The sequence below is a fragment of the Eublepharis macularius genome, chromosome 7 (genome assembly GCF_028583425.1).
Source record: "Eublepharis macularius isolate TG4126 chromosome 7, MPM_Emac_v1.0, whole genome shotgun sequence".
Classification (NCBI taxonomy): Eukaryota; Metazoa; Chordata; class Lepidosauria; order Squamata; family Eublepharidae; genus Eublepharis; species Eublepharis macularius.
Window position 1 is genome coordinate 87,535,607 of NC_072796.1, and position 576,716 is coordinate 88,112,322.

Here is a 576,716-nt window from a genome sequence, read left to right on the forward strand (position 1 = left end):
TTAATTGTAGCACATAATTATAATCAGGGCTTTTTTTCAGGGGGAATGCGGGGGAACAGAGTTCCAGAACCTCTTGAAAATGGTCACATGGCTGGTGGCCCCTCTCCCTGATCTCCAGACAGAGGGGAGTTTAGATTGCTCTCCGCGCGGCAATCTAAACTCCCCTCTGTCTGGAGATCAGGGGGCAGGGCCACCAGCCATGTGACCATTTTCTCCGAGGGCAACCACCTCTTTTCCCAGAAAAAAGCCCTGATTATAATATAAACATAATTAAACTATCCATATCAGATATTTATTTATTAAGGTATTTATTTTCTAGAAAGATCATTACCAGACTTGTCAGTGGATAAATAAGTCACTGCTGGGGCTCCTTCTTTCAATTACATCTGGCTCATAAACTTGTCCACTCATTTAGATTCTGCTAACTTAACTACCCTGATCTATGCTACCACAATCTCCAGATTTGACATCTGCAGCATGCTTTATGTGGGGCTGCACTTGAAGACATCTCAGAAACTTCAGTTGGTGCAAAAGGTGGCAACAGTCTCCTGTCTGGGGACAGCCACTTAGAAGACATAACTCCAGTAGTGCTACAACTATACTTCATATCCATCTGCTTCCAGGTCCAATTTAAAGTGCTGGTTATTACACTTAAAGCCATTCACAGCTTTGGGCCTCATACTTATTGGAAAACCTCTCCAGTATACTACCATAAGCTAACTACATTCTTCAGACTACCCTCTTATGCCCTCACCTCAGCTCATAGAGTAACATATAGATCGTGGGCTTTCCCTTGACCTACCAGAGTGGGTGCTGCAGATGTTACATTTAGGAAGCCATATAAGCTAGTTTTATTCCAGATAGCATTTGGAGGAAGGTAAATTGTTTCAGCAGACTTGGTTGTATGTGTTTTAATTTTGCATGCCTTTTTCTAATTTCTGCCTTTTAATCAGTGTTTTAATTTTGCTAATTGGACTGGTATATTTGTATCTTTGCAACATAGGTGTTGCATTTGTAGCTGCTTTGTGCCTGAGAAAATAAGGCAGGCTAGAATTGTTTTGAATAAATAAATAAATAAATAAATAAATAAATAAATAAATAAATAAATAAGCATAGTGAAAAAGTAATAACAACAACAGACACCCATTGTGATTATTCATTAGACAACACTGACAACAAAAATCACCAACAACCTAGTCAGCTCTATGTTTCCCTTGAAAACATTAAAGTGAAAGGTTGTAGTTCATAGTGTTGCTGGCAAATCCGAGATATGTAGGGGGGGAAATACATAGTATCACTTTCTGGAATTGAATATATGAACTGCTTTGTCTTGCACATGTCATCCTTTGACTGCTTTCCTGGAAGAATCGTATAATTTATTAGACACGGACGGGGCAAAATGAGGAGAAAAGTCCCGAATAAGCAAAGTCATACCTTATTGAAAAGTACAGTTTTCTAAGAACAGCCTCTTGTTGCGCACCATCACTAATCCCTTCTGTTCCAAATAAAAGCATTGAAAGCAATCCAGCTATAGCTAACCCAAACGTTTTTTCATTGTATACATCATTGTTAGTGGTTTTGGATAGGCATAGCTCTTTCATTTGTTAGAGTCTATCACATTTTAATTTTACAATCTGAGTGTAAAATTGGCCTTTAAAACCCATACTTCAATGATAAAATCTTTTTTATAATTTAGACTTATTAAAGAAGTGATTGCATGAAATGTCACAATATTTGAATGCAGACATTTTTCCCTCACTGTGACTAGCAGATGCTTGTAAAAAGAGCAAGAAGAACACTTTTGAAATAAATCATGTGCACCCCTTTCCCCATTATCTATACACATGAGAATAACAAGAAGTGACTAATTTAACTTGCATTTCCTAGGCGTTTTCCAGACACAGTATTACTGTGTGATCCTAAGCAGGTTTTGTAATCCATGAATGGAAGGAGTTTATGGAATGTATCTCTCTCTGTACCCCCGTACCCTCCTTCGCCCCTCTCAATCTGAGTCAGATGGTTGGGAGGGCCTTTGAAACTGGGATGGAAAATTGAGAGTTTCATCAAGAAGCTGAGAACCCTTCCTCCCCATATACAGAACAAGTGCTTTTTCTTTTCTTTTTTTCTTTTTTTAATTACTAGTACTACAAAAGGGAAAAAATAGGGACAGGGAGAAGGGGAAGAAACAACACATAACAACACAAACACTACATCTACAAGTAATGCATTCCTTTCATACTGCAATTATTTAACATTTAGAACTTTGTAAAATGCTGTTAGATTGGTAGATCTTATAAAATACAAACTACAATCAGTATTAGGTCTTCTTGCCCCCTCTGGGTCTCGGTCGCAATTCTCTCTGAAAAGCTACAGTCACTGTGCTAGTTCCCTCCTCCCCTCCCCCTTCAGGCTTAAAGTCCTCTTCTTCTTGCTGGAAATCTTGATGTTTACACACAAAGTCCCTTAGCTGATCTTCTGATGTTATCTTGTAAGGTTGATCTTTGTAGCTAAACCAAATACCTTCCGGAAATAACCATTTGTACTTTATTTCACGTTTCCTCAGAAGAGCTGCAAACCTTTTATATTTAAATCTTCTTTTCCGAGCTAAAAATGGAACATCCTTCAATATCTTAACCTTATTGCCCAGAAAGTCCAAGTCCGCATTGTATGAATTATATAGGATGGTGTCCCGGATCTTCTTAGATGAAAAGTCTATAATAATCTCGCGCGGCAGCTGACGCTTCGTTGCATATTTTGAATTTGCCCAACAGACTTCCAAAATGGCGCTTTTTAACTCTTCTTTAGTTGCCTTCGCGGGTATCGCCAAAAGTTCCGACACCAAATCCTTTAAATTCCCATTTTCCTCCTCCTTCACATTCTGGAGCCGCAATATTGTCTGCGCACGGTCCACTTGCAACCCGATCAGTTGGTTCTCCAACAGCTTTAAGTCTTTATTTGTTGCCCTCATGAGTGCTGCGTTTTCCCGAGCAGACTTTTCCGCCCCACCCCCTGCTGCTTCCTTAATGGTTTTCACTTCACTCTCAATTAAGCCAGCCCTTTGATCAGTTTCATTTAACTTGTCAACAAAGGGCTTTATTGCTTCAATGACAGACCGCTTTACTAGCTCTTCCAAAGACTCTCCTTTCCCCTGCAAAGCAGCCGAGATAGATTTGCCCATAGCGGGGCTCTGCTTTTTCGTCGCCATCTTGGGGGGGGGGGGGAATCCGCCAGCCAAGTTTCAAAACTCAGTGAGGGGGAAGAAATCCGAGCCTTCTTAGCTTCAAATCCCACCAATCCTTCGCATACGCTTGTAGTAACAGAAGGGATTTGCTACTTACAGGTTTTCACCTTAGATCTGCTTTTTGCCGTTCTCCGTGGCCCGGCAGCACATGAAGTGCTGCGCAAGTCTGCCGGCCTCCATGGGAGCAAATGGGCAATTTACCCCCCCCCATCGATTTCAGGGGGGGTTCTTCCCGTCGCACTCCGGACCCTGACACCCTCACTGGGAGTCTTGGGGGCTAACCTTTGCAGGTCAGCTGCCCGGTCAGGCTGCTCGGGCGCTTCCTCCCGGACCTGCGGAGAGGAGCATCCGACATGGCCGAGAAAACGAAACCAAATCAGAACAAGTGCTTTTTCTGTTTACAGAAGTGCTTAGGAACCTTCAAACTGGAGGGCCCCATGCTGTATCCTTCTCTACTTTTGAGGGTCCCTAGGGTAGCTAGATAGACCCAAGGGAGTGGGGGCATGAGGGGGTGCCCTTGGCAATGGTGGGACATCTCTTCGTAGAAATCCAGAAGCAATGACATGTCTCTCTAGGAACCACCAGTTTCATAGTTTCTGGAGATTCCTAGAGATAACTGACATCACTTTTGGAAGAAAGTGGCATCACACCATCAGTCCAACAACCATTTTTTTAAATGGCAGCAGTGAGAAATAAGTGCCAGGGCTGGCAAGCCTAGAGTCCCTTGACCCTCAGGAATAGCTTTTCAGGGGATTGTGGAGGTTGTGGGTGCAAGAGAAAGAGGAATGTGATCTGTTTTGGAACCAACCCATTGAGTTCTGTATGACTTTCTCCCTAGGAAGTGCTTTTAGAATTGCAATCTTCAACTACATTACCATTTGGTAATAGACCTTTTACATGCCCATATTCCCAGCTGGTTCAGTTTTGAATTGCTTTACCATGAATATATTTTAATATACTGCTTCCTTTAAATGAAGTACGCTGTGGGGAGAAACAGTGTGTTATATAATGTGAAATACTAATATTTCTCTAATGCACTGGAATTAGATTTGCCAGTAAGTGGTTGGGTCGTGAATAGGGATGTGCGTTTCGGCATTCAGAATGCCGAAAGAATGCCGAAACAAAAGTGTTTCGGCTTCTTTCCTGGAATGCCGAAACGTTTCGGGGAATGCCGAAACGTTTCGGGTAGCCGAAAGAAAAAAGCCGAAACGTTTCGGGATTCTTTCGGCTTTCTTTCGGCTTTTCAATGGGAAAATGCCTCCGTCTTCCCGGACGTCTGGGGGAGGCATTTTCCCACCGAATAAGCCAAAATTGGTGGGGACCTTCCTCTAACCCTTCTCTGACAACCACCCAAGTTTCAGATAGATTGGACTTTGGGGGGCCATGTTATGGCCCCCCAAAGAAGGTCCCCCCATCCTCCCATAAGAAAGCGAAGGAGCAGCATATTGTTAGCATGCGGCTGCTCATCTTCTTCATTATTTCCGATGGGGAAAAAATGAAGAAGCAGGCTTCCTTTGCCAGGGGTGGCATTTTGCATGCAAAATGCCCCCTCACCCTCAGGGGCCCTTCTCCCACCCCTCCTCCCACCCCCCACCAAGGCTCAGCCTGCTCCCACTTGGGGGGGCCATTTCATGGCCTCCCCAAGTAGGTGCTCTAATCTCTACCACTGACAGCTGGGGGAGGCTTGTGTTGCCAGGGGTGGCATTTTGCATGCAAAATGCCCCCCAGCCCTCAGGGGCCCTTCTCCCACCCTTCCCCCCACCCTGCACCCAGGCTCAGACTGCTCCCACTTGGGGGGGCCATTTCATGGCCTCCCCAAGTAGGTGCTCTTTTCTCTACCACTGACAGCTGGGGAAGGCTTGTCTTGCCAGGGGTGGCATTTTGCATGCAAAATGCCCCCCAGCCCTCTGGGGCCCTTCTCCCACCCTTCCTCCCACCCCCCACCAAGGCTCAGACTGCTCCCACTTGGGGGGGCATTTCATGGCCTCCCCAAGTAGGTCCTCTCAGCCCCTAAAGTCCACCCCTTACAGCCCCACACAAACCCAATTCCCCCCCAGCTGCCACACACAGACCCAAATTCCCACATTAGCCCCTCACAGACCCAAATCCACCCCCACCTGCCCCACACCCATAACCCCAGGAACAGGCTGGCAAAGGCCAGCCCTCTCCCTTTGTTCCCTATGCTGGGAACTTCTAAACTCTCTTTCCCTGGGCAATTCTGCACAGCCCAGGGGTGCCACAATGGTGGGCACACTTCTGAGTGCCAGCTGGTCCCTGTGAAAGAGCACCTGAACCACAGACACCCTCCCTCAAATTCCCCCACCACCTACAGAGATGGCTGGCCAGCCAGCCCCATTGTTCCCTATGATGGGAACCAACTGCACAACAAAGAATAAAACAAGAACAACACAAAATAAAGTTTTAAATTTTTTTTTCTCCCTTCCAAAGTACAAGTAGGCAAAGCATTACGACACATTACACCAGCAGTCCCCCACACAGAAAAATAACACAACTCACTTAACATCAGAGAATCACAAAGCACGATTCCTGTCAAAAACACTTTATTTCTTGAACAGCTTTAGGTTACACAGCAGGGGGGAACACCAAAGGGCATGGCAGCACTATCTTACACAAAAAATAATACAACCCACTTCACCGTTTTTGACAGCAATTGTGTTTGTGCGATTCTCTGATGTGAAGTGAGTTGTGTTATTTTTGTGTAGTACACTGCTTTCCTGTTCTGTGGTGCCTTCCTACTGTGTAACCTAAAGCAGTTACAGAAATAAAGTGCTTTTGACAGCAATTTTTTGGGGTGATTCTTTAATGTGAAGTGAGTTGTGTTATTTTTGTGTAAGATACTGCTTCCATGCCCTTTGGTGTTCCCCCCTGCTGTGTAGCCTAAAGCTGTTCAAGAAATAAAGTGTTTTTGACAGGAATTGTGCTTTTGTGATTCTCTGATGTTAAGTGAGTTGTGTTATTTTTGTGTAAGATAGTGCTGCCATGCCCTTTGGTGTTCCCCCCTGCTGTGTAACCTAAAGCTGTTCAAGAAATAAAGTGTTTTTGACAGGAATCGTGCTTTGTGATTCTCTGATGTTAAGTGAGTTGTGTTATTTTTCTGTGTGGGGGACTGCTGGTGTAATGTGTCGTAATGCTTTGCCTACTTGTACTTTGGAAGGGAGAAAAAGAAATTTAAAACTTTATTTTGTGTTGTTCTTGTTTTATTCTTTGTTGTGCAGTTGGTTCCCATCATAGGGAACAATGGGGCTGGCTGGCCAGCCATCTCTGTAGGTGGTGGGGGAATTTGAGGGAGGGTGTCTGTGGTTCAGGTGCTCTTTCACAGGGACCAGCTGGCACTCAGAAGTGTGCCCACCATTGTGGCACCCCTGGGCTGTGCAGAATTGCCCAGGGAAAGAGAGTTTAGAAGTTCCCAGCATAGGGAACAAAGGGAGAGGGCTGGCCTTTGCCAGCCTGTTCCTGGGGTTATGGGTGTGGGGCAGGTGGGGGTGGATTTGGGTCTGTGAGGGGCTAATGTGGGAATTTGGGTCTGTGTGTGGCAGCTGGGGGGGATTGGGTTTGTGTGGGGCTGTAAGGGGTGGACTTTAGGGGCTGAGAGGACCTACTTGGGGAGGCCATGAAATGCCCCCCCCCAAGTGGGAGCAGTCTGAGCCTTGGTGGGGGGTGGGAGGAAGGGTGGGAGAAGGGCCCCAGAGGGCTGGGGGGCATTTTGCATGCAAAATGCCACCCCTGGCAAGACAAGCCTCCCCCAGCTGTCAGTGGTAGAGATGAGAGCAGAGCACCTACTTGGGGAGGCCATGAAATGGCCCCCCCAAGTGGGAGCAGGCTGAGCCTTGGTGGGGGGTGGGAGGAGGGGTGGGAGAAGGGCCCCAGAGGGTTGGGGGGCATTTTGCATGCAAAATGCCACCCCTGGCAACACAAGCCTCCCCCAGCTGTCAGTGGTAGAGATTAGAGCACCTACTTGGGGAGGCCATGAAATGCCCCCCCAAGTGGGAGCAGGCTGAGCCTTGGTGGGGGGTGGGAGGAGGGGTGGGAGAAGGGCCCCTGAGGGTGAGGGGGCATTTTGCATGCAAAATGCCACCCCTGGCAAAGGAAGCCTGCTTCTTCATTTTTTCCCCATCGGAAATAATGAAGAAGATGAGCAGCCGCATGCTAACAATATGCTGCTCCTTCGCTTTCTTATGGGAGGATGGGGGGACCTGCTTTGGGGGGCCATAACATGGCCCCCCAAAGTCCAATCTGTCTGAAAGTTGGGTGGTTGTCAGAGAAGGGTTAGAGGAAGGTCCCCACCAATTGTGGGCTTATTCGGTGGGAAAATGCCTCCTCCAGGCGTCCTGGAAGACGGAGGCATTTTCCCATAGAAAAAAGCCGAAAGAATGCCGAAATAATGCCGAAAGAATCCCGAAAGCCGAAAGCCGAAAGAGATTCTTGTTTCGGCTTTCGGCTTTAACGATAGAGAATCTTCTTTCGGCTTTCTACTTTCGGCTATAGCCGAAAATTTTTGGCTTGCACACCCCTAGTCGTGAATCAGCACTCTGCTGGTTTGAATCCTGCTACTGCCATGAGCTCAGTAGCTCACATGCTGTTTTGAATCCTGCTACTGCCATGAGCTCACTTTTCTCAGCCCGAGCTGTATTGTGAGGATAACAGTGCTCTGACTGGGGCACTAATCTGTCTAGAAGAGCGGGATATAAGTGCAGTTGTTTCTGTTGTTTTTGTTGTTATAATCAAGTTCTCCAAATACACAACTTGTTTGATAAGTATATAAATCACACACATTAATTGATGTGTTATCTATCAGTTCATATTTACTACAAAAATAGTTGGGGAAGAATAATAAAAAAAATCTCTTTATCTGGCGTTCGCATATAGTTGAATAAATAAATAAAAAATAATATACCTTTATACTGTAATAATCAGAGGTACACATTTGCTTGAGAGTAAGCACATTAAAGCAGTGGGGTTTACTTCTGAGTAAACAGGGATAGGATTGAGTTAGCAACCTTGAACAGTTAACGTTCACTTGCATATACAGCAGTATGTATCATAATCTGTCCTTTTCTCATGGGAAATCCTTCATGTAATATATTCTTTGGAGGATGTAATCTGAGACTTTGACAAGTGTGTGTCAGTCTCACCCTTTTAGAGTTGTTAAGTAGAATTCTATTAATTCTTCTTTGCCAAAGTTCTCCCTGGAATCCAGCAATCTGTTTCTATTTCTCTTTTCAGGAACTTTAGTCTGTTTTGAATCAATTTCTCTTTTGTGAAGAGGAAGATTCAATTAGAGATCAAAGCCATGTATATGATGATAAAGCTTTATCTGCCTCGATTGCCTTTGAAACACTGAAGAATGCTTAGCAATTTTTTTTGGCTGGGTTGGTTCCAAAATATGACAGTAACGAATTATATGATCCCCAGTGTGGACTCAGGACAGATTACAGCATTCTCTTCTCCTCTACTTAATCCTCACAACAGTCCTGTGAGGTAGGTTAGGCTGAAAGTGTGTTACTGGTCCATTGTTACCCAGCAAGTTTCCCCTGGCAGTGTGGGGATTCAAACCTGATTCTTACAGATCCTGATCTTGCACTCTAACTATTGCACAATGCTACCTGGGAAGAGTAAGGTAACATAGGGCAAGTTAGATTGCAATTCTGCCTCCCCCACAAAACCATGATCCATGTAATACCATTTAGTTGAACCAAAGGGCTGAAGTTACAAAAGGGTACATAGAACACCATCATGCAGTATAAACAGAAACTATACTAACACGTAGCAAAAACCCAAAAAAATCTCAAAGATAAATTAATGAGAAAAAGAATAAGAGGAACCAAATGCTATATCTAAAATCTAAAAAAGAAAATTTCAGAAAAAGAAATTCCACTCCCTGTAACAACTCTACATCCTTTATACTTTGCTATATATAACAATAACTAAGTTATTAAACTCAGCATTTTATAGCTAGTGTAATATAATAGTTAGGATGTTCAGCTGGGACTGAGGAGAACTGGTTCTCACACAGCCTTCCCTGTGCATCATTTTTCCAATTTAAATTCCTCCCCATAGAAGCTGTTTACGTCAGAGGGTAGTAATCTAACATTATTTACTGGAAGCCATATAACAGCTCAGGGGAAGAGGGTTCAGAAACAGCATAAGGGAAAAGGTTAAATTCCCATTCCACCGTGATCTGCTATTAACTTTACATAAAATCTGTGGGATATTCTGGTCACTGATTCTGGTCACAAACTTCTTGTACTAAAATACATTGACCGTTTACTTACAGTAAGGACAAATGTAAGATGCCTCAGTTTCAGAGATTTTTCATCAGTGTAGTTTATAGTAAAGCAACAACAACAATAAAACATAACCCTCAGTGTCTCTAACATTTTATATCAGTTTTCACACTTGCTCTTTAAAATCCTATCATTTCCCAGTTGGAACAAGGGAGAAACCATTCTAATTTCCTAATGATCTCTTTATTTTTTTATTTTTATAATTGTGAAAAAATATCTTTCTGCATCTACTCTGTTCATATCAATAATGATACTCTTTCATCATGGTCTGTAGCACAACCATTTCTTTAAACTTTCTGAAATTTCTTTGCTAAACTTATTCTTTCCCCTGCAGGCACCCTTGTGATTCTTATGTTTGCACTTGTAGCAAATCTGGCTGATACACCACCATGCATTTGGTGGAATTTGTGGGCTCAGCTACAGTTTAGAGATTCCCATGCATCTAATCAAGGGAAGTTTGTATTTTGTTTTTCAATGCAATCAACTAATGTATGAATCAGCTTCATTTTTTTCCATAGTCCCAAAGAGTGGGATAGCAAGCAACCCCCTCCCCAACCAGGGCCACCTGAAGAGAGGCAAAAATATACAGGAAGGGATAGAATACTGAGGCAGATAGAACTTCCTTCCTCTGTCTACTAAACACTGCCTGGGTTGATAAAATGTCTCTTAACAGGAGTCATGGAGAAAAGGCTGTTGTGTTATTGGTGGGACAGCCTTACTTTATGAAGCTGAGCCCACATACGTATCCTTAGCATTGCAGAATCATAAAGTAAGCCTGTAGTAAGAATCCTACAGTTGAAATGAGAGAGAACATAAGAAGAAAACTGTGGCTGCTAACACTATCTCCTGCTTTCCAGCATCTGTGCAGAGATGCACAGCCATATTGTTATGGGTTTCCAATTTCCAAAGCCATTTTCCTAAATCAAATATCATTAAAACTACCATAAGTCTCCAGTACTCTCCTCCAGTGTAACTAAACTAAACTAAGCGGTGCCTCCAAGGGACAGCATACAGATTCCTCCTTATCACAAAACTGTTTTCTAACAAATCAATGAACATCACTGTAATCTGAACTATTTATCAGTAGTCTAACAAAAGTCTGGTTGGTTACTAGCCTTAAAATAGTATTTTAAGGGGTTCCCAGTTGGACAGTTGTTGTAGCAGAACTCTCAGTTGTTACTATAGGAAACTGCTATATCTCATGGCTAGACCCATTACAAATTAATTCCTAGATGATTATTACAGCTGGACTGGGAAAGTGCAGAGTTCATTCTATTTGCTCTGTTCTCCTCTGGCTGTCACTGTAGGGTTTAAAGAAATCATGACTGATCAGGCTAGTTTTTATTACCCCCAAAGAAAGATTTTTATGGATGCATCTCACATACCTACATTTTGCAGCAAAAAAGTGTTTTCTTAAAAAATACCCCCCCCCATTACACACACACAAAAGCAATAATAATTGTGCATGGTGTGTGTATATCCTACTTCTATTTTGATCATAGACTCTGTGTCACATTACATGGCCCCATGAAGCTGCTTTATCAAGATCAGTATTGTCTACACTGACTACAGCAACTCTTCACAGTCTCAGGTAGAGGTCTTACCTATCACTTACTACTTGGGGGGGGGGAGGTTAGGGGAGGTGCCAAGGATTGAACCTGGGACCTTCTGAAAGCAAAATATGTTCCACCATTGAGCTACAGCCCCTCTTCTGTCAATTTAGGGGATTCTGCAATTTGGACTATAATTCCAATTTATTTGGCTAAAGTTTCTCAAGCTTTTGCAGAGAATTTTTGGTAGTAGCTACTGCATGAATGGGCATTTTGAGAGGGATAGAGTATGGAAGGACTGTACATCTCCCCTAGCAACTACCCTCTTTTGTTTGAGCAAAAAAAAATTCCTCCTTGATTTTAGGGAAGCTTTATATGAGAAAGTTAATCACAGATTTTATGCAAATTTAATTAGGCTTATTTTAGTACAGTGGCTAATTAGCAAAAAAAAAAAAGCTCCAGGGTGACATCAGTCTGTAAATACACCAGTAAAGGTTTGTGCAGAGAGAAAAAATGTGTGGAGAACAATGCAGCAGATAAGATCTAACTGGGACAAACCGTTGTTAAATAAATAATCACTGAGGAAGTTTCATTTATTCTGCTAACAGGCTGGAGAAATGTTAAGTTGGTTTAAGACATCCAAACTGTTTCAGATATGAAATAAAAGTGTTACGTTACTATTTAGCTTCAAGCAATCACGCTTCTTACTATTTTATTAATGGATGTCTCTAACCAGGTATATAACAGAATGAGATGACAAAGTTCTGAGATGGCTGAATGGACTGTTTCACTTCAGATTGCTGGTGAGGTTCACATCTTTAATGGCCCTGATATAAAAAGGTCCTTGCAAGTAGAAACCAGCAAGAGAGGGATTAGCTTGGGCCAAAATCTTTATCCTTTTAATTGCAAGTAGATTTTTTATATGAAAGAAGCACTCAATATTTGATACATGTCCCTGTAGGCTAAAGTAGTACAGTCCACTCAACCACCTCAGGATTCTATTATCTCATTCTGCTTCATGTGCAGATTGGGTATGTATATGGTGTTCAAACTTTTGGTTCTAGTGAATGTTGGACCATATTGTGCAAACGGACAGATCTTTCATCGAATGAATTGTACAGCTATATAATGGCTTGCCTTTCTGAATTTGCAAATTGGTATGATATGAGATTAACAAAACTGTCACATACACACACTCATTTCCCCCCTTGATCTGTTCTATGTTAGAGAATTTGGGAATGAATATGTTTTTACTGTAGTCTGTAGTTTTATAACAAACAGAATTAAGGTGTCTTAATCTGAACTGAATGTGAAATGAGTGTATTGAAATAGAATTGAATGAAGAATAGTAATAAAAAGGTTTCTCATGCAGAGGTTGGAAATACCACATACTTACAATATATGCTAGCAGATCTTTTAATGTAAATGGTCCTTCCCTAGTTAAGAATGCATGTCTATGTGTAAAGGCTGAACAGCTGAACAACCACTGAACAGCTGGTAAGTAACATTTCTCTAATCATAGTGATAAATGGTCCCAGGATTCCTCTTATATGACTAACACACACATACATATTTTTTTATTTACTCAGTTGTGGAATATTCCATTCATATGCACACTGGAGACAGAAAGAAAGCTGATGCCAGTGGAAATGTTTATCTTTGCATTCAAGGAGAGAAGGGTGACTCTGGGAAACGATGGCTTAACAACTCAAGAAGCCCAATCATGTTTGCTAGAGGGCAGGTAAAAAAAATACTGAAGACATCTAGCTCAGGAACTGAACACCATGTTTGGAATTAAGGCAATGGTTCCATCATTAATTAGTGAGTCTTTTTTCCAGGGCAACAATTGGTGAGTTGTGATCTCTCCACATCATAAGCAAGAAATCTCTTCTTTCCAAAAGCATAGCTTTGCTACTGTCCCACTTAAACAGTTGTTTTGTTATTTGCATGCTATATTGTTCTGGAATTGATGTGTAAAGAGCTTTGAGAGCCCATCTAGAGGAGAGTCAGGTTGGGGAGGGGCTGTGGCTCAGTGGTAGATCTTCTTTGCATGTGGATGGTCCCAGGTGCAATCCCTAGCATTTCTACTTAAACAAGAAACAAGTAGCACATGATATGAAAGACCTGACCAACAGTAAAGTTGGTTAGTCTTAAAGGTGCTACTGGACTCTTTTCTATTATGTTATCTAGCCATTATTAAGTACTTATCAATTCCACTTATTTTAGTGAGAAACATTTAAGCCCTTGTGTGATACTTCCATTTGAAATCATTGTGATTCTAAGCATCACTTTGGCTGAAGTGTTCCTTGTGTCCCATTCTTCTGCCCAGTGAATGGATAGTGAAATGTTAAAAACCTTTATGAAGGCCAGTGTACTTTTCTTGAGCCAGTTAAGGCTTGATCTCTAATATATGAAAAACAACCACCCAGGACCATCTACAGCTGATGCTGCTCAGTTGAAGGCTAAGATCCGACTTTCATATTTTGTCAGGTGCCTTGGATATCTGAGGCCGATTGTTTAGCCATTCCAGTTCTGCTATCTCTCAGTATCTTGATATGTGTTCACTATGTGCTTATTTGGAACAAAACTGATCAGAAACAAAAACTGTTCTGTGCAAATGGCAAAAGATTTTTTTCTAAGGCTGCAATCCTTTGAAATGATAAAAAGAAATAAAAAGAAAGCAGTTCTGTGAATATGTATTCCAAAAAAAAATTCTCATAGGAAAAAAAGGAGCAGCACAAAAGGTTTAAGTTATTCTATCATGCAAAAACCAATGTAATGGATACATTCAGTATTATGGAGAAGATTTGTAAATGAAACAGTGTCAGATAAGTAAATGATAGAAACAGTTTGCTCTCTTGGGTCAGAGCAATCTATCCCAGCATCCAAGATATGTCTGTGGCCAATTTGTGATGCTTCAGAAGAAAGGCAAGGTCACACCGTGTAATAACTATCATTCATCTGATTTCATTTATTTCTCTCTAGAAGTTCTATTACAAATGAGCAGCTTACTGGAACTTTAAGCCATTTCTGGAAATACTGCACTTCTAAATAATGTGATACTTTAATATCTGCAATAAAAGTCACTGACACTAGAAGCATCAGCTATACAGCACTTTTTACTCAGATCTTGCATGAAGTGATATATCTTTTCTTACAGAGCTAGGTTCATCCATGAAGAAACTAATTCACATTTTGCGTGTTTATAGTTCTAAGATATTCATGGCAGATGCATCTTGCAATATACAAACCAACAATATTGCCTTTTCTCAAATTATAGGTGGACATTTTCAAAATCCAAGCAGTATATCTTGGGAAGCTGAATCAAGTCCTTTTAGGGTTTAAGAGTCTGAAAAAAGGTAAAGTGAATATATCTGTGTTGCACATATTGCAGCACATACTGGAAATCCTTTATACTAGTTTTTAGTGACAAAAACACAAAGACTTGTATCAAAAAAAGTTATTTAGGCAGGTTAGAAAAGGAACTCTATGCTTTGACGTTTTCCCTAGAGCAGGTTTGACATTATTTCATTTACACTCTGCCTTTCTCCATAATGGGGACCCAAAGTGGCGTGCATTGTTCTCTCCACTATTTCATCCTCACAACAACCCTGTGAGGTAGGTTAGGCTAAGAGACTGGCTAAAGTTAGGCTGAGAGTCTGGCCCAAGGTTATCCAGCAAGCTTCCATGCCAGAGTGGGGAATCGAACCTGGGTTTCCCAAATCCTAGTTCTTAGAATTTGGGACATTCTAACCACTACCACACACTGGAATAGTGGCTTCCACGTTCTGTTGTTGGAAATGCTGCAGCAGATGAATCAAGGGAAGCTTCACTGTTATGCAGAGGCTCTAGTTGCACCTAAATAGTTTCTTTTGATTAAGATGGTTTGTTTCAGTATAAGCATTCTTTATAAAGTCTTCTTCATCAAATGCAAGAAGTGGGATGAGAAGATGTTTCTAAATGACATGAGAGGGACCTGACATGAGAGAGATGCAAAAATTGTAGACAATAGTACAGAATGTTTTTATAAGAACAGGTGATAGATTGAGGAAGCCAAATAATTGGTGGTCTCATCATTCTGGGCCAGGGTAGAAGACTGAAGTCCAGCTCTCTATTTCCTTCTTGTAAATGTCATTGATCTGTCTTTTATCTTTGTAAATGAGAACAGAGCTTTTCCTTCTCCTCTTCATTTTATTTAACATCTTCAGTGAGCAAAGTGTTTACAATTTTTATTATTTAGATTGATTATGAAGAACAGTTTTCTAAAAACAAATAGTCATACTCCTGTTTCTTTTTTGTTCTAGATGATTGGTTCCTAGAAAAGATTGTCATAAAAGATGGAAGCTATCCTTTTACCACATATACCTTTATTCAGAATGATTGGATCAATAAACATTCAAAGAAAGATTTTATAGAACTTGCCATTCCACTGCAAGGCAAGTACCTCTTTTATTTTTTATATTATTTGCACAACTCCATGTTATAGGTCTGGCACCATTAACCTTAAAGATACTTATGTAGAAGTAAATCCTTCAGAAACTATCAGTAATGGTAGAGTTCCAGGGCTATTTTTCTGATTTTTAAAAAAAATCTAGCACATGTAAAAGCAGTTTGGAAGTAGCAGAAGGTTGGTGTGAAAATTGAGCAATAGGTAAGCATTGAATAGCTCCTTTCTCCCTGTGCAAATCTTCCCCTTTAAATCATAACCCCAGAGCTGCATTCTGTTTTTAAACAATCAGGACAATGTGTTGTGTTACTCCTTGTATGCATAAGATGGTAGTCAGTAGAAGAGTCATTTGTATAATGGAGATAATCAGGACTGAATTTTCTACAGCAGGCAGATATTATTTGGAAGTTAATAATCTTGTTCTCATGCTTTCTTATATTCAGAGTAATTGAGTGACTGATTTTCTGATCCTGAGCTCCATTGTCAGAGCAACTTTGAACAGGCACAGATGGTACCTTACCTAATTGCCAGGATCCAACAACAATATTCTTAGAACTAGGATTTCAAGGACCAATTCAGGATACAGATTGTATATTCTGCAAATATTCTTCTACCATTGCATTGGACATGGCAGCAGCAAAATGTAGGGTGTTAATCTGATGCATAGCTGAGTAATAAATAATTTTAGGCATTTACATTAGTCTTTTCCTGAAATGTTTGTTTTAATGCAGAAACAATTACACCATCTTGTCTAGTGAAAGATTTTGATGCTAAAAGCCAAGGTCAATGGAGAATGTGGATGGACTGTACTCACATTCCACAAAAAGTGCCTGATATACATGTTTTTGTGTATGGAACTGATGGGAAATCCATTGCGCAGAAAGTCAAGAATTTAACAAATGAACCATTTTTGGTAAGTTTTAATTCATAATTAAAAAAATGTTGCCAATGGAATGGCAACATTCCTGACAATTCATTAAAATACTTTTTTTTTTGCAATCAAGTCATAGCTATGATAACTCCATATGGCTTTCAAGGCAAGAGATGTTCCCGTTTCTGCACAGCAAACCTGGACTTCCTTGGTGGTTTCCAAGTGTCAACCAAGGGCTGACCCTGCTTAGCTTCAGAGATTTGAAGTGATGGGGCTAGCCTGGCTATTCAGGTCAAGGCTATTAAAAGACTACAATTTGCATGTGGTAGCTAATTTATTAATTGCATTAATATTCTACATCAAAATAAATAAATTAGCTATCATGTGTAATTTCATACCCATCTAAACTGACATCTAAAACCTTCAGAATTTCATCTCTCTACTTATGTCATTCCTGATCCTGACAACCATAATGACCTTTTTGCTCATTTCTAATGACATAACAAGTGTTTAATGATAAAGATGAAGATACATATTCTGGGAATAAGAACTTTTTGATTTTAGTACATTTTGCCACAACCTTTCTCCAAAAAGCATGGATACATGTTTCTCCCCTCTTCCAGTTTATCTTTCCAACAACCCTGTGATGTAGGCTAGGTTGACAGAAAGTAACTGGCCCAAAGTCACCCACTGAGCTTCATGGCAGCATGGGGACTTGAACCTGGATTTTCCAGATCTTAGGCCATCACACAACACAGAGGACTTATACTGAGAAGGGGAATTCCTAAGCAGAATTTTGCAGAGAAGGTGACTGTCATAAACCCATTACTCCTATTTTTCACGGTTGTATTATTGAGCTTTACTTGTTCTATCACCCCTGGTTCATATTTAGCAACCTTTGTATGAAATATATGAAGCACCTCAGCATTTTAAAAATCCTATTTTAGCAATCTTATTTAGGGTTGTTTAAATTTCCAGCAAAGCTGAGGCACATTTTTTTTTTTTTAAAGGATGTATGATGTATATTGTTCAGCTAATATATTTTTTTCTTTAACAGTTGAGTGTTGGGGATGTTGGCTGCATAACAAAGATTTCCTTTATGCTATTGAACCCAAGTTTGAATAAAGGAATTAAACTTCTGAAGGTACATTGCATATTGTCCACATGAACTTATGTTACCTTATATATCATCATACTACAATTCTTGGTACTTCAGTAGATCTTAGAAAACTGCTTTCTATTTATATCATACTGTGCAAATTTGCAGTTTATTTATTAAAGCGTTTCGAGTCAGAGAACTGAAGGAAAGGTAACAAATAAACCCCTTCAACAAAACCTAAAATAAACCTATATTATAATACATTAACCCAATCACAACAATTTAAAATATTATTCTTACCAATTCTTACTAATTATTCTTACTAATCTCTGGCCATTAACCATTCTCTCTGTAAGAAAGACTGATAAATGAAGTGTGTAAATAAATAAATTGTCTGAAGACTCCATGCCTCCAGAAAATACTTAGGCTTGTCAGTTCTGGAAAAAAGCACATATGTGATCAGTGAATGAAAACATTAACTAGTTATGCTATGGGTGTATTGAAGAGGATGTTTCATGACTGAATTAACAGATCATGGTAGAAGTTAGGGAAAGAAATTATTTCTGTCTGGTTCAATACTAGAGTGAGATTAACTCTTAAAGGAGAAACCATGTGTCATCTCTGAAGAGTCAGAAGAAATCCCTAAGCTCTACCCAGGAGGATTCTTTATGGAGTGAACAAATAGAAGTGGAGAACTGGTAGCCTCCCAACTAAAAACCTCCAACTTCAGGACTTCCACAATCACCCTGGGACTGCAAGAGTGCAGAGAGTTCAAGAAAAAACCCACAGAATCACATCACAGGAGGAGAGATTTAAGCGTTTGGAGCTTAACCTCTTCAGACAGTCCTGGTAGTGGAGAGTGCTGTCAAATCATAGCTGACTTATGGTGACCCCTGGTGGGGTTTTCATTGTTATTGCCTGCCTCTGCAACCCTAGTCTTCATTGGAGGTCTCCCATTCAATTACTAACCAAGGCCAACCTGGCTTAGTTTCTGAGATATGAGGAGATTGGACTTGCCTGGGCTATCCAGGTTAGGTCAGACAGCCCTATGCAGAGTATAAGTAAGTACTAATATTGCAGGATTTGAATCAGATGAGAAACACAGAGATAGTAACCAACCAATATTTTCTTCTAATAGCTTCAGATATATTGCATAGAATGACAAATCAGGTAGAATCCTGACACACACCCCCCACCAATAACTGGAGAGTCTTGACTAGCAATAGTTATCATTATTTGCCACTAAGAATAAATGAAAATACTCATGAGCAGTTCCTGATTCACTTGCAAGATTCACAAAACCAAGAGGGTGGGGGTAATATTTTCAACCCAGCAAAAACCAAGTCAGTTGAAAAAAGAAAACTTGTGTGAGAGGTCTGTGCTCAAAAAGGCTAAAAAAATATATTAAATTAAAAAATGTTTAACTTTTTAATTTAATAACATTTAATAAAATAATATTAAATTAAATATAAATATTAAAAACCATGCAATAAAAATCCATCCATTCTGGATATGTATTTAAGTAATTCCTCCTGCTATATTTTTTTAAAAAATTTTTTACTTATACACCTAGGGATATCACACTTAAAAAGGAATCTTTCCCATGACCAGGTAGAGTAATTCAAAACGAAATACATTTTGGGCATGAGACCTTCCTCAGTGGTTAAAATTTGTACTCTACACACCACACAAATTATTTATTGAAATTACAACATGCCTGATCAAAACGTTAAACAACACCAACAGAATACAATAAAAATTATTCATCAAATGGGTAAATCCTGCTTTGTTGCTCTAATTCATTGGGACCATCAGAAGTCTATTTTTATAATAGTAATTGTTAGTGGTCCACATTTCTTTATAAGTCAGATCAAGAGATAAATGTTAGTCAAATTACGTGTACCACTTTCAGTAATCCAAATTAGACATGGGCATGAACAGAAAAAAAACGAACCACATGATTCATAGTTCGTCGCATTTCCACGAACCAGGAACCAAGAACTTCCATGAACTCTTCCCAGTTCACGAATCAGTTTGTGGAATTTCAAATGCCCAGCACCGGCTGCTGAAGCTGCCACAGGGGTGTCACTATTACACACCCCAAGCTGGCTTCATCCCATAGGCTGAAGCCGGTGCAGAGTGTATGAAGCTGACAGCCCCGTCAGCAGGAGAACGGGGCTGTCAGCTTCACTCACCCCACGCCAGCTTCAGCCCATTGGCTGAATCCAGTGCAGAGTGAGTGAAGCTGTCAGCCCCCATTCTCCTGCCGCCCAGGATGAAAGGAGGACAGGGGCTGTCAGTTTGACAGACTCTGCGCTGGGTTTAGCCCATGGGCTGAGGCCGGCATGGGGGCTGTCAAACTGACAGCCCCTGTTCTCCTGCCCATGTCACACTGACAGCCCATGCCCCTCAAGTGGCAGGAAAAAGGGGCTGTCAGTTTGACAGACCCTGCACTGGGTTCAGCCCATGGGCTGAAGCCGGTGTGGGGTGAGTGAAGCTGTCAGCCCCCATTCTCCTGCCACCCAGGGCAGAAGGAGAAAAGGGCAGAGAGCTTCACTCACCTCATGCCGGGTTTAGCCCATGGGCTAAGGCCAGTGCATGGTCTGTCAAACTGACAGCCCCCATTCTCCTGCCAATGTCACACTTGATAGCCCATGCCACTTGGGCAACAGGAGAAAGGGGCTGTCAGTTTGACAGACCCCGTGCCGAGTTCAACCCATGGGCTGAACCTGGCGCAGGATCTGTGAAACTGACAACCCCATTCTCCTGCCACCTGAGCAGCAAAATGGGGCTATTAATTTCACACACAATCAGCAGTGCCAGCCTGTCTGGTTTTACAAACCACTGACGACTCTCACGAACCAGGCCCCAAAAGTCGTGGAGTTTGTGGAAAACGTGGTCCCACAAACTGTGTTTTCCTGAACCACAAATCGGCCTGGTTCATGCTTTTTTTGCTTCGTATTGCGATTCATGCCCACCTCTGAATTCAAATGCATCCTTATACCTTATGGGCATTCAAAGACAGAGAATGGAAGTAGAGAATACAACTAAAAAAGTGCAAACAATGATGGACTTGCCTAGAGGGCAACATGAATGGTGGGATGTGCTGTTCCAGAAGTACTAATGAAAAAGAAATTTTTGAATATAAGCTCAAGATTGGTGATCGGTCAAACAGATATATTAGAAATGTGCATCATAGTGGCTTCAGTACAAATCTGCCCCATTGACTAAATATTGTCTTTTCATCTCAGTTTGGAAAGAAATAAGGTAGTGTAAAGACACATCTGCATTGCTAATATGTATGCTGGGTTTTCCCTCTTAGTAGCTGCATGTGAGGAGAATCTGCTCTCTAGAACTGTTAATCCAGAGCTCCACATAAGCCCTGAATATACAATGTAAAAATAGTCTTTTTCTGTGTAGAATGGGTAGGATTTTTTCTGCAGTGGTTCTTTTTTCATTATAGCACAATCTTTCCAAATAAACCAGATATTAAAGTAGTATTAAAAAGATGACAGAAAGATTATATTCTTTCTGGAACATAAGTAAAATCATGTTCTTATGGATTTGTCTTTATATAAAAGGGGGAAAATCTCTTCCTGTTTGTTCTTTTTAAATAATCATCAGGGAAGTAATTAATTGTTTCTCGAAGTGGAGGTAGCCATATGAATATATTTCAATAAATATACAGCTTATTCTGAAACTTCCCCCTCTACATTGATGATTTATCTGCAAAATTAGGTGTAAAAACTTTTTCTTTCTCAAGTGTCCCATTAAGGAAATTACTAACGATGTGTCAAGCACTGCAAATCCAGATCTTATTGGTTCAATGTGAAAAACTCATGTAGCACTAGTTTTCCTTAGGTGAACCAATGTCTGTCTTTCCTACATGTATGTTGTATATATGTTAACAGACTGCCAAAATTAGATTTATTTATTTTAATGTCAATGGCAAACTCAAAATTCTGCTTATTTTCTACCGGCTTCTTAAATGTGACTATGAATCCAAAATCTTTCTGTTGATCTTGATTCTAGTATTGTGGGAACTGGTTTCCTGTGGCATTGCCAGTAAGGGTTTAAATAAGAACCATATGAGTGGGACCAGTCTTGTGATTCCTCCTCTGTCTTCCAATTCCCCATCCTCCAGGAACTGTCCTAACCAATGAGCAACTATGGCAGCTGCCATGGGACCCATGCTGATGGTGGCCCTGACCATCCCTAGCCCCACACCACTTCTGACCAAGGGGAGGGAAAAGAGAAGTCTTCCACTGCTAGTTGTACCAACTCTTTTTGGGGTTTGAGCATTTAGCTCGTTGGTGACTGCTACTGCTGCTTGCACCCATCTGGTCCAGGGTTTGGGCAGTTGGCTTCCAGTGCTAGCAGTGGCTGCTGCCCCTTGCTTGAGCCTGGGGTAGCCCCAGTGGGGGTGGGGATGGTTATCCTGATGTAAGGAGTGGCAGGGGATGGCCTGGCAGAGAGGTGCCAGGGATGGTGACAGTGATTATGAGACTTCATCCTGCACTTTCCAAAAGCCCCAGAATCACCAAGTCCACTGCTATCATCCTCTTGCAGTCAGCATGCATGCCTTGCCATGTACTATTTAAAGAGAAGGTATGCTGACTCCTACCTTAGTGGCTAAAGCTGTACTAGAGAGGAAGAGGACTACGGCACCACCACATCACCGCAGCCTGGTGCTCCTGTTGACCTCCTTCAGAGCAGAGGCAAGGGAGGGAAAGGGGCTGGCATAGGTCCCAAGGCTTTGACAAGAGCTTAGAGGAGTTTTTATCTCAAAGTCCAACACTTTGCGTTGGCCTTTTGTTGCTTTCTTTTTATCCATTCTCCCAGAGATCACTGTGCAACAACAGGAAAGAATACAATGTACAACAAACCATCATGTCATGCAGCCTTCAGATTTTCCATAAATCATTGTGTATAGCCAGTTGTAGTTTTTCCAGAGAGAGCGAACACCTTGTATACTACACGTGATATGGAGTACACCCAGGGAAGCTGGAGTCATTGGCCAGTCTTTATAATAATAATCTTTGCGTATTATTCTCCATCCCCAGTCTGAAATATGAGGAAAAAAACACTACTGAGGAAAGGGAGAAGTGGAGATTCATAATGAATTGGCCAGACACTCTTTCTTTTCTTTCCTGCTTTTATGACTATAATCTCCTCCAGCTTCCTCTGCCCATCTGGCAGGGGAGTCTTCCGACTGATGATCCCGGCTGTTCTCACATGATGAAATAACATGTAGCCTGGCTTTTGAGATTCTATTTATGACACCAAATACGGCTGGTAGAAATTCTTGGGTTTAACCAGTAAAATATCATGGCAGTGCAGCATCTTTCAAAGCAAAAAGAAAAGAAAACAACAACAACATATGGCTCTTTCCTTCCTTGTGCAGCTTCGTATGAAAGACTTGGACACTAAAGAAGAGCTGGGCTTTCACCCTGTAAACCGATGGCTCTTTGAAGAAGATGGGTCAGAGACTGTGACAGAGCTAGCAGCAGTCAGACCAGATGAAGCACCTCTTAAGGGTATGCTGCCAGACCACAAAAAAGTGAAATGTTCTCTTCTATGCTCTGTTAGGAATTACCACAGACAACAGGAAGGAATATGCATTATTCTAGAGGAATCATCCATGATTGTTTTTGACATGTCAGGTTTAAAAAACTTATGTGAGATACTAGACTTTCAGCTGGGGCTTAAATTATAATTAACAGGATTTTATTTTAGACATGTTATACATATTAGGGATACTATATATATATATATATATATATATATATATATATATATATATATATATATATATATATATATATATATAAATTAATAAATTGGATCAATTCAATTTTAATTTCAATTATATTCAGAGGTAAACACAGTTTTGGCTGTGAATCTCTCCCCCTTCATCTGAGATAAAATATCCAGGAATTATACTTTTTACTGAAGGTATCCTTACTGCCAAATTTCAGCAAGATAGAAGGCTTACCCATTTTCTAGGCAGTTAAAATTAAAAGCAGCCTGTTATAATCTTCACTTTCTTTAGGGTGGATTTTGCTTTAAATCTCCCCCTTACACCCTCTGGGTAGTTTGCTGCCACCAGGAATATTAAATTCCAATATTTTTATTTAAGTTTTCCCTTTTGTAACGTGTTTGAGCGTCAGGCTCCTTCGTGGTTCTATGTGGCCCTGAGGATAGGAATGGGAGATAACTCTGGGATATAACAAAACAAAGTTAATTTTTTTAAGAAGCGTATTGGTTACATAAAAGTCGTTCTTAGTTCTTCTAGTTGCTTCATCCAAACTCATTCACACAGATCTCTTGTAAGGCTTCACACACAGTTAGCCTCTTTCTCTAGGCTCGATATTTCTCTCACAGAGAACTCCTCAGGCAGCACACAGCTAGCCTGCTTTCTTCTCTCTCTCAATTCTTTCTCTCTCAGGCGCACACACAGTTTGCCTGCTTCAAATAGCGTGAATATATAGTCTCACAGACACACTCAGTTCAGGCTTCCACTCAGGTTGCCTTTCCCTCACAAATACATGAACACACTCAGGCTGCACACAGCTCGCCTCTCTTGCCCTAACTGAAGCAACGGCTCCCAGACTCACCTGGGGGACTGGATTGCGGGCGTTGCGGGGGAGGCTAGTGGGGAGAGGGCATGGTGGTCGCCATGTTGTGGAAGGGCGGGGAAAGACCAGGGGCCAGGGGTCATGCCCAGGTTCATCCGGTGCAGCCCCAGGCCTGGGAAGCTGGCCCCCGCCCTTCAGCACTTGGCCCATGGCGGCATCCCGCCCAACCCTCCCTTTCGTCACAACTTTGAAGTGAGTAGGCTGCATATTGGGCATTGGGCACCGATCCGTTTGGGGGGAAACAGGGCCCTCAGGCTCAGTTTCCCTATTATGGGGATCCCCATAAGGGGTCTGGGGAGTGAGGAATGGCCGGTGCATGCCCAGTCGGGGGCTGTCAGTCCACCTCACTCCCAGGTGGCAGGGGATGGTTCACAGAGGGGTGTACACCCACGTGGCATCCCACTGACTGTCATCCCATGGTTCCCCCCCTCAGCACGGGTCTGAGGGGGCGTGTGGGTCATCGGCTTGGCAGACGGGTCAGCCGATGCTCGGTTCTGTGCCCTATGCGCGCCTTTGCTCCGTGAGCTGTAATCTCAATAAAGTTGTGGCCTCTTTACCTCCAGAACTGTGTCTGTGTGTTTTGTCGCCGTGCCTCCTCTCCACTCTCCTCCCCCACTCAGCACTCGCCTGCAATCTTTTTCTCTCCCTCAGTAACTGAAAACTGCCTTCACTTCGCCCACTCTCTGTCATCAACCAATCATATCACTCACTCATCTCTCTCTTTCACCCCCACTCTTCACCTATCTCACCAAACATTTCAAGATGCATGCACCCATTTCTTGAAGTCATTACACAGCCTTTGACAGTCTAAGAAAGCAGGTAGTGGCCGTTAATAGTTATGTGAGTCTACCATTCATGAGTACGAAAAATCAAGGGACAGAGACCTATTTTTACAAGAATACTGAGCATGTGGTTGAAGGAAATTTACTTACATCCTCTCCTAGCTTTACATCATTGCACTGCAGTACTTGAAGCATTTTCCTTTCAGATCAGCTCCAGTACAAGAAGTGAGACTGGCTAGGAGAAAAGCCATGTTTGAGTCATTAAAGTGCACTGAAGAGGGAGAAGGGTGTATATCTGTGTGCTCTGTTTAAATACAGAGCCTACTAGCCCTGCTTTCTTTCTATCTGAGAGGGCAATAGAAGATCTCCACATCATATCTTGTTTGGTCCTATCTAATAGCACTAGGAGAGATTTTGTTGGAGAAATAGTGTATTGCAAATGGCTTAGCTCCTACAGATGTCCCCACATTGCATTTGTTTGGAAGGAAAATTGGATTTGTGCACAATCAAGAGAAAAGCCCTTTTCAATTTGATTGATGTCAGGAAAAGCACACAGGGTTGGATCCAGTGCAAAAGCTCCACTCTCTAAAATTCTTACACAAATGCAAGAAAAAGTCCACGGTAGCCACTTACACCAAGGAATACTTATTGTATCCCCAGTTGCATTTCCACTTGTACAAAACCTTGTGCAACCAATTTCTAGGCACTATAATATATAGAAAGGAAAGCACTGCATATTGCAAAAGATCTATGTTTCTGCTTGCATATTGCTGGATTCAAGTTACAGTTAAGTAATTAAGGTTGCAATCATAAGGTCATTTTCCTGGAAGTCCCATTGCCTAAAATGGGACTTACTTCTGAGCAGACCTGCTCCTTAACTGTGCAATTCTTAAACAGTTATACCTTTCTAATTCCATTAAATCACAACTGCACTGTAAATCCAATTGATTTCACCTTCACTAACTTCTTCTAGATCACAAGCGGAGGTTAGTTCAAACCTGGTTTTCTTCCTTTCCAACTCAAAACTGGGATAAATCAGGAACATTTGGTTGCTCAAGGTTTAATTCTATATAAAGTTAACACAGCTGGCATTCTGCAAAAGAAAGATTGTTCTGTCATGCTGCCTAAGGTAGTATGTATTATAGAACTATATGTTGTCATCCAGACATCCAGATGAGGATTACTGTGTGTAGTGAATAGTATTAATACATAGTGATGTGAAGAGCTGAGCCACTTCCTCATACCACTTTAATTGGTAGTGGCAGCAATTATCTCTCTGGCAGGCTCACAGGGAAAACAGCTGATCTGGAACAAACAGCAGAACATCCAGATTCTTAAATTTGCAGATTTTTTTGTACATGAAAACTGACTGCAAAGAATAGCTGTTAACTGGAGTTAAGCTCTACAATTAATAAATAGAAAAGAGGGTTGGTTTCTACAAGAATCAGATCAAGCTTCTTTTAATTGTACTCATGACTCATGCTAACATGGTTTAAAGAAGGATGTTTTGAGTATGGATGCTATCATAGAAAAGATGCTATTTCTATTAGGAATAAAAGCATATTTCTATAAACTGGAAACACTGGTCTAAACAGTGTTTATGCTTGCTGGAACTGTGGTCAGTATGTCTGAAGAGAGAATCCTGAGAACTGAACAATGTTTTTTTTTTAAATTTATTTTTTAATTTCTAACATAAAAACTACAAAAAACTACAAAAATATAAAGGGAAAAAAGGGGACTGGGGAAAAGGGAAGAGCAACATATAAACAGAAAACACACACTACGTCTACATGTCTTGCATTCCCTTCATGCTGCAATTTTTCTTTAAAGTTAACTTTCTAATATGCTATCAGATTGGTAGATCTTATAAAATACAGGCTACATTCAGGATCAGGTCTTCTCCCCCCCCCCCCACGTCTCGGTCTCAGTTCTCTCTGCGCAGCTACAATAGCTGCTCTCGTTCCCTCCTCCCCCCCCCCCACTCTCCCCTTCAGACTTTGGACTTTCTTCTTGCTGAAACTCCTGATGGTTAAACAAAAAGTCTCTCAGCTGTACTTCCGATATTATCTTGTAGGTTTGATCCTTGTATCTAAACCAGATGCCTTCCGGAAACAACCATTTGTATTTTACATCACATTTCCTCAGGAAAGCCGCAAGCCTTTTATACTTAAATCTTCTTTTATGAGCCAAAAATGGAACATCCTTCAATATCTTAACCTTATTGCCCAGATAGTCCAAGTCGCCATTATACGAATTATATAAGATGGTGTCCCGAGTCTTCTTAGATGAAAAGTCAATAATAATCTCGCAAGGCAGCTGACGCTTCATTGCATATTTTGAAGATGTCCGACGGACTTCCAAGATATCGCTTTTTAACTCTTCTTTAGCTGCCTTTGCGAATGACGCCAAAAATTCCGACACCAAATCTTTTAGATTTTCACTTTGCTCCTCTTTTACATTCTGAAGATGCAATACCGTTTGGGCACGGTCCACTTGTAATCCTATTATTTGATTCTCCAAGAGCTTCACTTCTTTACTTGTTGCTTTCATGAGTACTACGTTTTCGCGTGCAGACTGCTCTGCTCCAGACACTGTTTCTTTAATGGTTTTCACTTCGCTTTCCACTGAATCAACCTTTTGCCCCATTTCATTTAACTTCGCTACAAAGGGCTGCATAGCTTCAAAGACCGCTCGTCTGACCATCTCTTCCAGGGTTTCCCCCTTCCCCTGTAACATCGCCATCACCGATTTACTCGTCGCAGGGCTCTGCTTTTCGTCGCCATCTTAGGGGGGGCGCCAGCTAAGTTCCGAAACTCCGTGAAGGGGAAGAAATCCGCGCCTTCTTAGCTTCAGCTCCCACCAATCCTTCGCATACGCTTAGAAATCAGAAGGGATTTGCTTACTTACAGGTTTTCACCTTAAATCTGCTTATTGCCGTTCTCCATGGCCCAGCAGCACGCGAAGTGCTGCGCAAGTCTGCCGGCCTCCATTGGAGCAAACGGCAATTTACCCCCTGCATTGCTTTCAGGGGGTTCTTCCCGCCGCGCTCCGGACCCTGCCTCCCTCACTGGGAGTCCTGGGGGTTAACCCTCTCAGGTCAACCGCCCGGTCAGGCTGCTCGGACGTTTCCTCCCGGACCTGTGGAGAGGAGCGTCCGACATGGCCGGGAAAACGAAACCGAATCCTGAGAACTGAACAATGTGATTGCTGGGAGATGGGGTATTGATCAGTCAACAGTCCAGCAAGAGAAGTTGAAAGAGAAGGCAGGTGCCAGAGATACATTATCTAATACATGTTTATCTGGCCTTTTACTGAAGAGCGGAGGGTTTCAGACTCCGTTCACCTTTCATCTCATATATACCTTGTGAGGGAGGTTATTCTGAGTGAAAGTAACTAGTCCAAGGTCACCTGTAAGCTTCATGGCAGAGTGGGAATTTGGACAGATCTTACTTTAACAGTTCTTGATTTAGTTTTTGATTTAGCAATGTCATTAAATTGCATTATGCAGCTTTACCCTGGTGTGAGAAATGAGCTGCTTTTCAAGCTTTCAATGAAGAATGATCAGCGTACAGATGAAGTTCATTGTAATGTCCCAATGCTCAAGGCACCTGTTGTGTGATCTGGTGCAACATGATGATTATGAGATTGAGCTGTTGTTCAGGAGTTTGCTGGTTCAAATTTTACCTCAACCACAAATTTACAATGGGTCAGTTCAAAAGCAATGTAGATCAATATATTAACTGTGATTATTTTGTGGAAACAGGAATGGGTCCATAGACAATAACTGAAATACTCTTCTTTTGCTAATTTCTGGATTCAGCACTATTGCTCTTTCCTCCAACAGGAAACTTGCTGGTGTCTCAGCCTACTTCATGAAGACAAAGTCAGGGAAAAGCCTTACCAGATTCTCCTACCATTAGCTGTTGGCAACATGAAAGTGGAAAAGCTCAGGAAAATAGAGAAGTTTGGCCACTATCATTTATTCCATTTTCTGTCCCTTCAACCATAGGTTGGTTGGATTATGAATAAAACAAAAACAAAATATTCTCATAAACCAAAAAATACTAATCCCCCCCCTCGCGCAGGAATGAAGAAACAGACGCAAATGCTGGGTAATAAGGGCCGTTTATTTGGCAACAACATAACATTAAACATAATACGGCAAGAGCCTAACTAGTGGTACAGGTCAGGCCCTGAGGTCCCCATGGACCGCCGCCCTGACCTGTCTGGGTGAGCTCCTCTGCCCCAGTCATGAGCCATCCAAAGTATGGCTGGGTCCCAGCTGGCCAGGCATATGGAATATCCACCACACCAACCCCCCACCACCGTCAAATATGAGGGGCCGTACTTGTACAGGAGGTCCCATACAGCAGTCTGCCCTCTCAGCTGGCAGCCATCAAACAATACTAGTGATCCTGACAGACCCTGATTCCCCCTCAAATGGGGACATGCCAAGGGTGCTCACTGGCCTGCTGATTTCTCCCAAACCCTATCCTGCCAGGGAGAACCTATATACAGCTCCACCACAAAGCCAATTACTGCAACCTGTATAAGCAGTGCAAGTAGGTGAAAAACTCTCCCTCCATCAGCCAATTAGAGTGGGAGAAAAAATTCCTACCTGGCCCTGGTAACCAGCAACTGGCTAAGCTGCACTACTATAGGATGGTTGGGTGGGCCAATCTCAAGGCAACTGCTGGAGAGTGCAGGGTGTACCTGGCTTATATACCATTGGCTCCACCCCCTCCAGATCCCCATATGTATGAAGAAGAGCGCACTGTGTCTCTTCCTCTTGCGGGGAGGCAAAGGAAGGCCCCAGCTTAAAAGAGCTCTGCTGCTAGCTGGGAGGACCACAAATCATTTAAAAACATATGCAAGAAATCCAGCAACAGCTTCCAGCCAGCTTGCATAATTTGAAAACAACAATTTCAGATTAATATAATTAGTAGAGCACTGAACATCAGAGTTGACAAGAGTTGGTCTCTATTGTTGGTCTCTATTGGTCCTGATGCACGAGAACAATTTCTTTCAGTCCAGGGAATACCTTTAAGCCTTCTTGTGTATTCAGCTGTTGGAAGTGAATTATATCTTGCCAAAAAAATCAAATAGCTGTGTTTGGGATTTTTTTTTATAGTAACCAGATAATTAGCAACTGTAAAGGAAGTTGTAGGAATATAACCATAATACAAAAGATAACACTTCCTATATAAATCAGTGACTAAACCAGACCAATCATGTGACAAAATTACGTTTGTTGTAGTTTTCAATAGATTATCTGAATAGTAATTAAATAGGTTATTGTGTAGCGAAAATCCCAGTTCACACAATTTGTCAAACAAGACATTTGCACTTGATGATAAAAATAAGTCTTGCCTCATTAGATGTATTGGTTGACTTGGGGGTTCTAATAAGAATTTTTTTAACCACATCTTAATGGCATATTTCCATGTGATTGATTTAAGGAGCACAGTCCAATTTCTAATCTAATTACTGAGTTGGAGACACAGTTGGAAATTCCCAAGATGATTCGAAAGAATCTAGCTTGCAGCGTCTAAAGACCTTTAGCAATTGCATGCTGTCATAATGGTGCCCCATATAAGGTTCAGAGCAGATCACAACATAGATAAGTAAGTTTACAATAAAAACAGCATTAATTTTTTTTTTAAAAAAATTGGCAGCTATCTATGTTGCTCAACCCTGGCCCCTTAGATGGGAGCAGGCAGACAACATTGATTTATTGGTGGAGGAACTGGGGGTAAGGGGAGAGTTCTAGCCCCCGCAACAGTAGACCAGCAGAGGAGCTTGTCCTGCCTTAGCCTCAACAATCCAACGGGAGGCTGCTGAATTGGAATTCATATGCAAATTTGACTCTGTCAAGCGGGGACTGAATAGAGACTATGAATGGTTATCACATTATCACAGGTAACAGATTCTCTTTACAGAGGCGTGATCTGGGGGAGCCCAGTGACGCCTGGTGTGGGCTTTCGGGGACCACAGTTCTCTTTGTCAGATGCAACTGGCAGGGAGAGCTGTGGTTACCGAAAGCTTATACTACATAGGAATTGGACACCTTCACTGCTACAAACTGACTGCACACCAAAAGGAGATGTTTACATTTCCAAGCAAAGGAATGTTTTGATTGCCTCCACGCTAATTGCATTCTGCCTTCTTGTGATTTATGACCCCTCCCTTTTCTCTCTCTTGCCCCCTCCTCTTCTGTATCTGCCCAGTTTTGATCAGGCATCTGATGAAGAGAACTTGATTCTCGAAAGCTTATGCTATAATAAAATTGGTTAGTCTTAAAGGTGCTACTGGACTCTTTTTGATTTAACCATATGACTAGTGTAACATCTCTCTCTTGCTAGCCTGGTGGAAGGATAGTAAATCTCGATAGGCCCTTGATCCAACAGACAGAGAGTTCTACCAGGTTGGTGCCAGAACCAAGAAGACTCTGACCCTGGTTGAGCCCAAGTGAGCATCCTTGGGGCCAGGGACCACCAGCAGTTTTTTTTCAGCCGAGCAGAGCACCCTCAGGGGAACATATGGTAAGAGGGGATTCCACAGATATGCTGGTTCCAGTCCGCTAAGGGCTTTATAGGTTAAAACCAAAACCTTGAACCTGATCCAGAACTCCACCAGGAGCCAGTGCAGCTGATACAAAACTGGTGTTATATATGTCCATAAGGACACACGCATCTGCATTCTGGACCAGTTGTAGTTTCTGGATTAGGCCCAAGGGAAGTCCTGCATAGAACAAGTTACAGTAATTTAATGTGGAGATGACCATCGCCTGGATCGCTGTCATTAGGGTCGATAGGTAAGGGGAAGTTTCCTGGAAGTTCCACAGATGGAAAAAGGCTCAGCAACCGCTGTGACCTGGGCCTCCATTGACAGGGAGGCATCCAGGCTCACCCCCTGGACTTCTAACCATCAGAACAGGTGCAAGTGATGCCCTGTAGAGGGTTGGAAGCTGAATCTCTGAACCCAACAGCCCACAACCCAAGTGCAGGACCATAGGGTTCTTTTTCAACCATCCGGTCACAGCCTCAAAAGCTCTAGTCAAGGTTGCAGGTAGGAACTTAGAATTTTATCATTTGAGCAATGCTGGAAAAGACTGTCCACCCTTTGTAAAGTAAAATTTCTTCAAAGATATGGACAGAAGCTGAAAGCTACTTAGGATATGTTTTAAATGACTTTTCCATGTCATTAAAGCATCAAAATAGTTGCCCATATATTTGTAAGGATGAACTTGTTCAAACTCCATTCCTTGCAACATCCAAGGATGCCCTGTCTTCCTAGGGTCTCCAAACAGCAATATTTTAGATTTATTCTGACTTATACTGTGTTGCTCCATTTCACAAGAATTTATAAATTGATTGATTTGGTTTCTTAAAACCTACCTAGCCTATGATAGTAGTAAGACATCATCAGCATAAAGCATTATATTAGTTTGATGGCCCCCTAATGGAGCTGTTATGTTCACTTTTTACAAAAAGGGACTCAGATCATTTAAGCAGAGTGCAAAAAGTATTAGAGCCAAAATGCAACCCTGCCACACTCCTTTTACCACCGTTAAAAGACCGTTCCTTGACTGCCTAATCTGTAGAGTTGTGCTAGTATACAGTAATTGAATCAAATACAATAAATGTTTTATAATTGCATACTTGGTCCACAACTTTTCTCTACTTACTGTATCAAATGCTGATTTTAAGTCAGAAAAGGAAGCATATAGTCCATTCAGCTTTAAATATTTCTCAGCCAAATGTGAAAAGATTATGCCATTATACATTATAGAATAGCCCTTCCTGAAGCCAAATTGTTCAGGTCCCAACATATTACAGCTGACCATCCAAGACTTCAATTTAAGTTCCAAATGCCTAGCATACAGTTTTCCTCGCAAACTAATGGGCCTGCAATTTGCGGGATCTAAATGAGTACCCTTATTTTTATATACAGGTACTACAATTGATGAGTGATTTGGGTACTATCAAAATGGTAAGCAGCTTCCAAGGGGCATCCAAATCCCTCATGACAGCACATATGCCTAGAGGGGATTCCTTCACAGATCTGCATGTTTGTTTAGAAATATACCACATCACCCACATGCTTGTGTTTCTGAGTAAACTAACTACTATAGAAGTTGGCAGCTTTCTGCAGTCAAATCTTTGGGTAGTTCAGATTGGGAAAATTGGAGGGAGCCGCCATCTGATATGATGTTTTAGGTATTTACGAATTTGTTTTTAGTATTTTAAATCTTATTTATATTTGTTTATACTTTAAATGTTCATTGAACATTTTATTGTACCCCACCCTGAGCCTATTCGCGGGGAGGGTGGTCTAAAAATTGAATACATAATTAAATAAATCAAATAAAAATAAATAGTGGTAGCCACAGTCAACCTTCTTTCTATTGTGTAGCTGCATGCTGGGTATTAGTGAACGGCCTCCATGTATTCCCCCATACAGACTTGTTTGCTTTTTTCCACCTTAGTGGAGCTCCCACTAATGCATGGCCTCCTTGAGTGCAGCTGACTGAAATTGTACTCAGGCATTGCCCACTTCACTTTCAGGGTGCTCAACCTTCACAAGAATGTGCCCTCTGCTTTCCAACTTTGCACCTTCCAGGAGATACAGGGGAAGTGTAAAATCGGGGTAAGGGCAGGGGGGGCAGGGAGGATTTACCTACTCCTATTTGATTGATGGATGGATTAATTGATGTTATTTATAGTCCACCTTTCTCACAGATACTCAAGGCAGAATACAAAGTGTAAGTCAATAATATAATCAATGACTCGGACATTCAATAAGCAATACAATAGAGTATAGATTGCAGAGATTTGAAAGCAAGCATAAATCCAAATGCTGCATCATCATCATCATCATCATCATCATCATCATCATCATCATCATCATCATCATCATCATCATACTGCGCTTATATACCACACTTCTAGACAGATTAGTGCCCCACCCAGAGCGGTGAACAAGTTAGCGTTATTATTATCCCCACGATAGAGCTGGGGAGCTGGGGCTGAGAGGAGTGGCTTAACCAAGGCCACCTACTGAGCTCGTGACAGTAGTAGGATTCAAACCAGTAGAGTTATTATTTGCAGCCAAACCACTTAACCACTGTGCTACAGCAGCTGAAAACAATGCTGAAAAAGAACATAAGCAATTTGATATGACGTATGAAACGACATGGAAACTATCCAGAAAGAATAGGCAATACACAGTACTAAAATGTACAATGCCTATCTCTTTACTGAAATATCTGAGCTATTTCCTTACAGCACAGCCTATTACCTATGTAAAAAGCCCTTGTAAATAATTCAGTTTAGCATAGTTTGTGGAAAGCCAGGAGAAGAGGTGCTTTACTGACCTCTTCAGGCAGGCCATTCCATAAAGTGGAGCCACCACAAATAATCTGCGTGTACAGCCAGTTATTGGTTTTGCCCAGCAGAAGGGTGATGAGTTTAGATGAGTTAAGCTGCCATGGTAGAGCATAGGCGGAGAGACCAAGGCCATGAGGACTTTGTATGTGATAGCCAAAACCTCAAAATGAGCCAGGTAACTGATGTGACATCCCCCCATGGGTCAGTAATGACTCGGTGCTTGCACAGGGGGACTACCTTTACCTACCTTTAACTGATGAGGAGCCAATTGAGTGACTGCAGAATACGAGTAATATGCATGCTCCACCTAGCTCCTGATAATAATTGACATGTGGTGTTCTGCACCAACTGGAGTCTCTGAGTTGACTTCGATGGGAGGCCTAAATAGTCCAGTCTCAATGTTGCCATGCTGTGGATACAGGTGGTCAGATTGGCTGTGTCAAGGTAGGGGCTGTGTTCTGGGCTAGAGTGATTTGCAAGGAGGCTTTTTTGCAGCTGCTGTAAGTCTCATAGTTACTCATGTTTTGCGTCTTTCCTGGGCTCCTTAAAATTGGCTTGAGCTTGCCTTTATTCTTTAACTGGAAAGTATTTGAATCTGCTGCCAGCTTGCATGCAAACAATTCAGTCATTGTGACAGATACCACAATAGAGTATATCTTGTTTTTCCCTTTCTCCCTCTGTTACAAAAGTGTGAGGGGTTGAGCTGATATTTAAACTTGAAATGTAGAACTGTGTTCTGAAAATGCATACGAAATTTCATTCTGGTATCTTAAGTCTCAAGGGAAATATTTTACTACCGACACATAAAAAGAGAATACCAAACAGATAAGTTAAATCAAAGGCTCTATTTGATCAAAAATATTTCTATACTAAAAAACACATGTAGCATTTCTAATCTAAACATGTTTAGGCTGTCAACCAAAAATGTATTAGACTGCCTTGATATCATATTAATATTAGCCCAACTTTTCCTTTCTCTCCATTCCCCCTTGATTAACTCCCAAACTGCTTTGTCCTTTCTTGTCAGCATTACAGACTGGGGTTTATGAGGTATACATGAGTCTGGAACCTTTAGCAAGTTTTTCTTGGACAATAGGCTTTGGAGCTCAAGTTGCATAATCCTGGAACGTAATATGTAGTTTGGCTCTAAGGCAGCACAGCATTGGGTGCTATTTAGCAACATCTATCAGGTCATGAAGGACAAAGCATATACTGTTCTCTATTATATTTTTTTCATTATTCTTTCCTCACAGAAGTTACTTACTCAATCAGGGTTCACACAGGAACATTACCGGCCTCAGAAACAGATGCGGACATCTTCTTGACAATATTTGGAGAAAATGGAGACTCTTCCAAAAGGAGACTGGCAAATTCAAAGTCATGTGCATATTTTGGAAAGGGTCAGGTAAGAATGGAATCTGGAGGCTTTTCAGTCCTCCTGTCCCCCCTTGGAAATATAAAATGAATAGGAGACACAATTCAGCAGTTTGGTTAAAATAGAACACATTAACAGCCTCCAGTTTTCCTTTTTCTGGAATTATTTTGCAAAAGCACGAGGAACACAGAAGTGTGATGTTGCACTTCAGAGGTGTGCATGTTTTGCAGAAGGAAAAACAGCAGGTGCCATATCCAAAGCACACATAGAAAGCTATCCTTAAATGTTGTTGGCAAATTAACATAATACTTAGAATCAAGGAATCATAGAGCTGGAAGGGATAAGTCATCTAGTACAGCCTTCTGCACAATACAGGAAATTTGCAGCTACCACCTTACTCTCCCAGTGACCCCTGCTCAATGCCCAGAGGGAGGATTCCTGGGCAATATGGGCTGGAGGAAAATTCCTTCCTGACTCCAAAGTGGCTCTAAATAGGCATTACCCTGAGCACTTAAGAAAGGGGCATGAGAGCCAAGCACTGGCTTTAGCAACATCTATCCCTTTCTGCCCTCTCTCTCAAGATCTGCCTAAATTCATACTGAGTCACAGAAACAGAATTGCTGACAGATGGCTACCTAGGCTACTTAAAAACCTCCAAAGACAGAGAGCCCACCACCTCCTGAGGAAGCATGTTCCAAGGAGGAACCGTGGCAAAAATATTTTGTTGGTTTAACTAGTTGTAAATGTAATAGGGAGATCCATGAGTGTTACCCTGTGGAGCTTTTGGGACAAGGCCACTAGCATTGGGGCATTGGGGAAACAGCACAGGAGCACCCTTGCGCCAAACTTCAAAGCACATGGCTGCTGATTAGCTTTTTAAAAACCCAAATGAACTGATGGAGATCATGATGATCACAAACCTCCTGTGAAATCTTCTGTGTCACATCTAGTTTTACTTTCATTCAATAATCAAAGAACTGAAATTCAGGCAAAAACAGAATAAAGAGATGTCAGGAGAGTGGTCTGTGGCTGTTTATACCTCGCTGCTTTCTAGGGGGTAATGGAATAATCCTGGAGTTACAAAATTGCAAACTCAGGGTCTTTCCCAGATGTGTTTACTGTCTCCCTTAAGTGACGATCTGGCTGCTTGCAGTGATATTCCACACAGGGTGCATACAAATTGCAAGGATTCCTGTGGTTCAAATTCCACAACTGTGAAGTTTCTATATCACAATCTCTGAAAAATTCAAACTCATTAAAAAGACCTTATGGTCAAAGAAGAATTCTAATTGTTCATCAATAAAATATCCTGGTATGTTTAATAATCTCTTAGAAACAGTTGGATTTTGTGTAAAAGAATGTAGCAATGTCATTGGGGGAATATTGCTTGAGCCACAGGCCCTGGGTGAAATAATTCTGTTTTCTACTAATTGTTTCCTATGCACATCACTGCTTTTAAGGACTGGGTATAGGAAATAAATATCAAACATATGAAAGGCACAGTTACATTGAGGTCAGTCCTTGAGGTACTTCTACAGTGCATCTTCCGTTAATTTAATGAGGCTTGTCCTCAGACCGCTTGCAAGGCCTGCTAAAATAAATTAATGTTACATAAGAGCAGTGCCTGGTGAATTCTGCCTATAATTACAAAATATGTGCATAGAAGTCTGGCTTTAGTTTACAATGATGATGCAAATCAGTCGAGCACTTAATTTTAAGTTTTTTAAAAGAAGAATTACAAATCCCTATGGAAAATGGGATCAGATATCATTTTACCTTGCATTAGCCCTACTGTTGAGTGTAAGACAAGGAGAGATGGGCAGTCACTAGTCAACTCTAAGATGGGCCTAATTATACGTGCACTAAACCTGTGTTTAATGGGGGAAACCCCAAATGAACTCACATATTACATGTGATCACACTCACCTGTTCATCTTTCTGCTGGAGGTGCATGTCTCCTGGGCAGACATGTGAAAAAGGCAGTCAGAAAAACTCCTCACTCCCATGGCTCTTTTCTGTCTGCAGAAGCTCACTGGGTAGAAAGCAGGGACTGGTGAAGCTTCTCCTTCTTCCCACAAACCATTAGGAAAATGAGTACAGTCACACATAAAATGTTAGTCCATTTGGGTTTGCCCCCCATTAAGCATGTGCTTAGAGCATATCTACTTTTGTCACCATAGTTTAAGAAGAGCAACAGCAGAGAAAGAGAAATGATTCAGAAGAGATTATTCTAGGGATCCCATTCCCCTGCTGGGGATCTCCCACTTTCGCTCTCTGCTCCCCACCACCACTTACCTGGCTGGCAGGGGAGGGAAAGGTGTGGGAACGGGCCTCCCAGGTATGCTCCGGGGTTGATGCATCATCATCACTCCCTGGGAGTGACGTTATTGCGCCACCCTGAGAGTGCTTCCACTTTGTGGTGGGCCAGTTAGGGCCCCAAACAGGTCTGATTTGGCCCATTTGGGGCCTAAATCACCCCACTGCAAAGTGTGCACCCCTGTGCCTGTGCGATGATGTCGACATCATCCCGCAGGTGCAGGGTCAGAATGGAGAAAAGATAAGCGCCAGGTCCCCCACCTCCTGCTGGGAGGGTAAGGGAACTTGGCAACCCTAGATTACTCCCCATATAATTCTAGCAGAGCCACACCCTTGTAAATGATGAAGAAACAGAAATGGTTCTCTTAGATAAAAGATTAAATTGTATCCATTTTCAAATACTGAGAGAATGGTGAAAAAAACTATTTATTGGGCACTTAAGAATGGATAAGAAATCATGTATTCAAGTTGAAGAGCAGATTCAAAGTAGAATCCCTTTGAATTCTAGGTACCTGTACCTAGGTGGCACAAATAGGCCTGAATTGGATTCAGTGCAGGTTGCTGTATGCTGTCAATTGTATGATAAAGGAAGATGAAGCAATTCAATTCTACCACAGTGAATAAAGCCAGTTAACATTGCTTCAGTAATTATCTTTCTAGCTAACTGTTCTCACTGGTATAATGGGTTAAATGAGTGGGAAATTGTCATTTTGCCTAGCTAAAACAGAATCTAAATCAGGCAAACCAATTTAAATGGAACAATTTTGGTTTTCATCAGTTATGTTTCCAATGAAGGGTATGCACGTTTATACAAAAGGAGAAATAACATAGGACAAAAATAAATTTAGGCTAACCATGAAGGACTGTGTAATTTAATGTGCCTTGAAGAGAATTCATTGACAACAATAGAGTGATTTTGTCCACTGTTTTCTGAGAACTATGATTTATCGTCATACAGAATGGGATTAATGATAGAGCTCACACTGAAAAGTGCTAACAGGAAAAAAGAGGAATATTTTTGGTAGAGGTTATTGTTAAGGATTGCATGCACCATTGTGCTACAATGATATTTGAAATTTTGAATAACCATCAAAATGATACAATGTTTCAAAAGTTATTTGCAGTACATTGTTCTGGAATATTTCCTATTTGGAGCCTTTTATACCATTATGCACTGTATTTTGCCATGGTAACAGTTTTGTAAAATCATAAATATATGAAAATAAAAATGTCAAGAATTATATTTTTCCAGTAGAAATGATATGCTTGATGTTATTTTTCCTTAACGTGTTGAAGACCACAATCCTATCTTCACAAAAAGCCAAGTGTAATAACCTGATTTTTTTAAAAAAAAGTTTAGACACACATACTTTTTAATTTCTTTTTTTGTGTATGTCTTTTAATCTGATGGTATATTAGCTGTCAACAAGTGAAATTATAGCTTCTCTTTCTGCCATCCATCTGGTTGTCTTATTGCTACCCACATGTGCCCACACTTCTACCCACCCGTTCATATTTTTCTCAAATGGGCATACGTTCATTCCCTACCATAATTTATTCATCCAAACATGAAACTTTGCAGCTGCTAACACGTTGTTTACTGGAAGCTGTAGTAGTATTTTAAAATGTATTCATCTGCACCCAATGGAATTCATCTCCTCTTAGTAGTGTGCACCTTATGTGATCTTATGAAGAGAAGACTGACATTGTTGACCACTGTTTCTGTTGTTATCAGTACTCTTAGATTTGGAAACAGTTTGTGAAGGATAGAAAGTGAAGTGAAATGAAAGAAAAGCTGGTACATTATCATATTGCCCTTTAGTTTACATTCAGAGAATTGCAGTTGGGCAGATAGCAGAGCAGCATATTTCATATTAGTATTGACCAGAAGTTTCAAATACTTTACATATATTCTTTTGGGCCAACGTGTTAAGATTGAAGCTGATGATGCACATTTGGAGGTCCTGGCCACTGTGGGCATGTGTGAACTGTGCTGCGCTCTAGAGCATACCACAAACTCCCCTGCCACATTGTACATTGCAAAGCAAGTTGTCTAATGGATTGCAAGTTGTGTTACTGTTCCACCAGTTGGAACAGTATTGCATTTGGCTTGCAATAATAAGACATAAATAGGATATCTAATAGAGCAATCTTAAACAGGATTATACCTGTCTAAATCCATTGAAGTCAATGGGCTTAGAAGGGTGTAACTGCATAAAACTGCTGTAAGAATAATTTAGCCTTTTCTTCATTTAACTAACAGCAAACAGAAGAACTGCACAGGAAAAGTTATTTGTCTAACTGAAGAATGTTAATATGTTTATAATACCTTGGACGTTGACTCTTATTTATTTTCCTCCACAGATGTGTATATTCAGTGTTCAGGCAATTGATTTAGGGATGTTAAGCAAACTTCTTGTTGAACACAATCAATTTGGTTATGGAGCCGGCTGGTACCTCAACAAGATCTCTGTTCAAGAAACAGAGAAAAATGATGGCACCTATGTGTTCTCATGCCAACAATGGCTGGACAGTGGAATTGGCAATGGAAAGATGAAGCAAGAACTGCAACTTCTTGGGAAAATCAGAAAAGAGGGGCTGGCGGGAAATGTTCATGGTGAGATGCAAAATCAACAAAGCACATTCAAGCTCTATTTTTGATATATTTTATCATTATCTTTCCTGGGTGGGTCTATTGAGACTTTTAAAAAATCCAAATATAATACTGCTTTATCCTGAATAACATCTGTCATGCCAACTCTATCCCCCTGATGTTTTACAAAGCTCAATAATTTCTTTAAATAAAAATATGTTAGCACACATAGCGATACAGAGATTAAGAAGCATAAGCAAAGTTTTAAAATGAGATTTGGAGATTGAATGTGGCAGAAGGGGAAAAAAAGGAAAAGAAAATAGTGATTTTTCTAAGCATCAAGAACTGCAGAGCAGAAGGCTCTTGCATTTGAAGCTATTTCTGAAATATATCATCTGTTCTTGTAGTGTTTTTGTTACCCCTACTCCATCACTCATATTTAAATTGAGATGGACTGAAATTGCATATTTACTTTCACAAATTAAGGGCAGAAAGCATTTACAAAAAAGGTGATATATTCAATTGATGGTTTAACTAGTTTTGCTCATAATAACAAAATGCAAAGTTCTCTGCAATTTTTCTCCATCAGTAGAATAGAACATCTTTCCTTGTCATTTTAAGATATACTCCTTAAGGATCGTATCATTGTATGTTTTCATTGTAGCATTTCTCTTATTATCGTCAACTAATACATTATTTCTGATCATTTTAAAATAATGAATGTTATTCATTCAGTATTCAAGTCTTTTTGACAACGTGTTTTTACTGAAAACTATAGCATGTATGCTGCAGCTGTAGCAAAAAGGGGGGCGGGTAGCAGGAACCACCACTTGGGTGAGCTGAGCAAATTTTCCAAACTTCACCCACACAAGATGGAAGATGAGTGATTATTCTTTAACAAGAAGTTCAATTTGTATGGCAACCCATAGTTTGACATAAAATCATAACCACCAATATTGAGCCATGAAATATCTTAGACATCATTTAGTTCAGTGGATACAGAATAAAATTAGGATCTCACATTTTTCCCCCACCCTTCATCCAAGAAGTTCAGAAGGTACATGTTTCTCCAATCCTCTATTTTTTCTTCAAAAGAATCCTGAATGGTAGGTAAAGCTGAGAGAGACTCTTTCATGGTGCAGTCCTATGTAACCCTTTTGAATTTCACTGTCAGTTATCTAGTGACCTTTATGGCTTTGTGAACCCAGACCTCCCCGTTATCTAGTCTGGTCCTCTCTCCACAGTGCTCTCTGGGAATTTAGAAGTCAACCCCATGCTAACACAGAACTACTCATGGGCAGCAAATTCCTACCTCTGAATCATGTCTCTGTCTGAAAAACAGGAACCATAAATGCCATGCTCCACAGGATTTTTTTGAGATTATATAAATTAAATATTGTAAAATAATTTACTAAATTCTATATAAAGGATCAGGGCATAGTAGTACACTTGCCAGCCTCAAGATAAATAGCAAATATTTGTTTGTCACTTATTTTCTGAATTCTGTAGCTAGCATAATTACAAATTGTATGGCAAACCCTATGAATGATTAATCATACACTCTATGTATTCTAAGTTTCTCTAATATTGAAGTCCATTTAAGCTTTTTAAAACATTGATTTACTTTTCTAGGAACCTGGGATGTTAGTATTATAACCAGGGACACTTCAAGCAATACCATAAACCCAAGGCTGACTCTGTCAGCCTGTGATGACAAAGGTGCGTGTGCTTCAGTCTGCATTCCCAAAGGATTATTGAAGAGGACTGACGCATATCAGGCATCACTAGACTGGGATAAGAAGGCTGGCGTGATATGCAAAGTTCGCTTGGAAGTAGAAGAAATAGGTGGGGAGACCTGGCATTGCCGTGAGGTAAAAAGCAATATGTATTTGCACTTCCTTTTGAACAATGATTTTTACACAACAATCTTAGAGTTCACATAGCAGATCTGTTAATAATGTGATGTTAGGATCTCTCTAGACTTGCAGGTTTTTAAAGATCAAGATGGTTTTTAAAGAATTCAGGTTCCCATAGCCACACAGCAATTAAAAATGAATAGCTGTTAAAAAGCCCAAACAGCCTCAGACCACCATGTAGGGGAGGAAGAGTTCCTCGCTCAATCTATTTTCCAAAATAGTGAGTGGGGTGTGTGTGTGCATGAGTTTTTGCTGCTCCATATGAACTTCTGTGCATGAGGAGCTGTAAAAACAGTGAAATCTCATCCCCCATGCTATTTTGACACAGAGAAATGGCTTAAGGGGGGGAGACAGGAGCCCTTCCTCTCCCCGCTATATCATTCTGAGGTCATGTGAGCTCTCCTGTAACAGCAGTTCCCTACAGTTGCTGTGTGGGTGCAGGAACCTCAATTGGGTCGGAGGAACCTGGACCCTGCTCTTTAAATACCTGGACATCTAGGTACCTTTAGTACATCTTAAACATATATTTGGTAAATTAGTGATACAACATTAAGATGCTGTGGGGGAAGACCCGCCCCCAGTGTCAACAAATGAAGATGGTGGCAGGGAAGTTCAGAACACTCCAAAGAAAATAGCTTAGATTTTTTAAAAATATGGGTTACACAAAACCACAGGTGTTACTTCTGTTAGACATGATATCTGTTAGAAGCTCATGTTCAGACTTCTGACTCTCATATGCTCGGGGCAAGCAACAGGACATGGTCTTGTTTGCATCCTTTGCAATGATAACTGGATGGCTACTGTTGGAATTAGAATGCTGGATTTGCTGCATTTGGGTCTGATCCAGTAAACCCACTCTTATATGTTTCAGTACCAATGATCTTATACATTTCCTGTTTAAGATCATTGGGCAGCTGCTCCACAATTGCACTATAAATAACATTTTCAATATTAACTTCACATAAGAATTGTAGCTGGCAAATAGGCCATTCCATCCAAACAGGCTATTGCATTCTGGATCTGTGTCTCCCCAGTGCTGCTGTCCAATGGAGATACTGCAAAGGTCTTTTTTGTGGGGTGGGGGAGAATCTGCTACATAAACTGATATCCCAGGAACAGAAATGGAGAGCCAAAGTGACATTCTTTCCTCTGATGTCTAAAACTCTGTAGTTAAAATTACAGATTGCACTAGATTAGCAGAGTTCTTGTATTTCATGGAAGAAATCCTTGTGTACATCCTTGGTGTCAAAATGCCCCATTTGACTTCATAAATGGTAGTTGTACTTAAATGTAAAGGTTTTGCATTGTTTCCTGAACAAATTTGGGCTTAGGCTTTGTCATCAGTCTTGGAAGGAGGGAATTCAAAAGCATGAACTGATCCACCAAGCAACCTAACTGATAAGGGTTCTAGATGCAAAGGAAGATATGGATTTCCTTAGCCCATTAGACCCTATAGCACAATTATCTTTCTCTACCCTGCCACCTGAGATCAGTTTAACAGGAGATTCCAGGGACTTTAGCTGGGACTTGTGCATGTGCTCTGTCATACAGCAATGGGTTTGCCTTTTATACAAAAGACAAAATTTTGACAGATGCAGCTTGTTGGTGAGGATAAAAAAAGCTGAATGACCGTTAAAGGCACAGAGAACAGTCCCGCTGCACACTATTCAGTCTGGTCACCCTGCTCTTGGCACTGAAGCCTTCCTTCATACTCGCTCTTTGTTGCAAAACATAGTCACCCCAAGAACCAAATTACTACTTATTCATATCAAGCAAGCATTTAAATTTTCTTTTTTTAAAAGGGGGAAAGAATCCTTCCTTCAAATAGGATGGATCCTACTACCCACGAGCATAAGGGGGTCACAAAGGTAGATTCTTCCCTACCATCGCTTCCCCCAGCAGCTCCTTGAGAAGCTCATTTTGAAGGCTGAGAAAGCCTGCTGGTACAAATGTTTTGCAGCTTAATGGAGACTGTGGTAAGGAAGAGAAATTGGGTGAAATTCTCCTGCTGTCTTCTTGCATTAGCAACAAACTTGCTATGCCACACTTGCTACAGTAGTGCTTGAGGAAGAAGGGGAAAATTTACCTAATTTCCATTCCTTACTGCAGTCCCCGGTGTTGTGTGGCATTTCACTTAAGAGTGTCCTCCAACTCTCTGCAGCAGAGTTTCAGGGGCTGCTGAATGGAGAGGGGCACCATCTCCCTGTATCCCTTAGACTTTCTGACAGAAGGATCCAACTTAATGGTTCACACCTGGATAACATCACTCACATTTTGTATTTGTGACATGCTTTATCTATTATCATTACGTTCTTGTGAAAGAATATGCAGTAAGTCTTTGAAACCCATAATAGTTCTGCTACATACTCACTGGCGCAGTAGCTAAGGGAAGAACATGTAGCTTATTGGGTAAAATCTCATTGTATGGAGTAAACAGTTTTTGTAAAAAAAGAACAGAAACAATTCCCTCTAACGTAATTTTTGAGGAAAATTTTAAATGATACAATCAGTGAAACATCACTGTAAGTGACACACCTAAGCTGGGCACAGCCTTGCCAGCATGGAGCACTGCATAGCCTCTAGACTGAGAGAGGAGAGGGTTTCATTCATCCTTGTCCTCTGCCTCCCTCTTGACCTTATTTCCTTTAGCCTCTGTCCCAGCACATACCAGTATGGCCATTTGTAATAGGTTACAAAAATTACTGAAGTCACTTCCTATGTTCAGAGAAGTTCAACCCACAACAACAAAGAGTGGCCATTATCTTCATGACCAGCTTGTGAGTTTACGTGAGACATTTGGAAGCTTCCTAGAGAAATCTGCTGGCCAACGCAGGGAAAAAACTGCTGCATAAACCCTGGACTGATCCACCTATATGTATATTCCCACCCCCATATATAGGTGAAGCTCCAGCACAGAAAAAGTAAAGAAAGTCTTGATTTCCCATGTCTCCGACAGTTTTCAGATCAGTACACAATGGCTGAATTTCCAGTTCTAACAGCTGACTACAATTGTTTAACAGGTTTGATTGTTGCCTCAAAGATTTATTAGAACTCTCAAAATCAGTTACATTAATTTTAGTAGGAATTATTATTATTGATTCTCTAATCAGTGAATTATTATGATTGATTGATGATTGATATTATCTTGCAGTATCAGTGTATGCAACACTACACAGAGTTGCTAAGCCACATCGGTAGACCCCCCTACTCCACACTGCTCATAATGGCAGAGGGAAATAGGGAAGAATGTGGGCAAACACTGGTGGTAGAGAGTGTCCTCAAGTCAGAGTTGACTTATGGTGACCCCGGTGGGATTTTCACAGCAAGAGACTAACAGAGGTGATTTGCCATTGCCTGCCTCTGCAACCCTGGTCTCCGTTGGAGGTTTCCCATTCAATTACTAACCAAGGCTGACCTTGCTTAACTTTTGAGATTGGACAAGATCAGCGTCACCTGGGCTATCTAGGTCAGGGCCTGGGTAAACACTATTTGGCTAAAATTATCATTTCTGATCTATTTGGCTAAAATTATCATTGAATATTGAAAGTCTAGTCAATATTCAATGGGCTGTTAATTGCAAATCCATTCTAGTATTTCCTCTGGTCTGACACTAACCTGGGGAAAACTTTCTGAAAGGATTACCACTCACAACAAGTGGTCATTTTGAAAAAAAAAGGAGACTGAAGGGGCAGCAAGCAGATATGGTTATATATAATCCCCAATGCTCTGGAAGAAGCTGGTGTGCTAGCTAGTATTGTTTGTACTATAGATCCTTCCAATATGCTCCATCATTTGCTGCCAGTAGCCTCTTTTACCTGTATGCACAGGGAGGGAGAGAGAGAAGCATCCATGATGCTGACTTTGATGCTAGCCTTTGGGGGGGGGCTGTGAACGATAAGGGCCATATGAGGGCTGTATTGCAGACCTAGATTGGAACAGTAAAAAAGATGGATTTGAATGCTCAGTGATCAGATGAACTTATTCCTACAGTATGAGAATCAAACCCTGAGGGTCTATCAGTGTCTGCTCAAGCAGAGCCCAGGAACCATCTTAAAGGGTGCATTGGCAAATTATAGTCTAGAAATAAAAGTAATATCCTCAATAAATATGTGTGTTTAATTGATTGAAATTTAGTCGCTCTTTCTTCAGTGAAACAGTTTGTTCTGCACATTTGGACAAACTCATCCCCAGATTCGGGAACAGATGCAGATGTATATGTCACTTTGAGAGGATCAATGGGAGACACAGGCAAGAGAAAATTGCCTAGAAATGGAGCAGATGTTTTCACTAAGGGGAAGGTAAGCTATCCAGAGCTCTAGCTTAGAACTTCTGTTGTCATCTAGTAATAATGTTGCAATGCACTTTGTTGCTTAATTACTGGCTATTTTGAAGAACAATACAAAATTGTGTTCCCTTGAGCCTTTTAAAATTTTAAAAAGGCACCCATTGTCGCATCTGCCAAGACTTAAATATCCTGGCTGGACTGACTCAAAGTCAGGATGTTATTGGAGCGCAATCTGGTCCTAGTTGTTTGGATGACTTTCAGTTGTAGAGGTCTGATGAAGTTGACAAAGTGCTTTGAAGTATGTGGCCCACCACATTCAATTCTGCTCTTTGAACCTCATGGCTAATACTATCATGCCAAACTGGGTTGTTAACTGGCCTAGGAGATAAACGTGTTTCTGTGGTAGGTTGTAGTCCTCACCACTTGGGGAAAAAGTGGTTGGCCGACCCCTCTTAAGGCATTCCTGGACCCAAATGACCTAAATAACTGTTGCCTGGTGGCTAATATTCCATTCTTGGGCTTGGTGGTCAACTAGGTGGTGGCTCCAAGCTTCAGGCAATCTCATAGAGATGTATTATTTAGGTATATTTCAATCTAGATTCAGGCTTGGCTTTGGGATGAAAACAGCCTTGGTTGCCCTGACAAATGACCTTTGCTGAAAGACTATCTCCTCCTATACTATCCAGATCACCATTTAAGATCTGCCTTTCAAGCTCTGCCATGCCTTCAAAGGAGAGGCAGGTGACAACTAGAAACAGGGCATTTTCTGTGCTGGCTCCTCGCCTTTGGAACACACTCCCTCTTGAAGCTTCTCTGGCATTTACTTTACTTTAGAACAAAACACATATTTTTACCTAGGCTTTTAATTAGGGGTTTTATCTTACTAGATTTTTAATGATCTGTGTGAGTCCTCAAGCAGGGCAACATCCACCTCCTGCCTGTCAGTTGTCTTGACGGGGGCTACAACAGGCCTCAGATAGAGGGGCCAAGGGCTAGTTACCTCATCTGTGTCCTTAGGCTCCCTCAGAGATAGCCCATCTGGTGCTTGCTGGCTCACTCTTGCACTCACCACCACCAGCATCTCCTCTACTCCTTCCCCAATTTCCAACTCCACCCCCCAAGCCCACCCCCAAGGTGAGAGCCCGTTTCAGGGCCAGGGGTTGGAGAAGGGCCAATGAGCCCCTTCCTTCCCTGTCCCCACAGGAGCCTCCCAGCCCTTCCCTCACCACTACAACATCACATGGCTTCCCAGCTGGATGTATGGTCAGAACACTGCTCCCAAGAGGTGTGGGTTCTGCTCCTCCCACTGTTTTGCTACTGATTGGATTGTCACTGGATAAACAATGAAGTTTGCATTTTTGCAAGCATCCCCTTTGGTAGAATTTTAATCCATAGCTCTTGTTTGCCATATGTGTGCTTTCCTCCAGTGAGCTACTATGGAGATGTCAGCAACACTTTTTTAAAAAATGTGTGGTTCTGTGTTCCCTTGTTACTGCTCTAATGTTGTATCTCCTTTAAATGTTTGATGAATGGCATTCCTGAGCACTTCCCTTCCCTCAGGACCTCAACCATCATGTGGGAGAGGTCTTGGACATTATACTATTGCCTCTTCAAAGTGAGCTGTGGGGACATGTGGATGATGTGTTTTAAGTGGCCATGGTTCCTTCTTTGTGGTTTGCTGGAAGGAAACATGTTTGTAGGACTGTTCTTCCACCTATTTCTGCTAAGCTCCCCAGAGAGTTTTGTCTCAGGGTTCCTGCTGTTCACACCATGGTCCATCCTATAATGGGAGGGGGTGTTTCCTTTGTTGTCTTCCTTGTTTTCTTCATGTGGACAGTGATAAGTTGACATCAAGGAGGTGTGTCAACATCTGCATGCACCTATTGACTGTCATGAGGCATCATTAGCATGCTGTTCCATGTGTGGTGGGGTTGCTATGGACTTGGTTGCAATGGCTATGCTCTTTACACATCAGAGAATGTCTTTGTTATACACATTTCTCCTGTGCTGAGTGAGCATAAGATATCAACTAGAAGTGCTAGCATCACAAAATCATTGGTGATGCTGGTGTCCAGAGCATAGCAGTGGGCTGTAAATGAAAATACTGCATTCTGCTTATGCAGTTATATTATTACTGAAAATACTGAAGATAAATGTGAAGGGAAATGGATTCTTGCCTTAGCAGTGATGTCTCCAGTTCTTATTTCTGAGAAATGTATAAACATTATGTATGTTTTCCCCTTTATAAATAAGCTCCAAAAAGAACCGCAATACAATATAGTGCTTATTAGACAAATAAACACACACCTTGAAATATTTCCTTTCCCTCTTTGCAACTAACAGTCGTGGAAACAGTGAAGGATTTTAGAATATTTCAGGCTTAGAATTTGCATGCTTCACCTTAACAGTTGTTGTGACATTTTAAAATGTGCTTTGCCTAGCAATAATTTTTCCCCTGACTTTACAGTAACTGCCACTCAACGGAACTGAGTTTCTGTTTAATATCATGTCAAAATATGGCATGAACCTCATATAAATGCCAGGACTATTATAAACAGTCGATTAATGATGCAGAAATATATCAGGAAGTTAGATATTCAAATGTACTTGCAAGAGGTACAGAAAACGGTACCCTTTGATCTGAATCCCACATGGCCCAGCTGGTTATCATCTGGGGATGACTTGACAATTAAGGATTTGATTACTTAATCGAATGTTGTTGTTGTTGTTATCCTGTAACACACTATGCAAAAAATAATAATAATCTTGATACAATCATGCATAAAACCAAATCAGAACTGCTTTTTGGCCAGTGTCTTATTAATTTATATATATACAAAAAGGGGAGAAATACAAATGAAGTTTACAAACTGCAGAAAGTTGCACATGCATAGCATTCTGACCAAAATTCAGAAATAAAAAACTGAGCATTGCAGTATTCCTAGTGTATCAGTTCTACTTTAGATATGTGATCATGTAGTTTGAAACTCTAAAATAAGGAGTAAAATTCAAATAAGGAAAAATTTGGAAGCATCCCTTCTTTAGACAAATATATGCATCTCCTAAAATATCTGTCCTTCTCTATATTCTGGGCATTTTTGCTTATTAGATTTTTAGCATTATAAAAATAGCCCTGTTGTTCTGTTATTTCAAAGGAGGGGGGAAAACCCAGTTTCATTTTAAAAGTTGGTGTTCCTGAGTTAACGAACCTTGCACACAGTTAAGTACATAAATACCTGAACTCCATGGGAATTGGCAGCCTGATTGACAAGAAATATCCATTTATCAGTCACATCATCCTTTATAGTTATTTCTATTCATAGGTGTCCCAGATTTGAATTTGAGGATATTCTCCATGCCTCTTCCACCAGGTTTCATTTCTATAATTCTATTTTCAGATATGAAATAACTCCAAAAGAGAGAGGAGAATAATCAGGCCACAATCTGAGATTTGTGAATCTTCATCTTGTTTAACATTCCAACCTAGTTAAAATAGATTCCTCTAGTAAAAAGGCTGTTTAAAATTAGGATTGAGGACTTTGGGAAGTAAGGACTGTATAAAAGCAATTGACATTCAGGACTTCAAGTTGAGCAATAGTATTCACCATGTCTGCTGGGAATGTTTTTGCTAACCAACTGTCATGTTGGACCACTGAAGAGATATGACTGAAGTTTATGCAGAGACTGTTTATTCAAAATCTTCTGCTCCTACTACAGCTATCGCTGCCACAGAAGGAAACAAAGTTTTTAGATCCGGCATTGATGAGTGCAGGATAATGCCAATTCAGGTTTAAAAATTCAGTAGGGATTTTCAGAATATGTGACCTAGGGAAATATTGCATTGTGCAATGAGAACCTATCAAAGTTTTCACTGCAATACTAAAGTTGTAATTTTTTTATTGATATATAGTAGATGAAGGAAACAATTATTGAAGTTTCAAATGGAGTTTGCTTCCTGCTTATGATAGAGACTTCAGAACCATTAGCTTGAGACTGCTAACATTTTTGGTTGCCAGTAATATAACTTTTCCAACTTTAGATTCTATATTGAAGTGCAATAGTGCAATTGTTGAGAAAACAATTTCCCGCCTCGCTCCTCCCCCCACCCCCGAGCATAAGGACTCTAATCTGGAGATCCAGGTTTGATTCACCAGTCCTCTGCTTGAAGCTAGCTGGATGACCTTGGGTCAGTAACAGTTCTCTCAGAGCTCTGTCAGCCCCATTTATCTCACAGGGTGATTGTTATGAGGATAATAATAACACACTTTGTAAACTGCTGTGAGTGTGGCACTAAGTTGTCCTGAAGTGTGGTATATAAATCGAATGTTGTTATTGTTATTGTTTGTTATTGTTAAAATACTGAAGTTGGGGTGGATTTTTTATTCTTAACTCTGTCTCTCAGCATTTTAAAAATGGGATGACTGTGCTTCACCAATAAAGTTGCTTTGTATTATGTTTCTGTGCAGATCACCCTAAATAGGAGATACACACGCATTAGTCAGCAAACCTACTTATTTCAGTAGTCCAATTGACCTTAGTAGGATGATCCATAAAAGAATGGATTGTTTCTTAATTCCAATGCTAGGAGCAGTTTTCATATTCCTCAGAATCACAGAAGCCAACATGCTTTTGCAAGTCTGCCTCCTTATAACCATAGTTCAGTTTTAACTGTAAGATTTGTAGTTCTACATATGTATACTTAAATGAGGTGGTAACATGCAGCTCAGTGCGGGCAGGCGCTTCTTCTTTTCTATGTGCCACGCACAGGCATGTACTTTCTATTCCAATGATATTTTGGTTTGTTTGAAAACCATCATAATGTAATTTGTTTCCACTGTAAGCAAGTTTGGGATTTCCTGGTCCTCCTTGTTAATGCTTGCCTGTATTTGATGGGTAAAACGCTAAGCTTCATTGTCCTTTCCTTTCATGATATTTCTGTGCACCTATTTTGAATATGAAGCTCTCTGCATGTTAATTGGGATTTTTCCAGGTGGATATTTTTCAAGTGGAAGCAGTAGATATTGGGACAGTGCATGAGCTTGTTGTGGAAAAAGGGAAAGGTTCTGATTGGCACCTTGAGAAGATTGTTGTGACAGAGTCCACATTAGAAGGAAAGGAACTACTGTTTATGGCTCAAACATGGCTAAGAGACAGAACAGATAAGAAAAAGCTTGCCTCAGTAACCCTGAATGTAACAGGTCAGTATTATTTCAGACACTATGTATTTGCTGAGAATCTCCTTCAGAACTGCATAATATGCCCCTTTTTCTTTGCAATTGCCTTCGTCTGCATAGCAGCCCTGGGATTCTTTGATGGTCTCCCATCCAAGTACTAACCATGGCCAACCTCGACCCTGCTTAGCTTTCAAGCTCTGACAAGCTCAAGCTACTCAGACTGCTTACTAGCCAGCTTAGTAGTTGGCATAAATAATATCGCAACATATTATTGCAACAAAGTATAATATTGTTAGAGTTTTCTGTTGCTTGTTGTCATCTATTTGTGTGCCACATCATCCCAGGTCATTGGTGGTTATTGTAATGTCATTGAATGCTTACAAAAATTCAAATTCGGAGGGAAAGAGCCTGTGCTTATTAATGATAGGCAAACTGCTCCCTGGTTGCGTTCATATATACTCAAGATTTTCCATACTTGGAAAGCAACTGATTTCTCAGAGAATAATGGCATACTTGAGGGAGTTCTTTACTAGCCCTCCTTTTCCAAACCTTTATCATTGCAGAGGAGTGAAAATCAGTGGCAGGAGGTACTGCAGGCCTTACTCTGAAGGCCTGAGGGCTCACTAATGTCTATAGTCACTGGTGTAAGGGAAGTGTACTTACAAGTGCTTTCTAGTTAAATTAATTGAAACCTAGCATTTATATCAACACTGTGGCATGGTAGATAATGCTGGATACGGACTGGGAGGGTGTGTGAGCAAATCCCCACTTAATGCAGTTGTAGAACCACAGACGAAACCAAGACCAGATCACATTTTTAATGGCCATTCCTGTGTGATGCTGGAATACTGGGGGGCGGGGGGGGGGGGACAGGAACTGCATGCCAAGTCAGCCATAGGATTGAAATTTTGGACCATTTTCACTGTTGAAAATGCTGACATCCATATCCATACTTTTTTTAAAAAACACACACACACATTTTTAGTAAGGAAAATGTACAATATGAACAGGTCCTTGATGTTACCGTCTTTCTGCTTTGAAACTACAAACACATTCATTTGCAAATCTGTGTACTGAAGAACTCAATATGCAGATGTATCTTTGTTACAGGCTTGACTTGTAAAATAAACCAATAATTATCACTATGTGAAGAATGAGATGATTGCAACATTTGGTGATTCATAGTATGCACAGCATTAATCCTGTACAGTTGTTTCCTTGGGTTTATCTAAGTAATCTCTGTCTCCTGGAGAATCCTTTTGTTCTTAGTACACTTCCTCTGTCATTACTAGTCACTATACTGATCGCTCAGTAGTGACCCATATCGTATCACTCCCTGCAGTGAAATTTGCACTGTTTCTTAAGCATAAGAAGCATTCTTCCAGCTTAAGTGGTTCTTCTGCCAGGGAAAGAGCCACTTAAATTAGAGGGAGGCTGTCACTGACAGAGCCAAGTCCATTCTTTTTTCCAGTATCTGCCAATCCCATTTGGTGGAATAGAGAGAAAGCCAAAAATGACCAATCAAGACCCTTAATAGGGCTTCCAGATTAGGGTTGTCAGGTCCTCTTCTCCTCTCAGTGGGGGGGGGGGGAGCAGCATTTACCTTTAAGACATTCTTGCATGTGCACTCTTGGTAGGGGCAATGACATCACTTCCCAGAAGTGATATCACTGTGCCGGTCATGGTGTGCTCTCACACTTTGGTTCAGCAATCGGTGGTCAATGGGGTAAACCCCTTGGAGATTGCCTACCCATTCCCACTCCTTTTCCCCCACTGGCCAGATGAGTGGTGATGGGAGGTGGAGGCTGAGAGTTGGATATCCCCCACCACCACTGGGGGACCAGCAACCATATGCAAGATCTCCTGCCATGGTGGGGCATGCCCCAATCCCAACCTCTGCTCCCTGTTGCCACTTGTCTGGCTGGCTGTGAGGGAGGTGAGCAGAGGCTGGCTGAAGCATGCTGCACACAGGCTCCACAGGCCAGGTGATGTCACTTCCAGTTTAAATCAGAAGCTATGGTGTCTCAGCAGGATCAATTTTTTAAAGATTCAGCTGAAATCTTGGCGAAAATGCTATGTTTTGGTCCTGCTGAACCAAAAGTAACACCATTGGGCCTACAGATCCTGTACACACCACACTGCCCCTCCTCACCAGGAGGATCAGCATCACCACACCCTTCACCCCTGCTTTTCAGAGGGGAGGATCTGGAAACCCTAGCCTTAAAAGACTTGGAGGGAGGAAGGAGAGGGAGGAGCAGAGGGGGAAATAGAGCTGTTTAATGGTGGTTTGAGTCAGATAGGGTTTAGAGCTTCCTTACGCAAGGTAGGGATCTTGCTCTGTCTCCTGCCATTTCAGGTAACACCAGGCTGTGTGTGGTATTTTCCACCTGATTGTTATAGTACCTGCTCCTGCCTCCACAAGCCATCACAGAGGCAGAGTAGTAGGATACAGTAGGATACAGGCCACCGTATCCTTGGTGCTGCTTGTAATATGCCCTGTTTGAACTAAGGCTGGTTGGCTCCCTACTAAGCTCATGGCAATAGCAGGATTTCAACTAACAGAGTGCTAATTCATAGCCAAGCTGCTTAACCACTATGCTATAGCAGCTCTCTGGCATTGACACTTGCCTTTCATCAATAACTGCAGTGTTTCAGTCTGTCTTAGCACATTTTTGAGTCTCATTATAGGAGGATGATACAAACGTAATGAAATTCATTATGGGAGAGATAGGGACAAAATTTCTGACCCACAACAAATTCCAGTGAGTCTCTCCCCAAAATCTGCAGTGGGAAAAATGCAATTGCATGAAAAAAACCACAAGTATGCCACTTTTCCACATGTTAATTTGTGGTTATCTAATGTTTTACCAAAATATTAATTTTTAAATTCTAATTTAACTAGAAATACAAGAAAAGAAAAGCAAGACTTCCTCGCTGTTACGAAATCAACAAATGAAATCAGGTAATTTTATACCACAACAACCAAAGCTGTGTCATTAATTTTTATTCCAATGTTACTTTGTACCCAGTTGATAATTTATACCAGATGAAAACCTGTGCCCCTTTCTCACAATTCTGTTCTGTTTTACTTGCTCAGAAGGTTCATGGAAGATTTACTTCACCAAATGTCACGAAGAATCATCAGATGAATTTGAAAAATCTTGGGAAAATATTTCTAAACTGGTCATGATATTTTATGGAACGAATGGCAAATCTGAACAAATTTTCTTGGACAGTGAAAGAGGAGATCAAGCTAAGAATCAAATAACATATAATGTAAATTAATATATACCCTATATCATCTTTTTAATCACAATTAAATGCTTTTCTCAGAGAAAACTGAGTCTTCTAGTAATGGCTGCCTACTCTGGCTACTTATTCTTCACTCTTTCATCAAAATAGGATACACTTAACTGATTTTTTTACATTATTTATTCTTATATAATATCTGTAGTGGTGATATTTTTCAGAGATAATACACTGGGTGGAGGCATTCCAACAAATAATCATATTTAATAATGTGTGTCCTCATATTTATGTTAGCAAAGAAATGTTATATTGAACAGTCACTATTGCATTTGGGTACTTGGAGCCAAACTGGCATTAATAACAGTGGACTCTTCATAGTGCTTTGGCCAACTAGGCTTCCTCAGAGATCAGCAGAAATGTAGAGTGTTTAGAAAATACTATCTCAAGGTGTCCTTTAAAGCCAACTGAATCACTGCAGAAATCAACCATTTGTCTTTTAGGTACATTTCCCATCGGACCTTGGGATACTCTATAAAGTGAGACTTGGGCTTCATCACTTGGGAGAAAGCATATCCCATTTGTCTCTTCATCACTGTAAAATACAACACACAGTAACCCTGGATACCTTTACCATCTCTATAAATAAAACACTTCCTCTTCTTAATGGAGACCGATGGATTGAGCTCCCTGTAGAGTGGCCATTAAGGGAAGCACTTTCTGGTAGGTATAAATTGAAGTACCTCTGAACTTTATCAGGCAGATCACTATAATTGTCTTTAAGTATTACATTAAAAGATTATAAGGCTTCAGTACACATTTATTAATGAAATATTATTTATTACAATTATGGTAATTTAAGATATAACCTTCATTTGCTGCATGCATACATATATGTGTATTTGTATAATATAGCCTGTGTACACTCAGCTATATATTTCTGAGGCAGGCTACAGCAATAATAATAAATTAAAATATCACAAAATAGTGAATAGCTAGCAATGAAAACAATTCCAGATTAGGCATCAGCAGGAAAAAAGTGCAGCCAAAAGCCTGGGATAACAAAGAAGTCTTTGTCTGTAACCTAACACTAGTGAAATTAGGAACCAGGTAAGAAGGTGTGGGAAGGGGACAGACAAGACGCCACTTCTAAACTGCCATGCTGTTGGTGGTTATTAACATAACTTCTGAAGTTATGAATTATGTTAATTCAGTATTAATGGATGGGCATATATATGACAGAAGCACCTTCATTCCAGACATTTAAGTGGTGGTGGAAAGTCCTATCAAGTTGTAGCAGGGCAAGTCCTGCTGAGGTTTCAAGGGAAGAGACTGACAGAGATAGTTTGCCATTGCCTGCCTCTGCATAGTGCTCATCGTGTTCTTTCGAGGTCTCCCATCCAATTACTAAGCAAGGCCAACTCTGTTTAGCTTCCGAGATCTGACAAGATCTGGCTAGCTTGGGCTGTCGAGGTAAGGGCAAAATGTTTGGTCATAATAACCAGCAGTATAAATTGTGCCTGAAAGTGAAAAGGCAGCCAGTATAGCCCTTTTATAACTAGCAAGATGCATTCCCAATATTTTGTGCCAGTATTCTTGCTGCTACATTTTGCAGCTCCTAACAGAGAGCATTATAATAATCCAATCTGGATGTGATTGAAGCATGTATAACCATGGCCAAATCACATTTATTAAGGAAAGACCACAGCTGGTAGGCCCACTGAAGTTGGCTGAAGACACTATGCCACAAAGGAGAACTTGAGCTTCCATATGTTGACATATATTATCCCAAGAGCTGCAAATTTGCTTCCACAATGGTATTGCAACCCCATCCAATATACGCAGAATCCACAGTTCCTGATAGGCTACATCATTGACTAATACCGCTTGCATCTTATCTGGATTAAGCTTCAATAGCTGACCACCACCAGCATTTCCAGCAGGAGGCCTGCATCCAGTAGCACCCCAAGCTATGAATCTGCTTTTTTATGCAACCATATCCAGAACAGACCCAGAATCCCTGAGTCAATCCTTTCCCCCACCAGTAGCACCTCCATTGTGTTGGGATTAAGTTTCAGTGTATTAACCCTTGTCCATCCTAAAACTGCTTCCAGGCATCTGCCTATGATTGCTATGGCCTCCCTGGGATCTCTTGGAAGCATGAGATAGAGGTTAGTGCCATCCACATATTGGTGGCAACTCACCTCAAATAATGGTTGTTGGGGGTTTTCCGGGCTGTATTGCCGTGGTCTTGGCATTGTAGTTCCTGACGTTTCGCCAGCAGCTGTGGCTTCCCTGTGCAGTCTGACAAAGTAGTTGGAAGTGTTGTCCAGTATTTTGGTGTCCAGTATTTTGGTGTACTGGACAACACTTCCAACTACTTTGTCAGACTGCACAGGGAAGCCATTGAAATTCACAAGCATAAGCAAAACTTCAACAGGAAAGAAGAAACCTTAAGAATGAACAGAGCATGGGCTCCAGTTCTGAAAAACACCAGGCCAACAAAACACTCCACACCCGACAATAGCCCTGCAGAGAAGATTAGCACATCAAGCCCCAATCCATATGCAAAAGAACCTCCTCAGGATACAATGAAGCCTCCCGCCATTAGCATTCCACACCCTGGGAAACTCTTACAGAATGACTCAGCTCAACCCCACCCCTCCTGAGTAGATACAAATGACCTACATCTTTTCCACACTGTGACACTGAGAGATCTCTGTCTTTTGGTGCTACACCTCTGAAGATGCCAGCCACAGCTGCTGGCGAAACGTCAGGAACTACAATGCCAAGACCACGGCAATACAGCCCGGAAAACCCCCAACAACCATCGTTCTCCGGCCGTGAAAGCCTTCGACAATACATCACCTCAAATATCTGGCTGACCTCTCCCAGCAGCTTCCCATAGATGTTAAAAAGCATGGGGAACAATATGGAACCTTATGGGATCCTGTAGGCCAGAGGTCAAGGGGACAAGCAGCAATTCTTCTCATGTTAAATGCTCTCTTGTAGAGATGGGCATGAACCGTAAAAAAACTGAACAGTGCAGTTCATAGTTTGTTGCATTACATGAACCATGAACTTTCACGAACCTGTCCTGGTTCATGAACCAGTTCATTTGGTTCGTGAAAATGTCACATCCCAGTCAGCAAATAGTCACTTCTGGGTCAGCAGAAGTTCACTTCCAGGCCAGCAGAAGGCCACTTCTAAGTCAGCAGAAGGTCTGCAGGAAGTCCATCCCCTGTTGCCTAGGCAACTGATTGACTGGCACCAGGCTGTCTGCAGTGACAAACCAAAAAAACGAAGCAAATAAACCAGCCTAAAGTTTGTGGCGGTTTGTCAGAAATGGGCTCTGACAAACCACCAGTTCACAAAGTACGAACTGTCCCAGTTCGACACAAACTTTGGTTCGTATTTCGGTTCATGCCCATCTGTACTCTCTTGTGCTGAATTGACATGTGCATGTTTCATCAGTCAGTGCCTACACCTCTCATCTACCAGATGGCAAGATGCAAAATTTAAATGAAGTGTTCTGGAATAGTTATTCAAGACTTTATAATAACACTGGATTGACTTTTTATCTTACAGTGGTTACATATCATGTTAAAATAGTCTTTGATGACTTTTTGAGCAAAATAAACTTGGTATCTCTTGCTCTGTGTGTATATGGAGACAATGGAGATACTGGAGACAGACCTCTTTTGTTGTCATTACCACCTGCGGTCCAGCAAGGAAAAGCAAATGAGGTATTTAATTTTATCCTAATTATCTGAAACAAACCCTTGAAACTGTTATTGAATTCAAAATGTAATGTACATATAAATAAATATAAAAACAACTCCTACCACAAGCTCAATACTAATTCAAATGACTACAGAGTTATTTTTTTTTTAGTTATTTACAGGTCAGATAGATGCTGTGGACCTTGGAGAACTGCACAAAATTGCTCTTCTTATCAGAAGCAAATCATGTAAGTTTTTTTCACTGTGAAGATTTGGCTAAATTAACCAATTGATATCTGTGTTTACTTCAGGTATTTATGTCCGAAGTTCTGCAGAATCAGACTCTCTTAGCTTTCATTCAGTAACTGCTATGTCGATATTTGAATATTGCTATTAAATATATTTAACTGAAGGCAAGTACTGGTGATCCCCAAAGCATTTTGTTTCTGCATTGATGTGATTAGGATTAGAATGATAGTTGGACAAGATAGAAACTTGCTTACTGCAAAGCTGAGGACTTCAGAAATCAATCTGGGGAACCAATTTATTTAGATATTGAGCTACTTTACTGAGTTCTTAATATTATGTTGTATGTAACCTCATGAAAGATTCCCCGTCTTATATACTAATAGTCAAGTGGCCCTGATCCGTAGATACTTAAATCCAGAGACTAGAGCCATAAACACACCTGAAAAAGCACTCAGGATTGCAGAAAAATCTGAAATCTAAAAAAGTTCACTCAAGCAAGCAAGCCTTTATTGGCATATATAAAAATATAAGATTTTAAATACAGAAATGAGTCCATACAGAATGAGATTAAAATTACAGATAGAAACAGGGCAGCAGTATAGCAAAATATTACTTGTCAGGGCGTATAGCCATGGCACTGTAGAGAAACTTTGCTACTATTTCAGTTATTTCCCCATCTGGGTTGTCAAGCAGAAACTGAACCTTAAAATCATCAGAAAACTCTGAAAGTTGGGCTAATATAGGAGGTAGAAGATCCCAGCATGGCGCCAGATAAAAAGAGCACTGGAGAAGAACATAGGAAACAGTTTCAACACAGTCCATCAAACAAGGACAACACCTGCTATAATAAGGAATCCCATGAAATCTACCAGATAAAATGCCTGAAGGAAGAACATTAAATCTGGCCAGAGAAAAGGCTCTACGTAAATTGGGAGCCAGGAGCTGGTAAAGGTATACTGCTGGGAGACTTACATTAGGGACAATCCCCAAGTTTAAGGGAGAACACTGGGTGACTTGATCCAGTCACACACACACACAACCTACTTCTCAGGGTTTTTGTGAGGGTAATATGGAGGCAAGGAGAACAATATAAGCTGCTTTGGGTCCCCATTGAGGAGAAAAGTGGTATGAAAATGGAAACAAAAATTAAGAAATATAGTTGAAGATGGGGGGAAGATAAAAGGTAAGTTGTTCAATGGGTTTGAAGGAGAGAAGGAGTTAGGGAAAGGTGAGCCTATGGAGACTGCCAGGAGGAGGGAATGAGAAAATAGTTCACACATACATTTTAAACTGAGCACAACTCCTTCAAGGAAGAAACTTCAACTGTCCTCACAGTTAGGGGGGTGCACCTTTGAAATCCAAGGCCGTTTCAAATTGCTCTGTAACACCCCTATTCATGGAAATAATCTGCACACAATATCATTGTGTGCATTGGGAGAGAATCAGATTAAGCTATAGCTATAGCTAAGACTTTTTTTTCCATATGTAATTGTAAAGATCAGACTAGACCATCAGGAGACTACTGACTGGATCCCCTGCATTTTATTTAAAAGTTCAAAGCAGCTGTGGGAGAATTTGGGCTGAGGAAGCAGCGCAAAGGAGTCAAGTAACCCTTTGTCCTGTGGCTTCTTCATATCTAAATCCCCCCCCCCCCAGACACACACCTAGACACACTGCAATTAACCCTGTGAGAGAATGCAGGACAGCATCTATTGGTATATGTACGTAAGCTTTCCTCTGCAGGATAGATAGCATCTTTGGGAGAGAATATTTTAGACCAGGAAAATAGTATGGGGGGGGGAGCATTAAACACCTTTTTTCCCAGTGCTACTTCCCAACCCAATTCAGATTTTTCTGTGGCTGCTTTGTACTTTGAAAAAGCAATGAGAGAGAACATCAGATCTTGGATCTCTTGCATCTGGCTTAGTTTGGCCCTTGAATCATATTATTACTCGGTTGTATAAAAGTGCTCTTCAGTTAGGTTCTGGAAAATCAAAGCACTTTTCTGTATCTCAAACTGAAGAGTGTGCTGCTTCCTTGGACATGTCACTAGTCTTGATATTACAAGTGCAGATTATAATTGGATAATGAGATGAAATCATTCTGTGGTTCCCTACCTTATCTACCTTGAGTACTAATCTCCTAAAATCTGTGGGTTGAATCGAACCTGCTTTTCTGCTAGTGAAAAAGAGAGCAAGGAGTCTCCTATGACCATCAAAAAGGCTGTGCTGCGGATCATGGGTTCTGCATAGACAACAGTTGTTAGAGACAGGTGCCACAGTAAGGAGGGGAATTAGTGAAAAGGCTGGCTGGATCTAACCCTCTGCTCCAGTAGGATATGAGATATTTTCATACCACATTTCCTATCACTCAAAGCAGTTTCCATCAAAAACGCCAAGCATGTGGTGGCTGAGACTCAAGGGCTAAAGCCTGTGGTGTGGAGGGTGGAGCCTGTATCCTACTCCATCCTAATGAGGCAGTTCCTTCAAACTTGCAACTCCAGCATTGTTCCTAACAAGTGTAGATCCCAGTCTGCCAACTAAGAGGACAAAATCCCTGCATTTATATCAAACTTTCCCCCTTTGAAATCAATAGGATGTAATATCCCCACCCTAAAATCATAATATGTTCCAGTTGATCATATAAGATCTTCTTAGTGCTTTAAATTTACAAATATGGAATGAGACTGTTTTCTAGTATGTCTGAGATCTTAAATGGTGAAAGAGATTGATTACAATGGATAATCATGTAATGCTGAAATATCCTATGGCTAAATACAATAAAAGTGACTTGCCAGTGACAATTTGTTGATATAATTAATGATAGTACCACATTTTGATTAAATGTTGACTTAAAGCTAAACATTTCCATTCCATCTTGTTTTATTTATAGCCTGTAAACTGGGTATTAGAGCATTACACTTGAAGGAAGCTCCAAAGCAAGATCCTGTCTATATATTTGAAGTGAATGAGTGAGTATGATATAAAAAATGAATCTCCCAGTGTCTTTAATGTGTTGCATAGCATATTACCCAATAAGCATGCCATGATCTAGAATCTTTCTGTAGCATTCAACTGGATTTATTGTTTCTTACATCATTGTTCTGAATATCATTATATGGCTTGGTTTTAGAACATTCCTTTTGGATGCCAATGAACCTGAAATAAAGAGAGAAATCCCTCTCTCTTTGATTACCAAGGATGAAGGTGAACAGGAAAATCTGGAAGAATACATTGTTAAAGTATACACAGGTGATAAGAGAGGAGCAGGAACCGATGCCAATGTGCATATAATCTTGTTTGGAGACAAGGATTCATCTCAGTTAATTGAGCTCAGTAAATCACTTGATCATCGAGATCCCTTTGAAAGAGGAAAGGTAAACTATACAATGTCCACTTGCACTTCTATTATGTAGTGTTTTCTATCTCTAAGGACACAAAGCTTGCTAAATACTATAAGTACCCTCCCCTTTACTCCCCCTGATGGTTCTGATGGACAAATTTTGAGGTCCTGGGTCATGAACTCTTCAAGGTATCACCATCTGTTGGATCATGAAAGCAGATGAATAGAAACTTTTAAAGAAACTATCCTAAACATAGTTCATTGTAGTATTGGGGGGGTTCTTTACTAAACAGTAACAATAATACACATACTATGCTTTTGGAATACTGGAATATCATGAATAAAATTGTGGCATACACAAGCAATATGACAGCAGTTAATCTGATCATTTATTCAAAGGCAGATTTGTGTATTATAAATAAAAAGTAAATTAAAAAATAAAAGCAAGAGATGCTTTTACTTCAACTGGGAGGCAATTCATAATACACTGGTGTGGGGGGGGCGTGCCATCAAGTCGCTTAGCAGAGGAAAAAACACTTGAATATTGAATCCAATACAATTGCCAGAATCCTTTAAGCATAATTTGGAAAGTACATCCTCCAGGTTTTAAGGAAAGAACCATTCTAGTAACAACAACAATAATTATGCATTTCTCTTGCTGCCATTTTTCCACATACCTAGATTTAAATCAGTCCCAAAAGTAAGCCAAGCAAGCTAATTTCAGGCTTTGGCTTACTGTATTTTGATAGCTGTTTTTTGTTTTTGTTTTTACAGACTGACACTTTCAAAATTAAGACAAAGAATGTTGGGAGGTTGCAGAAAATTGAAATTGGACATGATGGGAAAGGATTTGGTAAGTACAACAGTGTGTGTGTGTGTGTGTGTGCGCGCGCGCGTGTGCGTGCGTGCGTTTCTGTGTGTTCTAACTCTGCTTTGTATGCATAAAAATCTCCAAAGTAATTACAAAATGTCCTGAAGAGCATGCAGATTTACAGTCCATCATTCAGAAAGTAAATCAAGATTATAACATAGATTATAACACTCTCAAATATTATAGCTCTCAAAATAACGTGAGAATCAACACATAGATTTTAAATGTAGGAAGCTGCTTGCCTACCAAGAACATGATTCCTCACATAAAATCTAATGTACAGTGTTCTCCCACCTCCTGCCCTAAGAATAGCATCTTGGGGGCATTTTGAGTTGCTGCAGAAAGAGAGAGGTGAGGAAATAACATTGCAACCCCAGCCGGAATGAAGAGACAGACACAGGCTTTAAACGAAAGGGCCGTTTATTAACATGACCATAAACATAAACCACGGCAAGGGCCAACTAAGCGGTACAGATCAAGCCACGGGATCATCCCTGGACCTCCATCTTGACTTGTCTGGGTGAGCCCCACAGCCCCGGGTGTAGGTCATGCCTGGAAATGGTTGCAACCCGGCCAGCCAGGCAAATGGATCCCCCCATCAAGCACCTAACGGCCCCAGCCATACAGCATGAGGGAAGGCCTTGACCCTGGGGATCTCCACTGTCAGGCTATGGATGACAGGATACAGCAATCTAATCTCTGGCCCATTTGCAGTAAGACACATGTACTTAGTCAAACGGAGTTTATTCAGAAATCAGATCATTTCTATATGCAGGTCCATAGGACTACTTAGAAACAAGGCAGACTTCTAAGCAGCATGAGTAAAAATTGACAGTAATGGCATCACGTGGAAGACACTTCTCTTTTACCATTCTGGTTTACTCTTTTTTTTCCCCTCCCAACAGTCAACAATCCGTTGGCACTCTTTTTGTGTGAGAACATTTTACATATTTGTGTTATCACGTTGAGTTATTAGGAAGCCAGACACAGCATTGTCTGGGACTAAGCGCAAAGTTATAAACACTGGAAGCTGCTGCAGTTCAACAGATAACCACCTGCAAAAGCCTGAGAAAGAATAGTTAGGACATTAGCAAAGTTACACTGGCCAATGCTAGATACGCTGTGTTCAGCAGAACAGAATCAAAATTGGCATGGATGGGGCTCAGACATGACACCCACAGGCGTCTGCCCATGTTATGGTAGCTGTCACAAGCATACCGCACTGTTGGCAGACCCTGTTTCCCACCCATGGGGAAGCACCACTGAGTGCTCACCGGCCCGCACTCTATTCCCTAAACTCTCCTGCCAGTAACATAACTAAAACAACAACACCAAGGCCAATACCTCAAACCTCTGCCAGCAGTACAAGGTAGGTGAAAAAAACCCCTTCCCAACAGCCAATCGGTGAAAAGGGTAAAAATTCCTACCTGGCTCTGGAAACAGCAGTCGGCTAATCCTGCACTATAACAGGGTGAGGTGGGTGGGCTGACGAGTGAAGCAACTGCGGCCAGGGGAAAGTGGAGCCGCAGGCAAAAGGCTCTTGGCTCCACCCCAGGCCAAAGCCCCATATGCCCAGGAAGGGAGCCTGCCTCTTCCTCTGGGCGGGGCTGCAAAGGACGGCTCCCAGCTAAAGCAGCGAAGCTGCTGCTGGACAAGCTGAATTCCATGGACAGAAATGTACTCTCACAATAAACTTAGAATTTGGATTGTGAGTGAATTTCAAGTTGGTGCTAGCTTCTGAAATGTGTTGCCTGTTATGTTGATTTTCTTTAAAAAAAAAAATTATTGGTGAGTACATAAATTTTACATAAATTCCCCATATTACCTAAATTATAACAACCCCCACCCTTTCCCCCCCTCCTTATTGACTTCCAACAGCTTTCCAACCCTTAACCCATCTTATCATTTAAATTATTTTTAACTATATTCTTCTAAATTTTATATATATTGTATCCCTTATTCTAAGCATATTCAAATTATTCTATATCTCAGATTCTCTAATAAGTCCATTCTATTCCTAGCTGTTTAACCTATCTATTTTTAATACAATCTTCTTAATTAGCTTAGATTAATTAATAACCAAATTTCCCCATTAATGGTAAAGTTACTTCTCTCTCCCCTTTATAAAATCACAAATTAATAATTCTCAAACTGCCACAGTCCTCCTTTTACATCCCTTTTTTTTTCTAAATATTGTTTCAGTTTCCCCCAGTCTGCAAAATATACTCCTGGGTCCAGATCTTTCAGTTTTCTTGTCATTTTGTCCATTTCTGCCATGTACAACAATTTGTAAATCCAGTCTTCTATAGTTGGTATTTCTTGCACTTTCCATTTCTGCGCATACAAAAGTCTTGCTGCTGTAGTCACGTAAAATAGCAATGTTCTGTACTGCATTGGAACATCTTCCATTCCCAAGTTCAGTAGCAGCAATTCTGGGTTCTTATTTATTTGGGTTTGCAAAACCTCATTAATTATTTCTATTATATCTCCCCAGTATTGCTTAGCTACCTCACAAGTCCACCACATATGATACAATGATCCTTCATGCTTTTTACATTTCCAGCATTTATCTGACATATTTGCATTTCCAAGCGCAATCTTCTTAGGCATTAAATACCACCTATACATCATTTTATATACATTCTCTTTAATATTGGTACGTTGAAATCTTCAAAGTGTTTTTCCACAAGTGTTCCCATGATTCCATTGTTATTTCTTTATGAAAGTTTATTGCCCATTTCACCATCTGGACTTTGACTGTCTCGTCTTCCGTATACCATTTTAAAAGTATTTTGTATATTTTCAAAATGTCTTTTTTACCTTCTTGTAAAATCACTTCTTCTAACTCCGAGTTTTTCAGTCTTATTCCTCCCTTTAAACAGTCCGAGTTGTAAAGATCCCTGATTTGCCTGTATTGAAACCATCCATAGTGAGGAGATAACTCTTCTTGTGTCTTTATTTTTGGTATCCTATGTTCCATCGACATTATCTCTTTATAAGTTAAACATTGTTGTTCATTATAGACAGCTCTCGGATCTATTACTTCGTATGGTACCACCCATGAGGGGATGCCACTTTCCATGTAGTTCTTATATTTCTTCCAGATTATGAAAAGGCTTCTTCTAATGTAGTGATGCAAAAACATAGAGTCCACTTTTACTTTATCATACCACAGATATGCATACCATCCAAACAATTTTTTGTATCCCTCCAAGGCCAGCAGTTTACGGTCTTTTAACATTATCCAGTCTTTTAACCAAGCCAGACAAATTGCTTCATAATATAATCTTATGTTTGGCAGTTGCAGTCCTCCTCTTTCTTTTGAATCTTGTAATACTTTCATTTTCACCCGGGGTTTCCTGCCTGCCCACACAAAGTCTGAAATTTTTCTTTGCCATTTGTCAAATTGTTTGAAGTCTCGGATAATTGGAATAGTTTGCAGCAAAAACATCACACGTGGTAACACATTCATCTTCACTGCTGCTATTCTTCCCAACCATGACAAATTTAATTTATTCCATTTTATCAAATCTCTTTCTGTTTGTTGCCACAGTTTCTTGTGATTATTTTTGAATAAATCTATGTTTTTCGCAGTCAGCTCAATCCCTAAATATTTCACTTTGTTAGTTACCTCGCAGTCTGTTATCTCCATTAATTCTTGCTGTTTTTGCTTCGTCATATTCTTACACAATATCTTCGACTTCTTTTTGTTCACATAAAATCCAGCCAAGTCTCCAAATTCCTTTATTTTATCTATTATTTTTGGCATGTTATATATTGGATCTTCCACTATCAACATTACATCATCCGCAAATGCTCTCACTTTGTAGGAAAATTCCTTTATTTTTATGCCACGAATTGTATCGTCCTCTCGTATTTGAGTCAACAAAATTTCCAAAATCAAAATAAACAACAATGGAGACAATGGGCAACCTTGTCTTGTATGATGGCTGTTGTGGGTTTTCCGGGCTGTATTGCCGTGGTCTTGGCATTGTAGTTCCTGACGTTTCGCCAGCAGCTGTGGCTGGCATCTTCAGAGGTGTAGCACCAAAAGACAGAGATCTCTCAGTGTCTTGTCTTGTACCTTTGCTTATTTTCAATTTTTTAGTCAAATCATCATTAACTACAATCGCTGCACACTGGTCTTTATATATTCCTTTAACTGCTTGTATGAACTTTTCTCCCATTTGCAGCTTTTCCATAGTGGCAAACATAAAGTCCCAGTTCAAATTGTCAAATGCTTTTTCCGCGTCCACAAAAAAGAAACCAACTTCCCTATCACAGTGCTTGTCGTAGTATTCAATAGTGTTTATTACTGTCCTTAAATTATCCTTAATTTGTCTATTAGGTAGGAATCCAGCCTGTTCTTCTACAATAAATTCTGACATCCATCCCTTTAACCTTTCCGCCAAATATTTTATAATCATTATTCAGCAGTGAAATTGGCCGATAATTCTTAACATTAGTCAAATCTTGTCCATCTATCGAAATCAGTGATATATTAGCTTCATTTCATGAGTCAGACTCAGGAAGCCTGTTATGTTGATTTTCATGAAACATAAATCATTGTCAAAAGTTAAAGACCTGAGTAAAAACACATTATTTAATCAGTGTATAAATCTGATACTGAGAAACATCTAAGTTATGTATTTTAGCTTATATAGGTTTAAAGACATACACTCAAGGACAAATTTATTTTCTTGGGTTTACTAAGAGAATTGATTTTCCTTAAGAAAATTGCCTGTTTTTACTTACACAGTTCAGAAGTTTCTGTACTGCGTTAGTATCCACTGAAAAAGAACATTCATTTACACTGCAGTCCTGGGGTTCTTAGGGTTGCACTGCTAGTGACATACTATTGTGCTATTAGATAACTTTTTAAATTGAATGAAAAGAACAAATGAAATTTTCCAGCATTTCTATATTGCTTTATTCTTTGCTTCATTTAACTTACTAACTGTTAAAACGAGTTTTGGCAAAAACAGATATAATCACAAGTTTGCATTTTATTTAAATTCCCTACCCTACATAAATGTGAAGAACTCTAAAGCATATTTTAGGACAGAATCATTTTTGACATGTACCAGTTTATCCACTAATTGGCTTCAACAGAACTGATTTCATCCAGATTCAGTTAACAAAGTACCAGTGTGCAGGGCCGGCATACCCATTGAGACCAGATAGGCGGTGGCCTCAGAGTGCAGGGTGCCAGAGGGGGCGCCGGAGGAGGCGCGAGGGGGCGGGAGCACATGCCATGGAGCTGCAGCCTCCTAGCGCTCCCTCCCTGCGCCGCCACCGCCACCAGCACACACACCCAGCCGGGCGCAGCAGCCTCAGGCAGCCATCTGCAGTGGTGCAGGGCAACCAAGCGGGAGAGCTCGGAGGCCACCCGCGCGCCGTCCCAGCCACCAGCTGCAGCAATTGGGCTGGCAGTGTGCGTGCACCCGTGATGATGTCACACGTGATGTCATCACGCTGGCCAGTGCATGTGTGTGTGCGTGCACACACAGGTGCTCAGCCCACCAGCTGGCCGCGGGTGCCAAAAACCCTGGCGCCACTGCTGCCATTGTGTGAAGAGAAGAGGCTTCAAGTACTAGAAAGTGGCTACCAGCTAACTTCAGAAGAGAAAGAGAATGCTAAAAGAAGCTATACTAGGGGAAAGTATACTGGGGGGAAACAGGGGAACCAAAGATTCCGAACAGAAGCCTTTAAGTATCTGTGAAAAGCATAAGAACTGAAGTCTGTGCATGTTCTGTACATGTTGAATGACCTCAGAAATTTTCAACCCCTGATTTTACCTGATTTCCCCCCTCTTAAGTAAATAAACTTGTTAGTTATTGTGGGAATTTTAAAATTGCCTCTGGTGCCATTGCTGTTGTTTAAGAACAAGGGAACATCATAGCATGCTTATCTGCAAGCAGATCCACTGACTATTAAGTAAAAACAACCCAGCTTGCCAGTGTTTCTCATTACTAGCGCAACCTCAAGTAGCATCACATCCTTCCAAATCCATTGGGGGCTTAGAAGGCTATAACTCTGCTTAGGGTTGTACAGTGAGTAGCATTGCTTTTTAATGATAAATTGTGAAAATTGGTGAAACTGGATCTTTTCTCTGATGAGTACATCGAAGGTATACTTCTAATTATTTACCAGTTTGAGATGGTAAATGTCACCCTTTCTTCTTAAATAATGAATATAAGAACAAAATACCGTTATTTATTAAAAACATTAGATAGGCTTTGAGATTTATCAATAAGTTTCAAAATGTTCAGCATTACAAGTTCCTTGCAAAAATTTTAATATTGTTCAATATTGTTAACAATTGCTAACTGTTTAAGACTTGCTACAGAGTACTATGACTCATTTGCTTATATGCACACATGCTCACCCATATTTCTATATTTTCTCTCTTATTTAAATACTTCCCTATGATACTTGTACATACTAATTCCTAGAAAATATTAGAATGATTTCCATTGTTTCCATATTGTTTCTATACTTAAAGGTACACATCTTTATTCACATTTGCTCTTTCTTAACAGGAAGTGGTTGGTTTCTGGAAAAATTAGAAATCACAGATGTGGCTACAAGTGAACAGTACTGCTTCAGTTGCAATAGGTTTGTTTCTCAGGTTTTAAATTAGATATTTTCAATGAATTTTATTACATGCCATTCACTTATATTGTTAAACTTCTAAAGAAGCTAATATTGATACACTGAGATTATCCAGTTAACTAAACAGATTCTGCACACATTGGATAATGCACTTTTAATGCACTTTAGCAATCGTTTTGAAGTGGATTTTTTGTTTCACACACGAAAAATTCAGTTCCAAATGACCTCTAAAGAGGATTGGAAGTGCATTATCCAATGTGTGCAGAATCAAAGTCTACAAGAGGCACTGGGGTATCTTCAGATACATAATTTGACCAAAGAAGTGGTCCCACAGATCCCAATAGGGATCAGAGTGATGGTACTTAAAAAGGAAGGGTGTCAAATTCTTTCCCCAAAATGAAAATGTCTCTCTAATGATCAAACTAGACATACAGGTTTTTGATGAGTGGGGTCCAAGTTCTCCAGACCCAACTTGGGTTCCCCATAGTAGCTGTGGGTAATGGCTGTTAAAAAATAAAAGAGCCCAAGGCCTCAGAATGCCAAAACAGCTAACAGTGGCATCTCTCTGTTTTATCTGCTCCATGTATTCTGTGCATGTGGAGCAGTAAAAACAGGGAGGTACCCACCCCTTGTGCTATTTTGACATGGGGAAATGGCTTGTAGGGGAAGGCAGGAGTTTTCCTTTCCCCTTCGTAGGTATTCTAAGGTAGACATGGGCACGAACAGCATTATGAATGCAAAAAAGCCACGAACAGCCCGTTCATCGGTTTGCGAACAAGCTGTTCATGAGACCTCATTCTAGACGAACAAGTAGTCGTCGCAAGCCTTGTTCGTTGCATTCGTCTGCTGTTCGTGAAACCAGACAGTCAGGTGCCTTCAATCAATTCCCTTGGCAATGGAGGCAGGGGCTGCCTGAACTCTGTCTATACTCCTTCTGTCATCCTAGAAACCCCAGTCTAAGCCCAATTAACCTTGATGGGCAGGTCTTCCTTCCAAGTGTGGAGCTCCAAATTGGTTACAATTGGTTACATGGGAGCAGACACCAGGGGGGAGGGAGGGGGGAGGGGGTGTTCTGTGGCCATGGGAACTCCAATCTCATCCTTGCAAACCCTGTTAGGCAGTTCCGACTGCTAACCACAGAACTCCTATGTTGCTCTATGAGACCTCTTGTTATAAAAGGAAGCGTGCTCCAAGCTCTGTTTTTTCAGTTTCAGCAGGCAGTGGAGTGGGAGAGAGCTGTTGCTAGCCTTTTGGGAGAGAGACAGGGAGAGTGCATTGAAGCTGCAATGTTTTGTGTGTGTGCCTTTCCGTGAAGGCAGGAAGGTCGGTGCTGTCTGCTGCTGCTACTTTGGGGCACGAGGGGCAGTTCAGGAGCTGTTGCAAATATGGTTGTGCAGCGTGGTGCCCCCCTTTCCATGGCACCTACTGTCCCCTCTGAGTGTATGTGGGGGAATGGGTCCCTCCCACCCTTTCCGTGAAGGCAGGAAGGTGGGTGCTGTCTGCTGCTGCTGCTTTTGGGCACGAGGAGCAGCTCAGGGGCTGTTGCATATATGGTTGTACAGCACAGGGCCCCCTATTCGTGGGCACCTGCTGTCCCCTCTGAGAAGGGGAGAATGGGTCCCAGCCGCAACACCCGTCCTTTCCGCGAAGGCAGGAAGATGGGTGATGCTGACATCAGCCTGCCTGTACTGCCTGCACAGGTAAGCTGTCTGAGTGGTGCAGATTCTGGGGAACTGCCATCTTCTGTAGGGTGCGCTGAATAGGCTGCCACATCCATGATGGCAGGCTGGTGAGTGATGCAGGGGGCAGCCCACAGCTTGCCACGTGGGCACCTACCTGTCTGCCCACAATCCCCTTTCCTAGGGGAACCGATGCCTCCCCCATGATGGGGGGGGGCGCTGTCTATCCTATGTACCTAAATGTCCAATGCTCCATGTCCAGCTGGTGTGTTTGGCCAGCAACAGCCTCTGCACCGCCTCTGGGAGGCCTGGCGTGTGGGCACATGGGGGGTGCCACTGGTGAGTGGCCAACCCCCCCACCCCCTAGAGGGGAGGTGGCCTGCCACCACCTCCCCCAGCCCATCAGGCCCAGTGGCTGCCAATATCACCCTCCATTGTACCTTGGCGGAAAGTAGCCTCTGGGAGACCTGGCAGGCAGGCATATGGGGGGTGCCACCGGTGAGTGGCCACACACCCCACCCCCTAGAAGGGAGGCAGCCCACCACCGAATCCCAGCATATGAACAAATTTAGGTGCCAAATGGCTGTTACTACTTAATCAGTGAACTCAAGTGGAGACATGGTCATCAACACTTCACAGATAGGGATAGGTAACTCAGTTGCCTGACCTACCTTAGTATACAGTGTAACTGGACATAGTGATGTAAGAACAAATTGTATAGATGTAAGCATAAATATATTTAACATATGAATATAAGCACAGATCTGAGGTATTTAGAAGCCATGTTGTTTACACATAACTATCATATGTATAATTGCTTTTTGGTCATTTGGCAAATACACACATGGACCCATACCACCCATGGCAACTGTCATCAATTCCTGTGGAAGGCCCTCTCACACATATTTGGAACTCATAGCTTTAAGGACTATAAATGTTGCACAACATAGTAACATATTTTACAAAGGGTGGAAGAACAGTGTTTCTTTTGCAGAGGCATTATGTAATAATAATAATAAATAACATCCAATTTATATATTGCCCTTCTGGACAACTTAACACCCACTCAGAGCGATTTACTAAGTATGTTATTATTATCCCCCCAACAATCAACCTGTGAGGTGGGTGGGGTTAAGAGAGCTCTGGAAGAGCTGTGACTGACCCAAGGTGAAGTGAAGGAGTGGGGAATCAAACCCAGTTCTCCAGATTAGAGTCCCACCACCCTTAACCACTACACCGAACTGGCTCTATATGTAAGTATTAAAAGGCAAACATGATGTTTCGATCCATGACACTAATAATTTTACTAAAGTGAAGTTATATTAAAAAAATATTTTAATTATTCTGAGATTGGATTTTGGATTTTGGTGGGCTTTCATGAAATTCTTCTTGAACACAACTGGGGTCAGCAGTGCTTAGTGGGAAACCTGGAATGAATCTACTTCCACTTTCCTTTCCCTGCCTGTACTTTCAAATAATAGCTATCAGAGGTAGAAATGGCCACGAATCGAAATACGAATCAAATTTTGTGATGAATTGGGCCAATTCGTATATCATGAAAACGCATTTCGTGGGGCTGCGTTTTTCATGAAATCCATGACTTTTTGGGTTGATTAGTTCAATTTGTGAATGCTTTGTGATGCCAGACAAGCTGGCACTGATCCATTGATTCCATAGGCAAAATAGGCCCGGAATGTCTGCAGACCTTTTGTTGCCATGGAAACCCCAATCCTAGCCCACATAACCTTGACAGGCTGTTCTGTTCTACGTGAGCATTTCCTATATAAGGCACAGCTCTCTGCCTTATGCTTTCAGTCCCAGTAGAAAGAGGCAGAGGGAGGAGCTATTGCTGAGACTTGGAGTGTGAGAGAGAGTAGATTTGGAAGCTTTTGGCTGGATTTGCTGCTGCTTCAAAAGAGACTGAAAAGACTATTTCTTATTTTCTGCTCTTGTCCTTGGCTAGGAAGGTTGTTGGATGAGGGTGCCTTTGAAGTCTCCCTGTGAGTTTGGCATCTTTGGGTATGAAGGGGGCCATTGTAGGGCCCTGGGATCTGACGAATCACAAACCTAAAAAATTGTTTTGTGAAATGGGACAATTTCGTGAAAGTTCGTGGTTCATGGTTCATGGAACTCGACGAACCACGAAACTCAAGAGTTCATTTTTTTCTCATTCTGTGCCCATCTCAAATCAGAGGTTTCTGAATATTCTAAGTTGTTGCCTAGATGAATTCATAATCAGTGCTCTGGCTTCCTAATATAAATAGATCTAGTAACAGGTATATATTTGTAGTGGTTTAGGTATTTGGTATATGCTGTACTTTCTCTTCTAACATTTTTTTTGAAACTGTTTTCTTCACAAGGTGGCTGGCTGAAGATGAAGGTGATGGACACACGGTAGTGCACCTGTATGTGTAATATTTTTTCTGGGAATCCTGCTTAAGATGCTTCCCCCTCAACTTCGAACTCAAGTGGTTTTATAAAAGAACTGTAATTATCTCAAGAATAAATATCAAAACAATGTATCACATTTAAAAACTCAAGTGAATATTTAAAAATCTTGAATACCTTTGCATAAATACAGAATAAAACAAAGATTTAATATTGCAACTTGTCTTTGTGAGTTTGTCTGCCTTTTCACAATATTTTAGATTACAGGCAACTTCTTTTAAAAAGAAAGGAAATTTGTGACTGTGGAACTGATACAAGCACCTTTGCAGTACTAGTCTATGCTTTTTGACAGTCATGTAACTGCTGCATTGGGAATGTATCTTCGTAGTAGCTGTAAAAACTTTCGTGACCACATGCCACATGCATTTTACTACTTTAGATGTAGCTATATTGCCCCCACCTCATTTTTCCAGCCAAAACATGAAAAAGAAATCAAGTACTAGAGAGATTACATCAACATTCCAATATGATGATGTAGCCAATGTTCATAATTTCCTGATTCAGAATAAACATATTGGTACTTGTAATGTGAACTTCCCTTAGGGTTGGATTATAGATACCCAACCCCACCTATCTCTTGCTACTAGTAAGCTTCTTGAAAAATTATATTTCTCAGAATATACCAAGCCTGCAGCAAAAGCAGCATTTGAGGTGCTAACAAGAAAGGAGGGATTGAAAGGCAAAGAGAAAGAAACCAGGAAAACTGCTGGCTATGGGAAGGGAGCTCTAAAAGTGAAATGCCACAACAAAAAGGGTCTTGTCTCCAGTGGCCACCAACTTTACTATGAAGGTAGCAACACATGGAGTATGATATCTAACAAGGCTGTTAACTAATGAGCAAACTCATATGGGAAAATAATAATAATAACAATGACGACAACAACAACAATCGATTTATATACCACCCTTCAGGGAAACTTAACACCCACTCAGAATGGTTTACAAAGTATGTTATTATTAATATCCCCACAATAAACACACTGTGAGGTGGGTGGAGCTGAGAGAGCTCTGGGAAGCTGTGACTGACCCAAGGTCACCCAGCAGGCTTCAAGCAAAGGGATAGGGAATCAAACCCGGTTGTCCAGATTAGAGTCCCGCCGCTCTTTCCCACTATACCAAACTGGCTCTCCATTAGATGATCCTTTAGATGCTCTGGTCCCAGACCATTTTGGAATTAAAAGATAAGAACCAATACTTGTGCTCAGGCCCAAACTGGCAGTCCATGTAGTTATTTTTAATTACTGTTGAAATGTGTTCCTTATAACCTGTGCTGGCTATAGTGTTTTCAATCAAGTAAAATTTCCAAACAGTTTGCAAAGCCATCCTCACATAAAACACATTTCTGTAATCACAGTGTGGATAAAACAGGGTTAACATACCTGTAACTTATGTTCATCGAGTTCTTCTGTGCTGACACACATGGGGACTGCGCAGGCGCAGGCCAGCCGCCGGAGAATTTTCTATAGCTTCTATGGCTCCGAAGGGGCCGTTTGTCGCGCGCCTCAGCGACCGTTTTCCCGCCCAAACGGTCACATGCTCCTCCAGCGACCAACGGCCCCTTCCCTCAGTTCTCCTTTGCCGCCGCTTGACCAATACACTTAGCCATAACACCTTAAAAACACCAATTCCCGTTACAGCCATCACATTGTCGTGCATTGGAATTCACAGCGGGGTAGGAGGGAGGGTTGTGTGTCAGCACAGAAGAACTCGATGAACATAAGTTACAGGTATGTTAACCCTGTTTTCATCTTCGTTCTTCTGTGCCTCCACACATGGGAGTGTACCAAGCTTCACACAATAAGGAAGGTGGGGTGAAATCCAACACAATTTTATTAAAAAACAACAACAACAACAATGCATACATACATATATACATTTCTACAAGCTGTGCAGCAATATATACGCATCCAGTATTTACATATACACACACATAAATATATATATATATATATATATATATATATATATATATTCATATATACAGCATATCACCCAAGGGTACCCAGCAGGTACGCAAGGAACCCCATCCAAGACTCCCCTAGGAAAAAAGGGAGTGCAGGACAGCCTTGGCCACAGCTACATCCTGCTCCGCATTGACATCTATGGCATAATGCCTTACAAAGGTGTCTGCAGAGGACCATGTGGCCGCTTTGCAAATGTTAACTAGAGGCACACCCCTGAGGAGTGCCGAGGAGGATGCTTGGGACTGCGTGGAGTGGGCCCTGACATGAAGTGGGCAAGGCACCCCAGCTAGGGAATAGGCCTTGCTAATGGCCGTCACAATCCACCTAGACAGGGTCTGTGAAGAAGCCCTGTTACCCTTGTCCTTGGCCCCAAAGCACACAAACAGGTGAGGACTCGACCGGAATCCTCTTGTCCTATCTAGATAATAGGCTATGGCCCTCTTCAGGTCTAGGGAATGGAGAGCCTTCTCCCCTTTCGAGGAAGGGTGAGGAAAAAATGCAGGTAACGCAATATCCTGCGAGAGGTGGAAAGCGGACACCACCTTAGGCAGGAAACCCAGGCAGGGACGCTGGACCACCTTGTTGGGATGAAACACCAGGAAGGGAGGGTCAGATCGCAACGCAGACAGCTCACTGACCCTTCTGGCCGAAGTGACGGCCACCAAGAATGCCACCTTGTACGATAACATGTCCAAGGGGCAGGTAGCCAGAGGTTCGAATGGAGGCAACATAAGACGTGAAAGAACCAGGGACAGTGACCATTGAGGCACCGGTGCCGACACAGGCGGGTAAAGGTTGAACATGCCCTTAAGGAATTGGCGGGATTGTGGGTGAGAAAAAACTGTACCCCCATCAACCCGGGTGTGAGCAGCAGATAGAGCTGCCAGGTGGACCTTGAGAGAGGAAACCTTCAAGCCCAGGTCCCGCAGGTGGCACAAGTACTCGAACACAACCCCTAGGGGGCTGCTGGCAGGCACCACTCCTTTAGCAAGTGCCCAAATTTCAAACCTGCGCCACTTGGCCGCATAAGAGCGCCTAGTGGATGGTCGACGAGCATTCAGGATGACCCTCTGTACCTCGTCCGTAAAGACTACAGGGGAGGAACAATCCGCCAAGTCGTTAAGTGCAGCTTCCTGGGGTCGTGGTGGACTAGGCTCCCGTTCAGGAGAAGGTCCTGATGAGGGGGCAGACTGACATATGTCCGTTGGGACATCCGTAGGAGCTTTGGGAACCAAACCTGCCGGGGCCAAAACGGGGCCACCAGGATGCAGTCTGTCCCGTCCTCCTCCAGTTTGCACAGGACCCTGGGAATCAAAGGGAACGGAGGAAACATATAATGCAAGCCCTGCGTCCACGTATACTGGAAGGCATCCCCAATAGAGAGGGGGTCGCTCCCTGCCCTTGAACAGAAAGTCTGGGCCTTGGTATTCGCCGCAGTTGCGAACACGTCTATCACCGGATGTCCCCACATCCAAAAGATCGGCCCAACGTACTCTACATTCAGTCCCCACTCGTGGTCCAGCAGAAGGACCCTGCTGAGGGCATCCGTGCGGGCATTGTCCGACCCTGCCACGTGTATAGCACGAATTGTCACGCCATTCCTGATTGCCCACTGCCAAGTGAGCGTGGCTTCCCGGCACAGGGCCATGGACACTGTGCCCCCCTGCCGATTTACGTAGTACATGGCAGTCGTGTTGTCCGTCTGCACCAACACCTGGCGATTTTTCAGCAGTGCTGTAAGGGACACAAGTGCGAAACGAATGGCTCTTAGTTCAAGCACATTAATATGGAGGATCCTTTCCCTCTCAGACCAGATATCTTGCACACATACATCACCACAATAAGCCCCCCATCCCAAGAGAGAGGCATCAGTGGTAACCGTGACGTCAGGATGCTGATAACCAAAAGGGGTCCCTCTAAATAAGTGGTCATCAGACAGCCACCAGTCCAAGGAGGATAGGATGACCCTCGGGACAGAGAACTTAAGGGACGGAGGATGCTGCTGAGCATCGTACCTCCGCACAAACCAGTTCTGTAGAGGGCGCATACGCAGCCTTGCGTAGGGCACTACCGAGGTGGCCGCTGCCATATGACCTAATAAGCACTGGATAGTGCGCACGGACTGGAAACGGTTCCTCTTAAACATGGACACAAGACCCCTTAGGGACCTAGCTCTTTCCAGGGGGAGCAGAGCCTTACCCTCCACAGAGTCCAACAGTGCACCAATGTAGGAAACCTTGCAGCAGGGCACCAGTTTGGATTTTTCAAAGTTTACCAAGAGACCCAGGCGTTGACAAGTGCTAAGTACCAAGCCAATGTCCTGCACCAGCCTAGACTCTGAGTCAGCCACGATGAGCCAGTCATCGAGGTACGGAAAGATGGTACAGCCTTCTTCCCGAAGGAAGGAGACCACAGGAGCCACACATTTCGTGAACACTCGTGGGGCAGTGGATAGGCCAAAGGGGAGCACCTTATACCGGAAAACCCTTTGCTGGTAAACGAAGCTCAGGTATTTCCTGTGCTCTTCTCGTATTCCCACGTGAAAATATGCGTCCTTCAAATCAAGGCCCGCAAACCAATCCCCCTGTTTCAGCAAGGCGACCATAGCCGCCAATGTAACCATCCTAAATTTGGTCACCTTGAGGAAGGCATTAAGGCCCCTCAGATCTAAAATGGGACGTAAGCCCCCATCCTTCTTGGGGACCAGGAAGAACCTAGAGAAGAACCCCCTTACAGAATTCTCATAGGGCAATTCTTCCACAGCACCCTTGGCCAAGAGCGACACGATCTCCGCATCCAGCTCAGCCATAGTATTATTGACAGCTGTCAGGGGTGAACTGCATCTAGGCAGCTCAACGAACTCCAGCCCGTATCCCTTATCAACAACAGTTAAGACCCATGAGTCAGATGTTATTGACTCCCACTCAACGAGGAGTGGACTCAGTCTGTCTGAGAAATTCGGGGATACGGCTGGCGTGACCCGTCAGTACTGCCTCCCGGCGCCCTGCTGATCTCTCTGCTGGGCCGGCGGCTGCGACGGGCGAGGCTTGAAGGGTCTACGCCTCCTCTGTTGCTGCGCAGGACGGTAGGTCCGCTGCGGGTAGGCAGGATGGTGCTGGTAGCCCGGCCGCTGCTGCTGGTATCTGCCCTGGTAGTGGTAAGGGCCGTACCGGGGAGCGTACCGTGGCTTAGAGGTGGGCTTGTCCGCAGGAGCCAGCCCCAAGGACTGCGCCATCTGCCTGTCCTCTTTCTTCTTTTTAAGGGTCTCGTCGGTGGACTTCGAGAACAGCGAGTCCCCTTCAAAGGGCATGCTCTCCACCCTGGAACGCACCTCCTGGGAAAGGGCAGTAGACCGCAACCAGGAGTGGCGCCTGAGGACCACCGCCGAGGCCATTCCCCGAGCCGCAGTGTCGGCAGCGTGGCTCCCTGCATTCATCTGCTGCTTAGACAGCCTGACAGCCTCAGTCTGCAGCAGGGATACCACCGCCTTCTGCTCAGGTGGGAGGTCTCGAACATAGGATGCCAACTTCTCCCAGAGGTAGAGCTGATAGCCAGCCATGATGGTCTGGTAGTTGGCGATCCTGAGGCCCAGTGAAGCAACTGTGTACTGGCGCCTGCCAAGCGCGTCAAGCTTCCTGCTCTCTTTATCGGCCGGCACAGATGTATGGCCCGACCGCCGGGGGTTGAACTCCTCCGTGACCAAAGAGGAAGGTGGAGGGTGCTTCACCAACGCCTGCCAGGTGCCCTGCTTAATTTTATAAAGCTGCTCGATCCGTTTGGACGTTGGAGGCTGGTCACAGGGCACCTTCCACACCCTTTCCACTATCTCCTCTATACCCTCGAGCATGGGGAAGCCAATGGACGCCGGATTGTCCCCGTAGATCCTCTTCAGGAGCTTGTCCTTGGTCTGGGGGGCTGCTGAAGAGATGTCCATCTCCAGCGCCTGAGCCATCCTTGCCATCTGGTCCGAGAATATCCGTAGGTCCTCGTACGGCGACCCGGCAGTTGGCACCACATCGTCAGCTGGCGATGGCTCGGACCAGGACTCTGACTGGTAGTCCCCTAGGCTCTCCACGTCTCCCTCGTCGGAACCGAGCTGGGATTCCTCACCCTGGACCGGTGGGGGGAACCACGCTTGCCTCGATGTCGAAGGCCTCAGTTCCGATCCGGAGAAACCGGTGGGTGCCCCTTCCCACTGGCAGTGGTACGGCGGGGGAAGGTAGGAGGCCCGGCGATGTCGGGACGCAGCGGAACGGATGGAGCCGACACTCTCCCCGGACCGACGCCGTTCACGGCCGATACCAGAGGGGGAACGACAGGCAGGCGATGGACGACTCCGACTCGGCGGGCTCGGTTCCGGCCCCGGGGAACGACGGGCAGGTGATGGTCGGCTCAGACGTGGTCGCGGGCTCGGCTCCAGCCCCGAGGAAAACTCAGCCTGTACCATCTCAAAGGCCATCGGATCCGGCACCGGTTCCGAGACCCCCTCCGGTTCCGGGGAACCCAGATGAGGGGAAGGCGTGTGAGGAAGCACGATAACATCCTCCTGTGGAGCGGGACGCGGCGACCGGTGATGCTTGGTCTTCTTCTTCTTCTTGGCTGGTTCCGAAGAAGACCTCGGAACCGATGCACTCCTCGACTTCGAAGGGGACCTCTGCTTCGACCACTTCACCTTGATCGGAATCGAGCCGGTCGTCGGTTCCGACCGGGGACTCGGCACCAGGATCCTCGGTTCCGAAGCTGGTCTCGGATCCGACCTGGTGGAAGACGCGCTCCAGGGCGGCCGTGCCGAGCCCTGCGCTGGTGTGGCCATTCTCGACGCCGAGGCACTCGGGGGACGCGATTTCGACCCTGACCTCGCGGAAGCCACTGAGCCAGCTCTAGATTGCCGTCCGGCAGAGGGGCTAGGGCCAGCCTTGGGGGGAGGTAACGGGGTGCCCTCGGACATGACCGTCTGCCACAGAGAGGAATTTAATCAGGCCTTGCGATCCTGCCGGGCCTTGTTGGTGAAGCCCTGGCAAATCTTACAGGCCGACACATTGTGGGTCTCCCCCAAACAAAAGAGGCACAGTTCATGGCCATCGGTCTTGGCCATTTTCGTGTGGCATTGGAGGCAATGCTTAAAGAGAGCCTTTGAGGCCATCTTCAGGGGCATGCGAAAGAGAGGTCAAACAGTCCGGGTCGTAATTACCGAGTCCAAGTCAAAGTCCAAATCAGTAAGCCGAAGAATAGTCGAGGTCCGAAGTCCGAAGTCAAAAAGCCAAAGATCAATCAGAAGTCAGAAAAGGCACAAAAGCACAGAGCAACGAAGCTCACGTTCTCTCCAAGCGGCGGCAAGAAGAGAACTGAGGGAAGGGGCCGTTGGTCGCTGGAGGAGCATGTGACCATTTGGGCGGGAAAACGGTCGCTGAGGCGCGCGACAAACGGCCCCTTCGGAGCCATAGAAGCTATAGAAAATTCTCCAGTGGCTGGCCTGCGCCTGCGCAGTCCCCATGTGTGGAGGCACAGAAGAACGAAGATGAACTGTGGTTAGATCACACTTGTTTGTTTGCTTATTTGTTTAAAATGTTTTTATGATGGCTTTTCACCCAAAAAGAGTCCCCTGAGCAGCAAACATCAAAGTATTAAAACATTTAAAACATTAAAACTGCATTTAAAAGGTATATGTAAAATATCAAAAAATGCAAATGTGTGTGTGCATGTCTATACACACACGCACACACATATATACACTCATGTACACATATACAAATATACACACACATGTATGCACTCATGCATGTGTGAGGAGGACCAGTTAGAGTTTCCTGGGGGGTACATCAATGAAAGAAAAAAGTCTTCACCCACTGGTGGAAGAAAATGACAGATGGAGACAGACAAATCTCTCTTGGGAGGGAGGTCCAAAGTTTTGGAACCACAACTGAGAAGGCCCTTTCTCAAGTTGTTGCCCATCTAATCTCAGATGGTGGGGGCACCCAAAGCAAAGCCTCTGAAGGGTCAGAGTGGATGGGTAGGTTCATATGGGAGAAGACAATTCTTCAGGTATGCTGGTCACAAGCCATGGAGGGCTTTAAAAGTCAATACCAGGGCCTAAAATTGGGCCCAGAAGCAAATTGGAAGCCATTATAGATAAAACAAGAGTTGTGTAATATGGTCTCTGAGACCCAAACCAGTCAACATTCTGGCTGCAGCATTCTGTACGAACTGTAGTTTCTGGACAGTCTTCAAGGACAGCCCCACACAGAGCATGTTGCACTAATTTAATTGATATGTTACCAAGGCATGCATCACAGTGGCAAGATGTTTCCTCCCAGGGCTTTTTTTCTGGGAAAAGAGGTGATGGAACTCTCAAGAGGAAAATGAGGGAGAAACACATGGGCCCCCTTACAAAATGGCCCCCTTACCCCCTTATACCTTGCCAGACTGGGAAATGTATTACAACGCTTGCGTGCTGATATAGATAAAAGAATGGATTCTAATACAAAAGACAAGACTTTTAAGTTAGAAGGGCATGATCTTAAGTTGGGATGGCACACTTTCCTTTGGTACCAAAAACCAGATATACACAAATACTTTAAGGACCATGTAATAAGAAAATCCTTAATGGCAGTCTGGGAAAAAATAAAATCTCAAATATATACAAAAACTCAAAAATGAGTATTGCCAGTGGAAGCACTTACTCAGCCAAATCTATTAAAATGGGAGAAAGTATATACCTATGAACAACTTTTAGAAGATGATGGAAAGCTAGAATCAATAGAATAATTAAAAGAACAGGATATGAATATAAGCTGGTGGTTAAGAGCGCAAATTGAATCCAGATTTGCCAAAGACAAATCACAAGGATTCTACATGGAACGATGTCCCTTTGACAAATTGTTATTGGAAACAAATGAAAAATTAATTAAGAAACTTTATTCTTATATAAAACAATGGAAAATAGAAGATGAAATAGTAAAAGACTACATGGTAAAGTGGGAGCAAAACCTGGGGTATAGTATAGATCTAGAACAATGGCTACAGATATGGAAGACAAATATTAAAATAACAAAATCAGCCACATTTAAAGAAAACCTATACAAAAAGTTCAACAGGTGGTATGTGACACTTGAAAAATTAGCAAAAATGTATCCGGAAATGTCCAACAAATGTTGGAAATGCAAAGATAAAACAGGTACATTCTTTCATACTGGGTCGTTGTGTAAAAAGGCAATGAAATATTGGAAAATGATACATGAACTATTGCAAGAGGCACTAGGCAAGACTATACCCTTTAAACCTGAAATGCTTCTACTAAATATTATACCAGAAGGGATGCATAGGGAAACTAGATATTTGATACTTCATATAATTAGGGCAGCAAGAATAGTATGCATCAGGCATTGGAAGCACACAGATATATCAACAAAAGAACTGAAAGAAATTTTTTTGGAGATTGCAGAATTGGATACACTAACAATTAATAAAAGAAAAAAATAGACACGATTGAAAACAAAGATGGATTCCCCTTTTACAGGTGGATGGAATTAAAATACAAAATAAGAATTTAATTATAGTCTAGAAAGATAGGACCCAAAATAGCGAGAAAAGAAAATGATTATCAACATTAAACAAAGTAGACTTATAGAAATAATAAACTAGCAGTAATGAAAAGACTACACAAATACAATTGAACTGTAGAGATGGAGTGTAATATATTGTATAAATATGTATCAATTCTGTAAGATTTGGTTTGATCTGTTTGTAGATTGATTTGGAATTAAAACTAATAAAACGTTATAAAAAACAAAACAAAACAGACCCCTTACAAATCTCTCTGTCTGGAGATCAGGGGACAGGGCCACCAATCATAAGAGGTGCCGGAACTCCATTCCACTGCGTTCCTGCTGAAAAAAAGCCCTGTTTCCTCTATAGGAAGGGCTGCAGCTGGTTTACCAGCCAGAGCTGATGAAAGGCATCCTTGGCCACATGAGGCCAAGGTCCAGCAGCACCTGCAACCTATGGACCTGTTCCTTTAGGGAGAGTGAAACCCTGTCCAGAACAAGAAATATCCCTATTTCTGGGTCAAACTTTTTCCCAACTAGTAGCTCCTCCATTTTGTTGGGATTAAGTTTCAGTTTGTTAACCCTCATCCATCCCAAGTCTGCCTCCAGGCACCTGGTCACAGTTTCCACAGCCTCTCTGGGATCTGCTAGAAGCATGTGATAGTGCTTAAAGGAAAGATTACATCTTAAAATGATTAGTTTTGACATTATTCTGTACAAGTACCCAAAGTACCAAGCTGCTCCTTTCAGGGGACTGCATCCCCATTTAGAACTCCATAAACTTCAGCTACATTGTCAGCCAACAGTACATCTACCATGTGTGAAATAAGTTATAGTTTATTGGTCCTTTCCATCTCATTACTGCCTCTGCTCAGGATATCCATTGTTTGGCCTGACATTGCTGAAAAGGAGAAATAGCATTGTGAGTTGCCATTGTACTAATGGCACTTAACTCCAAATTGCTGGACAACCTGCCAGTTGTTTTATATGTATTTTATTGTTTTTCATATTAACTGTTGTAAGCTGTCTCCAAAATTTAAAAAGGCATAAAATATTTTAATTAAGAATGAAATAATATAATATAAACAGCTAATAAGACCTACTGCATGATTTCTTTTGACCGAGTGAAGGAAGAGAGCTTTAATTTAGTTCTCCTAAAGGTTCTCTCTTTGCTTGCACTGATACGGCACATGCCAAAATGAATTTAAAATTGTATCCCCAGAGTACATAGATGAGTTCAGTTGGTATCACTATTCATTACACAGAATCACTTTGCTGTGATCTATTATGTGATTTGTTTCATTTAGTGTATCTTTCATTAATAGTTTGTAATATTAACTCACCCTGATGCCGTTTCGAGTTTATCAAGTGTAAATAAAGCCTTCTTAATTTGTTTGCCTCAACTAACATTGCATACCTTCTTTTAACAGCTTCCTTGCTTATTTTGTTCCACTCATATTATTTAAAATAAAGAACCAGGTTCATTTCTAAGCAGTGCAAAGGGAGTAAGCATTTGCAAAGCCCACAGGGGGAATTTTTTACAGGGAGGTTCATTAGCAGAGTGCATGCTTTGCATGCAGAAGGTCTCAGAACCAGTCCCAACATCACTGGCTAAAGTATCTCAGGGACCAGGGAAGACCCATCTTTCTCTGTGAAACCCTGGAGAGCTGCTTCCTTTCAGATTATGCAGTGCTAAACTAGGTGCATGAAATATCTTACTTGGTATTACAGCAGACAGCTTTATCCATTTTTGTAGCCTCACAACAGATTTTCATTGAAACCCTATTAGCTTTGAATCTGTCCCCTTTTTGCTCATACTCCCATATTTATTTATTTTCTCAGTTGTTTTGTTTAATCTAGAGGCTGTTTACATACATCGATTTATGGCTGTTTTAAAATGATCCACAGACAACTGTTGTCATGAATAGCAATCGCCTCTCCTCCTGTTTTCCCCCATGGCAGCTTTGCTCATCTGAACAGGGCCTTCTGCAGATACCACCCTCCAACTGGGCTAAGTCAACAGCTGCCCATATATGCACTTTCTCTGTAGTAGCCCCCACCTTATAGAATGGCCTGCTTGCAGAGGTCAGGAGAGCTCCCACTTCCCTGGCTTTCCACAAACTACGCAAAACTGAATTATTCAAGAGGCTTTCTACTCAGATTATAGAGCTGTGTGATAAGAAATAGCACAAAGAGATGCCTTGATAAGGGACAGGGACTAATGAGTGACTAGGCTATTGAATACTGTCTGCTGATATAGATACACCCCTACTGGATAGTTCCACATCACTAATGATGTCATGTTAATTAATTACACTTTAATTCAAAAAGGTTTCATCTCTGTGTTCTCAGTGAAAAAAGAGGAGTATTCATAACAATAACAGCTCATGCTGGCATGAGCCAATATTTTGTACATGTATACTGGGTACTGTGTAGCTAAAATTGACCCAACTGTGTGACCCACTCCACATGAAGAGTCACAAAATCATATTATACCAAAATGCTTTCATGTGACAGTTATAAACACATCCTGCTTGTGATTTTGTGCACATTTGTGTCATGGCTTATATAGTTAAAGCTGCAAAAACAATCATTCTTGCGCATGCATAATTTGTTCTGGAAAACACGGCATCAAAGCAAAGTATTTTTGAAGCCAGTTCTGGAACTGTTCAAACCACAGTAATATCCCCGGTCCCCTTTTTTTAAAATTAGGTTACAGATATAAGATCAAGTTGATCTTCCAGTTAAAGTATATGCACCTACACAAGCTCATGGATCTGTATATTTTTCATTTAAAATATATTGTTGCGCCATTTGTTATTGCATCCACTAATTTTTGTTTGTATTTGTTTTAATGGGAAACAATAGTGTGTGTTACTACTTTGTTTTCCATTCAATTGAGCTGACAGTTTCAGGTACTGTATTCACCCAAGATATCCTGCCTGCCAGACCTCAGGCAGATAGTAGAAAGGGTACCAGTTTTATAAGCAATTAAAATTTTCAGTTGCAGACCAGACAGAGCAGACATTTGGCAACCCCAGAAGGCAAATAGCATTACAGAACAGGTCAGTTGGAGTTTGCTATCCCAAGAAACATAGGCCTTGTTACAGAGAGGGCACAGAAGGTTCCCTATGTGTTAAAATATTTCAAAAAGGGGAAAAAAAGATTTTTAGTTTTTAAAATAATTCCAGCACCCTATGCAGGTATTGCTGTGTAATTTCACAATAGTGTTATCTTTTATGAGAACTCTCTTCTTCAATGAATGCATTAAAATTAACCCACACTATACAAATTTATTAAAAGAAGGTGGAGAATGTCTATTGGGCACATGTGTGTAATGTGAATAATTTTTAAATCTCAAACAATTTACTTGAAAATAAAGTCCTTTGACATCTTTGAGACATCTCAATAATTGTGTTTAACACTGGAGTTAGCTATTAATAATGGAGAGAAATGAAAAGGCATTTCCTTGCTAAAATTCCAACTAGTCAGTCATGATAAAATGTGGGACTCTTTTTAAAAAAATCTCCAAGTATGAGAAGGAAGAACAGCAAAATTTCTGAGGTCTAGTCTTCAGCCAGTTTCTATAGAGACCGTATTTTTTTTTAAAAAAAGTTTATTTCCAGCCATAAATAACTTAGACAATGTTGTGCAGAAATGGTACTTAGCTACAGCTTCCGCTTCATTTAAAGTGGACAGTATGCTTGAGTTGCTGATCAGGTGAAACGGAATTCATTCGGCATTTTATGAAATCATATTAGAAAAGTGATACACTACTGAAGCAGTACTTGCCCACTGTAATGCTGTTATAGCACTAGTTCTCCCCAGGCAGTTTGTATCTATCTCTGACATAGAACTGAGTGTTATGTTATCCTTTGGCAAATGTTTGCATAGCTCTTCTATCACAAAAATATTAAAATGTATTGAACTGTACATAGGTGGTTTGGTAGGGAATAATGTGTATGTATTTCAGGGTAGCAAGAGCCTTTGGAATTATATGATCAGTTCAGAAATGAAGTCCAGGGATATGTAAGTTGTTGCAGGAGGACAGAATCTTATTCTGAAACTGTGGTTTGGGACATTTATTATACTGCCAGAGTCCTTCGTATGCATATGATTGAATGTATGAACAAAATATGCAGATAGTATCTGCAGTAGGTAGTTGGTATTGGATTAAGAAAGTTAACATACTTTGTAATACTTATTTAAAGAGTCAAATAGTGAAAGAGCTTGAAAATAATAAAATGGTTGGTATTCCCTGTTGTCTCAGAGTATCTGACGTTTCATCATCAGGGCTTCTGTGCAGTCTCATATTGGGTAATATGCTTTCTCAGGTAGCTTCAAAGTGACACATCTAGGGTGAACAAATGTGCTCCTCTACATGACTTCACTTATCCTTGCTATCTGAGAAGTTTGAATATTTTCTGTGGCAAACCTAGAGTACACATATACTATCTGTTTACGGGTGTTTATGAAGAGAGAGTAGACTCCATTATTGCAATCACTTGCCGTATTTAACCTTTGTGCATTATCTATTGCTTTCTCTGAGGGGGAACATTATTTTAAAAAGTAGAAGCTTCATAATCTCATAATAAATCCTTCCACTTTGAGCAAAGGTGGCTAAACTATTCTGGCTCAGCCAATTATCAGCCCATTCAGAACTTTCACCCCTTGATTCCCTCCCTCCAAAACCATCACATGACCAGGACAAAGGCACTACTATCTGAGTTCTTTTTGCCACAGAGATGAGAGGGTCTACATTGCTGCTCCAGATTTTTAACTCATCTCATTGTTTGTCTTAAAATGTTTTTTTAATCATCAATAGTCCAGCCTAACTCCCCCCTCCCCGCTCTGTGGCTGCCTCAATTCCAAGGGGAGAAACCAGAAGATGTGATCTGGTAGAACCTTGGATTCAGAATGGCTCTTTCAAAAGCTTTGATTGTGTACCAGCCTGACTGAACAGCAGGATTTGAGTCCAGAGCCCCCTTAGATACCAAAAAGATTTTCAGGGTATGAGCTTTCAAGAGTCAAAGCTCCCTTCTTCAGATAACCCAACAGAAGGCAACCAAGGAGGGGGAGGGTTAGAGTGAGGGTGTGTCAGCTCTGAAAGGAGAAACCTTGATGGAGCCTTGGATTCAGAATGGCTCTTTCAAAAAATCTGGCTGCATGCCAGCCTGATTAAAGGCACTCCTCCCTCTCTCTGGCTGCCTAAAGGTATATGGTTTGATAAAGCCTTGAATTCAGAAGGCTGTTTTTCAAAGACTTTGGCTGTGAGCCAGTCTGAATAAAGGCACTCCTTCACCTCCTTCCACTGTCTTGGCTGAGATCCCTGGTGGAGTGGTTTTATAGTTTTACAATTCACAGTGGTTCTTTGAGAAAAATGCAAGCCATACTAAAGGCACTCCTCAAGCTATTGGGGCTGCCTCAGTTCCAAGGTGAGAACTGTTTCTCTGTTGATCTCAGATCCAAGTCTTCTTGGTAATGCCTAGGTCTAAAGCCTAACACAGTGACATAACAGCCTTGGTTCCACCACTTTCCTGCAGCCTCTCTGCACTAATGCACAGAGGCTTTTGGCATCAAACTTGCTCTTTTGAATGGAGGTGTGGCTTACTATTGCCATCTTCATGGAGAACTTGAAACTAATCTCCTTATATGTTGGAGGAGGGGAGTCTGAGCAGTATGCCTTTCCTCTTGGTTCCATGGTAGCCTTTGGCACCATCGGGATGTAATAGTTTGGGGAAACTCCTGTTTTCAATAGAGATGATAAACCTTTACCTTTAAGCCTCTAGGCCCAATCCTTTTGAAAGCAGTTTTTCTGGTTGATTCCATGTATGTTCACACTCCCTTCTTGCTACTGTAGAATGGCACTATCGCTCCCCTGGGTTTTCAATTTCATTGCTGCTTCTTGAAGAGAGTTCTTGTTTGGATTGGGTTCAGCCAGTCTCTAAAGTCATTTCTATATGACACCATTTGTAATGAGAATCAGTGTGGTATAATGATTAGAGCATTGGGCTAGGATCTTGGAGACAAAAGAGTAAATGCCATTCTGTCTGAATGTCTTGGTCCCACACATTTTCTCAAACTGACCTGCCTTCTTGGGTTGTTGTGAGGATTAAATGGAAATGAATAAAATGTTATAAGTTACTTTGAGTCCTTACTGGGGAGAAAGGTGGGGTATAGATAAATAAAACTCCACACCCATCTTTTAAAATCTTTAACCCAGGATGAAAAATCCTTGATGCACAAACTTTCATTAAATTGGCTGTTGTCAGGGCTCCAACTACAATCCAATAGCAAATATATACTTTATTCCAGTGGTCATCTTTATTACTGTTGATGGCCTGCGATTAAATACCACTTCATCTCTAATTCAATCACTGCGGCACTAAGCAACTGTTGGAAAGGTGGTCCTCCAGGGTCTCTTACTTTTCAAGCTTCACACCTGTAAATAAGCTTACATCAGTAAGTGAGCTCACTAGTCTCCCAATCTGACATTGCTCAGAAGCCATGACAAGGAAAACAGGGTTGAATTTACCTGCAACTATATATTGTCGAAGGCTTTCACGGCCGGAGAACGATGGTTGTTGTGGATTTTCCGGGCTGTATAGCCGTGGTCTTGGCATTGTAGTTCCTGACATTTCACCAGCAGCTGTGACTGGCATCTTCAGAGGTGTAGCACCAAAAGACAGAGATCTCTCAGTGTCACAGTGTGGAAAAGATGTTGGCAGGTAATTTATATCTACTCAGGAAGGTGGGTTTGGGCTGAGTCATCCTGTAAGAGTTTCCCAGGGTGTGGAATGCTAATGGCGGGAGGCTTCACTGTATCCCGAGGAGGTTCTTTTGCATATGGATTGGTACTTGATATGCTAATCTTCTCTGCAGGGCTATTGTAGGGTGTAGAGTATTTTCTTAGCCTGATATTATTCAGGACTGGAAACCATGCTCTATTCATTCTTAAAGTCTCTTCTTTCCTGTTGAAATTGTGCTTATGCTTAGGAATTTCAATGGCTTCCCTGTGCAATCAGCAAAAGGGGGTCTCTACTGCCTTTTGCTGATCATAGCATCTGTTGTACTTTTCCGGTGGGTCTGAATACTGTTTGTAAGTTGTGCTTTTTCATAAGCTTTCCCATCTGATCAGTGATTCCTTTGATCAGCAAAAGACAGTAGAGACTCCCTCACCTCTGCAGGAGTATACCACATATCCTGCAGCTGTGGACAAGTTTACATCGGGACCACACAGCGTAGCATCTGTACAAGAATAAAAGAACATGAAAGACACTGCAGACTTGGCCATCTGGAAAAATCAGCAGTGGCTGAACATAGCCTAACTCAAACAGGACACAGTATCCTATTCCAGGACACTAAAATACTGGACAACACTTCCAACTACTTTGTCAGATTGCACAGGGAAGCCATTGAAATTCATTTTTTATGCACTTTGGGATACATTGCATGTACCAGAAAAGCCTTGTTGTATCACATGAAGCATTCCTTCAGTCAGGTACCCTGTTTTCACCAACATCCAGGTGCTTTCAGAAAACCTACAAGCAGGCATGGAGATGACAGTCTCCACCTCTATTTTTTTTAGTATTTAGAAGTATATTGCCTCTGAACACATTTCAAAGTTCCATTTATCTATCTTGGCTAATAGAGATTAATAAGCCTATTTTCCATGGACTTGTCCAAAAAAATGTTGCAAGATATTTAGACAAGGATCATCCCAATGTCTTTTGAAAATAAATTACACAACTTAATTATACAATATGTAAAGGTAGGACTATTTAAATCCATCGTAAATCCTTGTCTAATCAATTTCATTCGATGAGTTGACCAGAATTATATGTATTCATCTTGTGGCTTCTGTGCAGTCCCACAATGAGACATTGAGAGGCATGAACAGGCCAGCCACAGAGAAGATTTCCAGAGCATTCTAGAAGACTAGAAGTGCACCTCCTCCCTTTGGGACTTCCCTGCCAAAAACATCACATGACCAGTAGAAGGGTCACTATTCCCTTTTTGCCACCACAGAGTAGATCTCCATTGTTGTTCTCTGCTTTTCCCTCACCTCAACCTTGAGGCTGAGGAGAAAGATTTATTTTAAATGTTTTTAACCCTCATTAGACGTTCTAGTGAAGAAAATAACTACATTTAAAGAAGGAGGCTGCTTCAAGATGCTGGAAAACGGCAACCTGGTTAAAGGCACCTGCTCCTTCCCTGGCCCCCTTGAGTACCAAGGGCTATGTCCAGAGGTGTGGCCTATAAGAGCCTCCCCACAACAGCTCTTCTTCAAGGCTGTGGCTTCATGCCAGCCTGATTGCTTCCTTGGTACCCTTTTGTTCCAAGGGCTAAGTCCAGTGGTGTGGCCTGTGAAAGCCTCCTCACAATGGCTCCTTCTCCAGGGATGTGACTTTGTGCCAGCCTGATAAAAGGTAAATCCAAATTAAAAGTAAAGGTAAGTTCATTATTCCCCTCCAAGGCTGCAATAACACACCAACCTGATTAAAGACACCTGCCTCCTCCCCCCAGTTCTCATGAAAGAAGCCTGGGAATGTGGCCTGACAGAGCCTTCAGTTCCAAGACTCCCAAATGCTGTACCTGCATGTCTACCTGGATAAAAGCCCTTCCACTCCTAGGCTGTGTCAGCTCTGAGGGGAGACACCTGAAGGGGTAGCATAACAGAGCTTTCCATTAGGAGGCTGAGAGCCCTTTTTCTAATGACTTGGGCTGCCTGTGAGCCTGAATATACCCCTCCACTTCCTTGGTTCTGTCAGCTTCGAGGGGAGACATCTAGAGGTATAACTTAACAGAGGCCTGGGATCCGAAACTGAGAGGCTTTTCTCCAAGGCCTTTGGAGATGTGCCTGCCAGACTCAAGAAATCCCTGTTCCTCCCAGGCTGTCCTTGGTTTCCAGGTAGGGTTGCCAGGCTTCCTCAACCTCCCGGCAGGGGATTGGGGCCTGACATTTACCTGCGGAGGTGGGGGCTCCCACAAGCGTGATGGTGTCACTTCTGGGGAGTGATGTCATCACATGGCCCCTGGTAGTGCGCCCATGCTCCGCAGGAGCCCGGATTGGGGACACTGTGTAGTGCAGAAATGCTCCTGCCCTCCACAGTGACCCCAAACACACCTGTTTCGGCCCAGATTGGGCTTGTTTGGGGCCATTTTGGCATGTATCGGGCCCGTTTTGAGCCGCTGTGAAGCACTCCACAGCGGCTCAAAACGGGCCCAATACATGCCAAAATGGCCCAAAATGAGCCCGATCTGGGCTGAAACAGGTGCGTTTGGGGCCACTGTGGACAGAAGCACTTCTGCGCTCTGCAGCAGCCCCAATCTGGGCCTGATCCAGGCCAAAACAGGCCCAATCCAGGTGGCTGCAGTGCACGGGGTGTGCAGCTCTACAGGGGAGCGTGCACAGAAGGTAAGCAGGGGAGCGTGCACGGAAGATAAGCAGGCTGGCCAGGTAAGCAGGGACGGGGCGGGGAATTCCCTGTCCCTGGCTGGGGTCTGGCATCCCTATTTCCAGGAGCAGTTCCTGGAAGCAGGGTTAATACAGATAACACAGCAATATAGCAGCCTGGAACCATCAATGTATGATTGGGGCTCCTCACCTGCTTCTTTTTTACCAGAGATAGTAAACCTGAACCTCTGAGCCTAATGCTTTTTGAAGGCTGTTTTTTTCCTGTCCGTTCCATGCATGCGCACACTCCCTCTTTCCTACCAGGGAATAGTGCTGGCTCTTCCCATGGTTCTCAATCTCATGCTGTAAGAGTCAACAGCAGTCATTTAGAAATGTGCAGAAGGTCTTTTTTTTACTCAACACAGAGTCATTTTATTCTGCAGAAATAAATAAATGAACACAAGGCTTAGCTCAGGCCTTCCATAGCAGTCCTGCAGCCGGTTTACACAGACATGAGTAAAACCTGGACTGGAACTGTTCCAGATTTAGTATCCTGGGAGTAACATAAAACATGATACAGACTCCACAGCGTTATAATGCCACTGCTAAGAGAAAATTGTTGTTGTACATCAACTTTCTCTCTGGGGTCATGCCTGTAACACCTCTTTTTAACAAGAGCCACTTTGGTATAGTGATTAGAGCATTGCACTAGGATCTGGGAAATCCAGATTCAAATGCCATTTTTACCTGAAAGATACACTTCCCAAGTATCTGCCAGTGCTGGGCAATCTCCTGGGATTTGCCCCATTGCCTGCCGATTGCTGGTGATTTGCAGGAGAAGGCAACCCCTTTGGCAATTGCCCACTTTATGACCCCTCCTTTCTCTTGGGTAGACTTTGCCTTTTATCTTTCTCTTAACACCCTCTGAGTAGTTTGCTGCCACCAGGAATATTATATTCCAAGATATTTTATTTAAGTTTTCCCTTTTGTAGCGTGCCTAAGCGTCAGGCTCCTTCGTGGTTCTATGTGGCCCTGAGGATAGGAATGGAATATAGCAACGACAGCTACTCTGGGATATAACAAAACAAAATAAACTTTTATTTTGTCAAGAAGCGTATCGGTTTCATAAAAGTAGTTCTCGGTTCTTAAAGTTACTTCATTTAAACTCAGTCACACAGATCTCTTCTAAGGCTTCACACACAGTTAGTTTCTTTCTCTAACTCAATATTTCTCACAGATGTGCTTAAAGTTACTCAGGCTGCACACAGCTTGCCTGCTTTCTCTAGACTAGGGATGTGCGTTTCGGCATTCAGAATGCCGAAAGAATGCCGAAACAAAAGTGTTTCGGCTTCTTTCAGGGAATGCCGAAACGTTTCGGGGAATGCCGAAACGTTTCGGGTAGCCGAAAGAAAAAAGCCGAAACGTTTCGGGATTCTTTCGGCTTTCTTTCGGCTTTTCAATGGGAAAATGCCTCCGTCTTCCCGGACATCTGGGGGAGGCATTTTCCCACCGAATAAGCCCAAAATTGTGGGGACCTTCCTCTAACCCTTCTCTAACAACCACCCAAGTTTCAGACAGATTGGACTTTGGGGGGCCATGTTATGGCCCCCCAAAGCAGGTCCCCCCATCCTCCCATAAGAAAGCGAAGGAGCAGCATATTGTTAGCATGCTGCTGCTAATCTTCTTCATTATTTCCTATGGGGAAAAAATGAAGAAGCAGGCTTCCTTTGCCAGGGGTGGCATTTTGCATACAAAATGCCCCCTCACCCTCAGGGGCCCTTCTCCCACCCCTCCTCCCACCCCCCACCAAGGCTCAGCCTGCTCCCACTTGGGGGGGCCATTTCATGGCCTCCCCAAGTAGGTGCTCTAATCTCTACCACTGACAGCTGGGGGAGGCTTGTGTTGCCAGGGGTGGCATTTTGCATGCAAAATGCCCCCAAGCCCTCAGGGGCCCTTCTCCCACCCTTCCCCCCACCCCCCACCCAGGCTCAGACTGCTCCCACTTGGGGGGGCCATTTCATGGCCTCCCCAAGTAGGTCCTCTCAGCCCCTAAAGTCCACCCCTTACAGCCCCACACAAACCCAATTCCCCCCCAGCTGCCACACACAGACCCAAATCCCCACATTAGCCCCTCACAGACCCAAATCCACCCCCACCTGCCCCACACCCATAACCCCAGGAACAGGCTGGCAAAGGCCAGCCCTCTCCCTTTGTTCCCTATGCTGGGAACTTCTAAACTCTCTTTCCCTGGGCAATGGTGGGCACACTGGTGGGCACACAATGGTGGGCACACTTCTGAGTGCCAGCTGGTCCCTGTGAAAGAGCACCTGAACCACAGACACCCTCCCTCAAATTCCCCCACCACCTACAGAGATGGCTGGCCAGCCAGCCCCATTGTTCCCTATGATGGGAACCAACTGCACAACAAAGAATAAAACAAGAACACCACAAAATAAAGTTTTAATTTTTTTTCTCCCTTCCAAAGTACAAGTAGGCAAAGCATTATGACACATTACACCAGCAGTCCCCCCACACAGAAAAATAACACAACTCACTTAACATCAGAGAATCACAAAGCATGATTCCTGTCAAAAACACTTTATTTCTTGAACAGCTTTAGGTTACGCAGCAGGGGGGAACACCAAAGGGCATGGCAGCACTATCTTACACAAAAATAACACAACTCACTTAACATCAGAGAATCACAAAAACACAATTCCTGGCAAAAACACTATTTCTTGAACAGCTTTAGGTTACACAGCAGGGGGGAACACCAAAGGGCATGGCAGCACTATCTTACACAAAAATAACACAACTCACTTAACATCAGAGAATCACAAAAACACAATTCCTGGCAAAAACACTTTATTTCTTGAACAGCTTTAGGTTACACAGCAGGGGGGCACAACAGGGCATGATAGCAATGTACTACAAAAAATGATACAACCCACTTCACCGTTTTTGACAGCAATTCTGTTTGTGTGATTCTCTGATGTGAAGTGGGTTGTGTTATTTTTGTGTAGTACACTGCTTTCCTGCTCTGTGGTGCCTTCCTACTGTGTAACCTAAAGCAGTTACAGAAATAAAGTGCTTTTGACAGCAATTTTTTGGGGTGATTCTTTAATGTGAAGTGAGTTGTGTTATTTTTGTGTAAGATACTGCTTCCATGCCCTTTGGTGTTCCCCCCCTGCTGTGTAGCCTAACATGGCCCCCCAAAGTCCAATCTGTCTGAAACTTGGGTGGTTGTTAGAGAAGGGTTAGAGGAAGGTCCCCACCAATTTTGGGCTTATTCGGTGGGACAATGCCTCCTCCAGGCGTCCTGGAAGACGGAGGCATTTTCCCTTAGAAAAAAGCCGAAAGAATGCCGAAATAATGCCGAAAGAATCCCGAAAGCTGAAAGCCGAAAGAGATTCTTGTTTCGGCTTTCGGCTTTAACGATAGAGAATCTTCTTTCGGCTTTCTACTTTCGGCTATAGCCGAAAATTTTTGGCTTGCACACCCCTACCTAGACTCTTATTCACAGAAATATTAAACCTGCTCAGGCAGCACACAGCTGAGTGTCCTTTCACAAACATGCTCAGTTCAGGTTCCATACAGGTTATATTTCTCTCATAAATACTTCAACATACTCAGGCAGCACACAGCTAGCCTGCTTTCTTCTGACTGAACTTTGCTTTTTCACTCTCAGTCTCAAACTGCATTCACTCCGCCCACATTCTCAGTCATGAGCCAGTCATATCACTTACTCATCCCTCTCTTTCACCCCCACTCTTCACCTATCTCACACTAAGCATTTAATTTTTTTTTAATTACTAACATCAAAGCTACAAAACTACAAACTACAAACAGAAAAAGGAAAAAAGAAACAAGGGGGGAGGGAAAAAACAACATAAGAACACAGACTACAACTACAAGTATTAAATTCCCTTCATAATATAATTATTTAAAGTTAAACTTTCTAATATGCTATTGGATTGGTAGATCTTATAAGATACAAACTACATTCAGGATCAGGTCTTCTACCCCCCCCCCCATCTCGGTCTTAGTTCTCTTTGAACAGCTACAATGCGGCACTTACCCGGCTCGCTGCGTGCAGCGTCAGCCGGGTGCCGTTAATTGCCGCACTGGAAGGAGGGAGGCTGCACCAACGCCTCTCCCTTCCTTATTTGGGCTGGCTGGGCAGGGCGGGGCAAGAGCCTTAGAGACTGCGCTGCCCGTGCCCAGCCTCAGTTGCATCAGTTGCTCGGAGGGACGGGTCGCGTTCTTCGAGCAGCTGTGGGCGTGCGGGCCTCGAGCGGCGGCGGCTGCGGCTGCGGATCCGCGGCATCGAGGAGTGTCGGCGGCGGCGGAGCACCTCGGTGTTGGGGCCCTTCGGGCGTGTGCGGTGCCCTTCGTGCCGCAGGACAGCGCGGCGGGGGCTCGGACGGCTGCGTTGCTTCGCAGCTCATCCTGGGGAACCCCCTCCCTCCCATTTTTCTGCCGCTTGTGCGGCGTGTACGACCGGGTGGGGGAAGGCTTGCTAGGGGGCTGCCGCTGCGGCGCTGCTGTTTGGCGCGGCCTTCCCACTCCTATTATTGGCCACAGTACCGGGTAGGCTGCTGGCCGGGGAAGTTGCTGGTGGGCGGCTAGCCGGGCGGCGCAGTTTGTCCCGGGGCCCTACTTCCCCCACCCCGCCTTTGCTTCTATCCTGCGGGAGCGGCTTGATTGTGCGGGGCAGTTTTGGTTCGGCCTGGGAGGCAGCCGCGTTGTATCGCGGCCTGTTGCCCCCCCCCTTGGGGGCAGGTGGCATAGAATTGCCCAGCGGCTCCGGGTGCACGGCCTTAACCCCCCCCCTCCCTTCCCCAGCGGGTAGTTGTGGGATAAGGGACGTCTGCCGGGCGTTAGACAGCCTCCCCACCATTATCCTCAGCAGTGGGGAGTGGGGCTTCTGGGCTTATAGTCCGGGGCCTTTTCGAGTCAATTGGCTGCTTGTGGGGGTGCTGGTGACTGCTGTAAATCGACTTAAGAGTACGAGGAAGAGTGGGTGAGAGTGCATTGTGGCTGGCGGCCATTTTGTGGCCATCCCTAACTGCGGCGGCCATTTTGGTGCAGGGCTTCCAGCTGGTTAAGTTCATTTGCAGGCTTGCTGGGTCTTTCCTTTAATCATGGCTCCTAGGAAGGGCAAAGGTGCTAATAAGGGGAAGCAGCCTGCTAAGAAGGCTGCTGCCAAGCGGCCTCATGTTGCTTTATCCTCATCAGATGAGGATATACCTGTTGATCAGGGGGACATCATGCGGCGCTTGGTGGCCCTTGAGCAATCAAAAGGGGTCTCTGGGCCGGCAGCTCCGGGGGTGGGCACGAGTCGACCCATTAGGCGTGCTTCCAGAAATGCGACCAATAAGGAAATTTTACGTCGTTTGGCTCTTTTGGAAGGTACTGCAGGAGCATCGGCCGGTGAAAGCAGCAGTAGGAATGTGGCGGCCAGCGTGGAGCAGCATGAAGCACCAGTCGACCTAGAGCAGGAGTGGCCCGGGGACACCTCGCCTGTGGCTGTTGCAGTGGAACCTGGGGATGTTGGTAAGGACACCACACCACATCTTAGCGGTTCATGGCCTTGGGGACCCTGGGGGCACTTTTCAGCTGGTGCAGCTCCTGGGCCTGCCCTGGGTAACTTGCAGTTCCCTCCTGGTGCTGCTACTGGGCCTCCTTCGAGCAATTCGACACCTTTGGCTGGGAGCGGGGCTGGAGTGAACCAGGCTGCCTGGTCTAGTCAGGGTTCAGGAGCAGTGGTGCAGCCTCAGGGTATGACCCCTACATTGTGGGGCAGTAGCGGGTTGTCGCCTTTCCCTGGTTTTCCCATGGGTTGGCCGGGTTACCCTGGGAACCCTTGGGGGTATCCTTATTCAGCTTTGGCCTATGGTCAGGTCCCCTTTAATGCCATGCCATTTGGGGACACAGCACTGCCATTAGGAGACCATCTGACTCAGGCGACTAAAGACAAAATCCTGAAGGGAGAGTATGTTGATCTGTTCTCTTTGCTATTTTGTGAGCTGGGAAAAAAAGCAAGGATGAGATGGATGATAGGGATAAAGAGCGCCTTAAGCGGAGGCGCGTCGATCGGACTTGGAACAACTGGCTTCCTGGATTTTTAATATACGCAGGGGTTATAGCCAGGGCCCAGCCCAGTCGGGCTATCCAGCTGTTCCAATACCTGGATATTATTTTTAAAGGGTATACAGGTTTTTAGGGGGGGGGGCATGGATGCAATATGACAAAGAGTTTCGGATGAGGGCAGCCATGAACCCCAGTTTGCCGTGGGACCGCGTTCACCAGGAGTTGTGGCTTCATGTCATGTCTCCTGCTAAACCCAATACGGGTGATAGGTCCGATAGTGGGCACGTTGTGCACCGCTCTGCGCAGTCTTCCAGCTCCCGCACGGTTGCGGGTCAGTCGGTTCAACCCCGGCTGTTATGTTGGGAGTTCGCGTATAAAGGCTCGTGCACACGGAAGCCTTGCCGATTTAGGCACGAGTGTCCCTCTTGTGCCGGCCCTCACCCCTATAACGCTTGCTCTAGGTTTAAGCAAGGTTGGGGGGGTAGGAAGTCGGGGGGGGCAACGCAGGTGGTCAACACCCCCGTCAAAGGGCCCCAGCCCGGTAAAACTGAGGGTCCTTAGGCGTTTGTTGCTAGAGTACCCTCTCCGGGATGACGCTGTTTATTTGTTGCAAGGTTTTAGTGAGGGTTTTCGGATTCCGGTGCAGGGCAACCGGGCTCCATTTATGGCTGACAACTTACGTTCAGTATTAGGAAAGGAGGATATAGTTCGTTTTAAAATTAGGAAGGAATGCACAGAAGGCCGAGTGCTGGGGCCGTTCGTGGCCCCTCCAACGCCTAATTTTAGGGTTTCTCCTCTGGGCGTGGTGCCTAAGAAGGCAGCGGGTGAGTTTCGTCTCATCCACCACCTGTCATACCCCAAAGGGGAATCTGTGAATGATGCAATACCTGGGCATTTATGCTCAGTGCGGTACACTTCGTTTGACCAGGCGGTCAAGGTGGTGCGCCGGAACGGTGTGGGGGCTGAGATGGCGAAATGCGACATCAAGTCTGCCTTTCGGCTTCTCCCTGTCCATCCTGATGATTTTGAACTCTTAGGGTTCGCTTTTGAGGGAGCTTATTATATGGATAGGGCTTTGCCAATGGGGTGTTCAATCTCCTGTTCCGCCTTCGAGCGCATTAGCTCGTTTCTTGAATGGGAAGTGCAACGTCGGGCGGCTTCCCGCAACACGGCGCATTATTTAGATGACTTCCTGTTCGTTGGGCCAGTGGGGTCTGGACAATGCGCCAGGCTCATGGCTACGTTTATGGAGGTGGCGGATGAGCTGGGCGTCCCATTGGCACATGAAAAAACGGAAGGCCCTTCCTCTGTTTTGACTTTCCTGGGGATTGAGTTGGACTCTGTCCAGCAGTCCCTGCGCTTGCCGATGGAAAAGGTCGTTGAGATTAGGGCCCGGGTGCGGGAGTTCAGGAGCCTGCGTAAGGCCTCCCTGATTGAGCTTCAGCAGCTAACAGGTTATCTGAATTTCGCCTGTAAAGCAGTTGCCCCGGGGCGGGCCTTTTTGCGTCGCCTTTGTGATGCTATGTCTCACTTACGGGCCCCCCATCACCGGTTGAAGGTGTCCAATGGTATGAAAGAAGACTTGGCTGTGTGGGAAAAATTTCTCACTGATTTCAATGGAGTCACCTTGTGGCGTGACGTGTTGTTACTTGAAGCTGAGCTTCAAGTCACGTCGGACGCTTCTGGATCCACAGGTTTTGGGGTGTATTTTCGTAGGCACTGGTGTGCTGAGCAGTGGCCCCCCAATTGGAGGCTCTCTGCGGTGGTGCGTGATCTCACGTTCTTAGAATTTTTTCCCATTTTAGTTGCAGTTCACTTGTGGGGTCAGGAGTTAGCAAACCATACTGTCCACTTCTGGTGTGACAACCAGGCAGTGGTGCAGGTGGTGAACTCCTTGACTTCTAGGTCCCCTAGGGTAATGGTGCTGGTTAGGGAGTTTACTCTGCTTTGCCTCAAGCTGAATATTTTGTTCAGAGCTAAACACGTTCCAGGGATCGATAATGAGGTGGCAGACGCTTTGTCTCGCCTACAGATGGAGCGTTTTTGGTGGCTTGCTCCGGAGGCCGATCGGCAACTGGCCCGGATGCCGACGGAGCTGTGGCAGCTTGGGAGGTTGAAGCGTCACGGGCCATTCAACTGGCAATTGCACCCAGCACACGGAGAGCATACCGGAGAGTGGTAGGCCAGTTAGGGGAATTCAGGAAGGCCGCTGGGCTGGCGGGCAGTTGGCCAGTGCCGGTCGAGCACATAATTCAATTTTGTATTTATCAGAGGGGCAAGGGAATGGCGGTTAGGTCCATTCGGGGGCAATTAGCGGCCCTGGCCTTTGCCAGCAGGGCCCGGGGATTGCCTGAGGCCACGGGCGATTTTCGGGTTCGGAAAATGTTGGAAGGATGGGCCAGGGAAAGTGCCACTCGTGTGGACACTCGGGAGCCCATTTCCCCGGCAGTGCTTCGGGGCCTTCGGTCCTCATGGAAAGAGGTGTGTAGTTCGCGTTATGAAGCCATACTTTTCCATGCAGCCGCTTTGACGGCCTTTTTGGGGGCTTTACGGGTGAGTGAACTCGTTGTGCAGTCAAGAAGGGATGCCTCGGGTCGGGCTTTGATGGTTAAGGATCTGAGGTTTGTCGATGGCTCAGTGGAGCTTACAATCCGTTGGTCTAAGACGGACCAGAGGCGGAGGGGCATTGTGGTTCTGTTGGGTCCTTGCCAGGAGGTGGACTTGTGCCCGGTCAAGGCCTTGCGGGCCTACCAGAGGGCACGTGGTGATGCTGAGGGATTGTTGTTTTTACACCAGGATAGAACGCCGTTGACCCGCTTTCAGTTCTGGGCGGTGACCAAGCGTGCTTTGTCTAAATTGGGCTTAACGGGCGTTAATTTTGGGACCCATTCCTTTCGGATTGGAGCTGCATCCACGGCGGCGGCTATGGGATACTCAGCAAAGGCCATTCAGAGGATGGGCAGGTGGAAATCTTCTGCCTATCGTTCTTATGTGCGTCCTCTACCTCATTTTTGAACGCTACTAATTGATTGTTTCCTAGGTTCTGTGCGCGGTTGCAAGCAGCGGATCCTGATATGTGGACACAGTTTTGTTTTCTGGGCTGCCCATCAAGCGAGACGGACGTCTGTGGGGTCACAGCTCGGGTTAAGTGAAAAGGCTGTTGTTGAATGGCAGGGTCGTCACGGCCTCAGGTGGTCGGGCCTGTTGCCTTTGTTGTTTGGGGGGGGGACGGAGAGAGCCTCCCCATATCCTCGTTTTACATTTAGGAGGCAATGATCTCGGGATGATGCAGGGAAAGGCTCTGTCTGCGCAGGTGCATTCGGATTTGCACCTCATCAGGGCGCGCTGGCCAGGGGTGCTGATCATGTGGTCAGCAATGGTTCCCCGCCTCGTATGGAGGGAGGCGGAGAGCCGCCAGGCCATAGAGCGGGCTAGAATGAAGGCTAATCGAGCCATTCAGAGGGCATTGGAGGAGGGGTTGGGCGTCTATTTGCCCCATCCCTGGATCAGGGCCGAATGTCCCGACCTCTACAGAGGTGATGGGGTGCACCTTTCCGAGGCGGGCAACCAAATTTTTTTGGATGATTTGCGGCAGGGGCTTAAGTTGGCCTTAGGCTATCAGTGGGGCGCCAGGGTCTAAGCAGAGGCTTGGCCCTGGCGTTGGCAGGTTTGGGGTCAGTTAGGTGCGGGACGGTGAGCACCCTTGGTGCTTCCCCATAGTGGGAAGAGGGGCCTGCCTGAGGGCCTGGTACTGCTTTGACGGCTGCCAGGGGTAGGGCAGGCTGCCTTTGGAAACCCCTGCTTGTGAGTCCTTCCCTCACTGCTATACGGCTGAGGTGTTAGGAGCTTATTAGGGGGGTGACCACGTTGCCTGGCCGGCCGGGTCCACGCCATCCATTGGATGGGTCGCACCCGGGGCTTCGGGGCTTGCCCAGACAGGTCAAGGCGGTGGTCTGTGGGACCCCGTGGCTTGACTTGTACCGCTGTAGGCCCTTGCCGCTTTTATTAGTATTGTATGTATATAGTTAATAAAGTGGCCCTTAGATCCAACTTGGTGTCTGCCTCTTCATTCCGACTAGGGTGGCAATAGCTGCGCTCACTCCCTCCTCCCCACTCCCCCCTTCAGATTCTGGATCTTCTTCTTGCTCGAACTCTTGATGATTAAGCACAAAATCCCTCAGCTGTACTTCCGATATTATCTTGTAGGCTTGGTCTTTATATCTAAACCAGATACCTTCCGGAAATAACCATTTGTATTTTATATCAGGCTTTCTCAGAAGAGCTGCAAACCTTTTGTATTTGAATCTTCTTTTCCGAGCTAGAAATGGAACGTCCTTCAATATCTTAACCTTGTTGCCAAGAAAGTCCAACTCCACGTTAGTCGAATTATATAAAATGGTGTCCCGAGTCTTCTTAGATGAAAAGTCAATAATAATCTCGCGAGGCAGCTGACGTTTCATTGCATATTTTGTGGATATCCGACGGACTTCCAGAATATCGCTTTTTAACTCTTCTTTAGTTGCCTTTGAGAATGTCGCCAAAAGTTCCGACACCAGATCCTTTAAATTTTCACTTTCCTCCTCCTTCACATTCTGTAAACGCAATACCATCTGAGCACGATCCACTTGTAGTCCTATCAGTTGATTCTCCAAAAGCTTTACGTCTTTGTTTGTAGCTCTCATGAGTGTTGCATTTTCACAAGTAGATTTCTCTGCCTCGAGCGCTACATCTTTAGTGGTTTTCACTTCATTTTCAACTGAACCAACCCTTTGTCCGATTTCATTTAGCCTGTCAACAAAGGGCTTCATAGCTTCAACGACCGACCGTTTAACCACCTCTTCAAGAGTCTCTCCCTTCCCCTGCAACGCAGCCGAAACCGATTTGCCCACAGCAGGGCTCTGCTTTTTCGTCGCCATCTTAGGGGGGGGGGAGTCCGCCAACTAAGTTCCAAAACTCAATGAAGGGGAAGATATCGAAACCTTCTTAAGCTTCAACTCCCACCAATCCTTCGCATACGTTTAAAATAACAGAAGGGATCCGCTTACTTACAGGTTTTCACCTTAAATCTGCTTGTTGCCGTTCTCCATGGCCCGGCAGCACGTGATGTGCTTCGCAAGTCTGCCGGCCTCCATAGGAGCAGACGGGCTATTTACCCCCTGGATCGACTTCAGGGGGCTCTTCCCGCAGCGCTCCGGACCCTGAACCCCTACCTGGGAGTCCTGGGGGTTAACCCTCGCAGGTCAACCACCTGGTCAGGCTGCTCGGCCGCTTCCTCCCGGACCTGTGGAGAGGAGCGTCCGACATGGCTGGGAAAACAAAAACGAATCTCACACCAAGCATTTAAAGATGCATGCACACATTTACTTGAAATCATTACACCCACCATTGGCAAGCAACCTGGGGAAGCATGCACAAGGCACACTTCTGGTGGGGCACAGCAACGTCGCTTCCTGAAGTGACATCATCACACAGCTGCGGGCATGCTCCCATAATTTGCTGGGGCCAATTTTGGCCACACACAGGCTGAATTTGCCCCATGCAAAGTGCAGGAGCACCCCCATTCCTGGCAAGATGACATCACTTCCTAGAAAAGAATACCAGGAGAGGCATGGTAAGTGCTGGGTCCACTTCTCCCACCAGAAGGGTATGTGGACCTGTAATTGTACTGAAAGGCTTGCCTGACCATGGGCCCATCACATTCTCTCAGCCTGGTTCACTTTGCAGGGGTGGTTTTGGACCACCTGAAATTTATAAGTTTACTTCAAGTGAAGATCTGTGCAAAGTATATTATAGTAGTCAAGCCCTGAGATAACCATGGCATGGATACTCATGGTCAGCTTGGGCGAGTCAAGACAGGGGTGCCAACTGCTGAGCTAGATGTTGATATAATTTGGGGGCGGGGAGGGGTTGTTAGCAGTTGAATTATCTTGCTTCTCCAGCAGAAATGCTTGGTCTAACTCCTAATCTCTTAACTGAATCAGAGTGTCAGCTGGACCCCATTGAAAGTAGAGAGCACAGTGTCCTTCAAGACCTCAGCCTTCCTGACTAACACTATCTCTTATCAGGATTCAGTTGTAACTTCTTCATCTTTAGCCATTTAACCACAGCAGTAAGGCACCAATTCAAGATCTCTATAGAATCATCAGGCAATTTTGACAGAGAGATATAGAGCTGGTGTCATCAGCATATTGATGAAAATCTGCTCCAAAACTGCAAATGATTTCTTTTAAGGTCTTTATGCTGAGATTGAATAACGTAAGACTGATCCATGTGGAATGCAGCATGACAACTCCCACACTGGTGATAGTTGGTCTTTAACAGCAACTCTTTGGGTCCTGCCTGTAAGGAACCATTTAAGCCTGTTCAAGATGCATTCTTTTTTCAAGCACTTCAATAAAATGGCATGAGCCATTGTATAAAAGGTTGCTGATCTCACATTCTGTTGAAATGAATGGAGAATCACCCAGAGAGATGAACCATAAACATTTGCTACAGTTGCTATATTCCGAAGATCGTCTATATGAGAGGACAATTTGTGACAGTCATTTTTCTATTGTCTTATATGTCTCATCAAACTAGATCCGTCTGGTTCAGTATTATCTATTCTGTCTGCAAGAGGCAGCAGTCCTTTCAAACCTTTGGCCTTCTGCAAGCAAAGCATGTACTCTACTGCTGTGCAGGACCGAAAAGGTGTCTCAAGGTATCTTCAACCTTTAAAGAACAAAGCCTTTTTATTTTTTAAAAAAAGTCTCAGAAAGATACTCCTCTGAACTACTTGGTACTCAGCCTGCTTTACCTTTGTAAACTTCCACTTATGTCCAAGCCAGAATTAGTTCTTTTGATCTTGTTATTTACCTGTATGTGGTTTTTAGAAAAGAAACAACATTCCTGTACTTGCTGTTCTTTAATCTGAAAATATTTCCATTATTTCGTCAGTCTAATGTCCATGGGAAATATTCACATGAAACTTATTCTTGACAAAATGAAGGTGCTACCGTTGCAGGCAAGGGTCCCAACCAGGAATTGGGACGTCTCCCATTCTGGATGGGATTGCACTTACCCTAAATAAGCAGGTTCATAGCTTAGTGTGCTCCAGGACCCAACCTTCTGTGGTAAACAGGAGTCAGTGGTGCCTTTCACCAGCTTGGGCAGATGAACCAGCTGTGCCCATTCCTGGGCAGGAAAGACCTTGCCACTGTGGTGAGGTGAGATTGCTACAATGCAGTTCTATGTGGGGCTGCCTTTGAGGACCGTCCAGAAGCTACAGTTGGTAGAGAATGCTGCAACCACAATGTTGCCTGGATTGAGTCATAGGTCACTCCAGTCTTGTTCCATCTACACAGGCTTCCAATGTGCTTTCAGGCTCAATTCAAGTTGCTGGTATTGACCTGTTCATTCAGGTCATCTTTAGAAGCCCTGCTTCTGGTGCCCTGCCAGCTGAGGCTTGATAGGTGGCTACCTGAAAAAGTCTTGATAGGTGGCTACCTACTTGGTCATGGTGCCAAAACTGTGGACCTCCCTCCTCAGGGAGATGAGTCTGCGTTCCTCTATCATTGTCTTTAGTAAGAAAGTGAAGACTTTCTTTGTTTTGTTTGACAACTCCCTTCCAGGTTGTGTTATGTGTGTTGTGTGTTTATATGTTTTTACTGAATTATTCAATTTTTATATATACACTCTATTTTAAATGTTGTCTTGTTTTAAAAGTTTTGATGCTTGCCTCTTGAAGACACTATTTGGATGGAAAGGCACATAGAAATCTTTTAAATGACTAAATAATAAATAAATATGAAAGTCATAAGGGAAGTCACAGTTTGAGATGTAATTGCAGGTAGCTATTAATGAAAGAGGAATTATTCTTAAAAGATGAAGTCCATCTCAATCCCTTGTTAATGATGGAATTGACTGACTACAGAAACTGAAAATCAAGAAGAAGGGTAGACATGAAATTCAGAAATGAATCCAAGCAGATAAACACCACAGCAGGAATCTGAGGATGCCAGGAAAAAAAAAACACTTTAAAGAGGGCAGGGAACCTAAAAACAGATACACCTTGATAAATAAATTGTATATAGGCCCCAGAAACCTAATTAAAGGATTTCATGTTTGGGCTGTTAGCAGAGTCTATCGTTTAGCAAAGGAAACATGGTTATAGGTGATTGTGAGCTGTTTCTGCGGGCTGGTGTCTGTGCAGAAGAGAAAATAACAAAGCATACACTTGCTTTATATTTAGAAAAGAAATAAGAGTTCTTTATTGTAGGAATTCCATACTCTGACAGGAAAGGAGGACAGATCCTAACTACCTATCTAGTATAAGGATGGACATGGATGCTAGAACAAGTCCTGCATCCATGCTTCCAACATGGAGAGAGGATAAGGAGACAGGTGTTGCCTGGAACAATGCCAGGAAGAGATGAGGTGAGAGGGAGGAAGACAGGAGGAGAAAATCCTGAGAAAAGCAATCTACATATCAAAGAACAGTCAGAGCAGTAAACAGAGTGTCCTGACCCCCTATCTTTCTAACTCTTTGGTTTGCCCCCCTCTGAAACCTGAGGAAAGGGACAGTGCTGAATCCTCCTCTTCCAACACACCTGTTGTTAGAAAATTAGATAAAAATGGAGCTGCTGCACTTGAATTGGTTAAGAGCAACAAAAGCAGAAAAAGCATAGGAATTAAACAGTTGCTTTGCAAAGATAATTGGGAAAGCAGATGAAGCAAAGAGAACTGCTAAAACAGAACAAAGCAAAAAGCTCAAAACAAAAACATGGGAATGCACCTGTGAAAATAAAGTGCTAGAAGAAAAACGTTCTCACATTCATCTGGGTTTGCTGTTTCACCTCTGATGTTAAGTCAACTGTGTCTGAAGGTTAAACGAAGCACAATTTGTATAGATTTTGCCAACCAAACTCTTTGCTAATGCCAATGACTCTCAAACATCTGCTAAAGAGGCAGATGGAGCTGTGTAGAACTCCTGACATTCTTTATGGTGAAGCAGAGATTCACAAGTAAAGTCACTTCATAGTAGCAACAGGTAAAACTTGAGCTAAAGATCAAAAATTATCATGAAATGAATGTAACTTTGTAAACATCAACATGAAATGTAATCAGGGTTCTAATATGTAATCAGTGGTCTCAGAACAAACATAGTATGTTCAGTATAAATTTTGGACATTATCTACTAGAGTGTTCCATCCAACATTTGCAGTGAACAAACTAAAGCTGTCTTCCAGCTTAGTCCAGGGAAGTTTGTAATGTAAATAGTACAGATCCAGAGTATATAGGTCAGGGCTGGTTCCAGGTTTTTATGGACCATACAAGACAGAGAATAACTGTGCCCACATTCCCCTTTGGTATAGCCTCTTTCTCATCTAATCATGCCCCCTTCCATTAGGGCCCTCCTCTTTGGCTCTACTTTTTCTTCTTTAACCACACCCTTTTCCATTTTAATTTGCTTCTTAAACTGGTAAAGAGAAATCATACACAATTTTGCATGGAAGTAACCCAAAAAATTATCCCCTTTGGACCTAGCCATAGTGTAACTACTTGACCTTCAGAGGAAATATGGTTTAGTATATTACTACAATGTACAGTTAATGTGGAAAACACACTCATGTTGATGTATTGTCGAAGGCTTTCACAGCCGGAGAACGATGGTTGTTGTGGGTTTTCCGGGCTGTATTGCCGTGGTCTTGGCATTGTAGTTCCTGACGTTTCGCCAGCAGCTGTGGCTGGCATCTTCACACCTCTGAAGATGCCAGCCACAGCTGCTGGCGAAACGTCAGGAACTACAATGCCAAGACCACGGCAATACAGCCCGGAAAACCCACAACAACCAACACTCATGTTGTTTTGTAAGTCAGGTGGATCCCACAGTTTGGCAAGTGCAGCAAAAATTCTACAGGAACTATCCAAGACAACCTTTTGCTCCATCATCAGTCCCATTCTGATTCATAACAAATTCATAAAACATTTATAAATTCTACCATTCTATACCATAAAGGTAGCTATTACTTTTAGTTTTCATTGTAAACACTTCCGCCATTCTAACTCATTAGTCTTTACATTCCTGGTTGTACCACTTACACTCTAAGCTATGGACCAACAGCAGAGCTTTGCATCACAATAGGTATCTGAAGGAAAATCATACTGGAAAATCTTATGAAGGAGTATATATCAATGGTTGGTATAGAGTTTAATTGTTGTATTATCTCTTGCTTTTATGCCTTCTGAAACCTGGATCTCACCCTTTACCGAAGAGCCTTTGCAGACTTCACAGCAAAGGCATTACGTTTATGCCTATAAATGGGTCCCTAGGAAGCCCTCTGACTTTGGCATCTGCCCTACCTCACTGACTATTGATGACAGCTCAGGAAATGGGAGGCCTGGAACTCTTCTTTCAATTTTGTTTTAAATACCCGATTATCTGCAAGGCCTGTGTCTTAATCTCATGCTCCATCCCTAATGACAACCTAAATGCATGATATTATATTTGCTAAGATTCATCACTTACAACCTATTCTTTTTCTTTTCTTCCCTAAAGTCATTCTGTTGTCCGCCACTGTAATTTTTAGGTTGTGTTCCTAAAAGGCTATGTCCTTTCCCACTTATATTACTCTTGCAAGTAACAGGGTACTGAAACCTACAGTTCAGTACAGAATGAAAAATGCCTTAAAAAAGAAAATCAAATCTTTCTTTAAGTTATTGGATGGGGTAAGTGGGATGCTAAAATAACTAGTATGTAAAGATAATGGCCAAAAAGGATTTTTATGGGACTAGAGGGATTCTTAGAGATGCTTTACAGAAAGGAAAGTGATGGAGGTGAACAGTTGCCAGTAATTTAAGTACGAACCATGTACAGATTTATATCTGTGTTCTAAAGCAATTGCACAAGGTGATCCTGTGCAAACGTATTTAACATATGTACACTATTTCCTAATAAAGGACTCACAAGAAATCAGTACCTGGGCTGGAAACTATGGATTATTGACCTGTCAGTTATCAGTAATGTAAAGTTTTAGTTTCATTTATGCAAATATGATTTCTTGTACTGGATCTTATGCTTTGCAATGAAGTGATACGGAATTTCTTTAATTGTAAAAGATTGCAGAGCCCCTGCTCTATAGGCTTTGAGGTCTAAAACTGCAATTTGTGAATGTAATAGTTGTGTCTGCATCATGTTCAAGAAGAGGTAATTTATGCTAGCATTCACACTACCCTAACCTTGCCATGACATCTACTTAACAAATCCAACTCAGATCTTAACACTACAATGTTAGTTCATTAAAAATACGCATTATTATATGAATGATCTTTCTTTTTATTTAAATTTAAAGAAAACAAACTCAGCTGCATACATATACTGAAGATGTCCATTCTGGAGAGCTAAAAAAGAGTAATAAACCATACTTATGGATTTCAGTAGCTGGAGGTATGGTAAAAGCTCTCCTTCCTGGAATGGAGGGCCGTTTTTCCAAGCTTGCTTGTTTTATACTTAATTGTTTTTTGTTTAAGACAATACTACACTTTCCTTTGAATTGTTTCACATCTTTATAAGGCTGAACTGTTTTTCTTTTGTCCAAGTAAAATATTATTAATAGTATGTAACCAAATAGAGCAACTGTGCATATGCTAACACATCTGAGTGTGAAAAGCAATTAAAACAATAGAACAGGCAGAATGTTTGAAGATCAGAGATGTAGTGTTAACAGTCATATATTTTCAGAGGAGTTAGCCGTGTTTGTAGTAGCAAAATCAAAAAGAGTCCAGTAGCACCTTTAAGACTAACCAATTTTATTGTAGCATAAGCTTTCAAGAATCACGTTCTCTTCGTCGGATGCATGGAGGGCAGAAGGAAACTGGCCAAATATAGAGGAGGAGAGGGGGGGAAGGGGGGAAGGAGGAGAGGGGGGATGTAAACAACTCCTTTGAAATGGAGATGCAGACAGCTCCTTTTGGTGTGGGGATCAGTTTGCTTGTGTAAAGATTCAAAGGAGTTTGCTGTGTTAGTCATATTTTTTGTTCCACAAATGCCCAGATCAGGAGAGGTGAGCACTTCCTAGCAAAGCAAGTGTTATGAGGGGTGGAACTGAGATGGAGGGAGGAAAGAGTACATTTCAAGATATGTGAAACCTAGGCATGTGGCTCCTCAGAAAAGACTTGGGTTACTGGTTTATAAAATAGCTAACTCTGTTAAGTAAAAAAAGCCAGGTTGTATATGTTGATGAAGTTTATCAGGTGAAAAGAACTGTGAGCTTCTCAGAACAGGTGACTTTTAGTCAAATGGTTTGAGAACATTGGATAAGGATCCAGGGGATCCAAGTTTGATGCACACTGCCAGGGAAAAGTGACCTTAGGCCACTCCCTCTTGCTCTAACCTGCTTCACAGGGTTGTTGTAAGGAAAAAATTGAGGTGAGGACTAAATATCTTTAAAAATAAGTAGTTGACGCAGATTTCCCTTCCATCTCACAAGTGACTGCAAGAATTTCCTTCAGTCATGAAAATGGAGTTACTCCCAACTAAGTGTGAATTGGATTACAGGATCATAAAAGCTCGAAGTGCAAATGCATATTTAAGCATCACTTGTAAAAACAGCCTATGCTGCTTCAAACTTGCCTCCAGTGGCAGATTCTGCATTCACACCAGAAGGCTCCAATTCCAGACTGTGGTACTTTTTAGTTTCATACAACTAATGACACACTTGGTTCCGATTCTTGCAATGGGAAATATACAAGGGCTTGTTTTTCAATAAAAGAGACAATGGGCTCAGTCCTGTTGTTTATGGGGGGGGGCTACACCCTGGAGTGGGAATCCTGCTACCAAATCCCATAGGTATGTCAGTAACCTGTGGTCCCTTAACAAAGAAAGAAATGTACTATCCGTATGGTCCATAGGTTCCCTGACACCTTCTAAACTGAACCTATAGTGTCCAAAACAGGCTCCAGGACATCTCGTAGCACCCTGCGCAGGGAAGCAAGCCTTGAATTTGAGCCTAGTTGGACAACGAACTCCGTCACTTCCATTGGACCAGTGTAATATATCTAAAGCAAAGACCATCTAAAGCGCTGAGCGGAGGATTCGCTTATTTGCACTTCGCCCGCCCGCAACGGAGGCGCCCGGGGAGGAGGAAATCCTCTCCCGTCTCAGTTGTCAAGCGCTCTGTTGGTCTGGCTTGTCCAAACCGGCACCATCATGCTCATGAGTCTGTTTCCAATCTCTAGGAAATGGCTTCAGGCAGGGCTTGCTCAATTGGCATGAGAGGGGATGAGGGGTGCCTACTTGCTCAATTGGCAGAGAGGGGATGAGGGTGCCTACTGTACGAAGGCGCCTCCAGCAACCGCAACGCCCGGGACTTTCTCCTCGTGCCGCTCCGGTAGCCGTTTGATTGCAGCTCGCCCGCGCGACGCTCCGTACCGCTCATCCTTCGGATCTCCCTCAGCGCCGAGCTCGCGCAGAGGCAAGCTAGGCTTTCCGGCACCAGCCGCCGCCGCCGCCTCCTCCTCCCTCGTGGCACACATACATAATGCAGCCGAGTAATTGAAGCAGGTCTCTTCTGGCATCCACGTGCCACGCGAACCGCCTCCCTTCGCTGCACCACCTGCTGCCAAGACGGCCCCCTCCCCGCGCCCTGAGGTGACAAAACGGAGCTAATAAGGCAGCCTCTACCCTCCACGCCCCCCACCCCCAGTGGCATCAAGAAGGAGGGAAATCAGCGACAATTCCCGTCCTTCGGAGAGGTCTCCCCAGCCCAGACACCTGCGCCTCCTTTGACACAGGAGCCTGGAAGAACAAAAGCTCCGCGCCGCGGCTGGAGCACACTTGGCGCCTGTGGGGGACCGCGACTTTTCACTCCTGCATTTTGCTAATGGAAAGCAGGCGCTGCCTGCCCACTATAGCTGCTCCGCCGCTACTCCCCCACGCCCACCCAGCTTGCAGTCTAGACTCCTCGGGGCGTCACAGCAGCTCCACCTCAGCCCTTAGGCTGAGTTTGCGGCGGCCGCAAAGAGGCTTAAAGCCGCGGGGGCCAGGCTGTGGCACTCGAAGCCCTACTGGTACAAGAGGGGCGCAGATTTTGCACAGGCGACACAGTCCTCCCATAAGCACTCCATAGGCTCTCTTCCCGCCAACCCCCCAACAAATAAAATCTCCCCCTCGCTAAGCTTCCCTTGAAAGGCACGGTGGGCAACCAGCCGCAGCCCCGAGAAGCATGTTTTCCTACCCACCCCACAAAGGAAGCCCTTGGCTGTCTTCCGCAGACCATCTCCTCTTCCCGGCGCAAAGCCCCTTCTCTCCCTCCTCCCCGCAGCCCCCTCCTGTTGCATCCCCCACCGCGCAGGGCCCCTCCCCAGTGCCATCGCCTCCCTCCCTCCCTTCTGGGCGCCACGGCGGTTCTGGGTGTGTGTGTGTGTGTGTAAAGGGGGGGGGAGGGATGAGGTCATCCTCTTTCCCGGCGTCAGTCAGCTGGGTGGCGGCGGTAGCAGCAGAGCTGCGGGGCGGGCCAGGCCGAGAAAAGGACGCGCTGGTTCGGGGAGCGCTCCCCAGGCTGCTCCCGCCCGGGGCCGGGCGGCTGAGCGGGTCTCCCCGCAGGCAGGCGGCGCTCCAGCAGCGCCTGTAGCGGCGCTGGCCCAGCCCCGCCAGCGCCCCGAGAAACCGAGCCGAGCGTCCGCGGCGGCGGTGGAAGAGAAAAGGGGCGGGCTCAGGGGTGCTCCCGGACTGGGTCCCTCTCCCTGCCGCCGCCGCCGCCTTCCCCGCCTCCTCCTCCCAGCCGCATCATGGCCGCGAAGTCGGACGGGGGGCGGCTGAAGATGAAGAAGGGCAGCGAGGTGGCGTTCACGCCGCTGCAGAACTCGGAACACTCGGGCTCGGTGCAGGCGCTGGCCTCGGGCTCGCCCGCGGCAGGGCCAGGCGGCGTGGAAGACGACGAGGCGCCCGGCAGGGGCTGCTGCGGCTCGGGCAGCGGGAGCCGAAGGGACGGCGGCGGCGGCGGCTGCCGCTGCTGCTGCGGCGGCCGGGCGGCGGGGGGCTCGCGGGGCTCGGGCGGGGGCTCGTCGTCGCTGTGCCTGCGGCTGAGCAGGGAGCAGCGGCGCTACTCGCTGTGGGACGGGCTGTGGATCCTGGCGGCCGTGGCCGTGTACTTCGCGGACGTAGGCACGGACCTCTGGCTGGCGGCCGACTACTACCTGCGGGGCCAGCGCTGGTGGTTCGGGCTGACGCTCTTCTTCGTGCTGCTCGGCTCGCTGTCAGTGCAAGTGTTCAGCTTCCGCTGGTTCGTCCACGACTTCAGCGCCGAGGACAGCGCCGAGGCGGCTCCCGCCTCCTCTTCCTCCTCGGCCGGCGGCTGCCACGCCGAGAGCAAACTGCTGGTCAGCAGCGGCTCGACCGCGGGGGACATGGATGCCGCCGCCGCCGCCGGGGCTCGGCCGGGCACACCGCAGAGGCAGGCGTCCAACGCCAGCAAGGGCAACGCCACCAACAGCACCAACAGCAGCACCACCAACGCCACCACCACCACCACGAGTGGCGGCGGCGGCGGCGTCAGGGCTCCCAAGAACCGGTCCGCTTCCTGCGCCTTTTGCATCTGGCTCCTGCAGAGCCTCATCCACCTCCTGCAGCTCGGGCAGATCTGGAGGTAAGCGGCAACGGCTTCTTCCGCGCCTCGAGGGGGACGAGGGCTCCCGGCATGTCGCTCAGGCCGCGTTTCCTTAAGGCCACGGGAGCGGGGGGGGGGAGGCGCGGGCTTGCTCCAAGGGCGACGGGGCGGGTGTGACGGTTTCAGCCCGGTGTCCCTGGGTGTGTGACTGCACACGCTGGAATTCGCTCCCCTGCCAAGCCAGCGTATTGCTTGCATGGCATTGTAACGGTGGCCAAATCGACCGCAATGCCATTGCTGCCACTTCCAGAGGCTTTCAGGAGTGGCTGGATGGAGAGCACAATGGCGAGATGGCATCCACGCCCCCTTCGAGGCCCGTGTGTTTTTACGTGGCATGATCTGGAATCCTAGCCTGTTTTCTGTCTTGCCCTTTAGAGGCCGGAAAAGGTGGTGGTATTGAAGTCACCCAGTTCCCTAACTGGAAATAACATGACACTTGGAATTGTTTTATGTTTGTTTCAAAGTGAAGAGGTACCAACTCCAGATTCTCTTTTGGAGGGAAATCAAACCTGCATCTTCTTTTCGAAACAGGCATTTATATTTTCATTTTTGCTAGGGGTGCAGGTGTGCCTCCTCTTGAAACATTGTTTTATATGTGCTTAAAAGTAATATGGAAAGTAGGTACACGAATACTGACAGTTTTGTGTGGTCTTATAGAAAAGTACAAGGTACTATCCCAGAAAAGAATAGTTAGAAGATCATGAAGATTAACAAACACAAACAATGGAAGTTTAAGTTGGTTGTTCAACTCTTTTTGGTTCTCTTTACAGGATTTACATATTTAAATATATGACAACATCAAGATTAAAGAGGAATATACCAAGATGTATATTAAGTTGAATTTTGTAATAAAATACCCATACACTATTGAATTACAATGACACGTGATGTAATGACATATATATGATATAATATGTCTGAATGACTAGTCAACACAGCAAGTTACGTTTCTGAACATACTTTGAGTAAGGGTGAAATTCTAACACCACTGAAATAATTGAGAGTGGCACTGAGTGAACCTTAAAACTGAGAATTCTAATGGAGACCAGAGGTTCTGAGGAGCTATGAAGAATACTTGCTAGTGACTGTATAGTTGCCTAAGAAAAATGCCAATGTACCTAACCCTAGTGGGTCCTCATCCCTTGTTTCTGGAGACTTTGCCTATCATTTTATTTAATTCTCAAACAGTATTTTAGAAATTTATTCTAAGCTGCTTCAGTGAACATTTGACTTCTGGTTGACATTTATTTTAAAGTCTTTTTGAACTGGATGAAAGGTAACAAATTACAGTCACTTTCCCTAACAATAACGTTATTGGGGTATAGGGACTAATGTTTGAAAGAACTTTTTATGTTCAGGAAGATATTTTGTAATGAAAAGAATACTTTTACAATTTGTTATTTTGTTGAATATGATATCAAACTTTCTTATTCTAAAATGACATTTAGTTTTATTTGTATTATTCTTCCCCACTCATTTTATAAAAAATATTCTAATCAGCCTTTCCATGTCCCAATGTGGTCTGCTTGCAACCCAATATGACTGTAATCCATAGAATTAATTTTAAAATGTTTCATCTTACCTTAAGGGAGCTGTGTGAATTTGGTGTGCACTGAGTACATGCTACACCTCTTGATTGGTGTGGACAATGCAGTGTATTCATCTAAATTGTTTTGATCCTTCCCTTTTCTCTGTGGGTGATAGGAAGCATACATGGTTCTCTCTTACTCATTTTAGCCTCATAACAAACTTTGTGAGTTAAGTTAATCTGGGAGAGCGTGATTAGCCTAAAGTCTGTCAATGAGCATTATGGCTGAACGGGTGTTTGAATCCACGTTCAAGTTTTCCAGGTAAGATACAGGTTGCTCAGGAGCTGTGTTATCTGTACTGTAAAGTACTGAGAGCATAGGTGTATCTGGTTGCCTTGTAAGAAATGAAGGGAACCTCTTTGCTAGTAAGCAGCATGCAGCCTTTGCAAGACTATGACATTGCATGCTTAGTTTCGATAAAACATCTTTTGTTTTAGTAGCAACAAGTGCCTCACTTTGCCGATTACTATATCTAATAGTGACCACTGGGTAGATGATGAAAAGCATCAAAATCAGGACACCCACATATAACATAGGATTTCTACATACTTGGGGGTTACCCAGGTATGCAGACACATGTGACATTGTAAATTAATTGAAGGGGGGCTTCCTGAGAGGAAGTTTGGGGATAGTAATTTGTACGAAAGCGCTTACCCCAATTCCAGAAAGGTAAGCTTCTGACCTGGACGGGGAGAAAGTTGTTAAGGCAGGGTATGAGCATTTGAGTGTGCATGCGCATATGCACATGTTTTGTAAGTGTTCCTATTGAATACACACAATGCCCATGGAAAGATTTTGGACTGAGCATAGGAATGTTAATCAATCACTAGTTGTTATAGTTTATTATCAGATGTGAAAGCAAACTAGTTGAACATATACTGCATATACTTGTTTCTATTTTCATCAGTTCAATTTTTTTAGTTGTGGTCTTTGTTTTTCTTAGGATGTCAAAAGTTTTCCAACAGTTTGCCATACCTCAGTTATGGTTTTAGCAGTAGCAAGTTGGAGTTTTTCCTGAGTTAACAAGCCTCTAGTGCTGGAATGCAAGTTGAGATGGTTTTTACAGAATGGTTTTATTGCTTCTGAGAACTGAAAAGCTGGACCATCAATTTGAGTAGGGAAAGAGAACAGATATTTCTCAGCTTTATGGTCAGGCTTGGTTGTCTTTTCAAAAGTATAATTCTGAAGTTTGACGGTTATGGTGGAACTTGGATCTTTGTTGCTATGATGACATCGGGAGAATATCAGTGGCTGATGATGTGGTGGGAATCAGCCATTGCTGTGCGGTTAGTTATCTGGAGTGGTGGCAAAAGGCTATCCTTATCAGAAATTAACAGGTATTACATCAGGCTAAGGGGCATCTCAGCCAGCGTTGTTGCTGACTGACTAGAATTGCTAAACTGCTTGCATGGTGCTGACTGATACCCTTGGCTGCATCTCAACAGTTATTGGAAAGAATAGGCTTTCCCCTCTTCTCCTTGTTTACCCAACAGTGGCAGCAGACTATTGCCCCCCGCCCCCCAGTTGAAATAAAGAGGCAGACACAAGGCTTGGGAAATAAAGGGCCACTTTTTATTTATGGCAACAACATGAACTGCAACAACTAAAAACCTGGCAAGGGGCTAACCAGCGGTACAGGTCAAGCCTTGGGGTCACTCCCCTGGACCCCGCCTTGACCTGTCTGGGCGAGACCCACTGCCCCGGATGTGAGCCATCCAACTGCATGGCTGGGATCTGGCCGGCCTGGGGGATGGTTTCCCCCTTAAAGCTCCAAGCACCCCTGCCACGGAGCATGAGGGCAGGACTTTTCCAGAGTCTCCCACCAGGCAACCTGCCCTCTCAACTGGCCACCGCCAAGCATGCCAGCCGATCCTGACAGGCCCCCAATATCCCCACCAATGAGGATGTGCCAAGGGTACTCACTGTCCTGCTAACATCCCCCCAACTAAATCCTGCCAATGCTAAGGCCGAGCCTTTGCTCAGGCCTTCGCGCCCCACAGGTGGCTTGATGCAAGTCGCAGCCCTTGGCTCAGGTCATCTAAAAATATGTTGTTGGCTGCCACCGATAGGTGGACCCCATCACCTCTGTAGAGGTCGGCCATACGTGCCTTAATCCTGGGGCGGGGAAGATAAATACCCAGCCCCTTCCCCAAAGCTACCTGAAGGGCCCTATTGGCCCTGTGCCTAGCCGCTTCTATCCCCTTGGGGTTCAAAGCTCTAGAATTGCTGAACTGCTTGCATGGTGCTGACTGATACCCTTGGCTGTATCTCAACAGTTATTGGTAAGAATAGGCTTTCCCCTCTTCTCCTTGTTTACCCAACAGTGGCAGCAGACTATTCCCACCAACAAAGCTGCTCATTAGCTGCTGAGGCCAAAGGTTAATGTTGAAATTCTTGCAACAAGAAAATAAAGGAGCTAGGATGTATTTATCTCTCTGTGTGTGTGTGTGTGTGTGTGTGCGCGCGCGCGCGCGCTCTTCTTTCCCGCTTTTTCATCACTAGAGTCTTACCTTACTGAAACTTTGGTACATTTGACCTCCCACAGTCTTCTCATAAAAGATGCAATTGTTACATTTCTTAAGCTATTGAATTGCTGGGACTCATTTATTTTTGGTTAATAGAGCTAAATTCAATTTTCCTTTACAAATTTAAATGCTATTGTTGAAAACAGTTATGTATTATTTTTAATTAAAGCATGCTAATTAGAAATTAATGGGGGTTTAAATGTTGCATGCATGGGGTGATGTTGTGAAAAAGCTATTTAAAATGATTTAAACCATTTTTTACAAGAAAGCATGGAAAGTGATGCTTGGCACGGGTGAGACATGATTTATTGATAATAATTAGGTTTGTATCCTTTATGTTCTGTCTTTCATTTTTACAAACTTCTGAACTGTGACACAGAATGCACTAATAGTTGAACAGTTTTTTTGGAGGGTATCAGGAAAATTATTTCTCTACTTTAGCCTCAGTGCTCTATATAGTGGGACTGGTTGCTTCACTTTTATGGGCAGTGATTTTATTGATTATTTGCCATCCAGGAATCTCTATGCATAAAGGTACATCTGTGAATATTTTTAATATATGTATATTGAGATGTATAACTGAATGTTTCTTGCATCTTGTGTATACTGCCAGATAGATTTGAAAGGCGCTTACTGGAAATGACAATCTGGCCTATAAATGTGTCTGCAGTAAGCATTGCAGAGGAAGCAGTTATTTTAATGAAGGTTCTGGGAAGCACAGTGTGAAAGATAATGTAATTTGGGAGTATAACAAAGAATAGGGTAAGGTGGAACATCGCCATGTTCACGATAAGGTGAGGCGGTGGAGATTCTAAGCTGGTACTTTCACTGGTTCCAATTGCTGAAGTGTCTTAGTTCCCCAGTTTATAGTCTTGGAATAGAAAGCTACTATTACGAGGGGGAGGGGGACAAGGAGGGTATTCTTTGTATGGATGGGGATAGATAAATTTGCTTCAACATAGATGTGAAAAAGCTGAAGTGGAAATGAGTCAGCTACCGTGTGTGTGTGTGTGTGTAAAGTGTCATCAAGTCACAGCTAACTTATGGCAACCCCAGCAAGGGGCTTTCAAGGCAAGTGAGAAGCAGACATACTTTGCCATTGCCTTCCTCTGCATAGTCTTCCTTGGAGGTCTCCCATCTAAGTACCAATCCTCCTTAGCTTCTGAGATCTGATGAGATCAGGCTATGTCAGGCTGCCTTCCCTCCCATGTTACCGTATAGCTCTGAGAAAAGTGGTGGAGCACATCCTGCATAGGGAAGAGAGCCTTTAAAAGTCCACTTGGGTCTGGCATATGAACTTAAGATAGAAAGGGGCTTTCATAGCCCCTTCATTCAATATTATCTGCTATATCACTAAAGCAATTTCAGCTGCTAATCATGTCAAGGTCAAAATGTAGTTTTTAAGTTGGGGGAAAACTGTCTTTTAGAGAACTGTAAAATGAGCTAGAAAACAGACTATTGCTTTGCTGTCAGACAGACTGTACGCTATGGACCACTGCTTAGCAATAAGAGCGACAGGGCTTTTATTGAGCTGGAATGCCCCAGAACGGCATTCCAGCAGCTCTTTAAAATACGCACGTGACTGGTGTCATGAGGTATTTCTAAATTGAACTATCGGGCCCAAAATGTTTTGGCGCCAATCAGGGCGATTTTGGGCCCTAAATAGGCCCCAAATGGCCAAAATGGCACTGAAATGGCCGGATCAGGGCCAAAGTGGCCAGGATCAGGCTGGTGCTGGGAGGGAAAGGTTCCCTTACCCAGCAGCTGCCCATTCCAGGCCATTTTGGCCCCAATCCGGGCCATGTTGGCCATTTTAGGCCCATTTAGGTCCCAAAATGGCCCAGATCCGGGTCAAAATGGCCAGGATCGGGATGGTGCTGGGAGGGGGAAGGCTTCCCCATCTGGCAACGGCCCATTCCAGGCCACTTCAGCCCCAATCCGCACTGTTTCGGGGCCATTCTGGCCATTTTGGACCCATTTTGGGCCCATTTAGGGCCTGAATTGGGGCCAAAATGGCCCAGATCGATTCTGAAATAGCGAGGATTGGGCTGGTGCCGGGCGAGAGAACCTTATCTCGCCTGGCAGAGGCCTTATCCTGGCCGTTTTGGGCCCGAACCTGGCCCTTTGGGGCCTGAATTGGGCCCAAAATTGCCGAAAGGGGCCCAAAACGGCCAGGATTGGACCACCAAATGGCCAGGACCAGGCCTCTGCCAGGCAGGGGAACACTCCCCCACCCAGCAGTGGTCCGATCCTGGTCATTTTGGGCCTGAAACGGCCAGGATCGGGCTGCTGCCGGGAGAGGAAGGATTCCCCCACCTGGCAGCGGCCCATTCCAGGCCATTTTGGCCCCGATCTGGGCCTTTTTGGCCATTTTAGGTCCATTTAGGGCCCAAAATGACCCAAATCGGGGCTGAAATGGCCAGGATCAGGCTGGTGCCAGGCGGAGGACAGTTCCGCAATCTGGCACCAGCCTGTTCCAGGCCAGTTCATCCCTGATCCACACTGTTTGGGGGCTGTTCTGGCTCATTTAGGGCCCAAAATGGCCTGGATCAGGGCCAAAATAGCCAGTATGAGGCCAGTGCCAGGTGGGGGAACCCTCCCTTGCCTGGCTGAGGCCTGATCCTGGCAATTTTGGGCCTAATCCTGGCCCTTTGCGGCCTGAACTGGGCCCAAAATGACCAAAAAGGGCCCAAAACAACCAGGATCAGGCCTCTGCCAGGCAAGGGAACACTCTCCCACCCAGCAGTGGTCTGATCCTGGTCGTTTTGGGCCCCTTTTGACCATTTTGAGCCCAATTTGGGTCCAAAATGGTCAGGATTGGGCCCAAAATGGCCAGGATTGGGCCAGAAACGGCCAGGATCAGGTCTCTGCCAGGTAGGGGAAAACTCCCCCACTGGGCAGTGGCTCAATCTTGGCCATTTTGGGCCCCTTTCAGCCAATTTGGGCACAATTCCATCCCCAAATGGCCAGGATCAGGCCCGAAACAGCCAGGATCGGGCCACTGCCTGGCAGGGGAGTGCTCTCCCATGTGGCAGCAGCCATTTCCAGGCCGATCCAGGCCATTTCTGGCCCATTTTGGCCCAATTTGGGCCCAGAACAGTCCAGATCGGACCCTAAACGGCCAGGTTTGGGCTGCTGCCCTGTGGGACCATTCTCTCCCATGTGGCAGGAGCCTGTTCCAGGCTGATCCGGGCTGTTTTGGGCCCCTTTGGGCCCAATTTGGGCCCAAAATGGTCCAGATCTGGCTACTGCTGGGCGGGGGAGCGGCCCATTCCGGGCCGAATCAGACTCCCCTTCTGGAGCATAGGATCGCTCCCAGGGCTGCCACGCCTGCATGATAACGTCACTTCCCAGAAGTGACATCATCATGCAGTCCTGGGAGCACACGCTTGCGCGCTGTACGCACACGCATGTATTGAGAGGCACACCTCCTCCTCCAAGGAGTTGCCCCAGGTGAGAGTTCCCCCACTTCTTTCCCCAGAAAAAAGCCCTGAAGAGAGACATGTCACTGTTCCCCCACTTCTCAATGTGTTTTTATACTAACTGTTTAAAAGAGGAATCAAGATTATACTATGGCCAACTTGTTGAATTACAATGTTTTCCCTGTTGTCTTCCTGTTTCTTTCCCAAGATGTGATTTGCAACAGGGGCTCCCATGTAACTGTAGTGATATCCTGTCTGTTCTGGATGGGAAAGGGATATTGAAGTATCTCAAGGCTACTGCTCCTTTAAATTTCACTTCTCTGTCTTATCTGCTTTGTTATTTGCTGTTCACTATTTATAACACTCCTGAGCTGATCCATATTGTCAGTTCCTGTTCCCTGTGTGCACTCTTTCTTTTCTTTCTTTTTTTTGTTGCAGTAAAATAAATTGGTCATTATTTTTCTACTTTTGTAATTGTGTTAGCACAATTACAAAATTTGATCATTTAAAAAACAACAACAAGCAATTGCTTTGATCAAAAAGGGAGGGAGTAATTAATACGCTCTTTCATTGAGGATTGATTCAGGAATGCTGAAGCCTCTAAATAAGAAGTTACTAATCATGAATGAACCAGCATGAGTTGAAACATCCCAAGTGCAGGTTTGAGCCTTAAAATGATTTATGCTGCCTTTTCAGCTTGCAAATAAAAACACCATAAATTCGGAAATATATAGATCAGGCCTTGACAAATTCTCTTCGGCTGTAGGAGCCAGCTTCCAGATTTAAGCATCAGACTAATTTTTCATCCTTCCGGTTTTGTATTTTAATGACCCTATTTTTTCATTAATGCCATCACAAAACCAAAACTCTACAGTTTCTCATAATTTTAGTGTAGTATGACTATTGTTGTATAGAAATAAATATGGGGATAACCGTGGTAGTCATTAAAACAAAAACCTACCCATAACCCTAAACTAACTTATCCCTAGTTCTCATAAGTTTATTATTACTTTAAAGAGTTCAGTTTAATTGAATATTTGAGACAATATCAAAAGCAACTGGTTAAGAAATGAATTCATCTAGCCCTACTGAATACATGCTTATATGCACAATGACATAAACTTCATAAGTGTGCACTTTTATGTAATTCAACAAAACATATTATGATGTAAAATGATGAATAAGCCTCATACTTCCACTTGGTGAGAGACACTGCAATAAAATCATTGCTGAAACTTCTAGGAACTGCAGTGGAATTTCTAGGTGACATGAAATTTATAGAGCTCCAATATAAATATGTTTTGTGTACTGATAGATACGTTTTAAAAAAACCATATGACACAGCATTTGGAATTTTGAAAATCTTGCATTTTATTTTTAACTAAGCAAGCTGATAGTCCTGATCCTGATAGTGGAGAAAATTGTGAAAATGTGAATGTTTGCTCCAGACAGTAACTGCTTAAAGCATATAAGTTTCAGTAGACACACAGAGCACTCCCAGATACACAATCTTCCTTATTTATTTCAGCACCTACAGTACATAATTAAAAACATTAAATAATACCCCGTACAATAAAATGCCTGCATCTTGCACATTATTAAAAGCTCTGGTGAATAAAATAGCCTTACAGTGCCTCGTAAATGTGTCTGAGGGCAGTTCCCTCCCACCTTGTTAGGGAGCCCATGGCACAAAATGGGATCAACCACAGAGTAAACATAGGTGCTCATCAATGCCAGGTTAGTTACATTTAGTTAGGAAACATTCAGAAGGCAAGCTGATACTGCAGCTGACACATGGGGAGAAACAGACCTTAAGATATGTTGGTCTGAGGCTTTAAAGGCTTTAAATGTCACAACTAGCCCTTTGAACTGAGCTCAGAAATAAACTGGCAGCCAGTAAAGCTGTTTTAAAATAGAAAGGATGTGTACCCTACAGCCAGTCCTATACAATAATTAGGCTGCTGCATTCTATGCCTGCAGCAATTTTGGGATTGACTTTAAGGACCACCCAACAAAGAATGCATTACAGTAATCTGGCTGTGAGGTTAGAAAAGCATGGATTAGCATGAGGAGATTGATTGAGTCTAGGAAAGGAGAAAGCTGGTGAACCAGATGCAGCGGGTAGAAACACTCTTGACTGCCCCGCCAAACTGCTTTTCAAATAGCAGAGTTCGGCCCTTGAGTAACTTTCAGGCTTTTAACCTGCTCTGTAAATGCCAGTTCCACTCTATGCCCCACCAGTGGATCTAAAACTTCAGCTTTACTGCCCAACTTTACTTCTGTCTTGTATGGATTCAGATTCAGCTTTTTCTGTCTTAACTATACCCTAACACTAATTCAGGGATATGACAGATGCGTCTAGAGTAGAGGTAGGCCCAACCCGAAAAATGAACCAAAGTTGGTGATGAACCGGGCCGGTTCGTGGTTCGTGAACCAGCGGTTCGTCAGAGCCCATTTCTGATGAACCGCCACGAACTTTAGGCTGGTTCGTTTGGTTCATTTTTTGGTTTGTCACTGCAGACAGCCTGGCGCTGATCAATCAGTTTCCTAGGCAACAGGGATGGACTTCCTGCAGACCTTCTGCTGACCCGGAAGTAGCTTTCTGCTGGCCCAGAAGTAGCCTTCTGCTGACCCGGAAGTGACAATTTGTTGACCTGGATGTGACGTTTTCACAAATCAAACAGACCAGTTCGTGAACCAGGGCAGGTTCATGAAAGTTCATGGTTTGTGAAATGCGACGAACCATGAACCGCACGGTTCAGTTTTTTTCCGGTTCATGACCATCTCTAGTCTAGAGGTTTAGATGATGGAATATGGAGTTGGGTTTCATGTCCATATTGATGGCACCCAAACACAAAGTTTAGGATGTGGATTCCTGCTGTGAATCAAATGACAAGAATTGTGTAAGCATTTTGCATTCACACAGGTATTTTGGGTGAGAGAAAATGTCAAACAGACTAAAGTTGTGCGAGCAAAATGTGCAACAATTGATATTTTATAATTGATATTTTATACCATACAGACTTCATTCCTATTCTAGTTCTCACAATACCTCATCATTCACCTCTCTACATTACTTTGCACAATACTTGGAAAACAAAAGCACATTTCCCTTTATTCCATTAACAGTGAAATCTAGCAGTTAAAATATATTAAGTTACAGTGGTATAGTGGTTAGAGTGTTGCACTAGCAGTCAGGGACTGAGTTTGAATCCACACTATGCCATGGAAGAGTGACCTTGGGTCACTCTCTTTCAGCCCAATTTACCTCACATGGTTGTTGTGAGAAAAAAATAGAGGTGAGGAGAACGATGTAAGCCTCATTGGATCCCCACTGAGGAAATTAGTGAGGTATAAATGAAGTAAACAAAATAAATAATTTAACATACTACATTTAACTTGTTCTGAATTTATCCTATAATTAGTAATTATTCTATAGAATTTAGATTTTTGGCAGTGTCAAATCATACGCAGCCTTATTTTGAATAGGCATTATAAACAATGTAGCAATATGATATACAGAATTTCACTGTCCTTAGAGGCTGGGGAAATTTTTTGAAAAAGCAAGGTACTAAAGTAGCAAGTGTTAATGTCTGGAGAAGCCCTTCAAATAAGGTATTATAAATTGAAATGCACAGCTGGAAATCAGTAAATGGCATGGTATAATTGGTAAATGAAACTAATAAAAATAATAAATAAGGTATTCAACTACCTTATACATTATGGAACATATTTATTAATTTGTTTCTTAAATATAACAAATAAAAGAAAATATTTATATAGAGTTTTCAAGTTAATGGTGGTATCTAAATTACTTGCACTGTGTAACCTGCCTTGGGTCTCAGTGAGAAAGGCAAACTGTAAATAAAATAAATCATGATTATTTCAGTGTTGTGAGCTTTGCATGCAGGGGCGTCCGGACAGCACCTGGCTCCCTCTGTCTCCTTGCCCAGACAGCTCTCCCTGAGCCTTTTCTCCGACAACTCTCCCTGTGACTCTCCCTTTCATGCTGTCGCTCTGTTGCTCTCTCTCCCCCTCTCTTTCTCTCCCTCAACTACTCCATCCCACACCCTTTGCCTTGCCTGCTTTTATGGGGCAGCCCTCAAGCTTCTCCCCACCTTCCCCCTGGCTCCCCCATGCCCATTCTCTCCACCCCTCCCTCCGTGATGGGAAGCCCTCTCCACCTGTTGGGGGGTTTCCCAGCCAGTCCCGGCATTCAGGGCTCCACCCTGCTTTGGCACAGTGTGGGACTGGCTGGCCCCACCCAAGGCCAGTGTTCTCAGTAGCAGTGTCTTGTAGCAGTGTTCTCAGTGGCAGGCATGGGCCTCACCGCTCGGCCTGGGTGGGGTGCTGTCCCACGGCTTGCCAGTGTGCACCGGGCTTCCTCATTGATGCGTCCCAGCCCCAGCAACCAGTGTCGGCCCTGTCACTCAGTCAGAGGTGGCGGTGGCCTTCTTTGGGATGCCCTCTGTGGCCGCCACCCACTTTGCTACCCTGGTCATGTGGAGACGTCTGTTGGTCCTGGCCCTGCTGCCACCCATCACCGCGGAGGCGTCGGGAGTCTTTTCTGGCCCGGCCTTGGCTGCCTTTGACTCATCCCTTGGAGTGGGCCCGCCAGGTAGGTCGGGGCGGGGGGGGGGAGGCCTCCATGCCCTGACAAGTGCATAAGGTTAAAAAGTCCTGAGCCTGTTTGGAATCCTCAGCAAAGGTCTGAAGGTTCACACTGGTGAACTCTCAGGATCCAATATGAAAGGCAGCCCTTCTATATATGTGGCTCTTTGACTGATTCTACATGAGATGTTTTTTTTCTGAGCAGGTCATGTTGCTGGTCTTATTACTGCTCAGTTTGCACTCTTGAGATTAATCATGGCAAAAGGTAATGCAGTTTTTCACACGTTAGCCACGGTCGCCTTTCACACCGGATATAGATCGCATCCCCCTCCCAATATGTCATGCTGCTATATGATTCTTCATCTACCTTTAAAAAAGAAAATAGTGTATGTATAGCACTGTTCAAGAATAGTACGATACTACATTTTTTGGAGGGAAAACCCCCGACCCTGCATATTTGCAATACTAATTGGCCTCCTACTGCTTGGGGACAGGAGAGAGAGAGAGAGAGAACTTCAGGAATTTTTCAAATACTAATCAAGAGAGCATAGAAAAACACTTGTCAGTTTTATTCTTGTAATGTAGCTATAGCATTAGATGTTACCCTGACACACATACCACGCATCTCACTTTTGTTAGTGTCAGCGATAGCATCAAGACAGCTCACTGTGAAAATGCAGTGGAAGTAGGCAAATGGGACATTTCGTTTCATTCAGACACAAAAGACATACATTCCCTTCCAGGCACATGATAAAGATCATCCAAACGTTGACATGTCAGAAAAGAGAGGTTTTTTTCTTTTTAAAAAATTTAGTGTAATATACAGTAATAAACAGTCTGTCCGTGATTCATGTGGGAATGGATGGCAATGTCATCTGGAAAAAAAAGCATAAGAAGTTGCATCACGAAAGTTTCTGGAATGGAGAAAAAGTTCTTTGTGGAATTAATCTTGTCAGCAGGGGTGTGAACAAAGGTCAGGTGGTTAATTGTAGGGGTTTTCCTTGTATATAACAGAGAAGGATGTTGTGGGGGATTGGATAGTATCCTCATTGATAATCTTGAATTTTTAAATAAATTATTGAAATTTCTGGAATATGGTCAGGTGGTATTTACTACCAGTGTTTAAAAACAAGGAATGCGTCAAAGAGTGTGGAAATTATAAAGGTGTTAAGTTAATGAACCATATAATGAAGTTGTGGGAAAGGATCATAGTACAATGTCTTAGAGAAGCAGATAAGGTCAGTGAGGATCAATTCTTTTTCCAGACAAGGCAGAAATACAATCAATGCCATTTTGTGTCTAGATTTCTACAAATGAAATGCTGAGGAAATGAACTGTTGGTGATAGCTGATTATTTGGACAGGGCTTGGTGTTACATATCAAATTGATCCAAAATAAGATGTAATCTCTGTTATATGATTTTAAATGTGTGATGCTCTCCCCTCTGGGTTGGCAGAGCCTCTGGGTTTAGGGTCAGCCAGTGCCCCTTTAACTGCTGTTCTTGCCTTCTCAAGATACTCCTGTCTCTTCCTTGTCTCTCCACACCTCATCTAACTCCTTACTCTCCACCCTGCTTGTGGGGGGGGGACTCCCCTTTTATCCCTTCACCAATCCCAGCCTTCACCTCCTAGCCCCACCCCTAACAACCTAGCTGCTGTCTTAGGCAGCCACACCTGTGGCTGCTCTGCAGTTGGCTCTTCCAGGCTACTCTCCACCCTTTCTAGCCTGCCTGTTGGTTTGCTGTACTGCTGCACCTCTCCTGCTGGCCTCTGGGTGGTAGTGTTGCCTAGTGCTTCCTTTACTGCCTTTGGCCTGCTGCTTGAGTTGGTGCTGGCTGGTTGTCTCTGCCCTCTGCCTCTTCTCCCCCTGGCTGGGCTGGTGTTCTTCCCCTGGGCTGAGGAAAGAGGCTGCCCTGGAGCCCTGACTGGGTAACTGGCAGTTGTTAGGACCCAGGAGATGTTGCCTAGCCTGCCTCCTGTTGTTGAGGCTTTGCCTGAGGTTCCTGCACCTGGGGCTTTGCCTGAACTTTCTGCTCCTGGGGCTTCTTTGGCATTCTTGGCACTTGTTGGTGTCTCTGACGTCTGTCCTCTCCTGGCAGGGTGAGTGTTAAGGGTGGTAGGGCTGGACTGAGGGGCTGCAAGCCTTGTTTCTGGGGTGGGTGTCCCTGGGGTGTTCCCTAAGTCCAGCCCCAGCACTGGACAAAATGTATCACATAAAGTTGTTTTGAACCTCTTTGCTTACCAAGGATATTAGTGTTTAATAGTGGGATCTACAAAACTGGGTAGCAAAGCATGCTCTGATTTTGGACGTTTCCACATGTTCTTAAAGGGACAGCCCACTCATTGAACACTGGCAGCTTTCCCTCAGGAACCCAGACGGCTCCATTTGCAAAAGGGCTGTGGGACTTTGGACTGTGTGCACTTTTCTTGGAACACGAAAAGTTTGTTACCAGAAAAGCATGCCAAAAAAATGGAAGCCAAACAGCCCACAGTCCTTTTGCAAATGGAGTCATCTGGATTCCTGAGGAAAAGCCACCAGCGTTTGATGAGTGGGCCATCCCTTTAAGAGCACGTGGAAATGGCCTTTATCAGAGATAATGTGCCTAATGGTTGGTAATCCATCTTTGAGTGGGATGTTGTTATATAGAGCTTCAACATCAATTTAATAGTAAAGTTCCTTTTCCAAAAATAGTTCTGGCACTATATCCAGAACTAGGCTACGCTATGTAAGTGCTGTTGTTTTAAACAATAAGACCACTATTTCATTCAGCCTACATATTGTTGGTTCTCTTCTCAAGACTATTTTTATTTATTTATTTTTTTAAAAAATTACCCCACCTTTTCTTATGGTTTAAGATGGCATACAATAATAGATTTAAAATATTAACAGTTAAAAAGAATCAAAATAATCCTCAAATCCCTCCCCCCCTTAAAAGTTGCCTGTGAAAACTCTCAATTGATGACTAGAAAAATAGGATGCCTAGTCATGTGGAGAGACCTTTACAAATATACTGCAGGTATTAACAAATTAATGGAGATCATGAATGGGAATTTCACACGTAATCTCACATATTCTCCTCTAAAAGTTCAAATATGTACAGTAATTCATAAGAATAATTATACAGAGATTATAGGCAAGTTTCACGAGCTCTTTGTACATGTGTAATGTAGTTAGGAAAGTGCTTGTTTCTTCCAGAGTTTAACACTCTGAAGAGTCAAAGGAATCCTTTGTGGAAAGCCTTTGTAAAACAGCAAAAATAAAGAAGAAAGAAGAAAAAAGAAAAAGAATCAATCAGTTTGGGATCCATATTGGCAAAGCATGGGAGCACTCCTATGGCCTGCGCAATGACATCACATTCCCCTGCCTTTTGCCATCGCTGGCCAGGTGAGTGGTGGCAAGGGCAGAGGGTGGGAGTGGGGGATCCCCCACCCCCACCAGGGGACTGGCAACCGTACTTAAAGCCACTACTATAACACTGGAAATACCTACTCATAACTGAGAAATGCATTTATTGGAGATGGTAAAATTGTTTAGCGGCTACTGGCTAATTTTTGTACAGTATTAAATTATTGATGAATTACTGAAGGGAGATACTGCCTAGTTCTAGGAGCCAGATACAAGAAATTAATTTTAAGAATGAAAGAAATTATCTCAACAACTCCAGTCTTGACATTTTATATGGCAAACAAGCTACATTGGTGAGCACAGACAGCTTCCAGTAGGTACAGTAAAAAAAAGATGCCCAAATGCATGAGAAAACCAGTTGCGGTTTGTTGGTGTATACTTAAAAATGCAAAAGTAAAACACACACATCAGGAAGGAATGGCTGTAGGGTTGCCAGGCCCCCTGGAGCCCAAACTGGGGGTTTGCCAGGTCCCTTTACTCCTCAGGTGGGAGATTATGAGCCTGGCACTCACCTTGCTGCTCACAAGGTCTTACGCGATGACTGCACTTCTGGACATGATGTTATTGCAAGGGGGTCAAAGGCCGGACAGGAGTGCTCCCACACTCACCAAGGGCCAGATCAGGTCCGTTGTCGGTGCAGGGGTGCATAGTGTGGCTCGGGGCACACAGTGTGGCTTGGGGGCATGCCCTGCCACTTGAGGGGCTCACCCCCGGGGTAGCGTGACCCCCTGCCAGCCAAGTAAGTGGGTGCAGGAGGTGTAAGTGTAGGAGCAGGGGATCCCCTGCCCCCCGCACAGGAATGGTAACCCTAAATGTCTGGCAAGTTTATAAAAGGACATATGAAAACTTCTATAGATAATTGTGTGAACTGAATTCTTGGGGTCTACTCTGACCACAAGTTCTCTTGGTGCTCAAATTAATGAGAATGGCTTAGAATCAAGAGGGTAAGCATGGGGTAACCCATTTTATCAGATGTAAGAAGTGTATCATCAGTTGTCAGAATTAAATGATCACCACATTTTGCTGTGGTGAATGTTTGTGGGCAGTTAAGTAAATTCAGCAAATTAACAGAGAAAGAGGATTCCATTGTTATCCCAAATACTTAAGAGTCCTGTGAGCAGATCAGAAATGATTGGGACATTGTAAGATATAAGCCATGCAGTGATAATGTGATTTCAGGTGAATTTTGTTGGACCAACAAAACAACACAATACAAAGACACTCTGGTAAAGGCTGTCAACTGATACTAGTTTGTGGGACAGCACCTTAGGGTGGATGACTGTCTTTCAAAGTAGTTTGAAATATTACATTTACACCATACAAAATATGAAAGCATTGAAGTTCACATTTGCTCACTTCAGGATTTGTGATATACCATTTGCAACAGTTCACTGCTGTATAATTTAAGCAGTTGTAGATGAAATATGATTTTGAACACAATACTAATAACCTGCATTATTCACAAGGGGACAGCAAAGCAGAAAAGATGTTCAGATAGCCATGGAAATCACAAAACTCTTGTGTTACAATTACAAAACTGCTAGTAGACCATTTAGGGCTGTTCTAGTCTTGACAGAGAATTTAATTCTGAATGGTAATATGTTGCTTTGTTGTTATTGTTGTTAAAAAAGTGCTGGTACTAATATATAAAATGTACCAATTTCCATTGGTTCATCTACGGTCTTCAGTGCAGTCCCACATTGGGAACTGCGCTTGCACAGGCCAGCTGCTTGGATCAAGAATTTCTTTAGCTTACAGCCATTAAGGGGGGGTGACCTCCCCAATAGACTGCTCTGAAATGTTTTTTTCCTGCTGAAACAGTCATGTGCTCGGGGAGGATGCCACTCCTCTTCTGCAGTTACCTTTTCACCACCATGAGAAGCAGACGTTGTTCTTTCTTATAGCCATTTATCTCTTTATTCTTTAGTGTTTTCCTGTGTTTAGGAAAAATAATTGAATATAGTTCTACATAGTTGTTCATAGTAGTTAGTAGTTGGTGTTTAGTTAAGAGGATCTACGCCATTGCGGATCCCCTACAGGGGTAGAGGTGGTAAGTCGGAAATGTTTTTCCATGCTCCCCCTCACCAGTTTGAACTTTGAGAACCATCGGGATGGCGGATAAATCGTTATTTAAGAAGCGTGCTGAATGCAATACTAAAATGGCCAAGACCGACAGCCACTCATTATGCTTGGCGTGTTTGGGTGAGGGTCACATTGTTGAGAAATTAAAGCACTGCCAGTTGTTCATGCTGAAGGCAAGAGGAGATCAAGCATCACATTTGAAGGCCATGCTTTGGGAGAAGACCATGTCCAGTGCCAGTAGCCTGGCAGTGAAAATATCTGCTCCAGCAGAGCACATGGCCCGATTGGCTTCTGAACATGCACCCAATCCTATAACATAATTGGATACGGGAACTTTGTCGGATCCAAAGGCTCACCCTTGAAACTGACCTCGGCACCGGTCACAGTCCTGAGAGACTTTGGCATTGATGCGATCAGCAGCAAGCATTATTCATTTGAAAAGCAGCCCTCCTAGACCCTGAGATGGGGCTTCAGGGTCACTGGTGCCAACAGGAACTGAGGATACACCATCAGATCCTTCACCTAAAAAACGTAAAGAATGTGGGAAAACTGTGGTGCAAGTCACGAGCCCACGACAAATCCCTGGTTCCAATGATGGTTCTGAGCTTGGGGGAAGAGGCTCCAAGAGCAGTAGCAACCCAGAGAAGATTGGACTCCAGGTCCTCATTGATGAATGATGAGAGCAGGATGGAGACAGGTCACCATCAGAGGGACACCTAGCTCCGAAGCGAACACGTCACATATCAGCAATCAGTGTGGTATCCTCCACAACCGCCAGCAGGTTACCCCCTGAGATTTCTATCTGACTTACCCAGATTCAGCTTCAACATCAGGATGTTCAGTTCTGAGACAGTCGTCACGCCTTTTGGATCTAGCTTGGTACCCTCAAGCACAAACAGTTGTTTCTGATCCAAGGTCAGACTCAGAGTCAGAGCCAAGGTTGTGGATGTAGAGCAGAGCCCAAGCCTTACATTAGACCCATCACCGGAGGAGATAGTAGGTGATCCAGAAAGACATTCTCCTAACATTGACTTTAAGGTATATGCTGAGCAGATGCTCCACGTGGTGAAGTCACTTAACATTGACATGTCCACAGTACAACAAAAACCAAGGGATAGTATCCTGAAATATATTTATTCAGATACTCCTGACACAGTGACATTTCCCACGATTGAGGGATTCGTGGAGATCATAAAGAACTTGTGTCAGAAACCAGCATTGATATCTGCTACAACAAAGAAGGTTGAAACCCTTTATAATGTTAAACAAGATAAGTGCACTTATCTTTCCACACATCCCTCTTCATCAATGATCACGGTAGAACTGCAGGCGAAGCATAGACAAGACAGTCTGGCAACACCAGCAGACAAGGAAAGAAAGAAACTTGATGCGTTGAGTAGAAAGTTTTATTCAGGCTCTGCCCTAGTGAAGATGGCTACCTACCTAGCCATAGTGAGCAGGTATCGGATATTCCTATGGCAGAAGATGGCTGCCTTTATGGAAGCTTTACCCGAAGATAAGAAGCCCCTTGTAAAGCTCATTTATGAGGAGGCAGTGATCCTGTCAAAACAGTGAATCAGCACAAGCTGACATGTTCTTGATGTGTCTGCTAGAGCTCTCAATACAGCTGTTGTGCTACACAGACATGCATGGCTGAGATCTTCGGCTCTGCATGTTGAAACACGCAACAAAATAGAGGCCATGCCTTTTGAAGGTACTTCGTTATTTTCAAAAAAAATTGATGAATATCTCTCCAAGAAGAAAAAAGACCAACAGACAGCTAAATCATATGGCATCTTACCACAGACAGATGTAACTACTTCCTATAGGCGTCCTGGGCAACGTGACTGTCAACAAAGGCGTGATTACCAGTCCTACAGGTTCCAGTCTTACTGTCCCCAGTATCCATACAAAGCGCCTTACTCAGGCCAATCTCAATCCAGAAAGAAGCAATCTGGCCACGCCAAATCATCTCATCAGGGACAGGCAAATAAAGATGTTTCGCAGCCCCAAAAGGGCCAATTCTGACTAGAGGCCCAGGGGGCAGCGAGCCCATCATTTTGAGGATAGGTTATCCAAGTTCTTGGACAGTTGGCAACACATTTCTTTGGATGTTTGGGTTTTATCTATCATTAAAGTAGGTTACAGGTTGGAATTCTACACCTTGCCTCCTCCTCATTTACCTTCTTGAGCTCCCAAACACATTGCCCGAGTTACAAAAAGAAATTCAGACATTACTAAGTAAAGGTACCTAGCAGGAATACACCGTTTGACTTTTTCTCCCTTTTTAGTGGATAAGAAGGATGAGGGGGAAAGGCCTATTTTGGATCTGAGAGGCCTGAATAACCATCTAAGAATCTCAAAGTTCAGAATGGTTACACTCCCTTGGGTCATACACATGATCTCTCATGATGCCTGGTTTGCAGTCCTGGATTTTCAGGATGCTTATTTTCACATTTCAGTACATAAAGAACATAGAAAGTATATCAGATTTGTTTTTAATGGTGAGGCATTCCAGTACACAGCATTGACCTTTGGTTTGGCTACAGCACCTAGAGCATTTATGAAATTCATGGCTGCAGTAATTGCCTACCTTCAGAGATTGGGGTGCTCCATCTACTCATATTTGGAAGACTGGCTTATTACAGCACAGTCGTAAAAAGGCCTAGAGGATCATGTAAACCTGACGCTTTCTACATGTGAGTCATTGGGGTTGATAATAAATAAGAAAAAGTCAGATTTGGTCCCCAAACAAACTGTAAAGTTCATTGGGGCAATGTTGGATGCGAGAACTATCATAGCATATTTATCCACAGATAGAACTGAACTGTTGGTTAATTTGGCTAGACATTTTCAATCAAATAGGTTTCAGTCAGCACAAACTATACAGGTGCTATTGGGATTAATGGCCTCGACCACAGCTGTGGTTCCATTTGCACATTAAAGGATGAGAACCTTGCAGCTGTGGTTCACTAGGGATTTTCATCCTGGGTTTCGTTCCCCCCACACAAAGTTTTCAGTCCCTAGGAAGGTCCTACGCTCCTTGGCCTGATGAACAAACAGTGATAACTTAGATAAAGGGATACCTTTTGATATGTTGGGTCATGAGGCTACGCTCATGACAGATGCCTCCCTAGAAGGATGGGGAGGCCATTATAGAGATGTGTTTGCCAATGATGTTTGGTCCGAGTCAGAAAAACAGAACCATATTAACTTTCTGGAGTGCAGTGTACTATGCTATTAACTCACTTGCAGATATATTCTTGCACAAGCAAGTTCAGGTCCTGTCGGACAACACAACTACAGTATTCTATGTAAACAAGCAGGGTGGGACTGCCTCAAGGAAGCTTTGCGAAGAGACTATCCAATTATGGGATTGGGCTATTGCCCGTGGTATTACTCTCAGCCCTGCATATGGCAAGCATTCACAACTCAAAGGCAGATCAACTGAGCAGACTGGACAGATCACACCACAAGTGGGTCCTGACACACAGATGTTCCGGCAATGGGGTTTCCATCAGGTCGATCTATTTGCCACAGAGATTAACACAAAAGCCCCCATGTTTTGCTCCAGAGAACGGAGAGGCAGTCATTCCTTAGGAGCTGCCTTCCAGATTCAATAGACAGGGAAGTTATTTTATGTGTTCCCCCCCATACTGTTTGTTCGGAAAGTAGTCTGCAAGATATAAGCAGAATGAACCCTGTTCTGAACAGCTGGCCTGTGCAAGCGCAGTTCCCAATGTGTGCCTGCACGGAAACCTAGATGAACAGCAGTTACAGGTAAGTGCAGCCCTGTTTTCTTCCCTCAGGAAGGTTCCCTGTCAAGAAGGCCCCCCAGAAGGTTCTGGTACTCAATACCACCACACACAAAAAAGTTCAGGTCAGATATAAAGAATCAAATAAAAGAGCAAGAAATACTTCTGAGTACTTTAACAATTGTCATTATTCTGTTAGAGATCTTGACTCAAACTTGAAAGTAACTAGGTAGTCAGAAAGGGTAGAGAACCTCAGGTGTGAAGCAGAACTTGTCATCCAGATTCTACAATGGAGAGGATCAACTGAAAGAATTTACTAGAAAATATGGACATCATGTTCCTCTAGACTCAGTACCAGAAGATAGCCTAGTAAGAACGAAAAATTGAAAGAGAGCTCAATGACCAAACTGTTACTATTTATGAGAAGGTTGTCAGAGCATCTGTTCATTTTGAGGATTAATAATTCTCAGGTGTATATGCATTTTCTGAAGTAGTATGTATATAGTTAAGAACGCACATTGTTAAGAGCACATTTGTGCACTGGAATTCCCAAACAGCTCATGTCAAACAATACACCACAGTTCACTGCTGCATAATTCACAGTAGTTCCAGATGAAGTATGATTTCAGATCACATTACCAACAGCCCACATGATCCCCAAGGGAATAGCAAAACTGAATGTGCTTTGCAGACATCCAAGAGAATCATAAAACAGGAAGATTCTTACCTTGCATTCTGGAGTTACAGATTCAAACCACGGTTCTCGACCAGCCTAGGATCATTGTGGCTGAGTGGATAGAAAGTCATGCTAGGATCTGGGAGACTCAGGTACAAGCCCCAATCTTCCATAAAGCTCAGAGCATGACCTTGGGTCATTTTCCTACAGCCTAACCTACCTCACTTGGTTGTTGTGAGGATAAAATGGATCTGGGAAGAAATACACTGCCTTGAACTTCTTGGAGGAAACATAGAATAAAAATGATAGTGGCAGTGTATGATAGGCTAATAGCTTACAACACATATTTCAGTGTTGGAAGAGAATTTAACTTTATAATGCCCATGTTTGAGGAAAGATCCATAATCAAAATATAATCACAGGCAATCACCACTATTCTGTTAAAGTACTTTAAGAGTTTACACATTTATTTAATGTAATTCCATTGAACACTCTTGAGATGTGCACAACAAATACAAAAAACCAAAAAAGTAACATAAAAATCAAAAACTAAAGGTAAAGCACCAGCTCCAATTAAATATTAAAGATCATCAGAATAAAATAGCATTAAAAATTACAATTAGTCTCAACCACTATCTAAATTCAGGAAGCAACAATTAAGCAAATGGTATGATCTTAGCCAAAAGGTAGGAAAAAATATGCACACATTCAACAGAATAACTATGAAACTCCAATTTGACCTGGAGTCTAAAATCTAACTAGCCTGGTACCAAGTGAACAACTCTGTAGAGGAATCAGATCTCAAAAAAATCTCTTCTGCACTCTATTAATGGTGGCATTGCTTATAGAGAACAGGGTAACCTGGTTTGATGCAGCAGCACTGTCCGTATCCAAAAGTTTAGCTTATTTGATTAGAAAAAAATATATGCCCTTTCTCCAGGGACCTGGCTGAGGTAGCTTACAAAATTTTAAAAAGCAATAAAAAAGAAAGCATTAAATGACATTTAACGACAAGCTTTTAAAAAAAAACAGTCCAGCATAAAAACATAGCCCATATAAGCATAAGCACAGCATAAAAAAGCACTTTCCAGAGTAGAATAGTATTAAAAAATCAACTCCTTAATTAAAAGCCATAGTAATCACAAATGTAATACAAAGCCATAGTAAATACCTAAAAGAAAGCAATGAGCATATACAGAGTTCTAGAATATGACCAGGCATAGGCATGTAGATGAGGATTGACACAACTTTTTTTAACCAAGAAAGGTCCTTATTGAACTATAGCAGACTACAGAATATAAAGAGCACACAAGTTAGGGAAAATAGATGTTGCACAAGGTACACAGCTACAAAAGGAAAGGAAAGAAGTTGCTTCTATCTGTCACAGTAAGGGTTACCACAGAGTCTCTTATTTGTCTCCTATTTGATGGGTGCCTGATACCAGGGGAGGAAGCAAGCCCGGCCCATCAGACCCTCTGTCCTGTGACTCCAAGATACTGGCAGCACAGCTAAATGGCTGTGGCTTTTTCCCAAGGGTGGGGGGATAGCTCTGTTCCCTAAATCCAGCCTCCTTCCTAGCTGGCCATAGCTAGCTGGTTCTTCTGGCATGTATCTTTCATCTAACATGTCCCTAGTTCTATAATGGTACCAAAAGGCTATAACAACAGACAATTATTTATCCCGTGTTGTCAGTTTCCCCAAACATCTGAAGAAGAGGTGTCAAGTAGAGCAAATGGCATTTCAGTTGCTCTGCTTTTCCTGGCTCTCCAAGCTAATTCAGAACTAGATTATGAAAAGGTGAATCAGAGGCCAGTTTGATATTTAAAAGCCCTGAGACCAATCACAACAGGTCCCTTTAACAAAGTCCCCTAGGCTTACCTCCAGCATGGGCGGCAACATACCGTTGGAGGTGGTCCTTTGGGGACTTTAACATTTTAAAGTTCAAAGCCAGCATTTGAATGGAGTCTGGAAACACTGTGAGTCACTGTAGCTTATAATAAAGTTTATTAACACACTATATAAAAACTGCAGAATGCAGAGAACAATGTAATCAATAACTTGAAATAGGCATTGTTTATTGTTTGTTGGAATAGCAAGACATGTTTCATCATCCATGGGTTTAATTTATCATCAGCAATGTGAATCTGTTCTGTAAATCATTAATTGTATAAATATGTAACTTTTTAATAAATAAGAAAAGAGAATCAGCCTTATCTTGCATTTTATATAAACACCAACAAAAAGAAGTAGCAGAAATGTTATCTACAAGGGACGAGGATAAAAGATTTCCCATTAAAGTTGCCATGTTCATCTTACTTTCAGTCCCAACCCCAGCTACTGCTCAGTAGGACAGTGGGGGTTGTTGGGTAAGGAAAAAAAAACACTATTGGCGCAATGGCGTTATGTCACTTCTAGGGAAAACTCAGCCACACTGCTCTAGGAATCAGTGGACATACTAGAGTTTCTGCTGACATCACTTCTTGGTTTTCCGTGGTGTGACATCACTTCTTGGTTTTCCGTGGAAGTGATGTAACACCACTGCACTGATGGTACCTCCCATGGTGTCCTTCCTTCAGTGTCCTGCTACTATCTGGCTTACAAAGAATATGGCATGTTATGGCTTTGATTTCTTCAACCAATGTTGCCTTTATTTCTTCCTTCGAACCATGTTGTGATCCAACTTTGGTTAGTGACTGGTATGACAACATTACCATTGTATGACTTGCTTTGACTCCTTGGACATTTAAAAAATTCTCTTGCATGTCAAATGCTCCTTATATAGTTTCTAGCAAGGGTTTTGTATAGGAGAGGTGATTTAGTTAATCATAGTCGAATACCTTATATGACAGATATGATCAAAATTGGGGAGAAGCATTTAAAAGTTGTATTTTTTATTTAGCACAAATATTTAATAATAATAATGGTTACAACTGTATTGTACAACTTTTGAAGAAAAATATACCACCCCCCCAGATGCAGCATATTAAGCAAAAACACACTGTAAACAAAGACTAAGCAATTAACAAAGATTTGCCTGAGTGAAGGCAAATATAGTAGAGGATAATTAATGGGCCTAATATGACTCAATAATAACCACTTTGAACTCTAAACAATAGTGCATGAACGCATGTATCAGAAGGACATATTATAATTACTGTCAGCCACAATTTGCTATGGGTTAATTAGGAACTTGTGATAATTGATTATGCTGATGACTGAAATAAGGGTTATGCTAGGATTTTTAAGTATGACATTTTCTGCTTTGTATTTCATTCCAGTGCTATTAGAAATATCTGTTCTTTCTTTCATGACTTTTTTGCTCATGTGAATGTGGTTCATATGTAAAGGAAGGCATTGTATTTTTTAGGCAATTATGTAACATTCTTTATATATCAAGTATCAGGATTCTGCACATATACCAACAGCATCTACCTGCTGGATAATAGCTAGTGATTGTGGTAAATGCTGGTGCCTTATGCAGAGGGAAAAGTAGAAAATAAACTTGAAATACAATTAATTTCAAATTACAAACATGTCAACAGTTCTAGTCTATCACTAAGTGATTTAAGAGAACAGATATTACAAGTGGAATAAATTGAAGGTTCAGTCTGGACCATGTTCTTAGGACAAGATGTTACCAGGATATGCACCACAGTGGCTGCAGCTGGCTTACTAGTAGACATGGGCATGAACTAAAAAAACCCCAAACCACCTGATTTGTGGTTCATCGCTATTCCACGAACTACAAACCACGAAACCCATGAACTTGTACCAGTTCTTGAATCGGTTCGTGGTTTGTAGTTTGCAGAATTCAAATGCCCCGCGCCAGCTTATGAAGGTGGTGCGGGGTGTTGGAAATTGACAGCCCCCTTCTCCTGTTGCCCTGAAGCAGCAGGAGAAGTCTATCAGTTTCAAAACACCCCTGCAGGCTTCATCCGATGGGGTGAAACCAGTGCGGGGCATGTGAAACTGACAGCCCTGTTCTCCTGTCCCCCAAGTGGGCTGAACCTGGCATGGGGTGTATGAAACTGATAGCTCCCTTCTCCTGCTGCTCTCTGGAGGCAGGAAAATGGGGCTGTCAATTTCACATACCCCTCAGTGGCGCCGGCCTGTCCAACGCTCACGACCTACATGAAACGGGCCTGAAAAGTCATGGGGGTTCATTAACACACGGCTCCACGAACCACGTGTTAAACCATGAACCAGCACAGTTCGTGCGTTTTTTTGGATCATAATTTGATTTGTGCCCACCTTTGCTTACTAGCTGAAGCTGGTGAAAGGCAGCCCTGGCCACAGGGTCAGACTCTTTCTTTTCATTTCCCAGTGCAGGTCATCCAGCATGGTGATCCTAGGTTGTTTCAGTCCCATAACAAGGCCTGAAACCTGTTTTTTTTAGTATGGATGCTGGTTCTATCTATCTGATCGATAATGCTCTGATCTCTACCTAGTGGGAATGTTCCCCTGGGAATATTTTTTTTAAACCAGCTCTCCTAATGGGGGTCATTCATTTCAGTGGTGCTTGAACAGGTGGAGTCCCAGTAGTCTGTGTTAATCATTTGTTGATTTAGACTCTGCAGGTAGATTAATCAATCTACCGTGTACTGAACTTCATTTCAATTTTTATTTGCACTTATAGCCTTCCTACAGCATCTTCATGTTCAAATTGTAGTTTGTACAGAGAAATAAATAGTGTTCTCTTCTAAAACCACTTCCTTCTTTAATAATTAATTCAACTGTAGATTGTCAATAAAGAAATATGAGTAAAGTAATAGTAAGTTAATATGTGAAGCAGCCAAAGTAGCTTTTTTTCAATGTGTATGATTTAAATAAGGTCTGACAGTTTAGGGTCTGTCTTTGCCCAGTGGCACATTAGAATAAGACTTGGCAAGTGGCTGTAGTCTTAGATCTTATGGAAGAGTGAATGAAAGATGCATTATTCAAAGACAGTATCAATCTGCATGTTTTTCAGATGATAACTCTGTATTTCCTATTTCCATCATGTAAATTGTTTAATGGGCTAACATGATTGTTTTGCCTTCCCCTCATAAAATAGATGTTCAGTACAACAATTAAACATGTCAGATATTCAAACTAGAAGGATTTTTTTAAGGATGGCAGTTTGTCTCAAGCTGTCATGTGTTACATGGCTCAAGTGGTAGCTCCATTAAGTGATGTTTGTTTGCAGTCTACTCAGACGTATGTCAGCACCTGTAATTCAATAGTGTCCATAGAAGGAATACATTGAAATAAAAATAAAGCTAGACACAAACAGCTTGGCTCATTAAGAGTGCAGCGTTTTCTTAAGAATGCTGAATTATAAATGCTAATCTATTGCTGGTATTCAGCTGCGTTACTTTTTCAAGGAAGAAAGCAAACCATTATTTGAAAAAAAACCCATTATTTTAGGCTATCATCCGTGGTGTTTAGATCTTAATTGCAGTATATGTGCACCTGTAATATCATGTTATTGGATTACCAAAAGCCAGAGAACAATCCTAGGGTTCCCTCATGGTTCCCCATGCCATTCGTTCTATGAGAATGATTATGGAGACTTCCATCACCATCTTCATTATTCAGATTATGAATATCATCCTTTATTGCCTACCACATTCTGAATCAAGGGCACCAAGTCACTGTACTCCTTCTTATTCACGGAGCAAATGTGATGATGCCCTGGATGGACAAGGTACAGCTTTGGAACCAGCCATTCATAATGCCCATGGTTTCAATTCAGAGTTGGAGTTTTCCTTGGAACTGTTGCCATTGGAGGACATGGCTGAAGACTCAGTTCCCTCTCCAAGTGAGGATCTTCACTTGTAGTCCAAAATGTTAGATTGTGTAGTAAAATCCTTTTAAATAGAGGACATCTGCTCTGCTCCCCTGATCACTGACCCAGTTTTCAGCATCCTCCCTTCGGAGACTCTTGGCTCCGTGGCCTTTCCTGTCATGCAAGGACTGTTGGATGTCACCAAGCACATTTGGGCTATGCCAGCTTCCTCGCTGGCCACCTTGACAAAAGTGGCAAATGTGTACAAAACGAAGCAGGAGGATTCAGCCTTACTGTCTACCCATCCCTTCACTATGGTGGTAGGGGCTGGAATGCATGTGATCAGTTCCCATGTGGGACTGCAAAGAAGAACACTTGATGAACATCACTTAAGAAAAACTGCAGCTATGTTTTAGTCTGTGAAGTGTGAAGAATATAGTTGGGAGATGTAGAACCACAAACTTCCCCCCTTTTCCCAGCTACAGTAATAGTTTGAACATCAAAATATAATTAATTTCATTAATTTGTAATATAGTCATCATTAGGTTAAAAAAACCTAGAGATGCCCCTTCTTTCTATGCAAAAGAAAAAGATTTGAAACAGGCAGAAAAAAATATGAAACAGATAGCTTGCCCAAGTATGCTGCATTTTTGTTTATTCTTGAGGCATGATCTGTAGAGCTAGGAAATGTGCTGGTACAAATACAGTCACAACAAATCCAGGTCTTCTATAATTTGATTTTGTCTCACAGAGATATATTGTCACATGCTATAAAGTCAAGAAGCTTTAAACTTCAGAGTGTTGGGTTTAAGGTTATTCTAAGTATCTTTTCAAATAGAACTCAAGTTTCTAAGGAAAGGCTTCTTAGGCTGGGGTATATTGTTAGAGCTGCTGAGTAAACATGTTCAATGTATTTGTATTTTATTTATTTATTTATTTATATCTCATTTGTATTCTGCCCTCCCTGCAAGTGGGCTTAGGGCGGATAACAACCTTAAAATGATTTTAAAATGTTCCATATTAAAACATTAAAACATCATATAAAAATAGCAGCACTCTTTTGCCTGGCAGAAGCAATACAATTAGTAACCAACGATACATCAGTACAACTGGATATAGCAGCACAGTAACAGCAGCTGAAAAACAAACAGTGGTGGGCAACTTTCACAGGGAGGACATAGATGTTACATCCTCTAGCCAGTGGAGGCCCAACTTCAGCCATGAGCCTGGCGGAAAAACTCTGTCTTACAGGCCCAGCGGAAAGATAGTAAATCCTGCCAAGCCCTTGTCTCAGTAGACAGAGCGTTCCACCAGGAAGGAGCCAGGACTGAGAAAGCTCTGGCTCTAGTCGAGGTGAGGCGGGCCTCCTTGGGGCCAGGGGCCAATAACAGTTGTTTTTCTCCCCATCGGAGGGTCCTCCGTGGCATATACAGGGAGAGACGGTCCCTCAAGTACACTGGCCCCAGTCTGCACAAGGCCTTATAGGTCAATACCAGAACCTTGAACCTGATCCAGTACTCCACTGGCAACTAATGCCGCTCGCGCGGTATTGGTGTAATATGCACCCTATTTGGTGCTTTCATAATGACGTGCGCTGCTGCATTTTGCACCAGCTGCAATCTCCAGGTCAGGCTCAAGGGTAGGCTCGCATAGAGTGAGTTACAGTAATCTAACCTAGAAATGACCATTGCCTGGATCACTGTAGTTAAGTCACAGGTAGACAGGTAGGGGACAAGTTGCCTGGTCTGCCGCAGGTGGAAAAAAGAAGACCCGACAACTGCTGCGACCTGTGCCTCCATTTTCATGGATGCATCCAGGATAACCCCCAGACTCCTGACCCTCGGAACTGGCACAAGCTGTGCCCCATCGAGGGCCGGGAGCCAGAGTCCCAAACCCAGTCCCTCGTGGCTCAAGTACAGGACTTCTCTCTTTGTTGAGTTCAGTTTCAGTTGACTCTGTTTCAACTAATCAGTCACAGCTGCAAACGCATGTTCCAGGACATCTGGTGCTGAGTCGGGCCGTCCGTCCATCATCAGATGCAGCTGGGTGTCATCTGCATATTGATGACACCCAAGCCCGAAACTTCGCACCCACTGGGCAAGAGGGCACATGTAGCATGTAAAGCATTATAATGATAGTAAACATGAAACCAAGTTTTTGAACTACAGATGAATAAAACTTGTCACTAAACTGGCTTACTACCACATGTTAAGCACTTCTTAAAAATAAACTCTTCAAAGAAAAACCTCAATATTAAACAAATGATGCTAGGTGGGAATATTTACAAATTCATGTGTACAGAGAACCTCATGATGAGGTTGGTGTGCACAGGATTTCTGAGTCCCTTATTTCCAGAAGCAGTCACCTAGATCTTTTGACCACATACTCCAACTTTGGAAGTGAGATGTAAACTAGTGGTCACAAAAGGGACTTTAATCATTATCATAAAATTGAACAATTGCAGAACTGTATATTTGAGACATGAGGTTCTTATAATGCATGAAATGTGTTTCTCTGTTGCTGGTTAGCCCAACTTATGAAAAAGTCCATTTACAAAGTGTACATTTTCTAAAAATTGCTTTACTGATAAATAACTGGTACAAGTGAGAAGTGCTGGGTTGTGTATAACATAGGAATCACAATATTATCTTTCCTAAATTATGTACAGTGCCTAGCACACACAACTTCTTTTGATTAAATATTCTATCTTCAATCCATGTGCTTCTGCTAAACTTTAATAATAGTTGATTTGAAGATTATTCTTCTAGGGTTTTTAACTTATGGGCCCTTATCGCACTTATGGTTTAAATTGACATTTATGAGCATTTGCTGTGATTGCAGTGAATTCATCATGCCCCCCTTTCCACACTGTCTGAGGCAGTTTCAATTTGGCATCTTGTTTTTCATTTTAGATGGGCTTTGAAGGCTCAGTGAAGTTTCGGGCTTTTGGGGCTTTGCAATTCGTGTCACACTTTTTAAAACTTTGAGCAGGTGTAATAACTGTTACGGCTTTTTTAAAAAAATGTGCTCTGTTTTAATTTTATTTTCCCCAACAGCTGTCACCCTTCATTAATTAAGAAACCAAACTATGATCAATGAAGAAATATGAGCTTTATTTCATAAATAAAACCCAGATGCTATGCCTTGTTAGGACATATGCATAAAGATCAACCATAGCAGAGAATCTTATATACTTTCAAAGCTAATTGTTTACAGAATAAAAGATAAAATTGTTATACAAAGATAAATACAAAGAATCCTTCAGAATCAAATTCTTCAGGAGTAGAGATGAGCATGGAACAAAAAAAACCCGTACCACATGATTCGTGGTTCGTAGCATTCCACGGAACATGGAACCATGAACTTCTGACCTTTTCCCAGTTCATAGTTCGTTGTTCCGTGGCATTTCAATTGCCCTGCACCAGCTGCTGAAGCCGGTGCAGGGCATTTGAAATAGACAGCCCCTTTCTTCTGCTGCCTGGCAGCCAAAGAAAGAAGCTGTCATTTCACATCCCTCGCACTGGAACTGGTGTGGGGTCTGTGAAAAATCTTCTTTCTCCTGCTGCCAGGGCTGTCACTTTTACAGTCCCCACACTGTTCCAGCAGTGAAACTGACAACCTGACAGCCCAGGCAGCAGGAGAGAGAGGCTGCCAGTTTCAAAGACCCCACTCCAGGTCACAGCCCATCGTCTGAATCCCATGCAGGGTCTGTGAAACTGACAGCCCCTTTCTCCTGTGCAGTGGCTGTCAGTTTCACAGACCCGCGTTGGATACAGCCGATGGGCTGAAACTGGTGCGGGGTCTGTGAAACTCTGAACCCGGCCATGGAACGGCTGGAAAAATTCATTTGTTCTGTAAACACACGTTCCCACAGAATGCGGGTTTTGGTGCAAACGAAACAGCCATTCCGTATGGAATTTTGTGCCCGTCTCTATTCAGGAGACATGTCACCAAAACAGGCCTGATTGACAGGACAATAAAATATCTCTGTAATATAAACATGTTAAATATCTGGTGCCACACAGTAGTTTTGGGTATCTCCCTAAGAGACTGCTTATCCAAAGTTAATTCTTGAGTACAAAGTGAAAACAAGAAAGAAATTGTTAACATTCTCTCCTTACTATAGGGTTTCCTGACCTGCAGTTTTTAGTGTTTTAAACTGTGTCAGAAGGAATCTGCTTACAAAGAAAAGCTTTTGCCTTCTGTGTGAGAGGGCAGCTCCAGTAATGCTCATACATAGGTCTTTAGACTAGGGGGTATAAAAAAATTCCTTTACAGTAACATTGCAATGTTGGGAAGCTATTCCCCCCATTTGCTGATCCTGCTGTCCCCTGCCCACTGGAGAGGCAATTGGTGGCGGAGTTCTGGGGGAAGCATGTGCTTTTCATTCTTGTTCTACTCTCATTTTTTTAAAAGCCAAGCCTGGAAAGGGTTAAAATGCTGTTGCTTCATCCCCTCAAAGCAGCTTCTCTGCAACTTTGTTTCCAAAGGGCTGTGCAAATCCCTTGGTTTTTTTCCCTCTTTGGCAAAGCCTGAAACATGCCTGGGAGGGAGAGAAAAGCAGCCATTTAATCCTTTCCTGGCTTTTAAAGCCAGAATGAATGTGCAATAATGTTACAGTATTACAAGCTGTCACAAACCTTCGTCTAACTCAGGCTTGGGCTGACCTTCCTCTACCCTGAGGTAAAACTTCTCCTCTCTAAGCCTATGAAGCTGAATACTGGGCTGGGAAGCCTTTAGTAGCGTGGTTGGGATTTAGGTCCAACTTTCTTTCTTGTACCACCCTTCAGCAACATACAAGTGGTATGGTTACCCAGCCAAGTCCAAGTTGGGGAAAGATCAGGGGGTTGCGATTCCCTTAAACAGAAACTGGCTCACGAGGCTTGTGGAGGTTCAAAATGAAACAGAAGGTTTATTTACAAGTAGATAAAATAAGAAGGCATATAGGCAGGTGTTTAAAACTGAAGTAACTTAAATTTAATTTATTACATTTATATTCCGCCCTCCCCTTATCAGCGGGGAAGGTTTATGAACTTAATACTTCACTGGTATGAGGCACAAAACACTTGGTATGGTTCTTAAGTTGCTAGCTTGTATGAGAGATGTTGGTGTTATCAGACTTAAAAGTAAGCTCGCTCACACACACACACACACACACACACACACACACACACAGAGCATGACTTCCCCTTTTCTGCAGACCTTAGGGTACTTCATTGAGTCAATCCCTTCCAAGATACTGGGCAGGCATTATGTCCCAGCTACAACCCTGTTCCTGTGGCTGAAGGGGAGATTCCTTTCTACCCAGACTCCAACTCCCTTCACTCATCAGTTTACTCCAACTCTCCATCCCTCCCTCTGGTAGCACCAACTGTCATCTCAACATTCCAACACCAACTTCCATTTCAGGCTAGCTACAAAGGGGGGGGGGCATGTCAATCATCCTCCCCTCTTTGCTGCCCGGCAATCCCAGCATTTGATTATAAATTTTTTTTTATTGGATGGGTTTACAATCATAAACATAAAAATCGTTATCATTTTCCACCCCATTGCATTTTCCCCATCCTTCCCCCCCCCTTTTCTGGTGACTTCCAGCAGTTTTCCATACCCAACTTAAACTAAAGAATATATCATATAAATTCTTAAAGTCTATAATATATATCTATGTTATACATACTAATCTAATCTATTTACTTATCTTAACTATCTACGCTTAATATACTACTTCTCTTAATTAAAAGTATAAAACTTATATAAGTATATAGTAAGTACATATACTAACTAAAAAAAAGATACATATATATGTGTAATATACTATTCCTTAAATACATATTATCTATATTTTAGATCTGATCTTTCTATTACATCACTAAAATATCATATATACTCCCTATAAGCTATTCAACCTTATTATTCAATCTCATACTTTCCCCTATGAATATACTATCTTACTCTTACCCCTTTAATACTATAATACTATAACTCTATACTAATCCATTAGAATACAGTAAAATATACCCCCTTTTGACCTTAAGTAAGTTTCTATCTCCCCTTTAATTTTCCAAAGACCACAATTTCCCCTTCATGTCCCACTTTTTCTCCACATATTTCTTAAATTTTTCCCAACTTGATGTATAGTCCAATTCTTCTTGTTCTTTCAATTTCCTTGTTAATTTGTCCATTTCTGCCATATTCAGAACTTTCAAAATTCAGTCTTCCATAGATGGTATCTCCTGAGTCTTCCACAACTGTGCATAACACATTCTGGCCGCCGTGATCATATAAAACACCATAACTCTGTCCATTTTATCAAAATCTTCTAGGTTCATGCATAATAACAGCAATTCTGGGGTTTTATTTATATTCCTTTGTAAAATATCTGACATAACTTTTACTATATCCCCCCAGAACTGCCTTGCCTTATCACAAGTCCATCACATATGATAGAATGAACCTTCATGCTGTTTACATTTCCAACATTTATCAGACATCTGACTATTACCATTGGCCAACTTCTTCGGTGTTAAATACCATCTATACATCATTTTATAAACATTTTCTCGCACTGTGGTACATGCTGAAATTTTAACTGTATTTTTCCATACCTTTCCCCAAGCTTCCATTGGAATTTCCCTATTACAGTTTATTGCCCATTTAACCATCTGAACTTTAACGACCTCCTCCTCTGTAAACCATTTCAATAATATCTTATATATTTTAGAAATTATTTTCTTCCCCCCCTGAAGCAAACAATTCTCAATCTCAGAGTTTTGTAATCTAAAACCATTTCTCCTTTTGTCTTTCTCATACAAGTCTTTTATCTGCATATATTGAAACCATCCATATTGAAATGGCAATTCATCATTGCCTTTGAGCAAATAGTTGTTCTGCTTTATCTCAAGAATCTCTTTATATGTCAACTAATCTTCCCCTGCATATTCTGTTCTTGGGTTTACTACTTCCGCAGGGATAATCCACATTGGTATAGTCTCTTCCATATATTTCTTGTATTTAGCCCATACGACAAACAAACTTCTTCTTATATAATGATGTAGAAACATAGAATCTGCTTTTACTTTATCATACCATAGATATGCATGCCATCCAAATAATTTATTGTATCCTTCCAATGCTAATAACTTAAAATGCTTCAGTGACAACCATTCCCTTAACCAGTCCAAACATACCGCATCATGGTATAGTTTAAAATTTGGCAATTGTAAACCTCCTCTTTCTTTTGCATCATAAAGTACTTTCATTTTAACTCTGGGTTTCTTTCCAGCCCAAACAAAGTTTAACATCATTCTCTGCCACTTTTCAAATTGTTTACTATCCTTAACAACAGGTATTGTCTGTAGTAGAAACATCATTCTTGGAAGTACATTCATCTTAATTAACCATGACCATGACCTAACCTAACCATGACAAGTTCATTTTGTTCCATCTAATCATATCTTTATCTATTTGTTGCCATAACTTGTCATAGTTATTCTTATATAAGTCAATATTTTTTGATGTCACTTCCACTCCCAAGTATTTAACTTTGTTCACTACTTCACATTCCACCTTTTCCATCAACTCCTTTTGTTGTTGTTTAGTCATATTTTTGCACAGTATTTTGGACTTCACCTTATTTATTACAAATCCCGCTAAATCTCCAAAATCTTTCATTTTCTTCATCAATTTTGGCATGCACTTTATTGGATCCTCCACTATCACCATTATATCATCGGCAAAAGCTCTCACTTTATATTCAAATCCTTTTGTCCTCAGTCCTCTTATTGAATTATCTTCTCTTATTTGCCTAAGTAAAATCTCCAATACCATTACAAACAGAAGTGGGGAAAGCGGACACCCTTGTCTTGTTCCTTTTCTTATGTCCAACTTTTTTGTCACATCCGAATTAACAATTATATTTGCAGATTGATTTTTATATATTGCCTTTATTGCTTGTATAAATTTCTCTCCCAACTGCATCTTCTCCATTGTTGCAAACATAAAATCCCAGTTCAAATTGTCGAACGCTTTCTCCGCATCCACAAAGAAAAAGCCAACCTGCTTCCCTGGATTTTTATCATAATACTCAATGGCATTCAGCAACACTCGTAAATTATTTTTTATTTGCCTTTCCGGTAAAAAGCCAGCTTGGTCTTCATCTATAAATTCCACTAACCAGACCTTAAGTCTTTCCGCTAATATCTTAGCAAATATTTTATAGTCATTATTAGTTAAAGATATTGGTCTATAATTCTTAACATTACTTAGGTCTAATGTCTCCTTCAGTATCAGTGTAATATTAGCCTCATTCCATGTATCTGGCATCTCTGCCCCCTCCAATATCTCATTCATCAATTTTTGCATCAGTTGTTTCAATTCCTCCATCATCACTTTATAGAATTTTGCTGTAATTCCATCCGGTCCCAGAGCTTTACCAACTGTAGTAGCTTGTATTGCTAGTACCACTTCCATTGTTGTTATCTCAGCACTAAGCTTCTCTTTCAACTTCTCCGGCACCTTAGGTAAATCAATCATGTCAAAATAGTCTCTTTTCATAGTCCACTGTTTTTTTCTGATATAGTTTGGCATAATACTTATAGAATGCTCTCTCAATCAGTCCTTGATCATATAATTCCTTCCCCTCTTCCATTATTTTACTTATTGTTCTTATTGTCGAGGTGCTTAGAAAAGAAACGAAGTTCTTTATTCAGTGTAATGTGGATAAAGGGGTGTCAACGCATATGGTTTGGGACACATATAAAGCAGTAATTAGAGGTGTGTTGATGGACTTAAATGGTAGAGATGAGAAGAGAAAAGAAGTAAAACTAAAAGAGATTCAGGAAAAATTATCCAAGTAGAACAGCAATTGAAAAAGAGGCCAGGTAAAAAGAAATTGTTGTATGAAATAAAGTTATTGCAAGAACAAATCAGGGTTATGGAAAATAAAGAAGTGGAGTGGGAGTTGAAGAAAATGAAGCAAAAATCATTTGAAGGAGCTAATAAACCAGGGAGATATTTGGCGTGGCAATTGAAGAAAAAGAGAGAGAGAGAAAAAGAGCAATCCCAGCATTTGAAGCTGAGTCCGTCACACAACCCATTCTTGTCTTTTGGGGAGGGGGGGAAGAGTGTGCATACTCCAAGGGAGGAAGAGAGCCATTTAACCCTTTTCCTGGCTTTTAAAGCCAGCAGGGAATAAGCAGCAACATGTTCCTGGCTTTGAAAAAAAATAAAAGACTGCTTGCATACTTGGAAGGAAGCCAATGGAGAAGAGCCAGTTTGGTGTAGTGGTTAAGCATCTGGAACTCTAATCTAGAGTACTGGGTTTGATTCCCCGCTCCTCCACTTGAAGCCAGCTGGGTGACCTTGGGTCAGTCACAGCTTCTAGGAGCTCTCTCAGCACCACCCACCTCACAGGGTGTTTGTTGTGAGGATAATAACATTATTTGTAAACCGCTCCATTGTCCTGAAGGGTGGTATATAAATTGAATGTTATTATTACTATTATTATGACCCTTACCTTGCTTTACTGATAAAAATGGCAGAAAAGGTGTTCAAAATGCTGAGGAGGGTGGGAGTTATTAATTCTGCACAGACTAATTGGCTCCCGGGGAAAAGGAGAGAGGGGAGAAGAGAAGCATAAGGGGAGTATAGAGTTCACACTGACATTAATCGGGCCAGATGTGACTTGGCAGCAGCTTCAAAATAACATTGCAGTATGTCTGCAGGGGAAAAATTGGGGATACTGAGGACAAACATCTGTACTGCATCCCATGACTACCTTGCAAGTGTGAAACTCCTGCAAACATGGGAAGCAGAACAGTTACTGAAACACTTTAAAGTCCCAGTGTGAAAAGGATCGTGGTCATTTTATGGAGAGTAAATACAATATTGTTCATTCGTTGTTGCATAGGATCTAAGAATTTTCCCTCTACATAGAACTTCCCTTCATATGTGACATTGATGCTTTTTTTGGCATTCAAAACAAAATACGTTATTCTTGGCAAAGTGTAGTTTTTCTTCCACCAACTAGTGCTACCTTTGCTGTTATGACTACTTTGTGAAAGATGGTTTCATAAGTACCACAGGCATTGAGTGGTGGTGAACTAATGCAGATTTCTCACCTGATTTGACAATTCTACTTTCCTTGTCCCAGAGAGGATTTTAGCCTCAGATTGTAATTTTAGACTAGAGATTTTCTGGGAGGATAAACTTGGATCATATTCATCAGAGAAATCTGGAGACTGGGAGCCAAGCTACAAGTGACGCCTTACACAGGTTGGCCACTTGTCAGCTTACGTCAAGTTTTGATGGGAAATGTAGGTGTCCTGGTTTTACAGCTTGTCTCTCCATTACAGCTGCAAGACCAGGATGCCTACATTTCCCATCAAAACTTGAGGGAAGCTGACAAGTGTCCAACCTGTGTCAGGCATCACTTGTAGCTTGGCTCTGGGTCTCAACATCTGTTATATGTTACATGAGAGGTGAGTTGGGATATTTTTTTCTTATGCTCACCAATGGCATTTTGTCATTTGATTTTGGTCTTTTAAATTGGTGGGTGAGTGAGTACTCCTCTGTCAGTCTCCCTCTCAATTTTATCTGAGGCTATGTACCCTTTGCACCAATTTTAATAAAGTGAAAGAGCAACATGACACAACTAATAGGAAAAGATAAGACTTGGTATAGAATGGAAGGGTTGGTGGTAGGAGATAATGCAGAAAAGTTGAGGCGGGGAAATCTTTCCTGTTTCAGAGTCATCGATACAATTATCTACCATCTACCATTCACAATTGCTCAGGGCATATTATCATAGTAGTTAAATCTCCATGAGTGAACCCTTAAGCTTCTTCAGACTCTCTGGGGAAATGCTTGAGAAAAATAAGACTCTAGAAAGAGAGTTAAATGTATCTTTCCCTCTCAGATAAAATAATATGTAACAGCTGCCAATGATATGGTTATAAAAAGCAAATTTAGAATATTGATAGCTGGACCAGTATGTCAGATATAAACTTATCCATAGTGCAGAAAATTTTACAGAAGAACTAGTGGTGAGTTAATTCCTCTTGGATCCTTTGGAGATGGGATTTTGTAAATAAATTAATGTAAAATTGGAAAATGGGTATTTTTTTGCATTCAAAAATTTGGAAACCTCAGTTGGAACCAGCTAACCATAGAATAATTATAGAAAGCTCTACTACATTCTATTTTTGGTTGTAAAAACAATTTGTGATAAAAACCTCCTGTCCGGAGTCAGCAGCCCAGCTCTCAGACTTGCCGGGAGGCAGCGGTGGGGGGCAGCCGGGAGACAGCAGTTCAACCTCCCTGGCTGGCAAACAGAGCCAGAACCTGCCTGTGCTAGGGGGAAGGGATGAAGTTCCAAAGCCTCAGAAGGCTAGAGGGGGCAAGGGGAGGCCAGCTAGTCCCACCCTCCAGGGAGAGGACAGGGGGCTAGGCAAAGCAGAGGAAGGGGGCAAGGACAGCAGGATTAGGGACCCAACAGTCGCCCAAACAGAGCTCTTACCTGAAGAGAAGGAGCAGCAGCCCCAACAGCTCAGGACCACACCCAAGCCTATGCCCCAGCTAGAGAACAGTAACCTGGCTCAGGAGGTGCTAAGAGCCAAGCCCCTCCAGGTGGAGCCACTGAAGGCACTCTACTGGAAATGCTGGGCAACCAGCCAAGAGGCCACAGCTGGACCCACCTTCAGCAATCAGCTCAGCCAAAGAGGCCTGGCAGCCAGCCAACAAGATGCAGCTGTTGCTGACCTACACAGCCAAGCCAGTTACCCCAGCTGTGGCAGTTTAACACAGCCCAGGCCAGTGCTGGGAGGCCAAGGAGGGCAGGGCGGGGAGAGAAGGCCCTATAAAGGATGGCTCAGCAGAGCACTGGGGTGGTGGGTGTGAGTAAGGAGTGATGGTGTGGAGGTGGAGCAGAGCAATGTGAGAACAGAGGCTTGGAGGAGAGTTCTTGGAGGAGGAGATGGCAGAGGTTGCAGAGGGTGAGCAGACCAGGTTGAGCAGGCCAGCGAGTGGACTGAGTGGAAGTCTGGGTGAGGTATACTGCCCCTCCTTCCATAGAGGAGGGTCCTGCAGCATCCCTGGCACCCCTCTGATGTCAGGACCAGCCCAGCTGGCACCCCGCCCAGCGGCAGCAATGGCTAGTGCTGACACCTCCTACTGGGAGTGATATAAACTAAGGAGACTTTCCCTAAGTACCAGGTGATAAATATCAACAATAAAATCAATTATACATGATGTGCATAGCCAAGGGTATCCGGGGTTTCTCCAGGTTCTGTGATCCACCTTTTTGGAATGAATGATTGATGAATGACAGTATCGGGGTCCTCTAAGGTTTATTTGAAATTTGATTCGCCAAGGAACTGAAATAATACCATACAGCAGAAGAATACACTCATCCTTTTGGACTTGAATATCTTTGACAGGAGGACCTAGTCCTGCTCAAGTTTGATATGCTTGTGTTGTACCAATGGAGTATAGAATCATAGAGTTGGAAGGAGCCATACAGACCTTAGAGTCCAACCCCCTGCCCAGTGCAGGATCAGCCTAAAGCATCTCTGACAAGTATTCATCCAGCCTCTTCTTGAATACTGCCAGTGAGGAGGAGCTCACCACCTCCCTAGGCAGCTGATTCCACTTTTGAACTACTCTGACTGTGAAAAAGTTTTTCCTAATATCCAGCTGGTACCTTTGTGCATGTAATTTAAGCCCATTGCTTCGGGTCCTACCCTCTGCTGCCAACTGGAACAGCTCCTTGCCCTCCTCCAAATGACAACCTTTCAAATATTTAAAGAGAGCAATCATGTCCCCCCTCAACCTCCTCTTCTCCAAACTAAACATTCTCAAGGCCCTCAGCCTTTCCTCGTAGAGCTCAGTCTCCAGACTCCTGATCATCCTCATTGCTCTCCTCTGCACCCTCTCGATTTTGTCCACATCCTTTTTGAAGTGAGGCCTCCAGAACTGCACACAATACTCCAGGTGCGGCCTGACCAAGGCAGTATAGAGAGGGGCTATGACCTCCTGCGATTTCGATGCTATGGCCCCTTTGATACAACCCAAGATTGAATTAGCCTTTTTTGCCACCGCATCACACTGACTGCTCATATTTAGTTTACAGTCCATTCTTACCCCAAGATCCCTTTCACATATACTACTGCCCAGAAGTGTATCCCCCATCCAGTATTTGTGCTTCCTATTTTTGTGGCCTAGATGTAATACTGTGCACTTGTCTTTGTTGAATTGCATCCTATTCACAGCTGCCCACTTCTACAGAGTATTCAGGTCTTGTTCAATTTTAATTCTATCTTCTTGGGTGTATGCTACTCCTCCCAATTTGGTATCATCAGCAAATTTAATGAGCAGCCCTTCCACTCCTTCATCCAGATCATTGATAAAAATATTGAAAAGTATTGGGCCCAAAACCGAGTAAGTTACTTACTTATTATTTCAAATTGATTCAAATATGACTAACTTTCGTTGAATTAGGAGCCAGGCACTGTTAACAACCACCAATGATGACTGTTTGTCTTTTGCATAGATTTGGCTCGAATGAAACTAAATAAAAGGCCAAATATTGATATCAGTGAACATTATTATATTAGTTTCTATTTATTTTCTGTTACAGTTAAAAATATTTATAGCAAAACTAATAGCACCATGCTTCATGTTGTCTGAAAAGGCTAATATTTGGTGTCAGTAATTAATACAGGTGTCTTATCTCTTCTTCCACCTCACTGCCATCAATTAAGAAAGAGCTGATAGATCCATAGAATCTTGTTGTACTTAATGTCATAGGCACACAAATGATTAAGAGTAAGATTTATAACACAGGAAAATCAGTAATATTTTCAAGTAACAGAATGAAGACCTACAAAAATTCCCTTTCACCTCCATATTTTTAGAAAATGCCTAGGACATACAGTATAGGAAAGTCAACAAGAGATAAATCATGCAAAAATGCTGTAATTTTACATAAAGAATTTTATAACATTATATTGGATATTATATGCAATAGAATTCTAAAAGATAGGCAATTTAAAAAGAAAGACTCATGTTTGTTTTTATACACTCTTACAAATACCCATCATAGTTCTTTTGTAGGTGAGTACTTAGTGGCGGAGGAGAGTGGGGAGGGGGCACAGCAACAAAAACACACAGACACAGCAGCGGACACAGTTCTTTCCTTAAATTTCTCTTTCTCCTTCTCACTCTTACATAAATTACTCTCAGTGGTACAATGTGAGGATAACAATAGTAGAACTTACTGTGCTACCTACCTGTGTCTGTAGTATGGAGGAATGACATACTGTCAGCAAGCATAGCAATGTATGATTAGAGAGCTAATAATATGATAAAGTGTTGATTTGGGGATGACACCACAAAGAATCTTTCTTATTTTGTGGGTAGAAATTTTTATTTTATTAAGAGAGTAAAAAGCTTTAAAACCACAGAGAATCTTTATAAACTGGGTGAATGGGCATCAATATAAAATGAGGGTCAACATAAAGTGATGTCCATTGGAACAAAAGTACCCCTAATTTTATATAAGCATGGATGGGTTCTGAACTGCTGGTGACAGACCAGCAAAGAGATCCTGGGGGTTATGGCAGGTAGCTATGTGGAAACTTCAACACAGCATGTGGCAGTGGTGAAAAGAGCAAATTGTGTCCAAAGGATTGCTAAGTCCAGCCAGTATCATAGAAACATGTTTCATGGAACTTGTATTGATCTATGAGGAAGCCACATTTGTAATACTGTGTGCAATTACGGTACAATTAAAGATATTATAGAGCTGGAAAAAGTACAGAACAGGGCAATCAAAATGATCAAGGGGCTGAAGTGCCCCTCCCCCCCAGTCTTACTTTACTTTACTTTACTTTAATTGAATTTTTATACCGCCCATCTCCCGAAGGACTCAGGGCGGTGTACAGCAAAGATAAAACATACAAATATAAAACAATAAGAATATAAAATATAAACATATTAAATAATTTAACTCAGAAACAGGACAACTCAATTAAAACACATTTAGGCCAGCCCCGCTTGTTGGAATAATAGCGTCTTAAGGGCACGGCGAAAGGTGTGTAGGTCAGGGACCATACGTATCTCCGGGGGCAATTCATTCCAGAGGGCAGGCGCCCTGACAGAGAAGGCTCTCCCCCTGGGGGTCACCAGCCGACATTGTCTGACCGACGACACCCTGAGGAGGCCCTCTCTGTGGGAGCGTACCGGCCTGTGGGAGGCTATCGGTAGCAGCAGGCGATCTCGCAAATACCTAGGCCCTAAGCCATGGAATGCTCTAAAGATGGTAACCAGCACCTTGAAGCGCACCCGGAAGACCACCGGAAGCCAATGTAGCTCGCGCAGGAGAGGTGTTACATGGGCGCGCCGTGTTGCTCCCATAATCCGGGAGGTCCTCAAGGGGAGCCCCATATAGAGAGCGTTACAGTAGTTCAGACGGGAGGAAACAAGGGCATGGGTGACTGTGCGCAAGGCGTCCCAATCCAGAAAGGGACGCAACTGGTGAACCAGGCGAACCTGATAAAAAGCCCCCCTAGCCACGGCCGACACATGATCTTCTAACGACAGCCGCGCATCCAGGAGGACACCCAAGTTGCGAACCCTCTCTGTGGGGGCCAAAATCTCGCCCCCGATAGTCAGCGATGGAACCAACTGGCTATAACGGGGCGCTGGAAACCACAGCCACTCAGTCTTGGAAGGGTTGAGTCTGAGCCTGTTTTTCCCCATCCAGATCCGCACGGCCTCCGGGCACCGAGACATCACGTTAAGGGCATCATTGGGGTGATCCAGGGTAGAGATGTACAACTGAGTATCATCAGCATACTGATGGTACTTTACCCCCAAACCATGGATGATCTCACCCAGCGGCTTCACATAGATGTTAAACAGAAGGGGCGAGAGGACCGACCCCTGCGGCACCCCACAAGTGAGGTGCCTCCGGGTCGACCTCTGCCCCCCTGTCAGCACAAACTGTGAGCGGTCGGAGAGGAAGGAGGAGAACCATCGCAACACAGTGCCCCCCACTCCCAATCCCTCCAACCGCCACAGCATGATACCATGGTCAATGGTGTCAAAAGCCGCTGAGAGGTCTAATAGGACCAGGACAGAGGAGCAACCCCTGTCCCGAGCCCTCCAGAGATCATCAACCAATGTGACCAATGCCGTTTCCGTACTGTGCCCAGGCCTGAAGCCCGACTGATACGGATCCAGGTAGACATCTTCCTCCAGGTGCTGGGGAAGTTGTTGCGCCACCACACTCTCAACAACCTTCACCACAAAACAAAGGTTGGAGACTGGACGATAGTTTGCTAATACAGCTGGATCCAGGGAAGGCTTCTTGAGGAGGGGCCTCACCAACGCCTCTTTTAGGGCCATTGGGAAAAAACCCTCTCGCAAAGAAGCGTTAATAATTCCCTGGAGCCAGCCTCGTGTGACCTCCCGGGAGGCCACCACCAGCCAGGAGGGACACGGGTCCAATAAACAAGTAGCAGCGCTAAGCCTACCCAGTATCCTATCCATGTCCTCGGGAGTCACAGGGTCAAACTCTTCCCAGATGACATTCACAAGACCCACCTCTGTCCCCCCATCTATACCCACCATAATAGTGTATGGTATATTTCCATAAATAGAAATAGAAATAGAAATACCAGAAATAGAAATACCACTCTCTGTTTGCTTCCTCACATAGAAATAATTTCTGCCAAAAATTTAGCCACAACCAAAGTAATATCAACATCAGTATCAGCTAGCGGGGAAGATTCAAAAGCAAGGGCAACATTGGAAACTATCACTATCTGTATCCAAAGGTCTCTCAAAGGGATGACCAACACACAAAGAGAATGTGAGATAAAGTTTCAACCGCACCAGATTCACATGCACATAATCTGTCTGAGTAGGGCACTCCTGCTAAAGCAGTAGAGGGGAAACCATTTAGCCTGCCCAAGAGAAAAGCCCTCCAATATTTGGGGACAGTCAATCAAAGAAAAGATACAAGGGTAAGAGGGGGTGTGAAACCAAAAAACAGCATAGAACATACTCTACGAGCCCTGCCAAGAGGTGACTGATGGTCTAATGTCTCCAGTGCTCTAAGGATAGGCTACCAGCCCATGGGCCAATAAACACGAGAAATGTAGGGGACAACCTAAAAAAGGAAATTTTTTATTCAAGATTGGACCACTAATGTAAAACATAAAGATCTGAATATATTAAAAAAAACTGGTATCTTCAGAAAACAAGACCTTCAAATAAAAGTGAAAAAACAGCTTCCAAGTTTGGCATTCCACTGATCCTCCTAAGCACAGTTCCAGTGAAAGAATGACAGATGCAACACAGTGCAGAACCCCATTGATCTTCCAAATAGAAATTCCCAAAGGTTGATCAATAGAACTGTCTATGCCAGTAATCCAAAGAGCTACCCTATATAAAAGCTGGGGTGGCTGGGGAATGGCTAACACTGAGCAAATGGGTTTAAATGCTTTAGGATTACCAGAACAAAAATTCCTTTATACTTTGTGCTTGGCTATAGAATCCAGCTGCCAAGAAATTCTAAGGATCTGGTAATCAAATGCATTTGGTTTGTCAATATTTGAAGATATCTGAGGACCACCACAACTCCTCATGAACTGTCCACCCCAGGAGCTTAGCAGCCAAATGAACTCCCCGTCCTCAGATTAGGGATGGTTTCCAACTTAGTGTGCCTAGCATTTATGGAACAAACCCATTGAAGTCCAAGGAAAGAGTCCATCTTGGTCTGTTTTGGGCTAGGACACACTCCAGCCTGGCTAACTCTAGCATGCTTATGGCCCATTATTTTTTGAAGAATAATATCCTCTAATACAAAACATTGTACAGTCCCCTCAGTATTTTCAAAGTAAGTATCAGATCAAGTCAGTTACGTTCTTTTGGTTCACTCAAACCTAAGTCACAGTATCCCAGATCAAAGAACCACTTCTCATCCCTTTCTCCTTTCCCATTTACCATCTTCTTCCAACAATCTACTAGATATCACTTTCCACAATAGCTCACAGTCTCCAGACACTAAAAGGCACGGCAATCATCATGCTAGAACTGGCTGAGTAGGAACCCCACCCAAAACAATAATAAATCAAAGTTCAAGGTTTTAAACGTACTTGGCCATTGTCCTTAAAACACGTATTCTAGGGAGCCTGTTTCATCCTTCTCACTTGGGTCCTTACCAAATACTGATTCGTGCCAGTTCAGTGCCTCAAAAAATCAGTATAGATAAGCTGCAGCTGGTGGTACCTTGAGCTACTGCAACTATTATCAGCTCCAGTCCTGAGCAAGGCCAGAATAGCTTCTAACAAAAATATCTTGAAAGAAAACTAAGATTAAAAACTGTATCTCACCATGAGCAATGAAACAAATAGATAAAAACAGTTTAGTCAGGCATAAACATGCTTTTCTAATAGAAACAAAGCTGAAAAAATAATCCAGGGAAGGGGGAGGGGAACAATACAAAACTAAACTAATTCTCAAAATAGTCCAATTAATAGTTTAATTTGTAATAATTGTATGCTGTTTTATAGATCCAGAGGAGTTAGCCGTGTTAGTCTGTAGTAGTGAAATAGTAAAGAGTCCAGTAGCACCTTTTAGATTAACTTTATTGTAGCATAAGCTTTCAAGAGCCACAGTTCTCTTCATCAGATGCATCTGACGAAGAGAGCTGTAACTCTCGAAAGCTTATGCTACAATAAAGTTGGTTAGTCTTAAAGGTGCTACTGGTCTGTTTACTATTATGCTGTTTATGTTTTTATCATGTTTTACTTTGTAATAAATATTGAGCAGATCTTTTGAAGAACTGAAATTTTTAAAATCTCAATAAATAATGTGTTCTAGATGAGACTATAGTTAGGCCAGAGTACAAAAGGTAAAATGAGATAATTATCCCTCTGTTTGTGCATCCATCTTTGAATAAGAGCCAATGGCTCTGACATCTATGATTGATTCTTCTACAGATAACACCTGATAGTTTCAAATGATGCTGTGACACTAAAAATTAGATATCATGTGTAAATCAAAGTTGTGGCAATAAGAGCAGTTTCTACCAAGTTTGTTTATATGTGGCAGCATTGACATTGGTTCGAGTGCCATACAATCTCCAAAGTGTCAACAAATTTCTAGAGGGAACAGAGACACTTAAATTTATTTCTGCAATTTTCACATTCTTATTTTTCAATAGGAATGAAGTATTCTGATAGTACACCAGTGTTCTCTGTATACTTCGGTGGCTGTAATGATGGCCTGCAGTCTGCAATGAGTGCCACATTCCTTTAAAAGCATCTGTACCATTCAAGGTAACAGCTTGGGTCCACCAGTAATTTCTGTTGCTGGGAGGGATTTCTATCCACGGAGAGATACTTTCTCATCTCCCTCCTCCTCTGGCAGTTGAAGATGGCTCCTGAAATGATGCTATGGGTGGGTGGAAGACACAGAACATCTGCAGAACAATATACATGGGGAGCTGGAGGTTGGTAGTGGGAGGGAAAAACTGATGAAAATTGCCCCTTCCATCTGCAGAACTCTTCCAAAGGATTCAAAGCAGATAATTTTCTCACCCATCTCCTCTCCTCTCTCTTCCTTTTCCTTCCTGCCCTTTTCCACTTTAGTTGGAGTCATTACATACTGGGAAATGTAGTTCCCAAGATGCCTCACATTAATAAGGGAGAAATCCTGGAAACTATATTTATTGGTATGCTCAGGATACTTAACTTACATTGGAACTGGCAAAAACCAAAGAAGCCATCCTGTAGCCCAAAGAAATTGTTCAAATATTGTCCTACTAACAATAAAGCCCGTGGTGGGAAAAAATACAATGAGCTTTAGAAAGGGGAGGGGGCAGGCAGGCATTGCCTCCTCCTCTGCTCCTGATTCTGGCTGAGTGAAGGCGGCAGGGGGGTAGGAATTGCACCTGCTCTGCTCCTGATCCCAGTTGGGTGAGTGCAGAGGGTGGGCATTGCCACCTGCTCCATGCCTCATCCTCACAACAGCAAACAAAAAACCTGTGTAAACTTACTAAATAAACGTGTTTGTACAAGATGAAACTTAGCAGTGTAGTAATTTAATAAAAATTATATACTTGTTATATAGACAATAAAGGCTAGCAAGTCAATATGACTCTCAGAACACAGGTGGAACAATCATTCATATAGGTGCTACATTTAAAGGACCCTCGTACCTATGCATTCATAAAGTGCTGCTGCTAAAGTGCTATTAAAACATTGATGTATCCAATATTGCACATTCATATTAAAATGCAAGTGCATCAGTTAGCACCAATAACCAAGTATACAACAGTATACAAGGGTCAAAAGCACTCAATATCCACACAGTGTGGAAGGCAGGAAGCAGGCATTTCCTCCTGCTCTGCTCCTGATCCTGGCCATGTGGGGTGGGGGCATTGTCACTTGCTCCACTCATGATCCCAACCAGGTGAAGATGGAGGGGACATTGTCACCTGCTCCACTCCTGATCCTGGCTGGGTGAAGGCGAGGGGTTGGCATTGCCACCTGCTCTGCTCCTGATCCCAGCCCAATGAAGGGGCAGGCATTGCCACCTGCCACTCCTGATCCCGGCTGGGTGAAGGTGGGGGCAGATGTTGCCACCTGCTCCACTCCTAGTCCTGGCTGGGTGAAGGTGGCGGGTGGGCATTGCCACCTGCTCCACTTCTGATCCCAACTGGGTGAAGGCAGGGGGTGGACATTGCCACCTGTTCCAGTCCTGATCCGGGGATGGGCATTGCCACCTGCTCCACTCCTGATCCTGGCCATGTGGGGTGGGGGGCATTGTCACTTGCTCCGCTCCTGATCCCAACTAGGTGAAAATGGAGCAGGCATTGTCACCTGCTCCACTCCTGATCCCAGCCAGATGAAGGCAGGGGCAGATGTTTCCACCTGCTCCACTCCTAGTCCCGGCTGGGTGAAGGTGGTGGGTGGGCATTGCCACCTGCTTCACTTCTGATTCCAACTGGGTGAAGGCAGGGGGTGGGCATTGCTACCTGTTCTAGTCCTGGTCTGGGGGTGGGCATTGCCTCCTGCTCCGCTCCTGATCCTGGCCATATGGGGTGGGGGGCATTGTCACTTGCTTCGCTCCTGATCCCAACCAGGTGAAGACAGAGGGGGCATTGTCACCTGCTCCACTCCTGATCCTGGCTGGGTGAACGCGAGGGGCTGGCATTGCCACCTTCTCTGCTCCTGATCCCAGTTGAATGAAGGGGCAGGCATTGCCACCTGTTCCACTCCTGATCCTGGCCAGGTGAAGGCTGAGGCAGATGTTGCCACCTGCTCCACTCCTAGTCCCAATATATAAAGAGTGGGACAGTCCCATACGGGAATCACAACAATTAATAATTCTGCTTATAATAAAGTGTCCAGTGCTTACGCAATTAATCCAAAATTCTTGTACATATCATAGCAAACAATTTCATAGAGTTCATGTAATCAATACATATGAATCAGTCCTTGTAATTATATACCACTCCCCCGGTGCGAGACAAACTCGGGAAGAGAAACTCCGGTACCAAGTCCAAGATAAGAATAAATTAGTTCCTCTCAATTTGTAATAATGTGCATCTCCATTCTTTACTTTTCAGTCGACTTGGCAGAAAGATGGAAGATGGAAATCCAAACTCTGTGCCGAAACTGGGGCCGGCTATCACACAGATTTCATCTTGCTGCCTTCCTCAGGGGCATAAAGATGGTCCACTATAACATGCAGAATATGAATTCACTGAACATTTCACTTCCAAAATCATAACAAAGAAATTTCTCACATAGGCAGCTTACCCATACTTGTTGTTATCCATTCATACAATCCAGAGGCTGACGCTGACACAATCCGTCTAGCGTGCCCTGAGTGAAATTGCAAGTGTTTATATTGCTAACAAAATGCAGCTAAGAATTAAAGGCACAGACACCAATTATGAACCATTCATCCCAAAAAGCAATTCAATAAGAGTTCGTTATTGAGACCTCGTGGCTTCAAGCTGTCTAAATAATGTATCCACTGAGCCTCTTTACGAAATAGTTCTTTCTGTAAGTGCTGACCAGAACCCTTACATGCCACATATAATACTACAACTTTAAAGTCAGTCTCTGCATGTTGCTGTTCAATAAAGTGTTGTGTCAGGGGGGCTTCCAAAACCTTATTGCTAATCCTAGAAATATGTTCCAAGATCCAAGTACGGAGAGGCCTGATTGTGTTGCCAACATATAACTTAGGGCAGGAGCACAAAATTAAATATATGACCCCCGAAGTTTGACATGTGGCAAAGTGTTTAAAGTGCAACTGCCTCACAGGAAAACTTAAATCAATCCTGTCACCTTCAGTAATTAAAGGACATACAATACAGTGCCCACATCTAAAGTTCCCCAAAGGGGAGTTACCCCCTACAGTTGGCACAACCAGATCTGAATGAACTAATATATCTTTAATGTTCCTTGTTTTCCTATAGCTGATGGTTGGTGGGAGCTCACACCCTTTTATCTCTGATATCACTGACCAAAGCTGGAAGATTATTTTGCTCAATGGTTTGGACAAGGGTGTATAGTCTACAGCCCACCTGATCCTCTCTACTCTCAGCTTAACTTTAGTTGCAAATAAACTCTCTCTGGGTACAATGGAAGCTCTCTTCCTTGCTGTGTGTAACACTTGCTTAGGATAAGCCCTGTGTGAAAAGGCTCTGGTCATTTCTTCACACCCCCTATTGTAATCTTCTTGAAGGGAGGAGTTTTGTTTGAGTCTTAATAATTGGCCGTAAGGTATATTACATCTTAAGTGTCTCAGGTGGAATGAGCTTTAATCTAAATAAGAATTACAGTCTGTAGATTTCTTGTTGGGACGTATCTGAAGTGTATTGTTCCAACTCCTGTACAGTCATATCCAAAAAATTAATGGCCTGATTGCTAAACTGCTACGTGAATTGGATATTAACATCCTGAGTATTCAGCCATTCACAAAATCTATTTACCATATAAGAATCTCTAAACAAAATGAACAAAACATCAATATACTGTTGGAAGACAGATATTATTGTGAAAGGGGTTGGCCTGGCTGGTAATGTGCTGTGCTTCCCATTTTGCATTGAAAAGGTTTGCAATACTGGGGGCTGCAGCGCACCCCATTGTGACTCCTTTAACCTGGAAGTAATACTCATCTGAAAACTTAAAATAATTTTTCTGCAGTGTTAAGTCTAATAGTTGCAGGAGAAACTCAGTAGGTGGAACAGGATCTGGTCTAGCTTGTAATGTAATTTCTATCACCTCCCTAGCTGCCTCATGGAGGATGGAAGTATATAATGAATTAATATCCATGGTCACCAAAATTTGATCTAATCCAATAGGTGTGCCCTCTATTAATTTTATGAAGTCCCTGGTATCTTTAATATATAATAGAATCTGAAATACTCTCTGTTGTAGAAAGGAGTCTAGATAGACTGCCAATGATTCAAGTATTGATCCACAACCCAATATTATAGGTCTCCTGGGAGGGGGGAAGATATTCTTGTGTATCTTGGGGAGGACATAGAATACTGGGACCCTCAGGGATTCACTCATTAAAGCATGATAGATGGAATAATTGATCTCCCCCATTGCAGCAGCCTCATTAAGCACCACTTTTACAAGATGTTGAATGTGCGACGTAGGGTCACTAGAAATCCTGAGGTAACTTGTTTCGTCACTCAGCTGTCTACTTATCTGATGTACATCTCCTTATTCAGTACTACAATGCCACCCCCCTTATCTGCTGGTTTAATAACTATTGTGGAGTCATTTTGTAAAGCATCCAAGGCACCCTTCTCTAATGATATAAAATTCCTCCACACTCTCTTAGTTCTCATTTCAAGTTGTTGAACATCTCTTAAGACTAAATATTCAAAGATATTGATTCTGTGGTCAAAAACACTTGGAACGAAAGTGGACTTCTCAGTTTATTAGGTAGTAAATCATTAGACTGTGTAGGCTCTGTTGTTATTTCAGGAAAAAAACTTTTTCAACTTAATTTGTCTGATTAATTTGAAAACGTGTATCCTGCTCTGAAAAGATCTGTATTGAGGAGTTGGAACAAAACTCAGTCCCTTATTCAATACCCACTCCTCCAGTGCACATAAAGGGCAAGAAGAGAGATTAAAAACTAACGTTTCGTTTTGTTTTTCTGATATGGGCATTTCTTGTCTTTCCCTAAAAAATTGGGACATTGTTTACCATATACAGTCCTACTCCTTAAGTTCTTACTACTCGGACCCTCATCTCCCGAGCTTCTGGGAGCAGACGGTCCTGATGTTTCTAAGTCAGAGACATCAGCCCAGCCGGGTGAAGATGGGGAGGTGGGCATTACCACCTGCTCTGCTTCTGATCCCCACTTGGTGAAGGCAAGGGGTTGGCATTGACACCTGTTCTGCTCCTGATCCCAGCCAGGTGACGGCGGGGGGCTGGTATTGCCACCTGCTCTACTCCTGATCCCAGTTGACTGAAGTTGGGGGTGCGCATTGCCACCTGTTCTGCTCCTGATCCCAGCCAGATGAAAGTGGTGGGCAGGCATTGCCACCTGTTTTGCTCCTGATTCCGGCCAGGTGAAGGCAGGGGTGGACATTGCCTCCTGCTCTATAACTGATCCCAGCTGGATGAAGGCAGTGGCAGACATTGCCACTTTCTCCGCTCCTGATCCCAGCTGTGTGAAGGCAGGGGGTGGGCATTGCCACCTGCTCCGCTCCTGATCTGATGGCAGGCATTGCCACCTTTCCTGCTCCTGCTCCTGCCTGGGTGAAGGCGGGAAATGGGCATTGTTTCCTGCTGTGCTCCTGATCCCTACCAGGTGAAGGTGGAGGTGGGCATTGCCACTTGCTCCGCTCCTGATCCCGGCCTGGGTTTCCTACTGGAGCAGTTTCCTCTGGAGGCACACTAAGGCAGGAAGTGAGTTGTCTTGGATACACTTGCTCTTTTATATAGTAAGATGGTTAACATCCATTTTTAGGGCAAGATGTTTACGTAAGTGGTAACCAGAAATCTCCAGATATTTTTGGATGAGACAACTATTTCAATCCAAATTCAGGACTGTTTTGATACAGAAGCTACATGAATTACCCTGAGGGATAATCTGTGCTTTTAGAGAAACAGAGGAAGTATGACCCTTGGATCTCTTTGTGTCTTTTAATAGCATCAGCCATTGTATCCTTCTGGACTGGCAGGCTAAGATAACAGTTGTGAATCCCTGGACTCTAGTGTTTGCATTCCTGTTTGGCTGATTGGTTCCAGAAGGTTTCCCGGTTTTATAGGGTTCAGTCTTGTCTTTCATACTCTTTAACATCTACATGAAACACTTAGGAACAAGGTCTTTTCATTAGTAACACCTGGTCTCTAGAAGTCCCCTTGAATTTTCTTCTTTGGTACTTATCTGGCATGGGATTTGCCATCCTCCTTGTATTGGATAAAAACATACCTGTTTCCCCATGTTTTTAGTTAAGCATTTTACAGCTTCTACTTGTAATTCACTTCACCAAAATGTTTTTTTATGTTCCTGTTTTACTCTCATTTACTATTATTTTAATGGTTTTAAGAATCTCCTGTGTTTAGTTTTATTTCCTGCTACTTTAATGCTTCTGAATGGTTGGCACTTTTGCTGTAGGTTTAACTGTTTTTGAAATGCTGGTTTTTAATATGTTGTTAACCACCTCAAGAACTGTTTACTGGTTGAGAATATGGATGAATACTATTGTTACTAGAGCAGGAAAAAGGGGAGGGAGCTGACAGGTCTTTGCTAGCAGGTCTACTATTTGTCCACCTACTGATGCTATATAGAAGAGCCACAGGAAAACTGGATTGCGATTCAAAGCTTCAGGAATTCCATTATGTTCCTGATGATGTCCATGTGATTCTGAGAGCTAAGCTACAAGAGACGAATTACTCAAGGTGGAGGACATGAAGGGAGTCGCCGTGTTAGCCAGGAAGCTGACTTTTAAGAGATCAGAAGGTTTTGTTAATTTCCCCTCTCTACAGAGCCAGGGAAATCCTTGCTCACAAGGTTTATTTCCTCTTCACATATTAGAAGGGGAGGTGAAACTGACAGAGCCTTCCCGAGGCAAAGAGGAAATTAACAAACCCTCTGAGGAACCATCTTTGCTGGCTCTCTAGAGAGGGGAAATTAACAATCATATATTTCATCTCTTGTAGCTTCGCTCTGAGGCACCTCCTTTCAGAGGTCTCTTGATCAGCCTTAGAAGTATGATACTCCTTTTTGCTTGAAAACCAGAAATAGAGTGAAATCACATAATTTGGAGACATCTCCTTTTTCAATTCATACTATAATTACAGTTCCTTTCTAAGAATTATTTCTGATACTCCTTACTTTTTATATCAGTGTTCTATTATTGAATTTCAGTCTGAATATATTACACAACAAAACATGAGTTTTTGTTGTAAAACCTCCAGAGAGATTTCAGAGAAGATTCCCCTTACATATTAGCCAACTGCAAATTTCCATGGAAATACTGAACATTCAAGTATTTTCTCCCATTTTTTCCAGGTATAAATAAAATTGTTTTAGCCTGATTATTTTTACAAACATATGGGAAATTATATTCCTACAAAATGAAAATAAAGAATTCATTGCTGTTGTTCTACAGAACAGAATAATCATGCCATGAAACATAAAATCATGCAAGGAGAAATAATTCATATAACATGACTAAAATGGGGGAGAGGTCATGTAAATTTGTCTTGTGCTTCTGGGAGGAAGTGCAGGATAAAATTAAAAGTGAGATTGAAAGTAAATAAAATACATGATAAAATACATGATAATACAAAAAGCAAGTGAAATGCTGAATAATCATTTGACATAATTTAATTTAAACAAATTTATTCTGTGGCTTGTAGTGATAAATTCGTTGCAGTGCTTCTCGTAGTAAAGCTAAACTTTTATGACAAACTGAGTAAAAGATCCTTTAAACCAGATCCATGTCTATAAGGCTAAAAACAGTACACATTTTGAAAGAAGTATGAACCAACTTTTCAAGGCCACAGCTGCCATTTCCTTATCTAGCAGTGGGCCTGGGCCCAAGAGCACCCAAGGTTATGGACCTATTCCTTCAAGTGGAGTGCAACCATATCCAGAACAGGTCATATTTTAAGTCCTGGGTCAGACTTTCCATTCACCAGTAGTAATTAATATGGGAATCCAGTGTAATGTAAATGCCATGAATGTCACTAAATAGAATGTTACCAAAAATGATTGCCAGTTAACGTAGAGACAATTCTGACCTTGATAGACCAGTGGTCCTACTCAGTATAAGGTTGCTTCATGTGTGCATCATGGAATAAAATTAGGCAGAGAGGGATGAGATTGATTAAGTGGAGTTCATGACAGGTCCAAGTACACTGTCAAGTACTTTTTTTGTAAGGCAGAGAGGGAGCTTTGTTCTGTCCAAAGAACTGGGCTGTTCCTTGAGAGGAGATGAGTATTCAGGAGGAGTAGAAGCCCATCTACCCCCTCCTCCAGGGTTGCTGCCTTCCCAGTGCCTGGATTATGCTTCCAACCAAACTATAGATAATACTACTAACCTTGGCAGACCAATGCCTGGACTCCCATGTGTTCCGTGTAGTTGCCATATGATTCTTTTGCAATGTGAAAAACAAGATACTTTTTAGCTCTTTGTTTGTTAGCCATTTTAGGGTAGCACCCCTCCTCTCAAAATTCCAAAGGTGCGGCAGGCTGAAAGAGGTTGAAGACTCCTGCTATAGGTTTTTTGCTCATTTGAATAAGAGTTTCTACATGCTTTGAGAAACTTGAAAGGCAAATTGTTTTTGTCATATTAATGCCTACAGAACTTAGCAGTACTTTTCACTAAGATTTTCTGCCAAAATTCACTGAAGGAGAAACCTCCTGTTTTGTCTTGAATTTGAAACTTCACCATTTTATTGGTGTCAGATGCACTCTGCTTATCTGCCGTGTATGTCTGTTGCACTCTATGTTATATTCTGGGCCTCTGAAAACATGTGCAGGAATATCTGTGTAGTTGTGAATTGCTTATCTTGCAGGTGGCTACTTTCACTTTCTTGGCTGGCATGGGAAAGTGTCCTTGAAGTGCCGGTCGGAGCCATATCTCCCTGAAACATGGAATGAGCGCATCCTCCTCTTCCCCTCCCCACTACCCCAGCCATCCTTCTAGGCCCTGTGTGCCTAAATTCTAACGGTCCTTATCCCAGGGTGGGAACCCTGCCCTATAACTAACATTGCTTTCCCCCCTTTTCGTCACTTCTGCCAGTTCTGTAGTCTGAGTGCACTGATACTGATGGATCTCTAATAAACTTTAACTGGACTCCTGGAGTGTCTACAGTGAAGTATCTGGGTACCTAACTGGCAGGGCCTGACAATTGGCAACTCTAACCACATTATATTTTCTCTTTCCATATTTTTAGACATTGAAAGGAAAGAGCCTTTAAGACTGAGCCATGGCTTTCAAACATTAGCTTGTGTAGCTAGAGTTGCATTGTACCAAGCTGGAAGAAACAGGTGCATAGGAAAAATCACAAAATGCTGGCTTTAATTTGACTGAAAGAACAGATTCTGAAAACAAAGCTATGATTAGAAAAAATGCACAGAATGATAAAGCAAGCTGCAGTTCATACATCTTTTGATTATGGGGAATTCTACCACATTCATTTTGTACAGTTATCAGAGCATAATTTCCATTCCTTTCAGTTTCAGGATTCCAAAAAAAAAGATGTATGCTTATTCTTCCTATTAAATGATGCTATTTAAAGTACAATTTGATTTTGCATGAAATGCTTTCCAGTTACAGCTTTCCAAATATATTTTTCAGATTTCAAAAGACAAATCGTGTGCCATAAACACTTAGGTGTTTTCCACACAGGGACAGGCTTTTGCCGTTTCCCCATTGCTGGTGTGGCTGCAGATTAAGCACAGCAGCAACAGAGCTTCCACATGACAAGTTTCCCCATTTTCTCTCCCCAGAAATGGTTGCCAGGGCTTTTGGAATTTTTTTAAAATTGCAGTAGAATATCATTATATCACTATAAGGTTGTAACAATAGGTTTAGCAGTTCTAAACAATAATGTAATGTGTCATTGAATTCATATTTCTTTGAAAGAAACTCCTCCCCCCCAGGTAATGGCTTAATCAAAGCATTAGCTATTTTAAGGCTCATTATATACCATGACCTTGATAGCAACGAAGTAATAATTGTATCAGTAAATAAACTGGAGTTTATTTGGTGGAGTTTTTTTGCTTTCTTAGCTATTCTTTAAGTGCATTTTTATTTACTTTAAGAAAATTAAGAACATATACTATACATGGTCTTTCCCACACAGGACTTTTTCGTCGGTTCTGACCCCATATTGTATCAATTTCTCTCCAGACTTCTGCATGCATGGTCAAAATACCCTGATTCAGTCTCCAAACTGCTTCCCAGAGTTTGTTGCATTCTGCATGGAGATAGGCTGCAACTCACCCAGAATCAAACTTTCCCCGGCTTTTCTGCAGTTTTTCTCCTTGCACACATACTCTGATAGATTTTTTTCCAGCAAAGTCAAACCGGACCTTTTTTGAAGTGCAAAATGCTTTCTTTGGTGTGAAGTTTGGCCATGGCCCTTTCTTTTGCCTTCCCCTTTATTCTCCTGCATCCTGATTTGTTACCCAAGTGAGTCTCCTTGAGAATTGGGGGGAATTAGCTGCAAGGAGAATTTCTCCCCATGTTTGCACGTTCCATCTTGTGGGCTGGATCTGGCTTGCCTGCTCGGGCAGCAGTTTCCATGTTTCCTGCTGGCTTGGGCAGTAATTTTAGTGCAGGAAGCACATTCAGGGAAGGGATTCATGGCCTATCCATAATCTTACACCTTTTAATATTATGTAGGGGGGCGGGGTTCTGCTTGCTAACAGATTGAGTAAAGAGCAACCAATCAAGTTTTTTTCCTGATTTTTTTTTAAATAGATAGAAACTTGCAAGGTTGGTAGTTTTTAAAAAAGACAAAAAAAACCCACACTTGTAAGTTTCCTCAATAATCAACTGAAGAAACTGACCAGACCTCAGCCACTGACTGATGAATTCTCAGCCAATCACTGAGGAAACTAACAAATCCTCAAAGCTCTCAGTAGAATCTGGGCATTTTTTTAGTGCAGAAATTTTTAAAAAATTCAGACACCACTTCTGTTCAAGTCCCTCAAAGTGTAGAATTAAAGAATGAAAGCAGTGTGGGGCCAGATGAATAAAGTGGATCCAGCCTTCATGGGCTGAATATGCAGAAAGCCCAATGTAAAGTTAACCATGAAGAAGAGGCCACTTGTCTCAATAAAGATCAATGTAATTTTACAACAGTAAGATTTTGCTTCAGCGGTTTGAGCCCCATTGTCCAGTCATGCAGACAAATGTTAGAAACATTTTTGTATCATACAATTCAGTACTTTTTTAAAAAGATGCCAGTACTCATATTAGGTCGTACTTATTTTCACCAATTCCCTCCTTAGGTCTTGGGAAAGCTGCCACCCCCCCAACAAGGCAGTACTTAGTACCAGTGAGTACTACCACAAAAGCCCCCCCCCACATCAGACTTTTGGAAACTAAAGTTTGTGCATTAAAATACTTTCTATAAAAAAGAAACTTATATGCAGGATTTTTTTAAAAAAAACTCTATATGGAGCACTGATAAAGATGTCAGTAGCTGATGGGGGAAGGGGTCAGTCCAAACTCTACCTCTCACCTGGTTTTTCCCACATGTCCCCCTTGGTTCCAGCTTCTTCCCCCTCCCCAGGTCTTTTAATCCTCACTTCAGTTTACTGCCTCACATGTGTGCCTGCCTCACTTCTTCCCTTTAATATAATTGTCATATCCCATCACTGAATTCAGGTTAGTGATATATACACTGGTCCTGTCTTCTTGGGGTATCGTTTGATATTTTTACACCAACTACACCAGAGAATGCAGAGAGATGACTTTGTATTGGCTGTTGATGTCATAACTTTCTGAACATACAAAATAGGGCAAATGATTGTTTTTCTGGCAGTCTTCATGCCATCTTTTGGTTTCCTTGGCTGAGAAACCAGGTGGATGGTGATGCAGGAAAGGTCCCTCCTCCTCTTCCTGGCCACCGTTGCTTGCCATCTTCAGACCAGGGCAGCATACATCCTCCTCCTGATGACTGTACTTGCCTGATTTCTTTCCTTCCCCAGCCCCTCTTCCAGTACAGCCTCCTTCTCCCCCTCCCAACCCCCTCCACTTGTCTGCCTTCTCTCCCCAGCAGATGTGGGGCAGAGTAGCAATGACTGGGGAAAAGAGGAGGCTGCAGCACCATTGCTCTTGGATGCCTTTGGGCCTATCTCACTTCTTCTGCGGGTGGCTGTGGCTTCCACCACCACCCACCTTTTTCCTTCCTCCCTGGCCAGTTGGCAGGTGCTGCTCACCCACTCCCCCTGCCTACTCAGTGTTCTTGCTACTGGCGGCTTCCTTCATGACTGCTTGCAACAGCAATGTTTACTAGGCTTGCTATTCAACTCCCCAAATGGTAGCTGACCATTGTGCATTATTTTTCTTTTATGTTGTCTGTGCAGGTTCAGACAATGCTGTTCTTGTTTGAAATTTTTTTCAATACCCCCTCTTTAATGTCGGGGATTTTTTCTGGAAACATGGGTGGTTCTCCTCTGTACATGGCCCTGATCTGCATATTTAATGGTTTGCATCTAGGACCATGATCAGAAATTAGATATAGTGGAGAGAGGAATTGTAGGGAGGAGAGCTGTGGTGGGCCCAGGTGGTGGTGGTGAGGATTGGAGGGGACATATGAGGAAGGTGAATGCCATTCCCTCTGCCTTTGATTCCCCTCACCCTTCCCTGTTAATCTTCTCACCCCCAGCCATACTCCCTTGTTAATCTTTCCACCACTGTTGCTTTCCCTGTTAATCTTTCCACCTCCCCGCAACTTTCTTTCCCTGGAGCCATTTTTAACAATAACCTCAATGTGTGACCAACTTTATTCTTTAACCAAGAATGATCATCTTCATAGTTTTCTTTTTAGGATGACCAGATTAAACAGAAAGAGGATAAATAAAGAGGAAAATTGTGGAACACATCTTCTTTAAGAAGCTAATAACAAAGCAGGGAGCCAATTTTGAATAGTGAATTTGATTGGAGACTGAAAGTTTAAAACCCTTTCCCTTCCCCACAGCACATAGAGGTTTATGGTATATCCCATTTCTGTTATCTTGTTGAATTTTCTAACAATAGAACTGCTGTATAGGATATCTTATAGCATGTTCTCTCCACTTGCTTGGCTATGCTCATTCTCTTTTGACCTCCTTTAGCTGGATTTTTTTTTAAAAAAAATTATCTTAAGCTTTCAGGAAACCTATTAAAATTTACATCTGTGGCATTCACTTCCTAGCAGAATGTACATCTGACAGTCAACAGTTTTCATTTATGCTAGCACTTTTTAGTGGCGTTCTTAATTATTCTTTCCCTTTCCCCTTAGTGTCTTGTTAGTGCATAAGACATTGACACAAACCTGTTTTGATTTTAATTCCAGTATATGATACTTAATGAGAAATATACATTCTGTTTATTCTCTGAGGAATCATTTTACATCATTTAAGTATGACTGAACACAATCACTACACTGTTTAAAATACAGTTTATTGCATCACAAACAGAATCCTTGATTTATTTTAGAAAACTTTGGCAACACAAAAGGTGTCAGGTGCTATTGGTATTAAGATTCTAAAGAAATTTTCTTACAAGTTATTCAGAGATCTTCTTCGAAATCCAAGATTTTTCTGGTGTCACATGATGCAAATCGCTACTAATTTATGTTAAAAAGTATTACTATTTTGCTATATTGATAAATATTTTATTTCAGAACTCTCTGAACATGGTAACATGCCTGCCTTGCTTAAGTATAAGACTGAATTCATGTGTACTACTCAAAACATTTTTGAGCCTCTCTCTCACACACATGGTTTGTGCATATGTATGAAGGACAGAAATACAGTTTTAAACGTGCTTGTTCCCAGTTTCCCAAGATCAGTTGATGATTCTGCAGGAAAGTTGATTTCCTATTGAAGTTCAGTCCTTCTGTAGTTCGTGTGTCATCTATTAATGTACAATTTTATTTGTATTCCATGTGTGTTATATTTTATGCATGTCCTCCAGCCACCATCTTTCCCGTAGAATAGTCTACGCTTGGGAAAGGCTTTATAAGCATTCCTATATCAAAGTGCAGTTTCAGTTTGCCTGGTGCTAAACTTTTGTCAGTTTCATCATGGCCATGTCACTTCTTTCCAATTGGGGCTTCTCCCTGAAAAGGCAGCATCACATTGGTGCATAAAAGAAGTGCTTGTGTGCTTTGAGGAGAAGCAAGATGGATGCTAGGCAGGGTGACTACATTATTTGGTTGTGCACCAGAAAGCTTTTTGCTGCATGATGGTTCAAAAAAAAAATGGAGGTGATGGTGGCTGCACAGACTGATGTGGCTATTTCCAATGAAGGTAGTTTTATGATTAAAGAGTCAAATTTGGATGCAGGGTGTAGGAATAAATATAGAGATAGAAATATTACACACACGCATATACATTTTATTCAGTTTCGAGTTTGATTTGGGAAATCTGAACATATGGAGAAATGTTTTTAGGTATATTGCAATTCATTTCCTATTCTATGTGCCTTCTGGCTATCCATTTCTGGTGGGGAGTGGAGGGGAGGAAGGGTGCATTAGCTTCCCCTTAAGATTGTATAATTACCACTACTACACCGCAGCTGCTAAGCACAAATTATGTGTAGTTTATCCATTTTGAAAAATCTGATTTGAAATATTCTAGTATCTGTACTGGTAACAAAACTACAGTAAAGTGCATGCACACACATACACACAACTCATCCCTCCTGAAACTTTCTGGACTCATAAGAATAGTTTGTAAATAAAGTAAAATATATGAATTTATCAATTTTTAATAATTTCTTTAACTTCTTTTCAGTATTTCAAGTACATTTTAGTATTTTGATTCATGCATCTCTATGCTAGTTCTGCATTAGCTTCATCTGAGAGACAGTGCTTGCTTCCAGCCCCTCTTAGCATCATGGCTGCTCAGAATTTTGTGTCTAATCATGATCAGCCTGTATTTGCAACCTTGTGTGGATTCTTGTATTTTGTACACTATATGTTACATTTGGAGTTGTAGATGATTTCCTATAGAATATATAATAAAGAAGTAAACAATTTTGTTAGTCATTCAATTTTGTGTGAAATACTCCAAAGTATGGCAATCGGATATTCAGGGAGTGGGGGGGAGCAATCAATGATTCCAAGAGATCATTTTCTTGGTTGTCTGTTATGTCTGTTCCACCAAACATTCTGTCTGTCTATTGTACTCTCTCTATTCCCTTATCCATATCTGTATTTCATATTAAACCCCCAGACTCAGAGATGTGTTCACAATGCAACTTTGATCCTTATTTCCTTTTATGATTGAACAAAGCTTTCTGCCTGCATGTCCCCCACTCCCATAGAGTTTGGATGGGTCCAGAAGCTCACAGGACTATGCATAGTAGGTTGCAAAGGGAGGGGGAGAAGGAGACTGGGAAGTTCCTTGAGTGTTACTGCCACAAACTCATGTCCAACTCAGGCTTGGACTGACCTTCCCCTACCCTGAGGTAAAACTTCTCCTCTTTAAGCCTTATGAAACTGTATACTGGGCTGGCGAGCCTCTGGTAGCATGGTTGATGCTAAGCTTCAACTTTCCTTCTTGTCCCACCCTTAGGAAATATTAAAAATGGTTACCCAGCCAAGTCTTAGTAGGGGACAGATCAGGGGTTTGTGCTTCCCTAACTGGCACACAAGGCTTGGGGAAGTTCAAAATGTAACTGAAGGTTTATTTACAGAAGGTTAAAATCAAAAGGCAGGTAGGCAGATGTTAGAACTGACGTAACAGAAAGGTTTTTATACAGCAACTTCACTGGTGTGAGGCACAAAACACTTGGTTTAACACTAGGTTGCTGGCTTCTTTCAGAGGTTGACACTGCTTCACAAATGTTTCCCTTTTAAAGCACAGACACAGCATGACTTCCCCTCCTCTCCAGACTTAAGGGTGCTCCACTGAGACAAACCCTTACTAGATACTGGGCAGGTGTTATAGTTAGGAGCTATAACCCTGTTCCTGGCACTGAAGGGGAGACTCCGTTCTACCCACTTCCTTGGCCTACTATAATTCCCAGATCTCTCAAGTCTAAGCAGGAGTTAGTGCTGGTTTTTCCTACTTTAGTCCGAGGACTGACAGTGCTTCACAAACATTATTTTCTCTCAGAGAGGATTCTCTGGCTGACTCTCTCTGGTCAAAAGCCAGGTTCCAACTTCCTTTCATTGTCTTGTTTACTCTTCAACTCCAACTGATAGCTTCTCCAACATTCCATCCCTAACTGCCATTTCAGGCTAGCCACATTGGGGGGGGGGGGAAATGAAACATGTCAATCATAGCTCACTGACTGGAAATCTCAGCATCTGAAGCTGAGTCCATCACAGCTACTTATTTAGAATCCATCAGTGCAATCCTAAACAGAGTTACACCCTCCTAGGTCTATTCACTTCACTGCACTGTGTCATAATTTAACTGATTTACAGGCAGTGAGTTCCAATCATGACAAATTTTGATTTCTCAAACAAAGGAGACATAGCCTTTCTTGACCATTGTCAAGTCCTAATAGTGACAGGTATTGTCAAAGAATGAGATCATTCCCTATTAGCTGACTCACCTAATAGGTTAATTACTTTTAATACAATGTGGAAGGATTTACGTGATAGCTGCCATTTGCCCTTCTCATAATAATATACGAACAACCTTTGTCAGTACTCTTTGAAGAAATGATAATAATTTATACTCATTTTAATTTTAGCTTTATTCAGAAGCAGCTTATGCTCTTGGATTTTACTCCAGCTGTCATTTCAGAGTTCTTCCAGCAATATCCCTTTTCTTTGCTCTACTAGTGTTGTTGTGGTATAATACAAACGTTGCTGTTTATATGTAAGTTCCATGAAATGAGAACATATGAAAATGTGTTCAGGAGAGTAACGGTGCCATCCTAAGCAGAGTTCCAACCTTCTAAGTCTATAGAAGTCTATGGACTTTCAAAGACGTAGTTCTCTGTGGAATGACACTGTAAGTCACTCTCAATGAACAGACTTCACATTTGTCATCTTATATGCTTTGTACTATGTGGTCATTAGAAAAGATTGCTGTCAGTATATGTATTGTTCTTGAGAATGAGGTTCCTTATTAAGTAGAATATTTAATGGTACTGTTTCCCCAACGTATGCATTATATTACAGAAGAAGGCATACAGAAGATATTTGAAAAAAATATTTATGGATTGGGAACACTAATATTCAGGCTAGTCCCAAAGAGAAATCAATGAATCTATAGCAATCTCAGCTAGTTGAGCTAGTTTCCCCTGTGCAAGGATTTTTATTTATATAGTGGAATATTGTCATGAGAGTCACCTAGAGTCTGAAAGTAGTACAGCCCAGAGATAGTACCTCAATAAGGGAGCAGTTTAAATCATACATTCAGCTGTACATGTGTTGCATGTAACATGAGCATAAAGGAAGCGGCAGACTTACCTGCAAGCTGGGTTGGCACCGGCGGGACCGGAGCGGAGGCGGAGCGTCCATCCTATGAGGGTCCAGCCGCATGGTCAGCGCCATTGCTGTATGAGCATCTGCCAGATCAACTAGCACCCTCCCACCCTCCGCAGACTCAGAGCTATTGAGGGGGCTCTGTCACAACTTTATGGGTTGGCGGTTTTTGAGGCATTGGGCCGGATCCCATCAGGGTGAGCTGGCCTGCGGGACTGCTCACTCCGACCGAGCTGGAAGCAAGGGTCGGCAGGCAGAGCCAGCGACGGAGCAGAATGAGCCGACGGGCCAGCGGGAGGCTGGCGGGGGATGCATCGGTCGGCAGGAAGGCCTACGATGCCAACGGGGATCCAGCCCAGATGCCAGGCCAATGCTCCATATAGCTGTAATCAATAAAGTTGTGGCCATTTCAAACCCACGCAAGTGTCTGGTGTGATCATTTAGCCGTAACGCAGACCGACATAGCCCCTAGGTGACAACTCAATGCATGTGTAAAGAAAAATCAAGCAAATTCTATATACAGATTGTATGTTCATTCACTGTAACCTGTGAACAGGGATAGACTGGGAATTCACCACTGACACTAACCAAAGCTGATTTTATCAATCCTGTCATGTACTACTGCCATGAACCCTCTGCTGCTGGTAAATCTACAGCCGCCCAGAACAGTTCTGCTGCCCTGCCACTGCCTCTGGGGTTATTTAAAGTTGCCTTTGTTGTTGTCTCCACAACCTCCAAGAGCATCTCACTTTTCTCACTTTTGCTGCTGTCTCTGAACTGAGAGTTCTTTGCTGTGTCTTCTCCGCTGACGGACTGATCTGTTTTCTGCTGTAGTGAACCAAGCCCAAGTTGCTTATTGATCTTCTTGGCAGTAGAGAAATTAGAAGAAATTGAGTGCACTCAAAACAAGGCATACTGGCCCTTTCTGCACACTGTTTCACCTATGTATATGGTGTGGGGGGGGGGGGTTAGATGAGCAGAAATATTTACCTTTATGAGCAAAGATAGGAACAGGCCAGTAAAAGCCAGTCAGGCCTGTGATCTGAACCCATGCAGTAGTTGTGAATGTGATCACATCTTTCCTATTGTCTCTTCAGTCTCTACTGCCCATTGTGGAAAGGAGATAGAGGTGAGTATATGTGTGCTACTCCTATATTATAAGCAAAAATAATCTTAAAGTAGAAAGAAAGATACTGAGCAGTCTACCATAAAAAGCTCAGGTTGTTCTATCCCATTTCTAGAGGACAGTAAAGCACATTCTGTAGAGTGCAGCAGGGTATAAATCTTTTAAATAAATGAATTAATAAATATTTAACAATGTTTGCTGCTTATTCTTACAGACAACAGCTATACATCTAATTGATAAGAGCTGCTATATTGCACAAAGCAATAAAATATTTGAATACCAAGCTTTATTCTGATAAGTTTCCTTCTCAGAATTCTAGTATTAAATAAGAAATGGTTATATTAATTTTAAATTAGTATCTTATGTCTACTGAACTTTGTTTATCCTCAGCTCAACTCTTGACAAATTTAGGAAATGATTCTAGTCTTCTCATTCATTTGGGCATACATCCAACACAAGCTTCACATCTAATGTTTATCGTTGCTATGCAATTTCTTCCTCTGTCTCTTTGTTTGACTTTCATATTGTACTTTTCCATACTGAGAAACAAATCATTTTCTTGGGTGAATTTTCAGAACATTATGTACAAGTGTGTAACTGTTAACATTTATGGAATTCTTATCATTGTCCTTGTATAACATACCAAAGTATTACTTTTCAGTACACTTCCATAGTTTTAGATAGCCTTCTGAATTATTCTTTCATTTTAAAATAACTTCAACTTCTATAAAACAGCCTAATTGAAAATACTATCAGCAGTGGTAAATGTGCAGAAGAGACCACAATAGTTGGCATTCTAACAACTAATCAATCTTTGGTTTATCTTCTGAAGATGAATTATTCTCAAATCTTTTTTCTTTCTCTACTGCTTCCAACTCTCTCCTAAAAAGAAGGTCTTACCTCATTCCTTGAAGCACTTATTATAAAGTAATGCTTCAGAAAATTAATGTTTTAGAATAAATAGAGTAAGTTATCTTGCTTTGGAAACGAACAGTATAGAAGACACATGTGTAACAGTGTGTTATGATAAAACTAGGGCTGCTCCCAAAATGGGAGACCAATATTAACTTCTTCTCTCCCTTCTTAAAGCATAATAAAATTTCTGTGTTCTTTATGCCATAATATTACATATTTCCCGGCTCTTGCACCATTGTAGCAACTCCTGTTAGTAAAAATGGGGAAATGCATGATGTTATGACATCAGGACGTGGGTACACGTTACATAAGGATGAAAGTCAATATGGGATTGCTGTTTTCTGTGGATGCCCTGTTCTTTTTAAGTGTAGTTCTAGCCTTGATAAAACATCTACTATATATAAAAGGCTAACCATGTTGCTGATGATTCACTTTTTATCCTGGCACAGGCACACTGAGGGGTCTGTGAGTGCACCTCCGCCAGGATAAGAAGTCAGTTGCTGGTTGCTGGTTGCGGCTGCTGCAGGGCCCCGATCAGGCAGTGCCAGGCCTCCCTGCCACCTCCCCCAGGCTTCTGAGGGGCTGCAGAGGTGGCGCAGCACGGCAGCCTGGTGAGTGGCCTTGCCATCACAGTGGTGGTGGAGAGGCACATTACACTGCGCTGCAGAGGTCGCAAGAAGGCCCTGTGCGACACCACACTCCAGTGTGGTGTGCTGCACTAGCAGTGAGAGGGCCACAGCAGGGGGACTCTCTGCCACCTCCTTGGTCTTGGGAGGGCTGTGTAGGCATGCTCCCCCCAAGGCCCTGCCAGCCAGTGCACCTGTGTCAGGATAAAATGTGAGTTGTCTGTGCAGCTTGATGCATTGGGCCTCCCTGCAGCCTGTGCCAGGCCTCCGAGGGTCCGTGGAGGTGGCAGGGATGCATGGCGCAATGTGGTGCAGTGGCCCTCCCAAAGCTCCCGCTGCTGCTGCTGCCTCCTCTAGCTCCAGAGCTGTCGCCACTGCTGACCGGGAGCTGGGAGCAATGGTAGTGTTGGTCGCTGGGGAAGTTTGGCAGGAAGAAATAAAGCTGTAGAGGGGATCGGAAGACCTGGCGGAAGGTGGGGGCTGGCAAGAGATGGGCAGGATGTGTGCTCAGGGCATCCAGCGAGCCAGGCAGGAGATGAAGCAAAAGAAAGTGGAGAAGGAGGGAAAGCCGCAGAAGAGAGAGCAGAGGAGGAGGGACAGGCTCATGCACCCCATGCACATTCACATCCTCATCCAAACCCACGGTCATGCATGCACACTCACACCCACCCCCCAGCACTTTGCACTCACTCAGATGCACACACACAAACACAGGCAGGCATGCAGAGGCGTGGAGCAGCACTGCTGCTGCTGTGCCAAGCAGATTCAGGGACTCGACCGCCATCGCCCTAATGACCATGGCCTCGTTATATTTCCCCTGAATCAATAGTGCGTGCAGCACAAAGCATTTTGTTTCACTTTTGTTTTGAAGCCTCAATGAGTGAAGGTGTGCGCGGGTGCACACGGGTGTGTGTTGATCTTTGCAGCTCCTCATCTTAGCACTTCCACTTCTCTCCCTGTCTCTCCCCTGCCCAGTAACAACCCTCGCTATTTCCCCCTCTGCGTGCACAGTCAGAAAATGTGCAAGGTGCTGCGCATCTATTTTGTTTGGCCAGGATGCACAATGGGAAGTGTTATGCAACCGCGGCCTTTAACAGCCTGCTTTAAACTAATGAATCAGAGACAGGGAAAGGAAGTTAAAAAGAAGAACAAGAAGAAGCCGGGCTGGCCTGGGCTCTACATTGGGATAAAGGGCTCCTAACATGATTTGCATGTAGTTGTGCTTCGTTCTGTCTATCTGAATATTAACAGCACTGGGGAAGAAAAGCTAGATGAGATCATAAGGCCAATCCTCGGGCTGCTGACCCTGCCAGGAGCAGCCACTCAATGCCATGCGGGTTGGGGCAGAGAGAAGGGAGAGGGAAAGCACAGCACTTCCACGCACCTCTTCCCCTAGCAGAGGAACTGCTCAAGGCCACTTTCCACACCAAACTTGCAGAAGCGGCTTCCCGCTGCCTCACAGGGGAGATGGCAGGGCCTGGCCCAGAGGCGTAGCTTGGGAGGCCACTTGCTGCCAGGAGGGGGCCCACCAAATCCATTTTCTAGAGCCCGTTGTATGTGTTTACACAAGGGGCTCTGTTGCTAGTGGGTTTATAACTACCTATCATTGTAGGATTCCATACCAAAGATCGAAGTCTCAATGAGGCATCGCACATGTATAGGCACATGCCTCTCCACCCCCGGCAAAGATATCTCCATGGAGCTAGCCAGAAGGGAGATTCTCAGTTTCAGAAGCAGCCCTAAACAAAGTCCTGGTATAGATGTAAAGTGAGGAGGAAGCCAAAGGCAGGGCTGAGCAAGATGAAGGAACTGAACACAGGATACACAACAATTCTGGGGGATCTCTAGCCGTCACGGGGAGGTTACCAACTCTATCCAGTACTGAGTTTCCCTGTGCCTTTGGAAACTCAAGGAAAAATTGCTAAACTTCTAAGAGAGCCTGGAGGAAGCAGGGGATTTACAGGACAATCTCATGCAGAGCTAAACTGGCCTCAATCAATTAAAATCAATGGGGCTGAATTTTCTATTAGACTTCACTATTAAAATGCTTTTAAATCTCTTGTTTCTTCCCACGTGGACCACCAAGCTATAATATCTGCTGTAGCATAGTGGTTAAGTGACCGGATTGCAAATCAGCACTCTGATAGCTGGAATCCCACTATTGCCATGAGCTCAGTAGGTGGCCTCTCAGCCCCAGCTCTCCAGCTGTTTTGAGGAGATAATAACAACACTGATTTTTTTTCACTACTCTGAGTGGGACATTAATCTGTCCAGAAGAGCATTACATAAGCACAGTTATTATTTTTATAAGAAATTTTTATTTCATTAGTGAGATTAAAAGCCCAGTAAAAAGGGCAAAGAAATAAAAGAAAAAAGTAAAGAAAAAAATACAAAAAAAGAAAGACAAAGATTAGAAATAAAAAAGAACAATAATACATGTTTCATTTTCCATTTTTCTCTACAACACCTATCATATTTTAGCAAACATTATAGTTTTAGTTTTGATATCTCCAAAATTTACCTTTTCCAGTACTGCCCCTCTTCTATTTATTTTCCCCAAACTTAACTTCTTAAAAATCAAAGCCACAAATTATACTATTTAAACCAGAAGCCTTTTTGTTGGGATTAATGGATAAACAGTTAGAAAATCAACATGGTATTTTATTTTTATATATGACCACGGTGGCTAGGCGTTTATTTTTAAGAAGATAAATTCAGATTCAGACAGCTGGGCTGACTGTTCTGGTAGGGATATTTCCTCCTCCACATCTGAAGGAATTCATCCTTCTTGTCATTACAAACTCTATCTGAGGGCAATTCCCTCTGCTCTGTGGGGATCCCTGACTGATAAACATTACAAACTACCTTATTCTGACTCAGACCATTGGTCAGTGTTATCTCCTCAGACTGGCAGCAGGTCTCCAGGGTCTCAGGAAGAGGTTTTTCCCATCATCTACCTACCTGATCTTTTAAACTGGAGTTAATGGGGAACAAACCTGGATCCTTTGCATATAAAGCAGAAGCTCTTCCACAGAGCCACAGCCTTATTCATGGAGGAAAGAGGAGGAGGAGGTAGACACCATACCACTATTAACAGAGGTTTCAGCCCTTCTTTAGGTATCAGTGCAATGTTAGCATCTTTCCAAGCCTCTGGCATCTTTCCTCCCAATAAAATTGATTGTATTTTGCAATGGTACTAAAATCTCATCTTCAAAGCATTTATAATATCATTCAGATAGTCCATCAGGGCCTGGTAACTTCCCCGTTTTCATCTTTTTAATCATTTCCACCACTTCTTGAATTGTTATTGGGCCATTCATCACCTGATTTTGTTCCTCTGTAATTTTAGGTAGCTTCTGTTTTGTTAAGTAATCATTCAATTTCTTTAACGAAATATCCTGTCTTCTGTACAAGTTTGAATAATACTTAAAAAGTGTCTTTTGGATGGCCCCATTTTCTGTTAGCTTAGTATTCCCATTTCATTCTCTCTCTCTCTCTCTCTCTCTCTCTCTCTCTCTCTCTCTTTTCTCAGTTTATAGGCCAACCACCTTCCTGGTTTATTAGCAAATTTGAAATTTCTCTGCTTAGCATAATTCAGTTTTTTCTCTAAATCCCTTACTGTTAATATTGATAGCTGTTTTTGTAAGCATTTTATCTCTTGTTGCACCTTAACATCCCCTGGCACAGTTTTTAATTCTTCCTCCTTTTAAAAAATTTCTTGCAGAATACCTTGCATTTTTTCCTCCTTTTTTCCTTTAATTCCAAGTTATGACATATAAAGTGGCCTCTTATAAATGCTTTGCTTGCATCCCAAATAGGGGTGTGTGCTTTGGGTTCCCGGTTCAGAAAAAAAACCCGAACTGGGCCCGAATTGTAAAGATTCGGTATTCCACTTCTTTACCTCCTCAGAGGTTTTTTTAAACAGCACTTTCAATATTTTTAATTTGCTCAGTTAAATCAGTTTTAAATTTCATAAAATTGTCTTCCATTCTCTTTTCAAATGAATCTAATTTGTCACCTAATTGATCAAAAAGTTTTTGCATCAACTCTGTGGATGTAGGAGTGTCTATAGATGTAGACCACTTTCTTGTACATTTTTCTGCTAGGTGGCTCTGTTTCTCTATGAATAATCTGTGAGGCCTTTTTATGGATAGTATGGTTAACTTTCAGTTTTGTTCAACATTATTCAGCTTTGTTTACAACTTTGTTCAACTTTGTTTACATTCCACGGGTTTCAAGGTCATTGCTTCAACTTTAGCTTCTTCTACACAGTTTTATTTTAACCAGTTCGGCAAAAGCTCTTTCTCCCAATATAAGTTTACAAATTATAGAGAAAAACAAACAATAAGCTTTTTGATTCTCCTTAGTCTGTTAAATCTTTCCTTCTCATATGTAGTTTAAGAGCTTCCTGCTAATGATGTATCATTATTCTTATCTCAGTTATGAGGGGGGGGGGGAAGTCCAGGAAAACAGAATGTTATCTTACAGCACAGTAAATAATTGTGTCGTAGAGTTGGTTAATTCTTTGAAATTATTAGATTTAAGACCTGAGCGTAGCGTGCCTTCAATCACAACTGCAAGTCGGTGTTTTCTTCACATCTCCAGACAGCCCCAAATTTCCAGCCACCACCCAGGACAAACCTGGGCAGTAAGTCCTTCAGCAGAGCTGTCAAACTGGGCACAAGTGGATGAACTCATGATCCCTCTTTATCCAGAGTGATATGTCAGTTGGAGTTGTATCACTAGCCATTAATCACAGCTGCGTTGTCTCTCCCAACCAGCTTCAGGCTTCAGGCAGCCATGCCCTCACGTCCTGTGTCCAACCCACAGTTGTTATTATTAAGATCCTTATATTTGTATACACTTCTGGAAGCAGGACAAATTACCTCTATCTCCTTCCACAAATATGGGAGAATGAAAAACCATTCTGATGTTGCAAGGGATAGCATACAAAATAATAAACTGAATTTTGCAATTTCTTTAACCCCAAAGAAATCTTGAATCCACTGAACAAGATTTTTTTTCTTCAGATTAAACTGTGAACAGCAATTTGCTATAGTTATTGTCTCATTCATTATGAAAGTTGCTTGTAGATAGTATGATTAAATAAATTGCTGGTATCTAGGATGGCTGATCTTGGTTGTTTCCACATGTTCTAATGTTGCACAACCCTCACAGAATGAGGATGTCTTCATGACGCAATTTCTGACATCATCATGACATGATCCCGTTTTCATGGTACAATGACGTCAGAAATCACGCCATGAAGACGCCCTCATTCCATGAGAGTTGCACAACATTAGGACGTGCAGAAATAACACTTGTCAAAACTCAGAAGCTAAGCAAGGTCATCCCTGGCTAGTATTTGGACGACTTAGTGGTATTTGGACCACTAAGAAAGTCTAGGGTTGCTACATAGATTCAAACAATGGCAAACCACCTCCAGGGTTGCCATACGTAAGCTATAACTTGAAGGTACTTTACACACATGCACAATAAAGCATACAGAGGATTACTGTATGCTTTTTAAATTTTTCATTTCTAAAAAATTAATACATAGTACAAAATACTGATTGAAAAAATACATGTGCTTGTATTGAAACATGACAGGGAACTTTTTTTTAGTTTAAAAAAGAAAAGTGCTGAAGAGCTCAGAATAGCCAGCCAACAATAAATTTGAAAGCATATGATGCATTTGCAGCTGTGACGATCAGAATACTTGAAAATGCCTTTTTATGTCTAATTTCTGGGGAGGGGGGGAATTGGCAAAGAAAGTTCCTGTCAAAATATACATATCATTCTGACAAACACAGCTGCAGCATAAATATTTGCCCTCTTGTGAAGATGAGATATGAGGAGGCATGGAAGTAACTGGTAGGTTGTTTAGGAGACTATAGAGAAACGGCTGCTTGTTAGAAAAATAAATACATATTATTAAAAATTAATTTTATTTATTTATTCCACCTTTTCTGTATAGAACACACAAATTAGTTTATAGTCCCACATTTTTAAAAAATTATAAAAACTGCAGTGCAAAAAATCCACAATACAAAATATGGAACAGGCTAACAGCTGAACAGAAAATAATGGTTAACAGCATACATTAGATGAACCCCAATCAGAAAACAATATCAGATAAGCAATAAAATCAGCAGTTCAAAAAGTCAGAATAGTCAGTAACTCGCTCCATACCAAAGGCCTTCCAAAATAAGAGTTCTCAGCTGTTATATAAACACACAAAAAAGTGCAAAATGACTTTCTGTTGGTGTTCCAAATTTTTAGGTACAACAGTGAAGGAAGTTTTTTTCAAGTAAATGTCAGATAATGATGGCTTAGCAAATAGACCAGCACTTGCAGACTTCTCCAGTCCTGGGCAGTTTGAAGCTTCTAGATATTCTTCAAAGGTGCCCCATTGTTGATCAGGTTAATCTGGATATTACCATTAGGCAAACTAATAATATTTGATATGAGTACTACAGTACCAATCTAAGAACACTTTCCTGAGATTAAGCCCCATTCAATAGACCTGAGTAATATTGAATTTACCAGTTTAGGTAGTAATCCTCAGTTTATTAAAGCAATTTAACTACAAGGCTGAAAATAATAGTTATGCTTGTAATGAGCTTGCAAAATGCCCAAGTGTAACCAGATGAGGTTTTTTTTCCTATTGCATTTTTCACACAAGTTATCTTCAACTGATTGGTTTCCCTGGCAACTATTCCTTGCTTTTGACTGCATAAGCATGTCGGTGTGCTGTGGAAGAGATTACTACTGAAATTGTAGAGTTAGTGTGATACAATGGGATGTTGTTTGAATGGTTTCAAGCTTCTTAATTCCAATATTCTTTATGTTACTCCCATTAATTGCACATCATTGTCAAATAACAAGTAGATTTGGTCTAATAAAGTCCTCTTTTAACAAGTTTATGCTTCTGATAGGCATTCTAATGATAGAGGAAGAGAAATCCTAAATCCAAATTTGAATAAAATATATTATTATGAAAGGTGCAGAAGGGAACCTAATCCTCTGATAAAAGGAGCTCTGACTCTCAAAAGCTCATAACTGGAAATCTAGTTGGTCTTTAAGGTGATACTAGACTTGAATCTTACTCTTCTACTACAGACCAACAGAGCTACCCACCTGAAACTAATTCTCTTTGAGTCAATGTACATGGCGATTAAATAAAAATCTTAATACTATTGGGAAAGTATTCATTCTGTGTTTTTCTCCTCACGTGTTTCTGCTAGATTCTCTGTATCAAACCATATTAATCTAAAAAACGTAAGTAGTTCTTTTGGATTCCTTCACTTGTTAAGTACAAAAGTGAGTAGCAAATTAACATATTAGTTAGCTGCACTGATACAGGATAGAATTTTTAAAACATTACACAAAATAATTGCATAATTGCATTATACAAAATAATTGCGAAATGCATAATTTTTCTTTTAATTTGTTCCACAAAGCACTCAATTAATAGAGATTTGTTATTTTCCGAAGTCAGGGTCATGTGTGTGTTAGCGTTGCCAGCCTTGGGTTGTGAAATTACTGTAGATTTGGGGGTAGAGTCTGGAGAGGATGGGGATTGGGGAGGGGAGGGACCTCAGTGGGATATAAAAGTATAGGACATGAACAGCAAATAAACTTTTTCAGGCTTCAGTCTTAGCCATGATTACATTTATTTGAATGGATGGTTATCAGAATGTAATATTACAATATGTGCCTTTAACTATCCTGAAATTTTTATTCTCAAATCTTAAATTGCAAAGGGAATTGGAAATTAGGAAAACCAGGGAAGCTATTAATTAACAGTTAGTCCCCCTGCATTCCTTCTGAGCCAAACCAGTGAATTCTGACCTCACTGATGGCTACCTGATCAATCATTTATCTTTGGATCCAAAGCACTAATGTATACCCAGAGATTGAATCTGTCAATGATAACACAATTTCAATAAAAAGAACCAGCAATACCTGCAACACAGTTTCTTCCCACTGATAAAGTTTACTGCAAGTGAACCCATTTCCTTCATCAGTGAATTTTTTGTTACTTATTTATAAAATTTATATGTGACCTATTCAGAAGCCCACTAACAGCAAATCAAAAATGTTAAAAATACAATAAAACTTTAAAAAAAATATTGATATGAAAACATCAGTGGCTGCCTATTCCGCTTGAAAACCCACTCACTGTAACTTTTAAACCACAGCCAAAAGTGTCCTGTTCTGAAGATAATTGTGCAGTACAGCACTGGGGCAAACTTTCCATGCTTATGCTACACACAAGAAGTCCTTATCTTTCCAAGCTTTTAAATAAATCTCTATCAGAGAGACATCTAAAGTGAGTCTCTGTACTAACTCACTCTACCATCAGAGAAGACAATATAGACACTTCTGCTTGCAAGCTGAGCTGCAATGAGTGAATAGGGCAGCAGCGAGGTGGTTTTCCTCCCCTCCTCCCATGTGCAGCTCGTGCTCTGGCCCTGCATGATGATGTCACTTCCAGGAAATGATGCCATCAATCAGTGGCGCCCTCCCTACCTGGGAGCCCTCCCCTGGTTTGGGACGCTCACCATCCCTTATTACTTCGCCATAGCTGCCCGTGCCGCCATTGGGCACTGAGCTGACGACAGTGGCACGAGTGGCTGCAGCAAAGAGGTAAGGGGCGGGGAGGCAAGTGGGGAGGCAGCCCGCCTCCCCGCTCACTTCCCTGTACACCTCTCCACCTGCCGCGCTGCCAGGGTGCCTGGCAGGGGTGGGGATGTGGGTGGGGATGTGGGTGGGGAGGCAGCCCACCTCCCTGCTCACCTCCCTGCTTCCCCTCTCACCTCCCCACCGCCAGCCACGCCACCGGAGCACCCAGCAGCACCGGTGAAGGGGTGGGGAGGCAAGTGGGAAGGCGGCCTGACTCCCTGCTTGCCTCCCTGCTCACCTCCCTGCTGCCTGCCATGCTGCCGGGGCATCTGGCTCACTGGGTACTGAGGCAGGTGGCAGAGGAGAAGGGGCACTCCCGGGGAGACTGTGGATGAGGCACCCCCTCAAAATGTTGTGCCTAGGGCGGCCACCCCCCTAACCCCCCACACACTATGCCACTGGAGTAAGGTCACAGCATAATCAAAGCAGTTATGAAAACAAAACATTTCACTTTTAAAAACAATCCCACTTCATTCAGCCAGAATCAAGTTGTTCTGATGGGTTTATGGTTCAGGGAGAAGCATGTGATACATTTCCTTTGGTGCTATACCATCTCAAATGTGGAAGGAAAGGGGGATAAATGTCCATGAAAAGCTATCCTGGTGCAACTTTTACCTTGAAATTATTCTTTTCTATGTGCTGGGGATTGAGGGAAATAAACAAATGTACTCTCCTCATTTTTCATTTGAAATAGTACGGTTTCAAGAGATGTGGTGCTATCTATTATGTCCCTGCTTCACTGTGTTGCTAAAAGTCTACTTCACTGCTAAATGGCCCCTCATGGTTTATAACAACAAGTGATATCACAGTTGAGCTAGGGAGAAAACTGGGAAAGATGTGTTTGAGTGGATTGCGTATTCCACTACAATCTAATACTTCATGTTTAATAGCATTCTACTTTAAAAAATGTGATTACACCTTAGAAAACACAGAAAAGTTCAATAGATGAAAACCCTGTACTATGTAATGTTAAAGACTGAGGATAAAACAATTTATTTGTCAGAAATATAGTACAGATTTGAGCAATTCCTATATACAGAAGCCACCTAGATAGTCTTAAGTTCTCCTTGTAAAATGAAGTAATAAAAAGAAAATGAACCCTTCTAGAAAAATTGAGAATGTGAATACGATGGTTGTTGGGGGTTTTCCGGGCTGTATTGCCATGGTCTTGGCATTGTAGTTCCTGACGTTTCGCCAGCAGCTGTGGCTGGCATCTTCAGAGGTGTAGCACCAAAAGACAGAGATCTCTCAGTGTCACAGTGTGGAAAAGATGTAGGTCATTTGTATCTACTCAGGAGGGGTGGGGTTGAGCTGAGTCATTCTGTAAGAGTTTCCCAGGGTGTGGAATGCTAATGGCGGGAGGCTTCACTGTATCCTGAGGAGGTTCTTTTGCATATGGATTGGTGCTTGATGTGCTAATCTTCTCTGCAGGGCTATTGTCGGGTGTGGAGTGTTTTGTTGGCCTGGTGTTTTTCAGAACTGGAGCCCATGCTCTGTTCATTGGAGAGCATGCTCCTGAAAAATCAGCAGTGGCTGAACATAGCCTAACTCAAACAGGGCACAGTATCTTATTCCAGGACACCAAAATACTGGACAACACTTCCAACTACTTTGTCAGACTGCACAGGGAAGCCATTGAAATTCACAAGCATAAGCAAAACTTCAACAGGAAAGAAGAAACCTTAAGAATGAACAGAGCATGGGCTCCAGTTCTGAAAAACACCAGGCCAACAAAACACTCCACACCCGACAATAGCCCTGCAGAGAAGATTAGCACATCAAGCACCAATCCATATGCAAAAGAACCTCCTCAGGATACAGTGAAGCCTCCCGCCATTAGCATTCCACACCCTGGGAAACTCTTACAGAATGACTCAGCTCAACCCCACCCCTCCTGAGTAGATACAAATGACCTACATCTTTTCCACACTGTGACACTGAGAGATCTCTGTCTTTTGGTGCTACACCTCTGAAGATGCCAACCACAGCTGCTGGCGAAACGTCAGGAACTACAATGCCAAGACCACGGCAATACAGCCCGGAAAACCCCCAACAACCATCGTTCTCCGGCCGTGAAAGCCTTCGACAATACAATGTGAATACGATCAATTTGTGAATATGATATATTTATTAAAATAAACGATGTTGATTTTTAGTTATAATTAGAGATGGGCACGAACAGCAATACAAACAAAAAAAGCTACGAACAACCCAATCTGCTGTTTGTGAACAAGCTGTTCATGAGGCCCCATTCTAAACAAATAGGTGGTCATTGCAAGCCTCATTCATTGCTGTTTGTTCGTCAAGCCAGACAGTCTAGCACCTGCAATCAATTCCCTTGGCAACTTAGGCAGGGATTGTTTGAACTCTGTCTGAACTCCTGCTGTTGCCCTGGAAACCCCAATCTAAGCCCAATTTAGCTTGATAGGCAGGTATTCCTTTCAAGTGTGGAGCTCCAGATTTGTTACAAGGGAACAAAGACCAGAGGGGAGGGGGGCTCCCAGCTCTGACTGTGCAGACAGTGGAGAGACAGCTGCTGTTGGCATTTTGATAGAGTGCATTGGAGCTTGACTTTTCTTTGTGTGGTGGGATAGGGATCTATGTCTTCAAGTTCCAGGGCTGCTGCCAGGCTCTGGGCCAAGCTATTATTTATTATTGGTACCTTTCCTGGTGCCTGCTCAGGTCAGGTTTCTGGGAGTGGTGCAGTAGGGATCTTGACTTGGATAATGGCTGGAGGAGAGCCTGCTGGCCCCCACGAACAGCCAACCATCAACATGTTCATGAACAGGGCCATGTTTGTGGTTGTTCGTAAGTTCATGTTCGTGGATGGCAACGAACAATGAACATCATGTTTGTTTCTGTTCGTGCCCATCTCTAGTTATAATCAATGTAATGAATATAAAGGAATAAATGGTTAAAAAACTGTACTTCTGAGACATGGTTTGATTTAATTGTGTATGTGTGTGTGATTTGCTCGTTCATATGGCAGCACAAAATTAATGCTCCTCTTCTAGCTTCAGAGGGCAAGAATTGCTCCATTCTTCATCTCCTGTGGTGGTGGGAGAGCAGAGGCAGACAGATGGTGGTAGAGATGGAGGAAGGAAGAGGTAGGCGTGTGCGGACGAACAGAGCCCTGGGTGGGCAAGCATCCATTGAATAATTACTTCAAGGCTGCTATACATGCATTCACACTCTTTATGGGTCAATTTTTTCTTCTTTTTTTAGGTATCACACATCCTTGGAAATCCTCTTTCCAATATGATGAATGTATAATCAGTACAGATCATGTGGGACTTGGAGTTCAATATGTCATTATAACCAGTTGGCTGCATGCCTGCAAAATATAAAAATGATTTATAAAGCAGAGCAGAAACCATTTCATATCTTGAATGTATTCCAAAATATAATTTGCCAGCAATTAAAATCCCAAGTAATGCAAACTGAATTACTTTCCCCCTTGGGGTTCCAAACACCATTTAATTTGTTCTTGTTTTATTCTTTAGCATTTTACTTTCTGATAAGTTTCTTAAGAAGAATGAAATGCTTTATTTTTATTCTTCAAGTGAGTGGCAAATCCATTAGCAATTAGTAAATTCTGCTGGCCAAAACATCAGCTTTTTATGTCATCCATGTCAAACAATAAAATTTTGTGTAGCACATCATAGCACTAGCTAAATGCTAAAAGTGAATAGTAGTAATTTCTCCATATCTTAGAAATCCTGGGAGTGGGGTATTTAAGGGACTTCTTACTTTTCCAGGAGCTTGCTCAGGGCCCCTGTTTTGTCTGTTCCTACTTTCAGAAATGTTTGATGAGCACCAAACAGGGCTTTTTTGCTGTGGTCCCTTGATTTTGGATCTCCTCTCGTTGAATGTCCAGGTACCAAGCAAGTTAAGCTTTAGCCACCATTCTCCTTACTTTCTGTTAATTCTTCCCTCCTTTTCCCATGCTCAGATCTGATTTTTACTTATTGGTTTATTGCTGGTGATTTTATGATAGAAAGTGACAATTTTATTGATGATTTTACTGTAAGCTTTATGGGTAGTCTTTTAACTTTACAGAACTTACAAAATGTCAATAAAATGAGTTCTATAATAAAAAAGCAACAAGAATAAATATAGCAGTGATATATCCAGTTATTAGTAACAGTAAGGAACATTAATATGAGAAGCATTGTTGAGCCCTATGTAACTTTCCTAAATTCACAATACATCAAGAGTGTAGACCAAATTGCTAGTTGTTTATGACTCGTATTTTCCTCTGAGCTGCTAATCTGGTTATTGATAACAAATTCCATATTTTGTATAGTTATTATTACTTACTTGCACATGTGTGTGCTCTCCTGTGCTTTGAAAAAGCAAGTCTTGCAACAAAGATAGACGTGTAAAGCTGTTTCCATACAGTGTTTTTGCTCTGCTTTGGTTTCCTTACGGCAGGGCTGTTTTTGGGAGCATCCACATGACATCATCCTCTATTCATCCTGCTTCTGTGTTCCCTGCACACTTTGTTGTAGTATCTTTCCAACCTGTTTTTCAGCAACTTTGGGGGAAAATATCACAATCAACGTGCATATGGACACCATATAGACTGGGAAGGTACACATTTTTGCACATCTCACCCATATTGGTACTATTTTTTATCAGCCTTCATGACTGCTATTTACCCTCCTATGCACACACATTGGAGGATTTTTTAGAATTTTAAGCAAACAAAAACAATTGAGAAACTGCCAGTTTGCTACGGTGTTGTAATGTTATGAGGATCTATTGCCATAATCTTTTTGTTTCCAGCTTTCATTATGTTTCATAAAACTCGTTTTAAAAGGTTTTTGTACTTCTAACCAGCTTCCAAAAAGAAGGGCTCTGTTACACACATACCACAAGTCATAACAGCTGGCTCTGTGGTGCTAGCCCTGTGTTATAAATGCATTCTGTTTTCCACAAAGTCAGATGTCATTTCTCCCTCAGTCCTTTTGCCACTGCTGGAGAAGGATATTCTCTGTCTAATCTCTTCAGTTCCAGCTGTTCTCTACTTGGATGTGAGCTTCCACCTTTGATTTCATGACCCTGAACACACTCTTGAAGAAATGTTCTCACTGTAGAATGAAGATGGCCCAATCTGACATGCACAAAAAATCTGGGGGAAGCATACAACATCATGTGGTGCACCATGTGCAAACAATTTATGCTGAAAGCACATCACAACGGTCATCCTGGCTCAAAGCTGGCCCTAAAAGGTTCTGCTCTATTGGTTCCAGCAGCCAGTGATAAGAAATCAGAGCACCTTGAAGTGCCTATGTCAGTTCCTCCTATGACTCCAGTACCCAAATTGGTTCCAAGGACGCTTCACTTCCATCAGCATTGTCTTCAGTTCCATCTTGAAATCAATCAGAGCCACCTGCCAAAAAGGCAAAGATGAAAATGAAATATCTTGAGAAGCCTAATTCATCTACTACTTCAGGGCCAATGCATAAGAAGAAGCAATCTTCCTCTTCAGCCCCAGTTCCAGTTGACCCCTCGTATCCTGCAGTGGTTCCAAGAACACCATCCCCAACTCTGAGACAAAGACCTGCTTTGCTAGCTTTACTTTCTGAAGGAGAAACCCCAGAGGTAATGCAGGCATCTACAGCCATCTCTCTGTTGCCTCCATCCCTGGTGTTTACCCCGAGTGGCCAGATAGAATTGACAGCATTGGCTAAAGCCAATAAACATGTGGAGCTTTCACACCGTTGTAGACACCATTGTCAGTTCCAATACTCACCTTTTGCCTCTCCCTGCCACTTGTATTATGAATATGAAGGCTCTCCATACCACTTCCTGTATCAACACTACTTTTACTCTGAGGATGATTTTCATATTTGTTCCCCCTGGGAACCAAGGTACAGGTCAAAGAGTTCCATCACCTGAACCCAAGGCTATAGCTCTACACCATTCATCCTTAGAACCATCTGGCCACTCCAGAGGAGACACAGACATTGGTTCTGATACAGCTTCAGAACCATCCCCACTTGAAGTAGTTACCAAGGACTTAGTGGTCTTGTCGAGAGAAAACCTCTGTATGTGCACAGACAAATGGTGAGAAAGGTGAGGACACTGGAAATCAAGGTCAATTGTTCAGCACCAATGTCATTGGATCTGGTGTTTCAGGTACTACAATCTGAGACAGTGAAGCCAGTGGCTTTTCCCATCATGCATAGAATGCTGGATGTAACAAAAGGTGTTTGTGCTAGTTAAAAAGCTTGAAAACATTTATAACACTAGACAAGAAGTGCCAATTCCATTGTCACTGAAACCTTGCAAGGAAAAGGTATACAAAAAGGTTCTGATCACTCAACATATCTCAGTAAAGAAGATAGGAAGCTTGTCATTCTAAGCTGGAAGATCTATGCTTCCTCTGTGTTGGCAACTATGAGGCCATTATGGCACATCAGCAATTTTTCCTTTGGGAAAAATTGGGCCCTTATTTAGACCTCATTCTAGAGGAAAAGAAAAGGTGAGCAAAAAATTTTACAAGAAGAAACTTTGAAATACTCCAAACAGCAACTAAACACAGCCAGGCACATTGCTGATTGCCCATTTAGTGGTATTGCCTCTGTGATGGTCATAAGAGGGCACTCCAGGCTCAGAACCACAGCTCTTGCCCCACATCATAGAATAAAGGTAGAGGATCTACCTTTCACAGGCACTGACCTTTCTCCCTCCATCATATATGAGGCCTTAAAGAAAATAAAAGATGACAAGGTGACAGTTAGATCACTGGGCATTACTCCTCTTTACCCTAATCTTCCTAGGCATAGAATTCCTTCTAGCAGCTATCATACTTACTCCAGATAGTCCAGGATCACTCTTCCAGCAAGGGTTCTCAACCATCATCTTCCACTTCCAGTCAACCCCATAGGATGTATTTCAGACCTAAGCCTAAAGACAGGCTAGCCAAAAGATCCAGCAAAGCTAGGATCTAGCAAACAGAACTTTTGACAGTATGCCTTGCTTTCTTCTCTTAGGCCATCTAACCTCTGCCATCCATGCCTGGGAATGCATAACTCATGAGGAGTGGGTTCGTTCCATAATATGGCAGAGTTATTGTCTGGAATTCAAAGCCTGCCCTCCAGATATACCTTCTCTCAGTACCCCCTCCTCCCTTCTTCTCCATGAAGTGGATGCCCTGTTGTTGTAAAGGAGCCATAGAGAAAATACCATCCACCCCTTCAGAATGGGTCTTCTCTTATTTCATGTAGACAGAAAGTCTGAGGGCTCTTGTCCAATACTAGACAATGAGCGTATTGTTATAAAAAGTTTTTATAGACTATCAAAGTTTGTAAAGACTATCAAATCTTTTGTTATAGAGATTTTTGTGAGCCAGAGCCTCTTTTGTCAGATGCATGAAGTGTTACATTCATTTGGCAGGTGGAGGAGGAGAGAGATATATAATTCCACTGAATTAGTGGTGTTAGTCTATTGTAACAAAACAAAACAGAAGTCCAGTAGCACTTAAAGACTAAAATTTATTTCAGTATGAGCTTTCATGGGTCAGGGTTTACTTCCTCAGCTACAGTGGAAATAAAGATCATTTTCCTCATTATGAAACAGAAAATTACAGAAGGGGAGGAGGAAGGAGGGATGAGGTCTGGTATCACCAATCATGTGTGATTCTCTGTGTCATGGAACTGAACTGCTTGAGTAGTAATAACCAAAAATGAGAGATGTCAGAGATTCTAGCCTCTCTCATGTGTGGTGAAGAAACAAAAGTGCAATAAAATAAAGTAACAAACTAACGGAGGAAGATGCATCAGTAAATGGTTATTGTATGACACAAGATGTTAAGAACAGTCTATACAAGTTTCTAAAAGGAGGGCCTTTCTTAATTTTTAGAAATTAATTAATTAAGAGCCCACAGGCGGGAGGGAGCATAGACGATTCAAGACTGAGGCCAAAAGGTTCTGGTTCCCAGAACTAGCAAAGTAAAAGTATACATAAGGAGGAACAATCACCTATTGTAGTGAGCTAACCACCCCCAATTCCTACTGCATCCAAGTTTGAGATAGTATCAACAAATCAACATGAATTCTGACTCAGCAATTTCTCCTAGAAATTGAAATGAATGAGGAGACTCTTGTTGATGCAGAAATTCTGGACATGCTTCACTACAAAGAATCCAAGGATTCCCTTTTCTCTTTTTTCCCCTAGATGGTTTCTTTAGCAGAATAGAGTAGAAAGCTATGATGTATTTGCCAGTTGACTTACTCACTATAGGGCAGGTTTTAATATCTTTAACTTTTGCCCATTAGCAATAATCTCCAGTCTAAAGCATGCTTCAAAACCTAATCCCTGATGGTTAGATAAAAAGATTTTTCTTTTTATCTTCATTCAGCTGGACTTAGAGAATAAATGGCAGCTGTATCACATCAGATACATGCACACAAACTGTCATTCTTACCCGTGGGCAAAAATTGCTGAATCTTCAGCTTCTCTGTGTTTATAAGAAAGAGAGAGATTTTCTTCAGCCTTCCTTGCAGTTTAATTTCCAATTCATTTCTAAGGCATTTTGGAGACATTAAAATTAATTAATTAATTAAACAACAAACCCAACTATGGTCTTGAATTAGATATTGTGAAGTAACTTTTTTTTTTTTACCAACAGCCTGAGTTTGTTTTTTATGTCATTTATAGTCCACTTTTCTCACTGAGACTCAAGGCAGATTACATAGTGTGAGCTGGTACAGTCAGTTTCAAGATATTTCAATAAACAATGTTATCCAGTATATAAATACAAATTTGCAAGATTTAAACCAGCAGAGATCCAATACAGAGCTGAAGAAATGCTAAAACAGAGCATAATCAATTCAAATACGGACATATTAAACAGCATAGAAACTACCCAGTAGGATCATACTTGCAGCAACAGGCAGTACCTAATAGTAATTCCTATTTCTTTACTGATGCTCCTGTTTGAGCATCCTTCTTTACATTACAGCCCTACTATCTGAGTAAAAAGCCCTCTTGAATAATTCAGTTTTGCATCATTTGCAGAAAGCCAGGAGAGTAGGAGTTTTCCTGACCTTTTCAGATAGGTTATTCCATAAGGTGGGAGCAGAAAATACAGATGTGCGGGCAGCTGCTGATTCTGCACAAGTGCAGGGTGGCACCTGCAAAAGGCCTTGTTCAGATGAGTGAGGTTGCTGTAGTTGAGCATAGGGAAAGATGTGGTCCTGCAGCTATGAGGAGCCAAGGCCACAAAGGGGTTTTTATGTGGTAGCCAAAGCCTTGAATACAGCCTACTAACTGATGGGTAGCCAATGCAGAATGGGAGTGATATATTAGAAGAGCTTTGATCAGTCAAACATTTTTGCAAGGTATCTAACTCTGAGGCTGCTGTATTATCCTTTTATAATAGCATCTCTGTGTCAATTGTCTGCAACTCATTTCCTTTTTTTTCTTAAAAAATTACTGATTTCATTGTTGAATGTTGATTTTTTTCCTCTTTGTTTGTGTTGTTTGTAGATTTTCCCTTCTCTTTAATAAAGAGTACTTCTGAGAATGTAGGGTTTTCCCTCCTCACTGCTTCTAACCCCTAGTGAGCGCTTGTATGTCTGGAGTGCAAAGGCTTCCCTCTCACTGCGTCTTCAGCATGAGGCACAGTGGTTCAGGCAAAAGTATGATATTGTCAGGGTTCTTGGAGAAGAGCAGCTACCACTCCATTCTGGCTCTTTTCACAGGTGTATACAACAGTGGTGGTTTTCTGTTCCCTGTGGGTAGCTTTCCTCCCAACACTGTGTATGATGAGAATGCATAGGCAGCAGAGGCAGGTGAGGGGTTGTTGGGGAGGACTTATCTTCTACTTCCATCCCTGTCATGACCCATTCTCCATGTCTTGTGGTGGCAGCTGTTTCAAGATGAAACCCACCTGCCAACCACAAGCCTGATAGGGCAATGGACTTTTTGGCTTTTCTAGAAAATGGGGCAGGAGCCACACTTGGGAACTGTGCCTAGACAAGCCACAAGTGGCGTGTGGCTCCCAAGCCACCAAACAAATATCACTGAGCTACAGGGACTGCCTGTCTTCTTCATTTAAACCAGTGTAGAAATCCTCCAAATTAAGTGGATTACTGTATGAAACTTAGAATAAGTTTTGATGGACCAATGTAGAGCAGATTGGAGAATGTTAGTAATGTAGATTGCCTATTGCCTTGTCACTTAAAAGTTGTTTGGCAAATCACCATAGTTTCATAAATTGAATAAGCATAGTTTCAAGGGCTATTGCAGAGATTAAACTAAACTTCATTCAGAAAAAAGATCAAGAGTCAATATCAATAAAATTAAAACTAATCCTTCCCATCAAGGTCTTCCTTTTCACAAAGGGTTGGTGATAGCTTTAATGAGGTTGATATGCTGTGCACCAAACATGGGACTAGTTTATTTTGCTGAAAGCAAAATGTGCAGAGAATTTCATAAAGTGTTGGACCTTTGCAGCTAATCTACCTCTAAGTGACCCTGTTAAAATCACCAAATCATTGCATTGTAGAAGGAATGAATGATGTTTGTTTGAACACTCCCAAGAACTGTGGTTCATTGGTTGTGTACTTACTGCCAAAACTCCTTTTTATGATAGATTACCAGATTGTGAACCTGGGAAGCAGTGTTGAATTTTTCTATGTGTACAGAAGAAGGGCCTCATTACATGGAAAGAACATCCTTTTCATTCATTCCAATGCCTGGGACTTGGGGAACCTCCACCCCCCCCCCACACACACACACATCCAGTCAATTTTGTGCTCGTACACAAAACTTAGCACATGTTAACCAGTTTATCCACCACCCTCCAGTTCGAGGGGGTTCACTTTGTATTTATCCAATGTTCTATCTCCTGTTGCTACTAACAGGAATAGACTGAAAAGCAGGAGCATTCACTCAACTTGCCCAGGAAATGCAAATTGGCAAAATCACCTTAAAGAAAGAGTAGGAATAAGTGCAGCAACCAGTTGCCTCGGGAACCTGGAAGACTAGCTTCAGGCTAATGATGCTGGATTAAAATGTGAGTTCAGCCTTACAGTCTAAATGGCCCTTTGGTCTTAATTTTCCATCTGTAAAACTGAAATAATGAAGAGCTACTCATGGTTGTTACAGGAATGAATAAATATTGAACTAAGTCACCAGGAAAAATTCAAACAAACACTTTGAACTAGATATCCAAGAATGGGTGTTTAGAACTGAGGGGTGGGTTAATCTGCTTTTGCACGGTGGGTAGCCTCCAGACTAACAGTGCAATCCTAAAAAGTCGATTTCAGTGGGCTTAGACTAGGGTAACTCTTCTCAGGATTGCAGTGATTATTGTACAGAACAGACCATTCCTGTTTATCCCCTCTCTCTGCAGCTCACTGATCACCACAAAATGCTACTCCCGGGGGATGAGGACCCTGAGAAATAACATGGGGGAGGGTTGCAGCAGAATTGGCAGAAACTGCCAATTTAGCCTGGATTCGACCCAGTGAGTAAAAAAAAATGGCTATAATTTCAGGGAAGAGATGTTACTTTTAGGGCATAACAGAAGTTTGTTGCTTTCCAGCCTCATACCACATGTTGCTGTCCATTTCCATGTTTAATAATTTATTCTTGGCATAAATTTTCTTTGCATTTAGCCAAAATGACATGCAACATTTCATTTTATTTTTATTGCTAGATGGATGTGGACCATACGGGACACCTGAGGCACTTTGCAGGCTGTGGCTATAAGTGATTACCATGAAGGAAGGAAACCTTATGTGGCTGTTGTCCACTGTGGTGATACGTGATGTGGCTCACACTGTTGTCTCTGTCAGGACATCATTCAACAGTTTCTACAAGCATGTCGTATCATTTCATACTTGTGCAGGCTTCTAAAGGTTTCTTCACAGGCAGAGTATAATAGTGCTTACATCATGTGAACACTTTCTTCAATTTCCTTGGCTGACATTTCTGGCAGTGTGACACGTGGCATCCATGTCTGCTTCAAAAGGTCATTTATGATCCTATCCTAAACACAGCCTTACCCTTCTAAGTTTGCTGAAGTGAATATGCTTAGAAAGGCGTAGATCTGCTTAGGAAGGCACTGCAAATCTGTCATTTCCTTATCCCTCCTGGCCTTGTTCCTTCTGCTCCATCTCCGTTTATAGTTAAGAATGCTTCTGCTAAACTAATTTTTCTTTCTTACTGTAAGAACCTCTCTAGCCCTCTCTAAAACCCGTATTAGCTTCTTGTCATATTCCAAATAACTTTCAAGGTTCTAGTCCTTTATTTTAAAAGATCACTACCTCTCATTTCCTGATTGTCCCTTGCACTTTTTCTCACTCCCATTCCTGACATTTCTCTTTTTTCAGACTAAACCTGTCCAATGATGCATGATCACACATTAATGAAAGAACAATCACCAATGAATAGGTTTTCAGGAAGATGGTTGTTGTGGGTTTTCCAGGCTGTATTGCTGTGGTCTTGGCATTGTAGTTCCTGACGTTTCGCCAGCAGCTGTGGCTGGCATCTTCAGAGGTGTAGCACCAAAAGACAGAGATCTCTCAGTGTCACAGTGTGGAAAAGATGTTGGCAGGTCATTTGTATCTACTCAGGAGGGGTGGGGTTGAGCTGAGTCATCCTGTAAAAGTTTCCCAGGGTGTGGAATGCTAATGGTGGGAGGCTTCACTGTATCCTGAGGAGGTTCTTTTGCATATGGATTGGTGCTTGATGTGCTAATCTTCTCTGCAGGGCTATTGTCGGGTATAGAGTGTTTTGTTAGCCTGGTGTTTTTCAGAACTGGAAACCATGCTCTGTTCATTCTTAAGGTTTCTTCTTTCCTGTTGAAGTTTTGCTTATGCTTGTGAATTTCAATGGCTTCCCTGTGCAGTCTGACAAAGTAGTTGGAAGTGTTGTCCAGTATTTTGGTGTCCTGGAATAAGATACTGTGCCCTGTTTGAGTTAGGCTATGTTCAGCCACTGCTGATTTTTCAGGTTGTCCAAGTCTGCAGTGTCTTTCATGTTCTTTTATTCTTGTCTGGATGCTACGCTTTGTGGTCCTGATGTACACTTGTCCACAGCTGCAGGGTATACGGTATACTCCTGCAGAGGTGAGGGGGTCTCTACTGTCTTTTGCTGATCGTAGCATCTGTTGTATTTTTCGGGTGGGTCTGAATACTGCTTGAAGGTTATGCTTTTTCATAAGCTTTCCCATCTGATCAGTAATTCCTTTGATATATGGCAAAAACACTTTTCCTGTAGGAGACTGTTTTTCTTTGGTTGTTTGATTCATCCTGGGTTTGATTGCTCTTCGGATTTCATTTCTGGAGTAGCCATTTGCCTGAAGTGCGTGGTTTAGATGATTAATTTGGTTTAGATGCCAACCACAGCTGCTGGCGAAACGTCAGGAACTACAATGCCAAGACCACGGCAATACAGCCCGGAAAACCCACAACAACCATCATTCTCCGGCCGTGAAAGCCTTCGACAATACAGGTTTTCAGGAACTTTGCTGTTCTGTCACAGCATGAAAACTATTACAAAAGTAATATATAATGATTATGCACAGTTATAGCAGGACAAAATTGTGATAGTTAATAGCTATCCCATGGCTAAATATACATCATCTTGACACTGCAACATTGTAAAACTTATTCAAAGAGTGCCATTGTTGAGGACACCCTTCCTCTACAATACCCTTTACTTCTGAAGCTTACCCAGTGCCTTGTGACCCATTAGTCATTTTCTTGGGGCGGGGTAAGGGGGAAAAATAACCTGGGTTTGGAGGCTCCAAAAAAAACAAGCTATTGGCTGGAACTAGGTCCATAGAGACCTCAGACACCTGACTGAATTAACTCTGAGTTCAAATGCCTGAACCTTCCTAATCAGGTCCAAGAATGAGGGAAAGTGTAGAGAACAGCTCCTTTTGCTAAATGAAATAACTGTTCTTCTACTGGTCTAAGTAGTTTACCCAAAAAGAGGTTCTCAGGACGTGTGTTTGAGCTCAGAACTAAAGGAAAACATAGCACACTTATACTAAGTAGTTTCAGGTTGATAGCCGTGTTGGTCTGCAGTAGAACAGCAAGATCTGAGTTCAGTAGTACCTTAAAGACCAACAATATTTTCAGGGTATAAAGTTTAAAGAGTCAGTCATTTGGTTAAGGTGCTACTGGAATTGAATCTTGTTATTCCAAATATTTTAGTTAGGTACAAGGGCAGGGGTTTGGAGTAAGTACAACTGTATCTGTGATAATCAACACTCTAAAACGTAATCTTGAAAGACAAAACAAAAAAAGCATAACATGTAACCCCTAGCTATTACTACCCTATATGCCTAAGACATCTGATTTCTAATAAAACAATCTGATTTCTGCCCCTCCTGCCATCTTGTACTCTTCATAGTCAGGAATAGAACAAAGAGTAAATGATTTGGGGCACTCTTTATATAGAAATTTGAAATCTGATGCCAGGATATCCTTAATTTTCAGCAGGAACTTGGCACTCATACCATTTTGTTAGCAGTCCGACCCCTCTGCACCCCGAGAGGGAAATTTATGAATGAAATATAAACTCCTTCTGTGCATAAGTCCAAAGCACTGCCTGACCTATGTCACAGCAGATGCCAGCCAGCTTGGAGACTGGAAAGTTACGAGGATATGACTCAGAGGTGGGTGACTGACTGACTACCCCTCCATGCCCCGGAGAGAAGCAGAGATAATGAGGCTTCTTGGGAAAACTTCCTGCATATGCCCTCCTCTACATCCTCTCACCCACTTACCCTAATCAAAGCTATTCAGCAAGCCTGATAGCCTTCCTGTCCAAGCTTACCAGGTCATCAAGCAGTATTTTCACCAATAGACCATCCCAGATAGACATATCAAACCTCTTCCAGCGTATTGTGATACCTTTGGACAAACCATTCAGTTATTGTTTTGTGGAGCAAGACATCAGCATTGCCCCAGCAAACATTTTGCCCTATAACAGGGCTTCCCAGCCATGTGCTCTGTGCGTGTGTGCCTTTGGATCCGAACACTCCCCCCAACTCATTTGGGCCTCCCTTTTCTCTTTTGTGATACGCTGGTCATTTTGCTGCTCCTCAATAGACTTCTCCCTCTTTGAGACTGATAATTTTCGCCCTTCCCTTGCAACTACTTTCCCATTTCTTCTCTGTTCTTCCTAATTAGCCTTGTATGCAAGGTGTGTGTGATTTTCTGTATGTTTGCCTTTTATTCTTCTGTTAATAAAGAAATCTTTCCATTTGAACATCTGCCTGTTTACTTGAGATTTCTGTGAGAAACAATCCACTTATATATAGGTGGAGAATCCCAGTTACCCCCTTCGCTGTCTCCTTAATGCTAATTTCCCCAACTAATTTAGGAGACTTCCTATTTGAGTAACAATTTTACGAGGTCATTTGTAGGTACAGAGATTCAGAGATATGGGGAAAACTTATAGATGATACTGATTTTTAAAAAATATATTTGTTTTATTTTATGTCATTGGTCTCTTTGAGCAGACTGTAGACCAGCGATGGCAAACCTATGGCACGCATGCCACAGCTGGCACGCAGAGCCCTCTCTGTGGGCACGTGAGCCAAGTCGCCGATCGCTAGGTCTAGGGCTCATTTGGAGGGGGAATGCCTGCAATGGTGTTCCAGTAGCTCTGAGCAGAGATCACATGGGTTTTGGCCCTGCCCACGTGATTCCTCTTCCTCAAGGCTGCCTCCCTGCTGCCCATCTCTTTAGCAGCAGGAAGTGGAGACAGCAGCAAGGCTGCTGGGGCTGGCTTTCTAAAGAAGAGTAAACTGCTTTGATTTAACTTGCTTTACTTTCAGTCGTAGCTCTTGAGTGAGTGAGTGAGTGAGTGAGTGAGTGAGTGAGTGAGTGAGTGAGTGAGTGAGTGAGTGAGAGAGAGAGAGAGAGCTTGCAAGCAGGGCTGCTGGTCTAAAGAAGGGCAAACTGCTTTGATTTAACTTGCTTTACTTTCAGTCGTGGCTCTTGAGTGAGTGAGTGAGAGGGGGAGAGAGAGAGAGAGGTGTTAATTAGTTGGGACAACTGTATGAGTTGTTTTTTCTTAACTAAAACCTCAATATTCAGGTTTAATTGCAGTGCTGGCACTTTGAAATAAATAAGTTGGTTTTGTGTTGTAGTTTGGGCACTCGGGCTCAAAAAGGTTCGCCATCACTGCTGTAGACAATGTGATTTATTCAAAATGTCCACCAAATTATGTAATCCATACAACAGTATTTAAAACCTGGGCAGAAGTGAATGACATATTCTGAAAATGCTGCATAGCATATCTTGTATGTCATGCTTGTGAAGTGACAGACTCACACATGATGACATAATAGAAATGTCTTTTGTGGAGAGAGAGAAAGAGAAATTGTTTCTTCAGCAGAAACACTAATAACTGGCACTGCCGATTGCATTCTTAGACTCTGTCAGTGTTAAAACACACATGTGGATATTTTCGCCCCCCCTCATCACATATTTTACATCTAAACAAAGGCTTCCAGCAAATGCAAGATCCTCTCCTTGACAAGTTCTTCCCTTTTCTGCTGCAAGCATTTTTGCTAACCTCTTGGATATTTTAGTAATCTCCAGGCCATCAGTCTCTTCTCTCTGCTAAAGCACCCTGCAACTCTGCTTTAGAACCACTGGAACGAGTTAACAAGAGGCCCTTCTTCCTAGTTCTTTCATACTTAGGCTGTAAAGGGGATTAGAGAAGAAGTTGGTTTGCAGATCCTATTTGGGATATTAATATTATTCTAAAGCACTTTATATCATAATATTTTTAAATATGAAAGAAGCATCTGTATTTTTCCGTGGTACAGTAAAGCTTTAATTTGTTTTGTAAAAATATAAAGAATAATTGCATCCAAATGTTATAATCTTACTAATAATTTCTGAGCTGATGTGAAGAAAATATTGTTATCTCAAAATAAAACTAACTCAATACTATCTGACTGTCCCTTACCAATATTTTTGTTATTTAAATAAATAGACTAGCAAATGAACCATAAGATTCATTTTGTTTCTTGTATTTTATAGACAACAGTTGGGTCTTCTTTGAGATTTAGACTGTGGCTCCATAAGAGGACAAATGGCTTGTTCTTTTTTTATTGATAATTTATTATTTTAGTTATTATAAGCTACTTCAAGCAAGACTCTGATAATACAGCATAAAAATATCCTAAATAAATAAATACATTTACATATAGAAGGCCCTACATTCAATCGGTAGTATCTGGTTCATAGAATGAGATGGTATGAAATCTCTTCCTGAGACAGAGAGCTACTGCTCATAAGAGTAGCCATCTTTTTGGCCTGAGTGCCTGCCAAATCCCTGTGAAGATGTTGCTGGAAAATAAAGGTGGGAGGAGTCAGACAAGGCCTGTACTTGGATAAACACAGCATGAGAATGCCAAGCCCCAATACTGCTAGCACCTCAGGGGCTTGTTGTGTGACTCCAGCAGGTAGTGGCTTGATAAACTATGCTGTTACTCTCTCCCACACTACTGGCTGCACTTTATGAGCTCACTTCAGTTGCTTTGATGGAAAACCAGCCCTGTGTGCTGATCAGGCAAGCCACTGCTCACCAGACATGCTTGGAGCTATCTGTCCTTGGAGCAGACACTGCTGAGCTCGATAAGCCCATGCTCTGGCTCTGTATAAAGCAGCTTCATATGTCCGTGTGACATAACTTCTCTCCTGGGGGTTGTTTTGTTTTTTTTTGTTTTGGCGTGTATATTAATCTTATTTTCACCTTGGTAAGTTACTGTTGTTTTTATAACTTACCTCATGGCAGGAAAGCCTTTCTACTTTATATTTATGAATGCATAAGAAAGAAGATCTGGAAAGAAAGTAAAAAACTGTTTCATCAAGGATTTACCCGGAAGTTATGGACTATTTGGAGAATGCTCATATATGAAATGTTGCCTTGTATGGACTTGTATGGACATTTGTGAATGGATATTTATGAATTTGTTATATTGTGGTAATATTTATGAATTGTCAGCACTTTGCACTTTCAATTGCACTTATAAATTGACTCATTGTATTATAAATGGCATGAAATTGATTCTTTTGTTCCCTGTGGGATTCACCTCCCTCCTTTTTGCATCACACCAATATGCTGATGGCACTCAGATCTGTTTTGCATTACCAGCAGATCCCATGCAGGTAGAGTTGCCAGCCCCCCTCAATCTCCCAGCGGGAGATTGGGGCCTGGCTCTTACGTGGGGGGGGGGTGCGCACATGTGCACGCTCAGCCCCTGGATTGCGCCGTTGGGGGCTGCTGCGGAGTGCAGGAACGCTCCTGCACTTCGCAGCAGCCCAAAACAGGCCCGATCCGCTCCAAAACAGGCACGGATTGGGCCCATTTTGGTGAGGATCGGGGCTGTTTTGGGCTCCTTCAGAACGCAGGAGTGTTCCTGTGCTCTGCAGGGGCCCACAACGGGCCCAATCCGCATCAAAATGGGCCCAATCCGTGCCCGTTTTGGAGTGGATCGGGCCCATTTTGGGCTGCTGTGAAGTGCAGGAGCGTTCCTGCACTCCGCAGCAGCCCCCAACGGCGCAATCCGTGCCAAAATGGGCCCAATCCACGCCGGTTTTGGTGCAGATTGAGCCCGTTTTGGCACGGATCGGGTCCGTTGTGGGCCCCTGTGGAGCGCAGGAATGCTCCCGCGCTCCACAGGGGCCCCGATCCAGGCCAAAACAGGCCTGATCCTGGCTGCTGTTGTGCGTGGGGGCGCACATTACCGCAGTGGGGTGCGCATGGAAGGTGCGCCCCCCCCCCGCTGGCCAGGTAAGTAGGGGCGGGGGTGGGAGCGGGGGATCCCCCGCCCCCACCAGGGGTCTGGCAGCCCTACATGGAGGCTATGGAAACTGTGCACAGGTGCCAAGAGGCAGTTTTGGAAAAAGCAGAAACTTAATCCCGACAAGACAGAAGTGATACTAGTGGGGGGAACATCTGACACAGGAAATGGGTTATTTCCTGTTCTTGATAGGGTTGCATTCCCCCTAAAGGAAAAGGTTTGTAGCTTAGGGGTGGTGCTGGACCCTGGACTCTTGTTGGAAACAGGTGGCAACAGTTGCTGAGATGTCTTTCTCCAGCTTTGGCTGGCAAGCCAGCTGTGGCTCTTCCTGGGTGAGAAAGAGCTTGCCACTGTAGTATATGCCCTGGTAACATCTAGATTAGATTACTGCAGTGAACTGTACATGAGACTGCCCTTGAAGCCTGTCTGGAAACCACAATTGGAACAGAATGTTGTGGCCAGAATGCTGCTGGAGTTGGTTGTAGGAACCATACCTCTCTAATATTGTTTGAACTGCGCTGGCTCTCGGTTTTCTTCAAAGCCCAATTCAAGGTGCTGTTACTGACCTTTAAATCCCTATATGGCTTTGGTATTGACCTTTCATTCCTTAAACAGAGCTATACTCTACTGAGCCATTGACTTCAGTGGACTGAAAAGGTTGTCATCCTGCTTAATACTGTATATTTTTTTCACTAGGCTAAGTAATGTAACATCTCAGTTAAATAATTATTCAGCATGATAGTGGTTCTTCAGGTAATCATAGTGGTAGTCAAAATAATAAAGTATTTGTGTGGTGTTCCGTACAACATTGTTCCAAATGTTCCAAGAGCTTTACAAACATTATATATATTGCTTCTACATCACTATACTATACATGTACTGTTTTCCACAAGAAATATGGAGGTCATTTAATGCATTTTTAAAGTAAATCAGTGGTCTTTAAAAAAAAAAAAAACTTCCCATTCTTGTATGAACTTGTTTGCACAAGATTCATATTCTTTTTTTCTAATTTCTTCCTTGGTTTCTAAATACATAACTCACTGGGGATCTTTGGTTACCGGAAAATATAAATACATGCTTCTCTTGCTCTTTATAGTAGGCCTATTATCCAGAAGGGATTCAAGATAGAGCTTTCTGTCCTTTGAATCATCATGAACTAAGGTTACAGCAAGCCACCACAAGGGTTTAATAACTGTGGTATTTGTAAAAGCTGAACTTTTACTTTTCATTCTAGCTTCTTCCAGTAAGAACATGTACAATGCAGTCCTAAGCGGAGTTATACCCTTCTAAGTCTATGGAAGTCCATGGGCTTGGGAGGGTATTATTCTGTTTAGGATTGCATTGCTGTGGTCAGCCAGACTTAATCTCTTGATAGAGCCTCACATCCATTTCGTATGAACTGCAAGATCACATGGAAGGATTTTTCCCCCAGTTATCATAGCATACTGTTCCTTCAACTTTCACCCAACACTCTGAGTGAGAAGATTTATATACGAGAAGTGTATTTCCTCAGAGCATTGAGGGTATCTTGATTTAAATAATATCATGATGTTCCATATGGAAAAGAGCATCCTATGCGTACTAGTATGTATCCAGTGATAATTTTCTCTTTGAAAAGCTAAAGTCCTTGATACAATGATTCAGGGGACTGGACCTAATTCAGTTCACCTGTTTTAGCAATATGCCAGTATGATAGGAGGGAAATGGTTACAAAAAATTAACCATCTATTGACACACATAAATTGCCTGATGTGTTTTGATGAAAAATCTGCTCCAGTACACTGTAAACAAATATCTAATATAAAATTTAATTTTTAAATTGAATATAAAATACTGGATATCAATGATTTGTTTACTCTTTGTGTCCTTTTGTTCTTAAACTGTTTTTTGTAACTGTTCATACATGACTGTGATTACAGAGGAGTGAATAATTTATTTATATTTCAAATAGCAAAATATAAGCCAGGAAATTGTAATTATGCTCACATTATTATGCAGATTACTTGATTTATTAATTCTTTCTTACTCTGTTTGTTCATCATAATCAGAAGTACTCCAGTATTTATTATTAGAGCGGTTTTACTTTTACTTTTGCGCTGGTCAGAATAGATAAAAGAATGAATTGGGTTTTGCCCCCTTTATCCTTTGATGTAAACCTATAAGGCATACTTAAAATTACATTTTCCAGGAATAACAGGACCCATAATTTGAATACTGAAAGTAAATCCTAGTATAAAATATGTACAGAATCAATGTGAATCACTTCCATTTTTTCTTCCCCTCGTCCTCATTTCCTCTTGTTCATTTCTTGCTAATTATCTTCTCCTTCATTGAGATGTCAGAAATATATGTGATATCCTTTTTCAAGCTGAAGACTTGTATGTCTGGACAGCTAGTAGAACATCCATACACTGCTGTTTTATTTTGTGGCTTACCCATCTTTAGCACTTGTGTGGGAAGGCAGAAAAAACTTAGGATTCAACTGTCATTTATTATTTGTATCTTCTTCATTGGTCTCATCTATCCATTTGCAGCAGGCCAGGACTAAACATGGGCATGAACAGAAAAAAAATTCCGAACACCCTGTTCGTTATTCGTTGCTATCCATGAACAATGAACGGAACATGAACAATGAACGGAACATGTTCCCTTAACGAACATGTTCAGTGTTTGTGGCCCTTTAAAGATCCCTTTAAACTATCAGCTGGCAGGTGGGGGGATTCCCCCTTGCCACCTGCCGGCTGATAGTTTAAAAAGCCCTTTCCTGCCACATACAAGGGGCAGGGCCCTTTAAACAGTCCACAGCACCCACCCCCTGCCCCACCCCAGCGCTACCGGCCTGCTGGTGCTGGGTGTGAGAGGGACGGAGAGATTATCTCTGTCCCTCTGACAGTGAGCAGAGCTTGTGCCTCCGGGAGCTGCCTCTGCCCACTGTCAGAGGGACGAGGAGAGGCTCCCCTCATCCCTCTGACAGCGGGCAGAGCTGCCACCACTGTGGGGCTGCTTCTGCCCGCTGTCAGAAGGATGAGGAGGCTCGCCTCGTCCCTCTGACAGCGAGCAGAGCTGGTGCCTCCGCGGTGCTGCTTCTGCCCGCTGTCAGAGGGACAAGGAGGCTCATCCCTCTGACAGCGGGCAGAGCTGGCGCCACTGTGGGGCTGCTTCTGCCCACTGTCAGAGAGATGAGGAGAATCTTATCCCTCTGACAGTGGGCAGAGCCGGTGCCGTGGGGCTGCTTCTTCCCGGTGCCAGTGGGATGGAGAGATTCTCTCCATCCCTTTCACACCAGGAGAGCTGGCACCGCCCCCTTTGCTGTCATTTTCTCTCTCACAGTGGCAAAAACTGTACTGCCTGTTGGAAGCTACTTTGAGGGGTTACAGAACTGACCTTCCCAATGTCCAATACCCACCACATTTGCAGGGGACATAGTCGTCACTGTCCTCTGAAGGCCCCCCAAGTTTCAGAGAGATTGCAGCCTGGTAAAGGTATGATCCATGGGTCCCCCCCTTTGCTGTCTATTTCTCTTCTGATTGGCGAAAACTGGACTGTCTGGTGGAAGCTGAAAGGTTAAAGCCAGAAGGAAAGACAGAAGGAGTTCAGACAGAGTTCAATCCTTTCTGTTGCCAGGGGAATTGATTGAAGGCGCCTAAGTGTCTGGCTTCCCGAACAGCGGCTGAATGCAACAAATGAGGCTTGCGACGACCACCTGTTCATTTGGAATGGAGACTCGCAAACAGACGAATGGGCTGTTCGTGGGGATTTTTCGTTCATATTGCTGTTCATGCCCATGTCTAGCCAGGACATAAAACAATTTAACACTCAGCTAGAATGTAAAAACTGCTTAAAAACCAGCCCAAACATAAATACCATCTAAAACAACTGTCAGTACCCCAAATGATCTTCATAAAATAGCTCTCCATCTAGAAACAATAAAACGGTTTTTAAAAACCCACCTCAGTTAAAGATCTAGGCAAAAAAAAGTTTTGTCATGGCAGCTGAAGGATATTAAGGCAGGTGCCAGGCAGGTTTCAAGGGGGAAGACTTTCCAAAAGTGAGGTGCCAGCACCAAGAAAGCCCAGACTGACATAAACCATGAAGGGTAAGGGCTGAGCCTTGACATGGTAAATACACACTTCGTGAACCAGCTTTGTCCACTTCATCAGGCCTTACTGAGTTATCCATACAACGATGACTATACACTAAGTTTAAACTAACCATGGCATCTGTCATAATGAATTTGAGCCATTTTATCTGCACAATGCATATCAAATCAGTCACACTGAGCCTGTATGTTTTGCAGGTGTACATCCTTAGCAGCCTGGGACAAAAGCCCTCTTTACAACTAGAAAGTCTCAACTGCTCAAAATTGTGTACAGAAACAACGGTGGCAGAGGAGTGAGCTTACTTCAACACCACAAAGTAGACACATTAATGCTTCTCACTCATGTTTGGTCACGGTCACTTTTGAGTTTTCCTTCGCTTGCTGTCTAAGCAACTATCTAACCATTTAGTCATCCCAAGCATTTAGTTAAAGGGTACCCAACCTTTTAGAGTCAGTGGGCAATTTGGGGATTTTAAGAGAAGGTAGTGAGTGCCACCTAAAATGACTTCTGTGGGGAGGGGGACAAACTCAAAATGACTTCTGAAGGAGGCAGAATCAGAAGCAATACCTCTTTCCTCACTTTGCAAAAGAATTAGCAACAAAAACAACAACATCATTTGATTTATATACCCCCCCTTCATGACAATTTAACGCCTACTCAGAGCAGCTTACAAAGTGTGTTGTTATTATTTTCATGACAACCACCCTGTGAGGTGGTTGGGGCTGAGAGAGCTCTGAAAGAGCTGTGACTGACCCAAGGTCACCCAGCTGGCTTCAAGTGGAAGAGTGGGGAATCAAACCCAGTTCTCCAGATTAGAGTCCTGCTGCTCTTAACCACTTAACTCTTAACATCAAACTGGCAATCATGCTGAACTCATGAAGCTGCCTTACTCAGAATCAAGTCTGGATACTTACCAGTCCTCCCAATACTCAAGTGGCTGTGGCTATTATTACATATGTATGTGCTGTCAGGTTGCAACTGGCATTGTGACTCCAGCAAGGGACTTTCAAGGCAAGTGAGAAACAGAGGCAGCTTGCCATTGCCTTCCTGTGCAGAATTTTACATTCATATACTAACCCTGTTTAGCTTCCAAGATCAATAGCATGTAAGCTTGCCAGCTCCAGGTTGGGAAATTCCTAGAGATTTGGGGGTGGAGCTTGGATAGGGTGGGGTTTCAGGAAGGGAGGGGAGGAACCTCAGTGGGGTATAATGCCATAGAGCCCACCCTGCAAAGCAGCCATTTTTTTCCAGGGGAACTAATCTCTGGGGCCTGGAGATCAGTTGTAATTCCAGGAGATCTCCAGGAGATTGGAAAGCCTAATAGCATGCCACCTTCCATCCCAACAGCTACTATTACAGCCATTGAAAACCCATTCATTTGAATAAAGACAGCCAGTATCAAGCTCTATTTTACAGTTGCCCCACCCACTTTCTGAAAATCTTGGCAGTTACCAGGGGAAGTACTGACAGGTGTCATAGCAGCAGTGAGGGGACCCTCCTCTAGTCTAAGCTCATTAAATTCAGATAACCATCCCCAGAAGGTTCAGTGTGCAGTTCAATACATGCAGAATTTTTAAATAATGCATTTGCTCTGTATAAGTGCAATGAGGGGGAGTGAGGAGGTAATTGTGCATTTCTCTAGGGCCTATAATCCAGCTATGCTACCGTCTGCTTCCCCATCTAAATTTGAAATCATATTTTCTGCTTTTCTCATTCCAGGAGGAAAATTGTAATTCCTTATATTTGGATTAAGAACGTTCTGGTGTGCTTCCCAAAGTTTTGAGTGCTATTTCATGATACTTTTAAATCCATCTTTATTAATTTTATAGAATTTTCTATATTATTAGTTTTATAGAATTGGCATCAAAATCCAAGGAAGAAAGAAGGCATGCTAATTCACCATTGCACATAGATATTTATTCTGATCTGACAAAACTCATACCTGGCAGCTGCCAATCTTGTTAAAAAGTTGAAATTTCACCAAAGTGCTTATCAAGGGAGGGACTGGCTCAATTTCCTCCTGAAGAGCTGATTTGACAGGATTTCATTTTTTCAAAAGTTATGTATGTGCTATTGGATCATTGTAGGCAACCACACATGCAGCTCCTATGTACGTCCTGTTCTCCAGCTAGCGACACGTACCTTGGTATGTGCCTTTCTGGTCCCTAGCCAGATTGAAGAGATTATGTGTAGAAAATGATGCCCAATCTGTCTGTGATTAAATAAACAGATACCGATAAATAGTAGTTGTTCAACTTTATAGCTGCAAATTATAATTCAGGTACAAATTAAGTTGTATTATAATAGAACTGTTTGGCATAGGTATCATGTTATTGGTTGAACTGTGCCTAAACTGTTTGCTTAGAAATCTGTATTTATATAACCTCAACTACATGCCTACAGCCATCACCACAGCTGAAGATGCATATGCAGTTCCATGGAGAGAGGAATAGAGAAGCTAAATGATGGAATGGGAAACATACGAACCAAAGATTCATTAGAATAAATATGAAGTAACTTGTGTATGTTCCTCTTATTGTGGATACAGTAGTATAAACAATTTGATTGACTGACTGATTGATTGATTGATTGATTGATGGAATATACATTCTTCTCCAGAGACTCACTAGAAGTGGCTTACAAAGTTAAAACAATACAATAAAATCGTTAAAACAACCATCATAAAATTACCATTATTAAAAGAAGCCAAGAGCCCTCTGGGACAAAATCACAGAACAGTATTAACCATCCTAAAATGATACCCATAAAACAGGGTCAAATCCACATTCACCCATTACCCGCATGTTTCTCGGATATCTTCCGTTTGCCTCCAATCCGTGATTTTTTCCTCTTCGTTCACATTCCTGCTTCCAGTCCGTCTTTCTCGCGCGTCCCTCCGGTCACACGGCCGCTCGAAAACCGCTTTTTTGGGCGGGACCTTTTTTCCCGCCCATTTTTTTTTGAGCGCACTTTTCCGTTATTTCGATCTTGCCTTTTAAAGAAACATCATTGAAGATAATGATGCCTTCCCCCACTGACAGCACTGATGGCTCTCTCCCGTTTCTTTTTTGGAAATTTGGAAGCATGTGGGAAGCTTTCGTGGGCATTTCCTATGCAGGACAGTTCAGTGCCTGAATTTTACTGAAGTTTCACTTCCTTGGTGTATCATTATTTCGATATTTCGTAATTTCGATATTACAGTAATATAAAATAAAAAAAATAAAAAAACAGTTAAAAAGGAAGTTTCGCGAGTCCGTTCTGAGGATGGATTCACCCCAAAATGATTTTTCAAACTACCAGATTTGATTCAGAAACAGCATAATCAATAAATCCAATGCTATGAAGTCAAAAATAGTCTTTTGCAGACTACGGAGCACTTGCAAGTTGAATCAGCCAATAGGAACTCTTGGAACGGCCGGAGAGACAGGAAGGGGGGTGGTTTTTTAAAAAACCGCGTAAATTGCACATTGGCCCATTCACGGCCACCGTGAAACTCCCGTTGAAAACCTATGACCACATATTCGGGAGAAATGCGAATGAAATGCGTCTGTTTAATGAGGTAATGTGACCGGCACTCAGGATTGCGTGGGGAATGCGGGGAACATGCGACTTAGAATGAGTAATGTGGATTTGCCCCAGGCTTAAGCTAAAAGCAGAAAAAAACAGAGAATAACACTGCTATTGCTGTGTATTTTGCTAATAACACTGCTATTGCTCTGTATTTAGCTAATACAGTTTAGTTGATAACTAGAATCTGAGAAGATTCTAAAGAAAATTTTCAGGCCAGTTCATATGGTCAGTGGAATCAAAGTAGCAAATCCCCCCTTGATCTTGCCATTTCAGGCCATTTCAGGTGAGGCCTGCATATTTTATGGAGTTTGTGACTCAGCGATGGAGCACATACTTTGTATTTTGAAGGTATCAGATTCCATTGGCATCTTCAGTTAAAAGATGTCAGGTAGGAGATATTGGTACCTTGAACTACTGCAAGTCATCCAGTGCTGGGCTAGATCAGTGGTCATAAGTTGTATTTGTTCACACAGCACGCACTCCAAATGCAGGGAGCTTTTTTATATGATAAAAACACATATCTTCCTAAATTCAGAATGAAGTTATAAAATTAATATAAACCTTTTATCATTTAATTCTGCTGAATATACAAGCTGAGCCACTATTCTATTTATTGGATTGGCAAGGCTTGAACTTTCCATACACTTCATCATGCACAGAATGAAGACTACCATTTGAAAATTCCTGGAGATTTTGGGCCAATATCTGGGAACAGGAGGGAGCTCAGTGGGGATGTGATATTATATAGTCCACCCTCTGAAGCTACCATTTTCTCCAGGGAACCTCTCAGTTATAATTCTGGGAAAACTCTAATCTTGAAGTTGGACCCAAAATGCAAGGAAGAAAGCCTGTTCTCCTTGTATGTATGCTCAGCAACCCCAGCTGTAACATCTGCAGAGTCTATACACAGCTCACTAAGAACAATGTGCTTGAAGATTGTCCATGTTAATCTCAGTGTTATAACTATAGTGTATTATAATCATGTTTTGAGATTAATGTAACCCTAGCCTGGATAGCCCAAGCAAGCCCGATCTTGTCAGAACTCAGAAGCTAAGCAGGGTTGACCTTCATTAGTAATTGAATGAGAGACCTCCAAAGAAAACCACAGTCTATATGCAGGCAATGGCAATCCATCTCTGTTAGTCTCTTCCTTGAAAACCCTGACATGGATTGGCATGTGTTAACTATGACTTGACAGAAATTTCTGCTGCCAGTATTAAATGTAAAGTATTCTAATTTTTGATGTGGATATCCATAGGTTTCAGAAAGAAAAAGAGGTAGTTTTGAATGAATGCTTCAAGATTAGAGATGGACACAAACAGAAAAAAATGAACATGATGTTCGTTGTTCATTGCCATCCACAAACAGGGACTCATGAACAACCATGAACATGACTCTGTACACGAACATGTTCATGGTTGGCTGTTCATAGGGGACAGCAGGCTCTCCTCCAGCCATCATCCAAGTTTGGTCAAGATCCCTACTGCACCACTCCCAGAAACCTGACCTGAGCAGGCACCAGGAAAGGTACCAATAATCAACAATAGCTTGGCTCCAGAGCCTGGCAGCAGCCCTGGAACTTGAAAGGGTAGATCCCTACCACACCACTCCCAGAAACTCTACCTGAGCAGGCAGCAGGAAGGGTACCAATAGTAAATAATAGCTTGGTCCCAGAGCCTGGCAGCAGCCCTGGAACCTGATGGGGTAGATCCGTATCTCACCACACACAAAGAAAATTCAAGCTCCAATGCACTCTTCCTGTCTATCAAAATGCCAACAGCAGCTGTCTCTCCTTCTCCACTGTCTGCAAAGACTAGCCAGAGCTGGGAGCCCCACCCCCATGGTCTTTGCTCTCTTGTAACAAATTTGGAGCTCCACACTTGGAAGGAAGACCTGCCTATCAAGCTAAATTGGGCTTAGATTGGGGTTTCCAAGGCAACAGCAGGAGTTCAGACAGAGTTCAGACAATCCCTGCCTGCGTTGCCAAGGGAATTGATTGCAGGTGCCAAACTGTCTGGCTTGATGAACAGCAACGAACGAGGCTTGCAACAACCACCTGTTCATTTAGAATGGGCCCTCATGAACAGTTTGTTCTCAAACAGCAGATTGGGCTGTTTGTGGCTTTTTAAAGTTTGTATTGCTGTTCGTGCCCATCTCTATTCAGAATATTGTGTATTCTGTTACAGTAATTATTATTTATGTATTTCTTAGAACATTTATCTGCCACCTCTTTGGAGTCCTGCTTGAGGTGCCTTACAATTAAAAACCACAGTATTTTTAAAAGCCATTATAATTGTAATTGTATTTCCTTGATATGTGCTAGAATTCTCCATTGCAAGTATGCTCTCCCCTGAAGTGGCATCATGTCTTAATCCAATGGTTCCTCTATGTCCCTCTGGACTCCCTCTAGTTCCCAGCCAGCCACTGGCAACCCTAGCTCTGTGGTTGCTTTTTGAGGTATGGTGTGGGAGATCTGTTCATGGATCATCAGTATGATATGTAGTTAGGGTTACCATTTCCCCAGTGGGAGCAGGGAATCCCCCCACTCCCAGCCTCCACCCTCTGCCACCACTCACCTGGCCAGCAGGAGGGGTGTGTGTAAGGAATGGTCCCAGGTGCTCTGGAGTGCACAAGAGTGCACTCCAGAGCTCTTCCTTGTCATGCTGGGAATGATTTCATTCTTGGCACAACAAGGAGGGAAAGCCCCCCCCCCATGGTAAATCTTCCCACATGCCTCCATGCCCCCCACAACCCCTCTGCCCCCCAGGCTGGACTCCAGAGCAACCATATATGTAGTGTAGGGAGGACTTCCCCATACCTGAATTCCACTGCATCTGGTTCAGGTATATTGTGCTAGAATGTCTTCTACTATTATGGGATACAGTTTATAGTGTGAGTTTCTGCTTATAGGAATCCAAGGCCAAGCCATCATGTACCAGGGCCCAATTCACCTTAAATGATTTCCTTGGCCTCACACCGACACCACCCTAATCCACCTCCTCTCCCATCGCTCTACTTCCTTCTGAGTTAGGAGTTAGAGCTGGTCAGTCCTCCTTAGCTTTCTCCCCCAAGCCTTTTGAAGGCACTAGCCGGGCCAGGTGCACGCCCAGTGGCCTCCCTCTACCATCTACCCAGAAGCCTTATGTAGATGTGGCCTGGCATGGGAGGAACCAGTAGTGCCTCCTGAGCAATTTAAGTCTTGTTACTTCCCTGCTCTGGCCCCAGGGTGGAGCTTCCCAACTGCTGATTGTCAGACAGTGGATGTTTGACTCTTAAAGGGCCTGCTGCCATTGATTGGAGGCTGGTTTGCAGCTCTTTATAAGCCAGCTTGCTGGGCCTGGTGGCTGCCATGCTGTGGGGAACTGAAAAGGAAGCAGCTTGGTATTGTCTCCACCGCATAGCTCAACACTACTGTTATGCTAAAAATACTATTTTCAGATTATTTTAATACAAAGAATTCCTTCAATGGTGTGTGTACAGCAACATGTAGCAAACCTGTCTTGGCTATATGTGCAACTGCTCCTCCAAACAAAACAATCCTTCCACATACAAAACTAGATGCCAGGGAAATGGGTTTTAGCTTAACCCATGGCACACCAGTTATCTATATGAAAGGCTTTTAAAAAATTAATGGATCATTCAGTTAGTTGAACTTCCACCTCCAGTCTAAAGTAGCATAATCCAAACACAGGTGCACTCCCTTAGTCAGAACTAAAACTCTGGTTTGTACATGGTCCATTTATTTTGATGCCTCCTTAAGGCCACGAATGAGCTCTAGCAATTTGATAAAATTTTGTTTTGCCTTATCTGGAGAAAGGAATGAGAGGGAGAAGGTCTGGAAGTAGGGTAACAGTGCTGGAGCAAGGGAGGTAGCAAGACGGGCATGGAAAGGGGAAGATTGTAGTCTTTCTATAAAATACCACTCTATTCCATTCCTAAATGTTTATGATTGTCTACCTAGCTATATTATAAATGACAGGATTCCATTTGTTTACCATACTTTAGGGTGACCATGAAATAGAATTACAATGGGGATATGAGTATATGATCCACTGCTCAATGATTCTCATGTACAGGAAAAGTAAACATACTGCAATCTAGGTCACACTTGACAGTAGCAAAAAGAGCTACAGATATATCATAGGATTTCTCTTCCTACTGCGAGGGGAGCTCATCCAGTCTCCTACATAAAGAGATGACCAATTTTAAACATTAAAAAGAAGTGCAAAAAATGGAGGTTAGAAGCTGATATTTTTTATATCCTATAGGTGTTAGGCTTTTTTTTTTCTTCTGCAAACCTTTCACAAGTAGTCTTGTGAGGCAGTTAGGCAGGGGAGTTATCAGGGAAGTACAATAAAAACCGAACCACTTCTGAAATGGATTGCAGCAGCGTGGCTGGTGAAAGAGCTGAGGCAGTGACATACATATTCATATTCTTACCTGAGGGTAACAGCAATTACACTTTTAGCAAGTGTAAGTTGGTAGCCTTACTGGAGGAGAAGATACAGGAACTTGAGGCACGCTTATCCACATACTCCATTTCATAAGGGAATGTGAAGAGTTCATGGACAGAACCCATGAAGTACTTTTCAGAGGGCAACGGGCGGAGAAAAGGGTATCTCAGGATTTGGAGGAGGAGGGAAAGGTATCTCAGGATTTGGAGGGGCACCCAGTACACAGGAGCAGGAAACCCCACAGGAGCAGGATAATCAGGAGACATTCTGAGCCTCTGATGCTAAGCAATCGGTTCCAGGATCTCTCCATAGATATTCATTTTGGACCACTGGATCAAGTGCTACTCCCCCAGCCTCCTTGAACCTTGAAGGAAATTCATCAGTCCCCTGTGGATGAGAGGACTCAAGCTTCTGTTCCCCAATATAGGAGAAGGTGTGTGCTGGTAATTGGTGATTCCCTACTGAGAGAGGTAGAGGGTAAAATGTGCTGACTGAACTTGTCATCTTGAGAGGTATGCTGTCTACCAGGTGCACTTATCTAGGATGTGACAAAAAGAGTAGGAAGTCTCATCAAGCTCACAGATTATTATCCATTCTTGCTGATACATGTGGGAACAAATTATAGTCCAAAATGTATTAAAAGAAACTATGTGTCTCTGGGTAAAAAGGTTAAGGATCTGGAAATGCAGGTTGTGTTTTCGTCAGTTCTTCCTGTCAAAGGCCGCGGTTTAGGAAGGGAAAGAATACTGCAAATAAATAACTGGCTATGTAGATGCTGTCATCAGGAAAAATTTGATTTTTGGGATCATAGCTTACACTTTCAAGATGAAGCTCTTCTATCAAGAGATGGCTTGCACCTCACGAGGGTAGGAAAAATGTGTTTGGTAATAGCCTTGCAACCTTGATAAGGAGGGCTTTAAATTAAATCCTATGGGGGAGAGAGACAAAAATTCAAAGCGTATAACTGGAGATAAGAGCACTGAAGATTTGCGGGGAGTGGAACATATGCTAGAAAACATTAATTTGCATGTAAGCACAGAAACAAAAACCTCAGGGCGTATAACTCATGGCTTCCGATAGCTCTACACTAATGCACAGAGTATGGGAAACAAGCAGGAAAACTTCCAACCCTATGATTCTATGAATATATGACATGAGCTTCTTATTTATTTCATAGGCATGAATCCTCTCTAGTCTTCATTTGCGGGAATCTGGTTAATGAAGAGTGTGCAAGCAGATGGTAATATCTGATGCACAGTTTTTGCTTTAATATATTGCTATCTATCTGGAGCCTTTGGGCGATTTCTACATATAAATACGAACAAACAAATATTCTATACAAGCAAACCAGTGTACCTGTAAGAGAAAGCATAACTCTTCTGAATCTTAATGTACTCAATGTTAGAGGAAGTGTTTGGATTTTGCTCATTACTAAAGAATTTGTTGTTCTACAGAGAGATGTTGTCATTTATCCAGAAAACTACAGTCTTTCCTTTTGTTGTTTGACAACTGATCCAGCTTTTGCTTTGACACATTTATAAAAGATCAGGATTGAAGGAATGTTGCTATTTATTAGGCTGTATAACCTTTATTAGTTTTACAAAGTAAAATAAAATATGTGAATGGGGGAACTGCTCTTCAGTGAGCGGGAAATAATGAGTAGAATGCAGGTTCTTGATTCCTTTAGAAACAGGAGTGTTGTAGCACAGTGGTTAAGTGGTTTGGCTGCGAATCAGCACTTTACTATTTTGAATCCCATTACTGCCATGAGTTCAGTAGGTGGTCTTGGAGAAGCCCCTCCTCTCAGCCCCAGCTCCCCAGGTGTATTTTGGGGATAATAGTAACACTAACTTGTTCACTGCTTTGGGTGAAGCACTAATCTGTCTAGAAGAGCAGTATATAAGCACAGTTATTATTATTATTTCTGCATGATAATTATTGTTTGACCTGATCCTTTCAACTACAACAAAACTTTATTAAGGCAATTACTAAATTGTGAGTGTCAGGCTGGGAAGTGACCACCAGCCTATTGCATATTCTCGTATAACTGAAACTGAAGAGATGAACCTATTTCAACAGATGGAGTACTTATGTTTACATCATCTAACTCAACATGATAAAAGTGGAGAGCAAGTCTAAATAGTCTTTGTAAACCAATTCAATAAGGGTGAACAAACTATACTCAAAAGGCAACTAAAAAGCTGGTACAGACCCTGGAGCATCCCTAGTGTAATGTGTTTCTAACACAAAGTAATTACCAGCCAATGCTTCAAAGGAATCATCAAAGGCAATCATGTTCATGGGATCTACAACTAAAGGAGTAAACAGGACTGAGACTATCCCATTGATTAAGAATACAGTTGTAAACAGAGCTGCACCCTTCTAAGCCAGATGAATTCAGTGGAAAGAAGGGTGTAATTCTGTTTAGGATTGCTCTGTCAGTATCCTAGGGAGCAAGGTCTTTGATTTAAATAACTTAATAGGGAACACATTTCTCATGTTGTGAAGTCTGATTAGTTCTTAATTGTGAGCTGTCATGACATTGTAAGTTTGCTCAAACCAATGTAGCATCTTAGTGGCAAACTAATGAATGATTTACACTTACAAGAAGCTATAGCTGTTATTGTTTAGAGTGTTATTGATTTTGCCATGATGAGTTCATTATAGTCTTTGCCTGACCAAAATAAATAGCAATACTTGCTTCTGAAAGACAACATTAGGACACATTTTGAAGGTCTGCAAAATGTGCAGTTTCTATATTAAAGCACCAATACAGCAACAAAACAGATTTATTGGGGAAAATTCTTGTGAAGAGCTAATATCTATTTGGTAATATAGTTTGGAGTTAGATTTGGTGGTCAGACAGAGAAATCACACACTTCTGATGCACGACAGCTTTACTTGTATTTTGTCAGATTATCTGGGATTTCAGGCCACATTCTTTCTTCACCACTGTTCTCGCTCTCGTATCTTCCATCATCTTGAGAGTAACCAACTGTCTTTTCTCCCTCTGAAACTTTCTAAGACGCAGTATCCACTAAGGCTGCTGTGTGAGCAATGCATCATAATAATAGGGAATAGAACTTTTCATAGCCAGACATCAGGTGCAGTATTCAAAGCCAGTAAAACTCTTAACTAGCAGCTTTTGGGGGTTAATGGGATTGATTCCAGTCTGTTATCAAAGCTTTCCCCTTTCTCCAGGAAGTTCAGGGTCGTGCACATGGTTCTCCCCTTATTTTATCCTTACGAGACATGTGTGAAATTGGTAGAGTTAAAACAGAACATGAATTACTGGCCCAAGAGCATCCAGGGAGCATAATGGCTATGGTTAGATTTGACTCCAAGGCTATTTCCACACATCCTTAAAGAGACGACCCACTTACCAAACGCTGGTGGCTTTTCTCCTTCACTCCAGACATCTTCATTTTCAAAATGGTTGCAGGCTGTTTGGTTTCCATTTTTTCTGCACCTTTTCAGGAACCACAGGAAAGTACATTCCCAGAAAAGGCACCAAAAAAATGAAAGCCAAACAGCCTGCAACCATTTTGAAAACGAAGATCTCTGGACTGGAGTGAAGGGGAAAAGCCACCAGTGTTCGGTGAGTGGGCCATCTCTTTTAAGGGCGTGTGGAAATGGCCCAAGTCTCCTCATCTAACTTTATGTCACTTTGGCTAATATCAGTCTAGTACTCTGTTTGTAATCTTGCTTGTTGTCTTTTTTTGGAACATGGAAAGCTTAGGCAGATGTGCCATTTGTCTGACCTAATGTGACAGCTTTTGTCTTCTGGTGTTGGTTTGGGGGTGCACTACTAGTTAAATTTTTAACATGGCTTGATGAAAAGGAAGGACAGAGCAAGGTATCATCAATATCTTAGTAATACTTCTATTTTAATCAACAGATGATCTCTCTAAGTGGTTTATGTAAATATTAACACACGGGAGCAGAAGCATACCCTTTTTGGAAGTCAGGTGCTTCCTTGATCTATATCCTGTGGGCTACCTCAGAGGTTGCACAGTTCCCTGAATCTTTGTCTTTTGCATAGCTTTGACTGAGCAGTGATTAGTGTCCAAAATATGCATGGAAAGAAGATAAATATTTTAGCTTTTCAAGTTGATCAGCTGTTTGAGGAAAGTCTCCTTCATTAATATGAATTTAAGAGTAGCTGCAGTCAGATAAGCATGGCTCTCGTAATGAGCAGAGGTTGGAGATATCTCAGCACCTAGAATGAATATACTGAATACATGTATTTTTCAATCAAAATGCAAAATGTATGTCAACTGTGTCTATTATCAGTAAATAAAGTGGTTATTGAAATGGCTTCAATATTGATTACAATTTAATTTATACTAAGCTCGTCTAGAAATCTACCTATCAATAGCCATAATGATTCGACCTCACACAATGGCACTTGTAGCTTTTCTCTATAAAATAAAAATGAATCCGCTAGATAATAATTGCATCTGGTCTTGTTTGCACAAATTATTGTGATTTGTGATGTGCACATAATTAAGCAGTATATAAATCTATTGCATCTGTTTTTTAAAGCAAATAATTCAGGGAAGAAAATGGTATTATTTATTTTTTATATGCTGATAGGGCCTGAAGTGACTGAGACTGATATTGAAAGAGATCTTGTAGGGTTAAGCTCAAAGAAAATGTCAACCCAGTGTGCAGCAGCACTAATAAAGGCAAACCAAATGCTAGGAAATACTAGGAAAGGGACTGAAAATAAAACAGTCAACATTGTATAGAGCTATAATGTAGCATCATTTGGAATACTGCATGCAATTCTGGTCGCTGAATCTTAAAAAGGGTGTTGCAGAGCTGGAAAAAATAAAAAAGGCAACCAAGATGAATAAGGGGTTGGAGCACCTTTCCTATGAGGACTTTTCAATCTAGAAAAAAGATGACTAAGGGGAGATGTGTCAGAGGTTTATAAAATTATGCATGGGCTAAAGAAATGGATAGGGAGAGCTTTTTCTCCCTCTCTTATGGGCAAAGCTGAAGGCGCCCAATGAAGTTATTGAGAAACAGGTTCAGAACAGATAAAAGAAAATACTTTTTTACTTAACGAGTAATAAAACTGAATTCTCTGCCAATGGACTTAGTGACACCATGATCATAGATGGCTTGAAAATGAGGCTAGACAGTCATGCGGGAGAGGCTGATCAACAGCTACAAGCCATGGTAACTTAAGGAAATCTCTGCATCTGCAGAGGCAACAAACCTCTGAATACCGGTGCTGGGTGCAGCATCAGGAGAAGGCATTAGCTTGTGTGTCCTGTTAGTTTGACCTAACAAGGGCAACTGGTTGGTCACTGTATGAAACAATATGCTGGACTAAATGAACCACTGGCCTAATCCAGCAGGCTGTATTTATGTTCTTATCTGTTTACCGTGTCTTGTTTATCATCACAAAATTTATTTATTTTACTGATGTTATCAGCTTACCCAGGAAAAAAGTGAATTACTGACAATCAGCTATATGCTAGCTCTGACATGGAAACAAGGATGCTTTCCAGCTCAGCAATTTCAGAGGACATTTAAAATTCCTAATTAAATCACACTATGAAAATAGAGTTCTGCTTGCCTTGTTATGTCACCATTACATCGCTATTCTGTGGTGTGAGACATCACTGTCAGAGATTACTGACCAGAATACCTTGGACAAGTTGTCCAATTGCATTTATTTCATTTGCCGATTAAGATTTCTGCACATCACAGTTTTATGCAAAACTTGCAGGAGCTGGCTGTCAACTTTTCCATACAATATCCACTCATTTATCAGGCACTAATCCTGCAGAGGAAGGTTTAAACACATTCTCTTGGCTAGGATAGTTGATTCATTATCTAAGATACTCATTTTTAAGGGGTCTGTGGAGAGAGAAATTTGGCTAGGGAATAAGTAGACCAAAGAGAGAGATCCTAAGAATTGGGCCATTTGGTGAAGCACTTATCCTCATTTACTCATTTAGATATGCCTATGACTTGGGGGTAGGTCTGAGCTGTGCACATTGTGGAGACTGAGTTTGCAGGTCAGGTTAAGAGAACGTCAGCTTAGATTGCCTATGGCTGGTTGGAAGCCATCCATGTGGAAAAATGATAGGATAAGTCTTCTTTAGAATACATCAGTAAATAAGAAACAAACAAATTATGTTAATATTTGGAGAAATTGTTGATGCATTTTATTGCAGTTGCATTTTCAAGAAAAAGCCATTTTCTCCTCTTTGCTGAGGAATTATAGAAGTGTGGTTAAAAACAAATTATACTGGTAGTACAAAACTGAAGTTTAAACTTTCCTGGTCTATATGCAGCAGAATGAAGAGGTAATGAGTAGACATGGGCACGAACAGCAATACAAACAAAAAAAAAAGCCGCGAACAGCCCAATCTGCTGTTTGCAAACAAGCTGTTCGTGAGGCCCCATTCTAAACGAACAGGTGGTTGTTGCAAACCTCGTTCATTGCTGTTCTTTGCTGTTCGTCAAGCCAGACAGTCTGGCACCTGCAATCAATTCCATTGGCAACGTAGGCAGGGATCGTCTGAACTCTGTCTGAACTCCTGCTGTTGCCCTGGAAACCCCAATCTAAGGCCAATTTAGCTTGATAGGCAGGTCTTCCTTTCAAGTGTGGAGCTCCAAATTTGTTACAAGGGAGCAAAGACCAGGGGGGAGGGGGGCTCCCAGCTCTGGCTTAGTTTGCAGACAGTGGAGAAGGAGAGACAGTTGCTGTAGGCATTTTGATAGAGAGTGCACATTGGAGTTTGAAGTTTCTTTGTGTGTGGTGATATAGGGATCTACTTCTTCAAGTTCCAGGGCTGCTGCCAGGCTCTGGGCCAAGCTATTATTTATTATTAGTACCTTTCCTACTGCCTGTTCTGGTCAGGTTTCTGGGAGTGGTGCAGTGGGGATCTTGACTTGGATGATGGCTGGAGGAGAGCCTGTTGGCCCCCACGAACAGCCAACCACGAACATGTTCATGAACAGGGCCATGTTCGTGGTTGTTCACGAGTCCCTGTTCATGGATGGTAATGAACAATGAACATCATGTTTGGGGTTTTTCCTGTTCGTGCCCATCTCTAGTAATGAGTGGCTGAAAGGTGAGGTGATATGATGGACTATAAATGGAAATCTAGCACAGAATACACAGGAATAGTCTAGATTGTTTATCCTTATATGCTCCATCTGATCTTCTCAGAAATGTAGACCTGGCCTTTCAGTGGCTTAATCCAAACGTGAGCTAGTATAGAATCGTGTTTAAGTGCTTGACAAATTGATACTGAATTAATCTATAGAGTCCAATACCATCAATCTACAAAATTTATCTGTTCATATTTTCTTCAGTTTATTCATATGTATGCAACATAAAAACTATCAATTTTCTAATTTACCATGACAAGTAAAAGATATCTCATTTACCCCTGTAAATCAAGATGTGTAATTTAGCTAAATAGCATATTGAAGATGTAGGTTGGAGATATATATTTTAATAGATTTCCATGGTATCCTGTAATTTAATGAGACACAAAGAATTTTTTTTTAATGGACAGTTTCATTCATTTGTAGGCTGCCATCCTGCAGTGTCCTTTGTGACATAGCCACAATTGTGATATACCTTTAAAAGTTAATAACATCACACAACACTGATGTGTTGGCTGGAATTTTGGAGGGAACTGACACTTCTTAGGCTGCTTTCACAGTTATTGGATAATGCGCTTTCAGTGCACTTTCAGTGTACTAAGTGGAAAGTAGAGATGGGCATGAACCGAAATACGAACCAAAGTTCATCACGAACCAGGCCAGTTCATGGTTCATGAACCAGCAGTTCGTTGGAGCCCATTTCTGATGAACTGCCACAAACTTTAGGGCAATTCATTTGGTTCATTTTTTGGTTCGTCATTCCAGACAGCCTGGTGCCAATCAATCAGTTTCCTAGGCAACGGGGGTTGGGTTTTCTGCAGACCTTCTGCTGACCCAGAAGTGACCTTCTGCTGACCCGGAAGTGGTGATTTGCTGGCCCAGAAGTGCTGTTTTCATGAACCAAAATGAACCAGTTCGTGAACCAGGGCATGTTCGTGAAAGTTTGTGGTTCGTGAAATGTGACAAATCATGAACAGCATGGTTCATTTTTTTTCTGGTTCATGCCCATCTCTAGTGGAAAGTAAGTGAAAACTGAGTCAGTGGTATGGTTGTGCTTTGCTGAGCTTTACTAGACTGGCTTGGCCTGGGTGAACCTTTGCTGTGCTGTCTATGTTTCACATCCTTCTCTAGCTTCTCCTTCCCCCCAGCAGCCTATTAGGGAAAGAGTAAATAATAAAAGATTCTGTCAACCCCTTCTGCAAGAATGAAGAAATATAAATCAGTAATATATGTAGCAACTACAGAAAAACTGTATTCTCTTCCTGCTTATCAAAGAAATGGCAGAATATGACAACATGCTAAATTTGAAAAATCTTTATGAAGGATGACATGAGTAAAGCAACATTTTCAATTCTGGAAGTGTTATCATTACATGCCTTATATAGTCTAATATTTATTACAAATCAGGAGAGGGCATTTGCTATTATGTACATAACATATTGAAACATTTATTTAAAAAATCACTGATGGCCAGTTATAAATATAAGAGATATTTGTTCTGTAGTCTAATTTGTCTCCTGTATCAAACAGCACATTAAGCAATTTAGTTACACATAAACAGTCACTCTTTTACTGTCTCACAAGCATAGAGAATAAAAATCTCTACAGCTGGGTTTTAAAAATAAAAAAGTAAAATAAACAGCAATTCAGGTAAATGGTGTTTTCATCTGTTACCTAGCTACCAAAGAAAACTTACTGTATTTTTAGTTCAATAGAAGCAGCTGTTCAATAACAATATACTGTTCTGTGTCAGAAGTACTTTTTCATTAGATGTATCAGAAATATGTATTAGTTGTATCCAAATATGAATGTGGGAGGTCACTATTTTCTTTCCATATTAGGAATGTATCATACAAGAATCTTGGGTATTAGTTTGTGATAATCAGTTCTGACTAGCATTTTAAGGTAATAAAAAGGACAATAAATTATACCTCTGTTTAGATTGTAATTTATTTACAAATTATAACAATGACTAAACTTCAAATAAAAAAAACAGTTTGGTTTTTTAACACATGAAATTGAATGGAAAATGTTTTGCATAAAAGCTAGTTCTCATATTGCGTCGCCTATCTCTATATCTTATTTTGCTCAAGTGTTTGAATTCTGCTAGAGTATAAGAAAGTGGTATGGTTTGTATCTCTGTTACAGCTTTGCCCACTTTGCCAACTTGATTCAGGGCAATTAGCTCTTGGTCACAAATATTTTGTGCATACCTATTAACTAATTCAATGTTCATTGGGTACAAATAGCAAATTCATTACCATCCCTGTCACCAACAGACATGGGCATGAACGGAAAAAAAAATCAAACAAGCTGTTCGTTGTTCGTTGCCATCCACGAACAATGAACAAAGAACAGTAATGAACATGATACTGTTCACAAACATGTTCGTTGTTCGTTGCCCCATAAAGATCCCTTTAAACTATCAGCTGGCAGGTGGCAGGGGGAATTCCCCCCTGCCGCCTGCCAGCTGATAGTTTAAAGGGCCCTTTCCTGCACATGCAAGGGGCAGGACACTCAGAAGTGTGCCCACCATTGTGGCACCCCTGGGCTGTGCAGAATTGCCCAGGGAAAGAGAGTTTAGAAGTTCCCAGCATAGGGAACAAAGGGAAAGGGCTGGCCTTTGCCAGCCTGTTCCTGGGGTTATGGGTGTGGGGCTGCTGGGGGTGGATTTGGGTATGTGAGGGGCTAATGTGGGGATTTGGGTCTGTGTGTGGCAGCTGGGGGGAATTGGGTTTGTGTGGGGCTGTAAGGGGTGGACTTTGGGGGCTGAGAGCACCTACTTGGGGAGGCCATGAACTGCCCCCCCCAAGTGGGAGCAGGCTGAGCCTTGGTGGGGGGTGGGAGGAAAGGTGGGAGAAGGGCCCCTGAGGGTAGGGGGGCATTTTGCATGCAAAATGCCACCCCTGGCAAGACAAGCCTCCCCAGCTATAAGTCGTAGAGAAAAGAGCACCTACTTGGGGAGGCCATGAAATGCCCCCCCAAGTGGGAGCAGGCTGAGCCTTGGTGGGGGTGGGAGGAAAGGTGGGAGAAGGGCCCCTGAGGGTTGGGGGGCATTTTGCATGCGAAATGCCACCCCTGGCAAAGGAAGCCTGCCTCTTCATTTTTTCCCCATAGGAAAAAATGAATGAAGATGAGCAGCAGCAACCTAAAGCTATGGCTTTTTTTAAGGAGAGGATAGGGGGACCTGGTTTGGGGGGCCATAACATGGCCCCCCAAAGTCCAATCGTTCTGAAACTTAGGGGGTTGTTAGAGGGGAGTTAGAGGAAGGCCCCCACCAAATTTGGGGTGATTTGGTGGGAAAATGCCTCCTCCAGGCTTCAGAGAAGCCTGGGGAGGCTTTTTCCCATTGAAAAAAACCCGAATCAACCCGAATCAATCCGAATCGGTAAACCCGAATCGGCTGGGTGATTCGGGTTTCTGCTAAACCTGAATCGGCCTCTCGATTCGGGTTTAGCAGATTCGGAAAACACGAATCAGGGTGCCTTTGCACACCCTAATTAGCACTAATAAGGCAAGCATACAACAGTATACATCAAACACAATGAACATACAAGGGTCAAAAGCACTCAATATCCACACAGTGTGGAAAATGGGGGGCAGGCATTGCTTCCTGCTCCGTTCCTGATCCCTGTCCGGTGAAGGTGGGGAGCAGGTATTGCCTCCTCTCTGCTCCTAATCCTGGCCATGTGAAGTCAGGGGAGTGGGCATTGCCAACTGCTCCACTCCTGATCCTGGCCAGGTGAAGGTGGGGGAGTCATTGTCACCTGCTCTGCTCCTGATCCCGGCTGGGTGAAGGGAAGGTGGTCATTGTCATCTGCTCCATGCGTGATCCTGGCCGGGTGAAGGCAGGGGTGGATGTTGCCACCTGCTCCACTCCTGGTCCTGGCTGGGAGAAGGTGGCAAATGGGTATTGTCACCTGCTCCGCTCCTGATTCCAACTTGGTGAAGGTGGGGGTGAGCATTGCCACCTGTTCCGATCCTGATCCGGAGGTGGGCACTGCCACTTATTCTGCTCCTGATCCATGCCGGGTGAAGGCGAAGGGCGGGCAGTGCCACCTGCTCTGCTCCTGATCCCAGCTAGGTTAAGGTGGGGATGGGCATTGCCACCTTCTCTGTTCCTGATCCTGGCCAGGTGAAGACAGGGAGGGGACACTGTCACCTGCTCCACTCCTTATCCCAGCCAGGTGATAAGGGCATTGTCACCTGCTCCACTCCTTATCCTGGCAGGGAGCGGGCATTCCCTCCTGCTCTGCTCCTGGTTCCTGTGGGGTGAAAGTGGGGATGGGCATTGCCACTTGCTTCAGTCCTGATCCTGGCCTGGGTTTCCCACTGCAGCAGTGCCCTCTGGAGGCACACCAAGGTAGGAAGTGAGTTGTCTTGAATACACTTGCACTTTTATATAGTAAGATATGTACCAACAGCCATCAACTCTCTTTTGAACATATATACAGAGATTTTTATGAAGAGCTTAAATCTGTCATTGTTTTAAAGGGTCATGTTATGATGCCAGTCACAAGGCACAGCTGCTGAGCATCATTCATTCATTTTCATGAGGTCCCATTATTAGAGCTCAGGGCTCATTTTGAGGAAGTGTGCGCCGGAATACTGTTCCGGAAGCTCTTGAATCTGCCCATGTGATTCCTTCTTCCTTCGGCCCTGCAGGCTCTGCAGAGGACGCTTAGCTGCTTTGAGTTTATTCTGCTTGTTTCCCATTCCTCTGTGTGAGAATGAGAGAGCCAGCTGGGGTCCGGCAGGGCTCTGCAGAGGAGGGTAAGCTGCTTTGAGTTCATTCTGCTTTTTTCGTGTGTGTGTGTGAGAGAGAGAAACAGCAAGTGTAAGCAGAGCTGCTGAAGTCCCCTTTGCAGAGGAGGCTTTATCTGCTTTGAGTTCATTCTGCTTTCCATTTCATTCAGGGGTTTCTGTGTATGTGTGTGCTGCTTTGAGTTCATTCTGTTTTATTTTCATTAGGGGGAGTGGGTGGGTGAGGCTGTGTGTGTATGTGTGCTGCTTTGAGTTCATCCTGCTTTCTTTTCATGGGGGTGGGTGAGCCTCTATGTGTGTGTGTTGCTTTCATTCTTTTGTTGACTGAAGTTGGCATTGTTATAGTTCCCACAGCTCTTTATAGCAGATTGGTTCTGTGTTAGTTAAATATATCAGTTGTGGTCATTTGTATTAGTTAATCATTAATTGTAGCGTTGTTGATGTTATAATAAAACCATTTAACATCTTGACTATTTTTTTGTGCTTTTGAAGCAATTTTTCTCCAGGTAGACTTGCCAGCTCTGAGTAGGGAAATACCTTGAGATTTTGGGGGTGGAGGCTGAGGGGTAGGTGTTGCCTTCTGACACACTCCCAGTGATGTCAAGGGGTGTGGCATATGCTAATAAGTTATGCGACTGAGTTATGCTAATGAGTTTCTGCAGCTCTTTTTCTACAAAATGACCCGTTAGAGCTGTTAACTTATATTTAATGCCAGTGGTGCGCCATGTAGGTACTGTTGCAATAAATGGACATGCACATTAGTAGTGTTGAGATTTCAGTCTGCCGAACTGCAGTACAGAAGTTTCAGCTGATGAATAATTTTCTTCTAAAGGGTCTAGTCTTAACATCAGGTAAAGCTTCCAGAATAATTCACTGAAGTGCAATTTCAAACATGAGACACAAAGGAAATATTGGTACAAAGTATCAGAAAAAAGCAAGTCTCCAGTTCAGTACATGTGTTCTTCCTTTCTTCTTCAATCTTGATATTTTTGAGGATTTCCTCTAATTCATTCCCTGTTGTACAAAGGGATATTTAAAGGAAAAAGAAATTGCCAAGATTCACATTTAACAAAAAATGTCTATCCTTGTATTCAAAGATTCCATTCCCTAAATTTAAAAGTAGCCATTGACAATTGTTCTTTTATCCATTCAGGATAAAAGGTCAGCATTATTTTATCAGCCTTTTGTCTTCTGTATTTACAATGTCATCCCACACAGTAAATGTAAGTAACATTTTTGTTTGCAACATTCTCTTCTCTTATGTGAGAGAGGGTCTTTTAATTACATCTAAGTACATGCAGAATCATTTGAAAAATACTATATACAAGAAGACATAATATTTCGAACAAATATTTTAAAAGATAAAGTGCAACAACAGCAGCATATCAAAACAGGTTTTGGAAAACCCAGATTAAGCCAAGGGTTTTATTCTTAAGGTGTGTGGAACCTTTTTTAAAAATCTGGGGAAAGTTGGCAAGGAGGTTTGGGAAGTGAGTGCAGACTCTCAAATGGGCGAAAGAAAAGATGATAGATCTTCTAAGGAGAGGAGATTTTCCCTACCTAGTCAAACAGGGAGACAGTTCTGGAGAGTGAAGCGATCCCTTGCTGGGTGTGGTTGGAAACTGCCTGTGGAAACTTTCAGATTCAGTTAACAGCTGAAGGGAAGCACTGGTGTTTGGAGAGAAAGGGATTAGGGTCCTATAAAGTGGGTACCAGCATTCCTAACTCCAAAAAGGGAAACAGAATACCAAAAGAAAGTATACTAGAGTGCTTGGGGAAATACAGGAGAATTATCTCATAAATTTTCAACCCCTTATTTCACCTGATCTTTCATTTATAAAATAAATAAACTAGCCAGTTATTTTTAAATTTTAAAAATTCCTCTGGTGTCCTTTCGGCTGTCTAAGGACAAGGAAATGTCATAGTATGATTCGCTGTGCTGGCTCCATTTCTCCCTACCTCTCCTATTTCCCCATTGCTGTGTGCTCTATTCCCCCTTCCCTGCTTACTCCTTACCTTCCTTTGCCGGCATCTCTTCCTTTTTGGGATGCTGATCATCAGCATCATGTTGTAATGTCAGGCATTATTTTGGGTTGTACCAGTATTTTTTATTATGTCTTTGCTTGCATACACAGCATTCTTAATGCTTTAAGTTTGCAGACTCTCAATTGTAGCCATGGCTTATATAGATTTTTTAAAATTTGCATGAGGGCCCATTCACTGACTGTTAAGTATAAGATTGGGTTTGATGCAAATACAACTACACAGGAAATAAACAACTAAACCACTAACTGTGTAAAAATTGTCCGTAATGTACATAGCCTAGTTATACAGAGATGCTGCTCTTGTTGCAGGGGCTGAATTTCTACGGTACGTACAGGTTTGTTTGTTTCCAGAAGTCCAAAATCTCTTGCCAAAACTTCACTGTTACTTGGTTGGCTCCCATCTATGATCTGTCAGCATACGGTATAGATGGTCTTAGACTAATAGCCATATGGGTCTGGGGGCTGATGTGGGAATGGGGTAGGCAGCAAAACTGCCTTTCCTGCCTCTTCCATCAGCAGAGATGCTCTGGCAGACAAGGGGAGGGAGGAGGGTACAATTTCACGCCCTTTCTCTCTCCCCATTGCATAGGGCTCCCATGTGCCCACTGGTGGTAGGCAAACTCCAGGGGATTTGTCCCCTCATCCGGTGATCACCCAGTGTGTGCACTCCCAACCAGCGTGGCAACCTCACTTCTAGAAGTTATGTCATTGCACCAGCTGTGGGACCATTCTCACGCTTCGTTTGAGGCCGATTTGGGCCCCAAACAGGCCAAATTGGCCCCATGCATAGTATGGGAGTGCTCTTGTGGCTGGCATGGTGACACCACTTCCAGAAGTGATGTCATGCTGGCTGCGGGAGTGTTCCCAGCCGAATTGGCCCTGGGTGGAGCACGGGAGTGCTCTCGTGGCTGGCGTGATGACATCACTTCTGGAATTGACTTCGTCGCACTGGCTGTGGGAGCATTCCTGCGCTTCGTTTGGGGTCGATTTGGGCCCCAGATGGGCCAAATCAGCTCCTGCGGCCCCATGCTGCAGGCATGAGGTAAGTGCCGAGTCCCCAACCCTCCCAGTGGGACCCGGCAACCCTACCATTTCAGCCCCCAAACTCACAAGACCATTTGTCCATGTGGGTTCCATGATCCCAGGAATCAATTTTCCTGGCATCAGAACAGACTGCTGGGACATGGAGAACAAATCCCCAGTAACAGATATTGGATCGAACCTATTGTTAATTCAATTTTAGCAGTTTACTTGCCTGTATATTTGTAAACTTCCCATACCATTCTCCAATGAAATCGATATCCTAAAAAGATGTCAAAAGCTATGAATCAGTTAGCAGTCATGAATTTGCAAGCACCCTTAGTTCAGTTTTCTTGTAAGGGCTTATTATTTATATTTTTAAAATTTCATTTATAGTCTGGGACTCAAAGGTGGATTGCAAGCACAATAGAACTATTTAAGTCCTCAACAAATTGCAGATAAAATCTACATTAGTAGTGACAGAGTGCTGATTCATACAGGTGTTTGTGATACTTTTCAGCTTATTCAATTTGAAGATTTGGATAGGGTTCTTGGAGGATTGAGTCCTATCTCCTACTTGTATGATCTTTGCCATCCCTGGCTACTTAAATCTGCTGGTGGTGGATTGCTGTGCTGGGGCTTGGGCTGATTTGACCCTGCTGAGACCCTGTAGCTTCTGGTTTCTGACCAGAAGTGCATCACTGAGGCCTCCAAAGCACATACATGTGCCATTTCACCACTTGTTTGGTGGTTCCTGGCCTGCCTTCCCATTCACCCCACCTTGCCAGACAGGCGAAGAGGGGCTGGGAGTGAAAGGTGGGGGCAGAGGGCTGACATTCCTAGTAATCAACATGCTCAGTACACTTTCCATGAAAGGGGATGTAAGCCCAACAACAGTGGTAATCATGCTATGTTTTCTCACCAAAAATGTGCTGTATGCAGACCAGAACAGATAATAAAAATGCTCTTATCTAGGACAAATTAAGGAAATGAAAGTGAACAATCCTTAGCAGGTCTACTCAGAATCATATTCAAGTTTATTAAATGAGGTTTATACCCAAGAACACTTTCTTAAGATTGGACTGATAACCACATATTTAATTTGCTTTCAAAATTAACTTCTTAAGGGAAAATGCTGATCTTGTGCTAAAAATCTGTTTTTATCACAACTTTAATCAATATTTCAATAACTGCATTTATCTCTCCCTTTATAAATCCCCCCCTCCTCTGCTGTTACCCTGAGTTTGAGCATATAGATCAATATAACCTTAAATTATCCTTGGGAAAAACTACATGCAGGAAAATGGCATAGAAAGAAAATGGCTTTTAAAAAGGGAATGTCTAGGTAACTTAGCAAAAAATAGATATATTGTTTCTGCAAATCTCAGCCTAGTTGCTGTGCCATATATTTTAATTTCCTGGTTAAGCATACAGTAGTCTAACAAGAACTGAATTACCAAGGTAAAAATGCACCCATTCCTGTATTGGGGTGAGAATGGTCCTCAGGTGGTAAAGTTGCCAATCCCCTGGTGGGGGATCCTCTGGTTCCAGCCTCTGCCCCTCCACCATTATGCACTGCCTCTCAACTGGCCAGTGGGGGCGGGAAGTTGTGGAAACAGGGCTGGGAACAAAGAAGTGCACTCCTGCATGATCTGGAACACTCCCACATTGTGCTGGGAATGATGTCATTCCAGGTAGATGGGTCATGCTAGGTGTGAGGACACTATGACTTTAAATGAGTGGTGCTTAATACACAGATCTTGGAGGAAAGGCAGAACAATCTAGGAGATGCCTGAAGCAATAGGTTAGCTCTGCTCTGTCTGATTGCTAAGTTATGTAAATAGTTAATAAAGTTTATCTTTTGTTATACTGCATCCTAGATCCAGAAAATTATTTACAAGAATGTTACAATGGGGGCCAATTCAGTAAAAATCAGCCCTAAATTTAGAGTTTAGGGCTTTTTTTTTTTTTTTAACTGAATTGGCCCCCCTTTACAACCCATTGCTTTTGAATCATGCTAAGAATGACATTTCCAGGGCAACGTGGGAGCATTCCGTGAGGTAGGAATGCATTGACATGCCTTCTTACCTTATGTGAGGAGGAGTACTGAGGGAAAGAAGGAAAGAGGAGTACTGAGTAGTACTGAGGGGAATGATAGGGAGAAGGAGAGAATAGAAAACTCAGAGGGAGACAGAAACCCCTTCCCAAGGAGGAAGGCTTGGGAAACCCTCCCTAGAGGGGATCTACCCTAATACCAGAAAGGAAGAGCTCTTCAATAAAACAGGGAAGGAAGTCTGTACTCTGAAATCCATCCTTCCATATTTCACAACTGTCCCTGTTTAAAGTTTCCTTTTTATTTTTAACATCTCTGATAAATCACTGTCTCTGTTTGGAGTCCTCCTGTTAATACAAGTTGTTAGATTGATAATTTGTCAGGGTCCCATTTTCCTTCACTCCAAGTCTCTATATGTTAAAGAGTCTAAGGCGGTGTCTGCACGAATGCATGTGTATCTCATCTCTAGTGTATTCTTATAAATGCACATGAACAGCAATGCAGTATACAGTAGTGCTATCATACTGCTGAGGTATATTTTGAATGATTAATAAAATATTACAGGACTATTCTGATCTAAATCATTGGAGACATGATATTGCAGAGTACATGAATACTGTAGTCATAACTTTTGGCAAGGTATAATGGGGGAGCCCTCAGGCAAATGGTGTTACGCAAGTGTCCCTATTTTCATCTGTGAAATGTTGGATGGTATGGCCTTATTTTATTCTATTAACTGGTAGGCATTTAACAGCACCCCCCCCCCCCCTGTGCCAAAAACAAGCTTATCACTGCTGACAACTCTAAAATAAGTTACTTCATGGGACATGCTACTCAAGGTAAAGTACTGTGGTCAGTACTGTATTTCTTTTTAGAAAGTGGAACAGAGGGTTCTCAAACCTGCCTGGAAATTGCAAAAGTCATACACCGAAGCTCAATTATGTAGAGGATGGCTACGATAACTGCATGGTGGCAGATACATCTTCAACACATGCTCAGCAATTCTTTTTATAGTATTGCTTTAAATATTCCAGTGATGATCTCTGACATTTCAGATTGGTTGGGGGCTGGGCCCTGGTGTGTTATGGCTCCAATTAAGCCCTGCTGTGATGACATAATTCAGAAAATCATTGAACAAAGCCACATCTAGTCCATGAAAATCTAATCAATTTCTAGTAAAGACAGTTTGTACAATACACCAGCCCTTAAATCTTTCATTTGCACACTATTCCTCTGCTCATTACTTTCATTTATTGCCTAGATATTGAATACTTATTAAATATATCCTGCTAGTTGGTTCTTTAAATTATTAAGATTTTGATATCATTCTGCAATCCCCCAAGAACCATTCAAACAGTAACCTCCACACACTATTGAATTTGCACCACAGAAATAAATTAACTGCAAATTATAGTGTTTCCTTTATGTATTATTCAGGTCATTTAGTCAAAACCACTACAGCTCTTGGCTACTGCAAACTATGGTCACGTCCACATGTCCTTAAGGAGATGGCGTGCCAATGGAACTCTGGTGGATTATCTCACTCATTACACATGTCATGGTTTCCCATGTGCGAATAGGTCATGATGATCCCGGTTTTTAAGCATTTTTTGTGAGACTTGTTTTGGTCCATCTTTATTTTTCATGCCACTTTTGCTGTGTGGTTGTCTACCGTATCAATGCATGAAGTGCTTCCCACAAATCTCCAACCCCTCCTCGCACCATTACCCCTTCCACACATGCGTCTGGCTCGCATGCGTGATCATATAATTGCCCCCTCCCTTTTTAACTTTTTTGATGGTCCTTGCACTATTACGATATCTATGTATACAAAGGGAATCATACTGCAGTGCTTGCTACACTGGATCACTCAGCAATCAGACTATCAGTCTAGGAACAACACTGAGAATGGAATGCCATTTCTGATTTTATTTTAAACTAGTAATAAGGCCCATTGTTTGGGAAAATACAACAGGCCCTAGCAGCATTTCCCCTCGCACCTCCTCCCACTGCATCAGTCAAGGGGGGATTGGGGAAGAGAGCAGAAGCTTCCTCCTCCTCCAACCCCTCAGCAGCTGCTTGGCTTGTGCGCGGTTCTCCCAAGACCCTGCAAAGGCCATGGGGAGCCCCGCCCCTGATGCTGTGGAACCTTGGGAGGGCCTTGCCACCACACTGAGCCTTCCTGCAGCCACGCTGGGCCCTTCCGGGCCTCTGGAGGCCCCAAGGAGGCAGTGGAGAGACAAACCATTTCGCTCCCCACTTGCTTCTTATCTTATGCTGTGTCTACGTGGGGATGAGTAGTGAATGGTGGGGAACACGTTTTGCCTTTTATGTAGTAGGATATGGAATCGCACGATTGCACTACTCTACTGTTCACATGTTTATTAAACACTTTTTGCATTTAAAACATTGAGCAGGAAATCAATAGTAGAGAATGGAGTACTACACATGCCCAGTTTCTACAGAAGATGAAAGGACAACGGTATAGTGCAGTCCTGCATGCGCTCAAAAAGAAAAAAGAAAGTTGGGCAGGAATGCACCAACATCGTTTGTGATGAGGCACAGATAAAGAATGCATTTTCTGTTTTGGGACCCTTTCCCCCCCCGTGACAAACACCCACAAAACATGCATGAGGATGATGCATGTGAAAGGTGAGGTCTCGAAGCGGATCGGGAAGACACGCCTTTGGGACAGGGAAAACCCGAAAAAAATGGAATGTATGGAAGTGGCCTATATTGGCCTTCTCTCAATATAATCCACTTCAAAAAAGAATGCGGGGGGGGGGGCACCTACAGAATCTACATGAGTTAGCTACAACCTGAATCCCAAGCAAACCCTCTGGCTGTTTTAAGACAGCTCAGCCAGTTTCCTGATATCCTGGCTTATTTTCTTTCTGAACCTTTAGGTAGGTTCAAAACCAATCCAAGAATAAATACTTCAATATTCATCCATTTGCATGTTGACTTGCAAATAACCAGTGTTTATTTTTATTTGAGAAAATGCAGTCCTAAATGCTGTAACAATATATAAGTATTAATATATAATTTTGTATTTGTACCTTTGAAAAGGCATTTAAAGTTTATAACTATATAACAACGTGTACACATTGTGAACAGCTTCTTTCCAAAATATGCTATGTCCCTGAAGAGGTATATTTTTTTAGAACAGATTAAAAGCTATGTAGTTTCTGCTTGAGGCCCCTTGTCTCATTGTTACATGATACACCTCTGGTCTAGCCATAAATTCCCAGAGCCCTGGTCCCTCATCACTGAGAGCCTCGCTACAAGTGACATCTTCCACGCGAACGGCACTTGATCATTTTCGCAAGTCTTTCTGGGTACTGAAGTCCCTCTCCCACACCCCTTTTCCTTCTGTTCCTTCCCCTCTCCGTTAGCACGGCTGCCTGAAGAGACGGAGAAAGCCTACGACAGCAGCTTTTGCAAATCGTCTTGCTGGGGGGTGGGGGATGCTCTAGAGAAAGCTGACATGTCGGTGAAGTCCTCCCCTCTCTGTTAGAACTGTTAGGATCGCTGCCTTAAAAGTCAGAGAAAGCCTGCGTTTGCAAATCGTTTCTCTAGTCGCAAGCCTGCTCTCAATGATCTTTGGGGGCGGGCAGCTGCAACTTTCTTAGCTTTCTCTAGAGTATTCCCCCCCCTCCCCGAGCTGCCCGCTGCAACTTTGCTAATCGTCTTGCTCGGGGAGGGGGGGAAATACTCTAGAGAAAGCTAAGAAAGTTGCAGCTGCCTGCCCCCAAAGATCATTGAGAGCAGGCTTGCGACTAGAGAAACGATTTGCAAACGCAGGCTTTCTCTGACTTTTAAGGCAGCGATCCTAACAGTTCTAACAGAGAGGGGAGGACTTCACCGACATGTCAGCTTTCTCTAGAGCATCCCCCACCCCCCAGCAAGACGATTTGCAAAAGCTGCTGTCGTAGGCTTTCTCCGTCTCTTCAGGCAGCCGTGCTAATGGAGAGGGGAAGGAACAGAAGGAAAAGGGGTGTGGGAGAGGGACTTCAGTACCCAGAAAGACTTGAGAAAATGATCAAGTGCCGTTCGCGTGGAAGATGTCACTTGTAGCGAGGCTCTGACTTTAAGGCCTCCATTTCATAGTCTTTACTACTGGTACAGGTTGTGAATGAACAGGAGCATCCCCTGGTCCTGCCAGTCCTCATCGTTTTTCATGTTGGACCAGGCTTCCTTGTGGCTCCCAGTTCATTGTCAGATACTATACTATTACATACCAACTATCAAATTCTCTCAAATATTTAAACCAAAAACTACAGCATGTTAAATATATACATCAAACATTTAGGAAATATCTAAATATTTGAAGAATATAATTGGAGAATATTCAAACTCAACATTTAAAGAAGAGTATTTTGAAGAGAATTTTGGGGAGCAAATTCATCTCCCAGTTGTATTCTCTTTACATTTTTAAGCCTTTTAAAGCATCCTTAAGTCTAGGAATCTGGGATACTATCTAGTCCTACCACTGACCTCAGCGCTAATAAAGCTGTGTGTATCATACTGAACCATCTAATTTTGTGTCTCTGGTAATAGTTTACACAAAACATTTCCTAAATGTTTCTGTATTTAGGAGGAAAACAGAGGTTAGCGTTTCTGTGTGAAACTACAACACAGGTGCACCACTCAGAAAGCCAGGTGGGACATAAGGGATCTTGACTGGAGCTAAGTGGGCTGCCCCATGTCATCATCTGTCTCCACCCTGAGACACTGCCTGGTTCTGTTATGGAACACATAAATGTTGGGGCGTTGGAATCAAAAGTCACATCCAAACTGTTCTCTTGGACAATAGGTAGTGTTCTGACCTTCACCCCCTCACAGGAAATTTCTTCACTGCACCAAAGGTGCTTGATATCCATCGGCTTTTATGCTGGTGAAAAAGGAAGGAGACTACAGCTTTGACACTCCCACCCCCACAAGGATATGCAAGAAATCCTAGGACTCTCTTGTAGGGGAAAAAAAACAAAGTGGGATCAGAGCTGTAGTAAGCATGATAATCACACAAGAATGAATGAAAAAGGAATGGATCCAACCCATGAGGGAAATTTTCTTTCAGTGTGCAATATGCCAGGACCATATTTTACTCCTTCATTGCAGCATGGTACCTTGGCCTTGGCAGGACATATGAGCCTGTTCCAAATAAGGTCAGGGGTTTACCAGAGTAACAAAATATTTCATGCAAATGTATATAATATGCAATAGGTCCAACAACAAAAGTTTCAGTATAAATGAAAAAATACCATATAACTGTTAATCAATTTCTCAAAAAGATTGCAAACACACAAATTAAACCTTCTTCCAAGATCAGAAAAAAATGAATAAATCCAGTAGTCCCTTCAGAATACTCTTAAACCTATATTACCACATATAGAAGAGTGGGGGATGTGCAGGTTATATCCCACAGAAAGGAACTTAAAGATTGTGGGGCTTAAACCCTTTAGCCTTTGTATGTCAAATAAGCTTTGATCCCCTTAGATGAAATGTGCCATGACAGAAAGAAAAAAAGAGGCCATCTAGTATGAAAGAGGTGTAAAACTGAGTACATAGTGAAGAGTGACAGTGATATGATACAGAGGTAATAGTTTTAGTGCTGGGAAGCCAGCACTAAATGCCTTTTAAGTAGTCAGGAGATGGTATCTTATGAATTTTAAAGAATCTTCCTTCAGACTAGGAAATAAGTAAGGTCTGACACAAAGGCACACACAACAAGAATAAAAGTACATTTGAAGAGATAAATGCAAGTAACACATTTAATATGAAATCTTTAAATTTATATAAATGCTAGTTCTGCATTTCCCTTGTTCCACATAGTCAAAACACATGACATGTAGTTTGATTTAAAATAACAAAAAAAGTGCATTTCTGTTGTACGTTATTCTCTGAGAAGGATTTTTTTTAATTCAGCAAGCAAGACCTGCATATAACTGAAATCTGATCTTCCTGTAGCATTGAGACTGGGAGTGTGTTATTTGATAATAAGCAATGCCAATCCCAAAAATATTTAAAAAGGCATTAGTACCAGAGAAAATTATGCAGGTAAGAGAAACTGAGGTAAAGGGAGTCCCCTGTGCAAGCACCAAGTCATTACTGACCCATGGGGGGACGTCACATCATGACGTGTTCTTGGCAGACTTTTTACAGGGTGGTTTGCCATTACCTTCCCCAGTCATCTGCACTTTACTCCCGGGAAACTGATTTTACCTACCTGGAAGGATGGAAGGCTGAGTCAACCTTGAGCCGGCTACCTGAACCCAGCTTCCGCCAGGATCAACCTCAGAGCCTGGGCTGCAGTACTGCCACTTACCACTCTGTCCCACAAAAAAACTTGTGCCATGAAGAAGGTCTAAAGTGGTACATCCTATTCTTCCACCTTTTCACCTATTCAGAATTATGGCACCTTTTCCCACTGCATGAATAGACTAAGTATCATTGCATATAGTAGACTGCTTTCACACATATTGGACAAACACTTGCAATGCACTTTAGCAATGGTTTGCAAGCGGAACAGGAAAATCCAGTCACAAATTATCACTAAATACAAGTAGAAACTGAGCAGTGGTTTCTGCAACCTTTGTGAGTCTTTGATTGGTCAATAAAATCCATAAACATCCATTTGCCAAGCCTGTCAATCTTTCAGTATTTTAATATACCTCACCTTCTTTCTGTAGTTTTGTATTGGGCAGTCATGGGCTTTAGCCAAGAAAAGAGCCAGTGTCTTTAAGAAGAATGAGGGAATGGGAGAAAGCCCTCTAGATTGAATGTAAGGAGGAGTGACTGAGGTCCAGAAAGATAGCCCGGCAGGATGACTGTTTAAAGAAAGAGGTTGCAGCCTGCAAGCCCTGAACTAGCAGTAAATGCAGTAAGGCTTTTGTTTTACTTTACTTTTACTAAAAGGTGGCAAGCAGCAAGGAGCTGAGCTTGGCACACTTTTTGCCCTAATGGGCCAACCACCTTGCTTGGCTGGTTCAGTTTGAAGGTATAGAAGTGCTCCCTTTTCCTAGTGGCATGGTGGCTTGGGATTGTAGATGCATATTTTTTATATTTTATATTTTTCTGTGTCTCTCAGCGTTGTCCCTCACTTGCCTCACCTTGTTGCTTGCCTCCCTGGGATTTCACACAAAATATTACACTGTAGTGGAAAAGGTTTTGCTACACATACATTCAGCTAGGGTTGCCAGGGACCTGGAGTCCCTCGGGAGATGCCCAGGTCCCTGGATACTCCCGGTGGGGGACTGGGAACCAGCACTTACCCTGTCTTCTTTCTTCGTGTGTGAGCTCCCAGCTCGTGTAATGATGTCACTTCCGGGAGTGACATCATCACATGGGGGTCAAAGGGTGCCCCTGGGTCAAAGGATGCCTTTGTCCTTGCTGGCACGGGCTGCTCTTGCTGCGGCCATGACCCGCTCTCACTGCCACCGCTGCAGCCCACTCTTGTTTGGGGCAAAGGGTTGCAGGGTGCTGTTGGTGTGGGAAACAATCTTCTGGTGGGAAGTTGGTTAATACTCATTATTTACAATGTTTGCATAGTTAAGAACAAATTCCACAAATCTTTGTTGTGTTGCAGTACCTTCATGTGAATATCAGAACTCTATGAAGTAGTGAGTAGATGGAAACATCTAGAATTTGGTTCAAAAACATTAACAGTAAATCCTATGTTAGCACTACTTTCTTCTCTTTCTTTTGGCTGTTTGTTTAGCTTGTACTTTTTAAAAATAGTAAGTCCAATTAGATCAGATTTTATAACTAAATCAGGAAAAACTTGTCTATTGTATTTAATCCTGATCCACAGGATTTCTGACAAGCAGTCTAAGCTTAGGGGTTTTATATCCAGTCTCCGCAGAGATCCATCTAAAGCTCCTCTGGGACATAGAAAATAGTCCAGAAGATTTAGATCAATTGTGTTCCTGTGAGAGTGCCCTAGATGTGCATTTTCTGCAGTCCTTTAATTTAGGAATCATAACGTATATGCTCTTGTGACCTGTTATGTTTAAATTCACTAACTTTGGTGGAAGATCTCCAGGAGAGGACTGGAATCAAAATTCTAAATGGTAAAGAGCTCATTCTTACTTTTTACATTGTTACTTGGATGCTACTAGTATAAGAGCAAAATATAAGTACAGTATTTATTCAAATGCGAGACTTGTTTTTTCATGGGTGTGCCATCAAAAAAGAGGGTTTTCTTAAATTTGCACAAGTTACAGTTATGTCCAATAAAAATTCTTTTGTGTATAACATTGCTAAGGGGACCATCTTACATTTAAGGCCATATTCTTTTTGAGTAAATATGGTATATTAAGATACTTTCATCCAAGGTTAAGTGGTTTTGTACATTAAATATCTCCCCAGAATTCACCGTTTGCATGATACGTTTATCGTCACCTGCAAATGTAACCCAATCAAAGTATGTCTAAATACATTTACTTATCACCATTTCCTATCAATCTATTATTCCCTTCCCCTTCTTGTCTACCCTACTGCGAAAAATCAACTCCCTAGGAGTCAGGAGGAACCTCTCTGTGTGTGTGTGTGTGATTATGCGTCTTTGTTAAAAACTAGGTGCATTAATGATGCTGTTAAAGAAATTTACACCAAGGATTTATTTATTAATACATGTTAATTAAGTAGACTTAAAATTATAATTTTATGCAATGAAAAGCAATAATTATACCAAATTAAAATACTTGGTCAGTATTTTCAGTGCATCATTCTGCCATTATATTATATGCAGTTGAAGTCCATACATCTCATACATTCTAAATTTTTATTGTGACCACTAAACCAAAATAAATTTTATATATTTTTTTAAACATTCAGTTGCTTTCCGATATTTTGCAATACCAGACTTGTTACATCCATATGATATGTCAGAGATGTAATATCCATGTCAGAGATAATTTTTACATTGTTCAATAAAAAAAGCAACTCCTCCCTCCTCCATCACTCTCATTTTCCAACAGGACAAAGGAATGAGCCGCAGTGCATGCGCTCTGAAAGTGAAAACTGCCTCCAAGCAGGCACTTCTCACTCAGCACTCACCAGGATTCCTCTGTGGAAGGGGAGCGATTGTGGGATGCGATTGTGGGGTGGTGGGGTGCTCTTCTCCCCACCACCATGCTTCTCCCCACAAACCAGGTGAGCAGGGCTAGGGGGCAGCAGGTGGGGGCAAAAGATCTCCCACCCTGGGTGGGGAGATGGCATGCTTATTTGATCATGTATTATTCTTTTTTAAAAAAATTATTGGTGAGTACATAGTTATTACATACACTCCCCATCATACCTAATTTATTTCAACCCCCACCCTTTCCCTCCCCCCTCCTTATAGACTTCGAACAGCTTTCCAACCCTTAACCTATTTTATTACTTAACTTATTTTCCATTAAATTCTTCTAAATCATATATGTATTATATCTCTTACTCTAAGCATATTCAAATTCTCTTATATATACTCTATCAAATCCACTAATATATCCATTCTCTACATCACTGTTTAAACTGTATATTTTTGATAAAGTCTCTTAATAGTAATACTAGCTTAGGTTAATTAATAGCTAAATGTTCCCATTAATGGTAAAGTTACTTCTCTCTTCTATTTAAGAAATCACAAATTAATAGTTCTCAAACTGCCACAGTCCTCCTTTCACATCCCATTTTTTTTCTAGATATTGTTTCAATTTCCCCCAATCTGCAATAGATTCTCCTGGATCAAGGTCTTTGAGTTTTCTTGTCATTTTATCCATCTCAGCCATGTACAGCAATTTTTAAATCCAATCTTCTGTAGTTGGTATTTCTTGCACTTTCCATTTCTGCACATATAAAAGTCTTGCTGCTGTAGTCATGTAAAATAACAATGTTCTGTACTGCATTGGAACATCTTCCATTCCCAAGTTCAGTAGCAGCAAATCTGGGTTCTTATTTATTTGGGTTTGCAAAACCTCATTAATTACTTCAATTATATCTCCCCAGTATTGCTTAGCTACCTCACAAGTCCACCACATATGGTATAATGATCCTTTTTTTTTGAAATTTTTTTATTGGATTAGAAATCTCTATAATATCTATTACAATCAATTTCCTTTAAATATTCCAGTTCTAACCCCCTCCCTTCCCCCCCTTTTGTTGACTTCCAACAGTTTTCCAACCCCTTATCCGTTTTTCCCCCCTACTCATTTCAAACTTATTTTATTCTATTTAACATATACTTTCACTCTCTTCTAAGCTTCTATTATAACACAGTGCTATCTCTATTCCCTTTCCCACTTAACTTATCGACTAAATGTTACATTCCTGGCATATATTCTTTAATAATAACAGTCATTTGTCTACTTTTGTACTCCATATTCTATCTTATTTCTTATCTCGTCAATCTTATTTCTTATCTCATCAATATGGGGCAAACAATTTGTCCCTTATTCTGCATAACTTTAAGTACTTCTATAAGCATTGTATACATTCACTGTAAGTCAATCAATTTAACTCATACTCTATATATTGCTCTTTACTTCCTTCTATCTTATATTCATTCTATCTTAGTTATATAATTTCTACATTATACAATTATCTGCCAGAAATAAAATTAGTTAATTTCTATCCTTATAATTCTTATAGTAACACCTCTATTACTTAGTACTATGTATAGTAGTCAAATAAAATATTTGCTTAGAATTTCTCATTTAACTCTCCTCCCCTCGGTAAAGTCACTTCCCTCTTCTTTTGTTGTATTTCAGTAATTTTCAAACTGCCACAGTTCTCCTCCCACCTCCCATTTTTTCACCAAATATTGCTTCAACTTTTCCCAATCCATGTTGAACTGTCCTGGATCAAGGTCTCTCAGTTTCCTTGTCATTTTGTCCATTTCCGCCATGTACAGCAATTTGTAAATCCAGTCCTCGATAGTTGGCACTTCTTGTACTTTCCACTTTTGCGCATACAACAGTCTAGCCGCTGCTGTCATGTAAAATAACAATGTCCTGTATTGTGCCGGAATATCCTCCATTCCCAAGTTCAGTAGCAGGAGTTCTGGGTTCTTATTAACTTGAAATTGTAAAATCTCACTTATCACTCTTATTATTTCCCCCCAGTACTGCCTAGCTACCTCACAAGTCCACCACATGTGGTACAGCGATCCTTCATGCTTTTTACATTTCCAGCATTTATTAGACATGTTCAAATTCCCTAACGCAATTTTCTTTGGTGTCAAGTACCAACGATAAATCATTTTATAAAGGTTCTCTTTAATGTTAGTGCATGTCGTGATCTTCAATGTATTCTTCCACAAGTATTCCCACGCCTCCATTGTTATTTCTTTATTAAAGTTTATAGCCCACTTCACCATTTGCACTTTAACTGTCTCATCTTCTGTGTACCATTTTAGCAACACTTTATAAGTCTTAGAGATTTCCTTTTTATCCTCTTGTAAAATTACCTCCTCTAATTCCGAATTCTCCATTCTTACCCCTCCTTCCGCACAGTCCGAGTTATAGAGATCTCTAATCTGTCTATATTGAAACCAATCATAACTTGGAGACAACTCGTCTTGCGTCTTTATTCTTAGTTTGGAAAATTCTATTCATGTTATCTCCTTATATGTTAAACACTGTTGTTCATTATCGACAGTTCTTGGATCTATTACTTCATAAGGAGGGAATTCCTTCCTGTAGGTAATCTCTATACTTCTTCCAAATTGTGAAGAGGTTTCTCCGAATGTAATGGTGTAAAAACAGAGTCTGCTTTTACTTTGTCATACCACAGATATGCATGCCATCCAAATATTTTTTTATATCCTTCTAAGGCCAGTAGTTTGTGGTTTTTGAGCGTCATCCAGTCTTTCAGCCACACCAAACAGATTGCATCGTAGTAGAGTCTTAGATTGGGCAGTTGCATTCCCCCTCTCTCTTTTGCGTCTTGTAATACTTTCATTTTCACTCGAGGCTTCTTGCCTGCCCAAACAAAGTCCGATATTTTCCTCTGCCATTTTTCAAACTGCTTAGAGTCCCGAATAATTGGTATTGTTTGTAACAGAAACATCACTCTTGGCAGCACATTCATCTTAACTACTGCAATTCTTCCCAACCATGACAAATTAAATCTATTCCATTTAATCAAATCTTGCTCTATCTGAGTTCACAGTTTCTCATAATTATTCTTGAATAGATCTATATTCTTTGCAGTCAGTTCAATTCCCAAATATTTCACCTTACTTGTTACTTCACAATCTGTTATTTCCATTAAAAACTGTTATTTTTGTTTGGTCATATTTTTGCATAATATCTTGGACTTCTTTTTATTTACATAGAATCCTGCCAAATCTCCAAATTCCTTGATTTTCTCTATTACCTTTGGCATATTCTCAATTGGATCTTCCACAATTAACATTATGTCGTCCGCAAATGCTCTGACCTTGTAGGAAAAATCTTTTATTTTTATTCCACGGATTGCATTATCTTCTCGAATCTGTATCATCAATATTTCCAAAACCAAAATAAACAACAGTGGAGACAGTGGGCAACCTTGTCTTGTACCTTTACCTATAGTCAGTTTCTTAGTCACCTCATCATTCACCACAATTGCTGCACTCTGGTCTCTGTAGATTTCTTTCACTGCTCTTATAAATCTTTCCCCCATTTGTAGCTGTTCCATAGTGGAACATAACATAAAATCCCAGTTCAAATTGTCAAATGCTTTCTCAGCGTCCACAAAGAAGAAACCAACCTCCTTATCACAACGCTTGTCATAGTATTCAATAGCATTTATAACTGTCCTTAAATTGTCTTTAATTTGTCTGTTTGGTAAAAAACCAGCTTGTTCCTCCTCAATAACTTCGGAAAGCCATCCCTTTACTCTTTCCGCCAATATCTTCGCAAAGATTTTATAGTCATTATTAAGTAGTGAAATAGGTCTGTAATTTTTAACATGGTATAATGATCCTTCATGCTTTTTACATTTCCAGCATCTGTCTGACATATTAGTATTTCCTCGCTCAATTTTCTTTGGTGTTAGATACCACCTGTACATCATTTTATATACATTCTCTTTAATATTTGTACAAGTTGAAATCTTCAGTGTGTTTTTCCACAAGTGCTCCCAAGCTTCCGTTGTTATTTCTTTATGAAAATTTATTGCCCATTTCACCATCTGGACTTTAACTATTTCATCTTCCGTGTGCCATTTTAGAAGTATTTTATAAATTTTTGAGATTTCTTTTTTACCTTCTTGTAAAATCACTTCTTCTAATTCCGACTTTTCCAATCTTATTCCTCCTTTTGAACAGTCCGAGTTGTAAAGATCTCTGATTTGCCTATATTGAAACCATCCATAATGAAGAGATAACTCTTCTTGCGTTTTTATTTTTAACCTTTTATGTTCCATTATTGTTATCTCTTTATAGGTTAAACATTGTTGTTCATTATAAACAGCTCTTGGATCTATTACTTCGTATGGTACCACCCATGAGGGGATACCATCTTCCATATAGTCCTTGTATTTCTTCCAGATTGTGAAAAGGCTTCTTATAATATAATGATGCAAAAACATAGAGTCCGCTTTTACTTTATCATACCACAGATATGCATGCCATCCAAACAGTTTTTTATATCCCTCCAAAGCCAGCAATTTACGGTCTTTTAGCATTATCCAATCTTTTAACCATACCAAACATATTGCTTTGTAGTATAATCTTATATTTGGCAGTTGCAGTCCACCTCTTTCTTTCGAATCTTGTAATACTTTCATTTTCACACGGGGTTTCTTGCCTGCCCACACAAAGTCTGAGATTTTCCTTTGCCATTTATCAAATTGTTTGAAGTCTCGGATAATTGGGATTGTTTGCAACAAAAACTTCACACGTGGTAACACATTCATCTTGATTGCTGCTATTCTTCCCAACCATGACAATTTTAATTTATTCCATTTTATCAAATCTCTTTCTATTTGTAGCCACAGTTTCTCATAATTATTTTTAAATAAGTCTATATTTTTCGCAGTCAGCTCAATACCTAGATACTTCACTTTGTTGGTTACCTCACAATCCGTTATCTCCATTAGTTCTTGCTGTTTTTGCTTTGTCATATTCTTACACAATATCTTTGACTTCTTTTTATTCACATAAAATCCAGCCAAGTCTCCAAATTCCTTTATTTTATCTATTATTTTTGGCATGTTGTCTATTGGATCTTCTACTATTACGATGGTGGTTGTGGGTTTTCCGGGCTGTATTGCCATGGTCTTGGCATTGTAGTTCCTGACGTTTCGCCAGCAGCTGTGGCTGGCATCTTCAGAGGTGTAGCACCAAAAGACAGAGATCTCTCAGTGTCACAGAGATCTCTGTCTTTTGGTGCTACACCTCTGAAGATGCCAGCCACAGCTGCTGGCGAAACGTCAGGAACTACAATGCCAAGACCACGGCAATACAGCCCGGAAAACCCACAACCACCATAGTTCTCCGGCCGTGAAAGCCTTCGACAATACATTCTACTATTACCATTACATCATCTGCAAATGCTCTGACTTTGTAGGAAAATTCCTTTATTTTTATGCCTCGAATTGTATCATCCTCTCATATTTGAATCAACAATATTTCCAAAATCAGAATAAACAACAATGGAGACAAAGGGCAGCCCTGTCTTGTACCTTTGCTTATTTTCAGTTTTTTGGTCAAATCATCATTCACTACAATCGCTGTACACTGGTCTTTATAAATTTCTTTCACTGCTTGTATGAACTTTTCTCCCATTTGCAGCTTTTCCATAGTGGCAAACATAAAGTCATGTATCGTGTATTATTCTTGTCAGACCAAATAAAATTCTAAAATGATACAATACATTTTAGATCCAGAGGAGTTAGCCGTGTTAGTCGGTAGTAGCAAAATCAAAAAGAGTCCAGTAGCACCTTTAAGACTAACCAATTTTATTGTAGCATAAGCTTTCAAGAATCACAGTTCTCTTCGTCAGATGCATGGAGGGCAAAAAGAGAAATTGGTCAGATATAAAGGAGGAGGGGGGCGGGGTAGATGCAAGCATCTCCTTCTGATATGCAGATGCAAACAGCTCCTTCTGATGTGGAGATCAGTTTGCTTCTGTAAAGGTTCAGAGGACTTAGCCATGTTAGTCTGTAGTAGCAAAATCAAAAAGAGTCCAGCAGCACCTCCAAGACCAACCAATTCCACTGCAGCAGAAGCCTTCGAGAACCACAGCTCTCCCCGCCAGATGCATCTGACAAAGAGAACTGTGATCCCCGAAAGCCCATGCCAGGTGCCACTGGACTCCCCCTGACCCCACCTCTGTAAAGGAAATCAGTTACCTGTGATAATGAGATAACCATTCATAAGGACTACCTTTCTAAGACCATTTACTTCAGTGGGTTTAGAAGTATGTAACTCTGTTTAGTAGAGATGGGCACGAAAGAAAACATGGAACAAAATTCCGAATGGAACGGCTAGTTCGTTTCCAAAGAAATGTGTTCCATGTCTCCGCGTTTTTCCAAAACAAACGAATTTACCTACTGTTCGGTTGCTGCTTTGGGAAGCCAGACACTTTGGAGCCATTCACTCCATCGCCCAGACAACGGTAGCAGTCTTTTGGTTTCCCCGAATCTGAGGCCTCCACGCTTGATTGGCAGCTGTCCTTGCCAAGTAGAGAGCTCCCATTTCTGGCCAATCCAGCCAGGAAAAGGGGGGGAGGGTGAGAATCTCTAAGGCAACTGAGGAGATGGGCCTTCAGCAGCCATGGTAACACTAATCTCTTCCTCCAAAACCATGTTACGCAGGTCTTTCTGCCAACCAGAGTTCTGTGTTGTTCAGTCTTGGCTTTTCCCATAATTAGGAGAAGCCATGTGACTCCTGGTTTCATTTTCTCCAGAGAGTGGGTTAGGGAGCTGGCTGGCTGGCTGGCTGTATTGCCAGGAACTTGGGCTCTTTGGCCTGCACTGCAGTGCACTTCTTGCTTCTTGAAAAGGGACTGAAAAGCCTCTTTTCTCTTGCTGCCTTTTCTTACTGGGGACTGGGGAGGTATTTGGGAAAGGGTGTTTTTTTCCCTTTCTCCCCCCCCTCCCCATCCTAGTCTTAGCTTTTCACCTCCCCAGTGAGTTTTGTTTGCTTTTTCTCTTTTTCTTCCTCTCTGCTTTTTGGAGGACCAGTCTTCTGGTTTGTTTTCTGGGGGTTTTTGTACCCCTTCCCCAGGTAGCCCCTCTTTTATTTGTTTTTCTTCCTTTCTTGGCTTTTTGGGGGTCTGTCTTCTGGTTTGGGTTGTGCCCCCCCACCCAGGGATCCTCATTTTTTCTGTTAGCTCTTTGCGTGTTCACTTGTGTGGTGTGCTGCAGTTTGCCCTTTTCCTGCACACCCCTTTAGTGCACTCTAGTTATCTTTTGAGCACCTCTACAGCCAGTGCCATTGACTGTGTGATCTTTGGGAGGGCTTGTGCCTCTGGCGTGCTGATTAGCACCCACACGGGGCTGTTTGCTCTCTGTGTGGACTTGTGAAGTTTGCCCTATTTTCTGCGCACTCCTCCAGTGCCCTTTACTTTTATTTTGAGTGCCTCTACATCTATTGCCAGTGACTGGGCATTGTTTTGTGGAGCTCGTGTCTCTGTTGCGCAGACTCACACCCACACGGGGTTATTTTATTTATTTATTTATTTTCTTTTTAACCTGCCCTCCCCGCAAGCGTGCTTAAGGCAAGGTACAACATTGATTAAAAAAACAACTTAAAATCAATTATAAAAACAGATAAACTACTGTGCCCCCTTTGGGGCAACCAGCGGGAGTGGACTCTCCATAGCCCTTGTAGAGGGAGACTGGTGGAAGGCTTGGCAATGATAGGCTGAAATTAGCTTCCACCATATGCCTAGCAGAACATCTCTGTCTTACAGGCCCGCCTAAATGATTCAAGATCCTGGCAGGCCTGAGTGTCCTCAGACAGAGTTCCACCAGGTTGGGGCCAGGACCGAAAAGTCCCTGGCCCTGGTAGAGGCCAGCCGAGCCTCCCTAGGGCCAGGGACCACCAGTAGATTTTTCCGGTTGCTTTACTTTCTCCACTGTGCACTCCATCAGCGCCCACACTGCTTTTCTATTTTGAGCCATTGTCCAGCCGGAGGCAGTGACTGGGTGAAGGTGGGTTTGGGGGCTGCCCGCTGACTCACAACTGCATGGGTTGCTCTACTGTCTGCAGGCTCCCCACCTGCATGCTTCTGTAGTGTTTGCATGCTTTGCGCACACCATCAGCGCCCACACTGTGATTATTTGTGAGCGCCTGTGTAGCTGGGTCCAGTGACTGGGTGGAGGTGGGTTTGGGTGCTGCCCGCTGACTCATAACCGCATGGGTTGGCAGAGCAGAGTCACCTGGGCTCAGGAGCACATGGTCTGCAGCTGCTAGAGGAGGTAAGGGCTTTTTGCCTTTCTTGGCTGTGGTGGGTTAAGCTGAGAAGCTAAGGGTGGTCCTCTCTAGCTTTGGGGCTTTTTGTGTGTAGTTTTGTGTTGATTTGAGTGTAGTTTTGAGGCTGAGTGTGTTTGGGCTTGATTGTGTTTGTGGGTGAGTGTGTTTGTAAGGCTGCTGGGGGTTGCTGGAGTACAAGCCACACACCCCTTTGTGCTCACCTCCTGTGCTTAGCAGGAAGTGACCTTTTGCATTGAAAAGGCAACTGCTGGGCAGGGGCGCGAGCCTTTGGCGCGAGCCGAAGGGCGAGAGCTAAAGGGCTCTTGGCCTGTGGCTCTTAGCCGGGGGATCATAGCCGTTTTCTTTCCTCTTAGTGTGTTATTCCTAAAACAAAATAATGAAGTCAGAATGCCAGCAGGGGGTTGGGGGCTTTCCAGTGTATTGCACTGAGTGTCACATGTATGACTATCTGCCTTCTGGTCAGAAGTCCTGGATGTGTGCTCGCTGCAAGGAGCTCCTGGTTCTCAGGGAACGAGTACGTACCCTTGAGGCCAAGGTGGCTGACCTGGAGAAGCGGAGACAGTTAGATAGGCACGAGGACAAGATTCTCAGGGACAGGACAGATGTGTCCCACTCTAAAAATGGCAGCGTTCTTGTTGTCAAGGAGAATGAGGATCTTGTGGAATCAGGGCACCGTATTGAGGATAAGGGGAACATGCCCTCAGAAGGGACCTCTTCTTCAGTTGGTGAGCAGGTTTCTTTCGCATCAAGGAACCATCCCTGGGTGGGGCGGGAGGGAGGCTCTTGGTAGTTGGTGATTCGATCCTTAGACAAGTAGATAGCTGGGTGGCACAACCGCGTTCTGACCGTATGGTGACTTGCCTGCCTGGTGCGAAGGTAGCGGACATTACGCGTGTTATAGATAGGCTGGTAGATAGTGCTGGGGAAGAGTCAGCGGTCGTGGTCCATGTTGGAACCAACGATGTTGGGAAATGCAGTCGTGAGGTCTTGGAACAAAAATTTAGGCTGTTAGGCAGGAGACTCAAGGCCAGGACCTCCAAGGTAGCCTTCTCAGAAGTGCTACCTGTTCCACGCGCAGGGCCAGAGAGACAAACGCAGATCAGGAGTCTCAATGCGTGGATGAGACGATGGTGTAGGGAGGAAGGGTTCAAGTTTGTTAGGCACTGGGATTCTTTTTGGGACAAGCGGGAGCTGTACAAGAGAGACGGTCTCCACTTGTCCCGAGAAGGAACCCGGCTGCTGGCACTTAAAATCAAAAAGGTGGCAGAGCAGTTTTTAAACTAAATGCTAGGGGAAAGCCGACAAGAGATAAAGTGTCTCTGGTTCAGGATGGTTCATCTCAGAGAGATGAAGGGCTAGGTATAACACTTCTACAGGGAGATAGATTAGAGTTGTCAACTGAGATGGAGACAAACAGTGCAGATGACCTAACTACGTCTCGAGGCAAAGTGTGCCGGGGAAGTTACAGGTGTTTATATACAAATGCTAGAAGTGTCCGAGGTAAAATTGGGGAGCTGGAATGTTTAGTGTTGGGCGAATCCATAGACATTGTGGGCATATCAGAAACTTGGTGGGATGAGGAAAATCAGTGGGACACAGTGATTCCTGGATATAAATTATATCGGAAGGATAGGGAGGGAAGGGTTGGTGGTGGGGTGGCTCTATATGTCAGAGAAGGTATACATTCCAGTAAGATTGAGAAGGTAACTGAATTAGATTCGCTTCTGGAAATGCTATGGGTTGAAATTACGGGCCCAAATGGAAACTTAACTGTGGGAGTTTGTTATCGCCCTCCAGATCAGAAAATAGAGGAGGATTATAAAATGATGACAGGATTAAAGATGGCTGCTAAACAAAAAAACTGTGTTGTAATGGGTGATTTTAACTACCCACACATTGACTGGGCCAATGGGTGTTCGAATCGGGGGAGAGAAAGTGAGTTTCTAGACTGTCTCAATGACTGTGCTATGGAACAGATGGTTACAGAACCTACTAGGGGAGAGGTGATCCTGGATTTGGTCCTCAGTAATGCTGAAGACCTGGTGAGAGATGTAAATGTGATTGCACCACTTGGGAACAGTGACCATAATGTTATTGAGTACAACATATATATAAATAGGAAATTGCCAAATAAGACCAACACAGCCATGTTTAACTTCAAAAGGGGTAACTTTTCTGAGATGAGGGGGTACGTGAAGAAGAAACTGAAAGGGAAAGTAAAAAAGGTCAAAACACTTGGGGAATCTTGGAGACTATTTAAAACTACAATCCTGGAAGCTCAAATTAAATATATACCGCTGGTTAGGAAAGGCACAAATAGGTTTAGGAAAAGGCCAGCATGGTTAACAAGCAATGTAATAGAAGCTGTAAAAGGTAAAAAGGATTCTTTTAGGCAGTGGAAAACTAGTCGGAGTGAGGTTGATAAAAAGGAGCATAAGCTGTGGCAAAAAAAGTGCAAGTCTGTGATCAGACAGGCAAAAAGGGAATATGAGGAGCATATTGCAAAGAACATAAAGAAAAACAATAAACAATTCTTTAAATATATTAGAAGTAGGAAACCAGCTAGGGAGGCCGTGGGGCCCTTGGATGACCAAGGCGTAAAAGGATTACTAAAGGGTGATAGGGAAATGGCCGAGAAGCTGAATGCGTTCTTTGCTTCTGTCTTCACTGTGGAAGATAAGAAGTGCATGCCCACTCCGGAAGCACTGACTTTGGGAGGGGTTTTGAAAGACCTGAGTCACATTGAGGTGACGAGAGAGGAGGTTATGCGACTGCTAGATAATTTAAAAACTGATAAATCACCGGGCCCAGATGGCATACATCCAAGAGTTCTGAAAGAACTCAAGTGTGAACTTGTAGATCTCCTCACAAAAATATGTAATCTGTCATTAAACTCTGCATCTGTTCCTGAGGACTGGAAGGTAGCTAATGTTGTCCCCATCTTTAAAAAAGGTTCCAGGGGAGATCCGGGAAATTACAGGCCAGTCAGCCTGACGTCAATACCGGGTAAGTTGGTGGAAACTATTATCAAAAATAAAATTAGTGGTCACATTGATGACCAAAAGCTGATGAGGAAAACTCAGCATGGGTTCTGTAAGGGAAGATCTTGTCTCACCAATCTGTTAGAGTTCTTTGAGGGAGTGAACAAACAAGTGGACAAGGGAGACCCGATAGATATTGTTTATCTTGACTTCCAGAAAGCTTTTGACAAAGTTCCTCATCAAAGGCTCCTAAGTAAGCTCAGTAGCTATGGGATAAAGGGCCAAGTCCTCTTGTGGATCGAAAACTGGCTAATTAATAGGAAACAGAGAGTGAGCATAAACGGGCACTTCTCACAGTGGAGGGTGGTGAGCAGTGGGGTGCCACAGGGGTCGGTATTGGGTCCAATGCTTTTTAACTTGTTTATTAATGATTTGGAATTGGGATTAAGCAGTGAAGTGGCTAAATTTGCAGATGACACGAAATTGTTCAGGGTGGTGAAAGCCAGAGAGGATTGTGAGGCACTCCAAAGGGATCTGTCGAGGCTAGAAGAGTGGGCATCCATGTGGCAAATGAGGTTCAATGTAGCCAAGTGCAAAGTAATGCACATTGGAACCAAAAATCCAAAATATAAATACAAGTTGATGGGGTCTGAACTGGCGGAGACTGACCAAGAGAGAGATCTTGGAGTCATGATAGATAACTCACTAAAAACGTCAGCACAGTGTGCGACTGCCATAAAAAAAGCTAATGCTATGCTAGGGGTTATTAGGAAAGGGATTGAAAACAAATCAGCCGGTATCATAATGCCTCTGTATAAATCGATGGTGAGGCCTCATTTGGAGTACTGTGTACAGTTCTGGTCGCCACACCTTAAAAAAGATATCATAGCACTGGAAAAAGTACAGAGAAGGGCAACTAAAATGATTAAAGGGTTGGAACACTTTCCCTATGAGGAAAGATTGAGGCGCTTGGGGCTCTTTAGCCTGGAGAAAAGACGACTGAGGGGAGACATGATAGAGGTTTACAAGATAATGCACGGGTTAGAGAAGGTCGAGAAAGATGTGTTTTTCTCCCTTTCTCACAATACAAGAACTCGTGGGCACTCTATGAAATTATTGAGCAGTCGGGTTAGAACAGATCGAAGAAAATACTACTTTACACAAAGGATGATAAACACATGGAATTCGTTGCCACAGGAGGTGGTGGCAGCTACAAGCATTGCCAGCTTCAAGAGGGGACTGGACAAATATATGGAGCAGAGGTCCATCAGTGGCTATTAGCCACAGGAGATAGATGGTATTCTCTTTGTGGGGAGGTGGTGCTCTGTTGTCTTGGTGCTGGAAGGAAGGCAGTGGGAGGGCTTCTGGTGTCCTGGCCTCACTGACAGTCCTTTAGATGGCACTGGATTTCTAGCCACTGTGTGTGACAGAATGTTGGACTGGATGGGCCACTGGCCTGATCCAACAAGGCTTTGCTTATGTTCTTATGTACTGTCTGCAGGCTCCCCACTTGCATGCTTCTGTAGTACTTGCATGCTTTGCACACACCATTAGTGCCCACACTGTTTTTTTTATTTTGAGCACCTGTAGCTGGGGCCAGTGACTGGGTGGAGGTGGTTTTGGGGGCTGCCCGGTGACTCACATCTGCACAGGTTGCTCTACTGTCTGCAGGCTCTCCACTTGAATGCTTTTCCAGTGCAGCTCACTTTTGCTTTGTACACACACCATCAGTGACCACATTAGGGGGGGGGGGGGGTTGAGCACCTGTGTAGCTGGGGCCAGTGACTGGGTGGAGGCTGGTTTGGGGGCCAGACACGGGGAGGGGGCAGCCACCCACATGACCCATGTCTGGGGGTCCATCACTTCAAATGGAAGCATAAGGCAATTGCCATTGATTGCTCCAATTCTATTGAATGGGATGTTCTTGGGGGCACCTGCTTTGGGGCTCTAAAACTTGGAGATTTGTACTGCAATCTTCACAACTTGGAGGGTCACTGGAAGTGAGCTTGCTAAAAACTCCATGCAAGTTTGGGCTTTTTTGAGCATGAAGGAGGCCATCCTGGGCTCAAACAAACCCCGAACCTTGAAACAGTTTGGGAACCCATTGAGGTTCATAATTTTGTGGTTTGTTATATTGTCGAAGGTTTCATGGCTGGAGAATGATGGTTGTTGTGGATTTTCCAGGCTGTATTGCCATGGTCTTGGCATTGTAGTTCCTGACGTTTCGCCAGCAGCTGTGACTGGCATCTTCAGAGGTGTAGCACCGAAAGACAGGGATCTCTCAGTGTCTTTCGGTGCTACACCTCTGAAGATGCCAGTCACAGCAGCTGACAAAACGTCAGGAACTACAATGCCAAGAACATGGCAATACAGCCCTGAAAATCCACAACAACCACCTTTGTGGTTTGTGTTCCGTGAAAATGAATGAACCACGAACCAAGCAGTTCATTTTTTTCCTGTTCCGTGCCCATTTCTACTGTTTAGGATTGAAGAGAGAGGATTTGTAGAGAGTAATCATGGCTCCCTCAATCTCCTCTTCTCCAAACTAAACATTCCCAAGGCCCTCAGCCTTTCCTCGTAGGGCTCAGTCTCTAGACCCTTGATCATCCTCGTCGCTCTCCTCTGCACTCCCTTGATTTTGTCCACATCCTTTTTGAAGTGAGGCCTCCAGAACTGCACACAATACTCCAGGTGCAGCCTGACCAAGGCAGTATAGAGAGGGGCTATGACCTCCTGTGATTTTGACGCTATGGCCCCTTTGATACAACCCAAGATTGAATTAGCCTTTTTTGCCACCGCATCACACTGACTGCTCATATTTAGTTTACAGTCCACTCTTACCCCAAGATCCCTTTCACATATACTACTGCCTAGAAGTGTATCCCCCATCCAGTATTTGTGCTTCTCATTTTTGTGGCCCAGATGTAATACTGTGCACTTGTCTTTGTTGAATTGCATCCTATTCACAGCTGCCCACTTCTCCAGAGTATTCAGGTCTTGTTGAATTTTAATTCTATCTTCTTGGGTGTTTGCCACTCCTCCCAATTTGGTACCATCAAATTTAATGGGCAGCCCTTCCACTCCTTCATCCAGATCATTGATAAAAAATATTGAAAAGTATCGGGCCCAAAACCGAGCCCTGCGGCACCCCACTGGACACCTCCCTCCAATCTGATGAAACACCGTTGACCACCACTCTTTGCGTTTGGTCCTCTAACCAGTTCCCTATCCACCGAACTGTCCTATAGTCCAGCCCACAGTCTCTTCTGCACTCTCTGTCACTCTCTTCTGCACTCTTGATTTTGTCCATATCCTTTTTAAAGTAAGGCCTCCAGAATTGCACACAGTACTCCAGGTGGGGCCTGACCAAGGCAGTATGGAGTGGGACTATGACCTCCTGCGATTTCAATGCAATGGCCCTTTTGATACAACCCAAGAATGAGTTTGCCTTTTTTGCCACCACATTACACTGACTGCTCATATTTAGTTTACAGTCCACTCTTACTCCAAGATCTCTTTCACATACACTACTACCCAGAAGTGAATCCCCCATCCAGTATTTGTGTATTCACATTTTTGTGGCCCAGATGTAATACTGTGCACTTATCTATGTTGAATTGCATCCTGTTCACAACAGCCCACTTCTCCAGAGTATTCAGGTTTTGTTGAATTTTAACTCTATCTTATCTTCTTGGGTGTTTGCCACTCCTCCCAATTTGGTATCATTAGCAAATTTAATGAGTAGCTCATTTACCCCTTCATCCAGATCATTGATAAAAATCCAGGCCCAAAACCGAGCCCTGTGGCACTGCACTAGACACCTCCCTTCAATCTGATAAAACGCCATTGACCAGCACTCTTTGGGGTGGTCCTCTAACCAGTTCCCTATCCACTGAACTGTTCTATAGTCCAGTCTGCAGTCTTCCAGTTTACCCATTAGAATGTCATGGGGTTCTTTATACAGCATAACATGAACAATGAAGTATCAACAAATAAGGTATGGGACACATATAAGGCGGTGACTAGAGGCATACTAATGGACTTAAATGCTAGAGCTAGGAAGAAAAGAGAGGAGAAGAGATTGGAGATTATGGAGAAAATAAAAGCCAAGGGGAGTCAATTAAAGAAGAGACCAGGGAAAAAGAAGCTATATCAGGATATTAAAATCCTTCAAGAACAGCTGATGGCAATGAATAATAAAGAAATGGAATGGAATCTTAAGAGACTGAATCAAAAGTTGTTTGAGGGTGCAAATAAACCTGGGAAATACTTGGCATGGCAATTGAAGAAAAGAAAGGAGAAAAGAACCATAAACAAAATTTGCGAGGAGAATATAACTTATCTGGAGCAGTCAGCCATTAGTAGAGCCTTTTATAAATTTTATGCGAAGTTGTATCCAAAAAAAGAAGTTAATAAAGATTCAATAGCGAATTATCTGGGAAAGATGAGGCTCCCTGCAATCTCTGAGGGATGGAGAGAAAAATTGAATAGAGAAGTGACGGAGGAAGAAATAAAAGAGGCAATACGGTCGACAAAATTAGGAAAGGCACCAGGCCCGGATGGACTTACAGCTAAATTTTATAAAGTACTGGCAAATGAACTGGCGCCTTTTCTGAAAGAGGTGATCAATGGAGTTATGCAAGATCAAAGGACTCCAGTTACTTGGAGTGAAGCCAATATTTCATTGATTCCTAAAGAGGGACAAGACTTGACCAATGTAAAAAATTATAGGCCAATTTCGTTGCTGAATAATGACTATAAAATCTTTGTGAAGATCTTGGCGGAGAGAATAAAAGGATGGATGTCTGAATTTATTGCAGAGGAGCAAGCCGGATTTTTGCCAGACGGACAGATTAGAGATAACCTAAGGACAGTTATAAATGCTATTGAATATTATGATAAACGTTGTGATAGAGAAGTTGGTTTTTTCTTTGTGGATGCTGAAAAAGCTTTTGACAATTTGAACTGGGACTTTATGTTTGCCACTATGGAGAAGCTGCAAATGGGAGAAAAGTTCATTCGTGCTGTGAAAGAAATCTACAGAGACCAGAGTGCAGCAATTGTGGTGAATGAAGACGTAACTAAGAAATTGACAATAGGTAAAGGTACGAGACAGGGTTGCCCGTTGTCACCATTGTTGTTCATCTTAGTATTGGAAATATTGATGATTCAAATTCGAGAAGACGATGCAATCCGAGGAATAAAAATAAGAGAGCATTCCTATAAGGTCAGAGCGTTTGCGGACGATATAATGCTAATTGTGGACGATCCAATTGAGAATATTCCAAAGGTGATGGAGAAAATTAAGGAATTTGGAGATTTGGCTGGATTTTATGTAAACAAAAAGAAGTCCAAGATACTATGCAAGAATATGACTAAACAGAAACAACAGGAACTAGAGGAGATAACAGACTGTGAAGTAACAAATAAGGTAAAATATTTGGGCATCGAACTGACTGCGAAGAACATAGACCTATTTAAGAATAATTATGAGAAATTGTGGACTCAAATAGAGCAAGATCTGATTAAATGGAATAGGCTGAATTTGTCATGGTTGGGAAGAATTGCAGCAGTAAAGATGAATGTATTGCCGAGAGTGATGTTCCTGCTACAAACAATTCCAATCATGCGTGACACTAAACAATTTGAAAAATGGCAAGGAAAATATCGGACTTTGTGTGGGCAGGCAAGAAACCTAGGGTGAAAATGAAAGTATTACAAGATGCTAAAGAAAGAGGTGGAATGCAGCTGCCCAATTTAAGATTATATCACGAAGCAATTTGCCTGTCTTGGATAAAAGATTGGATGACGTTGAAGGACTGCAAGCTACTGGCTTTGGAGGGATATAAAAAAACATTCGGATGGCATGCATACCTGTGGTATGATAAAGTTAAAGCTGACTCTATGTTTTTGCACCATTATAGTCGGAGAAGCCTTTTTGCTGTTTGGAAGAAATACAAAAACTATATGAAGGACGGAATCCCCTTGTGGGTGGTTCTGTTCGAAGTAATAGACCCAAGAACTGTTGGAAATGAACAACAGTGTTTAACATATAAGGAGATAACATTATTGGAATTCTCTAAATTAAGAATAAAGACGCAAGAGGAACTGTCCTCAAGTTATGGATGGTTTCAATATAGACAGATAAGAGATCTCTATAATTCGGACTGTGTGAAAGGAGGACTGAGAATGGAGAATTCAGAACTAGAAGAGGTGATACTTCAAGAGGGCAAAAAGGAAATTTCAAGGATTTACAAAGTACTTTTAAAATGGTATACAGAAGACGAGACAGTTAAAGTTCAAATGGTGAAGTGGGCGATAAACTTTCATAAAGAGATAACAATGGAGGCGTGGGAATACCTGTGGAAAACGACTTTGAAGATAACGACTTGCACAAATATTAAAGAGAACGTTTATAAAATGATATATCGCTGGTATTTGACACCAAAGAAAATTGCGTTAGGGAATACTAACATGTCAAATAAATGCTGGAAATGTAAAAAACATGAAGGATCGTTGTATCACATGTGGTGGACCTGTGAGGTAGCTAAGCAATACTGGGGAGGAATAACAGAAGTGATTAATGAGATTTTACAATTTCAAGTTAATAGAAACCCAGAATTGCTGCTACTGAATTTGGGAATGGAAGATATTCCAGCACAACATAGAACATTGTTATTTTACATGACAACAGCGGCTAGACTTTTATATGCGCAGAAATGGAAATTGCAAGAAGTACCAACTATTGAAGGTTGGATTTATAAATTGCTGTACATGGCTGAGATGGACAAAATGACAAGGAAGCTCAGAGACCTCGATCCAGGACAGTTTAATATGGATTGGGAGAAACTGAAGCAATATTTGGAGAAAAAATGGGATGTGGAAGGGAAACTGTGGCAGTTTGAAAATTACTGAGATTTTATAAAAGAAGAGAGAAGTGGCTTTACCGGGAAAGGGGGATTTAAATATTAAGTTCTAAGCTATTATCAGGGTTAAGATGAAAATTCTGTTTTATTACACACAGTATTAAATAGCAGACGTATTATTATGAATAGATATTATGAATATATATGAGCATGCTAGCTGGGTATTTTTTATTGTAGTTAAGTTCTTAGTATAACAGGTATTTTATATAACTAAAATAGATTGAGAATAAGAATAAGAAATGTTTAAAGAAATATATAGACTATAAGTTAAATTGATTAACTTATATGAGGGAGAGTAAAGAGATTAAGTAAGGGAATAGAAAATGGATAAAATGTTATACTAATAATATAAAGGTCATCAAAATGCTAGCAATGTGTTATTTAGAATATAAGATTTAGTAAAGGAGGGGTTAATGGTAGTTCTGTGTTTTAAAAAAAAGAATAACAAGCTTAGAAGAGAGTTTAAGTGTATGTTTAATAGATTACATGAGGTATTATGTAAGTAAGTAATAAGATAGATAAAGGGTTGGAAAACTGTTGGAAGTCAAATAAAAGGGGGGAGGAAAGGGAGGGGGTTAGAAACAGATATTAATAAAGGGGGAATGTTTGTATTTTATGATTATATAATCTAATCCAATAAAAATTTTTATTAAAAAAAAAAGAATGTCATGGGGTAACTTATCAAAGATTTGCTGAAATCCAAATAAATCACGTCGACAGGGTTTCCACGATCCAGTAAGCTTGTTACTCAATCAAGAAGGAAACCAAGTTGGTCTGACAACATCTGATGGGGACAAAACCATGTTGACTTCCCTGGATCACTAAGTGGTCCTTCAGATGCTTACAGATTAATCCTTTTAAAATCTGCTCTAATATCTTCCCAACAACAGAAGTCAGACTGATCGGCCTGCAGTTTCCCGGGTCATCCTTCTTCCCTTTCTTAAAGATTGGGATAACATTTGATCTTCTCCAATCTTGTGGCACATCCCCAGTCCTCCAGGAGGCCTTGAAGATGATGGACAGAGGCTCTGTGAGTCCTCTAGAAAGTTATTTCAGCACTCTTGGGTGCACACCATCTGGCCCAAGGGACTTGTATTCATCCAGTGCAGTGAGATGCCTCTCCACAACCTCTCTGTCAATGTCAACTAGCACCCCCCCCCCCCCAGGTGTCCTGTCACGTCTTCTACCATCTCTAGATGGGCTTGAGTTCTTCAGGGAGAAAACAGAAGCAAAAAAGTCATTAAGCCTGTCTGCTTTTTCTCAGTCCTCCATCAGTGTTTCTCCTTCTACTCCCAACAGCGGTCCAATTGCCTCTTTTACCTTGCATTTGCTTCTCATATATCTGTAGAAATTTTTCTTATTGTAGCGAGCCCCCCTGACCAGACTCAGCTCATACTGAGCTTTGGCTTCTCTGATGGCTGATCTGCAGTACCTAGTAACCCTCATGTATTCCTCTTTAGAGGTCTGTCCTTCTCTCCATTTCCTGAACATTTCCTTTTTCTCCCTTAGCTTATTCTGGAGCTCTCTGTTCATCCACATCGGTTTCTTGGAGCCCTTACCATGTTTCTGTCTTGCTGGAATAGTGAGGGCTTGAGCTTGCAAAAGTTCATGTTTGAGAAGAGGCCACCCTTCACTCACTCCTTTCCCTTCCAGCACACTCCCCCATGGAATGACTCTCATCAAGCCTCTGAGTTCATTGAAGTCAGCCCTACGAGAATTTAACCTATGAGTTTGTCTATGAACTTCCTTGGCCCCCCACAGCAACTGGAATTCAAGGAGGACATGGTCACTTCCCCCTAAGGTCCCCACCACCTTCACCCCATCTACCATTTTTTCCCTGTTGGTTAATATTAAGTCTAGTATGACCGAGCCCCTTGTAGCTTCCTCCACCATTTGAAAAAGGAAATTATTGGCTAGGCAAGTCAGGAAGTTGCGTGATTCAAGTCGCTTTGCTGAGCTTGTCTCCCAGCACGCATTGGGGAAATTGAAGTCATGCATAATTATAAGGTTCTTATGTCTGGATACTCTACCAATCAAGGAGGGCAGCATCTGTTTCCTCTTCCTGTTCAGGCGGACTGTAGCAGACTCCAACAACAATACCCTTTGTCCTTCCTACCCTTATTTCCACCCATATACTTTCCACGGGGCTGTCAACCACATTCTCCAGAACTTCCTGACAATCAAGTTCTTTCCTCACATACAAGGCCACTTCGCCTCCTCTTCTACCCTTCTGTTTTTTCTTTAACAACTCATACCCTTCCACTACCACATTCCAGTCATGGGAATCATCTCACCAAGTCTCAGAAATTCCTACTATATCGTAGCCCTCTGTTTGCAAGAGAAGCTCAAGCTCTTCTTTCTTATTCCTCATACTTTGGGCATTGGTATATAGGCACTTGTAGCCTTGTACCTTTGTTTGATCTGTCCTACCCAGGTGGGCCCCCACTGTTATCACTTCTTCATTGAAATTCCCATGTTGATTGTCCCCTTCCCCTTGTGGCATCAGTTTAAAGCTTTCTTGACGAAGATCTCCAGGTTCTTTCCAAACATTTTCTTCTCTGACCTTGAGCAGTGAAGCCCATCATATTCCAGAAGGCCTTCTCTGAGAAAACTTATCCCATGGTCCTAGAACCCAAAGTGCTCCTGCCAGTACCACCACCTCAGCCAACAATTCACCTCAAGTATGGTCTGTTCCATTCACATTCCTCTTCCTTTGACAGGAAGGATAGAAGAGAATACCACCTGTGCCACCAGTTTCTTCAACTGCCTTCCAAGAGCTTCATAGTCCTCTTTAATTCTCGTGATCATATTCGCGGCTGTGTCATTTGTTCCCATGTGAACCAGCACAAACGGGTACTGATCAATTTTGGCAGTCAGTCTGTAATATCCAGAATTCTGGCCCCCGGCAAGCAACACATCTCTCGAAGTAGGGGATCTGACCTGGACACATGACGTTCCATACCCCTGAGCAGAGAGTTCCCAACGACCACCACTTTCTGTTTTCTTCCACTTCTGTGTGGCCTCATGCCCTCTTCACTCCCTCCTCCAGGTCTTTGTGGTTCTCCTTCCGCTCTTGTCTCCATCACCATCTCAAGCACCTCAAAATGATTCTTGAGCTCCAATGGACCAGAGCATTGTCTTAGTCTGTGTCTTCCAGTTGGTACTGCAGAACTGAGAGGAGGCTCAGAAGGGAGATCGACTCTTCCTTCTTCTCTTTGACTTACTTCTTCATGCTTGTGCAGAGTCTCCAGGCTCTTGTCAATAAAATTCTCCCCTTCCTTGATTTCATGAAGGGTGGTGATCCTTTCCTCCAGACTCTCTGACAAGTGAAGTCTGTCTTCTCTTCCAAGAGGAAAACAAACATGGCACACTCTATGAAGGTGACTGGAAAGGGGCCTTCTGTCAACATCATCATCTTCCAAGTATATTCCAAGAGTACTCTGAGCAGAGTTTCGGGGCCCACAGGCTGAAAGGCAGAAAGATTTTTAAAAACCCTTTACCTTCTAGCAGCAGCTCACCATGTACTCTTCCCTCCTTGCCTCAGCCCAGCTGTCTCAGCTCTGCCTCAGGCGAGGAGGAGCCTTTTGTTTCAAAGGGTCACTTCCTGCCAAGCACTGCAGAGCTCAGCACAGTAGGGGGTAGGGCTTGTAATGAACAGCAATCAACAGCAACTCACTCAGCCCCCAACAGCCCCCAAAACACAAACAGCCCCAAACAGACCTTAAACAGAACCACTCTCTAGCAAGCTACAAGAACCCACTCACTCTCAGCTTTTCACACAGCAGCTAGGAAGGCAAGGCAGAAAGACCAAAAAACACCCTTACCTTCGAGCAGCAGCTCACCACGTGCTCTCCACTCGTTGCCTTAGCCCAGCTGACTCAGCTGTACCTTTGGCAAGGAGGAGCCTTATGTTTAAAATAATAATATTTAATGTATATACTGCCCTTCAGAACAACTTAACATCCACTCAGAGCAGTTTCCAAGGTATGTTGTTATTATCCCCACAACAATCACCCTGTGAGGTAGGTGGGGCTGTGAGAGCTCCTAGAAGCTGTGACTGACCCAAGGTCATCCCGCTGGCTTCAAGTTGAGAATTTTACATTTAACAACTGACAGTCCTTCTTATACTTATTTCAATGATTATCAAATGAAACTTATTCTGTATATAATGTACTCCATGGTGTTGCAAAATAATAATATGCTGCTAACAGACATATTTAAAATCTGTTGTGCATTTAGTTAATTTTTCCATAATTCTGCAATTTATGTGATGCATATTAGAGAAAACAATTCTTCTTTTAGGTTTCTAGAATTTTACTTATTTTCTTTTAAACAATTATTATTTTTTAGATATTTCCACACTATATACTTGGGCATCCGTAGTCGACAGAGTGGAGAAAATGACAGATGGCGCTTTTATTGGAAAATGGTCTATGAGTATGCAGATGTGAGTATGCTGCATTTACTTGCCACATTCCTGGAAAGTGCTCCACAGCTAGTCCTGCAGCTCTGCATTGTTGTACAGACACGTACTCTTCAGGCCCTCCAAGGTAAGTAAGGATTCATTTATTGTCTTCTACGAATTTAAATATAACCATAAATGTATTTATCTGTATATTATCTGCTACCATCCATGTTGACCTAAAAATAGAGTTGCCAACTCCAGCTTAGAAAATTCTTGGAGATCCAGGTAAGGGCAGAGTTTGAGGACAGGAGGAAGCTCAGCAAGGTGTGATGCCATAGAGTCTATCCTCCAAAGATTCAGAGGAATTTATTTTTGTAGGCAGGAGATTACATATAATTCTGAGAGAATTCCAGCTTCCATATAGAGGATGCCAACCCTACCTAAGAACAGGGCCTCTTTGGTCATAAACATGTGGCCAGAGTGTGAGATGGGAGAGAAAGAGGAATATAAAGTGGTTTGTGTAAACTTAGATTTAATATGCTTTCAGTTTAATGTGTTGCAATCCAGATGCTCTGCACACATATAATCAAGTTTAAAGGCACAATATATAGTCTATATTAATTTTCTGTGAGCCCTGAGACGGGGACAAGGGAGACAAAATTCCCAGAGCCCGTCAGCTCTTGAGGGCCCCAAAATCTAGATAAATCATGCATTCAGAGAATGCTTTTCATTTATTTTTTGGTAGAATTTTGCCTGCAGCCACTAGGGGCTGCAGAGCCCAGGAAGCAAACAGACTCCTGGTAGTCAGTGTTTTGTCACCTTTTTTTGCAGCAATTTTTTTTTTAAAGAAAGCTCTCCATGGCTGCAAGGCTGAAGCAAACATGAGCCTATCAAGAACCTTTTATGCCCTAACTGTTCCCACTCCCTAATTCTACCTGTATTTCTCTCTCCCATTACCTTTACCCTGGCTGGGGAGTTAAAACATTTAACAACCTTTCTTCATATTAAGTTCAGAAAGGGTGTGTGTGAGTGTATTTCGCAAGAATCTATCAAATTAGTAAAAGGGTGATTCTCTCCACCCTAGCCATAACACATTTCATGCACTGTGATCTGTTTTAATGGTTGTGAATGTGGAATGCTGAGTGCCTTAGTCCCAGTTTATACCAAAGCAAACAATATTCTAGCTTAAATATGTCATTATAATTTGTGTTTGTGGTTTTAAAATACATATTGTTTAGACTGAGTTAAAGCACGTAGGAAGTCTGAGATTAAAACTGTTCCTACTCCCAAATAATCAGACCTGATTTTAATTGCATATATTAAGCACTGTTCAAGCAGTGGGTTATTATTATTGTTGTTGTATTGGTGTGACATCTGATACTATGCCTTGCTAGATTTCACTGGAGCACACTTCATTATGTAAGAAGTGTATCCTCTAATAGTAAATACATGTGTGTGGTGTGTGTAAATATAAAATTACAAAATTAGGCACATGGCTATATAGAAAAATACTAGGAAGTACAGACTGTGCAAACTGATTATTTGATACAGGGAATCCTCAGGGGTTGATCCAAAGAGAACAAGGGAGTTTTAAGAATCTTTAATAAATAGAAGAGGAGGGCATTTTTGGCAGGAACACTTTGGCTGGAAAGAAGTAAAGAAAGCCAAAACACACGTTAAGAAAAACCTAGGTTCAGCACGTGTTCTCTTACCTCAAGGTTTGCCGGGATCTGTAGGAGTCCTGGAAGCTTAAAGTAGGCGTCCTGGAAGCTTAAAGATCTGTAGGGGTCCTGGAAGCTTAAAGTCCTGGAAGCTTAAAGGATCTGTAAGCGTCCTGGAAGCTTAAAGGCGTCCTGGAAGCTTAAAGCTTAAAATACAGGCGACTGTATTTCCCTTTCCCTTTTTGCTGCTCTGTAAATGCTAAACTTTAAGCTTCCAGGACGCCTACAGATCCCAGCAAACCTTGAGGTAAGAGAACAGGTGCTGAACCTAGGTTTTTCTTAACGTGTGTTTTGGCTCTTAGGTTCTTTTTACATGTTTATGAAGGCTTATTTAGAAATATAGGCTTATAAACTACTTAATGATGTGAAGAAAATAAAGAGTGATGGGTTTTTTTCCACTCACTGTCAGAGTTACTCCATAGTTAACCTTCCCAGAAGCAACTAGCTAGTTAGAATGGGAAACACGATACTGTACTAGAGAGACCTGTGATATGATCCAGCAAACTTCTTATTTTATTATTTTACTTGATTATTTATAATCTACCTTATTTATAATCTACCTTTCTTATGGAGACTCAAGGTGGATGTCATAGAGTAAACCAATACGATTAACAGCTGGGACATTGAGTAAGTAACACAATAGTGTAAGGATTGCAGAAATTTACAAACACAAATCCAATATGGAGCTGAAAACAATGCTGAGAAAAAATATAAGCTAATTGACATGATATATTAAACAAACATGGAACTAACTGTTCAGTAGGGGCATACTTACAGCAACAGACAGTATATGTTAAATTTTTAAAAGGCACACATGCAAGTGAAACAGAAGCCCCATTGTATAAAACGAGTCTTACTTCTAATGAAACCTGTGTTTAGCGTTGCTCCCCCAAAATCTTGTCAACTCTTGTCAAAGATCTCATCAACTGATCTGTACCCTCAGCCTGATCAGGAGCATAGATCGGGCCACTCTGGGAATTATTTCCAGGGTCATTTAAATTGCCCAATCTGCTCCTGCTTACGTTTTCTTCTTTTCTCTTTATGGAGGCAGTTGCACTAGAATCTCTTTCTAAAGGTAAGGCAGATGCAGGAAGAAAGTGGCATATGGAGTCTTGGCTCACCTGCCTCCTCTCCCTGCAAGATAAAACCGACTTTTCACCTCTCCCCAATTTTCTCTTCCCCGTCAAAGAACTTTTGAGTCTGCTGTTTTGTTTTGGGTTAGTAGAAATATTTTTAAAGTATTTTTCAATTAAGTACTTTTTGAGAGACTGTTGTCTCACTCAGTTCAATGGGGCTCATTCCCAGGTAACTTGTATCTCACCTATATTTAATGCTAGTGTACTTGGGTGTTCTGGCTAGGCTCTTGGCTGGAGAGACATCCTGATTCTGCTTGTACCTACTTTGTTGTTGGTGGGGGGAGGGGGTTGCTACACTGAGGAAGGCAATAGCAAACCACTTTTGCTCAACTCTTGCCTTGAACACCTTATGGTTGAGGTTGCCATGAGTTGGCTGCGACTTGACAGCACATCCTTCTTCTTCATATGGGGGAGCCCCATATGGAATTTTTGTCCAGTTGGCCCATGAAGCTGCTGGTAGCCTATGTGGTTTGGGACAAACCTACTTGAAGGACTGCCAATTCCTTTATGAACCTACCAGACCACCAGGGCTTTTTTTCAGGGGGAACGCGGGGGAATGGGGTTCCGGAACCTCTTGAAAATGGTCACATGGCTGGTGGCCCCACCCCCTGATCTCCAGACAGAGGGGAGTTTAGATCGCTCTCCACGCTGCCAAGCGGTGCAGAGGGCAATCTAAACTCCCCTCTGTCTGGGGATCAGGGGGCGGGGCCACCAGCCATGTGACCATTTTCTCTGAGGGCAACCCACTGAGTTCCACCACCTCTTTTCCCAGAAAAAAGCCCTGCAGACCACTATGGTGATCCACAGAGGCTCTATTTCAAGTACTCCCACCTTCTGAGATTAGGTGGATGACAACCCAGGGTAGGGCCTTCTTGGTGGTAGCACCAGAACTCTAGAACTTCCTCTCCAAGCAGCTATGTCTATCCCCTTCTGTTGCTATCTTTTGTTAATAGGTTAAGATTTGTATTGCTTTGATTGGTGTTCTTTTAGTGATTCTTCCTTCATGCCTAGTGTTTTAATTGTTGTTTTTAATGTCTGTGTATGTTTTTAGCTCTGGTGTAACTGTTTTAATGATGTGTTGTTGTTATTACTGTTTTGGTTGGATTTAATCATTTTAAAATGTGATTTTATAATAATAATAATAATAGCAGAAACAACAACAACAACATTCAATTTATATACTGCCCTTCAGGACAACTTAATGCCCCTCAGAGCAGTTTACAAAGTATGTTATTACTATCCCCACAGCAATCACTCTGTGAGGTGGGGCTGAGAGAGCTCTGGAAGAGCTGTGACTGACCCAAGGTCACCCAGCTGGCTTCAAGTGGAGGAGTGGGGAATCAATCCCAGTGTCCAGATTAGAGTCCTGCCAATCTTAACCCCGCCAACAAACTATGTATGTTTTAATTGGTTGGCTGTCTTGGCGGCCCTTCTAATAGCAGAAAGGTGGGATATGAATTTTGTAATATAATGTGTCCTTAGATATGAAAGTGTATTGTGGAGATGAAGTCCCCCTTTCTCCAATGCAAGTGTCATCACTAAGGCCATTGGCAGTGATAGAGCAGCCAGGTATCTCTTGATTATTTCTGGATCTATCACAATTGAGAATTCTGTCCACAAAGCATTGCACTTTAATCATTATTTGTGTTAGATTCTGATACTTGTGATCTCTTTTGTGAGTCAATTTACAGCTGAAAAAAACATCCACCAATAGTTCTGTAAAGGAATTAAAGCTCATTGGACATCCAAGCAAATTCTCATGAACGCCAACTACACCAATAACTCTAATTATACAAACGTATGTCGTTTCTTATACTGTCTCAGATCAGTATAAGAAAACATCACATCCAGATCAGCAAAATGTCACTTCCGGGTCAGCAGAAGGTTACTTCCAGGCCAGCAGAATGCCACTTCCAGGTCAGCAGAAGGTCTGCAGGAAGTCCATCCCTTGTTGCCTCGGAAACTGATTGATTGGTGCCAGGCTGTCTGCAGTGACAAACCAAAAAATGAACCAGCCCAAAGTTCATGGTGGTTCGTCAGAAATGGCTCTGATGAACCGCCAGTTCATCACGAACTTTGGTTCATATTTTGATTCGTGCCCATCTCTGTTAATCACTGTTAATCACTGTTGTCACCTCTAGAGTCATGGTGAGAGTAGTGGCTTCAACTCTAAGGTAGAGTAGGGTGAGTACCCAGAACTGTCTGACATTGTTGTGAAGTAGCTGATGTCTTTTCCCAAAAAATGTGTATGTGAACATGGATTTTCTGCACTGAAAGAAGCTGAATATGGAACTTGATCTAAGGTTAGTAACTTTCATTGTTTCAATCAGACTTCTCTGAAAGCTGCAAAACAGCACCATTCATCTCATTAAATGACAAGTATAAAAAATAAGCAAATATGCCTTCTGTATACTGAATAAATATCTTGCACATATATGTATTACTATTTATCAGAGTATGTAGATGCTGTTTTGATTAATGAAATACAAATTAATTTAAAAGCATTATTGAATTTATAGTAGTTTTTTTGGTCATTACGTATTTTTTCATTCTACCAATACAACTATACCAGTACCAGTACAACTATTATCTGGGGGTGGGGGGATGTATGATTTTTTTTTATATTAAAAAGTGTCCTCAAGATTTGGGACCACTGTTCTACTTCTCTTTTTTTACTGTTTATCTCAAAAGCTCTGAACTTAGAGTAAAAATAATTTTCCATTCTAGAAGGTACTCAGTGAAAACCACTTAAATTGTCATAGTTTTTTACAAATATGAATAATTTTTGTATGGCAGATTTGAATTTAAGCAGCAGCTGCAGTGTTAATAATCATTAAATAAATGGGGGGGGGGTCTAGTAGACTATCTACAAATTTCATCCTTTAAAAAACAAAACAAAACTAAATCTTTCAGTTCCCAAACGTGCAAACTTCACCCTGGCACTGTGAAACCATTAGATATTATTTATCATTTAACAAAATTTTTTGTTAATTTGTTTTTTTTAAAATTAACAAAAAAAAAGATATTACTTATTATTTAACAAAATCCATGTATCAGAGAACAGTAAATAGGAATTTCAAGCAGGTAGACATTTCTTGTTGGCTGCTTGTAGATCAGATTATGTGAAACCGAGTTTAGGTGGCAAAAAGCAGATATAGAAAATGTTGCTGGGTATATTTTCCAGTAGCTCACAAGAAAAACTATTGATCAATTAAAATGGCTGAGAATGTAGAGCATGTTGGGATACCTGGATGAAAAAAAGAATTCTGAAAATGCTTTTTAAAAATCTCTTTATTTTCAGTCACCATTTACTTTGATAAAATTATTTCCTGTTGAAAGGACAAATCTCTACCCATGAATTAAACAACTTGAAAATTCAGTGCATTTCTTAATGTAATATTTAGGAAGTTGACAGTAACACCACAGAGCTGTGTTAATGAACCATAATTTCTTGCAGCTGTGCTCTACTACAGCTGATTTTATTTTTAAACCCCACAGTATAGCCTGTAGGGTTACTTTTTAGCTAACTAACAATTCACAAAAAAGGACCTGCTTTGCTATGCTGATTGTTTCAATGATCAATACACATCCTTTTAATTTGCTTTAGAGAATTGTAGCATGACAATAAACATTTAGCAATTTGTTCTTTGCTGCTGAGAATTTAGCAAGAAGATATCTATGTTAATCCCAGGGCCAAGCTACACATGACGAAAGACACTTGCCTGGCAAGTGGATTGAGTGGAGGGCAAGTGAACAGGGAGAAATACACTTGCCATTCAAGTGTCATTTGTCACTTGTAGCTTGGCCCCCAGAACACAGTTATATATTTCACAAACAATACATTTATGATGTAAGTAAATAACAATAGGATTTCTCCTTACTGGAAATGTCAAGTGATTACATTTTATAAGTCCATATTTGACCTTGGCTTATCCAGCCTCACTCTTTTAAAAATGCCATAGTGGAGCAGTTAATACAAGAAAACAAACTTCAACTAACAACAACAAATCTGAATTACAGAAATATGTAAATTTGACAGAAAAACTGACAGATTTGTAAGGGAGGGAAGCAAAATGTCAGATGTTATCCACAAATGTGCTTTCAAAGGCTCAAATGTAAATTATTTGGGTTTTAAATTAAATTAAACTTTTCAGAGTTCGAAATTCACCAAATTTCACCTTTTTTTATCATATCAGATAATACACCTTGCACCTAAAATTGGTACTAACTGTTCAGTTCGAAGGGGGATAGAAAGTGCACAGGGAGAAAACTAAGGCTTGTACAGTCTTAAATGGCACTTATGTGGACGTGACCCCCTCTCTGCCAGCGCCTACCCAAAGCACGCTACCGTGGCCAGGCCAATGCCAACAGGCACACTTAGCAGCCAGGCAGAGGTGTAAGTGAGGCACAAGCTCCTGCGCCAGCACTGGAGGGAGCAGGACAGAGAGTAGGCTGCAAGTTAGCCAGCATCCTAAGCTGCTCCAGGCCCAGGAATGCCCCCTGCAGCAATGGCAAGTTACACCAAAAAAAGGAGATGTAGCCCATAAGCGTCCATTGAACAGGAAAACTCGGGCCCCTGTCCTCATGCCCAGCCCAGCCCCCATGGCCCAAACAGGGCATAGGATGGCGACTACCATGGGGATAATCCGCATGTGCTTCCAGGGTGTGTGAGGCCCCCCATGCCCAATCACCTGCTCAGGCACCCTACAAAATCTCCAGCTGCACCGCTCATGAACTCAGGTAAGTGGGCAGTGGCTTTAGGCTCTGCCCAGCAGTCTCCTGCTATAGGGACTTTGTACATGAGGCAGGAGAGTGGGTACTCATGGTGGTGGGACATGAATGCACTGGGTGGACTTAGTGGGAAATTGGGAGCACTTTGCACTCGCTCAAGGGAAGAAGAACAAAGTCCAAAATGTCTGACGAACAACAACCACCCAAGTCCCTGTGCAGGTTATCTGACTCTGGAGTCCCAGCTCAGGAAGGGGCAAGGGAGCACTGACAGGAAAGAAGGAGATGGGGCAGCGGCTAACCCAGCTTGCTGATGTGTGCCAGCTGCCCCTGCACCTGAACCCTCCCAAATGCCAGCCTCTGCAGGTGAGGATTGCCAGTGGGGGGTTAGCAGCAGCAGCTGCCTGCTCAGAGACAGTTGCCCAGAAAACTACTCTTGACACAGCCATCTGGTGAAGGGGGGTGCCAGCTACCCATCTGGGGGCTCTATTCAGACTCCCTCAGCCAAGACCCCTCCTAGCAGAGGAGGAAGTGCAGCCACAGGTCAGGTTGACAGGGTGTTCATAACTCCCTGTTGATGGAGGGTGCGCAGCCCCTTGACTTTCTCTCTCATAGGGTCAGATCATTCTGATGCACAGCGCTTCCTCACCAGAGGGCCATGCAACATCTGGTTGCGGGCTGGACCTGTGATACTGAAGCCACCACAGCAGTTTCCTCCTAGAACGTGGCAAACTGGGCTGGAGCTCGGACTGGGCTGGGTCTCTTGCTACACATGTCTCTTTCTCTTGCAGGCAGGTTGCAACTCATCAAGGACAACAAGGAGCACGGCTGTTCCAGCCCCTGGAGATCCTCCGCAAGTGCCATTCAGGTCCAGCCCAGGGAGCAGTTTCCCAAGGCAGGCTGCGTCTCAACCTCGCCCCTGTGAGCTTGCTTGCTTCCTGACAATGACAGTAGCCCCCACTCCAGCTCCCTGTATGGATGCCTTTTCACACATCCCCACAAATGTTTCCTGGCTCAGGGCTGGGATGGGTAGGCTCTGCTGCCAGAAGGAGCAGGTGGCACCTGTCCAGTTTCCCTGCCCACCAGCAGTGTAACTTCAGGCAGTGGGATGGGAATTTAAGTGTGGCCCACGAATCTCTGGCAGGGTGGGGGAGCACTACTGAGGACTCTCATTGTCTGACAGACAGAGCTACTGGCATCTGATAAGCCAGGCAGCTGACCATTGCATGTGGCTGAAGGGGGAGGTTGCTGCTGGGAGGTGGGGGATGTGAAGTGGCATTTTGGGATCTCCAGGGCTCCTCCTCTGGGAGGATGGATGACCCTCCCTTTTGCTGTTTGCAAAGGCAAGGATGGACTTGGGAAATCTGGTGCGGGGATGGGGTAGATGGCAGCTCCCGGAGCAGTTTCTCTGCTCCTGCAGGCCATCAGTCCATTCTGGGGGGTTGTCACTCTAGGACTGGAGCATGGCTCTTGAGGTCAACCCGCGTTCCCCTCACAACCTTGTGATGCAGTGATGTGTTCAAATGGCACAGCTTTTCACTCCCATCACCTACAGTGAGCCTTCTGGCCTCTCGCATGGTTTCCAATGGGCATTCTTTGAAGAACCTGCCCCCTCACCTGCCTCTCTGGAACCTAGGGGATAATCCCAAGTGCTGCAGGCTGCGAGTGCGACCCTCACTGGGTCCTGTCGCCTTTCTAGTCCCACTTTTTTGGGAGGGGGAACCTGTTTCTTGCTGCGGTGGTGGTGGTGGTGAGCATTTGCAGGCCTGCAGAGCTACAGCCCTGGCCTGGCCCTCATTGGAACTGGGGGTTGGAAGGGTGAGAGGGTGGGTGCCCTCTCCGCACCTTCAGTGTTACCTCTGGCCCTCCCGGCAGGGATGCCTGCTTCCTGGCAGGGGGTGTTGGTGGGCAGCAGGCATTGTGGCCTCCCTATTGGCTGCACCACTACTTGACCCTCGCCTGCCTACCAGAGGAGTGATGTGGCCATTGGCTGGTGTGCCTGGGGTTGTCAGGGGAATGGCAGGCAAGTGCTCTTGGCAGCAGCTGCTGAACTCTCACGCCGGTGTGGCTCTCCTGCAAAAATCCATAGGGAGTGGCGAAGCAGTGCCACTTTTGCGTCAACGCGTAAGCGGGGGCTCTGACTCAAGGCTTAGGATTGAGCTGCCCAAATGAACTTTAGGTGCCATCCGCTAGTTTCTAAAATCATATATCCCTCCCACTACATGACCTCATCCTCATTAAGTGCAACTTCAAAGAAGTTTCAATAGAGCTTTATTTCTGCCAGGACTCACCAAGGCTCAGCCCCATCATTTCTTTTAAATGATAGGCCCAATTTGAAAAAAAAGGAAACAGGACCATAAGAATGCATTTGCTTTCCCACTGAAGAACTACATGAAATTCTCAGATTTCAGAGATTAGAAGAACAGGCCAAGACTTAACTTCTCTTTTCGTTATAATGAGGCATTATTGAGTTTTCAACATAAATGGTTCTAAGAAAAGTTCATATCTTCCATTGCTCTATTATTATATCCATTTAAAGTGTTCCTGTATTTTTGCTTGTTTTATATTCTGATTTTAGATGCAAAGCAACATGCCTCAGACAAACACAAAGAAGTTAGCAACACAGGATATCACTTGGTCTTATCAATAGTCTTTAATATAGCATTCTAGGAATATATCTTTATCAACTAGAATCTTACTAATTCTAAATCATTTTGTTTAGAGGACCGTAAGGATTTGGGTAGGATGGTACACTTTTAAAAAATCAGGATTAATTTCAGATCTAGATCTGGGCGAGGGGGAGCATATAGATCTTAAATAGCATCAGGGAAAGAATCGCCCCCTGAGGCACACCACTTACCAAAGAATAGTGAGCAGAATCTGTTCCCCGAGTGCCACCCTCTGTCCCTGATTATGAAGGAAGAAGTTCAGCCATTGCAGGGCTGTCCTACGAATCCCCACGTTGGCGAGGCAGAGGATCAGAAGATTGTGATTGACTATGTCGAACACCACTGTAAGATTTAAAAGTATCAGCATTGCTGATCCACCCCAATCCAGGTGTCACCGCAGATCATCTGCAAGGGTGACCAGAGCCATCTCCATGCCATGGCTGGTCCTGAAGCTGGACTGGAATGGATCCAGGATAGAGGTGTCATCAAGTTATACCTGCAGCTGTTTCACTACTGTCCTCTCAATTACCTTACCCAGGAACGGAAGATTCGAAACTGGGTGGTAATTGGCTGGATCAACAGCATCCAGTGATGGTTTCTTTAATAAGGGCTGCATCACTGCCTCCTTCAACAAGTCTGGGAAAATCCCCAAACTCAAGGAATGGTTAATGATGTCAGCTAATGGGACCCGAATCCCACCATCACCAGTTTTCACCAGCATGATGGGCATGGGTCCAATGGGCATGTGGTAGGTTTCACAGCAATCAGGACCCTGTCTATCTCCTCCTGGGAGAGTGGCCTGAATTGATCTAATATCAACTCTGAGGATGACCAAAAGGCCTCCAGTTCACATACTGCATCAACCATGGTGGACAGGTTCCAGTGGAGTGACAAGATCTTATCCACAAAATAGTCTCCTAAAGCCTCAGCTTCTTACAGAATTTGCATTTTTATTTGTCCCATGTGTGAGGGACATTAAAGACTGAATCAGTCTGGAATGTTGTGCTGGCCGAGAACTAGCAGACGCAATGAAAGCTGCATAGTAGTCTCTCTTTGCAGCTTTCACTGCCATCTCATGGGCCTTCATAAATGTCCTATAAGATATTCTTGTCACTTTTAACAATTTTAACAATTTTCCTCATTAAAATTTCAACAATTTCCCCCATATCCTACCCTTCCAAAGGCAGCAGGACGAGGGAAAGAGAGAGAGGAAGCTGATCTCACCAACAACTATGGTTGTTGGGGGTTTTCCGGGCTGTATTGCCGTGGTCTTGGCATTGTAGTTCCTGACGTTTCGCCAGCAGCTGTGGCTGGCATCTTCAGAGGTGTAGCACCAAAAGACAGAGATCTCTCAGTGTCCGACACTGAGAGATCTCTGTCTTTTGGTGCTACACCTCTGAAGATGCCAGCCACAGCTGCTGGCGAAACGTCAGGAACTACAATGCCAAGACCACGGCAATACAGCCCGGAAAACCCCCAACAACCATCGTTCTCCGGCCGTGAAAGCCTTCGACAATACATCACCAACAACTGTTTGGCAGTATCTTCCCTCTTTTTAAAATCAGAAGCCAGGTCTAACCTGATAGAAAATAATGGCCCTCTAACTGTAGAGAGTTTGGAGATGCTGACTAACAGCTGATTGGGTAGACATGGCCTTGGAGGTCAAGTCTACAACCCATAGGAAATAATGACTCCACTATTTCCTTAGTATGGTAGTCCTTTCAGAGGGCCATTATTTTCTATCAGTGTAGACCAGAGGTCAAGTCTTCACATGTAAAATAATTGTCCTTTAAAATTTAAGGGGAGGGAGATACTGCCTAACAACTGTTCAATGGATGCGCTTTCTTTCCTCTTAGCTCCTGATGCATGAAACACTTCCAAAATTTTGGGTGATAAATTTTTAATACTCCCAGAATTTGAGAGTGTTTGGGTCATTTTATATAACCCAGAGGTAACCTGAAACAGTTAATTTCTGGTTAATTTTTTGCTCAGGTATATCGAAGTGCACGCCACTAGATTTGGGACTTCTAAAAGTCCTGATAATTATCTAGCTTCTTTCCTAATTATACATTCAGTAAATCTGATTTTTAAACTTACTAAACACATGCTATCCAGTATCCTCCACAATACTTGTATTATAAACCATGGGATCACTTGTAGTTCATCCTATCTTTGCACCTAGGCACACTGAGACTCCAAAGCAGTCTCAAATTTATTGGTTTATTTTACTATATGCCTCAATTTGGGGGTTGGCAGCAGCAGAGAAGCAGCAGCTGCAGGAAACTATAATCATTTCATGAACCACTGTCATAATGCAAATAGTAATTCATTCAGATTTGCACAGACATATCTGAACAGCTCACCAAACAATCGACACCCCACCCACAATTGATGAGCAGAATGTGAGCTGAACCAAGGCATGATCATGCACAACCTAACAGGAGAGTAATGTGTTCTTGTTCTGTTGCTGTATTGTACATACAGCTTATGTCTTGTGTGAATAGTTGTTTCTTTTCCTTGAAAGATGGAATAGTTGCACAGAAATTTTCTATTCTGTATGTGATAATGAATTATGTGAATGACAGTTCAGTTATTTCATCAAAATCACACAAGAACTCTTTGTTATGATAAAGGGATGGAACAAAAATGTTCCATCATAGAGGCAAACTGGATGGAATAGTGACAGACCCTTGTTTTGGGGTCAGTTTGCGATTGAATTTGGTAACGAAGTAGCAAAGCATGCATACTGGATGAAGGATACACTTCTGGGTAACAGTGCATGTGAACAAGATCTTTGGGTATGGGTGGACTGGAAACTAAATTAGGAGCATTCAGTATGATGCAACAGGAAAAAGGCAAATGCAATTTGGAGGTGTATCAACAAAGGTATAACATCTACATCACAGGATGTCATTGTTCCAGTTTATACTCTGTTCGTCAAGCTCCACCTGGAATAGTGTTTGCAGTTCTGGAGGCCTCATTTCAAAAAGAATGTGGACAAATAGAAACAGATGCAGAGGAGAGCAACCAGGATGTTCTGGGGCCTGGAAACTAAGCCCTACAAGGACTACAAGGACTGGGGGACTTGGGAATGTTCAGTTTGGAGAAGAAGAGGTTGAAGGGAGACATGATTGTTCTCTTTTAAGTATTTAAAAAGCTGTTACTTAGTGGAGGGAAAGGAGCTGTTTCTGTTGGCAACCAAAGATAGGACTCGAAATAATGGGTTTGAAGTTCAGGAGGGAAGGTACTTGGTGGATATTAGGAAAAACTTCTTCACAAGAGTAATTCAGCAGTGGAACTAGCTATTAGACATGGACACAAACAGGTAAAAAAACCCGAACAGGCTGTTCATTGTTCGTTCCTGACAACGAACATGAACATACGAAGGGAACCGAACATGTCCCATTAATGAAAGTGTCCGGTGTTCATCGGCACCAGAGTGCCCCCCCTTAGCACTTAGAGAGCCCATATTCACAGGGAATGTGCAGCAGGCTCTTCTCCAGCCATCAACCAAGTTTGGTGAAGATTGCAATATGGATCTCGGAGTTATACATTTCCCAAATGTATTCAACATTTGTGTTGAATGCAAGGAAACTCACATTCAACAGAAATGGAGCCTCCCTCCACAGTTCACTTTGGCCCCATACAGTGGTCCTGAAGGTGGGCTGCCTTCCCACTCAGGGGTGGGTGGTCTGGCTGCTTGCAGGCAGCACCCCTCGTGTGCCTGTCCGCCAGGCCTCCAGGTCAGATGCATACAAAGTATCCGCTTCAGCAGCAAGGTGGTTGATGACTGTGGATGCTGGGCCTGGTGGGCTTGGGAAGGCAGTGGTAGGCCACCTTCCCTCTCAGGGGCGGGGTGTCTGGCCGCTTGCCAGTGGCACCCCCATGTGCCTGCCCGCCAGGACTCCGGGTCGGAGGCAGACAATATATCCGCTTATGCAGCAAGGTGGGTAAGGCATGCGGCCACCAGGCCTGGCAGGCTCGGGGAGGCGAAGGTGGGCTGCCTCACCTCTAGGGGGCGGGGAGTCTGGCTGCTCACTGGTGGCACCCCCCATGTGCCCGCCTGCCAGGCCTCCGGGTCTGAGGCAGACAAAGTATCAGCTTATGCAGGAAGGTGGTTGATGACTGCAGCCGCCGGGTGGTCAGGGAGAGGTGGACCAAGGGGTTCTGGCCACAGTGATGAGCCATACCTGGAAGATCCTACATCAAGGACTGGAAGACCATGATCCGTCAGCGGCTTCTGGCATCAACCGCCTCCCTGCCGTCACGGAAAGGAGGGAATGGGGCAGTGCAAGTGATTGGGAAGGGACTTGTGGCAGTACCTGAGAGGGAGAGGAGGAACACAAAGTGGTCAGGGAGAGGGGGAACAAGGGGTTCCAGCCATGGTGACAAGCCATACATGGAAGATTCTGCGACAGGGCCTGGACGACCCTGATCTGTCAGCGGCTGCTGGCATTAACTGCCTCCCTGCCATCATGGAAAGGAGGGGACGGGGCGGTGCAAGTGATTGGGAAGGGACTCGTGGCAGTACCTGAGAGGGAGAGGTATGAACCGGGAACTGGAAAGCTCCCAAGCAAGAGGTAGTTGGGAGGGGTTGGAGTGGTCCTAGAGAGGGAGAGGAGGAAATAGGGCAGCAGCAGCAGCTGCCATCACCCACCTTCCTGCCTTTGTGGAAAGGACGGGAGTTGTGGGATACATTCCCCCGCCAGGCTCAAAGGGGTCCAGTCAGTCCCATTGACAGGGGAGCCACCATGCTGTTCAACCATGCTGTATCCGTATACAGTACAATCAGCTGTGAAATCGCAGGCGAGCTGTCCCTCGTGACCAAGGAGGCAGCAGTAACATGATAGTCCCTCCTGAAGCAGCAGCTAACATGATCCGCCATCCTGCCTCCATGGAAAGAAGTGGATGGGCAGGACAGGAGAGATCATTCATAAGGGTCGGAGTGGTTCCACAGAGGGAGAGGTAGAAAGAGGGACCAGCAACCCCGAGAAATGAGGGGGGCCAGAGCAGTTCCACACTGCTCTGAGACACCTCACCTGTGCAGGCAGTATGGGAACTACTCATAACAATTTGGGCAGCACCGCCAAACACCAAACACCTTCCTGCCTTTGCGGAAAGGAGGGGATGGACGGGACAGTAGAGGTTGCTTGGACGGGTCAGAGTGGTTCCAGAGACGGAGAGGAATAAATGGGGCAGCAGCAGCAGCTGACATCAACCACCTTCCTGCCTTTGATGAAAGGACATGAGTTGAGGGGCCCATTCCCCCCTGCTCAGAGGGCACAGCATTTGCAAGGGATAGGGCCACCGTGTGGCTCAACTACATGTGCAACAGCTCCTGAGCTGTTGCACAAGTGCCCAAAGGAGGCTGCCACCAGCATCACGCACTTTCCTGCCTTCACAGAAAGGAGATGTCATGGTGATCTAGCTGTGCCAGGAAGGCCTAGCAAGGTCTCAGAAGCCTGTTAGCAGTGGGAGTAGGCCTGTCTAAACCTGACCCAAACGTACCAGCCCTCATTCAAGATACCCACCGGACTCGACAGGCAAGGGGGCGCGGTGATGGCATGGAGAAATAAGGGGCAAGATGTTTTAGTAGCCTGCAGAAGCCCACGCACTCCACGATGGATATGGGCAAGCCATGTAGGGCAATTGTCTCTGCCAAGACGAGAAAGCCCGCCTCCTGAGCCCTCAACATCGCTGTTCTAAACGGCGCTGTCCCAGATCCTGAAGGGACAACCTCCGTGAGCGCGGCCTGCCTGAGCACTCCATTCCCACCAGTGTCACCCTCAGGGCAAGGATTCTTGCTTGTGGTGGATTCCAGGGACCCTCCCACTGATCCCAGCTCAGAAGAGCTGATTGCCCCCTTTCTCCCCCCAACGGATGTTTTGCTGGGTGAGGACAAAGACCACAGGCTCGGGTGGTACATCTTCAGGTGCCTACTCAGGGCCATCAATGACAGGGGCTTCAGGTTTTTGCCCCTGCGCACCAGGACAACACAGGCACAGCACCGCACCACACAGGGGTCATTAGGAAGGGCCCGAAAGTGCCTCCATACGGAGGTGTTGAAAGGTGGATCACTAACTGTCCCAGGGGAAGGAGGATGAATTATTATAGGCTGCGCTGTGGAGCTGGCCACGGATGATGGAGTGAGAGGTGGACTGCAGGCAGGGACACCACCGAGAGTTTGGGATGGGGACGGGAGGGATGTTTCATAAAACACAAACCATTCCTCCAGGGATTCCTCACTCACTTCCTCCTCAAAATGTTGAGAGAGATCCTCTCCCCCAGCGGAAAGACCTCTTTGGCCTCCTCCACAGCCCCAACAGGTGAATCTGGGAGAGCGGGAGTACTCTCTGCTGCCCCTGAGCCACACTCAGTACTGCTGACCACGAGGAAACCAGGAGGACTGCTTTTGCACTTCCCCCCACAACCACCCATGGTGGCCACCACAACATGAAGACTCATTGTGCCACCAAACTAGAATTAAGGAGGACAGAAAAGGAGAGAACACTGTGAACCCTCAGCCGAGGTGCCCACACAGCTTGGCCCCAGAGCCTAGCAGCAGCCCTGGAACCAGAGGCTGGGGCTAGAGCCCTACCCCGGCACACCCACAAGCCTGACCACCAAATCAGGCACTGATACTAATAATAATAATAGTCAGGGTGAGCCCTCAGCCGAGCTTCCCACTGAACTTGGCCCCAGGGCCTGGCAGCAGCCCTGGAACCGGAGGCTGAGGCTAGAGTCCTAGCCCAGCACACAATACTGTGTGAGCCCTCAGCCAAGGTGCCCACTGAGCTTGGCCCCAGTGCCTGGCAGCAGCCCTGGAACCAGAGGGGATGGTTTCCTATTCCACCCACCACACACAGAAAAAGCCCAGCTCCAATGCACTCTCCCTCTTTCTCTCCCAAAAGGCTATCAAGAGCTCTGTCCCACTCCACTGCTTGCTGAAAGTGAAAGCCAGAACTGGGAGTGCAGTGCTCTTTTAGAAGAAGAGGTCTCATTGAGAAATGCAGGAGGTCTGTGGTTAGCAGTCAGAATTGCCTAACAGGGTTTGCAGAGATGAGACTGGAGTTCCCATGGCCACAGAACACATCCTCCTCCCTCCCTTCCCTCTGGTGTCTGCTCCCACGTTACCAGTTGTAACCAATTTGCAGCTCCAGTCTTGGAAGGAAGACCTGCCCATCAAGCTAAGTTGGCCTTTGATTGGGGTGTCCGGGGAGACAGAGGGAGTGCAGACAGAGTTCAGGCAGTCCCTCCCTCCATTGCCGAGGCAATTGATTGAAGGTGCCTGAGTGTCTAGCTTCCCGAATGGTGGCCAAGCTCAACGAAGGCTTGTGACGACCACCTGTTCGGCTGGAATGGCGCCTCACAAACGGCCCGTTCGCAAGCAGCTGAGCAGCCTGTTCGTTGTTTTTTTCTGTTCGTAATGCTGTTCATGCCCACGTCTACTGGCTACCTAGGGATGTGGTGGGCTGCCCCTCATTGGCAGTCTTCAAGGAGCGGCTGTACAAACACTTGGGAATGCTTCAGACTGCTCCTGCATTGAGTAGAAGTTTGGACAAGATGGTCTGCAAAGCCCTTTCCTGTTCTATGAGTCTATAAATCCCTAGAATAGTGAGTGGGGAGTAACATAAAAATGCACTATGGCAAGGTAGTTTAGTTTTGCCCTGAGTGACATTTTTTTAAAATAAATCTTCCAGGAAACTTGGTAGTTAAAGAATATTTGTCTATGTATATATGCTACCAGCTAGTCTGGGGTTATTATATGACCTCTAGCCTGTTCTTTAAATTAGTTGTCAAAACTGATACTGTAGCCCACCCATGTGTTTCACATAGCTATTTGGCTGCTGTGGATCAAAATTTGTTTCGTTTACTATTTTTTTTTCCAGCAATGAAAGTTGTTATTCCAATGGTGGTTCTGATTCTCAGCTGCTTTCCTCTGGGTTAACTCAAAATTCTTTATCAATCTTAATTAATACCACTTCCCATCATCTATGTAAAGCAATGCTTTTTTAAAAAATTCATTTTACAAAGATAAAATTCATAATATGTAATCATTTATAATCAAATCATATATTATAGAATTTACTTAAATTTACTTTTTAATATTTCACTTCTATTAAATACCTATCTTTTCCATCTATCATCATATCTATTGATATGCATTACCCAAATCTTTCTTTCTGTCATTCTGTTTTCAGCTATATAATAATTTTAAAATACCTTTCAAATTTTCTTGGAATTCTGAAATTGGTCTATTGTAATAAAAGATGTTAATTTTGCCATTGTCACATATTCATTCAGATTATCCTTCCATTCCTTCAGAACTGGACATTTCACTGCCTTCTATTTTCCTGTGAATATTACTCTTGCTGCCATCTCTATATACTTAAATAATTCACTGTGTATTTTTGTAACGTTAGTTGGTAAGGTATGTAATAGCATGTTTTTCGGATCCATCCCAAATTTAACTTTTAATAACTTTTGCATTTTTTCATGTATCTCTATCCAATATTTTCTTTCTTTTTTACATGTCCACCACATTTGATAAAAAAGTTGCATCTGTGTTGACATTTCCAGCATTTCTATTTTTTGTATGCTTTTGCTATGTCTTTACCATCTATAAAACGTTTTATACCAGAGCTCTCTTAATATTTGTCATTCAGTAAACTTAATTTATTTAGTACAAAGATTTTCCCACTGACTCATGTGTATATTTTCTCCAAAATTTTGCATCCATTTTGTCATACATTTTTTACTTGCTCTGTTTCAATATCATATTGTAATAACATTTTATAAATGTTTCCCAATAACTGTCTTAAATCTCTGGAGATGAATTGTTCAAAAGCTGTTTTCTTTCTTAGACAGCCCCCTTCTTTAGCTATTTGTTATTTCAGTTTTGATACCATTTGAAATATAACAACTATGGATTTTTTTCTTTCATCTTGAACTGTTTGCCAAGATTTTATTTTTCCTTGTTTATCCATTATATTTTCATAAGTTATATAGTCAAATTTCTTTCTTATACTGTTATCACAATAAATGTCAACTGGGGATGTCAATGGCAACATTGGGGGACTTATCCTATTTCTGCATTGAAACCATATACTAACAGCTCATTCCTAAGCCGTAAGGCAGTGCCATCGCTCATGTGTGGATGTAAATGGGGCACCGTTCCACTGCTCCCTATGAACTTTTGCCAGAGAGTCCCACTGGCAGCTGAGCTCAGCAGGCGAGGCGCAGCTGCTGCCAAGAGCACTCGCCCGCCATTCCCCTGACAACCCTGACCAAACAGCCAATGGCTGCACCACTCCCCTGACAGGTGGGCAAGGGGCAAGCAGAGGTGCAGCCAATGGGGAGAGCATGATCCCCGCTACCCACCAACATCCCTTTCAGGGAGCAGACATCCCTGCTGGGGAGAGGGGGCAAAGGTAACACTTAAGGTGCAGATTAGACACCCATCTTCTTGCCTGTCCAGCCCCCATTTCTGATGATGGCCAGGCCTGTGGCTGCAGCTCAGCTCACCAGCAAGTCCCCCCATCGCTGCCACCTCTGCCGCTACCACAAGAAACAGGTTCCCCCTCCCTGAAAAGTAGAGCCAGATAGTAAGGAACTGATCTCTGTTGCCTGGAGATCAGTTGTAATTCTGGGAGATCTCCAGCTACCATCTGGAGACTGGCAACCCTTCAGTGAAAGGAACGCCCATTAGAAACCGCATGGGAGGCCAGAAGGCCGATTGGAGGTGAGGGGAGTGAAAAGCGCCCACGAACTTGTGGCGGTGCCACTTGAACACATCACTACATCTTCACAATGTGAGAACATGGGTTGGATCTCGACAGCCATGCCCCAGTGCTATGTTGATTCCCCCCCAGTGTGACCTGACAGCCCTTCCCCACACCAGATTTTCCAAGTCCATCCCTGCTTCCACAAACAGTGAAAAGAAGGATGCCCAAAGATTCCAAGATGTAAATCCACATCTCCCACCCCCTGGCAGCAACTTCCCACATGCAGCAACCATCTTCCTGGATTATCAGATGCCAGCAGCTCAGACAATCAGAGAATGAAAGTCCTCAATGCCCCCCCACCCTGACCAGACATTCATGGGCCACACTTCAATTCCCACCCCACTGCCTGAAGTTACATTGAGAGGAGGAAGGGGGCAAGGAAGCTGGATGAGGTGCCACTTGACACCTGCTCCTTTTGGCAGCAGAGCCCACACCATCCATCCCAGCTCTGAGCTGGGAAACATTTGCAGGGATATGTGAGAGGACATTCTGATGGGGAGTTGAGGGGGGGCGGCTACTGGCAATGTCAGGCAAGCAAGCAAACACAGCAGTTTGTTGTTTTTCAACACGTTTTATTAAACTGGAAAAAGTGCCAATGTCCCTTGGCTGGAAAGGGAGCCAAGTCAGTTTGCACAGCCCTTGTTCTGCGCTCCCAGGAGCAAGGCTGAGATGTGGACTGCCTTGGGAAACTGCTCCCTGGGCTGGATCTGAATGGCACTCATGGAGGATTGGGGGGGGGCTGAAGCAGACATGCTCTGTCATCCCCTGGATGAGTTACAACATGCCTGCAAGGGAAAGAGACACGTGTGCTGCAAGTAACCCAGCCCGGCCCATAGCCAAGGGCAAGCCCACTCTCCAACATCTGGGAAGATGCACATAGTAGAGAGTAGCAGTGGCAGCCCCACAGGTTCTGCTAGCAACCAGATGATGCATGACCCTCTGGTGAGGAGGTGCGCTGCCTTGGAATGATTCTATCCTGTAAGGGAGAAAGTCAACAGGTAGTTACAAACACCCAGTCAACTTGACCCGTGGCCACACTTCATCCTCTGCCAGGAGGGTCCCCGTGAGGGAGTCTGAATAGAGCACTCAGATGGGTAGCTGGCAGCCCCCTAGTCCCAAATGGCTGTGTCAAGAGTAGTTTTCTGGGCAACTGCCTCTGGGGCAGGCAGGGGCTGCCGCCACCGCTCCCTCCCCCGCCGAGCCTCACTTGAAGAGGCTAGCAGTCAGGCGAGTTCAGGTGAGGGGGCAGCCAGCACAATCAGCAAGCCGGGTTAGCCGCCTCCCCATCTCCTTACCTGTAAGTGCTCCATCGCTCTTGACCAAGCTGGAACTTCAGAATCAGGTAACCTGCAAGGCAACTTGAGTGGTTATTGTTAGTTAGCCAGACATTCTGGACTTTGCCCTTCTTCCCCTGAGCGGGTGCAAATTTCTTCCAGTTTTCCTACTAAGTCCCCCCAGGGCACTCAGGGCCCATCACCGTGAGTACCCACTCTCCCATCTCATGCACAAAGTCCCTGCGGATGGAGGCTGATAGGCAAAGCCACCAGCTGCATGTACACCTACCTAAGGTCATGAGCAGCGCAGCTGAAGATTTTGTAGGGTGTCTAAGCAGGTGATTGGGTGCGGGGAGGGGGGCTCACCCACCCTGGAAGCTCACATGGATTGGCCCCCGTGGTAGTTTCCATCGTATGCTACTTTGAAACACAGGGGCGGGGCTGGGCACCGGGAGAGGGGCTTGAGTTTTCCTGTTCAATGGGTACCTATGGGCTATGCCTCCTTTTTTCGTGGCATAACTTTCTGCTGCAGCAGGGGGCTTTCCTGGGCCTGGAGTGGCTTTGGAAGTGGACTAACTTGTGGCCTGCCCCCCACCTTGTCCCCTCCAGTGCCAGTGTGGAACGTGCACTGCACTTACACCTCCACCCAGATGCCACGTGTGCCCACCGGCGGCAGCCTATCTGCGGTAGCGCGCATTGTGTGGGTGCCGGTGGAGAGGGTTTGTGTCAATGTAAGAGCCATTTACACCCATGCAAGTCTTAGTTCTCTCCCTGTGCACTTTCTACCCCCCTCTTAGGAGTGAGATGCCCATAGGCCATCTCACAAAATATGATTGCCATCTTATTTTTAATTGCTTTTAGTGATTTCTTAATCCATAGATAGTTATGTATTCCTTCCTTAATATCAGTTATCTCAAATTTAACGTTTCTTCAATTTGGAATTTATAATCCAATTTGACACCCAGACCAATATAACTGCTTGATGATACAATTTAATATTTGGTACAGCTAAACCATCTCTCTGTCTTTTTTTCATCCTATAATACTTTAAACCTTATTCTTGGCTTCTTTCAAATCCATACAAAATTGTTTATCATTTTCTGCCATTTTTAAAGATCTTTTCATCTATATAGACAGGTAACATTTGCAGCAAAAGGTCAGCTTTGGTAATATATTCATTTTGACTTCACAGGGTAGAATTTTCTTCATTTTAACTGTAAACTGTAAACAATGACAAAAAAATTAGGGTCTTTTAAATAATTTTTCCGTTTTTTACTTGTTTAGGTATTGTTAGTGTGTCTTCTGTTTATAATGTTGTGTTTTTCTTATCCTCTATGTTTATTCTTTATATGTCATCTATGTTTATAGTTTTAGACTGTTGTGTTGTTCTTATCCTCTATGTTTAAAGTTTTAATGGTTTTTTTATGTTATTGACTTCAGAAGTTTATGAAGCAATGTAAGTAGGAAACCTTTGTCTGTGGGTGACCCTATAGTATGGCTTTTGTTATCTAAAATGGGGCCAGGCATATTATTATTAGATGTCATGACAAACTGGGGGCTTATTAGGAATCATGATAGGCGGGCTGGATATAAATCCAGTTCATACACTGCTATGTCCCCCTCCAGGATTCTCTTAAGATTTCTAGTGCTTGAGTATGCCAATCCCTCCTCCTTTTTAAAAACTGACATTCTGCTTCTCTCATTGTTTCCAGGAGGGTATATTCCATCCTCATCAGGCTTCCCCGCCTCCCTTTTGATTAATTTTTGAAGTCCCAGAAATTTCTAGAGAAGCATGACATCACTTCCAGTTTTCTCAGAAGCAATGTCACATTGTCACTGATGGCTGACCCCCAAGCCTTCACTCTGCAGTCTCTCTCTGGTTGTCCACAAAACTCCACACCTACTTTTTGCCCAAGCAGTAATTTTCTATTCCTTGACAAGTTTACAATTCTTTGCTGCCACCTAAGGTTTAGCACAGAAATAAGTTTTAATATCAAGGTGAAACTCTAATAGACCTCTCCTTCCCCTAAACTACCAATTCAGGCTGTTTTCCCCTACCCCCTATACTTCCCTAGGGTGTTTTTTTTAGCTTTCCTCCCTCCTGTACTCATGTCCTGGTTGAGTATTACAATATAAGATAAAAATGAGAGATTTCAGATATGAAGGGCATGTGTACTATGAAGTTCAGAGGTAAAATACAAATTGGCTAGAGATGACATTTTCTGGGGTAGCACATCACCTTTGGAATGCTATCCCCCTTGAGGCTTGTCTGGCACCTATTTTATTTTCCTTTAGGTGCCAAGGTAAAATATATCCTTTCCCCCTTGCCTTTAATTAGGGGTTTTATCTTATTAGCTTTTTAATTGTGTGCTTCTGTTTTGTGATACTTTTTATGCTGCTTCTGTGGCTTTTAATTGTAAGTCACCTCTAGCAGGTCTCTGAAGAGGCAGTATAGAGATATTTTAAATAAATAAATAAAATGGAGTTGGTTGTAAATAAATTCTATGGGCTGATGTCAGTGTATGTGTCAAGACTTCTATTTACTCAACCTTCATTCAGAACATTGCAGTCGAGTTTCTGCTTGCAGGAACTGAATTTGACAATTCAATCATCATAACCATGGAGTTGCCATTGCCTGAGAAACGCACCCAGGGTAATCAGATACCTTGGTGCATCTCATCTGAAAAGAGTAGAAAGTCCTGACCCATGATACAGCCACTTTGCTCAAGCTAAGCAAATTGGAACCTGGTTAGTGTCTAGATGGGGGACCTCCTAGGAATACTGTGTAAACCACCTTTGAGTTCCATGTAAGAAAAGAAGGCTATAGGAATACTTACATAAGACTATTTGTTTAAAAATGATACACGTAAGACTATAGCAGGAGAATATATTACTTTTGATACTTTATCAAGTATTGAAATAATCATGTTTAACACACCCTTTATATCTAAGGAATTTTGAAAAGCAAGAATTGGCTTCTTTCAAAAACTTTCTTTCAAAATTCCATTATTTGTAGCAGGTTGATATATATAAAAGCAATAACACATACCATTTCTTTTAAAAGTGCTCCATCTAGAGTTATAATGGGCAGTTCTCTCACTTTTGATCTTTATTTGTATAAGCTGCTCCAGCTGCTGTGTTCTTACTTATATCTTTCTAACTATTGTTTGAAACATGGCGCATTCAAGCCCATCTGTCATTCTAATAATATGGAGCTCCTGAGAAGATAAAAACACTCATTTTGTAAAAGACAAATGGGGCATTAAGATTGCAGACTGCATTTAGATGCCCATTTAATAAGTTTAAATTTAGAACAGTTGATTAGGCTTAAAATATGCATATCTGTCTGAATGGAAGTTTATATCTCTGTGTTAATGAAGTGTACTATCTGAACCATTAAGTATTTGAAAACTATTCCAGCTTTTGTCTGGTTTGGTCTTATTACCTGATTTGGACAGAAAATGCCCCCCCCCCAGACTCCCGGAAAGCCGGGAGAAGGTTTTCTCATTGAAAACAATGGCCGAATCAAGCCAAAATGCGAATACCGAATCAGCTTGCTGTTTCGGTATTCCCTGAATACCGAAATGGTTTCCTGATTCAGTTAAAACCGAATCAGGTTTAACAAAACAGGCAGGCCTTGCACACCCTACTGATCTGGATTAATCAAGAATTTCTGCAAATCTGTGTGAGCTTACATGACATTTATAAAAAAGAAGCAGACAATAAGATGTTGATTTTCTAACTCAGCTAGAAAGATGTCTCTGAATTGCTCTTTAGGCTGGTCCTTGATGCCCTTTGCTCTTCAGTATCTTACGTTTTGTTAGATCCCTTGGGGAAAAGCAATGGCAGTCATAGAACCTTTTCTACCTAAAGACCAATTAGATGTAAAGATGCTTCCCATTTTGAACTAGTAAGCATATTGCCATGTGGCAAATTTAAATACAAGGCAAGAATTTAACAAAAAGGCAGAAACAATGCTATGAAGACACCTATTTAAAGATCAAAATGTTCCTGTTTTCTCTCTTGAGTCCTGGTTGAGGAGTTACATTTCAGGCAAGCAAACCATGGCACAGTTTATAGCTGCCCTAGCAGAGAAAAGTGGTTGAGACAGGGCATATATACAAAGACAAACACATTTGCTGGAGTATAATGTATTGGTTACATTTACACATATAGAGGTTTGTTTTAGCATAGGGCAATGGATTCAGGCATTGGATGATCTGCCTGCTCTCTGATAAAGTTCACCATCCTTCAGCCTGCCTGTTGAGGGAAAAACTGATTACTGAAAAACTGCTACATTTGGAAATTCGTGTTACAGTTAGAACTAATCATAGTTAACAAGCCAGGTAAGAACCATTTTCAGAATCCCTATTGAGCATCATCCAACAAACCATGTTCATTTCACGTTTAGAAATTGTTGTTATTTTAAGGTATGCATGCACAGGATGGCCGCTTCAGTTGTGAAAAGGGAGGAAATGTAAATGAATTTTAATTTGTTGATGTTTTACCCCTGATTGGTGTATTGCTGTTAAACCAGTTCGGTGTAATGGTTAAGAGCAGTGGGTCTCTAATCTGGAGAACTGGGTTTGATTCCCCACGCCTCCACATGGCCAGCTAAGTGACCTTGGGTCAGTCACAGTTCCTTCAGCCCCACTCACCTCACAGGGTGATTGTTGTGGGGATAATAATAACATACTTTATAAACTGCTGTGAGTAGCCGTTAAGTTGCCAGAAGGGCGGTATATAAATTGAATATTGTTGTGGTGGTGGTAAATCTCAGAAGTTAAGCAGAGTCAGGCCTGTTTAGTACTTGGATGGGAAACCACCAAGAAGTTCAAGATTTGCTATGCAGAGGAAGGCAATGGGGTAAACCACCTCTGAACATCTCTTGCCTTGAAATACCAACAGTCCAGTAGCACCTTTAAGACTAACCAGTTTTATTGAGGCAGAAGCTTTTGAGAACCACAGCTCTCTTTGTCACATGCATCTGATGAAGACAACTGTGGTTATTGAAAGCTTATGCCTCAATAAAGTTGGTTAGTCTTAAAAATGCTACTGGACTTTTTTACTATTTTGCAGACAGACATATAGTACATTAAAATCAAATAAAAAACCAATCTGGAAACAGGTTACCTCAAAAGCTTTCTGGAATAGTTCTGTGTTAGAGCCTCACCAGAAAGAGAGGAGGGTGATATAAACATAGGATTACAAGAAAGCTTATTTTAGTACAGACATTCAGTCACACTTTCATTGCAACATCCAATGGTCAAATCTTGTGGCATCTTAAAAGACTGTCAAATTTATTGTGTCAGCAGTCAACATCAAGCAGCTTCAGAACAATGGCTGGGTTTCTGAATAAATTTCTAAAGGCAAAAGAAGAGGGAGTAGTTTTTGCTGTCCCCTCCTGCAGAAGACTTTTGATTCCCTCCAGCTATTCCTGGGATATGCATTTTGGGGTAACCTTGGAACTGCTTCAGGAAGAGTAAATGATGAAAATTTCCACTTCCCTGCACCCGTGGAAATCAACAGAGGAATTGACCCAGTTTGTGGCTGTGTTGTAGGTGTAGCATTTGAGTTTCATTTCCTTTTGTCTTGCAAGCAGTTTTTGCAGTAGGAGAAATTGATTCTGTCCTGGGACAGTGGATGGTCAGGTTAAATAATTAAATAATGCAGACTAGTTTTGTCTTGAATTTGCTTTGAGCTGGTATGGTGTCAAGACAGCCAGTTTGATGTGGTCATTACAGTATTTGTCTTAGACCTGAGAGATCCAAATCTGCTAAGGAAGCTTACTGGGTGACCTAGAGCCAGTGGACTCTTCTCAACCTAACATACTTCATAGGGTAGTTTTGAGGAATGAGGATAAAATGGAGGAGAGGTGTACAAGGCAAGCTGCCCTGAGTCCCCATTGGGGAGAAAGTTAGGGTACAAATGAAGTAAATAAATAAATGAGTTAAATAACTAACAAACAAATACATTCTAAAATTATCTTATTTATTGCTATAGGTCACCTGTTGATTTCCTCTTGTGTTTCCCTCCTCTGTATAATTATAATATGTGAATGTGTGTTATAGAGCTCTCCTCTTTTCCACAGTCCATTATGGTGGAAGTTCAGTTTTGGTATCTAATACTACCTCAATGCCATCCATGGAACCTATGCTACTGATACCCATTTCCGCACCAGTTCTCTAATGGCTCTCCTTGAAATTTACTTCTTGTTCTGTCCAAATGTATTTGTGAAATCTATGGCTGCTTGTGATTTATCGTTTTAATTGCCTTTCTCACTGTTGTTGAATCAGCTAAATGAGAGAGTGAACTGAATGTTCTGAGGTACAATCAACCAGTCATGTCTTTTATCAGGACAAAGTAGTGCTTTAGTATTCTGGTTAATATGGTTTCTGTTTTTCACATTATGCAAGATGTATTTTCCCCTCACCTACAGGATGATGGCCAGTTGTATGTTGGGTTGTTAGATGAGCCTTTTTTGTTTTTGTTCATCATTACAAGATAGACCAAAATCTCTTTTGGAATTAGAGTAGTACACCAAAGGGTTGCAGGCTATCCCTACCTAGCAGCTGTCACAATGAAGATCTCAACAATTTTACTTTATTTGTTGCCAAAACTACCTTTACTTCAAGCTGCACATGTACAATGAGAATTAAGTCCAAGTTTGCCGCTTACCTGAAAGATGTGCCTCTAAGAAAGGTATGTAAAGCCATGATGTGGTCAACCAACTCAACTTTCATGTCTCCTTGTGAACTTAATGTCCAGACATTAGAGAATGAGACATTTGCTGGCTGTATTTAATTCAATTTTCCCCTGAGCTGAAGCCAGTACCAACCTACGGGCTCATTGTTAACCACTGATATTATGTGGGACTACTTTCCTGCAGTTGGTGTTGTTCATCCTTGTATGTGCACAGCCTGCCCTCTTCCCAACTTGTGGCTTCTCTGTTGCCACATTACATATTGAAAGCTTAATTGAAAGAATTGAGTATGAAGGTGCTCCACTTCTCTTACTTCAGCATGCATTTTGAGGCAAAAATGCTCAGTGGAGAAATTTAAGCACCCATTTCTTGGCTTGACTACTGTGTGCTGATATGCATCGAGGTTCTTTGTTGAGTAGACTTTTATCCAGGGCTTTTTTTCAGGGGGAACGCAGGGGAACGGAGTTCTGGAACCTCTTGAAATGGTCACATGGGCTGGTGGCCCTGCTCCCTAATCTCCAGACAGAGGGGAGTTGAGATTGCCCTCCACGAGGGCAATCTAAACTCCCCTCTGTCTGGAGATCAGGGGGCGGGGCCACCAGCCATGTAACCATTTTCTCTGAGGGCAACCCACTGAGTTCCGCCACCTCTTTTCCCAGAAAAAAAGCCCTGCTTTTATCCTTTTTTCAACTCAAAAAATAGCCAGAAGTAACCATATTTGTTCAATTAAAATGTTCATCTATGTGTTACAAGGAGACTAATTAAAGATACTATTGAATTTTTCATCCCTTTCTCATTCCTACTAGATAATAATAAAAAAATTGTTTTAGCTTCACTTCTTCATTGTCAACCAAACCCACATATATTTATTTATATATCATTTCTTGTACCAAATAAGCCTGTTTCAACATTATTTATATAAGAATTGCATATAAGTTGTGTGAAATGTCATTAAAGAAGAAACACCAGCAACAAAAATTAGAATGAAAATGCTCATGACAGTGTATGAAACCAGAAAGGAACTCCCAATGAGACACAGTGCAAAGTCTCACTTAATGTGAGAGCTCTGAAGAAAACTAGTGGCTAAATTCATAGCAACCATAGAGATCTTCTCTAGTGAAAAAAAATCATCTCATAACCCCTCTAATCCAGTTTGCAACATTCCTTTAAAGAACGACATGCAGTACACATACTGGGCATCTGGGATATAACATCAGGACCAAAGAGAATATTTCCCATTATTCCTGATAATACTGTGTGCTACTGTCTATATCCATGTGTGTGTAAAGGGCTATCAAGTCACAACTGACTTACATTAACCCCAGCAAGGGGCTTTTAAGGTAAGTAAGAAGCAGAGGTGGTTTGCCATGGCCTTCCTCTGCAGAGTCTTCCTCGATGTCTCCCGTCCAAGTACCAACCCTGCTTAGCTTTTGAGATCTGACAAGATCAAACTATACCATGCTGCCTTCCCTCCACTTTATATCCATGGCAATGTCTAAAACATATTGAAGGCTCTATCATGATACCTTATTCATTGAGTAAGTTATTACGCCTTTTTTCTACCCAACAAAGACCCAAAGCAGCTTACAAAAATATGTAAATAAACAGTTAATCACACAAAATACAAACAAAACACATGCAACCCTCCCCTACCACCACACACACAAAACCACATCTTTCTGAATCCATTGGTCCTGTTATTCAATAGTTGCAGGCTGCAAATCATAGACTAAGACTCACAGGCCAAAGTCCTCAGCTCACACCTCTGGCCGTACCTGGGCTTTTAACACTTGTACATAGGAAGGAGATAAAAATACAACTGAAATGCTGTGCTGCTGGAAAGATGTTCTCCCAATAATTACCTTCCCTGTTCTTTCACTTTCTGTCTGCCCACCCTGCTGCTAACACCAAATCCATAAGTGTGGGAAAGAGAAAGAGCAGTATGGAGGATTGAATGCTTAAGCGATTCCCATTGTCAAATATCTGGAGAAAATTACTTAACTTGCCCTAATTATTTCCAGTGTGCACCAGCAGATAGCATCTACCAATCACATTATCAAGCAGCAACAGTTAAACAATTGTTTGAAAACACACAACCTGCCATCACTTGCTTAAAATATTAGTTTCCTCATAGCACAACTTCCCTCTGCCTCTCAAATTCCCTCTGTCATCTCTTTCCAATTTTGCAGGATCTCATTTATGCATAAAAATGAGTGTCAGTTTTTTCTCATTTCAAATGTTGCTATTCCTAAATGAAATTATTTTTTAAAAAATTCATGGAAACCAAATTAAATTGTACGTTCATGTGTTATTACATTTCGTTGACCTTTTTTCAGCCAGTAACCTAACTCAAGCAGCTTGAACAGATTTTTTATTTTATTGCTTTGCTTTAAAGGTACTAAAAATAACTGACAGGAAGGTATCAATAGTTTTTACAGTATATGCTTCCAGGAATTAAGAAAGCAGTCAAAATGATTCAAAGTTGGAAACAGCTCACTAATGCAGAGTTTTCTTAGCCATTGCAGTACCTGCAAGAATATGACCAAGGTGCAGCTGCAACCAGTGAGTTGGAGCAGAAAACGGCAAATGGCTGGTGCCACTGCATGGCTAATCAGAGAAGGGGAGCTCTGTGCTCTTTCCAGCATGCATTTGTTAGAGACAGCCGAGGAAGATAGTTGTCTCCAACAGCACGATGAAGATGTACTGTGAAGAATGGCTAATTCTCTACATGCAAGTATGGACCAATGATGTAACTGAGCCATTTAGGGTGCTACTGAGCATTCATGAGAAGCCTGCATACATGATGCATCACGAGCAAGCCCCTACCTAAGCCCCCTCCAACAGATGCAAGTTGGTAAGGGCACAGGGATGCCTTCTTCTTGGGGTCAAACCGTTCATTTTGTTTTCACCAAAGTGCACTTAAAAACGCATCATGGATAGGGAAGAAAATTTCTAACCTTTCCTCCCCTGTTTTTTCCATTATAGGGTTTTTGGAGTTTTTGCTGAGAGTGAGTTATAACCAGCATAATGATGGGTTTTTCAGCCAGAAAATTGCATCAGAGGAAAGTGTTAAGGACACCTTTTTCCATGCTGTTATTCTCCATATAAAGCAGCTCCAGCTTCTGCCCATGGGAATACAGAAAACAATGCAACATATGAATTTGACCCTTAGTTGCTACTAAATAGTAGCAGCCATTAACTGCTTTCTGGAAGACTGCATCGCCATAGTGCTTAGTAGTGTGCGCTTCAAAAAAGTTTGTTTTAATTTTGGATTTATTAAAAAAAATCATATTTGGTATGCTGAAATTTCAGAGACAGATTGAAATTTCAGAAGGAAGGAAAGAAAGTAAGTGTGTCCTGCTCTCAGGTGTTCAGTGAATTACGGTACCTCTAAAGGGCCATTATTTTCCGTGGAAGTAGATCTGGCCTCAGTTTGGAGGCCAGGTCTTCCCATAGAAAATAATAGCTCTTTAAAGTTTAAAGGATCGTGCACTGCAGAAAAGCTGAGAGCTGGGCACAGTTCCTCTCTCTTTCTCCCTGCTTCCCTATGTCTGCATTTTCGAAAAATTCAAAATACTCCTGAAATTCCAGAAGCTAAATTATATTTACTCTTGGAATTTCAAGAGACTTTGGAGTCATTTCCAATAACAAAGCTGACCCAAAACAGCTTAATTTGTGTTTAAATTTCAGCTATGTCCAGATGCACACCCCAATAGTAATATTTTATATTAAAATCAAATTAAAATGGAACTTGAAGTATTTAATTTACTCCTCTTCCCCTCCTAGAGGAAATAATTATATTTCCCATTAACATGGACTTAGGTTTTAAGAAATAAGGGGAGAAGGAAAATAACTTGGAACAATCATACTTCCTCCAGGAAGTTACACCATAGTAATGACTGTGAAAGTAAAATGTAAAGAAATACTCTGAGGCCATTATTTAGTCATACTCTTTGCATTTTTATGCACCTGGAGCATAGATAGCTCTATTTAATTCAGGGACATTACTTCAGATTTAAAACCATCTAAGAGAAAGGATAATACTCTTTTGACGCTTTTTATGCATTGGCTGCAGATGGGAGTTCAGGGGACACATAATGGATAGAATTGAATTGGTATCTAAACATTTGTTAGCTTAAAATCAAAGAGATTCAGAGGCACAGGCTTACAATGCAGAGCTGATTGCAGTACTGCAGGGCCTGCTAAGTACTGCCAAGGATATCGTTTTTGTCAGCATTTTAATACCCAGCTAGTTTTCAACTACTTATAACATCTGGGTTGTGTGTGTGTTTTCAATAACATCTAGAAGACGATTGAGGAAATGAAGATTTTTGAGGCTCACAATACTTTTTAAAAATTATATAATATATTTAGGGAGGGAGGGAGCTTCTGTTTGCAGGAAGTGTTCTTTGTCAGAGTCTTCTTACATTGATAATATCCTGCCATTTATCTTTTATATAAAAATCAATTGATCCAAAGATAGAATATGATTATAGGAAGGAAAATTTGTGTGAATTTTGATACTCTTTATAATAGAGGAGATCAATAAGAAAGAACATAAGGTAGATGATACAATGATGTACAGAAGAAAACCCTCGAACATACCTTTCTTCAATTTCACAAAATCACCTCTGTCCAGAGTCTTAAAAGGAAAACAATCTGAAAAGAAAAAGGCTGTTTTGCAAAACCAAAAAGAAGTAAGATAAAAAATGATAAAAGGAACGTTTCCTCCATACAATGTACCCATAGAGATTAGTCATACATTAGTTCTCTATTTTCGTACTATTTAAATAGCCCCAAGACTTTTATTGTATTGTACCTCCACTTACTCCACAGAGTCAATAGCCAATCTTACTATGAAGGGGATTAATCCTTGCCAATCTCAAATATAGTGATGTCATATCTGAGCATGAAGTAAAATTCATTAACTGAGCCTCCAAGAGCAAATCTATAGCAGTACCAGTACAGAAGAAGTGGAAAAAACACAGGTCTTATGTTGGGAGACAATCTTTCTTTATGTTGCAATCCTAGTTGCCTGCATTGATTTTCATACTTGACAATATTACCCAAATATTTTACTTTTTTTCTACTTTAAAATCTATTTTCCTTCAAAGCAACTTGGTCTTGCAGTTTCATATTTTTGTTAAAATCTTAGTTTTCCGTATCATTTTCTTTTCTCTCTCTTTTCTTAATTTATAGGCCAGCCATCTACCTGTTTTATTTGCCAATTCAAAGTTTCTTTGTTCAATATAATTCAATTTCATTTCCATTTCTCTTATTGTTTACATAGATAACTGCTATTGTAAAATTCTTTTTGATGAGTGATTTTATTACTATTTGGAGCAATTTTAATTCCTCCTCTTATCTTTTAATCTCCTCCATGATATTTTGTATTTTGTGTCTTCTTCTTCAACTTAATATTATGTTGTATTAAATAATCTCTCATGAAGGCTTTACTTGCATCCCAAATCATTCTCATGTCAATATCTTTATTTACATTAAGTTCAAAGAATTATTTTAATTTTTTCCTTACAGTCCTTTACCATTACTGCTTTTTGCAACAGGGCAAAAGTCTCCATCCAAATGTATTGGGTCATCTTTTATACTTCCTGTGTTATGATCCAAAAAAAGTCCTTGCTGAAGTTTTCACTGTGAAAACCTTTGTAACCTGGTCATTTATAGTCAAAATCATATCTATTCTTGAAAATGAGCTGTGTCTTTCTGAAAATAAGTATACTCTTTAGTAGAACCACTTTTCAATCTCCAAAAGTCTACTAGACCTATGTTATCCACCTTTCCCACCAAAAGTGTGTGTGTTTCATTTTGGTTTGTACCTTCCAGCAGTAGCCATGCACTGGGTTTGCCTGGCAGCGCAGCAGCTTGTTTTCCTGAACAACTCACCAATCAGATCCCAAGAGGAGAATAACTTTACATTATTAATTAAATATGTTGGTTGGAAGAGGGAATGAGACCAATGCACATGAGTGCATCTCACCTATCCCCTGTAGTTACCCAGGAAATGGTGTTTTCTCCCTCCTTGCTGATCAGGTCCTCACAAGGGGAGACCCCTCCTGTCCTATCAGCATTGGAAGCATTTGGGAGACTGCAATCATAGGCTACAATTTGAAGACACCTCACTGGGAGAAAGCACTGTTGAATAACATCAGACTTACATCTGAGTAAACCTGTTTACAACTACTTCCATACTCTTTCAGAGCTCTCTTTTTCTGAGTTGAATGGCAAATGTGTATCTACTCCCCCATTTCAAAAATAATCCTGCCTGCCCCCACAGCAAAAAAAATTTATGGGGAAAAAATAGGACTGTTTGGGGGGAGGGTCAGCCAATCATTCTGCCTGCACTTGGGCAATAAAGAAGATTGGCATCAAGAACACCCTGATTTTCGTTGGAATACTGAACATCAAAAGAAAGGATTTGGATTAACCCCTCATTGTGGGAACAAAGCACAAGGGAACATGAATCCAACAGGCAACAGCTGAATGCAAAGGTAGTAAGTTATTGGCACTACAGAAAAAGAAAAAAATGAATATGAAGCAGGATTGTTTTAATGTTCTGGACTGCACTTGGAGCACTCTCCTACTTGGAAACACCCCACTGCTCCACCCTCCAACACTCACCTTCTATGAGTCCGTTGTTGTGTATGTTTGTGTTATTGTGCTTGAGGAAAACCTCAGTGACTCAATAGTTAGACTAGGAGGGGGACTAATGGTTGATGCTGAAACAGCTGCCCCAGAGCCTTTCCCCCCATCTCACACTGAAAAGAACAGCATGTTTGCGCATGTGCAGCCAACATGCATACAATGGACCAAAATGGAGAAAAAGAAGGATCAGTTCTGAACTAGCTTCTTCCAACCCAGAACAAACTAGTAATGGAATGGAATTATTCCAGAACCCCCCAAAATTGAAACTTGCTTGGTATACACCCCTATTACCCATAATATTCCACATCCAAGTTGCCTGGCTCCTGCTGCTCACCATTGACCTGGCTGGCGGAGTTATGGGTGGTGACAAGTGAGCCTGCACTCCTCATTGCCACCTAGATTCAATCGGAACAGTGTTGTGCAGGTGCCACTCAGTTTGGATCTAGCTGGGGAGAGGGATGGCAAGAGGTAAGCCTAAGCATCTCCTGTGAGGGCTGTCAGTTTAGCACAGTCAATTTTAACAGTTTAGTCCACATCTGTTTTAGGTCTGAGAATATCTCTTCTCACACATATTTCAGAAAAGCAGGCACAAGTGCAGTTTGAATGAATAGACAGATAGGAATTGAGAGAAGGAATTAACACCAATATACAGTATGGAGGACTTAATATGTTTCCCATCACCTTATACAGAACTGCATCTCTATCCTTAACAACCCACATCCTTCAAAAATTCCAAAACATGCTCGTTTGAAAGGCATGGAAAGGCAGATATATTGAAGGACATTGTGCTCCCCACCTGCAGTGGGAGTCCAGTTGACCCTGTTATACTGGACCCAGCACTGCTGCTAGAGAAGCAAGTTAATGCAAAAAATGTCTTCCACAAACTCAGACTAGCCCATAAGATGTCCCTTTACCTTGATATGGTCAATCAGGTCATCTGGATTCATGGCACGGTAACATCGAGACTTAACTACTATAATGCGCTCTGTATTGGTCTCCTCTCAGCATAGAGATTCCAGTTGGTGCAATATGCTACAACTCAGTTCTTATCAGGAGCTAGGCAGAGCATGTTACTCCCATTCTGCAGTCACTCCATTGGCTACCTATTAGTTATTGGGCTTAATTCAACGCTTTGGATATCACATGCAAAGCCCTTCATAGCCTTGGTCCATCATATCAATGAGAGTGCTTCTCTCCACCACAGCATTTTCTTCCACCTGAACAGTGCATTCTGCAGGTGCCACTATGCAAATGGGCAAAATCAACAACTGTCTGTACACACATATCCTCCGTAGTAGCCCCTACCTTATGGAATTGCCTACCTAAAAGGGTCAGGAAAACTCCCACTCTCCTTGCTTTTCATGATCTGTGCAGACCCAATTTATCCAGAAGGACTTTCTTACACAAGTAATAGGAGTGTGCTGTAAGAAAATGATAAAAAGAGACGCTTTGGTAAAGGGATAGGCATTGTAGACTGTACTACTGTGTACTGTCTATTACTGCCATTTATTACGTCATGTCAAATTGCTTATATTTTCAAGATGGGTAGCCGTGTTAGTCTGTCCGTAGCAGTAGATGAAGTGGTATTTGAAGAAGTGAGCTGTGACTCACAAAAGCTCATACCCTACTGGACTCTTGCTCTTTTTTACTGCTTATATTTTGTTTCAACATTGTTTCAGCTATGTATCAGAGTTCTACGTGTTTTCAAACAACTAGAACTATACCTACTGTATTGTTTATTGAATGTCCCAGCTGTACATTGTATTGAATTACACTGTGTAGTCTGCAAGATAAGCTAGAAATAGTAAAACAAGAAATTGAATGTATTGTCGAAGAAATTGAATGTTTAAACATTGCAATCCTGGGTATGAGTGAACTAATGTGGACTCAGGATATCCTCAGTCAGAAATGCAGAAATGACAAACTCAAAAGAAATGGTGTTGCCCTAATAATGAGGTGAGGGTGTCAGACAAGGATGCAGGGCTTTTTTTCAGCTGGAACGCGGTGGAACGGAGTTCCAGCACCTCTTGAAAATGGTCAGATGGCTGGTGGCCCCGCCCCCTGATCTCCAGACAGAGAAGAGTTTAGATTGTCCTCTGCACCGCTCAGCAGGGTTTCTGGCGCCTGCGGCAACTCCCCACGCATGCACGCATAGCGCTCGCGCCACAGACTGCGTGATGATGTCATCACGCAGCGCAAGCCGGGGGCATTCGCCAGCGGATGGCTGGGGTAGTGGGCGGAGGCTGCTCCGCGCTCCACACGCCACCCCAGCAGCGGCTCATGGCTGCTGTGCCCGGCTGGGGACATGTGGCAGCAGCAGCGGCACAGGGCTGGCTGGCTGCAGCAGCTGCGGGCCAGCCACGCCAGCTCCGTGGCATGCACCCTCAACACCCCCTCCGGTGCCTCTCCAGTGCCCTCGCGCCCTGAGGCCACCGCCTACCTGGCCTCAATGGGCACGCCGGCCCCGGGGTGGGGCCACCAGCCATGTGACCATTTTTGCTGAGGGCGATTTAAACATTAAAAACCTCCCCCCTTATTCCAGCTGACCCAAAGTGATGTCATTGTGTGGTCCTGGGAGCGTATGTGCACTTTGCACATGCCCATGTGGTACCAGGGGCACTACCTGTGCCTCCTGTGCTGGCAACCCACTGAGTTTCACCACCTCTTTTCCCAGAAAAAAGCCCTGTAAGGATGTATATTATCTCCCTACCTGTTTGTGACATTCTCCGTCAGCGGGGGCGCCGCACCCGTCGGGTCTGTAGCGGCGAGAGCGCAGCCTTCATGGGCAATGGGTCTAGGGTGCCCCGGTCCCTCCAAGGCCGGGCAGGCGGCCTGCGAGGTGGCCAGAGGGGTCCAAGCTTCCCTGTGACTGGCCTCAGAAGGCCCAAGGCTGTTGAGTCGTGTAGGCAACTGGCAAGCACAGCACCTGGGCCCAGGGACGGTCCTTCCCTCAGGACCTGCCTCCCTGTTTTCTCCTCCCCGGCCAGGAAGCCGAAGACCCCTTTTATCCCCTCCCACTCTAGGGGCAGCCCCGCCCCGCTCCCCAATTGCCAGCGCCCCAGGTGAGCCCAATTACCTGGGCTAATGCTGGCAGCAACACCTGCCCCCTAACCCTTCCTGGGCAGGAAGCCTTGTGCTTCCTCCTCCCACCCCTGGGCTGTCATTGGGCCTGAGCCTCTGGCCCTCCTGGCTGGCGGGTCAGCCAGCCTATTGCCAGCCGCCGCCGTAGCATGCTCCCGCCCCCTCCCCGCCAGCGGGTGTCAGGTGGGGCTGGGCCCTGCAGGTGCCGGACTCGTGGCTGTGCCGCCTCGCCTCTGCCGCAGTTGCCGTGGCCAGGTTGGGGCTGTTTGCCCTGGCGGTGGCTGCCTCGCTCCTCCGGCCGGCTCCTGCACCGCTTCTGGTCTGCGTTTGCCTACCCGAGCCATCAGCGCCGCGGCCTCCATCCCGGTGGTGCTGCGGCCTCCTCCAGGGTCGCCGGTCGTGCTGCTGCCGCCCCGCCCCTGCCACCAGGTGAGCTCCGGGGGCCTTGGAGCCGCAGGGGGGGTCGGCGCAGAGGGAGGGGAGGCCCATCCCCGGGCACTGTTCAACCTCTATGCAGAGCATAGGGGAAAGCTGGATTAGATCTAGAAAAAGCTGAAGTAAAATTTGGCAGAAAGAACATTAACAATTTGAGATATGCAGATGACACCATGATACTGGCAGATAATAATGAAGACTTGAAACAACTACTGATGAAAGTTAAATGAGAAAGTGCCAAGGCAGGATTACATCTGAACATGAAGAAGACTGCTGAGGCGTTACACAGTTTTAAAGCTGACAATGAGGAAATTGAAATTGTCCAAGATTCCTTGGCTCAATCATCAAATAACAGGGAGATTGCAACAAGGAAATCAGAAGGAGACTGAGACTTGGAAGAGCATCTGTGAGGGAGCTAGATAAGATCCTTAAAGATAAAGATGTCTCTCTGGCGACCAAGACCAAGATAATCCAAACAATGGTATTTCCCATTATGATGTATGGATGTGAAAGTTGGTCAGTGAAGAAAGCTGACAGAAAGAAAATTGATTCATTTGAAATGTGGTGCTGGAGGAGAGTTTTGCAGATACCTTGGACGACCAAAAAGACAAATAAGTGGGTACTAGATCAAATCAAGCCTGAATTCTCCCTAGAAGCTAAAATGACAAGACTAAGGCTATCGTACTTTGGTCACATTATGAGAAGACAAGATTGCCCCTCCAGTCGGAATGAAGAGGCAGACCCCAGTATTGGGATATAAAGGGCCGTTTTGTTGAATGACAACATAACTTGCAACCACAGCAAAGGCCTAACTAGTGGCACAGGTCAGGCCCTGGGGTCATTTTTGGACCTCCACCCTGACCTGTCTTGGCAAGCCACTCTCCTATGGGTGCAAGCCATCCATCATATGGCTGTGCCTCAGCCTGGCCAGGTGATGTGGTTCCCCCTTAAAGCTCCCTGGATGCCCAGGAAAGCCTCGTACGCCTCCTCCTCCTCCAGTGAGGCAAATCTCAGCCCCACAGCCAAGCAGCTGTTGCCGCAGCTGGGGAGTGCCACATTCTCTGGAAAAGTCAATAATGCTAGGGAAAGTAGAAGGCAGTAGGAAAAGAGGAAGACCTAAAATGAGACGGCTTGACTCAATAAAAGAAGCAATATCCTCCAGTTTGCAAGATCTGAGCAAGTCTGTTAATGATAGGACGCTTTGGTGGTCTTTCATTCATAGGGTCACCATAGGTCGGAGGTGACTTGATGGCACATAACACACACAGTCTGCTTTGAGTCTCAGTGAGAACAGTGGACTATAAATAATATAAATAAATAACTAATATATATTGTTAGATGTATAATAATAATCTTTAGAGGTGTGCAGTAAAAAAAAATCAGTATTTTTCACCTTCAGGTATTGGGAGGATCATAAATATTGGTATTTGTGATCTTTTGGGTCCCAAAAGAATACACCCCAAAAATACCTATAAGGTTTTTATGGGTATATTTTTGGACTGGTTAAACTGAATCACACATCCCTAATTATCTCCCCAAACATAAGTCTTCTTAATAATATTTCTTTCTACTGTGAAGAGTGTATTGAATATAAATGTATGGGATAGTTATTCTCTCATAGACCACATGGGAGAATCATCATGATTCAACAGATGATTGAGCTCTTCCACTGCGATTTCTTAATATTGGCAAATGAATTTCTTAATTTATACCACCTCTAATAACTTTGTAGAAGGAACTGCTGTCTTCTGGGAATGTACAAAATATAAAATCAAGATACCTTTTGAAAGTGTCTTTTGCAAGAGAATATTTGGTATCTCTCACAGCTGTTTGTATATATGTGTATGTGATCCCCCACCTCCACACTGCCACCCACCATAAACCTCCGTTTACAGCTTCTGGGCTACATAGGCAGTTCAAGGTAGTCACAATTTGCCACGCATCTAGTCTCTGTGTTTCAGGTAGAGCACCCTGTTTCTAATACAGTTCTCCTTTCCCAAGAGACTTTGCAAGACTGGGCAGCCAGTTCCTTATTTTCTCACCTCCTCACCCAGCTAATAGCTGGGCCTGCTGGAGTACAGAACTCAATATTTTTTCCCCTTTTACACTGCCACCATGCGTCTCATTATATATATTGGCTGTGACCAAAATAATTTAATTTTATTTATTCAGTTTTCATACCGCTTCTCTTCAATTAAGATCTCAAAGTAGTTCATAACAATTACAACAGTTAAGAACCAGTTCAAAGATAAAATCCTTAGATATAAAAGGCAAACTGTGTTGCTTTTTTTTTTTTTTGAAAAGTTTTTTATTGGGTTAGAACATTATTATTTTTGCATTACAATCAATTTTCCCCTAATTTTTCGTTTCTAACCCCCTCCCTTCCCCCCCTTTTGTTGACTTCCAACAGCTTTCCCACCCTCTGTCCCTTTTCCCTTACTTCTATTAAATTCCTCTATCTAAAACAGATATACATTCTCCATTATATTAAGCAGTACATCTTTAACTCCCTTACTTATTATACACCCAAACTATACGTCTTTAGATAAACAATTTATCCCATTTTCCAGTTTTGAATATTTCTATATAAACCTATATATCATAAACCATAAAAATTTCCCACATTTAAATCAAACAATTTGATTTGTTCTCTATGTATTACTCATTTCATCTTTTTATGGTAATTCTATATAACTCCTCAGATACTCAATCAATTTAACTCTTCTATACATTCAGTTTGGTGCATATAAATCTTGTCAAAGAAAGAAAATATTGTTAGTTAGTCAATCCTCATGTTTAAACCTTATCATTAATTATTCTCTATCAGTTAACCTATACATATCTATATATATCTCAATCAATTAATCTAACTGCTTATAAATTCACATTTCTCTTCCTCCCCCGGTAAAGTCACCCCTCTCTTTTATACTTTTATTATACTTCAGTAGTTCTCAAACTGCCACAGTTTTCCTCCCACCTCCCATTTCTTCTCCAGATATTGTTTCAGCTTCTCCCAGTCTGTGTTAAACTGCCCTGAGTCCAGATCTCTCAGTTTTCTTGTCATCTTGTCCATTTCAGCCATATACAGCAATTTGTAGATCCAATCTTCAATAGTTGGCACTTCTTGTACTTTCCATTTCTGCGCATACAAAAGTCTAGCTGCTGCAGTCATATAAAAAATCAACGTCCTATGATGGGCTGGAATTCCCTCCATTCCCAAGTTTAGCAGCAGGAGTTCTGGGTTCTTATTTATTTGAAACTGTAAAATTTCACTCATTTCTCTTATTATTTCCCCCCAGAACTGCCTAGCTACCTCACACGACCACCACATATGATAGAGGGAGCCCTCATGTTTCTTACATTTCCAGCATTTATTAGAAGTATTCAGGTTCCCTAGCGCAATCTTCTTTGGTGTCATGTACCAACGATAGATCATTTTGAAAATGTTCTCTTTAATATTGATACATGTCGTTGTCTTCATTGTAGTTTTCCACAAGTATTCCCATGCCTCCATTGTTATTTCTTTGTTGAAATTTATAGCCCATTTCACCATCTGTGTTTTAACTATCTCATCCTCAGTGTACCATTTCAACAGTACTTGGTATACCTTGGATATTCTTTTCTTGTCTTCTTTAAGAAGGGTCTGCTCTAGTTCCGAGTTCTCTGTTCGTATGCCCCCTTTTGCAGAGTCCGAATTATATAAGTCTCTAATCTGTCTGTACTGGAACCAATCATAGTTAGGTGATAGTTCCTCCTGCGTCTTTATTCTAAGTTTAGATACTTCAGTTTTAGTTATTTCTTTGTACGTTAAACATTGTTGTTCATTATCAACAGCTCTCGGATCTATCACCTCATATGGAACCACCCACAAGGGGGTTCCTTCTTGTAGGTAAATTCTGTACTTCTTCCAGATTGTATATAAACTTCTCCTTACAAAATGATGCAGGAACATCGAGTTGACCTTTACTTTGTCATGCCATAGGTATGCGTGCCATCCAAAAAATTTTTTATATCCCTCTAGGGCTAATAGTTTCTTATTCTTTAACGTCATCCACTCTTTTAACCAAACTAGGCAGATTGCATCATGATAAAGTCTCAAGTTGGGCAGTTGCATTCCGCCTCTTTCCTTTGCATCTTGTAGAACTTTTACTTTCACTCGAGGCTTCTTGCCTGCCCAAACAAAATCTGATATTTTCCTCTGCCATTTTTCAAATTGTTTAGAGTCTCTGATGATTGGTATTGTCTGTAGCAAAAACATTACTCTTGGTAACACATTCATCTTAACTGCTGCAATCCTGCCCAACCATGACAGATTCAGTCTATTCCATTTGATCAAGTCTCTCTCTATCTGAGTCCATAATTTTTCATAATTATTCTTGAACAAATCTATATTTTTTGCAGTCAGCTCAACTCCCAAATATTTCACCTTACTAGTTACTTCACAGTCCGTTGTTTCCATTAACAATTGTTGTTTCTGCTTAGTCATGTTTTTGCATAATATCTTTGACTTCTTTTTGTTAATGAAGAAACCTGCCAAGTCACCAAACTCCTTGATCTTATCTATCACTTTTGGCATGTTCTCCAATGGATCTTCTACAATTAACATTATGTCATCAGCAAATGCTCTAACCTTGTATGAATAGTCCTTTATTTTCATTCCTCGTATTTCCTCATCTTGTCGTATTTGTATCATCAGAATCTCCAATACTAAAATGAACAACAATGGAGATAACGGGCAACCTTGTCTTGTTCCTTTACTGATCGTCAATTTCTTGGTCAATTCATCATTCACTACAATTGCTGCAGTCTGGTCTCTATAGATTTCTTTAATTGCTCTGATGAATCTTTCTCCCAATTGTAGCTTTTCCATAGTGGCAAACAAAAAGTCCCAGTTTAAATTGTCAAACGCTTTTTCAGCGTCTACAAAGAAGAAACCAACCTCTTTATCACAACGCTTATCATAGTATTCAATAGCATTGATCACTGTCCTTAAATTGTCTCTTATTTGTCTATCTGGCAAAAAGCCTGCTTGTTCTTCCTCTATGACTTCCGAGAGCCACCCCTTCAGTCTCTCCGCCAATATCTTCGCAAAAATTTTATAATCATTGTTAAGTAGTGATATAGGTCTGTAATTTTTCACGTTAGTCAAATCTTGGCCCTCTTTAGGGATCAATGATATATTCGCTTCGCTCCAAGTGTCTGGAATTCTTTGATCCCTAAAAACTCCATTCATCACCTCTTTTAGGAATGGTGCCAGTTCATTGGCCATTGTCTTATAAAATTTAGCCGTAAGTCCATCTGGCCCTGGCGCCTTTCCTAGATTTGCAGATTGTATTGCCTTACTTATTTCCTCATCGGTTACTTCACTATTCAACTTATTTCTCCAAGCTTCCGAGATCTCTGGAAGTTTAGTTTTCTCCAAATATGATGCTATTGATTCTTTGGTTACTTCTTTTTTATTATACAGCTTAGCATAAAATTTATAAAAGGCTCTACTAATGGTAGTCTGTTCCAGATACGTTTTGTTTTCTTCACAGATTTTATTTATTATTTTCTTTTCCCTTTTCTTCTTCAATTGCCATGCCAAATATTTCCCAGGTTTATTAGCACCCTCAAAAGCTTTTTGATTCAGTCTTTTAAGGTTCCACTCCCATTCTTTATTACTCATTGCTGTTAACTGTTCTTGAAGAATTTTGATTTCCTGATATATTTTCTTTTTCCCTGGTCTCTTTTTTAACTGTGCTTCTTTGGCCTTTATTTTCTCCTCAATCTCTTGTCTTTTCTCCTCTTTCTTTTTCCTTGCTCTGCCATTTAAGTCCATTAGTATGCCCCTTACAACCGCCTTGTAAGCATCCCAAACTTTATTGGTTGGTACTTCTTTATTCACGTTGTATTGTATAAAAAACTTTGTCTCTCTTCTCAATATTTCCATATTCTCACTTTCCTGTAACAAGTCCTCATTTATTCTCCAGGCTTTCCTTTTCCTCCTTTTTCCAAATTTCCACATAATTGGATTGTGATCTGAGCCTACCATCGGCATTATTTCTACCTCCTTAGTCCATAACGCTAAGTCCTTTGAGGCCCAGATCATATCAATTCTTGATAATGTAAGATGCCTTGCAGAATAAAAAGTAAACTGTTTGGTTTTAGGATATTCTCTCCTCCATACGTCTTCGAGAGTCTCTTGTTGAATCAACTCAAAAAAAAGCTTTGGCAATAGTCCTCTTTTCTTTTGTGCTATTGTAGTCTTTTTGTCTAGTTCCAAATCTGTCACTCCATTGAAATCTCCAGCAAGAATTATCTGGTCATATACAAGATCGTCTAAATACTTCCTTAAATCCTCAAAGAAGCTTTCCTTTGCACCGTTAGGTGCATAAAGTCCGACTACCAACACTCTCTTTAAATTCCAATTACATTCCACTGCTACAAATCTAGCTTCCACATCTCTCATAACAAATTTTGGCTGCAGCTCCTCTTTTATGTACAACACCACTCCTCTTTTTTTCTTGTTAGAGGCCGCTACAAATTCTTTGCCCAATTTTCCAGATTTTAAATATTTTACATCCTGTTTTCTAATATGGGTCTCCTGCAAACAAACAATATCACATTTTTGTTTTAGTAGCCAATGAAAAATATTTTTCCTCTTATTCGGTGAGTTTAGTCCATTTACATTCCAAGATAATACTTTACACTCCATATTCATGGTTTTGTTGGTAAGTCTTTTTCATTGTCCTTGATAAATTTCTCCATCTCCCGCTCAGATCTGATGCGTTTTTTTGCCCCTCCAAACTCAAAGGACACTCCTTCCGGTAACTCCCATCTGTACCTGATATTCATGTCCTTCAAAGTCTGAATTAGCACTCTATATTTTTTCCTGTCCAGTAACACTGATCTGGGCAGTTCCTTCATTATGATAATCGTCTTGCCATCAATCTCCAATGGATCTTGAAATTGTTTTGTCACAATCCTTTCTTTCATGTTTCTAGTTGTAAACTGCACAATCACATCCCTTGGTAGTTTCCTCTGGGTTGCAATTCTCGAGTTCACACGGTACGCCACATCTAGGATAGCCACAATTTCCTCCTCCTCCTTCCCCAGGTAATCAGCCAACACCTCAGTCATCTGTTCTTGCGCTGACTTCCCTTCCACTTCCGGCAGACCACGAAAACGAAGCTGCTTCTCCATGTGTTTAGTTTCTGCAACTGACATCCTCCCCTTCACCAGTCTCATCTCTGTTTGTTGCGTGTCTATTAAATTCTCCATCGCGTCTTCTACTGTTTTAACTCTCTGCTGCGTTCCTTGTAATTCACTACTAATCGTTTCCACGCCTTTTTTCACTTCTGACAGCTCCGACTTTACTGTCTGTGTAACTTCTTTGACCTCTTTAATAAGCTCCAGTTTCGTGTCCTTAAGTTCTTTCATCATGTCTATAAGTTTTTTGTCCAAATTTTCTATCGCCGATTGCCACTCTTTTTTCGACATCGTGGGGCTTGCTTTAGCTCGCTCCCACGAATCTGCTCTCTTCCTTAGCTCCGTGGCGTATATTTAAACGTTTTCCTTTTTTTCAAATGTCCCAATCTTTGCCAAAATTAATTTTTTTGTATCCAAAATGTCGGGCGTCTTTTCTCTATGGTTTCTCTATGTTATTGTAATCCAAGATGGCCTACTTCCTCTTCCGCTGAAGCCGCGACCCTTCCCCTTTCAAAAATGGCGATTCCCTGCTTCCTGTCCGTCGGCAAGGGCCGCTTCCCTCCAGCCACTCTATTGTTGTTACGCACTTCCTGTCTCCCGTCTTCCCACAGCAGGTCTCGCGATGGTGTCTTTTTCCCACAGCTCCGAAACCACAGGTATTCAAAACAATAGTCCAATTTTTGCAATAACTTCTTTAAATTTAGTCTCTTTTAAAATACAACTCCTGCCGAGTCTTCGCCTCCTTTTCACTAGTCTGTTGCAGTTTAAAATTCTACTTTCTTTCTTCTCTGTTTTTATCAATCTGTCCCGTTTCAAGAGATAGCGATCTTTACCTTCTCTTCAACTTTCTCGGGTTGTAATCGCTGTTTCGATCTTGAATTCTCCTCTCAACTTCCCTCCCCGATCGAAGCTTGGGTATGTAGGTCTTATGCCAGCCGAATTGGCCCCAAAACTGCCGCAGAGATTATAGCCGACCCGTCGCAAGGTGGGACCTCAAGGATCAGGGGGGAGACTCCTTGTGTAGAGCCCCCCCTCGTCCGAGATCTAACTCACCCTAGGGTCTTGAGCGTTCTTTGCCTGCTCCCCGCCTGAGAGCAGTCGGCCGCGGGTTATTTTCACCCCTCCGGCCGGTTAAAACGGCAGTCCGGTCAGCTCCGCAAATGGAGCTGCGTTAGACCTCCATGAATCCCAAACCGGAAGTCCCAGGCAAACTGTGTTGCTGATGACTCACTTTTTATCCTGGCGCAGGCACAGTAAATCATCGGCAACACTGTAATGGCACTAGGATAACCCTTTAGAAGGCACGGCCCTCCCAAGACCTCTGTGGCGCGGATCTCCCAAGGAGGCCTCTGGAGTGACAGAAGCAGCAGGGAGGCCCTCTGGGGGCCAGGGAAGGCCTAGCACGCCAGCAGGCAGGCCTGATAAGGAGGTGTGAGGCCCAGTGCCCTGGCACCCTGGCACCCCAGCACAACTCTCCAGAGGCACAGGAAGGCCCAGTGCACCAGCCCTCCAGAGGCAGTTTTCTAGTCTATTCAATAAAATCACAATAAAACAACAGCCTAATACAGATACTTTAAAACTGTTCTAGTCTCAACCACAGCTTATAAAATCCAAATAACATAAAATTGCATGTAGATAAAACTTTTGTTTGTGATATATTGTTCACCTTGATGCAGAGCTTCTCTTAGCAGGTTTTAAACAGAGCGGGGGGGATCTTTATTTATAGCTTGAATGTTACTGGAGTGAATTCAATGTTGAGATACATTTTGTTTAATAAATGACCTGTTGATCCCAGACTGTTCCTGCTGTGAATGGTTACAAAGTAATATTTCACAGTAGCCAACCAGCTAACACAGGCTGTTTGTTTCTCAGACTAAAATCCATCTCTTCAGACTCAGAACTCTCTCCCTGTCTAACTGACTTTAATGGCTCTCAACAGCCAGTCTCTCCTAACATTCTGTCACCTTCCTTTGGCTGTTTGTTCAGAGAGACAGAGCTGGACTTGTCTATCACAATGTATGTATATTCATACATCTGTGATTATATGTATGTATACATACACATATATTCTGTTAAAATGAATAGCCTTGCCTTTTATTATAAAATCACTTAATTAGGTTAAATATCTTAGTGGCAGGCTGCAAGGATGTAATTGTTATAACTAAAACCTATTTCTCTTCATATGTATAGTGCTAATTGAGTCTTTAATATTTCTGCTCTTGAGTCATTCCTCTCCATGAGTTATATACATCCTCATTAGCACCTACCCACAAGTGTTACATGTAAATTTGCTCTATCTTTTAAGATATGAAGTGATGATTCTGTTCTAGTTTTAGTGTAGCACATATTTCAGCATTATCATCCCAAATTATTAATCAACCTAAGAGCTTTTCTGATGGAGCAGTTAATGTACAACCCATCCTGATTACCTGCCCGCACAGACTGCAGGCAGGAGAAGTCCCCTAGGTGTCAGAGCAGGTCGAATCATGGTACCAAGTTTCAGGCGCATGTTACACAGCAATCACAGCTTCAAGTCCAAGGGGATATTCCAGAATCAAGTCCACAATAACAGGCCGAGGTCAGAGACGAGGGAATCAGTTCGAAACACAACAGCAAGGTCAGTAGTAAGCGGACACTTTGCTTCCACACAGCCACTCCCTTCTCTGCTGCTTTTAAGCCTCATGCTGCTCAGACACTTGTGCTGCATCATGCACCTGTCACCTGTCTCAGTCTTGCTCTGCAAGCACTCATCATCACTGTTCATCACTGTGCTGTGCTGCTAGCCTGGCACTGCGCCTTCTAGCTTAAAGGGCTCTCCTTGCCCTCCTCTGACAGCACTCTCAAGGCTCAGGTGATGAGGGGGGAGAGCTGGCCAGTGCCTGGCTCCCTGTTGATGGCCCAGGGCAGGGAAGCTGAGAGGCTAATGAGCTGGGACCTGACTGTGGGTCTATGTCTGATCCTTCAGAGACTGCCTTCTCCTGCAGTGCTTCTGCCACTGGTGGTGGATCTGGGTTCAACATGGGCACAACTCGAAATACAAAGCAATTTTCATGACAAATTGGGCCGTTTCATATGTCATGAAACCGTGTTTTGTGGGGCCATGGTTATCATGAAATTCATGAATTTTTGTCTTGTTAGATTCGTAAACGATTCGTAATTTCAGACAGGCTGTCGCCGATCCATTGATTTCCTAGGCAACAATGGGCCCAGACCTTTTGTGGCCATTGGAAACCCCTATCGTAGGCCACTTACCCTTGATAGGCAGCTCTCCTAGCCACCTGGAGAGCTTCCATTCTTCTTTATACAGCCAGGAGCAAGGGGTTAATTCCCTAGGCAACCAGGGAGGTGAGCCTTCAGTAGCAATGGGCACACCAATCTCACTCTTCCAAACCCTGTTAGGCAGTTCTGTCAGCCAAACACAGACCTCCTGTTCTGCTCTACATCGGCGTTTCTTATAAAAGGCACCTCTCTCTGTCTCGTGCTTTTCAATTCCAGTAGACAAAGGGAGAGGGAGGACCTATTGCTGGGATTAGAGTGAGAGAGGGTGTGGAATTGTGCTTTTGGCTGCTGCTGCTTTAAAAGAGACTGAATGAAGCTTCTTATTTCCCGCTCCTGGCCTTGCTGTGGGAATGTCTTTGGGTGAGCGTGCCTTTTCTCCTCCACCCCACCCCACCCTAGTCTCAGGCCTTAGCCTGGCTCTGGGGCCTAGGCCTCCCCTTTTTTTATTTGCTTGTCTTTGTTTCTTCTCAATTCTTTCTCTGCTCTTTTGAGGGCTCACACTCTTGCTGTTTCCTTTGGTTTTGGTTTTGGGGCTCTCCCCCCAAGCCCAGTCTCAGGGCCACTGTCCAGCAGGTGGGTTTTTTCAGTCTCCATTCCATAACTTTCATGCCCCGGGGTGGGAGAAATGGCCATCCCCAGGGAGTTAAGAATAACCTCCTCCAAATGGGGGAGGCATCGGTTCATCCATCTATTCCATCCGTGGGAAGGTTTCCATGTGGTGTTTGGAGGCTCTCCTCCCTCCCCAGTCTCAGGGCCACTGCCTGGCTCTGGGGCCCAGCTTGGTGGGTTCCTCTGCTGAGGTCTCACACTCGCTTTTATTTTATTTTATTTTAATTTGAGCAACTGTGCTGCCTGGCCAGGTGTCTGTATGGTGGTTTAAGGCTCTCCTCCCCCAAATATGGGAGGCATCTGTCCATCTGTCCATCCATCCATTCCAGTAGAGTACCATCACCTCAACCTTCAACTATTCAGTGCCACTATGTCCAGCAGATGCGTTTTGTCAGCAGCTGTTGCATAACATTCATGCCCCAGGGTGGAGGAGATGCCCCCTGGGGAGTTAAGAATAACTTCCTCCAAAGGGGGGGGCATCCATCCGTCCGTCCATTCTGTACACATCCCAGGGTGGTGAGATGGGGAGTTAAGAATAACCTCCCCCAAATGGGGGAGGCATCCATCCATCTGTCCGTTCCATTGACATCCCAGGGTGGAGAAGACGGCCCCTCCAGAAAGTTAAGAATAACCTCCCCCAAATGGGGGAGGCATCCGTCCAACCGTCTGTTCGGTACATGTCCTGGGGTGGGAGAGATGGTCCCCTGGGGATTTTAGAGTAACCTCTACCAAAGAGGGGGAGGAATCCATCAGTGCAGGTGAGTTTTGTCAGCAGCTATCCCCAAAGGTGGAACTTATAGTACCCTTCCCCCAAAGAAGGGGAGGCATCCATCCGTGGCACAGGGGACAGAAGGGAGGTGGTCTGGAGCATCAACCACCTCCTGGGCCCATGAGGAGGGGGCAGCAACCAACAAAACCCACATGCCAGATGTCGTGGGCACCCCTTAGGGCCCAAGGGGGCGCTGTGGGCCACCCCTGAGCCTGTGGCAGGGGGGACAGAAGGGAGGTGGTCCGGAGCATTCTCCGCCTCCTGGACCCATGAGGAAGGTGTGGCAACGGACAAAACCCACATGCAAGATGTAGTGGGCACCTCTTAGGGCACATCTCAGGATGAATGGCAAGGTTCTGGAGAAACATCCAGCTCCTCCAGTACACATCCCAAACTCTTGGGACTGTCCCTGCCTGCAGTTGAGTCCATCCATCACTCCGTCTTCCTGGCCCAGCTCCACACCACAGCTGGTAATCCTTCATCCTCCTCTTGAGTCTAGCAACCTCCGGTCCCCGTTTCAGTCAAGCACTCTGAAAGCACTTGCCTCCCAGTCAGCATATTGCAATCTTGGCCATACTAGGAAGGTGGGTGGAGGAGAACCTGCTGAAGTCTCCCTGTGACTTTGGCATCTCTGGGTGAAGGGGGCCGTTGAAATGCCCCTGATTCTGACGAATCACAAAACTAATGAATCACAAAACTAACAAATAGTGAAAATTCATACTTCGCAATTCATGAAACATGACGAAACACGAACCTCTAATTTCATTTTTTTTTTTCTGTTTCGTGCCCATGTCTAATCTGGCTGAGGTTCACTGGCTGCCTCTTCCTCTGAAGAGTCCTCTGGATTTTTTTGCTCTGCTGGGCTGGGCTGGTCCACAACACTATTGTTCTAAATTCCATACAAATATAGTTCTGCAATATAATGTCTATGTAGTGAATTGGGAATGGAGATTAGAAATAGATAACCTAGCAATGAGATGAGTTTTAAATGGAGTTTTTTATCCATTTAAACCAAAATCAGAGTCGGTAAGTATGGGCACATCTGAAAGAAATTCAAACATTTGTTTGTTTGTATTTTAGTTTTGTTACAGAGCACTGTGTGTGTTCTCTTGAACACTCCTTAGTTCTTGAACTTTAGGAACTCTTCCTTTGGATCACACCAAGCAGCCACTTAGTCTCTAGAATGCTGTTTTCCACAGTGAAGAACCAGATGCCACCAGGAGGCTTAGAAGCAGAACACAAAAAACAATCCTTGTAATACTGCACTAGCCTTGGCCTTAGTAGCATTGGTGGCTCTCACACTGATTGTATCGTTGTCAATAGCTTGATTTGGTATTTGCTTTGTTTGAAATTTCGTCTTTTCAGACAAGAACTGCCCAAAATGCTAATTAGGTTTCTCCACAGGTTCTTTAGCAGATTGCAGGGACAGATTATACCTTTAACATAACATTTAAAAATAGCTGTGCATAGAGTAGTTGTTTTAAGTAGCATTTTCCATAGACACAATCAGTCTTAGAATTTCATTGGGGAATATAAATTTAAATTGACTGAAACTCCTGAATCTCAATTTGGCCTACAGAGCAGATTTAATTTTCTTTGGTTCAGACTTTCTTTTGCTTTCCTGCTGAACCAAGAAAACAAAAAAAAGAGATAAACAGGCATTGGAATACAAAGAGCCACAGACATTACAAAATGTGCTTTAATTCTTTTTTCTGCTAGAATCACAAAGGTTCTTAGCCAGAACATATTTTCTTAGCTTCAGTTGTAAGATACTAACATATAGCACTGATTAACTCATTGAAAAGCTATAACTGAACTATTAAGCCTAATTAATTTCATCTAACCCTCTCTCTCTCTCATCAGTCTGACAGCATAATCTTATCTATGCTTAATCAAAAATAAGTCCATTATAAACAGTTATGTTTATCCTCAAATAGGTGTTCATATAATTCCAGCTTCAATAACTTTTAGCTGCAAGCAGAGTTGACATGTTCCCTTACCCTCCTGGGAGACCCAGCACTCACCTTTTTTTCCTCTTTGTGCATGCTTTGTGTTGGAAGTGACATCATAAGCACAGGTCAGGGACTTCTGGAAAGTGACATCATTGTGCAGGCCTGAAAGTGGTTGCATGCTTCGCACTGGGCCAATTTGGTGCTCCAATTGGCTTCACATGAAGCACGGGAACTTTCCCAGGCAGTGCAATGATGTCACTCCCAGAGTGATGTTGTCGCACCACCCTAAGAGTGCACTCTGGAGGCCTACTCCCCTGCCTTTCTCCACTGCCTGTCAGGTGAGTGGTGGCAGGAGACAGAGGGTGGGAGTGGGGGATCCCCATCCCTCACTGGAAGGGAATGGCAATTCTACCTGCCAGTCCAGTGCCTTACTAGCAACGATTCCAGTGATACCGTTGATTACAGTTGATTTTGATGGAAGAAATAAGGGCATACTTAACTTTTGGCATTATAGTGTTTAAACTTTGATAGATTAATCTTAAAGTTCATATTGTTGCTCTTATCCTAACACATTTTGCATTATAATAGCACACCTAGGACTCCCTGGATGAGGTGCAGCAGACATCTTCTTAAGAGCAACTATAGAAAGAGGGAGTAATTTGGACTGGAGACACAGCACTGGGGCAAAGACGGGCAGTTCTTCTTCAACGCTGCTATTTCTCTTACAGAAAACTTCTCTCAAGGTGCTATGAGACTTGATGAGAAGGGAGTCAAGTTGCCTGGTTTTTTCTCTCCTACTTTGAAAAGAAATTAATGATTTCACAGTGAAATTTTAGCTATCTGGAGCCTAGTTTAGTTATGTCATTAGTTGTAGTGGTTATTTTATATAGGCTGCAGTTTGAAAGAGATGGGTCAATGCCAGGATGTGTGGAAAGGCAGCGGAAAGGGCAAGATTTATTTCTATTCTGTTTATTAAGTGAAAGAGAAGACTGTTTATAAAGGAAAATATGCATGTGTATCAAGAATAAAAATAAAATAATAAAAGTTAGATGAATACTATTACATTAAATAGTACTATCATATTAAACATACTATATCAATGCAAACATAGAATACAGTTCTAAGAGCTATTCTGGGACTGCCTACATTTGTAAAAGGGGCAGTTATGAGTCTCAGAGTGAGATTATATTTATTAAAAACTATTGCAAAGATTGCAGCCATAAATTTATGGCTATTTGCCATAGAGATCCATCCTCTAGTTTTGCCTAGGGGTGTGCAATTTGGGATTCTGATTCCGGTAAAATACCCGAATCAGGCCCGATAAGGCTTGTTTCGGCATTGCTGAAACTTTTTTGGCAATGCCGAATCAGTTTCATCAATACCGAATAGGAGATTGCTGAATCGATTTGGGATGATTCAGGTCGATTCAGCAATCAAAGAATTGCCATTTTGCTAGCTGTTTGCATTTGCTCCTGGCTTTCTGGGAGCCTGGGGGGGCATTTTCTTTCTGAATCAAACCAAACTTGGTGGGGACCTCCTAACTCTCCTCTAACTACCCCCCAAGTTTCAGAAAGATTGGACTTTGGGGGGCCATGTTATGCCCCCCCCAAAGAAGGTGCCCCCATCCTCCTACACTCTCCATTATTCTCTATGGGGAAAAACAAGTCATGTTTCTAGGTGGCTTGGGGTGGCATTTTGCAAGCAAAATGCACCCAACTTTCAGGGGACCTGCTCCCACCTGTCCTCCCACCCTCCCCCAAGGTTCAGGGAGATAGCACTTTGGGGGGGCATTTTATGGCCTCCCAAAGAGGTTCCCTTATCCTCCTCCACTCCTCTATTCCCTATTGGGGGGGGGGAAGAGGCTTGTCTGGCTAGGGGTGGCATTTTGCATGCAAAATGCCCCCAACCTTCAAGGGACCTGCTCCCACCTGTCCTCCCACCATCCACCAAGGCTCAAGCAGATCCCACTTTGGGGGTCCATTTTATGGCCTCCCAAAGAAGCTGCTCTTACCCCCCTCCTACTCCATTATTTCCTATGGGGGAAAAAAAGAGGCTTGTCTGGCCAGGGGTGGCATTTTGCATGCAAAATGCCCCCAACCTTCAGGGGACCTGCGCCCACCTGTCCTCCCACCCTCCACCAAGACTCAATCAGATCCCACATTGGGGGGCCATTTTATGCCTCCCCCAAGGTGGTTCTCCTGTCAGACCACTTAATGTCTTTCTACTGGGGAAGACTTTCACACAGCAGAAACACATGGGATTGGGGCTGCCAATGGCCACAGCCACAGCCACAGCCCACCTGCACCCAAATTTCCAAAGACCGCACATCCGCTCCCCAAAACCTAACCTCCCCTGCGGCCAGACACTCTCTCTCTCTCTATTGATTCCTGTTATGGGAAAATCCAGACTCCCACAGCAGGAACCCACGGAATGCGGCATCTATGGCCACAGGCACAGTCCCCCTTCCACCCTCCACAGCCCCACACAGACCTAAAGACACCCTCCCCAACATTACCACACTGGCCACTACTCCAAGAGCAGGCTGGCCAGCCGTTCCCCAGGGCAATTATGCAGAGCCCAGGGGTGCCATCTCCTGAGTGCGAGCTTGTCCCTGTGAAAGCACACCTGAACCACAGACATGCTCCCCAAAATTCCCCCACCACCTACAGAAATGGCTGGCCAGCCAGCCCCATTGTTCCCTATGATGGAACTTACTTCACACCAAAGAAGAAAACACAAACACACACTGAATAAAGTTTTTTTTAAATTATTTTCTAACTTTCAAAGTACAACTAGGAAAAGTATTGTGAAACATTATACCAGCAGTCTCCCACACAGTGAAGTGAGTTGTGTTATTTTTGTGTAGTAGACTGCTTTCATGCCCTGTTGTGCCCTCCTACTGTATAACCTAAAGCAGTTAAAGAAATAAAGTGTTTTTGACAGCAATTGTGTTTTTGGTGATTCCTTGATGTGAAGTGAGTTGTGTTATTTTTTGTGGGGGAGACTGCTGGTGTAGGGGCACCTTCTTTGAGAGGCCATAAAATGCCCCCCAAAGTGCTATCTCCCTGAAACTTGGGGGAGGGTGGGAGGACAGGTGGGAGCAGATCCCCGGAAAGTTGGGTGCATTTTGCTTGCAAAATGCCACCCCAAGCCACCTAGAAACATGACTTGTTTTTCCCCATAGAGAATAATGGAGAGAGTAGGAGGATGGGGGCACCTTCTTTGGGAGGGCATAACATGGCCCCCCAAAGTCCAATCTTTCTGAAACTTTGGGGGTAGTTAGAGGAGAGTTAGGAGGTCCCCACCAAGTTTGGTTTGATTCAGAAAGAAAATGCGCCCCCCCCCCCAGGCTCCCGGAAAGCCTGGAGCAAGTTCTCCATTGAAAATAATGGCCGAATCTTTCCAAATCAAACCCGAATCATTCATATTCAGGTATCCCAAATTGGTTTCCTGATTCAGGTTTCCCTTTACTCTGAATCAGGAATACCGAATCAGGCTGGCCCTGCACAACCCTAGTTTTGCCTCTTTAATAGCAAAGATGCATTTCTGAGCAGATGAAAGAATGTTATAAATCAAGAAATGTTGGATTTTCTACCCAGCTGTTACTATTTTTCAATATAGAGAAGGTCTAAGCATTACTCAAGTGATGGCTTTGCCATAGAGATTACCAGAATATGCTGCGGCAAACAGACTTTGTTCTCCTTTAACCTTGGATCTAAACTTGCAGTATTTAAAAAAAAAAACATGCGAGCTATTAAAAAGCCTTAAGTGTACAAAAATATATGAGTGCTTTTACATTAGCACATTGTAATGTTTTGTCATCATCAATCCTTGAAGTTTATTACAAGCACATCCCTTCAAATAATTTCGTTCTTGTAAAATGAGATGATAGAGACTGTTCTATTAATTTGTAATTATTATGAAGGAGTTAGAGGTAATATAATTTCTCTCCTCTTGGCTACAGTCCCAGGCCTTTCAGCTACACAGCTAGTTATGCTTTTTATTGCTGGGGAGAATGTACATGTCACTGAAACAGTGGCTATCTTTTTCAACGTAGTCACTGAAATCTGGGTGTTGCAAGGAGTCTATACATCAGACTTTTACAATTGCTTTATGGATGTTTTAATTGAAAGGTCTGGTTTTTTTGCTTCTGAAATACATGTGAATTCCACCATTTTGGATATTTACCAGATTTTTAAAAAAATAACCAGGTCAATAATTGATGGATTAGATTGCTGTGAAATCTTGGCTACTAATATCTTAGCCACAGTTTATAAATTGTTGACTAGCTATTTTTGCATTTATTAAATTACTGCAATATACTCTATGTGGAGCTGCCCATGAATAATGTTTGAAAACTTCAATTGGGGCAGAATGCCACATCTGAGATTGACTAGAGTCAGTTGTAGAAACCATATCACTCCAGTGTTGGCCCATCTACACTTGCTCCCTGTTTCCAGGCACAATTAAAGGTACAGCTCTATGTGGCTTGGGACCAGCATAACTCAATGGTCAACTTTGAGGCCCTGCTTCAGATGCCCACATCTTCTGAGATTAGGTGAGTGGCAGCCCTGGAGAGGCTCCAGAGAACTTCGCCTTTCCCCTTCTCTTGTCATTTTCCACCAGCAGGTGAAGACTTTTTTGTGACATCTAGCATTCCCTCAGTAATTTCTCCTTCCTGCCTTATGTTTTAGTTGTTGCTTTTATTTATGTATATTTCAGCTTGGTTTTAAGAGTTTTGATATTTTTGTTTTAATGTTTTTTAGAATGTGTTTTATTATGTACTAGCAACAAAGTCCATTGTGGGGGAAAAGATACAGGACACATTTCGTTTGGACCTTAGTATTTTCCTGGACTACTATTGGAGATCATAATAGTCATTTCAAGTTCATGGAAGAATCATTGTATAATTTGTAATTGGTCATTCTACTGATTGGTTTATATATATATATAAAATACGTATGGCCCTTTGGGCACTTACAACAGAGTTGTTTATTTGGTTTGTAATTGTTGTTTCTTCCCGTGAGGGTTCTCTTTAGTTTCACGGGGAAAATACAATGGGCACTAGAAAGGCGAGGGCGGGCAGGCAGGCATTCCCTCCTCCTCCTCTGTCACTGATCCTGGCCGGATGAAGGCAGAAGGGGCAGGCGTGGCCACCTCCTCTGCACATGATCCTGGCCAAGTGAAGGGGGTTGGGCATTGCCACCTGCTCTGCTCCTGATCCCAGCTGAGTAAAGGTGGGGGATGGGCATTGCTCCCTCCCTGCTCCTGATCCCAGATGGGTGAAAACAGGAAGCAGGCATTGCCACCTGCTTCACTTTTGATCCCAGCTGGGTGAAGGGCAGGCAGGCATTGCCACCTGCTGTGCTCTTGGATCCCAGTTGGGTGAAGGCGGAGGGTGGTTATTGCTACCTACTCTGCGCCAGATCCCCACTGGGTAAAGAATGGACACGCATTGTCACTAGCTCTGCACCTGATACCAGCTGGGTGAGGGCAGCTGGCAGGCATTGCCATCTCCTCTGCTCCTGACCCCAGCTGGGTGAAGGGGAGCCAGGCATTGCCACCTGCTCTGCTTCTGATCCCAGCTGAGTGAATGTGGTGGGGTGGGCATTGCCACCTGATACCCTCCTAATCCCAGCTGGGTGAAGGGCAGATGGGCATTGCCACTTGCTCCCCTTCTGATCCTGGCTGGGTGAAGATGGATGAGGGCATTGCCACTTGCTCCCCTCTTTAATCCAAGTAGGGTGAAGGGCAGGTGGGCATTGCCACCTCCTCTGCTCCTGATGCCAGATGGGTGAATGCAGGTGAAGGCACTGCAACCTGCTCCCCTCCTAATCCCAGCTGGGTGAAGGGCAGGTGGGCATTACCACTTCCTCCACTCCTGATCCCAGCTGGGTGATTGTGGAGGCAGGCATTGCAACCTGCTTGTCTCCTGATCCCAGCTGGGTGAAGGCGGGGGATGGGCATTGCCACCTGCTCTGCTCTGGATCCCAGGTGGGTGAAGGGGGGCTGGGCATTGCCACCTGCTCTTCTCCTGATCACCAGCTGGGTGAAGGCAGAGTGGTGGGCATTGCCACCTTCTACCCTCCTAAACCCTAAATATACAATTTTTTACATTTACTCTTAAAGTGACTAGGTGCTTTTACAAAGTCTATATATTTGAAACCAGAATAAATATAATTTCATCAAAATTACATCGAAAAATAGACACATATATACGAATAAATAGCATCCATTCAGCAATACAAACAGCTGATAACTAGACATGGGCATGAACAGGAAAAAAACCTGAACACGCTGTTAGTTGTTCATTCCCAACGATGAATACAAGCAGAAGAATGGAACCGAACATATTCGGTTAACGAACGTGTCCGGTGTCCGGTGTTCGTCGGTGCCAGAGCGGCCCCCTTAGCACATAGAGAGCCCATTATCACAGGGAATGTGCAGCAGGCTTTTCTCCAGCCATCACCCAAGTTTGGTCAAGATTGCAGTATGGATCTCAGAGTTATACATTCCCAAATTCGATGCCCCCAGGAAACTCCCATTCGACACAACTCATGTGCCCGCCCGCCAGGCCTCCAGGTTGGAGGTGGACACTTATTAATGCAGTAAGGTGGGTGAGGACTGTGGCTGCCAGGTCTGGTGGACTTGGGGAGGTGGTGGCGGGCCGTCTCCCCTCTCAGGGAGTGGTGGGTCTGACCGCCAGCCAGCAGCACCCCCCATGTGCCTGCCCGCCAGGCCTCTGGGTCAGAGCTGGACAAAGTATCCGCTTATGCAGCAAGGTGGGTGAGGACTGTGGCTGGGGGAGGGGGTGGCAGGCTGCCTCCCCTCTCAGGAGCGGGGGGTCTAGATGCATGCCAACGGCACCCTGCACGTGCCCACCCACCAGGCCTCCGGGTAGGAGGTGAACGAAGTATCCACTTATGCAGCAAGGTAGGTGAGGACTGTGGCCACTGGGCCAAGTGGGCTCAGGGAGGTGGTGATGAGCTGCTTCCCCTCTTGAGGGGGATCTAGCCACTGGACAGCAACACCCCCAATGTGCCCGCCCACCAGGCCTCTGGGTTGGAGGCGGACAAAGTATCCGCTTATGTATCAAGGTGGGTAAAGACTGCAGCCGCTGGGCCTGGTAGTCTCAGGAAGGCAGTGGAGGGCCTCCTCCCCTCTCAGGGATAGGGGGTCTAGCTGCTCACCAGCAGCACTGCCCATGTGCCCACCTGCCAGGCCTCTGAGTTGGGGGCGGATGAAGTATTTGCTTATGAAGCAAGGTGGGTGAAGACTGTGGCTGCTGGGTCTGGAGGGCTCAGGGAGGGGATGGTGAGCCACCTACCCTCTTGGAGGTGGGAGTCTAGCCGCTTGCCAGGGGCACCCCCCATGTGCCCACCCGCAAGGCCTCCGGGTCGGAGGCGGACGAAGTATCTGCTTATGCAGCAATGTGCGTGAGGACTGTGGCTGCTGGGCCTGGCGGGCTCAGGGAGGTGGTGGAGGGCCACCTACCCTCTCAGGGGCAGGGGGTCTGGCCGCTCACTGGTGGCACCCCCCATGTGCCCACCCACCAGGCCTCCAGGTTGAAGGCAGACAAAGTGGATACTTTACCTATGTAGCAAGGTGGGTGAAGACTGCGGCCACTGGGCCTGGTGGGCTTGGGGAGGCGGTGGAGGGCCACCTCCCGTCTCAGCGGCAGGGGGTCTGGCCGCTTGCTGGTGGCATGCCCCATGTGCCCGCCTGCCAGGCCTGCGGGTTGGAGGTGGACAAAGTATCCGCTTATGCAGCAAGGTGGGTGAAGACTGTGGCCACTGGGCCTGGCGGGCTTGTGGAGGTGGTGGTGAGCCGCCTCCCCTCTCAGGGGCAGGGGGTCTGGCTGTTCACCAGTAGCACCCCCATGTGCCCTCCCGCCAGGCCTCCAAGTTGGAGGCAGACAAAGTATCCACTTACACAGCAAGGTGGTTGAAGACTGCGGTTGCCAGGTGGTCAGGGAGAGGGAGACCAAGGGGTTCCGGGTGTGGTGATGAGCCATGCCTGGAAGGTCCTGTGAGGGGGACAGGAAGACCCCAAATCAGCATCTGAATGCATCACCCACCTCCCTGCCGTCATGGAAAAGATGGGACAGGGTGGTGCAACTGGAGGGGAAGGGACTCGTGGCAGTACCAGAGAGGGAGAGGACAGAGGGAACATGAAGTGGTTAGGGTGGGAGAGGGGGACCAAGGAGTTCCAGGCACAGCAACAAGCCGCACCTGGAAGATACTGCGAGGGGGATGAAAAGACCCTGAATCAGCGGCTGCAGGCATGACCCACCTCCCTGAAAGGATGGGACGGGACGGTGCAAGTGGTGGGGAAGGGACTTGTGGCAGTACCAGAAAGGGAGAGGAGGACAGAGGGAACACGAAGTGGTCAGGATGGGAGAGGGGGACCAAGGGGTCCCAGGTGCAGCGATGAGATGCACCTGGAAGATCCTGCGACAGGGCCTGGAAGACCCCAAATCAGTGGCTGCAGGCATCACCCACCTTACTGCCATCACGGAAAGGAGGGGACAGGGCAGTGCAAGTGGTTGGGAAGAGACTCATGGCAGTACCTGGGAGGGAGTGGTATGGACCGGGAACTGGAAAGCTCCCAAGCAAGGGGTAGTTGGGAGGAGTCAGAGTGGTCCCAGAGAGGGAGAGGAAGAAATAGGGCAGTGGCAGCAGCTGCCATCACCCACCTTCCTGCCTTTCTGGAAAGGATGGGAGTCACGGGACACATTCCCACCTGGCTCAAAGGGGTCCAGTCAGTCCCCTTGACAGGGGAGCCACCATGCTGTGCAACCGTGCTGCATCCCTATACAATAAAATCAGCTGTGCAATCGCAGCCGAGCTGTCCCTCATGACCAAGGAGGGAGCAGTAACAGGACAGTCCCTCGTGAAGCGGCAGCTGACATGACCTGCCGTCATGCCTTCGTGGAAAGAAGAGGATGGGCAGGACAGGAGAGGTCATTCATAAGGGTCGGAGTGGTTCCACAGAGGGAGAGGTAGAAAGAGGGACCAGCAGCCCTGAGAAATGAGGGGGACCAGAGCAGTTCCACACCACTCTGAGACACCTCACCTGTGCAGACAGTACAGGTACTACTCATAACAGTTTGGGCGGCACCACCAGACACCAATCGCCTTCCTGCCTTCACGGAAAGGAGGGGATGGACGGGGCAGGAGAGGTTGCTTGGATGGGTCAAAGTAGTTCCAGAGAGAGAGAGAAAGAAATGGGGCAGCAGCAGCAGCTGATATCAGCCACCTTCCTGCCTTTGTGGAAAGGACATGAGTCGAGGGACCCATTCCCCCCTGCTCAGAGGGCACAGCATTTGCAACGGATAGGGCCACCATGTGGCTCAACTACATGTGCAACAGTTCCTGAGCTGTTGCGCAAGTGCCCAAAGGAGGCTGCTGCCAGCATCACTCACTTTCTTGCCTTCGCAGAAAGGAGGTGTCATGATGATGATCTGGCTTTGTCAGGAAGACCTAGCAAGGCCTCAGAAACCTGTAAGCAGTGGGAGTGGGCCTGGCTAAACCTGACCCAAATGTGCCAGCCGTCATTCAAGATACCCACAGGACTCGACGGGCAAGGGTGCACGGCGACGGCAAGGAGAACCAAGGGGCAAGATGCTTTAGTAGACTCCAGAAGCCCATGCACTCCACGATGGATATGGACAAGCCATGTAGAGCAATCAACTCTGCCAAGATGCGAAGGCCCACCTTCTGAGCCCTCAAACTCACCGTTCTAAGCAGCGCTGTCCCAGACCCCGAGGGGATAACCTCCACAAGCGCGGCCTGCCTGAGTGCTTCACTCCCACCAGCATCACCCTCAGGGCAAGGATTCTTGCTTGGGGTGGTTTCTGGTGACCCTCCCACTGATCCCTGCTCAGAAGAGCTGGTCGTCCCCTTTCTTCCCCCAACAGACATTTTGCTGGGCGAGGACGGAGACCACGGGCTCGGGTGGTGCGTCTTCAGGTGCTGAGTCAGGGCTGTCGACGACAGATGCTTCGGGTTTTTGCCCCTGTAAAAACTCCCAGAGACCTGACCAGATCAGGCACTAATAATAATGTGAGCCCTCAGCCGAGGTGCCCACTGAGCTTGGCCCCAGGGCCTGGCAGCAGCCCTGGAACCGGAGGCTGAGGCTAGAGCCCTATCTCAGATCAGGCTGAGGCCCAGCACACCCACAAGCCTGTCCACCAGATCAGGCACTGATATTGATACTACTAATAATCAGTGTGAGCCCTCAGACGAGGTGCCCACAGAGCTTGGCCCCAGGGCCTGGCAGCAACCCTGGAACCAGATGGGATAGCTCCCTATCTCACGCACCACACACAGAAAAAAGCCCAGCTCCAATGCACTCTCCCTCTCTCTCTCCCAAAAGGCTATCAAGAGCTCTGTCCCACTCCACTGCTTGCTGAAAGTGAAAGCCAGAACTGGGAGCACAGTGCCCTTTTATAAGCAGAGGTCTCATTGAGAAACGCAGGAGGTCGGTGATTGGCAGTCAGAATTGCCTAACAGGGTTTGCAGGGATGAGATTGGAGTTCCTATAGCCACACAACACTCCCTCCTCCCTCCCCCCTGGTGTCTGCTCCCACGTTAACGATTTAACTGATTTTGCAGCTCCACGCTTGGAAGGAAGACCTGCCAATCAAACTAAGTCGGGCTTTGATTGGGGTGTCAGGGGTGACAGAGGGAGTGCAGACAGAGTCCAGGCAGTCCCTTCCTCCGTTGCCGAGGCAATTGATTGAAGGCACCTGAGTGTCTGGCTTCCCGAACAGATGCCGAGCGCAACGAACGAGGCTTGCGACAACCACCTGTTTGGCTGGAATGGTGCATCACGAATGGCCCGTTCATGAGCAGCCGAGCGGCCTGTTCATTTTTCCCCCCATTCGTAATGCTGTTCACACCAATGTCTACTGATAACTCATGTGACATGCAAAAATACAGTCTATACAACCGACTGCAAATTTATATCTTCAGAGAAACTGTCTTTAAAATCTCTTCTAACTCAGTCAGGAAGAAGCTCCATGGAAGATGCAACGAAGCAGGTAAGTAGTAACAAAAGTAAAGTGGGTGAAGTAAGTCTCTTTGTAGAAAGCAGAGTGGGTGGAGGAAGGAGTCCAAGCCTGTCTGTGCCCTGCCCAAACCGTGTTTCAGCTTTCGTCAATGACTTCCTCAGGGGCAAGGAACCTATCTACACTTCAATTTATGTTAATCCTGATCATTCTCATTCCTTCCTTAGTAGTGTCATCACGTGGTGCAGGAACGTGCGCGATAAAAATTGTATACTTAAAGGTTGATTCATTGTGTACACCTGATCTTGTTTTTTGAGGATCTGCTTGCATTTTTGAAGAGACCCTTCATTGCCACCTGCTTCTCTCCTAATCCCAACTGAATGAAGGGCAGGTGGACATTACCACCTCCTCCACTCCTGATCCCAGCTGGGTGAATGCAGCCGCAGGCATTGCCACCTTCTCTTCTCCTGATCCCAGCTGGATGAATGCGCAGGCAGGCATTGTCACCTGCTCTCCTCCTGATCCCAGCTGGGTGAAGGGCAGGTGAGCATTGCCACCTGCTCTGCTCCTGATCACCAGCTGGGTGAAGGTGGAGTGGCAGACATTGCCACCTTCTCCCCTCCTTATCCCTGCTGGGTGAAGGGCAGGCGAGCATTGCCACCTCCTCTGCTCCTGACCCCAGCTGGGTGAAAGTGCGGGGCAGGCATTGGCAGCTGCTCCACTCCTGATCCCAGCTGGGTGAAGGCAGGGATGGGCATTGCCAGCTGCTCCACTCCTGATCCCAGCTGGGTGAAGGTGAGGGGCAGGCATTGCCACCTGCTTCGCTTTTGATCTCAGCTGGATGAAGGTGGGGTGTGGGCATTGCCACCTGCTCTGTTCCTGATCCAAGCTGTGTGAAGGCAGTCGGCAGGCATTGCCACCTGCACCGTGCCTGATTCAAGCTGTGTGAAGGCAGTCGGCAGGCATTGCCACCTGCACCGTGCCTGATCCTGGCCTGGGCTTCCTGCCGTGGCACACTCTCTAGAGGTCTGGCTGTCTCATCTGGGCTTCCCTTCACAGTAGCACCCTCTGGTGGCGCACCAGGGTAGGAAGTATGTTGTCTTGAATATGCTTACCCTTTTATATAGTAGGATTGTAGTGCTGTGCTTATTTTTTTGCTACCGCTCTGTAATGATTTGCTTTTTGTTTTAATCTGTTAAAACCCCTTATACCTTTGGCTTTGGACCTTAAATTCAACTCCTCCATACATTACCTTTAACTTATATTTCTATTCACACAGAGTGTCAGGTGGTTTCTACTTTACCCAAGCTTAAACCTCAAGGACACCTTCCCTTTTTTGTAAGTGTGACCTATATATTGCTGCCTCTCCAAAAGGCCCCCACTGCCACCTTAGATCTCTTCTGCTTAACTGGTGCTACTGGGCTTTGTTATAGATGGTCGTTTGAGAGAACGATCAGCATGTGAGGGTGGTTGTGAACAGGGAAAGGATTTTTTTTCTTAAACAAAAGTAGAATTTATTCATAGGTATAGAGTTTGATAAGCATATCGGTGGTTTCAAAGACAGTTATATATTCACAAGCCTTGTCCTCACTAAGAGAATAAACTCCACACACAGTGCAATCCTAAACAGGGTTACTCCAACCTAACCCACTTAGGCCTTTCCACGCAGTTTACCTGAACTAGTTAGATCAATCTCTCACTCAGATATACACAGCCCCCACCCACCCCTCTCTCTCTCAGGCACATGCACAGTTTGCTTAACTTAGAATATTTCTATTTCTCCCAGATATACAAAGACTGCCCCAGGTGCCCAGTAGACATGGGCACAAATTGAAATACAAATCAAATTTCATGATGAATCAGGTCAATTCGTGTTTCGCAAAATGCGTTTTGTGGGGCTGCGGTTTTCACGAAATTCATGACTTTTTGGCCCGATTCGTGATGCTAGACAGACTGGCGTTGATCCATTGATTCCCTCGGCAACATAGGCCTGGAATGTCTGCAGACCTTTTGTTGCCTTTGGAAACCCCAATCTTAGCCCACATAACCTTGATAGGCAGCTCTCCTTGCCAACTGGAGAGCTTCCAGGTGCTGTAGCTAGACAGTAACTTTCTTTCTTATTTAGCTGCTATCCTAATCTGATATACTTTCCTACATATTGTATGATCTTTATATTTTATATTCTTCATATTTTATATTCTTTGGTTAAGAATAAAGGTGTGTCAAAGGGAGTCCTCACCCACTCACTTATCACTCAGCCATTTGCTAGTACTTTGCACATGTTCAGCAGTTTACCAGTGTCCAATGTCCAAACAGCTGGTGAGGGTTTACACCTCTATGTTTGGTGGAGGCAGGGAAGACGGGACTTTGGCCAAGTTGGAATGAGAGCCGCCGCCCCCCCCCCGCCCCCGGCTGTCATAATAACTAACCCTGAAAATATATGGTAGGATCCTACTATTTTATTCTGTTGGTGCTTAAACATTCCTCCAGATTTCTTCTGCTGAAGCATGATTAGTGTTGCCAGGTCCTCTAACCCTTCCCAGTGGTGGGGGGTGGGGGACCCAGCACTCACCTTCTCTTTGCTCCTGCAACTGCACAATGATGTCGCTTCTGGTGATGTTACTTCCAGGTGATGTCATTGTGCAGGTGTGGGAAAGTGTGTGCTTTGCAGCGGCTGATTTGGGCCCCAATGGGCCCAATTTGACCCATTTCAGCCCAAATCAGCCTCTGTGAAGCACAGGAGTGCTCTCGGGGTGGCAGGACAATGTCACTCCTGGGAGCTCACCTGGGAGGTCTGTTCTTGCACCTTCCCACCCCTGCTGGCCAGGTGAGTGGGGGTGGGGGTGGAGGGGGGGAGCAGGGGATCCTCCTCCCCCACTGGGGGACCTGGAATCCCGAAGCATATGAAATCAAAACTTTGGAATGCACTCTCCAGGGGGATTTATCTGTTTCCCTCTACTGTTGTCTTTTTTTGTTTTGTTTGGCACTCCCCCACTAACTGTAATTGGCCTTTCTCCCTGGTTATGTTGTTAGATGTGTTTGTGTGTTCATATATTTTGTTTAATTATTTAAATATCATATATATAATTATATTCTAAATTGTGTTTTAATGTCTTGATGTTTTATTATTGAAATGTTTAGAAATTCTCTACCTTAGGGATCCTGTATCAGTGGAAAGATGGCATAGAAATGTTTTAAATAAATATTACAATACAGAAGAGCAGTTGTAGAAATCAGTCTTTAAACCAAGTGATCATTGCCAATAGTTAAAAAAAGGCCGCCGATCAATTAAAACAGGTGAGGTGGTCTACCGTCTCTAAGGCACACAAATTACATTAACTTAGATAGTTTTAGCAAATACCAAGTCTTCTTAATGCTTTAGCATTCAATTTGTGTTTTTCCAGTTATTTGCAACCATTAGTTTTGCAGCAGTTAATAGATCATGTATCACACTTCTGTTCTTAGCTGGAACATTAACTGTAATAATAATACCTTTGGAACAACAGACAAGTTATATGCAGTCATATGTAGGGGTATGAACCCTCCCCCACCCTGCAAAAAAATCTGGGTATTCTGGATCAAGGTTTCAGGGATACCAAAAAAACAAAAACAAAACAGGATCCCTGAAATCTAGGTAAAATTCTGTAATCCAGTTTGGCAAGATTATTTTTTTGAGTGCAAAACTAAAAAAAAAAAAATAAAACGCAAAGAATGAAATGAAAACAAAGAATGAAATTAAAACAAATGAAAACAGTGCTGACTACAAAAACACTATTGACAAATCTATACATATCTATAAAAAGTTCATAAATATCTAAAAATTAGTCCACACAATGCCATTTATATGCAATACATTCAAATATTGATAAGTTTATAAAGTCTTCAAACCAGTGAATCACAGGAAATGGGCTTTTGTCTTTCGAGTGTTGTAGTATAAGTCTTTTATCAACTGTAAGGGCCCAGAGGGTCCATTTCCATTGACCATCAGGCAAATAATTTAACAGTACATCTATGTCCTCAAAAATAAATGAGTTTTTAATATAAAATTCATATGACTAATGACTTCTTCCCAAAATAGCTGAATGACTGAATATGTCCAAAGCATATGCTTAAGAGATGCATCTTGTGAATTACACTGCCCATAGTTGGACACTGTGCTTAAACCTTTAGTAAAAAGATGCTGTGGTGTCCAATATACCCCAAACATAATTTTTTGCTGAATGTCACAACTTGAGATCCAGCAACAAGTATATGGCTTAAAGCCTTATCCCATTGCTTTAGCAAAATTGGACAGTAACAGCGTCCATCGGAAAGCGAAAAGATAATGTCTAGTATTTGAATCATGTTGATTAATTACCCCCTTCGCCCTTGAAAAAGCTTGTGCGTGTGCATATGTGAAACAAACCGAGCTAACAGTTTGTTGGGCAAGCCTGGAACCGTCACTGCCCCACGGAGACTGTTGGGCTGGATGATGACATTTCAAGCCATGGAGCTCTTCTTTAACTAAACCAGCAGTCTTTTAGAAAAAAGAAAACTACGGGCAAGTGCAATAAGGAGTGTTTATTGAAATTCAGATGGACTACATTTTGTATTGATTGCTGGACTCATTAGGGAATTATATGATTGTTTGACTATATGAAAGACTTTTGATATATTGTATTTATTATCATTGTTGAAATTAGATTTATGTATAGCTCAGAGCACTTTATAAATTGATTACACACGTTATTCATTTTGAATTAGAGAGAGCTTTGGTCTTTGTGCTGTTTTAGGTGCTCTCTCTTTAAGACGCCTCTTCATATAGTAGATAGCCTGTTTTCGAGGACATGAGTCACTTATATACAAATATTGTAGGTTTTGTTTTCTGTATTGATTCAATAAGAATTTCCAAAAGTGGAGGAGATTCTGAAGTACTCAGAGCTGCCAGGCCATATTTGAACACCAACAAATAGTGCTATTGTAAATATTGCCATTGTAAATACTGCCATTCAGCAATAGCTGGCAAATCATATTTAGGCATCAGTTGAAAAGATGACAAGAACCCATCATCATTACGTATCAATTGACCTAAGGTAAAAATGCCCTTATATGTCCAAGCCTTTCATAAGAAAGATTTCTTCCCAATTTTTAAATCTGGATTTGACCATAACTTTCGTTTAACATGTTTAAAAGGGTCAAATTATGCACCATACTTCTCTAGCTGCAGAGATTGTTGGAGGAACAAAATCCATTTTAACATAAGTAGACTCCAATGTATTCCACTTAAAAAACGGTTCCAAAAAAAGAGCCCAAAAAAGAGCGATTCCAGTAATGTGTACATGTTAACGAATATGCTTGAAGATAAGCACTAAGGTCTGGAAAACCAATTTCTCCTTCATTAATTGAAAGTTGCATCCTCTTTAAAAAAATCTTGGATGGCATTGAACCCCACATAAATTTCCAAAACAAAGTATTAATTTTATGGGCTCCTGAGCAAGCTACTCTCAATTTTTCCTGCAGTAGGAAAAAAGCCAAGTGGGCTCTCAGGCAAAGTTCACAGAGGCGAGGCTGCCAGAAAGCCCCACAGAACCAAGGGAATGGAACTGAACCAGGGGAATGGAATCCCCCCTAGAACCAAATTGGCACAAGGGAACCAATAACAAACCAAGTAATCATGTCAAACCAGCAAATTCCACCCAAAGCAAACAGAAGAAAGGGGAAGTGCTGCAACTTAATCCAACAGAACCAGTGTCACTCACAAAAGCCTGGAACAACCCAGGGCCAGTGGAAGGACACTGCCTCACTCTCCCCTCACTCTTCCCCCTCCTCTCTTGGAAAAAAATGTGGGAGAAGCCCAGGAACCAACCAGGCAAGAGGCTGAATCTGCATTTCCCAGAATAACCTAGATTCATCTGGGCTTCTTGATCCAGATTCCTGGATCTGAAATTCTTGAATCTGATATGGGAAAGCCATATAGTTCAGCATCAATCTAGCTTTCCCCCCTGGTTCCTGGACCCAGGATTGCACATCGATAGTCATACATCTTCTTTCTACATTTACTTCTTATGCTGAAATACTACGTTGGGCATTTTTTCCCCATTGCTTAAAATATACTGGTTCCTCTGTTGGAATGCATTTCAATAAACATTTATATATCTGGACAATGGTCCTTTTGTATCCACAGTCTTATGCAATACGGCCATACCTCTGGGCAGCTTTAGCTGCTCAAGGAGGGGATCATGCATTGCTCCCCTGGAAGGAGGGAGAGTGGAGCAATTCCCGGGCATCCAGGTCTTTGCTGGGTGAGCGGAGCCAGCAGCCTCTTTAGGCAGCTCCGCCTGCCTGGCTGCAGTTGTGTTCAACGCTCGGAGGAGGTGGATGGGTTTTTCCGTGCTTCCGAGTGTTGAAGCAGCAGCGGTGGTTTTTTGGCGGCGGTAGCAGCAGCTCCTTGGTGCTGAGGAGGTGTTTCAGTGCGGCTCAGACACAGCAGCGGCAAGGCTCTGTGGCAGTGTTTCTGTTGTGAGGTGGCAGCCCAGTAAGGCTGAGGGTCCTTGAGTGCCTGCTGCAGGGTTACCCAAGAAAGCAGGATGCTCTTTTTCTGTTGCAAGGCTTTACTTTTGGTTTTAGAATCCCTGCTCAGGGACTGTGTTTACCTTATATGTCTAAGAATTTGCATTCTGTTGTTGGGATGGAGGACATAGTAAGGAACCAAATAGCCAAAGAGTGTACTGAAGGTCGAGTTTTAGGCCCCTTTGATGCCTCCTCTGTCCCCAATTTGAGAGTGTCCCCAAGAAGGCGGCTGGGGAGTTTCGCTTGATACATCACCTCTCATTTACCCATACATCACCTCTCGTTTCCCCATGGGGAGTTGGTGAACAATGCCATTCTGGAGCATTTATGCTCTGTTCAATACACATCCTTTGACCAGGTGGTCAGGGTTGTACGCCACTGTGGGGTGGGGGCTGAGATGGCAAAATGCGACATTAAGTCTGCATTTCTCCTTCTCCCAATCCACCCTGATGATTTTGAGCTCTTGGGGTTTTCCTTTGAGGGGAAGTTCTATGTGGACCAGGCTCTCCCAATGGACTGTTCCATTTCTTGTGCTGCCTTTGAACACTTTAGCTCCTTTTTAGAATGGGAATTACAGCACAGCACGCGTAGCCATGACTCTGTGTATTATTTAGATGATTTTTTGTTCATGGGGGCAGCAGGGTCTGGGCAGTGTGCCTGCCTGTTAAACACTTTCGTCCAATTAGCTGAGGAGCTGGGCATCCCCTTGGTGCATGAGAAAACGGAAGGGCCCTCTCAACTATTGATGTTTTTGGGTATCAAGCTCGACATGGTTCATCAATGTTTTAGGCTTCCCCCAGAGAAAATTTCTGACCTTAAGGTCAGGCTTCTTGAGTTCAGGATGAAGTGAAAGATGTCCCTATTGGAGCTGCACCAGCTCGTAGGCCACTTGAACTTTGCTTGCAAAGCGGTCGCTTCAGGTAGGGCCTTTTTTCCGTGGCTTTGTGATGCTATGTCATCACTGTGCGCTCCCCATCACTGTGTTAAGGTCACTAAGGGGATTCAGGAGAATTTGGATGTTTGGTCCAATTTCCTCAAGGATTTTAATAGGATTACCTTTTGGCGGGAGGACCTGCTGCTCGAGGCTGAGCTGCAGGTCACATCTGACACATCTGGCTCTTTGGGCTTCAGTGTGTATTTCCAAAGGCATTAGTGCACAGACCAGTGGCCACCTGATTGGCATGTGTCTGGGTTAGATAAGGACTTAACTTTTTTAGAGGTTTTTCCCATTTTGGTGGCAGTGCACCTGTGGGAGGAGTTGTCCAACCATGTTGTCCACTTTGAGTGCGACAATCATGCTGTGGTTCATGTAGTTAATTCCTTGACTTTGAAATTGGGCCAGGTTATGAGGCTGGTTAGAGCCTTTACTTTGTTGTGCCTCCGGTGGAACATTTTGTTTAAAGCCAAACACATTCCTGGCATTAATAATGGTGTGGCAGACACTTTGTCTCGCCAACAGATGGAGCAGTTTTGGCAGCTTGCCCCGGAGGCCAACTCGGAACCAGCACAGATGCCCCAGGAGTTATGGCAGCTTGGGAGGCTGAAGCATACAGGCTCATAAGGCTCGCAATGGTCCCCAACATTCAGCGATTCTACAACAGAGCGGTAGGACAATTTGCGGGGTTTAGGAGTGATGTTGGCCTTCAGCAGGTATGGCCCATCTCTGCTGAGCATCTGATGCACTTTTGCGTGCACCAGAAGGGTCAGGGGTTAGCAGTTAAATCCATTCGAGGTCAATTATCAGCTTTGACTTTTATAAGCAAGGCTCGGGGGTTTCCTGAGGCCACAGGTAACTTCCAAGTTAGGAAAATGTTGGAGGGATGGTCACGTGCTGACTCTAGAGAACCTATTTCTCCAACAGTTTTAAAGGGTCTTATCACGGCATGGGATAAAATTTGTAGCTTGAGATATGAGACTAAGTTGTTTCATGTGGCCGCATTGGTGGCCTTTTTCGGGGCACTGCGTATTAGTGAACTGTTTGTCCAGTCCAAGGCGGATAAGTCAGGTCATGCCCTTATGGCCCAGAATATTAACTTAGAAGAAGATGGGGTTTCCCTCATGATTTGGAAGTCCAAGACGGACCAGAAACAGAGAGAGGTGGTCATTAGGCTGGGGACCTGTGCAGAACTGGATTTGTGTCCGGTGTGGGCTCTCTGTAAATTTTTGCATGTTTGGGGGGACAATCAGGGGGTGTTGTTTCAGTGTGTGGATGGTTTGCCCTTGACACACTACCAGTTTTGGGCCATGACTGAGAAGGCACTGGCCAAGTTGGGGTTGGCTGGCGTCAAATTCGGCACCCATTCCTTTAGGATGGGGGCTGCATCTATGGCAGTGGCTATGGGGTATTCAGTGCAGGCTATTCAGGGAGTGGGTAGGTGGAAATCTTCTGCCTATCAGTCCTATATGCGTCCATTAACACGGTTGTAAATGTTATACTGATTGGTGTTTTCTTAGGTGCTGTGTCTTGCTAAGAGAAACAACGGATTCTGATCTGCGGACACAATATGATCTTTTGGGCTGCTCATCAAGCCAGGAGGACACAGTTTGTGTCCCAGCTTGGTTTGAGCAAATGGGCAGCTGTGGAGTGGTAAGGTCGTCACCACCTCAGGTGGCCTGGTTTGTTGCCACCCTTATTTAAGGAGCGGCGGGGTCTTCCACCCCATATATTCATCATTCATCTAGGTGGGAATGACCTTGGGTTTGTCCATGGTAAGGCATTGTCCCTGCAGGCCAAATGGGACATGCAGGTGATACTCCAGCATTGGCCTGGAGTGCTTATTATGTGATCTGCCATGTTACCTCATAGGGTTTGTTGGGAGGCTGAGGACCGTCAGGCTATTGAAAGGGCTAGGATGAAGGCAAATAGAGCTGTTCAGAAAGCCCTGGGGGAGGGTTTGGGGGTTTATCTACCCCACCCTAGGATCAAGGCCAAATTTGCCGACCTCTACCAAGGTGATGGGATGCACCTGTTGGAAACTGACAATGATATTTTCCTTAACGACTTGCAGCAAGGGCTTAGGTTGGCGCTAGGCTAGTAATGTGGTGCTAGGGCCTAAGCAGAGGCTTGGCCCTGGCAGTAGCGGGATAGAGTTTGGTGAGAGGGAGTGGGCCGGTGAGCACCCTTGACGCTTCCCTATTGGTGAGGAAGAGGGGTCTGCTAGGAGCGGCTAGTACTGCTTGTGATGGCTGTCAGCGCACATGGGCAGACTGCCTGGGGGAACCCTATGTGTAAGTCCTTCCCTCACTGCTGTAAGGCTGAGGCTTAGGAGCTTGAAAGGGGGGAACCAATTTGCCTGGCCAGTCTCCTAGCCATCCCCAGGGATGGCTTGCACCCAGGGCTTCGGGGCTCGCCCAGGCAGGTCAAGGCAGAGATCCAGGGGTGACCCCGTGGCTTGACCTGTACCGCTTTTACCCTTGCCACAGTAATGGGTTAATCTAATAAAGTGGCCCTTAGATCCAACACTTGTGTCCATCTCTTCATTCCAGCTAGGGGAGCAATAAGTTTTCTACTTCTGTTAAGTTGCTACATAGCTTGTTTTCAGCTTTTTAAATGTTTATGTAGTGCCTCAGCTGAAAATACTGAAACCATTTAGCATAAGTAGTTTATCTTCTGAATTCACATATGTTGATCTTGTTTTATTCATCTTGCTCCCTATTGTTTTGCATTTGTATCACAATTTTGAGATAATCCTTTGATGATTACTTTTGTTTGATTTTAAATTTTCTTGTGTACAGGTTTTAGACAATCTTTCACCAGTTACTTTCTTTATTATAGTACCGTATGCACAGCCAAAGGTAACACAGATAATGAATGATAGTGCATGAAATACTGTTTGCTGATGGCATCTACTTTTAAATCCTGGAAGAAGGTGGCTAATAGAAGTCACTCTGAAATCTCGGACTTCCGGGATGAAACAGCAATCGCACAGTAGCTGAGTTCTATAAGCTCCCTGCTGTGACCTTCCTGGTTCCTTGGGACCTGACAGTTCAGGCCCCCAAGTCCTTCCCCCGGAGAGGGGAGGCAGGCTGGAACAAGGTGAAGAGTTCAAGGGGCCTGGCAAACCCCGTGAGTCTCAGCATCAGTTCCAAAGCAAGGACCAATCAAAGGGCCTAAGGCCGTCACTGCAGAAACCAAAAGTCCTGCAAGATTAATGAACTACAGTGAATTTAAGCAGATTCCAATCAAGACAGATAAACTCAAGACACCTAAGATTTATGACCCCTCTTACCAAGTAAACAGTTTGTCTTTTATAGTTTTACGACGCGACCCAGCCTTTGTGAGTGGCCGTTGATCGAATCTGAGAGGAGGAGGGGGAAACAGAGAGACTGTGAGGAGATACTCTTGGCAGACGGCTGGAAAGCGATAAATTTTTGAATAGAATTAACAAGACAAAGTTTTTTACCACTGATTAGAGAAATGGCTTCTTGGGAAGAAGATCTACTTATTAAACTACATCAAGCTTCCAAATTAATGAAAGAAATATTAATTAAAGCAGATGGGATATTTGGAGCAGAAATGGACAAAGACAAGATAAACTATGTCAACACAGAGCAAGTCTCTAAAGAGACAGATTCATGTGAAAGAAAAATAGAACGAAGCGAGACAAATTTACAAAATGGGGAAATTCCATCGAGTCTACAAAATGGACGGTTGTACCAGTACGTCATCTTCAAGGTACAAGACAGTATTGAGAAGAGAGAATTCAGCATTTTACTACTGAATGGAGAAAACAAACAGAGAAGTCATAACATTCTTGCTGATCTTCCCCTGAATTGGATAGAAGATAAGAAAATCTACCTTGGGCGGCACAGATGGAATAAAGATGGATGTATCATTTTACAGGAAGAAAGAAGGAAAAAATAAGGACAAACTTCAGGATGGGTATCTAGAAATCCAGATAAATACCTTGTTTCTATGGAAGGAGAAATATGGATTATGATTTGATCCTCTCTGTATGTTTAATGATACGCAATACAGATGTAATGAAAGCTTTAGAGGCTCTGTATCATGATAGATCTTGAATGTTTACTGCCCAAGGGATGGTGGTGATGTGATGGCTGGGCCCTTGATGCTTTTTACTTGTTGTTGATTTTAGTTTTTCCCTCTAGAGTATATGTGAGTGGCTAAGCTAAGCAACTGACTGCTTTCTTTTAATTTTATGATTATGAAAACCCAAGTAATAGTGCAGATGGTTAAATGGGAGACTGTTTTAGCCTTGCAGTGTATCTAGACATTCCAGCCTTATCAATATGAAAACCCAAGCAAATAGCTATGGTTGGATTTCTCTTTTTTTGAATTAAATACTGACCTGACCTGGCCTCTTTTACCTTCAATATTATGAAAATCTAAATACACAAGTTTGGAAGGTTTGGCCAGAACGGAGGCAAGAAAGAGGAAAATTAACATTAAATTTTTTTTATATATATAGATGTTATACCACTGCCTGATTCATGAGTTTCTGCTCTATTATTCTTACTCTTTGCTTCTAGAATGATTTACTTAAAATATATACAACTTATTTCTCCTTTTTTTTGTCTTTAAAATGTGAAACTGTTTTACCTGTGCAACTTATCTAGATATATCAGCCTTAATAATATGAAAATCTAAGTAAACAGCTCTGGCTGGATTTTTCCTTTTTCGAATCAAATATTGATCTGGCCTCCTTACCTCCACCATCATGAAAACCTAAGTACATAAATTTGGAGGGTGTGGTCAGAACAGAGGCAAAAAAGAGGAAAACTAGCGCAAAAATATTTCTTTCTTATATAGATGTAGACTTTTCTTTGATGGATATTTACTGTATCTTTTTTTTTCACTTTCTGCCCCTATAATGATCCATATATAATATATACAAAAGAAAAGAGTTTTAGAAAAGATATAAGGAGTAAGATAAGTAGTTTTAAAAAGTGTAACAATTAAATAAATATTTATGGAAACAAAAGGGAAATTTGACGGTATATAGGGCATTAATTATATACTTAGTGATTTTTTTTATATATACCGGGACTGATGTATGTCCGCCTTGTGGTGAACCTTCTAAAGTTTGATCTCTTGCTGTAATCCCTCCCTGTTATTGTAAAAACCCAATAAAAATTCATTAAAAAAAAAAGGAGTCACTCTGAAATCTCAAATGGAATAAAAAACCCTGAGATTATGCCAAAAGAAAAACGCAGGATAATTTCATATTTTTATGGAAAATACTATTCACATATTTACAATAAAATGAGGTACTCCAGAATATTCATAGAGGAGAAATCCATTTCTTCCCCACTGACTGCTGCTTCATCCACTTTTGCTCTGCCCCTGCCCTTCGTTGCACATTTCCCAGCCCAACTTTTCCAACTCACCCCCTTAATTCTCCTGATGCATGATTTCTTTTCTCCGCCTCAACTCTGTCATTACACACATTCCTCCCCTTTCGTATATTGGTTCATATATTTGCACTGATGTTCCACCAGTTCTCCTCTCAGGACTGCACCCAAAAGGTGCAGGTTGTCAGTACTGGTGAGCACCACTACAGAAAAAGTCTTGTCCTACTGTGTAGTGTGTGACTGAGCATTTCTTATAGTTTTCAATGAACTGCAGTCGTGTAGGTGGTGATCATAAATACTGTACTGAAGACAAGATTTTGACTTCCATCACTCCAACTAACGTACCTACTGTATTACATTCTTTTTGCTCTCCCTTATGACCCAAGCAAAATCTTCCACAAGTACAACATGGCAGCTCTGTTCTTGCTGTGGCAAAACGTAGACATTAACTTGCACTTAATGAATAATTCTATTCAATTTATTCAGATTTGGCTGTCAGTTAATGAATTAGAAATGGGCTAATAACAAATTAAATGGCTGATGGCAAATATCAAAACCTTTACCAAAACCAAAAATTCCTCTCTCTCTAGTCAAATGCAAAACCGCAGTGCCATCTAGTGGAAAATTCTTATGACTAATTTTGTCTTGTATTGTTGGATCTCTAGTTATTTTGCTTATGGGACCATTGATCAATGTGGCACTCTTGCATGTAGCATGCAAATGACTTCAAAAGGAAAAGTAATTTTGCGTTTACATTGATGAAATTGGGCAAATTTTCTTGTTGCCTTTATCATAGAAAGTGTGTGTGTGTGGATAAGCCCTAAGAATATTCATGATCTGTTTTTAAAAGTAATGAACAATCTTGTTGCAAAGTATATGCAATGAATAATGTTATCTAAAGGTTAAATCACAAGAGAAAATCTGATAGATTAAAAAAATTCATAATGAGCATTAAATATAATATGAATTACCAAATGAAAAAAAAATTAAAGATGCTTTTACATATTACTTTTTATAACATGGAGATTAATCACTGTGTTAAGAAATGTAGACTTTATTTATAAGTGATGGTAGATACTTTTTCACTGTAGGAGAAGCAGCTTTGTGTATCTTTGAAGTAAGAAGAGAAGTAACTTATATATGTTAACCTTGTACTGTAATTTTAAGCAGATGTATTAAGGAACAAGTCCTATTGAACTCAACTGGATTTACTAGTGAGTTCAAATGCCTAAGATCATGTTGTTAGCACATATTTAAGAGTAGGAATTTATTTGATTCCAAAGGCCACTAAAATAGTATTCGTCCTTATTTGTACTGAAAATAGATTACAATTTTAAGTAAAATTATTAACCAAATTTTTCATGGTGGTTAAAAAAAAACAGATTGCAAAGTTTGATTCGTGTGAGCTAGTGTAAAGTGATGAATGTTGGGGCAAAATATCTCAACTTCACATATACACTAATGGGATCCGAGCTGGCAGTGACAGACCAAGATAGGGATCTTATGACAGTCATGGATAGCTTGATGAGAATGTTGACCTCGTGTGTGGCTGCTGTCAAAAAGGCAAATTCCATGTTGGCCATAATTAGAAAAGTAATAGAGAATAAAACTGCCTCTATCATACAGCCCTTTTATAAATCCATGGTGAAACCAGTTTGAAAACTGTGCACAGTACTGGTCACCCATCCACTAAAGCTGAAGGGTGAGAGATTCAAGACAGACGAAACAAGAACTAAACTAGAACTAGTTAAAGTGTGGAACTCGCTGCCACAGGATGTGGCAATGACCACCAGCATGGAAGGTTTTAAAAGGGGAGTGGACAAATTCATGAAGGACAGGGTAATCAATGGCTATTAGCCCTGATGGATTTCTACTCCATCCAGTACCGGAGGCAGTATGCCTCTTTCTATCTGTTGCTGGGGAGCATGGGCAAGAAGATGCTGTTGCAGTCACCCTGCTTGTGGGTGTCCTAGAGGCAGCTGGTCAGCCACTGTGGGAACAGAGTACTGGACTGGATGGGCTTTTGGTCTGATCCAACATAGTTCTTCTTAAGTACAAAATGATAGCAGAGATCTTAAACAATTTCTTATGAATAGCTATTTTAGTTTAATGACAGTGCATACACCCTGCCTGTATACATGTACATCAGTTTGTAAGAAAGAGCCAACACATGTTCAGTTTATGAATGAAACTAGAGGCTAGTTGTAGCATAAGTACTTATTATTGAGAGCTACTATGACAGACAGAAGGCTGTTACCTAAAAGGTAAAACAGCTGTTTCACCCCTGAGCCTGTGGGAGTGCTACTCCAGCATCTGTCTGAGGAGGAATGAAATGTTGAAGGGACATGCAGCAGCAGTTCAGTTGGTGTCTGCCTCAGCAAAAGAGCAGATGGTATCACACAGATAGTATCAAGGGTTGGCTCCATCTGGTAATGTGGCAGAGTGGTTTAGCCTTGCCTGTGGGAGAAGACATAGTACCTATTCATGAAGCCTGTCTCTGGTGATGAGGAAACCTAGTGCTGTTCAGCCTGACTCTTGGAAAAGGACACTCTGGTGTGGGTAGAATCTTGTATGTGAGAGGACCCAGCCTGGTGGTTAGGCAGTAAACACCTGATTGTAACCGCAAGCATTAAAAGCAATTTAAATCACAACCCAAAGCCATAACTAGCTTAAATTTACATGCCTTGGCCAGGCTTTTCTTGTGACTGTCTGGGAACCTGGACTGCTGTTCTGTTCTCTAAAAAAAAAAATCTGTATATAAATAAATCTTTGTTGTTTTGTTGAACCTCTTGCTTCAGTCATCACTGTAGTCTTAAGGCACAATACAAAAATTACCTCACAACAGGAAAGGGGAAGGTTCACATTACCAAACAAATCTAGTTCTTTCAAATTATAGGAGACTGTGTGGGTTTCCTCCATTGAAAGAAGTGGCCTGTCACAACTGCCAAACAAAGTAGACACAGTTTTCAGTAGTGGCACTTACTAAGGTTTGCATTGTAACATTCTTATGTTAGTTAAAATAGGTATTTGGTGAAATGTCTGAAACAAAAGAAAATCACACTTTAGTAATACGTAGCAAAAAGAAGTCTTCATAGTAAGTACTTTCTTGTACTTAGTGTGGTTTTTAAAGAATAAATTGCAAACAAATTCATCACGTTTAAAAGTTCTTTACTATGTCAGATTTAACAACTCTGAAAAGCCTTCTGGGATGCCTACCTTATAACACAGTTCACTGCTCATCAAGTACATCCTATGTTATTTTTATGCTAAATAGAAAAGAGTCCAGTAGCACCTTTAAGACTAACCAACTTTACTGTAGCATAAGCTTTCGAGAATCACAGTTCTCTTAGTCAGATGCATGAAGGGTAAGAAGAAACTGGTCAGATATATAGGTGGAGAGGGGAGGGAGAAGTAGATGCAATCAGTAGCTTCTGATAAAGGGATCCATTTGTGTCCATTTATTCTTTTGCGCAGAGGTTGGCTAGTTTGTCTAATGTACAGAGCAGATGGACACAAATCTGACATTAAAAATGACAACGTCCAGAAACCAGTGGGAGAACAATCTATCAGGACATTCCATCAAGGACTTAAAGGTTACTGTAGTTCAACAGAAACCTTTCAAAAACAGAATCCAACGGGAAGCTGCTGAATTGGAATTCATATGTAAATTTGACTCAGTCAGGCTTGGATTGAATAGAAACTATGAAGGGTTATCTCATTATCAGAAGTAACTGATTTCATTATCAGAAGCCAACTGATCCCATTATCAGAAGCTACTGATTGCATCTACTCCCCCATTCCCTCTCCACCTATATATCTGACCAGTTTCTTCTTACCCTCCATGCATCTGATGAAGAGAACTGTGATTCTCAAAAGCTTATGCTACAGTAAAGTTGGTTAGTCTACGTGCTACGTGCTACGTGCTACGTGCTAGGTGCTACTGGACTCTTTCCTATTTTGCTACTACAGACTAACACGGCTAACTCCTCTGGATCTATTTTTATGCTAGAGTGCCTTCCAAAAAATATGGCATATGCACAACCAGCAAAAGTCTCTGAACAGAGATCTTCTGAAGAATCTTATACTGACATTTTTTATCCTTAAAACACAAATAACACCTTAGTAATGCTTTAGGTTCATTACTGGTATGTACACAAGTAAATACTATCACAGAATCTTTGCTTCCATTCTAAGCCTTTATTAAAACATAATTATTCTGCATTCTTAATATTGGCTAAATCAACAGAACTTCATACCATCTATCATTACACATAGATCAATAAAGGAAAGCAGCTACATGACTCCATAAAGTTTCTTTCCTTAAAGAGAAGCAGGTTACAAACTCCTTACTTGTGACCTGCTTCCAAGTAGGTCACAAGGTTGTTAGAATCATGTCTTAACAATAGCTAACTGTTCTACTTCATAAGGGTGCACATGCTTGGCTAACTCACTCTCTTAACTTCAAATGCCATACAAGGTTATCAGTACTTCAAATGTCATCATCATCTTCTTTTTTAAAATTTCTGTTTATTCAGACAAACTAATTAAAAGGTACAAACATGGGGCGTATGTTTACATGACATTATAACAAACATATATATTAAAAGAGTAGGAATGTGTTCTCTTTCTGCTACACAGAAAGCTCCAAAGCTTTTATATATACAAAAGTTGTACAATTTGATGTCCTAAGGTACAAAAAGTTCCTTAGGACAAGAGGTCAATCCTTGTGTGGATGGAAGCATGAGCTAGGTTGTGCTTCCATCCTCACAAGTATTGAAGGTTGGATTCTATAATGTTGTAGAAAGAATATCTTTTGTAACAATAATTTTGTCCTTACATATCTGCCTGTACATTTATACTTATGTCATAGATATTCAAGTGTTGGTACAAGTAAACCTAGTGCTTTTACTTTAAGTACCTAGCACAAGCTGTAACATCTGAGCTGGGCTTTTGGTTTCCCTTCCCTTCCAAGTATAAAACTTGGCTGGGGCTATTAAGTGCAGGTGGAAGGGCAATACTGCAAGTGCTTTTCGACCATGGTTCACACCTTTCCTGAACTAACTTAAGCTGTACTAGTTTTTTAAAAAAATAATTATTTTTTTCTGTGTGCCATTTTGGGTCACTTTGAAGAGAAAAGGGAGGAATGAATGTTAGTGCAATCCTAAAGAGAGTTACACCAGACTAAGCCCATTGATTTCAATGAGCTTAAACTGGTATAACTCTCTTTAGGATTGCACTGTAAGTAAGAAAGTCCTAAAATGTTCTGCAGTGTCTGACAGATCTGAAACCTTTCTCATGATGCCCCGTCTTGTCTAGTTATACTACAATCCTATCAAAATAGCATGTATGAAAGTCAAATTTCCCTCTTGGTAATTCCTGTTCAGATCTCTCCAGTGGATCCCTCATTCTGTTTAATTGCTGATAAGTTCACAAATTAAAATAAAATGTATTTTGGGCTTACATGCTGCTTTTGCATTATGCAGTCAAGCAGCATTCCTCATTCATCACCAGAGTAGGCAGCCAATCAGTAGCCATTGTTGGCACATGCTTAGAACTAATTGGATTCCTGGTGAAGTCACTAAATGAAGAGACGGGTATGTATTATTTATAGTCAGAAGCCAGCCTGTAGAAGCTGATCATAACTAGCCTATCACTCATCCCTTGGATTGCCAGTTCCCCACTGGGAGCGGGGGATCCCCCACTCCCACCCACCCCCCATCCCCTGCGCCCGCTTACCTGGCCAGTGCGGCATGCACAGGCCTCCTGGGGGCATGCTCCCGAGCAGTGTGGCATGCTCCCATGGGCCTGATCCAGCCTGGATCTGGCCCGAATCAGGCTGGATTGGGCTGCTGCAGAGCAGGGGCACATGCACAAAAAACAACAAAGCAGGTAGGTGCTGGGTCCCCCACCTCCCACCAGGAGGCCAGGGGGACCTGGCAACCCTACCCATTTCCTATTCCCTGAGTGCATCTTCTGGCATACTGCCCAAACCTCCTACTTGAACAGTAGCATAATACAATTTCTTATAATCCTGCATTTTATGGAGTCCTTGTTTTTGGCTCAATAATCTGATTAATCAGGTTTTTTGCTGTTCCTGGAAACGTGTCTGATTACGCATGTTGCCATCAAATGGCACCCTGGTGTAAGGTATGGATGATTGTGACAATAGCAGCAAGCAGTTGCTTGTGAATGCTCTGAAAACTGTTCAAAATCTTCCTTCTCTCTTTTCATGGATTGATTCCAAAATGCTGTGTGGGCAGTTAAAAGGACCAGAAGGTCTCATATTCAGTCCCTGGTGCCTCCAGTTAAAAGGACCATATTTTCATCCCATTTATTTCCCAACCTTTCCACTACCTTTCAACACTATCCTTGCATTTTCATATCCTCTATAAAAGTTGTTCCAAATTAAAAATATGGACTTTAAAAAAAAAGCCTTCTACATATTTAGCCACCATTCATATATCCACACACATGACAATGATATAATCAAATAAACAGGAAGGCCCAATCAAAGAAAAAAGAGGAATTAAAAACAAGGAGTTATGAATAATGAAAAACACAAGTAGAAAAAATAAAAGGATAAAAGAAAAAATACTAGACCATTTTCAATTAATATTTTTACATTGGATATTTTTCTTTATAACTTTCTTCCAGGTGTTGATTTTATATGCTGCTGTTTCTTTGCCTGCTAGGATCACTAACTTTATGATCTACATACCTATGACTGATTCAGCATTTTCTTCCCATTCAAGCAGCTCCTGTCTAGTAATGGTTCTATGCATGGCTCCTAATTATAAATACATTAAGTGTCCTTATACTGAGTTAGACCATTTGTCTATCCAAGTCAGTATCATCTGCTCTGGCTGGCAGCAGCTCTTCAGATTCTCAAGTAGAGGTCTTTCACATCTTTTTGAACCTTTTATAAGAGATCTCAAACCCACATCTTTGCCCATATCCCCTTAAATATATCTTTCTTTCATGATAAATCAGACACTATCAATATAGCTTTTATATTAATAACCAAGTGGCCCTGAACTGTAGATACTGGAGGCATGAACAAACATGCCTACACACCTGATCTTCCTGCACACCTGAAAAAATGCCCCAGGTTTGCAGAAAAATCTCAAATGTATATATATAAATATGGGGGGGGGGGTAAAAAACACAAAATGATAAAAGGAACACCTGTAGCTTTAACCAGATGTCTTCAATGGTTGTTCCTAGACAACTATAGCAGTTTAGCTTCAGCAGTTTAGCTAGTATTTCAGGCTTGGTTTCTTTCAGTAAAAGGCAGGAGAAAGGGGCAGGCAGGGCCCTTTTTTAAATTTATTTATTTATTTGTTTGTTTATTTATTTTGACTTATATCCCACCTTCCCCATGAATGGGCTCAGGGCGGCTCACATCATCATTAAATCACAATAAATTAATAGTCAATTTTAAAAACAGATTTAAAAACTTACATTAAAATACTCTGGTGCCATTATACATAGACTACTTTGGATACTAATAAAAGGTCATAGCTGTGGGTAAAACGCATAGCCAAGGGTAGTCATAGAAGAGGTAGCGATCTTAGATAGGATAAGGGGGGACACCCATTGGTCCTCAACCAAAGGTCTGGTGGAACATCTCCGTTTTACAGGCACTGCGGAACTGTAATAGGTCCCGCAGAGCCCAGATCTCCAGTGGGAGAGTGTTCCACCAGGCTGGGGCCAGAGCAGAAAAAGCCCTGGCCCTGGTGGAGGCCAGCCAGATGTCCCTTGGGCCGGGGACCACCAGGAGTTGTTTATCTGCAGAGCGGAGCGCCCTGCAAGGGACATAATGGGAGAGGCAGTCCCGCAGGTATGCCAATCCCAGTCTGTGGAGGGCTTTAAACACCAAAGTTAACACCTTGAACCGGATCCGGAACTCCACTGGAAGCCAGTGCAGCTGGCACAGCACAGGATGGATATGCACTCGAGCAGGTGTTCCTGTAAGGACGCGTGCTGCTGCATTCTGGACCAGCTGCAGCTTCTGGGTCAGGCCCAAGGGCAGCCCAGTGTAGAGTGAGTTGCAGTAATCTAGCCTGGAGGTGACCGTTGCATGCATTACTGTGGCCAGATCCTGAGATGAGAGATAGGGTGCCAGTTGCCTGGCCTGTCGAAGGTGAAAAAAGGCAGACCTGGCAATGGTCATGACCTGGGCCTCCATTGAAAGTGTGGCATCCAAGGTCACACCCAGGCTTCTCACCATCAACGAAGGCTTCAGTTGTATCCCACTGAGGGCTGGGAGCCGGGTCCCCAACCCCATTGCTCCACAACCCAGACACAGAACCTCCGTCTTCAGGGGATTCAATTTCAGGCGACTCTGATGTAACCATACTGTTACAGCCTCAAGACCCTTGGCCAAGGAATCAAGTCAGACTGGTCATCCATCAACAGATAGAGCTGGGTGTCATCCGTATACTGGTGACATCCCAGCCCAAAATTGCGGGCTACCTGGGCAAGGGGGCGCATATAGAAGTTGAATAGCATTGGGGAAAGAATTTCCCCCTGAGGGAGGCTGCACACCAAGGAATGGCGGGTGGACATCTGTTCCCCAAGTGCCAACCTCTGTCCCCGACTGTGGAGGAAGGAGTTCAGCCATTGAAGGACTGTCCCACAAATCCCTATGTCGGTGAGGCAGTGGGTCAAGAGATCATGATTGACCGTGTCGAATGCTGCTGTAAGATCTAAAAGTATAAGCAGTGCCGACCCACCCCGATCCAGGTGCCGCCGCAGATCATCTTTGAGGGCGACCAGAGCTGTCTCCATACCATGGCTGGGCCTGAAGCCAGACTGGAATGGGTCCAAGATAGATGCATCATCCAAATATACCTGTAACTGTCCTGCTACCGCCCTCTCAATTACCTTACCCAGGAATGGAAGATTTGAAACTGAGTGGTAATTGGCTGGATCAACAGGATCCAATGATGGTTTCTTTAATAAGGGGCGCACCACTGCCTCCTTCAATGAGTCTGGGAAAACCCCAGAACACAGGGAAAGATTATTGATGTCAGCTAGCAGGACCCAAATCCCAGCACTGCCAGTTTTCACCAGCCATGATGGGCACAGGTCCAGTGGGCATGTGGTAGGTTTCACAGCATGCAAGACCCTGTCTACCTCTTCCTGGGAGAGTGGTCTGAACTGATCTAATGTCAACCCTGAAGATGGCCAAGGGGCCTCCACTTCACATACTGCAACAACCGTGGTGGACAGGTCCTGGTGAAGTGACAGGATCTTATCTGCAAAATAGTCTCCAAAAGCCTCTCAGCTTATTGTCGAATTCACATTTTTTGTCCCATGAGTAAGGGACGTTAAAGCCCAAATCACTCTGGAAAGTTGTGCTGGGCAAAAACTGGCAGACGCAATGGAGGCTGCATAGTAATCTCTCTTTGCAGCTTTCACTGCCACCTCATAGGCCTTCATAAATGTCCTATAAGATGTTCTTGTCACTTTGTCATGGAGTCGCCACCACACTCTCTAGCCGTCTCAGCTCCTGTTTCATCTGTCGTAGCTCCTCAGTATACCAGGGAGGTATTCTAGTTGGGGGCGGAAAGGGCGATGGGGAGCAATCTCGTCGATGGCATCAGAGAGATGGGCATTCCAGTCTTCTATCAGCTCATCCAACAAGCTGCCAGGGGGCATTGAATCCCGCAGAACATTCTGGAATCCAGTTGGATCCATTTGACTCCATGGGCGAGCATAAATCAGGTCATTGCCCAAGCAGGGGGGGGGGGGTTGCGGTGCCCAGATGAGCCCTCAGGATGAGGTGGTCTGACCATGGCACTACTATAGGTTCATCCAGATCCACCTGTATCCCAACCCCAAAGATTAGGTCCAGCGTGTCCTGCTCTATGTGTGGGCACCGATACAAACTGGAAGAGTCCTAATGCCGCCATGGAAGCTATCAGGTCCATGGCCTGTGAGGAGGCAGCAGCATCGGTATGAACATTGAAGTCTCTCAGGACCAAAAGCCAGGGATACTCCAAGGCCCAGCCAGCTACTGCCTCCAACTGGCCAGGCCAGGCATCTGCAGGTGTGCTGGGTGATCGGTACTCCAAACAGATGGCTATACTCTCCTTGGCATCCCACACCAGGCCCACACAGTCAATACCAGCAATCTTTGGTGTAGGGAGAGGCCTGATGGAGAAAGACTCTCGAACGAGCATCGCCACCCCACCCCACCCCCGGCCACTGTCCCGTGACTGATGAAGGACCGAGAAACCCAGAGCAGGGGGTTAGCTCTTTCAGGGTGACAGTTTCTCATTCTCATACCCAGGTCTCAGTCACGCACACCAGGTCCATCTCTTCCATTGCAAAATATTGCTGGAGGGTTGCGGTCTTATTATTAATGGACCTGGCATTGCACAACAGCAGTTGCGGCCTTTCAAATAGGAATCATAGAGGCCAGGTCCAGAAACAACCACTGAATGACTTGATAGCCCATGACTTGGATGACTAACCAATACCTGTCTGCTTGTACCCAACCCCTACAGAAGCCATTATGGTATAGTGGTTAGAGTTTCAGAGTTGGATGTGGAAGACTGAAATCACCACTCTGCTGTCAAAGCTCACTGGGTGACTTTGATCTAGTCACACATTCTCAGCCTAACCTACCTTTCTGGGTTGTTGTAAGGATAATATGGAGGTAAGCTGCCTTGAATCGCCATTGTGGAGAAAATCAGTATATAAATGAAATAAATTAATAAATATAGATAAAGATGGGTGGCAGATAAAAGGTAGGTTATTTAGTGGGTTTGAAGGAAAGAAGAACATAGGGAAAGATGACCATATGGAGACTGCCAGGATTGGGGGCGGGGGAGAAAATAGTGTCGGGGAGAAGAACAAGGGGGAAGTGAAATACCCCCTGCAAGTCCTTGAAGGCTCCCCACCATGCACCTGGGCCTGGCTCAGACGGCACCACGCAATTGGGCCATAGGGGAAAGATTGTCCGATGGGGATGGGGAAAGGTAAAAAAAGGACAGCAGACAAAGGTGGTTGGGAAGGAGAGAAGGAAACAAGAAAGGGGGAGGGGCATTGGGGGAAGCGAAGGGAAAGAGGACATGGTGGAGGGAGGGAATGAGATGTCCCTCCCCCGCAAATCCTTGCAGGTCCTCCACTTGTTTAATTCTAATTCTCAATATGACCACATCTGTGGATACTTAAATCTAGAGACTGAAGCCATGAATAGACAAGACAGATCTTTCTACAAACCTGAAAAAAACCCAAGTTTGCAGAAAAATCTGAAATCTTTAAAAAGAATGGGGAATTGCAAACCCCCAAAATAACAGAAGGAGCTGACCTGTAGTTCTAAGAAATGAATGCCCTCAGTGGTTGTTGCAAGATAATCACAACAGAATTGCCAGCCTTCAAGCTTTGGTTCTGTCAGGAAAAGGCAAGGGGTGGGTGTAGGGCCCTTTCCAGGGCTGTTTTCACCCTTAAGAGAAGTTTAATCAGGGCCAGGCCCAACAGCAACCACCAGATGACTTGCTACCATGTGACTTGCATGAGCTACTCAGAACTGGCTGTTTGGTACTCTTCAACAGTAGCCACCCCATGAAAATGAATGTGGTGTAGTAGTTAGAGTTTCATAATGGGATATGGGAGACCTAGGTTCAGATCCCCATCTGCCATGATCATAGGGTGATCATAGGGTGATCTTAGGCCAGTCATATATTCTCAGTCTAACTTACCTCATACTGTTATTACTATAGGGCTGTTGTGAGGATAAAATGGAGGAAATGTAAGTTGCTTTGGGTCCCCATTGTGGAAAAAGGTAGGGGCTAAATGAAGAAAATAAATAATAAATATAGTTGAAGATAAGGGATAGATACAGTGTAGATTGGTGGGTGGGTGAGAAGGGAAAGGTGAGGATATGGAGGTTGCCAGATGAAAAGAAAGAGGGAATTGCGTGGTAAGGGGAATACAGAGGAAAGAGATGTACCCCTCACAAGTCCTTACAGGTCCTTCACTGCACAGCTTGGCCTAGCCCGGCCCCTTGGCCAAAATCACACAACTTAACCTGACTTTTCCCAAGGAGAAGCTGCCAGGTTTATGGAAACAGGGAAAACTGAATATAAGGAGGCAGTTAAAGGTAGATTATCTAGTGAATGGGAAGGAGAGAAAGAAAAGGAGGGGAAGCTATGGGAGTTTACAAAGAAAGGACGTCCTAGCAGGTCCCATTACTTGTCCCCACGTCCTAGCAGGTCCCGTTACTTGTTTGATATAATTTTGATTCTTATCCTAGAAAGATCTCACAATGAGTCAATTTTCATACTGCAGTGATCTTTAATGTAATATTTCTAATGCATAAATACTGATATGTTACAGTGAGAATTTCTTTGCAACATTCTGTTTAAAGTGGTGTGATTTGTGCCTTCGTGGGCTCTTTTGTGGGGCTCTTTTTCATTATTTTATAAAGCTATAGGCCAGATGCACATTAAATCTGTTTCAGAATAAATGCTATTACAGATAAACCAAATCAGAGTAATCAAGCATTTGCAGAAAAGAATGGGTTACATACAGAAAACCTGAGGAACTGATCCTTAGAAAATTGTTGGGTTTCAGTAAAAAACTGATGTTTCTTCAATAGACTGTTAAGTGTTCCATACTACTATTCAAACTGTTTCATATTTTTTATTCATTTAAGAAAGAAAGAAAAACAAAAATAGATTTAAAATTACGGACATCTGTTTCTCTACTATTTTCTTTTCATTTTGTGCAACACAATGTGATTTTACTCCTTTTCCTTTCTGCTCTGAAGCTTTTTTCTTTTCTTTTTTGTCCTTCTGCATCCTTAAATTCCCCCTTCCTATCACTTTTTCTTTTAACCCAATTTCCTCTTGGATCTGGGGACAGTTTTATGAAAGGAATAGATGATGGAACATAGGTAGAGGAGGAATGATTGTTCAGTGCCTTGCATGCTTTGGTCAGTCAACATGGGGCTCAAAACAGCTTTATTAGCCTGTCACACCTCTTGCATGATCCTGCTCACCCACTAGAGTTACCAACTTCCAGGATCTGGAGATCTTTTAGAATTGTAACTGATTTCCAGATTACCAAGATCAGTTCCCCTGGAGAAAATGACTGCTTTGGAAGGTAGCCCCTACGGCATTATAACCTGCTAAGGTTCTTACCCTCTACAAGTCCTTATCTCCCCTGGATCTACCCCTAAATCTTTGGAATTTGCATGTATATGTGTAGTATGGGACCAGATAATTGCTTGAGAGCAGAGCAAGAATTTTTGGATCAAGCATGTGATCATATGTTTACTCACATTTACAACTCACAAGTTACTAAATAATTCAATACATCAAGCATTAGGAACACACTCTGGAAATCAGTTCAAACATTTTAAAAGAAGAGATTCTGAAAATGAGGATAACTAATTCAAATGATAATCAGTGAATCCATAGCAAATAACTTAAAATTCATACAAGCAGCTATCTCAGGAGCCGTGCTGCACAGTACGGCTTAGTTGGATCAAATCATAGGTATGTAGTTCCTACCTTTGGTGGGGGAGAACTAAAAATTTGTCCACAATAATTTATGTACCTGCATCTCCCCTGTCCCTGCCTGACACTGGCTGAATCCACACTCACTCACCATCCGCTTATCTTGCGCAGTTGTGGCAATCGGGTTCCTTTCACTACCATGCTGTGCATCATCACATTCACCCTTCATGGCACAATCATTTCTCCACATGCTACTGAGTAAAGTGTTACAGTGGGCAGTTCCATCCTCTGCCGTCAGAATTGACGGCACATGTCACTTCCCTTTTTTTAAAAAAAAGTCAATTTTCCGGTATACCAATATTCTGACTTTTACCTTCCCCCTCATCTTTGATTGGCTCATTTTTTGCTCGTCACAGACCACTTTCTAACAATTGGCTGGTTGGTATGGTGGGCAAATTTGAAATTAGATTGTCACATTAAAGACATTGTCCGGAAATTCTGCTGCTCAGAGTGGTTTTCTGCTTTTAGTAGTTAACAACATGGATGCTCAGAGTGTGATATTTGTGATGATGGCTCAGGTTGTGGCTGGCATACTATGCAGCACAGCCACGCAACACCACGAGATGATGCATTCTGTCTTTCGCACATGATAGAATCCCCCACCTGCGTCCTAAGCTTTCAGGAATATATTTGTTTTCCGCACCTGCCATTTATTGGAGACAATCGTTGTTGGAAATACAGGATTGCTCGGCTTGGCTCCTCGCACTCTTAAAAATGGCAGGACACAGTAGGGAAACGGTCCCTGTGTGACATGCACATGCTCCGGTGACCATTTCTTTTCCCGTGCAAACCGCTGCTCACTACAGTTGGTTTACCGGTATACCGACCTTTCTGCTGTGTGCAAAAAAAAAAAAAAAGGTGGGGAGAAAACACATTTCTGCCACTATCACGTGGTTTGGAAGGAAGGCGCAATTGTGGCGCAGTGATGGCGGGGAACACGCGGAATGGGAAAGCTTGTGAGTATCTGCATGAACAGCACACCGCTTACGCCGGTGTCGAGAGTGAGGAGCCTGGGGGTGGTCCTGGATGCTTCCTTGTCTATGGAGGCACAGGTTGCAGCAGTTGTTAGATCCTCTTTCTTCTATCTAAGACAGGCTCGACAACTTGTCCCCTACCTATTGACCCATGACCTCACAACAGTGATCCAGGCAACGGTCACCTCCAGATTAGACTACTGCAACTCACTCTATGCAGGGCTTCCCTTGGGCTTGATCCAGAAACTGCAGCTGGTTCAGAATGCAGCTGCACAGGTGGTTGCCGGAGCACCAGTTATGGCTCATGTAACACCTATCCTCCGTCAGCTGCACTGGTTACCTGTTGAGTACCAGGTCCGGTTCAAGGTTTTGGTGTTGACCTATAAAGCCCTATGCAAACTGGGCCCAGCATACCTTCGGGACCGCCTCTCCCCATATGTTCCCTGGAGGTCGCTTCGATCAGCCGCTAAGAACTTTCTGATGGTCCCTGGCCCCAGGGAGGTCCGCCTGGCCTCTACCAGAGCCAGGGCCTTCTCAGTTCTGGCTCCGACCTGGTGGAACTCTCTGTCTGAGGAAACTAAGGCCCGGCAGGATTTGTTATCTTTCCGCCGGGCCTGCAAGATGGAGATGTTCTACCGGGCATTTGGTGGGGGCTAGGCTGTCCTCTCGCTGGCCATACCACTGAAGACCTTCCACCACCCATGCAGGACAATGCTGCATTTTAATATTTAATATTCTACACCCGCCAATTTTAATGGTTTTTTATACGATGTTTTAATGTTTTTATAATGTTTTTACTGTTTTTAATTTGTTGTCAAACTGCCCTGAGCCCGTCTGACGGGGAGGGCGGTCTAAAAATGTAGTTAAATAAATAAATAAATAAATAAATAAATAAATAAATAAATAAATAAATAAATAAATAAGGCGCAGAAACAAAAAGGAAGTGTGGATTCGGCTGTCTCTGATAGTGGCTTTTGGGAATGAAGTGTATGAGTTCACTAAATAGCTTTTCCTATTTTGCAGCTTATCTTAGCCACCATGAATGGGTCTGTGAACAGATCTCTTGGTGTCTGGTTCATTTTATATTGCTGACATTTCTCCTTGGTCTACATGCACCTGTCCAAAAGGAAACAGCCAACAGCTACATTGACCTGTGTCTCAAAGCCAAGCTAACAAGACTTTTTTTTAATGGGTTGGGTCTAGTATTCCATGTACACACGTCTTCGAAAAGGGTGAAATGTCTTCTCCAGGACACTTTGGCTTGGGAAAATGGCATGAGGTGGAGTCAGGAGCCCCTCCCCCCCCCGCCATGCTGTGGTCCCAAGCCAGACTGGGCCCCATGGAGTTTTAAATGGATGTTCTCCTCAGCTTCTGTACTATGGGGGAAGCAAGTTGGGTGCAGGAATCCTTGACCCACTGTATTAAAAATGTCTCGGCCCTGAGAAATGCAATCAATGATGTATCAACAATAGATAAGAAATGTGAGGGTAAGATGGCAAAAAGTGATCATGAATCTCCAATGCCTTTTTGGTGAGGGCCACGATGTGTCCAAGTGTCCAGCATGTGCCTAATTCAGACTGAGCCCCCCTCCCCCCCCCCGCACAAATGATGTGGCATTATTTTTAGTAACCTATCTTTTGGGGAAAGTGCTAGCTGCCAGTAATTTACCTAGGGACAGACAAATATTTCAGAGGCAGTCAAATGCAACTTCAATTCCATCAGTTTTAAATTATGTTAACACTTGTGATTATAAATCATTCTTATTCCTTTTTGATTAGTTTAAAATATAAAGCTGCAACACAATTTAATGTTCTAATATGCATGAAGATGTAACTGTGTCATATCTATAATTGTATTTGTTTATTGTAACAATGTATGAGTGCACTTTGGCTCTTGCAATTTGAAAAGATAATAGTAGAAAAACCCACAGGTGTTCGCTGTTAAGCCTGATACCAGCGATCGTGCTGTTTCATTCTAGTTGTATAATAAGGCTAAAAGACAAAGGCCTCATCCTGCTTAAATCTCACTTATATAAACTCTACCAATACATCTTTTACTTTTATTGACCATGTAACTCTGTTTCTTTTTTTGTCTTCTTCCTAGGCCTTACAGCTGCAGCATCTCTTGTATCTTTGGCATGGGCTTTGGCTTCATACCAAAAAGCTCTTCGTGATTCCCGTGATGACAAGAAACCCATCAGTTACATGGCTGTAATAATTCAGTTTTGCTGGCATTTCTTCACAATTGCAGCCAGAGTAATCACTTTTGCTCTCTTTGCCTCTGTTTTCCAACTGTACTTTGGGATCTTTATCGTCCTCCACTGGTGTATCATGACATTCTGGATTGTCCACTGTGAAACAGAATTCTGCATCACTAAATGGGAAGAGATTGTCTTTGATATGGTTGTTGGGATCATTTATATCTTTAGTTGGTTCAACGTCAAGGAGGGAAGGACACGCTGTAGGCTTTTCATTTACTATTTTGTGATCCTTTTGGAAAATACTGCCTTGAGTGCTCTTTGGTATCTATACAAGGCCCCTCTGATTTCTGATGCATTTGCCATACCAGCCCTATGTGTAGTGTTCAGCAGCTTTTTAACAGGCATTGTTTTTATGCTGATGTACTATGCCTTCTTTCATCCAAATGGACCAAGGTTTGGGCAGTCACCAAGCTGTGCTTGTGAGGACTCTGTAGCTGCCTTTACTCTTCCCCCAGAAGTTGCATCAAGTACATTAAGGTCTATATCTAATAATAGAAGTGTCACAAGTGACCGGGATCAGAAATTTACAGAGAGAGATGGGTGTGTGCCTGTGTTTCAGGTGAGACCTACTGCACCTTCTACTCCTTCATCCAGACCACCAAGGATTGAAGAATCTGTCATTAAAATTGATCTATTCAGGAACAGGTATCCAGCATGGGAGAGACATGTATTGGACAGGAGCCTAAGAAAGGCCATTTTAGCTTTTGAATGTTCCCCTGCTCCTCCACGGCTACAATATAAAGATGATGCCCTTATACAGGAGCGCTTGGAATATGAAACAACACTATAAACACAGTTTTGGAAAAAGAACAGCAGTGCTGTGACACAGATCCAAATAAAGTGGTAATAGTAAGGCCGTGGCAATAACTTGACTGCATTCTACAACAGAACAGCAGGCTCTACTAGTGTCCTTAGGTTGGCTACCATCATGATTATCATTTGATCCACTGTTTGCAGTCTGTCTGCAATACACTTACAAAGCAGCAGTACAATAGCCTCAAAGAATGATTTGTTTTGACTGATAATTCAGTGACTTCTAATTGCTTTCCAAGTGCACACTGCACATTACTTAAAACAGAAAGGTTTGAATGAGTGACATCAACATACCAGTTACTGCTTTTTTATTTTAGAGAAGTTCAACTATTGATGTTTGCATAGTTATTTACAAAAAGAAGAAACCATTGGAGGGGGGATTTACTTGTCAAAAATAGCTTATTTTGTTAAAGGCAGCGTTACTGTTATGTGAACTCTTTGTTTATATAAAAGAAATTGTGAAGGTATAGCTCTCTCATTTTGGTAACTCATCTAGGTAATCATTAAACGTTTGCAAAAAAGTTTTTGTTATTGACAGGAATATTAAGGTTTTTTTTCCAAAGCCTAATTAAGTTCTAAGAGAGCAAACCATGAATATTATTATCAAAAGAGCTGTTCGTTTTTTAAACAGAAAACAATATTGTAAGTAAAATTTCAGGGTTTAGGGGTTTTTTACAGAAATTCTATGCAGACGACCCCAGCATACAGCAAGAACTAGAAGTTCTAGCATTGTAAATTAAATGATAATCATGATTAAATTTTCAATTGCAAAAAAAGAGAGAGTGAGAGAGAGGACAAAATATCAATGAGGCAAGTGTAGTTTCCATATTCTGAACCTTTCGAGGACCATGTTCAGAATGGTGTCAGGAGATGAATAGCCTTGTGACTTAAATCTTTTTAGGACCTGCGATGCATTGCTCTGTGTGTGAATATATGAAGAAGATGTGACAATAGACCACAATATATCATACCCTTCTAGTGCCAAACATTGTGTAATTGCAGAATTGTTGTTGGAGGGACAGAGAATGGGTGATGCAAGTCCTAAAGAAGGAAGAAGCTGGGAAGAACAACTGTACTTTCCACCTTTACAGGCAATTCCTGTTTGGTCCTACTGAAGGTAAAAATCAGCCACTTCTCTGTAAGTACATAAGGTAAACATACAATGAAACCAAGCTGTGTGCAAGATTTTCTTGAACTGGCCACACCCTGTTCCTATAGCTATCAAAAGTTATGTGTATAAGGTTTTTGCTTGCAACATCTGGGTATGAAAACACTCCCTTTGTCAAGCTTATTGTATCTTTCCTTATGTTAAAAGTATCCCTTGATGGTGCTTTCAGTTGCATTCAAGGTGCAATTCAAAATTTGATAGTATTTTTTTTAGAAAAAAATACCTGGTGCAAAGTGGAATAACTCATGGATTATGTCAATATTTTTGTAAAGCCAAAACACAGTATACAAAGGTGTTACTTTTATAAAGCGTAAATCTTTTCTCACGTATGTCATTCTCTTTTATAACTTAGAGGTAAAGAAGTGGTCCGCAAACTATAAGCTGTTACAGCACATTGATAAAACCATAGAATATTGACACTATATTACTTTATTTTGCAATATAATGCCATATGAAAGCCTCCATGGGTACTTTTAGAATATTCTGAAAAACAGTGAAATTTTTGAGTGTGTCGAGAACAATATAATGTGTATACTGGATTCACTGGTAAAAACTTGATTTGCAAGAAATAATCAGGAAGTTATATAAAAGCTTAGGGTGCATTCAGATAATGAAATTAGATGAAAACTGGTAAAGTAAAAAAAATAGAAGAATGATCATCACTCTTTAGGAAGCATTCTACCCATGTGACTGATAATACATATGTTTCGATCACAGATCTCTAGCTTCTGGCTCAATATACTGTCATTATAGCAGCAAGCCAAAATCTTGTTACATATCTGATATGTCCGACCATTCAAATGGCCATGCCCAAATAATCACTTTATGATGTCTTAACCATCTCATTCACCAGCACAGATGCTTGTCTCAGTCTAGCCCTACGAATTACCAATTACAAATGTCAACCAATTGGTCAGTTGTGTAATCAGCAATAGAAAAAAAAAAACATGGCTCACCACATTGCACAGATGACTTGCAGCTAATCAACTTGTTCCATGTAAAACATTCCGTTTAAAAGACTGGATCACAAATCACAAATCTAACCCTGAAGCAGCACTGAGCCAAAAGCATCCTGAACCTCTTGAAAACAAAGTACTGATTACTGGTCTGTGTCTAAGATAAACTTTGCTAGCAAGTCATTGCTTTAAGATATGCCATGCTGAGCCCACACCAGCTTCATCTCACTAACAATGAGTTTGATCCAATACGAAATTTCTGTTCATGCTAGAGCTCTTGTGCAGGTGAAATGTAAGAAAAAAACTACAGTAACTGCTTCCACTGAGTCAAACTTACTGTATTTCTACTTGCATTTCCATTTGCTCAAGATATTGTGCTACTAATACCAGGGTTTCAGAAAGTTAACATAACAGCTTCTTCATTCTCAGATGGTACAACATGGGAAAGGGAGGATATTCTTGCACAAGATCTTGCATATATATGTCATTGTGCATATGAAACAAACTAAGACAGGAGTGGGAGATGCTGTACAAGATCTTATGCAATTCCTTCCCCAAACATGATTATGCTAAGATTTCTTTTTCTGTTTGGGTTTCACTGCACCCAGCACACTGACTGGCATTGAAGCAAATTTATATTAATATTCTAGACAGCTTGCTAAAGGACAGAACTTGTTGTGATTTAATATGTTAATCATCATCATGCATATTAAGCTTAGGCCTGCAGGTTTTACCACTTCAGACTGCAACTGGGCATTTACATGACTGAATGCATTTTGTTAAAAAAACCCACTCCACATAGAAAGCTATATGTCAGAGGCAAGAGATCAGTGAAAACTTGTCCCTGGTATGTTAGTCTTCTGTATTCAAGAATCTCTCCTTCATAGGAGACTGTTCATCATGTGAACCTTCTTCTGCAGTCTGAAAAGAAACATCCCAAACACATATGAAACCATCTTAGAAAAAACTAGATTCCATTACTAATATATTAAAATATTTGTAACGCAGTTGTAGGTTACATGTCATATGTTCTGATCAATATGGAAATGTTTTATTGGTTGAATGTTTATCTTTTGTTCTACCAAGTCCTGAAAATAAACTATCTTTATGTAAATGGAAAATTTTGAATCTGAATACATAGTAAATATAGTGCTTACAAAAGTTTCTGTGGTATAGCATACATTATTTTTTAGTTAGATTTTTCTCTTGCCATTCTCCAAGAAACTGCAAGTGGTGATCCTCTCCCTCCATTTCATCTTCACGCAAACTCTGTGAGAGAGATTATACTGATAGAATGCTAGATCCAAGGTCACACAGTGGACTTCTTCGCAGAGTAGAAATTTGAATCTAGTTTCCTTGTTCCTAGTCAGACACTCTGTATGCTAGCCATACTGGCTCCAAAACAAAACATTCAAATTGCCTCCGACCAATGTATTTAAATTTATAGTAAGGATAAAATTAAGCAGCCAGCCCAGAAAAAAATATATCATTATATCATGATGCTTATATCTTAACACACAGAAAACAATCGTTTGTTTTTCTTGGCTCTTAGGCACATATGTTCCTTGTTTCAAATGAATAAACACTTTAAAATATTAGAATGTAACAAACCATCTGTGGACACCCAAAGTGGGACTTTCTTACTTTCCCCTCCCACTGCAGTTCACTAAACCCCCCAAAATTATGTTCCTGTGGCTTAACAGACTCTCAAGAACAGCACTGAGGTAAAATTAAGGTATCTAAAGTTGGAGAGGGAATCAGTGTCCTCTCTTCCAGAGACTTCAGAACTGCATGGCTGGATACAGAGAGGGGCACAAACAGGAAAAAAAATGAACGTGATGTTCGTTGTTGGTTGCCATCCACGAACAGGGACTCATGAACAATCACAAACATGGCCCTGTTCACGAACATGTTCGTGGTTGGCTGTTCGTGGGGGCCAGCAGGCTCTCCTCCAGCCATCATCCAAGTTTGGTCAAGATCCCTACTGCACCACTCCCAGAAACCTGACCTGAGCAGGCACCAGGAAAAGTACCAATAATAAATAATAGCTTGGCCCCAGAGCCTGGCAGCAGACCTGAAACTTGAAGGGGTAGATCCCTACCGCACCACTCCCAGAAACCTTACCTGAGCAGGCAGCAGGAAAGGTACCAATAATAAATAATAGCTTGGCCCAGAGCCTGGCAGCAGCCCTGGAACTTGAAGGGGTAGATCCCTATCCCACCACATACAAAGAAAATTCAAACTCCAATGCACTCTATCAAAATGCCAACAGCAACTGTCTCTCCCTCTCCACTGTCTGCAAACTAAGCCAGAGCTGGGAGCCCCCCCTCCCCCCTGGTCTTTGCTCCCTTGTAACAAATTTGGAGCTCCACACTCGAAAGGAAGACCTGCCTATCAAGCTAAATTGGCCTTAGATTGGGGTTTCCAGGGCAGCAGTTTCAGGCAGAGTTCAGACAATCCCTGCCTGAGTTGCCATCGGAATTGATTGCAGGTGCCAGAATGTCTGGCTTGACGAACAGCAATGAACGAGGCTTGCAACAGCCACCTGTTCATTTAGAATGGGGCCTCACGAACAGCTTGTTCACGAACAGCAGATTGGGCTGTCTGTGGCTTTTTTTTGTTCGTATTGCTGTTTGTGCCGATCTCTAGTTGGATACATGCCTTTGGTACTTTGTCATTTGCATTATTAACCATAGTGAGTTTCCGAGCAATCTACAGTTATTAAATAACACCTTTACACATCTTTATAAAAGAAGAGTGACCTTAGACTTGGGAAGGAATGATTAAAAGATGGCTGGCCTGGGAAATGGAACTAGCTACTACTGGATGAAAATCATGAGGATGAGGATGAGGATGCATGTACATTTCTGTGTTTTATTGGTATTCATGTTCTAGATAAAAGTTGTGATAGAAAAGGTTAATACAAGAACTTCATAGAGAGAATGAGGATGCCCTATTTTTCAAAGTATGTAAAAGGCTTTCAGGACTGCTTTGTGTTAATTTTTACATTTTTGTAAATTATTTTCTATGTATTAAGACATGAGCATAATGATACATTGATATGATTTTCCCGTGTGCTTACTATTCTAGTTTATTTGATATTTGCATATGTCCCTCTCTGTCTGTTAAGTTGTATAATTTTATGTTCAGCACATGAAACTTGAAAGAAGTAGCTGTGCTATATCTGCTGCTGAATTGGGAATAAGGCAGCCCTAACTTTTCCTTCCTCTTTCCTTCCAGTCATTCATCTGTCTCCTTTATATCCCTGCACAGCCCGTTGAGTGAATCACAATAAAAACATGGAAACTTGTTTTTGAGCATAGATAAATGAATTGCTGGGGCGATCCCCCAAAATAACATGGGAAAACAACATGGGTCTAACTAGTTTATTTAAATGGCTCATCTACATAATAATTTATTAAAATATGCAAACATATTTTAAGGGCACTACACAGCCTGCCAGTGACTGCCTTTGTTGGGCAGGTCCACCCTGGCTCAAACTTGGTCAGCGCTCCCACCTGCTGTGTTTATCCTTGCATGCACATGCACTCTGTGCCGAGAAGTGCCAAACCTCATCCCCCTTCCCCAATGTGCTGTAAGGCCCTTACCAGATTTCGAACAATGTTGCTTAGTGCCATGAGGCATATTACAGGCTTTTCAAGACACAACCCTCCATCATGCCTCATATCTCAGTGTTCCTGCCAATTATTCCTACCTATTATGAGCAGTTCTCCCTATTCTTCCCAACTAGTTATGACCTAAGCAATCAAAAATCAGGCCTAATTAATTTTTAATACTCCCCTTTAGTGACATTGTGAAGGAGGTGATAAAATGTCCTCCCATTTTTTAGGTTACTGGGGAAAGCTGAACAATTTCTACTTGGGCCTTTACTAGGGTTGCCAGTCTCCCACTGAGGGCAAGGCATCCCCACCCTCCATCCCTGCCCCCACTTACCTGGCCAGCAGGGGAGGCACATGCCTCCCAGTGGCATACTCCTAGGTGGTGCAGCGTGTTCCCTGGTGAGGCCCAAATCAGCCTGGAACGGGCTGCTGTGGAGTGTGGGAGTGCTCCTGTGTGCTGCAGTGTCCCGTTACAGGTCAATCCAAGCTGATTCAGGCCTGAATCAGCCTAGATCGGGCCTCTGTGAAGTGCAGGGGCACTCCTGCACAGAGGCCCAATCCAGGCCAAATCTGCCTGAATCCAGCCCGGTCCGGGCCCAATTTGGGCCAAATCATGCCCGATCTCCCCCTCCATGGAGCACAGGAGCACTCCTTGAGCAGCCGCTAACCATGCAATGATGTCACTTCCCGGAAGTGGCATCATCACACGGGCCCTGGGACCATGTGCATGCTTTGCGTGTGCACAAGGAACAAAAGATAAGGTAGGTGCCAGGTCCCCACTGGGAGGACAGGGGGACCTGGCAATTATAGCCTTTACAGATGACCAGCAAATCCCATGATATCCCACAGCAGGGTGCGTAGGTCAGCACCACACAGCAAATGCTTTCTTGGGAAGGGCGTAGTCTATTTATATGGCTACCCTCCAGTGGCTGGAACATTTCCAGCCCTGAACAATGCTGCCTCATTTGACAGAAGGAGCCAGGACAAACAAATCCACAGCTGCTAATGCCATGAATGCTCTTAATTTTAAAAAACAATATTTAGTTCAGCAAACAATATACTTGGATCATGCGAAATGATAGCCTTTATTTAAAACAATTGTCATAATTAATTTGTTTTTTTCTTGTTTAATTCTTTAAGTTTTGCTTACTCGAACAAGTATAGCTATTAATAGATCCTAAAAACCTGCCTCTCACAATTAATTTCCAAATTTGCTTTGACTGGTAAAACGACATTGGGAATCTTAATTGTTTTGCTGAATTTTTTTTCAATCTTTCTCACCTCCCAGTATATGCATAGCTTGATTCTGAATACAAAATTTTCTTAACCTGAATTCATCATATAGTAAGAATATTACTCTTAGAACATAAGAAAAGTTCTGCTAATGGTCTGCTTAGTCTAGAATCCTGTTTCAAAATTTTCCTTCCCTTTTTAACTCCTCCAGAAATTGGTATTGCCACTTATGAACGTGGAAGTTCCATTTAGACATCTTGGCAAAAAATTGTTGATGGACTTAATGTCCATGAATTTGTTAATGCCCATTTTAAATCCATTTAAGCAAGTTACATCACTACATCATTTGACAGTTAAGTTAATTATGCATTGTGTGAAGAAGTATTTTATTTGTTCTGTCCTGAATATACTGAATCTAATTTTAATATTGGGGGGGGGATTTACTTTCCCCACATCATACATAATTTTATAAACCTCTATCAAGCTTAACTTTAGACATATTTTCTTCACAGAATAGATTTTTCCTCAATAAGGTGTGTTCTTCTATATGCTTCATAATTCTATCATTAGTGATTTTTTTCCTTGCCCCTGGATCCCTTTTTACATTTGCTACTTCTAATCCAGTCATAAGGAGGCCTATTTTAGCAACAAGATTAGGGTTGCTGTGATCTTCACCACAAATGAGTTTACCAGGTGAATTTAGCATTATCAAAGTTAGTGAATCTAGTGGGTCCATCTCAGGATTCGTTCATTAATGCAGCAAATGGCCTGATCTCCTTTAAAACTTGCCCGGGCAAGCAGCACTTGCAGCTGAAGACAAGTGACTAGGTCCAATCTTCCTACACACCTGCAAAATGCTTCAGGTTTGCAGAGAAATTTGAAATCTTTAAAAAAAATACATTGAGTTTTAAAAAACCAAAAATGATAAAAGGAGTGCCTGTAGCTTTAGCTAGAGGCAATCAGTGATTGTTGCTAGGCAACTATTAACAGTTTGGCCAGTATTCCAAACTGGTATTGGTTTCTGTCAGTAAAAGGCAGGTCTCTTTCTAGGCTGTTTTAGGCCTTTGAGGGAGGATTCGGTGAGCCAGGCCAACAAGCAATCACTGGCAAGCTTGATACCACATGACTTACATGACTCACCCAAGTCTGGCTGATTGCCACTGTTTAGCAGCAGCAGCACACACACACTCACTCACTCTCACTCACTCACTAGTGTAGTGGTTAGAGTTTCAGAGTAGGATCTGAGAGACCCAAGTTGAAATTGAAATCACCACTCTGCTGTGGAAGCTCTAGTTGACTTTGATCCAATTGCACACTTTCAGCCTAAGGTACCTCTCAGGGTTCTTGTGAGGAGAAGTATCTAAACTGGTTTGAGTCCCTATTGTGGAAAAAGGCAATATATAAATGAAATAACTTAATAAATATAGATGAAGATGGGGCAGGGAATAAAAGGTAAGCTGTTTAGTAGGTTTGAAGAAGAGGTAGGGAAATGTTTAGTTTGGAGAAGAGGAGATTGAGGGGGGACATGATTGCTCTCTTTGAGTATTTGAAAGGCTGTCATTTGGAGGAGGGCAGGGAGCTGTTCCAGTTGGCAGCAGAGGGTAGGACCTGAAGCAATGGGCTAAAACTACATGCACAAAGGTACCGGCTGGATATTAGGAAGAACTTTTTCACGGTCAGAGTAGTTCAAAAGTGGAATCAGCTGCCTAGGGAGGTGGTGAGCTCCCCCTCACTGGCAGTTTTCAAGAAGAGGCTGGATGAATACTTGTCAGGGATGCTTTGGGCTGATCCTGCACTGGGCAGGGGGTTGGACTAGATGGTCTGTATGGCCCCTTCCAACTCTATGATTCTATGAAATGTGAGCATATGCAGGCTGCCAGGAGGAAGGAAAGAGGAAATAATTTAGGGAAGGGGATAAAGGGAAAAGTGAAGTACCTCCACCACGCAACTGGGCTTGACTCAGCTGGTACCACATAACTGCTGCTGCGGGGGAAAGGGGGGAAAGTAAATTATGAAATTGTGTATTTTATCTTTTATTGAGTATTGTTGTTTTGATTTATTGTATTATTATATAATGTTGTAACCCACCTTGAGCCTGGTCACGAAACAGATGGGCAAGAAATCAAATTAAATTAATTAAATTAAAGATGAGGGAAAGACAACGGTGGGTGGGAAGAAGCAGGGAAAGGGGGAGAGGTTATGGGGGCAGGGAAGGGAAAGAGGACATGGTGTGGGAGGGGAAATGAGATGGCCCCCTCAAGATCTTTTCATGTATCTAATCGCCAAGTAATCCCAACATGCAGATACTTAAATCTGTGGATCAGGACCATGTGGCTACAAACCAGACAGTTCTGCAAACTTGAAGGACAAGCTAGGCTTGCAGAAATATCTGAAACCCTAAATAATACATTGTGGGGTTTAACCCCTTAAGCAAAATCATTTTCTATGTGTGTGCAGCAAATGTACTTACCTTTTCCTCCACTGGTGGCAGCCGTGAGGTCCTGGTGGAGGCAGAAAAAGGGGTGATGTGGGGGGAGGAGAGGTGGGGGGAGGTGGCTTGCAGGAATTCCCCCATGATTCTCATGGGTTTGCCCAAACAAGACACCATTTCATAGGAGGTTTTATCTGTTTAAAAATTGTTGTGAGGCCCCAATCTGGATCAGGCACATGGTACGGCAGCACCAACCAATTTCGTTTCCCCCACATCTTTTACAATGTCAAAACAGCTGAGGGGGCTGTTTTGGCACTTTAAAGGTGTGGGGTGGAACAGGAGCACATGGAATTTCCATGCACATCTGGATCCATGCCTTGCAGCAATTTTGAAACAGTTAAAGCCTCCTGTGAAATGGCATTGGTGTGTGAAGCAGCAGCAGGGAGAGCAGTAGCATCCATGAAAGGTGAGGGTTGGCGGGGAGACCAAGTAAGGATGGGGTGGGGGGTGAGTTGGTAGATTACTGGGGGAAAGGGGTGACGAAGAGGGGAAGAAGGAATGACGGGGTAATGGGATGCCCTGACCCCTCCACTCACATAAAAAGGTGAGGGGAGCCAGATGAGTTGCCCAAAGCAGGGGTTGGACAGGAGAGAGCTACGATAGTGCTGCTGGAGGGTGCGCTAAGGGGGAACCTCCTGCCGCCACGCAGAAGCTTGGGTGAAGGCTCAGGAGGCAGATAGGTGGGGAAGCCACCATCACATCAAAGCTAGAAGGCAAGCTGGGGGGAGAAATAGGAGGCCAAGGTAGGAAAGGCCAATGGTAACAGTCAGAGGGGGTGGAGCCTGCCACACCTCTCTGGAATTCCCCCCCACACACACACACGCACACACAATTCTAATGGGCTCCTTGCTTGTATTACACTAACTCCAATGTTTTTCTTGGGAATTGTTCTTAAGTAAAAATGTCTAGAATTACAGTCTGCAGCATTTATTAGCAAATGTATTAGTATTGTGTATAGAAAAGAAAAGTACAAAATCGAGAGCAGGCTAACTGCTAGATGATATGAACTGGTGGTTGAAGGGTTGGTGTCCTGTCCTCTTCTTCCAGCCAAGAAAGATGGGATTTGGGGTGGGGGTTGAGATATTTCCAGGAGTGTTTTGGCCTCCCAGTCCATCTTTAATCAGGTCTACTCAGGTGAAGGACCCAGACTAATTCTAGTTTCAGAAATAATATTAAAACTATTGCCTTGTTCTTCCCAATCCAGTTCTGGTTTTATGGGTAGCTGTAATCTCTATGCTGAGCTCCTTTGCAAAATCACGAAGTTGTAAGCAATAAAACCATGCTGGCCAGCTATACTCAGAATTCATAATGAGAGCAACAAAAGATAGAATCTACTTTAAAACTCATTAATTTTCGAGGAGAGATTTAAACATGGTTGCAGAGTAAAGAAATATATATGCGCAGGAGACAACACGGTTGCCTGAAAACAATGTATGTGTAAGAGCTGTTGTACGACTCCCCTACTCCTACAAACTCCAGCAAATGGATCAGTCAATCTGATCAGGATAAATCACTGATAATTTTGTTCCTGGCATTACAAGATGATCAAAACTCACAGGAATTGAAGCATCCCTAAACAAGGTACATATTATTGTTTAAGTATCAAAAATTTCACCATTAATTTATTTAGAAATGTGTGGTTGTATGCCATCTGGATTCAATGGCATGTTAGTTTCTAATTATTAAGTAGTCCTAGAACTTCATTCCTTGTTACTTACATTACTTGTTTAGAATTCAGACATGTTTCCCAAAATAGCAATTCCAGCATGGATAATCACCCATACATCTTGCACGAGGAAGACGAACTCACGGAATTTGTTCATCCTTTCTGCAGTCTTCCTATCTTCCTTTTACTCAACAGCTCAACCTCCTTCCAGGCTGATTTCTTGCTTTGAATGTATTTAAAATAATTCTTACTCTTGTTTTAGCACTATACTTCTCAACATTTCATTTTGTTTCCCTCACTTACTGTTCTGCTGAACCTTGTGCTCCCTTGCTTTGTCTTTTGAAAAGGAAGTTTTTCCCCCCTTTTATAGACTTCTTGATCTTTTCATTCTCCTAGTTTTGATAATATCTTTTCTAATCTGTGGTATGCATTCTATCTAAACTTGAATTGCTATGAATTTTATAACTTCCAAGCATACTAAAGAGATTTGATTTTTCTGTACTTGCCCTTTTGACAAAGTCCCTCATTTTTAATGTTCTCTGTTTTGAATAAGATATATTTTTGTGTTAAAATTTTTGGAGAACTTTCTTTTTACATAAATTCTGGATGTAATAGTATGTTGTTCTCTGTTCCTACCTATTTCAGCAATGATTATATCTTGCACCAGGCCACGGATACCTCTTGGGATAATGTCCAAAGCTGCTTCCCCTCAAGTTTATTCTATGACTAACTGTTTCAGGATGAAATTATTGATTATTTTGAAAACTGTTGTGTTTGGCATGCTTTAGTCCCTATAGCAAAGACTTCCCATGTTTCCTCCATCAATAACATAACAGAAATGAAGAAATATGGGTCCCTTTTGAGTGAATGCGTGTAGATATAAAGAAGAAGGGGCTGAAAATTGCATTGATTGTGTATGTGATTCCTAATGTGGAGTTCTGGTCATCTCATGATTTTTGAAATAGGCAATTGACATTGTGTATTCTATAGAAAGCCATAGTCCTACGTACTGAACTATTTTTACGTGATCCCATTTACACAAATAGACACAAAGAAGTTGTCGAGTGATTGACATGGAATCATGCTACAATTAAATTCAGATGGATATGATGCCAGTTGGGAAAGCCATTGTAATAGTAGAGAGAAATTTGCTTACCCTAGGTGGGTAAGCATGCTCTAGACCCAGACTTGCTGTTAGAGAAGCAAATTGTTGCTGCTGCAACAAAAGCTATCTTCCCTTCTTAATTCAACTGATCTGGCCTCATTGGTCCATGCTTTGTTTGTGTTGGACCACTGTTGTACAGCCTGTGTGAGCTCTTGAAAACACCTTGGAAGCTATAGTTAATATACAATCATTTTTGACTAGATTAATCCATTATGAACATATCATACCTCTTCTGCAACAATTTTTGTTCATTTTTTCCAAGTTCAGCTGAAGAAAACTAGTGTGCCTGGTGCACTGCCATTATCAACATCTCCTTATCCTTGTCATCATTTGCAGAAGTGCACTTTTATTCAGCTTGGTCATGATTTTTTTTCCTGCCATAACCACAGTATCCAAGAAGAGGTTCAGGAGATGAGATCATTATTAATATTTTGGAGGACTTGTACAGCCATTCTTTTAGAAAGGTTTTTTTCATAGTTTTATTGGTGGCCATGGAATAGTATAATGAAGTCAAAATGTTGGTTGGTTGGTTGGTTGGGTGTGTGGGTGTGTGGGTGAAGTGGTTATTGTAGGTTTTGCAGCTGAGTTGCTTAAATTTTAATTGTTTTATGCCTTATGGCTATATTTTGTAAATCACCTCAAGTATGGAGAAAAGGCAGGGTATAAATGTTTTGTTTTTTAAAAATAAATTTTGTATGTACAGGATACACATATATGCATGAATGTTCTTATACCTTCAAACTAACCATCACTTTCACTATAACATCAGGCATATGTAACCATTTTCAAGGCTTTGCAAAGTATATGCACTATTTACTATGATAACAAATACACGCTGGTATGGGTAGAAAGTTCCATCAAGTTGTAGCCAACTTATGGCAGCCTGCTGGGGTTTTCAAGGCAAGAGATTAACAGAGGTAGTTTGTCATTGCCTGCCTCTGCATTTTTCAGGTTCTTTTCAGACCACTTTTACCCTTATCTTTTTCTCAAAGCTGATTTTGAGTCAATTTTTCCCTTGTGCATACTATTTCTTTTAGTTTTGTTTGTCCTGAGACCACTCCCAGCTACCTCCATCCCATGACTGGATGTTCATCATCAGCAAATTGCTCCCCCACCCCTTTCCTTTCTCTTTCCTGGTTTTGCTTTCTATCTTTTTTTAAATCATAATTTTCATAGCATTATATCGACCTACCAATGCAATGCAATGCAATACAATACATTATTCAAATTATTTTTTTTAAGGCACATGCAGAACAAAATAAACTGACTCCAAATGTAAAGGGAGGGCAAATGTTAGGAACAACCATACCCAAACTGATTTCAATGCTCAGAGATCAACAGCTAAGAAAATCAGGAATAATTTGAGTGTGCGGAAAAGCCCAAGATCAGATCTAGAGGAAAAAGTGAAATAACAATTGTGCTAACACAATATTAGGACTCGCTAAATTTTGAGTGTATCTCCTATTGTGGACAGATTTGGAGATATTTTGAGAGTTCCCCAAAGGAGTGCATTTGGGACATCGCATTAAAAGCAGACAAAAAATGTGCATGTGCCTCGTCTAATCAAGATCTGGCTAAGGAGCTTTTAAATAATGTAGTGCTACTTCTTTTCAGACTAGCGTGTTATTCGTTAATAAAATGCCTACCCAGCAAAACGTGGATTGGGAACTCTATTTCTTCCATGTTTAGTGAGATATTCATTGGAGACTAAACTATCCTAACCCCTAATCCTGTGAAATGGATCAAATTAAAACAAAATTGGTATCAGTGCCACAGTTCTAAACAAATGTCATCCCATTCAGTTCCATTCAGCTCTGGGTTTTACCTCCAAGTAGACATTTTAGGAATTTTACAATGCCATTCTGAACAGACTCAAACCTTTCTAATTTTTTTTTTCTTTCCTGGTTCATAATATACCATTCTTCACCAATCTGTTTTTTCCCAGTTAACAATAAATATGAAACTATTTTAAATTCATCTGCCTGCTATACAATAGAATCTATTCTATTAAAGAATTTCAAACTTTAACCAGACATGAAAATTAAATGCCCCCTTCATAATCTGATTATTTTTTTCTTTCATGTTTGGGAACATGTATCCTAAACTTAGTTTTTAAGATATGATTTTGCAGTGTTTTGAGCTTAGTTGAAAAACAGATAAACAAAACAGGTTTATTAATAGTTCACTGTAGACAGCTGTATTCTTAAGGGGCCTCTTCATCTAAAGAACTACAAATCAATGGTGTACTCTGAGATATTTCACATCGTATACAAAATATTCCTTGTTCAGATCACTGGCTTGGATTGGATGGTAAATCACTTCCGACAGAAGGGATTCCATCAGCAAAATGAGATTTCACTGCTGCAGCTTCAAATGCCCCTCTATATGCTGTTCCTGGGGAACAGTAGACCCCACCCCAAACAGTATGAGAGTGGAGTTAGAAATCTGCAGCTGGAGGAAGGAATTGGCAAAAATCATCCCTGCTATTAGAACAGCATCCAAAGCACTATGCGTGGCTTACACATGTTATATGTTACATATATATTGCTAATTGGTTTGGGGTTAGGCAATAGTAAAAGAGTATTTTCTTTAGAATTTCATACACATACACTAAACATATTTTCTAGAAATGTTCAGAATTTATTTCCATGAAGAGTTTTACAGTTTAGGATCACAATGTTTCTGCTGCTTAAAAGTAGTCATAGGAAACAATCATACCTCAGCTCATACCTATTTTAATTAAGAAAAAGTTACCTGTTTTGAAAAGAATGAGATAAATAAATGATTATTATATTGATAAAATATTTCCACATTTTTGAAAGGTGGCATTGCTCATATGTATCTAGTTAAATTTATTGCTGTGTTTACTGAAAATTTTTGTCATACATTTAAAAGCCTTTTTTGTGAGAATTTCTTTTCACGTAATAAATTACTACCATTATGAACAAATCTTCTAAAATGCTATTGTATTCTTTCAGTATAGTTAGCAATCCCTAGCTGGATCAAGCATGTGATTCCTCAGACTAATTCACCAACTACAGTTGTGAGTCTTAATTGACAGTCAGGTGCAAAAGATCCTAATCAGAGATCTCTTGTGTCATATCCAGCATGGCCATTACTGCCTCAGTGGTTTCACTGAGACAGTTCTCAAATTAAGTGGGGATTATGCCAATTATGCCGATGTGGGGATTCGTGGAACAGCCCTGCAATGGCTGAACTCCTTCCTTCACAATTGGGGACAGAGGATGGCACTCGGGGAACAGACAGCTCACCATTCTTTGGTATGTGGCATCCCTCAGGGGGCGATTCTTTCCCCGATGCTATTTAACATCTATATGCGCCCCCTCGCCCAGTTAGCCCGCAGCTTTGGGCTGGGTTGTCACCAGTAAGTGGATGACACTCAGCTCTATCTGTTGATGGATGGCCAGTCTGATCTCGCTCTGGATTCCTTGGCCAAGGGACTTGAGGCTGTGATGGTATGGTTACATCAGAGTTGCCTGAAATTGAATCCCCTGAAGATGGAGGTTCTGTGTCTGGGTCATGGGGCAATCAAGCTGGGGACCTGGCTCCCAGCCCTCGGCCGGATACAATTGAAACTTTTGCTGCCAGTGAGGAGGTGTGACCTTGGATGCCACACTTTCAATGGAGGCCCGGGTCACGACCATTGCCAGGTCTGCCTTTTTTCATCTTCAACAGGCCAGGCAACTGGCACCCTATCTTTCACCCCAGGACCTGGCCACAGTAATTCATGCAATGGTCACCTCCAGGCTAGACAACTGCAATTCACTCTACACTGGGCTGCCCTTGGGCCTGACTCGGAAGTTGCAGCTGGTCCAGAACGCAGTGGCACGCGTCCTTACCGGAATGCCAATCTGAGCGGACATTCATCCCATGCTGTGCCAGCTGCACTGACTCCCAGTGGAGTTCCGGATCCAGTTCAAGGTGTTAACCTTGGTGTTTAAAGCCCTTCACGGATGGGGACCTGCATACCTGCGGGACCACCTCTTCCATTATGTCCCCTGCAGGGTGTTGCGCTCTGCAGACAAGCAACTCCTGGTGGTCCCCAGCCTGAAGGACATCTGTCTGACCTCAACCAGGGCCGGGGCTTTTTCCCAGCCTGGTGGAACGCTCTCCCATTGGAGATCCAGGCCCTGTGGGACCTGTTACAGTTTCACAGGGCCTGTAAAACGGAGATGTTCCCCCAGGCCTTTGGCTGAGTGCCAGCAGGTGTCCTCCTTCCATCTAAGACCACCACTTCTTCTGGGGCTGCCCTCGGCCATCTGCTATGCCCATACACGGACTCCCAATATTTGTCTAAATATCGTGCTCCTGGACTATTTTAATCATTTTTTAAAAAATTATTATTGATTTTATGTTTTTGTGATTTTAATGTATTTTTTATGTTGTTAGCTGCCCTGAGCCCATCTGTGGGGAGGGCGGGGTATAAATCAAATAAAATGAGTAAATAAACTGCTTAACTCATCTCACAAATTCACATTGCCTATAAACTATGAAATAGCAAAGTTTTCAAGAAAATAGAAATGCAAAACTAGTAGCATTTCAAAACCACATGGCGAAAAAAATGCTTTCTGATATTGGATTCCATCCAGAAGGCTGAACTAAAGCATGAGGAACCACAGCAGATTCTTCCTTTTAGGGCTTGTCTACTCAGCCGATTCTTCCCCATTCCATGAAAAGTCAAGCAGAGACAGCTGTTCTGCAACCAATAATTTCATCCTATGAACTGTCACTGTTGAAAGGATATTGCTTCTTCCTGAAAGGAGATTTCTATCTTTTCATCCATTTCGTATATTAAATCCGTTATTCCATTTTTGTGGAAATACAAATCTGGCCTTTACTGTTTGTTTGTTTGTTTGTTTATATTTTCGATTTATATTCCGCCCTCCCCACACAAGCAGGCTCTGGGCATTCTCTCTCCTCCTGCTGCTATTGCTCAGCAATCTTTACAGTACTTACCATCTTGCTCTTTTCCCCCCCAAACACCTTTTTTCTGTAACCTAGCCATCACTCAATATTGGATTTTATGCTCTGGCAGAAAAAAATGCACTGTAGTAAATTATGTGTGACTTACTCTCTAAAATTAACATCAAAATTGTTTTCTGTATAATAATCTTTATAAAATAGCAGAAGAAAACAAAAATTACAGAAGAAAACAAATAGCTAGCTGTATCACAGAGGTTATTCGTTTTCTGGAAAGGTAGCTTTTAATAAATAAGCATATGGATACTACTTATAATCTTCTTTGTGTTCTTAAATAGCATCTATCAAAGATGGATGTTTGGTTTTTTTAAAACGTTGTAGTTGAGTTTGTTTAGTGGTGTGCTCAGAAGGTTTAATCAGTTTATAAGATAAGTGATCACAACAGAGACATAGCAGGTACATAGTTCAATCTGTAGTTTAATTCATTAAACTGGCTCTCTCTATATGTTGCAATAGCAACTTTCTTGTGCTCCTATGGCGATCTGGTACTCACACATCAACATAAAAGTTTCATATCTGTTGCTTTCCCCCCTCACACAGCTCTATGGTTCCTGTCTCTTGCTTTAGCATTGCCATATGTGGATCTCCAAGCAGGGTGAAGGGAAGAGAGTATGGAATGTCCGATCCAGTTTAAATTGGGGGGGGGGGAGAGGTAAAATGCAGAAAGCCAAAATGACTCCTCTATCCTAGTTGTACGTCATTGAGTGAAACCTTTCTTGACATATTCATGTATTTTCTCTCTCCTAATATCCATATGGTACCAAAAAAGTAGAGTGCTTTAGTAGATATTATTTTAACTTAATTTTAACAGGTTAAATTGACTGCAGTCCAAAATTCCCAGTAAAGATGAATTATAGACTGAGTTGCCCATCTCAGCATTGCCAACTTTGGAAAGGGTTATCTACAGTGGAGAAAATACATATTATGGGAAGTGCTGTTGGCAAATCCTGCTGAAGCTCTGGAGAGTAGAAAAAAGAGAGGGGGGAAACCCCGCCAAGTCAAAAGCGTATCCAAAATTTACTAGCACAATTTAAAGTGGCAAGTGCTCAATTTCTCATGTGCAAACGACAATTCGTAGTCAATATATATTATGTAATTAACTCTTGTGGATTGACTATGAATTGTCATTTGCACATGAGAAATTGAGCACTTGCCACTTTAAATTGTGCTAGTAAATTTTGGATACACTTTTGACTTGGCGGGGTTTTTTCCCCTCTCTTGTTTCTGTGCAATTTAGCTGGGACTTGCCTTTTGTTAGTATGAAGCTCTGGTGAGTGGCAATCCCTCCGACCCTGCCCAATGTAGTTGATTCAAATGGAACTCATGAGGCTCATGAGACATTGTTACCTCTGCATGGGCTACTAGAGTGTCCTAGTTGAGACATTCTAGTTATCTTGTATTAAAGAAATAATATTAGAACAAATATAACTTTCTGATAAAATGTAAAAAGACCTCTGAAAGCATATACATACATACAGAAATACATTGCTATTTGAAAATAAAATAGAAATGAGTCTGAGCTCTACAAGAGCTTGTAATGAATACTGAGAACCATTCAAATAAATGAGGCTGCATGTATGTAATTGATCACGACTAGCAATAGACATAATCCAACAAAAAATAAACCCACACATTTTAACTTGAATCAGTCATCTAACTTTGACTGGGTCATTCTCATTTTTAGCTAGATAGCATAAAGGCACAGAAATAAATTGTTGAACAAATACATTCCATATAACTTGAAAATATACTTTTTTGTTTCCCTAGCTTTTTTGAAAAATAATGCATTTTTTAACATTGAACTACCTCAATTGCCTTTATTTTTTTTTCAAGCACATTAAAACATGCACTTTGTATTTATCAGGGTTTCTTTCTTTTTCCAGCTTGGAAAACAAAACTTGTTTCAAAGCCATGCTGTTTAATTTATGAGACACTGAAAAACCTATAGTTGCTGACCACTGCGGAGCATCCTTGCCCTTACTCAGCTAGGGTGCTGCATGCATAGAAATAGGCTTCTGTGCATGTATCCTATCTTGTACTGTGAAACATGCAGGCAAAAGTGAGCTATGTGTGCAATCCCAGGCTGTGTCTAAAAGCTGGTATATGTGGTTCCCATCCTCTGGTCTGGAGACCATTAAGTGCAGCCCTGATAAGATGGTTAGTAATGATATCACCAATTGCTTTTTCAGTGACAGGGAGAATAAATTCAGAGTTTGAACAAAAGAATGATGTGGCCAGAGTTGACTACATCTTGATTGGAGGGGGACATGTGGAGCTGCATGCATGTGTAGTAGGATCAGGTTATGTTCAGTTTAAATATCCAGGAACAAATACCACATAAGCTGCGTGTATATGCTTGATTTGCCTTAAAACGTTTGTGTTCCTTCCTACTCATAACTTCTTTTTCATTTTGCTTTTTCTGTATGTAAAGATATATAAAACATTTTAAATAAAAAGATACTATTAGCAGCAAACTAGTAAATGGAACAGAGAGGGCAATTTCTTGGCTCCTATTGTAAACTGTTGCATTATAAACTGATTGTGCTAATTAACCGTTACTGTGCTTTTACTCAATAGTTGCCATTGTCAGAAATGAGTTCGGAGAGATCACCTTTGTGTTTATGGAAAAGTGTAGATATTTCCCCCAGTTCAAGCACAGTAACTTGAGATGAATGATACTCATGACACTACTAGTGCTTTGACTTGTAAACATTGTACAAATGTATTTGGTATTTTGTTTGAAATGAAGACACAAAATAGTTATGAAGAGGAACCCTTCCTGTAAATAGATATAATCAGATTCCATGTATACAACCATTCCATTAGAGTCTCGATTGTGAAGAGTGTCTTTATTGGCTAGAGACTACTGTTTTTTTATGGCAGTGGTTATATGTGCTATAGTAAAGAACACAGTGTGTAAAGTATTTGGTGTACTACAGTACCATAGTTCTTTTGGTCTGTTCAGTAAGTTGCAATTTGTGATGAAGTTGAAAGTAGTGCTTCATACTAACAAATTTATTTGGTTACCACTTGATTTTTTCTTGTAAAACTTTGAAGAAAAACTTGAAAATTTTATATATTTGGATTTTGTAGATTTTTTTTATTTTATTGCAACACAAAGTACCAAATCATTAAATAAAGTACACTGTGGTCATTTTACTGATGATGTGGAGTCTTTTTTTCCTGTTTATACATGCATAGTTTCAATATATTGTTCAGTACCACAATGATAAGTCTTCATAGATGGGATTTAGTTCATGTGTTTGAGGCCCAACACATGAACAGCTTGTCAAACACACTAATTAGAGGCAACCTGCTACAGAGTTATGGCAATCTCAAGCAAACCAAGATATTTCCTAAATTTGAGGCAGCTAAAGCGGTAACATTTGAAGCTACCAGGTCAGTGTATTGGTCTGTCTGGTTAAATATTGACTACTTTAACTGACTACAGCTCTCTAGAAACTTTTACAACAGCTGCTATGTCAGATCCTTTAACTAGACATGCAACTTAACAAGGTCACTATTGGAAAGCTATGAAGAAAGGTCTTTCACAGACACGCGTGCGTGCACACACACACACACAAAAGGATGAAGGCTGAGTGCTGTTGAAGGGAACACAGAGTCCTAGATTCTGCCAGACCTTCAGAGCTGCTGTGTAATGCTGGCAAGGGGCAGCAATAGACAGAACTGGCTGAATGTGGAAACCTGAGGTCCCTATCTCCACTAAGAAGACACATACGTTTAACCAAAATAAATTATGTGTAAGAAGGTTTAATTGTATATGGCCAAAGGCCATCACAATACAAAATTAAAAACAATAAAAATGGAAATCTATCTTACAAGCATAAAATACAGTTATTAAAATAATAAAAATAGAATACAATTAAAATGGGACCTTAATAAATACCAGACAGTTATGAGAAAAGTTAGGTTTCTGAGGAAACAGTCTTGGCCCTAATCTTTTTTGCAACTAAGGCAAACAGGTATACTCTGCTAGTGACAAAAGAATCAGTATCAGATAACAAAAAACCTAATTTGTCAATATCAGAGGTAAAATTGCGCCTCACTAATAAGTTGGCAAGAAATTTAGCTCTAACCTCTGCATACATGGGACAAAATAAGGTGTAATGTAGAAGATCCTCAGGAACTAAATTATAAAACTTATTGAAGCACAATGCAGATACGTTATATGTAGGAAAACTAAATGACATGCCTAACATTGTTAATTATGCACTTAATGTAGATTCTGCACAGTAAATTCTGTATCCATATATCCTTCTACCTTTCTAATTTATAAACTACCATAAGCTGAACCAAATTTTCCTTTGTGCCTAAGCTTCACTAACAGCCAATACAAATGTCCCTCATGTGATCATCACGGTCATGTTGATCAGACATAAGCTTGGAATTCCATGCTCAAAACTTAATTCCCATGTGCCTATGGGCCCAATTTAGATCAGGATTATGGCACTCAGAGAAGTCCTCCATGTGAAGTTCAGGATTTTAAATTATGTGTGAGTAGAAATAGTGTGATGTGAGCAGTGTGATCAGTATCCCAACCTCCATCTGACAAACTGAACCCAAATCTAAATCCAAGTACATATGAGGGAATTTATCACAGCCCAATTCAGGAGTCCCCACCCTTTTTGATCCTGCGTGCATCTTTGGAATGCTAACACAGGGTGATGGCACAACTACAAAATGAGTGCCACGGGAGGTGGAGCTAACCATGAAATGGCTGCTGCAGGAAGCAAAGCCAACTACAAAATGTCAGGGAGTAATATTATGTATAACTCTAATAGGAACTTCAACATTGCATGTAGCAGATACGTTTAACAGGATGCCTTCTTCAATGCACACAGATTACCAGTGCACACAGTTACACTGATCCTTGTGCTGTGGTGGCAGCTGCTGCCAAACCAACAGTTTTAAAGATCTGCATAGACAATCAGAACTCCAACGAGCAATCAAAAGCTCTTCTGGACCCAATCCCCATCTGGCCCTGCATACTTTGGTAACCCCCAGGATAGGTCACAAGGGGTGCCATGGTGCTCACAGACACCACATTAGGAACCCCTGGCCTAATTGGAATTACTGCCTCTTACAATTACAATGGTGTTAGATTTCCATAAATTTCACTATGAGACATGAGGGAAACAGGAAAAACCAATAAGTTTTATTTATGTCCTGGAATGATGGAGTAAAAATGTTCAGATACGTAGCTTGAAACTCTTTATTACTAGTGTCACACACAGCGTTTTCTGGACTCAGCAGAGAAAAGTTAACAGCTAAGCTTTATGAACTTTATGAGGTAAACTGTCAGCTTTTTTTAAAACCAGCCTTAGGAAAAAGCCTACAGTATGTGTGAGCTCTTTCTAGCAACTTCAGTTCTTTAGCCTCCTTTCTCCCAAAGCATGGTTTGGAGACAACTGTGCAAAGATCCTTCTAGTCTCACACTCTGGAGGCTCGGACTCAAACTGACAATTTACAGATATTCTTCTGCACTCCTCTGCTCCCAACTCATTCCTCCAGCATTCCAGGGGTCTTGATTGGCTGTTAGCTGCTTTGCACACACACCAAACAGGCATTCAGGGGGGTGGCAATTGACAGAAAAGGGCAAGATCCTTGCCCATCCATCACAACACTTCTATGATTTTCCTGATGTGAAACAGTCCTTGGAAGCTGCTGGATTTGAGTCCAGTGACACCTTAGAGACCAACAAAATTTCCAGGGTGTAAGCTTTTGAGCATCACAGTTCCCTTCTTCAGACACAAATAGGAAAGGAAATCCCTGAGCCTTTATATCCCAGCCAAAAGGTGGGTGGGGTGGTAAGGAAGGGTCCGGGGTGGTAAGGAAGGAAGAAAATTCAAGGGGAGATTATAACATGAGATTGCTGAAATGGAGTTCATTCACAAATGCAGAACAATGGCCCCTCCAGAGCTAAATAGAGATGTGGGATTCTTATCTCACCACAGATGCTAATTTCTGCTCTAATCAATCTGCATTGTACATTTACATCTTGACATCTTCCTTTGCTACACCCCGCCCATCTAATCAAGCTGCATTTACATGCTGATGTATTTACACGTCTTGTAACATATACATGCTTTGTAACACCCCACCCACCTTTTGGCTGGGATATAAAGGCTCAGGGATCTCCATTCCTACTTGTGTCTGAAGAAGAGAACTTTGATTCTCAAAAGCTTATGCTTTGAAAATCTTGTTGATCTCTCTAAGATGCCACTGGACTCAAATCTTGCCATTCTACTGTAGACCAACACAGCTACCCACATGAAACTGGGAAGCTGCTATTTGTCTCATTTCTCCCACCAGCTCCTGAGTATCTGAGTAAGATGCTCAGATGGCTCCAGGGATCTCAATAATAGAAGGTGGAGTGGGACTGGGCAGGGAGGAAGGATTAGATATTAGGCCTGGTGCAAAAGACCTCCCATTCACTTTCTAGCTTTTCCTTAAATTATTTTATATCCTACTCTTTTGCTCCTGCTTCCATTCTTTTGTTGCTCACCTGGAGGAACTGCTCTACCTTCCCTGTGATGAAATCAGTGGCCATGCCCATTCCTGCAGTTCTGAGATTAGTTAGGCATGACTATCTCTGGGCACACCGCATTTCATATAAATGATGGAAATAGTTTTTGTAGCTTTTTTCCTATCATTTGGGTCTGGGTCAATATGCTGATACACCCAACAGTAATAAATAGTAATAAATAGAGAAGGAATATTTCATTTTATCCAGTCTTCTTTGATCCTTAAATGATCACTTTGCTGGTTGATCAAGTTGCCACTGCTGGTCCTAGACTCAACCATCCCTTCCCACAAAGCTCCAAGCTCAGGGGGCTCAAGTCTCCTTCCCTTCTCTGTGAGAAGGGATGGTTGAGTCTAATAGCTGCAGCGGCAGCGGCAGCCTCAGCAGCTCCTTCTGCCACTGCTAGCCACCTGTCAGCTTTGGGCTCGGCTCTCTTCGAGCTCCTCTTTATGATTCTTTCCCTCGTGTCCTTCTGGCCCTGCTGCTGTTCTGACATGCCCCCCTTCACTTCCCAGGTAACTTGTGGGAACATGACATGTGTCAGACGTCTTGTGTAGTTCAGCTCTCAGACTCTTGTTACGTAATTGTGCTTCAGCTATTTGCAGCACCTGTCTGTCATGTTCCATTCTGCTGAAACTAATGCTACACACAGGCCTGATCTGGCCTTAGCAACTGTCTAGATGGAAGTGGATGCTTGAAGAGCTGACTATTCCAACCAGTATGGGTGTGCTTCTGTTCTTATCTAAAACAGACAGTGGCCTGATTAATAGTTGAAGCACATTAATGTTTATTGGTTAATCCTTTATCTGTTACAAAACAGATAAAAGTGTTCAGTGTTTAAATGTGCTTTTACTCTTCTCAATCACAATGGAGCAAGCATCTTTTTTCTAGCATTCAAACTTCTGTATAGTTTATTTTTAACTACTAAACCAACATAACAAAAAGCTATTTTGACTTTATTTAGAAATCCAGTGATTATAAAGTTAAGAGAAATGAATTTCATGGGAAAATGATTGACATCATCTGTGACTAGGACACAAGGAGCCTGTATAATAATTCCTATGTCAGAATTGTGCTGTGAAACATATGGAGGCCTCATGAAATGCCTCGTACCCGAACTTACCTGGGCCGGTGTTTGCAGGCCCGCATGGCCGTGGGAAGCAAGCAGGAGTGGCGTTTATGCCGGCCCCGTGAAAACACGTTCACAGCCTCGGGCTGGGAGCGTGGATTGAACGTTCCCAGCCGGCCAATCAGCACAGCCAGCTGGGAGATGCAAGGGCAGGAGCCATTGACCGACCTGAGTAAACAAGTTTTCACTCAGGTCCTCTTGCCCTCTATATTTGACAGGGCCGGCCCCTTGCAATGCACTTGGCTCAGGAACAGTGATCAGGGCTGTCGAGCTGTTCACTGCTCCAGAGGCTTGACATCTTGGGCCCCATCACCGGTCGTCGGCCCGTGCTTCCTCGTGTGGCTGTCAAGCCGTGGCTCTCCAGGGGCTCCCCTGCAAGCACCGGAGGTGCAGTCAGGCCTTGTGGGGTGGTGGTGATCCCTTGGGGGAGGGCACCATGCCTGAGGCCTGTGTTGTGGAACACCACAGTAGTGGCAGCGTGCGGGCTGCCCCCCCTCACTGGAGCGTGGGAGCTTCAGGGTTACGTGCACGATGCCACCAGTGAATGTGAGTAAGAGGACCAGGGACCAGGGGCATCCCATTTGAAAGCGGCCAGGGACAAAGGGGCAGCCAGCCCAGAGGGGCAGGGTCGCTAAGGGGAGCAATCCCCTTAGGGCACAACCCCATGCCTGGAGCAGGACTGCCCATAGAGCGGCAATCAGGGCGGGAGAGGGTCTCAAGCCTCCGGGGCTAGGGCGAGACCTACCACAAGGCTGGCTACAGGGACCATACAGCACACCCATGAGATGGGGGTTACAAAAGTGGTCAGGCCCAATGGGACTAGGCCTGGTGCAGCTGGTAGGGCCTCTTTGGCTCAGCCCCACCCTGGGCAGGGGGGGAAGCTCTGCTAGTCCCTCGAGGTGCAGGACGCAGGGAAAAACAGGGCCCTTCCCTAAAAGGCTTGTCTAGGGCGATCCAACACTTGTCTGAATGGGTGGATCAGATGGGGGCCCCTGAATTGGGGCCGGAAGATGGCGGCTTAACTCAAGTGGGTGACGAGTCTCCTGGTGAGGGGCCCAGCTCCAGAGGGGTTCGAATAGGTCCTTCCCAGAGGAGGAGGAAAGCCCAGTCGTCATCCAGCAGTGCATCCTCCAACCCAGAGGTCAGGAAGCACCCAGTCGCCAAGAGCAAGTGAAAGAAGCGGCGGACGAGGAAGGTATTGAGGCGGGGAGGCGATTCTGACTCCTCGGACACGTCAAATGAGTCTTCATCGAGCAATGGGGGAAGGGGCTCGGATGGAGACTATTGGGGGGCTGCTGCAATGGTGCCTCCTCTACCAGCTTGGGCCACTCGGTGACGTGCAAAACGGAGGGCTGGGACAGGGGGGCCTGGGGTGGTTTGGGTAGATGAGGCCTCAGACTCAGTTGGCTCCCCCTTGGTAAGCCTGGGGGACAATGAGGACTCTCCAGGGGCGCACCTGTCCCGGAATATGCGTAGACGCATATTGGATGGTTATTATGTGGATGTCTTTTCTTTGATCTGTCCTGAGGCAGAGGATGGCCTCTCACGCCTGCTATACAGACGGCGGAAGGGGAAGGATAAAAAGATTGAGGTGGACAGGTCATTTGCCAATTGGCTGGAGGACTTTACAGTGTTTATGGGGGTGGTCCAGATAGCTTATCCAGAGAGGGGGTGGCACCTCTCCAGTCATTTAGCCACTGTTCTCATATCAAGGGCTTTGGCTGGGGAGGCAGCGGCACTTGACTATGATGAGGCCTTCTGTAAGTGGGCTTCTCACAGTGCTAGGAGGAGATGGGACTTGATTAGTCAGAAGTTATGGCTGTGGCTGGTTGGACCGCACATGCGGGGTAGGAGCGAATCTTCTCGCCCAAGAAGACGGGGTTCCAGGCAGGACAAGAAGATGGTCTGCTGGGAATACAATCAGGGCAAGTGTCAGCGGGCAATTTGTAAATTTGACCATTTTTGCGATTATTGCTTTGGGCCACACACCCACCCCTCTTGTCCACGCCAAGGGGGCAATCAATTGCCCTTTTGGGGCGGGCGACCTTCCAATGCAGGTGCCCGAAAAGAGGGAGGCTACGCTGGCCCCAGTAGCGCCAACCAACCTGCTGCCGGGAGCAAGCAGGACAGCTTTGAGCATGGCTATTGTCCCCTCCCCTATTCGGCCAGAAGCCCTCTGCCCTCTCCTGGACCACTACCCCAATAGGGCAGCGGTGGACTTTTTAAAGGCAAGATTCACTACGGGTTTCCGGATCCCCTTTACGGGCCCCTGGGTGGCCGCCACTTCGGGCAATCTTAAGTCAGCTAGGGACATGCCCGAGTTCATGGCTGCTAAGATGGATAAGGTAATTGGGGCCGGCAGGATTGCAGGCCCCTTTGCCAACCCCCCATTGCCTAACCTCAGGGTTTCCCCTTTGGGGATGGTCCCTATAAAGACCGTAGGTGAATAGCGCCTTATTCATCGTCTGTCTTACCCAAAGGGCTCATCAGTTAATGATTTTATTCTGCCCGAGTTGTGTTCAGTACGTTACACATCGTTGGACCATGCAGTGCACCTGGTCCGTTCGTGTGGCACGGGGGCTTTAATGGCCAAGTGTGACATACAGTCTGCATTCCAGTTGTTGCCTGTCCATCCAAATGATTTTTGCCTGCTGGGATTTATGTTTGCAGGCGCCTGGTATGTTGACAAGGCCATGCCAATGGGTTGCTCAGTGGCCTGCGTAGCTTTTGAGGCATTCAGCATGTTCATGGAATGGGCTGCCAAAGATCGTTTAGGTTGCCCCCAGGTCATGCACTACCTGGACGATTTTTTCCTGGTGGGGCAAGTAGGGGGGCCTACATGTGAGGAGAAGTTGGCTGGTTTCAAGGCCCTCACCAGTGAGTTAGGGGTACCTCTTGCCACTGAAAAAACTGAGGGTCCTACATCCAGGCTCACTTACTTGGAGATTGAATTGGATTCGGTGGTGGGCTGCTCCAGACTTCCCCAAGCCAAGCTTCAGGCCTTGAAGGGGCTGATTGAGCCTATGCTCGGCCACCAGAAGGTCGTGTTGAAGGAGCGTCAGTCCCTGCTAGGGCACAACTTTGCCTGCAGGGTGGTTTCCCTGGGTCGCCCCTTTTGTGCGCGGGTTGCTCGAGCCACTGCCGGGGCCTCTCCTCCCCGCCATCATATCAGGATCACCAAGGGCATGAAAGAGTACCTTAGGGCTTGGTTGACCTTTTTGTCAAATTACAATGGGATGTCCTTCTGGCAAGACTTTAGCAGCATTGCCACTGACCTACAGGTCAATTCTGATGCTGCAGGGAGTGGTGGCTTTGGGGTTTACCTCGAGGGTCACTGGTGTGCCCAGCCTTGGCCTAGCAGCTGGAGCAGTGTGGGCTTGCTCTGAGATCTTACCTTCCTGGAACTTTCCCCTCTCCTGGTGGCAGTTGTCATATGGGTGAATCAGTTTAAGAACAAGAAGGTAGTATTTTGGTGCTACAACATGGCACTGGTCAAGGTCCTGAACAGGCAATCATCACGCTCTGAGCGGGTCATACGCCTGGTTCACAGGTTCGTCCTGGTATGCCTAGTTAATAACATCTCCTTTTCTGTGAAGCACATAGCAGGTACAGATAACAGCATCGCTGACGCATTGTCTCAATTCCAGACAGAGCGGTTCTTTGCCTTGGTGCCAGAAGCCCACCGAGAGCTGGATCCATTCCCAGAGGATCTTTGGAATCTTGGGAACGCTCCATAGTGCAGGGAGTATTGTCATCACTTGCTCCATCCTCCTTGCGGTCATATAGTAGGGCCCTGTCTACTTTTCTGTCTATATCTCAGAGGTGGGGGGGGGTTCGGGCAGCCTGCCTACTTCGGGGGGCTGGTCCTTCGGTATTTGGCTCACATGCAGGAGTGGGGTCTTGCTCCCAGGATGATGAAGGGCAATTTGGCGGCCATTTCATTCTTCAGTAAAGCTAGAGGTTTCCCGGATCCCTGTGATTTGTATTGAGCTCGCAAGGCTATAGAGGGTTGGAGGTGGTTGGCCCCTCGTCCGCCTGATTCTCACCAACCCATTACCTATTGCATCCTGGGGCACCTCCTGGACCACCTGCCCACCATCTGTCACTTGGATTATGAAGCACGGCTCTTTGAGGCTGCCTTTACGCCGGCCTTTTTGGGGGGATTACAGGTTGGCGAGCTGGTGGCAGGTTCCCGTCAGGAGGCTCCAGGTCATGCGTTAGCCTTTGGGTATGTTTCTTTGGGGAACTGTGGGGTGTCCATCCACATCTGACGATCCAAGATAGATCAACGGGGCCGGGGGGAGGGGTTTGTTTTTCCTTGGGAGTTTCTGATTCTGGACCGTGCCCACTCTGGGCATTGGCTGCATATTTGGCACTGCGCCCAGCTGGAGAAGGTTTCCTGTTTGTCCATCAGGATGGCACCCCCCTCTCACGTTTCCAATTTGTCAGCATACTGCATGCTGCTCTGGCTGCTGCTGGCTTACCTGCACGGGAGTTCGGTGCTCACTCATTTAGAATTGGGGCCGCCATGGTGGCTTCACAGATTGGCCTCTCCTTGCGTCGGGTGTGGGGGCGATAGGCAGATGGGCCTCTGGCAGTTACAAGGCTTACGTGCGGCCAGAGTTGGTTATTAATCCCTCTTCTTTTTAGTCTCTTCAGGTCGGAGTAAGCGGGTGTGGATCATGGGCCACAGCATTGTATATTGGGCAGCTCATTATGTAAAGGCTTCCGGCTGGGGACGTAACTTGGGCCTCGAACATTTGGTCAAAATCGAGTGGTTTGGATTGAGAGGGATGACTTGGAAAGTGTTGATGGATATAGATTTGGAGGTTTTTATATACTTATTTTTATATACTAAACCTATGCTTTTTCAGTATTACATGCTTTGCACTTTTTCTATGCTCAGGAGCCAAAGTACTACTTGTAATGTAACCTGTAAGAATTTGACACTTGAAACAAGAAGACTTGAAACTCTGTAAGAACTGATATACTGCTTTTAGGGCTGCACTTATATTATATGTTATATTATTCTATAGATTCCAATAGAAATCAGTACCAGAGAGCCTTTTGTAGAAAACTGATTTGATGCAGCAAGCTGGTTTTGGCCACCTGTGGTATTATCTTCCTTAAAGCTGAGAAGGAACTGGGGAAAAGGGCACGAATAGGAAAACATCCCTTCCTATCCACAGATTTCAGTTATCAGAAGATATCAAGGCACCGGATTGAGATTCATTGGCGCCCTTGAAAGTATTATGCCCAGAAGAAAGTAGGTAAAAGGTTAGACAGTGTCCTTCCAAAATGAGGGCAGAGGAAAAAAAACTGTGAAGACTGGAATTCCCCCAAATAGAGGGGCCAGCCCAAAATTGCATCTGCAAATCAGAACTGACCCTAGATATGTTACGAGCCAGTAAGATATCAAATATTAGAATATTGTAATATTGTTATGATTATCTGAAAGTATTAATTGCCTGTTTCTATTGTAATTTTGATGAGCTCCGGACACAAGGAGACCACCTACTCCTGTGAAAAAGGGGCTCCTCCATTGTTTAAATTAAACAATCATATATTGCTTCATTCTACAGGACTCCGTGGTGTGTGTGTCTCTTCTTGTGATTGGCGAGAGGGACACCTAAGGCACAAGTTTGTGCATAACAGCGTTGCTGCCTCATTGACCACCGGATGCAGTCATGTTACAGCTCGGGGAGAATGACTTACCAAGGAGGAAGAAGCTGGACGTGTTAGAGGACATGATGACGGACTTGGGGGTGTTGCTGGAGAGTTATTTGAACATGACTATTTTGTGGTCTGACTTATTGGAGTGTCGGGTTTGGCGTGGGGCCTGGAATAATGATAGGGTTGATATAGCTCGGAGGAGGCTGTCAAAAATGGTGGGAAAATTCATCCTGGCAGTGGGCGGTTTGGTGGTCGTCCACCCCGACATCTCCTTTCACTTGGAGGCCCTGTGTCGCCCGGACAGCATGCACCTGTCTAGCTGGGGGCAGGACATTTGGTTACATGATATCCAGGATGGATTGCTTTGTTGGCTACAGCATGGGAGCCTTGACGGGGAGCCATTTTGTGGCTCCTGTGGAGGTTTGGGCGTTGGGCACCAATCCCTTGGGGGGAAACAGGGCCTGTGTGCATTGTTTCCCCATAGATGGGGATCCCCATAAAGGGTCTTGGACCAGGCTTGGCAGTGGTAAGCACAGCTCGGGGGGCTGACAAAACAAGCCTGCATGCAGGTGACAGGGGACCACGCAGAGGCTACTGCCCAGTGTGGCTCCCTCATGCGTCATCCCATGGTGTCCCCTTTCAGCAGGCGGGCTGATAGGGTGAGGATTCATCGGTTGGCAGGCGGGTATGCCAATGTTGGGATCCGTGCCCTACGCTGCCATGGCTCCTTTATTCTGTAATCAATAAAGTTGTGGCCTATTTTCTCTAAACAAGTGTCAGCATGTTTATTTTGCTTGGTAAACCCTGGCCGTATCAAACTGGGCCCACAAGCCCCGGCCCCGAACTTACTTGGGCCAGCGTTTGCAGGCCCATGCAGCCAGGGGGAGCAAGCAGGAGTGGCGTTTATGCTGGCCCTGCGAAAATGCACTCACAGCCTTGGGCTGGGAGCATGGATTTAATGTTCCCAGCTGGCCAATCAGCGCAGCCGGCTGGGAGATGCAAGGGCGGGAGCCATTGCCCAACCTGAGTGAACAAGTTTTCACTCAGGTCCTCCCACCCTCTATATTTGACAGGGCTGGCCCCTTGCGACACAGTCGGCTCCAGTACAGCGATCCCCACCCACCTTCCGCAGGATTTAAGTTAGAGGGTTTAGTATGGTTATATGGTTCTGTTGTGGGTTGGCTGCTGTTTTGCCGTTACAAGTGTATTGTTCATTCTGAGTTGAAGCATTGTTGGGCTTTACAGAAGATATTGCTGGGTTAATTGTCACAACTTTCAATGGGCAGTTTGGGCGTTGGGCACCGACCCCTTGGGGGGGAACAGGGCCTGTGTGCACTGTTTCCCCATAGATGGGTATCCCCATAAGGGGTCTTGGACCAGGCTTGGCAGTGGTAAGCACATCTCGGGGGGCTGACAGAACAAGCCTGCATGCAGGTGATGGGGGACCACACAGAGGCTACCGCCCAGTGTGGCTCCCTCATCCATCATCCCGTGGTGTCCCCTTTCAGCAGGTGGGCTGATAGCGTGAGGATTCATCGGTTGGCAGGTGGGTATGCCAATGTTGGGATCCATGCCCTATGCTGCCATGGCTCCTTTATTCTGTAATCAATAAAGTTGTGGCCTTTTTTCTCCAAACAAGCATCAGCGTGTTTATTCTGCTTGGTAAACCCTGGCCATATCAAGCTGGGCCTGCAAAAGATTAATGAAATTAAGTTGAGTAATAAGAGGGATTAGGGGTTAGAAAGCTGCTGGAAGTCGATAAGGGAGGGGGGAGGAAAGGGTGGGGGTCAGAACTAATTAATTAGGGGATTGAAGGTATGTATACATTTTTTAATTTGGGCTCACCAATAAAAATTTTTATTAAAAAAAAAGCTGGGCCTGCAAAAGGTTTATACTGTTTTGCTATAAGAATAAAACAGAAAGAACACAGACTTTCCCTGAACCCCTTGAAAAGCTTTTTTTCTAATTAATTTTTATTTACTGGCTGCTAGGGAATCTAAACATAGGATAAAGTGATGGATTCAAGATGCTTTCCTTTGTGATTGCTAAAAAACATTGAGTTCCAGGGAAAACAGTCTCAGCTTACAAGATGAATGAAGATATTAGTTGAGCATATGAGATTTAGTGGCTACATTAATTAATTGGTTATATATGCATATAAGTAAAATAATTCTGAGGGAAACAGTACATTTATTTCCCCTATTTTTAGATGCTGCGGGTCCATTGTAGAAAAGACTTGTATATACCATACCAAAGCATACCACTCCTAGGACATCTGCTACCCACAACTGTTGTAAATATTTGTATTTAAAATACATTTTTAAAATGTGCTTCCAGATTAATTGGAGGCACCTGCTAAGTGATCAATAGGTTAATGAACTAAAAATTATAGCCCTAGTCTTTTTGCTATTCAAAGTTATAACACTGAAAATAGAATATTAAAGTTTCTGAGTTTTTCATAATTAAAAACTAAGTTGCAGTATAGAAGGCAGAGTGCAGTCACATAAGTTTATGGTCACTAAACAGTTATTTTCTGATTGGAAAACTTGTTTTTGTAACACAAATAATATGTTCCCTATAAGACAGAAGAAGTCAAATGTGAGTTTCCTATATTTCATGAGGAAAATAAATTTTGAAAGCTACATTAATCTAGCAGTTTTAACAGAATGCAATTCTTAACCTATTCTGGAATATAATTCTTAATATTTCTGAAGAATATTGACCTCTTCGTATACCTCAGAGCTCTCCCATGTACACTGCAGGCTGCCTACTGGCTTCAGTGGCAGGACACCACCACACACTGTCAGCTGAAGTGAGACTAGTGCAGACCTTGCAGACAGTGTAGTTCTCTGCACTGATCAGAAAAGCTAAACATGGAGAAAATCACTGGGGCAAAGTATTACAATTTTATAGCTGACAACTAAGTTTTAGTCTTTTTTCTTTTCCTTGAGAAGTCTTTCCCTTAAAGCACTGCAGATATTTCCAGGAATTTGCTGGTGCATTTGAATCAAAGTCTGGAGTGCAGCCTTTGTCTGAAAAAAAAGAAGAAAAATGAGCATCACAACACATTTACTATTACAGTTCAAAGGGCATACAAAGCAGCCTACTGCTTTGGACTCATACAGGGCCTTTTTTCTAGGAAAAGAGGTGGTGAAACTCTCTTATTATCACATGTGCACATGTGAAGTATGCATGTGCTCCCAGAAATGTGTGATTATGTCACTTCCGGAAGTGCCGTCACTCCCAGAAGTGATGTTACCCCTGGAAGGGACACCACCTCCCGGAACCCAGCGCAATGCATTACAACGCGATAAGTGTTAGTAAGCTTGGAAAATTACACTATTATGAGAAAGGATATTTTTCCTTTCCATATCCTCTACAAAAAGTGAAATCTTCCATTCCCTTTCTCAAACATTTCATTTCTTTGGAATCGTATTTTAAAATATGCAAGAAGGAGAGGGCCTCTAAAAATCCAAAACCCATCTCACAAATCTAAATTCTAACATTCTCTCTGCCCGCGTAGAAAAAAAAATCCAAAATTCTTTCTCAAAATTCCACAGAGTCTAAAATTCCTAATCTAATGAATATTGAATTTTCAAATTTTTGGAGCATCTCAAAATTAGATGCTCAACTTTAGCTGCATTAGATTTATACTTAGTTTAAAATGTTTTTTTGTTGCTGCCTGCAAACTCTATCTTACCAATGGCTAAGCCATTGTGACATTGTGAAATGCTCATAAATATTCCAATGTCCCAGACAAACAATATTCATAAAAAACTTCCTTAACACTCATATGTCCACTGCAATTTGAGTGATGTTAATCAGCTGAGGGTGGGGAGAACCATTTCAGTTACAGCTATTAAGACATAAGAACAACTATATGCTGATGAATATAATGATGAAAGCCTTCTGTGACTTGGACACAGCTATCCATTCCTAGCATAAAACTGGAATAACCATAACTGATATTTGAACTAATACAAATAACCATAACTGATATATTTAACTGACATACAACCAATCTACATTCAAAAGCTGTGGGAAGCATAACAATGTTAACTTCAGTCAACAAAAGAATGAAAGCAACACACACACACATACAGTCCCATCCACCCACTCCCCTAATGAAAATAAAACAGAATGAACTCAAAGCAGGACACACATACACAGAAACCCCTGAATGAAATGAAAGCAGAATGAACTCAAAGCAGCCTAGCCTCCTCTAGAGAGCCAGCCCCAGCAACTCTACTAGCTCTCTCTCTCTCTCTCTCTCTCTCTCTCTCTCTCTCTCTCTCTCTCTCACACACACACACACACACACACACACACACACACACACACACACACACAGAGGAATGGAAAAAAGTAGAATGAACTCAAAGCAGCCAAGCCTCCTCTGAAGAGCCAGTGCCAGGCCCAAGCAGCATCTGCTTGCACTCGCTCTCTCTCACTCAAGAAAGCAGAATGAACTGGTTGCAAATGTTAAAATGGAGCTTCCCTGTGGGGTGAAGGGAGGAGCTGTGGTGGAGAGCTGGGCTGTGAGGCAGTGCGCCCACCCATTCTTCATTCCCTGAGGCATGGGGATGGAGCTTGGGCCATGGCACAGCCAGGAGCCAGGCCGTGGGGTGGAGTGCCCACCCATTTCTTGTTCTTCACCAGGTAGGGGGGAAGATCCATAGCTGCAGAGTAGCTGGGAGCCGGGCCGCCAGGAGGTGCACCCACCTGCTCTTGGTTCCCAGCAGGGCAGGGGGGAGGAGCTGGGGCTGCGGTGTGGCTAGGAGCTGAGCCGCAGGGCTGCACGCCCATCTGTTCTTTGTGCCTCAAGGGAGCCAGGCCGCAAGCCAGGCCCATTGCATGGTGAGGAGCCTGGGCCATGGTCAGGCAGGGAACCTGGGCCATGGCAAGGCAGGGAGCCAGGCCGCGGTGAGGCGGGGAGCCACGTGCTTGCTGCATGGGCGTGGGAAGTGGCCTAGGCCACAGTTTAGCTGGGCCACAGAGGAGCCAGGCGGCATGCTGGCTCCCCTTCCTGGCCATACTGAGCACAAATGGGAGGGGGGTGAAGAGCCTGGGCAGCAGCACAGCTGGGTGGACCCACACACACCCATCCCAGGGACGAGCATGCCAAGGGGCCCAGGTGCAGCGTGGTGGGGCAGCAATGAGCTGGCCTGGCAGCCTAAGTGGCCAGACTCTAGGCGGCAGCAGCGAGTTCGCAGAAGCCATACTGCTGGGTGGAAAGTATCAGCCCCCCTCCCCAGAGAACAGGGCACCACGCCTGGTGATCACTGAGCCAGCGCTCCCCACTGCCCCAAGGCAGCCAATAGACCAAATTGGCCAACTGGGAAGGGAGGTGGATGGTGGGAGTGAGGTGGCTGGTCTGGCCCTCATCCCACAGGTATAAATAACTAGGTTAGATACATATACGGAAGAAAAAGGGGATACCTCCTCACGAGCATCAGCAAGGATAGCTGCCACAGTAACTGGTCATTGGGAGTCAGGCTGGGGTAGCCAAGGCCTATTCTGGGGGACAGACAGATGCAGAGTCACCCACCCGGGATGCATTCACATGGGGCATGGCCTTGCAGCACTGCGAGCATGTTTTTTTGCAGGCATTGCAGCAGGTTCCAAGACCAAGGTAGCAACCACAATGGCCCGGCCTGAACCTATCACCAGAGGAGCAGCTGGGACCCCTCGCAAGTCCTGGGCTGAGCAATTCTGCTCACTGGATCATGCCCAGGACTTCCCCCAGCAGACGGAACCACCCCTCCAGCATGGCAAAGGCACAAGGGAAAGCGGTGTGGGCTGTGTTTCAAGGCTTCTTGGAGACCATGCAAGAGACCATGAAGGCCTCTCCGAGTCCCTTGTGGCACTCCTGGATGGCATGGCAAATGTGGCAATGGTGGCTGCCCCCTCTGGGCACCACTCTGGATGCAGCCAATCCACAAGTGCCAGTGGAGGAGCTGCAAGCTGGGGGGCCAGCGGGTAGAACACATTCCCCCCAGACAGGGCAGCAGGGTCTCCACTGCCGGAGCAGGGTGACAGCTGTACCAAGGGCAGCTCAGGTGCTCAGTGCGAAGGTGAGAGCCTAGGCTTGGACAAGGTGTGGGAGGAATGCACAGAGAGAGCAGGAGACAGCGGCAGAAGACTCGAACTCAGGTGGAAGGCTGACTGGTCAAAACAGAGGACCCGCAGCCACAGCTCATCCATGTCACAGGTTTTGCACGGTGAGTCATCCTTTGAGGGGACTGGGAGCATGGGGCTTGAGACTACTGGGAGGCAGCAGCTCATGCCCCTGGGCTGGCTGATAGGGCATGGTGACAAAGGCACAAGCACCGGCCGGTGGCAAGTACACCAGAAGCCGAGTATGGGCAGCACCTCAACCAACGGGAAAAGTCACCTCCCCCGTGGGGGCTGGAGAGGCACCGGTGGGGTTCTACCTATCAGAGAAGGTCAAGGAGTGCATTCTGAACGGGTACTATGTGGATGTCTTCATCTTGCCGAGTACAGAGAAGGCAGTTGGAGAGTGTGGTTGCTCGAGGAAGCGCAGGAGAAGTGACAGGGAGAGGCCAGTGGAGCACACTTTCCAGAACTGGGTGGCTGAGTACACCATATACATGGGGGTTGTTGCAATGGCCTGCCCTGAGCAGGCCTGGTATCTGTGTGGCCGCATGCAGCAGATGGTGCTTGCAAAGGTGGCTGGAGGTGACAGGCCAGCTTTTGAATACAACGAGCATTTCAGGAGGCAGGCGTCCAGCTGTGAGCTCACCAGGTGGAACCAGAAGGACAGTTTGGTGTGGATTGACACAGTGGGGATGTCTGGCTGGGGCAAGTCTGAGTGGGCCTCTACTGACAAGGGGACCTCATGGTGATACACGCTCATGAGGCCTTACTGGGAGCTCAATGTGGGGAGGTGCCAGTGGATGTGATGCAGGTATGAACATGTTTGTGAAGGATGCTCCAGTTGGCACTCCCAGCAAGATTGCCTCCAGGGTGCTGGGGCGCAGTGGCCCTTTCAGGGTGGTGGAGCAACCAAGGGAAAGTCAAAAGGGGAAGAAGGGAGTCAAGCCACAGCCAGAAGCTCCTCTGGAGGCAGAAAGAAATGAATCAGGACAGGGGAGGCTGGTGGACCCTGGCCAGGATACCATTCTCTTCAGCACCCATGAGGCCATGGCTATATTGTTATCAGAACCGGGCTGCTGCTAAGATGATCTGGAAGGGTTTAATGGAGGGCTTCAGGATACCTTATGCAGGGCCACGCGTGGCAACAGATGCGCACAATCTAAAGTCAGCCCAGGAACTAACAGGTGGAATGGCTGCCAAGATCCAGAAGGAGTTGGCTGCTGGACACATAGCTGGACCATTTGACTGCCCTCCCTTGCTGAACCTCCAAGTGTCCTCCTTAGGGATGGTACCCAAGAAAACTCTGAGTACTGCTTGATCCACCATTTGTCATATCCAAAAGGGTCATCCATCAACAATGCAATCCCCACAGAATTCTGCTCAGTGTGATATGCCTCCTTTGACCAGGCTGTGAACCTGGTGTGGGACTGTGGGCAGGGTGCCCAGATGGCCAAGTGTGACATCCAGTCCACCTTTCAGCTCCTACCATTACATCCTAATGACCATTGCTTCCTGGGCTTCAAGTTCCAGGGGCAATGGTACATGGAAAAGGCCATACCAATGGGCAGTACCTTTCTGAAATGGGCTGTGAAGGATTGGGCAGGTACCCCACACATAACACATCACCTGGATGATTTCTTGATGGTGGGGCCAGCAGGCAGCATGGCATGCGCAGAGCTGCTGTGATTGTTACAAGAGAACATGGAGTAGCTAGGAGTGCCATTGGATAAACAAAAGACTGAGGATCAGATGACATACTTAAGCATTCTGATTGACTCAGCACAAGGCACGTGCAGCCTGCCACAGGATAAGCTGGAAGTGTGATGGGGCAAAGTGGGGAGGGTACTGGAGGCAGCCAAGGGTACCCTAAAAGAGATCCAGTCTCTGTTGGGACAACTAAATTTCACTTGCAAGGTTTGTAGCACCAGGCAGAGCATTTTGTGCACAACTAGCCAGGTCCATGGCAGGAGTAGCCATGCTGCACCACCACATCCAGATCACCAGAGAGCTGAAGGCAGAGGGCGGATATGGAAGACATTCTTGTCAGACTTCAATGGCATCTCATTCAGGTGGGAGCCTATTGAGTTTGGGATGGCCATCCAAGCGCACTCCAATGCACTTGGGGTGTACTGGGAGGAGCGGTGGTGCACCCAGAGGTGGCCTGAGGCCTGGCAGGGGACTGGCATCCTTAGAAACCTGATGTTCCTGGAGTTCTTTCTGCTGCTGGTGGTGGTGACAGTCTGAAGTGACTGGAGTGACTGGTTTTGGAACAGGAAGGCTCTTTTTTGGTGCAACAATCAGGGAGTGGTAAAAGTGGTGAATCGGCAAACCTCTCACTCAGAGCAGGTCCAGTTTGTTCTAGTCTGCTTGCAACAAAACATTGAGTTTACAGCACGGCACATTGCGGGAGTGGACAACAACATCGCAGACACTTTATCTTGCTTTTAGGTGGAGAGATTCCAGGACCTGGCACCAGAGGCCAACTTGGTACCAACCCTCTTCCCAGAGGAGTTATGGGAGCTTGGGAACACCACATCATGCAGGGAATATTGAACTCACTAGCACCTTCCACCAGGCGAGCATACGTGGCAGCGATCTCAGCTTTCATGGCCTTCCTTGAGGGGAGGGTATGCACCCAAGACCATCAGGATGCATGTGGTAGCCATATATTTCTTCTGCAAGACGGAGGGTCCGCCAACAGTTTTCTGGCCAGGCGAGTGATTGCAGGTAGGGCACGCATGAGGCCACCCTACAAAGACACCAGGTGACCCATCACGGGGCATGTGCTGCAGGAGATACTGAACAACCTCCCCAAGGTCTGCTGTTTGAACTACAAGGCTGTGTTGTTCACGGCGGCCTTCAAACTGGCATTCTACAGGGCCTTCCGGGTGGTATCAGCTTGGAACCAGTTAGGGAGGGCCCTGGAAGTGCAAGATGTTATGGTTACCAGCAGGGGCCTGCATGCCAAGATCCAGCATTCAAAAACTGACCAGGGGGGTGGGGAGCAGTGGTCCGGCTCCACAGAGCCAGAAAGGGGGCTCCCTGCTCTGTCAAGGCGGTTAAAGACTTCTTGGCCCTGTGTCCCCTGACCGCTGCTGGTGCACACAGATGGGGCGTTCCTCACCAGACTCCAATTCACAGCAGTGCTGAAGGCCAGCTTGCAGGCAGCAGGGTTCCCGCATGGAGAGTACAGCTGTCACTCATTCAGGATTGGGGTGGCTACCACAGCAGCAAGGCAGGGCTGCCAGCAAACCAGATACAAGCTATCGGACGGTGGGCCTCCAAGGCCTATCTGGGTTATGTGCGGAGTGAAGGAAGATCTAACACCTGTATTTTCTAATTGCAGATGCAGCAGTTCCCCTGAGAGGCACAGCTGGTGAACCTGGGGTGCCAGGAAAAGCAGAGGCAGAAAAGGGGGCTGCTGGGCCCCCCCCAGGTGATCAAAATGGGGACACTCAAGGCTGTTTGTGCCAGTCTCCTGTCTAGGGGCCAGGAAAGAATTTTTCCCCGCAAAGGCCAGATTGGCCGAGGTCCCTTGGAGGGTTTTTCACCTTCCTTTGGGCTGTCAAGGTTGAGGATCACTTGAGGGATGAGAGAGTGGCTCCAACTTTACCACAAGCTTGTTTAAGCATTGGCGGGAGTCAGGCTCCAGACCCTCCTCCTGTGGTGGTTTTGAGGTATTGGGCTGGATCCTGAAGGGGTGAGCAGGGCATAACGGGTGGCTCACCCCTGAAGAGTCAGGAGGCAAGGGCGGGACAGCATGGCTGGGGCCAAACACCACTTGCTCTCATGTGGGCCAACATTGGGCTGGGATGTCATGCATCGAACAGCACAGGACCTTTTGATGCGAGAGGATCCACAGCCCAGATGTCTGACCAATGCTCCAGCCTGCTTGTAACCAATAAAGTTGTGGCCATTCCAACCAAAACAGAGATGTCTGTGTATCATTGCTGGAACCCAGCCAAAACATAGCACGTAAGTGGCAAAGCAACCCAGGAGGTAGACCAATTCCAACAGGGGAAACAGTATGTGTGAGGACAGCTTTCAAGATACTTTACACTGTTAAACAACCTTACCTTTTTCATTAATTCCACAGCAGTTATATTTGGATCATATGGAATGGGTTCTCCAATATATGTCCGAAATTTGACTGGAAGTCCACCATATGGAGGAACCACTGGTAATCGTACATGTTCATATAACCATCTTGCAAACCCTGTTTTATTAAAGAAAGAAATGTCAATTTACATTCTATAAAAATGTAGATAAATTTAGCTTCATGAAATAAATAAAAATATCAAAACACTTTGAGTTTGTGTTTTGACACTACTTTGTGTTAACAAGAATCTGGAGACACAATCTGTACTCCACTGTGATACACACATGGAAATATCCCACTCACAAAAGGAGTTGCCGCTCACTTCCATGAAAATGAGATCTCCACACACATTTCCTTTTGTGCATACAAAACTGCCCCAAATGAAATGTATGTGGAGATCTCACTTTTATGGAAGTGAGTGGCAACTAGAGATGGGCACGAACTGCATTACGAACTTCAAAAACCCATGAAAATGGTGATTGTGCGATCACGATCCAGTGGTTCGTGATTGTCCACGGCCAACGAACCAGTGTTCGGAAGAGGCCTGGTTCAGTGCATTCGGCCACGGTTCGGGAAGACAGACAGTCAGGCACCAGCAATCAATTCCCCTGGCAACGGAGCCGGGGGAATGCCCGGCATTCGGGTTTCCTTCTGTCACCCTGGAAACCTGAATGGAAGTCCAGCTTACCTTGATTGGCAGGTCTTCCTTCCAACCACTGAGCTGCAAAGCAGTTACAAGTTGGGAGAAGACACCCAGGGGAGGGAGGGGGGTGTCCTGTAGCCATGGGCACTCCAATCTCATCCCTGCAAACCCTGATAGGCAGCTCTGATGGCCAAACACAGACCTCCTGCATTGCTCAATGGAACCTGTGCTTATAAATAGCCGTGGGCTCACAGGCTGGGTTTCACTTTCAGTGAGCATTGGAGTGGGACAGAGCTCTTGCTTGCCACTTGCTAGCCTTTGAGGAGAGAGACTGAGAGTATAATTCAGCTTGGATTTGGGAGTTTCCTGGGGGCCTTGGATTGGATCCCTTTTGCAATCTTGTCCAAACTTGGGTGATAGCTGTAGGAGAGCCTGCAAAAGACTCCCCAGGAATATAGGCTCTCTAAGTGCCATGGGGGGGCGTTCTACACCCAATGAACCACAAACTGGTTCGGCAATGGAAAATGTTCATTGCGGTTCGCGATCTCGGGATCGTCATCGGCACCAAACCGCAAACCACTGGTTCATTAATTTTTTTTGGTTCATGCCCATGTCTAGTGGCAACTTCTTTTGTGAGTGGGATATCTCCATGCGTGTATCACAGTGGAATACAGATTGTGTCTCCAGACTCTCATTGGCACAAAGTAGTGCATACAAAGCTGCCCATTACTAGTACATCTGTTAGGGCACAGAGAGTATGTCCGACTCTTTACTTAGGTATTGCCCTCCTGATGCAACTGCAGAAGTATTTTTATCATTTGACAGTATCAAAACTCAGAAGAGTTTTTATTCTGGCAAGAATGAATGCCTTTCCTTTGCCGTTTTGGAGGGTAGATACAAGAAAGTACCATATACTAACAGAACATGCAGGTGTCCATATGATAAAACTGAAAACATTGAACATATGATTAGAGAGTGTCCCATATTTAATGAGTTGAGAGCTAGCTTAATCACATCTCAACTTAAAAATATGGAACTACCTAATATGAGAGTGCAGGTGACATGGTTACTGTTGGATACAAATGATTCTGTTACTCTTTCTGTGGCAAAATATTTAGGGACAATTATTAAATATCAGATAAATAGCATTAAGTAAGGGTCTTCTCATTTTAATTTCTGCTTATGGCGATAGCCATATGAGCAGTGACAGACAGACAGACAGAAAGCTACCCCTATCATCAAAATTAGTGGAGAATTCTTTATAAGCTTGAAATTAGTGGAGACTCTGCACCTCAAAAGCTCCCTACACTGGAAGGACTGGTTCCACTTTAAAGGAATCTGCTCTTTCAAGACAAGGCAACTGTTCTTCAGAACCAAAAGGAACATCGCTTTGCACTTGTGAAAATCAGAACATTTTTTGATTTTACTGGACTTGGACTTCCTCTCCTCCCTGAATTTAGAGCTTTTGTTAAAACTTATTTCTAAACCCAGGTAGTTACAGCTGCAGTTAAATAATAATAAATTTGTTTCAGCAATTTCTGTTTCAGGACACAAGCAGCCAAATTCAGAAACATGTGCAAAACATTAAATGCATATATTTACCTTCTATGTTTGCAAAGTCCTGTTCTCTTCAATGTTGGTGAAAGTATGTGTGAAGCAGCAAAGACATGTATCTAAGTATTTTTATGAGATGAAACTAAAATTGTATTTGTGAGTATTTGAACTGCTGCACAATCATACTAACAAATATTTTCATTTGGATATTATTCAATATCCAATATAGACCTCCTTTTTAAAAAAACATGAAGCTGGGAATTCAGATAAACCAGTACACCTATTGGTACATTAGTATAATGAGATAGCAATATTCTACTCCTGATTTTTGTAAAATATTTTTTTTTAAAAAAATCCTGTTGGCCCAGGGAAGTGGGACATATCACTTCTGGAGTATCATGGCAGGGAAACTGCTAAGAAACCTGCCATATGGAAGCCCCATTGCTGCTGTGCTTTATCTGCAGTTGCTCCAAATTGTGTTCCTGTGCAGAAGACATGAGAGTTACACCTTTCTATGCTCATTGTGGACTTTAAAGGGTGCAACTCTGTTTAGGATTGCATTGCATAACTGATAATAATGCAAAATTGCTATTTGCATGCTATTTAAAATAGCTTTTAAAGTTAAAATTTTGGGATACAAATTAAAATAGTAATGCATAAAAAGCATTTCTTACTGTTATTTCCAAAGGTCCTAAATCCTTCACGTACATTTTGAGTATACATCGGAATTACAGGCTAAAGAAAGAAAGAAAATGTAATAATATGATTTCTAAAGTCTATAAAATACCCATTCCTTGAAGAAATGTGTGCAATTTGTGTATGTCTTTTTTCTCCAAAACATAAGGGTCCTACAAATCCCACCAACCTATTAAGCACATCCTACATGCCTTCCCTCTGATCTACCCAACCAGTTTAGCCTATGATAGCCACTGTTATGCGCCATGATAGCTAAATAGAACTTTCTTGTTCAGAGGCAGTATTCTTTTGCATAGACATTCCAGGGACAAACAGCAGGTGAAGATTCTCATTTTCATGTCTTACTTGTGAGCTTCTAGAATTATCTGCTCATCTACTGTTGGAAATAATACAGGACTAGATCTTGGTCAGACCATGCACCAAGATGTTTAAAAAGGTCAAGAGACAGAGTAGCCACTGTGGCTCATCCAACAGCAGGTAACATTATGCCAAGAGGCAATACCAATGCACAACCATTGTTCCTGAAGACCCTACTATTACCAGATGTAGCAAAAAAACCTGTAAACATATTCACACTAAACCTTGAGCAGAGGTAAGAGGTAAGGAGAGCACTATGGTTGCCAGGCATGGAGATGAGACTGGAAACTTATGACTGGTATCATCCCCAGTGCAATCTGGAAGTGACATCATCACACAGAGGATGATGTTCTAGCATTCTAGAATGCCTCCCAATGTGATGGTCTCCGTTTCAGATTGCAGTGGAAGTTGCAAACACAGTAGAAGACAGAAGCAAGATTCAATGTGATTTTGACAGACTGGAAAACTGGGCTAAAACTAACAAAATGAATTTCAATAAAGATAAATATAAAGTTCTGCATTTAGGTAGGATAAATCAAAGGCATACTTATAGGATTGGGGAAATCTGTCTTGGCAATAATACATGAGAAAAGGATCTAGGGGTCTTAGTAGATCATATGCTGAACATGTCTCAGCAATATGATGCTGTAGCTAAAAAGGCAAAAACAATTTTTGGCTCTATCAATGGAAGTAGTGTCCAGGTCATGTGAGGTGCTTTACTCTGCTCTGGTTAGACCTCATTTGGAGTACATTTGGAGGGAAACAAAGATGTCCTCCAACAAAGGGCATTTGGAGGGCAACATTTGTTGCTCATCTGCTCTGGTTAGACCTCATTTAGAGTACTTTTTGAGGGCAACAAAGATGATGAGGCGTCTGGAGACTAAGTCTTATGAGGAAAAGTTGAAGGTGCTGGGTATTTTTAACCTGGAGAGAAGGCGACTGAGATGTGATATGATAGCTCTCTTCAAGTATTTGAAGGGCTGTCACATAGAGGATGGAACAGAGTTGTTTTCTGTTTCCCCAGTGAGTTGGACCAGAAACAATGGGTTAAAATTAAAGCAAAAAAGGTTTTGGCTAAATACTAGGGAGAACTTCCTGACAATTGGAGCGATTCCTCAGTGGAGGTGGCTTCTTTGGGAAGTGGTGGGCTCTCCTTCCTTGGAGCTATTTAAGAAGAGGCTGAATGGTCATCTGACAGCTATGATGATTCTCTGACTTAATATGAATATACACAGATCAAGAGAGGGAGTGCATGAAGGGATGAGATGGAGCTTGTCTCTCTTAGCCATTTCTTAGATGCCCAGGGTAATGCCAATTGGCATTTTAGGGTCAGGAAGGAATTTTCCTCTCAGCCAGATTAGCCAGGGATCCTGAAGGGTTTTTGCCTTCCTCTGGGCATACAGCAGGGGTCACCGACAGAAGAGTGGGGGTAGCTGTGAATTTCTTGCGTTGTGCTGGAGGCTGGACTAGATGACCCTTGGTGTGCTTTCCAGCTCTGTTTCTATGTTACTTCATACTGGCCTGCTGAGTGATGGAGGGCAACAGCAGCAAGAAATGGGACATCTCCCATGAAAGTCTTGCCAGCTATCTTCATTGGCTTCAGAGCTGGAATTAGAGAAATCTCTTAAGTGGCAGCTATCGCCTGAAGAAAGATTAGGAAGAAGGTGGTATTAAACAGAAACTGAATGGGAATGTCAGTGTACCTCTTGAGTAATGATGTTCACTGCACTTGTTGTATGTGCTATTTGTTTTATGTAATAAATCTTAGCCAAATGAAACAACCTGCACATGCCTTGTCTTGCCAAATGAATGTTGCAGTTTCACGTTCAGTCATGCACAGAAAGCCTGTGTATCTAGTTCTGCTAATGAAAAGCTCTTTGTAGGTGATCTTTTGTGCTTAAGGAGGTTCTGATATGACAGCATGATCAAACTATTCAAGATCATACTGTTCAATCATTTAAAAAGTCATTTATTAAATTACTTCTCAGTTATTGCAGAAGGTAGCAAGTATGACAGATCCCTCTAATAATCACAGTTGTGCTATAGCTACATGAGCTTGACTCTCAAAAGCTTATACCCCTGGAAAACCTTGATGGTCTTTAAGGTGCTACTGGACTTGAACCTTGAATGTGACTGTTTGCGTTCTTTTCTTCAGAAAAAGCAGTACTATCCCTGTTTTCTTTTGGGTTTTGCCTCCAGGCTGTCAAGACTAGAGATGGGCACGAAACACATTATGCACTTCAAAAACCCACAAAAATGGCGATCGCGCGATTGCGATCTGGCGGTTTGTTATTGGCCACAGCCAACAAACCAGCATTCGGGAGAGGCCTGGTTCGGTGTGTTCGGTTGCGGTTCGGGAAGCCAGACACTCAGGCGCCAGCAATTAATTCCCCTGGCAACAGAGCCGGGGGAATGCCTGAACTCTGTCTGTGCTCCTTCTGTCGCCCTGGAAACCTGAATGGAAGCCCAGCTTACCTTCATCGGCAGGTCTTCCTTCCAACCACTGAACTGCAAAGTGGTTACAAGTTAGGAGAAGACACCCAGGGGAGGGAGGGGGAAGGGGGTGTCCTGTAGCCACGGGCACTCCAATCTCATCCCTGCAAACCCTGATAGGTAGCTCTGACGGCCAAACACAGACCTCCTGTGTTGCTCAGTGGAACCTGTGCTTATAAATAGCCATGGTATCCCAGGCTGGGTTTCACTTTCAGCGAGTAGTGGAGTGGGACAGAGCTCTTGCTTGCCACTTGCTAGCCTTTGGGGAGAGAGACTAATTCAGCTTGGATTTGGAAGATAGGGATCTATCTCCTCTGGTTCCAGGGCTGCTGCCTGGCTCTAGGGCCAAGCTCAGTGGGCACCTCGGCTGAGGGCTCACATTGATTATTGATCAGGGCCTGATCGGGTCAGGTCTGTGGGAATGCTGGGCTAGGGCTCTAGTCCCTCCTTCCCTTTGGTGACAGGGCTGCTGCCAGGCCCTGTTGCCAAGCTCGGTGGGCACCGGCTGACGGCTCACATAAGTGCCTGATCTGTTCAGGTCTGTGGGAGTGGTGGGCTAGGGCTCTAGTCCCTCCCTCCCTCTGGTGCCAGGGCTGCTCCCAGGCCCTGGGGCCAAGCTCAGTGGGTACCTCGGCTGAGGGCTCACATTGATTATTGATCAGGACCTGATCGAGTCAGGTCTGTGGGAGTGGTGGGCTAGGGCTCTAGTCCCTCCCTCCATCTGCTGCCAGGGCTGCTGCCTGGCTCTGGGGCCAAGCTCAGTGGGCACCTTGGCTGAGGGCTCACATTGATTATTATTAATCAGTGCCTGATCGGGTCAGGTCTGTGGGAGTGGTGGGCTAGGGCTCTAGTCCGTCTCTCCCTCTGCTGCCAGGGCTGCTGCCTGGCTCTGGGGCCAAGCTCAGTGGGCACCTTGGCTGAGGGCTCACATTGATTATTGATCAAGACCTGATCGAGTCAGGTCTGTGGGAGTGGTGGGCTAGGGCTCTAGTCCCTCCCTCTCTCTGCTGCCAGGGCTGCTTCCTGGCCCTGGGGCCAAGCTCAGTGGGTACCTTGGCTGAGGGCTCACATTGATTATTGATCAGGACCTGATCGAGTCAGGTCTGTGGGAGTGGTGGGCTAGGGCTCTAGTCCCTCCCTCCCTCTGCTGCCAGGGCTGCTGCCTGGCTCTGGGGCCAAGCTCAGTGGGCACCTTGGCTGAGGGCTCACATTGATTATTGATCGAGACCTGATCAAGTCAGGTCTGTGGGAGCCAGCGAGCGGCCAGACCCCCTGCCCCCTGAGGGGAGGCAGCTCAATGCCACCTCCCCGTGCCCACCAGGCCCGGTAGCCACTATCATCAACCACATTCCTGCTGTCACAGGGAATACCAGCATGCTCTTCTTTGGCCTGGTGGGCAGGCACATGGGGGCTGCTGCCAGCGAGTGGCCAGACCCCCTGCCCCCTGAGGGGAGGCGGCTTGACGCTGTCTCCCCGTGTCCGCCAGGTCCACCAGCCGCCCCCAGTACACACCTTCCAGCCTGCGCTGGGAATACCAGTGCACGCCTTTTTGGCCTGGTGGGTGGACACATGGGGGGTGCCGCCGGTGAGTGGCCAGAACCCCCACCCCCTTAGGGGAGGTGGCTCATCACCATTTCCCTGTGCCCGCCAGGCCCGGCGGCCACCGCCAGTACACACCTTCCTACATAGCTGGGAATACCAGCGCGCTCTTCTTTGGCCGCCTCCCCGTGCCTGCCAGGCCCGGTGGCTGCCCCCAGTACACACCTTCCAGCCTGCGCTGGGAATACCAGCATGCTCCTTTTTGGCCTGGTGGGCAGGCACATGGGGGGTTCCGCCGGTGAGCGGCCAGACCCCCTGCCCCCTGAGGGGAGGTGGCTCATCGCCATTTCCCCGTGCCTGCCAGGCCCAGTGGCCGCCGCCAGTACACACCTTCTACATAGCTGGGAATACCAGCACACTCTTCTTTGGCCTGGCAGGCAGGCACATGGGGGCTGCCACCGGTGAGTGGCCAGACCCCCCGCCCCCTGAGGGGAGGCGGCTCGACACTACCTCCCTGTGCCTGCCAGGCCCGGCAGCCGTCCCCAGCACACACCTTCCGGCCTGTGCCAGGAATACCAGTGCGCTCCTTTTTGGCCTGGCAGGCAGGCACCCACCTTCCTACAGAGCTGGGAATACCAGAACACTCCTTTTCAGCCTGGTGGGCGGGCATATGGGGGGTGCTGCTGGTGAGCGGCCAGACCCCCTGCCCCCTGAGGGGTGGCAGCTTGTCGCCATCTCCCCGTGCCCACCAGGCCCGGCAGCCACTGTTGACACACACCTTTTGTACACTGGGCCAACGTCAACCAGTGGCTCTAATTGTATTGAGTGGGAGTTTCCTGGGGCCTTGGATTGGAGAGGGTATAACTCCAAGATCCCTTTTGCAATCTTGTCCAAACTTGGGTGATGGCTGTAGGAGAGCGTGCAAAAGACTCCCCGGGAATATGGGCTGTGTAAGTGCCAGGGGGGCCGTTCCTTGCCCAACAAACCGCAAACTGCGAACTGGTTCGGCAATGGGAAATGTACGTTGTGGTTCGCGATCTCGGGATCATCATCGGCACCGAAGCATGAACTGCTGGCTCGTTAAATTTTTTTGGTTCGTGCCCATGTCTAGTCAAGACCAAGCTGTCATGAATTAATCATTAAGGGAAAATAAAATGTATTGTCGAAAGTTTTCATGGCCGGAGAACGATGGTTGTTGTGGATTTTCTGGGCTGTATAGCCATGGTCTTGGCATTGTAGTTCCTGACGTTTTGCCAGCAGCTGTGACTGGCATCTTCAGAGGTGTAGCACCAAAAGACAGAGGTGACACTGAGAGATCTCTGTTTTTTGGTGCTACACCTCTGAAGATGCCAGTCACAGCCGCTGGCGAAACGTCAGGAACTACAATGCCAAGACCACGGCTATACAGCCCAGAAAATCCACAACAACCCAAAATAAAATGTGTGATGAGACATCATATGGCAAGTTTCATCACCTTTGCAAGCAGTAACCAGCGAAGTACCAGCAGTAGGTGAGCTCACAATATGATGATGACACTTCCTATATTTTGTTTTCCATAAGACATTACTAGGGAAGAAAGAAGCAGGAAATATGAGTCTGCTGCTTTTAGTATCAACCATGCTTTGTCTGCAACATCTAGATTCCACTTTGATTTCCTGTTGTCAAACTAGCCTAATAGCATAGCTGGGTCAAGGCAGGAACAGTGATGGTAGAAGCAATCTTTCAGAAGTGAAGAATATGTAAAGCATATATAGAGAAATCAGAGGTTGCTGTGAGTTCTGGGATGTTAGACTAGAGAGAAAATAGTATTTGACTTCAATTGACTTCAAAAGTGTAACTCTCCTTAGGACGGCACTAACAATTCACTGTGGTTTATAAACATTTATTTTTTCTGGTAAAACAGGATTTGGAAACATTACAAAAACCAACAGAATCTGAAATAATAGGGAAACAAAGGTTCACAACATGGAAAACTAAGCCTCTATTGTTTCACCTCCAGATATCTTTAACATTACTGCTTGACTTCAGCCAAACTAGTCATTACAACTAGACTTGATACAATTTTGAGAATTAAATGATCTGTTATGAAGTGGAACTCCAAGAAGGTGGAGTAGGAAGGTCAAGCTACCATCATTGTGCTCCAGTTGGTTCTGATTATGTTTAGTTACTTCTTCTGTGGTGAGTACTTCCTATGTGAAGTACATTAAAAGACAAGAAACTACTTTCATGGTTTCAATGGGAAATTCTTAGGCATATGTCTCTCTCTTGTTGAAATGGGACTCCAAAGTGATAAACTTTTGCTGAACTGTATCCTCTATAATATTTCCCTATCTTTCAACTATTTAGTAATTATGTAGTCCCTTAATTATTTGTATATTATATATTAATGCTAATATAAATATATTCACAAATAGCTAACTTTTAATGATCTGTTGGTCCTTTGCCTTTTTGATTTGTGTGTTTCTAGTTAATTCCTCATTGATTTCACTGAAAACATAGGGTGCCATTACTTATCTCTCTATGTGTTATAATGGTAGAACATCTATGGAGCTTATGTACTGTAGAAAAAGTAACATTTCATGTTGAAAAAGCCACTGAGTTAAATAGAAATTAAATATTATACACACACACAAAGCACATGAGTGGTTGAGAAAACAAATAAAGAGTGAATGGGTTAAGTATGGGAGAATACTGGACCTGTCTCCTGCCAGAAGTACAGAACTGAGGCATCATATGTTAGTTTCACAGTTCTATAATATGAATCCTCCCCAGGTAGGGTTGCTAGGTGTCCTATTTTCACTCAGACAGTCTGGTATTTTCTTGGACTATCTACAAGAAATGGAGTGAAAATACTGGACACCTGGCAACCCGATTCCCACACCTAAGCTGCTCCCCTCTGCCATGGGTGTGGGGCAGAGAAGCCCCCCTCCTATTATTTCCTTTCCCCCATCCCAGGTTAGAGTGGCCTGTCACCCCACAGGCTTGGTTACCTGACAGCTGCAGTCCCAACACCTGTCTACCTTCTGCCTCCATCCCTCATCAGCCTCATATAGACAGTATGCTGGAGGCACAAGGCTCAGATGCCAGCCTTGGGCACTAAAGCATGCTGGCCAGAAATGGAAGTGCCCCACCCTCTCACTTGCTGCATCTCTATCATCTTCTTCCTTCTTCCAGGAGTAAGGCAAGGCTTTGAGGCGCAGGCTGGCCATACTGGGGGACATGGGTACATGTCTTGCTGGGAGGTGTAGTTTAGAGAACAAGAACATGCTCCTTGTACCCATTATAGACTAATAATAAAGTGGCTTTCCTTCCCATCCTTAGCTGAGCTCTAGAGGTTTTTTAATTAAAACATTTATATATAATTTACCTGATGAACCACCACTATCTCATGTTTCAACCTTCCCAATTAGATTTCTAACACTTCAAGCTTCTCTGCCCTGTGAAACAAGCTCCTTTTAAATGCCCATGGGTCAGAGATGGCCCGGATGCTTTTCTCCACTTCTCTCCAGTAGTGTCCAAAGTTCCTCTCGCCATCTCCACACCTCTGTTTCCTCCTCACAACAACCCTGCAATGGAGGAGAGGCCAAAAGCACAGGATCCGCTCGGTCTCCCAGGGAGCTGCCCCTGGCTAAGTGCACTTCTGGACACCAAAGGCTCTGTTGAGCCCTTGTGGAAGCTTCCCTAGATGTGGTTTTGGCAGTTGAGGGTGGGAGGGCTTCCTCCTGCCTCCTCTCCCCTCTCCTCCACACAGTAAGGTCCCTGCCCAGCAGCACTGATCACTGCTGGCAGTGTAATGCTGTCACTTCTGGAAGTGACATCATCATGCTAGGGCCAGAAGCACACCCCCCCCCCATGTCCAGTACTTTTGCAGAGGTCATCTGGCAACCCTACCAGCAGGAGAAATGGAACTTCCCTGCCTCTCTCTCTTCTGCAACCATCTGTGGCCCTTGAAGTGTTGCCCAAAAGAACCAGGAGAACCTGCAGTGGGAGAAGGAGCCTTCCTACTCTCAGAAAACAGGGTCTGGATCCAAGCCTCCACCTTTTACTCAAAGTTTGGCCAAGCAGAGACAGTGGTCATGGTGATGCTATTTATTTCTTAGTAAAATATATATCTTGCCTTTTTGTTAACTAGTGTCAACCCTAAAGGACAAAGCAATAAAAATCACCAATAAAACATATTAAAACAACATTACCATTCATTGCAATGGCTCTTGTACCAGAACATCTTGGAAGATTCTCTTCAGAGTTTATAAAAATAAAACCATCCTGTTTGGATGGAGGCATGTATCATTATGAATACAAAGGCCTACGCAGAGTGCAACATCCTTCTATCTGTTTTTTTTCCCTGGACTTAGCAGAAGAGCAGTGATCCCTGAGCATGAATCAGTCTGGATAAAATTAAAGAGTCATCTTTGGGTAGCTTTAGAGTTGATGATTATTAATAAAACTCTAAATGACTGGGGTATAGAATCTATAAAGGACATTTCCCACGTGTTCCTGATCATCCTTTTGGGTTATGTGAGTTCCTGTGCCTCTACTAGGTGGGGGGAGGGGTAGTGTGAGGTAAGTGATAGCTGGAAGAACAGTCTTTCAGTTGTGGCACCCCAACTACAGAACGCCCTACCCATGCATACATGACAGCAGATTTGTTGTCTTTCAGGTACCAGGTAAAGATATTTTATTCTCTCAGATGAGTGCTTTTGTCTTTTCCCACAGTATTGTGATTTTGTATTAGGGGCTGTAGTTTTTATTGCTTCTGTTAAATTTCTGGGTTTAATATTCCTTGTGTGCAGTGCCGGCGCGCACATTGAGGCCAGGTAGGTGGTGGTTTCAGGGTGCGAGGGCACCGGAGGGGGTGTTGGGGTGGAGGCGCGTGCCACAGAGCTGGTGTGGCTGGGCCGCAGCTGTTGCAGCCAGCCAGCCCCGTGCCACTGCCGCCGCCACATGCCCCCAGCCGGGCGCAGCAGCCACGAGCCGCTGCTGGGGTGGCATGCGGAGCGCGGAGCAGCCTCCGCCCGCCACCCCAGCCATCCGCTGGCCAATGCCCCCAGCTTGTGCTGCGTGATGACATCCTCGCGTGATGACATCATCACGAGTTTGTGGCGCGCGTGGGGAGGGGGTGGCCGCAGGCACCAGAAACCCTGGCGCCGGCAGTGCTTGTGTCTATTTTATTTTCTGCTTTTTTAATGTTGTTTGGTGGGCAATATTTTATTATTGAGATTTTAATTGCTCTTAATATGTTGCTAGTCATTCTGGGAATGAGTCTTTTGACTAAGGGTGAGATGCAAATGGGCCCTTCCTCATCTTCCAAAGAGCAGCAGGAAAGCTTCACTTGAGGTAACAATTTAATTTCAATCCTAACTTAACTTTCATTTACCACAAATATTTGAGGTAAGTCACTATTTAGTTTAAACATGACCTTACTCATATTAACAAAGGCCAGGAAAGAAAAACAGTAACTCAAGTGAGTGAGTATATTTATGTAAGAAAACATGTTGTTGCTCTTGCTTTGAACATATCTTGTTCAAAAAAAATATGGACATATACTCATGTTGCACGGTACTTACCACTTTAGCATTTAGGGCCACTTCAGCAAATCCCTTACGTTTTCGCCATACAAGTTTGTATGATTGATCACTGAAAAGTGCTTCTCGAACTCCCCCTGGTGAAATTCCCACTAGATGACCATTTTTTAGAGCATTTAAACATTCTTCCTTTGTACCATGCATAATACCCATCAGATCCATTAGTGGTTTAAGACCTGTAAGAATTAAGTAATGTGTAAATCATGCAATAACATACAAGAGCTTAACATCTGCATTCAACGTTGCATTGACATTTGCTTAGGCTGCAGAATAATTTTCTTTGTCAGATGAGACAAAAAAGAATGGACAAAAGGAAATACTTTTTTATACAATGAGTGATTAAAATGTGGAATTTGCTACCGGAAGATATGATGGCTACAAGAACAGGCAGCTTTGAAAGGGTATTAGACAGATTCATGGAAGATCAAGATGACTAATGGGAACCTCCATGTTCAGAGGCAATAAACCTCTAAATACCAGTAACAGGAGGCAACATCAAGGGAAGGCCTTGTCCTCTATGCCCTGTTGTTGGCTTTCAAGAGTAACTGGATGGCTACTATGTGAGACAGGATATTATACTAGATGGACCAACAGTCTGACCCAGCAGGGTTCTTCTTATATACTTTTGTATGTTCTTATGGGAAGAAAGATTCAAGTGCCTGGCTATGTAATTCAGGTTCCAAAAATCCATAATAATTAAGAAGATGAATAAGGAAAGCTTTAATAAGAAACCTCTGTCATGGGCCAGCCTGGGCTCAGTGATAGCAAGGACTCCTCAGGAGGAGAGGAATCCCATGTAGCCAGTCCTGACTCATAACCTGCAAGTTGATCAGAGTTCACAAGCCAGCAGCTGGGGCAGAGCCACCAACACTTCATAACACTGATACAACAGGTGAAGTTCAGCCAGTCATTTCCAGCCCTCCAGGATCACCCACACCCTTAGAACACCTTAGACGGAGGCAAAAAATAGAACTACAGGGGAGATGACACAGTGGCCCAAAGCCAGCTGCCCAAAGCCAGCTACTTGCTGATGACAGCAGCAAATAGCCACAGGGTAGCCCCCAAGCAGCTGGCTGCAAACACGGCCCTTTAGCACAGGGCTATAAAAATCAAGCACGGGGAACAGCTGGGCATGAAAGCAACAAGTCAGAATCTCCCAGCCCCTGCAACCACAACATTGGGCCCTGCCTTGTTTCCTGTGACTCTCTGGACTGTACCTTGTCTCTGCCTACGTCATGCCCATGGACCTACTGGTGACTCACCACTGCACCTCTAGACCTTGCTATTTGGACCTACCCTTGGACCAGTCTACAGATAGCTTTTGTCTTTGTGCCCTGACCTTGGAATGGACTTTGAACATGGCACTTGAGCTGGCACCCGGATCTGCCACCATGGCCTGCCATCCTGGCCCAGCCCACGACAACTTCTATCTTTACACATTTATTTAACTGGAGCTAGTGGTCAAGATGTCAGTATGTGAAGATTTAGGCTATTTCTGATGAGACATTTTTCTAAACATATGGTTAAAGAGCTGTAAAAATCATTAACTAAACCCAGATATAGAGAAGAGTTTTACCAGAATAATTCATCTGGTACTATGCTAGATATTCTGTAAAAATATAACAAATTAGGATTCATCTACTTTTATGCACCTATGGTAATCAACTCATGCCAACATTTTGCAAAAGATTGTATTACAGAATTCACCTTTTACTATAGAAATGGTGTGGCAGTACTGCAGCTCTGTTGCCAAAGTAAATCACTGGATGTGCAGACTTTTGCTCTATAGATGAGCAGAATGTATTGAGCGTAGACTTTGAAGATTCATGTGTATGAGGATTATTAATTGTAGGGATTTGGACTGTATTTGGGGGTAGAGGAACTAAGGGGGGGGGAGGATAGAGGAAATTCTCCCACTCTGCCAAAAGACATCCACATGGTGGTGATGGAAATGGGACTCCCATTTCTCAAAATCTTCCATGAAGCAGCTACCAAGATTTTAGCTACACATCCCTTATCTTCATTTTATCTTTCATTTCATTGTTTCCTACATTAAAGAACTGATAGACATGGAAGTTTGGGGTTACTCAAAGCTCATTAAAGACATGTATCTGTGAAGATGCACTAAAGAGTAAAAGGGATGGTGTTTGAGTTAGAACCGAGTCAGAAAATGTGAGTTCAGTAAGGTCAAGAGGAAAAGATGAGAGCATGGAAAATCTGTAGGTTCTGTCATTTCACTTTACATTATGCATTTTTATGGCAAAAGATAATGTTGAGTGTTCTTCGAAAAATATCAAGAAAAGTTTAACACTATGGAAGTCAGTTTGCAAATTCTGCTGGACTAATGGGATTGGACCTTCTTTAGTAGGTTTAGCAAGGTTCAGGAAAAATTTCCAGCAATGAAATGTTTATAGAGTTAAGATTTATACATCTTAATTTTATGATTTTTTCAGTGTTGGATGAATTCAATGTTTTCCTAACACATACTAAACTTTGCAACTGCTGTGTAGTAGAAATCAGGTGGAATGACATTATTTAGATGCGTCCAGTATATTCGTTTATTTTCCTCATTTATACTGCACCTTTCTTCTCATTGGGGACCCAAAGTGGCATACATTGTTCTCCTCTCCTCCATTTTATATTCACAACAACCCTGTGAGGTAGGTTAGGCTGAGAGTGTGTGACTTGCCTAAGGACACCCAGTGACCTTCCATGGCAGAGTGGGATTTGAACTCAGGTCTCCTAGATCCCAGTCCCACTCTTACCACTATCCCAACTGGCTCTCAATCTAGTCATTAGACAAATTGTAATGAACAATGCCTCATAAATATTATGCTTGGACATAATCAGAAACTTAGTTTTGTTTGATTATCATAATGTAGCAATTGTAGAAGTCAAACATAAACTGCGGGAAAAACTGCCTTCTGAATTTACGCTGTAAAACAATAACTTCTCATAAATAATTGTACAGATTGGCTCAGTTTGATAATAAAGATAAAATGTGAGATGAGCCTGAAGAAAATAATAAACAAGAAATTTGTTATAAGTATCTATTTTGGATATGGGAGCTGACCTTTCCTTTATTCTTTTACAGTTTAACAGCAAAAAATTTACTTTAATGAACAGTGATGAATACCTGCTTAAAAAAACATCAATAATCACACGCAAACTCATGATCCATCATTTTAGTATTGTCCATTATATTCTTCTTACTAGCAAACTGACCCTATGAAAGGTGCTCCTGAAAGATCTACTACTTGGGGAAGTGGGGAGGGGGACTGAAGCAGTTTATTATTACTACACACATTATTCAATCTATAAAATCATATTAACAAAAATACATCACCTGGTAATTTGAAGACAAAATCATCCGCTACTGAGTAACAAAGTCTGCGCTTTAGAATAAAAAATCTAGATAAAAAGTACATGTAGTCTATAGGAATTGCTCCATGATAATAAATAATTAGACCAGGTCCATCTGGCAGGTTTTCTGTGCCATGTAGCTCATAACCTGTTTGGAATGCATAACACAAAAGGTTATTATTTCAAAAGATGTAACAACGATTAACTAAGCGATTGATTCTATTACAATGTGGGTTCAGTTCATACTACCCTTGCCAAGTACAGAATGATCCTGTATATGATTTTTCTCTGCCTATATTTTTATTCTGATATCCCACATTTTGGGTCATGTTACCAAACATTAAATAAACTATGTAGATCAGGTACAAGTGCTCCAGTTTTCTCTGCCTGTGATGTCTGTCCCATTCATTTTTGAGGGAGACTATACTTCTTCCAGAACTTCCTCATTCATTTGATGGAAACAACATGCGTTTTTCTTTTATTCAGCAGATTTTCTGCATACACTGAAAAGAATGGGACAGTATCTACATATAAGACTTCTGTAATTTATTTAAACATTTGTAAACCTGCTTTCTCCAGAAAACTGGGATCCAAGGTAAATAACAAGATAAAACAATCCAAAACATCAATAAAAGCAACTGAAAACAATGTCCAACAGTTTACAAAAACTTGCAACAACCCACCAGAAAAATATGACTAAATACTATGACTCTACAGACAATTTTCAACTAAATAGCCAAATAAATCTAAGTCTTCACTATTCTGTGCTCTCTTGGGTTTGGAAAGTGCCATCAAGTTGCAGCTAACTTATGGCAACCCCTCATGGGGTTTCAAGACACAAGACAAACAGAGGTGGTTTGCCATTGACGGCCTCTGCATAACGACCCTGGTCTTCCTTGGTAGTCTCCCATCCATTTACTAACCAGGGCTGATACTCCTTTGCTTCCGAGATCTGTTGAGCTTGGTCTAGCCTGAGCAAGTTCAACCAATTGCTCTTCTAAACAACTAGCATGCTCTGTCAGATCTGAGTCAAGATTTTTGTCAACAGTGCTCTATACATCTCCTGTTTTTTGTTCACCCGTAGTGTAGACTATGGAGCCGGGCTTCTGCATTAGTGGAAAGTGTGCCAGGGAGCAATTCTGTTTAATGTTTGAAGGAGCTAACATTCTGGTACAAAGCATCACTTCAAACAGCCAATATTCAGATCCCTGAAATCCCCGGAAACATCTTGGAATCTCCTGAGATCTAACAGCCACCAGAGGGAGACCATCCCAACTAGTCCCTTGCAGGGAAGTAGAGCCACCCTCATGTTAAGCAGGTAATAACTGGACTATGGCATATGCTGGATGCCCAGCCCCTCTAGTCATGCAAGCCAGATCAATACACTCCTCCAGCACCAAATCATATGATTTTATTCAATGTTGCTCTGGCATTGCACAACATCAAGGTCAAATCAGGGATAAAGTCAGAAGTCAATCTTCTGGGTGGTTTGATTCCCCACTCCTCTACTTGAAGCCAGCTGGGTGATCTTGGACTAGTCACAGCTCTCTGGAGCTCTCTCAGCCCTACCCACCTCACCAGGTGATTGTTGTGAGGATAATAACAACATCTTTTGTAAACCGCTCTGAGTGGGCATTAAGAAGTCTTTCACACTCGGCCTTTACAGAGCATTCATTACCGTTTCACATCCCACGTTTTTCTGCCTTGTACATTTCCGAGCTAGTCATGTGATGCAGCTCCAGGCTGAGTTAGGTTTTCCCCTACAGACATATTGTGACCTTTTTTTTTGCCTCAGATGCTGACTCGTGCTTGAGTCCATGAAAGTAAGTGTAAAATGTTTGCTTCTCCCCCCCCTTTCCTTTCCTATTACAAGTTGATTGGCCAGAGCAGATTTAACCACACCCACCCTCGTCAGCTCCCCTAATGCTTCATTTGCCATTGGGCAGCAACCGTTGCACCAAGTAGCAGCTCAGTTGTGCCCATCACTTGCCTCCTCTGCCCCCTTCCCTTCTCATCTCCCCATCTGATTTTTTTTCCTGCTTCTGAAGGGCAGTATTATTGAGGCGTCAAGCACTTTAAAACAGAATTGTGGGCATTTAACAGGCATGGAGATGGAAGCTTTCCCCAACACAAACCTAAGATTTTCTTTAAAGCGTTCAGTTGGGACTTGGCTAAGTGGAGTGGTTCCCCTCCCCTCCCCACACACACCCGTTTCCGTCCTGCAGCCTTTTCTGCATGGAACCAGTTTTCTTTTATTGCTCTTCTCTGGTTGAAGAGAACAGTAAAAAAGAGGGGGGGGGAAGAGGAAGATCATTCCATGAATAGTAGGCAGTGTGGGGGGGTGCAGCTGCTCTTGTGCTGTCTAAAGACTCCAACTTTCCACAGGGTTCAAAATGGCAGCACAGAGAGAGTGGAGATTCTTAGTCTTACTACACATGCTCAAACTAAAAAAAAAAGTGATGTGCAGGGCTTTTTTTCAGCAGGAACACGGGGGAATGGAGTTCCGGAACCTCTTGAAAATGGTCACATGGTTGGTGGCCCCGCCCCCTGATCACCAGACAGGGGGAGTTTAGATTGCCCTCTGTCTGGAGATCAGGGGGTGGGGCCACCGGCCATGTGACCATTTTCTCCAAGGGCAACCCACTGAGTTCCACCACCTCTTTTCCCAGAAAAAAAGCCCTGGTGATGTGTATTCAGTAGCCCACAAAGCTCTCAGTAGAACAAGTGAATATAAAATGCAGCAAACAGCATGAGACCGAATCAAGAGCAGAATGTAAAAAGGGGCAGTTCCAAGCTGGTGCGAAGGCTATAGGGCTGTCTGCTCATATCCATCACTTTTAAACTTGAGTGCGAAAGGGCTCTAAGTTGTCCTGAAGGGCGGTATATAAATAGAATGTTGATGGTATTATAAATTAAATGTTGTTGTTGTTGTTAAGGATGTGACAGAGATTATGAAGCCAGTGAGCTTGAACCCCTCCAGATGTACTTCCTATATAATCACCATTCTTTCCACACCAACCCATGACCCATCCCAACAGAACCAGCAGACATGAGTACATATTTGTGTAATACAAAGTACTAACCACAAAGAGAATAAAATTCTATACACACTAAGTACTGTGAGTTAAAACCAACCCATTCTAATAACAGAATTTATTTTAATAGATTCTACAAGGATAGACCACCTGTAGCAGAACCTGAACTTCACACAAATATAAATTTTCTTACCATGCCAAAATCTTGCAAATCTATCCCACTTGTTTGCTAGAATTAGTCGTACACTATTCCATATATTACTAGAATAATCTTCTTGTAGTTTATGAGTCTTCCGATATATCAGTAAAAATAAGGAAGAAAGGTAAACGAAGAAGAGCATACACAAAGGAATGATAAAAAGTACCATTATTGCTACAACTAGCACTGCTAAATAGAGCACCACATATAAAAAGTATTTCTCCAGGTATTTAAGAAAAGCCCACTCTTCCAACTGGGATGCAAAGTAGGTTGAGTAAGTCATTGGTGCCTGATCTGCTGCTCAGCATTCATTTATACCATCATCACCTGTTTAAAAGAGAATAAAAGCAGCATCAATCATTTCTAGGAAATTACAGCATTTACAGTATATTCCTCAGCAGACTTACTCCAGTCTAAGCCCATTGATTTCAATGGGCTTAGACTGGAACAACTCTTCATAGGATTGCACTGTTAATCTCAGAAATACCCTATGCTAGGCTACAGTCTTATTGAAAGTACATCCCACTGTACACAGTGTGTTTTACTTCCAAGTAAATGTGGAAAACTGTAAATGCCTTTTACAACCTAACTCTAACCTGGAAGATGGCTTCTTACCTCGACATGACTGACCTGGCCACCTGGATTCATGCTATGGTAACATCAGAACTTGACTATTGTAATGCACTACACATAGGTTTCCCTTCCAAATTAAATAGGAGACTCCAATTGGTGCAAAATGCTGTAGCGCAACTGCTATCAGGAGCGAGCAAGAACATGAACATCACCCCCATTCTGCAGTCACTCCACTGGCTACTATCAGCTACCGTGCTCAGTTCAAGGTATTGGTTATCACAAACAAAGCTCTTCATGGCCTTGGCCTGGCATACCTATGGGACTCCCTCCCTCCCTATGTTCCTCCATGGCAGCTTCACTCATCTGAACAGGGTTTCCTGCAGGTGCCACCCTGCACATGGGCAAAATCAGCAGCAGCCCATACCCGGGCTTTCTCAGTGGTGGCCCCTACCTTGTGGAACAGCCTGCCTGAGGAGATCAGAAGAGCCCCTGCTCTCCTAGCTTTCCCCAAATGATGCAAAACTGAATTATTCAAAAAGGCTTTTTTATTGTAGGGAGGGGCTCTCAGATGCTTCAGAAATGAGTTAAGGACAATAGACTTCACCACTATGTTGCCTCACATACTACCTGTTGTCTTAAATATGTGCTCCTATGAGCTACTTGTGTTTCACATGGTCTAATGTCAGCCTTAGAATTGCTTATGTTCTGTTTCAGCATTTCTTCAACTCTGTATTGGATTCTTACTAATGCTATATCTTTGTAAAATTGTGTTTATATGGCATTGTTTATGGACATGTCCTTGAAATTAATTGTACTAATCTCACACTGTGTAATTCGTCTTGATTCTCAGTGAGAAAGGCAGACTATAAAATAAATAAATAAATACATTATGACATATATATTGCTCAAAAATTGCAGTAAACTGTTGAGCTAAAAGAGATGTCCTGCCAAAGTTTACACTCAGTATGTTCAAGTTCCATTAATGCAAATCATCCTTCCCAGGTACATCTACATCTAAACCAGCTAGTCAAAGTTACATGTGTTCTCCAAGTCTATTACAATAGTCTCAGAAACAAATGATCCATTTATCTGGAAAAATTGTGGAGTAAGATATGGAATGCAGTTTTGTAGAATGAGCTAACACCGTACACACACTGCATGATGCAGCTGTGGGGAAACCTGTAGTTTGTCCAATGGTAGAGGGACTTCTATATGGAACAAATATATAACTGCTATATTCTGGCTGGTAATGCAGACATCACTGATATGTTGGGCCGTAGATGCAGATTATTTTTGCACCTATGCACCATTTTTGTTTGTTTGTTTGGCCTACAACGATTTGCAATAGAGACGTTCAAATCAGTTATTCATGGGTGAGGGTGACCTGAGGTAATAGCTCATTGATGCTATCCTAAGCAGAGTTACAATCTTCTGAGCCCACAGACTTCAACATAGTTACTTACAAGGGTATAACTTTGTTCAGCATGGCACTGTACGCTTCCTTCCACACAGTATCTTTAGCGTCTTTGAGCACAGTGTTTCCTTCCCAATGAATTTCACTGTCCAACACGCTATCTGAGGGCAGCCATATTCATCGCCAGAGTGAGGCTGGGTTGGGCAGGATCCTCCTATCCCTCATTGGGAGAGATGAGGTTGAGCTGGTCAGCCCTGTTCTTTGCTGTGGCGAGGCCAAGTGTGGCTGCCCCGTCCTGTCCCTTGATAAGGAAGGAAAGACCAGGAGAGGAGGCTCTATCCCATCCCTCACCAGGCGCAGTGAGGCCAGGATGGCTCCAACAAGTCCCTCAGTACAAGAGGTGGGGTGGGGGCAGGGCAGCCCCATCCTGTCCCTCCCAGCAGGTGGGGTGGCCCCATCCCTCACAGTGAGGCTGAGTAGCTGGTGTGGGGCTCGATAAGGTAGCCCCCACCCACCCCTCACGGTGAGGCTGAGAAGCTGGTGTGGGGCTCGATAAAGTAGCCCCCCCTCACAGTGAGGCTGGTGGGGCAGCCCTGTCCCTTGCCTCTGTTCCTGCCCTTCTTTTGGGATGCTCAGGCGTGGGGGGGGGGCTCTTCATAAAGGCCTTAATGGCCAATCTGCTTCTACATGTATTACACAGGGCGAAGAGAGGATTTTTTAAAAAAAAATACCCAGGGAAAGTAGAAGACAAGAGAATAACACAAGAGGAAGGCAAGAGAAGAGTAGTCCCAAGATGTGAAAAGAAAGGATGTAAGGAGGGTTTCCACTGCGCTTTTCAGCCCCTGGCAGCATTCCAGAGTCACCTGGCTGCTCTCCTCCTCCTCTTCCTGGAATGCCTCCCTTCCTTTTCCCTCCCTCACCTCAGGACAGTCAGTTTGTTTAGCAGCCGCACTTGCGAGGAGCAGCGGCAGGCAGGTTTGGGGTGGGGGCAGAAGGGCTGTTCTCTCTCCTCCTGCTCAAGCATTCGGCAGCGAAGACCCTTCTTATGTAGCCCGAATTCCAGCTAATGGGTATTCAGCACGTGCTGCCCCGCACTCAGTACTTGTGGCATTCACAGCTTCCTGCGCAAGCAGAAGCATCGCTCTCCAACCCGCTTTACCGCTCGCTACAGAATGGCAGGGTAAACTTTTTGTGTGTTTTGAACGCCTGAAACCCTTGCCTTTAAAGCAAGCACGCCCATCCAGACTCACGTAAGAGGACCTCACACCCAATTTTCACGGTAATAAAAGCCTCAAATAATAATAGCCTCTGTCCAGGGCTTGGCGTCCTTCAGTACTCCCCTCAAACACAATCTTCTGCCACTAACTCTGCAAGCTGGATCGGTGGCATTATGCTAAAAGGTGGGGGGTGGGGACGGGAAGAGAGACTGGAAGCGCTCCGGTATGCTCCAGCTCGGTCACCCTCGTAAGGTTTTCTACCCGTCCTACCTTCCCTGTCTGTCAAAGCCCACATCCCCAACACCTTCCCCCTCCCGGGCCTCTCGAGCCACCTTGTCCGTCAACCAGCCCCCAGCCTATCTCAGCTCTGAGAACTTTCCACGGCCCCGCCCTCTCCAAACGAGTCAAAGCATCTCCAGGCGCGCGCACTCTTGCTTCAGCGGCCGACTCCCCCACAGACCTCCCCGCTTCTCTCACGCAGCCCTCACTCCGGGCGCCTTGAGAAGGGACGGGACGGGAAAGTCTCCTACCTGGTCTGAAGCAGCACAGGAAGGCTGAGGGAAGAAGAACGAAGAACGGCTTTCTCTACCCACGCGCTGGAAGGCCGCCTGGTCACCACGCCCATCCTTCTAACGCAATTCCAGCCTTTTCCTCAAATACGCAAACGAAACCTGCCGAGCCAGAGACTTCTATTGCCCAATTCCGTCTTGCGTATGGGAATAGCTGCAGACACGACCGACACTGGACGAAGTTGGCTCGAACTTCTGTCACAGCGAGATCCACGGTGTCCGGAGGACCTTTGTAAAGCACGCTAGAGTTACGGCGGTTGGATCAGTGAGCATGAAACGAAGCGGTCCTTCCCACAGACGCGGAGAGAGTTACGTGGGTCGTAGGATAACCTCCAGCTGCACGTCTTTAGTTGGTATTGTATCTTGCTATGTAATGACTTGCTTCGCTCCCCCCTCCCCCAATCCCTGAAACCCACAATGTTTCCTAATGTCTCACTATAATCCTCCGCGGTGCTGTGTTAGCTGCAGAACAAAGCAGGACACCAGTGGCACCTGGAAGATTAACAACATGTATCCATGAATAAGATTTAGTGAGTCAGAGTTCACTTCCTGGCTGAAGATATTTTGCCATTCCAAAGTCTTTTGCATTGCAGCTTGTTCCACCACTGGCCAGAATTGCTGGCTGCCAGCAGTTCAGTACCTTGCCTTGGACAGCGGACCCGGGTACAGAGGTGTGGGAGTGGGGAAGGCACCCACTGCCTCCTTTTGTGGTGCTGCTGGGATCAATCAGAAAAGCAGCTTCTTTGTTGTTACACAAGCTGGCTCCAAACATGCTGGCTGTAGCATCTTTGGAGTTCACCTAAGGCTGTTGATCAGAGCAGTAGTGGCACAGGAGTGAGATGACACAAATGAACAAGCCATGTCCATCAACTCCTTCCATCCCAAGATCTCAACCCAAGTCACCCCATCCCAAGAGCCCCGCTGGTGTATCAATACCTTCATGAAGTGTGTGGCCTAAGCAGATGCTTGGGTTGCAATCACAGCTCCTCTGGAGTATGTTTTTGAGCTGGCTGGCAGCAGTATGGGAGAAGGAGACTGGGACCTCCCAAGGCACCCTATGTCCATCATACCAGGTGAGTTTAAAATGCTCTGGCAGCAAGAGCCTTTGGCCTGTGATAGGACAGGAGTAGGTTGAAAAATACCTTGGGCCTCTTGGGAGGGCAATGTCCTTGAGCCACCCAGGGTAGACCTGGGTGGAAGCAGTGTGAGTCTGAGAAATACTCCCTTGCAGCACCTCAGGAGAGTACCTTGGATGAGGTGGATTCATGCAACAGAGGCAATGGAAGGGAAGCCAGCAACCCACACAAGCTATGCCCATCACCTTTTCTGAGACTGCTGCCAGCTGGGAACAAGATGACTCCCATAGTAGCACTTTGGGGGACTGTGGTGCCCCAGGTTCCCACTTGGGTCACTTGGATGGTGAACTGTCTCTGCTTCTGATTTGACGTCCGTATAGACTAAATTGTGTATTTGTGCCCAAATATTTAGCATCATATATGACACTTACGAGTTTCTTCTTACCAAAAAAGCAGGAGGAATAGAGAGTCATTAAAAATATAGTGTACTTCTCAGCTTGTGAGTACTGTATTTTTAAACACAGGGAAACAGTAAAGATGAAGGTTGTGATGTGCTAAAATGACTTTTGTGAGCCCCCCTCCCCCCAATTGCCCTCTCCAGGCACCTCCAGATCTCCAGGAATTTTTAAAGCTAGAGTTGGCAACAGTAGTGCAATTCTTCATTCATGGTTATAAATGTGTCAGGAAGACACCTACTCTTTTAAGCTATAGGGAACAGTGCAAGCAGAACTGTTGAAGAGGGCATGTGTTGTGTATTTCTTATGAATAGCTGGTATTTTTCTTGTATTCTTTTTTTCACTATTGTGGTTGACCACAGTGAGTCCTTAATAGAAAAAAGGCACTAAAATGTCTTAAATAATTTCTGAACAAGCAGGGAGGGTTGGAAAAAGAGGGAGCAGTGGTACCAGAAGAGCAGCAAGCAATGGGGAAGTATGGCTATAGCATATCAGTGTTTATTTTTCTGATACATGACATTTATATATGCAAGAGAAAGAGCTTTCGAAGTACATTCTGTGATCCTACTGGTACTATAGAGGAGAAGGAGGAGGATTGCCTCTTTGCTGCCTTCCACCTGAAATATTTGAAAGTATTTCGTTTTTTTAAAGGTCTATTTCCTTGTTAATCAGGGCCTGCTTTTTAAGAAAAAAGATTTTATAATTGATTAAAAGCACAGTCCTATGCAAATGGTTTTATGATTTGTTAAGAGTGCAATTCTATCCAAAATTGTTCCAATCCATTGAAACGCACTCTAAATTTTGCAGCCTTATGTGTGTATGTTATGTGCCGTCAAGTTGCTTCCAACCTACAGCGATCCTATGAATGAGAGACCTCCAAAATGTCCTATCATTAACAGACTTACACAGATCCTGCAAACTGGAGGACATGGCTTCTTTTATTGAGTCAAACCATCTAATCTTGGGTCTTCTTCTGTTCCTACTGCCTTTCACCTTTCCTAGCATTATTGTCTTTTCCAGAGAATCTTGTCTTTTCATGATGTGACCAAAATACGATAGCCTCAGTTTTCTCATTTTAGCTTCTAGGGAGAATTCAGGCTTGATTTGATCTAGTACCCACTTATTTGCCTTTTTGGCCATCCATGGTACCCGCAAAACTCTCCTCCAGCACCACATTTCAAATGAATCGATTTTCTTCCTGTCAGATTTCCTACCGTCCAACTTTCACATCCATACATAGTAATGGGGAATACCATAGTTTGGATCATCTTGATCTTGGTTCATCTTTATCTTTGAGGACCTTTTCTGAATTTCAATCTTCTTCTGATTTCTTCATTGCTGTCTTCCTTTTGGTTGATGTTTGAGCCAAGGGATAGAAAATTGTGAACAATTTCAATTTTCTCAGTTAACTTTAAAATTCCTCTGTAGTCATTACTTTTGTCTTCTTGATGTTCAGCTGTAATCCTGCCTTGGTGCTTTCTCTTTTAACCATCATTAGTAGTTTTTTCAAGTCTTCACTATTTTCTGCCAGTAACGTGGTGTCATCTGCAAATCTCAAATTGTTAACGTTCCTTCCACCAATTTTCACTCCACCTTCTTCTAATCCAGTTTTTCTTATGATATACTCTGCATAGAGGTTGAACAAGTAGGGAGATAATATGCATCCTTGTCTGATACCTTTGACAGTTGGAAACCATTCTGTTTCCCCATATTCTGTCCTGACAGTAGCCTCTTGTCCAGAGTACAGGTTGCACATCAAAACAATCAGATGTTGTGGCACCCCCATTTCTTTTAACAGTCTCCATACCTTTTCATGATCCATGCAGTCAAAAGTTTTGCTATAATCTATAAAACAGGCTGATTTTCCTTTGAAATTCCTTCGTATGTTCCATTAGCCATTGTAAATTTGCAATGTGATCTCTGGTGCCTCTTCCTTTTCTGAATTCAGCTTGAACATCAGACATTTCTTGTTTCATATATAGTAAGAGTCTTTGCTGTAGAATTTTGTGCATCACTTTGCTTGGATGGGAAATCAGCACAATATTGCACCCATATACTAAACAGATATTCATTTTCTAGGGGAAATATTACATCAGAATTAACAAATAATTGCCTTATAGAAAGAGCACAGAATAGTAAAGAAACAGATTTTATGACTCCCAAACTACCTAAAGATATCCTTGTGGAAATATGGGGAAAGGGTTTGGTGATGGCATTGACAGATCTGCTCTGTCTCGCTTATTCCCCCTTCTCCTGCTTCCACACTGATTTCAGCATCTTTGTTTTAGCGGAATCTGGGGAACTTTAAGTGTGTTGAGAGAAGACTTATCTTGGTTTAAGGTCAACTGTTAAGTAAACCTGTTAACCTCAGTGAGAGTAGGTAAGCTTCTGCAAACTGAAAGAGGATGTGGGTCAACAATTTTTGAAAAAAATCATTGCTCAAGAAAGATCTTTTTTTACTCATATCCTATTTTGGGGGTGTAAAATAGTTGACCATGCAGTAGTGGAACAAGAATTCCTAGATAATGGCTGTTTCTTCACTAAATGCTTTTTTCTGTTGCTACCGCACTTCCAACCGAAATGCTCTCACAAGTCTGCTTCCTGACAGAAATAGTGCATTTTAGTTCCATTTGCACTCGTCACTACAGAGGCAATGACACACTGCCCCTTTTTTCCTTTTGCATGTGCACGGTATCAACACAGCTGGTAATGCAAGGTGGTGTTCTCAGGACAATAGAGAGCTTCACCTTTTCTAGAGCTGAGGCTGTCTTTATAAACAGCCTGTTTCCCCACAACAAACAAACCTGTGTATGCTAACTGGGACACCTGTTGAAGGAGGAAGAAGAAAGAAGACCTGGTCAATGCTTTTTACCTCTCTTTCACTAACAAACAGCATGTGTTTATGTGTTACAGCCAGTTTGGTGTAGTGGTTAAGACTGTGGGACTCTAATCTGGAGACCCAGGTTTGATTCCCCACTCCTCCACTTGAAGCCAGCTGGGTGACCTTGGGCTAGTCACAGTTCTCTGGAGCTCTCTCAGCCCCACCCACCTCACAGGGTGTTTTGTTGTGGGGATAATAATTACATACTTTGTAAACCACTCTGAGTGGGCATTAAGCTGTCCTGAAGGGCAGTATATAAATCGAATGTGGTGGTGATGATGATGATGAAGTCATCGTCACACTCCTTCTCTTCCAATCCTTTAATCCATGGCTATGGAAAACCCTCCCCCCACTACTTGAGATGAAAGTCAGTGTTCTAGTAACTGGGACCAGGGATCCTGCCTTACTCTGTGACCTCCCTGCTACTTTGTGCGTCTCTGCATTCACCATGGAATCGGGAGCTGTATGTGTGTGTGAGTGAAAGAAACACACAAGTATGGAGGACCCCCACCTCCACTACTCCTGCATGGTAACTCACTAATCCTCCCTTGTGTGATCAGCTGGGAACTGTGCAGTAGTGCTCAGCACATTTAAGAGCCAAATGCTAAGCATACCATTCTGTTGTAAGTTAAGACCCTCTCCCTCAAACCCCTCATTTTATGGAGCAGCAGCAGTATGTCACATCTTTTCAACTTTTTTTTTAAATGATGAGCACTGCCAGGGAAAAATAGCAGCATGGGTGAAAAAAGAAGGTGTCTCAGAAGCAGGATGTGGAAGTGGTTGGATGGGGCAGGATCTTTAAAAGGGCAGCAAAGTATACTGATGCCACAAAAATCACTTCAGGTAAGTATCTTCTGGAAACATTGGCACAAAGGTGATCTGAAAACACCTGAGGGAAAATTGGGAGGAAATAGGTAGAGCAACAGCTGCCAAATGATACTCTGTGCGAGGTGGGGGAGGGGAACCTATGTATTTAAGAAGAGTGAAAGATCTGTGCGGAAATAGCCAATGTGCATTTTCTTGACCCTTTTCATTCTTGATGCTGGGTGCTTTATGAAACCTGCATTGGAGGCACAGTGGGATGATCTGTATCCAGAAACTGACAAGCGGATTTCCTCTGTTGGTTGTATCTCTGATACAGTAGACCAGTCAATCTTTTAATTTTTAAATAACATATTTATATCCCACTTTTCAAAATAATATTCCTAGCTTTTGTGTCACTGTAATCATCTGGTGGCTGCTTCCAGGGATGTACTTCCATCTGTTAGTTTTATTCTATACAGTAGGAATAAGTGTGATTATTTAGGGTGGTGTATTAACCTTCTGGAACCAGTCATGTGGGCTGCTACAAGATATGTTGTTGTTACTGATGCTTAAGCTGCTGGGTAAGATTATCCATAACTTTGAGTTCAGAGGACATTATTAAAATGAATCTATCTGTATAAAAATTAAGTATACAGGAGTTGCTACCTCTGTCCTGAACCATTGTCTAACATGCTGTGGATAAGGGACAACAGACTGACTGGATCCAGGTAAGGCAGAGGAGGTAGAGACAGAAAGGTCTAATTATCTGGAAAGGATGAAAAATTGTTTTGTCTTTCTTCCCTCTGACCAGATGATTTGAGGCACTTCTTGACCAATATATGGGTCTTGAGAGGCAGTTTGGTATTGTTGTTGGAAATGCCATCAGCTACTTTCATGTAACATAGAGAGACCCTCTTGTTGCTACTTGGACTGGTCAGGAATTGCCACACTGAGTATATAACTTCCAGTGCAGTTGATTGTGATTGGATTGCCCTTGACCATGGCTCAGAATCTTGGGACTTGCTCGGGACTTCTGCCCAGCTCCGAGATGGGTGGCCGTGGCATGAGTGAAGGAGGGTTGCTCCCCATCATGCTCTCCCACCATCTCTGGACAGCAGCAGCACAAGTAGGTAGGAAATGGACATCCCGACTCATGCCACCTGGTTTCAGTGAGCCGCAGAATGTCTCTGGCAGGTGATGACAACTTACAAGCCATTCCTGTTTATTGCTGACTATCTGGTGCCCTCTGCTGATTTGGCATTGTAAGTTACTACTTTCTTTGCCTGGGTGATTAACTCCTACAGAACCTATCTGAGGTTGGGAGATGTATGTGTGTTCAGCCTATTTGGTTCCTAGGCCCAATTTAAGATACTTGTTTTAATCTTTGAAGTCCTTTCTGACCTGGGACATTCCTACCTCAAGGATTGTCTCTGTGTATTTGGGCCTCCTTGTCAGCTGAGATCTGGCCAGCAGGCATTGTTTTACATTTTCTCTCTAAACTATACCAGGCACAGTTATGGCATGAAATGGGTATTCTATAGTGATGGCTCTGAAATCCTGCTCCCTGAAGAAGTTAGTTAATACTAAGGTTAATACCTTTCTTTACGGGTCAGGCAGTACTGCAAAATCTTATTCCCCCCCCCTCCCCCTGGCATTTTGCTGAACTGATATTTAATAGCTATTCTTTCTATAATTGTATTTAATACCAAATGGCTTTAATTAGTTTTTTAAAAAATAAATCACTTTGAGCTATTTCTGGAAAATGATGTATAAATTGCATGCTCTATGTCTATAACAAAAAAGTTACATTGATGTTTCCAGAAATTTTTTCATAGAAGAATGATTGAAAACTGTGATTAATTGTTTTTAATTTCAGTGGGAACTAAATCTCCATAGCAGCTGCCTCATGTTGTATCATGCCAAGATAATAGAATCACACAGGAACTTGATAATCAAAAACATTTTATGGGGGAAAAATCTTTTCACTTTCTCCCTGAATATAAAATGTCAACACTGAAAAGAAAATACGCTAGTATAAATCTGGAGAGTGCGACTCTAATACCATAGGAACACCATAGTTTGATAAACAGGATTAGATATTTCAAATAATATCGACCAACCCTTAGCACAATTTCTTAGGAAAATTTTTAATATCCTCTGTTATGTGTCTAACATATTGTGGGCAGAATTTGGACTGCTATACTTGGAAGCAAGAGCATGGCTATATGCCTTTAAACTGAGATTAAAATTGCTGTATGCTGAAGATGGTTTGTTATATGCTATATGTTGGGATACTCATAAATTGACTTGGATGAAATCCCTGGATGAGAAACTGACAATAATTGCAATGTTGGTATTTTTGAAAAGTGCAAATCCAAATCATTTTCTCTGATTCAAAACCATATCCTAGAAATCAATTATAGCAGTTTGATTTTGAGAGCCCACAGAGTTTGTTCCCCCCTATCTTTTGGTCTTCTTTCTCAAAATCAATACCTACCTATATGTACTATCTTAGGTAAAAGGTAAAGGTAGTCCTCTGTGCTAGCACCGAGTCATTACTGACCCATGGGGAGACGTCACATCACGACATTTTCTTGGCAGACTTTTGTTACCCGGTGGTTTGCCATTGCCTTCCCCAGTCATATACACTTTACCCCCAGGAAACTGGGTACTCATTTTACGGACCTCAGAAGGATGGAAGGCTGAGTCAACCTTGAGCCGGCTACTTGAAGCCAGCTTCCGCCAGGATCAAACTCAGGTTGTGAGCAGAGCTTGGGCTGCAGTACTGCAGCTTACCATTCTGCGTCACGGGGCTCTATGTACTATCTTACCATTCCACAATACTGCAGGACATTCTTGTTTGCAAGATTAAATATTATACCAACAATGGTTTTACATAAGATATTTTTTTAATAGGCCCTATTCCAACAGAATTTGCCCTTGTGGCGTTAATAGGATTGATACATCCTCTCATGCCCTGCTTGAATGTAGGTTCTTTGAAAATATAAGGTATTACTATATTAAGCCTTTAATTAACCAACCATCCCTTTTTTACGCCAGAAACCTTGGCTATTTTGCTTAGTGATTAGCAATTGCAAAATATGTCTCAGTCTTTTTAGCCCTTGCATCTGAAAAATAAGGAATATAAATTTTCTGCTGCTCAAGATTTAGGAATCAATGAGCTTCTAAGGGAATAGCCCCATCTACTGGCTGAAATAACACAGGTTTGGTTTTGCAGGGAGTAGTTTTAATGTAGCATGAGTAATTTTTCGCTCAATCAGTTTGTATTTGTGTTCTACTTTTGGCAGGATTCAGTGTTGGGGTTGCCAGGTCTGACTCAGAAAATACCTGGGGACTTTGGGAGTGAAGCCTAGCAAAGATATGACATCATTTTTGTGATATCACTTCCAAGTCAATGGTTAGGTGATGGCTTTTCCCAAGCTCCACTCTTTCTGATGATGTCACTTCCAGCATATTGCGCCAAAACTTCACCCCTTCCAGTGATGTCACTTTCAGGACACTCCCCCCAAACCCACCTCTTCATCTGAAGTCACTTCAATGCATCATGTCTTGTGGCTCTCAAACATCTGACATTAAGCAAGTTTGGCCACCCCTGTTTTAAGGTCAAAACCAATACCTAGAATTGTGCTTGGGAGCCAATGTAATTGCTGTGATAACAAGGCCACATGCAGCGTTTGCTGCATGTGGTGTGTTCTTCAGTTCAAGGACCTTGGAGGTGGGAGGTAACTAGGAACCAAACCAACAAAAGAAGACCTGTCTCTAGTTTGAGATACTAATGAAAAATCTTGACCAGACTGAGGGCCAAGCTACAAGTGACGAATGACACTTGAACGGCAAGTGGATTGAGTGGAGAGCAAGTGGAGGGCAAGTGAACAGGGAGGAATACACTTGCCGTTCAAGTGTCATTCGTCACTTGTAGTTTGGCCCTGAGTTACAGATTTATTCAAACCAAACCAGAGGTCAGGTTTATCACTCATTTACTCTTAGCTGAAAGAGTGAAAGGCCACATTTCAAATATTATTATTATTATTATTACACTTTTCTCACTGAGCTCCAAGGTGGATTACACAGTATCCTAAGACATAACAGGCAAACTGTGTTGCTAACAACTCACTTTTTATCAACAACTCACATTATTTTATTGACTGATAAGGATGTATTGTCATTGTTATGGTCTCTGACCACAAATAAATTCATTCATTCATATCCCTGCACAGGCACAGTATGTGGGGATAAGAAGTGAGTTGGGGGCAAAATGGATTGCCTTCTTGCTGCCTCCTTGGGCCCGCCAGAGCACAGAAAGGCCCAGCATAGCTGCAGAAATGCCTGGTGTGGTTCAGGGCTTCTGGAGGCCCGCAAAGCCCTGGCCCAGTGAGGGGAAGACCAGGCAAGGTGGGCCTGTCCCTCTGCAAGCCACCACCATGGTGAGAAGGCCAGGCGAAGCGTGCCCATCTCTCTGCAGGCCTTTGCGTCGGGAAGCCAAGGTGAGGCAGGCCATCCCTTCAGGTCCAAATGGGCCCAATTCTGTCTCAATCAAGCCACTGAAGAGTGCAGGAGCACTGCTGGAGCAGCATGATGAGCCATAGAGTGCTCCTGCACTCTGCAGTGGGCAAATTTTGGCCTGTTTGGGGCCGAAATCTGCCTGCTGTGGAGCTCAGGAGCATTCCTGAGCCTGACACACCATCCCAGCACCATTTTCTAGAGCCCCTTTTCTTTAAAACAGGCTCTGTTGCTAGTTATAAAATATAGTGTGAAGTGATACATCCAGTCCAACACAAGCTTGTACGCCTGTTCCCATGTTCAGTCCAAGAGTCTTCATTAGTCCTCTTTGCTGACCTCAAGCATTGGTTCAGCGGCTCCAATGCCTTCCTAGGAATTGATGAAAGGATAGTTGGAGATGGAAGTCAGTTGGATTCTGAATCATGACTTGATGATCCCTCTGTTCAGGTTACAAATCGGGATCAGAACCATTGTTGTTTTTTCAAATATTCAAAATTGGTTAAAATCATGGAATCATGGAAGGTGAAAAACCTAGGCTAACAAGTTTGCAAAGGACTGTCTTAAGCCATACAAATTGGTGTTCATCCAGGAGGAGCAGTGGGGTCAAGCCTTGCCCGAAATAGCTGATCTTAAGCCAGTAATTTAGAGAGGCAAGGCACACCTGAGCTTCTACTCTGACAGTGCCGGTCTCCAGATGTAGCAACACATTTGGTACGCAATTGGGGACTTGCAGTGCCGCTCTTAGGAACTTTAATTGGACATGCTCAAGGGGGGCAAAAGAAGATGATGTTGCCTCTATAGGAGTTGGGCCAAAGTTTTGGCTTTAAAGAGTTTTAGGGCAGCAGGGATGTAATGTCTACCCTTTGTTTGGAGAAATCTTAGTATATTGTGAGCTGACCTTTGCCCCATATCTGCTGTGTGGACAATACGTACTTTTTTTGAACCAGAGGCATGAAATACTGCACCAAGATATTTGAAGGTCTGTACCTGTTCAATCAAGTGGCCATCGATGGTCCAGGTTCTAGACTTCTGTTTCTTACCAAAGTTCATTATTTTTGTTTTTTTGATAATGTATGGTAAGAGAATCTTCCTTGCAGTGCTGTACTAGAGCCTTTAGGGCTCTTCTGAGGCCAACTAGGGTTCTTGACAAAATGGCAGCATCATCTGCATATAATAAAATAGAGATCTGGCATCGCTGTAATTTCAGCGGATGAACAGCCTTGTTACTTAGGGATTTGACCAAGTCATTTATACAGAAGTTGAAGAGAGCCGGTGCTAAAAGGCAGCCCTATTTCACACCTCTCAAAGTGGGAACAGCATTTGAAAGATGCCCGAGCTTACTGTACCTGACCTTTAAGGAGGTATTTTCATGTAGGGCACGGATCAGTAAGAGCAGCCTGTGATTGATATTAGTGGCCTCCAACTTACTCCAGAGCTCAACTCTGGAAATAGTCAAATGTCGCTTTTCGGTCAATATAGGCGACATATAAAGACACTGCTCTCGATGAGTATTTCTCTGTAAAGTGTTGGAGGATCATGCAGTGATCTGTAGTACATCTACCTTCTCTGAATCCCACCTGTTCGTCAGCAATCAGATTTTCCCATTCAAGCCAAATTTTGAATTATCAAGGAGGTGGGATGCATATAATTTGCTGATGACACTAAGCAGATTGATTGGCCTATAGTTCGCTGGGTCATCCCTACTCCCTTTTTTGAAAAGGGAAACTATAATTGCCAGTCCCCAATCCTTAGGGATATGACCGGTTTGGTAAATGTAAGTAAGAAGGGATGCCAGCAGGCAGGCCTACCAATTGATGTTGCATTTTAGGAATTCAGGAGGAATAAAGTTGACTCCAGATGCTTTGCTAGCCTTCGATTTTTGTTAGTAACTTTCAAGAGAGGAAGGGAAGGAAAAGTCCATAATATGTCATTTGCCAGATTGTCTAGGGGAAATGTCCAGTATTTTTGTGCATGGGGGAAGAGGGGTGGCTAGCTGCTGGCATCCATGAGCTGGCGGCAGCTTCAGCAGGTCTTTCTGTGTAGCCTCCTCCCTTTCCCCCTTTTTCTAGTGCCCAGCCTCCTCCTGCACATCTGGAACCGGCAGGCCCACTCACCCACCTAAGTGCCAGACGAGCAACCAGCTGGTCCAGCCTCCTCCTGTACACCCGCGAAGTCGCAGGCCCACTTGCCCACTGTCTTGCCAAGGGGAAAAAGGTTCTTTGGATTTGATAGCAATGAGCACACTAGTGTTGAAGGAAAATAATTTTATTACATAAAGCAAGTACAATAATCAAAACAGAGCGTACATGTGAAGATATAATAACAGGGGGAAACATACAGCATATACCATAACATACATAGCATATATAGCATAACATAAAGCTGAGGAAAGATACAACTTGATGATTCACAATGCCCCTTCAGTCACCGGGGGACCCTTAGGCAGCAATGGGCAGACACTTTGGCCAAGATTGTACAGCATGTCACTGGCACTCTCATCTGTACTGAATCCCCACTAAGATAGCTCTGTCTCAGATTTATATAGTTAAAGCATCCTATATGTCCTGCCCTCCTGCAACATCACCCTCCCCAGAAGAGGAATGATTAAAGGGAAGGTGATTGATCAAAGGAGAAGGGAGCTCCAAGGTCAAGGAATGCTTTCAGTGTCAAGCTGTCTTCATGGTTCAAGGCTAACTGATAAGGCCAGGCGCCTGGCGCTCACACAAGAACTGATCGTCTGAGCCTCCCTTCTTAATCCTGCACCCCTGTACCAGGTGCATGATTTACACCCCTCTGAGCATTGTGCCTGGGATGGGGGAAAATACCAGCACAAGATCAAAGCTTGCATCAGCAGAAAATAGCCTAACTAGCAAGGCAGATTCATATGTAATAGAATATTGGCCAAAAATGGCTCTTTAGATAAGATGGATGGATTGTGGCACGACTAAAACTCCTCACTATACAATATTCTTCTGTGATTCCACTACATCCACCTGGCCTCCTAAGCACCAGAGGAGTGGCCAGCAATGATATCACTCCAGAATGACATCATCATGTTATGCCTAGGAGTGTGCGTGTGGAACTCCAGGGGATGATTTATTTTTTTATGAAATCTGGCAACCTAGTTCCTGGCTTGTCCTTCATATTTGGGTTTTCTTTTAATTTAAGTAATAAATACAAGGTCTTTCATGATTGTTTTGCATGGATGCCTCATGCTATCTCTGTCTCCAGCTTTGCTCTGCTCTTCCTCCTTTATTACAGGACAATCTGTCCCACTGCACCTGCATATCCATTCACCTGTACACCCCCCTCTTAATTTTTATCTGCTAATACCTTTTTAGATAGAGACTTCTTAACATAAAACTGGAGCACCTTACAATCTTGGCAAAATAAAATTCTTGATACCTGAAGTTACTTGTAGAATTAAGCGAAGTCCACATTTTAGAGAAAAGGCTAAAAATGGTCTGTGTTTCTAACAGGAAGTCCTTCAACAATAAGTATTTGGTACAGCAAGGATGAAAACTAAAATTAGATACCACATTATAAAGTAAGGTCAAACCATAACCTTCCAAGATCACACCTGTATAAGAGGCAGAGGTGTAATTTCCCCACCTCCTCCTCTCACTGTAGCACACACCCCATACTGATTCTGAGGGATGGGGACCCCTAAGATTTAGCTTGGGGGGGGAGGAATTGGAGGGCTGATGTGTGTAGGGGGGGCAGAATTGGCAAAAATTACTCCTTCCCCCTGTAGAAATGTTAGCCAAGATACAAGCTGAAATATATTTGAAGGACAATAAACTGGTTCCACTGTTTCATGACTGTCATATTCTTGTAAGCCAGCAGATGTCAACACAGTATAAGTGCTGAAGGAAAAATTGTAATATGTTAAAAGAATAAATGCTTAATCAGGAAGTATATCTGGTACAGATTATATGAAGTTGTTTCGTAATAATATCATTACCTTTCACTGGTGTTCTGAAATGCTTATGCTGTTTGCTAAATTGTTTTAATATAGAGATGAAGCAACCTTGAGTGAAGCAAACGTTTAGATAAACAATTTGGATTAACACAGGCAAGCCTATAAATAAAGTTTTGACTACAAGTCAAACTATTCATGATGTTTGGAGTTGTGAAAATAGAGCTCTCACTATTTTTTCTTTTTTAATGGATATATTTTGTTTCAAGAGAAAATAATAACAAAATAATAATAAAAGGGGATACAGAAAGATATAAGGATTATATAACATATGTGTATAAATAAGAGAACTATATATAACAATATAAAAACCACAAAGTATTTCTCCCCACCATCCCCTTACTTATATTAAAATACATTTATATTCAACATTTTATATTCAACTTTAAATTACAAATTTGATAACACATCCATTTTACTGATAGTTGTTTTTAGTTTTTCTAACTTTTCAGCTACATGCTCATAAAAAGCTTTCTATTTTTCCTGAAATTCTAGAATTGGCCTATTATGTATGTAAGATGTTAATTTTACCATTGATGCATATTCATATAGTTTATTCATCATTCTGTCAAATCTGGAGAACATTCTGCCTTCCATTTTGCTGCTTATACTGCTCTTGCTAGTGTCACCATAAATTTATATAATTTATTATGTATTTTTATAATATTACTTGGTAAGATATTTAATAACAATTTTAGAGTTCATCACAAAGCGAAACTTTAGCATCTTTTGCATTTCTTCATGTATTTCTGTCCAACATTTCCTTGCTTTCTTGCATGTCCACCACATGTGATAGTATGTTGCTCCCATATTTTGACATTTCCAGCATTTTCTACTATAATCCTTATTAGCTTTGCAATGTCTTTAGGAGTAATATACCATCTGAAAAACATTTATACCAATTCTCCCTTAATATTTGACATTCTGTATATTCTGTATATTCTTTCTATGTATATTCTTTCTATAATATTCTATATTCTATATATATAATATATATAGAATATATAATATAATATTCTATAAATGACATAAACAAATACATAAATAAATATAAAATAATATTCTGTATATTCTTTCTATAAAATTTCTTTAGTCTATAAATTTTCCCACTGGCTCATACATACATTTTCTCTATAATTTTGCATCCATTTTACCATACAATTTTTTACTTGTTCAGATTCTGTAGCATTTTGCAATAAGATTTTGTATACTTTTCCTAATAGGTGTTTTGAATCCCCAGTGATTAGTTGTTCAAACACTGTTTTCTCCCTTAATTGATCTTTAAACTTAGACACCATCCGATAATACATCAACCATGAAATGTTTTTTCCTTGAGTTTGAATGTCTTGCCATATTTCTATTTTTCTTTATATATCCATCATATATTCATAATTTATATAATCAGCTTTATTTCTTATAATAATATAGTAGGCATTAGACACGGGCACGAATCAAAATACGAATCACATTTTGTGATGAATCAAGCTGATTTGTGTATTGCAAAAATGTTTTTTGTGGGGCTGCATCATGAAATCCATGACTTTTTTGGGCCGATTCATTTGATTTGTGAATGCTTCATGATGCCAGACAGGATGGCACTGATCCATTGATTCCCTAGGCAACATAAGCCTGGAATGACTGCAGACCTTTTGTTGCTGTGGAAACCCCAATCTTAGCCTACATAACCTTGATAGGCAGCTCTCCCTGCCAATCTGAGAGCTCCCATTCTGTTCTATGAGAGCAATGAGCAGAGGGGAGATGGGCCTTCTGTAGGCATGGGAACACCCATCTCATCCCTCCAGACCCTGTTAGGCACATCTGTCTGCCAACCAGAGTGCTCCTGTTCTGCTCTATGTGAGCGTTTCTTATAAAAGGCACTGCTCTGTCCCTCCTGCTTTCAGTTCCAGTAGACAGAGAGAGAAGGAGGAGCTGTTGCTGGGATTTGGAGTGAGAGTTCCAGGCCCGCGAGGAGGGGGCGTCCACTGAGAGAACTGATCTGAAGAAATGGATGGGTGCCCATTAGGGCACAAGGGAGGATGCTGTGGGCCACCCCCACCCCCTGAGCCCGTGGCACCCAAGGGGACAGAAGGGAGGTGGATTCCCAGTCAACGTATGGCAAACTTCACCAAAGGGTGGCTGGAGGAGAGCCTACTGAAGTCTCCCTGCGAGTTTGGTATCTGGGTATGAAGAAGGCCATTGTAGGGCCCCATGATCTGATGAATCACAAACCTAATGAATCATTTTGCAAAACGGGACAATTTCATGAAAATTCATGGTTCGTGGAATGTAACGAACCATGAAACTCAGGGTTTGTTTTTTCCCATTTCATGCCCATCTCTAGTAGGCATCAGTTGGGGATGGCAATAGCAAACTTAATGTATTTCTGCATTGAAACTTTATTTTTAGTAGTCCATCCCTCAAAATATGAGTGCTGTCTTGTTTTTGTACAGTTTTTAATGATTTCTTGATCCGTAAATAATTATAAATTCCTTCTTTGGTATCAATTTTCTCCTGTTTTATATTTCTTCTGCTTGGATTTATAATCCAATTGGATATCCAAACTAGTGCAGCTGCTTAACGATACAGTTTAATATTTGTTACCACCAACCCTCCTCCTTTTTTCATCTTTTAATATTTTAAATCTTATTCTTGGTTTCTTGCCATTCCATACAAAATCATTTATCCCTTTCTGCCATTTTTTAAAAGATCTTCTCATGTATATGAATTGACAACATTTGAAAGTTCAGTTTTGGCAATATATTCATTTTAACAGCAGAGATTCTATGCATCCACGAAATATTCAGTTTTTCCCATTTTTGCAGACCTTTGGTAATGCTTGTCCAAAATTTTTAGTAATCTTTATATAAGTTATCATTTTGTCCCATTTCATTTATTCCCAAATGTTTGAATGGTTTTCTGGTGACTGCATAATCTCTTATTTTTTTTTCTATCTTTCTTGTTCAGTTCTGGTTGCTTCTGGTAACACTATCTTAGTGATCTTTTTTGTTCAGTTTATATCCAGAATACAATCCAAATCTAAATATTTGTTCCATTATGTATTTCAGAGAGATACTTGATTTTGTCACTGCTATAACAACATCATCAGCATAACGTTTCATTGTGTATTTTTTACCTTCTTTTATTCCTACAATTCTAGTGTCTTGCCTAATTTTCACAACCAATATTTCCAATGCTATAATTAACAATAGTGGTGATATTGAACACCTCTGTCAAGTTCCTTTTGATATTTCAATTTTCTCCATTAGGGAATAGTTTACTAAAATTCTGAATTGCTCATCAATATAAATACTTTGCATCTAATTTTAAAAAATCGATCCCACAGTTAATATTTTGTAATACTTTCATCAAAAGCTTTCTCTGCATTCAAAAACTTAAATGCCCCCTTTTCTCCTTCTTGACTACTCAATTGCATTAAGCAGATCTGATATTATCTCTCATATATCTCTTTGGAATCTTGTTTGATCTTCATGAATTATATCTAGAATACATTTTCATAATCTCTCTGCCATTACTGTTGTAAAAAATTTATAGTCCACATTCAATAATGAAATTGGTATATATGATGACAGTAATAACAGATCATTTCTTTATGTATTAAAGTTATACTCGCTTCTTGCCACATTGGTGATATATGTTTTCTGTCTTGTATTTCATTCATTGCTCTCTGTAACATTTATATCTTCAAAGTATTTATAATATATTGCCAGCAGTCTGTCCGGACCAGGTGCTTTGCCAATTTTTAGTTTTTTGATGGCATAGTTGATCTTTTGTATCATTATTGCTTGATTCAGAATTCTTCTATGTTCATATGTAATTCTTTTTGAATAGTAACATGCTGATCAAATTTAGATTGAGTGGGGTCTTAAACTTTCTTTTCCTCACACCATGTTTCTGATACAAATGGGCCCATGCTCACCAGCTGTTTAAAGAACAATGCTTGGAATGCTATTCAAAGAATTCTCAATATTGCACCTTGTCTGTTCCCCATATCTCCAATCCTATTACCAAGTTTTATTAACTTAAATATTTTAAAAACATTTTAATGAAATTTAATTCCTGCTCAATTATTACCTGAATTTTTAACTTAATCTGGTTTCTGTTGCATATCAAATCGATCCAAAATAGCTCTTAATAAGTTTCCAGGGCTTTTTTGGTGTCTGCGTATCAGGGCTTCTATTGCAATTTTTGTCTGTAAAGGGAGACATGAAGAAATGAAAATATGTTAAACCACTTTTAATAGAATGAAACACTTCATTATTATCATTTGGCCCAATATTCTTCCAAAGAATTCAGAGTAGCATTTATGCTGTCACTCATTTAACTCTCTAACAACCTGAACAATTGATAAATTAGACTGATGGGGAGTAACTGACCATGAATTACTCATTGAGCTGTATGAATGAGAGTATTTGAACTAGGGTCTCGATTCTAGTGCTTAGCAAATTTTGACTGCCTTTTTAAATTGTGGTTGGAGGGCCAGATAAGATAGTAGGAGCCCTGTAAAAAAAATTTAGAGCATTTTCACTTTTTTGCAAATATTTGTTGCACAGAGGCCTGATTCCGTTTAGGACCACAGTACAAAGGGATAGTGAAACTTAATTCTCTTCCATCATTGTTTCCCTCAACCTCAAATGACCATACAAATTTGCCTTGTTGGGGGAAATATCCAGGTGCACATATTAGTAACAGAACTGTGTAAAAATTGAACAAATAATGGCTTCATGGAGCTGTTTCAGTTCATGAACCCAGTGCAGGGGAAAAGGCTTCATTTGCCCTTCCATTGCACTGCAATTATGATTGGAATCAGCTGCCCAGATGCCTGCTATTTGAATAAAAAGAAAAAATGCTGGAAGCTCTGTGCCTCATATGATTTGGCCCTAAGTTGCCCAGTACCCATCAAGAGAGGTGGAACCATTTTTGGGTGCTCCTTGAAAAGAGTTCTTCAGTATCTTGACTTGTAAAAGATAGTTGTGTATGCTAGAGGGGGGCACAGACCAGGAAAAACCCATGGGCTGTTGGGCCATGGTCCATCACGTTTCACGGACCACAAACAATGAACTTTTCATGGACTTGTGCCGGTTCACAAACCGGTTCATGGATCTGTGCCCACCAGTCAGCTGGAGTGGGGGGGGGGATTTAAACCCTTTAACTTTAATTTAAACCCTCCTCCCTTTGCTCCAGCGGACGGGCCAAAAAGTTGTGGGGTCTGTGGAAAACGGGCATCCCACGACCCGCCGGCTTGCGAACTCTGAACCAGCCTGGTCTGTGTGAAATTTTGGTTCGTTTTCCAGTCTGTGTCCATCTCTAGTGTATGCTCTTTGACTATTTTTGTCAAAGAACTATTAGAACACTATGGAAATATGCTAAAGAGGGCTTTGCCCCATCACACCCATTTGTATCTATGTCGGCACTACAAAAGCCTACAGAATTGCAGTTTCAAAGCTTTGAAGTAGCAGGGGCCAATTAGATGTTCTTACAGAAATCCTTGCCAATCAGATAAATGTTCTTCCACTTCTACCACTGATATGGATTGGCTTCTTTTAGCAATGCAAAGCTACACAATACATTATTATGTAGAGAAAGTTCCAGTTACTAGAACTGTACTATGTGCCTTTGAAAAATTATAATGTGACTTATTTAATGTTCCTTTAACTGATTTAGTTTTGAATTATTTTATTCAGCCAGTTGGGTATCTGCCAGAAACTGCAAGCTAGTTGTTAGGATAAGGTGTGGTCTAAAGACTGAACCTGAAAGGATGTCCTTAAAAGAAGAAGCTGAAACATGTGATCCTTTATAGCTACTCTTGTTTAGAAGGAGACAGAGTAGACGAAAACTGTGGACCAGTTATGGCCCCGCTATATCCTGCCACTGTGTGCCTTTTTTGTACAGGATCCACCAGAGTCAACCTCAGAAATGAAAATTTCAGTAGTCCCCTGCCAGAATGTGAAATACAGGCTCTTGCTCATGTTAGTTCTTCTTCATAAGAATCCTTGCAGTTAAGTTCTGTTAAGGCCAGCTAAGGCTGCAGGAAGGAAAGGAACTATGTGGTTGTAATTGGGTCTCACATTTCAGACTTTTACGTAAGTACTCTTGATGGTCATTGTCTTAGCCCCATATTTGAGTTTTATTAGTTGTTGCTTAGATACAAGCAGACAGAAAACACAGCCATTTGGGGACAGGCCAGCCAGAGAACTTTCATTGCCCTAGGCAGGCCAGTCAGAGTGCCCTGTCCACCCATGAGTACCCCAAGCCATCAGCCAGGTGGTTCAGGGCTCAATATCCACTGATGAAAAAGGAGAAAATAACCCAAAAGGGACACCACTTCTAGGTGACTCTTGAGGAATCTCCAAAATTTCAGAGGTAAATAAATTTCCCAGGGGCATTCTTTCTAGGTTCCAACACCATTCCCCTGCACTTTCTCCTATTGCATTGGTGGGTAAGTGAAGCTGGATATCATCCCTGTCTCTGGCACCCTAGGCATTAGCCTAGGTCTGCCTAACAGGTGGACCACCCCATTTGAGGATTTCCTTCATATCCCAGCACTAGACTAATGCCTAACAACTAATTTGCCATATGCATATACTAGTGATGCTGGAAGATCAACTTGGAAATACAGTGTCTGATCAGGACCAAATAAGGAAAAGATGGAAATAATATACTAAAGAACTATACAGGAGAAATGAAATGATGACAGATTCTTTCGATGAAGAATCTTTTGGCAAAGGGCCTGTAATTTTGGAAAGTGAAGTGAAAGCTGAGCTCAAAGCAATTGGGAAAAACAAATTACTTGGAGCAGATGGACTATCAATAGAACTATTTCAAGCTAAAGAAACTGAGTCCATCAAAATCTTAAGAATATGTCAACAAATATGGGGAAAAAACCAATGGCTCACAGACTGGAAACAGTGTACATTCCAGTTCTAAAAACGGGGTTGCCAAAGATTGTGGTAACTCTTGGATCATTGCATTAATTTCCCACTCAAGCAAAGTGATGCTCAAAATTCTACAACATAGGGCCAAGCTCCAAGTGAGGAATGACACTTGAACGGCAAGTGAACAGACTCACATGTATTCCTCCCTATCCACTTGCACTCCACTTGTGCTCCACTTGATCACATGTGATCAAGTGGAGCACAACTGAACAGGGAGGAATACATGTGAGTCTGTTCACTTGCCTTTCAAGTGTCATTCCTCACTTGTCGCTTGGCCCAAAGACTCTTACCATATATGGAATGAGAAATGCCAGATGTTCAAGGTGGATTCAGAAAAGGAAGAAACACTAGAGATCATAGCAAATTTTTGATGGTTAATGGAGAATAACATAGAATTTCAGAAGAAAATTGGCCTGTGTTTTGTAGATTACAGTTAAGATTTCAATTGTGTGGATCATGAAATGCTATGGATGGTGTTAAAAGAAATGGACGTGCCATGACATCTGATTGTGTTGGTGCACAACCAATACTCTGTACAAGAGACTACTATTAGGACAGAATATGAGGAACAGAATATGGGAAAATAGAATGTTTCCAATTGGCAAAGGTATCAGACAAGGATGTATTCAACCTATATGCTGAACATATCATAAGGAATGCTGGATTAAATTTAGAAAAAGCTAGACTGAAAAGTGGTAGAAGGAACATTAACAATTTGAAATATGCAGATGACACCACATTACTGACAGGAAGCAGTGAAGTCTTGAAACAACTACTGATGAAGGTTAAAGGAGAATGTTCTAATAATGGATTACAGTTGAACATCAAGACTACCTAAGAATTACACAATTTTAAGATTAGCAATAAAAAAATTGAAATTGTTAAAAGATTTTCTATTCCTTGACTTAATCATCAACCAAAAGGTAGGCTGCAACCAAGAAATTAGGAGATTGAGACTTGGAAGGGCAACCATGAAGGAACTAGGAAAGATCCTTAAGGATAACAATGTGTCTCTGGGGACAAAGATCAAGATAATTCATACTATAGTATACCCCATTATTTATTATTTATTATTATTTATTTATTTATTTGAATTGATTTATACCACACCCTCCCCACAAATGGGCTCAGGACAGCTAACAACATTCATAAAATACATTAAAATCACAAAACCATAAAATCAGTAATAATCAAGATAAAATAATCTTTAAAAAGTTATTAAAATAGTCCAGGCACAGGCTGTTTAAACATATTTGGGAGTCCATATATGGGCATAACAGTGGGCCGATGGCAGCCCCAGAAAAAGTGGAGGTCTTGGATGGAAGGAGGACACCCGCTGGCACTCAGCCAAAGGCCCAGCGGAACATCTCCATTTTACAGGCCCTGAGGAACTGTAACAGGTCCTGTAGGGCCCAGATCTCCAGCGGGAGAGTGTTCCACCAGGCCGGGGCCAGGGCAGAAAAAGCCCTGGCCCTGGTTAAGGCCAGACGGATGCCCTTCAGGCCAGGGACCACCAGGAGTTGCTTGTCTGCAGACCGCATCACCCTGCAGGGGATGTAATGGAAGAGGCGGTCCCTCAGGTATGCAGGTCCCAGTCTGTGAAGGGCTTTAAACACCAAGGTTAACACCTAGAACTGGATCCAGAACTCCACTGGGAGCCAGTGCAGCTGGCACAGCACAGGATGAATGTGCGCTCGAATTGGTGTTAAGAACGCATGCCGTTGCATTCTGGACCAGCTGTAACTTCCAGGTCAGGCCCAAGGGCAGCCCAGCATAGAGTGAGTTGCAGTAGTCTAGCCTGGAGGTGACCATTACATGGATTACTGTGGCCAGGTCCCAGGGCGAAAGACAGGGTGCCAGTTGCCTGACCTGTCGAAGATGAAAAAAGGCAGACCTGGCAACAGTCGCAACCTGGGCTTCCATTGAAAGTGTGGCATCCAAGGTCACACCCAGGCTCCTCACCATCAGCAAAGGTTTCAATTGTACCCCGTGGAGGGCTGGGAGCCGAGTCCCCAGCTCGATCACCCCACGACCCAGTAACAGAACTTCCATCTTCAGGGGATTCAATTTCAGGCAACTCTGATGTAACCATACCATCACAGCCTCAAGACCCTTGGCCAAGAAATCCAGAGCAAGATCAGACTGGCCGTCCATCAACAGATAGAGCTGAGTGTCATCCGCATACTGGTGACAACCCAGCCCAAAACTGTGAGCTAACTGGGCAAGGGGGCGCATATAAATGTTAAATAGCATCGTAATTCATACATTACTATGTATGAATATGAAAGTTGGACAATAAAGTTGATAAGAAAAAAATGATCCATTTGAAATGTGGTGGTCGACTGCCCAAGTACCATGTGGGTACAAGGAGTACTTAACAAATCCATTTAATTTGGAAAACAGAGAACGTCGGGGATGTTTGCTGGTGCCTTTTTTGTTCAAATTATACTTAAATGATGCAGCATCAATTTTTGATGACTACTGCCATTCACCAAAATTATATGCAAACAGAGTATCACGATTAGAGATGGGCACGATCAGCATTATGATAGAAAAATACCCACGATAATGGCATTTGCGCGATTGGGACCCCGAGGATCAGTGTCGTCCACGGCGACCGATCCAGCGTTCGGGGGGGGGGGCTTCATCGGGGCTTGATTTGGGCCATCGGGATCTGATCGGGGATGCAGACCATCAGGCGCCAGTAATCTATTCATGGGGCAACGGAGCCAGGGGAATGCCTGAAATGTGTTTGCCCTCCTTCTGTCGCCCTGGAAACCTGAATGGAAGCCCAGCTTTCCTTGATCAGCAGGGCTTCCTTCCAACCACGGAGCAGCAACACACTCACCACCAGTTGGGAGAAAAGACCCAGGGGAGGGAGGGGGAAGGGGATGTTCCAAAAGTTTTTGCTTTTTTAAAAAATGGGGCTTTGTAGGAGGAATGGCTGTTTTTCTGTCTGTCACTCTCTGTTTTTAACCTGCTTTTAAAACACTGTATTTTGTGGGAAAACCTCATTCATGGCTCTGTGTGTATCTTTAAAATATGCTTTTGGAAGACTGGCTGCTTGCTTTTAAAATTGGGTGGGGAGGAATGGAGGATTCTGCCCCTGCTTTTTTTTAAAAGCTGGCTGAAACATGTTGACGGGGTGTCTCTCTCTCTCTCTATTTGGAGAGGCAGGGACGGGTTAAAAACTTCCCCCTCCCCTTGCTGTGTGTGTGTGTGTGTGTGTGTGTGTGCGCGCACGTGAGTGCGAACGTCCCCTCCCTGAGGGGAGGCGGCTCGTCGCCAGGTTAAAAACTCCCCCCTACTGTGTGTGCGTGTGTGTGTGTGTCTGTGAACATCCCCTCCCTGAGGGGAGGTGGCTCGTCACTGGGTTAAAAACTTTTTCCCCCTCTGCTCTAAGTGTGTGTGTGTGTGTGTGTGTGTGTGTGTGAACGTCCCCTCCCTGAGGGGAGGCGGCTCATCGCCAGGTTAAAAACTCCCCCCCTGCTCTGTGTGTGTGTGTGTGTGTGTGTGTGTGTGTGTGTGTGTGTGAACATCCCCTCCCTGAGGGGAAGCAGCTCGTCACTGGGTTAAAAACTTTTTTTCCCCTCTGCTCTAAGTGTGTGCGTGTGAATGTCCCCTCCCTGAGGGGAGGCGGCTCGTCACTGCCTCTCCATGCCCGCTGGGCCCGGCAGTCGCTGCCACCACCCACCTTCCCACTCCCCGATCCGATCCACAGATCGGAAACGGAAGATGATCGGTGTGGATCGGTGATTTGGGGTCGTCGCCGGCGCGGATCCACGATCAGCTTGATCGATAATTTTTTTTGGATCGTGCCCACCTCTAATCATGATTAAGAGCTTACCAAAGGAAAAACAACTATCATGAAAGCTTACTAAGAGGTCTAAATCAATCCACTTAACCTTCAATAAAATAAATACTACAAAAGTGTGTCTATTTTATGGGTACAAGTCATATGTCCAAAATACTCATTTGTGAAAATACACTCTAAGTCAACCTCCAAATCAGTATGCAACTCACTTTACAATGAATCTCTCTGTAACAATAAAATGCTAGTGATTGGCATACAATAAATACATTTCATAAATACAATTAATATATCAATAAATAATTCAATGTTACACTTGTCCATACACTATTACAATCCCCTGGGGATGGGCGGTATATAAATTGAAAAAATAAATAAATAAATCCCCAAATCCAAAACAGCATACTAGGAAATATACATATTTAGAGATCCATATTTCTCTCAGAAATGCAGGAGCTTTGCAACAAGGTTTCTCTAGGAGTTTGAGCTACCAGGGACTTATTGTTCACCAGCAATAAGTCCCTTCCTTCCATTCTGATGTTACTGGCAATTAATGGGACTACTGATTGTGAAAACACTAACTGTGAAAGCAGGTTTTTTTTCTTCTACCACAAGAAGAGCCCAGAATGTTAAGATAGCTGACTCTTCCAAATTCATAAAAAGCTTACCTTCTTAGCTAGTTCCTCAGAAGTTACGTTTGGGTCATAAGGTATGGGCTCTCCTATATATGTGCGGAATTTGACAGGAAAAAATCCATATATAGGAACAAGTGGTAATCGAGTGCGCTCATATAGCCATCTCAGTGGCCCTGTGTAAAGAATTAGAATTGGAGTCATATTTTAAGAGCTACAGACAAGTAAAATACCAAGATGATAACAAAGGAAATATTTTAGAAAAGCTTTAGCTATCAACATGTATGACACAATCAAAATTTTGATCAGCTGTTTCTATGACTCAATAGGAAGATATAGTCAGCATATAACATATCCAATTCAGAGTAGTATCCAATCCTGTGGATGCCCACCCAAGATGGCTGCTGCTACTGTTTGGAAGCCAGTAACTAATTAAAACCTATTGGTTTTAATTGCAAACCTAGAGCATAACAGGTTATATACATTTCCATGTGTCTCAAATTGATTCTTGTACTGCTTATATTAGCATCTTATTGCTGTGAACACAGAAGTGAATAAGGAGTGCTTTTGCAATGCATGTGAGCATTTTGGCCATCCTATTGTTTTGTGTTTCCTCTAATTTTGTTGTATTGCAGTCTGTTAATACATATTGCCCCCTGCTCCATAACTGATTAGTAATTAACCATCATATCTAATACTCAGTTAGAATTCATGGAGTTGATGATTTAATATTTCTTTGGTTGGTTTGTAATAGGTTACATGTTTCTCACTGATACAGGAAGGGTATTAGGTAATCTAATTTTGAACTGAACTTATGGCTATCCTGGCTGCTTAGATTTGCAGGACCTTGTGTTGTATGAGAGAAAACTTTTTGTAGGTAAAACTAAAGCTAAATGTAATTTCAAACTTATTAGTTGAATACATGCAATTCAGCTGTGTAAGGAGCCTTGCCTGAAGCCAGATCCAAGTGCTTTTCAGTGGTGCTTGTAGAATAGTAATTCTAATGCTTTTAAAGATATTTTAAATTAACAAAAATTATTATCTTATTTGATGATGATAATTTTGGTTAATGATTGGATAGGAAACCAATAACTTTTTTAAAAGCAAACATTCTTTGATGATGTACAAATGTGTCAAACCAGGAATTTCCAAAAAAGAATTTTCTTGTTGCATAGCAAGGAATGCCTGTGCTGCAGAAAGATAGAATTTACATTTTAGATAAATAAATATTCTTAGACTAGGTTTTCCATTGGTAATTTAAGTGCTTAATTAAACATGATTTTAAAATTTTAAATTTGCCACCTGATTTAAAAAGGTGCTGTTTCAGATGACCAATGTTAGTTTCCAATAGTTGAACTAATTAATTGCAGCCCTTCTTTTAAAACATTCGTATGCCTTCCCTTCTACTTATGTGAAGGAGCTTCACACTAAAATTCTGTGAACCAGGCTGCAGAAGCATTAGCATTCAATTCATGTACAGGAGTGTTTCTGCAGATGACAGGATTTCTGCCCACGGAGCACAATTTTCCTACCTCCTCTTCCTGCTTTGGTCCCAAATGTTGTTCATTAAAGAGAGGGGTGTATTTGGTATGCCATGGGGGGAGGAGGAGGTAAGAAAATCATCATAGATAGAAATACTTGCATCTATAGCAGTAGAAAAGAGCAAGAATGACAGGCAATGGCAAACCACCTCTGTTAGTTAGTCTCTTGCCATGAAAACCACACCAGGGGTTGCTTTAAGTCAACTCTGACTTGAGGGCTAGATCTCATTTCATAAGACTAACAAAATTTGTGGTAGGATATGAGCTTACGTGAGCCACAGTTCACTTCTTCAGATATCTTTTCTACTAATAACATCCAATTTACTGCTTCAGACAAACAAGGCTGTCTTCTTGATCTTACATCTACAGACATTGATCTAAACCACAAGTTTTTGTATGGAAAAAAATTGTGTAATTTCTCACTGACCTACACCACCTATTTAAGAAAGGGCTTCTTAGACAGCCTTTCAGGCCAATCTTGGGCATGTTTAGCTGGAAATGCATCTCACTATGAACAATAGTATGCATTCCCATTTATGTATGTATTGGATTATAGTCCTAGAGCGGGACCACAAGTGACGCCTGACACAGGTTGGACACTAGTCAGCTTCCCTCAAGTTTTGATGGGAAATGTAGGCATCCTGGTCTTACAGCTTGACTCTCTGACTGCTGTCCAATGGACTTTTCAACTGTCACTTGTCCAACATTCCGCCAAGCTGCCTACATTTCCCATCAAAACTTGAGGGAAGCTGGCAAGTGTCCAACCTGTGTCAAGCGTCACTTGTGGTCCCGCTCCTAGTTTTCAGGTATTCAGTACTAATTATATATTAGATTCTCTTAAATTGGATTACAATTAACACAGTTAGTCCTTTATTAAGATAAAATTGATTTATTTCCCTTCTTTTTTTATACTTGATTTTCTTACTAAAATGTAACTATTTACTTTCAATTCATGAATTTTGTTTTAGGATTTGTGATTTGTGGATTTTACTATGAATGAAAATGAATGTAATTATTTGATTATTTCTTAGTTTTATTAATTTTTATTTTAAGAAATAGGAGACTGCATATCATCAGTATTCATCTGAAAAAGAAATAAAACTTAAGATAATAAATAAATACAGTGCCTTAGAAATATGCTGTTTTGCAGTTGTTACTTGTCTAGTGAAACTGAAATGCAAATGTAACATAGAAAACTTCAGTCTATATCCTAGGGAAACAAAGAATCAAGGACAAAAAAGAACAGAAGTTTCTAAATGTCTAAATGTTTATTTCAAAACAGAGAGAACATAAATATTTAGACAAACAGTGCAAACCTAAATAGAGTTACTAAAGTCTAAGTCCATTGATTTTAATGGGCTTAGACTGGAATAACTCTTTTTAAGATTGCATTATAAATCAGGGTTTTTTTAGAAGTTAAAAAAATATATATGAAACTCTTCTTACATATATCTCCAAATGTCCTATACCCATCACGAATATTTTCTGTAAACATTGGGATTATGGCCTAAAATGATAAATTTTAAAAAACAGTTAAATTTCTCTTAAATTTATCTATGAACTAGAGTCATTATTAACTCTACTATGGTACTAAAAAAAAATTCTGTTATTTTCATTGTAGACACACTGCAAAGTTTGATGGTTATTCTATATATTACCTGTATAGTCTCTTTATTTAATACCCAGAATTAGCCTGTGAATTTGGGGTAATTTAAAGAAGTAGTATCTATGAAACCATGCAGTTCACAAGAACATTAATTTCTCCTATGTAATTCTATACTGTAACTAGGCATACCCTTGTAACTCTCTTAGTCCACATTTTACATCTTTTTTTTCCTCCTGAGAAGGAGGGCAGACTATTTCAGGATTAAAAACTGCTTAAAAATGTAAACTGTTTATACATGATTTCATTCCTTCTCTCATATTTTTGTTTCTACTGTAGAAGTATTCAGTCAACATGCATTCTTTTTAGGGTTGCCATCCTCCAGGTAGGAGCTTCATACAATAAATTGCTATATAGTCTCCTACACTTGCAGCTAAGCTTCTAAACATCTGTGAAGCTTGAGGAAAACACAGAAATCTGGCCCTTCCCAGTGTAGAATATTAAACACACATCAGTGGCTCTCCACCTACAGCTGATTCAATATAAGTTAGCCGTCTGAGTTCATTGTTCCCCTGTCAGGCTTAATATCACAGAACCACTGCTGGCACTTCAACAAGGTAAAAGAGACCTTACTTTATATGGTAGCCCCATCACTATGGCATGAAGTGGAAAAGCAGTCCAACTTTGTTTTAGGTACATCTTTAGACCTGTCAGCAGTGCATATAATGCTAGTTTTGTTTTCATCTGGTAATTCACTTAGAAAGGAGAATCAATTATGGATCTTGTGAATGACAGCAATAGTCCAAAAGATTAGTTCTGCAGTGTTGGAAATCCAATTCCATGCTACATATAGAACTTCATCAAGAAGGCATGTTGCTCTTTGCTATAAAAGAGCAGAGAGTGTTTTCAAGAAGAGATGTATACAAGAAATACAAGGACTTTTGGTAAGACTTCTTACAACTATTATGGCTAGGGTTTTTCCTCCCAGGGTCCATTGTTGGGAATTTGTAATGTTGTCTACTTTTAAAAAATTTAGTTTTTAAAAAATTGGATGTCCCCTCACCCTAGGTGCTTTCCACCTAGCACTGCCAACTCTAAGTTGGGAAATTCTTGGAGGTTTGGGGGTAGAGCCTGTGGAAGATGAAGTGAGCTCAGCAGGGTATAATGCCATACAGCCCATCCTCCAAAGCAGCCGTTTTCTCCAGGACAACTTATCTCTTTTGTCTGGGAATCAGTTGTAATTCTAGGAGATCTCTAAAGGTTAGCAGTGCTACTTCTACTTACTCAAGGTTCTCACTGGATCCAAGCCATTGTAATGGTGATTTTTATAGTTTGTTTTAGAGTGGAGCCAAGGGATTCCCTGCTCCCACCCTTCACCCTCCTGCCACCACTTACCTGGCCAGTGAAGGGAAAAGGCAGGAGAATGTGCCTCCCGAGGCATGCTCCCAGGTGGTACCGTATGCTTCCATTCTCCACAATGGGCCAATTTTGGGGCTAAATCAGGCCCGTTTGGGGCCTAAATTAGCCTGCTGTGAAGTGCAGGAGAATCCTCCACTGCCGCCTGCCAGCTGATAGTTTAAAAGGACCTGCTGATTGCATGGTAGGAAAGGGCCCTTTAAATTGTTAAATGCTCCTTTCCCTGCTGCTGCTAAGCGGCCGGAAAGGGGTATTTAAACCCCATGAACCATGAACCACGAACTGGGTTGTAACTGGCCCCAGTTCTGTGCCAGTTTGTGGTTTTTGGTTTGTTAAAATCCACAAACCATGAATCTCATGGTTTGATTTTTTTATGGTTCATGCCCATCTCTACTGGCAACCCTCTCAATGTATTATGCTGTCTCTACTGTATGATAAGCATATACAGTAGAGTGGCCTGCTGAGACCAAACGTTTGCATAAATTTGGGCCAGTTTGGTTTGGGCTGCCTGATAAACAGCCCCTCCCATGAAGGTGAGGCACCGCCAACAAGTTGTATAATAATATTAATATGTGGGATGGTGCACATTGGATTGCTGCATGGAATGCAGCTATGTAGGTAGCATAGATATTTATTGTATTTTTGCCATTGTTGGTAATGAACAACACACCTGTCTCTCTTGATCTGCTCTTGCAATGTTTTTTGTCCTTTTTAGTTTTAGAAATGCTCAGCTAGCCATTTATCCTTAAGTCTATGAATGCCAGCAGGGCCGACTTGCTATCATTTCTCAACAGAAATGTTGTTGTTTATGTTTGCTCTCCAGACAAACATGATTGTTTCCTATTTTTCAGCTTGGGATATCACACTATTTTCCTATCACACTATTGCATCTGTTTTCACGTGTGGACTTATGAAAGCATTGCACAAAGTGAGATTAGAGTCCTGTTTTTCCTGCCCTTTTTGATTTGCACCTATAAGGTTATGTCAGTAGACAGGAGTGTTGCCTGTTCAGAATGCTACCCCTTCTGTTGTACTCAAAGTAAGGTTAATTCATTTGTAATTTCTAAATTATATTATTGTGATTTATTTTCTGTGAACTAGTTCATGAGAGCAAATGGGGGCAGGTTTCCACCTGAGTTGTCCATAGATTCCCCCTGCCCCTTGCCACCAGTGATATTTTCATCTATTCTTGCTAATAGTACTAATGGCTTAACTGGAATCTTCTGTTGAATGTTGCAACACAAGCTGGAGCTGAACATTGACTGAACTGAGTATATCACACTTCCTGCAAAATCTTTTCTTAATATTCCATTTGCACGTATAATTTAGTAACAAGAGGATAGAAATCTATTTTTCCTTCTTACTTTTCTCTTTTCTCCTGATTGCTATCACCTTCCCCTTCCCACCCAGTCACTGTCTTCTTCCCCTTCTTGCCTTCTTCCTTCTCTTCCACTTTGCCAGGACTATTATTGAGATCATGTGGGTGAAACTCATGGCAAGTGTCTTGGTGTGCACTGCCCTTGTTGATACCAAATTATTCAGGCAAGGCAAATTGTGAAGAGCCGGAGGAGGATTTTTCTAAAGTGGGTGAGTGGGTAAAAAATGTAGATGCACATTGGACCAAAAAAGGTGATGCACACACTACCAAAAAAATTCCTAACTTTAAATATAAGATCTGAACTGGTTGTGGCTGAGATTGAAAGAGATCTTGGGGTTGTGGTGGACAATGAAAATGTTTACTCAATGTATGGCAGCAATGAAAAGGCAAACTCTAAGATTATTAAGAAAGGAACTGAAAATAAAACTGCCAGTATTGTAATGTCTAAGAGCCAAGCTACAAGTGACGCCTTACACAGGTTGGTCACTTGTCAGCTTCCCTCAAGTTTTGATGGGAAATGCAGGCATCCTGGTTTTACAGCTTGGCTCTCCATTACAGCTGCAAGACCAGGATGCCTACATTTCCCATCAAAACTGATAGCCCTTGGCTATCAGGAGCTCTTAGTGCTCCTTCTGCTTCACAGATATGGTTTGATTGCATTAGAATGGTTGACAAAAGTTTTGGAGTTTGCGTCAATGGCAAAACTTACTGCATTGATTAGAGAAAGGGCATTAGTGAATGGTTGTTGTGGGTTTTCCGGGCTGTATTGCTGTGGTCTTGGCATTGTAGTTCCTGACGTTTCGCCAGCAGCTGTGGCTGGCATCTTCAGAGGTGTAGCATTAGTTAACTTCTTGACTGAATGGAAACTGTTAATAGACTTTTTGCATGAAATGGTTAACAAGGATTTGATGACAGTGTTTCTTAATCCACTTATGGATTAAGAAACATGAACAATAGAAAAAAGAGGGGTTTTGTGACTAACCTAGAATAAGTGTGACTCTAGAAATGATATATACTTGTTGCGGAGAAAATTGGAACTCAACCTGTAGTGTAATCTAGGTTTTGTTGTTGTTGTTGTTGTTTTCTTTTCCCTTTTCCTTTTAATTACATAGATATATGTATTGTTAGTGTGTCACGTTTAGAATTATGTTTTTTTTCTTATTCTCTATGTTTATTGTTTATTATGTTATGGTGTATAGTTTATAGTTTAAATAAAGAAATTTTTTAAAAAGGAAAAGAACCAAACAGTGTGCCATTTGTCCACTTAAGCTAATTTTAGATTAATATTGAAAAGATCCCCAACATTTTCTTTTAGTGCTGGTAAAATTTGAGTTTCATTTTTTTATTTTTTGATGAGGCTGATATTTATTCTTATTGGTCTCCTAACTTCTTTTCACTCTCATTTCAACACTCAGTTCTACTATTTATAGCTTGTTTTTGTCTCTTCTTTATGATTATTTACTACAAATGCACATGACCTTTGAAGCATGAAGGATGCTGAACTAGTCACAGTTCCTCCCAAGAAACTCCTTTATGCTGATATTTGGAGGTTAGACAAAGGAGATATGCTTGTTAGTTTCACCATACCCCTGAGCAAATGAAAGTAATCCTGACCGCTCCTCTCTCTTCAAAGTACATTTTTGTCACACCCTCCTCTTAAGAACCCAAGACAACATACATCATCCTCCATTCTGCCAATATTCTCCTGAGAGTTTACTATGCTGTCCTTTATGTTCTTTTGATTCTTCTAGCTCTTGTCCTTATGCACTCTCTTGTCAAATTTTCTCAAGGTAATCTTTGGACTAGGACCTCTAGTTCCTTGGTGTATACTGGGTTTCGGTAATCTAGTCCAATTTCTCCCGAAGTTTAGAATGGCTGCCTGAAGAGACAGAGAAAGCCTACGGCAACAGCAGCTTTTGCAAATCGTCTTGCTCAGGGAGGGGGGGGATGCTCTGGAGAAAGCTGAAAAAGTTGCACCTGCCCGCCCCCAAAGATCGTTGAGAGCAGGCTTGTGACCGGAGGAACGATTTGCAAAAGCTGATGTTGCCACAGGCTTTCTCTGACTTTTCAGGCAGCGATTCTAACAGTTCTAACAGAGAGGGGAAGGACACTAGGACTTCACCGACATGTCAGCTTTCTCCAGAGCATCCCCCACCCCCCAGAAAGACGATTTGCAAAAGCTGCTGTTGCCGTAGGCTTTCTCTGTCTCTTCAGGCAGCCTTTCTAACAGAGAGGGAACAGAAGGAAAAGGGGTGGGGGAGAGGGACTTCAGTTCCCAGAAAGACTTGCGAAAATGATCCAGTGCCCTTCACGTGTAAAATGTCACTTGTAGCGAGGTTCTCAGTCAGGGAAAGAGGCCAGCTGTGTGCTGCCTGAGCAGGTTTAATATCTCTGTGAATAGGAGTTAGGGAAAGAGAGGCTGCCTGAGGAGTTTTAAGCATTTCTGTGAGAAAAATATTGAGTTAGAGAAAGAGGCTAACTGTGTGTGAAGCCTTAGAAGAGATCTGTATGAATGAGAGTAAATGAAGTAACTTTAAGAACCGAGAACTACATTTATGAAACTGATACGCTTCTTGACTAAATAAAAGTTTATTTTTGTTTTGTTATATCCCAGTGTAGCTGTCATTGCTATATCCCATTCCTATCCTCAGGGCCACATAGAACCACAAAGGAGCCTGACGCTTAGGAACGTTACCAAAGGGAAAACTTAAATAAAATATATTGGAATATAATATTCCTGGTGGCAGCAAACTACCCAGAGGGTGTTAAGGGAAAGATTAAAAGAAAAATCGACCCTAAAGAAAGTAAAGGTCATAACAAGTGTGTTTCTCCCTCATTTCCCTCTTGAGAGTTCCGTCACCTCTTTTCCCAGAAAAAAAACCCTGGTTATTAGGATTGTCCTGCAAATCTTTTAATAGGGCTTAATTGTCCTTATGCAATGTTCTACCATAAGATGCTTGTTTAAGGAAACCAGAAGCTTCACAGAAGGGATAGTTACCTTAAATGAAAGATGTTCTTTGGATTATTATTTTAAGCACAGTTTAACTTTCTGTCTTCCAGCCAAATCACAGTAGATGTAATTTTAAAATAAAATAAGCACCCTCTAGTATGAGTCTTTACACAAAGACTTACCACTTTAGCATCAATTGCTAGCTGAGCAAAGCCTGTACGATTACCCCATAGAAGCTTATAGCTCTTGTCACTAAACAAAGCTTCTCGAACTCCTCCTGGTGAAATACCCAATAAATTGCCATTCTTGAGAATTTTCAGACATTCTTCTTTTGAACCTCTTATGAGATTCATTATACTTAATAACATTTTTAATCCTGAAAGAAAGAAATATAACATGAATTTTTACAATAGAAAGAGTAATGTATTATACCGATTATAAGAAATAAAAAGTTAATTGGATTAGAATTCTTATATAATGCAATCCAAACAGAGTTACACCCTTCCAAATCAACAGAAGTAAATGGAATTAGAAGGGTATAATGCTGTTTAGGATTGCAATGATAGTTTTGCAGTTTTTTTTAAGCAGGGTGCTTTGTTAATTTTATTCCACCTTTGTTTCTTATTGTTGTTAAGCTATTCAGTGTTAGTCTGCATTAGTCCACATTAAACTTTTACAACTTTAAATATGTAAAGCTTCTGTTTCACTAGAATTTTCTTTATTTAAACTATAAACTATAAACAATAACATAATAACTATAAACAATAAACATAGAGGATAAGAAAAAATAAAACATTTATATGGCAAGGCAAAAAACCAAGGGTTAAATTTAAGGTTCTACAGGATGCAAAGGAAAGAGGAAGTTTGGGTCTACTGGATACAAGATTATATTTTGCGGCTAACTGTCTGGTTTGGATGAAAGAATGGATACTGTTAAAAATAGAAGACTGTTAGACTTGAAGGGCATGACTTAAAATTTGGGTGGCATTGGGTATCTATGGTATGACAAAGTTAAGGCCAATGCAGAGTTTAATAATCATTATGTAAGGCATGCCATTTTGAGAGTATGGAAATACCTCTCTGGTTGTCATTGCAAGAAACTCATTTTAGAAAGGAAATGGTGAGTCCACCTAAGTGGTTAACTTATCAGGACTTATTGGAATTCTCTCAAGGCCACATTAAAATTAAATCGAGAAGACTTAGCAGCAGAAGGGCACACTTGCCAGTGGTTTCCCTACATGCAAATCTCTGAGAGATTCAAATTAGACAAGAGTCATTAGGACTTTGAGCAATCTAAAACTGAATTTGAAATTGCCCTTTGTACAAATGAAGAACATATTATTTCTAAAATGTATAAACTTTTGTTGAGGTTTGAAATGGAAGAAGAGCAAGTAAGAAAATGTATGATTAAATGGGCAAAATATTGTGCACATGACATATTAATGGAACAATGGAAAAATATGTGAACAAGGGGGTTGAAATTCACATTAAGCTCTAGTATTAAAGAAATTTTTTACAAAATGATGTATCGTTGGTATATGACTTCTAAAAAATTGGCTAGAATGTATAAGGGTGCTTCAAATGTATGTTGGAAATATGCTAAACAAGAAGGAACATTTTTTTTCGTATGTGGTGGACATGTAAGAAAGCAAAGAGTCTCTGGTTGCAGATACAATCATCGATTCAGAAGATTTTGAAGATTAAAATTCAGTTGAAACCAGAGACTTTTCTGTTGGGAATAAGGAACAGCCAGTTGGAAAAAAGCTTTGGAACTTTGTTTTTATACTTAATTACAGCAGCAAGAGTACTTTATGCACAGAAGTGTAAAACTCCAACATTGCCTACAGTGGAGGAATGGTGGATAAAAGTTTTGGAGTTTGTGTCAATGGAAAAACTTACTTCATTGATTAAAGAAAGGACATTAGTTAACTTCTTGACTGAATGGAAACCATTTATAGACTTTTTACATGAAATAAATAACAAGGATTTGATGACATCTGGATTTATAGATTAAGAAACATGAACAATAGAAAAAAGAAGGCTCTTATGATTAACTTAGAGAGTAAGTGAGACTTTAGAAATGATACATATTTGTTGCCGAGATAATCGGAACTCAGCCTGTAGTGTGATTTTAGGGTCTTTTAAAAAAAATTATATATATATATATAACTGTATGTAAAAATAAGCGTTTAAATAAACGTTCTCTTCAGTAAAGCAAACTTCATTGCTATACATGTTTTTATTCAATATTTTCTGTGATTCAAAATTGTGAAGGTTTTATATTTTGTATTTTGTATTTTGTATTCAGTTCTATTGCTTTCAACGGGAAAGGCATTCCTGGCATTTTTTAAACCAGGTATTTCAGGTATACGGGTATATATATATATTTAATGATGCATACTTGGCAAGGAAAGCTAAAGTTTGTCTTCCACCATCTTGCTGTGCTGTCAGAATTGAATACCAACCTCTAGGTGACTCATGGAGTTCTCCTGGAACTACACCCAGTCTCCAGAATACAGAGATCAGTTCCTCTGGAGAAAATACTGCTTCAGATGGTATACTATATGGCATAGGTCCCTTCCCCAAACTCTGTATTTTCCAAGCTCCTCCTCCAAATCTCCAGGAATTTTCCAATCTAGATTATTGGCTAGATCCTAATGTTTCTAGTTGTTACCAAGTGACATTAATTTTTACACTTGGATATATAACTATATTTAAGAATTTGGGTCATAGTTTGATTTATTATATCTGTACTTTCTTTTTTCTTTTGTGGTCACACCATTGGAGTGAGGGGTCACTCCAGGGAGGCAGTTGTGATATGGATCAAGAAGAGTGGAAGAATCTCATAACAGGGGGAAAAGGAGGTATGCTTGTGGTACACATCCAAGTCAATCCTATGTGCCCTTTCCCAGAAAAAAATAGAAGTCTATAAGACTTCCTGCAGATTGGTAGTTTTGCCCTCTTCCACCTACAAGACAGAAGAACAGATGCGGGATATTCCCTGTTTTCAAATGTTTATGTTGCTTCCAAATGTGTATTTGGAATTCCCAAATTTTCCTTGTCTGGAGGTTAAATAGTGCAATAGTTCTATCCAAGGATACAAATCTTTCTGGGAAGTAGAAAAGAATTGGTGGGATGAGCTGGAGAAAGAAAAAATAGAAGGGGAAAAGAATTTCATCTTGTTTTTTTATCTTTCTTCTCTCCTGCTTCAGAAATGGGAAGTGTTTCACACCTCATATCTCATATCTCCTAAGATTCTCTCCTTCATATCTCCTAAGAATCTCTCTCCTTCAAGAGACAAATTACATGATGACGCTCACATGAAAGGAGTCACAATGTTAGCTGGGAAGCTGAGTTTTAAATGAGATTGGAAGGCTTTCTTAATTTCCCCTCTCTACAGAGCCAGCAAAGATCACTCCTCAGAGGGTTTGTTTATTTCCTCATCACCTCCTAGAAGGGGAGGTGAAACTGACAAAGCCTTGGGGAGACAAAGAGGAAATTAGCAAACCCTCTGAGAGGTGATCTTTGCGGGCTCCAGCTTCCCGGCTAACATTGCACATCCTCATGTAATTCATCCTTTGTAGCTTAGCTCTGAATGAATCAATTTAGAATACCTTTCTGGCGAAAAGAATTCTTTAATAGAGTCTCTCCAATTAAGATGGGCTGAGGCCCATTTAGGAAAAGAGGAAGGGAATGTAGCAAAAAATAACAAAAAACCTGATCCAGGATCTCTCATGTGTCTTCATATGGATAAACAAATCTTTAATTGCAGTATCTTCATACAGTCAGATGTCAAATGGATCATTTGTGGAAATGCATACATAGGAAGGGTAGCCCAAAGTCAAGATATACAAACCCACGGGTCCTCAATCTTTTTGAACTTGTGAGCACCAGAGTGGTTTCCACAGGAGACTGAAGGAAACCAAAAATGCCTGTCTCAGGAAGTGGAGCCTTTTCACTTTGCAAAAGTATTGCAGAAGGGGAATTAAAAGAAATGAAAGAAAGCCAGAGGAAGGGAGAAATAGAATTCTTTCATTTGAATGAGGGCATCCAGTAACAAGCCCTGCCTTGCCTAGGCCCCACTCACATTCTGAAAAGTTTGGCTGGCACCAGGGGAAGTACTAGCAGGTGCCACATTAGGGAACCCTGCACTAACTTAATACCACATCAATTAGTGTTACAGTTATTTCCATAAACAAGATAAATGGATCTCTAGAATAGATTTTATGAAATGCTCTACACAAATCCACTATTGTTAATACCCAGGGCTTTTTTTCTGGGGAAAGAGGTGGTGGAACTCAATGGGTTGCCCTCAGAGAAAATGGTCACATGGCTGGTGGCCCCGCCCCCTGATCTCCAGACGGAGGGGAGTTTAGATTGCCCTTGTGGAGGGCAATCTCAACTCCCCTCTGTCTGGAGATCAGGGAGCAGGGCCACCAGCCCATGTGACCATTTCAAGAGGTTCCGGAACTCCATTCCACCGCGTTCCAGCTGAAAAAAAGCCCTGTTAATACCCAAGATGGCATCTAGACTAGGCTGTATCCACAATGTGTCATTTTTATATTTATGGTGCTGTTGATATGCCTTCATTGCATTTTGTACAAATACACTCCTTCAAGAAAGTATATTATGCCACATTGTAGCAGAATTTAGCTGTGTCTAATTTTTACTAGTGCCTCTGAGGACACAATTTGACTTCCCCTCTGCTTTCCTAACTGTATCCAATGTCCACTTTTTAAAAAGCAAATAGTAAAGGTTTAATATTAATATCATGTGATATTTCTATAATATCATTCTAAGTAGTGTTACGCCCTTCCAACTCTATTTAGGATGATACTGATAGATTTTTTTAAAAGATGGAAATTATTCTTGAAATGTGGAGGAAGGGAAAGACAGAAGAATTGTTAATTGGACACACTGATAGAGTGTCCAATATAGTGTGGAGGCTGGGTGAAGTCCAGATTGTTCTGTGGATGAAAAATCATAATGAATTTTAAAGGTACATTTTGACATACCACAGAAGGAGCAAACCAGTGCATTTCTTTGAGTTATGGCATCAGGGATGGGGAGGAGGGCAGAGAATTACAGTGAAATCCTCTGCAGAGTCACTCCAGTCTTAGCAGAGTCTCTGCAGAGTCATTCCATTGAAATCAACAAATCCTTATAATAATTTAATGATTTTATAAATATTAAATACTACATACTGCAGAGTTTACTTTACACTTGATTTATCATGTCAGTATTCCACGTACAATACGCCCGGAAAACCCATAACAACCATCGTTCTCCGGCCGTGAAAGCCTTCAACAATACATTATACCTTATTTACTGACAACATTGGGGGGGTGTCTAGAAAAAGGGCCCCCTGTGTTATCTCTGTAGCTCTTGAAAGACTGAGCAGTAACAAGGGTGGAAAAATTGAGATCTCATAAGCAATTAAGAAGGGTTTTATTACTAAAATGGATTGCATACTAAAAATGTGATTGTATAGATAGAAAGAGTTGTGCCTGAACTCCTGCATTCATTCTTTCACACTCAAATGTTTGTGTGTGTGTGTGTGTGTGTGTGTGTACACATACATACACACAGCTAGTGAGACATATGGCCATAAATGGCTTCAGGTAGGTAACCATGTTGGTCTGCAGGAGAACAACAGTATTTGAGTTCTGTAGCACCTTGGAGACCAATGAGATTTTCAGGATATAAGCTTTTGAGAGTCCCTTCTTCAGATATTAAATTTGTCATAAATGGCATAAAGGAAACAAGCAGAATTCAATATTGGCTTTGCTCATATACAAGTTATGCTATCAAAGAGGACTGTGGTGAATACAGGCTAGAAGTTGATGTGTGTAGTATTGCTTGTCATGACTCTTGGCTGTATTTGGATGTGTGGAATCAGGAAATTTGTCCAATAAAACTACTGGAACCTTTTAAATTAGTTCAGAAGAAATGGTACTATGTGTTGCCTTGATGTCTGAAGAATACTTTAAGTTCTGCAAAGTTAATTTCTGTTTGAAATAATCCTACATGTTATCATAGTAGGTTATTATGTGGCAAGAGCTCTATGAGTCAAAGTAGATAATATTGACCTTGATGAACCAATGGCCTAATTCAGTATAAAGCAGCTTCATGTGTTCATATGGCAAAGCCATCTTTCGTAACCCCCATTCAGAAACAGAACCATTCTTTTACACATTATTTGCCTAAATATACCATGTCAGCAAGGTAGTTCTTGGATGGAACACATGGAAAATATATTTGTAGAATTCATAAACGTCTCCTAGATTTGTACATGAGTTAAACTTTTAAGTTAGTTTTTTCCCTTTAGTTAGACTTCCCTTTTCATTGGTAATCTTAACAAAAATTGTTGCTGAAAAAATGATAATCTCTAAGTAAAAAGGGTGCATACTGAGTTTAATCTGTGATCTTTTATCAATAAAAGCTCACCTGGTGCCATATAGAGAAAGTGATCGACTACAGAATAACAACGTCTTCCAAGTAGCACAAGCTGATTAGCTATAAAAAACGAGTAATCAATAGGAATAGCTCCATGGTAGTAAACAATGAGACCTGGCCCTTGTGGTAGGTTTTCGGTACCATGAATCTCATATCCTGTTGAGAGAATAATGTAGATGATTGTAACCAGTAAATCTGACACTAATCCTGAGTGATCTCTCACAGTAAGTAAGAATACTTTTTTCATACGTATGAGTTGGATCCAGCCATCTTTTCCATGCAGGCTTGCCTAACATCCCTCTGTACTACAGCCTGTGTTCCATATGCTTTTGTACATGCAGATCTAAAGAACCACAGCGTAGCCCTTTTGGGTGGCCAAAGGGAACTCTGTCTTCTTTTTTCACCTGCACAAAAGTTGGTTGGATCCAAAGTATTCAAAAGGTCTTCATAAAAATAATAATAAATGTAACAATATCTAGCCAAAAAAATGTACTTCAATGGGCAGCATATGGGGATAACGAACAATTCCTATCCTGCATACACTGGGTTGCCACTGACTCAACCCTGCCATCAACAGTGTTCATACTGCCACCAGCATAAAGTGCTCCTCACACCTTGACTTTCTGCTGTAGAGGAGTGAATGGTAGCTATTTTCTCCAAGGGCTGTAAACACCCCCCCACACACACTACCAGATTACCATATATGGAAAGTAGAAAAAGTTGAAAGTAGAAGAAAATATTATCCTACTGCTCTCTGAAAATGAATACCCAGCTGCAAAGAAAGTTGAGCTCTCGAGTCAGCAATATTTTGGCTTTCTCTTAATTTGGAAAGCAAAGATGGCATCTTCTATGTTTATAAAGGTGTGGGGAATTATATACAGCTAGAAAATATTCTCCGGAAATTACTATTTGCTCTATCTAAAAACAGGTATTTAAAGATTTTAAACTTTACCATGCATTATCCGTCCACATCCAGTGAGCAGGTAAGCAATAATTAGTCTGGCATTGTCCCACGTTGTACTAGAACAATCATTGTTTAGTTTGTTAATTTTCTGATATATTAGTAGTATAATTGCACAACCATAACAAACAACAGCTAAAATAATGGGGACACTAACTGAGCAGATTGCTGTTAACATGGTCAAGTATGCAACCATATGAAGATTCAGGAGGCCAGCAGTATTTGTCCATTCTGATAAATAGGATGTGAAAACTGGCACTGAAGCAAAAGTTTCATTTCTACTTTTCATTTCCTGTTCAAAAGAGAAGAAAAATATATTCAAAATTCATATCATTATTGGTTATTACTTTAATGGTATTGTTAATTCTAAGACAGCGAGCTAAAAATTCTAAAGCTAAATGTCTTCCTAAAGATTTTTTAACAAAATTCTGTATCACCAACTTACAGACACATGAAGAACGGTTTGCTAAACTTATTTATTTAATTTAATTTAAGTTATTTATAATTTGCCTTTGTCACTAAGACTCAAGTTGATTACATAGTGTTAGTTAGTACAGTTAATTTCAAAGACATTTCAGTAAATAATATAATAGCGTATATAAATGTAAATTTATAAAACCAGCAGAAATCCAATACAGAGTTGAAGAAATGCTGAAACAGAGCATGAGCAATTCTAAGACTGACAAATTAAACAACATAGAACTAGCCAGTAGAATCATACTTAAAGCAACAGATAATACATAGTAGTAAAGGCTATGGTCACTATCTCTTTACTGATGCATCTCTTTGAGACCACTTATTTATGGTACAGCCCTCCTATCTGAGTAAAAGGCCCTCTTGAATAATTCAGCTTTGCATCATTTGCAGAAAGCCAGGAGAGTGGGAGCTTTCCTAACCTCTTCAGGTAGGCCATTCCATACCACTACAGCATGCATGTTCAATGACTGAATATATTCTGTATTCTCTAATAAAACAAAATCCTATTAGAGAATCTGATCCAGATATCAAAATACTGAATATTTGTGGTATTCCTGATATCTGGATCCAAATTATACTTTCTTTTTTGCTGCACACCCTTGGTATATAGCCAGTTTATCTTTTTAAAAGCTTTCTTAAATAATTAAGTTTTGCATAGTTTGTGGAAAGCCAGGAGAGTGGGAGCCTTGCTCACCTCATCAAGAGGCCATTCTATAAAGTGGAAGCCATTACAGAGAATGCTTGTGTACAGGCAGCTGTTAATTTTGTCCATTTGCAGAGTGACACCAGCAGACGGCCCTGTTCAGATAAGCAAAGCTGCCATGGTAGAACATAGGGAGGGAGGTGATCCCATAGATGTGCGGGATCAAGGCAGTGAAAAGCTTTGTATGTGATAGCCAGGACCTTGAATTGAGCCCGGTAACTTGTACATGGGAGTTTTTTTTCCTTTCTTTCATTTTTGTTATTAATTCCAAAAGGTATGGCTTCATTATTGGGTTGCTTCTTATGGTTTTGTTTCATTATTGTTTGTTTGATTTGTTTTCATAACTCTGTTTTGTAATTATTTTCCCATTGGTGTCATTAGAAGGCCTTCCCCCTGCACCATCATATTGTCCATCCACGCCAGACAGAATTCAAAGGAACTGCAGCATTCCTCTATGACACTCACTTCCTGAAATTTCAGCCAAATAAAATACATGGGTTCCACTTCTTGAGGTGTGAAAAGTGCTCGTGTTTATTGTCTATCGGAGAGTTGATAGAGAATGTATTTATTTACTTCATTTATGACCCACCTTTTCCCCATTGAGGACCCAAGGTGCCTTACATAAATCTCCTCTTCTCCATCTTATCCTCACAAGAACTCAAGATAGATTAGGCTGAGAGTGTCTGACTAGTCCAAGATTATGTAGCACACTTCTATGGAAGAATGGGAATTAGAACCTGATACTCTCAGGTCCTAATCCAACACTCTAGCCTCTACACTACACTGGCTCTCAAGAGAAAATTCCCAAACCACAGTGATACAGGCAGCAGTGTGCAGTGGGGGAATTTGGCACTGTAGTTATTTAGCTTGAAAAACATTCACTTAAGATTAGATAAAATTATTGGTAAATATATATAGGATCAAAAGCGTTTTATTGGAAATTGGTGTATATCATCAAATATCACAAGAGTATAGAGCAGGCAAAATTTGTGATGAAACTCTTGGGTTTTTAGATACTGAAAAGGTTTTTGGTGAAGCTGAACAGTTAAACAGATATTTGACAGTTTAAAAGCTGGATCTCCCCAGACCTCAGGAATGAGGAAATTACTCAGGTGTTTGACATAACTGCTCCTTAGTGCCTCCCTCAGATCTTAAAGCAAGAGAGCCCCTTGGTTTACTGAGGGACTGCAGGCTATGAAAAGACAGGGGAGATGGCTAGAGCACCAGTGGGAAAGAATCTCATGAGAAATCCAAAAAGACTCTGGGAGGAACCATTTTATGGTGGTGATGGAAGCAAGTAATAGCACTTTTTGCCATCATTGCATCTGCCCAGCATAGGCCTGCAGAGCTCTTCCAGGTGGTCATGAGCCTACTGTATGCTTGTCAGGTGCCCACTTATAGTGAGAAATCTCCCAGCAATTTAAGGCCTCTTCCAGCTGATCCCTACCAATTGGCTGAAGAAGGAAGGCCAGTAAAATGGAGTGGGGTAGGTGATCATCATCTCCACATAATAATGTTGCTTCCAGGACAACCTGGACATGGTGACATCATGCCAGGGTTGAATCTTTAATACATCCCAAAACATAATGTTTTTGGTATTTTTGGTTTCTGAAGAAGGGAGTTCTGACTCTCAAAAGCTTATCCCTTTAAAATCTTGTTGGTCTCTATAGTGCCACTTGACTCAAATCTTGTTGGTCTTCAGACCAACCCGGCTACGTCCCTTGACAATGCAGATTGTTTAGATCCTTTCTAAAACGGTTTAAAGCTATGGTACTGGCAGAACCTTGATTGTCCTAGTAAATGAACTGAGCCAGGAGATGGCTTAGGTGAGTGTGATCCTTTTGTGTGATTCTCATGGATCTTTGGGCAGATTCCAGTACCATTAATTATGTTATTTTTCTGCATTGTCTTTCAAGATTAGGACTGGGAGGCACCAGTTTGCAGAAGGTTTGGACCTTCCTGGGTGGTTCTGGGAGGGGCTGCTGCTCATCCCCATGGACCTCTGTCCTCTATTTTTTTAAGCATCTAAAGCATGAAGCTGCTGGGAAATCTGAGCGGGTTGTCACTGTTGTGTGGATGACACTCAACTCTACCTTGTGTTTCCAGTTAATCTCAGGGAGGCTGTGTAAATCATGAACTAGTGCCTAGAGGCAGTTTTGGGATAGATGAGTGATAATATGCTAAACTTAATCCTGACAAAATGGCTGTATGGTGGGAGGAAGCATTGACCTAGGAATTGAAGTGTCTTCTGTTTTGGATGGAGTTATACCCCTATGCACATTTGTATCTTGTGGGTGCTGCTGGACCCAGGCCTCTTGTTAGAAAACCAGGTAGTGGTAGTGGCCAACTTTACCCTTTCATGGGCAAAAAAAATCTTGCCAGTGTAGGGCATGCCCTGATAACTTATAGGTTAGACTACTGAAATGTGCTTTACTTAGTGCTGCCCTTGAAGAGTGTTCAGAACTGGTACTGAATGCTGCAGCCAGAATTCTAAATAGAGTAGGTGATAGGGACATACCATTCCAGTTTTGTTCCACCTACACTAGTTCCCTTCCAGACCCCAATAAAGGTGCTGATATTGACCTTTTAAGCCCTATATAGCTTAAGGCCAGTGTATCTAAAGGACCAGCTACCTGAATCCGAATAAAACCATTTTCTTTTAGTGCACATCCCTAGCATGGAGCAATGAAGCCTAGGCTTTGGTTCAGATGCTCTTTAACAAGAGCTAGTCATAATTACAGTTAAAAGATACTACAGATACATCACCAACAGGACAACAAACATTAATACAAGGAGAAATTCAAATACTGGTATTAGAATGGCTTGGATCTAGGCTTAAGTGTACCACTAACAAGAAGAGAGAGAGAGAGCAGTTCTCACCAATTCAGGCCCCCAGATTTGCCACTCATGATGTTCTTGAAGAGCTCATCTTTCAGGAACAGCATTCCTGGGAGGCAGGTGGACTGTAATGTGAGCTAAGGATGTTCCTATCTGCTGGAGGATTTCTTTTCATTAGTGGAAAATTTAGTCTGGATCCAACCCATTGTTTACATTACTACTCTATCCTTCCATTTTGTCTCGAAACCTTACATAGTTTTTCTCACAAGCAACAAATTAAAAAATATTGGGTTTGCATAATACAAATCACTGAAGTGAAAGAAATTTTATATGATAATCCAGTTTTCATTAATCATTGTACAATTTTTTGAACAGCAATTGCAATTGCAAGCAGGAACTGCAACAAGAAATACCTTAGCAGAAAGCAAATGTGTTTAATTCCATTTCCTGTCTGATTCCTTGCATTTGCTTTTCTTCTGGTTTTGCAACATTGGTTGTTTAAATGGTGGTTCATGACAAAAGTTGTTCAATAGCATTCCAAATAAAAATATTTGCATTTAAAATTAAGAATGTGACTTAGAAGACAACATGCTGATGTTATCTTCCAGATAATGAAGTAGAAAAGATGAAGGACTGGATACAAAGGTTGTTTCACTAATAATAAATGCAGAGGAGTTAGCCGTGTTTGTCTGTGGTAGCAAAATGAAAAAGAGTCCAGTAGCACCTTTAAGACTAACCAATTTTATTGTAGCATAAGCTTTCGAGAATCAAGTTCTCTTCGTCAGATGCATGATACAGAGACTGGTCAAATACAGAAGAGGAGGGAGGAGGGGAGGAGGAGAGAGAAGAGGCAATTAGGGGGGGAGAGGGGGGAGCAACCAAAACATTCCTTTGCTAGTATATGTAAACATCTCCTTTTGGTGTGTGGATCAGTTGGCTTCAAAGGAGTTTGCCCTGTTAGTTTGTAGCAGCCAAACAGCTAGACCTTGTAGCAGCCAAACAGCTGCATTGGAATTGGATGGTCTAGCTGTTTGGCTAGTCCTAAGTGTTATACCCTTCTAAACCCACTAACTTCAATGGACCTAAAGAAATTCTGTTAGTCATCGTCCTAAGTAATTAAGATATCAGCCACTGATGACCCCCTTTTGCTAGAAAACTGAGGAAGCCATGGGAGCATTTTAAGCATGTTAGGTGAGAGACCTCCCATAGAAGAACAGAAAACTAAAATACAGTTGATTGTGAACCAAGACATGTAAGATTTTTTTTAAGTTAGATGAACACCAAAAATGATGATTTTCTAAGGAAACAAAGCAGCACAGTTTCTACAAACATGATTTTTATTATGGTTGTTGTGGGTTTTCCGGGCTGTATTGCCGTGGTCTTGGCATTGTAGTTCCTGACGTTTCGCCAGCAGCTGTGGCTGGCATCATCAGAGGTGTAGCACCAAAAGACTTTTGGTGCTACACCTCTGAAGATGCCAGCCACAGCTGCTGGCGAAACGTCAGGAGCTACAATGCCAAGACCACGGCAATACAGCCCGGAAAACCCACAACAACCATCGTTCTCCAGCCGTGAAAGCCTTCGACAATACATGATTTTTATTACCTATATTCCTGATTAAACAACTGATACAACAACTGAATATTATTTTGTAATTTTAATATGTAATGAAAATAATTTCAAAATTCAGTCAGTTCCTACCTGGCTAGACATTTCTTCCACTATTTTTCTTTACAACTCTTCTTTTATTATGTTGTAGGAGCAGTTGCAGGAGTCCATGTAAAGCCTATAGTTATAGAAGTGATGTATACTCAAATCCTGAAAGTATGTCTTTAAGATTGGGATCTAGTATCCATCATATTTCTCCTTGGTATATTTTTAATGAGTTAAAGAGTCACTTATTTATTTGCATCTTTCCATTGCGACTCAAGGTGGATTACACAGAGTAAGTGAATACAATCAACAGGATGGGACATCCAATAAACAATCCCAATGTAAAAGTCTGGAACCAAACAGAAATCTGAAAACAGCTGAAACAAAGAATAAGTATTAATATGACATGTTAAACAATGCAAAAACTACACAGTACTTAAAGCAACAGTCGGTACTAATTATACATAGTTTAGATCAAAATCTCTAACCCTGTAGCTTTCAGAACCATTTTGATACAGTATAGCCCAGGGATGTATGATTTGGTATTAATATAAATGAGTATATACCTGGATAATAGCAAAATTAGCATTATCCAGGTGTATATCAAATCAACTTAATGGTGGTAGAGTGTGCCCTCATATCATAGCTGACTTATGGTGACCCCGATGGGGTTTTCATGGCAAGAGACTAATGGGATGGTTTACCATTGCCTGCGTCTGCAACGCTTGTCTTCATTAGAGGAATCCCATCCAATTACTAACCCAGGCCAACACTGCTTAGCTTCTGAGATCTGACAAGATCAGGCTCATCTAGGCCACTCAGGTCTGGGTATCAGTTCAACTTAGAGAACCCAAATAAGATCAGAATACCAAATACATTAAAGCTAGACACAGCTCAACTAGTTTAAAGCTGTTTTTGTTACTTTGTTTCAGAGTGAGTGAGCAAGCGAGTGAGTGAGCAGTCAATGGATGTGCATTGGGGACAGAGCTTTTTCTAGTTCTGTTCGTTTAAAGACAAGTGTTTGCTTTGCTCTGTTTCTTTATATATATTTTAAGAGTTGTTCGGGGGGCGGGTTGGTTAAGCAGGCTTGCTGTTTATTTGTTGCTTTTTGTTTGGTGGGGAGTTGCTTAAGCAGTTGCTTCCTTGTTTGCTTGCTCATTACAGAGTCCTTCGCTTCAGTTTTGTTCTAATGGGATTCTCTGGCTTGCTTCCTTTGCTTCAGTTCTGGTGGGATTCTTTGGTTTGACATTGGTTCAATGTGTTTTTATTATGGTGGGATTCTTTTGTTAAATGTTAGTTTTCTTGCTCCAGCTTGGTTCTGGTGGCATTTCTTTGCTTCATTTTCATTCTATATTATATACACTAAGATTTAATCTAAACAGGAGAAATGAATGTCATGGACCTGTTGGTTCTGTTCTTCCTTTAATGTTGGTTCCCTGCATTAGTTTGGTTCTGTGGGACTTTGTTGGATCAGCTTACATCAGGAGAGCGACTTGCACTGGAACTAGCTTTTGACCAGGCCAGGGGCTACTCCTTTGTTTAAGTTTCTTCTGGAAAGCCTTGAAATGTTTTCCGCCGTAGGAAACAATGGAGAATGACATGTGGCAGCTTGTTCAGGGCCCATGCAACTGGACTTCTGGGTCAAATCTTCCTAAAACTTCGGAATTCTTTAGTGGATAGGAAGACTAATATCCCAGCAAATTTGGTAGTTTGCTTGAAAAATGCCCCTCGACACCTCCCCCCCCCCTCAAGATAATTTCCCTCATAGGGAATAGCAGCTGAATATATTCTGTATTCAAATCCAATGGAATGACTGCTGAATGGGAGTAATATACATGATCACACTAGCTTTCAGTAATAGCCGAGCTTCTGCTCCAACTGCAGTCTGAATTAATTTTGAGATGAGACCAAGGTAAAGTACAGTAGTCTAATCTTGAAGTTACTGTGGCATGGATCCAGGTGGACAGGCCTGTTAATAACAGTTCTTAATATGTATTTATGTCTAAGAACTTGTAATTTTCGAGGCACAACCAAGCAACTGTTATTGGCCCTAGCAGCCAAAGGATTCATACATGCATTTAGCTTCCTATCCCTAGGATTGTCTTATTTGTCTCTGGCATGAATGAGAGGTTTTCTACTATATAGGAATAAGAAGTTCAGCAACAGCAGCAAACCCCCAGGCCTTGGTGAGTCATGCAAGTTGCATGGTGGCTGCTACCGGATCTGGCCCCAATAAGTTGGTATCTTACATACCAAAACAGGAGGGGGGAATACTAAATCATAATTTGATGTTGTCAACCCTGCAGAGATTTGGAAGTTTTCAGATCAATATAATCTAAGTATTTCCCCCTACAGGATTTTTAAAAACTCACACATAAAAAAGATATCCTACACTTGCCCAACTGCAATTTAAGTCTAACAGCAGACATTGCTTAGAGACAGCTTCATTAACACAAACAGGTTCCTTAATAGACCTTCAGTTGTTCTGACGCTTCCGTCCTGTTAAATCAGACCATGAGACATTTTCAATTCTTTCTCAATTTCAATCTCTAGAAAACCTTCAAAACAAACAAAATAATTCTGTATTTAAGTTTTAAAAGGTTGGTATATAAAACTGTATCCTCCTAAGAGTTTTGATCTAAAAATATACCAAACTTTGAAACAATTCCTTTCTACAGCAGCTAAATAGTTAAGCTTATCTTCACATGCATGAAGTTTTTATGTGCTTTTCTTTAAAAAAACATGCTCCTGTTAACCAAGATAATCATTATACAGAATTAATTGTAGATTTAAATGCCTGCTTTCAGGAAAATCAACCAACTATACCAAAAAGACCTATTGCTGATCCTTCATAAGTCAGAATTATTATCCTTTAATTGTTAGAAACTTGATAGGAACCTGATTTCTTATAAATTATTAGTCATACCAATTCATATATAGCAGCTAAAATCTAGATTCGTTTTGAGATCATGAGGAGCAACAGTCTACAGTCCAAAACAATTCTGCCCCCTCCCCTATGTATGATAAATTGTCATAATTACCTCAGTTAAGTGGATGCACTTGTATTTTGTCAACCAAAACATGTATCTTCTTTAGGAAATGAGCAACTAAATGTGCTTCCATTATTGTATTCTTCAGTGTGCACCTATGTTCTACAATAGGAGCCCAGAAAGTACATGTTGTTTTTCCCACATATAATGATCCACATGAATATATAATAGCAAGTAAGATATAATTACAACTCATCTGGCAGTACAATTTGAAAGGTGATGTAATGAAAACCTTTTACAGTCTTGCAGATGTTCTAATCATGCAGTATCCAAAGATAAAGAACAAATGGAGTATTTTCCACATTTAAAATAACTCGCAACTGATTTCTGACTGCCTGGCATATAAACAATATCTGAGACAGTAAAAAAAAAAACAACCTTAACATTCATTGTTGTTTTCAACCTCTTCCATGATTTTACATACTGCTGTTCCTCAATATTTGTGATTTTTCTAATATAAACAGCAATTAGCCATGTGAGGGTGGGTGGAAGCTATCTCCATGCAAATACATTATGCTAATTAGTGTAAACCAAAGTTGGAGTTCCAGTTATGGATCTCTTTTAGATCATCTAATATGAAACAATTTTGTAATGCATAAAAGGCTAGTTTCTTAATAGATTACGGTAGGATGACTAGATACAAAGAAGATCTAGGTGGGGTTGGGACACTAGTCTTTGAACTTGATCATATAATCCTTAAAATATAGATTAACATGGTCTAAGTGACAATTTATCTTCTTAGCTTGCATTATTAGATAAACTGGCAGCAGTGGAAGGAATGAAGACACAAGCTGTGCCAAAGTGAAGATAGCATACATGCATGTCATTTTATATGCAGACAGTACCTGCCTTCCAACTCGCTACAGAGATCATCTGCTGACTCCTACTGGTTGATCGCTGTAATTGTAGGCATCTCTACACAGAAATATAGGAATAAGGATGCAGCATGAAGCAAATGCACACAGGCTTGGCAATGGAACAATTTGAGTGCCCTGCAGCAATAAACCCCTCAAAATCCACTGCATTTACTGTGGGGATAATCAAATATGGTTCTCCATTATGTTGAGGAAGCACTGTATTTGGGGATTTTTTAGAAGGCAGCACTTCAATAATTAATATAATCACTGGTAACTCAAGGTGTTTGCCATCTGAGGTTGTATTAATAGAGAAGTGGATAATTGGGGGGGGGGGAGAAAATCTTGGGGAAAACATTTTTTCTGCTTTGTTCTGAAGATGACACACACAACAGAAAAACTGGGAAATTTGGGGGTTCACTGAAAAATCTCCTGTGAAATATTTTCTCCTTTGGAATGAGCAACATGCTTCTTAAGTCTAAGAACTTGTTCATTTCACCCAGTGAAAAACAAATAATTAAGAGGAGTACCAAAAAAAAGCCACTGTCCTCTGATTTTTTTTTCTTTTAGAATGAGTGAGATGCTTTTTAAGATAAGGTTCTAAATGCTCCATAAAAAATTCTGGTGACTTTTTTCAGTTTGTCTAGTGGAATAATTTGAAAATTTCAGGGAGCACTGAAAAATAACTCCTATGAATGTTTCCCTTTTGAAATGAGTTAAATGTTCTTAAGGCAAGGTTCACTTAAAATGCACAGTATGAAAAAGTTTATATAAAACAATCTACAGTAATGGAATCTACAGGCAGGGAATCCACAAGGACTTGGGGCGGGATCTTCGACTTGAGGGCATTTTATTTTCTTTCCCCACTTTTTCCTCCTTCCCCCACAGCCTTATCCCTTTCCCAGTCTCCTCCTCTCCTTCCCACTTGCCAGCCAATCGTTCATCTGTCCCCCAGCCATCTTCAGCTTTCCTTCCTTCCCTGCCCCTGACAGCCTGTTTCTGGGGAAAATCTAGCCAAGTTGTGTGCTGCTGACTACTGGGTTGGACCCAGTTCCATAGATGTGAACCTGCAAAGGGCACGTCACTGTCTGTTGTATACCCCTACCCATATTATTTGGGGTTGCCAAATCCAGATTGGGAAATTCCTAGAGATTTCGGGGTGGAGCACGTCATAATGCCACAGAGTCTCCCCTCCAAAACAATCACTTTTCTCCAGGGGAACTAATCACTGAAGTCTGCTAATGAGTTGCAATTCTGGGAGATCTTCAGGCTCCACCTGAAGTTGGCAACCCTGATACTATTTCATTTTTTCCTCATCCTGGCAACCTCCATATCATCATACTTTCCTGCTTCCTTCTCTCCTTCCCATGTACCCACCAACCTACATTTTATTTGCCTGTATCTTCAGCTATATTGATTATTTATTTACTACATTTATACTATTTTTCCACAATAAAGACCCAAAGCAGTTTACATCATTCTCTTCCATTTTATGTTTACAAAACTAAAGTTTCTGAGAAAGATCTGTCTTGTCTGTTCATGGCTCCAGTCTCTGGGTTTAAGTACCTTCATATTTGGCCATGCTGAGAAATAAGACATAGTGACAAGTGTAGGACTTGTGAAGGGGATTCTTCTGCCTCCTTCTCTCCTTCCTACCCACCAGCCAACCAGGTTTGTAGAAAGATCTGTATTGTTTGTGATGCCTCTCTCTAGATTTAAGTATCCTTAGTTTTGACCATGTTGAGAATTAGATATATTGAATGCAAGTTGGAACCTGCAAGAATTTGTGGGAGGTATATCATTCCTCCTTCCCCCACCATGTCCTTTTTCCCTTCACTGCCCCCCATAGCTTCTCCCCCTTTTCCTGCTTCCTTCTTTCCTTCCCATTCAGCTTTGTATTCCCCCTTATCTTCACCTTCCCCCCTTCCCCCTCAGCAGTCTCTCCCCTATATTCATTTATATTTTTAATTTACTTCATTTATGTATTGCCTTTCTCCAGAATGGGGACCCAAACCAGCTTACATCATTCTCTTTGCCTCCATATTATCCTCAAAACAACCCTGAAAGGTATGTTAGGCTGAGAATGTGTAACTGGATCAAAGTCACCCAGTGAGCTTCCACCACAGAACGGTGATTCAAATTTGGGTCTCTTAGATCCTATTCTGAAACTTTAACCAATACTTTACACTGGCTTCATGGGGCTGGTGGGGGAACTGCTGTTGGCCAGTAGCAAACACCCAGGCCTGGGTGAATCAAGCAAATTTATGTGACATCAAGTCATGCATTTAGCTATTAAAATTGCAGGATTCATGTCATCAAAGAAAGCAAGTATAATGTCCTTGCTGTGTGTGTTTGGGGAAGGAACTTCAAATTTTGCACCCTCTGTGAGCTTACAATATGGTCTTGGAAAAGCTACTATATCTCATCTCACATCTGCTGTATAATGTAATACTGATGCTTTATATACTGAGGTGCTTTATTTTCTGAGGTATATCCCAGGAGCCCATGTTTAACAGTTCAGCAACTAATGGCGGGGGCATATGTAAAAAAAAACTTCCTTGGGGGGACCAAAATACCTAAACATGGTCCAGTGTTACATACTTAAAACAGCTTAACCTAATGTTTAGGCAGTGATGGAATGGTTGATAAAAATATATGATAAAAGGATAGGCAGAAATGTCTGGATAAGTTGGGAAAATGTCTGAAGAACTGTGATAAGGTTGGACAATGAGAGTAGGAAATAACTAGGTGTGATCTTAGCATTTACTGCTATATTAACCAAAGTCAACTTTGCTTTCTTCAGCCCTGTACAAATGTATACAGTATCCCAGCATCCATATCAACAGTTACTAACCTAGATATAAGAAATAACAACAGTTCCTTGGTTAATGCAGGCGATTAATGTTGTAATTCATTGTCCAGCATTCCAGTTTGCTTGATGAAGTGGCTAGCAGTGTAATTCCAAGCAAAATTACACCCTCTAAGCCTATTGACATCACTTTTCTTAAGCTTGCATTGTCAGAGTGTGATCTTGGAAATCCCAGTTTTGAAATCTAACCTGAGTCTTAAACAAGTATCAGTCTGAAATGCAGAAATAATAATGTTAGATGCATCTCACATTGTATTCACCAGTAATCCTATTTATTATCTAACATCATTGAAACAGAATCAGAAATGCTAGGAATGAAAGGGAGAGCAGAGTATAATTAGAGATCATATGATCCAGCCTTTCTGAAGCGAAGCAAGTTTTTGTCTGCTCAGTGACTAAATGAAGACCTCCTACAAGCCCTGCATGAGCTGCCTTGAATTCAGTGATGGATAAAAGGCAGGATAAATATTTAGATATGCATTTCAAATTGATGATGTATTTTTGTTTGGTTTTGGTTCCTTTTAAGATGTATTTTTATTATGAATGTTTTAAACTTGTTAGCTACCCTGGTGGCCCTGATGAGGGAACAAAGGCAGGGTATAAACTTTGTAAGTAAATTAAATAGATAGATATACAGATGATCTCCCTACTTCTCTGAGAAGGGAGAAGTTCTGGGGCAATAATTATCCTTTGAAGGAGAGAATTATTGAGACTTATGGTCTTTATGTAGTGTTTGCTTTATTTATATTCAACCAGGTAAAATATTAGTGGAAATACCCCTGCAGGGCAAGAGATCCGTTACCTCACATTAGTGTGAATGAGAGGGTACTCCCCAAGGGGTACTCCCCAAGGAGTTTCAGTCAACTCACAGCAGTGTCTGCCTGCTACTTGCTCTGCCACTGCCAGAACCTAAAATGATTGTTTCTTTATATACAAATTTGTCCCTGTTGCAGGAAGGAGTGGGGCCTGATTGTGGGGTGTTGCTGTAGATAGGATCCCTTCCAAAGAACCTTCTAGCCCCTCACACACCCATCCTTCCCTCCTGTTGCTTTCAGCCCTGGCCACCCAGCACGAAAGAGCATTAACTGACTGTTACCATTCTGCCTGGGCCTTGCCTGGGGAGGGTCGAAAGCACTGGCCTCTCTGTGCTCTAGGCAAGGCCCCGTTCAGTCAGGGCATGTCCTGCTGTATGGCCAAATATGGGGCATTAAAGACACAGAGTGATTAGAAAAACTAGTTTCTTAAATGAATACTGTAACAGTGGATGAAGTAAAAGAGCAATTATGAAAATAGGGCAAATTTAACACTGGGTGCATTACAGACATTATTATTATTATTAATTACATTTCTAACCCGCACTTCCTGCAAGCGGGCTCAGGGCGAGGTACAACAGTTATAAAAATATAATACAAATATTAAAAACAATTCATAAAACAACAGTTCATCATAAAATCAACAAACAGATAATAACTGTCCCAAGACAGGGTCAATTCCAGATTCCTGCCCATCAGCATACAGGGGGAGGGAAGCGGACAGATAATGTACTGCAACCCATACTTGGGTCAGCTAATGAATGGGCACTACATAGCCCCGTGCTGTACCCATATGTTGGACAGCCAGCCAGTGGATACTGTATAACCCCACACTTAGTGGGAGGCTGGTGGGAGGCTCAGTGAGGATCTCATGCTGGCCTCAACCATACGCCTGGTGGAACATCTCCGTCTTACAGGCCCGCCGAAATAATAGAAGATCCTGACAGGCCCGGGTGTCCTCAGACAGAGAGTTCCACCAGGTTGGGGCAAGGACCGAAAAGGCCCTGACCCTGGTTGAGGCCAACTGAGCTTCCCTGGGGCCAGGGACTACCAGCAGATGTTTTCCAGCTGATCGGAGTGTTCTCCGGGGCACATACAGGGGGAGGCGGTCCCTTAGGTATGCTGGTCCCAGTCCGTTTAGGGCTTTATAGGTCAAAACCAGCACCTTGAACCAAATCTGGAATTACACGGGGAGCCAGTAGAGCTGCTGCAGAATTGGTGTAATATGTGTCCTATAAGGAACACCCGTCAAAACACCTGCATCAGCATTCTGGACCTTCTGTAGTCTCTGGAGCATACCCAAGGGCAGCCCTGCGTAGAGCGAGTTACAGTAATCCAACCTGGAGGTGACCGTTGCATGGATCACTGTCGTTAGGTCCTGGGCTGAGAGGTAGGGGGCTAGCTGCCTGGCCTACCAAAGATGGGAAAAAACAGCCCGGGCAACTGTCGCGATTAAGGCCTCCATAGATAAGGAGGAATCCAGGATCACGCCCAAACACCTGACCAATGGTACAGGCACAAGTGATGCCCCCTCCCCCAAAGGCTGGGAGATGGATCCTCTCCTCCAACAGCCCACAGCCCAAGTACAGGACCTCTGTCTTTGTGGGATTCAACTTCAGCCTGCAGGTCAAAATTTCCAGGAAAAGAAGTCAGCTGTATAACAATCACATTTCCTAATGCAACTGTTTTCTCTCGACTTTACTGTTCTGTGCATACACCTGATCCTCCGCAGATCAGACTCATCCCATCTTGGGATAATGAATCAGTTTCCTCTAGGTTTGCTGGATATGGTTGTCCAGTCCCCCTGGACTGAAAGTGGGGGGGGGTCAGGGAGTCATTGGGGGTGGTCACGAGCATGGCATTAGCTTGCACATGCTCTGGAACTCTCCCACATCTTCCTGGGAATGATGTCATTCCTGGCACAATGTAGTGGTGACAAGGGCCAATTGGGTAAAAATCAGCTCAAATTGAGTGTTTGAGGCCAATTTTTCTGACTCTGCCTCTGGCACGCCCCATTATTTCTGTCTTGCGTTGGGAGTGACATCATTCCTAGCACAGCATAGGAGTGTTCTGGAGCCACTGAAATGAGGGTGGACACCTCCACTGGGCCAATGGCTCCATTTCAAAAGCAGCCTCACTGTTGCCCAGCTCCAGGCTCCCTATCAGTTACTGGGTTCAATTCAAGGTACTGGCTGTCACATACAAAGCTCTTCATGGCCTTGGTCCTTCAGATCTACAGGACCACCTCTCTCCCTGTGCTCTATCATGTCAACTTTGCTCATCTGAACAGGACATTCTTCAGGTGCCACCTTGCACATGGGCAAAATCAATGGCTGCCCGTACACATGCATTCTCTGTGGTGACCCCACCCTATGGAATGGCAAACCCGAAGAGGTCAGGAAAGCTCCCACTGTCCTAGCTCTTTTGCAAATGATGCAAAGCTGAATTATTCAAGAGGGATTTTTATTCAGATAGGAGGGCTGTACTGTAAGAAAGTAGTCTCAATGAGTAAAGGGACAGGGACTATAGACTTTACTACTATGTATTGTCTATTCCTGATAGTGTGATCCTACTGGATAATTTATACATTGCTTAATATGTCAGTTTTAGAATTGCTTATGCTCTGTTTTAGCATTTGTTCAACATCTTGCTAGCTTTAAAGCTTTGTAAATTTGCATTTATATACTCTATTACATTGTTTATTGAAATGTTTGAAATTGACTATGCTGTACTGACTCACATTGTGTAATCTGCCTTGAGTCTCAGTGAGAAAGGTGGACTATAAATGATGTAAATAAATAAATAAATCTCTTTTTCACATGGGTGAAAACTCATATTTAGAGATGTGCATTTGGATAGTTCTGGTCCAAACATATATATGAAAACAACCTTATCAGTATTTTGGGGGGATACATTTAGGTGTCTGAATGACATTTGGGATTTTCAGGAGACTGGTAAGGGAGTCCTGAAAAAAATCCAAAATATTGGGAAATATAAGGAAATAATCAGGGACAGCATTTTAAGGCTCCCAGGACTGTTTTTCTTCAATTTTACAGTATGTCTGTGTAAGTGTGTTCTTGCTAGGTCTTGGTATTGGTTTGTCAGGTTGGTTTAGCTTAGATTCTCTGGTTTGAAATTGAGTCTCTTGATCTTGTTTTCCTTGTTTAAGTTGGTTTGTCTTGGATCCTCTAGTATGACATTGTTGCTGTTGAGCTGCTATATTGACAGGTGGTTGGACAGTGATTCTCTGGTTTGATGTTGATTCTGTTAGCATTGGGAGGCTTTTGGCCATTGGCTGCTGTGTTGCCAGGAAGTACTTTTGGAAAGGAAATTGATTTATTAGAAAATATACAGAAAAGAAACTATATTCACAGAAGAGTCAATTCAAGAGAATAATACATGCTCAGCTGCTTGCAATCTGAGGAATGGCAGTGGACGGGCCTCTTTCTGACAAAATGCACAGCACTGTGCTACAAGAGCAGTCTGGCAGTCCCATCAGCATTATATAGATTGTAGGCTACTAAATTCACCTCTGTGTATTCACCATACACAACTCTGTGTATAAGTGTTTGCTCCTAATTGGCCTTGAAGGGAAGTAATATATCCAAGGCCACTTGATGAGTGGTAATATGTGATGAGTGTCCAAGTTAGGAAGTGTGCTAGCCTCCCTACATTCCCATTTCAGGTGTATAAATTTAATCCATCAGTATTCCCATTCCCAAGTGTAACAACAAGATATTAAGAAAGAAAAAGGTCTCCAAGACAGTACAGAATATTCAGTCCTGGCTCACAAGACACTAGATGGAGAAACAGTACACCACTAACTCCTCAGATTTATGAAGTTCTTACAAAGTGCCATTATGCTTACTTGCTCTTGGCTTCATTGCCAAGGCTTCACTGGAAATTTTTTCCTTGTGGGAAAAAACAGAGACAAGCAGGGAAGCTGGGGATACCTTCTTCAGGAGTCCATAGAACTGGACCCCTTAATCCAATCTACTTGAAACCTGACGGGCCTTTAGTTGACAGACTGAATTAGGTTCTTTGCAATTTTTGTGTCATTTGCTTGAAAAATAGCCACTCCATTCCACTGGAAATATTCCTCATAGAAAATAATGGACCCCAAAACACCATGAATATGAATACTGAAACTGCACTGGGGGACCCAAATAACCTGGAATACTAGTATTTATGCCCTTCCTGAATTCTGAATCCAAAAAATACTGGCTTTTTTTCAGATGCACATCCATATACATCTTAAATACAAAACAGTAGGAAATGCTCTTATGCAAGTGGTGTTGAAATGAATGGGAGTGGTGCAGTATTAATTACAGCAAACACTGTAGCTCAATCTGCAGAACTCCACCTTATGCCAGATAATGTGATAACCAGAGGCTAAAGCCTATTATTTAAGTTCAAGTTGTAACAAAGTAAACTACATTCTGAAAGAAATATTATTGAGTATTTCCCAAATACCATTCACAGAAAACTCAAAGTGAAACATGACCATGTGAAGGGAAATTTACCATCAATCACCCTCTAGTTTAGTGTGTTCTGGTGACAATATGAGAATGGCTTCAAATATGACAAAGAACATTCATCAGTTGATTGACATTCTCAACAGATGACCATGAAACATGGTCATGAGACATGAAAATTAAACTGTTACAGAAAAGCACTTCCAACTGAATATTAATATGGATTCTGAATTTCTAGTGACCTCTGTATCTTAATTTACATATATAAAATTTGCATATAACTATGTTTATATAAGCTCCAAAGAAGACCAGGGTCACTATGCAAAGGCAGGCAATGGCAAACCACCACTGTTAGTCTCTTATTTTATTTATTTATGTCATTTATAGTTTGGTCTTCTCACTGAGATTCAAGGTGGATTACATAGCATGAAATTAATATAGTCAATATCAAGGACATTTCAGTAAACAATGCCACAGGGTAAATAAATGCAAGTTTACAAAGACATAACATTAGCAAAAATCCAATACAGTGTTAAAGAAATGCTGAAACAGAGCATAAGTAATTCTAGGATTGACATTAAACAACATAGAACTACTCAGTAGGATCATACTTAAAGCACAGGTGGCTCATAGGAGCACATATTTAAAGCAACAGATAGTATGTAATGCACCATAGCAGTGAAGTCTATGCTCTCCTAATTAACTTAGAAAGGAGACCTACATTTTCAGCCTTTTGACCACAGCTGTCAGGCAGCAATCCAAGATTTCTACTGCATCCTGTGGGGACTTGGATAGTGAGATATAGAGTTGGTGTCATCTGCATACTGATGACATCCCCTTCCATAACTGTGATTGTGTTCTCCTCAAGGCTTTACATAGAGGTTGAATAACATGAAAGATAGGATTGCGCCATGTGGAACTCCCCAAAATAGTTCTCATTCTGAAGGTAGCTGATCTCTGATGGCAACCCTTTGAGTCTGTTCCATGAGAAATGATTTAAAATCAGTCCAAGGCACAACTTTTGATGCCCGCTTTTGTCTCTAAATGCCTCAACAGGTTGGCATGGTCTACTGTGTCAAAGGCTGCAAATATATCGAAGAGCAATAAGAAGGCATGGTCTTTGTATTCAGACAGAGATATCCACTAAAGCTACTAGTGCCATCTCTGTCCCATGCCCTGGTCTGAATCCAGACGGAAAAGGTCCAGAGTGCTAGAGTTATCCGAGAAGACCTGGAGTTGGTCAGCTACTGCTCTCAATCACTTTGCCCAGAAAGGGCAGATTAGAGACTGGGTGATAATGTTGCATGTCATTTTTGTCTAGGGATGGTTTTTTAACTAGCGGGTGGATAACTGTCTGTTTGATCGGCCAGGGGAAGGTGCACTAACATAACAATTCATTTACAGTAGACCTCAGTGGTTCATTTTTGTGGTCCTTACTTGATTTTAACAGCCAAGATGGGCAAGTATCCCGTGCACAAGTAGTGGCTTTCATAAAGAACAACAACAACAACAATATTCGATTTATATACCGTCCTTCAGGATGACTTAACACTCACTCAGAGTGGTTTACAAAGTATGTTATCATTATCCCCACAACAAAACACCCTGTAAGGTGGGTGGGGCTGAGAGAGCTAGAAGCTCTGACTGACCCAAGGTCACCTAGCTGGCTTCAAATGTCAGGATTATGTTAAAATCTGTCATTGTAACTGGTTCAAGGCAGGCCATATGTGATCCAGATGGTGTATTAAGGATTTCTTCCAATTTGTCTGTATTACAACTAGCATCTAGATCAGAACGTATTTGTGCTATTTTATCAGTGAAAAACTTAGCAAAGGCCTCCAACCCTTTTTAGGTCACCCAGCTCCATGGTAAACTACTCAGCTGGCTTCTAACCCAAGGGCTGGACGGGTCAACAAGAAGCAATGGTGTCAAGGAATGGTTATCTTGGAATTCAGTAAGACGGGCCATTTATCATCTAAGAGCTCTTCTACATGAAAACCTACTATCCATGGACTTAATTTCTGTAGAGCCACTTAATAATCTACACCAGGCTCAAAGAGTTCTCCTCACCTTCGGCGACCCCAGGATTCCTAGCCTATTGCTACGCCGGAAAGAATTTTTGTATTCTAAAAGGATCTTCCCTGCTTCGGGTTTTTAACAACTTGATCTTAAACTCTTTGCTACCAAGCTGGCAAAAAGATGACTTTCTGATGGAGCCTGAGAGCTCCACCTCAGAACCCATGTCAGTTGTGGTCCAGAGTGACTGGGCTCAGGGGCCTAATTCTCCCCCACATTTGAGCATGATCCCAGCACACTCCTCTATCGAGAATTCAATTGAAGATGAATTACTCAACTCTTTTTCAGCCCTCCCGCCTGCTGAACAACTTGCAACTTGCAATTACCACCAGATTAGGAGTGATAAAGAGACAATCTCCTGAGAACAAACGATGAACTAATAGAGTAAGGGCCAAAGCTCACCTCAATATCTAATGTGTTTGAGAACTGCTCAGAGATGACAACTCTCCCAACCCCCCTCATTCCAACAGTGGTGAATCTAAGGAACCCAGGCAGCTCCTCTACAATCCTCCAGCAAGAGAATCCCAAGAAGAAAGTTGCCAGTGACCAGATACTCCATCACTCAGAACATGAGCCAGCAGCAGTGAACCCCGGTACTTTGGTTATGAATCCATCCCCTGGTGTTGCTTCAGATGGCCCTGGAAATCACCAGGAGCCAGATGCCAGTCAGTTGATGGAATGTGAACTGGAAACACATCACACTTTTGCACATGATTCAGATTCTCCCGACAAAGGATCCCAACCCAGAAATGGCTGCATTCTCTATGACTCAAGAGGAGATTGGGATAAAAACACAAATGATTGACCATTAAAGTTATTGTCATGGAACTTGAAGGAGTGGAATAATAAGCTCCATGACAGAATTTCTAACATTTTTGTGTCGTTTTGATGTATTATTTGTACAGGAAACCTGGATTCATGATATTGCTTCCCTAACTCTCCAGAGCTTCAGAGCATTTGCCACACCAGCCATTAAGACTCATTCTAGAGGCTGGGGGAGTGATAGCCTAGAGGTGTTTATCACAGTCGATTTAAAAGCTGAAAGCCAAGTCATAGAAAGCATTTGCCCAAACTACATTCAGATACTATTAATTAAGGGACAGTGCATAGGCACCTTACTGTGTGTTAATGTTTACTTACCCTCCAAATATTCTAGAAGCCAGGATAAAGAGAAATTATGGGACCAGTTGTTTACAACTGTCAAAGACTTAGCGTCTCAGTATCCCAGTTCCAAGATGATTTTAGGTGGGGATTTTAATGCCAGGAGTGACCTGGGAAACCTTGAGACTCGTACAGACACCTACACTTAGGTCACTAAACAAGCTTCTCTTTTAGACCGTCACTCGTCAGACCCTGTAATTAGCAAATCTTGATTGAAATTTTTAGAACTGCTCTCTTTGTTTAACCTGTACATTTTGCACAGGACAAGGCTTGACAGATCAGGAGGTTCTTATATATACCTATCTACTCTGCATGCTAGCACAATTGATTATATAGCTGTCTTCTCCACACTATTGGATCAAGTGAACCATTTTGAAGTGGGTAATAATATTGCAAGTGATCATTGCCCGGTAAAACTACTAGTAATACATTTTAAGAGCAGAATTTCTCTGGCCCCAACTTCCGAATCCACTGAAGATATATCTCCTGCTCTCAGGAGATACAGATGGACAGAGCAGCTACAAAACACCATAAAAATAGTTAAACAATTGAGGTTAACTCAGTGCAGCAAAGAGGCATCCAGCATAGAACAACTAACTATACTAAGATCCCAGTATTAGCAGGGCCGGCGCCAGAGGTTTTAGCGCCTGCGGCGGCGGGCGCACACGCGCCCCACGGGAGGTGTGATGACGTCATCGCAGACGTCATCTCGCACCACAGGGGGGCTGGGCTGCGCGCAGACCGCCGAGCGCAGAAGCTGCGGGCTGCTGCTGGAGCAGCGCGTGGAGGCTGCTCCGTGCGCTGCCCCAGCAGCAGCTCACAGCTTCTGCGCTCGGCTGGGGCGGAGGAGTGCGCAGCAGAGCTGAGGTGGCTGGCTGCAGCAGTAGCTGTAGCCAGCCAGGCAGCCCCGTGCCGCCGCCGCCACATGCCCCAGCCGAGCGCAGAAGCTGCGGGCTGCTGCTGGAGCGGCGTGCGGAGGCTGCTCCGTGCGCCACCCCAGCAGCAGCTCACGGCTTCTGCACCCGGCTGGGGCAGAGGAGCGCGCAGCTGAGCTGGCGTGGCTGGCTACAGCTGCTGCTGCAGCCAGCCAGCCAGCTCCGTGCTGCCGCCGCTGCGCGCCCCAGCTGGGCGCAGAAGCCACGAGCGGCGCACAGAGGCTGCGCCCGGCTGAGGTGTGTGGCGGCGGCGGCGGCGGCAGCAAGGTGCTGGCTGGCTGGCTGGCTGGCTGGCTGCAGCAGTAGCTACAGGCGGCCCTGTCATGCCAGCTTTGCTGCGCGCGCCTCTGCCCCCAACACCCCCTCCAGCGTCCCTCCAGTGCCCGCGCGCCCGAGGCCACCGTCTACCTGGCCTCCATGGGCGCGCCGGCCCTGAGTATAAGAGTTTATTCAAAAGCAAAAAGACCACTTATGCCAAATATTTATGGAATGAACTGGCCCAGGCCATCTCTAAAAAAAAAAAGAAGCCCGCTTTTGGGATCTGGTTTCATTTGGGTTAGGCGAACCCCCTCAACAACTAGATGCACAAATACCTGGAAATACTTGGCATATGCACTTTGGTGAAATCTATTAATCTTTCCCATCTACATTTGAGTTGCCAGGATCAAGGGAATGGTCCTCTGCTGTTAACTTGCATATGTTACCAGAGAGGCCTTTAATGACAGAGACCGAAATTAGAAAACGTATTACATCATTAGCTTTTGACAAATCTCCAGGGGAGGATCTGATCTCCACAGACCTGATAAAAGCTTTTCCCAGCTAGTGGTCTCCAATACTAGCTAAAATGTTTAACCAAATAAGCAACTCATTTATATTTCCAGCTGGCTGGAAAACCAGCATAGTAGTCCCCATTCATAAGAAAGGGGACAAAACTGATCCATACAATTACTGCCCCATAAGCCTTCCTGACACTACAGCAAAACTTTACAGAAAATATCTCTTTCAAAAGCTAAAGGATTGGGTCACCAATAATCAAATTATATACCCTCACCAAGCAGGATTTAAAAGAGGCCAAAGAACACAATAGATCATTGCCAAACATTATATCAATTGGCCTATTCAGCTATGAATGCACCAACCAAAGCTCTGTACACAGTGTTTGTTGACCTGGCCACAGCTTTTGATTCTATAGACTTTGGGAGAAATTGGCCAAGACAAATATTGACAAAAGACTTCTGCTTCTCATCCACAAGTTACACTCAGATCACATGCAAAAGTCAAAGTGGGCATCTCAGGTCCTCTAACTAGTGAGATTCCAGTGGGTAAAGGGGTAAAGCAAGGGTGCGTATTGGCCCCCTTACTCTTCAACCTGAACATAAATGACATTGTACCGAGATTTTCTAACCCAGAATTTTTCTTGCCTACTATAGACCTTCAGAAAATTTTAATTCCGTTGTATGGGGATGACATGATCCTAATCTCCCTAACAAGAACTGGTTTAAAGAGGCTCTTGTATAATCTGGGTGAATACTGCAAAGAAGAGACACTTACCATTAATTACATGAAAACTAATGGTTTTCTGGAAAAAACCAAAAAAGTTTCTTTGGAATATACATGGCACTCCAATTGAGCAATGCAAAACCTATAACTATCTGGGTTTAATATATAGTGAAACCTTGAACTGGAATGTCCGTCTAGCTTACATAAAACCCTCAGCCTTTAAGACTGTTAGAATAATAATGGGATTCCCTTATACCAAGAGAGGTTTTCTTACAGATCCAGTCATAAAACTCTACATCAGTAAAGTTATTTCTCAGCTATTGTACAGCATTGAGGTATGAGGTTGGAAAGAACAAACACCCACAAGTCTGGGAACAATTCAAAAATCTTTTTCTGGGGTGAATTCTAGCATTGCCAAGGGGGTTGCCAGCTGCTCTGATGCGGACAGAGCTTGGCCTCCCCACAATCAGGGCTCGTGCCCATTTAGCAATTTTAAAATCATAGAAAAAACACCTACTAACAAAGATTGATTCATTTGGTGAACTTAGTTTTAATCTGTTGCAAAGCAAAAACAAAGCCCACACCAAATTTTTCAACAATATTATCTCCCGTTATTCCATTCCAGATTATTTGTTGCTATCTTCAGGGAATAATTTTGATTTGTTGGAATGAGTGTTTAATGGGGACACCTTAATTGAGTATTCATTAATAGTTCAATCAAAATTTGCTCCATGGTATAAAACTATTTAAAAAGATCATCTCAGAGCCTTGTACTTGATAGATATAACAGCATATAACCTCAAAACAGCATTTACATTGCTGTGCTTCCAACCCATGCCAACAGAACTACTCACTGGACGATATTTAAAAATACTCTAGGAACAACGCATTTGCATATGTGGAAGTTTAATGGAAGATCCTGGACCAGACCTGACTTAGAACTAGAGATGGGCACGAACAGGAAAAAAACAAAAACATGATGTTCATTGTTCATTGCAATCCACGAACAGGGACTCATGAACAACCATGAACATGGCCCTGTTCACAAAGATGTTTGTGGTTGGCTGTTCATGGGGGCCAGCAGGCTCTCCTCCAGCCATCATCCAAGTTTGGTCAAGATCCCTACTGCACCACTCCCAGAAACTTGAGCAGGCACCAGGAAAGGTACCAATAATAAATAATAGCTTGGCCCCAGAGCCTGGCAGCAGCCCTGGAACCTGAAGGGGTGGATCCCTACTGCACCACTCCCAGAAACCTTACCTGAGCAGGCAGCAGGAAAGGTACCAATAATAAATAATAGTTTGGCCCAGAGCCTGGCAGCAGCCCGGGAACATGAAGGGGTAGATCCCTATATCACCACACACAAAGAAAATTCAAACTCCAATGCACTCTCTCTATCAAAATGCCTACAGCAACTGTCTCTCCCTCTCCACTGTCTGCAAACTAAGCCAGAGCTGGGAGCCCCCCTCCCCCCTGGTCTTTGCTCCCTTGTAACAAATTTGGAGCTCCACACTTGAAAGGAAGACCTGCCTATCAAGCTAAATTTGCCTTAGATTGGGGTTTCCAGGGCAACAGCAGGAGTTCAGAGTTCAGACAATCCCTGCCTAAGTTGCCAAGGGAATTGATTGCAGGTGCCAGACTGTCTGGCTTGACGAACAGCAATGAACGAGACTTGCAATGACCACCTGTTCATTTAGAATGGGGCCTCACGAACAGTTTGTTTGTGAACAGCAGATTGGGCTGTTCGTGGCTTTATTTTTGTTCGTATTGCTGTTCGTGCCCATCTCTACTTAGAACACTCAGCGTGGATATTGAAGTCCCCCAGAACAATAAGTCTAAGTGTCTCCAACACCATATCTGCTAGCAGCTCTGCCACCTCAGAAAGTATGTTTATTGAGAAGCTGGGCAGTCTGTAAACAAGCGGAATACTCAATCTGTCTTTAGTTCCCGAAGGCAGGAGCATACAGTCAATACCAGCTATAGCTGTAAGGATGCCAGGCAACTCTCTGCATGAGTAAAAGTTCTTTGTTGATAAGATGCCAGTATCATGCACTTACACCATCCTTGCTAGGACTGGCAGCTACAGACAAGTATCAAGTAGATATAGGTTCCCATTTCCAGTTTCCCACCCCAGGTTCAAATAACAGAATCACCCCAACAGCCATCAGCTTCAGCTGCATGGGGGTATTGAATATGATAATCCTGAACACCGGACAATAGCTTGTACTGGAAGTTTGCAGAAGTTGAAGGATTCACAAGGAATAATAGCACTCCCTGGCTATCATAGGGAGGTTGGTATAGGATCAACTAGCCAGGGGGAGTTAGTTGGGACAGATATGTCATTTTCCTGCAGCCATGTCTCTGTTATGCAAGCCTCATCAATTTCTTCTCCCTGAAACATCCCAGCAATGCATGCAACCTTGTTCCTAATAGATCTGGTGTTGCATAGTATTAGTGTAGCAGTGGAGGCAGAAGTGGCCTCATTGTCAGCAGCTGGAATGCTAGAGAGGTTAGATAAACAGCGAACATTGTTGCTTGATACTGGTTGTCTTTGGTAAGTCCCACCCCTATATCTACCAGTTCCCATCAGCACTTGAATAGTAAATTCACCAGAAAGCTCACAAATTTATTTATTTAATTGTTTGTTTGTTTGCTTGCTTGCTTGCTTTATTACATTTCTAGACCGCCGTCCCCATCAGACAGGCTCAGGGCGGTGTAACAACATCCAATTTTTACATAAAGTTTAAAAACAATTAAAACATTATAAAAACATTAAAACACTATTCCATATAGTGCATCCCAAAACCACATAGTCGTATATCAAATATATTTGTGACCTCAAGTCAGACAACAGTCTAGGGCTACAACCATGGTATATTTAAGTAAGCAGTGTCCAGTAGGTGTTGCATCTTTCCCAGAAGTAGTACAGATTATTGGAACTCTTACTCTCCTCTCATGTCATCCTCCTCATGCAAGAGCTGTGCACACCAGGCTAAGAGCCATGGGCCAAGAGCCTTTGTGCGCTCACCCTTCAGCCAATCCAGCAACCAGTACCTGTGAAGAAGAAAGGGAGGTGGAGGGCAGGGCTTGCATCCCCCTGGCTACTAGCCACAGATCAAAGGGAAATGTTCCATGCAACCAGGTGTCCCTCAACAAGGTCTCATTGCACCGAAGCCTGCCTGCATGAGGCCCTTGTTAAATAGCCATCCCAGCAACCAGTTCCTGTGAAGGAGAAAGGGAGGTGGAGAGTGGGGCTTGCCTTTGTTAGTGTCTTGCCCAGCAGGGGTTACCATAAGTTTGCTATGACTTGATGCTACTTTCCACCACCACCATAGGCACAATCCTTTCAGGAATAGAGAGAGCTGTAAAAGAATTTTCCTGCTTTCTTCCCAGGATTCTTCTTCAAAATCTGCTTTGGGTTGGAATCCCCTTCAGTGTTGAGTGCAAAATGAGGAGCTGCAGCAAGGAAGAAACTGGCAAATAATTTCCCCTTACTTTGGCACAAGCAAAGTAAAAAGGTAAACGGATCAAAATGTTATACGAAGCTGAGGGAGGGCAATTTCTGCTGAGTCTCTCTTCCTGCTGCAGCTCCCCCCTCCATATGTCATTACATACAGCTCTGGAAGGGGGCCCAGCCCTCAGCAGTACTTTCCAGAGGGTTCAGGAAACTGCAGAGAAAGAAGAATGTGGCAAAGTGTTCTGCAGCTGCAGTTGTAGCACAGCAAAACGTATCTGTAAACAAGGGTTGGTAGGAAACAGAAAGCCACACTTGAAATGCCCTGATCCTAAATCCTAAAATGCCCTCAATACTAAATATGCCACAACTTTGGGCCTGATTCCAGAGTTCTTTCATATCTCTGATCTAAAGCTTCATAATTTACCATGATAGGTTCAGAATGTTTGATATGTTCTCCAAAGCCATGAAGTAATTTGCAACAGTATTTTGCAATGACATAAAACACATTGATCTTCCAATTATTTTTATTGAGTGCGACCATTGATGGGTGGGGGGGGAGGCAGCTTCCTTTATCAAGTGACACAATAGAAATAATTAGTGTTCTCCACTATCTAAATCTGCATGTGTGCTAGGCACGCATGGTATGGTTTTACTTATACTGCTGGCAGATAAACAGGACTAATAGGAGGGATGATGCCACAGAGATCTGATTTTTCCCCTTCTGTCTTTATTAGTAGATGGTACAAGCCAGCTCACATGTTCTGCAGGAGCACAGAGGAGCACTTGTACTACTGGCAGAAAGGTAAGATAAATGTAGAGAGGGAGTCATTTCATGGTTTCCCATGCTATAAATGATGATACAGGATGTACAGTCAGTTTGCATTAATGCAAGAGTCAGAAGGAAGTATATGCTTGTATCTGCTGGCAGACAAGCACAGATGGGGATGACCAAACTTTGTGTTGAGTGGTTGATAGCCAACCTACCTTGAAGATAGATTGAGGGAATGTTTTATTTAACATACTTATTCTCAAGTAAATTCTCAAGATGAGTGGAGACAAAGGTGAAAATTTCACCATGATTATCCATTAGTATAAACACACACATGGTGAGAAACTAGAAATTAAAGATGATGAAGGATCAGATTGGGACCCTGTGCAAGAGAGAAATGCTGATTTTGAAGATTTAGAGGACTCACAACTTCCATACTTACAAGAAAATTTTCTAAGCACATATACCTTCCTCTTGATATAAATTGCCCCCAGCTGATATTAGCCCTGGTAGATATCATCTGTGCCCATATTGTTTTCTACTAGTCACTCAGTAGCTGCATGCCTGCATGGTGCTGCAATTATGCCCCCAATGACACTGTCACAACTTTCCAAGGACCACTGGTAATGGCACAGCTTCACCCTTTCTGCAGAGCTCAGTAACATGGACTGGAAGTACTGTGGCTTCAAAATGTTGGGGAGTAATGTAGTAGCAAGCCCATATTTACCAATAATATATACTTGCTGTGCAACTGCATATGATACAGATTGTAAACTGGTGCTTTTTGCATTAATGCTTCACACCTTGCATTTGTGTACGACAGTGCAATCCTGTGAAGAGTTACTTCAGTCTAAGCTTATTGCAATCCATGTACTTAGATTGGAGTAACTGCATAAAATCGCATTTTAAAATACATATATTACATATAAAAATGTAATGTGCAGTGTCCTTTGGTGATGTGTTGTGCATCTGCCTCATAGCAGTCATGGGACTATGAATAAGAGCTAGTTACATAATTAGATGGCGGAGAGGTTGAAATTTAAGTGAGATGCTAAAATGGAGACTGAATATGAGAAAGGGAAGAAGGTAAAAACTGGAAAGGAAGACATTGGATGAGGACAGTATGGATAGGTGGTAATAATGAACAATATCTTAAAATACCTTAAAGATTAAAATGCAAACGTTTGTGAACTGAGACCCATTTTGTTAGATACTGTGGCATACTAAACAACCTTAAATATATTTTTACTTCAATGAATCTTTTCAAAATCATCAGCTGTTCTAACAGCAATGGGTTGTATTTCCAGCATGCTTATTAAACCAGTAATTGCTTCATTGGACTCCAGCTCCCATTCCTATTTTTACAATGTAAAAAATACAAGTATAAATATGAATGACCACACTCTCCTAATATCTGCTTGGAATACTAAGTTAAGTGAAATTTGTTATTTAAATGTGTGGTATTTGATTCACTGCATCCTAGGAATCCATTTGTTGTGGTGGTTTTCATTTATTACGGCATTTTCTTTTTTTTCCCAAAACCAAACAATAAAAATACCCTGTAGCACATAGACTTTATTTCAAGTTTTCCCCCTTCCCAGAACCAATTACTAAAATTGTATCACCATATAACATAAGGAAAAAGGAAACAGTGAGAAGAAGCAACATGATCTGCTATATGATCGTAAATTCATGTGCTCCAAGATATTTATTTATTTAAATACGTATACCCTGCTTTTATCCCCAATGGGGATCCAATGCAGCGAACATCATTGTTCTCCCCTTCTTCCACTTTATTCTCACAACAATCCTATTAGATAAATTAGACTGAGAGAGACTGACCCAAGGTAACCCAGTAAGCTTCCATGGCACAGGAAGGATTTGAACCTCGGTCTCTCAGATCGTAATCCAATAATCTGTCCATTACACCACAATGAGAATTTTATTTATATTTATGGACTTTATTGCAAATGAAATAAATTATTAGGAAAAATCTGGTGAGGACCTTGAAAACTTACATTTTTAGCAGTTTTCTAAAGAAAATATACAGGTTTGACAAGAATCAGTAACCTAGCATGTCGATTATATTTTCAGCAAATATACACACACAGTCTGTTCAACACAATTAGCCTTTCTTGTCATTGCCAATGAATCGTTCCAGCAGAGCTCTTCCTGTATTTGCTGGTAGTTTTTGGTGTTTGTTTATTAAAGCCTGGATGGCAATCTTTGTCTGAAAAGAAACAAAAACACAAATTGTAAAGGACAGGCAAATGGCACCATAATAATTTCAGTCCTAATTTTAAAACAGCAGAAGCCCCAAGAAAAAGAGAATCATTCGGAAGTTGAGGTCTTGGCCATAAGCAGGAGCACCTGTTGTGCCTGGATTAGGGTTGCCAGTTCCCTAGACTCTTCCGGCAGGAGTGGGGGAGGCTGGAAACTTGACCGTACATGTGCTTCTTGCGTGCGTGCACACACACTCCTGAACTCGGCACCATGATGTCTCTTCTGGATGTGACATCATCGTGCTGACTGCTGGGGCTGAATCTTTCAGCAACAGACTGTCGGGGGCCAAAATTGGCTCCCACAGAGAGGAGGAGTGTTCCCACAGCCAGAACGACAGGGTCACTTCAGGAAGTGACATCACACCCTGCTAGGAGTGCTCCCACCACTCACTTGCACAAGTTGCCTGCTGGTGGCCAGTCATCAGAGATTTGGCAGGCTGTGGGGCAAACTGCGGGGAGTTTGCCTGCCACTTGTGGGCACTTGGGATCTCTAGCCTGGGTTGATGAAGAGAAGGAACAGAAGGACTCTGTGCCCAGCACTGGATCTCAGCCAGGTGATTCACACAGCTTTCTGCAGATCTGCCCCCTTTGGCCAGTTGCATGGCTTGAACAGGGAGAGTAGCAGACCAGAGGACTTCAATCTGGACTGCAATGCATGTTTAAAAGAACAGGGTTGCAGGCAGGCTGGGCATTCAGAGCCTTCTGTAAGCTCCATTTTAGCCTGATGGCACAGTAATTTTGCATAGCACAGGGCATTGTAGAATCTGCACCCTTTGTGCATTGTTATATATGTGCAAATATCCCATTTAAGCAGTTCAAATACAGAAAGAGAGCTACACTTGCAGGGGGTTGGCTGCAAGGAGTTCCACATGCAGGACCAGTGCATGAAAGAGAAGGAAGATGAGAGAATTCAGCAGAATTCTGGATCACATCTTAAATATTTTCATTAATTAGTCAAGATGTTCAGTATTTTCTACTTGGTTAACACTATATATTACCTAACCACATAGGTTTGCTTACATCATCCTATTATCTTGAGTATTTCCTTTTTTATTATTATTTTATTTAAACAAAAGAGGGTACAGAAAAAGGGGGTAAGAAGGGGGAGGAAAGTCAAGACAAATATATGACTATGCGCTACAAAGGTTACTAAAATACAGAGTTCAAAAAACAAAACCTTTACCAATAAAGTTTATATGCATTTTTACAACAGTTTGTTTTCAAAATATGGGCAAAAAATGACAATGAAAATTCAGTCCAAATTAAGTACTTATAAGTTTATTTTTGTGGAAAAGTTAAACACAAGACGGCTTGAGCGAGTGTGGCGGCAATCTCGTGACGAAGAGGCAAGATCATCTTATAGGACGTTTATGAAAGCCTATGAGATGGTGGTGAAGGCTGTGAAGAAGGAATTTTATACAGCCTCCATCGCATCAGCTAGCTCACGCCCAGCAAAGTTGTTCAATGTGGTTCAGTCACTAGTCTCCCTCCCAGGGGGAGGCCATCAAATTCAGAATTCGGACATCAGCTGTGAGGCTTTGGGGAGCTTTTTTGCTGAAATTTTTTTGTCTCTCTGCCATAACCTGTCAGCTACAGTTGATACAGTGAAGGAACTAGAGACCCCTTGGCCATCTTTAGGGTCAATATTTGATCAGTTCAGTCCACTCTCTGGGGAAGAGATTGACAGGATCTTGCAATCAATTAGGCCCACCACGTGCCCCCTGGATCCATGCCCATCGTGGCTGTTAAAGGCCAGTGCCGATGGTCTGTGGTCCTTGTTGGAGGCCATTGTTAACACATCCTTGGACACTGGGGTTTTTCCCGGGCCACTAAAGGAAGCCGTGGTGAGACCTCTCCTGAAGAGACCATCACTGGACCCCACTGACCTGGTCAATTATCGCCCAGTCTCGAACCTCCCATTTCTGGGAAAGGTGATTGAGCAGGCGGCGGTGGGACAGATACAGGGTTTTCTGAATGATGTCTCCGCCCTAGATCCCTTTCAGTCCAGGTTCCGGCCAGGACATGGGATGGAGATGCTGCTGGTCACTCTCATGGATGACCTTCACAGACATCTGGACCGAGGTGGTTCAGCGCTGCTGATATTATTGGATTTGTCAGCAGCATTTGACACAGTCGATTTCAATCTTCTGACTCACCGCCTCGCCGATGTGGGGATACGAGGGACTGCCTTACAGTGGCTTGTCTCTTTTCTCTACAGTCGGGGACAGAGGGTGGCACTTGGGGAGAAATTGTCACCCTGTCACCCACTGGTGTGCAGGGTCCCGCAGGGGGCAATACTCTCCCCTTTACTGTTTAACATCTATATGTGCCCCCTTGCCCAGCTGGTGCGAAGTTTTGGGCTTGGGTGCCATCAATATGCAGATGACACCCAGCTGTATCTGATGATGGACGGATGGCCCGGCTCAGCTCCAGACATCCTGGAACATGTGTTGCAGCCATGACTGATTGGTTGAAACAGAATCAACTGAAACTGAACCCAACAAAGACGGAGGTCCTGTACTTGAGCCACAGAGGACTGGATTCGGGACTCTGGCTCCTGGCCCTCAATGGGGCACAGCTTGTGCCAGTTCCAAGGGTTAAGAGCCTGGGGGTGATCCTAGATGCCTCCCTGAAAATGGAGGCACAGGTCACAGCAGTTGTCAGGTCTTCTTTTTTCCACCTGGGGCAGACCAGGCAACTCATCCCTTACCTGTCTACCTGTGACTTAACTACAGTGATCCAGGCAACAGTCATCTCTAAGTTAGATTATCCCCTGTACACGGGCCTACCCTTGAGCCTGACCCAAAGATTACAGCTGGTACAAAATGCAGCAGCGTGCATCATTATGAAAGCACCAAATAGGGTGCATATTACACCAATATTGTGCGAGCTGCATTGGTTGCCAGTGGAGTATTGGATCAGTTCAAGGTCTTGGTATTGACCTATTAGGCCCTGTGCGGCTCTGTGCAACTGGGGCCAGCATACCTGAGGGACTATCTCTCCCCATATATTCCCCAGAGGACCCTCTGATCAGGAGAAAAGAAATTGTTAGTCCCTGGCTCCAAGGAGTCCCGCCTGGCCTCGACTAGAGCCAAAGCTTTCTCAGTCCTGGCTTCTACCTGGTGGAACACTCTGTCTACCGAGACCAGGGTCTGGCAGGATCTACTATCTTTCCGCTGGGGCTGTAAGACAGAGTTGTTCTGCCAGGTTTATGGCTGAGGCTGGGCCTCCACTGGCTGGAGGTTACAATATCTACCCTCCTCCCTATGAGAGCTGCCCACCACTGTTCTTAAGCTGCTGCTATATTCAACTGTACTGTTGCACTATTTGTTATTAACTGTATTGCCGCCATCAAGAAAAAGAGTGCTGCTATTTTTATATTTTTGTATGATGCTTTTAAATGTTTTATATGGAATGTTTTAAATGTTCTCAATGCTGTTATCCACCCTGAGCCTGCTCGCGGGGAGGGTGGAATACAAATACAATAAAATAATAATAAAATAATAATAATAATACATGCTGAAATCTTTCCCACTGAAGTCAGCGAAACTTGTATATGTTTTATTTCTGGACTGTACTCTATAATGGCAATTGGAGAATCTGAAATGTTGAGATGATATTACATATTATGTTGGCAGTGAATGGTTTTTGCTACCTAATTGTATCTGACAATACTCTGACCTGGATCTGATATCATCATCATTCTGAGGCACCTTCTGGCAGAAGGGACACCTCAAAGACACCTTCCTTGGCCTCATGAAGTCACTACCAAGCAGAAAAGCCCAGAGAAACACAATCATTGGCATGAATAAAGTACAGTCACTCATGGTTTCCTTCATCTAAGCATTATCCCAGCCCTTCTTGGATCCCTTGATCAATTCTGCACTTCTTCCTAGTCTGTTTCACCTCTTTCTTCAGCTTCCTGCTCCTCTTACTGCTGGCCTGTTTCCTCTCCTCTCCTCCATCCTTTCTTTGTTTCTTTCTCTTTCACTCCCATCACTTCATACTTTCTCTTACCAACTCTGGCCCTGCTCCCATTTTCTACTGTTCTGTCCCCTGGCTGGCCCATCACATGTAGCCTTTGTAGCCTGGTGCTGTTCTGCCACATAGTCCAGCTTTTCCCAGGTTACTTTCTTTTGCCTATTGAGACCCTCCAGTACCCTTTCAGTGACACCCCCCGCCCCCCCAGGATGGACCTGAAGTAGGGTCGCCAGGTCCCCTGGGGGTGAAAGCAGATGAATGGTGGGCATTGTGGGGGAGTGAGAATGGGGTTGAAAACTCCCAAGAGTGTTCCAGAACTCTTCCATGTTGTACTGGGAATAACATTTTCCCCAGCACAACATGGAAACAAAGGATCATGCCAGGGGCTGATTCCATAAAAACTGGCTCCAAATTTAATCTTTGGGACCAATTTTTACTGAATCAGCCCCCCACACAACCCAGCACTTCCACATTGTGCAGGGAATGTCATTTCTGGCATCACACAGGAGCATTCTAGAATATGCCCCAGAGTTTTCAGCTGTTTTCCTCCACCTTTCCCCCCATGTCAGGTGAGAGGTGGTGGGGGTGGAGGTTTTTATAAATTTGGAGTCTTTTTTTAATCAACTCTATTTTGATCAAAAGAGAAATTTGAAGAGAGAAGGGGCAGGAAGGGAGGATCTACAAAATTTCAGAATTTCATTCTGTGGATGTTCAGAGGCAGGCAATGCTTTCCCAAACCTTCCAACCCTCCTGCTAGAGCACCCTTTGATGTATAACATCAACAATAGCACTGCAAAGGCTGAAGTTACAAAAGGGTCCATAAAGGAGTAGCAGAAAACTATACAACTTTACAATAACACTCCATAATCATTTGACAGGTGAGAAACAGAGCCTGGAAAAAGAATGACTTGCCCAGGGATACCAAGTAGGACCATAGCTGTACTGGAATTTGTACTCTTAAGATTTTCAAGAAGTGTATCAGCTTACCTTTTCAGCCAGCTGTTCAGCAGTTATATTTGGATCATACAAAATTGGCTCTCCCAAGTAGGTGCGCAATTTGACTGGATACCCTCCATATACAGGAGCCAGTGGCAATCGGCTATATTCGTACAGCCATTTCAGTATTCCTGTTTGAAAGAGTAAATTGGGTAGCATACCAAGAGAAAGTTTTTGACTTCATACTTAATATGTAAGTCTATATTGGCAAAAGAGGGCTTAACTAGAACTTACGGAAGCGTGCAGCATTTATCAACCTGTCTCCATTAATGTAATGTGTAATATAATATAATTATCTCCAGCATTTACTAGGGATGCTTCCAAAATGTGTTTGATCAACATTGACCTTGGAACTTAGCTGTTCAGAGTCAATATACATAGAATCACATTGAAAATCTCTTTCAAAAAATTAATGGAAATGTTTGAGTGTAGAGGAGAATGGAGTTGATAAAGGGTGAGTTTTCAGATGAAGTGTTTTCAGACAAAGGAAGAGAGGCAGTCAATGCCACTTGTGAATGGCTTCTGTCATACTGCAAATTAGCAGTGAGAATTGTTATTTTGGCTTGAGTGGTAATGACCTTGGCTGCAGGGCATGACCCCCTTTCATTACAGGCTCACACAGACTTGCAATGCATAGGCAAGTAGTGGCCTGCTGGCTTGAGGGGAGGGGAGGTCCTCTGCCTTACGTTCTGGTCATTCACCTGGTGGTAATGACCTTGGCTTGTCAGGGCATGGCCCTTTTGTACAGGTACACACAGTCTTGCAGAGTATAGGCAAACAGTGGCCTGGTGTGCTCATCTTTTGGTCTACAATGCTTCCCCACCAGGTGTGTGCATGAAGCTTGGACCCCAAAAGGTATTGAATGGGCTAGGCATAGGCCAATAGAACCCTATATTATGCTTTGGAGGAGGGATTAGATATATACTTGCCCTATCCTAAAATAAGGGCCGAATTGGCTGACCTCTACAGAGGAGATGGTGTCCACCTAGTGGTGAAAAACATTTCTACATGACCAGTAGCAAGGGCTTCTGTTGGCTTTAGACCATCTGTGGGGTGCAAAGGCCGAAGCAGAGGTTTGGCCTTGGCGATAGCAAGATCAAGTTTGGGAAAAGTTAGCAGGCCGGTGAGCACCCTTGGCGCATTCCCATTGGTGGGGAATTGGGGATCTGTCAGGATTGGCTGATGGGCTTTACGGCAGCCAGTTGTGAGGGCAGACTGTTTAGTGCAGAATGCCTGGACATGTCAGTCCTCCCCTCAGGCCCTCATTGCTTGGGGCAGTTGGAGGGGGGAACCATTTCACCTGCCAGCTGGGTCCCAGCCATGCACATGTATGGCTCACACCTGGGGCAGTGGAGCTTACTCAGACAGGCTAAGGCAGAGGTCCAGGGGTGACCCCAGCTGTACTGTTAGGTAGGCCCTTGCCATGTTAGCATTAATGTTGTTGTCAAATAAAATGTCCCATTTGTACCCAAGCCTTGTGTCTGCCTCTTTATTCCAACTGAGGGAGCAAATACAAATCAGACAGGCAGAAGCATAAGAATGTAACAGAAAGAGAAAAGAAGAAGCTAGAGGAAACCAATCCTTGCTCTGACTTCTCAAATCAGACAAGGCCTTTCTGCAGTCAGACAACAATGCAGTAACTAGGGAAGCAGATGAACAAAATCAAGATGGAAATGATTTCAATATAGAGACTTGAGTCTGTGACAACTAATTTTCAGTGAAATGTTCATAGCCCTGTGGATTCTTTGCACACTGACAGTGACTGGAAGAAGCTGGAAGAACTTTCAGAAAACTAGCACATCAAACATTGCAGGCGTTCTATAACGAGGCAAGAAACGTTAAGCCACTTACAATGGAATCCTAAATAGAGATGGGCATGAATCGAATTACAATCCAAACAACCGCACAAACCAGGCCAGTTTGTGGTTCACGAACCAGTGGTTCGTGGAAGCTCATTTCCATGAACTTCCACAAACTGGTCTACTAGTTCGTTTGGGTCATATTAAAGGGGCAGTTTAAATGGCCATCTCCAGCGAAATGGCCATATAAACTTTTCTGCGGCAGGTCCCTTTAAACTATCAGCTGGCAGGGGGGATCCCCCCTCGCTGCCTGCCAGCTGATAGTTTAAAGGGACCTGCCGCTTGCAAGAGGCAGGGCCCTTTAAACTACCCAAACTCCAGCCCCCAGCCCCAGCCCCACACTTATCTTGCCCTGCGGGCCTGCGGCATCCTCCCCCTCCTCCTGCGAGGAGTGGGAAGGCCATTGTTGGCCTCTTCTGCTGCCACGTGGGCCCACAGGGGGGTGTAGAAGGCCAAAAATGGCCTCCCTGCCCCTCAGGCCCACAGGGCAAGGTAAGTGCGGGGCTGGGGCTAGGGCTGGGGATGAGGGGGGCTGGGGTTTGGGCAGTTTAAAGGGCCCTGCTGCTTGCAAGCAGCAGGTCCCTTTAAACTATCAGCTGGCAGGCGGTGAGGGGGGTTCCCCCCCTTCTACCTGCCAGCTGATAGTTTAAAGGGACCTGCTGCTTGCAAGGCAGGAAAGCACCCTTTAAACTGTCAAATGCCCCTTTCCCTGCTGCTGCTAAGCAGCCGGAAAGGGGCATTTAAACCCCATGAAAGGCGAACTGGTTCGTAAACTTGTCCCAGTTTGTGCCAGTTTGTGGTTCCTGGTTCATGATTCCTGGTTCCTGATTTCAATGGGCTTAGACTGGAATAATTCCGCTTAGGATTTCACTGTTTGTCATCTTGTCTATTAAGAGTGAACTTTCAAGAGAAATTGACTTGAGTGGAGTGATTAATGATTTTGCAATGAATAAGGCCAGAAAAAATAAATTTTCATGCTAATTGGCCTAATCTTTGCAGCCACATTTGTCTATTAGATTCTTTTTAAAAAGGTATTAACCGGATAATCTTTTTTTAGTGACCAAAAATTTTCAAAATAGTTAGCAAACTTGTGAGACTTTCAGGCTGGGTGTTATTATATACAAAAGTTGTGGAAGGTGACATTTTTCAGAAATGTAGAATAAGGCTGCCCTTGAGTATGTCTCAGAAATTACAGCTGGGACAGAACACAGTGGCACATGTCCTTACCGAGACACTGCTTAAGGCACATGTACATCCTGAGTCGGCTGCATTGGCTCCCAGTTGAGTTCTGGATCCAGTTGAAGGTTTTGGTTCTGACATTTAAGGCCCTTAACGGACTGGAACCACATACCCACAGGACTGCCTGTCCCACTATGTCCCTTGAAGGGCTTTGTGCTCCATAGATAGGCATCTGCTGGTTGTCCCCAACCCAAAGGACTTTTGTCTGGTCTTGACCAGGGCCAGAGCTTTGTCACCTCTGGTGCCAGCCTGGTGAAATGTTCTCCCAATGGAGACCTGGGCCCTTTGGGATCTGTTACAGTTCTGCAGGGTGTGTAAAATAGAGATGTTCCGCCAGGCCTATGGCTGTGGCATTGGCGATCTGTCCCTACTGACCTCCCTTGCCCCGCCTTGCTTGCCCAGGATGGTCTTGTCAGATCTATTTAGTTATTTGAATTCTCTGGTTTCTCTGCAGCCATTTCAGCTGGATTTGATAGTAGATGCCTTTGATGGTTTGTATTGAGTGGTATTTTATACTGTGGACTGCTGTCTTAACGTAAATTTATATTTTATTTTAATGCTGTAACCCATTCTGAGCCTGCTTGCAAGGAGGGTGGGCTGTAAGTGGAATAAAATAAATAACTAGATAAATACACAAATAAATAAAATGTAGCAGTAATTTCATAACTAAAACAAACTTCCTTATGGTTTATGAGATTGTATGCATGAGTTGAAGTATTGCAGTGTTTGTAGGGTTGCCATGTCCCCATAAACTACCGGTGGATGCAGGGCCTGGTACTCACCAGAAGGAGGCTCTTCAAGAAGTGATGTTGGCACCCTGCTAGTACTAAATTTGAGGAGGGGGGGGAATGTAGGTCTCTAGTTCCTTCCATTTCAGCGATACAAAGAAAAAGACATAACTCCACACAATGGAAGGGAGCTGGGTGCTCAAAGATTCTAGTACACATATTACTATACCGTTATATCAGTATAACATTATTCAACTCCCAATTTAAAAAAATTAAAAGCTGCTCCCCAGTGCCAGGGGAGGAAATGGCCACTGTGTCAGCCAAGACTTGTGGGAGTCCTGGGGCCCACCAGCCTGCTCACCATTTTCCAGCTGCAAGGCAGGCTCTGCTGCCTGTGATGCTGGTTACAAGGGAAAGCTTCCGAGAGGGACAATCTCAGCATGGTAAGACTGGGACCAATTTGGTCCTTTCCCTTTTAAAATTTAAAGGGTCACGGGTGGAGCCCAGATCTACCTGACTATCAGCTGTTAGTAGGCATCCCTCTTGCTGAATTCAACCCTATGATTCTATGAATAAGAGCTATTTTCCTGGCTGGCTTCTCTTTCTCTCTGCTCTTGTGACTCCCTAAAACATTCCCAAAATTCCAGGGGATAAATTTCCATTAGTCCTGGAATTCTGGGAGTTCTTTGCATCATTAATTTCTGGTGTAATTTTGGATCAGGCATATATGAATGTACATCCCTATATAAATGTACTGTGTAGTGAGACAAGAGTTTAATGATTGTAGTAATCTAGCAGTGTACTGTGTGTAGGAAAGGGAAAAATTTGCTAATGAAATTTCAAAGTAGTTTTGAAGAAATTAATAGGAGGTGAACAAAACACTTAGATACTTCACATATACAGATGATTAAAGTCCAACCTCATCTTTTACCATCCCCAGTCCCATTGATTGGCTGCCCTTTGCAGGGAAAGAAATGCCAAACATGATGATGTCGAATCACAAGTTTCCCTTATGGTATCGGGAAGACATGTCAGGCAACATGCAATTAGTGTCACTGGCAGCCATGAAACTCCTGTCATAGTAGTTAAGCCCTGATAAGAATAGTTGATGTGAGATAGTGCGTGGGATAAAAATGTGAGGCACATGACCATAAAAGAAATAGAATTACCAAACAGAGGGAGCGGTTCTCCAAGCAGAAAAAAAAGAGAGGGAGAAAAAACAACAATGACTTCTAAAACAATAGGCAGACAGCATGATACAAATTATTATGTAAATAAGTTATTTATATGTGTGTATGTATGTGTATGTATATGTGTACATTCATAAAAATTGTGTGATAGCATAAACACCATGAAAATATGCAGCCAACTGACATATAATTACAAAATAATAATAAATTTGAAAGCAATGAATTAACAATAAAAAAAGAGTGACATTTATACACATAGTTAGAGCCAGGAAAAGAACATAAATATCAACATTGTACAAAAAAGACAAGGTCCTGGGTATGACTTGTTTCAATATAGTGGTGTCTTTTTCAGTTTGTACAATCACATACGTTCAAATAATGCAGAGAGAAAAATAATCAATACGGATCTTGTGGCACCAGAAAATCAAGTATAAACAATTACGGCAGGATAGTAAGGTCAATAATTCTTTACCATAATATAGCATCTGTACGTTTTCTAACTTCTCAAAGTTAAACAAATGTGTTTTCTTGGCTCTAACTCTACGTATAAATGTCAGTATCTTTTTTTCTTATTTTTCTTATTTATTTCTTACTTATTCATTGCTGTCAAATTCATTACGGTTTCCTAATTATATGGTTATTTCGTTGCTCATTTTAATTGTCATGGTATTTATGCTATCGCACAATTTTTGTGAATATATATATATACACAGACACAATTATTTATTCTGTTGTTCGTCTTTTGTTTAAGAGGTCCTTGTTGTTGTTGTTTCTCTCTTTTTTCATAAAAGAAATAGATCAATTCCTGTCATTTCTAGATTAAAGTGACCCACAGGTAAAAATGAATATACTTCTGTTCACACAACTCCTGCAGAATGGAAAAATGAGAGATTCACAGTATTAGCATTGTGGATTTAGTTTGCCCCAGTCCACATCAATGTAAATAGGGCACGAGAAAATGTCAGTGGGGATAAAAGGGGTCTCAGCCAATCAGAGGGTGGCAAAAGGAAGCAATATGTTTACCTGCACACTCACCCAGCAGGCATTTTTGCTCTGGGGACTGGCCTTCCCTCCCAGGGTGCAGCATGGGACTAGCTGGCACTGTTGTGAGACTGAGTAGGGATTTTTTGGGTCTTCATCTGATTGACCATGATATGGCCCTTTTTTCACCTGCTCCATGCTAACTCCAGGTAAAGAGTAATTTTTAAACAATAGTCCTGGTTGAAAGACCACAACTAATTAGGGCAGAAATAGGGCATATTCCTCAGGATAAGTGGGGTCAAGCAGCAAACAGAGGCATCACGGTGATGGGGGGTGCCTTTGGAACAGGCCATCGTATGCCAGGCATCTTGGTTGTTCTGTGAAGGAGTGCCCTGCATGCTGAGCGGCATCTCTCAAACCTGGTAGGTGCCTGGTGGCACATCAGGGAAGTCAGATAAAGTTGAATATCCCTAAGCACACCAGGGCTGTGCAGGCTGGAATAAACAAGACCATCAATAATTGCTGCTCAAGTTTGGAGCTAGGATGGGCCAGCTAGGTGGATGCCCAGAGTGGTGGTTACTTAGCATAGCCCACCCTCAAAAGGGGCAGCTTAGTTAAATAAGCACTGACATAGATCAACCATTTAAATAAACGTAAATAAACAAACTAGGTGAACCCATACACAGTTGGGCCGTTTTCACACTACTAACCTGCTTCCATAACGTTGTGAAATGTCGCGCAAAAACCGTGGAAGATAGCGTCTTTTCACGAGAGACGCTATCTTCCACGTTTTTTGCGCGACATTTTGCAACATTACAGAAGCAGGTTAGTAGTGTGAAAACGGCCTTGATCTGTGTCCTTATTGTGTCATATTTAAGGTTCTGAGGACAATTCTACCCATAGTTATCATATTGGAAACAAAAGCAAAAAAAAATGACTAATTGCTCTACAGTATGAAGCACACTAGCATTATATTGTTTTAAAAACAGAAACTACTGAAAGTTGGGGTGATATACAGGATTTCTTACGTATATTTCCTAGTGTCTTGTATGCTTCACGGACGTTCTGTGTAAACATAGGAATGATAGGCTAAAACCAAAAGAGATAAAATGTGAGAATGTAGGCATAATCTTACTTTAACTGTTTTAAAACATAATTCAAGTAGTTGGGAGACTGCATAAAATGTAAACTGATTATAAATGCAGAACCTGTTCTTAGTTACTGGAACAGTTTTTCGTGGCTCTATCCCATGCTGCTGCTATGCTAATATTTATTTATAAGAAATCACACGAGACTGGAAAACTACAATGTTCACTTCCGTGCCCTGGAAGTGTAGCATGATAAACAGTCCCTCTGTTGTATTACTCATGTGTGATTTCCCGAATACAGATAATTACCAGATCATAATAGTAGGGAAGAGGCAACTGTGCCACTCAGATAAAACAAAAACAATCCCTTAGAAATTTGCCAAACGTGACTGAACACACTCCATACTTAGTGACTGAGAATAACTTTGACTAAAGGGATTAGAGTAAGATTAAAGGAAAAGTGCTTACTAGAAGTACAAAGATTAAGAGAGTAATTTGAGTGAATATGTCACTCCAATTCATAAAATACTGTTCTTAAAGAGGGAGTTTGTGGAACATCTACATTTTTTGCTGCAGCATATATTTGTTAGCACTCACCACCTTTGCATCTATGGCAACTTGAGCAAATCCCGTACGGTTGCACCACATAATTTTATAGGTCCCATCACTAAAGAGGGCTTCTCGTGTTCCCCCTGGTGAAATAGACATCAAACTGCCATCTTTCAAAAGAGACAGACAATCTTTCTTCATTCCAGTAAACATACATAATGTTTCTAGAAGTCTTTTATAGCCTGTAAGAAAGAAGTATAGGATCTATACTCAGAACTGAAGAACATGGTATATTAAAGAAAAAAGGCAACAATAATATTTATGTTGGGAGTTGGAGATACCCTAACTCCCCAAACAGATGGGACTAAGCTGCTAGAGGGCCAACCAGTAGCACAGCTAGGCAGCCATGTTCTGGCCATGAGAGGAATCCTGTTGACTGTTCCACTATGGCCAACAACATAGACATTACCTGATTGATTGACAGGGTAAAGGAACTCTTGCCTGCTAGTGGTGAGGACAGGAATGGGGTTACAGTAAGGAAGGATGAGGTTGGACTTATCAGGAATTGGCTCTCTAAATCTTGGAGGATGGCCCACCTTACCATGAGAGCCAGGAAGCTGCGGTGGGACACATCCCCTCTTTTAGACTGGCCTTAAAAAGCCAGACAAAGGATGATGAGAACAAGCTTGTCTTAGATCCAGGCAGTGGAAGATCAATCTGGGGGCAAGGAGGATGGACATAGTCTCAGAGATTCGATACCTGCCCAGTTAATTAACAATTCAGCAATGAATTTTTACAAAGTTTCAAGCACATTCTTGCAAGTCCTATTACTCAGTATTGTTGTTAAGATACTGTGTTGTCAAGTTGAGATACTGAGGAACAGTACAACCACTCATCTGTTAATTGCTATCTTATGTTTTTATGTACTTAATTGAAAGTCAAATTGAATGAAAGAGATGCAGAATATAATTTTTATAGTAAATAAATACATTTAAGCTTGATCCTAAGCCTTGCTTTTGTTTGTGCCTTTCTTTTTCCATTGCAAAGGTGATCCTCTGTGGTGTGTGCAGGCTTTTCTCTGGCACTGATGAAATGAACACTGATTAAAGAAGCTTCTAGCACCAGAAGAGAGTACTGCCCTGGAAAATTAACATTTGCAATGGAAAATGGTACTGCATCTGTAGAAGTAACGCTTACAATCAACGTCAGTATTGGCTTTTAATAGGTAAGAAAATGGGACTTTGTTGCTTCCAAATCAATTAGAATAGTTAATAGAAAAAGAAGTTGGAGCTTGGTGGTAATTTGGAGTAGGTTGGATTTAGTGATCCTGGATAGCCCAGGATAGCCCAATCTTGTTAGATCTTCTTAGAAACTAATCAGAGTTGGCCCTGATTAGTATTTGGATTGGAGACCATCAAGGAAGTTGGTACACAGAGGCAGGCAATGGCAAATCACCTCTGAACATTTCTTGCCTAGAAAATCATAAGTCGCCTATGGCACTTGATGGCACTTTACACTGCCAGTGATCCATCAGTGGAATGTGTTGATGAATACAGATTTTTGCCTTATTTACCTTTCCCCCTCCTGCAGCAGTCTTTTCAGCCCTGGGAAAGTTGATTCCCAGGACTGCAGGACCTGTGCATGTCCTGCATAGTCAGGTAGATCTGAATTAATAGTTGAGTAAATCGGAGGCTGCTCTGAGGAAGAGGAAGGAAGTGAGATTGCTTTCTTTTCTTCAGGAATCAACTTTCAACATAGGAATCCATTTTCCTGGGATCAGAAAATATGGTTGAGGGTGGAGAAAAAGAAAAATATCTGCAATACTTGCACCCACAGATCACTGACTCCCCTCAAATATGGTTGAACTAGAATTATTTTTGTTGACTCCTGATATTTTCTTTTCAGTTTCAAATTCAATTAAAGATTATCTGACCCTTAATTAAAACATTATATTTGAATAAAAATGAAGGTGTACATGTGTCTTAGTGATATCTGATTAATTGCCAGGCATTTACAAAATCATTCTGTGAATTCATGCATAAAAGTCAGGATACAACAGACTATATTGGGTGTGCCCCACTGGTTTAGCAAGTCCAAAACAATTTTTGATTTTTGAGTGATATATCATTGTGCCATTTCACAGTCTGCTTTGAATGACCCCTCAGTTTCAAGAACAATTTGTCATGTGGTATGAGGGGCTGCTGTACAAGAAACTCAAGCCCTGTACTTGTGAGGTGGTGGTGGTCTGTGATTTTATATTAAAAAGGGAAAATAAGTAGGATAATACACCACGGGGAATATTCTCACTACCAAATGACTTGAGTAATTGAACAGTACTCAGCACGGGTTTATGATGTTCTTAGAGTGGAACTACAAGTGACAAAAGGCACAGGTTGGACACTTGTCAGCTTCCCTCAAGTTTTGATGGGAAATGTAGGCATCCTAGTCTTGCAGCTTGGCTCTCTGACTGCTGTCCAATGGACTTTTCAACTGTCACTTGTCCAACATTCCGCCAAGCTGCCTACATTTCCCATCAAAACTTGAGGGAAGCTGACAAGTGTCCAACCTGTGCCTTTTGTTACTTGTAGTTCCGCTCTCAGACTACAATTCTTCACTCTCTTAAAGGGGCTGTTTACATTCAACTCCTAACTGGGTTGGTATTACATTCCCACACTATCAAAGAACAGCCATCTTGCTAGATATAAAATTTATTGACATGTCTCCTCAGTGTGTAATCTTTAGAGAAAAACAAATTGGTATCACCTGGCAGTTTAAAGACAAAGCGATCAACCACTGTATGACAAATTATCTTCCTTTGGAGAAAGAGCCTGGTTATAAAAAATATATAGTCTATAGGAAGCGCAGCATGGTAATAAATGACAAGAGCTGGTCCGTCTGGTATATTTTCTAGGCCATGTAGCTCATAACCTGTTTTGAACACAAAGCAGAATAATGTTATTGACATATGGATATCATAAGACTTTTTGGTGTCACAAAAATTATGTTACTACAAAATAAAATCATATGAAATGCCCTACTAAATCAGATCAAATTACATCTTGTCCAGCATCCTGTTCTCCACAGTGGTCAGTCACTAGAAAGCATACAAGTTAAAGGTTAAAGCAATTGGTACTCAAGAAGTAAATTGCGCCTGAGCGTGGAGGGTCTGTTTAGTCATTATGATTAATAGTCATTAATAGATTTATCATATGTGATTTTTTTTTTCGAATCTTGTAAAGCCATTTAAATTAATGGTGGTGCCATGTATCAAACCATGCCCTTCCTTCAACATAATGGCATTTCTGTTTGTGGAAGCTGCAGTTGTGATTTCCACCAATTTTCACCTCACACTGCAGACTCCGGCAGCCCCCTTTGCTGTTGATGAGGGTCCAGGGACCCCTAGAAACAAAATTGGAGGGGAGCTCAAGGAACTGTAGCAGGAAGGGAGAATGAGAAAGTCCTAGTCCAGAAGATCTGTCAGTGGTTAGATATACCTCAGTGCAATATACAAGATAATTGTGTTCAATGAAGAAGTACATTTTTGCTGCCTTGAGTCTACTGTTCATATTCCTCAGTTCTAGGGGGGAAATCCTTTTTATTCACATACTCCGTACGATTTACAATTCTAGCAGCCTGTAAATCATCTTCCCCCAAAAAACAAATAGTATCAAACACTTAATTCATTCTTCATAAGAAAGACCTTAAAATCCTTTAGTAATTTTGGTGTATTTTTCTTCATTTTTTTCCCATCTCTATATCCTTTTTGATATGGAGTGACCAGAATAGTATTCAAAATGTTACCTTCTTCACATCTGATACATACTGAACATTCAACGCAAGCTAGGGGGGGCCCTCTGGGGGCCACAGATCCCCTGCTCCCACCCTTCACCCCTGCCCCAAGATGAGCCCGAAATCAGCACGATGGGCCCTGGAGTGCTCCTGCGCTCTGCAGCGGGCCAATTTAGGCCCATTTAGGGGCCGAACTGGGAGTTGGCCTGCTGTGAAGTGCAGGAGCACTCCAGGGCCTGTTGTGCCGCCCCAGCAGTGCTCCACAGTGGACCTAAATCAGCCCTCTATGGCGCACAGGGGCACTCCAGGGTGGCATGTGGCTTACACGATGATGTGTTTGTTTGTTTGTTTGTTTGTTTGTTTGTTTGTTTGTTTGTTTGTTTGTTTGATTGATTGATTGATTGGTTGGTTGGTTGGTTGGTTGGTTGGTTGGTTGGTTGGTTGGTTGGTTGGTTGGTTGGTTGGTTGGTTGGTTGGTTGGTTGGTTGGTTGATTGGTTGGTTGATTGATTGATTGATTGATTGATTGATTGATTGATTGATTGATTGATTGATTGATTGATTGATTGATTGATTGATTGATTGATTGATTGATTGATTGATTGATTGATTGATATCCCACCCTCCCCACAAGTGGGCTCAGGGTGGGTCACAATATTATAAAATACAATAAATAGTTAAAATTATTAAAAATAATAAAATCCACAGATCTCATTAAAGTGACATCATTGTATAGCCCCCAGGAGCACGTGCATGAGGACAAGCCTAAGGTATGTGCCAGGTTTCCCACCTCCCGCCCGGAGGGTAAGGGGACCTGGCAACAGGTCTCTTCCCTGATTATTCATATCCAGTTTAGACCTCATCAGTGAGTCGATATACTTAAAAGTTAGGATTTTTTTCCTTCATGAACATCCTTTTATAATTACTTACTCTGAAGCTCATTTGTCATATTCATGTCCAGCCACCCAGTTTGGCGATATCCCTTTGTGTTCTTCAGAATCTACTTTGGCTTCTACCACTCTGAATACTTCAATGCTATCCACAAACTTAGTCACTTTATGGCTCACTGTTGTCTCCGTATCATTTATGAACGGGCAGTTGTGGAACAGCTACAGGTGTTCCTGAAGGATTCCTCTGTCCTGGACCCATTCCAGTCCAGTTCCCATGCAGGTCATGGATCAGAGATGGTGCTGGTCGCCCTCACAGACAGCCTTCATAGGCAGCTGGATCAGGGCAGGTCAGCACTGTTGGTGTTGTTAGATCTGTCAGCAGCATTTGACACAGTCAACTACGATCTGTTGACCCACTTCCTCGCCAATGTGGGGATACAAGGGACAGCCTAACAGTGGTTTGTCTCCTTTCTCTGCAGTCGAGGACAGAGGGTGGCGCTTGGGGAATAACTATCATCACACCGCCCACTACTCTCCCCTTTATTGTTCAACCTTTATATGTGCCCCCTCACCCAGCTGGCACAGAGTTTCCGACTGGGTTGTCACCAGTAGACGGATGACAGGGACCAGCATACCTACAGGACCACCTCTTACCATATGTGCTCCAGAGAGTACTGAGATCAGTTAACAAACATCTACTGGTGGTCCCGTGCCCCAGGGAGGCTAGACTGGCCTTGACTAGTCCTGGCTCCAGCCTGGTGAAAACTCTCTGTCAGAGGATACACAAGCCCACCAGGATCTTCTATTGTTCCAGCAGGTCTGCAAGATTAAGATGTTCTGCCAGGCATATGGTTGAGGCCGGTCCAATAGTCATCTGGAAAGACTTCCAACTGGCCTTCGGTCAGGGGGGTTGTGTGATCATCTGCCCCCCCCCTCATATGAGTTGCAGCTTTAACTGAAAGGCCTATTCCCCCTCCTTTTTGCCCACCCCTTTGTGTACTATTGGCATGGATAGGGTGTAATGTCACTGCCTGGAGGTGGTAACAGGAATTCTGTGGTTTTATTGAAATTTTAATATAAATTATGTTTTACTGTTGTAACTTGCCCTGAGCCCACTTGTGGGAAGGGCAGGATAGAAGTTTAATAAATAAATAAATAATAAATTGTCCACATTGTTGTACACTCAGCAATTCTAAAATCTGGTAATATAGGGCATTTCTTTGCAGCAGCTATTAGTGGGACTTTTTTCTTCTATACTTAATAATTCAATGTTTGATAATGATTGATTGGAGCACATGTTAAGCTAACTCCCCTGTAATTTCCTGGCTTCTTCCTGGATCACTTAAAAAAAATTGATCTGAATGTTTGCCGCTCTGCAATTCTGAATGTTTGCCAATCTGTAGGAGGTCTGCCTCCTGGCTGATGGAGCCCTAATGATCTTTATTTCCCCTCCCACACACTGTCATCACCACCTAATATTCAGTCACTGTAGCCAGTCAGTCATATATTATTTGTAATAGCTGGGTCCTGATACTTTAATTGGCTATAACAGGAAATGGGAGAACTATCTAGTCATACTTTACTAGAGAACCAAACTCCACAAGGAACACCCAGTGATAAAGCATTGTATCACTAGAGATAAAGAGTTTCAGGAAAAATTTTGAGATACTTGTTACTTTAGCATCTATGCAAGTTCATCAATATAGTGAGGAAGCCAAGACACAAGAGTATGTATTGTCGAAGGCTTTCACGGCCGGAGAACGATGGTTGTTGTGGGTTTTCCGGGCTGTATTGCCGTGGTCTTGGCATTGTAGTTCCTGACGTTTCGCCAGCAGCTGTGGCTGGCATCTTCAGAGGTGTAGCACCAAAGGACAGAGATCTCACTGAGAGATCTCTGTCCTTTGGTGCTACACCTCTGAAGATGCCAGCCACAGCTGCTGGCGAAACGTCAGGAACTACAATGCCAAGACCACGGCAATACAGCCCGGAAAACCCACAACAACACAAGAGTATCTTCCTTTTACTAAAGAAAACTCATAATAAATCCACATGCCTTAACTTTTTAATGTGAAAGCTGTCAAGCCAAAATTTAGCTGTGCAGGTCATGCTATACAGTAAAGTTGCAGAGGCTAACCAGAATAATACACAGTGCCAGAGGTATAGGAAGATATAGAAGGCAAATGCTTGGTGCAATGGATTTAAAATTATGGGGATTCCAGCCCTCTGAAGTTAAATTTTGGTGCTACTGGAGGTTATTGGATCCAGATGGTTTCCAAGTGGCATTTGAAAGTTTTCTCTGTCCTGTTCTCTATTGATGTCCTGGTTGTTCAGTGGAATCCAGGTGATTATTCTGGTGGTTGAGTCCTCCCTAGCTGCATCAATATTACCAATATGGTTTAGTCACTAGGTGGCACTGTAATCAGTTACAGAGTGGGAAATCACCAAGCTTACCTCCTGGGGCACACTAGTAGTCCCCCAAGAATAATGAGGAAAGTTCACATCTGCATAGATCTTTAGAGGTTTAATGACAGTGTGATCAAAGAAACGTAAGTAGTTCAAAAAACAATTCAGCAAAACACACACGTAAAGAGGAAAGAGTTTAACAAACTGAGAAGTGTTCTCTCAGCTTCCTCATGACACCTTCCAAGATGAGCCTCTTAGGCACTGTTGTTTTCCAGGGAGCTGGAGACCCTGAAATGGCAAGGATGATGGCTACAGCAGTCTCAGAATGAATATGGCAGAAGCAATATTACAGTCTCCTTGGTCTGTGGCAAAGAACAGTACTGCCACTGAATCTATTTGGAGCCATCAATGAAATGACTTAGGGTGATTAAATCTCTGCTGGACATAAGCAAAGCTGTGAAAGCATCTACTGACCACTGTCAATATTTTGCTAGGCATGTGGCAGATAAAATTGCTCACATCAATTTCAACATCAATTCCTGAATTTATACTGTACAAATATCAGATGTTACCAGGGCAGTAAGTAATAACATTTTATTGGATCAGTTTCAGTTGTTGGAACCCAACAACTACAAGCAAAATAGAGGGGAAGATCTCCAAATATCAAAGCAGTCCTAAGAGACCTGACAGAATCAAGCTGACAGAAATGCAATTTTTAATTATAATGTTAATATATGTTTTGGATTTTTTTAAACTATAAAGTGCAAAAGGTACAAACTTATACCAAGTCTAATACCCACAAACTCTTTATAATCAAACAATTAGTACCCCAAGTAACACACTTTCATTCAACCAGTGCTTCCAAAATCAGGTAAGTATCACAGTTCATATCCAAAAAGAGTCCTTTTTGTTGTAATTCTTTTTCTTGTTCTCTTATGTAGGCAGATGACCATTGGTGGAGAACAAAGGCTGTATCCAATGGGGAGCAAAGATCCAGGAGAGTTGGCAACGGGTGCGCTAGCAACTAATACATCCCGTTTCAAAATGCTTCTTCATAAGCCACATTCAAAGAGCATCTCCATACAGAATTATGTCATTCCGTGCATTGGTGATCATTCCAGTATATATACTGAAGCATTGGGGTATTAATTGTTTAATTATAAAAAGTTTGTGGGTATTAGACTTAGTATAAGATAGCATTTTTGCACTTTGCACTTTACAGTTTAAAAAATCCAAAAAATTTATTAACATTATAATTAAAAATTGCATTACTGTAAGCTTGATTCTGTTAGGTCTCTTAGGACTGTGGTCCCTGGTTTGTAGTTTGGACCCGACAACTGACAAAAGGTTTGCAAAAGATCACCCACCAACTTGTTCACAATCTGTGTCTCCTTGGACCATTACAAGTGGCACAATTACAATTGACAGTGCAGGAAAAGTAGTCTATCAAACATGTTCTGCTGCACTGCCCATTCTACAATAGCATCCGATCTCACTCTATAGCCCCAATCTTGTCAACTTTACAAGGAAGATCCGAACAACATTATGTCTCCCTCCTTGCAAACTCTTCCAGGAGATAACTAGCAAAGTTGCCAGATTTTGCCTTCGGGCATGTGGGATACGCGAGTGGCTGACTGAGCCCCAATAACTTACTTCCTCGCTGGAGGAATGTATCATCTCTCTGTACTCCCCGCCCCCCGAACAACCTGTGCCCACAGTTCTGTCCTTGTCACACTATATGTGCCCACCCTATTTTTACTTTTATTGTTTTTATTCTGCTCTCCTTTTACTCTCTGGAGCTGATTCTGTATCAAAATAAATTGATTGAAGTGACACAGAAGGGTTAGATGCCCTGAAAGAAGCAGTGACTGAGCCATTAGATAGGTAAGAAACTATCACTGGATCTAAAAGATTGTGCAAATTACTAGTATCAATCTCTCATTATTATTCTCTTTGTGGGATGGTACTGGCTGCTCAGCTTCAGGCATGCTTTAATGAAACTGATTATCTGTACGTATTTTATTTGGATTTCAGGCCTTGTTTCGACATAGAAACTGCCTTAGTCACTCTGGTTGCTGACCTGTATTGGGAGAAAGATGGGGAATGCTAGTCTGTTGATACTCCCAAAATCTGTGCGTAGTTTTTGATACCATTAACCATGGTATGCTTCTGGCCAGGTTGGGAGTGGGAGGCACCATGCTTCAGTTGGAGGCACCATGCTTCAGTGGTTCCACTCCTACCTGGGGAAGATTGCAAAAGCATACACATACTTCTGCACTCCACACAATAATGTCACTTCCAGAAGTGGTGTCAATGTGCACAGGGCCTGGAGCACCTGTAACCATTTACTCAGGCTGCTTGCCAGTTGGCCTGCCTCCTCCTAATCATCGGTGATCAGTGGAGGGCAAACCATTGAGAGTTTGCATGCCACCGGTGGGCACCTTCCAACCCTAGTCACTGTGCAGAGGCAGGCAATGGCAAACCACTTCTGAACATCTCTTGCAGTAGCTGACCAACTCCAGATCTTCTTGGAAAATGCTAGTGCACTAGACCCTTTCCAGTCTGGATTCAGACCAGGGCATGGGACAGAGACAGCACTAGTAGTGTTAGTGGACGATCTCTATCCAAATATAGACAAAGGTCATGCCTCCTTATTGCTCCTCCTAGATCTGTCTGCAGCCTTTGACACAGTAGACCATGCCATCCTGTTGAGGCATTTAGAGACAGAAGTGGGCATCGAAGAATGTGCCTTGGACTGGCTTCAATAATTTCTCACGGGATGGACTCAAAGGGTTGCCATCAAAAATCAGTATCTCCAGAATGGGAACTATCTTGTGGGGTTCCTTATATCCCATGTTGTTCAACATAAAGCCTTTAGGAGACTTCATTCACAGGTATGGAGTTGGATGTCACCAATATGCTGATGACACCCAACTCTATATCTCACTATCCTGGTCCCCACAGGAGGCAGTAGAAATCTTGGATCACTGCCTGACAGCTGTGGTGACATAGCTGAAAATGAACAAATTGAAATTGAACCCAGACAAGACCGAAGTGATGCTTGTTGGGAAGGCAGAGATCTTGAAGGACATTGTACTCCCCACTTTCAATGGAGTTCATCTGACCCTTGCAGACTCAGTTAAGAGCCTAGGGGTTATACTGGATCCAGTGCTACTACTAGAAAAACAAGTTAAGGCAGCTGCAAAAAATGCTTTTTACAACCTCACTCTAGCCTGGAAGATGGCTTCTTAACCTCAACATGGCCAACCTGGCCACCTGGATCCATGCTATGGTAACATCAAGACTTGAATATTGTAATGCACTATACATAGGTTTCCCATCTAAGTAAACTAAGAGACTCCAACTGGTGCAAAATGCTGTGGGGCAACTGTAATCAGGAGCAAGCGGGAGCAGCAGCATCACCCTCATTCTGCAGTCACTCCATTGGCTACCTATCAGCTACCGTGCTCAGTTCAAGGTATTGGTTATCATATACAAAGCTCTTCACAGCCTTGGTCCAGCATACCTAAGGGACTGCCTCCCTCCTATGTTCCTCCATGTCAACTTCGCTCATCTGAACAGGGTCTCCTGCAGGTGCCACCATGCACATGGGCGAAATCAGCAGCAGCCTGTACAAGGGCTTTCTCTGTGGTGGGTCTTACTCTGTAGAACAGCCTGCCTGAGGAGATCAGGAGAGCCCCCACTCTCCTAGCTTTCCACAAACAATGCAAAACTGAATTATTTATAAAGGCTTTTTACTCAGATAGGGACTGTATTGTAGGGAGGAAGTCTCAGATGCTTCGCTAATAAGTTAGGGACCTTAGACTTCACCACTATGTTACCTTACATACTATCTGTTGCTTTAAATATGTGCTCCTATGATCCATCTGTGCTTCATGTTGTCTAATATCAGTCCTAAAATTGCTTATGTTTTGTTTCAGCATTTCTTCAACTCTGTATTGGATGTCTTTGTAAACTTGTATTTATTTACCCATGATATTGTTTATGGAAATGTCCTTGATACTGACTGCACTAATCTCACACTATATAATCCGCCTTGATTCTCAGTGAGAAATAAATAAATAAAAACCATATGGGGTTGCCATAAGTTGGCTGTGACTTGACACCACAATACATATACATATTTCTATATATCTATATCTCTCTATAGTTATATTTATATCACACAGAGTAAAAATGTAGCCTGAATTTATAAAATGGGTAATTTGTTTACCGTATATTTATGAGCTCTCATGGCATCATTCTTTGTGAAATGAGTACTCTGCGATGGCCTGTCTAATTTTCTTTCATGCTGAGGAGTAAGCTGTTGAGATGATTAACACTTTGTGAGACCCTAGGTACATCCCTAGTACATGGCTTGTATTTAAAATGCTCTAATATTAAGTATGTTACTATGGAAGCAAATTATGTGCATTTCACAGTAAGGTGAAACTCCCCCCTTCCCAGTATCTAGTAGCCCACTATTTCTGTATGCTATAACCATTTCAGTAAGAGAAGTTGATTATCTTGGGTCCAGTTGCTAGTACACTCAGCAAGGGATAGTTTTTATTTATTTCACTATATTTGATAATTGCTCTAATGTCCTTCTTCTTACTTCCATTAAAAATGTTGGGATACATATTTTAACATAAGTAAAGGTATGATGCAGTGGAAGTTCTGAACAGATAAATGGAACCAATGATGAAGTGACGGATTCAGTAATAAATTGAATCAGAATCTATGAAAGATGGACGTTCTGAAGGTGGTCATCCTGAGAAAATCTGGACAGGTGGCTGGCCTGTTCTGGATGGGGTTGCATTCATGCTTAATGATCAGGTTTGCTCTTTGGGTATGTTCCTGGATTCAGTTGGTTTTAGATAGTCAGGTGGCCAGAAAAACAGTTTACAGGTTTTCATTGGTAAGCTAATTGCATCACTCTCTAGGAAAAGGAAGATAATCACTGTCATCTGGCCTTGATAACCTTCGCATAGGATTATAGTAATTCATTTTACGTGGACCAACATTTATTCAGAAACTACAACTGTCCTGAATGCAACACAAGTGCTTGTTGGCACTCATCATGGGAAACTTTTCAGACAGTCTTGGGACAAAATATTTGAAGGGATAACTATCTCCATGTGAAACTGCTCAGATAATCATCAGAAGTCCTGCTCCCAAATTTCCACTTGCAGAAGTCCTGTGGATGGTCACTAGGGAAAGGGCCTTCTCATTAGTGGCTGCGTAAGGCTTTCCTGAATGGCACTTTCCCCCCTTTTTGTAGACAAATTATGACCTTTTTTAGAAAACCCATCATGGAACAGTGATAATTTTGCATGCTTGTATGACTAACTATTGTTAATGTGATTGATAGCATTAGAAAAAAAATGCTTACATTTTAATGTTTTCTTTCATCTTACGACTGGTTGGCTACTTGAAGTTTCAGTGTTATCATTGAGATAATTTATTATTATTTTATGTTTTACTTGTATCTTATCAGCTGCCCTGCAGACCTGTTGTTGAATAAAAGATGGTATATAAATATATAAGACAGTGATACAAGACAGCAGTACTTGGCCCATGGTGTGGAAAAGGCATGGCAAGAAGGGTGTTTGCCATGCTAAAACAGAATGCAAGAAGAGAAGCAAGGAAACTAAATTTAAATTAGGAGGAGAGGAAACAAGTGGTTTGGAAATTGAACAGAGAAACAGGCTAAGCAGAAGCAAGTGACCAAAGATGTACGAATAGTTCTCTCCTATTCTTGGTACTTTCTGAAGACCAAGGGCAAATCCACACGCCTGTGGCACGTCCCAGCGTTGCGCTAAATGTTCGCTAAACACCCGGAAGTATAGCGTCTTTCTAGCATGATTTTAGAAATCGCACTAGAAAGACACTATACTTCCGGGTGTCTAGTGAACATTTAGCGCAATGCCGGGACACTATGAGGGTTTGTGGATTTGCCCCAAGTATAAGTAACTATGATACAACGCTTGCTTTATCTCTAACCATACCTAGCTGGGAATCACTTGGCTTGGACTTCTATTTTTACACAACTTTTTAAACTACAGGATGAATTTCTGAGTATGTAGACCCCTATTCAAGTTCATGCTTTTCTTCTATAATGAGGAAGTACATAAAGTTACTAGTCAGGAAGGAAATATTCAGATTTTCTTCCACTTCAAAACATAACCAAATTATCTTCCTGGTTGTTCATAGCTATATACTTATTCTGTGTTGCAACAACTGGCATTTGCTTTTTACCAAAGCCAAGCTGACTCACTCACACATTTTGTTTATTCATGTATTTGATCCAGACCCTAACCTGGATAGCCCAGGCATGCCCACTCTTGTCAGATCTCGGAAACTAAGTAGGGATTACTCTTGGTTAGTAATAACCAGGAGACCACAAAGGAAGACTAGGCAATGCAGAGGCAGGCAATGGCAAACCACCTCTGTTGGTCTCAGTAGTGTCTCATTCATATTGGTAAGTCGGGCATTCAACTCTGTATTTTGGTTCCATTAACATCAATGAAGGTGAAACTAGATTTTATAAGAGTCATGGAACTGATGTTGTTGTGGATTTTCCGAGCTGTATCTCTCAGTGAGAGATCCCTGTCTTTCGGTGCTACACCTCTGAAGATGCCAGTCACAGCTGCTGGCGAAACGTCAGGAACTACAATGCCAAGACCACGGCAATACAGCCCAGAAAATCCACAACCATCGTTCTCCAGCCGTGAAAGCCTCCGACAATAAGTCATGGAACTACTGCTGCTCAATGTATCTTTGCCCTCTGACAATGTGTACTACAACATAACACATAACAATATCATTGTGCTGTGGCTCCCCTACTTCTTGCTTCATATCATTGGCAGAAAGAAAAGTATAGGAAAATATAAAAGCACTAGAAACAAAGCCTGTTGTGGGAAAAAATACAACCAGCTCTAGAAAGGGGAGAGTGGGCAGGCAGGCATTCCCTCCTCCTCCATCACTAATCCCAGCCGTTGAAGGAGGGGGGTGGTCATTGCCACCTCATCCAGACCTGATCTTAGCAACATGAAGGGGTGGTGGGCTTTGCTACCTGCTGCATGTCTGATACCCAGCACAGACTGGGTAAAGGGGTGCAGGCATTGCCACCTACTCCATTCCTGATCCCAGCTGGGAGAAGGGGGGTGGGCATTGCCATCTGTTCCCTGCTGGGTGAAGGGAGGAGTGAGCACTACCTCCTGCTCCTCACCTGATCCCGACAGGCGAAGGCTGGAGGTGGGCTTTGCTACATGCTCCGCTCCTGATCCCAACTGGGTGAAGGGGGTGGAGATTGCTGCCTGCTTGGTGCCTGATTCTAAAGGGTGAAGATGAGATGGGCATTGCCGCCTGCTCCGTGCCTTATTCCAGTAGGTTGAAGGAGGCGGGCATTGCAACCAGCTCCAATTCTTGTCCCGGCTGGGTGAAGTGAAGAAGGGAATTGCCTCCTGCTCTGTGCCTGATCCAGCCTAGGTGCAGGTGCTGGGCGGGCATTGGCACCTGCTCCATTCCTGATCCCAGCTGGGTGAAGGGGGCGGACATTGTCATCTGCTCTGCTCTTGATCCCACTTGGGAGAAGAGGGGTGAGCATTGCCACCTGCTCCGCTCCTAATACCAGCTGGGTTAAGGTGGGGGGTGGGCATTGCCACCTGCTCCACTCCTACTGCCAGTTATGATAAGGTGGGGGTGGGCATTGCCACCTGCTTCATTCCTAATACCAGCTGGGTTAAGGCAGGGGCAGGCATTACCACCTGCTCACTCCTGATCCCAGCTGGCTGAAGTGGGGGCAGGCATTGCTATGGGTTCCACTCCTAATACCACCTGGGTTAAGGTGGGGATAGGCATTGCCACCTCCTCCACTCCTAATACCAGATGGGTTAGGGTGGGGGTGGGCATTGCCACCTGTTACACTCCTAATATCCACTGTGTTAAGGTGAGGAATGGACATTACCACCTGCTCCACTCATAATACCAGCTGGGTTAAGGCAGGGGGTGAGCATTGCCACCTGCTTCGTTCGTAATACCAGCTGGCTGAAGGGGGGTGGGCATTGCCACCTGCTCTGCTCCTAATACCAGCTGGGTTAAGGGAGAGAGTGGGCATTGCCACCTTCTCTGCTCCTGATCCCACTTGGGAGAAGAGGGGTGAGCATTGCCACCTGCTCCGCTCCTAATACCAGCTAGGTAAAGGTGGGGGTGGGCATTGCCACCTGCTCCACTCCTACTGCCAGTTATGATAAGGTGGGGGTGGGCATTGCCACCTGCTCTGCTCCTGATCCCAGCTGGCTGAAGGGGGTGGGTATTTCACCTGCTCCACTCCTAATATCTGTTGGGTTAATGCAGTAGGCAGGCATTGCTACCTGCTCCGCTCCTAATACCAGCTGGGTTAAGGCAGGGGGTGGGCATTGCCACCTGCTCCATTCCTAATACCAGCTACCTGAAGGGGTCTGCCATTGCCACCTGCTCTGGCACTAATACCAGCTGAGTTAAGGTGGTGGTGGGCATTGCCCCCTGTTCTACTTCTAATATCAGCTGGCTGAAAGGGGAGCAGACATTACCACCTGCTACGCTCCTAATATCAGCTGGATTAAGGTGAGTGGTGGGCATTGCCACCTGCTCCGCTCCTGTTCCCTGCCTGGGTTTCCCACCATGGCATATTTTCTGGCGTGATATGGTGAGTTACCTGGGCTTTCCTCTGTGGCAGCGCCCTCTAGTGGTGCACCAGGGTATAAAGTGAGTTGTCTGAAACGCTTACTCAGTTATATAGTAAGATTATACAATATTGTCAAATCATGTGATCTGTTGTGAAACATACTATAAAGAAGTGAAAGCAAGACACATGAAATGGCCGAAGCGCCTTGCCTCTTATAATGTCTTGTTCTGCCATGAAACTTAAAGGCCAGTACACACACAAACCAATGTCTATATCCCACACATGTTAGGGTGCAAGAATGGACTCAGGTACCCCAGTCATCATCGCATATAGGCTATTCAGTGGGAAATGAGACCTATGTATATATGGTAAAAGATTTATTATCCAGAAAGGATGGGGAATGGGAGTCAGCAAATCAAATGTGCTGGATACTCACACTTATTTGTCTGCCCCATCCCTACTGAAAGGAATTCTCAGAGACCAAGCCTCACCTTGTTGGGACCCATCCCCTGAACCATGAAACTTTCCTCCACAGCAGACAAACAAGTAGGCAAGCTGCCAGGAAACCCTCCCAACAGCTCAAGGAAGGCAGAGGGGGAAAGAAGCACTCAATGTCGAGCTGGCAGCCCTCACTTTCAGAAGTCCAGCAAAGGCTGGAGTCATTGAGTGGGCCAGCTGATGAGGCAAGAGTAGGGGCACATGTGCTATGCCCAAAGATGCAGGAACAGGGTGATGGATGGGGAGAGCTTGCCCTCTGGGTATTGTAGCTGACTGAGAATTCTGGAAAATCAAGTGCTAGATAATGAAACTTTTACTGTACCAAAATACGCACAGAGAAACAGAGAATTCATCTTTCAGCAGCAGCTGTAGCATCACATGAGAATGGCATCCTCACATCCAAATGGCCTGAGGTCTGGTGAAGTTGCAGCTATTCTATATAGTCTCCCAGTAGCCTCTGCTGAAGCCACTGGGATTCACCATAACTTTACCAGGGAATTGCAGGAGGTGATTAAAAACCTCATAATAAAATAACCAAAGCCACATTGGAGTATCCAAGGCTTTTGAAGTCAAAGAGAGGGAAAGTAACATTATATGTCATACCTCACACACCTTGCAGATAATTTACTTTTTGTGAATAGAGAAGATTTTGCTGATGAAGTTAAAGATATGGAAACTTTTAGTGAAAGTGGCCACACAATGCTGGAATTCTTGATCTTATGGGAAGCTAAAGGGAAACATGTTGAAACAAGTATGATGAACATCAAGAAAACTGGTTTTAATAAACTTACAGTGCAATTCTAACACTTCCCTAAGCCCTACTGTCAGTCCTTGGCAGGTAGATCCCCAAGTCCCTCACAGCAAGCACTCAGGGGCATTGGTTGAAGTAACTTTTATTAGAGATCTATACAGTCCAAGTGATCTATACGAATGCCTTGGCAGAAGTGACTATTCAAAAAGGAATAGTGTTAATTATAGGGAAACTTCCCGCCCTTTGGGTCCATTAACATTCTGGCGCAAACCCCCCAAAGAGTTACATGGGAACTGATCAGTTTAGGCTAGACATAGTACAGAATGAAATCATCTGATACATTGCTCGCTGCCCGCAGCTTGCATCCAAGGACACTTACTTTAGAAGTGAAAGTAAATACCTTCAACAGATAACAGACAACCCCCCCCCCCAAAACTGGCTCAGTACATTTCATGTTAGCAGTTTACACACTCTCCAATGATCAACACAGTGTACAGAATACAACCTCAGCAAACATATATGATCAGCACAAAATGCAAAACACATTAATGGCAGGTATGCAGGCAGGCATACATGACATACCGCCTCCCCCAAGAATGGCCCCCCTCACATCGGGCCAGGTTTGTCAGAGCAGAGTCTGTGAAACTTGCGTAGAAGTCTTGGAGCATTCATATTTGAACTCTCTACCCATTCCCTTTGACTTTCAGTAAAGTATTTCCAATGAACTAAATAAAACAGTTTTCCACGCTTTAATTTAGAGTCCAGAATGTCTTGTATTTCATGGTGTACTTGTCCATTCACCAGGACGGGGCAGAGAGCTCTGCGCGCTGGGTGCCATTTGTCGGAGGGGAGCTTTCTTCAGGAGGCTAAAGTAAAATACTGGGTGAACATTTTTTAAGTTCTTTGGTAAGTCCACCTCTACAGTCACTTCATTAATTACATTTTTCACTTGGAACAGTCCCAAAAATTTCCATCCAAGTTTCTTACTAGGTTGCTCCCCCCACAAGTGTTTGGTGGAGATGTACGCATAAACTCCTGTTTGCAGTTTCCATGGTACAGATTGTTTCCTGTCAGCAACCTTTGTATAGTTCTCTTTGGCTTTCTCCAACGTCTTTTTGATCATCCCATTGGTCATTAACTTAGTCCACCACTCCCCTAGGTCTCCTTGTTGCTGAGATTTCGGAGTTTGGGCAAATGGCATTGCTGTGCCTTCATAGCCCTGTGCCATCATAAATGAAGAGGCACCAGTAGAACTATGCACTGAACTGAGAGCCAGTTTGGTGTAGTGGTTAAGAGCATGGGACTCTAATCTGGAGAGCCGAGTTTGATTCCCCACTCTTTCACTTGAAGCCACCTGGGTAACCTTGGGCTAGTCACAGTTCTCTGGAGCTCTCTCAGCCCCACCCACCTCACAGGATGTTTTGTTGTGGGGATAATAATAACATACTTTGTAAACCACTCTGAGTGGGTGTTAAGTCATCCTGAAGGGTGGTATATAAATCTAATGTTATTGTTGTTGTTGTTGTTATAACAATATTCAGCAAAACCCAAGAAATCAGTCCAATTATCCTGTTGATAATTGAAGTAGTACCCTAGGAATTGTTCTAATACCTGTTTTCTGTTTGCCCATCGGTCTTGGGATGATAGGCGGAGCTAAGTCCTTGTTTAATTCCTGCTACTTTCAGTAACTCCTGCCAGAAGTTGGCAACAAACTGGACTCCCCTGTTGGAAATTACCTTCTCTGGAAAAGAGTGCAACCTGACCACATTTTGCATAAAGAGGGTGGCAAGTTTCTTTGCCATGGGAATAGTGGCGCAGGGAATAAAATGGGCTTGCTTAGGAAACAAATCAACCACTACTAGAATTACAGTTTTCCCTTTCGAGGGGGGAAGGTCGGTGATAAAATCCATTGAGACCACAGCCCATGGTCAAGAGGGGGTTTCTAGTGGTTGTAACAGTCCGGGGGGATTCCCTCCTCTGGGTTTCCCCATTATACACACTTGACAAGAGGATACATACTGAGAAATGTCTTTTCTCATCGTTGGCCACCAAAATTGTCTCTGCACTAGATGCAATGTTTTCAAGTACCCAAAATGACTAGCCAATTTGGAATCATGACATTGTTTCAACACTTCCCCTCTTAGGCTGGCTGGAATGTACAATTTATAGTTTCTATACAAGTTACCATTTCCCCCCTCTTGCAGTTCAATTTTCTGTACAGCGTTCCCCTCCTTTTCCACCTCCTCTTTAATTCTTTCCTCTCAGTCAGGAAGGTCAGGCACTACATTCACCTTTGTAGCTTGACTACGGGTAAGCACTGCCCCTCCCAATTGTGCTGGTGAGAACATTGTGTCTATTACCTCCTCCCTCTGGCTTTCGTGTTGGGGCATCCGTGAGAGCATGTCTTCCCAGACGTTAGATTTGCCGGGGAGGTGCTTCAGAGTGAAAGTGAATTTAGAGAAGAATTCCGCCCACCGCAAGTGTTTGGCGCCCAATTTGCAGAGGGTATGCAGGGCTTCTAGATTCTTATGATCAGTCCATACCTCAAATGGCACCTTAGCCCCTTCTAGCCAGTGTCTCTAAGTAGTTAGTGCCAATTTAACAGCCGAAGCTTCTTTGTCCCATATCATCCAATGGCGTTCAGACTCAGAGAATTTTTTTGACACATATGCACAGGGATGCAATTTCTCCTCATCATCTGGTTGCAGGATGATGAGGCGATAAGAGGGGAAGTGTTGAAACAATGTCATGATTCCAAATTGACTGGTCATTTTGTGTACTTGAAAACATTGCATCTAGTGCAGAGACAATTTTGGTGGCCAATGATGAGAAAAGACACGATGATGGAAGAGGCATTTGACCTCCATCACAACATCGCTAGCATCCACTTGCACAATAAATTTACGGTTCTCGTCCAGGTGCTGCAGGACCGGCTCTGAGGTAAACAGTCTTTTTAAATGGTCAAATGCCTCTTGGCATTCTTTGGTCCAGTTTAACTTAGCACTAGGCTTCGCCCCTTGTGGTTTCTTTCCTTTGGTTTTTAGCAAGTCAGTTAACGGCAATGAGATTTGGGCAAAGTTCTTTATGAAGGGTCTATAAAAATTAGTTGCCATTACCAGGAACGAGGCAGGAGGAGGAGGTTGTAAGAATTGTCTCCCTCAAGCCCCTGGCAGTGGGGCCCCATCCAATTGTAATCCCTGGGCCTCTCTGTGTGTCCTCCATGGTGGAACAGGGGTTTGGCCAGTTCTCTCCTCCTGCCCTTGTGGTGCACTCGCATCCATCATGCAATTCATCATTTCTTGTAATCCTTTCATCACCTGTGCCATGTCTTTTTTAAGTTTGTCCATTTTTCCTCTCACGCATGCCATTTGGGGGACCCAGTCCCCGGGTCCCCTTCATCACTGGGCTTCATCCCAGTTGTCACCTCAGGGGGTTTCCAGGACTCATGGTCAATCCCCAGGGCTCCTTCTGCCTCAAAGAGGTTTTCCAGTGCGGGTATCTCATTGCTAAAATCTGTGCCTCGCCATCACAACTTTACCTGTTTGGGGGTTTTCTCCCTCCCCCCTCGGGGCACCCATTCCCGTGGGGGTAGTTAGCAGCCAGTCCCAATGTCCCATCCCCAACTGCTGGGTCACTTCCAGGCCCCACCTTGTAATGTTTTCTTGGGGCCCCAGCCCAGTGGCTTCATTACTTCTCAGTTGAGCTTTAGGAGAGTCACGTAGTTGGCCTCCCAAAGGGGTGTCACTGCCCCTCATCATCAATGTCCTAGTATGATGCTCCAATGTCTTATTCCACTTTTGGTCTATCGGCACAGCCGCTGCTGCACCGAGCCCACGTATTCCTGCGGGGTCTTCAATGGTGGTTACTGCTGGTGGCCAGGCTCCATAATCTGGAGGTTCTCTAGGGTCACTGGAGGTTTCTTCTTTCCTAGCTGCCTCCAACCCAAAGAACTCTTCCAGTTCCACTGTCCTGTTGCAAAAAATCATGCCATGCCCCTTAGCTTTTCCTCCCTCGTTCTTTGGGCCACCGAACTGCGTGGGGCCCATTCTTGGGGGGTAGCTAGCATCCAATTAAGATGATGAGCACTCCTCCTGGGAATTGCTCCAAGCTCATTTTCTCTGTAGTGAGCCTCAGGTACCAGTGCATGTAAACGTCCCTCAGCTGCTTCATCCCTCTGGTTTGGATTCAGCAAGGGCTTTTGCATATTGTGGAGCTCCTATGGCACCAACGGTCAGACTTGTATGGCATAGCACCAGTAATCCAGTGCAAAGGGTCTTGGGTCCAGAGTGCAAAAAGGGACTTCTGCCAAAATGTCAGTCCTTAGCAGGTAGATTCCCAAGTCCCTCACAGCAAGCACTCAGGTGCATTGGTTGAAGTAACTTTTATTAGAGATCTATACAGACCTAGTGATCTATACAAATGCCTTGGCAGAAATGACTATTCAAAAAGGAATAGTGTTAATTATAGGGAAACTTCCCGCCCTTTGGGTCCATTAACATTCTGGCGCAACCTCCCCAAAGAGTTACATGGGAACTGATTCGTTTAGGCTAGACATAGTACAGAATGAAATCATCTCAGTCTCTGAGAAAAGATACGTTGCTCATTGCCCGCAGCTTGCATACAAGGACACTTATTGTAGAAGTGAAAGTAAATACCTTCAACAGATAACAGACAACCCCCCACTTGCTCAGTACATTTCATGTTAGCAGTTTACACACTCTCCAATGATCAACACAGTGTACAGAATACAATCTCAGCAAACATATATGATCAGCACAAAATGCAAAACACATTAATGGCAGGTATGCAGGCGCCCATTAATGGCAGGTATACATGACACCCACTGAACAGACCTGAGTAGGATTCTGAGCAGACCAGCTCATAACTGTTGTCTTAAAGAAAGGCTAGATAGGATTCCATGACAGAGAATTTAATCTGGATGGTATGTTACGAGAAATGGAAAGAGTGTTAGGTTGCCATATGGATAGCCTAGAAGGGTAACACAAATTTGTAGGGACAGTGTTGAGGAAGCTAAAGCCCAAAATGAGCAAACACTGACAAGAGATGCAAAGAAAAAAAAAGAAATGTTTCATGCATGTTCAAAGAAAGATGAAGGAAACTAAAGGCCTTCTATTCCATGAATATGATGAAAGGTTAACAGATGACAAAGAGAAACCTGAACTGCTTTGCTTCTGTTTTGCCTCCATCTTCTTCCAAAAGAGGAACTGTGCGCAACCTTGAAAAGGGAGTATGCGTGATGAGGGGAGAGAACTGCAATTTAAGATTGATTCGTGTAAATGAGTTCACATCTTCAGAACTACATATACTGCATTCTAGAGGACTAAAGGAACTTGATTGCTAATGCAATCAGAGAATCTCTGTATATCATTTTAGAGAAATCCTGGAGGAAAAATGAGACTGGAGATTGACAAATGTTGTCTCAATCTTCAAAAGACAAAAACTATACATCTGTCATTCTAACTTCAATACCAGGGAAAATATTAAAACAGCTTATAACATAGTCAATTTATAAGCACCTTGAAAAGAACACAGTGATTAGTAGATGCTAGCATAGCTTAGTCAAGAATAAATCCTATCAGATGCATCATCTCTTTATCATGATATCTAATGCTAATCTAACCAGCCCCTGTGTGGTTAATGAAGGCAGCACAATGAAGCTAGCCATGAAGGATTCTGCATACCTAGGAGACCACCTAGGTATGCAGAAAAATTAATTTCTGTGTTCACCTCTAAAAGAGTAGGGAAACTCCCAATAAACAGGCTGATTTCAGACTGTGAAGGCACAGTTCTTACTCTGCCAGTTGACAGGGTGAATGGGACAAAGCAGCTTGCAGCTTGCTTTCATTCAATCCTAAACAGATCTGGTGCTTTGAAAGGCTATTGGAATATTAGCCACTAGGGCTTCTGTGGGGTAGTGGAAGGTGAAGAATGACTTTCTCAGCTCTTCTTCTAGGTTTTGCAATCAAATTTCCAATGAGCTTTCCAAACTGGAACATTCCTAGTACGTGCTTTGTAAGGCTATGGGAGAACTTGCCATACAAGGAAACATCCCTATTGATGCTTGAACACCCACAGATTTGGCTCAAATTGTGCTTGTGGGTCACAAACAGGGACCCGTTTTTTCAGTGATTAGTTCTACTGTTCATTGACTTGTTTGTGGCTATAGAAAACAGGGTTGCATTTGCCTGTAACTATTGTTCATCAAGTGGTCTTCTATGCAGGTACACGTGGGAACTGAGTGAAAGACCAAATCTGAAGAGATCGGAGCAGAGCAGGTCACCTCAATGTCCAGGGATCTCACCATCCAAACCAACTGCTTGGTACACAAGTGAAGATCCTCACTTGGGGATACAGCAGATTCCTCCATCAGAAACTGCAGTGGAGAAGGTTCTGATGCAAGATCCAATCTGATATCTGAGTCATCATCAGATTGAGTAGTGGGATTCAATGTTGGTTCCAGGACTGCGTTGACTTCTGGTACTGTGGCCGGAATTGATGTAGGTTTGGCTTTAGCACTTCTCAGTTGTGAGCAAATGGACACATTCGGGTCCTCGTCATGGAAGAATGAGGAGGTTGGTACATAGAATCACAGACTTATAGGGTTGGAAGGTACCTATAGGGTCATCTAGTCCAACCCCCTGCACAAAGCAGGAAATTCATAAATACCCCACCCAGCCACCCAAATCCAGTGACCCTTACTCTAAGCCCAGAAGTTGGCAAAACACTGTCATGATCCCTAGCCAAACTGGCCTGGGGAAAATTGCCACCTGATCCCAAAGTGGGGATCGGCCCTATCCTGGGCATGTAAGCATAAATGAAACCATTCCTGACCTCCCTCTCATGATCTGCCTAGGTTCACAGAATCAGCATTACAGTCAGATGGCCATCTAGCCTCTGCTTAAAAATCTCAAAAGAAGGAGAGCCCACCACCTCCCGAGGAAGCCTGTTCCACTGAGGGATTGCTCTAACTGTCAGGAAGTTCTTCCTAATGTTTAGCCAAAAACTCTTTTAATTTTTAGTTTAATTTGATTGGTTCTGGCCTGAATTTCTGGAGCAGCAGAAAACAATACAGCACCATACTCTATATGACAGCTCTTCAAGTACTTGAAGGTTATCATACATGCTCAGGATGGGGCCGATCCCCACTTTGGGATCAGGTGGCAGATGACCTCTAGGGTCATCTAGGGTTATCATATCACTTCTCAGTCATCTCCTCTCCAAGCTAAACATACCGAGCTCTTTCAACCTTTCCTCATAAGACTTGGTCTTCAGACCTGTCACTATCTTTGTTGCCCTCCTCTGGACACGTTGCCAAGGAGGGCAACTCTGGACATGTTCCAGAGTTGTGGTGCCCAAAACTGAACACAGTACTCTAGGTGAGGTCTAACCAGAGCAGATGCTTCTGTTGATACTACCCCAAATTGCCTTTGCCTTTATATCTACCACATCTCACTGCTGACTGGCAGGCAATCCTTCAAACCTGTAAGCATAGTAATGGTATGGGGAACCATATGGGGAATAATGGAACCAATGGCATCTATGGTGGAGAGCCAGTTCCAAACAATTGTCATTTTCAGACATACTCAAAGAAGTCCTCTGTCTTTCCGTAAGCAGTACTAGCAACAGCAGCAACAGTGAAATGGCTGTTGTCAATTCTACAACTTCTGGAATCTCACCCTCTGAAAGGGATGGAACTGAAGTGGAACGCTATCTGGGGGTTGGAGATGGAGTTCTTGAAGCCCTGGGCATCATGGTTCACTTTGAGCTTAGCCTTTTTTGAAGGCAGCTCTGTCTGGCATCAAGGTGGAGCTGTTGAATGAGCAACTGAAACCAACTGATCCTTCTTAGTGGTGATAGGTGCTGAGCATGCTGGAGGAACTGAGGAGGCCCATTCTGGGCACTGTGGTCCTTTATCTGCAGCATTATTCTCAGAGTTAGTAGTGCCCTTCAGGGCTGACTCCTAAAGAGCTGCTTTGAATCACAATGCCCTTTCATAGTGCATCTTGGGCATAAACTCTTTAGACCCAGACATAACAGGTATTTGTTGTGCCCATCCGATTGGGCAATCTTGATACCACAATGTGTACACTTCTTGAAGAGGGGCTTCGAAGCCATGGATATGAAGGCCCAAACTCTCATTGAAAGGTAAGAGGGAGCCACTCACCCCACCTTTTTCAGCCGTGCCTGGAGGAAAGGCGAGTGTCTTGTGCCTTTAGGAGCTTTAGAATGTCCACTGCTGGCCTGCTCATGCACAGTTCTCATGTGGGACTGCACAGAACACAATGAACAGACTACATCACTGTATTTCTTCCCAAAGGTGCAGTGCAATACAATTGGCTTTTCTTGCAGTTATTACCATCATTTTCCCAATATTTTAAAAAAATTACTCAGCAATTGTTATTGCATTATTTCAAACTGATGTTCTAATGATCTATTGCCACAGTCCTAGATTTCATTATAATAAATCTCTGACACCTTTCATTACAGATTTATAAGGGGAAAGGTGCAGACAACACCTTTCTAATCCTTAGTTAATGGCTGCTGATCTGTTTGGATTGACATCATTTTTGCACATACCACATTATAAAAAATAAAACAATTCAAGCCTGCTTGCCAAGTGTTTACAGCTGTTCATGAACAGAACAAACCAGGAGGTCATGTCTGACTGACACCTTGGATTACAGTAAATTCAATGTCAATTCAATTTGTTGCAAAATTCACTGCATCCCTAATCCCTATAGAGTTGGATTAAAAGAGGAGGGGAAGAGGAAGTTCCTTGAATGCCCTTCTTCTCAGGTCGTATGAAGTCATCTCTCTATAGGTCTGAATTTCCATTTTCAAATTTAAAAGGACAGGTCTCTGCTGCTTGCAGTTTTAAGCCTTATGGCAGTTTTAAACCTTATAGCAAATAATGAGGAACTATTGGAGTCTTTGCTGTGAGCTACATAGCCCAAGCTAGCCTGATCTTTGCATATCTTGGAAGCTAAGCAAGGTCATCCCTGATTAATATTTGGATGGGAGACCACCCCAGAAGTCTAGGATTGTGATGCAGATGCCGCAATGGCAAACCACTTCAGTTTGTCTTTTGCCACGAAAACCTTACAGGGTCACCATAAGGCAGCTGTGACTTGATGGCACTTTCTGGCACCACAGGGGAGGGCTGATAGAGGAGTACTATGCGGCAAGACTTTGTTGACTTTGGCTACTGGTTACAACAGTGCAGGGCAACCGAGAGGATTAGGGGACTAGAACACCTTACCTGTGAGGAAAAGCTAAACAGGCGTTTAGATAAGAGATGACTAAGAGGGAACATAATATAGGTTTATAAAACTGTATGTGGTGTAGAAAGGGTGAAAAGAGAGAATTTTTTCCACCTCTTCCAGAGCATCCTATGAAGCTGATGGGCAATAGACTCAGGACAGACAAAAGGTAATATTTCTTTATTTAATGAGCGATTAAGATGTAGAATTAACTGCCAGAGGCACAGACAACTTTAAAAGTGAATCAGATGGATTCATGGAGGGTAGGTCTATCAGTAGCTGCTAGCCATGATGATTAAAGAGAACCTCCACATTTAGAGGCAGTCAACCTCTGAATACCAGTGCCAGGAGGCAACTTTAGGGGAAGGTCTCAGTCTCTATGCCCTGTTGTTGGCCCTCCAGAGCAACTGATTGGCCACTGTGTGAGACAGGATGCAGAACTAGTTGGACCAATCATCTGATCCAGCAGGGCTCTTCTTGTGCTCTTGCGTTCTTATAAGAAACAACTAATTTCCTCTTCAGATCCTGCTGTTGTAAAATTCAGAATAGGAGAAAATTCCATAGGAGAAACTGCTGTTAGCCCAGCATTCTAAATGATTGGTGGCGCAAGCTCCTACCCACCATGCCATGACATGAGGCAAATGCTCTATGAGACTGACTCTATGGATTTAAAAGCACAGGTGCCAATTTTCCAGACAGAGAACCATCATCCTGAGCTTTTAAGTTATGAGACAGAGAAAAGTCCCTATAGGGCTGAATCAGTACTGGGGTGGGGGAAAAGGAGAGGAGCCAACTCCTCCTTGACCTACATCAACTCTCTGGGGCAACTTCCATATGGAACTGAATTTCTAAACTTCAGAGATGGGACCAGATCACTGTTTTAGAACTGAATAACCAGCAACTTGCACCTTCAAATCCCAGAACTTAGAAATCCAGACCTAGGGGGATGAAACTTGAAGGGGGGATGAAACAGATCATAATACTCCACGTAATTTTATTATGGTTCCCCACTTTCATCTTGTATAATAGTAAATGGACTGGCAACTGTAAAGATGATCATCCACAAATCCAAGCCATTCACACACAAGGTAGGGGGTCTTCACATACTCATAGGATTTTCCAGATAAGCAGAAAAAAACACTACTTGGTTGGCTGCCTTGTGGATGACAAACACAGCACAGTGGGATTACTCATAGCAAGGTAAGGGTCTTTACATTCTCAAAATATTCCCCAGATAAGGAGGAAAATATGATACTGTAAATTGACCAAAGGAAAACCTACAAGAAATGGCCCAATGAGGACTCAATATACTCCAGAATGAAAGGAAAGTTGAGAGCAGCTAAAGGGAAAGTGGGAAGGAGGAGAAATCAGCCTATCCATGCCCATAAAAACTTAGAGAATCCTTTAGCAGTAGATTTTTAGGGGGTAGAGATTTCCAAATTGTTCCCCCTTCCTTGAGTAGTTTGTTGTTACTAATTCTATTGTCTGTAGTTCTTGGGTGCAAAGGCTGGCAAAGGGACAAGAATAAAACTAAACATTATGTTGCTACTTCTCCTTGTCTGCAAAGGGGCAATCTTTTTCTTCTGCAAGAATATTAGTACCTCTATGTTGTTAACTTTATGAAAGTAAGGTCCAAATCTGTGATGTGACCTAAAATGTAGAGCAGATTACACCAGCAGTTTGTATTATTTTCTGGAACATATCAAGCAAAAAACCAAAACAAAACAACAAATTTCTGTCCATAAACTATTATGTCCCAACTACAGTTGTGGATGTAGTTTTGTTTAATCTAACTACCTTTTTATAATTTCAGTTGGTTTCAGAAAACACCTGGTTGCAATTTAACAACAACAAAATATAGAATAAAATGTTGCTTACCATGCCATATTTTCCCAAAGCTGTCCCAGAGGTATGCTAATACCAAAAAGCATTTTTGTTGTAATTCATTAGATGAATATCCTGTTAATTGAGAAATCTTGTCAAAGATCTGGACAATAAAAGCAGATAGGTATATATAGCAGAAGAGCCACAAAGGAACTGCCACTAATGCTATCAGCAACCAGCTGATTCCTGAAAAAATATATTCCTGCAAGTGCTCTGCTCCAGTCCATTCTTCAAATATGTAAGCTAGATCCGTGGGGTATATCATCTGTGCTGAAGTATAGGATGTATTTGTAATTGTTCCTTGCCTGAAAAAACAAAAAAAAAGGTTAATTAAACTAGGACAAAAGTATGGGTGGGTGAGTGAGTGGGTGGGTGTGGGTGTACATATTATATCCTCTGACCTCACATATGAAAACAGGACATTTTTGTATGCATGTACAACATGGACAAATTCAGCAATACTTTTTTAGTTCTCAGTAACACTTAGGGCCAAACTACACATTACAATGTATAGGAGTCCCCCACAGAAATATTTTGCAGCTGTGAGTTCGGGTGGGACTCTGTTTAAAAGGATTGCAGGGGCCTGATTTGGATTGACCCTGTGACACAAGGAAGAGGAGCACCTGCCTCTGCCCCACCCTCGCACTGCTTCATGAGCCAGAATGGTGCCAGGGAGGGGGGGGCATTATTTGCAAGCTTTCATTGCATCTGGAGCTCCCTTATCTGTGATTTTGCCATAAAGTTTCAGGTGATGCCTAGAACAATCTTACATTTGGCTTCTGATTAGGGTTGCCAGCAGGCCTAGAAACAATGCCCTGTATCCTTAATAGAGGACTAATATGCAGAAATGGACAGCTGAAGCTTTTCATGGCACAGAGGAAAGTAACATCACCTAATAAATAAAATCTCATTTTGTCTCTATTAGTAAGGAATGGGACTTTTTTCGCCCAGCTGTTGGCACTTGTACTTCTGGCCAGCTGGGCAGTTGCTCATTAGGAACCAAACATATAAACCAAACCAAATTGTGATCAAGTCACGATTTGATCATGAGAGTCCAACAAGTTATTTTTCAGCTCCGGAATAGGTTTGTTGTTGTAGTAATAATAGTAATATCCCCTTAGTCCTATGCATGTTTACATAGAAGCAATTCTTACTGTTGTTTATACAACTTATTCCTTGATCATGCTGGCCTGAACAATGGCCAATTAAAGCCTTTCAGTGAAGCACTGTAGTCATATAGGAGTTTGACAACTCTTTGTTTTGCAGCTCCAGGAAGCTAAAAAAAGGGGAAAGTTTATGATGTTATGTCCCATGTCATCCTATGCCAGTACTCTAGCCTAGTGAATCTCAAATTGTGCAGACTTGATTTACCTGCAGTGATGGTTTCCCCATCTGTGGTTGCTTCCACACTGCTCCCATTACATCAATGTATTTTTGTCCATGTACTTTAAAAGGATTACATTGTTAGAATCCACTCTGGTGAACCACTCCCTAAGCATCATGCTATTAACTATATATTCTATAACCAAGTGGGCAGAAGAGATAGATATTATCGAAATTATTGTAGGGAATACCTATAGAGATAGCATCAACTTTGGTATGTCAAGTATTGTATAAATAGTGCCTTACTCTCTAATAAGTCTGCATAGAAATGCAGTTTTAGATTGAGAAGTGTTCTGTATATTCCTCAATTTAAGCTTTTGTTTTAATCTGGATGCAAATCAGCCTGAAAGACACTACCCCTTTCCTGTAAGGGTAGACCAATGCTATTAGAAACATTTCTGATTGCAATGATTAGAGCACTAGTTCGGACTAATTAACATTCATTGTTCCACCATGGCAGTGGGAGTGGCAGTACAAGCAGGGTTTCAGCAACACAGAGAGAACTATGATTTAACCACACAGCAATGTGACATATAGTAAACATACCTGAAACAGTAATTCAGAGTGCAAACCTAAGATCACTTTCTTGGGAATAAATCCCATTGAATAAAATGGTATTTATTTTTGAGTAGACCTGTTTAATATCACTCCCTCCAAGTACTGCCTTTAACCTATAAGGCCCTAGTGATCCAAGCCACATGCTTCATGGAAAAGCAAACCTTAATCTAGATTAGGGATTGGATCCAAGTATCTTTCATGCAATCTCGCCTAATTCCTCTCTTTAGGACAGACCCCATACCACATTCCTTTTGTACATGCAGGTCCCATGATCCCCAATAAAGTCTTTTTCATGGTCAAATGGGACCATCTCCTTCATTTTTCATCTTCTGAAAAACTGGTTGGATCCAACCCTAGAGATAGAACTACACATTAAGAAGAAAACACAGTTTGCAATACCCTGGTTCTCTTATAACACTAATGTACTAATGGGGGCAGGCATTTTTAGGGGAGAACAGGCAGGCATGAACAGATGCTTCATCCTTCAGACACCTGCTGATTCTAACATGCAACCCCCCCCCCCCACTAATGCATATCCAGTTATAGTGAACTAGCCCAAGCCTTGAGATATAATTGCCTCAAAAGCGTCTTTCCTAATAATAAAGAGCTATAATTGAAGAAGCAAATTAACAGAATAAAAGGTATTGAAATACTTCAGATTCTGACCATCATTGCAAGACAAGAATTAGATCCTACATGCTGTGTGACAGGAATTTAGCAAGCTGCTCAGTGTCTCTCCCCCCCCCCACCCGAGGGGCACTCTTTGTCACCCCTTTTTATAGCACCCTTTTCCTAAGGAGAGGCTTCAAGCAGGCACAAGCCACTATAAACAAGCTCTCTTTCTTGCTTTCTTTTTCTTTATTGACTTTATAGTCTTTCTTTCTCACTGAGACTCAAGGCAAAATACATGGCATAAAGTAATGTAATCAAGTAACATGAGAGATCTAATACTTGGAGTCCTCTGATCCTCAGGAATCTTGGGGAAAATCTAGGACTGCGGCAGAATGGGGGAGATGAAAAATTCTATCCATCAGCTGAAATTACTGCTGGATTCATCACCATAAAAGCAGGATGGATGTTCTACCATAGTTCTACTATTATAAAGCACAAGAATTCACTATGTATAAAAATCAAAAAGAGTCCAGTAGCACCTTTAAGACTAACCAACTTTACTGTAGCATAAGCTTTCAAGAATCACAGTTCTCTTCATCAGATGCGCATCTGACAAAGACAACTGTGATTCTCGAAAGCTTATGCTACAGTAAAGTTGGTTAGTCTTAAAGGTGCTACTGGACTCTTTTAGATTTTGCTACTATAGACTAACATGGCTAACTCCTCTAGATCTATGACTATGTATAAAAATGATACAATTTACCCTGTCAATATATAATTTGGAATAGAGAAATGTACTTTAAAAGGTCCAGAGTATTCCATAAGTTCAGGTATGCAGCTCTAGTGTTATTTGTATTAGTGAAACTCATTGGATAGTTTAAAGTTAGAAGATTTAACATTCTTCTTTTTACTCAGTAATGTGTGGAAGTGTGGCCAAACCTGCAAGTCTTCAATGTTGGTATAGTGTGGAATGGAAAGGAAGCAGACCAGCCCAAGACATTTTTTTAAGTAGCTTCCTCAAGCACGATCAAGCACAGAAATATCCGAAATCAAGCAATAACAATACAAGAAATAACTCTTCTTGCATATTCGATTGCGTTGAGAAGATACCTGATATTATCCTTCATATACCTCTTTGGGACAAGGCCTGTTCGATCTTCATGAATCACTTCTGGGATACATCTTAATCTTTCAACCAATATTGTTGTAAATATCTTATAGTCCACATTCAATAAAGAAATGGGTCTGTATGATTGTGGTATTAATAGGTCATTTCCTCTTTATGTATTAATGTTAGGTTTGCTTCTTGTTATGTCCATGGTAAGATCTTCATGTGTTGTATCTCCCTCATCACATTTTGCAGAGGCATAGCTAGCAGGGATTTTTTTGAGGCAGAATGCTCTGGAATATTCCAGCAGCTCTAGAATCTGCCCACGTAATTTCTTCTTCCTTCAGCCCTACAGGCTCTGCAGAGGAGGTTTAGCTGCTTTGACTGCATTCTGCTTTCTTGAGTGAGAGAGAGAGAGTGCGCAAGCAGATGCTGCTCGAGCCTGGTGCTGGCTCTGTAGAGGAGGGTTAGCTGCTTTGAGTTCATTCTGCTTCTTTCCCATTCCTCTCTCTCTTCCATCCCCCCCCCCTCTGTGTGAGTGAGTGAGAGCGAGAGAGCGAGAGACAGAGATGGGGCCCGGCATGAGCTCTGCAGAGGAGACTTAGCTGCTTTCAGTTCATTCTGCTTTTGTTTCATTCATGAATGAGAGAGAGTGAGAGAGAGTGGGGCTGTGTGTGTATGTGTGCTGCTTTGAGTTAGTTCTGCTTTCTTTTCATGGGGGATAGGGGGTGCTGTGCATGTGTGTGTGTGTGAGTGTGTTGCTTTCATTCTTTTGTTGACTAAATTTGACATTATTATGGTTCCCGCCGCTTTTGAATGCAGATTGGTTCTGTGTTAGTTAAATATATCAATTATGGTTATTTGTATTAGTTAAAATATCAGTTATGGTTATTCCAGTTTTATGCTAGGAATGGATAGCTGTGCCCAAGTCACAGAAGGCTTTCATCAATATATTTATCAGCATATAGATGTTCTTACGTCTTAATAGCTGTAATTCAAATGGTTCTCCCCACCCTCAGCTGATTAACATCACTGAAATCGCAGTGGACATATAGGTGTTAAGGAAGTTTTTATAAATATTGTTTGTCCAGGACATTGGAATATTTATGAGCATTTCACAATGTCACAACAGCTTAGCCATTGGTAAGGTACAGTTGGCAGGCAACAAAAAAAGCCATTTTAAACTAAGTATAGATCTAATGCGGCTAAAGTTGAGTATCTTCTTTTGAATTGCTCCAGTAAAGCAAAACCCTCCCTGAAAATTTGAAAATTCAATATTCATTAGATTAGGAATTTCAGACTCTGTGGAATTTTGAGTAGAGATGGGCACGATCAGCATTACGATAGAAAAATACCCACGATAATGGCGTTCGCGCGATTGGGACCCAGCGGATCGGTGCTGTCCACGACGACTGATCCAGCGTTCGGGGGGGGGGCTTCATCGTGGCTTGATTCGGGCCATCGGGATCTGATCGGGGATGCAGACAATCAGGCACCAGTAATCTATTCCCGGGGCAACGGAGCCAGAGGAATGCCTGAGCTGTGTTTGCCCTCCTTCTGTCGCCCTGGAAACCCGAATGGAAGCCCAGCTTTCCTTGATCAGCAGGGCTTCCTTCCAACCACGGGGCAGCAACACACTCACCACCAGTTGGGAGAAGAAACCCAGGGGAGGGAGGGGGAAGGGGGTGTTCTGTAGCCATGTGCACTCCAAAAGTTTTTTGCTTTTTAAAAAAACGGGGCTTTGTAGGAGGAATGGCTGTTTTTCTGTCTGTCACTCTGTTTTAAACCTGTTTTTAAAACACTGTATTTTGTGGGAAAACCTCATTCACGGCTCTGTGTGTGTGTGTGTTTAAAATATGCTTTTGGAAGACTGGCTGCTTGCTTTTAAAATTGGGTGGGGAGGAATGGAGAATTCTGTCCCTGCTTTTTTTTAAAAGCTGGCTGAAACATGTTGATGGGGTGTCTCTCTCTCTCTATTTGGAAAGGCAGGGACGGGTTAAAACTCCCCCCCTCTGCTCTAAGTGTGTGTGTGTGAGAGAACGTCCCCTCCCTGAGGGGAGGCGGCTCATCGCCGGGTTAAAAACTCCCCCCCCCCGCTCTAAGTGTGTGTATGTGTGTGAACATCCCCTCCCTGAGGAAAGGCGGCTCGTCGCCGGGTTAAAAACTTTTTCCCCCTCTGCTCTAAGTGTGTGTGTGTGTGTGTGTGTGTGTGAATGTCCCCTCCAAGAGGGGATGCGGCTCGTCGCCACCTCCCCGTGCCCGCCGGGCCCAGCGGTCGCCGCCACCACCCACCTTCCCACATAGCTGGGAACAGCGGGGCACCCCTCCGCTTTGGCCTCCCCGATCCGATCCACAGATCGGAAACGGGAGATGATCGGTGTGGATCGGTGATTTGGGGTCATCGCCGGCATGGATCCACGATCAGCTTGATTGGTAATTTATTTTGGATCATGCCCACCTCTAATTTTGAGAAAGAATTATGGAATTTTGTTCTACGCTGGCTGAGGGAATTTGTTAGAATTTAGATTTGTGAGATGGGTTTTGGATTTTTAAAGGCCCCCTCCTTCTTGCATATTTTAAAATATGATTCCAAAGAAATGAAATGTTTGGGAAAGGGAATGGAAGATTTCACTTTTTGTAGAGGATACAGAAAGGGAAAAAAACCCTTTCTCATAATAGTATAATTTTCCAAGCTTACTAACATTTATCTTGTCGTAATGCATTGTGCTGGGTTCCGGGAAGTGACATCACTTCTGGGAGTAACGTCACTTCCGGGAGTGATATCATCATGCATTTCTGGGAGCGCGCATGCACTTTGCACACACACACATGATAATATAGAGTTCCACCACCACATTTCCCAGAAAAAAAGCCCTGATAGCTAGTATATCCTCAAAATGCTTGTAATAAGTCGCCGTGAATCTATTTGGGCCTGGGCCCTTCGCAGACTTCAGTTTTTTAATTGCAGAGTTTATTTCTTGTATTGTTATTGCTTGACTTTGGATATTTCTATGTTCAATCATGAACTCTTTAATTGGTGTCTCTTGAAGCTATTTCTCCATCTCTTCTTCTTTTGTTGCTGCTTCTTTATAGAGGTTGGAAAAGAAAATTCTGATTTGATCTTTCATTTCTTGCTCTTTGTAAATTACTTGATTGCCTTCCCTGATTCCCAGTACCCTTCTTTTCTCTCTCTCTTTTCTCAGACAGTATGCCAAATATCTTCCAGGTTTATTTGCAGCTTCAAAATGTCTTCGTTTTAAGTATTTCAATTTTTCTGAGATTCTCCTGTTGCTAGTATATCTAATTGATTCTTTAGGAGCTTGATTTCTTTCCGTTTTCCTTTATCACTTTTTGTTTCACGTTCTTGTTCCAATTTTTTCAATTTTGAAAAGGGGGCTTGTCTCCCTCCTGCCCCCTTCAGGGCTGACTGTATGTACAGGATTAGCATTTAGGGTGCCAACTGCAAACTTTCTCTGATGAAAAAATATGTTTTTTCCCAGTGAATTTGATATTGGTTTTAGATAACGTTTTAGTGCACAAATGCTCATTCAGGGCTGCTTAGGACTTGGCGTGCAGAGATATATGAGACAGAGATATATCGCCTAAAGAAGTGTGCAGTGCTTCTGTGGCCATTTCCGCTTGGGCTAGGTTCAGCGCTGCAGGCTTTCTCCTGCTTCACCAACACATTTTGGTGCACTGGTATACCTCTCACGGTTTCCAAACTTTTCTCTGATCTTTCTCCAGTCTAGTTTGCAGTGAAGTTTTGAGAAGGATTGCAGTAAAGTTTGGATGGCTGCCATGTGGGTGAGATGATGTTTCTGATCAAAGCCAGGCCATTGTTCTATCAAGAATAGTAGCACTTCTAAAACTTCCCCAATGATATTCATGATTAGTGTTTCTTATTTAATGGAAATAATTTCCATTTTAAATGTGTAGTGGCAATTGCGCAGTGGTCTTTTGATTTTATAACTTAAACTGCTGTGGGCATAAGACTGCTGTAGGGCATAAGAAGAGCCATGCCAGGCCAGTTGTCTCTCTAATCCAGCATCCTGTCTCACACAGTGGATAGCGAGTTACTATGGAGGGCCAACAACAGGGTGTAGAGGCCAAGGCCTTCCCCAATGTTGCCCCTGGCACTGCTGTTCAAAAGTTTACTCCCTCTGAATGTGGAGATTCCCTTTAGCAATCATGGCTAGTAGCATTATGTATGAGTGTGTGGTAAATAATTTCTAAATAAATAACATATTCAGATTAAGGATTTACAATTTGTAATAAAAATGGGTATTACAAACTCTTTGCGAAAATTTACATTTTTTGAGAAATTTGTTGGAATCTCTAGTGGTAAAACACTCTGGCCCTGATACTGCCAATGCACCAATATGCACAGAACCTTGTTAAAAAGCAGCAACTGTGCCAGTCACCTGTTCAGCATTAAGTACAAGTAGGAGGAATTTTATTCAGCTCCCTATTCCTTCTTCAAAAGAGATGATCGGTGCTATTTGTGACCTAGCCCCAGAAACAAGATGTGAGTTAGAGTAGGTGTATTTCCATGGGTGGTTTGTCACCCAGTTAGATGTAGGGATATGGAAGCTTGCTTTCACAGACAGCCCTGCATACAGTCTGGATCAGAGTTATTATCTATACCAGGGTAGGCAATCCCTGGCACATGTACCAATGTGGCACAGCAGACAAGTGATCCAGCATGGTGCAGTGGTTAGAGTGCCAGACTAGGATCTGGGGGTGGGGGGGGGAACCAGGCTTGAATTCCCACTTTACTATGGAAACTTGCTCGGTGATCTTGGGCCAGTTAGTCTCTCTCAGCCTAAGCTACCTAAAGTGGTTACTGTGAGGATAAAAATGGAAGAGGGGAGATGATGCTGTAAGCTACTCTGAGTCCCTATTTGGAATAAAAAGTATAAATAAATAACAATATTACTTGCTACCCAAGCATAGATCTCCACCCAAGTGACCAAGGCACCACTAGCACTGCTGTGTCCAGTGGTGCAGCAAAAGGCAACAGGCATTGCTTATGCCTGCCATCACCTCCCAGACATGCACAGCCATTAGCAAAGTCCAAGGTGAATCCCAAAGATACTGGCACTGCTACTAAGGCTTGGCTTGCTCCAAGAGCATATTGTCAAGTATAGCCCTCATCTTCTATACACACACGTACACACACTGTTGTGTTTGATGGCACACCATAAACATCACATTTTGGGGGGCACATGGGCCTAAAGGTTGTCTAGCCCTGGTGTTCTCCTGTGGTATAATCATTCATTTTGCTACTACCCTTGAAACTGTAGTAGTTCTAATAATCCCCCATGATCACAAAAACTTCTATAGAATATAGAATAGATAAGGACTATGCATGCTGTACTTTTCTACACATGGGCCGTTACCCCACGTCTTAAAAATAGCTCACTGAATGCTGACAGCTTTTCTGCATGATTTCTGATGGCAACATTTCCAAAATGAATACAAGCAGTTTTTATTCCATTTTCATGCCACAGAAAAGCTGTCAGCGTTCAGTGAGTGGGGTGCTATTTTTAAGATGTGGGGAAACAGCCATGGTCTTTTACAATGAAAGAGGGAATCACATTCAGAAATAAGCCATTTCTGGAATCTATGAACTGAGGCATTGTTGCAATACTCTCTTTGGTAGAGCAGATGCCCCGTAATGCACTGTAGCTGTCAGTCTTAATACACCTTAATAATCACACTCTAAATTATTTCTATGATGGTACTTGCAAGCTGTTTAATTTTGCTCAAAGAGGAACCTTATAAGATGAGAGTTTAAAAAACTAAGTGTTTAAGTTAAATCCTTCTATTTCTTCAGACAATTACTTATAAAAGTTAAGCTGAAATATGATTTTGGTCTCTCACCACAACAATTTAAAACCACTAACCAGTATCCAGGCCGTTGGTTAGAACGCCTCCTTTCCACAGCTTTTGAAACTGATGAACTTGTAGGAGCAGTCTCACTTGAAAGTTTTTCCTTTGTTTTGAATTTCTTCTTGCTGTTTGATTCAGAAGCCAAGCAATGATATGGTTCCAGTGGCTGCTCAGTTCACAGCTGTTTGGGTGTTGGAGGTGTTTATCTTTCTCATCACTTCTCCAAGTGTAGCCTTTTTATATAAGGCTACGATTCATATCTTCTGGAAACTTATCATTAAGTTACCTAGTAACTTTGTGCAATTTCTTTACCTTTGTTCCAGATAATGTGTAACAGTTTGTCAGCTATTTAAATACCAGTTGTAAAGAATGTACTTCTTTATTTTAAAGATATAGTTAAAGAGATGGTAATGAATGTAACAATATAGGGTTGCTAATTTTTTACATTAATAGATAAAATAATAGTGAAAATGTGAAACAAAATGTTTTAGTGTATGTGTGTGTTCACTCTGTAGTAACTTTGATAATACACTTGATGTTATGTACACTATTAAGTTTTCTAGAGAGCCTGTGAACATTTTTCTTCTTCTTTTCCTTGTGAATAGTTTCTAGATGGTACCTCAACTGTGCTGTAAATCATTATACAGTGCTATTCTGGCTGTAATGTGCTGTATCTTTATTCTTTAATATCTTGTGTTGTGTTTACAGAAGGCTGACAAGCATCTGTTTCCATCTCAATCCTATTCAAAGTGGAGCTCAAGTTAGAGTTTTCCCTTCTCCCCCCAAGTTAGAGTTTTGGCTACAAAGTTTTAGAGAACATGTAGCCATGTGGGAGGTGTTGGTCGGTGAAGGAATGATCAGGAGTTCATACCATTGCACTGGCCTCACTTCCTGTTAAGGAGGTGGGTTGTAGGAAAATTACAAGGTATGTTAATTCATGAGGGTGGTTTTGCCATGGGATGTTGATAGATTGATATCCATTATAACTTTATTGGTGAGAAGTTTTATAGAGAGGGTGATTTGTGATGCTAAAAGGGATAGTGTGGGGGGAAGTTCTTGAGTAGTGGGGGGTTGGCAGGAGTAACTATGACTTTCTGACAGGGTAGAGTATAATTTGGATTCCTCCACCTCCATTTGGCCTTGTCAGTAATAGAGGAATCCCTCTGGCTAAGTGTGGTTTCCACTACTGACCCTAACCCTATTGCTATATTGTGGACAAGATAGTTTTCCTTTTATACTACATGCACTGCCCCTACTATACCGTCTGAAGATTCTGGTGTCATAAAAATGGAATGTATTTACTGGCTACAGACAAAGTCTTGCTTAGGATACAGGTGTCTGGACCTGATACTGAAATATGAGAGACAATCATAAACAGTTGTTGCATAGGGGTTGTGATTATTGCTACCCTGATAGTATTTTGGATATGACTAGGGGTGTTGTGATAAGCCCTTAATATGCCCATAGAAAAAGAGTGCAGAGAGGTGGAGGATAGTAGTGAGGTTGAAGAATCTGAGGATATCTTCTAGGTGCCTGAGGAACAAAAATAACAGGAGGAAAGAAGTGAAAGTCTCATTGTGAGGGGAGAGGAAGCGAATAAGGAATGTGAGTGTCTACAGCAGGAGATAATGTTTTTGGTGGAGAAATAAGAATATATAGTTTGGATACCAGTATGAGATCCTGAATGTTCTATCTGCAACAAACATTTTGGGAGACTAAATGCCTTAAGAGCACATATCTAAGGATCATGTGATGAGAGCTTCATGGAGTTTGCTTATGGTCTTTGTGGACATCAGAATGGCATCCCCAACATAACATCAATACATTTAAGTAAGTATAAAAACACCACAGAGGAAGTGGCTAAAGTAAAATGAATATGTGATTGCTGTGGTTAGGAATAGAGATGGGCACAAACAGGGGGGGAAATGAACACGATGTTCGCTGTTTGTTGCCATCCACAAACAGGGATTCATGAACATCGACGACCATGACCTGTTCACGAACATGTTCGTAGTTGGAGGTTCAGGGGAGCCAGAACAGCCCCATTGGGACTTAGCTGAACTTCAGCCAGGAAAGGCATGATCCATGGGTTTCCCCCTTTCGTGTCATTTTCTTTTCACAGTCGCAAAAAGTGGACTGTCTTCTGGAAGCTACTTTGGTCAGCTACAAATTGACCTTCCCAATGTCCAATACTCCCCAAAGTTGCAGGGGACAGAGTCCTCACTGTCCTCTGAAGACCCCCCCCCCCAATTTCAGAGAGATTGGACTCTGGGAAAGCCATGATCCATGGGTCCCTCCCTTTCCTGTCGTTTTCTCTTCACAGTGGCAAAAACTGGACTGTCTGCTGGAAGCTACTTTGAGGGGTTACAAGCCAGAAGGAAAGCCAGAAGAAGTTCAGAGAGAGTTCAGACAGCCCATGCCTAGGTTGCCAAGGGAATTGATTGAAAGGTGCCAGACTGTCTGGCTTTATGAACGGCTGTCAAACACCATGAACAGAGCTTGGAATGAACACATGTTCGCCGGGATTGGGACCTCACGAACAGCTTGCTCACAAACAGCAGATTGGGCTGTTCATGGTTTTTTTTGTTTGTATTGCTGTTTGTACCCATGTCTACTTAGGAATGTACATTGAAGAGTGACCCTTCTCAACACAGGAGGCATAGGCACTCTGTGAAGAGAAATGAAGACTGGAAAGAAATGAAATGATAGGGTAGGGCCATGTAGATGAGGTCAAGATTTTAAGAAACCCATTGAATGGAAGGGGCAGTAGCTCAACTGGTCAAGTTGAAAAGGAAGTATTGTGGGCTGAATAACACCAAGTCAGGTGATTGAGAGGGAAATATCAGGGAAGACTGAGAAGTAGATTTTGAGTAAGTGAAAGAACCTGGCTCTCGCTGAGAGAATGTTGGCATCAGTTTGTGTGTCTGAGCTGGCAGACGGTTTGGAGGCTTACTTTTTGCAAGTTAAGGAAAGGGAAGGAGCATCAACAATGCCGAGTCTCAGGGAAGTATGAAGAGGCAGAAAGTATGAGGCAGAAGTATGAAGAGGCAGAAAGTAGAGGAAATCATCCATAGGGTTATTCTGCCTTCAGTACTTGCTTCTTGGTGATATCTAAGCAAGCATATCCATTTCAGGGTTAAAAGTGGAAACCTAGAGCCAGTTCAGGTGTCACAGCCTTTGTACAAACACTATCATCTGCCCGTGTTCTGACACTAATTAGTAAATCCTAGTGATGTTACGTGTAGCCTATCTCCATATGCATACCATTGCCATGACCAGCGCATTGGGCATGGCACTGCTTGCATACATAAACACCATGTATTGGGGTGATTCAAGACGTGAAAGAATTTCATTCTAATTGAGTCTGTGTGGACCACCCTACTCATGTTAATGCCACTGCTTTGATCAAAAACAATTAAGACTTTTGTGACAATTGTTTTATTTGTTTAGTAAATATGTGAAATACTAACCTTTGCATTGGCATAAGCTTTCATAAGCTTAATAGATGATTCCCCTCTAGAGGTAGCTGAAGGCATGCTAACCTGTTTGTACTCCAGGATATCTCAGCAGTTTCTCATACTGTAAATCGCCACATTCTGCTGGATCATTGGTGAGACTTGGTGGGATTCAAGGGAAAGTTAATAGTTGTTGTTGCTGTCTGGATGGTCCAAGTGTCTCATGTTAGGGAACTGATCCTCAAATTTCTTGGAATTGGCCTGAAACTTTTTGATTTATTTTAAAATACACTGCAAAACTGCTTACAAATAGAGCAAGATAAAACAATACAGTTGAAAAAAGTTTGAAAAAAATAACTTTTTTGAACATTCCAAGTGTGGTCACAAATGCTCTGCTCATGTGCATACTTGCATGGTTTTCTCCATTCCCATCTCTCATCTGCCAACTTTGTTCTGTGTTGAAAAATTAATAAAATGAAAAGAGAGATTTCAATCTCCCTCAGGTGGCAGGGAAGAAAAGAGTCTTGTTTCTACTCTAGATTTAGCAGGCTCTCCTCCAGCAAGCACCCAAGTTCGGTCAAGATTGCAACAGGGATCTTGGAGTTATACCCTCTCCAATCTGAGGCCCCCAGGAAACTCCCACTCGATACAATTAGAGCCACCAGTTGACGCTGGCCCAGTGTACAAGGGGTGTACTCGAAGGCAGGCTGCCTCCCCTTTAGGGGGTGGGGGGTATGGCCACTCGCTGGTGGCACCACCCATGTGCCCGCCCGCCAGGCCTCAGGGGAGCGCGCGTTTATGCCTGGCGCAGGTTGGAAGGTGGGAGTTGACGGTGGCCGCCAGGCCTGGCGGACATAGGGAGGTGGGGGCATGCTGCCTCCCCTCAGGGGGCAGGGGGTCTGGCTGCTCACCAGCAGCACCCCCAATGTGCCCGCCCACCAGGCCTCAGAGGAGCGTGCACTTATTCCCAGCGCAGGCCGGAAGGTGGGTGATGATGGGGGCTGGCGGGCATGGGGAGGCGGGGATGTGCCACCTCCCCTCAGGGGGTGGGGGGGTCTGACCGCTCACTGGCAGCACCCCCATGTGCCCGCCTGCCAAGCCTTAGCGGAACGTGCGTTTATTCCTGGCACAGACCGGAAGGTGGGAGTTGACAGTGGCTGCCGGGCCTGGTGGGCACGAGGAGGCGGTGGCATGCCACCTCCCCTCAGTGGGCAGGGGGGTCTGGCTGCTCACCAGCAGCACCCCCCATGTGCCCACCTGCCAGGCCTCAGAGGAGTGCACATTTATTCCCAGCACAGACTGGAAGGTGGGTGATGATGGCAGTTGCTGGGCCTGGTGGGCACGGGGAGGCGGGGGCGTGCTGCCTCTCTTCAAAAGGTGGGGGGTCTGGCTGCTTGCCAGTGGCACCCCCCATGTGCCTGCTTGCCAGGCCTCAGAGGAGCATGCACTCATTCCTGGTGCAAGCCGGAAGGTGGGTGATGACGACGGCCGCCGGGCCTGGCGGGCACGGGGAGGTGGGGGCGTGCTGCCTCCCCTCAGGGGGTGGGGAACTGGCTGCTCACTGGTGGCACCCTCAATGTGCCCACCTGCCAGACTTCAGAGAAGCACGTACTTATTCCCAGTGCAGGCCGGAAGGTGGGTGATGACGGCAGCTGCCGGGTCTGGTGGGCACGGGGAGGTGGGGGCTGCCACCTCCCCTCAAGGGGCGGGGGGCTGGCCACTTGCCGGCAGCACCCCCCATGTGCCTGCCCGCCAGGCCTCACAGGAGCGCACACATTTTCCCAGCGAGGGCCGGAAGGCTGGTGATGTTCCCTCTCTATTTCTATCTCTATCGTTTTCTACATACAATTCTCTAACTATATCCCATTCTCTAACTGTTAACATACATTCTCTAATGTATGTACATATATTCTAGTGTATGTACATTATACTTCTACATTCTCTAATGTTTGTATCTTTCTCTGTTTTTGATTTTCAATCCTTTTATCTATGGATGTGTCGTGTTCTGTTCGATTCAATATCTATTTGTTGCATTTGCATTGTTTCTAGATCTAGAACAGTTGATATCTGTGTACCCTTTTCTAAGTGTTCCTCTGTATCTCTCTCTCACTGTCTATTCGTAACTTTCTATCTCTATCTGTTTCTTTCTATGTGTTTCCACCAGTATGTATCTGAATCTATATCTTTCTATGTATATCTGCCCTTTTCTTTTTCTATCTCTAGCTGTCTTTTTCTTTCTGTAACTATATCATTTTCTACATACCTTTCTCTATCTTCATCTATATGTATGTTTGTGTATCGATCTTTTTCTAATGTTTTTGTTTTTCAATCCATCCTTCTATCTATCTGGCTATCTTGTTCTGTCTGACTCTGTATCTATTTGTAGCGTTCACATGTCATTTGGAGGAGAAGTGGCAAGATCCCCCAGCAACCGCGGGGCCTCACCCGAGGGTCCCCCTGAGGAATTTTCCAATGGCAGCCAGCATCACCCACCTTCCTGCCTTTCGGAAAGGACGGGACACATTTCCACCCGCCTGAAAGAGGTCCAGTCAATCCCATTGACAGGGGAGCTGCCATGCTGTGCAACCGACTGTATCCCTATATGGTACAATCGGCTGCACGATCGCAGCTGAGATGTCCCTCATGACCAAGGAGGGAGCAGTAACAGGATAGTCCCTCATGAAGTGGCGGCTGACATGACCTGCCATCCTGCCTTTGCAGAAAGAAGGGGATGGGCAGGACAGGAGACATTGCTTGGATGGGTCAGAGTGGTTCCAGAGAGGGAGAGACAGAAATGGGACAGCAGCAGCAGCAGCAGCTGACATCAGCCAACTTCCTGCCTTTGCGGGAAGGACATGAGTTGAGGGACCCAATCCCCCCTGCTCAGAGGGCACAGAATTTGCAATGGATAGGGGCACCATGCGGCTCAACAATATGTGCAACAGCTCCTGAGCTGTTGCGCAAGTGCCCAAAGGAGGCTGCTGCCAGCATCATCCACTTTCCTGCCTTTGCATAAAGGAGGTGTCATGATGATCTGGCTGTGCCAGGAAGGCCTATCAAGGTCTCAGTAGCAGTGGGAGTGGGCCTGGCTAAACCTGACCCAAACGTGCCAGCCCTCATTCAAGATACTCACAGGACTCGACAGGCAAGGGTGCACAGCGATGGCATGGAGCACCAAGGGGCAAAATGTTTTAGTAGCCTGCAGAACCCCACGCACTCCCTGATGGATATGGGCAAGCCATGTAGGGCAATCGTCTCTGCCAAGACGTGAAGGCCCGCCTCCTGAGCCCTCAACCTCGAGGTTCTAAACGGTGCTGTCTCAGACCCCGAGGGGACAACCTCCATGAGCATGGCCTGCCGGAGCGCTCTACTCCCACCAGCATCACCCTCAAGGCAAAGTGACCCTCCCATTGATCCCCAGCATCACCCTCAAGGCAAAGTGACCCTCCCATTGATCCCCGCTTGGAAGAGCTGGTTGCCCCCTTTCTCCCCCCAATGGATGTTTCACTGGGTGAGGATGGAGACAGGCTCAGGTGGTGCATCTTCAAGTGCCAAGTCAGGACCATCGAAGACAGGTGCTTCAGGTTTTTGCCCCTGCGCACCAGGACATCACAGGCATGGCGCCGCACCACATGGGGGTCATTAGGAAGGGCCCGAAAGTGCCTCCATACAGAGGTGTTGAAACATGGACTGCTAACTGTCCCAGGAGGAGGACAAACGGTTACAGGCTGCTCTGTGGAGCTGGCCATGGACAGAGTGAGGGGTGGACTGCAGGCGGGGATACCAGCAAGAATTTGGGATGGGGATGGGAGGGATCTTTCATAAAACACAAACCATTCCTTCAGGGATCCCTCACCCACCCCCTCCTCAAAATGTTGAGAGAGATCCTCTCCCCCAGCAGAAAAACCTCTTTGGCCTCCTCCACAGCCCCCACAGGTGAATCTGGGGGAGCAGAAGGACTTTCTGTTGCCCCTGAGCCACACCCACTACTGCTTTCCACAAGTGAACCAGGAGGAGTGCCATTGCACTTCACCCCACGACCACCCTTGGCGGCCACCACAACAGGAAGACTCATTGTGCCACAAAACTAGAATTAAGGAGAACAGAAAAGGAGAGAACACTGTGAGCCCTCAGCAGCGGTGCCCACTGAGCTTGGCTCCAGAGCCTAGCAGCAGCCCTGGAACCAGAGGGAGGGAGGGGGCAGAGCCCTAGCCCACCACTCCCACAGACCTGACCAGATCAGGCACTAATAATACTGTGTGAGCGCTCAGCCAAGGTGCCCACTGAGCTTGGCCCCAGGGCCTGGCAGCAGGCCTGGAACCAGAGTAGATAGATCCCTATCCCCAAAATCCAAGCTCAGTTATACTCTGTCTCTCTCCCCAAAGGCTAGCAAGTAGCAAGCAACAGCTCTATCACACTCCACTGCTCACTGAAAGTGAAACCCAGCCTGGGAGCCCAGTACTTTTTATAAGCTGAGGTCCCATAGAGCAACACAGGAGGTCTGTGGTTGGCTGTAAGAGCTGCCTGTCAGGGTTTGCAGGGATGAGATTGGAGTGCCCATGGCTACAGAACACCACCCTCCACCCTCCCTCCCCTGGGTGTCTTCTCCCAAATAGTAACCACTTGGCAGCTCCATGGTTGAAGGAAGACCTGCCGATAAAGGTAAGCTGGGCTTCCATTAGGGTTTCCAGGGCAACAGAAGGAGTGCAGACAGAGTTCAGGCATTCCCCCAGCTCCTTTTCCAAGGGAATTGATTGATGGTGCCTGACTGTCTGGCTTCACGAACCATGGAAGAACACAACGAACTGGGCCTCTTATGAATGATGGTTCGGTGGCCATGGACCCTCACAAACTGCCAGATCACGAACAGACGATCGGGCAGTACGTGGGTTTTTTGCATTTGTAATGCGGTTCATGTCCATGTCTAGTGTTCATACAAGGGAGCATTTGAGTTTGATTATAAATACTCTGCAAACATACAAGTTTGCATTGCTTTCCCCATAGCTGGCTCCCTCTTTATCTCTCCATTCAATGCACCTGACAGGAAAAAGATATGGCCTACAAAAGGTTTTCCTGCTGGAGGGCTGGTGGGCTTGACTTTCTAGTATACCTTTTTGGTTCCTTCACTTCCAAAGCTGAACATGTTCATTTGTGATAACTGAATAGCATTTATTTATTTATTGACCACCTTTTTCACTGAGACCCAAGGCATATTACACAGTGCAAGTCCATGAAATCAACAGCAATATAAAAGGGTATGCATGGCAAAACATTTAAAAGAATCATACAGTTCAAATACAGGAAAACAGCAAGGAAACGTTGCTGGAACAAAACTTAAGAATTTGATGTGACCCCCTAAACAATGCAGAAATGACCCAGTAAGATCATATCTTCATCCACAGACAGGACCAAGTGGTATAGTCTACAGTTCCTGTCCATTTACCAAAGCATCTCTCTGAATCATTTCCTTATATCACAGCCCTATTGCCCGAGTAATTAATAATTCAGTTTTGCATAGTTTATGGAAAGCCAAGAGAATGGGAGGCCATTCCATAAGGTGAGGGTCACCACAGAGATTGTGTTTATGTAGGTGGCTGTAGTTTTTGCCCAACTGAAGGGTGGTATCTGCAGACATCACTTTCAGATGAGCAAAGTTGCTATGATGAAACACAGGGCTTTCGCTGTGTGTGGTAGAACAGATGTGAGGGGCCGAGATCATGAAGGGCTTTGAATGTGATAGCCAAAACTTTGAATTGAGCCCAGTAACTGATAGCCAGTGGAGTGACTGCAGAATGGGGATGATATGCATGCTCCATCTACCTCCTGAGAGTAAATGAGCTGCAATGTTCTGCACCAGCTAGAGTCTCCAAGTCAACATTGAAAGGAGACATTTGTAGAGTACACTACAGTAGTCTAAATGTTACTGCAGCGTGAATCCAGCACTCATCAGTCCTGACACATTTTGACATGGTGCGGACTAAAAAGAATAGCACCGCACTGACCAAACATGAGAGGCACAAAAGGGCTCAGACAAGCTGATTTGTTTGAAGTTCCTTCTCTCGGAAGAACTGTTGATTGGTGCCCTCCATGTAACGATTTGCTTTGCTTTTCCTGATGAAGTTTTTTGGGTGTTATTTGGTCTGGTATAGCTTCTTCATGTTTGTATAGCTCTTTCATTCTAGTTTAGCAAAGAACCATTGTGATTATTAACCTTTATGATTCTACAGATATCTTGATGGTTTATAAGTATTCACTCCTCTTGTGAGGGAGACCGAAATGAGTGATAATCTGGAAGCTCGTCAAGGAAGAAGGAAGATTAAAGGAGAATTGTTGAAAATGTTTGGAATGTTTGGACTCAACATGAAGTGCTTAAGGTTGTTTTTTTTTTTTTTACAAAAGACTACAATAACACAAGGGATGGGAAAAAAGAGAGGGAAAAAAAGGGAGGGAGGGGTGGAAAAAAGGGGAAGGTGCCCTACAAACACTAAACACTACATTTCTGTTTTTCCTTCATACTGCCATTATTCAAAAGTTAAAGCTTTATATTATATTGATGGAGTGGTTGACCTTACTAAATGCAAATTACAATTTAATTTCAAGTTAAATTTTTCTTCCCTTCCTGGGTCCCGGACGCAGTTCTCTCTGAGCAACTGCAGCCGCAGTGCTCGTTTCCTCCCCCTCCCCCTCAGACTTCTCCTTTTCGTCTTGTTTGGTGCACTGGAATTCTGGGTTCCTGTCCTCAAAATCCCTTAGTTGATCTTCTGATAATATCTTAAAGGCTTGATCTTTATGGCTGAACCAGATTCTTTCCGGGAATAACCATTTGTACTTTATTCCCCGTTCTCTCAGAAGAGCTGCGAACTTTTTATACTTAAAACGTCTTTTCCGAACTAGAAATGGGACGTCTTTCAATATCTTAATTTTGTTGCCCAAGAAGTCCAAATCCGCATTGTATGAATTGTATAGGATAGTGTCCCGGATCCTCTTAGATGAAAAATTGATGATGATCTCGCGTGGCAACTGACGCTTCATTGCATATTTTGAGGTAGCCTGACGGGCTTCCAAAATGGCGCTTTTTACTTCTTCTTTAGTTGCCCTCGCGGGTGTCGCCAATAGTTCCGAGACAAGACCCCATAAATCCTCGTTTTCCTCCTCTTTCACATTCTGGAGGCGCAAAATTGTCTGTGTTCGTTCCACTTGTAGCCCGATCAACTGATTCTCCACCAGTTTAAGCTCTTTATTCGTAGCCTTCACGAGTGACGCACTTTCCCGAGCAGACTTCTCGCCCCCCCCCCCGCTGCTTCCTTGATGGTTTTCACTTCGCTCTCAATTAAGCCCACCCTTTGATCTGTTTCATTCAGCTTGTCAACAAAGGGTTTTATAGCTTCACAAACCGCCCTCCGTATTATTTCCTCCAGCGATTCTCCCTTTAAGGCAGCCGAAACTGACTTGCCAAGGGCAGGACTTTGTTTTTTTGTTGCCATTTTGGGGGGGGGGGCGCCAACCAAATTTTGGAACTCAGCAAAGGGGAAGAGTGAGCCTTCTTAGCTTCAGATCTCACCTCTCCTTCACGTGCACTTGTAATAACAGAAGGAATTCGCTTGCTTGTAGGCTCTCGCCTAGTTCTGCTCTTTGCCGTTTCTCATGGCCCGGCAGCACTCGAGGCGCCGCGCACGTCCGCCGGCCTCCGTAGGGACAAACGGGCAATTAACCCCCCGCATTGATTCCGGCAGCGTCCCGGACCCAGCCTCCCTCACTGGGAGTTTTGGGGGCTAATCTTCGCAGATCAGCCGCCCGGACAGGGTGCTCGGCCGCTTCCTCTCGAACCAGCGAGAGGAGCGTCCGACATGGCTGAGAAAACGAAACCGAATCCCAAGTGCTTAAGGTTTATTTGACTGTTTGATTGTATATGCATTACATTTATTTTGTTATAATACTAATTGACTATCTGGCAGTATTTGAACATGTTTGTGGGTTAGATTGTATGTATTACATGTTGGATTAATTTCTTATCAACAGCTCCCAGCCTCTGCCCCCCGTCACCATTAATCTGGCCAGCAGGGGGGAAAGGCCCAGGGATTGGGATTGGGAGGCGAAAAAACTGCTGGGTCAGCAATGCAGTGGGCACATTCCCACTGAGCGTTACAATGTCACTTCCTCAAGTGACATCATCACGCCTGGCGGCAGGCATGCTCCTGTGCTTCACAGGGACCCAAATTGGCCCTTGTGTTGCGGCTGCCGGGCACGATGGCATCACTTCTAGAAGTGACATCATTGTGCTCGCCGGTAGGACACAGGTGCTTTGCGAGTCAGAAAGATTTTCCCAGTCAGTGCCAGGTCCCCCTTGGTAACCCTACTATGCATGTTTCTGAGAGAATTGTTCTGGAACTCAATTTACAGCATGAAGAAACTGAAGATTGTGTTGTGATGCAGAAGCTGTGAAATAAACCTATTAAATAAATCCAAACAAACATTGTATCATGTTCATTTTTAGCTTTTTATCTCATTTAGACTACAACAGCCATATGTCAGGGTATCTTTCCTTCTGATATTAGAACAAATATGTAGGCTGAAATATAAAGCCTTGCTGTCAATAGCAGGGGCAGCCCTTCAATGTAGAAACTGTCCCCTGGCATTTGTCAGTTCCTTCACAGGTCCTGTTAGGGGCAGCCTGCCCATGAGTAAAAATGAGGTCATTGCCTAAGGTGTCAGATTTAGGCCAAGAGGACCAGGGCATCCAAGCCTCCTTCTCCATATGCCGAGGGAAACAAGTGTCTGAGCCCCCTGCTTTAGTTCCACAGACTTTTTTCTGCTAGAATACATTCCCTGCAGCCTGACAGGATTCTTCAGTCCCTCACCCCCATCATCCAGATCAATAAGCAATTCTTTTGTGGAGAGGAGACAGGCATTAAAAAGCGTGGCCAATCAGCAGCCTTCCAGGTAGAAAAGACCTCATCTTGATGAAAACGTAGCATAGCAGGGGCTTCTGTGCTTCTACATGAAGGAAAGCCCAGGGAAATCCTGGATGCTTGGTGCAACTTCAGAATAGGCTGAAGCAGAAGTTACTACCTGTGGAAGAAAAGAGAAAGAGAGTGAATGAAGAATAGTGGGAGGGGGGGGAAGGTTGGCTGCTGCTAAGGGAACCCTCTGCAAGTTTGGGTTGCCATAAAGACAGTGGCTGATTCCCCCCTACAAATGAGGAAGAAAGAGTACTGTAGTAGGAGGTTGAGTGAAGAGAAGAAGAAGGATGGAGGTGGATGATTATTATGCTCATAATGCTATTATTAGTAATAAGGTTTCTAAAGTGCTCCCCTTGAAGCCCCAGCATGCCCTGCTGGTGCTTTTGAAGGGCAGGACTGCAAAAGAAATGGGAAATTCCTCTGGGGCTGGTGCTTGGAAGGGGAGGGAAGAAGCTTTCCTAGGCTGGATCATTGGCCAGTGCTGTGCTGTAACTGGGTAGCTGTCAGTGCCAAGCCTTACAATCAGCTCCAGAAGAGGCTCCTCCACTAACTAGGCAAGGATTTTTATAAATTGCTGCATGTAGCTGGGATTGGTTTTTTTAAAAAGTCACTCAAGCAATACTTAGTCATTTTGTTTTTTAAACGTGACATTTTTCTTTTGCCATTTCAATTTGAAAAGATGAGGGTGATGTGAGGGCAATACTAAGCAGGTCTACTCAGAAGTAATTACCTTTTTCCAGTTTGGCCTACACCTAAGATACTGTACATAATATTGTGAGCAACCTCCTGCATGGAATTTTTTCCCCATGCAAGAATGTAAAATGACTGCTTTATACATCACAGACACTCACCAAGATCATAGTTTGCCTAGGGTGCCAAAATTGCTTGGGCCAGCCCTGGACACTGACTGGTCTTGCATGAGCAGAAGTGACTAACTGTGGTAGACCATGCTCTGTAGCACAGCAAGCAAGACTCAGGACCCAGCTTTGAACTTACAGCAATCACAGAGTCAAAGGTTGCACCTGACCAGCATGCCTATGTGGCACAAGAGATTGCAGCAAGAGGGGGGAAACTCTTTCCTGCTAAGTCTCCCTTCTTATTGCAGCCCCGCATACCACCCAGCTCCCATCTATCACCACTGGCTTTTCAGGGAAGAAGATCAATTTTAAAATTGCTTCCATGAACTCATGCTATTCAGAAAAGCATTGGCTCCAACCTGCTGGGTTGGAACTGGCGAAAAAAAGAGGACCCCTCTTTGACCATCAAAAAAGACTCTTCTAGGGATCATGGGACCTTCACATATAAAAGGCTTGTGAAATAGGGGGAGTAGTAAGGTAAGACTAAGTAAAAAAGCTGGCTATATACAACCCAATAAGTTTATCACAGTCAATGTGCATTTGATCATATGAAATTATAGGTTTCAGTATCACCATTCTGCAGATGACAACCGTGATTATTGAAGAGAATTTGGGATGGCGATCATCTGAAGATCTAGTTTATTATTCCAGAATCTCAAAAATTTGAACTCTAGGATAACAAACTAGACAACAATAAGATATCCAGAAAAGTAATGTACTACATTAAAATTAGAAATAAACCGAACAGCATTGGCCTATCTTTGTACTGCAGTGATGACAATCATGACTGTCAGATAACCAGTGTAAGGAATTAATTAAAGTACATAGGCACCATCCCATCAGCTTTTCTGGGTTGTTTTATCAACGAAACATGATCAAGGGCCATCAAAACAGCTAAAACCAATACAGCCCAAGGTCTCTATAATTCTTCCAGATCCATTTAAAAGCCTGTGAGTGCATTTTCAGTGTCATTCAAAAAAATGATAGTTTATTTTAAAATCTAGATGTTTTATATATTTTATCTACATTCCCTTGACTCCAGAGACATGAGATATAAGTGTTCCTATTATATAAAATGCCTTCAGCTATTAAAGCCCCTGCAAAAAAAAAAATCCAGTGTGTGCTTCCGTAACTATTGTGATGTCAATCCATGAACATCAGGGAGTGGCAGAGAGAGGGGATCTTACCATATAGGGGAAATGTAATTATAATCTAAGCTAGTATAAGGGTTAGGGGAATTTTCTTTCAGAGTATATGAATAAGAGTATAGTTAAATGAATATATTAATGGGGTATACTACATATACTACAAATGATATATAATGTTAGTGGATCAGGTTGTATATTATATAATGACTATGTAATATGTTGTTGTGTGCTGTGCCACATTGGTGGCATGGCACACAGTAGGGGTTTTATAATACATATTATATTGATAGTAGTATATTTGATAGAATATATGTTTAAAAGAAATAGAATATGTTTAAATTAAGATTTTTGTTATATATTATATTATATCATACTGGTCTGCTATATTGAGGGTTATAAGATGTATACTATATTGATAGTATAACTGATAGATGTATACTATATTGATAGTATAGTTGATATATATGATAGAATATCTGGGGAAAAAATTAGAATGTGCTTAGAGTAAGGGATTTCATTAAGTAATAAGAGGGGTTAAGGGTTGGAAAGCTGTTGGAAGTCGATAGGGAGGGGGGAGGAAAAGGGTGGGGGATAGGGTTAATTAGATATTAAGTGATTGTATGTATTAAATTTGAATGTTATACTCACCAATAAAAATTTTTATAAAAAAAAAAAGGGAGTGGCCAGGGATACCAGTGTCCTGAATCTCTAATCCTGGGAGGGGGAGGGGGACAGTGAGATAAGCATAAACCACATTCGGAAGTGGTTCAATTGTACACTAGAATCTGAGAGACCCAGGTTTTAATTCCCACTCTGCCATGGAAACTTACTGGGAAAAAACAGGTTTCGCTTACCGTAACTGTTGTTCATCTAGATCTTCTGTGCAGGCACACACGGGACTGTGCACGTGCAGGCCTGCTGATTCCGGAGATTTCTATAGCTCAAAAACACTAGGGGGCGCTCTTGCCTCCCAGCGCACATGCACAGCCATCTTCCCACTGAAACAGCCCTGTAGGAGGCGGAGCGCCCCACACATACCCTCAATCCTCTTTCGCCGCCGTAACACAGGGAAGTACCAGGATACTCAGCGGGGAAGGAGGGAGGGCATGTGTGCCTGCACGGAAGACCTAGATGAACAACAGTTACGGTAAGCAAAACCTGTTTTTTATCAATGGTCTTCCTGTGCAGTCCCACATGGGAAGATTACAAAGCTTAATACCTGGGTGGAGGTGCTGCAGGTGTATCATTCAAAAATAGAGTGCAGTACTGCTGTGCCCACCACTGTCTCCCTCCGGTCCAGGATATCCAGCGCGTAGTGCTTCACGAAGGTATCTGCTGATGCCCACGTCGCTACTCTGCAGATGTCGTGAAGGACACCTCTCAGAAGAGCTGTTGAAGACGCCTGGGACCTAGTGGAATGGGTATGCACCTCCAAGGGGCAAGGCAGGTTAACAGTGTCATAACATGTTAAGATAGTCTGGACCACACATCTCGAAATGGTCTGAGATGTTGACTTCCTACCCTTTTTGTGTCCCACAAAACAAATAAATAGATTAGAGTCCAACCGAAAGGGTTTGGTTTGATCTAAATAAAAAAGGATAGCCCTGCGGACGTCCAGAGAGTGAAGGGCTTTCTCTGCGTCCGAACTCTGCACAGGAAAGAAAACAGGTAAGGCAAGTTCCTGTGACAAATGAAATTTTGACACAATCTTAGGCAAAAACTCAACTTTGGTCCTAAGGATGACCTTCTCTGCATGTACCTTTAAATAAGGGGGTTCAGAGGACAACGCTGCCAACTCCCCCATCTTCCTTGCTGAAGTAACAGTGATGAGGAAGGCAACCTTCATAGACAGGTAACATAATTGGCAAGTAGCCAATGGCTCGAAGGGCCTAGACATTAGTCAGGTCAGCACCAACGGTAAGGACCACTGAGGGACTATGGCCCGTACAGGGGGGTACAAATTATTTAGACCCCTCAAAAATAACTTCGAAGTATACTGGGAAAAGACAGATTTCCTATCTATAGGAGGGTGAAAGGCTGAGATCGCTGCAAGGTAAACTTTGACCGAGCTATTAGCCAACCCTCTTTGCTTAACCTCCCACAAAAATTCGAGGATCTCGGGCAGGGATGAGAGAAAGGGGTCTAAGTCCCTCTGCCGATACCACACGGAAAACTCCTTCCACTTAAACGCATAGGATTGCCTGGTGGACAGACGTCTGGCATTCAGCAAGACGTGAGTTACTGCAGTGGAGAAGGTAGATCCGGTCTGATCAGCCAGGCTGCCAATTTGAGTCTCCCTAAGTCGTGGTGTAGAACCCCCCTCCATGTCAGGAGGTCCGGGATCACCGGGAGATTGATTGATTGCCTCTGCAACTGCAGGAGGGTGTGAAACCACAGTTGTCTCGGCCAGAAGGGGGCCACCAGGATGACAGCGGCCCCGTCCCTCTGAATCTTGCTGAGGACCCTGGCCAGAAGTGGGAATGGGGGAAATGCATAACACAGGGGACCCGACCACTCAAGCTGAAATGCGTCCCCACGAGACCCTAGGCCTATTCCTCCTCTGGAGCAATAACATTGAGTCTTGTGGTTCTCCTCCGAAGCAAAGAGGTCCAGATCTGGGAACCCCTACTCGGAGAAGATCGGGAGCAAGTACTTGTCTTGAAGGGACCACTCGTGATTGTCCCCGTGGAGCCTGCTCAGTTGGTCTGCCCTGGAGTTCTCCACCCCAGGGATATGCACCGCTCGTAGCCATACTGAGCGCTCTATGGCCCATGTCCATAGCTTCACCGCTTCGGTGCACAAAGCCACAGACACTGTGCCACCCTGTCTGTTTACATAAAACATTGCCGTCGTGTTGTCCGTCAGAACCTTGACGGACTTGTTCGTGATTGTCCCCGTGGAGCCTGCTCAGTTGGTCTGCCCTGGAGTTCTCCACCCCAGGGATATGCACCGCTCGTAGCCATACTGAGCGCTCTATGGCCCATGTCCATAGCTTCACCGCTTCGGTGCACAAAGCCACAGACACTGTGCCACCCTGTCTGTTTACATAAAACATCGCCGTCGTGTTGTCCGTCAGAACCTTGACGGACTTGTTCCGCACGGCATCAGAAAAGGATATCAGTGCATTTGAAATGGCCTTTAACTCAAGGAGATTAATATGTTCTTTGCGTTCTGTTTCCGTCCATGCCCCATGGGCATAGGAGCCCTCGCAATGAGCTCCCCAACCCAAGAGGGAGGCATCTGTAGTGACAGACATTTCTGTTTGTTGATAGCCAAACTCTACACCCCTGTAAAGGTTAGAATCATCCAACCACCAATCTAAGGAGGCCACCACTCTCCTAGGGACCGATAATCTCCTATTCTGAGAATCACAAATGGGTGAAAAAGCAGAGTTAAACCATAGTTGCAAAAGCCTCATAAACAGCCTGGCCAGTGGAATCACTGCAGTGGTAGAGGCCGTACATCCTAAAAGAATCTGAATAAACCTGACGGACTGGAAGCGACACCCTTTAAGTTTACCAACAAGTGTCTTTATTCTCGCTGCCCTCTCTGCAGGTAAAAATCCTGCATTCCTGACTCCATCCAAAACTATTCCTATAAATTGGATGGATCGTACCGGAGTCAGTTTCGACTTCTTTAAATTAACAAATAGTCCCAATCGAAGGCACAATGCCAACGTAATGGACACTTGCTTGGAAACAGCCGCTGCAGAGTTGCCAACTAGGAGCCAATCATCCAGGTATGGGAATATACAGCATCCCTGGAGCCTCAAGTAGGCGATCACCACCGCCATGAATTTAGTGAACACCCTCGGGGCAGTGGCCAATCCAAAGGGGAGAACCCTATACTAGAAAACCCGCTGGTCATACGCAAAGCGTAGAAATTTCTTATGTTCCAGGAATATAGGAATGTGAAAGTAAGCGTCCTTCAAGTCAAGGACCGCAAACCAGGAATGTAACGGCAACAGAGAGAAAACCATCTGTAAGGTGACCATTTTAAACTTTCGCATTCTAATCAATTTATTTAGGGCCCTGAGGTCTAAAATAGGCCTGAGCCCACCATCCTTCTTTTCTACCGTAAACAGGTTGGAATAGAATCCCAACCAAGAGGAATTCCAAGGGACCTCCTCAATCGCCCCCTTCTGTAAAAGGGTATCCAACTCAGACAGAATTTCCGCCCGTGGAGGTTCAGAAGGAAAAACAGAGAGTCGTAAGTAAGGTAACTCCAAAAATTCAACTTTATAACCAAACTGAACTATAGAAGAAACCCAAACATCAGAACAAATGGAACACCACTCCCTCCAGTATGCACTAAGCCTGAACCTGAACATGGGATCAGGGCCCTGTAATTGTCAGAATTGTTTGTGCATCTGGGGTTGATCTTTAGCCTTCTGTTGTTGGGATCCAGGCTTGTTACGCTGCCCTTGCCTCCGTCTGGAAAATGCAGGCTGTGGGCTCTGGTAGCTCCTGGGAGACTGGTAGGCGTACCCATGGTAAGGCTGATATCGGTGTTGCCTGCCACGCTGTGAAGACCGATAGTATGGTCTAGCAGGTTGCTGAGGAGCTTGGTGGAGGACTCCATAAGTGCGCGCAGTAAGGCGATCTGTCCTCTTCTTCGAGAGGTACTCATCAGTTTTCTCCGAGAAGAGGGTAGTACCCTCAAAGGGCAAGTCCTCTACTTTGTTCCTCATCTCTGGTGGGAGTGCCATTGTGCGGAACCCTGTGTAATGACGCAGAACCACTGCTGAGAGCAAGGACCTAGTGGATGTATCCGCCATGCTCCTACCAGCATTAATCTGATGGTGGGGAAGATGAGTTGCCTCCTCTTGGATAACCCGTAGGAGGGTCCACTATTCCTTAGGGAGGTTTGGGAGGCAGGACGCCACCTTCTTCCATAAGAAGAGCTGATATGCCGACATCATAGCTGCATAGTTAGCCACCTTGATGCCAAACGCGGCTGATGTGTAGAGCTTCCTCCCTATGGTATCTATCTTCCTGCTGTCCTTGTCAGCAGGGGCAGACATCGAGCCTTGTCTGGATCTCGCTTGCATTTCCTCCGTTACCAAAGAAGACCGAGGTGGATGAGTCACCAGAAACGGATGGGCATCATCCCTGGTGTGGTATAGACCTTCCACTTTTCTGTTAGTGGCTGGTATGGAAGCAGGTCTCACATTCAACTTCTTCCAGAGGCCAACAAAGCCCTCAATCAAAGGAAAGGCCACAGAGGGTGTAGAACCCGAATAGATATGCTGGTATATCTTGTCTGTAAACTTGGACTCAGTGGACGTGACTTCCAAGTCCAGTGCCTTGGCCATGCATTGGAGGAGCTCATTGTAAGCCCTGAGATCGTCAGTGGGCGATGGTTCCTCCGAAGGGCCAATCTCAGCTTCAGGCGAGTCCGATAAAGGAGATTCGCTGTATCTCGCTCAACCCCGCTGGTAGTCGACCTCTGACAGATGCGGAGTCCAACGAGTCATCATAGGATCCGACCCGAAAGGAAGGAGAGAGAGACTCCCTTGTGTATGGGTGATCCGAGAAGTGCGGACTGTCCCCTCGATAATATGGAGCGCTCTGGACATCGCTGAAGTGGCGTTCCCTCAACCGACTCTGATAGGAGTATGGGCTGCAATGGCGTCCAGATCCACTCTGACAGCTCCTCACCCACCGAATCGATCCCGATTCATAGGACGCCGATAGAGGCCAACCCGATGGAGTGGGGGGCTTCTCGATCGGTATCACATCCTCCTGCTGGGACGCCCTCGAAGGGGGGGGTCTTCGGGGAGGAACGGTCTTCAGATCCTCTCTGTCTCTTTTCAGGAGGATCGGATCCAACCAGTTCTGATGGAGTCGCTGGTGAAGCCGAAATCAAGCTCTCCAACACTGCTTTGTCGCACTTGGCTGAATGCTTGCGCTTCTTCTTCCTTTTTTCCAGTTCCATCGGAGATCTGGAAGTTGAAGGCAACTTCGAAGTTCTCACAGGCCACACCCTGTGATGACGATAGGGGTGCCTTCGGAACCGACGGAGTTCAACTCCGAGGATCGACGAGTTCTGGAGATCCTGGCGTGGCAGATGATGCTGAAGGAGGTCGACTCCGAGGGGCTCTCGGAGCCGATGGGGCCAGTTCAGAAGCGCTTCTCATCAAGGCAGCGAGTCACTTTTCTGGTCTCGACTCCGAACGGCTCGGAGATGGCAGGGAGCGCAGAGTCCCGGCTCCTATCGAGTCAGGGGGCCAAGAGGCTGAACCGGACAAGGCGGATGACGGTGCCTTTGCTGGTGGATCCACAACAGCCATCACACGCTGTGAAAGGGAGGCATGCAGTTGGCTCGCCCGTTCCGCCCTGGCCTTGGCGGTGAAGGCTCAGCAGTGCTTGCACGCCTGAGTATTGTGAGTCTCTCCAAGGCAATAAAGACAGTTCGAATGGCCATCTGACCTGGTCATCTTTCGATTGCAGGTCTCGCATCTCTTGAATAAGGCAGTTTCCGACATCGCGATAGAGAAGAACTAGAAGAGCCAGAATCCTCAACCATCAGTGGCGAAAGAGAAACTGAGGGTATGTGTGGGGCGCTCCGCCTCCTGTAGGGCTGTTTTGGCGGGAAGACGGCCGCGCATGTGCACTGGGAGGCGAGAGTGCCCCCTAGTGTTTTTGAGCTATAGAAATCTCCGGAATCGACAGGCCTGCACGTGCGCAGTCCCATGTGGGACTGCACAGGAAGACCATGGATGAACCTTGGGCTAGTCACACACACTCAGTCTAATCTATCTAACAGAGTCGTTATGAGGCTAAAATGACAGAGAGGACAATGAAGTAAACTGCTCTGGGTCCCCATTGGTGAGAAAGGCAGGGTACAAACAAACAAACAAACAGAAGCCCAGTTCAACTGCTGCATGGTATAGTTTCTAGAGCCTTGGACTAGGATCTGAAAGTCCAAGATTCAGATCCCTATTCTTCTCTGGTAATTCGCTGGATGACCTTGGGACAAACATTTTCTCTCTGCCCAACCTACTGCAGGAACTAGGGTTGCCAGTCCCCCAGTGGGGACGGAGGATTCCTCGCTCCCACCCTCTGCCCCCGCCACCATTTGCCTGGCCTGCCAGAAGCGGGAAGGCAGGGGAACAAGCCTCCTGAGGTGTACTTCTGGCATGGTTCGACAACATCACTCACAGGAGTGACATCATCATGCAGATCCTGGAAGTGCTCTCCCAGAATCTGCACTGGGCCGTTTTGGTCCTCAAACGGGCCAATGCTTTGAGAACTGGCCCAGTGCAATGCATGGGAGTGCAGCTGATTGTCGGACAACTGGCTGTCAAAGGGCCAAATGTCATCATGGGCTGCCTGTTTTTTAAAGGGCCAACTGCCATTGATCAGCTGGCTAATATGAGGATCTTTACAAGGTAGAGCTGTAACCCTGGGCCTGATAGATGCCAGACTTGAATATGTAAAGGGCTGAGAAAGAGGGGGCACGGTGCTGCCTTAGAGTTTCCAGGTGCCCATCAGTGCCCCCTTGTTCACTCCCAGAGCTTGGCCCCACCAGCAGACACTTCAGGAATTCATGCTGCATGTGCACTCCCAGCATACACGGCAACGTCACTTCTGGAACTGACATCATTGCACCAACCACGGGAGCATCCCCGCGCTTCGTTTAGGGCTGATTTGAGCCCTAAACAGGCCGAATTGTCCCTGTGCAGAGTGCAGGAGCACTCGTGTGGCTGCTGTGGTGACTTCACTTCCAGAAGTGCCAGGTGTCCCTACCCTCCAGGTGGGAGGTGAGAGGGACCTGGCAACCCTATGTTGTTTCCACCATCATACTGACACCCACTTCACAGTTGTTATTGTGAGGATAAAATAGGAGATTGTAGAATGTAGTTGTAAGTTGCATTGGGACCCCATTTTGGAGATATTTAATATATATATAGGTAAGTATAAGTGTGTATGTATATATGTGTGTGTGTGTGTATATATATATATAATATGGTTCAAATTAACATATTTCTTTAATTCTCAATATTTTCTTTACATAAACATCTCAAGTTCAACATGTTGCTCAAAATTCTCCCCTCTTCACTGCCATTTAAAGATAACAATTATTACGTATCATATCTCTGTTCATGTTCTTTCCCTCTACCATTTACTTCATTACTGTTGTGTACAAGATGTGTCATATGAATGGATCAGGAAGAGTGTAGGCGTACTCTTATGAGACTATTGAGAAAAGTCTCAGAAGTCTGACCTCGCTACCGTAAGTATTCTTACAGAGAAGCAAGATAAGATCTCTAAATGAACTGCTGAAATGTTCTCAGTGTTGTGGCACTGAAAATACACCTCTGCCAGTATAATCAAATTGGGCTGGTCTCAGATTAACAAAAATGTATCACCTTGCTAAAGCAATTGTGTAGTGAATTGTACATTTACAAACACAAAAGAAAAAAATCAAGGACATTTGTTTACAAAATTTTAATCACCATTGCATTGTTATCAACAACTGGAAACTGAAAAGCATTCTGAATTGGATTACTGTGAAGTATAAAAATAAAATAAAAGATAACTTACAACACGACTTATTGTTGTAGTGATATAAATAGGCAGTTTCAAACAATTGGTTCAACAGGCAAAATGTTTTTATTTGTTCAGATTTATAACACTTTCAACATAAGCTCTGAACATGGTTTATGAAAGAAAAAATGCAAACTACCTGGCGTTCCTGGACTGGAACTGACACACCCTTGGAGACAATTGGATAACTAGAGGGTACCACCAACAAAGATCAATATCTAGTTAAGACAAATGTTGACAAATTTTACTTCTGACCTCAGCAGCACTTAAAGAAAGTTCTCATCTCTTGATTCTTCATCTTAATTTGGGAGAGTGGACATGTATTACTGCTCAAAATATTTTTTTCAAGTAGAAAGTAGAGCCAGCCTTTAAATATATAAAGACCAAAAAAGGGGGAGAAGAAAATTTCAACCAAGAAAAATGAGGTAACCAAAGAAAGAAGAAAGACTTTTCGTGTGGAAATACCAAGGTCAATATAAAAAAGCTAAAAATCATAGAAGCTTTGATCAAATTCCAGATATTAAAACTATGCATTCAAAATCCTTCCCCTAGTCCAAAATTTCCTTTTGAATAAATACACTTTTACACTTGAGGATGTCACACATTTGCAGGTATCGTTCCTATGATCAAGGTACAGTTATAACATAGGGCCAAACTACACAAGATGACTTCAGTCCATGCTCTTGTCCTGTAACTTCATGTAGCTGTATTTGCGAGTGTCCATGGTCATAATCAGAGAGCTGCCAGTGCAGAGCACTGTTTTTGGTCAGAGTGGGAAGAGACGAGGGATGGTATCCCATGATGCACCTTCTCTTTGCACACGCTCAAATCTTCCTCGGTAAGTTTGGTAAAATTCAGCCATTGTTTTCAATGGGAAATATACTTTGGGGCTTTGCAGGGGTCTAGGGGAGCCATTTTTTGACTGAATTTTACCAAATGTGCTGGGGAACTACTCCAAACTGCCCTCTAACAACTCCCCAAAGTTCATGAAGCTTGGACTTCAGAGGGCATTTTATGCCCCCCCCAGAAGGTACTCCCAGCAACCTCCAATCTCCATTATTCCCTATGGAGAAAACTATGGGGGTATCCTGGGGAATGGGGGTGGCATTTTGCAAAATAAATCTACAAAATTTATGGGGGACATACTCCTGACTGTCTTCTAAAGACTCTCCAAGTTCCATGATGATTGGACCCTGGGGGGCATTATATGCCCCCTCAAAGAAGGTGCCCCCAGCCACCTCCAATCTCCATTATTCCCTATGGGGGAAACTAGGAGAGTTATCTAGGGGAGCTTTCTAGGGGGTTGAGGGTGGCATTTTGCAAGCAAAATCCACAAAATTTTCAGGGGACCTACTCCTAACTGTCCTCTAAAGATCCACCAAGTTTCAGCAAGATCAGATTCTTGGGGGGAGGGGATTTCATGGCCCTGTAAAGAAGGTGCCCCCAGCCACCCCATTTGATTCTATTGTGGAAGGAAAGTGACTCCCACTGCAAAAACACATAGATCATGGCTGCCATGGCCACAGACACACTTCCAATCACAATCTACACACCAGACAGCTCAACAGAATGAAACTGAAGCTCCCCGCAAAAACCCAGTGCCTCCTGAGGAGGCTGACCAGCCACTCTCCATTGTTCCCTATGAGAATCAATATCATACCACAGAATCACTAGGGGACCAGAGACCCTAGTATGATTAAGTATAAGGTAGCTTCATGTGTCATTTCTATAAAGAACATTGCAGATTTAATAGTCTACTACTATTCTTTTGCACTAGTTTGTATATCTGAAGAAGTGAGCTGTGGCTCATGAAAGCTCATACCCTACCACAAATTTTGTTAGTCTTATAGGTATTACTGGACTCTTGCTCTTTTCTACTAGTTTGGATGTTAGAGTTCTCATATTTCCATGCATGCAGCCAATCTCAGCTCTATAAACACAGTTTTTGAAAACCTGTTTCTCACATTGTGTTTTTAGGTATATATACATTTGTATGTTAGGGTGACTAAGGGCCTAACTAGTCATTGAGGCAGCCAAAGGTCACATTCGCAGTCGCCAATGCCAGCCATTTAAAAATGCTATGAGGGCCAGGTCCTGATCAGGCCCATAGTTCAGTGGAGAGGCGGGGGCTGTTTTGGCACTTAAAAAGAAGCAGGCAAGGAAACAACATCTCCTGTTCCCTCTGCTCCATGGGCCTGAGCAGGATCAAGTGCTCACAGCATTTTTAAAAGGCTGTCTCTAACAACAACAACAACAACAACAACAACAACAACAACAACAATTTATTACAGCAAAAGCCAGCAGTGTAAAGCAATACAGTTCCAAATAATAAATGAATACTATCATTACAAAAAGATCAAGGATATAAAAGGGATAAAAGTTAAAATAGAAAAGGCTGTCTCTAAAATGATGTTGCTGGTATGACCACTGCAAAATCCAGTTTGGCCCAATATCTTGCTTTTCCTGATGACGGTCCTCTTTTTGTGGACCAGCTTCTGCTTGCAAAGTCAGTGGAAGTGAGATTTGTTATTTTTTCCCCTGGAGATTTTTTGGAAACATTTCACCAGCTGCTGCTCCAGGCAATGCATTTAGATTCCTGAAAGTAGCTCTACTCACCATTTGACTATAATTTATCCTGACCTGGATTATAGAGACATTTGAACCACTAACTACGTTCTGAAAAGTGAGATTCCTAAACAACTAGAAAAAAAAAGTAGGATTTTCTCATTGCTTGAAAAAGTTGTTACATCTTGATGGTGCATTGATCAGGCATGCTGTTATTTTTATGGTATGTATTGGTATGTATTGTACAAATTATGGTATGTATTGTACAAATTGAAACCACTAAGGAAGGTCTCATGACCCAAATACATTTGGTTTACATAAATTCTATGAGACAAATACACATGTAGAGCACATGATTGCACTTACACGTTTCCACCGCTACTTTCCTGTTCACTCGCATACTTCAACCTCACAGCAGTCGATCCCATGTATGGACTGGCATGGGTTTCCTTCCTGTTCCTCTGAGATGATAGATGGAATCCCATGATGCACCTTCTCTTTGCACATGATCAAATCTTCTTGGCAATACAGAGCAAATTTGATAAAATTTGGCCAGTTTCCAATGGGAAATGCGATTTGGGGCTTTGTGTGGGCCTGGGGCAGTTTTTGACTGAATTTTACCAAATGTGCTGGGGAACTACTAACTTTCCTCTAATGACACCCCTCTCCCCCCTTTTCCATGAAAATTGGACTTTGGGAACCTTTTATGGTCCTCTGATAAAAAAAAAATCTGCATGAGTCATTCAAATAAGAAACAAACTGTTGAGAATATGTTTCTTCGTTGTTTGGCATGTTCCTGAGAAAGAACAATTGAAACGTGTGGAAATGCAAGGCTTCTTGTTGGACGGAGCCTTTTTTCGTCTGGAAGGAATATACAAGGAAATGATCAATTTTGGATGTTGATGAATATATTTAAAGCACTGCAGCACTTTCTGGACCATCTAAAGAATATAACTTTGGGACTCTTTGAGGTTTATACTAACCTCCATCTGTATATTGACTTGCCAATTTGTACTTTATACTTGTTTACACTCGTTCACTTTATGGAAGTTGAAATTGAAATTACTAATTATAATACTGCTTTTTGAAAATTACTCTTTGAAAAAATGTTAAATTTGAATAGCAAATTGGTTTGCAGTAAGGCATTTTCCTGTGTAATTATGGTCCCCTAGTGGGGGCAGGGGATCCCCCGCTCCCAGCCTACACCCCCCCTCCACCACTGGCCAACGGGGAGAAAAGGTGAGGTAACAGGCTTCCCAAGGCATGCTTCGGATCTGCTGTAGCTGAATACAAGAGAATGTTCTGGATGACTCTGGTGAGGCCTGATTCAGATATAGACATGCATTTAAGAAGCCCTAGAAGTCTGGTTAGCTTCCCTATATCAGATCATTTGATTCCTGGCAAGAGGTACACCTAATAACATTTTAGATTCATTGCAGGTCTAGTGCAAGTGAGAATCACTGCCTCTGTTTTGACCTTTTATTAAATAATAATAATAATAACATTCAATTTATATACCACCCTTCAGGACAACTTAATGCCCACTCAGAGTGGTTTACAAAGTATGTCATTATTATCCTCACAACAAAACACCCTGTGAGGTGGGTGGGGCTGAGAGAGCTCCAGAGAACTGTGACTAGCCCAAGGTAACCCAGCTGGCTTCAAGTGGAGGAGTGG

General features: G+C 43.0%; 5 protein-coding genes and 1 long non-coding RNA gene across 10 annotated transcripts in view; 3 read left to right on the forward strand and 3 right to left on the reverse strand.

Moving 5' to 3' along the window:
* The window catches only part of RP1 (RP1 axonemal microtubule associated), a 302,837-nt gene extending 228,531 nt beyond the window's left edge, over positions 1-74,306 (forward strand). Inside the window, exons 38-59 of the mRNA XM_054985404.1 lie at positions 12,686-12,837; positions 14,377-14,455; positions 15,401-15,532; positions 16,275-16,456; positions 17,472-17,558; positions 22,918-23,050; positions 35,576-35,727; positions 40,378-40,630; positions 42,239-42,477; positions 45,422-45,542; positions 46,672-46,820; positions 51,798-52,005; positions 54,884-54,943; positions 55,079-55,257; positions 55,731-55,950; positions 58,816-58,973; positions 59,122-59,197; positions 62,091-62,169; positions 62,331-62,574; positions 63,315-63,393; positions 69,954-70,029; positions 74,066-74,306. Of these exons, the coding sequence (XP_054841379.1) occupies positions 12,686-12,837; positions 14,377-14,455; positions 15,401-15,532; positions 16,275-16,456; positions 17,472-17,558; positions 22,918-23,050; positions 35,576-35,727; positions 40,378-40,630; positions 42,239-42,477; positions 45,422-45,542; positions 46,672-46,820; positions 51,798-52,005; positions 54,884-54,943; positions 55,079-55,257; positions 55,731-55,950; positions 58,816-58,973; positions 59,122-59,197; positions 62,091-62,169; positions 62,331-62,574; positions 63,315-63,393; positions 69,954-70,029; positions 74,066-74,120 (3,113 nt within the window). The 3' untranslated portion in view covers positions 74,121-74,306. The remainder of the gene's footprint in view (positions 1-12,685; positions 12,838-14,376; positions 14,456-15,400; positions 15,533-16,274; positions 16,457-17,471; positions 17,559-22,917; positions 23,051-35,575; positions 35,728-40,377; positions 40,631-42,238; positions 42,478-45,421; positions 45,543-46,671; positions 46,821-51,797; positions 52,006-54,883; positions 54,944-55,078; positions 55,258-55,730; positions 55,951-58,815; positions 58,974-59,121; positions 59,198-62,090; positions 62,170-62,330; positions 62,575-63,314; positions 63,394-69,953; positions 70,030-74,065) is intronic.
* Positions 74,307-113,917: 39,611 nt separating this feature from the next.
* On the forward strand, positions 113,918-363,725 carry XKR4 (XK related 4). The gene is made up of 3 exons (XM_054985445.1): positions 113,918-114,774; positions 270,251-270,450; positions 362,779-363,725. Exons 1-3 carry the CDS (start codon positions 113,918-113,920, stop codon positions 363,723-363,725), a joined length of 2,004 nt encoding a protein of 667 aa, XP_054841420.1.
* Positions 363,726-396,347: 32,622 nt separating this feature from the next.
* Positions 396,348-427,877, reverse strand: LOC129333118 (transmembrane protein 68-like). Of its 3 annotated transcripts, none has more exons than XM_054984540.1 (7): positions 427,809-427,877; positions 424,069-424,401; positions 420,824-420,988; positions 417,460-417,653; positions 407,482-407,542; positions 404,588-404,727; positions 396,348-397,426 (listed from the first exon to the last, which is right to left on the reverse strand). In XM_054984540.1, the coding sequence occupies exons 2-7, from the start codon at positions 424,355-424,357 to the stop codon at positions 397,322-397,324; spliced, it is 954 nt and encodes a 317-aa protein (XP_054840515.1). In that variant the 5' UTR covers positions 424,358-424,401; positions 427,809-427,877; the 3' UTR covers positions 396,348-397,321. The 3 variants fall into 3 exon arrangements, with proteins under 3 accessions (XP_054840515.1, XP_054840516.1, XP_054840517.1); XM_054984541.1 differs by lacking the exon at positions 427,809-427,877 and adding an exon at positions 426,111-426,170; XM_054984542.1 differs by lacking the exon at positions 407,482-407,542 and having other exon boundaries at positions 397,340-397,426.
* Positions 427,787-523,464, forward strand: LOC129333120 (uncharacterized). Its single transcript, XR_008597394.1, has 3 exons — positions 427,787-428,200; positions 512,834-513,011; positions 519,809-523,464. It is a non-coding gene; the product is annotated as an uncharacterized LOC129333120 (long non-coding RNA).
* On the reverse strand, positions 439,834-478,063 carry LOC129333117 (transmembrane protein 68-like). Of its 3 annotated transcripts, XM_054984538.1 has the most exons (10): positions 477,977-478,025; positions 477,410-477,493; positions 474,984-475,312; positions 469,256-469,556; positions 468,295-468,459; positions 462,030-462,223; positions 455,947-456,007; positions 452,996-453,135; positions 445,656-445,773; positions 439,834-442,445 (listed from the first exon to the last, which is right to left on the reverse strand). In XM_054984538.1, exons 3-9 carry the CDS (start codon positions 474,993-474,995, stop codon positions 445,669-445,671), a joined length of 978 nt encoding a protein of 325 aa, XP_054840513.1. In that variant the 5' UTR covers positions 474,996-475,312; positions 477,410-477,493; positions 477,977-478,025; the 3' UTR covers positions 439,834-442,445; positions 445,656-445,668. The 3 variants fall into 3 exon arrangements, with proteins under 3 accessions (XP_054840513.1, XP_054840514.1, XP_054840512.1); XM_054984539.1 differs by lacking the exon at positions 477,410-477,493 and having other exon boundaries at positions 469,422-469,556; positions 477,977-478,063; XM_054984537.1 differs by lacking the exon at positions 477,410-477,493 and having other exon boundaries at positions 477,977-478,063.
* LOC129333119 (transmembrane protein 68-like) lies at positions 498,840-549,764 on the reverse strand. Its single transcript, XM_054984543.1, has 7 exons — positions 549,517-549,764; positions 539,944-540,254; positions 514,550-514,714; positions 511,835-512,028; positions 511,178-511,238; positions 504,144-504,283; positions 498,840-499,123 (listed from the first exon to the last, which is right to left on the reverse strand). The coding sequence occupies exons 2-7, from the start codon at positions 540,212-540,214 to the stop codon at positions 499,019-499,021; spliced, it is 936 nt and encodes a 311-aa protein (XP_054840518.1). The 5' UTR covers positions 540,215-540,254; positions 549,517-549,764; the 3' UTR covers positions 498,840-499,018.
* Between the last annotated feature and the right edge of the window lie 26,952 nt (positions 549,765-576,716).

Bases quoted from the DNA above. Each gene is read 5' to 3' on its own strand.
- XKR4 (XM_054985445.1), top strand. From the start codon at position 113,918: ATGGCCGCGAAGTCGGACGGGGGGCGGCTGAAGATGAAGAAGGGCAGC. The intron at 114,775-270,250 runs GTAAGCGGCAAC...ATTATTTTTTAG, and splicing joins CAGCTCGGGCAGATCTGGAG to ATATTTCCACACTATATACT. The intron at 270,451-362,778 runs GTAAGTAAGGAT...TCTTCTTCCTAG, and splicing joins TACTCTTCAGGCCCTCCAAG to GCCTTACAGCTGCAGCATCT.
- LOC129333118 (XM_054984540.1), bottom strand. From the start codon at position 424,357: ATGACTTACTCAACCTACTTTGCATCCCAGTTGGAAGAGTGGGCTTTT. The intron at 407,543-417,459 runs GTAAGTACCGTG...TTCTTTCTTTAG, and splicing joins TGGCCCTAAATGCTAAAGTG to CCTGTAATTCCGATGTATAC. The intron at 404,728-407,481 runs GTAAGAAATGCT...TTAATAAAACAG, and splicing joins TAGGACCTTTGGAAATAACA to GGTTTGCAAGATGGTTATAT.
- LOC129333117 (XM_054984537.1), bottom strand. The intron at 456,008-462,029 runs GTAAGTCTTTGT...TTATCATTTTAG, and splicing joins TAGCAATTGATGCTAAAGTG to GCCATAATCCCAATGTTTAC. The intron at 453,136-455,946 runs GTAAGAAGAGTT...TTCTTTACACAG, and splicing joins TAGGACATTTGGAGATATAT to GGCCACTGAGATGGCTATAT.
- LOC129333119 (XM_054984543.1), bottom strand. From the start codon at position 540,214: ATGATATACCCCACGGATCTAGCTTACATATTTGAAGAATGGACTGGA. The intron at 511,239-511,834 runs GTGAGTGCTAAC...TTTTGGTTTTAG, and splicing joins TTGCCATAGATGCAAAGGTG to CCTATCATTCCTATGTTTAC. The intron at 499,124-504,143 runs GTAAGCTGATAC...GTTTCTTTTCAG, and splicing joins CTGAACAGCTGGCTGAAAAG to ACAAAGATTGCCATCCAGGC.